Raw genomic sequence first — 570,422 nt, forward strand, 5'->3', positions numbered from 1 at the left:
AAAAGGGCTCATGTGGCTCCTGGATACCCAGTAGTGCTTACTGTATTCAGAAGAACACAGTATAATATTGGTTTTGGGCAAAATACCCCCTTGTCTAATGGAACTATAAAGTCAAACAAACCACCAGCATTGCTGCTACTTTGAACTAAAGATATTTCACAAATGCCACTTTCAAGGGGTCACTTACACAGGTGAGGAAAACCATAAATTGGCGAGGGATATTTTTTAAGGTCAGTAAAGTGTTGAGTGGGATCTGGCTCATACTTGGCTATAGCAGCTGTGCAGTGCACTGTGTTACATCGTACCTAACGTTTATAGGGAAGGCTCCACATCCTTCCTCTGCACTGGTTTCCAATAGAGTATGAATGATAAGTGGGCCTTGTGAGATGTTTGAGTGTTGGAAATCGCTAGTCTGGAAAGGTACACAAGATTAAATGTTAGTCTCTCAAATCTCACAAGTTTACCTCAAAAACATTTTTACAATACCTTTGGAGAACACTTAATCCAAAACTTGTTCTCCTTGAATAACCAGCAGTGGCTTAAAGTATAATATAATGATGTTTATATACCACTCCACTGCCTCTATCAATGCACTTCAGTCAGTTTTGCATAATACTTAATCTGTGAAGGTAAGAGATGCTGCAGTGCTGCCGTCAGCCAGCTCTTCAGCAGTCTTGGAGAGGTGGCACCAGGCTGAGTGCTTCCGGATGGGAAACGTGGGAATCACTTCAAATACTTTGAAAAGTGGAAAAAACCAACTGAGCTACACCGTGTGGTCTCCAGCTGAGCAGGGGCAGAAGGTTAAGGGCCTAATTAATGCTGAGGTCTGCTGACCTGTGTAGGGAGCCCACCACAGGAGGTCTGCCGAGCTACCGTCTGCTCCACCACCACAGCCCCTGTGCCTCTTTCTGGGGAACACACGGTGAAAAACCAGCGAGCGGGTAGGCCTCTCCCTCGCTGAAAGGCAGATTTGCCAGGGCGGTGTCACCATGCTGAGGTGCTGCCATGGGCCCTTGGTACAGCCTGGGTAAGCCCTTCTCTCGGGGGCAGGCTGGCTCCATGCGCAGTGTGCGCCTGAGGGCCGCCCAGCCTGGCCCAGTCCCACATCCCTGGGCTGTGCCTGCCCTGGGGGATGCGTGTGGCTGGGGGCACTTCCTGCAGGGAGGCAGCTCGGCTGGGGGACGTGGCTGAGCGCGAGGGGAAGGAGAGGGCATGTGGAAGATGGTGGTCAGGGAGGTGTGGGCAGATGGGGTCATGAGGGGATGGTGAGAGCGGACACAGAGGTGCAGCTGTGCTCGTGGAGGGCTCAGAGCTGAGGAGCAAGGCTGGGGAGCTTGGCTGGAAAGCCCACGGTTTATTTGCCCTTGTTTTAACTTTGCTTTCTAAACAGGCTTCTTCAGTGATGGATGTGGTCTTAGGTCTGCTGGCGCCTTTCACCGAAATCAAGGGTGCTGTAAGAAACCAGGATGGAACAGAAGAGGGTGATGAGGGCAGGATAATCCCAGAAGAGGACAGGAGTGGTGTCAGTGATGCGATGATGGGGACAAGTGACCCCACAGAGTGGTCCCTGTCTCCTGAAGACGGTGAAAAGCATTTGCTGGCGCTACAGACGGTGTGTTCAAGGGCTGAGGAAGATGACGTCGAGGGCATCTGTTACATAACTGCCCACTGTCAGGAGGAGGTGATGCTGGCGATGCCAGCCACAGTGGCCGTGGTGGTGCAGCATGGGCAGGGCGTGCCAGTGAGCGGGCACGAGGCCGTCTGTGATCTGTGTGACTTGGGCTTGGTGCAGATTAACATTCTGCAAGAAGGAAAGGCAGAGAGTTCGGAGAACAAGTCGATGGAGGAAGCACATGACATGCTGCTGGTTGAGGTACAAATTTTGGATGTGGTGACGGTGGCAATATGATAGTTGTTAGCTTGTACTATCACACTTACACTGCTCTGACTTTAGTATCATTTTTCCTAAGTGATGAGATTTGTTGGACTGAAATAGCTAATCCTTTGTACAGCTCTCTGTGTTTTCATGCCATACTGAAAAAAGCAAACAAAAAATGTAGCCTTTCTAGATTACTAGCTCTAAGCTGCTACAGCTCAGACAAACTTTTAATTCAATTCATCAGAAGCACTGTGGTGCTTCTGTTTTTCATAGCCTAGGTCTGTTAAATAGTTTTAGATAATTTTCGTTCTTTTATATGAGTACAATACAACAGTGGTTGTTGGATGTGTGATATGATTTCATGTGAAATGTGCTGTATTGAAAAGACATGAAACATTGGTATTAAATCTATGCTAACTACTGATTTATAATACTTTTGATTAAGGCAGCTTAACTTCTTATTTAAGTAGGTTAACAGAGATAATGATGTCACTGAATTTGACAATAAGGTCCAGCAACTGGCCCAATCTGAAGAGGATGGAGAAAAGGAAGCAGAGGGTCTGAGCTGTAAAGCTAGTGATGATTTGTCAGACTCGCATGATGAAGATAAAAACCACAAACATGCATCTCCATCAGTACAAGCAGTTATAAGAAATCCCAAGTATCTAAAATCTCAAATGAGTGCTTCACCTCAGAAGAAAGGTAAACAGTGACTATAATATTTGTAGTTAATTATTTGATGACATATTTTAAGTTAGATTTTGAAGAAAGATAACATGATGTGGTTTTTAAAACCTCCAGGGAGCTGTCAAAGTTAAGATTGGGTATAAATGCCTTTGAATAAGCCTTATAATTTATTTAATCTTCCTTGGTCCATTCAGCTTCAAGATTCAGGGGTTTATGGATGAGCTTAGAATGGTTGCAATTGCTGGTTGAGAGTGGTAGGCAAATATAAGTGCCTGTCAGCAAGGTTATCTCCCAGAACCTAAATAAGAGTAATGGAACGTAGCTGTCTTAATATTTCAGGAATGTTAAAAGTGTGTTGCAGAGGTTAAGGACTGGCTTAAAGGGCATGTGAAGTGACTTTCCCTAGAATCTGTATGTCTATACTCTGAAAGTTGGATGACGTCAGTGGAGTTGAAGAATCTGTGTATCATAATATCTGGGTATGAAGGTATACTGGTGGAGGAAGTTTGAAGTATGGATGTTGTACTAATCAATAATGAACCTTGGTTTAGATGTTGTGTTTGAAGGGAGCACACTTGAGCAGGTTTAACAACGCAAAGGAAATTCTGTTCTGTGGGATGAATCCATAGTGAATAAATAAAAATAAAGCAGTCTTGTTTGCTGTTACTGAAGTGTTAGCTGCATGTTCTGTGTGCTATGAAGCACTGTAAAAAATGTATTCTGGTCTCAGCATGAAAAACATTACAAAGTGCACTTGGGAGCTGAGGCAACTGTTCTGGAAAGGCTCTTCTCATATGATCTATTTGCCATTTTGCAGTTTTGAATCCTTTTCAAAACTGAAAGTGCAGCATGCTTCCTCTTTGCTTGTTACTCTCAAAGAAATTTGTTACTGCTGTGATAAGAACTTGGAAATGTTGTATAATCCTGTAACTTTGTTCTGTCTTCTTCAAGGAGTTGATCTTGCCTTGAAGTCAACTAATAATTTGGTAGAAGCTTTTACATCGTAACAGATTTTACATATACTTCACTGAAAGCTGAGGATAGCTTAGCCTGCCATATCCAAATCTTTAAATTTGTTAGTACTGATCATGCAGTTGACAACAAGAAGTGTGTTGCATTGTTTAGAAGTGCCTTGATGAACCACGTCTTAGCTACCTTCATCTTCTCTTGGAGGTGGGAGTTAGACTAGAGGTAGGATTCCTAGAATTAGGTTCTGAGCTATATCACTAATGCATGGCACTATTTTGGGGTGAATTGCTTAAGTCTTAAATAGGTACATTACAAAAAGGCAAGCTGTCAGGCAGAAATTATTGCATTTTGAAGCACTTTTATGTATAAATGTGAGGTAGCTTTCCCTAAACTAGAGGCACTATATTGAATTCAGTACTATTTTTGAAGGGTGAAGTCATTCTTTTGTATCTCATGATCTGAACGCGTCTTTGTTCTCACAGGAGAAAAAGCAGTCTTCAGCTGTGGGTTGTGTACATACACCTCGCTCAAGATATCAAGTCTGAACCATCACAGGAAAATCCATTCTAAAGAAAGACGTCACGTGTGTCACGTCTGCCTCAAGGCTTTTCGAACAGCTGCTCTCCTGCAGAACCACGTGAATGTGCATACAGGTATCTAATGTGTGCAGTTATTCCTTGTTACATATTGTCTGCACTATTTAATCAACAGGCGAGTGGCAGACTTAGAGGTGCATTCTGTGATCATTCTGTCCTCAGAAGTTTCACCAGTTTTGTTTTGAGTTCTACGCTGAAAGGATGTGGACTGTTTGCAATGCTGTGTTACCTTTTACCATTCTAAGAATTTTTATCAACTGAAAATTTGCTTCAGTTTTGTCAGATTTTTGTATGCATGATTGAAACTTCTCTGATGTTTTCTTTGTGACTGTTTAACAATGTGAAGCAAATTGACAAAGCAGGTGTTCATAATCAATGTATGTGGGATATTTATTGTCTGTTTAAAAAAAAAAATAGAGTTACAGAAAGGTTCTGATAAAAATTGTGCATGTTGATTCAATGCAGACAAATCATACAGCTGTTAAATAAGGTTCTAAGAAACGATTTTTCTTCCAGGGACCAGACCCAATAAATGCAGTGACTGTGATATGGCATTTGTGACCAGCGGTGAGCTTGCACGGCACGGGCGTTACAAGCATACCTTTGAAAAACCTTTCAAGTGTTCAATGTGTAAATATTCAAGTGTAGAAGTAAGTACAGCATTTCTGAATCCTTTGGGGAAAGCTGGTAGGCTTTCAGATACTAAGTTGTATATGTCAAACAGTATTAATGCTTGGCTTGCAGTGCAAATGTACATCTGTACACTGCACTGGCCAAATGGCCAAAGTTGACTTTGACTTGTGAAAGGACCACAGGAGCTACAAAAGTGGGGAAATAATCATGCTTAATTCTATTGAAGTCAATAGTATGGTAGATTTAAGTGGTTCTAGAAGTGAGCTCATTAAGTATGGAGGAATTATACAGAAGGTAACTCCTAATTTTAACTTGCATACTTGTTATTCATGTAGGACAGAGCACAAAAACAGTATTAAAAAATAGAATGAACTAGACTTCTGCAATGAATGTTCTTTACATGAACTTGAAGATGAATAAAGGCTTTGGCTAATGAGTTTGGACATTTTAAATTTGGGATACTGAGTAGCATGAAGGTAATTCGTGTTCTTTTCAGCCAATTTTAAAATGTGACTTTTTCTATTCTCATGCTAAGGGTTCTCCTTTTATTTATGTTGGTACTAAAATGGAAGCAAGATCATCTGGGGGAAGAGTACAGAATATCACCTAAAACCAGAACAGACAGCACTAAGTCTGCAACTGATGCAATATTTAAAATTGCAGTAGATGTATTTTGTGAATGTGCTTATATTTTAATTGTTTGTACTTCTATAGATGTAAATGTTACTGCAGAAATTGTCTTATTTTTATGCCAGGCAAGTAAACTGAAGCGACACATTCTCTCACATACAGGAGAGCGTCCTTATGCTTGTTACCTTTGCAGTTATGCTGGCAAAGATGCATATAAACTGAAAAGACACTTGGCAACTCATTCAGGTAGGATTCCCCAATGTAATGATTTATGCCTATGTCTTCTATAGGCCTTCAAAATTCATGGGTTTCCTTGTGACCTGATTTCAGACTATAAATCACAACATTTTTCATTTGTGATTTTGAGCAAAAGCATACCTGAAAAGCACATTCTTTATGCATTTTGCTTATTTCACATTGTTGTGACCTCAGATTGATCATGCCCAAATTTGACCAGTAAACAATAAAACTGTTTTAACATGATGCACACAGAGCATGACTCTGTAATGTGCATACTGTCTGAGAACGTAGTTAGTATCTACCTCAGAATTCAGGTTTCAACTCCGTTCAATCACAATGTAATGTGATTGACATTTTAGTACGAATGGGAGTGTGTTTCACATCTAAATATGCCCACTTATGCTTTGATTTACATTTCAGAGTAGTCTGGTGCAAACAGACTAACTTCTTTTTTAAGGAATTGACCAGAAATGTCTAAAAGTGGGCCTAATGTTATCCAGTCATGGTGGGGGCTCAGCCTTTAGGGCCAACTGGAGTTGGCTCAAAACCTCAACACTGGATGTTTCTCTGTGCTCTTAGACTGTGCTTATTGCCAGTGCTGATGTAATTTTTGATGATATTCAGAGCTGATGTGGATTTCTGAGAAAGAAAGTCAAGGAAAAAAAAAATATTTCCCCAATATTGATGGCTGGGGTTGAATCAATTTTACCATGATGTCACAGCCATTCACTTCTTCTCCTTGTGCGCTCAATCGTAATACTGCATTTTTGTACATGAAACGGAATATCCATCTACAAGATGGAATAAAAGATAATGCGGATAATTCCTGATTAATAATTTAGAATTAATGGTTTTATGCTTCATCAGTTTGACTTGCAGATTCAGGAAACCAAGAGTTTGCATAGGAATGGGCGATGTAAACTTGTTGGCCTTTCGTGTGTTACAAGGTAACGTTACATTTTGGTTGGTCTGGCTGTTGCTGTTAAAAATTAGATGTTCAGATCTGTGTGAATTTAGTGTTTGTATCGAGTACAGAATTCCTAAGCATATATTCACATTTTAATAGGTGAAAAACCACATGAATGTTGCATTTGCCACACCAGATTTGCTCAGAGTGGTAACATGAAAGCACATATGCTAAGGAAGCATGGAGAAAATGTGCCAAAATACCAGTGTCCACACTGCAGTACCTATATTGCACAGAAAAGAGATTTGGGTGAGTTTAAAGCAGGGGAGAAAAGGGAATGTAGAGATAATTAGGGCCGAAATGTTTCTAATTGTTACTGCTTATAATGTGATACCAAATGCATTCTGTGACTTTACATCATTACAGAATATTCTATAGAAAATGTGGTCACTGCTGATTTACGGGGAAGTTCCTGCAAGGAGATGGGGTGACATCTTGTGGTTGATGCTTTAAGTTGTTTGAAATACAAAGCGTCAAATATTCTGGTCTTTTTCCCCTCCAGAATACCTGTAGGATTCTGAATTTACTTATATCAATATCTAATATTATTTTCAGACTGTATAACAATCATGAAACATTGAAGGTGATACGATAAACTGAAATACCTCTTCTCTGGTTGGGTCTTCTCCCAGAATGTAAAAAATAGAGCACTGCGTAAGTTCATTTTTATTCTATATGCAGAAAATTAATTTATTTTTTTTTCCCCATTGTCATCCATATCAAACAGTGTTGGTATACAGATTGATACTGAAAATAAAAGTTAAAATTACCATACATAGTTCTGGAGATGCAAGTCCTTGGGATTCTCTGGTGATTTCATGTACTACATTTTTAAACAGCTCTTGTTTGGAAGATTACTTGATTCTCTGTAAAGTCGCTGTGGCTTTATTTCATGTGTAAATTCAGTTCTCTTCTAGGAAGAAAATATTCTTGTACAGGTAAGAGTTTTATTAAGAAATTAGTATTAAGAAATAGAGCATATTTACTTATTTTAAGTGATACAGTTGACCAATACCAAGAAGAGCCAGATACAGCATTAGATTTTTTGAAGTTATGAAATAGCTATATTAAAAATATTTAGGCAAAGTTGTCTTCAGTATCTATCTGTGTTTTCAGAAAGGTGCCACTTAACAGATTTAAATATTTCCAGGTCAAAATGGAATTACTATCTACATGTCACAATTCCTTTGTATAAACAGACTACTTTGGGCAGCATTTTGCAATTAATCTTGTGTAGGTGAAAGCAGTTACTGGAATTTTCAAAGGGATTTGATTTGTTAAACAGTTTTCATTAAAATCAGCTAATCAGATATTTCAGCTTATAAATGCTTGATTACTCTGGAATTGTTGCTGAGAGTACAGAAGGACCTTTTTTTCCTTCCATTTTCTTCTATAACCAATGTGTTACTCAGGGCTACGCACAATCTAACTCTTGTTCAAATTTGTAGAGATCCAAAATTTACCATTAAAATAATTATTTTAACTGTTCAGGTGTCCACTTGCCAAATGAGCATTCACACATGGCAGCGGCAATTCAGTGCAGTCACTGTGAAGCTGCTTTTCACAACCATTACACTCTTACCCAGCACAGGAAGATTCACAGGGATGGAAAAAGTTTCAAATGTGATCAGTGCAGCTCTGCACGCAAGCAGGTATTTAAACTCACTGACAAATTATTGCATATTAAGTGGATGACTTGGCAAGGCAGGGTTCACTTTGGGTATACTTACTTAAATAAGATAAAGATCTGTTACTACATTCTAACTAATAGAGAGTTGTTATGTTTTATTTGCAAGAAAAATGGTTCATAAATGAAAAATAAAACAGGAATGCAGAAAAGTGAGGCTGTCTTGTTACATCTTTTGGACGTGAACTGTTCACAAGTTTAAAGAAAGAATGGTCCACCTCAGTGACATGAGAACAAAATCAAATATTTGTGCTTTGTGTGATTTTTCAGCGGTGCCGCTGGATAAAATCATTCTGAACATGTAAACATACTGCACTAACACAGTCAGGATCACACTGCTTTCCAGCCTTAACTGAAGACTGGACTTTGACAGTGTATTCCACTTTTAATTAGTTGCTATATTGCTTACCTTTGCTGTCATCTAAGTGTACAGCACACAAATACCATAGACGTGCATTGTATTTCTTTACGTTGCAGCACAGGCAACACTTTAGAAACTTAAAAATACTTTTCTCTAACTTACAGGGAGAAAAAAAGGGGGAGGTAAGATCTTTAGTCCAGCTAGTGTGTGTGCTGAAATGAAAGGTCCAGAGATGTTCTGATCTGTATGTATCTCTGACAAGTATTTTTTTATACATCTGTAAAATCCAGAATGAAAGCATCGATTATACTGCATGCATCTTTTGCTGAACTGATAGTATGGAGAAATACGAAGGTTGATCCAAAAGTAATGTTTCCTACTTATTTCCATGGAAACTACAAGTGATTTAAAAAAAAACAAGCAACAACAACAAAAAAACATAATAGCACTATTTGATAGAGCAAATTGTCGCATAAAAATATCTTCATTCTGCCCTCATTCTGAAGCTTTCCCATTGCTTCCTTTCTCAGCCATCTGAAAAATCTGTCTTTTTGCCCATTCACAAGGCCTGTAGTGTAGACATCATTTTTTGCTTTTGTTTTTGTTGTTGTTATTGTCCTGGGTTTGCACAGTGAAATTGAGTACCACTACATTGGCATAAGAATGCTGGACAGAATGATAAAAAAAAGCTCTTACATAATAGAATGGTTTGGGTTGGAAGGGAACCTTAAGATCGTTAAGGATACAGACCTCCTAGCACATCAAGGTGCTCTAAGCTCCATCCAGTGGCCCTGAACACAGCTGGAAATGGGGCATCTGCAACTTCCCTGGGAATGTGTTCCACTGCCTCACTTGGTTATGGTTGCTGCAAACATGAATGACATCAGGAGGAGAAGCTCTGACCTTCTCCAAGGGACTGGGCAGTGACTCGCATTCCTCAGCATCTGCTTACAGTGGAGGGTAATTGAAGGGGCCTGTAAACGCTCTTGTACTTTTCTGTGTGCCTGTGTGGATTTGTTGAATGTGATACAGAGCTGGATAATTATGTTGCAAATATTTTCTTTGTTTCAGGAACATCATTTAATTGTACATAAACGAACTCATAGTGATGAGAAGTCTTTCACTTGCTCATGCTGCAGCAAAACCTTTCAACAGAAACAGCTTTTCACAATTCACTCTAAGAAGCATTGTGATTCCAGCATGAAATCTACAGCTAACGAATGCCTGAACGTGGTAAGGGCTCCTCACTCTGGGGAAGATACTTTGTTTTAAGGAATCTCTGTGGAGTTATCTTTAAGTATTTAGTATTATACTGTTAGGAAGAACAGAGAATAAAAAGCAGTTTACTGGGTGGAGTGTTAACTCCTTAATGCTAAACCAGCAGAGCAGATTTTTTGTGTCTTTTTTTCCAAACATTACATTGGTCGATTAATAAAGCACATTATAGTATTCCCCTTTTGGCAGAGAATGTCTGCCACATCGTACATTCAGAGTTGGGACTAGCTTGTACAATCTGGTATGGAAGTTATTCATTTTGAGTATAGTAGCCTTTTCAAACTAAGCAGCAGCATGGAGGTATGAATTTTAAGACAAAATGAAGAACTCAAGAAGATAAGTGAAGGGAAAGAGTGCTAGGACCAGTTCAGCAAGAAAATGACTATGAAATTATTATTCACTTATTCAAAAGCTGTATGCTGTGAGAATGTAGATCCATTTTTTTTTATTAAATGTGCAAATTTCTAAAACAAATGTAACCTTTTTTCCCACAGATTTTACGTTATTGCTTATGCAGAAAAAAAAAAGAATGAATGAATATAAAATCAGATGTACAGTGTTCCTCTCAAACAGACTCTTAGCATGTGTTCTGAACAAATCTTCAGGAGTTTTATGGAGGTTGTTAACTAAGTTAGCCCTTCACACAATGTACGAATTGCCTGCCAAAACAATATTTGTTGGGGATTTTTTTTTGTGTTAAAGCGCTTACATATATTAATATTTGATTCATGTATTTATGGTTCATTATGCTGACAGGGTGATGTGCACAAGCATCCTGAAAACTGTGGATTGGTGGGGGCCAAAACTGCTACATCCAGCAAAAGAAGCAAGGATAGAAGGAAAGAAAGTGAGAATGTAAAGCATGCTAAGCAAGAAGGTAATCAGTGAATAAGTTAGAATTTAATCATGTAAATTAGAATCAAGAATAAAAGGCTAAGGCGGTGAATCTTCCCTGCTGCTTAATTACTGTTTCACAATGAAGCTAATTTAAGTGCAAATAATGGAGGAACGCTTTAGAATAGTCTTGAATTGCTGAGCAGAAGTTCTGGTCTTCTACGCTGGGTCACTGCTGAGGTTCTGGGCCTGCTGTTCCTCAGCTCCTGCAGATATCTTCCTAAACTCCCTGCTCAGCAATGCTTACAAACACATTTTTTCTTTTCCCTTTTACAAATTCACTTTGCCTTTATAAAGGTGAATGAAACACTCATCGCTGAGCTGAGCCCTAGTGAGTTTCCTTATGAGCCCATTTTTGATATTACACTGCTTTAACACAAACCAGATTGGAACATTTTCATTTTCAAAACTCAAATTGCACATGAATCTCAATACGCATCCTATTGAAAAAATTGTTCTTCTCTCATACTTGGATCAGATAATGAACCAGTAATAAAAACTCCAGTGATTTAAATAGCTAGAGTCGCCCTTCTGTCATGCTGCGGAGGTGACCAGGTCCATTTACAGAGCTCTTGGCTCAGCATGTCTGTACAATCAGAAGGGCACTTGTAATCACTTAGTGTTACTCAGTGTAGGTAGCTCTTGAGCACTGAAGGTTTATTCCTTCGATAAAAAACAGAGGATGGTCTATAGTTAATCTCTTTCCTTCTCTTTCTTCTGCTTCCTCATCTTTTCTCATTAGGTTAAGGTTCCTAAGAAGTGAATCAATTCAGATCAATTCACTGGCTGAGCTCAGTCAGATCTCCATAGGGATCATAGTAACACCTGTTCTGTCTGCTGGCGTATTCCTGGCACAATTATTTCTCTTCTTTGCAACTCTTAAAAGAGATGAAGTTAACTTTAATACTCTTAAACCTTAGTGTGTCATCACATACATGGTAATACTCTAGCAATTTTACCTTACAGTCTAAATTTGATCCAGAGATGTTTTCTTATTTATGTGCATTTCTGTTGACTAGGCAAAGCACAAAATATATAAAAATTCAGTTAGGCAAGGCCATGGGCAGGATCCTGGTCTCCTCGTGCATCAAGAGACAATTATGGAAATATATCTGAGGCCTAGGTGTCCTCAAACATTACATTTTGATATAGCAGGTTATACCTATACTGATTTGTGGCCAATGACATGGAGATAAAATTTGACACAGAGTAAGAAATGCTGAAGCCTTTCAGAATCTAATGAATATATATCAGCAGCTGAGTTTACATTAGCATTGACATTTCTGTTTTCACTGTAAGGCTGTAATGGTATGGTTAGAGAGAAGTTTACAGCTGCAGTGTGTATGCTTTTGCAATAATTAGATTTAGCTGTTTATTAATGTTTTGGTACAAAAATGCAAACAATATATTTTTGGTATCTTTCAGATCCTTTCATCTGGAAGCTTCAATTTCTACAGCTAAGATAATGTCTCATTAGATATTGCTCATGCAGATATTCAGTCTGTTATTTGACATGCACAGCTTTTAGAATTTCTGTGCTAGTTCCAGATTTTTTTTAGCATAGTTGACATTTGGGAATATACATTGCTGTCCACTTCTTGCACAATGTGCAGGGCCTGTGGGATCCTCTATGTGCTTTTATTAATGGCTGTTATCGTAAGAGCTGAGCCCTGGTTAGAAATGGCTTGTGGCTGCTGCCATCAGTGATTTGCTGGAACACACATTTTCTTTTTTAATTGTTGATTATATTATCATACGAAAATTAAATTTCCACACTGAATGCCTAGTTTTCTTCTAAACATATAATGAGTGCTACTTACTTACCTGGCTCATCATATAATATTCAATGTAAAATAGTTTCATTCTCTTAATAAATTGAAAGTTAAGATATGATGTTATATACTGGAACTATTTTATCCACTACATTAAATTGCCTAATAGTGGAAACTATTGAAATATTTGCTTGTCTTTCTGGTTAATCATCACAATATTTAATTTTTTTGCAAAACTGACCTGGAATTGTTCCCAGATGTCTCTACTGTGAAGAGTGAACATTATGCCAGATTGTTCCTGTTTTAGAAGGAATAGAGGCAACAGCTTTGAAAGCAGAAGACAGAACCACCTTGTGAAATGGCTGTGATGGACTGACGTCTGAAAATTATAGGGAAGCTTCATCTCTTTTATTACATTCACACAACAGAATGAAGGAAACAAGCTAATTTTGAAGTAAGTTATGAAAGATAGGTTTCTTTCAGCTTGAATGTCATTTTTCTTCTAGATTTGCATCCAGAGTTCCAGATTTACGTGCTGACCTGAAACAAATTTATTCTTTAGTAACTCTGTACAATTGAGAGCTGTGTGAACTTCAGTCTGTTCGTATTTTCCTGAGGTGAGAAAATGAAAGGCAATGATGTTTCAGTGTAAGGAACATTTGCTAACTCTCCTTTCAGTGAACACTCTATATCAGATGTTTGTGGCAATCACTAGGATTCAGTTTGTTTCATTTATCAAGATTATTCATCAGCTTTGTCCTCCTTCCATTATAGTAGTTGTTATTTGAGCATTTAATAAGGTTTAATAATTACTGTTTTGTGTCTGTTTTCATAGGGTTTTCATTATTGTTATAAATTCTGAGCAACAGATTTCTTTGTTGAAATTCATCTTTGAAGTTTGTCTAAGTTACTTTATCAATGTTCTGAATATATTGCTTGCTTCAATTGTTAGTAACCAAGCTGAATGCTATCCTGTGCTGGTACCTGAGCATCAGACTATGCAAAGAGGAACGTAAAAGAAAAAAATAAAAGATTTTAATGCAGTTGAAAAATGACTGTTTGAATAGTTAGAAACCAGACTGTGTCCTTTTTGAAATCAAGAAAGAATTCTTTTGACCTGTTCAGGAGTCATTCCTTATGGACTCATGCTTTTTAACTGGGAACACTGATTGCTCTTTGTGGTTAAGAACTTGCATTACCATAGCTTTCAGACGATTAGTTTACAAAGTTAACTTAATGCTGATATTTCTACCTTGAAGATCAGTACACATTTATTAGTCTCTTTTAAAACAGACCTTACTCTGAACAGATGCCAGTTTTTAAAAACTTCGTGTTACTAATGACAGAGGAGTCATTAAACGCTCAGGAACGGTTCATGTCATGAAATAGATATTCATGGTAGTGCTGCCATGCCACGGGTCGGTGCTGTGAGCTGTGCTGCCATGGGTTGGTGCTGAGCGGTGCGCGATGGAGGCGATCCGCAGCGCTTCCTGGAGATGGCAGCACCGGCTCACATCTCTTCCGACAGGAGACCAGCAAAAGTTAGATGCGTGACCAAGATGCTCTGATTCCTTTTTGTCTTTTCTCTGCCAGGAAGGAGGACAGGCTGTGAATCTGCCTTGCTCCAACAGCAGCGCACTGCTGGGATGAGCTGCTGGTCTGCAGCCAGCAGTGTGCTCAGGGCGCACAGCCCCAGCCTACAGCCTGCCTTCTTCGGGGCCGTGCCAGCCTGCACTCCTGTGCTTGTGTACTCCTACAGTGGTGTAGGAATAGTGCACAGTGCACTGTACGCATGAGGGCACCTCAGCGTGCTGTGATCTGGGATTTCACTGCACAGTGATCTTTGTCTTTTGCCTAGGCAGTGTTCTGTAAGAGCAGAGAACAGTGAGTTTCCAGCTTGTTTCCATTCCTGAATTGTCTCCTTTCCAAGAAATTAACTGTCATCTTAAATTCCTGATATCCTCTCCTTTGTATCCAGAATAACTGTTTGTGTCTTTTAAATCTTGCTGGTTGCTGAGTCTCAGTAACAAAACACACTGACTGTCATCTGCTCAAGATCTTCACAGCGATTACTTTTTTTGTTAGTTAGAATTAACATGTTACTGTTATTTAACAATCTCACAACTACAATGCAATTGGAAAGGTACACAGCCACGATTCCTCTGATGCCAGTTGCTTGCACTGGTGCAGGTTGTCTTGTTCTGTAAAAGAAAGAGTCCAGTGACAGCTGTGGGACCTCAGAGCTCAAACCTGAGATGACCCTCCTGGCAGTGCTGCCTGCTTCCTTCCCAGATGGGCAGTGCTGGTACTGGTGGGAGCAAAGGTTGTGGTGCTACAGCTGGAGCCAGAGCTCCCTGCCCACAGCTGTAAGCACACCTCCTTTTCCTCCCTGCTCCTGCAGCTCTATTAATTGTGTCTGTTGCTGTGAAAACCGGGCAGCTCCCTGCAGCAGCAGCTATGGCTGTCTCCATTGTACAGAGGAGGAAGATGAAACACAGAAGGAAATTAATCTCTGATTTAATTCTTCTGCTTTTAGGAGCAACGAGACCCATGATACAGTGTGCTGCTGCCTTATTGCTTGTTTAAATAATCTCACTGAACTCGAAATAGAAACTGAGGGGTGTGGCGGCATGCAGTGATTAAGTTACATTAGAAAGCAGTGAGCAAATGTGCAAGGAACTAAAGACATTAAGCTGGTGCTGTTAATCTCCTCCAGAGACATTAAACTCCGAGTATTAAAATTGAAATAACATTCATAACTTTGTAAAGGTCAGAGCTTAGGCTGATGTAAAAGCACCATGGCAGCACGACTAAAGGCTGTGGTTGAGGCTGGTGGCAAAGGGTCTCGTGGGGAGGAAACATGGAGGGAGATTCAGCTGTTGGTAACAAGGAAGGCTCACAAAAGAGATGCAGGTTCAATAGTCTGAAGACCTTTCAAAAGTAGGAAGAGTGAAATGAGGAACTCTTAGATGTGGGTACAGATGCAGTGTTGCCTTCTGCAATGAAGGGAGCTGCTCCGTGTGACCGATGGTGGCAGAGGCGTGTGGGACAGAATGCTGTGTGCTCTTGCACTAACTCCCACTTGCACGGTTTAATATTGATTTTTTGTTTTGTTTGAGAAACTAAATGTGCATCTGAAAGCAATTGACATTAATACAGTATGCCTTCAGGCAAACGTCATTGGTGTTGCTGGGCTCTAGACAGCCCAGCTATTGTTTGAAGTCAGTTGCAAACCAGTTGGGTTCTGCCTAGCATTACAGGGCTGTGTGAGCAATATGAAGGTGTGAAGAATCTTCTGACAGCTTCCATTCAATCTGTTTCCATTTTGAATTGGCACTTGATGATGAAGAATCTGGCTTCTTACTCCTGTGGTAGCTCACCACTGTGATTTAGTTTATCTCTAGCTTTGATTTTTTTCCAGCTTTGATCTGTTATTATTTGTATCCTTGTCCTGCTCACACAGCAGCACTCACAGCTAATGGGGTGAAAGCAAGGAGGGACATTACTGTTTGCTTTTATTATCACCTTATCCAAGAATATGTAGCAGCTAAAAGTGATTGTAATTTAGCCTGGGAACTGCTACTCATTTTCTGGAAGGACTGTATGCTTGGAGAATTAAGCCATCCCCCTGTAGGGCAGGAATGATTCTCCATTGTTTTGATATAGCAATTCATCTGTACTTTTGCCATAATAATTCACAATAGTTTAAGTTCTAAAAATGTTTACAGTAGTTATTTACCATCCTATATTAAATGTTCTCCTGGAACTGAGTCATTCATGCCACGTTGCTTTGCATTGCTGACTCCAAATTAAGATTACCCCATTTAAAATGGGCTTTATCCCCCAGGCCCTCCAACAACACTTCTGCTGGTGTTTCAGTACCAGCTATGTGGCAATAAGCACAATAGTAGTGTTAATGCAAGACTATGCTCCCTCTTTGCATAGGTGCAAGTCAGTAGCAGACACTTTTAGCTCAGTGTAATGCATTACAGTTAGATGGGAGCTGGGACAGTGCTCTCTTCCTATTGGGGCCACGTTCCAGAAATAATGGGTAACCAACAGACCCCACAGAGGAATGAGGCATCCGGCACCTTTTAGAACTAGGAGATGCATCCGTATTTTGCATGCAAAAAGATCTTTTCTGCTTGCCTTGAAATCCCTAAAAGAAATGCAGAAGTTTCAGAGGGCGCCTGCTGCTTTCGTCATGACAGCAGTGCAGCACAGCAGTGAGCTGCTGCCAGTCCCTGCCGCCCGCCTGGCAGATGCGGGAGAGCTGCAGGAGGTCACGGATATGGGCAGGCAGGCTGTCCTCATCGTGGGGTTTTCTCTTTCTCAGAAGCAGATGATTGAATAGAAACAATAGACTGCTTTCCCCATTTGATGATGAAGACTGACAGTTCGTAGGAGATGAGTCAAAGGTTACTGATGAGAAGATCCATCCAGATAATTGCCGTAATTGTACCCTGAGGATGCAGCTCCTATCACAAAGCCAGAGATTGTGATTCTATTTGTATATAAATACTTGGCAGAGAACTCCATCCTTTGCCTTAAATGAAGAGAATTCCTTCATGAGATACAAATGGAGAAAATTCTCTTAAATTTTCACATTTGTGATAGAGAGCCCCGGGATTAGCTACAAAGGTGGTATTTAAACCCAGACAGTCAAATAACCAGTTGGATGTGATCTCTAACAAATTACAGCGTTCTGAAAATAAAATTCAGCAAGTGTGACAGTCAGATGGGGGGGTTGGCAGCACGAGCTGTAAAAATAAATAGTCTTTAATTGCAGGAAATGACAGCGAGCAGCTCCTTGGCATCACTTCTCTCAGTGCTGTGCCTGCACAGCCAGGCAGCCGGCACTCCTCCTGCTGTGTGTGGTGTAAAGCATGCGGGCACGTGGCAGGGATGGGGACTGAGGATGGAGGGTTTGCCACGAGGGCCCTGTGCAGTTCTGAGAGCTGTGTCCTGTGACTGTAGTGGAAATGGTACATCGTGGCCTGAAGCAGTGATGGAGCACCTGATGGGAAAGCAGGGCCAACCCAGAGGAGCTCAGGTGTAAGCAATGCATCTGAGTGATGGAAGGGCTGGAGCCAGGATCCACCCCTTCCAGCCCTCATTTAAGGACTGGCAGGGAAAGCAAAGGTATCTCATTTGGAGATCCCTATGTATGATAGAATTTCACAGGCATCCTGAAGGTAAGCAGCTTCTTTCTCTTGTTTCTGCACTCGCTGTTATGATGTCTAAGCAGGTCCTCACTTGCTGAAGTCTGAGATATTGCTGCTCTTCCACCTTGTTATATTTCCTTTTCTATCATGTCATAGCACTGCAAGGTGGGCAGACAGTGAGAAGTGTGGGCAGAAAGGGCTGCGGAACCTTTTTTTTTCTTTCAGGATCCTTGGCCAAATAAATAAATAAAAGTGGAACTCAGTTCATTTCTCATGTACTGACTGCTCCCTCACGTGAACCTTCTAAATGGTAAGTGAAAAGGAACAAATCCTTCATCTTACACCTCTGAACTCTGGCACGGGTTTGGTCTGTGGTGTGATCTGTTGAGAAGCCTCCTGCTGGCTCTCCATGTGCTGCAGTGTCCTTACCCACGGCACGTAGTTTCTGCATGTGTTAGAATTAAACAAATGAGAAAGCTGTGCAGCTTAGGGCCTCTTCCAAACTTCAGTAATTGTCTTTTCCCCCCAGTTTTAGAAAACACAAATCCATCCCACGCAGCTCTCACGGTTACTGCTGGTTTATATCTGGGCAGAGGCAATTGGTGCAAGAGGCATTGCTTATAGGATGGTGCCTAAAAATATTTCCAAAGGTCACTGCACATCAGACAGAAGGCAGTGCTCGTGCCAGTGACTCGCCCTGAGAACTACAGGTCTTTGTTAATATTAATTGTGTATATTTTAAACAACCCGTGTTTTAAAAACGCAGTGCAAACAGGCAGCAGTGAATGCTTTGTGAGCCCTGAGAAATGGAGGGTGCTTCCTCACCCATGGTTTTGGGCACAGATGTTTGCTGTTCTTGTTAACTTCAAGGTTTGTCAATTAGAGCCGCATCATGCATATGCTTGCAGAAAAGAGGGGGCGTTTCCATGCTCACCATTTTCAAGAATACCAGTGAAGCAACGACCCAGGAAGTACCAAGAGGATTTGTAGCTTCTCGTTTGCACAGACATTCGCCATGACTGTGCTTGTAATTGCAACCACGGGCACAGAATGTGAGATGAAGGCCCAGCCCCACGTGCTCTCAAGTCTCTCCCTAGAAGCAGATGTGTGCTGGGAGGTGTGAGTGATGTGTGAATATGCTGAATGGGATTGCTGTGCTCTTGGTGTGGGATGAAAGCATGTATTTTCAGCACCTCAGAAGGGTAACCCTGCAGTGTACTACTTCTGTTATATTTCACCACTCGATTTCATCTCTGCCCACCAAATGCTCTTATTCTGGTTTTGAGAAAGCACGGTTGCTTGGATGGATATTGTGGAGCGTTTGGCACCTGTGTGTATGCTTTGTACACACAGCCTTTCCCAGCAGGGTTCTGTGGGCTTTGTTCACCTCCCTGTGGCTGAGGTGGGAACACCCAGCGCTGTCTGCCCACTTCACAGGGCTCTTCTCTCTCCCTACCACGGAATACAACGACAAGTCTTCAGCTCATTCCTGCTCTAGCTGGTTGCAGGGGGAGGTGCCCCTCCTGGGCCCTCTCAATCCCCATCACCGAATGTCCCCACCTCTGCTCCAAGAGATCCCCAGGGTTTCCCCTGTGAGGACCTGTCCCTGAGCATCCCCCACCAGCATCCCGTAATTCTGCAAGTAATGCTTTTTTACCTTTTCCTCAAATACCATTCAAACATACATTTGATGGGGAGATGCTGATGGACAGCAACATCTGCTCTCTCAGCTCATGGGCTCTTATTTGGATTCTAATTGCTCCATCGGCTGTGATCTGCTCTCTGTTTGCCCACTATCTGTTTCTGTCAGGTCTCAGCCTCCTACAAACCACACATTATGTGGTGGTGATAATTAAATCTCCCTGCTCCAGGCCGGGCTGAGCTGCACAGGGAGGGCCTTCCTTGTCCAACAGCTGCCAGAGCTGCAGCCCCTAACGATGCCCCGATCACCTGCCTGCTCTGCAGGACAGGACACCTATTTGTTCCAAACAAGCTCTTTCAGCAGCTGTCAGATGCTAATGGCTTTCAGCTGCTGACAACCTGTGCCCTATGCAAACCAGGGGCACATCATGGAAATGTGCATAAATATTCATGTGTGGCTGACAAAACCAGAAGTGCAAACGCAGTTATCAGAGTTCTTGCATGAATGTGCTGTAGCCTGCCCTGTTGTGTTGGTTTTGGTATGATGGATACAGTGCACATGTTCTGAAGTGATGTTGCCCTTTTATTTCTGTGATTAAAAATCCACTGAAGGCAGTGAGGATGCAGAGGCACGGGGGTAAGAGCAGAACTTGGGTCCCTGTGTAATGTGGGCAGTTCCAGACTGATAATGCTCTATTCTGTGGGTCACGTACTGAAATTTTATTGAGAGAAAGGAGTTGCTTTGTTTAATCCTGTCTGTGCTCTATGAAGGGCTGAAGGAATGTGAGAACCCAGTGACTGTGTTCAGTGCTTCAATGTCTGAATCAGCAATTTTGAAGGACTGCATGACTTGGTGAGGACCTGACAATCTCCCCCATCCCAGGTCAGCAGAGCATCAAAGTTTTGGCACAGATATGTGAGCTGTGCAAACTCTTTTACAGTTTAATTCTATCAGTAGTTCTGCAGGGGATTGCATTAAAATACTTTGTTAGCAATGCACCTTTGTTTTCCCCAGCAAGCCCTGGGTAACTGTGCTGAGAGGGTGCATTCATGCAAAGTTTCCATTAAAGCTCACTGGAAGTTGCCATCTGTGGGACTGCATGAAAGGGGGTTGAGGGCAGCCGTTGAGTCCTGGGTGGCACTGACCCCATGAGAAGTGCTGCTCGGGTTTGTGCAGGAGAGGCAGGTTCTGTGCAGGCACCCAGCTGATCGCTGTCCTCTATCATTTGTGTACCTATAGATAGGCCCTGTGAAAATGAAGTTAATTCAGTGTTTCAGATACTGATCACTTTTTTTTTTTTTAATTAAAAATTGTTTTGTCATGGTTACATAAAAGGGTTCAAATATTCTGCAGCTTGATATAATAAAAATTAGAAGATACAGGTGTTGTTTATGAGCCATCAGATTTCCACTGCCACAGTGCTTTAGTAAAATGAAAAGAAGAAGAGAAAAGGAGAAGCAGAGCCGTGTGCTAATCCCTTCCTTTGTTGCTTAAGGGAGATTTCAGTGTAAAGTACCAATTTCCATATCATTTGAATAGCAGTTGCAGCCCATTGGTGTTTAAAGTAAAATGTGCAACTACTATAATCAGCAAAACAGATGCAAATGCCTTGTCTGTCTTCAAATCCTGCCCCCTCCTTGCTGTCTCAATTAGATTTAGTGTGGAAAACTCGATCAGATAATTAAAAACGGGAACTATTCTTCCGCTTCTCATAGCAGTAGCTGCTCCCGGGGCAGCCCTGGGTGTGGGACAGCCACCCTGCCCAGGGACAGCAGTGCCCTCCTGCTGCTGCCTGTGCCCAGCGGCTCCCACAGCAAGTGTCTGCACATCTTTGCAAAGGAGCGGCAACACAAACAAATGCCATTTAGTAGTTTGATCCCAGGCAGTGGTTCTGTGGGAAGGGATGACAGCACAGCAGGTCGAAGCCCCGCAGAGCTGTGTGAGCCCAGCTCTGGGCAGCTGCAGTCCATCCTCAGAGGGCTTGTTAGCTCTGAAAAGAAACGTGGTGTGAAGAAAGAGTTTACTTCATCCTTCGTGTTTCTGAATGAAACCATGAGCATGTAGTGGGTCTCAGCTCCAGAAGGCCCGTCTCATCTTCTCCCAGATGGTAGGAGAGCATGGGGTGGGTGATGCCTCCCAGACAGGTTTCTAACAGAACAAAAAGCCCTGGTTTGCTTCCTCCGAAATGTTCTTCTGGGGAAATGAAGTAATTTTCTTTTATTACTATTTTTCCTAATCAGGAAAAGGATTTTGTTCTATGGAAAAGGATTCCTGTCTCATCACCAGCTGTGGACACTCAGGGCAGACCAGGATGCTTTCAGCAAGAAGCAATGCTCATCTGTTGCGCTCACTTGTGAGTGATGAAGGCCACACCAAGGCCATGCCAGCCAGGTAGGATGTGAAACAAAAAGTGTCAGGGTTGGTCCCTTCAGGAGAGCATCCCTGGAATAGCAGGGAGCCAGTGGAACAGAGGCTGTTCGTAACAGGGCACCCAGCTCTGATGGATGGGGCGGCTGCATGCAGGGGCACAGAACTGTCTGCAGCCTTAGCAGAAGTGGGCTGCTGCTCCTGAGCTTCTGGGAAAGTTTGGGCCCAGTATTGTTGCTCAGGTTATTTTCTGTTCCAGGATTCTTCCTCTGCTTGCTACAGTGGCATTATAAATTCATGCATGTATTTTTTTTTCTCCTGGAAAAAATGTGAAACTCATGCTCTAATCTAGAAATAGTAAAGTGCTGCAGGGTTAAGTGCTGGAGTTCACTGGAAAATCTACTTGCTTTAGTGGGAAAGGTTGTTGGGTTTTTTTTTTGTTTTTTTTTTTTTTAATGTATTACAAACAAAACAAATTTGGAAAGTGTATTTTAAATACGAAGACCTGAGAGCTGTGTGAGCTGAGGTTGGGGTCAGCGTGGTGAAAGCTCAGGTGCCCTTAGAACAGCCATCAGTATCACATGGACCCATACAGGGGAGGCTGTTAAACTGACTAATTTAGTTCTTTTATTTAATTATCTTACTTTCCAGTTACACTCTGCGATGCCACCGCTGATTGCACTGCAGATATTCTGACTGCTGTCACTGCGCCTGAATATTTCTAAGGAGAGTTAAATGTGATCTCAAACTGAATTCTTATGGCTGCTGGTAAGGATCTTATGGGTTCCTTTTATTTGGGGGCATGTAACTAAAGATGTTCAGCATGTTCCTCAGTGGGTGCCAGAAAGCTTATTTTCAGAAGTATCTGAGGCTCAGGGAAAGTCAACGGCAGCTATATTTACCCTGAAGTCTGTGCAACTGCTGCCAAAATCGAGCCATGTTCTTTCTGTAGGAATAACCATGTGAAACAACAGCATTTGGAGGAAGGACCAGGCATCATACATGTGACTTATCTGACATAGAATGATGTAGATGTCTTAAATGGGGTCCGGAAGGCCACCTGAGATTGTGCCTTGAGTGCTGCCCTTAGAAAGGTGGACAGGAAAGGGAACTTTAGCTCTCGGTGCTATTGGTAAGCACTGTTTCTAGAGAAACTCCCTCCCCCAGTTGGCAAGTGGCCTTGTTCTGGTGGGAGCTGGGTTTGGGGGTCATGCCATTGTCTGCTGACATGATCCAATCTATTCTTATGTGGAAATATAAATCTTGGCCCTTTGATCATGTGAACCAGAAAAGAGGGAAACGCCTCTGTTTTATTTGAAAAAAGTCAGAACTAACCAGAACTCCTTGTTACGAAATAGTGACAGAAGAGCTTCCTTAAGTCAAACAGAGCTCTCATTTTGCTGCTGGACCATCCCACAGTGTGCTGTGTTCACACCACTTCTGCTCGGGGGAGGGATGCTCTGTCAGCTCAGACCGTGAGCAGCTCTCCAGGGAGCACCCAGTGGAGCTCAGGGCCCAGCAAGGACATGGGCTTCTGTGCTTTTGGGTTGCACTACAGGAAGAGGGGAAACTACCCAGAGAGAGGAGGGGAGAAGCAGCCGGCCAGCAACAGGCAGAGCAGCTGGGCCTTCACGGCCATGTCTCCATGTCACCATGCCCTACCATGGAGCCCCTCAGTGCCATGTCTCCCCTTGCTGGGCAGGCAGCCAGTTCAGTGCTGAAGGCAGGCAGGCTTCAGCCAAAGCTCTGCTGTCAGGATCGTGGGGTTGTGGCAGCTCTGGAGGGAAGCCTGTGGGGTTGGGAACCCTCTGGGCAGGAGCAGAGGACCACGAGACCCAGCAGGAGTGGGGGAGTGCAGCTGGATGCACACCGGGGTCTGGTGCATGGAGGAGCTCCCAGTATCTCAAAGCTGGCATTTCACCTGCCCCAAACTCCAGCTGTTTCTACAGGTCACGTTTGGTGTGACTTATAGTAGGTCTGGTTGTTCCATGCTTGTCAAGCAGTGGGCAAGGTCTGCAGTAGCAGCCAGGCAAGCCACTGCTTCATCACAGGTTGGTTGGCTTGCAGCCTGAGGCAAACCTGAAATCATTAACAGCCCATTTGCTGGGCTAATGACTCTTTTTTACTAGATGTATAATTTAATATATGGTAACTTTCATGCTTAATTACACTCTTCAAAGCTTCTTTTGAAGGAATTTATTTTTCTGCATGCATTTATTAAAAGGTGTTGGGAAACGGCTGGCTTGCTTCCCTGATATTCTGCTGTAAAAACCAGATCATTTCTTTGAGGAGATTTTAATTGAGATATGGGTATTTCCTCCTCTGCAACTTCTCGCAATATTTTTAACCTTGAATGCTGGAAAAAACCAAATAAGGGTGAATTATCAAGATGTCACAAACAGCACTGTTCTGTGCCCTACTGCAACCTGCCCCGTTGTTCTGCACAAGGCGCAGGCCCAAACCCTTCCAGCACAATGCAAGGCTTGAGCTCAGCAGCCTGGCCCCATTCCAGCCCATGTCTGACTCAGCAGTGAGTGCCCCTGCTCTGTAACCTCAGAGGGAGCACAGACAGGCTCCTGTAAGTGCTGTTAATCCCACGTGCCGTTGGCATGTGGCACTTGTAAGGCTTGCTGGGATCAGTTCGGATGAAAGAGGCTATGCATGTAAGATGTTTTCTATTGGCATCCCAAATCCGTTTCTATATCAATGAAAGGAGGGTATGACTTTGTCGATCATGATGCTTTTTTTTGAGCTAGGCAGCTGATTGAGGGGATGGTCATGAATTCGGGTTTCTTTCTGTGAGCTCTACTGTCCCCTTCATGGAGATTAAAAATTTCCCAGTGCTGTTTTCAGCTCCGCAGAGCAAGTAAAAGATAATCTCCTGCTTGGATATCCTCGTGCTATTGCGATCCACTAATAGGATCACCATCCAGTTTTGACTTAACAGGCACCGGGAGAGGATAATCCTGTTTATTCGGTCATCCAAAGCACTGGTGATGATCTGAGATAATCAGTGGCTGAGAGCAGCGAGGAGGGATGCGTGAGGTGCTCTGTGCCTGGATGGATGAGTCAGACGCTCAGCACTGCAGCCCCAACAGGGTGTGGAGAAAGCCCCAACCATCCTCACAAAGAAGACAGAAAGCAACCAGGTAAAATAATAGCGTTTCCTAGGGTCTGTCCCAGACGTTTTGCTTGTAACACTAACTCTTACAGCTGACACGTGAGCTGTGGATTATGAGCTGTGGATTGACATCAAATTGTGCTGTTGACTTGTGAGCCTTGTTCTGTGACCTGAGAGCTGTCCCCACCCACATGCCAGGTTTGTGGTTTATGGTTTGGTAAGCCAGCAGCAGCAGGTTGCCCACCAGCCCTTATGCACCATAGCGAGGGGTCGAGCCCAACTCCTCACCACAGCTACACTTGTAAGTATTGAACACATGCACAGTGATTTGTGGGTCCCAGTGCAGTGCTTACTTCAATGAATATTTCATAAGGTGCTGGCTATATTTAACTTTCCAAACTTGAATGGACATGGAGACGTGATCCAAATGACAGAATGTTGTTATGTCCTTACGTTTTAAAACCAAAAAGTGCTTTTCTCTCCCTGCTGCCAGGTGTTTGGGGCCCAGCAGGTGGGATTTCCATGTGTGGCTGTTTGATGAGCCCTGAAGAGCAGAATTCTTGCTCTCCAACCTTCCTTCCTCTGCACCCAAAGAGTCAGTGCTGAACACTGTGCTCCTCCTGACGGTGCTTCAGGGCTCCTCGTGCAGAGCTGCATGCTGCAGCACAGCCCTGAAGGCAGAGGCACATCTCTGCTGAAGGCATTGCTGCTGCATTCCAGCCACCAGATTGAAGTAGTGGCTGCACTGCCTCGAAGGCACCGCACGTGTTGGGCATGCAGCACCATTTCTTTATTGGTGTTGGTAAGAAAGAAGAGGTGTCGTATGGATACTGCAGACCGCTGCGGCTCTGTGGATCCCTTCTAAAGCGACAGCGAGAGTTACCCAGGATGAGCAAGGCTTCTGGCACCCGCTCAACCATTACAGTGGTCCTGCAGGGCGACAGCAGTTCTGCAATCAGCCCGCAGGGAGCAGCAGAGCGGTACCGGGCTGCTTTCCTCCCGGAGCCCCTCGGGGCTGGCGGTGCCTAGGAATGGATCTGCAGACCCCCAGGAGGGAGTGCACGTCCTCACCGACCTGTGGCCACATCCGAGCAGGGCGAGATCTGCTGTGACAGCCACTGCCCTGCACAGCAGCAGCATGGGGCCAGCAGGAGAGCAGTGGCTGTGTGGCTTCACAAGGTGGGAACCACTGATGAAAAACTGTTTCTCAGTACTTAGGTCTATCTAGATTGAATCCTGTGGAGATGGTAGAGAACAAACTCAAACTCATAAATTCCCCTTCACATTAATATAAAATAGCTTTATAACGTGGGGGAGATCTGGATCCACTCCAGTGTGGTTGTTCCTGTGTGTCTGGTTTTTGCATTGCTTTCCACTTACTGTTTGTTATCCATTTTCAGTTGTTTTGGTGTCCTTTCTCGTTTCCAAGTTTGAAATATGGCATGAAGTTACAGACTCTGGCCTGTGGCAGCTTGATGAAACAAACAAACATGCTCAACTAAATCTTTTCCTTTCCAATTCTATTTTCAATGCCATGGAAATATTAGTTCCAAGGGTTTGTTGGTCACTGTTGGTGACGAAGTGTGCAGGATCAGCAGTGACCCTTCTCAGGACGTGTCCTCAGCACAGGGATGGCTTTGGAAGGGCATGTGGGGACAGCAGAGAGAGCAGGAAGGTGACAAACAAGGGCTTTTTCTCAATGATTTGGGAAGTTTCTTTTTCTCTGAAATGCATTCTCCAGTGTAAGCACGTGGCAGGAGCTGACAGCCCCACCTGCACTTGCATCTTGCTCAGCCTGATGCCAACATCTGGTGAGTTTCCATTCTTCCCCTGTGCTCATGGTGGGGAACGGGCCTTAATTTAACCCCGCTGCCCCGTTACACAAAGCAGACAGCTGGGTGCCTGACTGTGCTGCTACAACAAGTGTTTTCCTGTTGGCCAAAGTTCAAATCAATCAGAAGGTCGAGCTTGTTTCAGGCTGACTATCGGTGCAATGAGTGATAAGAGAGGAGATGGCTCCGGAAGCCCATTCCAGGTGCTGGAGCAGAGCCAGCCTGGCTGTGGAAGGGCTGCAGACAGCAGTGATACTGGAACCCAAGCGGCTGCTCTCAAGCTGGCAGGAATTCTTGACAAATTCTGTAAGAGAAAACGGGACCATGGTAGACAGGGTTGTGGATAATTCTCCTGCCAAGGGCCGGTCCGGAGTTCAGTCTTGGTGTCTGGAATTTAGTGAGGTGTTTGGTCAGATGGTGGAATGGCCCTGTGAGAGGGAAATGTGATTTTCTGAGCGGGAAGATGTCTCCTGTGCAGCTCACAACAGGAGGTTTGTCACTGTGCTCACAGCACAGCGGTGCGCTGCAGGGCTGGGCAGCATCTCTGCTGCCATGGAAAGGGGGGCAAACTGTGCAGAACTGCTGGGGAAGTCAGAACTGCAGCATTTCAGGGATCAGCGCTGCAGTTTGCACGGCTGCTCCTTGAGCAATGTGGTGATGTTGCTTTAGAAGAACAGCAAAAAAATAAGTTTAAAAAAAAGGAGAGAGGACGAGGACTTCTTGCAATAGGCTTCTCCTGTTTGCATTAAGGTGGGGAACATATGCCAGGGAGTTAGAAAGCCCATTAGAACGCCCATGGCCCACAGCCATGCTTTCACAAGCTTGCAAGGGATGGATTTTTTTACATTTACTTTTTTTCTGTCAAAGAGAGCATTCTCCAGGGGCCAGCTACAGAAAAACCTCTCCTGCTTTCTTGGCAGAAATCCCCCTTACTTGCACAGCTAGGGCTCCCTCAGCTCCAGCTTTTGTGTGACCCATGTGCTCAACATACCCAGGGCCAAAGGAGCATCTCGGGACTCAGGGCTGAAGCTGATATTTTCTTCTTGTGTGGAAAAGACAGGAGTAGTTCCCTGTTCTGATGCAGACAGGTGATGCTGGGGGTGAGCCAACTCCACACAGGGAATGTCTGCATGCTCTGACCCTCAGAGATCTGATCTGCTCTGCCTTTCACTCACCTTCATCTCCACTGCTGGCAAAACCAACAGCAACAGAGAACAGTTTTTGTTCTGATCTGATTCATGAAACCAGATGTGCCTGTGCTTTTTTTGAGCTCATTTGAATGCATGCGATGCACTTCTGGTTTTGCAGAATCATCAGTTAGCAGATGTCTTTTGAATTGTGGCTCTTAATTCAGAGGTTAAAACTACATCAAAACGCTCTCTGATAAGAATTTATATTGCGCTTAAGATACAGTGGGCTTTTCTCCATCACTTTCCACTGAAAATTATCTCATGGAAATTTTTTGGCTTCTAAACAATTTGCCACTCATCTCTCCAAGACCTTTCAGTCCTTTGAGACATTTGCAGATCAATGCTGCTTAATAATCAATGGATTAGCGGATGGAGGCTGCACTCCTGCCCCACGGCTCCCATCCTGCAGGGCTATCTGGGGCAGATCAGCCCCACACCGTACTTGGGAGATGTCTGGAGGTAGACTTGAGATCAACTGAGAAAGTCTGACACGCTGAAGATGAGGAAGAGCCATTCTGAATATCCATCCAAACTTCGGATATCATGGGATGCTAGATGGGGACAAGGCCTGAGTAACCTGACAATGGCTGTTTAGCTTAAAAAATCATGATAATTAAGAAGAGGAAGAAGAAGGGGAGCTCTGAAGCACTGTGCTGCTGGAGCTGTGGGGCTGCAGCTGTGCTGGTGTCAGTCAGTGCTGCCAGCTCCCATCCCACAGCCAGCACAGTGGGCCCCGAGCAGTGCTGCCCATTGCTTTGGGCTCTTATCTTCCATTGGATTTTGGTTGTTGCTGTTTTCATTTGGTTATTTTTTCCCCTTTTGTCATAGGACCAACCCAGAATAGAATCATGATGTCGGTGTTTATAACTTCCCAAACCATCTATATGCTGTTTTTAGTGCTGACGCTGTGCATGAAAGGCCGTGTCACCACCATGCTCATGTTTCTGTGTGACTCTGGGGCTGTTCTGTCCCATTTCATAACCAGTAAGTGATTTAAGTCTGACAGCCTTGGTTTTGGCCCTCATTTGTTGGTTCCCATGCTGCAGATCGGCTCAATTAGCAATAAATTCCTGCCAGGAGAAAAGAATTACAGTTCATGCTCAAAACGTGCTGGTGTTCTGTGCAAAGTTTTCTTGACCAAAGTTAGCTGGAGCGGGTTGGAAGCGTGACGTTTGGAGTGCACTATTTATCTCTTCATTCTGACCAAAAATACCTAGAGTAGAAATATGCTCCTTATTTGCATCTGAGCAGAGAACAGTTGAGCTCCTCCAAAGAGAAGTGTAAATATGGCAATTTAAATGTCCTGTGTTGTTTGTTTTTTTTTAATTCCGTATCTAGTTGATATATAAAGCTCCAAAGAAGAAAAAAACAACAAATGGTTTTCAACCACAGGAAAGCTGACTTAAATTGGTAATAAGAAAACCATGATACTCTTCTAGCATTCATTGCCAGCTCCAAGTCCTGGATGCAGAGGAGCTGTGAGTTGTCCACAGCCCTGTGCAGGGTGCATGGGAGCTGCACATCCTGCATCCCAACAGAGCTGCTGCTGGCGGTGTGAGATCCTTCCCCTCCCCTCCCTGTCCCGTCAGCTCCACTATTTATTGAAGCTCCATCTGTGCCTGCTGGGTTCTGCTCCTCCCCTCTGGGCACCAGCACGAGAAGCTGTTTTTAGATGATGTTTTCAGTCGGAGTTTTGAGCAGGATGAGCTGGCTCAGCTCAGAGGAGAAGAACAGCATGTGAAACACAGCGGGGTCAGACAAGGACCAGCACCCCAGGCTGCCACTGCTGGGCCCTGCAGCTGAGCCAACCCTTGGTGTCCATAGGCACTGACAGCAGCTGCGAGCTCCCAGTGCTTTGAGATGGGAGAACAAAGTCAGCCCAATGGACACATTCTGCCTCTGCTGTGTTTTCCAGAAATGGGCTTTGGAGGGCTTTCTTGGGGGGAAAGATTTGCTGCATCTGTGCTTCGGAGCTGAAGGGACCCTGGGCCTGACCTCTGGTATATGACATGGAGTGTTGGATTTCATGCACTTAACTCCCACCGTCTGCCCAAGAACTTCTGGCTGACCACAGTGCTTCCCTAAGGAAAAAAAAAAAAAAAAGTGTTCTTTAAAGCAAACAGATCAGCCCTGATCTCAGCATCGTAGAAATGCTTCTTATTCCCAGTGATGTGCTGGGGGCAAGGAGTCCCAGGGGTTTCCAAGAAAACTCCTGGACAAAGAGCTGTGCCCCCAGCTTCCTGCTGCCCTGTGTCCCCTCACTCCTGGCACACTGTGCTGGTCTGCATTCCCCCCCCCTCCCCCCTTTTCCTTTACATTTGGTCTTTTTGCTATGAAATTTCTGGTCTATGATTCTTAAAAGACCACAAGTAAGGATCATCGTCCCAAGCATCTTTTTGCCCTAACCTGTAGCAAACAATGAGGGAAAGCTAATGGAAGCCTTTAAAGCATTTATTTATATATATATATTTTTTTTTTTTCCTATAATGACTTATACCCCTTTTATGGTACAATTTTCTTCCTTTGAGCTAGGGAGATGTTAAATACACTGAGGAGGCAGAGGGAGGAATAAAGACCCATGCAGGAATAAGGAAGGGGCAGCCTGGAAGTGGGGCTCATTGAACCCAGCTCAGCAGCAGTCAGACCATGCCTACACTTGGGTGGGAAACTGCCAGCTCAGAGCAACCAGCATACTTCACCTATTCGTTTCCCTTTTTGTTCTTGCAGTACCCAGATATTTTCCATTCTCCCAAAATATTATGTCAAATAAATGATTTCTCATCTAACAGCTGAAATATAGGCAGGGAGGACTGGGACAGACCCACCTGCAGCAGTGGGCAGCTGGGGGATTGATGTGGGGGACACAAAGGTCTGCAAAGGCAGAGCATGGCCTTTCCAACATGACACAGCTGAAGATATTCTAGAGATTATCTGCTAAAACCTCCATGGTCAAGGCCTTAATGACTCCTTAGAATGGCCAGATGCCTGCTTATTATCAACCACCTATTGCCAGCTTTACTCATTAATGAGTTTCTTGCTAACAGCTGCCTTATCACCCAGAACTGAGATACCTGGTGCAGTGCCCTGCTGCAGGGCTTGAGGAAACACAGCACATTGCTGCTGGCTTCCAGGCTGACCATTTGACTCAGCCTGAGTCAAGGAAGCAGCAGTTTCTTTCACCTCTTGCTGTTTGACCACCACTGTGTTGTGCCAGAAAGTCTGTGCTGCCTGCAGGAGCTCAGGCCCCACTCACCTGGCTGAAGGTCCTCAGTGCATCTGAGGAGAGCACACAGCCCTGCACATCCATCTGCTGTAATCACAGCTCCCTGGAGAAAAGAGTTTGGAAATGGTATTTCAAGTTGTTGATTGAGATTTTTACGGATTTATTACCTGTTGGGTTTCCTTTTGTTCCTTTTTTGGCTGCCAGCTCCCCCCCCCCTCCATCTGCCACCACTGAAATCCACCTCCCCTTATCACAGCACAGTTTGCTCCACCTCTTGCCCATTTTCATTTTATTGCCTCGCTAATCTCAGCCTCCTGCTTTTCCTAACACCACTCCCCCCTCCCCATCTGTGGCAATTAAATCACTGCTCCTTTTGTTTGGTGCCACTCAAAATTCCCTCGTTTCACTCAGCCTTTGGGATGCTTCCAGGCACTTTTGCTGTTGTCACACACATCCGTTTTCCTGGCACAAAAAGGCCCGTCAGCATCTGATGGGAGCTTTAGCAAGCCCTCATTCCAACCAGCTCTGAGACAGCCTGAATGTGAAATGGAGCTGAGCTCAGCCCTGGACGTGCACAGTGTACCAGAGGTGGCTGTAGGGCTGCTGCAGGAACACTATGGGAGCACAGGGCAGCCCCATAGGGCACAGCTGGCACCTGAGCATCAGGCAAACAAAGTCCCAACTCCTCTCCCTCTGAGAGAGCATTTCTCCCACATACACAGAGATGGATGCACTGCAGGAAGCCATAACATGTACACAAGTCCATGAGCCCATGATTTCCTCTAAATTTCTAGATGAGATCCATGGAGAAAAACAAATGGATTGCATGAAACAGGCAGAAACTAAAATACAACCAAAATACTGCAACTGAAGATTTGATAGAAATAGGACAGAAACAAACCTGGCAAAGAGAATCACCAAATTCATTAAAACAAAAAACACAGGAGAACAAGACTCTGAGCTCTAGAGATGCCCAGACTTTGAAGTGGTTTTGCATGTACTGGGGTGATGTATTGGTGCACTCAGCACCCAGTGGCCTTCAGTGCTCATGGCCTCAGAGCTCCTTCATCACTGCTCGCCTGCTGAGCACAAACACTGCTGTTCAGCTTAATGGTTCATTTTTAACCTCTGCTGTTATCTCTTGTCTTAATTCCCAATTACCAATGCCAACCGCAATGCATTTGCTATATCTCCCCTTGCTACTTTTATCTACCAACATGTTTTAAATAAGTTTAGAGAGTACAAGAGCTTAAAAAAAAAAAAAGCCAGCTGAAGATAAAAGCCAGCAGCACACTTTTAAAAATAGAGCAGCCCTGCAAGAGGTGCTGAGTAAATGGGTGCACAGGAGAGAGCAGAGCAGGCTGCAGAGGCATTGTTTAAACTGAAGGTAAATAAGTGGCAGGGGGAGCTGCAGTTCATTTTGTTCCCTTACGTGTTGGTCAGATAATGCAACATATCTTCAGGCCAGCAGCTGGATGCTAAAAATGGATGCAGCTCTTGGGTTTCACCGGGTGACACACAGGCCGAGGTGCTCAGACTGATTCTCCTCTGAAGCATCACTAGAAGCAGAGCAAGCACGTGCCAGAGCTGCACACAGAGGCATTGGGCATCTCAGAGCTGCAGCACAGCTCAGGTGGCAGCACCAGGATTGGGGAGGGTGCCTTTCTGCAGTGAAGGATGCCCATCTTCGGGACAGCAGCTGAAGCAGAAGGGCTGTGTGCAGACCCCTGAAGTCAGGCATCCTCTTGTTAAAGTCTTTCCTGCTCTGATGTGAAAGCTGCAATTGTTTTTTGGTGATGGTTGCACTTGGTCAGTAATTTAGGTTTGAAGCAACCCATCTACTGAGCAATTTCACAGAAGCAGAGTTTAGACTTGAAGTTAGTTTAATATAATAAAACAATTGTCTTGAAAGCCTCCTTGGCATTTTAATGGTGTTTTTCTTTGGACTAAATATACACTAGAAGTTGAGAGGCTGTGTAAACCTAGCAGGAAATAAAAGGAACCTTGAGGAGGACTCAAAGGCCATGTCCAAACCCAAGCATTACACAACATGTGAGCCACCAGCTCCTGTGGGCAGGAACACCCACAGCCCCTCACCCTGGGAGCCACACCTTTTAATTGTTATTTCTCTTTGTTTCCTCCCACCTGGGTTTGCTCAGCTGGGAGACAGATGAGTGTTTGGCCCTCAGTGCTGTGGCAGTGACTGTGCAGCTCTGCATCTTCTCTGCTCGCTGGGAGACCATCACAGAATTGCCAGGGTTGGAAGGGACCTCAAGGATCATGAATCTCCAACCCCCCTGCCACATGCAGGGCCACCACCATTCCACATAATGCTAGACCAGACTGCCCAGGGCCCCATCCAATCTGGCTTTGAACACCTCCAGGGACGGGGCATCCACAACCTCCCTGGGCAGCCTGTTCCAGTACCTCACCACTCTCTCCGTAAAGAATTTCCCCCTGACATCCAACCTATATCTCCCTTCCCTCAGCTTAAAACCATTTCCCCTTGTCCTGCTGTCACTCACCCTTTCAAAGAGTTGATTCCCCTCCTGTTTGTAGGCTCCCTTTAGGTACTGAAAGGCTGCAATGAGGTCACCCCGCAGCCTTCTTTTCTCCAGGCTGAACAAGCCCAGCTCCCGCAGCCTGTCCTCATAGGGGAGGTGCTCCAGTCCCCTGATCATCTTTGTGGCCCTCCTCTGGACCCTCTCCAACAGCTCCCTGTCTTTCTTGTACTGGGGGCTCCAGACCTGGACGCAGTATTCCAGATGGGGCCTCACAAGAGCAGAGTAGAGGGGAACAATCACCTCTCTGTCCCTGCTGGCCACCCCTCTTCTGATGGAGCCCAGGATCCCATTTGCCTTCCGAGCCGCACGGGCACACTGCTGGCTCATGTTAAGTTTTTCGTCTACCAAGACCCCCAGGTCCTTCTCCACAGGGCTGCTCTCAAGGACCTCTCCTTCCAGTCTGTAGGGATGCTTGAATTGAGTATATGTTACTCACTGGCATGGAGATTTCTCTTGGTTAAGTCTTCTCAGATGGTCCCATCCTATGAAGAGCAAATTCAGGAGAGGAAGGGCAGCATTGCTCCTGGCCAAAGCATGGCAATCAATTGTTTTCCCATTCCTGCAACCTATTACTGTAATCTATTCAGAAGAGGCAGCCTTCCTCCTGGGAATAGAGCATTCCCCCCTAGTGTTGGTGCCTGTTAGGCAAATTATTGCCTACAAAGTTAGCTATTGTAATGCTATAATATTTGCTGACAGAGTACAGCAACAACAGCAGAGTGGCACAATTCTGGGCAGCAGCAAATGAGAACAAGCCCAACAACAACAACTATGGATGCAAAAACAAAAGAGAGAAAACTACTAACCTTCAAAAGACCTCAGGTATGCAGGAACCTCCAAAGAGGGATGCCCACATCTCCTCTGCCAGCCATTAAATGAGGGCTGGAAGGGGTGGATCCTGGCTCTGGCCCTTCCATCACTCAGATGCATTGCTTACACCTGTGCTCTCCTGGGTTGGCCCTGCTTTCCCAGTGCTCCATCACTGCTTCAGGCCCTGACTCAGCATTGCTGCTACAGCTGTAAAAAACGAGCTGTGATAGATGGGTGTAATGAATTGTGCAGAATTGTTACATTTGAGGAGTGACATGGTAAATGTTTTGGTCAGAATGGAAAACTGCAGTATGCATTTTGCTATTGTTCTGCTTTCATTTCTAGATGTTGGGGAGTAAATCAACACAGCCTGAGTTTGTAAGGTTTGAGATGCATGGCTGTGTGATGTTTTATCTGCCCTCAGAAGGAGCACAGCTCCTCTGAGATCCTTCCATTTGTCCCCACCTTCAACAAATGTGATTTGGACCAACTATTGAGAATAAACAAAACTTTTCCTGAGGTGCAAGAGAACAAAATGTGTAGTCCCAGAACTGGGTGTTACTCAGCAGCTCTGACTGAGGCACAGCACTCTTGTGTAGGGAATTCCTGGTGTGGTGAGATCTGAGAGCCCTCTCTGTCCACTGGAGGTGTGTGCTGGTGCCAGCCCTGCTGTGGCTGTGTGAGAACACTGCTTTTGTCACCACTGCCAGAAGGCATCTGTGCATTCGTGGGACAGAGCTTACTGAGGACTAAAGATACCAACCTGTGCATAATATTGCTACTAATTGTAAGTCAAAAACTGATGTCAGTTAGGACTAAATCAGTGCGTTTCTCCAGATGTTTCCTCCTGACTGCAGCTCAGTGTGTTACGTGCTCATCCTGCTCTTTCTGGTCTCTACTGATGCGATCAGAAGCAGAAGCACTCTTGCTGAGTGCTATACAAGGAAGGCATCATTCTAACACAAAGTGGAAATTTCTCCTGAGGATGTGCAGCTTTCACAGGAGGCAGTCAGTGGGGTGACTGCTCACAGACCTGCCTGCATGCTTTCAGACATGAATTCATACAGAGTATCTCGTGAGAAAGCAGCTATTCTTGCTCCTGCCAAACTGCCACGAAGACCCATACAATAATGTTAATTGTAAACCACAAGCTGGCTCTTATCTTTGAATTGTTTTTCTCCAACAATTTTAAGAAGAGCTCAGCATGTTCTCGGTAGGAGCTGATAGATGCTGAGCACTTCTGAAATCCTGCCAGCTTCATTTCGGTTCCTAAATGGGAACTGAGTGCTTGTGAGCATCTGATCCTAAGGGTGCATTTTGTAGCACTACAGCTCTGTTCATCCCATTCCTTTCCTCTATTGCTGCCCCAGGAGTGCTTCCCACAGTGGCAATAACACCAGGAGCACCGAGCTGCTCAGGGCCTGACTGATGTCTCAGTTATGTTGTCTCAAGCCACACTGAAGGAATTAAATGACAGCAGTTAGAGGCGGGTGCTGTTGGCATCCTGTCTGCACCATCACTGGGTCCCCACCATCGCCATCGGCAGCACGGATAAAACTGAGATGGCTGTAATGGATGTTGTATATGTATGTTTGTATATAAAACTTTTAATGCTTTCTTTTTCAGAGCATTTCACCTTGTGTTCCAGGCTGTATACACTGTGGTTGTCGATGCTCAGTTTCAGGGTTCAGATTTCCTTCTAAGTCAGTTCTCGGGGCAGAATAATGAGCACTTTTTAGTGCTGGGACAGAGCAGAGGGGAAGATGGGCTTTTATCTGATGCTTTTCCAACAGATTTCATGCGTGGAAGGCATCTGCTTGGGCCCTGTGGGCTGACATCCCACAGGACTTGGCAGCAAGTGGGAGAGCCACATGTCATAAAATCTGGGGGCCCACGCACTGTGGACAAAAGTATGGCAAAGAGTTTAAACATTACTGACTGCAGGGATGTTGGAGGGCTGGCTACAAGCGATTAGCATAGCGCTCTGGAATGTGGAGCTTCAATAGCCGCTCCAGAAAGATCTGCAGCCCCATTGACTTTTGCATTGTCAGGAGGAGCCCTTGCACTCCGGCTTTCGGCGGCCTGAATGGATGGACGTGCAGGGCAGCGTGTGCAGGGAGCGCAGGGCTCACCGGGCTGCTGCTCACAGGGCAGCACACGCCGTGCCCCACGTGCTGGGGCCTTTGTGCAGAACATTCGGGTGGCTGACGGGGTCCTGGTGCACTGCCAACACCCCCACGAAAATCTTTATTGGGGTTAGGTCGTAACCTTGTTGCTTGTTTGCACCGGGCCCAAGCAATAAAGCTGTATTTGGCTGTGATGTGACGTCGTGTGCGCTCGGCTTGGGTGTCAGCGTGGGGTGCGGCGGTTGTGTTCTGCTGCCTGGGGTGGGAATGCACCCAGCAGGACCGAGCGTGTGTCTGCGGTCACATTCACTTCATTCGTTTCCTTTTCTGAGTCCTTTTTTTTTTTTTTCCCTTTCTGATTTCTAGACAGATGAAGAGCGGAATCAATGAATAATAAAGCTGAGAAGAAGGCCTGCCTGGTGCGATCATGTACATTTTTAGTTGAGGTGGGAAAAGAATGGGTTCATTCAAGCCCTCATTTAGGCCAGGGAATTCCCTAACTTTTGTCTAAATATGGCATGCAAGAGAGAGCACAGCAACGCAATACTTCACTGAGTATTGTTTAAAGGGTGTTTGGCACCGTTCAGCAAGTAGGATTCTTGTAAAAACATGGCACGAGGAGTTGTTTGACAGATTTTGACATAGCAAAGTCTTTACAAGAGATGGAAAAAAAAAAAAAGAACAAAATAAAGAACAAAAAGAGAGAAACTACAGCATACATAAAGCCAAAAGCATGCTCTCTGCCCAGGCAGGATGGAGAATAAAAGGGACTTAGCAACAACTCGCATGCTGTACAGTATGTGGGTCTGATGGCATTACAGATCAATAACGCTGGTTGGGCAGTCGGGAGAGGTGATGATGAAGTGAGAGTTGGGGAAGACATTGCTCCTGCCCAAAGCCACTGACCAGAGTCCACCTCTGGATTTCCTGCTTGGACCCCATCCTCTGCTGTCCTGATGCTGCGCAGTGTCGCACCCTGCAGGCAGTGGCGTTTCTCCAGCAGCTCTCAGGATGCGCTGCCCAGAACCAAACACCCCTTGGTTTGGGTCGCTTCTCCCTTTTTGCACAGCTCATGTTGAGTTGCTGTGACTGTGGGTCCTTTTTGCAGCAGTGAGCAATGATTTGTGTCTGGAGGAAAGCCCATCTCCTGGCAACACAGTGAGGCTCTCAGAGCACATCCCAGCAATGGAGTTTGTCTCCAAAATTCTTAGCCTGCTCTTGAAATACAGCCATTAGGTCTGTGTGTTCTGAGGGAGTGGAAACTCATCTGGGATTTAGACTACCTTTGGAAGCCTCAAGTGATCACAGAGTCACAGAACTGCAGAGGTTGGAAGGAACCTCTGGGGATCATCTCGTCCAACCCCCTGCTAAAGCAGGTTCCCAATGGTAGGTTGCAGTAGGCTGATAGCAATTGCAGATACAGCTAACCAGCAGGCTGTGAAGCCCATACAGTGAAAGCCTCAGCTCAGCCTTTGCTGTGTAAAGAGAAACCCTTCCCTGAACAGATCCCAAGCACAGCATCCATGCTCGATGGATGGGTGTCTGGCTGGAGCTCCTGTCAGAATTAAGGCATGTTGGTTGGTTGGATGGTGTCCTGCACTGTAATCCAGCATGACAGAGACCAGTACCTCTGTAATTAGCAGTTAACCTCAGGCAGTTCTGTAGTTCATTAAATGCAAGGCCTAGATTCTGTTCTGCTGCACTGCTATTAGCCTAAGGTGAGTCAATGAGTCTTTCTGATTTTGTACAAGTATAACTGAAAACTGCTCCCTGAGAGCTGCAAAGCTGTCTGGTATGGAATAGGAACTGGAGTGTCTAAAATGGTGATGCCAATGGCAATTCCCACATATATTCTAATATGTTGCCCATCAGATGCATCCAGTAGCAAAGCAACCAAGTCCAAGAGTTTCTGGGTCATCACAGCAAGACTGAGGAGAGAGTGAAGGCACAGGAGCACTTCCCCACCCCTTCTGAGCATTTCGGTTGATGCTGTTAATTGTAGAGGAGCTGTTGCAAATATTTCTGAAAGCAAATATTTGAAGTCCCCTTCCAGTAGAAAGTAAGTGGGAGAACCAACCGCCTGCGTCCTCACCTGGTCATGGCAACAAAGCCAAGCCAGGGCTGAGAACAAATAGCAACAACGCTCAGCCATTGTGGCCGGCTTGTCCAAGCAGCAGAGCTGAGCTGAGAGCAAACAGCTGCCGGGAAATGGACAAAGGCAGCACGGCTGGTGGCAGAGCCATGGTGCTCTGGGGTGGAGCTGCTGGCAGGAGCATGAGGGTGTGACTGCCATTAATTAGCCCGTGCTAATGCCATGCCAAAGCAGCCTGCTTGCTCCCAGCTCCTCACAGAAGGAGCAGCCAGGCGAGCTCCTTCCCAAGCGCAGCTGAGATAGAGTAGTTGAGCTCATAAACCCAAGACAGAGAAAGGGCCACAGGATTTTAACAGAAACTTCTGCACCATTCCTACCACAGCATTACACCCAGCAGAGGAAAAGGAGTTGGGCCATGGTCCCCGAGTCGCCCCAGGAGGCTGCAGGCATTCTGTATCATGAGCATCTCCATGTCACACCTCTGCTACCCAGTGCAGAGTGAATGCTGCTAAGGAAACCAGGGCCACAGTCCCCTAGCTGTGAAGGAAAGAGCGTGTTTTTTGTGTGCTCTGATTGGGCATACATCCCAATACCCATTGGCTGGCTGATATGCTTTTAGATGCTGAATTTATTTTTTTTTTCTATTTAGCTTTCTGAATATAAACTTAGGCTTCATCAGATGGAAATGATCTCATTACATTACAGATGAATTACAGATTCACTTTTCTGGGAAACTAAACTCCTGGTGTAACCATGGGAAAGTCTCACCTTCCCTTTTTTATTTTCCTTTACCCGAGTCCCTATTAAAATCAGGTTGGCAGGCTAACAGCTCCACTGAGAGACAAAAGGCAGCCCTTTGTTACTATTAGCCTTTTTACTCTCATGATTTGCTTACCAATCTTGTGATTTTGGGCACGTGGTGTTTGAATATCTAACGATATGAAACCAACTGCATGCAGAAGGCAAGCCCGCTCATAACACAGGGCCGGCATTCTACCAACACAGGGCTGCTTGTCCCACTGCCAGAATAAAAAACCCAGAAGTAAAGCCCAGTAATTAATTACAGCTCTACCTCTTGTTCCCTCTGAGCCACGACGCGCTCTGTACACTCTCACTCTTTCTCCGCCTCTCACAAATCCTTTGCACAACTGGGAACCCGGCTCAGCGAACCCACCACAATAGTGCTGTAGTAGAGCAAGGAGGAACTTGGCTCCTCTTCAAAGGACCTTTTATCGACTGCTTGGTGCGATGTGACAAAGCAGGGACGTGTGCCACGGATGGGATGCTTCCCAAACTCCCCCTTCTACCTTGATTAAACTTGGAAGCAGTTATCCCTGCCAGGGCGATGAACCCTAACAACGTGCATCTTGTTTACAGCTGCACCGAGCACTTCATGAGTCTTCCTGTTTCTGACCAGGACGACGTGCTTCCACTCTATGCCCTGAATACAATCCCATTTAAAATATCAAGTTTGGAGCTTTTTGCTGCTAAAGCCACTGTAGTGAGCGAGCTGTGTCTGCATGCTGGCAGCACAGCCTGCACAACAGCTTCACCTGGGCCCAAGCAGCCCTGCAGGCTCTTAATTTCACCAAAAAACTCCCATGTTTTGGCAAAAAATATACTTGGCAAAACATACTTTACCATTTTCCCAGTTACCTGTAGCAGTCACTTTAAGAACTGCTGCATTTCACTAGTCTCGCTTGAAAATATCCTCTTTCTTTTCTCTTCTATGATTATTTTCTTCACAAGAACCAAGTTGGTTCCCACAGAAACACAGAGAAACTTTCACAGGGAAAAAAGCACATCAGCGCCCCATGAAATGTCCATGTTTGGCTTTGAATCTTGTCAGATTAGGTGGAGAAAACAATGTTAAGAATTTTCCAGTTCAATGACTGCATGGTTTGGTGCTGTTGCTCTGCAGATTTGGTAGAATGCAATAGGGACGGGGGGAGTTTCTCCCTGCTTTTCCAGCCTCTGCCCTATTTCTCATCCAGCTGGCCCCATCCCACCGCTCTGTGCCAGGCAGCCGACTGCCTTCCTCCCCCTTGCTCTGCATAATCTTTTTTCCCTCTTTTTGTTGCTGACTTGGAGTGCTCTATTTCAGCTGCAGGAAAAATCAAGAGTGTGACAGCAACGGAGCTGAATCCTTTGCTGAGGGCTCTCCTGTTACATCTGCAGCCATTCCTGGAAGGTGGTGGGAAACCAGAGCCAACCCATGCCCCACTTTTTGGTGCGCATGCAGCACCCACCTGCTTTCTGCTGCCATGGTAAGCTCTGTGCTGGAATATCAGCCCACACTTGGCTCCGCTGATTTAGGCTGCAGTGGATAATTTCTAATCCCTCTATTCAGAGAGTTTGAAGGAACAGGAGGAGAAACATATGGCATATGCCACCTCAGCTCCCAGGAGGTGTGGGGTTGTTGTCCTGGCAGCTGTTGGGGTAATCCTTGTCCTTCTGTCTGCGCCCATGTCAGAAAGGTGTGCCCGGAGCACCTGGGCTCTGCCTGCGAGCAGTGGGCTCTGCTCCTGGGCAGGGCTGAGTGCAGGAGCCTGGGTGGTTGGAGGCTGCTCGGGCCCAAGAAAGCCCATTGTGAGATGTGTTTTTGATGTGCCGTCGTTGCTCACTGGCCTGGCCCCATCCTGACCCCACTGCAGCCAACGGGAGCGGTGGCGGTGGGACGGCATCACCTCTGCTTCCTTCGTTTGTTCCTCCCGGGCCCGTTCCGTCTGTCCCAGTCTCACTCTCTCGCTGCATCGCCCGCTCTGGGCACCATCTGGTGGGGTTTGCTGTGTCTCATCTCACCAACTGTCGTCTGTCCTGTGGCTGTGGTGGAAACGCGCTCGCATTTTGCATCAAAGAACCCCTAAACCATTCACTCTGCGGGCCAGCCGGCCTGTCGGAGAGGAGCCAAGCTGTTGGCACTCAATAAGCGACAAGCATTAATAAAAGCATTACAGTGAGGTTAGTGCCTCATTAAAGTGATGCTAACGAACCGGCTGTCTTCCAGAAGTATGAAATTTTAACTAAGACTTCCTCCTTCTAATTTTATATATAATTAAATTGGTGTAGAGAGGCAATATTCACTTCTCCAGGCTGCTGCATTAGAAGCTGAGCCAAATTCACAGGAGTTGCTCTGGAAGTGTACCAGAGCTCGTGGGAGCAGCCTGCAGCCGCGCAGGGCACACAGGGGTGCTGCAGCAAAGCTGTGCCTGTGCCCTCTGCCCCAGCACTGCCCAGATTTGCTGCAGGCTGCATCCACCTGAGCTGCACAACTCTGGACCCACATCACGCTGTGCTCCGGCTCTGGATGATGTAGGGCAGCAAGCCATTAGCTTGTAGAGATGCTGAAATGAAAGTACAGCAGCACGCGTCTCGCTGCTTCTGTTCTTCTACAGATGTGCCAGGGAGGAAGGATTCACACGGAGCCGAAGTGCCCTACATCATACGAGCAGCTTCCAAGCTTTGCTGGGCAGCTAGCACTGAGTGTGGGCTGGGAACTGCTGCATCTTGGCCAAGCATCTCCTACAGGGAGCAGCACAGATCTGCACCAGAGGGGTTTTGCTCTGAGCCCTCCCACAGCCTCCAGTGCCCCTGGGCCCGGCTGCAGGCCCCCAACAGCCCGGGCTGCCCGCAGAGCCCCACGGCTCCATTGTGAGCAAATGAATTCTGCCCGGCCCTGAGGAGAGCCCTGCTCTCAGCAAGGCTTGGCGGCGGCAGTGAGGAAAGCAGCTGCTCCAAGATACACAGCCACCACCACCCCCCCCTTTTTTTTTTTTTCTCTTTTGGCTGGTTTTAGCAGCAGTGTTCCCATGTGATGGGCATGTGAGCAACGGCTCTGCTGGGAGCATCTTGCTGGGCTGGCGGCCGAAGCTGCTGCATTCTGTCCATGTGTCCACAGCTTCACAGCTTTTCTTCCTCCCCTCTGTCAGGTTTTTATTCTTGCTGTCTCCCTGATTCAGCCGCTGTGTTGTTAAAGGATGGTGTTTGGTGGATGAATTTTAGCATGCCCCCTCTCCTGACAAGGAGGGTGTAGACTAAACCCAGTGGTTTTAATGATAAATGTCACTTTCTTGAACAGAAACAACAAATAAATACAGTTTTGGCTCTGTTTAGAAACTTGTCTTGATGGTCTGCCCAGGGGAAACGGTGGTGTAACACTGAACTTAATGCCACACTGCTGCCTGATTCTCCACTTGTTGCAGGGGCTGCCAGAGCTGAGAGCAGCTGCAGGCTTCAGCTGAAGGCTGTCCCTGCTGCCTCCTGAAGCTCCTGGGCTGGAGGGGCTGTGTGTGCCAGGCGGTCTCTGCCCGAGGCCACAGGAAGTCCCCGGTCTGGGAGGGTTCACTTCTCACTGCAGAATTTCCTCCTCATCGCAGGCGTTATGGCATAGATTTTCTTCTTGCAGAGGCGCCAGCTTTGCAAACAAGCACTGTCCTCACTGCAGTGAAATTAATAGGGCGTCTGGAGCAAAGGTAAAACTCAAATACATAAGTAAATGTTTGCAGGATCAGGACCTTATTCAGGCATAAATCAGGTATCACCAGCCAACAATGGAATTACCTAAGTATAAAATCCCATGTAAGCCAGTAAGATCAGCTCCAAACCTGCTATGAATTTGCTTTTTGTTTCCGTGCCAAGAATATATCACTTGTAACTGCTGCAATCAGGTCTGGTCCTTTTTATTTTCTTTTAAGTGCTTTTGGGCACATTTATTTCCCGTCAGCAGCAGATAGGCACCGCCTGACCCTCCTTTCCTTGGGCATGTCCCTGCCTGCTTCACCCATGCTGAGCTGTCGCTATCAGGAGGGGTTTTTCTTTCCTTGTCTATTCTGTTGCTGCATTCAGTAAACAAAGGGACACTGGTGACGATCCCAAACTGTTCTATTTGCCTGGGAACGGAGTCAACTATTTGTTGGTCTTTTGTTGCCTTTTTTTTTTTTTTTTTTCTTTGTAAACTGGTGACCGGTTTAACGTCCTGCCCATACCTGTGCCATTGCAGCACGGTGATGCGGCAGGGCTTGTGAGCAGCTGGCACTGGGCAGGAGGAGGAAGCAGACAAGGCAGCGAGCTGCAGGTGGGAGGAATCAGATCAAACCTGAGGCCCAGGGCAGCACCGTCCCAGGACAGGGACATTTAGCCTCAAAATGTTGTTGAAAATGGCCAGAAAGATCCTCGTTCTGCCCTGTAGCAAATGCTACCTGTGGGCTGCAAAGATGCTCAAGAGGTCTAGAGGTCTGTGGAGGGATGGTAGTGCCTGCCCGGTTCTGGATTGTTGTTTTTAATTATGTAGCCATGATGACATGTAATTAAGAAAAGAATCTAATCTCGATGGAAACTCATTTCAAAATGAATAACTGCCTTCTCTCCCACCTTTCTTAGAATGCAATGTTTGGATACCGCTGGCGAGGCGCTCGGGCTCTGGTAGCATTTGTTTCCACCCACCTTCTCCAGTTTGCTCCATGAAAGCCCTTGGCTGCCTCGGACAGACCCGCAGCTCCTGCATGGCGCTGTGGGACAGCGGTGGGAGGAGCTGGAGCTGGAGCTGGAGCTGGAGCTGGAGCTGGAGCTGGAGCTGGAGCTGGAGCTGGAGCTGGAGCTGGAGGCTGCTCCTCAGGAGTCACTTGGGGCTGAAGAGCGAGGAGAAGCTCGTTTGTTATGCAAATATCTGCTTCGGCCTGGCCTGGCATAGACAGTGGAAAGCTCTTGAATTATTTTAAGCAGAGGACAAAAGTTCTTTCCCTCCCCCAGTCATCTTGGATCCTTGTTAAAACAAAACAAAACAGAAACCTCTGTGTGAACCATCTGAGGATGATCAGTGCTCTGCTTTCCTAGCAGGGCAGTGCGGCCAGGAGCGCACAGGCACAGGGAAATAGAACAATTAAGACAAAAGAATGTATTGGAGGCAGGCAGGCTTTATTTTGTTTTGATGACAGCACAAACGAAGCACCCTCCACCCTTGTCACCACCAGCATGCTAGGGGCAGGCAGGCTGCAGGGGGACAGGGCCATCCCTGGGCCACCTGCAGGGAGACCACCGGGCAGCCATTCCAGGGAGCCACTTGGGATGGCTGGTTTTATGGCTGGTGTGGTGGTTGGCTGGGTTAGATGGCTGGTTTGGGTGCATGGAACACAAGTCAAGGAGCCACCCATGCGTGTCTTAGAGGACAGGGCTGTCCCACCATGGCACGATGTGGGAGCAGGTGTGCATTTAATGGCTGCTGAGATACAGTACTGCATTTACATACAGCCCTGTGCTGCTGCTTAGGTGGCCGCTGGCTGCTCTCAGGCCATGCATGGCACCCATGGGGGGGGACACACAGAGCTGCAGGGATGCACTCACAGACGGGGCTTGATTTTGGGGATGCTAGCACAGCAGAAGGGGCTGGGAGGACACAAGGTGTCTGTGCCCCGGATCAGAGCCCAGTAGCTCCTTTCAGAGTTCAGCTGGGCTCCCAGGATCACTCAAACACTGGGTGCTGTTGGCTGGCTGCAGTTTGGCCACTGCGAGAGGAGCCGGGTCTGCAGTGCAGCAGTGTGTGGGCCACATTTTCCTGTCTATGTGAGCTGCTTCATTTCCTAAGTGCAGAAGTTCTGAACTGCATAAAGCAGCTGCTCTCATGGGCCTTTTAAAAACGGTTAGAAAATTTGTGTGGGCATTGCATTGTTTGTTTTCTTTGAAGACATTTCTAACCTTCCATTAAGAAAGGTTAGATAGAAATTGAAACTCTGCCTTTAAAGATGACGTGCTAGAAGCAGCACAGAAGCATAAGCAAATTTGGAGCATGTGCCTAAAATCCATTGTGGAGGGATAAATTATTTCAAAGCATTTGCTTGTCAGTGCTGCTGCAAGCTCAGGGCCTGTGGTGCTGCACCAGCATCACCCACCAGCTGGCACCATGGGGGTTAAGGCTGTGTGCCTGCAGCACAGAGCACTGGAGCTGTCCTGCCCAAGGCAGGATGCTGGCTTTGTCCCCTCACTCTTCTCGATGGTGTCACACAGCTGCCGGTGCACCCCAGCAAACACCACCCAAACTCCCTGAGCAGTGCTGGGAGCAGAGGGAGAGGGAAAGGGAGGCGATGGCAGCGAGGGGAAGGATGAGCTTTCATGCAGTGTTGTTTTTTGGTGCTGGAGACAGGCTGTGCATGGAGCAGGGCCCTCCTCCAGCTCCCCCACGCTTTGCTGGGGCTCTCCGCTTTGTTCCCTCGCCGGGGCTTTGGCCAAATTCTGTTCGGTCTGAGCCAAGGCAGCGCGGGCAGAGCGGGCGCGGAACTTCTGGCACAGGGACTGCGGGCACACCGGGGTGTGGAGGCAGGGCTTTGTCTTGCAGTGCCACGCAGCACACCGTGCCACGAGGAGAGCGGGATGCCCACTGCAGAGAGCGCTGCCTCCGCAGTTACACGTGGCTGCTTCAGCTTGTAGGAGCAGAGCCTTCCCACGGGATGCTCCTGCCCAGAGCTGGGGGGGCGGGAGGGGAAGGCAGCCCATGGAAAGGGCAGTGGCACAGTCTCCTCAAATGTCACGCAGAGCTATTTTAAGATATTATCTTGCTGCCCTCTGACAAAAATGTGCTTTGGAGCAGAGCTTATCGTGTGTGCAGTTTGGCACACGGGGGCTGTCCCAGGAGCTGAGCAGAGGCGGTGCAGAGCGGCAGCACTCAGTGCTCCTGGTGCTAGGGCACAGTCCCAGAGCCCTGTGGGCATCCCCGGCTCCTGCACATCTCCAGGGGGGTCTGCAGGTCCCCGTGCCCCTCACACTGACGAGAAACTCCTCTAATCAACGTGTGAGCTCCACAGTTGGTTTTTGCCATTTGTTTTGGCAGTGCTAACCAGGCACTGCGATTTTGGCTTTATACCCCCATCAGAAGCCACAGGCTGCCCATATCCACCCTGATGACAGCTGCATGCTGTGCCCTGGCCGTGCGGCATCCCAATGGGGGTGGCAGTGGGGTGCTGTGCTGTGGGCACGTTGCACCCCACCCCCTCTACACCTACACAAACCCCACAGCACCCTGGACACACTGTGCATGTGTGTTATCGCCACCACCCGCCCAGCTGCTGGGGTTGGAGATTACGGAGCTGCTCTTATCAGCCTGCAGCCCCGCAGCCCCCGGGGCCCCGTTCACGGCCTGATGCTGAAGAAATAAGTAAGTGCCCGATCACCTCGCTGCAGCCATTCTGCTGCAATGGCTCAGGCTGGGCTTTGTTGGTTTGGTTGTTTGTTTTTTGTTTTTTTCCCAAGCATCTCAGTGCAGCAGCCAGGACACGTAGCATCTGTCTGTCTGTCCATCCATCTGGCCCAACAGGTTAACTCCCCCCCCCCATCCTGCCTCTGCACAGTCTGCTCAGCAGCCATTTCTGGTAATTTAGCAGGCAGTTACAAGAAAATACTCTTCATCTTTATTAGGCACATGCCCCAGACAGTGCCAATGGTATAAACATTTGGATTCAATTTATTATTTCTTCTGTACTTCATCCTGGTGGTGCTGGGAGGCTGGGCAGGCTGGGCAGGATGAGGCTGGGGGAACAGCAGGGGTGGGAATGAGGAGGGGGATGGAGATGGGTTGGTCTACAACACCTCCCCTTCACCCATGTGGGATGGGATGGCAATGCCCAGGGTTGGGGCAGGCTGACTCCTGCCAGCAGTCCCCCAACTGAAGGGCTATATGTGTATATATATTTTTTTTCCATTCAAGCCCGTGCAGAGCTGCTGGCAGGGCTGGAGCTCTCATCCAGCATGCAGGTGCCCAAAATAGCTGTGTTTGAGTGAGACTGAAGGAGTGCTCACAGTTGGCTGATCGAAGTGCACACATGGGAATGCTGCCACAAACCACAGGGCTCCTGCAAAACCGCTGTGAGCCCTGCAGGCACTTCAGTGGGCTCAGCACGGGGGGAGCATGCAGAGGGGAAAGCCCCCAGCAGGCAGCACTCGCTCCTGCACCCATCCATGCACTGATGTAGGTTTGTAGCGTACATATGTACACTATCACGGAATCACAGAATGGTTTGGGTTGGAGGGGACCTTTAAGATCATCTCATTCCAACTCTCTGCTATAGGCAGGGACACCTCCCTCTAGACCAGGTTGCTCACAGCCACATCCAGCCTGGCCTTGAATGTTTCCAGGGTGGGAGCATCCACAGCCTCACTGGGCAACCTCTTCCAGAGTCTCACCATCCTCGCAGTAAAGAATTTCTTCCGAATATCTAAACTAAATCGCCCCTCTTCCAATTTAAAGCCATTTTCCCTTGTCCTGTCACCACTTGCCCTTATAAAAAGTCCCTTCCCAGTTTTCCTGTGGGCCCCTCCAGGTTCTAGAAGGCCACTCTCAGGTCCCCCCAGAGCCTTCTCTTGTCCAGGCTGACTGTACTGCACATCTGTCCATGTATATATCTGTATCTGTATCTATCTATCTATCTATCTATATATGAATATGCACGCAGCTGATAGAAAGTATGTATGTGTATTCATGCATATATGTTTCTAACGAGATTTTTCTATAGATCATATAAATATATAACTAATGTATAAATCTATACACATACAAACTTAATCGGAAACAGGAAACTGAACTGGTTTACCTTACTAAAATGAGTCATGAGTACAGTGTTGAAAATCAAGTAGGATGTGGGGTTTGAAGGCTTTTTTTTCCCCTGAGGGCTCATCTTTATACCTAAGATCTGCTAATTTTAAAACCAGATCTCAGCAAAATAATGGTACCATGTATTCCTTTCATTTCACTTTCATTTCGCAGGGCTCCAGGTTTACTTAGCACTCCAGCATGCAAGAAGCAAACGTAAACACGAGCAGCTGATGTTACTCAAGAAAACAAATGGACGGCTGTATCTGTGCGCTCCCCAGTGTTTATCCAGAGGGAGAGATTAAACGGGAACCACTCAGGCGAGCTTAGCCCGATTTTAAAAGGTCTTTTGAGTGTTGAACATGTAATAAGATGCTCAGTGCTATTTTTGAGGCAAGACGCTCCTCGCTGGTTTATAAAAGGCCGTGCTCTCTGGCTTCATATGTCTAAAAGCTCCTCAAAATCTGCTGCTGGGGCTCTGGGGCTCATCATGTCAATGGGAACGAATGCTGGGCTGCCCACCCACTTCCAAGCACAGGGCTGCAGCTCGCCTCTCGCCTTTCTGTGCTGCATTATTTCTCCTTAAGCTTCTTTCTTGCATTGCTGATGGAAGCTGAGTAGAGTAGCTCTTACAGAAAGATGCAGAACACCCTTCTGTAAGCAGCCAACAGCAGTGATGCCCACACGTGGGCATTACCTCTGTGTCTCTGCCGTCACACAGGGCTGTGCAACACTGAATTTAAACATAACTGCATAAAATTACATCTTTGAATTACATACATGGATTTTAACATGTAAACAAGCAAACAGACAATATATGCACGTTTAAAAAAATCTCTGCATAATTCTTCAAATGTTATGTATGAGTTTTAATACCTACACAAGTAAATGAATGCAGTCGTGCACATCTGTAGAAGATAGGTGTCACCTCTGCAGCCCAGCATCTGCTGGGGGCACAGCCCAGGTTCAGTGGCTGAGCAGTTTGTGGCTCTCAGGCTGTTGCCTTCATTGCCCAGTTTCACCCTAAAGCACTGCAGCACATGGAGCTCTGACCTCTCCATGTGAGACATCTCCACCTCCCCCCTCTCCACACCATCCCCCAGCCCCAGTGCTGCCGGGCTTTGAGCACACAGCTGATAAATCTGAGCCTGTCATTGCCCTCACACAGCGGGGTCTTATCGGTGCTATCATCCCTTTCCATGGCACACCTCTGTGCTCCCAGGTTTGTGCTGCACTGTCAGCACAGGGATAAGGCTGTGGGCTGAGGACAGATCCCCCAGTGAGGCCCTGGGATGCCCCGTCCCATGGGAAGTGTCGGAAGCATCGAGGTGGCTCCGGTCCCAAGAAGAACCCATTCCTCTGCTCCCAGAGGGACATTCGCTGCTCCCCCACATCATCCCAGCGCTGTGGCTGTTCCTGCAGGCATAGCACTATCAGCAGCTGCGGGGCTATCGGGCTGAGCAGAAGCTTTGCCAGGAACTATCTCGAGCAGCACATGACCGTGCCCGGCCGGCGATATGGGACAGGCATGCGGCAGTCCCCCATGCAGGCAGTTGACTTTGTTATTCAGACTATTTTAGTGATGGGGTTTCTAATCCCAGGCTTAACTTTTTCTTTCTCTCTCTTTTTTTTTTTTCTTTCCTTTTTTTCTCTCTGAACAAGGGAATCTCTGCGCTGGCAGGATTCAGAGAGGCACAAAGGAGGGAAAAACAAGTTTCGGCCAGAAGTGGGGAAAAAAAGAAAAGGATGCTGTTAGCATTCCCTGTGTGTGAGGGGGTAAAACCGTTTTGCTGTGAACTTTTCATTTTAAAGGGCAAGTGCCACCAGCATCCCTGCTGCCATGCAACCAAACCCCACTTCAGGCCTTTCCCTCGCAGACATGAAATTCTGGCTTTGCTGCAGCAGCAGGGCTGCATGTGGGCAACACTGCACTGCCTGAGCACCCCAGGATGTCACTGTCCTTTGGGTCAGGCTGACAGCCCTGGCATGCTGTTGAGGGATATGCTGGATATGCTGGCATTTAAGGCGATGCTGACGTGTGACAGCAGGTGGATGTGCTGCAGCTCAATGCTCACCTGGATAGCCCCAGTGTGATGCTTTCCTAGGAAAAGCATTTGCATTTATCTTGCAAATGTGTGAGCACACAGGCACAGCTGCAGGGAGGTGGCCTGCACCAGCATGGTGATGGCAGCCCAGCACAAGCTCTGGCCCCAGGACAACAGAAGCCACATGGCACAGGGGGAAGATGAGGCTCCATCTAGCAATGCGCACACACAAAAAAAATAATAATAATTAGGCTTTTAAACGATTGCAAGGCAATTTAAGCACTTTTCCTGACAGATGACTCTTCAGAGGCCTTGATCTTCTTACTGAGGGAGAGGCAGGTCCCAGGTGCAGGCAGCAGCCAGTGCTAAGCCCTGCTGCAGGACCATACTGGGGCTTGGGGACAGGGGTGCTGCAGGGCCAGGCACCTCCAGCAGCTCCCAGCCCCAAAATGTGCTCCCCACCAAACACTCATAACAGGGAGAAGGAACTGCTGAATAATCCCCACCCCAAGAGGACTCCAAAGCCAGCAGCCAGGCTCCAATCCCGCCGGCGCTGGGCTGGACGCGGTGCTCAGCTCTTACTCGTTTGGCAGCCCCACAGCTGTATACAGAAAGTAATTACTTAAAAAGGAAATAAATGTCACCCGCATGGTTGTAAGTAAAACCCCAGGCAGAGCTAACAGAGCACCACCAGGCTCTGCATTCTCATGCAGTATGAAGAAGGGAGGAATGAGCTGTTTCCATTCATCTAGATGGGCTGTTTACTCTGAAGCCTACTGATGACGTTAGACATGCCCGCTCTGTGCCTTTAACTTCAACAGGGCAGTTGATCAGACACAGAACTGTCCTGCCTCTGCTTCTGTCCCACGGCACCCTCTTCCCCCATCACAGCTTTAGGCATCATCACCTCTGAGCAGTAACACAACCTGCTGCCAAAGATGCAACACTTCTTGGCACCAGTCCTGCCATCGCCTTTGCAGAGATTAAATAGATTGCTGGCATGTTCAAACAGAATCATTTTATTTACTTTTAAAAACAAATATTGGAAATTTCTAATTGTCAAAATCTGAAAACCAAATTTCTAAAGCAGGTCAGTGAGGTCAAGTCACACGTGGCCATATGAGCAATGCACAGGAGGTTCAGGGGACGCAGGCACCTCTGCAGCCCATAGGCTGAGGCAGGGCTGGGGCAGAACACTGCCTGCTGCCTGAGAGCTCTGGGCTGAGATGGGATGGCAGCTGCCTGGCTTTGCACTGAGTTCTGCACGAGGTGTAAGCACTGCTGCACAGGCTCAGCACCCACCTGCCCTGCTCCACACAGGGTGGCTGTGCTCAAGCACTCAGGCTGAGCACAGCCCCAGCACGATGCTCCTGGAGCTCAGAAAGCCCCAGCTGCCGAGAGCCACAGGTGACGTGGGAGACACAGAGCAACAACCAGTGCATGCTGTACCCAGGCAGTGACCACACAATGCAGCTCTGCGCTGAGGTCTCACCCTGGAGCATCACAAAGGCAAGCTGCAACAGCTTGGTTTGATACACCCTAATGCACTCCAGCCAAGCAAATATGACTCTGTAACAGTATCCAATCATTTTAAAAGTTAAAATAGTTTATTGCTGTTCTTTGTAGAAATGCACTTAACTTACATTGCCTGTTCTCTTCCTTTATTTGGCTGTTGCGTTATAAGCATAAAAAGGTCACGTTTACTCATTTGTTCAGTGACATAACACCTTTCTTCCTTTTGCTCCACTCATGATATTCTCCTAAGCTTAGCTGGCCAACAGCCCCAAATCTCTGACATAAATACTGTAAATGTCTCCATAGTTTGCAGCATTGTAACAAAAGATCTACTAAAGTAGACAAAATGTTCGGTATTCTTGGTTGGTTTTTTTTTTCTTTTTTTGCATTTTAAAAATATACCTAAATTTGAGATAATCTTAACAGAGTAACAATTACAATAAGAAAATAGTACAGTGCGTTGACTAAAGGAATATGCGGCCCTCCTTCGAGCTGATATTCCCTTTTGCAAGTTGAAGTGATTCAGCAATTACTTAGGAACTTTTAACTACGTACAATAATTTAGTAAAATGAGAATTAAACAAGGCAGATACTTACTACTATTCTTCTGTCTGCAATTCACAGCTCATGCGAATAAAATCGCAATAAATATTAAAAAATAGTTTTTCTTTTTCTTTTTCTTTTTTTTTTTTCTGTAAGGCATCTCTGAGTATTACAAAGTTTTTGTACAACCAAAAAATAAGATTGCTTTTTTCCACGTTCTCCGAGTACCTCTGTACCTCAACAGTAAATAAGAAAATTGCAGGTTCGATGAGGAGGGCTGGGGGGGGGGGGGGGCAGAAAGAAGCCCACAGGTGATGGAAGCAGACTGTGACATGTGCAAGGAGCTGTAGTTTTCCTGTGAATCATTTCAGTCACTTTAAGAACATCTTCAAGACGGGATCTGTCCAGACTGAAAAACAACTTACCCGAAGTCCTTCTTCGTGAGCACAGTCAGACTGCGAGGGTTTGGGTTTGCCCGTAACACTATAAATAGCTTAGGTATTGGTATGCACCTAAATAAATGGGAGACAGGGTCAGGGTGACTTTTTTTTTTTCCTTGTTTTTTGTTTTGTTTTTTTTTTGTTGTTGTGGGTTTTTTTTTTTGTTTGTTTGTTTTTTGCATCTTGGTTTTGTTTTGTTTTTCTTTTGCCGTTGCTTTTGTTGTCCTAATTGTATCCTTCCATTGCAAAAGACTCGTCCCAGCAACGCGGGCTCACTGCATGCGGTCGGGCTGCAGCTGCTGGGGCTGGTACTGCACAAAGGCGGTGGCGGGCGCTGCCGGGGTGCTGGCGGTGATGGGGGGCTGCACTGCCCCCGTGTAGCCGTAACCCACAAAGCCCGCGGCAGGAGAGGCAGCGTAGGGGTACTGGTCGTAGGCAGCTGTGGTGTACTGGGAGTAGGCTTGGCTGGCGGCGGTGTAGTCGATGTAGGGAGATGCGATGGACTGCACGGGGGTGGGGATCACCACGCTGGGCTGAATGATAGCTTGGGGGTAAACGTAGTGAGGCGTGAGTCTGTGGGAGCAAAAGGAGAGGGTCAGTGAGGGCTCCATCCTGCGTGTCCCTGCCCGTCGCCACGGCCTCCAGCTCCATGCTCCCTCCCCGTGCCCCATCATGGCTGTGCTGGGAACAGCCACGGGCCTTCCCGGCTGTTATCAGTTAGCACACATTTAGGCTGGTGTTTCCATAACATGGGATGTTTAGGGCGATGCTGCAACACGTTTGTTGTAAAACACCAGATATTCTTTCTGGTTTTCTTCCCCCCCCCAGTAATGCTCTTTGGTGGCTGTTGGGTCAGAGCAGCACTCCAGGATCACCAATCTGTACCTCGAGCTGCTGCTGGCAAGAACCGAGCCGTGCACAGACCGAGCCATCCTGGGGATGCTTAATGCAGGACTGCCTACTCATTTGTTAGGAACTGCTAATCAGCAACTAACAGAAGGAAAGGCCCATGAAAAAAATTTGGGGCTGCCAAAATAGTAGCTGACAGCACATTACAACCAAAAAGCAGTGCCCCATGCCCCACAAGGTGCCTGCCATGTGCAAGGGCTCTCCATCGGACTGCCGTGCTGCACTGAGTGACAGCAGTGACCCCCAAACATACCTCAGGCAGCTCCTCATCCCCGCCCCCAAACCCCACTTGCTTTGGCAAACAAAAACCAAGGTATAACTCTGTGCCATACTTATGCAGATTCAAGCATTTGGGGGACTTTTGTGTGGATGTGTGTGACAGCACATTTTCAAACAGACCACTTTTAAAAGCCTCCCACAGGCTTTTCACACACTGCAGGCTGCTGCATGCTTGAAGCGCTTTGCGAAGCGGAGCTCAGCTGCTCAGGGACCCACTTGTCCATTTGATCCCTGTCAGAAATAGGGCAGCAGAACCCCGTGTGCTGCCCCAGCCGTGGCCTGGAAGCTTCTGCAGGGTCTCTCACCTCCCTCGCCCCATCTGAGCACTGCCCGGGGCCTCACGGTGCCTTCAGTGCCCTGGGGCTGCCCCTGCCAGCAGCTATAGGGCTGTTCCCATTTGTTCTCCAACCAGCATTGGATGCTATCACCTGCTCTTCATGTAGGAGAAAGGCTTTCCCCAAACAAGCACACACATTATCTGATCTTTCTCTTGTTTTGCCACTCGCGCACTGTTTTTTTCTTGAGGAAATTTGCACTATGAGAGATTGATTGCTATCCTTCCCCCTATCAGCAACTCTGCCTCTGAAATCAGCATCCTCAGATGAAAGGAGGTGGCAGCACCAGGCTGGGGGCAGGATGCATGGCGGGGAGCAGCACCTCCACGTTTGGCTGATTAAATGCAATGGCCACCTCCAGAGCTGTACAGAGGGAGCTCACAGCCTTTCAGTCCAGAAATACATGGTACCCGATATCACCCAGTGACTAACAGGAATGAAATGAGGTGACAGACGTTCACTGAATCATTTTTGTTGCAGTTGTGATCCAAATTAAGACCGGCGTGGCTGAATCAGAAGCTCCCTCCATAGCTCAGGCTCAATGTCCCGTGCTCGCATCGGATTGCAGCAGCAGGCGCCTCTTCCTTGGGCTTGGCCATCAAACCTTCGCCTGTGGAATGACCCGGCTGGGCTGCCAGCCTCTGGGAAATCCATCAGAACTACACCCCATGTGAGTGCATGCCTGGGGGCTGTCTGTAAGCACACAGCTCCTCTTGAAGCATGCTCCAAAGAGACAGCCAGCCTGCAACATCCTAGACTACTACTTCCTCAGCAAGGAAAATTTCCATCTCTTCGGTGCCTCTTTGAATAAAAAACACCATTAGCTAACAAGACAATAAGCATTCTTGTACTTTGCTTCCGGAAATAAATCCCAGCCCAACGCACACACAGGCACACATCACACATCAGTTTACTGCACTGAAAAAACTCCAGTTTCATGTTGTGTGTGAAGGGAAGGCTCTTCTGCTCCGTAGGTTACCAGCATTTAGTTATAGGAAATTCACTACAGATATTATGGAGTTTGGGCTTCTGAATTAGCAAACAGATGGAGTCATTTGTCAGTCAACCCAACTCAAGATAAAGTCACTTGGATTACTGGCAGCTACAAAGACAACAAAACCAGTACAGCACGATGAAGTTAACTTGACGAAGTATAGATGCATTTAGCATCTATAGAAGGTCTTGAAACACCTTTCCCTCCTTCATTATGTTTGAAAGTCTTTCCAAAAAAAAAAAAATTCCTTTGGAGTGCTGTATTTTTCTAAAAATCAGCAAACTGTAACCTGAACATCTCCAGAATGAGATGTGTTCAGATGCCTTCCCTTCCTCCCTGCAGCTTTCCTCATCTCCACAACAGGCCCTGCAAGCCAGAAGTAGGAAACATCACCTAGGTGAGCAGCAATTGCCACCACCCCTCACTGCCCCCACCAGCGAATGCTGAAGGCATTGGTGATAATGGGGGGGTGAGGGCACAGCAAGAATCACACAGACCCCTGCAAAGTGTGCTGGTCTGGGAAAGCTGGAGCTCCTGGCCCCCTCGAGCTCCACCAACCGCACAAGAGCTGCCTTTGCCAAGGTGGGAGACAAGTGCAGTTCTCTGTCAGGGGGAACACGGCATCACACAAACACTTAGGAAACAAGCAGGGGCACAGGGCTCTTGGCAGCCTCACAGATCAGCACACAAATGCCACTGCCATGGCCAGCCATTTATTCCTTGAAGAATAAAAGAAACAGAGCTCTTTGTGTCTGCCACAGGCACAAACAGCAGCATTTCCCCAGGAATTTGGCCTCCATTTCCACCAGAGTTGACCCATCAGCTGCTACAGAGACACCCACACTGCCCCAGCACGTGATGCCAGGACAGACGGATGTGTTTGAGCCCTCTGGGTACCCAGCACCAGCAGTGATATCATGGGATGCTGGGCTCCAGCTGGTAGGTACCACAGCAACATAAAAACTGCCTGTGCAGAAGTAACACGTCCAACCATAGCCTGGGTGATAGGTTTGAAGAGAGATTTCGAAGGGGATTTGTGAGTCTAAGCCCATCAGACCAAAGTTGCTCTGAGAAAACTGGCTGAAGTGCTGCAACACCACAGTGGTGTAAGTGAGGTACAGATACATCCTGCCATGGCCGATGCCCCAGGAACAACATTCCTGAAGGACAAAGACAGCACACAGCACCTCGAGGGGCTGCCTGGGCACTTTAACCTGGGTGGAACACTGGTGTCTGGGCAAAGCCTTCAGCCACAGCGCCAGGCTGCAGAAATGCATCAAATCCAAGTCCTGTTCTCAAATCCAAACATGATGCAGAACGGTTTGATGCAGACTGGGACACTGATTCTTCACCGACCACTGTGCAGTTCATCAGCATTTACTGACTTGGGCTGGGCTTCAACCACTGACATGACAGACTTCTGATTCCTGAAATGTCCCTATTAAAGTGTGCATTGAAATGTCAATGGCTTCTGCTTCATCAGCCAGATTCCAAACAGACGAGGGTGAGCCCTGCAGCACTGAGGCTGTGTATGTACCCTCGCCTGCTGTACTGTGACACAAACACAAATCAGCACCAAAAAAGGAAAAAAAAAAAGAAGAAAAAAAAAAGAAAAATTCTGCTCATCTTGTAACTGATTTGCCTGTCTGTCTTCTGCTCTTCCTCCTCTAGTCCTATGGAAACAGGTACACGACTGGGTGACAGGACCTCAATGTGCTGGTGGCAATGGCTGAGCAGCAGCCTGCTGTAACAGACTGTCCCAGGCAGGAATCAGTACAGGGGAGAAAGTGAGTGTACTGCAGGATTCAGTGATAACCCCTACTGATTGCTGAGCACCCCAGAACCATTGCTTATGAAATGCAAATGCCAACTATTTCTGATTATTATGAGTATTTATGATTTCAAACTAACTTCATTTTGTCAAGAGAAAAAAAACAAACGTAGGGAACAGGGAGCACTGCAGCAGCTGAGAACCCAACATGCCATCATTTTACAGCCTTAGCTAATCCTAACTTTGTGATGCAAACTAATGAAGGTGGATCCCACAGAAAGAAATAAAAATAAATGCCATCCACGCCTTCATCAGGAAGCACAGCCAGTGCAGAGGTGTGGAAAAGAAGAAAAACAAAAAAATAAAGAGTATGCCTATCAAAAATGAGAATGCACCTCCTCACAACAATCTAATCCTTTTTCTTAACCTGAGAGTAACATCCTGAGCTCCACCACCAGTTAACCAGGCTCAGCAACTCACAGCTTCGTCCTCTGCATCTCGCTTCCCACACACCCATGGGAAAAAGAAAAATCCATAATAATCCCAAACAAAAGTATATTGGGCCAAACCAAAAATAGATTTGGAGAAGCAGGCTGGAAACCACTCAGGTAGCAGAGGTGGAGATAACATCTGCCTGAAACAAGAGCCATCTGGCACCAAGGAAAAAGCCACATGGAAGTTTATCCACAGCTAGTCAGCAATCCAGAGTTATCAGCACAGCCAGAACAGACACGGGCTGACAGCAGCAGCAAACTCTTCACCTCGGTCATCTGCAGGTGCCTTCAGCATCAAGGAGAAAAAGCCAGTAGGATGCTACATCCATCGTGTCCACACAGGAGGAAAACTAATGGCTTTGAGAGATTAACGCCCAGGAAGCCCCAGAAATTCCACTTTTAAGTGAGCTTTCCCACATTCTTCTGCAATTTGGGAAGGAGCAAAAGCTGCAGAAACATCTTTAAAGTCTTTTCCAGCACCTGACAAGTTTGATTATAATATATATATATATATTAAGCTGCCTACATTTAACTGACTCTATTTCTAGCAGACTTCTTTTTATATGATTCTTTCCACTGATTTTTAATTAAATCTTCATACATTTATCAAAGTTCTTTCCTGGATATACAAAGAATTTTGAAGCAGAGTGCTTTACCTACAGAAGAAGCAATGAGGTAATAGGTTTTCTTTTACCAGAAATAGATAATGGATAAAACAAGTGGTTGCTCAGACAAGAAAGAAATTTGATTTCAAGTGTTTCTGGGGTCTCTCTTACCAGCTGTGCATTCAGTGACTGCCCCAAGCCCCCAGTGAGGGCACGGGGGAGCTGACACACAGGGCACCAGGGTCAGTGTGATCCTGCTTACAGGATCACGAAACTAAGAGACAGGAGAGTGAATTTTAACTCCGAGGTCCAAGACTTTTCATCTTTTGCAATCATAAAGTATATTTAGCTCTGGTATGTAGCCTGCTCCATCTGTGGGGAAGAAGTTCTTTATAGAAGTCATATTTAGAAGTGACCCAGTGTCCTTGCTACCGAATTATCAGCACAACTGTTCCCTCACGGTGTCCCCAGCTCAGAAGCAGGCTGCTCAGAGCTGCATTTATCATTCGAATTAGTGGGCATGTGTTTAATACCAGAGTTAGGGACCAGCGGCCAGCAGCTGCGCTCAAGAAAGACGAGATCAGGAACAGGCTGGGCTGCTCTGAAAATTCAGGCACGTGCACAAATCCGCTGCCCTGGGATTAAAGTGGCAATGGATCAGAAGAGGACAGGCTTACATCTGCTGCTCCTTAGCTCCTTGCAGCCAGGGGAAAGGACTTCAGTCATTGCTGCTGCTGCTTTGGGAGGGAGAACAGTAAATCCACCGACGGAGCCAGGCAGAGGAGAGGGCACAGCTTGAGCCACGTGTTAATGAGACTAAGGCAGGGCCAGCTCGGCCTTGCTCTCCCTCACACACATCAGAATGGTGCAGTGAAGCCTGAGTCAACAGCTCAGTCCCTAGGAAAGGTCCAGTGCTGCCCTGAGCTCAGCACTCAGCTGTACAGCCACACATGCAGTCAGTATATCAGGCTGTTCTCTCTTTCTGTGTCTTCTATAAAGATGCAGAACATGAGAATACTGCATCCAAAACAGCAGCACCAAGGCCTTGGCCCCAGTACCAACATTCTGAAGTAGATGTCCTAGTTTGCAAAGCCATCAGATCCATTTATAACTACAATTCTAGTCTTAAAAACAGCAAAAAAGAAAAAAAAAAAAGGGAGTTCTCCTGACTGGGAATCTTTTGGTCTAAATAGCAGCAAACATGCCTGAGAACTAGCAGCTGAAGCCATTTGGAAAACAAATTTGAGTGTTTCTTAGGAAATCGTCCCCCCCAAAGCTTTCATGTCATTGGCACCCGACACACAACAGGTGCTGATGAGCCTGACCCACAGGAGCAGCAGAGCAGCCGGGGGTCCCACAGCAAGCCAGCTTTGGGACCTGGTGCAATGGAAGTCAGAGCCGGGGGTGCCAGCTGTCAGCCTGAACAGAGCAAGGGCAGCCCGTGCCTCTCTGGCCACTGAAAGATGAAAGTTTGTTTCTTTTTAATTTTAACTCAGTAGAGAAGTTTTAAGGATAAGCAGCTGCAAGGGAGGGTGGGCTGACGCAGAGAGGGACCTCCTTCACTTCCCACTGCAGCAGGACCAATGCATGAAATGTCAAAAGCACAGAGCTTTAACTATTTCTAGTGTTGCCTGGGACCACAGGCCAGCAAAATAAGCAACTGCAGAAGGATGGGAGGTGAAGTCTCTGGAGCAACATCTCATGTGCAGATATGGAAAGAGCTGAATACTGCTGCAAGAGACAGCTGTAAGTTTCCAAGAGCTCAGTCACTTACTCAGCCACTGGTAGATCTCCCACACAGATAGCTCATTTGCTGAGGCACAGCCACAGGAATGCAGCTGCCATGCACCGCCTGCATACAGAGCTGAGAGCACAGCTGGGAAGTGGAGAACCAGGGAATCCCCCTCCCTGCAGGGCTCAAGCCAGCCTGGGGCACTGGGGTCACAGAATCATTCTGGCTAGAAAAGACCTCTAAGATTACGGAGTCCAACAGTTGACCCACCTCCACCGAACCACATCCCTCAGTGTCACATCTACATGCAACTTGAAAACCTCAGGGATGGCAACTCCACCACTTCCCTGGGCAGCCTGTGCCAGTGCCTGAGCGCTCCAATTAGAATTTTTTCCTAATATCCAACCTAAATTTCCGCTATGGAGGAGGTCCCAGAGAAGAGGACCACAATGGGGGCACAAGGCGGCTCTGCCACATCACCAATGCTCCTGGCCAAGTGGCTTATGCAGGTACTGCTAGCAGCTTCCAAAGATGCTTCAGATATTTCTCAAGATTTCTTTATAGGGACATTTCAGCAGTAAGATATAAGTCCATCTGAAGAGTTTTCCCATCCTCTGGTCACATAAACACAGCTCCATGCCAGTTGGTAACCACAGGCAAATGCTGTGGCATTCCAACCTGCCTCCAAGCCAAGTGCAACCTAGAAGCCACAGACTGAGCCCCCAGGCCCAGGGCTGCTTCCCTAACCCCAGAAGGCAGATCTCCAAGTCACCCTGACACAGCCACATCCCTCACCTCACATTACTGTTAAGATCTCCAGTTACGACAGCCCAGAGACTACTTTCAAAACAGGATTTACTACCGACTCCGTGCTGTCTGCTGTGTGCCGCCCCTGCCAGGACGGCAGGAGGAAGGAGAGAGGCTCCTCATGGTTTCTCTTTCTGTTCCGCATACCCTGGGCAATATTTACAGCTGCATTTGGGTCCCTGGGGCTGAGGGGAAGCCTTCAGTTTATAAATAATCCTTACTAATGTTTGGGTAACTTTCATCATAGTTTCCATTCATGTTTTACCAAAAAACCTGCATTTTGTGGCTTGTTTTCTCTTATCTAACTGCCTCATAGATCATGGGCTGTTCATTCATTTCTTCCCTGCCACATCCAGCCTGCACACATAATACCCCACGTCCCATAAACAATCGTCACTTGGAAACTGTATGGCAATCCCTGGATGCAAACACTTTGCAGAGACAGAAGGTACAGGAGGGGGAACCCTGCAACACCTCGTGTGCAGCAAAGCAGAGAAAATAGAGAGCTCTGTTTGGGGAAGACCAGGATTCGCTCCACAATGTGGACAGCAAATGAGCATCAGCAAGTTGGCCACACTTCCAAAGACTGCCAGACCCCGATCAACTCCTCATCCATCCTCAGATCCCACAGAGGACAAAGAACACTGTGAGTTCAAGGGAACACGAGAGCAGAGCCTGCAGGCTCTTGTTTCTGCTGATCTAATGACAACACAAAGGGAAAACTGGCAGCCAAGCCCCACTGCTTGACTGAGCACCTGATGCTGTGCTCAGAAGTCACAGAACAGCCCAGCCGTGGTGCTCAGGTAAATGGCTCCACGTTCTGCCAAACCCACATTTCTAGCCATTCTGCTCCAGTGGTGACTGAATGCAATGAAATTCATGTTTACCGATGCTTGCAAATAACGATATATAATCCCCTCCCTTCCACCCCTCTGGTCTCCTGGTTCCTGTCTCTTGGCAACTGATAAATAATTTATAGTGCTCTCTGCTGCATGCACCAAGTGCAGCTCTGCTGGCTTAATGATGAAACCAAGAACTGGAACAGTAGCCGCCTAGATCACAGGGAACACCTACTCACTTGATCCCACATTTTTCTAGATTTGAAGCTAAAAAGTGAACTGCTCAAAAAGAAAAAAACATTTTCTACAGCTGCTGGGAGGCACACGCAGGAACAGAAGATCATCTGCATGGGAAGCAGGTGAGGGTCAGCTCCTGCCTGCACACCTCACCTGTTTGCTCATGAAAAATCTCATAATGTGCTGGGCTTTATCACCCATCTCTATTGTGTGCTCTCGTGCATTTTGGAAAGCCTCTGGTGTTAACATCTAAGAGGTGCTGCCTACCTCCAAGGCTCCGAAAACTGCTGTAACTCCCAACACTCCTAAAGAACAGCAGCTTCTTTATCCGTGCTATTGTGGCTCTCACACAAAAAAACCTCCTCTTCGTTTCACGACAGATGTTCTTCAAGTCCTTCCAACAGAGCTGTAACCACTTATGAAAACTGGCATGTTTGAACTGTACACAACGCACAGACACCGGGAGCGCGCTATTGTGGCAACACAGCCTCTTGCACCCATAAACTCATTGGAATGAGATTACCCAGGCAGTTGGCAACTGCAGGCATGAGGGCAGAGGAGTGAAAGTTTCTGTTTTGTTGTTAGCTCGTTTTTTTTCTTCCCCCTCATCCCTCAAAAAAGGCACAAGAAATGCTACAAACAGAAAACGGGAAGGGATGAAATATTTCTATTGACAAAGGCCAAAATCCCATCTATTTATATTAGTCACATAAAAACCACAACAGAGAGGTGCTCAAAAGCCTTACAAAATGCACTACTTTCTTAATGCTCTTAGAAAATAATAAGAAAAAACCTTATCAATATTCACTTTCTGAAATGGCATAGAAAAGGAAAGGCATCAATCATTAAACAGTTAAATGAAGGCAGTATGACAGTCACTATTGTTCTCGTGAAGCACACTTGTCTTTTCCCGAGCAGCTGCCAGATCCTATTAGATGTATAAAAAGAGGACTTTTCTAACCGAGCAGGGATGGTATAAGCTATTGAAAACAGCAGACAAAAGCCCACTTTTGCAGACTATTCAAGCCTTGTATAACATCTGTCCAAAATCAATTTTTGACCTAGTGTTACTTTCATTAAGTAACAGACTTTGTTTCCAATGCAATTTGTTTTCTAGGATAAAACTGTACCCCAAGCATTATTACGTGGGAAACGGCGCAGAGGAAGCAGCTCTTATTTGAAAAACATGAGAACAGAATTTGCTTAATTGCTTTGACACCTTAAGTACTACAACAGAGAAACTATTTTCCATATATCTGAATTCTCGTGAATTCTTGAAGCTGGCAAAGCAGCGAGCAGCGCGCCGGGTCTGCTGTGACTGAGACTTACTGAGGATAAAGGAGGATCTTTGGGAATTATATGAAAGCTGACAAATGCACAAAACTTCTGAAATCTCCACCAGAAATTAAGCACTCCCAGCACTAACAACAGCTGTTGCAACTCCCCTCTCCCGAGCTGAAGCTCTTTTCATGCATTTTAAATAAGAAGGAAGCTGATTTGCGAATCTGATTTCCAACCGACTGTTAAGAAACACATCCACTTACCCAAAGGGTCTCTGGATGAAGGCTGGGTGGAGCTGCTGCACACCTATGGTAAAACCTGAAAAAACATTCAGGAAAATAATATGACTGAATGGCACCCACTGTGCCCTGCTGCTCACGATCCGCACACACAGCATCAGACCAACGCACATCCATTTTGTGTGCTGCGTGTGTGAGCAAACTTAAAACCCCATTTAGGAGCAAGTTCATTTGGTGCGCTGCGCACAGCAGATGGGGATTCAGATTAAAGTACAACGTATGAGTGCAGTTATCAGTGCAGACAACGGGCACAACACCTCATCTACTGCCCGGCACCGCGGGTAAAATTAAAGCCCAGGGCAAAATGCTGAAATGGATCTCGGTGCTAACCCTGATGTAACGGAGGGGAGAGCAGGAAAGCAGATCGGCCACGGAAGAAAAGGGCTTTAACTCAGTTACACGAACTTGGGTGCGCTGTGCTGGTGTAACAGGTACAGTAATGGATACGGCACAGAGGTAACGCGACCACAGCGCGTCCTCCACCAGCAGCACCCAGGGGCGAGCAGGCAGCGTGCCAAACCAGCCCCAGCACTGCTTCCCGTGCCACAGCAACCCTAACAAGAGAGGGACGGACCTCTCGGGCTCCTCACCGGTTTGAATACTCCTCGGCTTTGCTCCCAGATACGCCAGGTTCACGTTTGCTTTCCTGCCATCGATGATGGGGTTGGGGTCTTTGCACGCCCGCTCAGCCGCGGCTCTGTCTGCCATGGTCACCTGGAAGGACAACCGCGCCGTTTGTAGCGACCGCGTCTCGGCAGCGCTCCGCCAACGGGCGCCCGGACCGCTTTGTTTACCGCCGCGCTTCGCTCGGGCGCTGAGCTCCGCTCCGCTCCTCGGAGCGCCCCGTGCCCAAACGGGCTGCGCACCCCGCTCCGGGCTGCGCTCAGCCGGCGGCTCTCCGCGCCTTCCTGGCGCTCCGTTCGGAACTTAGCGGGGCCGGTCCCGGCAGCCCCGGCGCAGCGAGGACTTTGGGGGACGCACGGAGCGGGGAAGGGACGGCGGGCGGGGGATGCAGAGCGGCACCGGCATCGCACCGCGCCCTTCGCCCGCGCGCAGCCCGGCCCGCAGCGCAGCGCAGCGCAGCACTTACAAAGCCGTATCCCCGGGATTTGCCCGTCTGCCGGTCGGTGATCACCACCGCCTCCTCGATGTCCCCGAAGACTTCGAAGTACTTCCTGAGGGAGGAGTCGGTGGTGTGGTAGGGCAGCCCCCCGACGAAGATCTTGGTGAAGGTAGTGTCCTTCTGCACGGTGTGCATGGTGCCGGGCGCGGCCGGCCGCAACCGGCATCCACCCGCGGCCAGAACCCCCTCCCTCCCTCCCTGCCTCCCTCCCTGGAGGCGGCGGCGGCTCCCAGCGGCCTACAGCGGGCTCATGGCCGCGCTTTGTCCCGTCCGCGCGGGCGCCGCCCGCCCTCCCCTCCCGCCGGTGCCGGTGAGTATCGGCCGCGCGCCGCACCGCCGCCTTTGTAGGGCCGCGCCCGGCCCCGCCCCGCGCCGCACCGCCGCCGCGCAGAGGCGCTCGGGGCGCGTAGTCCGGCCCTGCGCCCGCCGGGCACCGGCAGCGGCCCCGAAGGAAGAGAGGGAGGGCCGAAGGGCGCCGGGGCCGAGAGCGGAGTGCCGCCACACAGCCCGCCGCCGGCACCGCCCGCCTCCTCGTGCTGGACTGCGAGGGCGGGAGTCTCCTGCACAGCACCGTACCGAACAGCACCAAACAGCACCAAACAGCACCAAACAGCACCAAACAGCACTGCATCAAACAGCACCAAATAGCACCGCACCAAACAGCACCAAGCAGCACCGCACAGCACAGCACCGCACAGCACCACACACCGCCGCAGCTCTCACACCCCGGGTTTCCATCAGCCGGAGCTTCAGTGCTTTCAGCTCATCCCACGTTACGGCGTTAGCGTGGGGCAGAGGAAGGAGTTTTGCCAGGTGATAAATGCAGGGGTAACATTTTAGCGAGAAAGCCACTGGAGGATCTGACTCCATCCTTTGCCTTCTGAACAGATTTGTCCTCTACAGACGTTTCTTCTACAGAGCCCATAGAAAAAAGCCAGTTATTTCAAGAGAAAGGAATGCATTAAGGTCTGCACTCCATCGTTATTCATTAATATTTTTTCTTGCACTGCTTCCATAGCTCTAAACATCCTATACTTCATAAGAGAAGAAAGGAAAGCCATTAAGCTTTTCATTCCTAAAGCCTCAGACCTTAAGGCTAAGACACATTTCCACTGATTGCTGTAGAAAGCAGATGGAGCTGGGCCGGCACAGCCAGCATCCCACAGCAGCACCTCTGAACAAGGAGCAGCCAGGGACCATCACCCATCGGCTCCCAGGAGCACAGCCCACAGCTGACAGCACACCTCAGGGGTCAGAACGCAGCGGGAGCTGCACCTCTGTGACACCTCATTGCTGCCCTCTGCCTGCACGGCTTCCCCCACAAACTGCCCTCTGGGCCACCCCGCTGAGTAACACCCCAGCTGGCATTCAGTCACCAGCCCTAACTGCCCTCACTCTGCTCCACGTGGTGGCAGAGATTCAAACCATGCACACAGACTCCTGCCCCAAGGAAGGCAAGGCTCCTGGAGTCCTCAAAAACCACCACAAACATCTCAGCTCTCGACGCTCACGTTAATCAGAACAAAAACCATCACACATACTGTTCTCTTTTCTGCCTCACTGCACCCCACCTCTCTCTCAGGAAGAGACCCAATTCCTCTTCTTTCACGGAGACAGCAATGGAAGCTCTCTACAGTCAGAAGAGAAGAAAGAACTGAGGATTCAATCCGCACTCTGGCAGATCTGTACCACTGCCACTGTGGGCTGGGGGAAGCACACATTTGCTGTGCCACAGCCTGCAAACAGGATGGGAAATGAAATCTCCTGTCTCATGATGCAGCTATTACAAACACAGCCTGAGATGTTACCCAAACACAGTGGGAAGGAAAAGAGAAAGAGAGTGAGTAAGAGTAGCTTTATGAGAGCCTATATATCTATAATAGAAAAAATAAGTGTCTATGTATATATTATAGAGATACATATAATTACTTTAATTTTGGGGGGAGCTGGCCTCCCCGTAACCAAGCAATTTGATTCAGCCAGCAGATCGAAGCTGCGGGAGCTGTGCAGAGCTGATGTTTTCCCGTGTTTTTATTATGATGAGAGAAATACCAGAGAAGAGCACATTTTGAGCTTCTTTGGTCAGCTCCTGCAGATACTGGATGTATCTCAAACTACAAAGCTGCCTTGGGAACACTGGGCAATGCTCAGCACAATGGTGAGACATGACTGCAAGCAAAAAGTCACAGAAGCAGCAATGTAGATCTGATATGTGCTATCACACAGCTCTACAAAGCTCTGTGTAGTTATTAAGAACTAAAAGTACGCTGGTCACCCAACACAGAGGTAATAAAAGTCTCATCTGGCAGCAGTGTACAACTGTCCGTACTCCTGATTTATGTGAACTGTATTGCACATCCAGAGCATCCTATCCTAACACACATTGGGAATACTAATTTCATGATAACATAGCTAAGAGAACTCACTGATTTCTTATTTACATTAATATCATTAATATACTTCTATTCACATTGATCTACTCTTTAAGGCTGACGCAGAACTGATACACAAAGGCTCCTCCCAGTGGGCTCCAGCAGCAGCGTATCCCACAGCCAACACGGAGCAGCTGCAGGTCACCAAACCACGTGCACGGAGTCTGTTGGGAGCTTTAGCAAAGGCACTGTAAGATCAAACAGGTACAGAACCATAGAAACGTCCCTGACTAAAGGAAGGAAAACAAATGGTGGCAGAGGGAGCTGTGTGCCTGACAGCACAAGAGCAGGATCAAAGAAAAGTAGATAGCAAACTCATTGCAAGGAGAAAGCTAGCCCCATTCCCTGCTTGCTGTTAAGCCTGCCCTGCTCTTGTCCTTCTCTTGCAGGGATGGACAGAACAGCTGCCAGTGAGGCTCAGTGTTGCTGTCCTCACGTACATTTCTCCTTTGTCTGGGAGAAGTGTGCTGAGATAGCACACGTCTGATCTGAAAGCTATTAAAGAATGCCCCTCATTTCTTAAGAAACTGATGGGCTTTATTTTTAGAACGGAGCAGTGCTACTGTGGAACTCTGACCTTTTTCAGTTTCTGCTGCTGCTCAGCCAAGGCTTCATGGCTGCAGGGCAGTGCCCTTGGATTTTGTCATGGATACCCGCTCACTGCTTATTGCAACAGTAGATGAAACATGCCTTTCAGATGCTCAGCAGTTAAATAAGTTAGCTCAAGAGCAAGGGACTTAGTGTGGGAACAGTTTGGTCTGTTAGTTTTACTAATGCTCTGCCTGGATGCTGGCCACCAGCTCGGCTGTGAGCAGCAGTGTTGCAGGGAGACCTTGGGGGAAGCTGTGTTCAGTGGCATTTGGTTTAGGTTACGGCAGGAAATTCTGCATCTGGGCCCTTTGTCTGATTTTCTGCTTTGATGCCCTGATCACACCATGACCACTGCTTAATTCAGAGCTGCTGCAATGAGAATTAAAAAATAAAAATTCTTTCTCTTTGGGCCACTTTTAATAAAATATTTGAATAGAGGATGTTCCTAATCAGGAGCGCTCCTTGAATTGGCTTTTGCATTAGTAGGAGTCTTCCAGCAGGATTATTTTCTGTTCTGAAATATTTCAGAACCAGGGATGCTGAGCAAGTTCCATTTCCTTTGCTGGCTCCACTGGTGCACACAGGCAGACCATTAGCTCAAGTGGACACAGAGTGGTCTGATTTAATGCTGCAGGTAACCTGCAATGAAAGAGCACAACAGGATGCCACATGAATATGGTCATTCTGTAGTTTGGAGTGCTGTGCTTTGCCTTTTATTGATGGCATGCATGCAGACCTTGCTATTTCTTTTCCCCTTCTTCCAGTCCTGTACTTCACAGGGTCAACAGGCAATGTCAGGAATCAAAGTCCATTGGATGCTAAATCACTTCCAGCTGCTGGGTGCTGCCTCTGCAAGAGCTTTGCTCCCAGCTATGAGAACAGATGAGCTGTGGCAGTGAGATTCCCCGATGAGATTCCTCACTGGTACCCTCACATCACTTTCCCTGCAAGTTTCCTCAAATCAGGCTCAGATGCAGCACAGCAGCTTGACACTTTCCCCTCCACATGCTCCAGCACTCAGCACACACATTACAGACTCCCTTCATGCTGAGACCATGCTTGGGACTGAGAGGTGTGGCTCTGAAGCATCTGTGTGGTAACATAGCCTTGACCAAAATGGGCCATGATGGTGAGAAGGGGAAAATAGGGGGAAAATCCTTCTATGCTGAATTACTGCCTGCAAGGTGGCCGGCTGGGAGCAGCTGGTGGCCAGCCTTGATGAAACTGAGGTCCAATCTGATGTGCAGGACTCTGCTGATTGACTGTTGTTGGAGGGTGGAAATCATCACTGAGACAAGTTCCTGGCTCAGAAGGAGCAGCAGAAGAGTGAAGCACATGCTTGGACCACAGATGATTGGGTCAGCAAGTAAAGGGGTTTGTTTTACTGTGCTTCAGCTGAACATCTTGCAGTGCACTTGGAGTGGTCAGGCCTTCCCTGCTGGTATCCACAGAGCAGAGCTGGTTATCCTGCTCCTGGGGAGCTTCTCCTCCATGCTCTGTGGTGTGCTGTTTTTCACAGGTCCCCTCTGTTGATTTGTGTAGCCAACCCAACTACAGCCAGCCTGGGCAGAGCACACTGGGGAGCTGGGATGACAACGCTCTGAGGATGCAGACAATCTGATTAGACCTGCTAGCTGGGAACTGTCACAGTCTGACAGCAGGGTGCTGTGCTGCCTTTCTAAGTGATGAAAACACTGCCCTCGATTAGAACAGTGACTTGTTTGCAGGCATCACTGAAATCTACGCCAAACAGTTTTATCATAATCACGATGATGATTTCTTTGCCTTGAGTTTTGCAGCCCTTACCTTTCAGGGGAGGATGGCTCTTTGGCCCATTTAGGTTGTTGGCATCCATTGAGCTCGTTGGGATGCACAGTACAAAGGAGGCAGCGTCCTCCCTGCATTTTTATTTTTTCCATTCCACTTGAGTCAAACTGCAAAGCTTTCCAATTAGTTCAACAAATGTTTTCATTACTTAAATTTAATACTGTACATATGGAAAATACTAATTGTAACTTCAAAGTTCTGTTAGCATTTTTTAAATCATTATTTTAATATGAGGAAGCAACCATTTCATTCTTTAAAGGAAGGAAGCAGAAAATTTCAGGCATTTTGAAACAACGTATTTTTTTTTTCTCTCCAACTATTTCCTGAGCTGTTAAGAATAAGTGGTATTTTCTGATTAAAAGAAAGAAAAGAAAAATACCAGAGTGTTCCTAACAATCTGTACCAGAGCTGGCAGGGCCACATCCCATGGCCTTTTCACGAGCTGTGTGTGACACCACAGAGCAAACAGGGCAGAACCGTCCACCCACTCCAACCCCAGAATGGTCAGGTGAAGTAAAACATTCAGCAAGATGTCTCACCTCCCAGACTGACAGCACACTGGTACATGCAGGATGGACACTGCTAACAGCTGCAGGGACTGCAGAGCTGGAGCGTGTCAACAGCACTGGGGTGGAGCTGAGGTGGGCTCTTCTATCCTGCTTCACACAGATGAACCTGATGGCTCTCAGCCATCTGCACTGCCTCCTTTATGCCTTCGTAATATAGACTTCTGCCTCGCCACATCTAATGAGATGAATAATCCATCTACCCTGATATCCCTCTTCCAAACAAACTCTGATACTTTTGGAGGATATTTAATGCCTGCAGTGAATCTGCCAAGTGCAGAATACTGTACACCAAAAAACCAGATAATCAGCATGAGGTCTAATTAACCTTCTTTAGAGACGTGGTTAGAAACTCTCAAAGCCTTCTAGTTGCCATGTCTACTCTGTCCAAACACCAGGCAGCAAAGATTCGTTGCGGAGCCGTGGCTCTGCCCAAGATATGAACACAATTGAACTGTCTAGACATCAAAACAACATATCAATATTGGATACAAAAACCGTATCCATGGAGTCCAGAAAGGTATTTAAAGAAAACCAACGCAGTTACCTGGACTGAACTTCAGGCAGAACGATTCCAGTTTCTACGTGGCCTTGTAAGGCCAGCAGCACGCCTTGTGCTAAAAAACAAAACCTCAGCCACCACATTGCCACAGGAGAGCAGCAGGGTCATGAGGCACAGGAGGTTGAAGCTCTCTGGGGCTGTGGCACCCAGCTCCTTACAGGACTGCTGCACCCAGCTGGCTGGCACTGCGGAGGGGGAAAGGTCATCAATATCCTAACAGGCAATTGCCAGCAGCACAGCAACAAAGAGGGTATACAGCACGTGCATATGTTCTCAGAGAGAAGAAGGATGATGGATTAGTTTCTGTTTGAAATAAATTCAAAGCTTGTGAATGGAACGTATGAATTGGTACTGTATCAGGAAATAATTCTTCTGGAGTAATACACCAGGACTGCCTTGGTACTGCAGGCTCACAGAATGGAAATCACCTCAAAGTACATTTTCATCAGTCTACAAGAATCAAAAACAATGGTGCTCTTTCCTTACCAGCATTAACAGCACAGCCCATGAAGATAAGGCCTTGTAAGCAAGGGAGCAGCAGCTACATTCTCAGATGTCTCCATGATAGGAAAGTTACTAGTGGAGAACTTGCCATGTTCACCACAGTTTGGAGAGCTCAGTTTTCTTTCAGTTCTCCACTGCTGCAGGCAACACCACCAAAGAAAGGTGTTCAGGTGGTGAACAGGATGACCTAAGCCATTGTGAAAGACATAGGTCAGCATTAGAGAACTAACTGCATCGTACAGCCCGTGTTTGAACAACAGCTCAAAAAAAAAAAAAGGTTCCATGGACATGTTTATACTAAGCTGTACTCTTAACAGATGCTTCCCACCTTTCTGTGTCTTTGTGGAAAGACATTTCAACCCAGCCTGTGTGTTGCTACACCCTGTTTGATGTCTGTCATCTGACAACTTTCAGCAAATGTAAAGTTGCTCTTCACATATAGAAACTGGTCCATAAATTAAACATCAAAGCATAAGCAACTAATTACCGTCTGCAGCCCTGCTGATTTAGACCATGAATTAACATTATGTAGAAAAAGGAGATCTCAAAGGAAAAGAGTGGGAAAGCAATTACCTGTCAGTAAGTGATATCCGTCCTTTTGAGTCCACATAAATCCCACTCTGTGTTACAGCAGGAGCATGGCAGACAGCTGTCCTTAAAAAGAAAGTTAAAAAAAGATTGTACTTTAACTCCAGTTTTAGTCAATTGAGAATAAATAGCCTTTTCTATACAACGTAGACATCTGAGCTGGATTCCAGTTCAAGGTACTGCATTATTTCTGCACCTTGCTGAGTACAATAATCGTGTCCATCCCAAACAAAACGTATCCCTTCCTTGTAGGGTGGTTGTGGTATTGTAGGCTGGTAGAGAAGGATCACTGAAACTTTTGACTCAGAACAGGGCATTTGAACTTAAGCTTCTCTAGCAAAAGGCACAACTGTGATTAAATTTCTTGGAAGAGGCTGAAGAAAATCTGTGATTTGAGTTTTGCTTACTTGGTGTTCCCAGGAACTGAACATCATCGTTCTCCTCACCTGGTCCAGCAAACCAAGGAATGCAGCACAAGTACTGGTCTGCATTAAGGAAACGTTAATGACAGGAAGCTTCCTGCATCAGACTGAAAAATATTTGTTGATACACCATAAAGTAAGACAGAGACCTATCTGTGTTTAGAAAGCAGTTTTCAGCTTTTTTCTGTTGTTTCAACAGGCTAATTATTGGACCTTAGCATAGGCGTATTTCACATTTAGAAGGCAGTTCTTGCCTGCAAAAGATACACTGGACAGTAAAGGGTAGACTTTCCCATTTCAGAGCAAAGAGCGTTACCTTAATCTTTTATCTGGGCCTGCTTTTCAGAGGCACTTGATACAGGAGCTGTACCAAACACTTCCTTGAATACATAAAGCCAGAGATTGAGTTACACACGATCTGCTCCGCTGGGAAGACAAAAGCTCCTGTATTACCTGGCACATGCCTGCTAAATTATTGAAGTGACTCTTCAAACTGAATATATCCACTGGATAATTAGTCAACAGAAGAAAACGGTCTCTCTTTACAAAGCTAATGCTGGCAGGTATTGTATCTTTTATGTACTGTAACAGAAAGTGTTTGCAGAGCTGCTGCAACACAAACATTTGGAATTGCCCTACCAATGTGAAACTGTTCCAGAGGCACACAGCCCTCCCTGTGGTAATGCCTCCACCTCCTGCTGCCTTACGAGAGAGTCTTGAACTTCTTTTACCTAAAGGAGCACTATCCTTATTTCAGGAGCAGGGAAATGGCACAAATAACCAGAGGTTTGCTTTGTGTTAACAAACCCTCTGATGGAACTGAAACAGATACCTGTGAGCCTGAGTCCAGCCCAGCATCAGGTGGCACCCACAGATCGCTGCTGTTCCTTCAGTAAGGCTGCAGCTGCCATGTCAGCTCCTCATCAGCTCCTTTCCTGCTGCAGGTTGGAGACGCAGGCGATGATGTTCTGCCAATGCAGACCTCATTGCTCTGTTTCAAACGACGCCCAGGGACAAGATAGCTACGTGAGGTACTCAATGTACTCAAACGTCATAATTCAGACTATTTCTCTCTTTCGCTGTCTTGCACGCTTGTTAGCTTTGAAGATGAACATCCAGAGGCACCGCATTTCAAATTTTTGCCAAGAAGTGCACTTGTTTTTAGGTGACACAGCTCTGAGCTTACCGGCTTGCTTTTACTGAAGTACGCAGATTGGCTTCTTTCTTGGTCTTGGTTTACCTTTACAGATAGATACGCTCCTCTAAAACTTGAATTAAAAGGAAAGCATTGCAACCTTACATATGCCCTTGCATTCTGTCAGTATTTTGGGGGAATAGCTTGATATTAGAAATACAGTTCAAGTTTTTATGCTTTTTTTCCTTTAAAACATCAAACATAAGAATTCAAAGCTGTATAAGCCAGTACAAAGACAAGATGCAATGAAGGCACGCTGTACTCCAGCACAGCTGTAGCCGTGTTGCACTGCAAAGCATCTGCACGCAGCGTGCACCATCCTGCCAACGCTGCCACCTCCTGGATTAAAGGGAGATGCACAGCAACAGGTTGAGATGACTTCGTGCATTTTATGCGTTACTGCAACTGTCAGTATAGAAAATTTGACGAGGGACTTGTTTTCTGAATTTATTCCGTTCATTGTGTTCGGCTGCAGCACTGCTGAGAGGCAACAAATCTCAGCCAGCTGTAAGCACAGAAACCAGGGAATGTTCCATGGTGAAGCTTCACCAAAAACAATTCCTTCCTTTGACAATAAGTGGGAATGAGAAAAGATCTCTGCTGACCAAATGTGACCATACTGTGCAGACAAACCTCCACCACAGCGGCTGTGAAAACACCTTCCCCAAGAATCTTACATTCCGCTTCAGGTATCTGTGGATAAGTAACTGCCACACAAGTAACACCGAGATGTAGATGAGCAAGCTCTTATCTTAAGGCTTGAACGGATACAGCTGTGTGCACTTCACTAAAGAACCCCACAATAATTCTGGGGAGGAGCAAATTGCCAATGCGTTCCTTCGGGTAATGGAGAACAAATCAGTTCAAAGTCTGACTCTGTCATCTCAGTTGAATGTATCTAACACACACAGCAATGTAATGGAAAATATGCCCTTCTAAAATTAGTCTGAACAATTAACATGATGACTAAATAATTCTGAAGCCTCACTGCGATAAAGGAATCGATTCCAACATGAGAATGAGTACTCAACTTAATTAATACAAAATGAAAACGTTTTGGCCAAGCTCAGTACCCTCTCAAATAGGTGCAGCTCCATGGAAACCCATAGAAATGTACATGCCAAATTGGGACGAATCTATTTTCTCTCAACTTCATTCACACAGTTGTGTATTTAAACAAAGAATCAGAATCTTTAAACAAGAGACAGGTGATACATTCCATTCTTCCCTACTTACACCAGTGGGAGGTTCTGTTCATGGGATTTTAAATTTTTTTGCCATCAGCAATCACATGCACAACCTTGAGTCTACTGCCTGCTGGCATTCAGCTGATTGGGAAGACTGGAAAAACGTGGGAACAGCCAAAGATTACAGCACAAGCAACAACTGAAAAGCAAGCAACAATAAAATATACACACAGATCTATTTAAGCAAGCAAGCAGATATTTCTGTAACATAGAAAAAAGTTCCCAACAGTTAAAGAGAACTAATAGTCCATGAATGTGAAAACCAAAATCATATCAACATAGAAGTAGCAGGAAAAAACTCAGTTTGAGAAACAAAGCCCAGAAGAGACAACAGCAGTATGGACCTTCCTCAAAGATGCACCAAGTAGGAAATACACACCTTCATCAGCAAGGACTGATGAACACAGCAGATCTGAAGTCTGAGGGCCAGTGAGCTAGAGATTGTGAAGATAGTGTGACTCATTTATACTAAAGACCAATTGTCAGGTGTCTGGCTGTTGCAACAGCAACTTCATTCACTTTCATAACACAAAAGGCCTTTAATGCTACTCCTCTTAATTCTTTGAGGCAGTACCACAGGTATGATTCATAATGAAACAGCAGCTGCAAAATGCATTCCATTTGCAGATAAGGCAGCCGGGGAAGAAGTATTTTACTTTTAAAGAGTGTATGAATTGCAGTGAAAGGACACAAAGCTGCTCATAGAAGCACACCAACCTGGCCACTTGATTATAACAGAACTACAAAATATAAAAAAGCATTTCGTAAAAATTTTATTTGAAACATAGCATGAATCCATAACCATAACTGTCACAACATACAGTTTTACAGAGTTTGTACAATATGACAAGTATTTTTATACATGCATCCCCTCACCATTTTAATTGTTATCAAACAAGAGCTGAACAGGAACAGTAAGCATTCACTTCTAGAAAGAAACTTTGGCATGTGTACAACTGGATAGTTAGAAGTAAACAGTGGTAGATTCAAATCAGAGAGACACACATTGCTTTGACTTTGCTTCACAGCGTTTCTGATCAGGATAAAACTCACCAGCACTATTCTCTAGTTAATACAAAAATGAGCTTTCTTTTCAGTCCAGAAACCCCTGTTAAGGGACGAGAAGTGTTAACAGAGATGTAGAAGCTAACTCTTAACTCAAAAAATGTCAGCTTTAAAGCAGTGTAGGCCACTGGTATTTTGCACTCATCAGTTCGGTCACAAACAGAACAAAACTTTTAATGGGTTGCTGACATTACTGTACTCTATACCACTTGGCACAACTGGCAGTTTCTCCTTTGGACTAGCATGAGAATCGTTGGCTCATAAGTCTTGTGCATTGCTGGAGTGTAAAAGTAAAGTAAAACAGAATTTGCACTTGTGTCCATCCATCTTCTGTCTTGAATTTGTCACTGCTATACATACCTACCAAAGTCATTAAAAAAAGGAAAACAATTTGCAAGGCATTTCCTCCCAGCATATAGCAGGCAGTACTTCCATTTAAAATGAAATAAAAAAAAACATCAACCAATGAAAGAATCCCTAGACCATAAGTAAAAACAAGCCTCCTTTGAGAAGAACTGCATGACGAATTGCAAGTGCTTACAAAAAAATACAGTATGCATACAACTTCTCCAGAACTATTACAATTAACGTATTTTAGTTAGTACCAATTAAAAAAAAAAAAAAAGGAACAAATGCCTGAGCTTCTAAGCAGGAATAACTAATGAAGATTTAAATTTTGCTGCAATTTCATTATTGCTTTGGAACAGACAGTGCTTGAGTCACATGAATAACAGCCACTCTTCCAATGCATACAAACACATCATAATATCTAGCTTGAAAAACATCCTCCAGCAATTCACAGCAGAAATCATTCTACACTTCCTGTTAAAAACAATCCAGATTTGACAGAACTGCGGTGCAATAGGGCACAAGTGGCAGAGTATAGGCATGAATGGCAGAAACACTGGAGAGTAACAAACTCAGACTCATACTCACTACTTCTTATTCCGAGGCTTTAACTCTTCTGCTGCATTTCGCAGAAAAATGTAGTTTTTCTTTTGTGGATTATAAAATTCATGACCCTAAAAAAGAAAAATCAGCTCTATTTACTCTCTTCAATGGAGACAATATCAACATTATCTTAAAATACAAAAATATGAATATCCCATTAGTTTCATATTAGTAAGATTCACTCGCGGTCTTTCAGGTCAGATATCAGACATTACTGAGTTATAAACAGTTTACCAGCTAAGTAATTACAAGAATTGTGTAGGACTACTGAAGTCTGATACACAACTTGAAGCTTATCAAATCCAATACGTAGGAACAGTTACAGAAAGCAAACTTAGTATCTATCTACTGGCGAACAGATCTGAAAGATACTTTGGTACATACATACCATTGCAGTCTACCTGAGTATTTAGAGCAGAAGAATTCATCTGCCCCTGTCTAACAAAGTCATTTTACTTTGGACAGCATTCCTAAGATTAGATACAACATAGGAAATCACAATCTTATTCTCTCTGTGGCATGAGACAGAATTGATGTGTTATTTCTGCACTCAAGTTGAAAATACAATGAATGTCATGAATGAATCTTCAAATTTAAGAGTATAACAGGAAATAAATACTTTCCCACTGTAATTCCATTAAAATTCAGTTGTATTTCAACTGTCCCCTTCATAAACTATACAGAAGAACTGATCCTCCACCTCATTGTTTTTTGATACTCTTGCACCTAGATAAATTCTTGTTGAGTCAAATCTAGAAGGTATAAAGGTAAGTGAGTGCCACCAGCAAGCAGCACTTTTTTCTGGAAATACAGTACATACCATTGAAACACTGTTAGAAGTGTCTATAAACACTTATAAGTGACAGCTTAACAGAAAGAAAAAATAATCATCTTCATGACAAATAAAGATTTCAAAGATTATTGAGAACTTCTGAGTGTGCAATGTGCACCACGACCACTTCCACAGCAGAACACATGTGAGCAACCAGCACGGTTTCTAACCACATTGCTTATATACTGATCATCCACATTTGCAAAACAGCAGTGCTTACCAATCTTACCAACTGAAGCTAAAAGCCATAGTGAAGAACACACTGCTCCAGTGTTAGAATTCATTATTTTTCTGCCTATTATGATCAATGTAAGTTTTCTTCATGCCTATGAAGCTAGGAATTCTCTATCACTACCTACAGAAATCAGTAAAAGGCTCCTGTGATAGGATAACTGTCTTAGTCATTAAGTACAAGAGTGAATACAGGTTGAAACCTTTCTTACCTTTGACCAATCATAACTGGAAGCATATGCAAATATATTCCCATTGTGGTTGAAACAACAAGCAGATATTGGTTGGTCAAGTTGTTCTGATGTTTTTAGCTTTGTTCGTGCATCTTTATCCCAAAAGCTGAATCTACCATCAGATCCCACTGTTGCAAGAGTGCCATGGACAGGATGGAATGCTATTCCATTTACCTGCAGAATCACACAGAATACTACGTAAGACAGCACAGTCATACACAGATGATTGGAACAAAACACATGCTGAATCCCAAGAGTAAATACAGGAGAAAAGGGTTTTTTGCAACTATAGATACATCTTGTTTTTTGAAGTGTTTTACCAGATACATTTTTGAAACTAGACACTGGAGCAACAAGGGAAGCATCTTTATTGTAGCAGCTAAATATTAAATGAGTAATGCTTAGTATATTGTGTAGTGGCATTGGCTCGAAATCAGCAATAACAGCAAGATTAACAAATTTTATCTCCACCAAAAGGATGAAATGAATAGTTAGTGTTGTGTTTTAAAGAAAGTGCAAAAAATTGCTTTTCCTCAATGCATGCCAACGACTGCACTTTAAGCACAGAGCCTAACACAACTTTTACCTGAAGCTGGAAAAGAATTGATAGTTCATAGCAGGTTTTACATTAAGAACTTATGTTGTTTTCCTACACAAATAATCTAGTGATATAAGCTCAGTACTTACAGCATAGATATCCTGAGGTGCTGATGTGTTTGTTCCATTGGAGCGATGACATTTGAAAGTGAAATTATCTTTTGCACTGGGGAAAAAAAACCAAACATCTCTTATGTTCTTCGCTGTAAACTGAGAAATAAATTAAGAATGATTTAACAAGCAATACTCACGGATTTGGAGGGTTGATATAATGAATAGCTACTCTTCCTTCAATACTTCCAAGGGCAAATCCAGTAGGTTTGTTCACTTTGTCTTTAAAAATAGCAACGCAGCGATGCTAGATTTGAGAAAGAGAGTATTTTAGATAGAAATTTAAGGGCCAGGTCTTCTGAATGCTGCTCTGCATAGGGACACAGAATGCTCCATGTAACGAGGCAAAGTAAAGCACACAAAAGATCGAGAGATATGGTCCAAATTCTCAATAGAATTTGACCTATTATTTACATTAGTAAACCTTTATCAAGATTAGCAATAGAAATTTCCTCAGGAGAGAAAAGTCCATATACTTAACTATAATAATAGTTAACTACTCTAGAACATTATAAAGTCTAGACAATCTCAATTTAAAAGACCTCTCAAATGTCCATTTCTACAGTGCTGCAATACCTGATATTAATGAAATATTTGCAGTCCCACTTCCTTGGAATAAATGCCATTATCATTCTTATATTCTATAACCATTTGCAAAGTTTCAAATAATCAGAAAGAAACAAAGTCTGAGTTTCAGGACACTCAATAGCAGGCTACCTTCCAAACCCTCTCATAGAAGCCCCACATAGAACAGATCTGCAGGACACAATAAACCTCAATTTAAATGCTGTACATACAGGAAAATTTACATACAGCAGTAATAACTTTGTGATTCTTCTGTAAAATGCAAGTTTTTTGTCATTTCTTATTTCTATAAAGAATACTTCTGAAATTATTTGTACTTCACATATAGTAGCTTCAGATATGGAAAGCTGGATGAAGGAGGAAGGAAAAAGGTAAAACCTGTTCAAAACACTTCTGTTGAACTCAAAGAGCATTCCAAGAAGTTCCTTTCAGTCCGTCACAGGGAGGAAACAGACTCCAAGACACAGGAGGTGGCAATTTATTTTAATATACCACCATAATAAACATCAAAGTAGGACAGGTACCATACCAAAGGAAAGTACTCCACCTTTGAAATAATTTGCTTTTTTTTTTTTTTTTTAAATCAAGAACAACAAGTACATAATTTCAACAATCTGTACAAATGCACCTGTATCAAATATAACTCTTTACCTGGTGTTTAAGAGGTGATTCTATTCTTCTAAATTCAGATGGCTGGTTCTCTAACTGATAAACTATCAAACCCCTTTCTGCGGTGGCCACAGCAGCCATAGGATGAACCTAGATGAGTTATAAAACAGGTTGGAAGAGAGGCAGTGGTGTTCATAGCATGACAGAGAATTATTATTTCACAGAAATCCCTGAAGAATTTTACAGCGCCAGACTTCTTTTTGGGGAGGTAGGAAGAAAAGAGTTCACCTGTAGGCAAATCTTCCAACAAATCAGCTCTCCACTGCCACTGAGAACCAAACAAAAACCCCCTCGTTATTAGATGACCCTTCCAATGTGAACTCCAGCAGTGGTTGGAATTCAAATAAAGGAAGGCCAGTCCTGCTGCTGGTTTGCCTTTGGGATGTTACAAGCATACCAAGCCTACTTAGTATGATGCAAATATCTATTTTCCAGGGGTTCGATCAAGAACATCAACATCACTTAGTGTTATCACTAAGATCAGAGATCAAATACTAACAGTGAACACTCAGTGTGTGCCTATAAAAGCCCCAGAGAAAGCCACTGCACTCATCCCCCCAGCCATCCAGCTGACTCTTAGTCTACTGCACATCAAGGCTCACCACATCTGCACAGTAACATCTTTCAGGGAGCTGCAGTGTCATCATAGGTGTTGGTGAACGGGTATCCCAGAACTGAGGGAAAGAAAACAAAACAGAGGCTCAGAGTTGAGCAAATAGTACCAAGCTGATTCATTCTTGTCAGACACTACAACTCTCTATGAAGTGAAGTTACTACATTGATCTGTTCTTGAATCAGCGTGTTTAAGAAAATATTTTCACTCTGATAAATATTGCCATAAACAGATTGTTAGCACACTCTGCACCCACTTGTTTGGGTAAAAGTTGTACCTTCAAAGTTTTATCCCAGCTTCCTGTCATCACACAGCTGTAATTGGGTGCTTTAATCCAATGGATGGTCTTCACAGGAGCTTCATGCTGAAGAAAATAAAAAAGAAAAAACACACACTAGGGCAACAACCCACGGTTCTTATTTATCTCCTCATATTTTTATGTGTTTACACTTTTTAAACCATTCAAGAAAATCTCTCTCATATTAGTATCTACTTTAGAGGCACTAAACATTAGCATACTTAGCTAACAAAGGTAGCTTTTAATAAAAAAAAAAAAAAAACTACACAATAGCATGGGACTTACTTGTGCAATCTGAATAGCCTGATTACTGTTGAGATCCCACATTTTGGCAGTTTTATCACAGGAAGCAGTAAATACTTTACTTCCATCCTGAAAAACAAGAGAAAGTCCAAGAGAAAAAATATCAGCATCAGAACATTTTCATGTCTTACTCTGTCCTGTAATATAACAGTAATGTAACACGTACAGGCATTGCAAGACAAACAGAAGAAACAAAAAGAGAAAAGAAGAAACAAAGTGGAAATTTCTTCATGAGTCTGTGTAACAGTGGCACACTTAGGCCACTTTCAACTTGGAAACAGGCATTCCTCCATGCCTGCCCACTACTGTTTCTTCATACCTATATATCAGTAACAAAGATAAGGCCCCAACAAACAGTGACTATTTGCTCCAATATATGGAAAAAAATATTCAGTGTCTAGCTAAAAGCTTTTCAGTGGAAGGGGGGGAGGGTAAGGGTAGTTGATTTGGGCACATTTTTTTCTGTTGTACTCTGGACCGTTACATCAACAATACTGATAACAGCCTTTAAACATTCTGCTAGTCAAATCATCAGTAGCCCATTTGTGTCCCTTTGCGGTAAACATGCTTCAGCAGAAGGCCGTGGGGTTGGCGAAATGTTCACAAAAATACATTCTGTATTGTGAAATATAAACAACACACAATGGAATCTCGGCTTAAAATACAGCAGCTTTGGATTTAAGGTTCTCCATTCAAGGCCTTTTCCAAATTTTTTTTAAGCCCAAACCTAGGTTTAAATACACTCTCACTTTTAAACACACTTTTACCCTCTTATCTGTCCATTTCAGCCTCTTCTATTAGAGCATGCTCAGCACACAATCACAGTAACAGAAACATATACAGTAATCATGGGATGCATCTACATCTACACTCATGTTCCCAGAAAATACGTGCCAATTTATCTAGGCTTACAATTAAATGTCACTGTTTAAACTGAAACATACATCACTCCAGCAGCCATCCAGTACAGGTCCTGTGTGCATCTGCTGAGCCTTTGGAATCGTCTGTCCGTTATCCTGAACTTCCCAGCAGCGAACCTGGAACAGGAGACACATATACAGATGTAAGACTACAAAGTGAAAAGAATTCTCATCTTGAAGATGCTTAACTGTCAGCTAGGAGTAAGCTGTTGCAGGCCACCAGCCACCAGCCCAAGAAGAACAGTTAAAACCTAGCATTTCAGTCCTACTCTCTCTTTGTGTTGGTTGGGAATACACACTCCAATCCCAACAGAAATTTCAGTAAGATTATAAAACCTCATCTTTTTGAGATGAACCTGCCAAACCAGCTAAGATTTATCTGCATTCATGGCTCTTCCACAGGGCAAAGTATGATTACATGTTCTGAGCTGAAACTTAAAAGCCATAAGGAGAGGAATGACTAACATGAGTTCACAACTCAATCTCCCAGCTGAAGCTGCCGTGTCAAAGTACATTGTGCCAAGGCATTAAGATACACATTTTGCAATGGAAGAGGAAGACTTCCAGCTCCATGGCATAAGCTCTAAGGACCACATTTTGCACTGTAGGCACTGATGCTTTCACTTTATTCATCTGTAAGCCTGACTGTGGGTACTCACATCGTTTGCCCACGATCCTGCAATAAGGAAATTGCCCGGCAGTGTTGGTGGACTGAACGCTAAGCAAGATATGCTGTCATCGGGCGGAGATGTTACTTCAATATCCTATAAGAAAACAAAAGACACCATAAGATTAGCCTCATTTGAGAACCGTGACACGGAAACCTTTACCTCTGTGGGGTCGGTGGGGGGCAGCGCTGCGGGCACACAGCACACAGAGTACGGCTTCCACGGGGCTCACACACGCGCCTTCATCGGGTTGTGGTTATCCGCAGTCGTGCTGCCGAACATGCTGGTACCGCCGGTACCGAACCCGGACGTGGAGCCGAACAGACTCATCCTCGCTCTGCGAACAAGAAAGCGGCCCACAAGAAAGTGAGAAGCGGAGGAGACAGCAGGGGGACAACGCAGTACCACATCCCGAGAGACCCCGCCCCGCGGTGCCACAGAAAGCCCGCTATTTCCGGCAGACCCCCGCGCTGACGGCCGCCCAGCCCCGGCTCCCGGCTCCCGGCCCCAGCCGCGCTGTGCCTACGGGCCGGCCGACGCCGAGGCCAGCACCGCGGGCAGGCGGGGCAGCGCCATGCCAAGGGATCCGCCGCGCTGCCGGCGGCGCGGAGGACGGGCCGGCGACGGGACCGGCGCGGGGCGCGACCGTTTGGGAGCCCACCGGAACCGACGCGAGGCCGCTCGAGCGCTCCGGGCGCCGCCCGGCCCCGGCCCCCACTCACCGCACGGCTCGCCGCACACCGCACACCCGCAGCACGGCCCGGCGGAGCGCTGCGCGCGGGGCAGGCCGCGCCTCACTGCGCAGGCGCCGCTCGCAGCGGGGCGGGGGTGGCGCATGCGCAGTGGCGGCGGGGCGAGCGCTCCTTCGGGCTCGTAGTGCTGCGCGGAGCGGCGCAGCAAAAGCTATTGGGTTCCTTTTTAATTTGGTAGGAAAAAGAAAAGTCTGCCGAAAATACGTGCGTCGGTTTTGGCTGCGCATCGATTTTGGAAGCGTTTCCTATGCAGTCAATTTCGTTTCTTCATATAAAGTTAATTACACGCTTTAATCACTGCCGTTTCCGGCTCCTTTTTACCGTTTCGGAGCCAAGTGAAGAAAATAACGAGGGATTTTGTTGTGACGTGCACCATTAACGAGATAGCTTATTAGGCTCTTAATGAACAACACCTGGTGGTGCTCGCTCACTCCAAACACATAACGGTTGGGTCGCTGGAACGTTTGCAGCGGTTCGGATGAAGCGCTGCTGTGAGCTGCCAGCCCGAGCGCACGCAGAACGCAGAGCAGCGCAGTGCTGGGCTGCCGGTGTTTCCCCAAGGAGGTGCTTACAACAAGTCGCCAACAAATCCTTTACTCTGCAGAAATAGAAAAGTGTGCACAGCATCGTCTGCTGCTTTAAGGCAGAAGACAAAACAATTCCTCGATACGATCCTAACTGCCATCTGTAACAACGTTCCCTGGTGGAAGGGACACATCTGTGTCCTGCTATGGCCGTGGCACTGCTTGCAGAGTCGCTGCAGTGCAAAAGGCACGGAGTGGAACAAACTGTGCTCTGTAAAAGAGCTGTGATTCCTTTTACAGCTTGAAATAGAAAGAAGAGACAATTCTAATCTAGTTACAGTAAGCTGAGCAAGATGCTGATACACACTCCTTTGCTTCTCTGTTTTTCTCTTAGTCAAGAAACCAAATCAATATGAAGAAAAACATCCCATTTGCAAATAGGCATTCATATCCATCCACAAAATTGCAATTTGTTTGGTAAATACACTCTGGAAAGATAATCTGATGAAAGAGAAGTTAGAACTTGGATTTCAGCCTTCATTTTGGATGCTGCCATAATTTCCAGCTAAAAGAAAGAAAAAAGGAACTAATTAATATGCGATGCTGTAACAGCCAGACCCAGACCCAGGGGTAGATGTGGACTTTCTCAATCGTGCCCTTTTTTACTGTTGCAAAACCTTTCTGCCATACTGAGAGTTTATAAGAATAAGAAGGAACAGGACTGCAGGTGATAGGATTTGCCCCGTGGAAGTAAGAAATAGGAGATAGGTTTGTACATACTTCTTTTTTCCACACTGGCTGACAAGCAATGTAAGGTCTCTTTTGTAGACTTGCTAACTTGTTTTGATCTTGCTTTGTAAATGGGATCAGGACATCTTCCCGTATGTTTAATCTGAAAAGTAAATAAAGTTATTACATTTTCTCATATATTTCAGAAATACTGATTTCAAGTTACTTCTTTATAAGCTAGAATAATGGATGAAAACAGCAAACAATACTGGATTAAAGTGTTGCATGTTGGTTTTGGTTTTGTTATTGTGGCTTTGTTTGTTTGATGAATTTAATCAGATTTTATTTACTGTCTATGAAAAAGACTTTCATTCCTTCTGGGAAATAACTGACCTCTTGATATCAGACGGAAGGAGACCAAGCCACTTTATGCATGGAACAGTGAGCTGGTGAGCCTCAAAAGACATTGACTAGAATAAGAAAAGCCAACTTTTAGTTAAATCCTTTGAGATAGAAGCGTTTTTTTGGCTACAGCCAGGTTGCATTACAAGTTCACTATCAGAACTTTAGAGGAGGAAATAGTGCATCTGGAACTTACCATACCCCATTACTGAGAACAGTTTCTCTTTTATGGCTTGCCACCTTTGGCCATGAAAGATTCTAGATTGGTCCATTCTGTTCTTTTTATCTTGATGTTTTTGTTTGTTTGCTTGCAAAAGTTTGATTGCCAATCAAAACTGAAGCCAGGAGCAGCAGTGACAACTACAATTGGAAATTCCTGATATTCCTGCTACAAGCACCACACTACATATAATCAGTGAATTTCACTGTGTAAGATTATCAGAAATCCGATAATCTAGTTTAATCTTGGAAGATGCTGTTCTATCAGTTTATGCATATTTCTGGCAGAGCTAAAATCCTGGCAGATCACCTGAAAACACGAGTTCTGTCTCCACACAGGTCCCTGAGGCATGTGTTATGACATATACTTGAGCCTGGAATCAGCCATGACTGTTTCCAGAAGGTGGGGTTTGTTTCTTTGTTTGTTTTCTTTAGATGTTCTTCCTCCATTTCCCTAGCAAACTGTTTCTGCTCTCTGCTACCTGCCTGCCTTCCATATTGTCTTTCTGGACCTATTTTTTTAGTGATGTACTAGAGTGCCCCTACTTGTTACCCTTGCCTCTTCCTCCATAATATTCCACACTAAAATATGTATCCAAACACAAATTCTCACCCCAAACCAAAACCTTTACCAACACAACACGATTCTTTGGAGGACCATGCTGTTCACCTATCTCACAAGTTATGTCCTTTTCCTCCCCAGCTTCTTCCAGCCATCATTTGTCTTTATGGCAGAAACAAAGCAAAATGGAAAATGCTTTTCTATTTGGATTTCCTGAAAACTGCCTGCGTAGCAAGAAGAAACTGAGATACAGTTAAATGAAACACCTGACATTGTTATCCAATTTCTTTTTGTTACAGGAAGAAGCTCTTCTTGCAGATACACAAGGCCTAAAAACGGTGCCTGTGTTCAAAGAAAATAAGAAGGGGCAGTAACCATTCTAACTCATTGTGCATCCAAACTTCAAGGCTGAACTACAGATCAATATATTTGAATGGAAAATGATACTCACCACAGATCCATATTTGTAGATACACATTATTTCCACACCTAGGTTCAAGAATACCAATTGTCAAGTATCTGTTATCTTCACAGTGGGAATGCTTATGAAGACTGCATTAACAATTCACTTCTCTGGCATAACAGTGCAAAATGAGAATCAAGGTAAATCTTGCTTTCTTCTTCTGTTACAGAACCTCTACAGACTTACCATGTGGATCTGCGTCCACAAGGGTGAAAATGGGAATTTGAAATGTATCCCAGAGCTTTCTGACCAGAAGTCGTGTATTAAGATCTGGTATACCTCTTCCCTAAGGAAAAAAATAAAGCAGACAGATTTAAATTAATTAAAACAACAGCAAATATCTGGCAACATATATGCTTACATTTGCCAATTAAAACGTGCAGACAAAACGTCTGCAGGAAAATTTCTCCAATAGGTGTTAAGCATTAGAAGAAAAAGGCTGCTTTTTTTTCCCTCTCAAAAGTATTTGTAGCACTAAAGAAACAATGTAAAACAAGGTCTATACGGTGTGCTACAGAGTATAAGTGCTTGTCTGTCTGTCTTAGACAGGGGCATAAGCTTCTTCCTCCTGTGGGCCTCTTTGTTCCAGAACAGGTAGGTGTGGATATTTACACATCCCTCCAGTTCTTAATTAACTAATGAATTAATTAATTGTGCAAGCTCCATAATTCTTTCAATAAAACCCCAAAATCAAGCAGTTTTATTTCACTTGAGCTTGCTAAGTTCAGGATCCTGGAGGACAACAGCAGGGGCCTTGTGTGACTTTGCAGCACCCAGATGAGTCTGATAAGCTACCAGGCTCTGAGAGGATGGTTGGAGGAAATAAGTCTTTACAATGCTCATTTTGTGTTGTCATTACCAGTATAATAAAACAATACAAAGATGCTAAGATACACTGTTTTATTACTGTCTTTTGGCCAAGTTTGAACACGTTATGATGCTGAGGTATCTTGTAAATTCTGATGTCTAACTGAGCAATACGAAATGTAAACTGCATACCGTAATCATTATACATGGGGCCAGTTTAATGCAGAACTCATCATCCAGCAGTCTCTGAAAAGTTGCATCTTTTTCTACAATTAATATAAATTTGGCATGTGAGTATAGATCTTTTATGTTAAGGCTACCTGCATGTAAAACAATCCGTCACAGCAATCCATTCAATCTGAATGTAATAAAATACTTATTCTGGAGCCAAAAGCAGCTCATGACTCAACTTCAGAGCCAACAGGCAGAGAAAAAATTACCAGAACATTGTTTAACTTGGAATATTTTTTGTTTTTACTTTATTTTTTCAGTTCACACTGAGAGTTTCTGCTCAAAGGATACTTTTAATTCCTTGAACGTTAGATGGCACGGTGACCGCCTAAAACAACAAAAACAAAACCAATAATTTATGATAGAGAAAATGATATGTTTTAAAATAACAGCATTAGGTAATGAAGGACACCATTACATCCTAAAACAACCATTCATCTCCTAATATACGAGATCAATCTTGACATTTTCACCGCTTTATAAGTACATTCAACCTTTCATATCCTGCTCTGTTGCACGCTTTTCTGAAGTGCATCTGTGCTACTGTCACAGAAGATCATTTCTTTGTATGGGTTTTACAGAGAAAACAATGTCCTGATTCATTTCGCATCTCTTTTAGCCAGAAGAAAAGTCAGCTCGGTGCCAATTTAAGATTGCAAATTTAATCCAGGTTTAAAGCATTTGGGCTTTCTCTTTGGAAGACCATTTAATCCTTTCTTTTATTAACCTGTAACCTGCTTTTATAAGTATATTGCAGCAACAGTTTAAGGCACAGTAATATTTACTTTACATCTCATATTAGGACTGGGTCAATCTGGCAAGCATATGGGTAACAGAGCAGGAATTGGAGGAAGAACTTGGCAAAAGAATGTGCCTATATTGAAGTGTGTGGTCTGTTTTTATTTCTGACTGCTAAATCACCTCTGGTGCCAACAAATAAAACTATGAAGAGCTGTAGAAGAGTATTAACAACAGGGGTCTTTACACTTTACTTAAAAACAAAGTATGATGGGCAGCTAAAGTAATCTTTGCATTTGGAAGTGACCAGATTAAGCTTACAACAAGCACCTGTGTCAGGAAATCATGACAACAGTCAGCAAGTCACAGTTCTGCTTCCACTTTCATAACCTGAACAGTGATAGCAGTCAGCAATTCCTGGCTGCTTATACAGCTGTGGTTATAAACTGCTCTAGTTAGTTTCTCAGTATCTCTTTGATAACATCAGTTGATAATACAAGCCCTTCTAATGCTTGCAAGTCTTGTATTAGTGATATGCTGAGACTAAATATCCTGATGTTATATTCACAGATCTTTGGTTGTACATTGTTGGGCACATGATGAGAATATTATCTCTTATGCTAATAGGGCATTACTATCAAACTTGTGTAAATGAGAACATAGTTTGGGTCCAGAAGTTAATTACTCCTCTTACTATTGTGGCTCAGTATATTCCTTTTCTCTGTGTTGTTGCTACTAAAGAAGTTAGAGAGGGTGAGTGTCAGGTCTGTTTAATAAATGTATGGAGCAACCTGAGCGACATGAAGTGCAGGATATCACACAGAAGTAGTTGATCTATGTAGATCCTTCCAAATGCAACTATTCTATTTTTTCTAATTACTGTTATTGCTATTTAATACATACAGTTGCACCACAGCCACAATTCACTTTTGTACCATCTTCCTCAGTGTAACTTAAATTACCGGCAACAAAACCTTTAGTTGTAGACAGCTGAAAAAAAATAAGAAGTTGCACTGAGTAAATTGGAAATGACGTGCTTTTATTTTATTGAGTGGGCAAACCAAGAAACTTCTGGAAAACATTCCAACTGGTAACAAGCCGCTATCAGCAGCCATCAACTTCTTAAAATGCAAAGCAACATTGTTGATACCATGGATATAAAGGTGGATTTACAATAAATTACAGAAACAACTGCATTTGTGTATACAAAATAATTCTTGTAAAGCATTAGATACAGGAAATTCAGAAGGCTGTATGTCTGACTCACTTGAAACTAACACTTAAACCCCACACTTGCTAGTCATCTCAGTATAAACTGCAAAGCAGATGCCTTGCACTCTGCACTGCTTCCCAGGTAATAGCAAAAGGCTTTGTGATTTTGGCTAGCACTTTGTGCCACTCTTGGAAGCAAGCAAACTGTATGAATTTTCTCTGAAAACAGGAACCTTTCAAATGTTATGGTAGAACTTAATCAGGTTTCGTTGATATTTCAGCTTCACACGCTATCCATATGATTTGGAAATGATTACAGAATAAAAGCAGTAATCAGAAGCCACTTACAATATGCAGACTTCTTCGAGGTATCTGAAGCATGCAAGAGATTTCATTGATTAAATCATCCACAACTCTCTGGCTACCAAACAGGAGTGTATCTGAGTAGTATATATCTCTGTCAAGACAAAAACATGTACTTGTAATTACAATAGTAATTACTATATTGAAAAAGCTAACGGGTTGTCAGAATACAGAGTAACACTCAGCTGAAGGCATGGATAATCAAACCACTATAAAGCATTTCCCACAGAGAAATCTGTTATCTGAAAGATTTGCATCCCTCACTGCTTCCCCAACAGTGTTCTTAAAATAGAGCTGCATTTGAAGTTACAGAAATGTCACATTACCTTTTAGTTGCATACGAATTGCTCTGCACCATCTTATAGATCATAGATAATATTTTGAGCATCATAGCTGAAAAAATGCATTACAAATTTATTTTTGTCAATGTTCAGAAATGCACATGCAATCATTTGTATTTATGTTGACCAGTATCTGTGTCTCATACAATAAAACAGTGAAGCATGAACGCGATTTGTGCACGTATTTTAACATGGTGTGAAATACTGAGAGATGGCACCAGTCAGTACTCAGTAATTCCTAGCAGTAAAAAAAAGTGCGTATAATGGATCTGAGTGAGGGAACACATGTCCTGCTGTCCAGATGCCTGATCTGGAAAAGTAAAGTGGCTTATTGTCTGTACTCCAAGATTCCTTTCCCAGCTGGCTTTTTGGAGGAGGGTGATGCTTTTACTTGTAGACTTTGCGGATATGCCTCAATCTGACATTCAGTCAGGCAGATAGAAACTGTAAGAACACTATAATGCAATAGAGAAAAGCTGAAGGGCTTTTCATTAATATCAGTTTTATGAGTCTTCTAGCACACAGGGCATAAATTATTTCTCTTACAAAGTTTCAAACTAAAACACAACGAAAAAGAATTCAACACAACGAAAAAGAATTCAACTTTGGAACTTACCAAACTTTGGTGCTGTTGCAGGGCAGTCACTTCTGATTTGTTTTGTAGTAGAATGTGGTATCATTTGGAGACCTACAGAATCTTTAAATCTGACATATGGCAAACAAATGCAATAAAACTGTCAACTTACAAGGTAAGGATATGTAAATGATTTTATCCAAGATTACTCAGACTGAGAGCCCTCTCCTAAAGTCAAAGATGCTTGTTCTATTTTCAGACATGATAGACTAGCAGCAAACAAATAAAGAAAGGAAAAAAAAATGTGATTAATTATTAGTATACACTTCAAGTCTAACATGCAATAACTTTCTGATGTACAGTATATGAGAAAGTGTAATTATTTGATTTTACAATTGTATGGTCTAATTTGCGCCCTTAAATTATTATCAGAATAACTCAACTCGATTTCATCCTTGGAACTTTTGGAAAGAAAAATGTGGGGCACCCTATTCTCTGAACAGCTGTCCCATATGAATGATCTGCACCATTTCATTTCGTATCTGATAGTACACATTTCACCAAAAGAGAATGTTTTCTTAGCAGCATTGTAGTGCCCTCAGGTATGACAGCCTGTCAGTACATCACTTGTGTCCACTTTAGAACTCTGCATGTACTTTTTAAAAGCACTGATGGTGAAGTGACCATCATTTTATACAACACCACATCAAGTTTCTCTAAGCCTTTCTTTGCTCCTCGCATCCTTTGGGTGGCAGAGCACAACCAGTGCTGCAGCAGCTCCCAGCTGCTCGGCAGTCACAGTCCTGCAGTGTGTTGCAGCACTGAGAAGGCTGTGCGCTTTTCACTGCCTGCTGCCTGCATCGGATCTGCACAGAGCAGCAGTCACCTCTATGCTCCACTAAGGTCAATAAGAACACTTCTTTTAGAGAACAGTCTGCCTAAGAACCAGCCCCACAGCCCTCACAGATGGCTCACAAGAAAGGGTCAGCCTAGCTTGACAGCCAGCACCCAGCTATCCTTCCTGGCCTTGCACAGGTCCCTACAGAGTAACTTTCTATAAAGCACACATCCTGCTTTAGGCCTGGCATCCTCATGGGTTGACCTCCTTCCCAGGTAAATCTCCCTCTGGGTACCTACAAATGTTTTCACTCAATGGAATGCCTATGCAAGATTCCATTCCTCCACCATAAATAATGGTTCAGCTTTTTAAATTTGATTGATGTGTCTTATTTTTAACAAACTGTGATATTGTTTTCATTTGAATGTTTTCCCTCTATGTGTTCTAATGGCAAATTACACCCCACATTTGTTTTCCTAGCCCAGAATGGCCGTTCCCCTGACAAAGATGGCAAAACTTTGTTATAATATTTTCATTTTACAGCCATTGAAGTAAAACATTTGTTGTCAAGCCATCAGGACACCAACCATTGCATTCACTGGGGCATACAAGCATTTCAGTTAGCTAATTACCTTTGGGACCTTCACTTCTTTGATTGACAGAAATTTATTGTGCTCATTAAGTGAGTATTCCACTGAGGTGCTATGCATGGAAGGTCTGCTATGCTTTCTCAACCTCCAGTGTTCGTAACGTGTCCACTTACAAGGACCTCTGCAGCCATATTGATCTAAATATCCTTTAGCTCATGGGTGCCCAAAGCTCTTATAAGATAAGGAACAGATCCATGCCTTCCTTTATCCTTTTGCTTTCATGCTATAAAAAGTAATGGATTTCTCATTCTCAGTTGAAATTCATGCCTTGGAAAAGTACTGTTGCATGGACTTCTACAAAGCTGTGATATAAAGGACAGTTGTTCTTTCTCTGCTCCTGCCTGGGTAAACTGGCATGAGATCTAAAATTTAGATAGCATTGCAAATCCAGTTTTACTTTATTTGGCAAATAATGGGCTTAAGATGGTGTATGGACACAGCATGGAAGTAAGAGAATGGTAAGAGCTGGCAATTATCTTCTTTGAAGGATAAAAGGAGGACAAGCTTATTGCTTCATTTGAAGAAATAAGATATCATGAGGAAAAGCAGAGAAAAAGAAAAGAGAAAGCACTGCAAATGGATTGGTAAATAAAATTGCGAGTGTTTCCAGCCTAAAAATTTTGCTTATTTATTTATTTATTTATTTATTTTAATCAAACACAACATACTATTTCTGTTTTCTACTGCATCTAGAAAATATATGGTTATAGGACCTCTTTTCTTTCTCATTCTTTTTACAGAAGTTTTGCATTCTCCTTTATGCTATGGCCTGCTCTAGTTAATGCTCATGTGTCACTCATGTGTCTTTGTTCAGTAGTTTTTCAAGAAGTTGAATTACTTACTGATTCTGATAGAACTACATCAGTTCAACTTTTGTGGAAGTTATAAAATCATTGTATTTGTGGCATATATATATATTCATATAAGGCAAGACTTCAAAACACTGTACTTACTCTACATTCCTCCAATCTGATCTATTAGCCAGTGTGAGAACAGGTGCTTGTTTTTTGGCCAAACTTTTAAACACATCTAGAATAACATTTTCTATTGCTTCAAGAACTTCAGAACTGAAAGAAAGAAAACAATTAAGCAGTTCATATAATTTAACGTAGTTCTACTTTGCATTTTGATCATCTATCCTCATCCTTCCGGAAATCATTTAATTCAAAACTGCTTCAGGCATGCATACATACACACACACACACATATATATGTATTTGTATATATACACATTTCAAAACCTTCTTTGTTTTTGCATGTCCTTCTCATTAGTTTCCATGTAAGATTTGACTTTCCATTCCAGATTCAGAACTGAGAGCACAATTAAAAGTACATTTCTATTCAACCCTAAAACCAGTGGATTTTTCACCAGCTGAGCTTTCAGAGCAGCTGGCTGGTTTCTGATTCATGATTAATGTTTTACTTCAAATGATGTAATATTGGCCTTGGCTGTGATTTGTGCTAAGTTGTTTTTAAATGCTGTAAATTTAGAAAAAAAGTTCAACAGAACAAATACTTCCTGTTGTACCACTGCACATTAACCTTTTGATCTGTTGCCCTAAACAAACTGTTAAGGGTTTTAATTATACGAAGGCTTGGTCTCAACAGATGCAAAGAACAGAACCTGCATCTTTCACCTAAAAAGACCAAGTAACTTTGCAAGCAGATGCATTACATCCAAACTTTAGGTTGCTCTGAGTGTTATGACAGATGCTCTTTATTTTCATAAGCAATCTGACACCAACATTTCAGCTGTCCTTAACATTACAACTCTGTAATATGCCATCGTAAGTATAGGTGGATTGAAGAGTAGAAAACCAAAAACAACAAACAGAAACTTACATTAGCACAAAGATGTATCAGCAAAGACCTATTTTGTCATTAAGTAACACACAAAGAGAGTAGTGTAGACCACACTGAATGAAATATCCTACCGTTATAAAATCAGTAAGAATGTTTTAAACCTTGCTGTGACTGTCCCTAAACAACAATGAGGTGTCATTAAAGTTCTCTTCTGTCATCTGAACACATTTCTTCCACTTTGTAACTCAACTTGCACTTCCTCATTGTTTTGCTAAAACAAGATTCTCATTCTTTGGGAACAATTTCTGGGAAGTATTAATCTTTTCTTTTAAATTAGTCATCTTAGTATCTCTATATAACACAAACCTACTAGTAGGACTATTTTTTTTTTTGTCCATTAAGATTAAATTTGATCACAGAGAGACAAGATTTCCTGACTTCCAGACTCATGGTCTGTTCCTTCAATGTAACATCCTACGTATTGCACACCATCCAGAAGAGCAGTTCTATAAAGTAGAGAGGAAATGGTCAGCTGGCGAGCTAAACATGTAACGCAGTGAATGGTGACAGCAAAATAGATCAGCAGTGCTGGCTAAGGTACAGAGCAAGTTAACAAAAACTAGAGTTGAAGATAACAAAAATATGTATAAGCAGATGGATGAATGAACGGTTGGGTTGGTGGTAAATCTAAGCCACGTCATTGTTCTGATTCTTGTAAGTATTTTACATATTCATTTGGTTCTGTTCACTGTAACTGTCCGAATATTCCACATGCACTTCATGAATGTGAAAGCCCAGGCTGCTGTTCCCACCCGTTTCCTCAGTGCTTGGCCAACACAAGCTATAACTGCGACAAAAAAGGAAGAAGAGGACAGCAATTCTATTTGTACCGCTTGCTGATATTCCACCTCTCTTTGCAGAGATAAACTGAATTTCCATAAGCAAACATGCAGTGCTGGCCAAATATGCCTGCATGACATTCCCCATGGTTTAGCTAACACTGGAACGGGGCTGAGGGCAGCAATGTGTCACACAGCATTTCTAAGTGTGAACAGACACCGGCTTCTGTATAGCACAGGCAGTGATCTTCAACATTAGCAGCATATAAGACTCGTTTTATAGCACAGTTAGCAAGCAAGCATAACATAACTACACAGAAACAGTTACCAGTATCTGCACTGTGATAAAGCAATGCACTGCAAGCCCCAGAGCTGCAAACTGAACGCTAGAACCACGCATTCCCCATGCCCTGCCACAGAGACCAAGAGCTCTCCAAGTCAAATATTATGATTATTATCCTTTTCCTCTTAAGATACCCCTGAGATGCTCCCTGTCTGTTATATCGTGATGGTACTCGATGTGCTTGTTGTCACTGCTTTCTGCACTGCTGTCCATACCCACAAACTTGCTGGGAAGTCTGAGGAAACCCAGCTGTGCTGGGACAGTGTGAGAGCTGCTCCTTCCCGTGTTACAGCAGCAGAGTGTTTTGCACTTTTGCACAAGCACTGCCAACTTAACTCCTACCATGGAAAGAGCACAAGTGCAGCATTTCCCAGCTGTTACCTGGGGACGTGGCTGCCATGAGCTGACGCTCTGGTTTCCTTGGACCCATCCTCGTGCCCAGCCAGCGCCTCAGCACCGCGCGCCTCCATGGCGGGCACTGCACACCCAACGTCTCTGGAAGGGTTGGAGCTGTTTTAAAGAGACTGCCAGATTAGAAAAGGCTATTTTGGGACATAAAGGGAAACAGTAGGGGTAACCATCCAGGGAAAGCAGAAATTTGCTGCAGAGCTTCAGTTGAAGAATGGCTTTTCCTGACTGACCGAGGACTTTTCCCGCCCTTTCCAAGGGGGGAGTCGGCCCCACCCTTCCCAACGGCCGCAGCCTTTCCCGCCCTGACTGACTGACCCACAGACTGACTGACCCACAGTCTCACTGACCTACAGACTGACCCAGTGACTGGCTAGAACTGACTGACTGACTGACTGACCAGGACTGACTGACTGCATTAGCAACTGAAGCCAAAATCGATCTCCAGTTTTGCTGTACCTCAGGAGCTGTTTAAGCAAAGCCCTGCAGCACCCAGATCGCTGCGGGCTCTGCAATCAGTGAAACGATTGATCACAAAATGGCGGCATGGCTCATCAACACTTTTCTCACCCTTCCTGAGCGACCAGTGATTTTTTTTTTTTCCTCCAGCACCAAATGTCTCCTCCTGATAGCTCTCAGTAGCTGGAAGAAAGCTGAAAGCCCCAGTGCCAAGCTGGGAAGTCAGTTTCCTTTCCCTAAATGAAATACAGCTTTATTTAATACTGATTTTATAACTTGTCTTCAGTGCTCAGAAGATTTAGAAAAGAGTTGGAATATGTTTCCGTATTTTTCTCAATGCACTATTAAAAACTTGTGTTCAGAAGAAATACTCAACCTGCAATGCTACGAGCCATGAACTGCTGGCTTCCAAGGAAGCTGAGCTTTAAGGAAAAAAATGCTGAATATTGTTAGACTTTTGGCTGAAATGGGCCATGTGTGATTCATGTGGAACCCTCAGCCAGAGGGCATCACTTCAAAATGGACGGTGCACAGCTAAACCGTGAATTTGAAAAGAAACCCCATGTGTCTTTATTATCTTGGTGCATATCATACCATTTTTCTTTAGATATTTGCCTCTCTCCTGCCAGAAATTCAGAAGACATCATGAGCTTCAAGAGAAGGTACAGTACTTCTGGGGGAGCAGAACAGCAGAGCAGTGTGTGCCCATCTTCTGCTCAATGGCCAAAGCAGACATGCTGCAGTGCCCAGGATGAACCATATCTGCTCAGTGGTTTATGAACGCAGAGTACAGGGACCCCTCACTGCAGTTCTGCTGTAATGAAAAGCCACATCTGGAGATTTACACAGCTTTTACCTCTACAGCTATGATAGGCCAAGGATTTTAAGCTCCTAACTGTGTCAGAGAAATTGACTGACTGAAAACGGTCATTCTGTGAATATTAGTAGTTACTCAGGAGATAAATATCTTTAAGGCTTGTCCTTTCTGGAGAAAATAGTAGTGAGCTCACCACTGATAACACTGCGTTTTGTGCACAGCAGGCAGTTAGACTGGAAGCTGTGCTGTGCCTAGTTCAGTGCCAGCAGCACTTCAAAAATGGCCATGCTTAGGCTTGTTGTTAGCCAGGTAGACGACACGGGGCATAAAATGTTGGAGACAGCAGGTTTATGCTGTTGCTCCATTGGCTCCTGCCTATGAAGTTTCTTTTCTGGTACTCACGAGAGTAAGCAGTCCAAATCCATCCTGAGTAGGTAATTAAAAGAATCGTGCATTGATTTATCTGAGGAAAGCCCCAGGCTACTAAGATACGAACACAAGGTGCTTCAGTTAGCAGAGGCAAGCAGAAGAAAGGGGAAATAATAAATTGAAATTTTCAGTTCTTTCATGTTCAGTCTTTTGGCCTTTAGGTACCTTGAGATCACTCCGGAAATATTTATGTAAAAACTCTGTAGTTCTTTCCAACAATTCAACATCAAAATCAACAGATTTTTGTTTGATGTAGAACTGACAACACAATACCCTGCTCCTAGGGACGGATTGCAAATAAAGCTATATATCTCTACATGAGAGAAGATAATTTAATGACTTGTCCCTTCCCCATAGCAGCAAACAGCAATTAGAAAAAAAAGCAGGACCAAGATTCTCTGTGCTTACATCAGAATTAACAGAAAAGAAACTAAATATATGTATATAAATATGTATGTATTTGTAAACAAATAAACTAGGATCCAGGTTAATAAATGAACAACAATCAGTAATAGAACTAGCAGGTTTATTTCCAAAAGCCCTGTTTAATTATTCATTTTCACTCTATAAGCTCTCCTTAATTTTTTTTTTTTTAAAGCATTTCAATTATAAATGCAGAATGTATTTTTATGTGTGCTAGAGGGAAAAGTACCAGGAAAACTAATCATAAGCCATTATTAAATGTTCAGATGTGAAAAAGAGCAGTATGAGGAATGCAGCTGCATGTGCACTTGGCTTGCTTCTACAGAGATGTGCAGCAGAGGGCACCACAGATGGCACACAGAACTGTGCTGCTTTGAAGCTGTTAAATTCCACCCTGTAATCTCACAGCTTCGATAAAAAAGGTACCATAGATAAGTAAACGTTTGTTTTATAAGACAGCCGTTTACCAGTAAGTCCCATCAGACTGCCTATTTTTTATAAACATGTGCTCTTTTCAGAGCAATTGTGAAGGGAGCTCTGCTATGAAATAGTCTATATGAGATGTCTGATGTCGACTCCCAAGAATGTTCTGTAACTGCAGAAGAAGAGGCTGTCTGGATAAAAAACTACTGTAGTCAGTACATGCTACAGATAAAAGAGCAACACAGAGCAAAAATGTGCATGTATCTTAGTGCCAAGATATTAAACTGCTTGATAGTAGCTTTTCCTACATAAATCACTGCATCAATAGAATAAATAAACTTATGTTATTTCCTTTTCTTTGTTGTCCTATCAAAAGATGCTTTCTCTTTTTATGTGCAGTTAGTCGCCTACATTCAGTTTACACAATTGCAGTGGTATGTATTTCTCATCAAAGGGTCTGTCCTTACGTCTTCTAGTGGACTGGCTGGCAGACCTGTGGATCTGATAGGTTTATTTAGAGTTAACATCAAATAGCATGGGAAATCCACGCCTAAAACAAAGACAAACTTCTCCAAATTGTAGTGGTTCAGGGCAAGCAGAAGTGTTTGGATCAGCAAAGAGTCTCGAGGAGACATGAAAGCTCAAACGCTACAGTGAGAATAGGAAAAACAAAATCCCCACTGGCCATTTAAGAGCTTGTCTTAATGCCTACTATGTTCCAGCTAGCTTCAGTCTCTTGTGCCTCCCTTGGCTGTGGTCTGGACAATTGCTGGAAGGACGGACATTTTGTGAGCCAGCAGATCTTACTGTGCAAAGTCAGGATGCAACAAGTGCCAGATCTATCATCTGCCAGTTACACTAAAAGTTACTGATCTTCTTCTAATGAGCAAAGCCCGAAGGAAAAAGGGAAAAAAGAGATGAATAGTCATTCTCTGCTAACAGCTAACAACCTCAAATGGGATAGCCCCTTCCAACTAATATGTTTGGGTTTTGAAGAAAAAAAAAAAAGAAAAGAAGAGCTTAGATGTTTTCAGTTTACCTGCTATGGAGGGAGAAACACCTGCAGCAATCTGTTCTGCAGAGAACCAAATCACCATGAAAGCAAGTGGGGTTTTTTGTTACCATCTCTTCCTGTTGTTTTGTTTTTCAGAAGCAAACTCCAGCAGGCCTTTCTTAAAAAGGAAAAGTGATTTTCATCTAACTTCTGTTACAGGGATCCAACACTCTCTTGTGCTTTTAGGAGCAATAATTCATTTTAGGCAGCAGGACAGTTATCTGAGACAAAGAAACACCAAGTGAACTAAATAAAAGAATGTCTTTTCCCAATTCAGCATAAATGCCATGAGAAGTTCATTGACAAAAATAAAGCAAACAGAATTATGTCTGAGCACTCAAATAGACAAACTTTATGTGCTGAGAAGTTTGAGCTTCACCAGTACTATCATAACCATTATATTTCAATCCTTCACTGGTCTCCAAACTGCCCTGAGACTGAGATTCCAGAATATCAAGGGATTCTCTCTCTGGAATCCAGATCACTGCACCAACTTCCCTGTTTTAAAACTGCTGCAAGGATGTAACTGCAAACTGTAAAGACAAAAGTAAATTAATTTAAAAGGAAATCAGCTGCAGCAGCTCTAGGACTTGCAAAAGTTACATGAAAATAAGAATAGGATTTTATAATGGGAACTTGGACATTCTACTGCTTTTATTATTCCTTTGAAGAGCATGTTGGGACGGAATATAAAGTGAGAAGATATTTTGAAACATCCAAACCTCTGTGGAAGTGACTCAGCTGGAAATAAAACACAAAGGCTGCCTTGCTGTTGAATAACCTACTGGTCTCTCACATACAAATAACAAATATAAACATCAAACTCTTCATCTGTTGCCTTCTGTATCAAAATCCCATGAGTGCTGAACTATAAAAGAATCAAGCAAATAATAGCACCACCTTCTCCATGAACACCTGCCTACATCTAACAGAAATTAACACCTAACATTTACCTATTACCACATTCTCCACTGCTAGGAATGAAATGAGAATTTGGGCTGAAGTATCCATGTGTCAGCTGAATAGATAACAAGAGCTGAATGGCGAGGGGACTGTGGGGGGCTGACAGCTTCCTCCACCCTCCTTGCAGCCCCCAGCAACAGCCACCCTTATTGTCTGACCAGCTGGGCTCTGACAAACCCACTGCCAACAGCAGTAGTTTTCAGGTAGCTACATATCATCCCTTAGAAGCAGCAAGTGCATTTAATGGATTGATTTGTAAACATTTATATTCTTGTCAAATTCCAAATCTGGTTTAACTGAACATTGAATAAACATGTTATTAGGAAAAATTCTGATGATTAAAAAAATGTGTTAGAGGGAAAATATGTTGAAACAAAAAAATGAAAGACATTTGTGCTAAAATGTAACTGGAAAGCAAGAATGTCTTCTGTTCCAACGTTGATGTGACAGTGTGAACATAATGGTCAATAGAACATTTTCTTGGAAACAGCTGCACCATTTCCTCTGGAGTAGGAAAAAGGTAAAATGTCTTGTTTATTTTTTATTCTCCTTTTGTTGGCAAAGTTCTCGAGAGCATGAGAACTCAGGTGTGATTTTGCTCCTTAAACCCAAAATTGCCAGCTGCTGTACATTAAAAATACTTGTGCCAAAATCTGTTCTTTCATTTCTGTGAAAGCTGCACCGCTGCTGTCATGGCCTCAGATTTATGCCAACAGGTAAATCTCAGGATGGACTTCAGACCTTTGTTATTAACTATTTAATAACGCCTGGGGAAAGTGAAGTAAGAGGGTGACGTAGGAGCCTGTTCTGACACCAAGGACTGTGGGCCATGTGAATAACGAGAAGGGAGGGGCAGGTGATTAACACATTCCTGCTTCATTTTTGAAAGCCTAGATTAAAATCAGCTCTATGTCACTATTCAAAATGCATTCAGAGATTTTAATTTAAGTTACTAATGTTAATTGGTCTGCACCACAAAAGTGCCAGGGGCACTGTGATGCAATTTGGACAAAAAGCAACCTTTGCTTTGGAGGGTCCTGAGGCTCAGTACAGAATATGTCAAATATCAAACAGCACAGATGTGTTGGATTGCTGGGTTTTGTTTCTTTGTTTTTTCACTGGAGGAGAGATGAAAACATGATTCAAGCATACACAGGAATCAGACCTAAGCATGTCATACCAGGTTGCCATGTGAGCAGTTCTGGATGCAGTAAGATTCACTGGTCACTGAAGACTTTTCTGCACCTTTTTCTCAGATACATCTGTAGCCCTTTCACACTCTGTATACATATTTGCAGACCACTCTTTTCTCTCTCTACTCCAGGAAAGCTCAAACATGTTAGCTGGATGCTGCTGCCATTTTCTATATTTGGGCATGGAAGAAGGTAGGACATTTTGCTTTGTTTTGCTTTGGTTCACCGCTGTTGGCAATGAAAACCACAACCACCCTGAGCCTGGTTTGGGGGATCTTCTTCCAGGCTGCTTTATGCCTTGTTTTGGGAGCAGGCTCTGGGAAGTGCTGAGCTGGAAGAGCCGTGAGGACGTCCTGCAGCCAAAAAGATACCCAGCTCACTGTTAGGAGGTATGAATTAGAAGTTTCATTAACAAATTACAGAATCTGTGCACATAAGTACAAATTCCTATGATATAAAATTCTCCCTGGCTGATCCCAAAGGGAGTTCAGTGCTTAAAGAATAGAATAGAACAAATTTATACTATTCTCTACAGACAAAATCTTCTGGCACAAACAGGAGTTTGGAGCTAAGGACTGGAAGCTTTTTTGCACTGGAAAATTGACTGGAATTACTATTGCAGAACAAGCTATTCTGCAACAGCTTACCATCTGACCCGTGACTTTTCCAGACTAGAATATCCACACAGGGAACTATTATGGAACAGTTTATTCAGAAATAGCTATTGTGGTTAGTCCTCCTGCACAGATAAATGCACAGTGTCCATGGATATCCATAGCAAGGGGAAAAGGACTTTTTGTTGTTCTTGTTCATTTTGTTTTCTTATTACAGGATAACACTTAATGTCAGATATATAGCATAGACAAATGGTAAAGCAGACAGGAAACTTCCAGTCAGGTCCTCATGCAACTGACTAACACCCATCACTGCATTTCCTAACATAGTACATGCTCATATATAGTCACTTACATGCTAAGAACATTTCTACATCTGCAAGGCTGCGTTCATCCCAGGAAGTTGCATCAGCTTAAGTAAATAATTAAAAACATCCCTAATCAGTGAAAAAAACATTAACAAACACATCTGTTGAAGTCTCTGATTGACAGACCTCACATCTCAGTCATCACTCATGATAACATCGTGCACACTGTTAGAAAGAAATACACTGCAGTTCCACGCATCTGCAACAACCAATCATTTTTTGTATTAGCTTATTAATTTTAATAAATAACAAATATATCCAACTGATGCCAGCAGTACCTCTTTCGGGTGGAGAATTCCTGTTTGTGCTTTAGGCATGGCCAGCTCACAGGTGGGTCTGGCACCTTCCCAGAGAGACAGATCCTTTCTAAAAGTCTGGGGCAGTGTTCATTTATTATTTCACTATTTTTCTGCATATCCTCCTTTGTTCTGTTAAAAACTAGTTGACTCCTATAGAGAAAAGTACACATGACCTATAACATCTAGATTGGTTGGAATTCAAGCTTACCTCCAGAAACTGCACTTAACAACTACTGGTATCGTGTTGTTAAATGAAGGGAGAGTAAGTAGGAGAACAAGTTGATAAGTCTTACAGTTTTTAAAATAATTTTGTCTTTAAACAGCTTCTCAAGGATTCCTGATTATAAAAGTCATAAAATATATATCAAAAATTATATCATAAAATCTATCTGAATATATAATGACATTCATTTGTATGTTAGAGTCTGCCAAAGAAATGTGACATTTTCTATAAACAAAGAAAATCAGTTACCACAGGGAAATAAGTATTCAAATTCACACCAACATCTTAGCAATAAAATGCTTATTTGAATAATTGACACGAGGAAGGCAATCAGACCACACTGGCTGTTGGGAAGGGCCCAAATCTCTGCAGATCTGTGCAGGCAGTGAGAGCCTCTGCTGACACTGCGGCAGGCACTGCTGGCATTTGGAAGCAATTCCTGCTCTTCTAAGAAGTGCTGAGCTGGAGGGAGGTTTTCTGGGAATCGTGGGTCTGCCCATGGGAACTGATGGGAATCAGGCTGTCTGCTCGGGCTGACAGAATGGATGGCCACGAGGATGAGTCTGTATCATCTCTTTGGGGAGAGAAAAAGCTGTGGCAAAACTTCCCAGGGAGTTCTGGAAAAAAATAAAAAATAAAAATAAAAATGAAGTTTAATTCTGGTCCAGCAATTCATGACAAGGTTATTACCCGAAGCCTTTCATGTCACACTTACTCTGGAAAGCACCAAAAAATGGCAAGTAGGAAGAGAACTGTACAGTTTGTGGGCTGCGACTTGGAAAAAACAGGATTAAAAAAAAAAAAAAATGCAAGAATAAAAGAGATGAGCTGAGCATTGGGAGGATTTAAAGTATTTATTTAAAAAAACTGAGGGAACAAACAGCCTTCACAGCCACAGACACCAGGTCCGAAAGTCTGCCATAACACCCTGAGCACATCTCCTGATTTCAGAAACTTCTGCCACATCAGTACTGTGCTTATTCTCCATGTGCACAGCGAGGAGCAGCACGGCACAAAGCAGGAGAGGACACTGTCCTCACATCAGATGCACTGAGTCACTAATAAAGCACAGGCTGGAGAAAACAAACCAGTAATTTACATGCCAACATGGAAACTCATCCTGATTTTCACTCCCAGTGAAAAACTTCCCCTTTCACAGGTTACAGAGTAACTATTCCACAGTGTAAGTTCCTACACAGTGTGCAGTCACATCCACACTCAGACCAATTCTCCACCATTATGAGACAACAGCAACAGAGTCTCCATCGTTTTTTTTCCCTTTGTTACAAAATGTTCAGTCTTTTGCTGGAGATTTAAACGGAGAGAACTTTTACTTTGAAATGATACATTTGTTTCACTGTTTTACACGAGACACGTGTAATAAATACATTAAGCACCATAATTAATAATTATAACTAAGCATAAAAACATTAATACACTGACTGAGGTCAAACTGGTGTCCCTGCCCATGGCAGGGGGTTGGAAATAGATGACCTTAAATGTCTTTTACAACCCATCCCACTCTATGATTCCGTTATCTGAAACATGCTAAAACACCACAATAAAAACGCTTTCCACTGAATGTTCAAGAAATTATCAATAGCTTTTCAAGTTTTTATAACTGTAAAAATCAGAAAACTGACTCCATATTGGAGAAACATTTCTGTGCTGCACAAATGCATACTTTTATCATAATTTTAAAAATAAAACTGGTGCTGTAAGTTTTGCCAAGTGCCTCCCGAGGTATAGGAATTTATAGCTGCCTATAAATGCACTGAGGCAGAATGAGTTCAATGAGATGAAAAGTTCATCTTTGCACTCACTTCTTTCACTCTCATATGAACTGGCATGATTAGCAATAGTGTATCCACATTCATTTATGCCAGCTATTTTATTTATTTCCCCAGGGCGCAGAGACAGAAGTTGTTCAGCCACGGGAAGACCCGCCATGCTCCCCCTCTTGCTGGCCACGCCATGGATCTGTGCAGCAATGGAGCACCTGAACGCAGTCACGGAGGTGATGGGCAGTGCTTGGCTGGAGGGGTTACATGGCAGAAGGAGTGGTGGCTGTAACTGCACTGCAGGGGGGGGGGGGCAGGTGAGAATTAGGAAAAATTGTGATCCATTTTTGGGGCATTCCTTGGGGGAAAACAAACAAGTAAACAAATAACAGCAACAAAACAACTACAGAAATAACACCCCAGTTAAAGTACAACAGAAGAACCTAACACAAAATACTAAATTGTCATCCTCTGGTTTCTTACTCTTTTAAGTATCTCCTAGCTTCATTGTCATACACACTGCACTACTACACATCTCATCTTGCACGTATGTAACATACGGTATCTGTAGGCCACATTTTTCTTCACATTTCTTCACATTCAACCGTTAGTTGAATGCCTGCGTGATGACACTGAAATGGGCAGTAAGAGCAGGAAAAGAAACTGGGAATAAACCAAATGGAAAGAACAAGTAACAATTCCACAAAAGACCCTCCATCTCATTTTGGATGACACAAGTATCAAGATTCGGAAGCAATGTTGGCCATTGGAGGTTGGCTGGAAGCTGCACAGCCCTTCTTTGCCTCCCTTCCCCCATAAATGTCAGCTCTGACAATGGAAAAAAAAGAACCATGTTTTAAATTCCTTGACATTTGGGCACAGGAGAAGGGTTTCACCTCTCTTACAGTCCCTGAGTCCTGCTGATGTCAGCCCTTGGGAATCTGAGGTCATAGTTTGGCTCCAAGAAAACTCAAAGAAGTACATTAGGGCGATATACCATCTTTTCTCAGCACTGGAGGGAACATTTTTGCCCTAACTTGAAAAAGGGCTTGGGTGTGATTGAGATGAAATAGATTATGGAGAATTTGATCTGCACGTAAACGTCTCCAGATATTTAATCAATGGGGAAGCAGTGGAACAGGTTTGGGCAGCCCACTGGTCGATGACCTGCTCTGATAAAAACCAGCGGACTATAGAAGTCATTCAATATCCATCCTTCCTGCAGTTTCTCATGGCCATCTAGCTACACAGAGCACACAGGCCTAATTTTATTGCTTTCACATCTCACCTTCCCACAGTCCTTTGCATTAGGATATAAGAAAGCAATCAGAAAAGAACATTGACATTTCACCTACCTATTAAAAAAAAAAAAAAATCTACATGATGTACCCAGATTGAGATGGAAAGGAGAAGAACAGGAAATATTGGCTAGCAGTCCTGCTATATGCATAGACATGAAATCTTGGCTGCCCACTGTATGAGCTAAAATGTTGGATAGTAACAGTGCTCTAGAAAAGATTGATCCCTAGGGCTTACTGCTAGGCAGTGATGGATTTAATTAGCAGGGTGTGTCTAGAGGGAATGAGCGAGATTCTTCTCAGTACATGCCTACACTTGAAACTCTGTGTGCTTTTTTGTGCATCTCTGTTAAATGATTTGCAAAAAAAAAACAAAACAAACAAACAAACAAACAACCATGGTACAATCAATGCAAACACACTGCAATGCTGTACTGCACATGTGATAGTCTTATTTTCCGTCACTGCGGGGTCTCATGCAATAGAAGTGCACCTCTTATGAGCTCAGTTTAATTCCTTGTCTTATTCCATTCCCCTTGGTGTGTTGTGCTATTTCCTATGCGCTCAGTTGTGAATCATTTCCCACCTTTCTGGCTACAGATAGGATAAAAACTGGCAGGTGAGTGTCAATGCTGGATCTGAAACAAAAGTATCCAGTGAAAACTGTAGGGCTTTCCTTGCCTCTCCTCAACAGGCTTCATTAAATAGTGCTTTTCCCTGCCTGCAGCATTCAATTCTGCTAGTCAATACGTCTATGGAACCTTTATATCAAAAGGAAAGACTTAATCTTATAGAACTTGAACTTCGTTACAGGAAATGAATTAATACTTAGAGATTCAGTCTCTTAATTCAGAAGTTCACGTTCCACTTAGCAGTTTTAATTGTTATTTAAGTTGCAGGAGTCTGTACCAGAAAACGGTTTAACAGGAAAGCCAAGAGGACGGGGATGTGCACAGCAGGTTTGTGTACAGACCAGAAACGGGGTCCCACGAGCTACACAGCTCCCTGAGAGCCTCAAACACCTCCATTCTCTGACATTCACGCGTTGGTCGCTGTGTCTGTGAGATGGAAATACAGCACTCGATTCATGTCACTCAGCCGCCGTTCCTATAGCACGGATACCATGTGCAGGCGGTGCTGCGCCGCACTGCGAGCCTGACAAAATCAAAGAGAGCAGGATTAGGTTTCGTGCATGGGAAACACCGCATTAACAAGAGCCTTTTTCACATGACTTTATCCTCTGACAAAAGACAAGGAAATTACTATTAAATGCATTATACTGCACTACAGATGAAAGAAGAAAGCACTGCCATCTTTCTATTTTGCCAAGAGGAGGAAAACAGCACGAAGCCATACTGCAGAGAAACGTCTGCATACTGGGAGCGGTGCTGCACACAGCTTGTGTCCTACGCGTGAATTTCGTTTGCAAAAGAACTGCCGGGATCGTTCTGCAGAGCACCCACTCCTCCAGCCCGGCCCTCCCCGGGCTCTCTCACTGCTTCGCTTCCTCCTCCTGGCTGTGAAGTCTGAAAGGAGTTCACGGAGGAGCAACGGGATCAGTGCTCCCCTCTCACCCTGTGCTGCAGAGGAAGGAAGAAGTTTGATTGATTGAGTCCTCTAAAAGTATTAAGGCTGAACCAGACAACAATAACAACAAAAAAAAAAAAAAAAAAAAAAGGAAAACAACAACAACAAAAACCCCATGCTCTATGCTGACAAAAAAAAAAATGTCACCTTCCTAACGGCTGGAGTAAAATCCTTTAGAGCTGGTATTTACTGTCAAATGTATTCAAATATCTTCAAGCCCTAACGCAGATGATACCGAAACGACCACTCACTATAACTTAAACAAGCACTCTGGAGGTCTGGGTTTAGCTCCTATTGCAACGGAAGGACCTACAGCCAGGGATGCACAGACACACACACATATTTCATCCAACCCACCGCTACCAGCCCCGGGTCGCACTGATTAACACTTTTCACATAAACACACTTTTTCTTCCTTGAAATGTTAATGCCTGCTTAGTGCAAGGTGAAAGTCTATCCAACGACTGAATCTCTTAAGAGTGTTAATTAAACAGGACAATAATAATCCACCGGTGATTTATGGCGAGGTGGATGACTAGACCATAGTGGTTGGTCTGATAGGCATTTATTGCCTACTTAACCATTTAAGTATAACAAAAAAAATCATTGTGGTACAAAAGGTGATGAATGTTGCTGCTAAAACAGTCCATTAAGATGATTCATTAACATTACAAAGAGGTCTGCAGCCTCTGTGCCACTTGGAGCCCGTAAAAGTCTGGGAAAGTGAGAGACATTACCATAGGAAATGCCTTATGCTAAACGCGCGCTGATAGAATCTAAAGTCCACTTTCTGCAGATAACATCACTTTTTACATTTTGCACTACAAGGTCTGAGGGTGCTTTGTACTTCTTATTTCTGCAGCTAGAGAATGTATCTTCCTAACAGACAAGTGCGGGAGGAGTAATAAAAGTCACAATGCTCTGGCACACATCTGAGCCTTTCATACTTCCCTTTGAACTGATGTCACTGGAATGCCGAACCGCTGGTTGCACCACTGCGGAGCGACCGAGAGCCGTGAGTTATAGTCACAGTGGTTACAACTTTATTAAATGCACACCAAGAAAAGCTACCACAATGATCTTGTCAGGTCAAATAACAGCGGACTCCTGCTGTGGGACAGCAAGGAGATGTGCCATGGGCGGCTGATAGGTGAAACTATAGAAGGGTTAAATCAGAATGTCAACGTATCCAAACATACCAAATTAAGATCTCAGTACCTTCCTAACAAATGATTCCCAGTAACTAATGAAGCTTGTCTCCTTTATGCCACATCTCTCTCACCTCCCCATCAGAACAACACTGACTGTCCCCTGCCATAGCTACGTAGTAATGCCCCAGTGCCCCTTAGCCAGCCGCAGGCTTTTTGGATTTGCTGAAGAAAACAGAGCATTTGCTAAGGAGTGGTGGAGTAACCTGCAAATCAGAATCATTTGCTGTTGTCAACCACAATGAAGAATTGCTAAATTCGGCTTTCTTCTCAATGGGAGCACTAATAAGAATTCCCCCTTCTCGGTAGGTGCTAACTCTTGCAAAACTGCTAAGAACACAGCATCTCTGAAACTCCTCTGTAACCTGTGACAAATGTGTCAGCATATTGGAAACTGGGTCAGACAAATAACGAGATTGTGTAAGCAGTTCCCTAGGGAGCCAGACGAAGAGGCACGATAGGATCTCCACTGACCAGAAGCTGCCAGAGTCTTGTTTATGTATTTCATCTGAGGTGGAGCATCCCCCAGTGCTTCCTCAATTACAGGAAGTGTGTGCAGCACCTGTTCAGACTACCTGGGCTGGCTCCAAACAAGCTAGACTGGGTTCCAGGAGCACTTGCTAACAAATTCTGTTTCTCAGTAGGTAATTAGCCTACTTCTCAGTAAATGAATTAGCACAGCTACACTACATCCTGCAGATGGCTTATGTGGTTCTGATGTCTCTGCGTGGCATTTGTTTTCATCTGCCCACAGTTCAGAAGCAAATGTTCAAAGTGAAATATTACAGATGCTGAATCTGTACATGGGAACAAAGCAGACAGGCAGACACGGTATCAAATATAGCCAGCTCCAACACTTCTCAGTGATTTAACTGCCTGGGAACTGGGAAAGCCACATTTAATATCTGATGCAAAATATATTTCCACTTTGTTCTTCCATGGAAACAAGGCAATGACTGCATACATGATCTGCAATAGCGCGTTATTACAAGGCATACTGAAGTGAGCTGACTTCATCTGCAGTGATGCCACAACTGTTTTCAAGTAAAACCATTAATCCAGCAACAGTATTCCTAATAACCAGCTGCAGAAATGGTAACTTCTTTAAAACTAACCATGCTGATTAATGAATTGAGAGCACTGAGGCACAGGAAGCACGCTGCTGGGATGTGTGGTCCCTACCTTGACACTGATTCCCTTGAGACAATTTCTGGTCTCACTTCTTAACCAGGATCTAAGTGCCAGGGAAGCACATCCATGGTGGGAGCAGGCTGCCCTGTGAGACAGACAGAAAGGAAGGAATGCAGGTGGTGGGAAGCTGGCAGCAACAGCAGCTGAACCTGAAAAAGAAGCTGAGCACGCATGGCCAGCAGAGCCTGGGCAACAGGGTGAGATTGGGAACAGGCATGAAAGGGCCAGACTGCAAGCTTTGTGCTTGCAAAGCAAAGGAGAGGAGCTAAAAGTTTGGCCCAGTAAGTTGTGTGTTGTTGTGCTTTTTTCCTAATCCTGAATTTCAATTAATTTCAGTATTCATCAAACTCGGGTCACTGAGAGCTTTTTACATTTGACTCTGTATGTTTCTTTTGAACACACAGACAGATTTAGTACCCCAGAGCATTTCACTCGTTGTCTCTGCATAAACCTACAGAAATACTGAAGGTGAATTGTATTTGTACAGTGCAGAGTTACATCTCAGCTCAGAACACTGGTTGGGAATTTGGAGGCAATGTGATTTTGCCATAAGGAAATGCCAGTTTGTGAAAAATACACCTTTTATAAAGTATTATATTGATTCCCACAGAAATAAACTTCAGCAGGTTCAGATATTTCCATGACAAAAAAAAAATCTGTTCTGTGTAAGACTAGAGAAGAAATGTGAATATCACTTACTTTAATCACTCCCAAAGTCAGGAAAATACCCACACGTACTCAGCACTGACTGCACTCAGCAGAACAGGTGCCTGGCTGCTCTCTGCGCAGCCATTCTGCCTTGCTGCTAAAGAAGTTTCCCTACAGCTGAGGCACACTTACACAACGCTCCCTCCAAGTGAGCTCTTTTTCAATCCACTTCAGAGCCCAAATTTGAATCTGACAAAAATAATGTTGAAAACACGATGTCAAGTGTCTGCTCCAAATCCCATAAAGCGCTGCTTGGACAGGGCCCAAGTAAATACCCCAGCCACTGGATGTTGGCTATTCTGGGATGGCTCATTCTTTCTATTCATGTTTTGTTTTTTTTTAATTGTTCTGTGACAAATCTAAAACAAATGTCCAAACCATTTGGTTTTTTATATGCTAGATATTTTGTTTGTTTGTTTCTGAACAGCCCGGTTCCCAGTGCAGACCTGAACATTCTAAAGATCGCTGTTTTATACCAATAGATTTGTGCCTTACCGTCGCTAATAGAAGCCAAAAGCTCACAATTAGCTTTTATATGTACTGGAATAAAAAACAACTAACATCACTAAAGTCCTAGAGAATCTCAAGATTGCATGAAAGACAACGGCACCATGTAACACGCTTTGGCTTTGGAGATTTGTGGATAACCACATTCATTGCATTCAGGAGAAAGCAAATTTGCATCTAGGCTAATAAAAGTCCACAACACTACCTTGATCCTCATCATTACCCTAACACAAATTTAAGAGAATCTGAAGAAAAGCCCTCCTTGACACTGTTGTTCCCCATAATTAATAATTACGATATTCCTCATATGACCCCTAAACATGAGAGCTTCTGGTCAAATCCTTACATCAAACCTGCCATTTGACATCACTGGAATTATGTATGTTCATTTATTCTGATAAATTAACTCCCAAAAGCTTCAGTGGATGGATTCAGAGAACAAGGCTATTTCTCAACCTACCCTCTTGGAATTTTTTGTTCAAAAATACTTTTGAACAAGCAAAACTTGCTGAAGGCAGCAAGTTTTAGTCAGAGAGAATTGGTCATTTTTTCAGAAATTTTTCAGTAAAAGCAATTCTAAAATGTGGATTTTTGAGGAAAGGTGTGACAAAATTAATATTGTACCACAGTGTCATGCTATCAGTTTGGGCAGCTATCATATTTAAAACTGAAAATTAGATCTATAGCACTCCATACAGTGCTTACATATATACAATAAGAACAATAAAGTTGCCTTTATGGAGCACATTGGCACATGGGCCTGTGCTGAGCTGCAGTGGAAAAGGATGGCTTTCCCAGGTCGGGCCCTGCTTGTTCCTCCTCAGCACTGTCCTTGAGCAGCAGTGCTCTCTGTGCCGTGGTGCAGTGGGGACATGAGTTATGCTCTGCGTTTCGTTAGCACCCTCAATGTCCAAACTGCTCCTCCATACACACCAAATATAGTCAACAGCAAGGCTCTGCTTTTTGTTCTCGCTTCAGGGCTGAGAACAATTCTGCACAACTTGCAAATCTTCTCCATTCATTTTACATCCCCATTCCTCTTACTGGACTGCCAACTGTATCTTTCACAAAGATCCTTTTGTTTCAACTGGAAATTTCCTAAAAGTTTCCTCTGACATTTCCCTTCCTCCCCACGTCCTGTCACTGGGCTGGGTGCTGGGCTTTCATCTGCCCTTACCCAAATACTCCCTTTTTTCCAGGGTGCACCAAAACCTCCCACCCCAATCTCTTATGAAGGAAGAACACGGGTCATGCCCAAAGAAGAGAGCACCACCAGGTGAGCCCGCAGCCCTCTGGAATGCTATGGGGACCTGAAGGTGCTCCGACTGCTGCAAGAGGAATTATCTACACGATTTAACCTTTACTCAGAATATGTGGTTCCTGCCTTCATGGATGTTTTCTCTCCTTCCATCTCTTCCTAACCCACACTGTAGCTCACACGTTATGCTGGAAATCCCCCTGGTAAGTCAGATGCTGGAAGACAAACTCTGGCTTCTCCCAGAAGAAACTGACATTTCTACTTGCAAATGTAATCGGTGCAATTCCCAAACTACCCAAATTAAGGACTTCTGCTGTCTGACCTATCAACACTTCCTAATTACATACAATGAAGATGCTCTGTAAATAGGATTTTGTTTAAATGGAAGGTCCCCCATGCTATTGTTCTCATGCATTCAGGACACAGAAATAGGGGCAGAACTAATCAGGAAGCGATTCATAATTTCCATGGCCTTCAACCGTGCTCAGACACACTGTGACAGTTATCTACAGTGCCCTGCAGTGACTGAGACAGAAGAACGTGGGTTTCATCTTAGTGGGTTCCATTTAGCACCATACCTCCATTTTCTCTGGGCAACGAAGGACAGAACCCTGCCCTGCACAGAGCTTTCCCATCCACAATAAGCACCATAACCCCCAAAGGTGACTCCTACCCCAAAACAAAAGCAAGGATTTTATTGACGTATGTAAATCCTAAATTCTCAGGATTTTATGCTCGTATAATTCTCATACGAGCTAAGCAGATAATTCAACTGACCTCAAACATTAATTAATTCAACTTTCGCATGGAACTCATAAGAATCACCCCACAGGCCCTCAATTTAAGCAAACCGTTTCCTTCTGCCGCTTTCCCGACAATCGGAACGCCCAGAGCTCAGTACAGGACTCTCATTGTGGAAACGCACATCGAAGCGATTACTTTGGTCGCCTCGGACGGCACCAGCAGCGGCTCGCTCCCGCTGTCGCCCAGCAAAGCGCAGCGCTGCGGGGACAGAGGGCCGTTGTTGGGGCTCGGCCGGGGCCGCTGTTTGCGGAGGGGGTCATTAGGAACAGTTTAGTCGGAACAAAAGGGGGTTTGTTTCTATTGTCCCGCTTGCAGTTTGGCGATGTCTTAACTGAAAAATTATCTTAATAGCCCAACAGTATATATTTGCCTATGGGGCTCAGACGACCGCAGAGAAAGGCTTTGGATGAATGCTGAAAGGATGCACTTGACAAAGCAGCCTCAGTGCGCGCCAAGCACTGCTGAGCGAGCAAAAAGGTTCCGACTGAAAACTTAGAAGCTCCAATCTCCGAGAGGTAACCGCTGATAGCGCTGCGCTCCGACTGACGGATCCGTCACAAAAGAAGCGGCCGCGGTCCCAGGCGCTCACGGCAGCCACCCAGGTGGGTTCCTGCGTGCTGCGAGTCAGCGCGCTGCTGCTGCTGCTATGCCAGCGTACACCAGCAGAGGAAACGGTCCCTCCGTACGATTTGAAAACGCTCGAGCAGAGCGCTCGGAGCGCGGTGTCCCCGGGCGGAGCTCCGAGCCGCCCCGTCCGACGGAACGGCGGAGATCAGCGCTCCGACGGCAGCGGCGCGGGACTGCAGGCAGCAGCAGCGCTACGAGAACGTCGGACCCAGCGCTGTTTCCTGCTTATTTAAGTGCGCAACTACGATACGCCTCGACAGAAAAGAAGGCTCGGGGTGCGGCTGTTACAATCTTGCTTTCTCCCTGACCGCTCTCCAAAAATCTCTCTGCTCCAGCAGCAGAAGTTTTATGATTCAGGGGCACGGTACATATGGTTTAGCATACACACCCCAGTTTTCCATGCAACCTCCCCTGCTAGGATTACTAATACTTGTGGCATGAGCAGTTTGTGCAGCAGCTGTGCAAGGGTTATGCAAGCATTTATGCACACATTGGAATAAAGGCACAAAATAAAGGTTCTTTTGAGGCATTACCCCGCACCTGCCTGGAGAGAAAAAGTAAAAAGCCACCCAAATTTGTCTCATCGCATTTCACAGGTCAGCATCAGCTATTGCTGTTGTTCACTTTGAAAACATGGAATAGGTTTATATGCTTTTCATACACAGACAATTCCAAACATTAAAATCTGCCTTTAGCGAATACAAACAGCAGAGAGCTAAAACACTCCAGATCACAGAAATACAAGCTAAAAGAGCCCCGATAATCTGATGACGCACCGTGTAGCAAAGAGCACACACTGCAAGGAAGCATTGCCGGCGGGCAGGATTTCCGAGCACAGCACGGAGGTGCTGCAGTGTTGTGTGCGATCCTCACAACCCAGAGCGAGTTGTTCTCAGCGTGGGCTCCCACAGCCCTGAGCCGGGGCTTCTGGGTGCTCAGAGTGCGTTTTTTCCAGGGAAAGAAATGCCCGAATTTATGCCAAAAGTGTCAGCTAAATCAAGAGTATGCAGAACAATTTAGCAACGCAAAATTGTCAGTTTTGCTCGGCAGCTTTGGCAATATATGGATCTAAAAATGGCCCTGTGTCAAAAAATATTCACCTGATACCTATGCTATAGAAATGTATTCCTTATAGAGAGTATAATGACATTACTGCTCCCCACTGCATTTACATATACCTGTACCAACATACAGCTGCATACAAACACATAAGATACAGCACAGGGCTACATTCAGGCTGAAAATAGCTGTGTGATAAATATTATACTAGAAATGTTTCAGTGTTATGAACCCAACTCTATGTTCTCAGGGTAATAACAAAGAAGTACCCCACAGAGCTCTCATTTTGTGAAGTGCTCCCATGTGCTGTGCCATGAAGGGCCGAGCTCTGCCCACCTCACACAGTGGAGGAATTCAGCATTAGAGCCCAACGTTACAAACCCAAAGATCACTGCTTAGTTACTGCGGCCATCTCCAGAAGCAACAATGCTCTCTCATAACCAAACTTTCAGCTTCAGCTCCACCTCCCCTCCCATCAGCAGCAGTGAGAACCAACACCGAGTTTCTCTCCACAATCAGTACAGTCCATCCCAGCCCCGACCTGTTCAAATTCCTGGATTAGAACGAATACAATGGCTTACCCATAATGCGATTACGTGTGTTGGTGAATTCATTCCCAGTAATAACGCCGAGGAGATGAATAGGAACTTTTGATAAGGATAATCCAATATAGTGTAATTAAATATGCAAGCTAATTATGCACTCTTATACAAATAATGATGCTATTATTGTTGTTATATAAATGTTCTGCATGTGCGAAGCCCAGAGGAACAACCCCAAATTCCCCAAACACATGTTAGTTCAGTGGGAATATTTGGAAGAAGAAGAAAAAAGCTCGCTGTAATTTAGGACTTGCACTTTGAGACAAATGAGAGAAGATGCAAAACAGAATGGAAAAGAAACGTGGTTAAAGCTGAAAAGAGGACATCAAAGCGGGAAGGCATGGAGCTTGAAAGTGATTCCGCAGAAAGGAAGAAAAATGCTTTGTGTCTGATGTCTGAAAACAGCCATGAAATGAGTTTGCGAGCAGAGCCTCTGCTTTTTACTGTTCGTGTGGTAATACTGAATGCAAACTGAATTCCCTAACAGGGGTGCACAGCGTTGGGATCAGCACAAACAAATTCATCACACACATACCTGAATTTTGCACATTTAGTGTTTTCAGATCAGACCCCTTATCCCCTAAAGAAGTACTTCCAAGCATACTGAGTTCTACACCAACAGAAGCAGTGCCAGCAGCGGGTACAAAAGCCAGATAACAGCACACACGTGAAGCTCAGAGAAGCTCACAAAGTTACTCAGTTGGTAACACGGCTTGTGTGGAGCTTCAAGAAACACGGGGAGGTTGTTTTTACAAAAATGAGCCCATGCATCCAGTGCCAGCAAACAGGGATTGCTTCACCATAAGCATTTACTTTTCCATCTCAAGAAGAGAAGGAAGGACAGAAGCAGAGAAGAGGAAAAACTGGTTTCTTAATTGATCCAGGAAGGAGGAGGAGGAAGAGGACGATGACATGAGGGTGCCAACATTTCAGCACGCTGTCTGTGCTGGAACCGACCCTACGGAAGCAGGATGGCGGTCACACAGCAGGAAGAAAGGAGGGAAGAGAAGGATGTTGTCCACGAGAAAGACAATCCCCTTTGTACCTTCCTTGTCTGAAAGGGATTTGAAATTCAAGCTCAGATCTGAGGACTGAACCATTGCAGTCTGAGCTGCATCATCCTTCATTGTGTGCAACAGAATAAATGCTGCTTTGTGTCCCACAGTGAGCTGAAGTCAATTGCTGTGAGCCTCACGTTAAAGAAATGACTCTTTAACAGATCCCCTCTCATCTCACACTCACAGTGGTTTTGTTTTTAAGAATATATGCAAGCAGCACCTTCACTGCAACTATAATGCATTTCTTTAATGCTCTCCCTGGTGCAATAGGAGCATAGAAAACGCTGCTAGAAAAGACTACCAACTACCTCCATGAAAGCATGGGATATAATTTCAGCATTCCCCCCATTTTAAAGGACATACCCTACATTAAATCAGGAAGTATCCAATCTTAGACAAAACCAGACCACGTAAGCCAACAAAACAAGATGGAGATAGATTCAAACATCGCTATTTCAAGAAATATGTCAAATCAAGAGGCTTCAAGGTTTGCATTTCTTCCACTATTTCTTCAGTGACACACACTGCTTTTTTTTTACCTAAGGTGTTGAGTCATGATCCAACCTTCCAAACGGTATTTTTCTTTTCTTTTTTTCCTTTTCTCTTCTTCTTTTCTCTTCTTTTCCCTCAGAGTGATGCCATTTTAAAATACAACACTGATCTGAGATTTATTCAGTTTGCAAACGTGAACTAGGGGCAACTCAGGTGTAAGTAATTCAGGCAGCAGGGCCACCTGCTCTCCATTTCACCCGTCCACCCTCACAGACTTTCAGTCTCCCTGACCCTGAGGAAGGTGAGTCCCCTTGTCCTGCTGTGTGACAAAAGGCCAACTCTACCTACAAGGAACAAAAAAGAAAGTGAAATTGAGTTATCTGTGGCTGATAGAGCAGAGTGGGGGATGCTCAGTCACCTCCCTGCCCTTCCATGACTGATTTAGGGAAACACCAGGCATCCCAGCCCAGCCCTGCCACCCTCTCCTTGCCCCCAGCTGTGCATTCCTGCGGCCTCCCTCATTCCAGCACCATCCCTAACGCACTCAGTCGGATCAAGGAGCTGATCCAGCAGAAAATTAACTCAGCAAAAACAAATAAGAAATGGTTTGACAAAGATTATGTTTAAAAACAGAACAGGCTTCCTGACCTGTGCGCCTGGAGAGGGCAGTGAGCCTGCAGCTGGGGGGCTGTGCTAGGTTTCAGCAGCTTGGATTTCAGTTGGTCAAGAAACCACACCCTAGGCAGGAGAGAAATTTAGGCAAATAGCTGTCTGGTTAAAAGCAGGTTGGTACTGCTCCTCAGGAAGTATGGGGGAGTTTGATCTTAACTGTGAAGCACAAGTGCTAAGGGCTGATGCTCCCATCAGTGGGGAGTGAGGAGAAGGTACCTACTGTGGTGGCATCTGAGCCCCCCCATAGCACCCTGGCTTAGCACTGCTCCACACTAAGGACCCTGGCTGCCCCGCACCGCCTCTGCCCCCACCACCATGCATTCCTAAACAACTGAGCTGGATTCAATGCTGGTTCCACCACTATTTCAATAGCTCTGTGAGTCATGTCAATGCCATGCCTCAGTTTCCCTGTTATTAAAAGGTGCGCACAGACGCACACAAACACGCTGAACCATTCCGGGTCTTTCCCATGCAGCTCTTAACCAGTTACCTGCCATCTGCACGAGGAATTTAAACATAAAGAGCTAAAAGAAGGGCAGAACTTCCTTTTTCCATAGCAGATGGAGGATTTGGTGCTAGCACTGCTAGTTATTTCTTATCCAAAAACACCAGAGGAGCAATCTAACAAACTGCACTGAACTTTTCTCTCTCTGACCCTCTTCTTTCTCCTTTGCCTGAGGAATGAATCTTAATGGCAGCACCAACTTCGTGTGTGTGTCTGGTTCTTGAGGTTACCTGGGGCTGGGTTGTGTCCCAGATAAAGCCTTCTGTCCTGCTTTCCTCTTGCTTTCCAAGTGAAACCTAAGGAAGCAGCAGACTACATGCTGCTCTCTATCGTTACTGAGTAGCGCTACCCAGACTGGCCGGGGCTGGGGCTGCATTACTGTAGGTGTTACACACTGAGTTAGAAACCCCGTGAAATCAGTGCTTCAAAAAGCCGGCGATGCATTCCCAGAGCGTTGCGCAAAGGTGTGCAGGGGGCAGCAGAACGGGCAGGGGACAGAGCAGGGGAACGGGGAGGCACGAGGTGCCCGAGCAGGTTGGAAGGTGCAAAGCACGGCCACGATGCGGGTTTGTGGCTCTGAGACTCCTGTTGCATGAGTGCGTGTGAGGCATAAGCGCTGCTTTTTAACTACTTGAGAGCCGCGGTCTTTGCGCTGGCCGGGCACGGCTGCGCGCCGTTTGCGCGCACTGACGGCGTATCCGCACCCCCAAACTCTGCCTCCGCTCAGACCGCCCGCCCTCCTTCCCTCCCTCCCGGGGCGTTTTCTCCTTCATCACGTCCACGTTAATGCGACCGCCGGGACCGGCCGCCCTCGCCCCGAGCCAGCAGCACACGTCCTGCCGAGCAACCTGATCGTCAGCCGTTCCCCCTCCCGGCGGCAGCGCGGCTTTGCTCTCCCCAGCGGTTTGCAGCGGGCAGGCGAGAGAGGAGCGCGTTGGGTTCCGCTCCTGCTCCTCCCACCAGAGCCACCCTCCCGCTGCCTCTCCGCGGAGCACGCAGCGCACACGGCTCCGCCGCGCCGTGCGGGATCGGCCACGGCGCTCGGGCTCCGCTCCCGGACGCAGCGCTTTCGCTCCGCTCCGCTCCGCTCCCTCCTCCTCTCTCGGCGTCCCATGGGCCGGGGCCGCTGCGCAGCCCCCGCCGGGCCATGAGCGGGCCGCGGCTCCTCCGCGGGGGCCGGCGGCCGGCACCGTGAGCGCGGGGCCGCGCATGCCGGAGGGGCGCGTCCCCCGGCGGGGCAGCCCCGCGCCCCCCGCGCCGCCCCCCAGCCGCCGCCGCCGCCGCCTCGCCGCGATGCCGGCGGGGCGCGGGCAGCCCGCCTCCTGGCTGCTGGTGCTGGGCGCCGCCGCCCCCGCCCTCTGGCTGCGCTGCGTCCTCGCCGACTTCACGCTGGACAACGAGGTGCACTCCAGCTTCATCCACCGGCGGCTGCGCGGCCCCGAGCGCCGCGAGATGCAGCGGGAGATCCTCTCCATCCTCGGCCTGCCGCACCGCCCGCGGCCGCACCTCCACGGCAAGCACAACTCGGCCCCCATGTTCATGCTGGACCTCTACAATGCCATGTCCGTGGAGGAGGGGGCGGCGGGGGCGGCGGCCGAGGAGGGCGAGGGCTTCTCCTACCCTTACAAACCCATCTTCAGCACCCAGGGGCCGCCGCTGGCCAGCCTGCAGGACAGCAACTTCCTCACCGAGGCCGACATGGTCATGAGCTTCGTCAACTTGGGTGAGTGCCCGGGGCCGGGGCAGGGCTGGGCTGCGGGCAGGTGGCGGGACGGGTGGCGAGGAGGGGCGGGAGCGGTCCTCGGAAGGTGGCTGCGGCGCGCCCAGGGCTCCGCTGCCGTCCGAGCGCACGGACGGCCACCCGCACGCCGACACGCCGAGCGCTTTACTGGCTTCTCCTCCGGATGGTTCCGTGCCATCCTTCCGAAAGCGGCCCTGCAGGTAGGAGCTGAGCTGCTGGGCTCGGCCGTATCCAATGTCACCGAGGACACGAAGCCTGCGGGTTCTCGGTGCTACGGGACACGGAGCCACCAGGACGTGGGGCTCCCAGCGCGTTCCCAATGGCTCGGGGACATCCCACAATGAACCCTCACTCATTCTTGCAGCTTTTTCTGTTGACCTCCATTAGTGCCGCCAACTTGCCTCTCTCCCCAAGCACATGTGGATGGCTTTATGCTAATGATACGAAGTTGGCATGCTTTGTATGCGGCTCGCTAGGCCTCTCTAATTGGATGCTACGGCCCAATCTGATTTCTATTTGCTTGCTGTAGATTGCACACCCATTTGGACTGACTTGGCCGGATTTGAGTAAAACGCCATCAGGACGAGCATTCTATTTTCAATATATAATTACAGACCGTGGCTCACTCTGTCCATTTTTAGACCTCACCATGCACAGCACTGAAACCACTACACGTACAGATTGGGTGTCTGCAAACTCCCAATGCAACGCAAGTAGCATTTCCAAAACAAGATGGACTCAAAGTTGGTCCCAACCCAAGAAAAGAGCAGAGCAGTGCATCTCCAGCGTGTAACCTGCTGGGGATCGCAGACACTCCCATCACCCACAAACCTGTTAATGCCTCACTGGGTCTCTGGGCTCAGGGGCAGCACAAGTTAAACCCCCACCCCTCCAATCTCAGAGCTCATAGTATCAGTATCTGCAAAGCTCAACGGCAAACAATAGTAATTACCGGACACGGTAGCCGTCCCAACACAATTCTTCCATTACATGGAATGCTGTGTGAGACCTCTGATTTGCACAAGCTGCACCTCTTCATTAAATGCCCTAAGCTCCGCAGCAGGACTCTGAGTTACGTTTGGCCTAGGGACGTGCTCCTTGGGAGGGCTGATGCTTTCCATTTACAATTATCGTGTTTGCCTAATCACTGCTAGATACTTAAGCTGATCAGCAATGATACTCTCAAAACCAAATATTTGAGCAGCCAAAAGTATGAATGGTGGTCAAATATTTGGCTTTAGAGATAAGAGTGATCTCGCAAACATTGTTCTGTGTGGATCTTGGGGTCCTACACAACGTACACACACCCAGAGCACGGAAGACAAAGGATGTGGAATCAACCATAGCAAAATTCATACTTCTGTGAGTTTCAGTGGAATGAAATGCACAGAATTTTAGTGGGGCAGAGCACCTAAGAAGCATGTAAGTACCAATGGGGGACGTGCAGCTCTGTGCTGGTGCGCAGACCTACGGCTGCACAGCGCTCCCATCCCGCACTGCCGGCGTCAGGAGAGGCCTTCCCTGCAGCGCAGGGGTGAAACAAAAGGAGATAATATTCGGGTCCCGAATTATTTTGAATACAAATGGTTTGTGATTAGAGTGGAACCCATCCATAACCTGCGAAGTAAAAATGACCATCTGGGCTACGTCTAAGTAGGAACTTCCCATAGAGTGGGTTATGCCTGTGTGAGCTGTGCACACTCAGTAGCCCATGTCCCGACGTGATGTGATGGCGACAGTGGATAGGGCCACTTCAGCCTGTTGTGTTTTGTAGTTGGCTAAGAAATCTGAAAGTGTTCCCTATGTAAAATACTGTCAGCATGGTCAGCGAGATGTGAGAGTGCAGGCAAAACCCAAAGGCTTTAAATGAGACAGGTGGGATCATTACCAGCGAGGCACCTCTCCGAGGTTTATCTGCGCTGTTTTGTTCCCTTGTCAACAGTGCATGCCAGGACGAGTTTAAAAAGGACATAGATCCGTAATAGCTTTCTTCATCCCTGTGCACACCTTTCATCCCATTATAGTCATCGGTCTTTCATCTTTATAGGACAAAGACAGGCTTGTTTAGGGACGTTTGAATGAATTAGCCCAGCCACTCACATATATAGTAAAATGTAACACCTGCTTTGATATGTACAGCGTGCCATAACATCCAGGGAAAATTAGAAGCTGCTGTAGAACTGATGCTTTTTGGGAGATTTTCTGCAGTCATCCATTGGACACCAGAGCTGAATTGCTGGACGCAGGCTGTAGTAAACTGTGTCCTACTTTTGTAAGAGCTCCTGTGCGAGCATTGCGTTTCACAGGTAGGCTTTTATTACTATAGTAGAGCCACTGCAATGAGGAAACGTCACCGCATAATAAACTTTCATCTCAGTAGTGGAGGAAGTAAAAGCGACTGAAAAATAGTAATTTTGAATTTAAATAAACAAAACGTGTTATTCCAGGCTTCCAAATGCTAATCTAGAAATACGGGCAGGTTTGTTTGTTTGCTGTATTCATATTCCCCATCTGTCTATCTAGTCATGCAGCTCTGGAGGAAAACGTGTAAGAAATAAAGATTTACACTGGGAGGTTGCCTGGGTTGCGTAGTGAAAAAGAAAAAAACCTCAAAGCAAGCACAAATACACACTGATTTCTATGGAGATGCTGTGTGTATTTATCCCAAAGAATTTACACTGGGCATTGGCAGGGAGGAACACAAGCACAGGTGCTCCATCTCAGGGTTATGTTGCAGGGAGCTTTGTACTAAGCATGTAATATTCCTGTAAAATCTTGACAATTAATTAGATTTAGATTTACAGCCAGTTAATTCACAGGCGACATTTTGTATTAACTTACACCTGTGCTAAGATGGATGAGGAATGGATTTGTGTCAAGAATGAATTTACGTGTAAATTAAAAGAGAGTTTAGCCACAGTGGTCTGACGAAGTTAGTCAGTTAATTGCTGTCTAATTTTATAAAATTTATTACTGCAATTTCATTAGCTGGAATTCCATTTCAGACCAAATGAAGTTTACAAGCGGATCCATTTTAAGCACTGAAAAAACACAAAACATTTTTTGCATCAGTTTAATTTCGAGTTTATAAACAGCAGCTGAAGAGTAAACATCCTCTGCCTCGCATAGACCCTTCTTCTAAAAATAATTGAGCTGTCCTTATGCGGGTGATCCTGGCTTGGTAAACAGACTTGCACAGAACATTTTTTTAAGGAGTCGGCACAAGTGCTGTGCAATTTGTTAATTTGTCTCGTGGTTGATTATAAAATGAACAACATTGCTTAATCCTGGCAAAAAAATAAGGGGGGGGAGGCAGAATTAGTCATTCTTGGAAGGAGCACATCAAAGTGGCTTTTGTTAATGTAAGTGAAGGAGCTGAAGAGCCCCCAAGTTTCCTTTCATTTCATACCATCTGGCTATCCTTTTTGTTGACAAGTGTTTGGCATGGGGAACCATCTCTCTGCCCTTTAATAACAGGCTTTAACACTGTAGGGTATTAGAAAAAGATTCTATAACAGTTAAAAAATTTCCTTCGGGGAATACTTTATAAAGTGAGCACGGGCTGCAGGCATTTGCAGCTGTAACCTGGCTTGTGTTAAAATTTGGAAGGGGCTGCCTTGCATTCCAGCTCACTACAGGCCTTCGTTGGTGTACAGCCAAAGGTTAATATAGATGTCACACAGTTTTTCTTTGGAGAGCCTCAGATATAAGAGTACGCGTACAGCTGTGTTTTTAGTAACCCTTTCATAATCACTTCTTTTAAACCTCATTTTCCTGCTTATATAAATCAAAGATTTTCAAGGATATTTGACCTGGATTTGAACTTATTTGATCTTCACATATTTCCCACTTGAAACAAAGCAGATTAAATGTTAGCCCCGAATGCCTGCTCGCCATCACATGGCTGTGGCCACGCACGAGGCCAAGCCCTCGGCTTCCTCTCCCCTCCACCCGATGCTGATGTATCTCCTGCCCAAGCAGGTCCACCCTGCGGGCAGCGTGGGTGCACACAGCACTGGGTGCCACAGGAGCAGCACGACAGGAGGCCTGCAGCACTGGAACGGAGCAGTGCCTGTGCAGCACGCAGCCGGCAGGTCTCTGAGCGCCCAGCAGGCTCCAGGGAGAAATTCATCCCTTTTCAACTAGCCTGTTGCAAGGAGAAAGGGGAAAAAGCTGCAGCAATCGTCCCCCTTTGCTTGTGTTTCTGTGGACAGGGGAAGCCCCCAGCCCTGACTGTGGTCTGAAAGGCAGAGCGCTGCAGCTCGGAAGTGCTCTGATGGAGACGAGCCGGATGGCTGGAGCTCGTGTGCCTGGAAGAGCAGCTGGGCACAGGCAAAGCATGCAGCACTGCTCCTGAGAGCACCGCATCCGCTGCCCTCCTGCACGGCGGCTGGAAGAGTCCCTGTGCAGCAGCAAGGCTTTCTGCTGTAAATGAGCTTGAAAGGCTTTTTTGGATTGGAGCGAGGGATGTGCGATGGAACGTCGTACAACAGGTTGGAAACATTAATTAAAAAAGAGATTATAACTATTACAGCCCAGTCAGGGCTGTTGACAGGCTCCTTTTAAACAGGACACTGCTATGTTTTAGTTTAATACATTCTGGCAGTGTCACCGGGGTTAAGGCTAATACTGGGATGTGTGGATCCTGTCATGTTATTGTCAGGAGGAATGCAGGGATTAGGTTTAAAAGTGGTGGTGGGTGAGCGGTGCAGCTGTGTACACTTATTATAAAAGATTTAAGTCCCACTGGTAAAATCAATATATTAAATTGCGAGAGCCTCTGTTTTTAATTAGTTTAAATCAAATATGCTGTTAGTGCCATTATGGCTTCAATCCTTGGACCAAGTGAGGAAATGCTAATATTTATATAGAAACTGTTAATTTGTGGTTAAAATGATAACACATTTAGTTTTACACATCTAAATCATCCTAACTTGATGAATACCAGCGAGAAGTTGCAATGATGGATGAAGTCATCTGAGCAAGAGTACAAGTAAGCAAATTTTGATAGCAGGCAGATAATGGGACTACCAGTAGATGTACAGCACTGAGAGGTTGGGATGTTTTACATCCTCGCCATGGTACAGCCACCCTTTCTGAGGCCAGCATCAAAATATCCACTTGCGTTGATTACACGTATAGATATATCAAATCAGCTATTAGATACATATCTGTTTCTCTACTAAAGGAAAGGAATTTCTAGAAATGAGGGAACTTTTAAAATTAGTTTCGGGCTTAAGATTCCCATTCTATAAATGTTTGATGTAAACGGGACTGCTTGCTAGGCCCGATCATGTGGATAAAGCTTTGCACATGCACGTGTTTGGGAAATGGAAACCCAAGAGAAAATTCTTGGCTAGGACTTCATTGGGTGTAAATGGTCATAATTCTAGTGGAGCTGGCCCTGCGGTCCCATTTGTACAACTCCACGTCCAAAGTAATCCCAATAAACTCCCGCTTGATTTACACTAGCACAGTTGGGAACAGAATTGGGCCAAAGAAATGCCCCTGTGCTGAAATAATGAGCATGCAGTAGTTTCTGCTACAGCTTCAAACAGTTCTCTCTCCTAATCTTGACATTGTTTTTGAGGGAGGTTTCCCTTACCACCAATAATCAAAACATGAATGAGCTCCTATTAGTCGCTGCTTATCACTATTAGTCGAATCCGTGTTGTTGAACTACAGCTGAATTCCCATCTACTGCAACAAACAGAATTTAACAAATAATGTTTGACAAAAATGTGAAACTGATATTTCTTAATGTAAGACATATTTCACATGGAGAAACTTCAGCGATGAAAGATTCCTGGTATCAAAATATCTGAATCACAGTACAAATAAACAGTGCGTTGTAAGGACTGCGGGGCTGAATTCCGTGCTGGAGGAATTCCATTGAAGGCAGTGGAGTTGTGCCAGGAGATAAACTGCCATCCAGATCCTTTTTGGCATTTGTGTAAAACCAGAAGGGCTTAAGATTTTGTTGGTAAACACTTTTGCTAAGAGAAAGGCGCAGCAAAAAGAACCAATTCTAGTTCCAGTCTTGCACGTTTGTGTCGACTTCATGGTGAAGTCGGTGAAAATCCTTTAGTGATCCAGACTGAGTGGATCGAATTAATGGCAACTTTGAGACTACGAGTTTTAGTGTAATTGCTTTATTGTTTTGGAACCGAGATGCTTCCAATCCAGTTCCTGTGCAAACATGTTTAACGTGTGTTAATGTGTTTCAAAACCAGACCCTCTCCGCAAAATTCTGCTTCTCATTAATTGACATCAGTAGCATGGTACAGTATTTCAAAGCACTGGCCAAATATAAACTGTGTTTCTAATTTCCTTACTTTCCTGTGTTTGGAATGCCAATGTTAATTTGTTCCCATGCAAGAGTGAGAGCTGCCAACCACAGCTTTATATAAATGGCTTTACGGCGCGGGGCTGCCAGCATTAAATGATTCTTAGGAATTTTCATGACATTGTGCATTTAATTCTTCTGTGTGTGTGTGAGAGAAAGAGAGATATATGGGATGCTGAGCAACTGCACAAACGCTGACAATCGAGGCAAACGCATCATTTATCCTTCACTTAGCTATTACTTCATGCTTCTTCCCACTGCAGCTTTTTTTAACAGTCCCTCAGATATTACATAGCATTTTCCCCATGCCAGGAAAGAAAATGATTTAGCAGTGAGTTTTGTTGCAAATTTTACACACAGCTCTCTGCTCCTCTGCCCCCCCATGTTAGTTACTAAGAGATGAGCAGAGGGGCTTTTGTTTATGTTGTTACTCTGATCATTATGGACTCAGTAGCAAGGCTGCGCTCTTACTCAGCACGAGAAAGCACAGAAAGAAAAAAGCTCCTGCAACTGTGGTAGAGGAGGATTCGCTGATTAAAACTGCCGACAGATATTTTGTTTAAAAGAATAGGTGTAGCTAGAGAAAATCACCCACTCTCTTGAGGACATTCAAGCATCTTCATCGTTTCTTCGGCACCATGGAGTGTCTTTGTACATGAAACAAACGTGAAGTTCCACTTAAAGAAATTAATTTGAAACTGACGATGACGAAAACAAGGTCTGTTTATGTGTTTCTCCTTTTATTCCTGGAAGAGGTTCAAAATACAAATAGTTCATGTTTCAGCGGATTCCTGTTAATGAGTGCTATGGTTTATCTCTCAGTTTCCCGTTTTATTGGAACAGGTGCAGTGTCTGCCATCTGTGCCAGCGCTGCGCTGTACCAACAAACAAAGTGTTGTTTTGGTTCACTGGATTTAAAAGTCTCCAGAGAGTAAAGAAATGAAAGAGAAAGAATTTAGAAAGTGCCCGGTGAAGGAAAGGCACTTCAAGTAATGCGCTTTGTCACTCAAGCCTTCCCGTAAATTACCTTAAACTATTTCTAAACTGTCTGAAAAATTGTATCCGTAGAGTATTAAGTTTCTGCCGCGTCTCGGGGGTCGCTGCTATTCTGCCCCTTCTTTATCTCACTGCAGGAGCTCCCAAGCACGGCTCTTCTCTGGGCAGGTTGAACTAAGTTTTACAGAAGTAAAAAATTCTGCTTTTTCTTAAAGAAGTGCGAATTTGCAAAATTTGACTGTTTCTGATTCTGCCTCGTTTAAAGGATACTGCAAATAGTCGAAGCTTAAAGAAGATTATGCTGTAATTAGACAGACAAACTCATAATTATTTAAGGGCTAAAACAACAACAGCAGCCCTTTCAGGCTCATTTTGACAGTGTTTATCCAGTGTATCTGGAAAGGCTTACAATTAAAGTGCCTGAAGGGTGGGGATGAGGTTTTTCAGCATGCAGTCAGTACTATCAGGCCCACCTGGCCTGGGAAACTATGCGGGCTTTGTAGTAGAGAAAATCCTTTAACTTAGATCTTCATGGCAAGCTCTTAAAGGCTACCTTCCTTTTAAAAGGAGAAAAAAAAAAGGGGGGGGGGAGGGGGGGAGAGAGGGCACTGCTTCCCTCTAAATAATAATTAAGACAAGCACACACCCTGCAAGGCTGTTTATGTGAGGGAACAACATCGTGCTGCTCAGGCTGACAATCTCGCAGAGCGCCGCATTTCAGAGTTTCGCCTGCTGTGCCCAATCCCCTTCCCAATGAGCAAGAAGTTCCCTCTGCCGGGCTGCAGCCTCTCAGTGCTGCTGCTCCCATCCCACTCCACCAGCACTGTTGGTCCTCTGCCGCTGGCACGGGGCTGCTGAGAGGTGACCTCAGTGCAGCTGAAGCCGTCGGGGGGCTGGCACTGTGCCTTCACCCAGGTTTGGGGGCTGTAAATCAGCTCGAGCTTTGACTCTGTTACGGCCACTGGGCCAGAGCTGCCTCAGCCACCTCGCTTGGTTGGCACCAGTACAGCCGCCTCCATCCTCTCCTTTTTACCAATTGTTCTCTTCACAGTAGAGTGGTAGTAAAACATTTAAAAAGAGATCGAAAGAACCCTGGGAGAGCTACTAAAAATGCTCATAAAATAATACAGCATCAGTAGTTGGGAGTCATAATTCAGACGGAGAGACAAGTCTGACTGAGAAGGGCTATGGGCAGGGCTGGTAGCGCTTCGCTGCTCCTGTACCTGAAATGGCCACGGGCTGCAACGCATCTTTCGGCATTCCTGAGGAAAGCCAGTCCAGGTTCATCATGCAAATGGAAGGCAAAGGCTATAAGTCAGATGTTCTGAGTCCTCCAATGCTTTTGTATCAATACTCGAGCAGCAGTTTACTTACACCAGCGCAGTACCTGTAATACCATGAATGATGAGCACTCAGCACTGGCGATCCCGACCAGTACCTCCCCTACCAGCACACTTGTGCTGGCAGTCTGCTCCTCCCCTGGCTGTCAGGGTTAAAACTCATTGCTTCTTTCCCCCAAAAATATTCGGAACATTTTAATCTGGCTATTTTTATTTGTTCATTACTCTGCAGTAATTATAATCCCACTGGGACTTTTTAGATGTTAATAAAGAGCAGTGCACATCACTCCTGCTGAAGCTTGTGTGGCACTATAAACATCATGCTGAGTTTAAGTTCCCCATTCTGACCAGATCCTGAAAAAATCCAGCGATGGTGAAGAGAAAGGAAAGCTTTTTTTTTTTTTCTTTTTCTGTTTAACAAAAAGAAATAGGAGGAAAAAAAAGGAAGTAACTTTAGCCTCACAATCTGCTAGCTACATAAAGCAGTAAATGTTCAGTTGAGACAGGGAAAAACCAGAACTGCTGGAGATTGGTTGTTTCCTTTTGGAGGAAACAATAAATGTGCCCACTTGTATTTTAACAGCATTACTACCAGGCCCCCTAATTACACAAATATACTTGTAAGAAACTGCAGAAGAGAAGGGCTAAAGAAACAAAATTCCTCAACCCAGCTCTTGCTCTTTGACACAGAAAGAAGCTTTAGGTAACCAAAAGTCTTTAGTCCTCAGCCCAAGTCAGAAGATGAAGATATTTCAGCGCTCTGCGATGAATCATTTGTCTTTGAGACAGGTGAAAAGGAGAAGAGAATTGGACACGTGGTGTAAAACTTCTCTCGTTGGTGTGAACACCGCTTTGACCTCCGAGTACAGCAGTTCCTGCAGCTCAGCGGCGTGCGCTGTAATTAAATTACAAGAATATCAGAACTCCATATCCCCAGAAATCTCAGACCGTTACGCTGCATTAAAATCTAACATAGGGCATACAGAAGTACATGAAGGAATGCAGAAACATGCTGAAGCAAATCCCGAACATTTCTTTACAAAACAGCAACTGTCATTCTGCTCATTAGTCCACAACTGTAAGATGAAAGCTGTCTCACTGAGAATATTACAGTGGGGGAAGCAATTAAACCAGCGTGTCTAATATTCGGAAAGCTTCCCCTTCCCATATTGGCAGTCCAGCAAGAAGACAGTGGCTGGTAGGCTGGAGGCTGAGCTGGAGCAGAATAAGCTGTGTTGCTCTTCTTGGGAGACACTCACAAATGCCACAATCTCATCTCAGTGCTATTTTTAATAACTGTAAGCACAGGACGTGAACTGTGCTCCCTTCATTCATACCAAAGAGATGTGAAGACACGAGTGTGCATTACGACAGCTGATCTTTTACCCCAGAACTGCAATTGCAAAATCGCTTTTGAAGACCAAAAAAAAAAAAAAAAAAAAAAAAGCCAACAGAAAACAAACAGAAAGTTGTTGTTAGGGGCTGACTCAGGAGCTGGGTGGCCCAGCCCTACCAAGAGGCTCAGTGTCAGGAATCCAGCACTGCAATACGGGAGCTGCTGTGCGGCATGCAGGGCTGGGTGCTGCTGATGGCACCGGGGCTGTTAGCTTGTGCAGACATTCCTCTTGTATAATACAGATGGTGGGTGGGAATTAAACTGAAAATAAATCTCTTCGATGATTTTATGCCTGGAGCATTGGCCACCAACATTTGAAGTGTAAAGGGGACACATGCACACACATGCATGCACTCGGTGAATGCATATATATACGTCTTCTGAGGACATTTCTGAAATAATAGTTCTAACTTGCCATCACTTGAGGACACCAGCATTTTACATCTACCAGCACAACTACAGAGGAATGTAATCAACTTACTGATCTTTAATATTCATGATTCTTAGAGCCTTACACTAAATTAGCAAAAGAATAAGCAGTTGCCTCAATGAAAATAAATGTGCTGAAAAGCAAACCTACCTAGAAAGCAAAAACTTCATATGCCTAACTGTGAGCCCCATCGCAGGCAAAGCCATGCAGAGCGATGTGCTGGGCAGGATCCGTGCTCTGCTGGGCCATCGCCCTGTCCCTACTTCCTATGTTTAAAAGCCAGGGAAGTGCTGCAATGCCCCACCTGCCCCGAGCCATGCTGGCAGCGCAAGGAAACATGATGATCTCAAAGAAAAATGTGAAGTAGGTCACAAAGCCCCACTTTCATAAGGAAGGGCACTCTGGAGTATCTTTCTAGTCATTATTTTCCAAAATGTTTCCTTCCACATCTCCAGCATATGTACTTCTATCCAATAATCCTGGTTTACCAAGCTGCATTAATATCCCTGGACCACAGAGCACCTGAAAAATGTGCAATGGATGTAACAGTATGGGTGCAAATGAAGAGCTGTGTTGCTGCAGCGTTTTCCCCTCTGGGGCTCATGGACCTCAACCCTCAGTAGTTGTTGCCCCTGCAGTCTCCTGGTGAGAAATGTGCAGGTGTTTGTTATTGCATAGGCCAGCTCAGAAGGTCCGGCCTATTGTGGGCTTATGGCACTGCAGGGATTGTGTACATTCCCAGTCCGAATTTTGCTGATTGCAATGGAAGGCTAAGATCCTTATCTGACAGTAGAATGTTTGATATCTGCTGGTTATTTTGTAATATCCCACAAGCTACTTTCTCAGCAAAGCCAGAATCTGGGATTTCAGCTAAGAAATCCAGCAAGTCGTATGTTTTCAAACCTGGAAAACTGGTTCTTGGATTATTTCCCCTTATCAGAGTGAACCACAAGAAAGGCTCCATTCCCAGTGCCTTCCTCCCTGGGAGCCTGTGCAGGTGGAGACCTAAACTTTGAAATCTTTGGGGGGATGCTGGTGTTGTTGTGGCATTACATTACTAACGAAGGATGGATTGGATCTGCGTTATTTATTTGGGCACTTGTTCAGCAGATGAAAGGAAGCCTAATGCAAATGAAATCAATAAGCACTGAGGGGCCAATTTGCAGTCACTTCTCCCTTATCACAGCCAGTGCAGAATTGGGCACATTCCTTTGACAAAAACAAGGCATTTGAAGATTCCATCAGCTGAACTTCTTCTTTCAAGTGTTGCCAGTAGATGCACAATATATACATGTGCTTTTAGAAGACTTTTATTTTGAACTCAAGATGTGAATCTACAGTATTAAGGAAAGCAGAACAATCCTTTATTTAGCTGCACCTGCACCTTAATGCCTAATGAGTTTAGTCTGATGGAATCCAGACCTCAGGAAGGATTATAAATTCTCATTTGATTTCGTTTACTTCTAAAATACCTTAAACCAGCTGTACCAGTCTAGAATCCAGTCCCTCTTTCTGTATCAGTTTTGCAAATGTTGTTGAATCTTTTGCTGTATTAAGGAACTTTATGTTGTATAATAATACACCAGTAGTAATAAGGAACAGAAGGTGACTTAAAAAAAAATAATGTAGTGGAAAGATAATTAGCAGCATAGAGGCAGGAAAAGCACTTGTATATGAGTAAAGTTTTTATGAAGTTCTTTGTGCCATGGAAGGAAAATTTGGGAAAAACTGAAACTGAGTTAGTAGGCAAGATCCTCTTGGAGAAGGGAGAGGAGTCTGTCCTGGCACTCAGTGGATACCAGCAGCAGGTTCAGTCATTGCTGGCTGCTTTGTATAAACACATCCGAGATGCCTGGGCACTGACCTTCCCAAGATTACTGACTCAAGCTGTTTATGATGAACGGTATCTAATTTATCAAATTCATTTGAAACCTTCTTAGTTTGCCCCAGTGCTGTTACTGGAATGCAAGAGCATAACTTGATGCTCTTGCATCTCTACAAGATCAAATCACAGCATCAAAGACTTGTTATATCCTTTTTTTTTTTCCTTTGCATCTCCTATGCACATGCCTGCTTGCAGATCGAGGTGCCTGTGCTGCAGGCTCCCAGCTTCCTGCAGAGGGGCTCAATGCTTCCCTTGGATGAGGGCAGGGCATGCACCCAGAGAAGAGGGGGCAGCTCACAGCACAGCCAGACGCAGTGAGCTGCCTTCCCTCACCTGAAGCTACCTTAAAGCTGGCTTGAAATGTTGCAGGGAAACTTTCCTCCCTCCCACCTAAGCTGAAACGTGGTCCAAGCTGAAGAACTGCTTCACAGTTGGAACCCTTCAAGAATTACCTTTTTGTTTCAAAACTTGCATTTCAACCCAAACATCCCATTTTCAGTACCCTCATAGTAGTAGTCACTCTCACACTGCCTCTTATCTCCCCTGGCTGAGTGCCCATGATTTCTGAACAGATCTGCTCAGCCACTTCTCTCCCTCTTTGGGCTGGGAGATTTGTTTCCATTTGTTCAATGCTGTGTATAAGCAGACAGAGCCAACTGCTGGTTTTTGCATCAGTGATTTTTGAGAGGCCTCCAGATTCCAGGAAGCACCTTGAGCCCCATCTGTCTGCTGGCTGGACAGGGGGATTAGTATTTTTCTCAACGAACTATACTGTCATTAACTTCTCCCAGTTTGTGCTCTGCAGTCTCTCCCCATCGCCCTGTTCCCTTCTCTACAGCAGTGCTTTCTTTGCCCATGCTGTAGCTGCTACCTCAACCTTCTGACCCAGGTCTGTGCTTCCTCCCCTTGTGCCCAGGACACCCCTATCTCCTTGACCTTCCGATGCACTGGTGAGATGAGTGACTTGGAGTTCACACCTAATGCTGGTGCAGCTTCCTGGTGAGGCTGGCCTTGCCAGATACATCACACTGATTTCACAGCACATGAAAGCAATCTTGCCACCCCCTGAATTACAAAGGAAAAGAAAGAAGTGTAGCATCAGTGGTCATTATGTTGAAAGAAGGAAAAGAAAAATATATTCCTGCACCTCTGCATAACTCCCACACTGCTTTCAGAGGACTCAGGACTTCAGGGATGCATTTGACATTACTGTGTCTCTACCATTAGGCTGCATGCCTCCATGCTACGCATTGTGGTGCAGACAAGGACAATGCAGGAGTAAGATCGTGTTTGGTAGGCAGCAAACTTGGCAGCTGCCCACTCTGGGCCATATGTGATCCTTGCAGGGAGCTGCAGGAGGCCCATGCTGTCCCATACAGACAGCAGGTCTGGGCTGTTGGTGGGGCAGGCTGGCACAGTTAAATACCAGCCTCGGTTAACCACGCTCCCAGTGACTGCATGAGAATTTGGGATGTTTTGAGACAGCCACAATGCCAGGCAGCTGGGAGCACATGGAAGGAGCCAGGTTTTGCAGCATCACTGCAGTTCCCAGCTTGCCTCCCTGGAAAAATGCCATTCCCAAGGTGCTGGGAAAGGGCTTGTTGCTGGATGCAAAGCCCTGGTGCAGTACTGTCCTGCATCCCCTTTCCCAGCAAAGAGTGGAAAGAAACAAGGAGGTTTGAGATTCCTGGAAGGTGAAGGAAGAAGGAGTTTCTCTACAGGAACAATTTAATTCCCATTTCTTTCTTTCTCTTTGCATCATCCCTTTTCTCTGTTCCCTTACACACCCACAGTCCTCCAGAATTACTGTACAGCAGCTGCTGACTGATAGCAGCACTGTTCTACTATGTTTTGTCTGCAAAGGCTCTGAATAAGGTATTCTGAAGAAACACCACTCTTACACTTCCCTGCTTATTTTACTTTGCTTTCCCCAGATACACATACAGACAGAGCAAACTCAGCATCAGGATTCACACCACGGTTGGTCTGTTTACTATTAGAAGAGTTTTGTGTTCACAGTGCAGTCCCCTGTGTAAATTTTTCACAATACTTTTCATCTAGTCTGGCTGTGATTTCAGCAGAGAAACCACAGCATGAATGGGTTCTGATCAGGCTATGCTCAAAAAAGAAAATGAATTACCTGCACATAACCTGCCCAGATATCTCATGGATGCTCTTTAAGAAGAAATAGGTTAATCATCTAGCAATGCCTTAGAGTGCCTACACCAAAATTCCAGCAGTGGAGCATCTCCAGAAATGACACACATGCTTCCCTGTCCATTCCCTCCCAGTTGTTATCTTTCCCCTTTGCCATCTACTGACCTAAAGAGCCTTAAGTGAAAAGCCCCCTGGGCAATGCAGCAGCACCCACTCATCCCAGGGCTCTTGGGAAGCTGGCAGCTTGGCATCACCCTCCCAAGCCCTGCCAAGCAGGCATGATGCTAAAGCTACCACCAGAACATCAGGAAGAGTCCAAGCTTATTCTTAGAGAAATACTCATCTCTGCTCTGAGCAGCCCTTGCTGAAGTTCGACTGAGTCAGGAAGAACTTGCTGCTGCTTCGGAGATAATTAAACCCATCTTCCATCAACCCGCTGTTTGTACACGCACAATGATACCATTGTTCAGAGTCATGCAACACATATGCTGCCATTAAAGTGTTTAATCTTGTAGTACAGTATTCCATTATTTTTTGGACATCTGTACATGATAGAAAGGATACGTATTAAGGGATTTGTTGACAAAGAAATGGCTAATGCTGATACATGTGTGGACTGAAAGGATCTTTCCAAGTTGTGTTCGGCAGTAGGGAGTGCTCCTTCCCAGGCCCAAAGCCTGGCACAGATGTGATACGCACTGCTGCTATTACCACTTCTGAATTTATAACAAGGAGTCAGTGTTCAGAAGAATTTTGGAAGCTCCCTGCTGGGTTTGTGGCTAGGTGGTCTTGCTGGCAACACCACCTTCATGCTGAAAGCTGGAAAAATGAAGTGATGGTTAAAGGAAGAATATTAACTCCAGAGGGCTTTTTCCCTCACTCTCAGAGCAAAAATGCTGACCCCGGATTGCTCTGCAGCCGTGAGCCCTAAAGAATTTAGAATCCCCCTGTTCCTAACCTCTGGGGCTGGGGATCAGGATTTATGGAGCCTGGTTTTCATCTCACTTGAAATTAATGCTTTAGCTCTGATTGACACCAGTGGATGGGACAGGACTTTGCTCTGCCGCACACTGAAGTTACTGTACAACAAATTAGCACCTTCACCTTCCTTGACCCAGGTGTAAAATGGGAACATGGGTGTGAGTTACCAGAATGGTAAGGTGCTGGCACAGAGCAGGTGGAGACGACACTGGCAGGACAGGGCTTTGGCAGCCAGACCCCTGAGCAGTGTGAGTCCACGAGCATAAATGTGAGCTCACTATATCGTAAGTGTATCTCACAGACTTAATCAAGGGTACATTTATTTTCCCTTTCATTTCTCCAGAAACCCACAGTAGCTTTTTGATAAGGTGGAGGCTGCAGCTAACCAGTGTAAAAGAAGCCCTCCAAAACTTCTTTCCACTCTTAAAAAATAATAATCCCATCAGTTATGAACAATCCATATCCATATCCACAAGGATATTTGGTCTACTCTGCCTATAGGACTCCCAGATGTTATTCTTTAGCTGCTTCTTCTTCAGGCATTTCTTTAACTGCTGCGTTAGCTGACTAATGCTAGTAAGCAAATCTTTTAACCGAGAGAATGAAGCAAATGAAAACCAATCACAGACTGTCCCATTCCCAAACTCTTGCCATTAGAAATTTACTGCAACTGCCGCTGTAGCTCTTGCCATCAAGCGCAATGAGAGGGAAGCATGGGCCTTTGCTGCCTGTGGCGTAGCATGGCGTGATTGCCATCTTCATTATACTCCCTGTTCTCCTGAGGAAAACATAGGGACTGACCTTGCACTTCTTGCTCCAGGAGTCCCGCTGGGCCCAGCAGGGTCTTTCAGCTGCAGAGACCCTGGATCCTCCCTCTAATCGGTTTCCTCCTCGAACCTCACCAACGTAAGGAGGAAAGGCCCATATTTCATAAGCGACGTGATTTTATCCACCAATTCAGAGACAAAGGAGTGCAATTTATAAAGGGAACATTTAATCCCTGTTAATTAGGATCCCATCAAGAGCTCTCAAATTTGGCATCCTGACAATTTACAGCGCCGTTTCACAACGGCTGTGAGGCCGGGCCGTGGGGGCTGCCCTGCTGCCCCATGCCAGCTGGGGATGAGGCCAGCTGAGAGCCTGGCTGGGGCTGGAGGACGTTCCTCATGCCTCAGTCCCTTCCTATGGGGACCGGGGGCAAAGCACGGGCAGGAGCCGACCTTCCCTTTGAGGCCATAGCATCTGTAGGGCTGCGGATGTTTGTGGGTCCCAGGGCAGCTGGTTTGTAGGAACATCTGCACAGGTGATGCGAGGAAGTTTCTCAAGGTTTGGGTTAGGTCCTCTAAGTTATGGAGGGAATTTTTCTAGGGAAATTCAAATAGCATTTTGCATGGTAAATCAAAGCATGCTTTGCTTTTCTGCGAAAACACCGAAGCTGAAACCCTCAGCCCGCAGCAGAAGCCAGCCAGCTGTGGTCACCTTGAGGGAAGCGCTGGCTTTCTGCAGCTCTGCAGCTGTCAGAGAAGGAGTTAAAGACTTTCCTATCTGCTGAGCTCACCTCCACAGCTCCTGCAGTCCCCGGGGCCAGGCAGCCACAGGGACACTGTGAAAACCTGTTAGACCTCACTGCTGAAGTGTGGCAGATTGGTTTTGGCATCCAGATCTGCAGCAGGATTCCCAGGCGAGGGCTGATGGCTCTCCCGCGTGGCTGAGGCTGAGGCGAGGGGGTGTTGTCTCTTGGAATCTATTTTCCTCTGACTTATCTTTCAGTCTCAGGAATTCAGGACCTTTAATCTATTTGAGATTAAAGTCCTTTACAAATCCCTTCTGGCCTTTTTGGGGAGTAAAGAAGTTACAGACACCCTACTACACATTCCTTTTGGTGCTTTTTTTTTCCATTGTAAATTAGAAACAAGTAGCATCCCAGCTTCTGTGATCACTGCAATAAACGAGACAACTATTCTTGAAGTGTCTTGTAAAAAAATTCACACATTATCAGGAGAAAGTGTTAATGGGAAATTTTACCTTTTTACTTGTTTAAATATTCAAAATGTATTCCAAGAACATCCTCCATATGTGCCAGGGGGAAGGAGGCATAGAATTACCAAAGCTTTCACAGTTTGGCAGCCTGAGCACAGAATCTATTTGTCTGGTGTTTGCTTTGCTCATGAAAATGAGGTTGTTTTTATACCTTCAGAAAACAAGTATGTAAAAAAAAACAACTTCACTAAGTAGATTGGCAGAAGTAAGGCCTCCTGTGAAACCCATTGAAATTGGTGGAAATAATTCTATTGACTCCCCTATGGAGTTGGATTAGCTCTTTTAACTCTTCTGTAGCAATTTTTAATACAGTAATCCTTGAAAAATTATTGCCATCATCCACTGCTTCTTTACTTGATAAATGGAGTTAATGACTGACGTTGTGCTACCGTGCTTGGTATAGAGGCCAAAAAATGTTATCATTTCTTTGGTATGTGTTGACAGAAATAACAGCTATTGCAAGCTGTCTCAACATAGTCATTGCTGTCATGTATCATGCCTTGACTGCCACCAATCCATGTTACAAAACCAGTGGTCCAGTCAATGTTTACAAAATCAGCTCAGATCAGCTCTTCACTTAGCATTTACAAAGAAGCTGAGAAAGCTGGAGCTGCCATTTCCAGTCTTAACATAATTTGCTGTGAAAATGACCAAACATGGGATCAGCTCAAGTTGCCCAGCTGTCTGCTGATGTATCATTTGCTTTAGAAGTTTGGGTACCCTGCGGTGTTACATCAGCATCACAAGATTTTCTGTCCAACATTACTTTTTTTTGGTAGTATTTTTGACTATGTTACCACAAGTTCTAGGTGTCAACCATTACAATTGTTCATCTCCATATCTTAATGTTTTAAGTTTTGCATCTGAAAAAAGTACATGTCAAAACAAGTGCCATTTCATCTTCATCCTTTCAATATTTTTTTACTTGATACTTGGTTACTTTACACCTGAGTACATGTATCCATCAAGTTTCAAACATCCTCATTGTTGCACAACTATGCTACCCTGCCTCCTCTTGCCCCACTGCAATGCCAGAACAGAGTTGGTTAGGAGAAACAAAAGACTTCCAAGAGCTCAGAGCCCTGTCTGTATCAGTAGATGGCTGCAATCTGCACAGCACTCAGATCGTGGACAGATAGCCGAGTCCAGACTTTCAGAGATGTTGAGCTTACTTGCATATTTGCAAGAGAGGTGTGGCAGATGTACTGATAACCAGTAACCTAAGGTATGTGCTCGTTTTGTTCACATCCCCTTAATTGCCTTACACTTTTTGGTGTCTTTTTTTTTCCACAAATTTGTCATCCATCTCCACATTACAGCTTCAAGCTCCAACATCTTGGCCTTTTCCAAAGAACTGTGCCAAAGGGAGTGCCCAGTGATCCCCATCTCATGTAGCTACAACTGGCTGCCACTCTCACCATGCCACTCTTGACCCAAGAAGTATTTTGCACTGGCAGATTTTGAGCTTGTGTTAAATTAGGTCATAAATTTGTCCATAGTGGTTGTGCCTCCAGAATAGGAGTCCACTTGTAGAAGTGAGGAGAAGTAGCATTTTGATGTGCATTAAATGTGAATCACTTTGTATTATTTTGTTAGGGGATGAGATCCACTGTTTTCCCACAGCTAAGGCACACTGTTCCACAGCAGAATTATTTTTCAAGGCCGTTCTTCCTTTTCATATTTTATGATCTTTGACTGCACATCCAGAGCCTTGGCTTCCTCCCCAAGCAGCTGCCCTGCCAAGGCATTTGAGTTGTGGCAGTTTCTGAGCTGGAGTTTCCAATGTTTGAAATCAGGAACTGGGCTCAAACCATTCACCAAAAGCCTTTGGGTGGTAGTGATTTGTAAAAGCCCAGGACAAACATGAGTTCAAGTTCTTTGGGCAGAAGGGCCATTAGCTATAACCACCAAGCAATCACGTTGTGTGATGGCTTTTAAAGGAGCAGTTAACACACAATGGCTGACCAACATGAACTCCATCAGGGATGACCAAAAGCTTCTCATTATGGTAGGTTATGTCAATAAAGATCACAGATTTTATAGACCCAACAGAGAAACTACAGCCATATTCAAAGAGATGTAGCAATTCTCTTGATTGTTTCATTCAACTTTTGAAATACCATTCCCCTCTTTAAATGCCCCTCAACCCTATTCAGACTCCTCAGGTAATTAATTGGTTGCAGAGTTGTCAAAGGTCTGACCGACACCCATCAAATCCAGGAAATGCAGGCATCTCAAGCACTCCCCTGTTACCTCATGCTGTTGTACTTAAGGTATTACTGGGGACTACAAAAAGTGCACGACCATATATATACTGTACCATATGTTCACAAATAACAAAGCACAGCAGCATGAATTAAGGATAGGATTTCAGTCCTCGTAATGAAGAGTCTTGCTTTTACGAGTTCAAGTCAGACCCCTAACATTATTTTAACATAGATTTTGCTGTTTAATTATGTAATAAGATTTACTGCAGTCATCTAACAGATGTTGATTCAGGGTCAGTGTTTCTCATAAATTAGTTCTGAAAGGATTTGTTACTTCTGGGTCAGCAGATAGGTCCAGAGTGCAGAGAAAAAGAGGAAAAACAATAAACACTGAGTTGAAGGGTTTCTTGGGATTCTTTCTTCAGTTACATATCCACATATTTTCATGATCTTAATGACTATGGCCACAGGAATGTTTGCTTTAACACTAAAGATGGCTCAGCCCAAACCCCTATAACCAAACATCTGCAAAGCATGGGAAAGTTCAGACTTCGGGGCTTTTTATTTTATGACCCTGGCCATTAATTTCTCATGCTAATATGACACATTTTTTTCTGGGGCTGTGCACTAGGAATCACTGTGAACTCTAGCAGCACCCAAAAAGTTCTATCTTGATGCATCTGTTGTCAGACTTTGTGTGATGCGTAGCTAAAGATTAATGCTGGCTGATGTGTTTGCCATCACACATGTATGCTGAAAATTCAGCCCTCCCATGCCTTTGGAAGCAAATCTTGCTATACATGCTACAGTTTGACCTGCCTATAATCCACCCTGCTGGTGATGTTATCCATAATGTAATTAAAAACACACAACATTACAGTCATTCTTCTATAGTTGTGGTTAAAGGAGATACTCCATATTAAAATATTTTTCCACTCCTCTGTAATTTAGGTGCAAACAAATTCCTCTGAGACTGAAATCATACTTGTTGTATCTTTTTCTGCTGCAAATATTTTGGAGGAAAGGGATTGAGGCATATTTAACAGTGTTGCTTGCACTTACAGGGCAGTTTTAGCCTGCCAAGCGTTTTACAAATGCTGGTGACTATTCACAGTTCTCACACTTCAGGGCATGAGAGAGCAAGTGATCTTCCTGAGGCTGCACTAGATGTTATAGCTGTAGGCAGAACAATAACTTTGTTCATTCATTCAGCGCAAGCGAAGGCTGCCCAAACTATAAAACCTTTTGCTGAACTTAATCGCCTCTGTCTTGGAAAGTTTAGGGGTTTCATACCTAAAACACTCCTCTAAGATGAATTCCAGCTATTAGCAAGAGCACTGAAGTATTTCCCTGAGCAGCAATCATACAGTGGCAAACGACGAGCCCTGGACTCCTCGCAGCGATGATGTGCGAGAGGAGGAAGCGCCCGCGGCCAACTGCTGTGTGTCGGCCAGCAGAGCAGTGCTGACCCTGCTCAGGTCCCGTGGGCCCCCCAATCTGTCCCTGCTGCTGGGGGGGCCCTCGCCTGTGCTTCGGTACTCATATACGTCTGTATTGCAAGTGCTGTGCATTTAAATAGCAATTTCCAGACTTGGGCTGAAACTCCTCTTTTTCAGGAGTAATTCCATTTAAGTCAGTGGATTTACACAATGGATTTACTGCTGCCAGAAGAGAATCAGGCCTGTAGAAAGACACGCATTCTTTGCCAAGAAAATCTCAGAGCTAACTACTTGAATTGTGCAGTCGAGCTGCAGGGAGGTCAAGTGGACAGACAACAGGACCAGGACACACGGGAAGTCCCTGGTTCAAGCCTCAGCTCTTAGAACGATGCACGGTGTGACCTCTGGCGAGTCCGTCCGTCCCCTCATACCTCTGTTTTTCCCCATTCTCCTTTGTTTGACTTGTCTGTTTAATTTGGAGTTTGTCCGACGAAGGGTGCTGCGCTTTGTGTGTTGGGATGGGGCACTGACACCTCTCCTCCCCTCGCTGGGGGCAGCCCCGGAATTCTGTTTCTCACTGACCCTCTGCCCCTACAGCCACAAGCAGTGCTACGGCCCCATCAGGGCGGCGGGTCGATCTGTCGCTCAGGGGCCTTAAAATGAAATCTTCATCCCTTGGAGTGGCACTGAGTGACTGCAATGAATTCAGCTGGCACCAAATGTGGGTCACCGGCATGAAAAACCTCACAGACTGGAATCTGCACACTTGTGTACACGGGTGTGGGTTTATGTGTGTGTTTTCCTCAGGAGGCAGTCAGGCTGAGGACCAGCCCTCCCAAAAAGCCCCACCTGTGCCTTTCGCCTCTTCCTACAGCAGCTTGGTTGTTATCAGTGGCAAATGTCCAGAGTCACTTGTCAAGCACAGGGCTGCCAAAATCATTAAAACACAACAGTCACCTGTACCAGGCAGTTGTAAAACTGTTTCAAAGACGCTCCTTCAAACATCTTTATACTTACAGTAGCCTAGATAAAGTCTTGTATTTCCTACGTGCTTTAACAAACCAAAGGACAGAATGAGATGCTGCAATCTGATATTCTTGCCCTTTTCTGTTGTGGCAACTCACAAGCGTGTTTGATGGTGAGGGGAAAGGGAACAAAGCAGGTGGCTAATGGGCTGTTTTTCTGTTTCAGTGGAGCATGACAGAGAGTTTCACCATCAGCGCTGCCACTACCGAGAGTTCAGGTTTGATCTCTCCAGAATCCCAGAGGGGGAAGCAGTGACGGCTGCCGAGTTCAGGATATACAAGGATTACATCCGCGAACGCTTCGATAATGAAACGTTCCAGATTAGCGTCTACCAGGTCCTCCAGGAGCACCCAGGAAGGTGAGTGACCCACGGGGAACTCCTGATAAAGCAGAAGCGCAGCAGGTTCCTTCTAAGGGTTATGGCCAATAATGTTAGATAAATTGGTGCCGTCAGCAAAAGGGGTTTAGGCATGAGGGCTGTAAGGTGAAATCTCAGTGCTAACGTCAGCATGTTGCTGCTGTGTGTGCTCAGCCCCAAGGGCACGGGGTGACGGTGCCCTGGGCAGGAGGACACCATGGGTGCGAAGTATTTCAAGCTTTCTCGAAGACCTGCCCTATTCCTCTTGCTGCTTATGGATCTCAAAGTGGTAAAACCACATCTGAATGCTTCCTTTCTAATTGTAGCTTAATTGCTAACCTTTATTACCGAAGGCGTTTGAGAACCCTAATTAACAAAGACAGATGACACCATGCTCTTTATATTGACTGATTGTTTTGTGTGTGCAAAACTACAAGATGAGCTATTAAATCCATTCCAAGCAATTATTAATGTATGCCAAGCTCCCTGACAAATCCTCCAGGGAACCTGAATAAGAACATGTGTTTAATTTTCTCATCTGTTTTTAGTTCCAATTAATCAGCAATCTCAAGCCAGTTATCAAAAGCACTTAGTTTCACTGGCACATATTTCTTCTAAGTACACATCCTACCAAAAGTGAGGTTACATTTATTTACATGGAAAGTATTCACAGTCACATGCTAGTCAGAAGTTATTCTTTAGGACCATTAAATATGAGGTAATAATACTACAGCCCTAATTTAGGTTTATGAAGAGAGAAACACAAGGGATTTAAAAAGGGGAAAGTCCAAAATGGTAAGAAACAATAGTGCAATCAGGATTCTGGCTTCATAGTTTTATAAGAGGTAATAAAAATGGGAAAAAAAAAAACAAAAAAACAACAGTTTTGCATTTTTGATCCATTAAAATACGACAGGAGACCTTATCAACATTTTTAAACGGTGAGACATTCAACAGACTTTGTTGTGTAAGTGTTTAAACACTGGTGCGTGGGTCAAAACTCCTGGCTCTTCAGTATTTCTAATGACACTTCTCACAGGGTTTTGAGGACTGGGATAGTATTAATCTGTTTTTATCAAACAATAACCTATACATTTCAACTAGGGTTTGTAAAAGGAGATGGCAACACTCCACAAACTGCATAAGACCTCTTAGACTCCTCTTACCACTAACATTTACGTTCACTCCATCTTTGGCCCCTATGGAGACAGAAGCCTCCTTTTGCTGTATTTCTTAGGTAGGTCATGAAGGTAAAAGCCTGCGGGGAGAACTTTTTGCTCTTGGGAAGAGCAGAAGGAAATGTGCTGGCAGATGCGCAGTGTGCCAGGTCTGGAGGGAATGCCAAAATATTCTTGGAGTAAATGTCCTTCCTCATCAAGATGATGCCAGGGATGTTCTCCTTCATATCCTGATTAGTGAGGTGCTCACTAGGAAATCTACTGACAGAACTGAGTGTCATCGTAATTTTAAGATGAAAGATCCACAGGTTTGTTGAAAATATCCGCAGAGAGGTCTGTGACGTCCCTTCAGGGGATGGCTATGTGGATACAGCTGCTTGGAGCAGCAAGTGTTCCTGAGAGCTGCCTCCTCCACAAGTTCTTATTCCTAAAGGAAAAAATGCTTGCAAAGGGCAGGCATCTACACGAACCACTGGGTGGAAGAGGTGAGGAATCTTGCTAATTATACAGATGTTCCAGCTACAAGATTAGATGCAATTTTACTGCATCATATTCACCACGGGAACATCTTTTTAAACGAGTGTTCGTGCACATTCACCCTTTGCATACATTTTGGCACAGACAATGTTGAGTTTTGAACAGTTTGTGCTGAAAAAATATTCCTATTGGTTTGGATTGACCAAAGGTAAAAATATTGTCACTAGCATTTGTAAAAATATTTGCTCTTTTTCTGCATTTTTCCACTGACATTTTCCAACCAGCTCTGTCACAGACCAGTCATCCAAGTGAGTGTGTCATTGGGCAAGTGGAGAAAGAAAACAAACTCTCTCCAGTGTTGATCAAAAAACACCCATTCGCTTTGATGCTTTCTTGGCTGTTTGTCTCATCCTGAGCAGGCTGGAAAGTCAGCCCCATCCGAGTTGTTAGCAACAGGAACAAAACAAAGCCAAACTCTTCCCCCCGCCCCCAGGCAAGAAAGCCTTTGCTCGCATTTTGCTTTGTTGATTCCTTTCCCTACAGCATGGCAGGTATATTGGCCAACAAAACAACAAATGGTTTTCCCTCTCCCTGTGCTCTTAAGGTGACAAAATGGCAGTGGCATCTCCCAGCAGATTACTTGAATTGCCTTTCAAGATCTGAAAACCTAGAATTTCTCCAAGCCTGTGCTCTCCCACAGAGTGCTCTGCATTCACTGCTCCTCCTGCAGCACGCAGCAAGGATTGGGATAGCTTCTAGGGCCCAAAGTAGTACATTTAGCTGGAAAGGCAAAGTTGTGGCTGACTGGGGATCTTTTATTAGAGGATGAAGAGACCACTGGATGTGCTGAAGGCTTGGATTTCAGCTAAACCTCAGATAAGCCTCCAGTTTTGAGGGTGTGCTGGTGTGCCCTCAGTTCAAATAAACCATAAGTACTAGCAACTCAACAATTAATTACTTACTTTACAAGTTCAGACAGGTTGACAGGTATCTAACCAGCAACGACTCTGTCTGCAGTTTACCGTGGGTGAAAATACAGCTGTAGGTCTTTAGATAGATGGCTGCACCCACAACAGACCGTGTCTGAAATTCTCTACCTCAGTGATACTGACACTTGCACACAGGATGGAGGCTCTCGCCTGTCTGCCTCACCCCATGGAGCCCTGCTCCCCCCTCTGTAGCAGGCTGCATGCCCCTCAGGACTTCGTCTAAGATAAATCATTTCTGTCAATACAAAGCTATAAACACAGGTGTTTATAGGCAAGCAGACTTAATGACCAAATCTTTCTGGTCTTTCCAAATCTATGAATTCATTGCAAGGCAAACTTTTCAAACTAGTAACATCTCCTGTATAAAAAAGCAGGTACAGCATTCTTTAGGCACAAAGCAGCAGTTATTCACTGTAAGCAAACAAGTACTTTCATGAACAAAATGTTCCAAAAATAATAAACACTGAGAAAACAGTCGATATTTTGACTAAAATAACAAGTCCCAAAGCTTTTGTGTGCACAACTTCTGTTTGGCCTTCATGGTTCACTCACCCAAGAGCTTGGGAAAGAGTTTCGTAAAGTCAGCATCTGGGCTGAGGAAGGTGCAGAACAGTGGGACATGGAGTCCTGCTTGGGGTCACCAACCTTGCTAGTGGGAACTAAAGGCACCAGGAAGCTCCCATCAACTTCAAGAGCTCAAACTTGCTCATCTGTCTGCACCTTCCAAAGCTGACATACCTTATCCCACTTTCATCTTCAATTTCAGTGAACCCAGCACTTGCACTGTGGGGTAAATCCCAACCCCTTTGAAGTGGATGGGAGTTTTGTTACTGGAAAGAATAAAGCCAGGTACTTGACCAGCCTTTAGTAATCCTAACGTAGTTGTTACACGTTCCCTTTGTGGCCATTGTGGATTTCACAAGCTTCAAAGGCAGCCAACGATTTGAATGCTCATGTTACCAGCCCTACAGAAAAATAAGGTCCTGCACGACGCATTCCCAGGTTTGACTTGCAGCTGAAATGCTTTAGTTTGTATTCCAAACTGAGCCACTTCTGCACCCAGATCAAACCTGAGCCCCTCTCCAGAGTGCCTTCCCTGTTTATGGGGATCTGTTCCCACATTGTGGGTTGAAACATGTAATGTTAGTAACAAAGATGGGCTTTGGTCCACCCAACAGAAGAGGCAGATGTGCCTTCTTTTTGGAGCTTCATCAAATACCAGTATAACTGTTCTAGGAATTGTGCAGTGGAGAAAGATACAGTCTAACATAGCATCCCAGCACCAGCACGACACCTGCAGGTACTCTGACAGCATCTAGAAAGGTACTGACAGTAGGGCTGATCTTTTTTTGTGTGTGATGTCTGCACATTGGTCAGTAACTGTCCTCATCATGTTATGCTTTTGGGCACAGCAGCAAGGGAACTCTGGCATGGAAACCCCGTGGTCTTCCAAGGATAGAGCTGCACTTACTTGTCTCTTTCACACCATTCCTAAAAGCCACTGCAGCCTGCAAAAACCCCTGACAAGTCCTGAACTCACTGAGCAAGTACAGCTCTTCACAGGCACTTGAGTAGCTGCAGGAGGCATTCTGCATCCTCCAGTGGGCTCTTCCTCAGCTAAGCAATGCACTAATGGACAGCAATTCAATACAGCAGAAACATCTGTATATGAAGTGTCAGAGATACGTACATAACCTCATTTCTCTCAGCACTGTTTGTACAAGGGGCTTCATAAAAGCTCCATACCAAAGTCTCCCACTGCCATTTTTAATGACCTTGAAACCTAGATCTCCTTCTCAAACACTATACAGAAAAGGGAGAACAGTAGTGGGGACATGTGAGACAGAACTAAGAATCTGTAGAAGTGTTTAAATGAATTTTATTTCTCCCAAGATTCAACAAAATGTACACAGACCTGTCTTACCAGCATCACAGCCCTCGGAAACCACCTCCAGCACTCTGTGCTCCCTGCTGGGGCCATGCCTTCACCTGGGGAAGCAACAGGCTGCTTCGCTGGCAGCTGCTCCTCTGGGAGCATGAGAGGGCTTTTACCAAGTGGGAATGCAAGGGAAGGGAGGGCTGGGGATGCTGGGGCAGTGTGGGAGGAGGGCTGCACCGGGTTTGTGTTGTCATGTGCCAGGGAGAGGCCCAGTGAGATCCTGGGGCCCTCTCAGAGTAGGAAAGTCTGAAAAATATTTTCCTAAGCTTGTCTTTGGACAGCTGCAGCCAACTTTAAGCAATGACACCAAGCAAACTGGAATCTGGATACTGCAGTTTTTTAATCCAAACAGATGTCTTCCAACCCCAGACCTCCTCTCCCCTTCCTGGGATGCCTTTTTTGCCTTCTCCTGCCTCCACTGCTCAAACCTGGACATGAATTGCCCACAGCGCCCATGCCAGCTTTGCCTTTGGGCTATCCTTCAGTTAATTTGCCAGCTTGCACCATGCCACTGACCTAAGAAGCTCCTCTAAGGCTATAATACCAGTCAAGAGGATAGGATTGTGTTCCTGTGGTTTATACACTCAGTCAGTAAGACACTTAACATACCTGTGCCTCCAGCATTGCCCACTTAAAAACTGAGGAGGACTGACCCATACTTGTAAAGCAATTTGAAGTCCAGTGCAAGGTGTCACAGTATGGCTGTTGTTTAAAACACTGCTCAGACAGCAGGTTGGGATCAGAGCTGAGCAGCAGCTGGACAGCCTGAGTGCACTCCTTGTTGTCAGATGCCGACAGGGACTGCAGGACCTGCTGGCTGGCTGCTGCCATCAAGGCTTTCAGCCTACCGGGAGGGCAGCACAGCACAGAAACCAGCTCACTTTGGGTTGTAATGAAAGCTGCCAAGAGCCATCTTCTCTTCTGCTGCCTGTGCTCCTTCCTATTTATTTTTATCCCATTTGGAAGTGCTTATAAGTGTCAACCAGCAGCTAGAAATAACAGAGCTGAAAAAGAGGATGGGGAAGGTGAGTGGAGAAAACAGAAGAAAAGCAATATATTCCTTATCACAGTATAAACAATAATTGCTGAGTTTGATCTGCTCTTCTCTCTTGCTATTGTAGAACTGCCAACTCCTAATTTTGTGGGGTCTCTCCCATTAGCCTCTGTTCTCCCTCCTGCCCCAGCCCACCAGGTCTTGTGTCAGAAGGATGTTACACTTTTGATTTTGGGATACATTTCTTCTACAGTTTATGGCTACAAACTAACATGTATCTGAGATCCTGAAAACATAAGCCAACAAAAGGCAAAGATGATTGTTAATCCTTTCTCTTATCTTTGACTTAGTGGTGTTGCCACACAGCTGCTCTCTGGCTCTTCCCTTTCAGGGTGCTTTTACTTGCCTTTTCTTTGTTTCATCTACCCTTACTGCTCTGAACTGCACTTCCTCCTGTCCTTTCCTTATCCCACTCCTGCTCACACAGCCCTGTAGCAGCTTCAGCCCTTCCACATCCATAACTCCAGCTGCCTTCCAGACAGTCTCAGGCGCATCCTCCCCTGGCTGCCTCACTTTGCAATACTTGTTATTCAACCTTCAGTCCAGAAACACCGAGTTAGCAAAGGACATTTTGTAGACCACACAGCAATTATGTGACCTGCGGATAAACTTTGGGCTGTGCTTTCTAGTGGGAGGTGTGTCTCCTTTCTAGTGTCCAGCACACCAGAACTACTGAAGCAATCAGCAGACAAGTGCCAACCTCCTGTCCTCAGCCCTGGCTGCATCGACAGCCCGATACTGTTTGGCCTGACTAAGCTGAAAGCCCTGAGTTTTATCATCTCTAGTAGCTTTGACACTCCCACTGATGTAAGCACTTTGAACGCTGAACCATTTTGATGTGGTCTCAACAAAACATACTTGTGGTCTGGATCCAGACTTCACCATTTATGTAACTCTAATCTAGACATTAACATTTCCATGTCCTAGCTTAATTTTCTGTAAAATGAGGATCATGTTTCTTTTTGTATCTCTTGGCCTGATAGAAGGCTCAGTGAAGTTTCCCACATGCTCTGAATGTCTCAAATTAAGGGATTGAACAGAGGTACAAGGAACAAAAGCGCATCTCTGCCTCCTGGTTGTAAAGCCATTATTGATCCTGCTCCAAGATCCTGCACACAGTTGCTAGGTCAGGTACCAGAGGGTAAGATGTGCACTAGAAACCTTTTCTCTTTGATTTAGATCTTTATCTCAAATCAAACACCACAACCAGTCCCATCAGACTTAACTAGCACTAACTTGTGCAACAACTCATTAATCAGGAGCCCTCGGAACAAATTTTAAGACTGAGTAGAATAACATTTCTTTGCTGTGCTGCATACAGTTATCCAACACTGCTGTCTAAAGGGATTGTTGTCTATTAGCTAGTGATTCAACACTGTTTAGCCATAAGTCTTTAGGAAGCAGGGCATTTCACTTAAAGGGAGGTTGTTCTTTTGAGCAGAACAAGAGGTTCTTTTTCATTGGAACCTCAGGTGCCACAAGCTGAGGAGTGTCAGATGCTCTGCTTGCAAGGCCAGGCAGCTTTGTCATCCCAGTCCTGGCTGCTGATGGGCCAGAGTTGATAGTGCAAATCCAAGGGTGCTTGAACTTCTTCAGGGAGCATCTGACACAAGGACTTTTTGGGTCCAAATGTTCCAAATGTGCGTGGGAAGGACATTTCTCCTTAGTGGGTCCCTTTGATCTCTCTCACTTTGGGCTTCCCCTACAGGCCTATTGTTTGCACATTGTTGTAACTACAGGAAAACAAATGCATTATACAATTTCCCAGCCTGACTCACCCTGGTACTTGATGCCTCATGTTGTCTGGTTACCCTGATTGCATCATGTCAGCATGGGAGGCTTAAAGGCTGTTTTTTCTGAGTAATAACACTGAAGTTGAGCAGAAGTGAAAAAAAAAAATGCATGTACATCATTACTGCTATTATCTTCAACCTGCAAACTACAAGGGAGAAAAACCAAGCAAGCCAAGTCCCTATTAACTAACCCTTGTGTGAATCATGAGTTCCAGTCAGGGGCCATGCTTAAATGATGCATTATGTGAATATAAAAGTCCTTCATTTCTGGAAACTTGGACTCAGCCATCGGAATGGCCCAATCCGTACTACTCCCTCATCTCCAGCTCCTCTGGGATGCATTCTGCTCAGCGTGTTGTAAACAGGGAAGGGCGGGAGGTGTCCGTGCGGCTGTGTCATGCACTATGGGAACACAGCCATTGCTTCAGGGTGGGGATGGAACCCTGGGAAATCTGCACGCCCCCCAGGTCTGAGCTCAAGCATCATGCATTCCTGTCACTACCACAGGCACAGAGGGAGGGGGGTATCTGTGATGCCTGTTTCTGGCTGCCCTAGGTGTGCCCAGCAGAGCTGACAGCTCCAAAGAGCAAATCCCACACCTGGGCTGATCCTCTCCATCGCCTGCACTACAGGCCCTTCCTAAGCCCTGGCTGCACAAACATCTGCCGAAGTGTTCCGTGTAGGATCCCGTGTCCTGGCAAGAAGACAGAAAGTTCAATTCTCACGTAGGGTTTCTTTCACAAACCAAAACTTTGCTGAAAAGGAAGCACGGCACAGAAGTGCTGGGCAAAGGGAGGCATTGCAGTCATTACCTGCGTCCCACAACCACCGAACATCTCCTGCAAGGATCAGATCTGCCTCTTTGTTCTGCACTGAGCTGACCCAGAAAGCCTGCAGTCCCCAGGCTGTCACACTCAGCACGGGCAGAAGCAACACATGCAGCTGTGCTGTATGCAGAGGCTAACAGTGTCATGCACTGATGAGGAAACAACACAGTCCTCCTTTTACACGTTTGGTGCTGTGCTCACATGCTCTGTGGAACTCATTTCTGAAGTTCCGTTCCATGAGAGCCAGCCCAGAGCCAGAGGTGGTGACATCTATGAGCTCACGGAGGAAAGCCATCATCCCTCACACACCCTCACCCACGAAGGTTGAGAGGAGAACTAGGTAGTAAGCTAGCAATAAAACTCTGTTTCTGTTTTCAATCAGTTGTGTGGGACAAAAGCTTCTAATCTTTCTGTATCTCCCAGGGAAAATAATTACTAAAATCTGAAAGGCAAAAGCCTCTATGCTGACAGCTCTCCTCTGATTCACTTTTGATCACTTAATATTTTGTGCAAACAGAAGCCACTGAGAAAACTAAGTTAAGTAAATATGCATTTGCACTAACAAATCAATAGTGACAAAATTAGAAAGGCCTTCTTCTAGCTCTGAGGACACGAGTAAAGGGTTTTCCAAGGATGTATTTTCATTCAAAAGGATGTAATTACACTGAAACAAGTTATCACGTTAGTGCACTGCAGCCCTTGCAGGACTTGTCTAGGCACTTCCACCCTGTTTCTTCTTGTAAAGTCTTCTGTGAAAAGGAACCACACCGCCATCCAATTCTGTTACTATTTTCAACAAGTTTTATCTCTTTCTTAGCTTCTGATAAGAGAAGATTCTTTCCTTTCCATGACCTGTTTTTTTTCTTCTCAAATTTTCATTTTACAGAAATTTGCCAGGAAATGTTTTGTAAATCCAGAACGATTTCACCCTTCTTAAATGCATGAAATCCTCTCTATTACTGATCTGGTTTCAGTTCGACAACCTGAATAATCCAGCAGTGCTCTTCTAAAATTTTAAAGAACAAATTGAAAGGAAATTGCCACCAATGTAATGCAAACCTGTGACTGTGCAGAGGGTTATTGCCTCAATCAATTATCTGCAACCTCAGATGAACAAGTTTAAAAAACCATTACATATGTTAATATATGCACGACAGTGTTCCAGCTGGCTTGCACTAGTGCTACAATTATGCATAAAAGTCAGGAAATGATGTGTGGAAAGGATAATGAGCAGCATTGTCTGCCCAATTACTAGGTTTGCATATGCAAACAATAATTTTGCAAATCTGTGCCTGGCAAGCATTTTTTCCAAAGTCGCATCAGCAGCTCTGAGGTTAAGTGCAGCAGCAAAGTAACCCAAAACCACCTCAACTCTGCTTCAACCCATCCTCCCTTTTTGGAAGAGGAGAAAAGCACTTCATATGAAGGTGATTAGGGAGCAAAGCACGCCAGCCCAGCTCCAGAATAACCTGTCTGCTCCTGAAAGCCAACCAAGCGTGTTGCGTAAAGCACGTATGTGATGTCCTTAGAGGTCCCAGTGGAAAGTCCAACTAACTGGGAGTTACACTTCTTGTTTCAGGGATTCTGATTTGTTCCTGCTCGACTCCCGAACGATCTGGGCTGCAGAAGAGGGGTGGCTCGTGTTTGACATCACTGCAACCAGTAATCACTGGGTGGTGAATCCACAGCACAACCTTGGCCTGCAGCTATCTGTGGAAAGCATTGATGGTGAGTTTCAAACTATGTCAGTGAATATCTGTTTTGGGTATATGGTCCCAGTCAGGAGAAGCCTTCAGCATTCAGTATTCTGTCCTTTGAACAGGATCTCATGAGAATATTTTTCCTGTATTCGCTTAAGATGTGAAAAAGACATATTTCAAGTTTAGGATGTACTCAAATGCTTTAGCAGATTAGTAATCTGTGTGCAGTCTTGTCAGTATTACTATGTTTGGAAGTGCACACAGCTATGTGTACACTGCTGGCAACAGAGCACAACAGAACAACTTCTGCATTTCTCCAGGTACAGTTGTGATGATTGAGAATGGATGGGAAAAGCTGGCTCTCAAACATCTTCAGAAGGGCTGCACAAAGATTCAAATTCCACTTGGTTTAAAAACTATCATAACTCTTAAAACTAAAAGAGTAAGGAAGACTGAGCCAAGACAAATTCAACCCTGTTTTCAGTCACCTGTCGTTGCTTTTAATTTCCAGTTTGCCTCCTAAAGGAAATACTTGGGATTACAGATGTGTCCAGAGTGATGGCACATTCATTCAATTCAGGTTCACACAGAGGAAAATCATACAGATCCAGCCTAGTGCCTATGGAAAAGCAGTAGCTGGAGATATGCTTAGTATCTCTGAACTCCATAGACACTACAGTATCACTCTCATGCTCTTCTGCTCAGAACACCTTATTGCTGCTTTGCCCAGCCCTGGCCCAGTGTTCTTACAGTGCAGGTCAGTCTCTTTTTCATTACTGAGGAGAAACCCAGGTAGTTGTTTTCTTACAGGCTACAGATTTCACTCATGACTTCCCAGGGTCCCACATACAAGGAAAGGCAACAACACACACAGCCATGGGATGTGCTGAGCTGGAGCAGTCAGAAGTGGACCCTTAAAAGCATAAGCCAAATTTCTCAGAGCGAGTCTTCAAAACCAGAAAATCTGGGTTTCAATGATTTGTGCATTCTCATCTGTTACATCACTCAAAGCAAACCAGGAATCTGGTTTCTCTTTACACTCCTGAAAAATCCAGCTGTGTTTATAAACATGTTTGAAATAATGTAAAAAATAAGTTGCTGCTTTCTCAGAATAGATTAACAAAATACTTTAATCAGCCTGTCACTGTAGTTAGGAAAGCCAACTGCAGCATTCAGAAAGTAAATACAGAGATACAGAGCCTGATTGTCTCTTGCTGTTTGTAACTGAGTCCCCTGGCAGCATAATTCTGCTCTCACATTTCTCCACCATGCATGTGAATTTTTCTTTCTATTTTGAATGGCAAGGACATGTCCTTCCTTGCTCCCTAGATTTTGTTTTGGATTTAGACCAACTGCACACTGACAAGAGAGCTGCTTTTACACCTGGATTTCATATGAAAATCATCTGCTGAAAGCACAGCAGGGCTTTGCTGGAACGCTGTATGCTTGGGCAACCCCCAAAGCTTTAAGTGAGAGATCTTTCATTTGTATCTGTCCCTAAATGTAGAGATCTCCAACCATGAAACCAGTACAGCTTCCATTAAAAAAAAAAATAATTAAGTGACATCATGAGTATTGTCCAGATCAGATTACAGATAAGAAATTCAGTAACTGATCATTTCTTTATAATCTTGCCAAATGAGTATCAACATGTATAACTAATGTGGAATCACAGGGTAGAATTTTACTCTTAGAAAATGGGGATCAGCTCAAGCAGCAAACAAGAAAAATATTGGAGTGACTCAGCTGCCTGCAGAGCTTTCAGCCCTGCTCCAATCTGCCTTGCTTGGCACCAGCAGTTACCACCTTGGGTTTGCTTAAGCTGCTGCTTGAGATCCCATATTTGACAATACTAAAAAGCAGCTTCATAAAAGCAGGTCATCCTTTGCCCTCTGGTTCAAGAGCACAGCTTTAGTTCTTTCTGGAGACATTTATCATTGCTTATAGGGGACTTACATACGTGCCCTCAGGTTTAACTTCACTACCTGGTTCTAACACTCTTATACACCCAAATACAGGATTTTTCCACTCTTTTTTAATAAAATGAATTCCCATTATTATTAATAATAATAGAAAGGAATACACTCCCATACAGAGCCTCTTTTCCCTTCAGAAAACATTGGGGCCGTACTGGTCTTGAACACATCGGTGTTAAATAAGGAATTAATTGCCCAGATGCTACTTATTGTTGGGTTAATGAAAACCCATTAAACTTAAATTTCTGTGTGAAGTCCAGTCACATCACTGCATACCACTGACCTAATCTCCAGATACATCGTAAAGGTGAAATTATTTACCCTGGAAAAACCACAGCCACAGAGATACCTGGTAGATGAAACAACTTGGGAAAACAAAAAGGCTTCTTTGAAGGGAAAAGATTTGCCTGGGGACAGTATTCATGGAGTTCCTTCAGCTGAGTTTGCTTTCAGGAAGTAAGGCTTGGATCTGGCAAAGCCCAAGGACGAGTGGAACTACCTATCTATTTAGCATTGGGTACTTGCTAAAGCACTTTGTGCATCAGCCTCATACATTTCAAATGAAAACCAGGCACATTTCCAGATAGGAGCTTAGACTGAAAGTGAAGAGGTTGATGTGTGTCTACACAAAAGTCTTCATACATGACTTTCTGCTATTTCAACCTGACCTGTCCTGGTGCCCTGCCCAGGAAATTGTTCACAGGGAACCTAGATGCCCTCACCCACCATAAACCTCTCCTCGCCTTTTTTTTTTTTTTTTTGTAAACAATTAATTCTATAGCAAAACCACTCAATGAGCTTTCAGCAAAAATAAAACTAATTTCAGAAGCGTGGGATGAAAGAAGCACGCCTGGTGATGAATGGCTTTGAACCAAGGTTATTGGGTACCGTAGTGCTGGGATACAGCAATAAGCAAAACGTCTCTGAACATCTCAACTATTTGTTTCTCTCAGCTGCAGTATATCTGGAACTCTGACAGTCTTTCATACAAGGCATTTTTATTTTAAGTTAATAACCTTCCAGTGGGCATTTAGTGCTCCTATGGGCTGAGTTTTATGGTTCCTTTTATAGGATCACTTCAAATTATAGGTTGGTGAACTTAATGAAACCCCTGTAAAGAATGTAGGAAAAGTTAATGCTAAGCGGATTTAGGGTAAAATAATTATACGTAGGAGTATTTTATGTAACTTTTACATGCAGATATAAAATGAAGTTAGCTGTGCTAAGCTGCTCTCCTCAGAAGTAGCTTTGCCGGTTAAGTCCAGCCCCTTGATGGACTGATGCATATGGATGTACATAGGAATCACCCTTCTGGACCAGACAGCAGCTCTCCCTCCTGCTGTACTTACAGTGTCTGCCGAAAATGGAAAGTTAACACAATCCTGCTCAATGCTGTGTTGTTGTTAAGGGCAAAGCATCAACCCCAAGCTGGCAGGGCTCATTGGGAGGCACGGCCCGCAAAACAAGCAGCCCTTCACGGTCGCCTTCTTCAAAGCCACCGAGGTTCATCTCCGCAGCATCCGCTCCACAGGAGGGAAGCAGAGGAGCCAGAATCGATCCAAAACACCAAAGAACCAGGAAGCTTTCCGGGTGTCAAACATTGCAGGTACAGGGAGGTTTGCGGGGTGTGGGATAATGCTGTGCTGGACTTGGCACTACATGGGAACTGTTTCTCCCATACTTGGTGTTGGTTGTTATCTCTTTGGTTTCCTGCTAGTTTTTGGGTGCTGGTTTGAAACCACATGGGATTAGGAGTTATTCAAACAACAAAACAAACAAACAAACAAAAAAACAACACAATTTTTCTTTGAAACAACGTAGAACTGAGGGATGCCCCAACCCAACTTGAAAAAGAAAAGCCATCTACACAGAAGCTCTCACACAAAGTAAATTCTTATTTTGAAGTGTAAGATAACGACTTTAAAAGAAGTAACATGAGTGTTACAATAATGTATTTCAGAGGATCTGAGCTGAAATACTGTAGCTTTTCAAAAGGCTGAAATTTTAAATGCAGCCACCCAAAGGCTTAATGATCCCAAATGAGGAAAACCCATTCTTTGCTCAGGATAACTGCAGCTATTCTGGGGGGAGCTGCACTTCCCTAATATGGAAGAAAACTGTCAGGCATTTAAAATAGAAACGTGGTTTAATTATGAGATACCTCAGCATAACGGGCCCTCAGTGACCTTCCCAGCAGGACCCAGAGCACAGGGCTAGCTCCGCTGAGGGCAGCAGTGCATTCCAGCTCTATTTCTGTGAGCACATCACCAGACAAAGAGCGTGCAAGAGATGGAAGGAGCAGGACAACCTCAGGCACAAGACATGACTTGCCTTTCCTGGAGGTTGTCTGGGGCAACCTGCAAGGCTGTGGAACAACTCTTCCCTGTCAGCTGTGTTGCAGCTCCCTACTTTCAATCAGGTCATTCCTGTCCGAGGACTAATGATGTTTTTTTCTGCAGCTCTGGAGACAGGTGTGGCTTCTCTAACCTGCCCACATGTATGCATTTCTGAACCTTACACCCCAAATCCTGGAGTCTCTTAAAATGCTTTTCCATATCTTGCATTTCTGAGCTCAGAGTTTTGCAGTTCCCCAGGCAATTGCTGCTTTGCAGTTAAAGTGTGCATTTTTATTAACTGATACATCAGTTGCTTTTTAAAGCATGGATGAGGGATAAAATAATTCCTTTCTTCTGTGAGCAGGTCAGAAAAGCACCTGCAAAGCAGTGTCTGCTTGTAGCCTGGGGCCCCTGTGTTGATTTCATTTCCAACAAGAGTTAGGAAAAAAAAATGTCTTCTGGTACTTCTCCTAGGTCTGTAGCTCACGCTTTGTTCTTTGGGTTTGCCATAAAGCACCATCATTCACTCTGACTGCAGCTGCACAGGACAGAAGAACAGATTTCACATTATGTCCTAACTCTGCTTTGTATGCCTGAAGGTGCAGCTATCCTGCTCAGACAGCTTGAAGCATAGGAAACAGTTAAAGGTTGCTTTTCTCCTATCCTTTCACAAGTTCTTTTCATACAGTAGGCAATAATCAAAGAGATCTGGTTTGTGCCATCATGAGGTCAGAAAAAACTCGGGGGCAAAAAGGCATTTTCCCAGGCTGCCTTTGGCCAGAAGTGCAATTTATATTTTACGACTGCAGCACAAAAGACTGAAAATGGTTTTTAAAAAACAACCAAACAAAAAAAGCATCAGCAAGCACAACAGCTGAGCAGTGCAACTCCTGTTGTGTCAGCCCAGCCTGACAGCCCCTGTCCCCTACAGAGAACAGCAGCAGCGACCAGCGCCAGGCCTGCAAGAAGCACGAGCTCTACGTCAGCTTCAGGGACCTGGGGTGGCAGGTAAGGGCTGCAAGCCTCTGCAAATGGTGCTTCAGGCTGCTAGAGAGATCAAGCTAATAATTGGATTTTTAAAAATTGTTATTATTATTTATCCTTGGGGGAAAAATTACATGCTGCATTTAGTATGCTGAAAAAGTGCAGTTAGGATATCCAAATATTTGGTGTGAATGTGGCCAAAACTCAGCATGCTTAAGTCCTTGTGAGATACTGAGGGCCCTGTATTTCCCTCTGGCAGCACTGAGAGCACACCCTCCAACAATTCTTTCAGACTTGGCTAAAGTGTTTTCATTTCTGTCAGTGATGGGTGGGCAACCGAGAGGACAGTGCTGCATGCATAATAAAACTAACCCTGAGCTTCAGTGACTCCATGGACCCGTCTGCAAGGTGGGACAGGATCCTGTAGGAAGGGCAGCTGCTTTAGAGGTGTATAAGACAGCAGTAGGAGGGCCAGCATGTCCGATTTTGTATTTTGCAAGCACTGTAATTGTATGCAGACATAGGAATTGATAGATTTATGTGCCATTCTACTTTGTATTTCTCTGCACAATATTGCTGTCTTTCTCCACAATCTAATGTCTTCAATTAATCAAGGACTGGATCATCGCTCCAGAGGGCTATGCTGCGTATTACTGTGAAGGAGAATGCGCTTTCCCATTGAATTCATACATGAATGCTACAAATCATGCCATTGTGCAGACACTGGTAGGTGCAACATACCTTTTAGTAGAGTTATTTCTAATAGGTGCTGCTCAGAAATAAGTTTATATCCCCCCAAATCTCAATGCTAACAAGAGAAGGAAGGTCTGCATTAGCTCATTGAGATGCCTGCAGCATCTGGCTAAACATGTCTAGCCAAGTGGCCTGAATTAATAGTTGGCGAGGAATTACCCTGTCTTTGCTGCAAGCATTGACACGCTCTCTCTAGCTTAAAGGGGCCCTATGACAGACATCTTAATGGTTGTATAGCCCCACTGCATGGGGAGGGAAGAGCAGGATGTGAGACTCATTACCAGCATCTCTTGAAAAAAACAACCCAGCACTGCATGCTGCCTCCAAGAGCAGATTTGGGGACAAGCTGAGGAAGGGGTCAGCAAAACCCAAAATTACACAGCCCAGCTGCTCTGTGGGTGTATTTATTTTATGCAATTGTGCAAAGATGTCCAGATGGGAGTCCTGAGCTGGCGCATCCACACGGCACAGAGCCTGTGCTTTGAGGGACCGCTGCAGACCCCAGCTGCTTCATCAAAGCCAATGCACCACAGCAGCTCAAGTGGCCAGGGGACACACCAGCCCCAGGTGCCCGGCTGCACGGCATCCCCAACTGCCATGGGGACATCCTCCTGACACAGCCATGTCCCCTGCATGCATCAGTGGAGCATGAGGAGGCTCTCTCCTCTTCTTCATCCGTGTCCTATGCCCTGTGCACATCTAAGGGCAGCACTGCAAAAAGCAATAGGGAAGCTAGAAGCATCCACATATCCACAACAAGAAGCTTTGCATGTTCTCCTCCTGGAGGGCTGTTTACTTTCCTCCCTCTCTTGGAGGCCCTGCAGCAGCAGCCAGGGACCCACAGCCCTTGGTGCCAGCCGGTACTGGGCCCCCTGCACAGCGCCTGTGGAACTGCTCCCAAAACCTCACCCGCACGTCCTGCAGAGTTTATTGGAACTGGTACACTTCTGCAGAACACTGGCTGCTCTGGCAGATGGGAATTTTCTAATGAAAACCTGCTTCACTGAAAGATTTCCAACTAGATCTGACTTGGGTGCGTGCGTCAGCCTCCATACATGCAGGGGACATCTCGAGACATTTGTACACAAAGCCAGGTGTTCAAAACATGTCTGTGTGTGCTTATTGGGGAGAGAGGGCTGCCTGGGAAACAAAAACATGAGGGAGGAGAAGGGAAATGGAAATCTTAACATGCTTCTGCTTTAATTCCCCAGGTTCACTTTATAAACCCAGAGACTGTGCCGAAACCCTGCTGCGCTCCCACCCAACTCAATGCTATCTCTGTGCTCTATTTTGATGACAGCTCCAACGTTATCTTAAAAAAGTACAGGAATATGGTGGTACGAGCATGCGGCTGTCATTAGATTTGTAGGAAAGAGTAAGATTATTCGTAAAGAGAGTTTTGTATGGATGTGTGGGGGAGGGGAAAAGTTAGCAGTTAGCACTGCAGCAATGAGCTCAAAAATCCCAGTTTTTAGGACTGGGCTTCTGAAAGTTCAGACAATGGAGCAGTTTCTGGATCTAAGTGGCATTTGAACGCATTTTGTTTTAGTTTATTACAGACAATGAGCTTGTAAACTGAAACAAGCCAGAGAAACCATTTAAAACCAAATCTGCCTACAAAATTGGCTCCTACAACACATACTTCTGCAAACGAGTCTTTCAGAAGATTGCAAATTCACCCATGTTGATTGTGAATTAAAAATTAATAATTATCCAAAGTGAGAATGTGCTGTGACTGTTGAGCATGTGTAGTTCCTGTAACACAGTTTGCAATAAAAAAAGTGAACAAAATATACCTGGAGTGAACAGGTATTTTGTTAGAGAATTATTACTTCCATCCCTCTGTTTGCTTCAGTTTCATAAGCAGAAGCAATTTTAATTGGATGCAAGTTCCGGTTTTAAATGGCAGGAGAAGAAGCTATATCTGAATTGAATGGAGTTCAAAAGGATAAACCAGTCTCAGGAAAAGAACATCAAAATAGGCAAGCAAGAGAAGTGAAGAAAGTAACTCCAAAGAACAAGCCTTTTAGTATACTTTAGTATACTTTTTTTTTCCTCAAGGGAAAAGAAATTCCCTGTATGTGCTATGAGTTTGAAACAGGAAAGCACAACATTAAGAAACAATTTGGGATTAAACCCAATGCTTAGCTGAGGTACCCCAATCAGCTATGGAGTTGTGAAAGACAGCTGAAGATCCTCCTCCTGTTTGGATAATATCCATTGGCTTCAAAGACAGAACAAATTCCAACACCTTTTCAAAGACGTGGAGTCAGAAGGTGCTGTGAGCAGAGACAAACTGCCAGCACCACCCCGGCACAGCTAGGGACATCGCAGGGGACCTTACTTCCCAGGGTCAGCGATTACAATAGAAGACACTGCTCTACTACTGCTCTCATCTCTGAAAACAACAAACAAGCAAAAAAAACAAACAACAAAACCCCACAGCAAACCAACACTTTCAGAAGCCAGATCAACAAGCTGGAAACAGGGACAAGAAACCACCCCTTTTCCTTCTTCTGAAAGCACAGGTTACACAAGCATCACGTTTATGTAATTTAAACTCCATTGAAGTCGTTCTGATAAGAATACAGAGTAGCAGTAACCAATCACAGGCTGACTCAAAACTTGGGCATACATTAGAATTACAAAAGCAGGACTGGCTTGAGTTTTACTAGAGAAAAAAAAGTTCTGTCCAAATAAACACCAGGTCCTCAGCAAACCCAGCTCTAAATCCTCAAGCTTCTAAAGTCTGGACCTCCAACAGATGGGTCCAGAACATCATTAAGTGCCTGGACTTGGTTCTCAGTGTGCTGAGGAGATGTGATACAGCCGCAGGGGAACTCAGCCCCAGGTCCCTCCTTCGAGAATGGAGAGAAAGAAGATAACAGAGTGCAACCACGAGAATTTGGAAATCAGTCACTGCTCCTCTTCCTTTAGTCACAGACCAAATCCAGACCAGATGGCTCATTTAAAAAGCAAACAAACAAGTAAAGGAAGAAAAAGATTACCCTATGAAATAAATTGGAAACTCGTTTCTGATGGTCTAATTCTAATTGCATTTAAGTCAATTGGTGTTTTCCCAACAGTTCTCTCAGCAGCAGGATTCGGCTTATGGGACCGTGGAAGCCTCTCCACGATACTGGTAGGCTTTGGATCTCCAGACATGCCCCACTTCCAAACCAGGCAAATCAGACACGTGCAGGAACGGCCGACACACCGCACAGCTGCAGAGGACTTCCACCTGCAGCAAGGTGAGACTGACCGAGCTGTCACCCACAGCCACAACTGCTGCAGCCAAACACGTCTCCCTGGAGCCTGCAGAGAAGACCATCTACAGCAGTCACGTCAAAACTGCCCTCAGGGCATTTCTTAGAGGGAGGCATTGAAATCCTACAGGTCAGAAGCATCCTTGGACGTTGTATATGTATGTACACCAGTGTTTCTGTAAGCCTCCTAAAGGAAGGTAAGGTGCTACCTAGAAGTTATGAGCTAATCAGACCTAAACTTCCACTATTTAGTAGTCAAGAGTTAGTTTTTCTCGCAACTGTTTCTGTGTTGGTGGTCACAGCATTGATGTATTGCATTTTTTTTTTTTTTAACTTGGACTGCAGTATCTTGCTGTATAGGATTCATATATCAAATATTATGTGGGGATTGTTTGTTTGTTTTTTCCACGTAATAGGATTCCTGTTGCTAGGCTTAACATCAGCTTCACTGTTTGTACATTTTTATGTAAATAGTTGTCACAAAGCAGAAGAATTATTTATTTCCATCTCTGAATTCCTTTTCAATCACATCCAGGAAAAATGATTCTCAGTTCCTAAGCACATTTGTTTCCTTATTTAAGAAGATATTTATTAACAGTTGGCAAAAATGCATACACATTTCTGGTTCTTCTCATAGAGCAGTTGTCAGAAGCCTTTTGTACAAACTAGTAAAATAAATCATTGCAACTTTACAAAAGATATCCAACAACATCGTGTATCTGTGTGGTTTTTCTCCCTGTATTCAAGGAACCTTTTTGGCTGGGCAGTATTTCACCTTGAGCATCTGTTCCCATGTCGCTCAACCTCTGTGTATTGGCAAAATCAGCACGTCACTGTTTGGTGCAGCTCCTTTTGCCCAGATACAACAGAGGAAAGAATATGAAAAAAAATATGAATATGTTTTGCAGAGTGCATTGCAAAGATCTATGATTGAATTATAGTGCAGCTGTCAGCAGCTGTTTCAAAGAAGCGGGGGGTAAATTAGTTCTGTTTACTGCTAACATAGTTCAGAGATTTAGTCATCCCAATAAAATTATAGAGGCACAAGGAAGGAAAAAAGAAACTCCAAAGGAACATCAGCCAAGAAGCTGACATTTTCTAATTTAGATTGTTTTAGCATATTTCGGAGATGCTGCTGGCAGGAGGTTTCCTACTGTGGATACCACATTGCATTGCTATGGAGGCAGCTGAAAAAAATAACGGTCTAAATTCCTGTATTAACTAAACTTTATATATTTGTGGCATAACAGCAATTTTTGGGTTCTTGTTTATTCTGAACTGTGAGCAGAGTTGTGCCAGTTCACATAAATGCATTTGCTGATCCAGAAGCTTAAACTGTCAGCTTTCTGGAGTTAAACTGTCACCTTCCACAAGTGATTATATACTTGTAAGTTCGCATGATGTTCTGATGTAAAGTCCAGCAAAGTGTAAAAGACCTTTCTCGACCTAACTGATGACTACCCAGGCTTTGTATGTCTTGGTTAGTCTTATGAGGAGGATCTTCCAGTATTTCTCAGTACAGACCAAATTCTCCACACCCATTTAAGCCAGATGTGGCTCCAGCAAAGGGATGAAAGAAGTAAGACATCATCACGCCTTACAGCGCCAGCCTCACCATATAGCAGCCAACAGAAGCTTCACCACCAACTTCAACACATCCAGCCTTATATCACGAAATACCAGTTGGTTTCCAGCTTTGCCACAAACACTCACAATTTGCTGGAAAGGCTTCATAGCAGCTTTCCCAGACCAGGAGCCAAAACTCCATTCCCAAGTTCACTGCAGCCTCTGTCAGTCCACAGCGCTGCTGCAGCTTTGTCTCTTCATCTACTGTTTTGGAAGAGGAACTCTTGATGTGGATACATACGCTGCCATAAACAGGCAGGGCCATAAAACTTGAGTGAACCAGCTTCAGAACTGCTGGATTTATCCAAGTAATGACATTTTAAAGCACATTTATAACATTTTATAGATCAGTTATTCTAACTTGATTTCAAAGCCAAACTTCAAGGATGTTCTGTTTGCTTAATTGTGCTGTTTTAGATCTGTTCCAATTCTGACAATAGGATCCTTTGGTCCTTATGCAGGAAGCTGCCTCTGTTGCTACCAAGGTTCATATAATATGAGATAATGACTTAAGTGAGTCTTTGTGTAAATTTAAGATTTCTGATTTCTATAGAAGTGTCAGCTGTTGATCCTAAAAATCAGATGGAGAGCAGGGCTGGAACAAGCAAAGTGGCAGTGCCAAAGGCTGTGGGGTTTCCTCTGCAGCTCTAGTCACCCCGTTCAGCTCCACCTGCAATGGGAACAGATGCTTCTGGATGAAACAAAACCAAAGACTCATCCTTGGAGTTCAGAGTTTGCATCCTCTGCATGTTTCCATCCAGATACCCCGCCTGCTGACTTCCATAGCTGCCACAAACACATTACTCACTGTATTCAGCTGTTCCTTTGGAGAAAAATACTGCCCAATTAAGTTAAAAGGAGCCTGTTTGAAGTTTTTATTTATCAGGTAATGATTGACAAGAGCTTGAGGCAAAAACTAAGAGCACTTTATACTATAATCATCCATTACCCAAGCACTTAAGCAACACAAATGGGTTATTAAGGCCACTTTGAGTTACTCTGTTCTAAATAAAAATATTGATTCCCTTTTGTTTAATGCAGCAAAATTTGTATTCCTAAACCAGAAGCAAAGAAAGATCAGAAGTTTTTGATAACACAATGGTTTGTTTCCCAGTATGCACATTACTGTTTCCCCAGGGGCTTCTGACCAGGCACTAAGAGAGTTTAATGCTTTGAGACTTATTTTGATACTACGAGGTTTCCAATTAATTCCATAAATGAAGAGAGCACAGTCTTTAGACAGCTTGACTTGGGTTTTATATTCATCTGCTTTATTTTTCTCCCCCCTTCCATCAGAGGAAAGTACTGGGGGAGCAAGGGGAGAACAGGGGGCTATGGTTTCAGTCCCATTAAGCCGTAGAAAGGTAGCTTCATGCTTGGCTAATTGTCCAGACTGTTTTTGTGGGCACAGTTAAGCATTTAACCATTTGCAGGATAAAGCTCTATACAGAGCTGCTTGAATTAGCCTTGCCCTCAAAGAATTGGTTTTGCTTGTCTGCAGTAAAACCCAATCCCAAGCCAGTCAGCAATAATTTGGGGAACAGAGCATTTCTGTCTGGAGCTGAGGGGTAAGTGGCTTTATTTGCTGCAACATCCACATAATTAGAAACATGCACTTACCCTTTCTGAACTGGAAGCTGAAGGGACTCTGCAGTTAACAGTTCTGTGCTGCTGATAACTTGGGCCTAATGATCTTATTTTAGGTAGCTCTTAAGACAAGGCAGGGATCCCAGGCCCCTGGCACATCCGTCATGCTTTAGTGTCAGCACCTGGAACTCAGGCTGAGGACTTCAGGCTGATGCTAAACTTCCAAATCAGCACATACAGGTTTGGGTGGCACTGTAGCTGCGGGAGCCTTTTATCCCTTCATCTCCATCACATGAACTCTCCACAACAGTGGGCACCGGCCCTGGCAGTGGCCAGACATCAGCAGTGACACCGGCAGGGCGACCTCTGCCTTGGCTAATGAATGCAAACTGTTCCAGGCCGCTGGATTTATTCCTCTGCTATTTGTCACTGCTGTGTCAGGTGCTTCATGTAAAATACATGGAAGCAGAGAGATGCAGTGTCTGGATTCTGTTAGGAAGGGTCAGAGCTCAAAGATATCACTTCTCAAGTCCCAACAACGTAAGCCATTTTGTTTGGCGCTTGTAACGAGCTGTAGACGAAAGCAGAGAGGTCGCAGGCTTTACATCTGTCTCACTTGTGTGGAAGCACTACTCAGCCTCAGAAAAGGTACTTGAGAACAAATTCCTCATTTTAGAACCCAGCTTCTACTGCATACTGTGCACACAGGGAGGAAGCACACATCAGCACACTCCTCTAACCCAAAACGGACTAGCATAAGGTTTTGCTTCTGATTTGTTATTAATTTCTCAGTGACATTCTGCAAACAGTGACCAATATTTGGATTCTGAATCTAAAATTGTTCACTAAAAATCCAGAGAACTGCATTGTTCTTCCTTAACAGAGAATGACCTGGCTTGACTGCAGTTTTAAGACGTGGAGATAATTACTCCAAGGCCTTATTTTACAAAACCTCAGGGCTGGAATTCTAAGCAGACAGTAACGGGAGGTACTGCAAAGCTCCTCACTTTGCAGCTATACAATCACATGTTGAAAGCCATCTCTTAAGGTCTCTCTTGCAAACCTGGCCAGCAATTTTGGGGGAGAAGTAACTCAACATTCATGAAAGCTGGGCCTCCATTGACTTGGAGAAATTTTAACCAAGCAATCTTTATCCTAACTGCAAGGCAGAAATTCCATACATCCTCTCTCTTTTTTAAATAAAAAAAACTGGAGTCATACACAAATGATTGCAAGTTCAGTCCATCAGTTGTTTTGGTTTCACATGACTACTGAGAAATCAACTGTAAAAGCTAGTGCAATAATATACACACATACCATGCACAGAACGTGAACTATAAATATTGGCAGGGAGTCTGGTTTAAGAAGCTGCAGTTAATGTTGTGTTAGAGCAGCCCTTGGAACCCCTATTTCCAGAGATTTATACTGCAGGGGGTGGGGAGGGAATAAATCCGATTTTGCTGGAACATTGCCTGCAACTTCTCAACCATAAAGCCTTTATTTATGGCTGTTACACAGCATGAAGGATTCAATTTGTCCTTTGTTATGAATTTCAGTGGATCATAACTGTTTATTTCCAGATTTTTATTTTAAAGTTGGCATCTTTGGTTTGCAGGAAGACAAAGCTCTTCATAGCTCATTCCAGGGGAGGTGTGCTCAGACCACACTCGACAGAGATCATAAAGCATGGTCCCAAAGTCCAGCAATATCTACCGGGACCAGAGGCAAGTGAGCAGTACTAATGGGCATTTGTGAGCTCAGCCTGATGGGGATGAAGGCTAGGCTGCAGACTGAAGTACACTCACCCAAACCTCCACCACGTTTGTTGGCAGTGTACATCACTCAGCCACAATCTCACAACTATTTCAGCCTTTAACCAGGTATGGCAGACAGTTCCCTCCAAGAGCTGCGAGAACTGTTATGATCCTTCCAGCATCACAGCAATGGGTGGAAAGTAAAACCAATCCAAGGCACAAATGGCATCAGCCCTTCCCAGTTTTATATTTCCTGCTTATAATGGCAGCTGAGAGCAAGATGTTCAATAGGAATCACTGCAACCAGGGTGAGCTGTGTGACTTCAGCAACACTTGGCAGCCCAATTCCTCCGCAGTAGCAATATGTAGTCACAATTACAATCCTATTAATTAGCACTTGCAAAGCACCATCTTCAAAGCCTTTTTATTAGCATTAATTACAAAGGAAGAAGATTGCAATTTGCATTCATCTATTTCTTGTTTCTCATCTGGCTCAAGAATAAGCCTTGAGAAACCCGTTGTGTGGGTAAGACATAATAGTCCAAAGTTAAAAGAAAAGGAGATCTCCTTGGGAGATGGGTGAGACTAACAGCAAATTAAGACTGTCACTCCCATCTGGAGAACATAATAATTGTCCTACAGTCTTTGGGGAAGCAGATCTGGTTTTCTGCTGCAGCACCTCTCAGACAGTAAATGAACAAAACATCTCTGCCAACACCACAGGATACTTGGAGTTGCTTTTGCTTCACTTCCAGACCATGTGTTGAACACACTGGTGTCTTCTCTGGTGCAGCCCCCATCCCTTTAAGAAAATGGGTACAGACCAGGGAAATATCAACACTGATTCACCTACCTCTTGAAACATCCTCATCAGCTGGAAAGCTGACCAGACTACGAGGATTGTCACCACTGAGGTCAGTCTCCAGCTGTCAAGCACAGAATTGGTATTCTGTGGATCCCTTCAAACATAAGGTCAGTGCCACACTTTTAACAAGCAACAGTTAACCTTCCAAAACACCACTACCTGCATACACTGGGACAAGTGTAAAACCTTTACTGTAAACTGCCAATAAATGGTGTAAGTGGTGTAAGCCACGTAGTCCCACAAATAGTCATGGGATGCCGATGTTCCTACAGCAGAACAACTTGCTAGACAGACATAAGCATGTATCTGGTTGCAGAATGGTGCTCTTTATTATGAGGAAAACTGTTCCTGCCCTTTGAAGGCTCTGTGGCTGACAGTGAGGAAGGTTTGATTTGTTGGATGAACAGGTTGATCGCCCAGTTGTACAGCCTTTTTTAGCACTTGCAGATGAGCTTGCACCAATCCTTCTGATGTTTATTTGTCCAGAACTTACGTCAAGCCACCTTCCTGATCTGCCAGAGATTTTCCATCTCTTAGCCTGCTTTAGTTCAAGACTGCTGTGCTTCAGATACCTTTACAGACACATCCATGTGTTCACGCTGTGATTTTTTAAAACATGTGTACAATTAAGAGAAGTAAGGTAGCTGGTAGCTTGATTTCTGTCTTAGTAACTAGAGAGTTGAATTTCTATCTAGGTTTTGAAAAGTATTTCACACCACCTACAGTATTTTCAAGTGAAGCGTGGTGAGTATCAGATGGGAGGAAAAAAAGGGAATAAGCAAATTTTCCTGTTGCCAGATAAGACATTTCTGTAGATCAGATGGAGTGTATGTGCTGGTATAACTTACCCTGCACTACTAGTGCACGGAAAGGTGGAACATACCCAGCTTTTCTGTTGTGTTTCCAAAGCATCTTCCACAATGCTTCTATGCATATACCACCCACAGGTACCACAGACAAGCAACTCAGCCCTCCTGCTGCCACCTGGACTTTGGCAAGGCTGTTGGATACTCCCTGCCTCTGGAGCCAGATGACAACAATATTTCATTTGATTTAGCTTTGGCTTCCAGACCCCCGGGAAATGGTAGAAACAAACCTACACATAGGTTACCTACAAGATAAATGTTTATATCTGAAACTGTTTATATACCAATTCCAAACGCAGCTAGATTTCAATGAGATTTTATTGCTTCACAGGAAACACACTGCTTCCCATATACATTATAGACAAACATCCTGGACACGGCATGCTGAGTATTAAACAGTTCTTTTCTGCAATCTGCAATGCATTATGTGATCACAGAATATCAGTAAGGCTGCACTTACTGTTCCTGCTGCTTAAGGCATCAAAATAATGATTCTTGGCGATTTATCCTTGGTAAGACATTAGTGATCTCAAGACCTCATTCTAGACTCAGTATCCCCTAGTTATGAAAAATATGAGTAACTGGACAAAGGCATGGCAGATCTTTCCACCACTGTTCCAGTACTCTGGAGGGAGGATAGGATTGAACAACTTGCCACAAATCACACACACACAGATTTGCAGAAGAATATTCTGGGGGTCAAGAACCGAGTAAGCTTCTACACTACAGTATTTTTCATAAAAATGTACAATCAACATCTGCTTCTCCCACCCTCCTCTACGTATGAGGATCTTCTGAAGGAAAAATAAGTTACTCAATCAGCATTCAAAAATACTGTCCTGTTTAGGAAGATTATGGAGAGATTTTCTGCACAGTGATGACTGACAGACACCGTGCCCTATACTTCAAGTCTTCATTGCGGGTGCCTACGTTAATTGCTGCTTCCCGTTTGCTTTGGCCTCTTCTCAAAGCAAGCAGCACATGTAATTGCACATCAAGGGAGATGACTCCCTCTGATCTGTCTGACCAGGTTCTCCCAGCAGTAATTTAGATGTGTCTCCTTCAGCAGCAAATGAGAGCAGCTTTACGATTCAGACGTTTCCAGAAGCAGAAAGATTTTTGCTGTTCAATAGATGTTGTCATATTTGGCTGACAAAGTTGTTTATTGTGTTGTGAATGGTAGGCCAAAATGAAGCTCATCTGCTTCCTGAAGTTGTTGCCACTCATTGAAGCCATCCCTACCAGAAAGCTGCTGTTTCTCAAGCGTTAGCTTGTGCGGACACACATGATCAGGCACTGGCAGCATTCCTCTCTGGGGATGCAGCCCCCATCCCACAGGTCCCAGGGCTGCATACCACGGCACCAAACCTATAGGTTTCTCACTGTGCCTCGGGCTCTTCCACCTCTATCCAGCATGCCTAGCTCAGGAGAAGTCCAGCATCTTCAGAACTACCCAACAGTTTAAGGGATCTTTGTTAGTGTGCACCCAAAGCTGCCTGGTGATACAGCCAGCCTGTGCCAACAGCTGCCTGCTAAGTTCCCCTCTCTGTCCCTTTCCTTTTTTTCCCCATTTATTTGATTGCATTAAAACGTAACAGTAGAACGTTTGTGGTGATGGGACTGGAATTTCTCAGTCAAGCTTACTTTAACACATTCAGAATACTGGATATTGACTGAGCTATACATAGATAGGGTTGCATTACAGAAAAAAAAGCCCTCTACTTCTGCAAGCCACAAGGCCACAAGGATAGATTATCTGAATTACTGTCATTACCAAAATTACTAGCTAAAGAAGGAACTTCCAAGCAGAATGCATCACTCTAGCAGTTTGACTATAGGAACCACTATAATTACACAAAGTATTTTAAATCATGCCAGTACAAACAAGATCTGGAGATGGAAAAAACTGTGCTAGTCATTGCATCTGGAAATGATGGTTGGCATGGAAATGCATGGAACTGGTTACTCACACCAAGCAGCGGGTGCAGTGAAGTCATGTCCACCACCGCTCCCTACTACCTTTGACAACAGGCAAAGGTTATTTCCACAGTCTCACCCACACTCCTGGCAGCCTTTTAAAGAAAGTCCTGCTTCTTGCAGGCCAGGCTGGCATTGCTGTTGGGGGAATATCAGCTCACAACATCCCCATGTGCCAAGGAAGGTGCAACAAAGGCCACAGGGTCACAGCAGCCTTGTCCAAGCATTACATAGGCATCCCTCACTCTGTTGGACAGCCCCTACAGAAAGGGCACAACTTGCCCTCAGAAGTAGAGGATTCCCGGTGAGGGCCAGTTCTCAGACTCATTGTGACTCACACTTACTGGGACTCATCCACTTAAAATATTTTTTGTCACCTCTACAAGCTTTCAGGAGAATGTAGAGCTTTATCCCTACTGAAAGCACATATATCTGTCAGATGCCAGTGACCTTTGCAGGAAGCCCAAAACCAACATCGCCAAAAATGCTTACCTTGAGCAAGTGCTGCTATTATCTCACAAGATCAAAGAAACATTTAAGTTCTATCACACAAAAAGAAGCATCTCAGTGAATCTATTTGGAGTAACAAGCTTTAAGAACTTCTTACTAGAAATTTACTTTTAAGAGAACAGTTTGCAATTAAGGTTTTTCCATTAAAAAGAAAACCAACAAAACACCTTTGCATCAACCTCCAGATTCAGCACTGAGCTTCCTCTGCATCCATCTGTTAGCACACTCCCCAGGTTTAAACAGGCAAGAACAGCATTTCCTCCCACTCTCCCTAAAATGGGATAGTTGTGGGTATATAGCAGAGAGGGAAGATGCAGGAATTTGTCCACTTACACCACAGCTAACACGCTGCAGCCCTGACACACAAGGAGATTGCTCCCTTCCCCAACACCGCAGGTGCACGCACCAACAGGACTACTGCAGCTCTGTGGGCTGCACACTTCCATTGAGCAATGTCTTGAGCACTAATCTCCAAACACCATCAGTCTGGAGAGTGGCTGTCCTTATCTATCCCAGAGCAGCTGTTGTGGACTCCTGTCTGCAAGATCAAAGGGAGTTATTCCCATAAAACATCATTACTCAGAAAGCTGGAATCAGTTTGCTGTAGGATAGCGCTCAGCACATCCTGCCTAGGGTTGGGGAGCAAGGCAGCACTATTGCTCCAGCTAGAACTGCAGGCTGAGCTCTGCCAGCCCTGAGACAAGGGCTGGTAAGCCCTCAAATGCAGAACATGAACTCCCAGCTCCTATTCTTGGCTTACACATCCCTGTTGCAAGTGATATCTTAGTCCCCAAGGGGATAAAGGAACATCCATTCTTTCCTTAAGGATGTGCTCATGCTCCACTGAGCAAATTCAGAAGTTCAGGACTCTGCTGCCTGCTGAGCGGGAAGTTTGCAGGAACATCCCCTGCCCTGTGCTCATTCTCAGCAGCGAGCAGAGCAGAAAGGTGAGCAGCAGCATAAGGCACCAAACGCACTGCTAACAGAGGGATCCTGCTAGCCACAGCAAGGCAGCTACCTAGCTTGCTGCACACAGCTAGTCCTGATTCCCTAACATGACTAAGAAGGCAAAGCCAGAACAAGCCAAGTATTTGAATAATAGTTACAATACTATTCATTATCAGGCAAAGAATATCACACAAAAACTCCTCTCAGAGTTTTCACACAGTGTTTTAAGCCACAGCCTGTTCTACGCTCGGCTCCAACACCCTAATCACCTCACTGTGCCCAGCCCCATCCCCAGGCAGGCTCAGATGGAGGCAGGCAGGCAGTCTGCTGGCCATGCCCTGCACGACAGTGCTGCTCCCACAGGCCCTACTTCTGGCTGCTCAGCCTCACTGCTCTGTTTAGCACTCATTCCACACTAACACACTGCATTGTTTAAGACTACAAAAGATAAACCTTACCTCTCCAGTGTCAAATTTCAGGGCTCTTGACTTCCATCTCACAGACTCTTCCCAAGAGAAGCAGGTCACAACAGCAGGTAACACCAGCACTCCATCCCTCCAGGGACAGCAGGCTCACAGCTTCTGGCTGCCACCAAAACACTGCAAGCACGAAGCCTTCACCTCAGCAGAAGGAGCCTTGCCTCCTCCAGCCAGATCTCTGCAACTGAGCTCCCACCTCAACGCAGCTTCTCAGCTAAAAACCTTAATGTTGTAACCCAGTCCTCTTTGAGGTCCTCTGATCATCACCTCCTTTGGCAATCATTTACCCTTCAGCTTTTCTCAATCAGAAGGCATTGTTTACTTTCCCCCAAGTGGCACAGCTGAGGTGCAGAGCCCATACCTGCCCTCTTGGAGTCTCCAACCTCACTAACAGAGCTCACTAACGAAGCCATCACCTGTTTGCTCAGTGCACGCTGAGATGTCCACCTTTATCTCGCTGCATTGTGCCATTACACAGCCTATTGCAGGCTCCTGTCAGCCACATACAGCCACCCACCTGCCCGGCCCCCAGCTGAGGAACTTCCCGCCAGCACCACCGTGGGGATGCAGGCATCCCCTGGCCTGCCCTCCTCTCCCTGTGAGCTCACAGCCCAGCCTGTCACCACAGGAGGGGTGGGAGGGCAGGAAGGACTCCGAATGGGGCTTGGGCTGCTTGCAAATGGCAGGTGGGCAGAAATGGCAAGGAGAGTTGCAGCAATGAGGGAAGAAGCAGCTGCTCAATCTGCAAAAATGCCTAGGTTTAGGTTTGCATCTGCCTGTGCATGGACAAGAACAAAACTAACATCCTGATGAGCTGTCTGCAAGGCAGAGCTCTTGGCCCTTCTTGGCTTCATTTCCAACATGTGCTTCAGCAGTGCTATACAGTCATTCCCCTGTTATAATGTGTAAGGCAGCTGAGGTGATTCTAGTGAAATCACCAGGTATACAGAAGGGAGGTGCTTCACAGCCCATGGCTGCACTGCTCCCAGGTCTGCCCTCTCTCAGCCCGCCTGCTCAGCTGAGGCCCCATGTCTGCAGAGGGGCTGGGGCCTGCCATGTGTGTGGGGGGGATGTGCATGGCCTCACGTGCCCAAGGCCAACACTAGGAAGTCTGATGGAGCCACAAAAACCCTCACCTCACACGTTATTTGAAAAAGCAATTGGAGGCTGTGCTATCTTTCCCCAAGTCCTATATCAGCCTTCCAAGTGCTTCCGCATCCTCCTCTAAAACCAGAGCTTGCATATTAGCATTGCTTTAATGTGGTCTTTGTTATTTTTGCATCTGGGTTCCACATTTAGGAATTCAGTACAGGATAGTGACAGTGGTCTGAAGCACATAACCAGTAATTTACAAATTCCTCTATTTTCTGCATATAGATTTCCCACATTTAAATTGATATGCAGTGCTTCACGTGCTCCAGCCAGGCTGTGCTTCAACAGTGAATTCATGAGTAGAAGGACTGTGTTAAAGCACATAAAGACTTAATGCAGCCCTTACTGTATCTTATGTGATTAATGCATTGGAGTATTTCAGACTACTACAGACTATGTTCCTATACTGATGTTAGTCCTGTTAGCCTACAAACAGGAGGGGAATCAACTCTTTGAAAGGGTTGATAACTGCAGGACCAGTTATGGTCTTAAGGGGAAATGGTCTTAAGTTGAGGGAGGGGAGATCTAGGTTGGATGTCAGAGGGAAATTCTTTACAGAGAGAGTGGTGAGGTGCTGGAACAGCTGCCCAGAGAGGCTGTGGATGCCCCGTCCCTGGAGGTGTTCGAGGCCAGGTTGGATGAGGCAGCCTGGTCTAGTATTAAATGAGGAGGTTGGTGGCCCTGCATGTGGAGGGGGGTTGGAGATTCATGATCCTTGAGGTCCCTTCCAACCCTGGCCATTCTGTGATGCTGTGATGTTGGCTCATGACGCCAGAGGTGGATGCTGGTGGTGTGGCAGGAGGGGTTGAACTTTTCTGCCAGTGTCCCATTACATGTTGTTGCTGTGTGACAGCTGGCAGCAGAGGGGCAGACTGACAGATTGGTGTCAGACATGGAAGTGCATATGGAGCAAAGGTGTGTCACTGAACTCCTGCATGCAGAAAAAAAACGGCAGCTTTTGGCATTCATTGACACTTGGAGATCGAAGAGTGGATATGAACACCACGAGGTGGTGGGTGGTGTGTTTCAGCAGTGGTAACAGTGATGTGAAAGACAAGTCCCGTTCCAGGTGGAACTGATATGACAATACGGGCTGCAAAGCAGTCAAAGCCCTGACTCTGTACATAAGGGCACACTTTATGCCCAAAGATTTGGCAAGGAATAAGCAGTGAGCAGATGAGCACCAAGAGGCTGTAGGATTTGCCTGATCCAGCTGCCTGGGGCAGGGACTGGACTGCCTGGGATGAGTCACTTCCAAAGAAACAGCAAATGGGAAACATAGCAGGTCAGAAATTGAAAGTATTTGGCCACCATCCACCTGCCATCCACAGGCAATTAAGTTGCTTTCTCTCTGCTACTTTGTTCAGTGGGAAACTTAAGATTGCTGTGCTGTGTCACATCTCGGCCTGGCGGACAGATCTGCCAGCTGAGGGTTTTATGGTCCCATCAGGGAGAAGAAGGGAGTGAGCTGATTCCATGGCTACGGGGAAATAACTATGAGTTTTTGTTGAGCAAGATTTGGAAAACAAAAAAATGGAAATTGCTGAGTGTCTTAATTGAAACAAATGATAATTGTTCGGTTTTTATCAGTAAGTGTCTTTTTCTCCACTGAAAAACATCTCCTAAACTTTAAAAATCTATGAAAAATGATGTTGTACACCTAAAACACAGATATCAAGCATGGGGAAGAGTTACTTACTTTTAAACTTTTGTTGAATTCTGGAGGAAAGCTGTGTGAAGGATTTATAAAGCGTAATTATCTTTTACTAATGTAGCTGCCATTTTCCAACTTGTCTTCCACAAAAATAAGAATAAAAAAAATAATAATCTGATATTCCCCAGAGCTGAGTTTCAGCACAGGGCTAAGATCAGAGGCACAAGACACAGGGAGGTGTGCTGCTTGCAGGAGGGAGCACCGAGCGGTGGCACGAGCAGCAGCTGTTGATGGGAAAGGCTAAAACAGCAGCTATTTTAAACACAAATCAGTGTTAAAACAAAGCTCTTGTTCAGCTGACTTTGGGGATGGAAGAAGATTTTGGCTCATTCCTTAACTGTTTAATGGATTCATTCATTCATGGAAAATAGTGGGTCTGCATGGGTCAGTGAGTTAGGAAATAGGGGTGTCCCTGCTGGCTGCAGGCAGCGAGGTGATTGCAACAGAGCTCTAACTGATGGAGCTGTAGCATCTGAAGCAGTGCACAGAAGGGGCTGAGCATCCGGCAAAATTAAGAACAAAGAGGTGGGACTTTTCTGTCGCTCCTTTTTGTGGTTGCACAGCAGTGATATGGGACAGACCTAAATCACCCTCATGGTTCCATACCGCCTCGTACTTGTTCCTGAGTTCACATTTCTCAAAGAAAGTTGATGCTGCTTTGAAAGCTTGTCTTGTTTTCTCTAATTCAATCCGGAAAACATTCATATTAAGACCAACAGATACCGCCCACACGCAAATCAGAAAAATTAAAGGGCATTGCAAAAGTGACTGTTTCCAGTGGTCAGATTAGCTGCAGACGGAAGCAATTCAAGTCGCATTAAAACGAACAGGCTGTAGATGTCCAGAGGCATTGTCTCACAGTGCAACACTTCTCTATGGCTCTTCAGAGATATTTCTTGGAATTCTTTCAATTGTTCTTCTGCTAGAAATATACGCTGCGTTACAGATCTTTCCACGTCACAGGAGAATGGACTAAAAGTTTATCAGCAGCCTATGGCAACATCTCAGTGGAGAAAGTCAAAGATATTTCTTAATGCCATTTCTTATTAGCTATCATTATTGTGTAAATGTTGTGAATACCAGAGAGCAGGAGGTCTGCTGTTAATCATTACAAACCTTGGTTTTCCCCGCTTAGCAGTTAAACCTTCAGAATCATTTCATTTCTTTAAAGCACACAGAAAATAGGCTTTTCCCTGAGCCTTGGGTGTTCTAGTGAACAGTACCATGAACTTAGTTCTCAACCAGCTTTCTTAAGCTAGTTAGTTAGATCTTCTATTTAAAGATAAGTTCCATCCCATCCTTCTGCAATCTGGTTATGATTACTGGTTACTGCCACCCGCAGACTGATAAACTTATAACAGCTGCATTGCAGGAAATCACCTCCAATTCAACCCTGATGTTGTATGGATGTCTTTAGTTAGCTTAAATAGGCTTTTAACATTCATTTTTTTGTGTGCAAAACACCTATCATTAATTTTGACTCGAGAGATCAAACAGTTAACAATGTGTTGATCCTAGCTTACTTCCAAGTGATGTATTGTATCATTTCTGAGAGTTATGAGGGGTTGATATTTTCTTTTACTAATGCATCAAAGTCGATAAGTGAATGGGGCAAACCCGCGTCCTGGGAAAGGAAGCTATTAACAGCTCTGCTCAGAAGGTTCTGAGGGCCACATTGCGTCATAGCCCTCGAGTTTATTGAATGTTAACTCTTTTTTTTTTCCTTAACCAAAGGAAATGAGTTTCTATAATCCTCTGCTTTGAGCTGCATCCTCAGTGGGGTAATGAAAAATGACCTATGCCATTTGATAGCACACTACTTTGCACACAATAGATCTTCACAAGAGCAAGCACAATGCAGCTCCGGCTTTTGCTTTTACTTCTTGTTGAAACACACAATGAATTTATTTATTGCTGATCTACAAGGCACTGGAACAGGATGGGCACGGCAGGGGAATTGCCCAAGTATAATTTGGCATGGTAAGAAAGCAGAGCCAGAGAGAATGACCAGTGTTCAGACCTGGGAGAACAAAACATTTTTATTAGGAGGATCTTGAAATGGTGGGTTCATGCACACGCAGCAAGCAAGGCAAATTGGTTCCAAGTACAAGGCATCTGCTTCCTTGAAAACTTTTTTTTTTGGCAGAATTTGTATGCGAGTTGGGCATGTTGAGTGATTTATGGGGCCATTAAACATACACTAAATCAATCTCTATTAGGAAAAAAAAAAAGTGCCATGTACTTAAAAAAGGCCCTCAAGCTAGATTTCTGAACCCAGGGTCTGATGTTGCAAGGCAAATGGTCATTGGTAATTTGGGAGATGTAACATGAACTCAGTCAGTCAATTTGGATATGATAGCTCTTAATGTTCCATGAATCCAGCAAAATGTGTATCCAATTAACTACTACTAAAGGACCTTATTTATAAAATAATACTCTTGCGGTCAGGTTGCACTTTTTCCATTCATTTCTGTACACAGTTCAGGTTGCAGATTGCGTGTGCATGATTAATAAAGGCAAACATCAGTTTTGTGCTGGCTGCTATTGGCACTGCGCTGGGGCTGTGAAAAGTCTGTTCTGTCCCCATTATCATGATTTTAGGCTGAGAACTGAGACAGTAAAGGGTCTTTTGCTGGAACGAGGCAGTGAGAATCACAGCACGAAGTTGTCTTTTACTGAGGGAACTCTCAAAGGGAAAGAGCTGAAAACACTGACCTGTCAAAAACCTCAGCTGTTTCCTTAGAGCTGTTTTGGAGCTATAAAACAAGTAGGTGATACAACTATATCCTTCCATAGGAAAACTTCCTTTGAAAACATACCCAAGTACACAAAATGCATGCGTCCCAAGTAGTTCTTTTCTTCTGATAAAATTTCATTTCAAGCCCATCCAGTGGGCAAGCATTCACAAACTCAGGCAAAAGCAGGTTTTATGAACTCCTCAATGAATCGCCCAGGCAAACAAGTGGAACGTTCAAACGGAAACAGGCCAAAAGCATTTTGTGAATAGAGCATTAAGATATTTTCTTTTGACATGGTTAGGGATGGAAAATCTGGAGCAAAGCCCCATAGCTTGTCACAGGGCATTCTCATACGTGTATGTATGCATTCAGGGAAGTGTATGAGAGTGACATGTAAATTCTCTGACACAGTAAAAGATGAGAGTGGCAGAAACTGAGGAATGTGTTACAAATCCAACAGTGTTTCTCACCCAACTTCAGTTTTTCATTTCCAGCTTTTCTCCAGTACTGTTTTCAGCTTCGTTGTTTCTTCATTTCAAACCGAAAATACAGTGTGAAATGTCTGAGTTTTAAAAATGCAAAAACAACTTGTGTGGTAAAACACAAAGAAAAGGAAAAGGAGAGAGGGTAACAGAATGTGCCACAGACAAGACTGGAAATGTAAGTGGGTACCTTTGACTTGCACGAGACTCAGGCCTCTCCACAAGAAGCCCCAGCACAGCACCCTGGAGCACTGGGATGATGTCTGGAGCACAGAATTCATTTTGTGTGGAACAGAGGCACTAGAGAGGTAAGGTCTGGGTCACACACATGACTATAGGATTCAATAGTGGTGACAATATAACGAGCAAACCTAAAATAAGTGATTATTTTGGCAACACAATTTAACCACAAGTGAAACAAGTAGACACTAGATTTTCCCTTAGTACAAGGAGTGCTTCTGTGCAGTAAATTACAGGAATGTGCAAGGGTGTGCTCCTAAAGCTGTGGCTATTTGCAGGAGCAGAGGAAGAGAGATGGAAGCAGAAATGGGGAAACTAAAGGGGTAGAACTTGAGATTGAGAGATGTCTTAAGGAAATGTAGGGAAAACACCAAATCTGTAGGCACTTCCTAGAGCTGCATTAATCATAGAACCATGAAGGTTGGAAAAGATCAGTAAGATCATTGAGTTCAATCGTCAGCCTATCGTTAATAATCAGATTAGTTAGATCTTCTCAAAAAATGTAAATTGCTGTCTCAGGATGCCAATCCCAATAGCTCAACGATATGCAGCCTCTGCCCTCTATGAAGGCCAAATCTACAACCCCAGGTCTCTTTGCACCCAAACATTCCTGCAGCAGTAGTTCAGGCATGAACTATCACAGGACTCTCACTAAGCCACTGTTTCTTTCCTCTCCTGCCTGCACAGTTGGTGGAATATCCAAAATTGCACATCCTCCATAGCATTTCTTTTGCTTCTCATCTGCTTATTAAATAACAGAACAACCACCCCCCAAAAAACATTTTTTTTTTCATACCAAGTGGATAACCAAAATAAACAGAGAAGCAACCGCCTTCTTTTTCCCTCTGCGAACCCTCCAGGCAGCTTGGAGGTAGAATGCCCTTTCTAATTTCATTGACAGCACTGTTGATATATAGGGTAATTTTATCTTAACAACCTGTAACAAAGGATAAGACAGTAGTCATCTTACATTCCAGACAGTAGGAGATGTTTACTCATTCTCCCTGCAGACTCTCTCATCATTCATCTAGACTTTATTAGGATGCCAGGAAATGGGAAACCTATAATTTAAGAAATGTATCACACAGGGAAACTTCTGTTTGGTAAATAAAAGGTAGCTGAGGATGTGAGGTTCATTTGCTTTTTAAAAAATGTTCTCACCAGTTTTCCCATCCCTTCCCAAAATTCTGTCTTGAATTGAACTTTTTACAGGGTGTGACACTGAGAAAAACCATCACTGGACACCTCAGCAAAGACCAGATGTCCTTCTGACCCCAGTGCTGGGCACACACCTCTGCTCTGGGATCCTTCTCCTGCCAGTCTGCAGACTGTGCTCACAGCAGTGGCTGCAGGGCATGAATGTGTGTCTTCTGGCAGAGATTTTTTGGGGTCTTTATCTTCAGAATTATTGCGTGGTCCAGGATAGCAACATGCTCTGAGCAATCTCCTTTCTTTGGGCCAAGAGGAGGGAAAGCAGAAGAAAGAACATTTTTTGTGGCAAATATTCTTATGGGTTTTTGCTTCCTTAGCAAATTTCACATGAACATCTATTCCTGTTTATGTAGCTTGACATGAATGCCTGGCTTTGATTTGAGGACAAACTGCCCCATAAACTCACGAATGTCTGAATTTAACCCTCACCTTTCCCCCCTAACCTTCACTCTTGCTTTTCCCTTCATAATTGGTGACATTCTCACAGCTAAATTTAATAAAATACGTGCTACTGAGAGTGAACGTGATTATGAGGACAGACTGAGGCAGAGAGGGATGATGTGTGATCCTGGTCAATGCAGGGAGAAAATACTTCTGAAAATCAGGTGTTAAGAGTGAATTTCTGCTGCTTAAAAGCACATTCCTCAGTGGTCAGAGAATCATTACAAAATGACTGGCTCCTCCCTCAAACAAAGTAAACACCCAAATCCATCAAAACCAAGTGCTTTAAGTGCCACAGCGTATGGATCACAGTGCCTATCAGCCCATCCATCCATGCTGACTGCAGTTGTTTCAAGAGATTATCAGCATCTTTCTAGGCACAGCATGCTCATCCTGAAAGGAAGCAGTCACCAATTTTGGATACCAATCAAAGGAACATTTTTACTTTAAGTTGTGCTTCAGACTCCCTACCCTCCAGTTGTCAGCCAGGAGCATGGCTTTCTCTGGCATACTTCCGACAGCTGCCACTGCAGTTGTGTGGGCTGCACAGACTTCGCTTATGCTTAGATTTGGCCGTGTGGTTTTGAAGCTTCTCACCCTACGGCGATCTCCCAGAGAGTGTGGTCTTTGTCATCTTCCAAGTAGCCATTAAAATGAGAGTTGAAGTCAAGGTCATGTTGCACCACAAATCTTTGAAGAGTTTCTTTGCATGCTATGGAAAGCAAACCCAAGAGACCACTGCTATACTTACTAGGTCCAATCCATCTCTGTGAACTCCACCTAATCCAGTAAAGTCATTGGAGGGTTGAATGTGGCCACTTCCATGATTATTAAAGGGCAGCTAAAGACCTCTCGTTTAATATATTGGATCATAGCTGTTGAACTGTTAGGCACAGAAGAAGAGAGGCTGTGTGTTGCATTTATAGACAAGGTCCACTTGGACATGGACTGCGTCTTTGGCAGCTTACTGGAGGCATTAAATGATGGAGGTAATTTATCCTGCGTATTTGTCCCTGAAAGGAAATTTAGTTTTTAAAGGCAATCACAGTGAGGTAGGAAGAGAGGGAGGAGGTAATCGAGAGGATAAAAGGCGTAACTTTAATGACAGGAAAAAGAAAAAATTGCGAGCTCAAACTAATGCAACTCCCAAACTCAGATGTCACCATGGTGACAAAGCCTCAGACTTCACAAAGTTTTTTTCCCCTTCCTATTTGTGGTGAGCTCTGGCACCCTATTAAGTACATCCAAAGCCTGCAAAAGAATCACTGGAGGCATCTGATACAGCAGAAGATTTCCTCATAATAACACTCATTAGATATGGAAAAAAAACACATCTCAAGTTGCCTTCCTGCCTCCAAACACTAAATGAATGCATTTTGGAGCTAGAACTGTATAAGCTTACTGTATAAGGGGATGGATGATTTCTAGCACAAGAATTCCAGCAGGGAAGCCTTCAATAAGCACATTAGTTTAATAATCCTCAGAATCCCATTTGCCCCAAGGTCTGTGAATTCAAACTTGGTCACTTAGACATGAATCTGTAACTGGTTGTTGATTTATTGCCATTTTGTGATGAACTGGAGCATAAACAGACTCTCCTTAAGCAGTATTAGTGGTCGCTGCATTGTAAAAATGATAGCTGTTAATGTAAATTAAACATGCTGACATGATAGCACAGTGCTCGTCCATCCGGCCCTTATCGGAGTGATGCTCTCTTCTGTATTTCCTCCACTGTTTGGCTGCTCTCCAGTCTGAGAAGTTTAACAACAGGAACATTTTCATCCTCTCACTGCAAATAGCAGCAAACAAAATCAGCCCTTCAGTATCTGACCAGAAAGATCTCTTTAGAAGTATATGAAGGAACATGAACCTGAGAATTGTAGCGGGTTCTTCAGTGAAACCTAACCAGGTTTGGGCCTCGGTGTTGACCAGATACGCCTCACTCAGCATTTGCCAGCTACATAAAATGTCACAGGCTGAATATTTCAGGATTTACTGCTCAGAAACTCTCCAGCGTCACCTTTCTCCCCTTACATGGCTGAGCCATAATCTTAAATTCGGTTGAAAACAAAGAGCTGCCTGTAGACAGCTAATCCCAAAGACAGAGCTTTGTGTGAAACTTGGAGGGAAGAAAAGAAAAAGAAAGAAATCACTGAGAGGGACTGGCAGGAAACATAAATATTTTTGGCTAATTTTCCCTAGTATTCTTCAGCCCTGGTTAAAGGCCGAATTAAACATCTCCTCCTTTGTCCTGGCCCATTCCACACCACGTATTCATCAAGGCAGATAATTCAGCAGACAAGAGAAATTGCAAACACGAGGTGTGGCGGCGAGCCCTGCTTTCACTGCTCACATGGATGGATTACCTGCCTTGGCAGCAGTGACATCCAGCTTGGATAATGCTCAGGTAATGCTCATAATTACACAGCAAAGCCAGCGTGTAACCCAAGTCACTTCAGGAGTGCCTGCTGTACCGGCGATGTGCTGGGTCTGCATTTATCCAAACAGTCCCAACTGTGCCAGATATCCCTGCACACTGCTCAGCACTGCGGAGTTACCAGCTGGGCTGACCTTAACTTATCCAGGCTCAGATCCAACTCTTTTTCAGGCTGATGCACCTGAAGGTGTGGGTCTCTGCTCTGAGCTTCACTGACTGCAGACTGGAGCACCTGCTGCATCCCAGCTGTGCCTTGGCTGAATTGAGAGCTGCCCTGAGCTGTGTGCTCCCCCAGGCACTGGGGGCAGGAGGCACAGGGTTCACTCCAACCTTAATCTCTCAACCCACGTCTGCACATCACAAAGTAACAAAAGAAATGCACTGGGGATACTGAGAGTATCCCTGGACAGAAACCACACTGCCCACGTGAAGTCAAAGGCCTTCATTTCAGTTTGGGAAACACATCAAACAAGGAGTATCTCCATAAAAGAGTGCAGTGCACTCCTCCTGGCTGCACAGCGCTGCCTCACAGCACTGCTGCCCGCCTACTCCAGGAAATGTAAATGTGAAAGGTGCAGAAAACAAGTCAAAACAGATGAAAGTTAGATATATACATGGGCAACACTTGGATCTCCTATGACATTACTACAGTGTGCACACATACAGACAAAATGCATCTTACAGATTTTCCCATTGGTTTTCAATCAGTTAGCAATTACTCACATTATGGATGTTAAGAGGACAGCACAACTGCACTCAGGCAATGTTTTACCTCACAGGGTATATATGAGCTCTATATGTGCATAGGCTGCAGAGATGCTTCCCAACAAGGCAAGCATCCCATGTTTGCCAGGCACTCAATAGTTTCAGTCTCCTGGATCCCATAGAAGCTTATGGACCTGCTCTGGGACAACTCCAGTCCCTTGGTGATAGTTAGGAGTCAATTTCCCAACCACTACCCAGGACAGCTTGTGAAACCAAAGAAGAGGGACGACCAAGGTTTTATTGGGAGCCTTTCCACTCGCTGCAAACTGCAGGACGTTGGTTTACAGTCTGTGCCTCTTTGATATATGACACATGCTGCTGTGTGGGTGCTTACCTGCTAAAACTGTTTTGCTTTGTCCTGTTTCTTACTTGGCTGCATATGGTTTGTGTCTGCGTACACTTTGCTGATCTCTTGTGGCATTTCTTAAGTAGCCAAACTGTTTTGAATGATATTATTTTCTGATAGTGTTCCTCGTCGGTACCTTGCAATGAAAAGTATCCCAATTACAAGCCAAAAACAGACTCCCTGCCTTACAATCAATTCACCCAGTGTGGAAGAATTAAGAATACTAATGCACAACACACCGGTCTCTGCAGTCACTGGACTTGAATAAAGCACTTCCAACTGCTCTAGTGAGAAGAGAATAAATACTAAGTGTGTTATTACATTTATCTGAATACATCAAAGCAATAAGCAAGCCCAAGTTTAAAATCTCTGAAGCAGAACCTGCAGATTGTATACTATTCAGTCAATACTCTTAAAGCCTTAATCACAATCACAGCACACCTCAGCACCCTTCAGAGGGTGGAGATCAGTAGCCCTGTGCTGAGGGAATCACTGCTCTTACCTTTAGCATCCCTGGTGGGAGCACCCTTACCTCCATACAAGCACCAATACACACACCTTCAGGCATCCCATATACACCCCTGAACAGGTAGGATTTGTGAGGACCACAGATGATTTCTAGCACCATGGTACAGCTTTTCAGGGGTGAGCAGCTCATAGCAAGGTTGCTTCTGATGGGGACCAGATCATGCTAATTAAACCTTCATAAAGTCCTGCCCTCAGCCATAAAGCCTGCTGCTGTAGGTTACTGCAGGAAGAGGGGAGGAATTTGCCAAACTGCTGGGGCAGTCACTTCAGAATTCCTGGAGGAGAACCAAGTGATGCTGTTATTTGTTATTACCAACAGAACTGTAAGCAGGTCCTGAAGGGCTGAGCAGGAGAGGAGGACCAAACAATTTCACACAGCTCCCACTGCTTCTCCTTACAGAAGGAGACACTGTTGTGTTACAGAAGCAGGAAGAAATGTTTCAATCTCATGTTGTTGTGATCACCACACCTCCCCTGTGGTGCAGATCTTAAGATTCTTTGAACTTTCAAAACCACAAGTGCCTTTTCTCATTGCTGGAGCTAAACCTAATATCAGAGGCAGCACTTCTGGAGCATCAGAACAAATGTTTCACTCTTTGGTGATGAGGAATCATTTATCAAACATCTTAACAAATTGAATTAAGCCGAACGGTTCTTACTTTGTGTAGACATGAAGTGGAATGACCTCACCCTGCTGACAAAGTGAGGTTACAAGAGTTTGGGTTATTTGTGCTTGCTGCACAGAAATGCTGCCTGACAGCACCCTGAGCTCAGTGGGGCTCGTTCCACGGGGGTCTGTCCTGCCAGCCTCCGTGTCCCTCTGGCCACCACGTGCCACTCGTCGCAGAGAGAGGCCAGCAGGTACCTCAGCTCCTCTGCCACAGCAAGGAGCATTCCGTCCATAAAGGACGAACCCAACACCCTGCTCCCTCCCGGAGAAAACCTGGACAAAAGCAGAAAAGCCGCAGAGTTTCCCCTCAAAGCCCACCCCCAGCAACGCTCCACACGCTCCCATCGCGTTCACCTCCCGCTGCTCCGCACGCCGCCTGGGACGGCGCTGCTGACCTCTGCCGGCAGCAGAGCGGGGTACCGCTGCCCCTTTCCAGCGCCAGGGCAGCACAGCAGGCAGCTCCTCTAGAAGATTTTTGCAGCTACCTCACTTTGGCAACCCAAGGCAACTTCTGTGACGCTTCTGTGCTGTGAACAACACCGCTTTATCTCTCTTTCTAACCTTTGCCATCCAACTGATGCAATATCTGACATCTGATGCCCTCCGGGCAGACCTCGTTGTGCCTTCGAGTAGCTAAAGAGAGCTTATAAGCAGGAGAGGGAGCGACTTTTTACATGACCTAAGTGATGGGACAAGGGGGAGTGGCTTTAAACTGAAAGACAGGAGGTTTAGGTTAGATGTGAGGGCGGTGAGGCACTGCCCAGAGCTGTGATGTCCTACCCCTGCGTGTGCCCGAGGCTGTGCATGGATACTGGGCAGCCTGAGCTGGGGGGGCAGCCAGACTACGGCAGGGGGGGAGAGAGGAGCATCAAATCTCTTGCAACCCAACCACGCTATGATTCTCACTCTGTGATTCTATGATATCATTTTCATACAATTCTTTTATTATTGGAGCGAAACAGGTCGAAGCCTTAAATACCTGGTGTGCGTTTCGTTCACGGGCTGTAGGGGGCGAGATGAAAATGGGGAACCGCAGCTCCTCCCGCAGCGGCGGGCAGGGGGAGCTCACGCTGCGCTGATCGCGGCCCTTCGCTCCGTCTGCAGCTGCAATATTTCGGCGTTCCGTCCGTCTCTGCAACAGAAGTAAGGCGATCTGTTGTGGGGCACATGCAGCACTGCCTACGAAAGCCTCAGAAAATGCGGCGAGCGAGCAGAGCTCGGCACAGTGCAGGACGTGCCAAACCAAACGATGCGCTGTGTTCTTCACTGCAATTACTTTGGGAGCAGCAACTGGGCCCATCTGAGCCTAAGCTCCAGGTGCGTCCCACAGGGAGGAGATGAGTGCTGGTGGCAGCAGGACCTGCCAGCTCCTTTGCTGTGAGCATCGCTTCTGAAAAGATGGGAGAGGGCTCCGACGGGCCGAAAGTCCACGGCCTTCCCTGCTTCTGTATTTGATTTCAGCAACAGGCAACGTGAACCATTCCTCGAGTGCAAACAAACGCCTTCACTCTAACACTGCCCCTCTGACATCTCTGCCATTACCAAGGGCTCTGCACGTTTTCCTGCTCCCTTGCTCTAACAAAGGTGATTGGGGAGCACTTTTCCTGACACACACATAGTTGTGTTTGTTCAGATCTCGTTCCTGGGGCTGGCAGATACGCCAGGTTCCAGAGGATCCTTACAAGCCATTCCCGAGCTGTAACAGCACAAGGCTCAGTTATCTCACTCGCTACCTTTCCAAACACATCCTTTAGAACAGCTGCAATGGTGCTGATTTAGCATTTCCAAAATATTAACATTCCTATTTTAGCAGTGCAGAAGCTTAATTACTGAGCAAGTATAAACAAGGAGTTCCAGTTACAAAATTCTCACAAACACCCAGGATTCATCTTTTTTTTTTTTTTTTTTTTTTTTTTAATTACATTTTATTGCCTTCATTTTGTAAACGCCAAAAATACAAAGGCTCCCATTATGAAGTTCTGTATTGCAGTTCCCTACCCAGAACGATGTGTGGCAGTCTTTGTGAGCTCTCTGGCAGATCTCTGATGTGCTGCATGCCAACGCTGGGAGATCCTTGCTGTTTCACACATTTACAGTATGTCACCACTACTGCCTAACCCGTATGTAGGTTTTCTGCACAAAAATGTCTTCACTTGCTCATTTCTCAAGACTATCTCACTTTTCCATCCCAAACCAAGGCTAGTGCTCCACCAGGTCCTAGCACACAAAGATTATTCCAAGCCTGGGGCAGAGGAAAGAGCTGAATGTGCACCAGTGTGAGCCACGCTGGCTGTGCCCACAAGACCGCAGCATCGCAGTGGGGGCACGTGAACAGCATGAGTCCCTGTGCCCCATTCTGCTCTTTGGAAGCTGCATCTCATCTCTGCTATCAGAAGCTTCTGGTTTCCTGCTGTGCTAAATGACAGTGGCTGAAAGGGGATCCTGTATTCAGCAAAGCAGCTCCCGTGGGCCGGTGGTTTGCTGCTCTCCAGAGGTGCAGACGATGGGATGCCTGAGCTGCCTTAGGTGGGAGGGACAGCCCAGCCACCCCTGCCCTGCTCAGCACCACGTCCCGAGTGATGCTTCTCCCGTAACCACAAGCCTGGCAAGGAGCAAAAGGGATCAGATCTCAGCAGCAGCTGCAGCAATCCTGGGGCTGTTCTGTGCCCTCCATCCTCCACAGCTGCCTCCAGCCCCAGCGAGAGCCACCACAGAGCTCTTTTCTCAGATACATTCAGCTTTCCCTCCACCTCTTTCACATACCAAGTCAAGCTTTTCCTCCCCATTTCCAAACCTCTTCATAACAGTTCCCCTCTCCCTCATGTCCCAGTCTCACCTGTGCCTCCACCACCACGCTGTACTTTTCCCTGCTTTCACACCATTCCGGTTGCCTGGAATAACTTTCTCACCAAAATGCAACAAGCTGTCTCCAGCTCCTTTACAAACCATATGAATATCCACCTGTTCCCCTGACAGTAACCATATGTCTCTTTGTATTTGTTCTGGAGTGTGGGAGGCTCTTTGCGCTACTTGGGTAAGATCCAGCTCCTACTGAAATCAAGGGAAACTTCCCATTTATCCCATGGCATTTGTACCAAAGCCTCAGACTACACACTTAATAGGATGCTTTCCACTTGTTTCAGTTACTGCAGTGCATCACAAACATTGAGGATTGTACCGAATTAGCCAATGATTATAACTTAATGGCAGTGATACAACACCACCAAAGAGATAGCACTGCTGTTACCATCTAAGAAAAGCAGCACACCATCACTGTGTGAATAAAGTCCCTTTATATGGCAGTGTTTAAAATACAGCATGCAAGAAATTAGAGGCACCTATGATGTGAACCTCAGCTGGGGTCTAGCTCCCTTAGGTCTAGCTGTGCTTGCTGATCTGATTGTGGAAGCTATCTCTGCATCAGAACAAATCTGTCAACAATATTTGTGCAGAATCATAAACATAATAAATCTTGCCAACTCCCCTGCGAACTGGCTGTTGATTGCATTTGTCTCTGAGGTTTTTTGATACTGGAGCTGGAGGCTGCAAACATAAATACAGCCATGATGCGTTGCACATGCCATAGCTTAATTCACTATGTTTGATTTGAGGCTTAGTTTTGGAAGACCCTCAGCATCTAGCCTAAGGCACCCTGCACAGCCCAAGAAATAACACAAAGATCCCAACAAACCACATGTCAGCCTTCCTTATGCCCTCAGGAGTTGAACGGAGTGCATGTGTGTGTGACTATGAGCAGAGCAGATACCTCTGCAGCCAGCATGAGGGGTGATGCCCAAAAAGCCAAACCCAGAGCCACGTCCTGGCACTTCCCCAAAATGCCTGAGCAGAGAAGCTCTGCAAAACATCAGCATCCACTATCGGTGGAGGAATGAGATTTTGCAACATTGGAGTGTCTGCAAAGCATGATTTCCTCACTCAGGTCCTCACCCCAAGCCCAGTGTTAACCCTGGCAGCTGACCAATGGCCTAAGAAATAGAGCCAGATTTGCTCACTAAAAGTGAACAGCCCAAGATCTGCAGCAGCCCGGGCTGAGGAGAGCTGCAGCATCCTGGAGACTGCAGCCTCCCCTTCTGCTCTGCTCCTTACCAGAGTCTCTCGTGGCTAGTTTTTCATGGCTAACTTCCATTTTGGCCTCATGTCCTCTGTTAGTTAGGGCGCTTCCTCTAATTTGGGTTGCAAATTCACCAACATGACTGTTAGAATATTTGTGCTGCCATGCAAACAGGAAGCAATACTGCCATACATTTTAATGTCTGCAAGAACTCATAGGAAAGACTTTGAATGAAATCTTTTCCAAAGTATGAAGTATCACGTGTACTCACATGGTGCATCCGACTGTAAATTATGTCAGCTAAATGGAGAAGGAAGCTGAACTTGTCCTTATATCCATAAAAGATCCATAAAAGCAGAGGCTGATAAACCTGAAAGAAGAGCACATAATTGCAACACAGTTTTTGGGAGTCAGTCTGTGTACTCAGAATTGTAGAATCATGGATGGCCAGCGGAGCACAACAGCCGCATCATCCAGGCTGAGCAAAGAATTGTGGACTCAGCCTATGCAGTAAGCTCAAGGGAAGCTCTGAGCTGCACCAGAAGGATCAGCAGTGTGGGTTCATAGGCAGGGCTGAGGTTTCCTCTAAATCTGTCCCACTCCCCACATTCCATTCAGCACATCAGAAATTGCAAACTTTGCAAAGGTCTTCTTATAAATACATGTATAAACACATGTACATAAACCTGCCTGCTAGCTGTAGTACAGTGGCTACACCAAATTTAAACCATCATTAATGAACTGTTTGATATTCACCATAAAATCTGAAATGGGATGTATAATATCTCAAAGGTGGGTTTTGTTCTTTTTTTTTTTTAGTCAAATATCACATCCATGTTGTTTCTTAAAAAAAAAAAAAAAAGATTTATCTTAAGTAATTGGTGCAATTGGTAACTTAACAAAAAAACAACAGCATAGTTCAGAATGATTTATTTGCTTTCCCTGGCAATTTCCGAGTTACAAAAGTACAGTTTTGATACACAGCTGTTTATTACATTCCAATCTACATTAGGTCTTCCTGAAAGTTCAGCATTCTGGGTCTACAACAAGGAGCCTCCCTAAGATGCTCTGCAATCAGCTCAGCCCTGCCTGCGGTCAGAGCAAAGAGGGGCCAGGAATTCTCAACATCTTCATCAGAGCTCTGCCAGTAACTCTCAATTACAATTAGTTCAAATCTTCCAACTTGTGCTTAACTTTCAGCACCAACAGAATGGAGCAGACTTACGGAAAATCAGGATGAAACGGAGCCCCATAGGAACGAGCACAGATTTTGCACTGATTGGGATGAAGATGTCACCCCCAGGTGGGAGGTGTTCTGCTCCCTAAATGGCCTCAGCAGCACCGAGATGCCATGGGATGCTGAGCCCTGTTTGCCCAACTCAGAAGTGAACGGATTCTCCTTGCACCTGCGCAAAGCTTCTGAATTTATGAAGTACTGGAAGAGTTTGTTATTTTGTAAAATGCAGTGTCCACAAACTGTTGATGTGTTTATGGGTTAAGTACAGAAGCAGAAAGTCTCACAGAAGAACTGACCCTTCGGTCCCAAGTTTTCACTTTAAATTTATCTCTGCTGTTTGGTTGCACAGAGCACATCTTCCTCTCCCTCTCACAGCCCTTTCTAACCCCCTTCCTGACTTCCCCCACCCCCAGAAACAGAGGGCTGCTCCTGTCTCAGACCATGTGAAGAAACACCTCCAAGGAAGCTCCAAGGAAGACTTTTTAAGACAGAGGAAGTGTCTTCCCTGGTCCAAAACAGACGTGTGAGGACAGGCCAGGCAAACCATAATGCTGACAGTCACAGACTGTGCCCATGGAGAGCAGAAGAGGTGCATCCTCGCACCCTGTCCCAAGAACATACACAGCATCTGAGCCTCACGCCCTGAGCTTGGGTGCAGGATTCATCCTGTGCCTCTCAATAAGATGTCAGTGTCACTTTGTCAATGGATCTAAAAGCAAAGTCCCCTGCAGACCTGTGTGTAACATCCAAACAACAGACAAATGCCTGAGACGGATTATGCATGAATGCAGTGACAACTCGGCAGCCTTTGCATTGTGCAGTTCTGTCTACTCCCAGTGTCTGAGAACGGGTGGCAAAGAGAATGCATTTAACAAGAAGAAGAAGACATTAAACATCAAACATCCCTTTGCTTCTGACAATTAATTGAGAAAAAAACCTCATAATCAGTTGCAGATTTGCCTGTGTGTAGCTAGCGTGACTCTGCTCAATAATCACACTGCAACCCGGAGCAGGGAGCTTGGTTCTCATCTTTGTGTTACATGGGGACAGGGAGGCAGCGGACAGAGCAGAAAGGTTAAAGGTGGCTGGGGGAGGCTGCTGGTGGTGTCACTGTCTCCAAGTCAGCCATAAATAATGGAAACCAGCGTGGTCTTCGGTGCAGCCTGAAACCCGCTCCGTATCAGGAGCTGTCAGTGGGAATACGTGCACAGAAAGCTGCCCTACAGCACTGAGCAGGCAGAGAGCATCGCAAGGATGTGGCACTGTGAAGGAACCACCCCTGAACCTCGTGAGGTCCAGCAGATCTGAATCCTGTACCTGGGTGGTGGCAATTCCTGCTATCAATACAAGCTGGGGGATGAAAAGATAGAGCCTCACCTGGAGCGCTTCATCCGGATATGGACTCCTACAGGAGAGACACGGACCTGACAAAGCGCTGGGTTGGGGGTGGCTGGGGCAGTCAGAGCCCCTCAGAGGGTGTGCTGCTTCTGGCAGGGAGGTTGGGGCACAGTTGTAGTGTTGCTGAAGTTAAAGCCAATTGATTCCTCCATGTTAACAGCAAAATCAATTCCTGCAGCTGCTGTCCCAGCCACTCCCCTGTTACAGTACGGAGAGATCAAGCGCAGCCCTGCATCACTCTGCCCCCATTGCTTTCACACAGTGATGTGAAATGGATAAAACAAACAGGCTGATCAGAGATACTCAGACCTGGAGTGAAATAACTGCAGCGTGGTGGCACTCCTGACCTCCTCCCATGTGAGTTTGTTGCTCTGTGTTCCAGAATTAAGCATGCTGAACAAGGGGTCCCTGGTGCACACAGCAATGAATGGCAATGAATTAATTGGATATGGCTCAGGAGAGCTCTGGAGCAGTGGGAACTGGTGATGCTGAGCTCCTCCAGGGCTCAGATTCTAGAAGGACCTGGATGGATCCCAACAGCAGAAGAAAGGCAGATGTGCTCTGCCCTCCCTGATGCTTTGGGTCTTCCCTCAGTCTGTGGGTCACATTTGCTATCACCTGAAAGCAAAACAGCCTTAAAAGTAAGCATGCAAGCAAACGTGCTAATCTCTTAGGACAGCACATGAGTGTTTATATAAATGATACCACTCACTTCAGGCTGAAGTTAATCATCAAAGGAGAAAAAGCATGGTTTGTTTGGTCTTTTACTAGTCAAAAATGGCTGGTATTTAATAAGCCCTGGAGCCAGATCTCAGTAGGACAGGCTTTTTATGGGCCAGAGGCACCTACCGTACCGTCCCCTTCCACACACAGCCACTGACCTATGTCCAGCTGACTTGAATTTACTTCCTAAATCTGATGCTTCGCCCAGTTAGATCAAAAAATAAAGAGAGAAACAGGGCATTTCTAGACCACAGTTCTTGGTGTCACTACACATTACTGATAATTTAGGAATGCTACAGAACATCTCAAGTTTAAAGTACTTTCATGGTTCCAATGGAGAGCTAAAACAGATGGGGTTTCAGTGTGACCTTTCAACCCACCAAACACTGTTGACCCAGATTATAGTTCAACAAAGCTGCTCTTGGATTCATATTACATTTTGGGAGAAGCAACAGGGTTACAGTGAGAAGGGGCCAGCACCTCAGTGCTACTCCTCACGCAGATGTCTTTGTGCCAAAGTCGGTGCTCGGTGCTTGGAGAGAGCCTCTGCTATCTGTTATAAATGCTGGGAAAGGAATTCGGGGATGGGAGAAATAATAGCTGTGGTATTTCACTGGGAAATCAAAGACGGGGTCAAAAAATCAGTAAGAAGGGAGAGGTGCTCCAGGTGAAAACCCACTTCTCCCACATTCAGGATTCCAAAAGTAGAAGCTGCAGCTTTCTGGCGGCAGCCAGGAGGGGCTGGCTGTTATCACAGGGGGGCTGCAGGGGAAGGGCAGTGTGCCCACCCTGCTCCAGCACAGCACACTGAGCCCATCCACCAGGAACTGCAGCCCCAGCACAGAGCGCCCGGCACCGCAGCACCATGCTGACACTGATGGAGTTCCTGTCAGTGTGCTGTTTTTGTGGACACGACAGCACTAAAAATAATGCCGGTATTTTTTTAGCAGGCTTGTTGTTTTCAGGAGCTCCAAAAATATAAAGGGTTCCATAAAAGCTAAGAACAAGCTTGTGAAATAGTCTCACTGGAATACAAAACCACTTGAAAATATTGTTTGCTACATTTCCCTATGAACTCAACAATAGACCAAGCACAGCCTTCTGCTAAAACACTGGATTTATTTTACTGAAAATTTCTTTTACTGTAAGAAAATATAGGGGAACACCCCATGGCACTTAGCTAGTTTTTATCTGTTCTAGGCAGCAGCCAAAGTCTGGGCTCTCTCAAAGTGTTTCTGAAACACTGTCACCATGCCAAAAACTTCTTCCTTCTCTTTGCCCCCATGATAAAATGTTCACGATCCAAGCCTTAATTGTCTCTGCCTGCAACGACAAAACCAGAACAACTCCATGTCCTTCAAGGGGAGATCAGCTGCTGGGGAAGGACCGAGCTCGTCTTAACCGCCAACAGACTGACACGTGTCCTAATTGTGAAATCAGGATAGCCATTTTCAAAGCAGCTTTTTGCAACTGCTGCCCACATCTATGGCTGCTTGCTGGAGCACTGCCAGAGCCTCTGCCCTCCGCTTTGCTCCGCTTTGCTCCGCTGCTCTCTGGTCCAGCACGAGGCTGTCGAGGCAGAAGGGAACCACAAGGTACCGGTGGGGAATTTCCCAGCGCATCATCCCAGAAGCGCTCGGTGCTGAACAAGTAGGAGCTTATCACCGTGTCACTGTTCTGTAACTGAAAGAGGATGACGATGTGCTGGTAGCTTGCCAACATCTTGTGTTGCAACATTTTACAGATTATACCGTATGATAAAGGCGCTGCATTTAATAAGTTTTGTCAACTTGGTTATCGCTTTCGCATCGCACAAAGCGAGTTTGGGGCTCTAGACTAGCAGTTATTGCAGCCCTTTTCATCCAAAAATTTCAAAGTGATTTGTCCACATTAATCACATTTCAAAGCTGCCTTGTGAAATATCTGTGTAGGCTCCTTAAGAGCATCAGGAACGGCCACAGCCATCCTGGTCCATCCAGAGCACAGCCGAGTCTCCAGGCCGCACTCAGCCCTGCAGTGTGTGCTGCCAGGACACCCCCAGGCACTGCTGGCTGGAATAGCACTGCATGGATTTTTCTTCCCTGAATTAAGAACCTACCTAAACTTTCAGCATTTGTAATACCTCCTAGCAGGAAGAATGCAGTTTGAATGTAGAGTTTGTTAAAAAAAATTTCCTTTTCCCTACTCTGAATCTGTCTTCTGTCACTTCATTTGAGTTTCTGCTTTGTTGGAAGAGTCATTTCCTGCCCAACTTCTGCAAGTCACTCAGGCTTTGGAGACATCTACCCCTTTTCAGTCCTTTCTTCTCAAAACAGACCATCCAGACACACCATTGTATTTACATACCTGATTGCTACATATGTGCCAAGCTGCCACTGAAACCAAAGTTTCAAACCAAACCTAAAATCCTCACGGAAACGACTCAAAAGTGTTTGCCATCCCACAGGTACAATGCTGCAGCACACCTGTCACACCTCTTCTTCCCACTTTGACCAAAGAGCCCTGCACAGAAGGAGGGGCTGTAGAAGCAGCCAGGAGCTGTGCAGGTTGTGTGATGGGAGTGATGGACACTGCCTGCAAGGTGTGCTGTGCTGCCCTGTTGGGACGTGGAAGGATGGAGGGAGGCAGAGATTAGCATTCAAAAACAAAGGAGTTTTGTATTTAGATGACAATGAATACATACAGGTACTCTTTCCTCATCTTCTCACACCACTTATTTTCTGTTTTTAATTACTTTAAAAACTCTAATTTTGAAAGATTATTATTTCTTTAATCGATTTTTTTTTTTCCCCGCACCCTGAACGTGGGCTTCATGTTCCAGCAATGACTGCAAGTCCAAGGGAGACAGATTTTCTGTCCCCACCCATGAAGAACAGTTGATTCACTTAAAACTGTGCCAAGGTCATATGTAAATCTTCCTAATAGGAGCAGCTGCTGGACTCACAGCCCAGGGGGTAAACACAAGTTCTGTTCGTGCGGCTGCCCCAACTCCAGCCCCAATTGCATTCAGGTGGATGAAACCACATCACCATGAGCTTGCTGCAGCCATGGCAGGTAACTGTAAAGGAGAAATGGAGCCCACGTATGCTGTGCTCAAGCTGCAGGAGGGAAACCTGCATAAGAAAATGTGTAGGAAAACGTGTCTGGGCTCTCCGAGAGCGAACTGGCACTGTCCTCAGGCAGCCGTGCCAGTCTGCAGCACATTAGGGTTTGGCCTGTGTTTTCTGTTGGGAAAACAACCTTCCATCTGGATTTCATCCTATGAAACCCCCTGTGTATATTTCATTTGTATATATCCTGTAACTGAGAGAATGTTTTCTACAGTTTTAGGATATGCATTGAGAGGATACCTGGGAAAAAAGCTCTGAGGCACTAAATGGAAACAACAGGCTTTCTGCTCTACTCTTCTAAAGCCTGTCTGACAAAAATACCTGGAAGAAGCTAAGACAGGGAAAGACTAAATCAAAGCTGATAAAGAGGGTAAGGGCCTGGAGAAAAAACAGGTCTGAAATCTGCAGCTGAAACCCTTTGAATATCTGAGCTCCTTTGGTGGCAATCAGATGTCTCTGCCTTGGTGGCAGGATGTCAGGTATCTACAACAGACTTCACTTCGTCCTGTAGAAAGCATATAAAATTAAGATTACCTTCTTCCACACATGAGCTCTCACTACACTGCTTGTCTTCTGCTCCCTTCACACCCCCGGACTTGGACTAGCCATCATCTCTAATATCTTTCACTGTGGACAGTTTATCCCTATTTTTTTTGTTGTCAAACAGCAGTTGCAGACAGATCAGCCTGCAGTGCTCCCTCTTGTTTGTTTGGAAACCAGATGCAAACAGATGCAAACCATTCCTACTGCTAATCTGACAAAGGATGAGCAGCCAAAGAAATCCTTTGGCCATCTCAAGAAATAACATTGTTTAAATGGAGGAAAAACTGTTCTTAATTAATAATGGAGTATGGAACATACAGAACTTACAAAGACAAGACTGGGGAGAAACACTGCTGCTGTTATCCTGTCCTGGCAAGATATCAGTGACACCAAAACACCAATCCCAGCAACTCGGGCTGTTCCAGACAATCATCAGCAAAAATAAAATGGCTCCACCTACTCACCAGTGAAAATTTGTCTCCTGAAAAGAAGTCCTCCAACTTTCAGTCGTTCTGGGCTTTATGCAGTATCTTGTGGCTTTTCCTGGTGCTGTTTTTGTGATGTTGACAATCAGATCTCCAAGTGACATCAATACTGGTGGGACAAAAAAAGAAACAAAATGAAACGGCTACAGCATAGACATTCTGGAAACTCAAAGCAAATAATACATTAAAAAATACACTGGAAAAAAAAACAACAACAACAACATAGTGGATCTTAATTAAGAGCTTTCCTTTATTATAGAAAGCAAAATCACGAACAGCTTGTGTTTAAACTTCTATCAGTGTTTCCAAATAGTCAAGGAGTGTCGCCAACAAAATACGCTGTGTGGCCATGCACAAGAAAATCCTCAGCTTGGTTGGACCAGAGTGCTTTAACATCTTCCAGCTCAATGCCAACACAAGTCCACCAAAAAGTAGCCACATAATTCACCATCTAAACTTCTGCATGAATCACAGGATCCTATAATTGCCCCCAAGTGGCAAAACCACAAGCATGGAAGCAAATGAACCACGATAAGAGTCTCTCATTTTAAAAGCATCATAAAAGCCCGAACACAAAGCCTAGCAAGCAATGCCCTTCTCCACATGGCAGAGCTTTGAGCTGGCTGCATTCACCCCCTGGGTGCAGCCTGTGCATTTCTACGTGCTGGAATTCGGCCGCTTCGTGACAATATTCCAGACATGGAATTAACACTTCTGAAAGCTTTTAGGGATCAAACGTTGCCCCCCTTCACAAATTTTTTCATACCGAGGACATGATGAGGCAGCCTGGCTCGAGCTGGAAAAATAGCTCAGATGGCACTGCAAGGGGCTGTGGTGAGAGGCTGGGGCCAAGAGTCCCCTGCCCTGCCTCTGCCTTCATCCCTTGGGCATGGATCTGCTGCCAGAAGTCCTTTGGGATCGTATGGACAGAGCAACACATGCAGGAAAATGCTGTTTGTTCTGGAGTCACTCGGGCAGTGTGCAGAGCTATGGGATCCTTGGCGCCCAGCATGCAGCCCCACACCAGGATGGAGCCAGCGTCCTGCCAGCAGGAACGTGGGTGAAGTGAAGGGCAGCACCCACCCTGGGACTGACACAAAGTCATGCCGTGCAGCCAGACGAGGCTGCGTTGGTAGGTGGCACATCCAGAGCAAGCTTCGGTTCCTGTGATGGACAGAGATTGCTGCTGCTCTGGTGTTGAAGGAGCTGTGTTACACATCCCACACCCACGCTTGTTGCAGTGGGAATTAGGTGCTCGGTACAGTATTTGCAAGACCTCAACAGCTGGGATGTCAGAGCTGTATTTCAATGGGTTCTCAGGTGCCTCTAAGCCCCTTTTGACAACGTGTGCTGGGTCCCTTCAGGCACTGTCTTTCCTGGGGATGGCTGACTAAACAGAAGTTTCAACATTCGTGTCATAAATATCTCGAGACAAGCCTGTTGATTCAGTGAAATGTGTGGTTGGCTCCTATTGTAAATGCATTCACAGAAAACCTCACAGTGCGCTGCCACTTGGGACTGCTTGTGAGCAAAATAAATGACAAACATTTGGGGGGTTTTTTAATAACATTTTGATACATTACAAAGTGGCTTTTCTTTTAGTTTTACACCACATCGTTTGAGATGACATGAAGCAACGTAATTTGTCAAGATGAGATACATAAAAATAAATAAATAAGAAGAGATTAAAAGGAAAGCCAGTTCTGAAAGTTTGTTAGTTGGAAAAGGCTGTAATTTAAATCAGAAATGTCTGGAATCGATTATTCTGACAAGCTAAAAGGAGACAACATTTTGCTACACATTTACGAAGCAAAAACGAAGTGGAAGGAAAGCAAGGTCTTCTAACTGATGCCCCATCCCTGGAGACATTCAAAGCCAGGCTGGATGTGGCTCTGGGCAGCCTGCTCTGGTGGCTGGTGACTCTGCACATAGCAGGGGAGTTGAAACTAGATGATCTTTGCGGTCCTTTTCTGCCCTATTCTATGGACCTATGATTCTCAAGCCCGTCTGCCTCTGGATTCCAGTGCAGATCTGATAATGATGGCAGTGCCACACAGCCTGAAGTTTCAGGCTCCCTGCTGAGCCAGGCTGCAGAGCAGCAGGGCAGCCGCACCGCTCCATGGCAGACCAGAGGGCAGGGGATGCTGCTGTCGTGTTTAAGATGATCTTCCCACTGAATGCAACCTTAGACATCGGCAGGCAAAGCCAGCTACCAACGACCCTTAGGAAATGCACAAATCTTGACACTCCACAAATCTCCCCACTGTAACATGCAAAGCCACAGCGGTGACGGGGCAGATATCCCCCTCAGAAAACACAAGCCAGCACCTCTGAAGTCAGCCAGTCCAGCAGAAACCAAACTGACGCAAGCAGGGCTTCAAATTCTAGGAAAGAACAAAATCAAACATCTCCAATGGGAGAAGGGGAAGTTCAGCTTATCTGGATGGAATGGCCCTGGCCCCGGAGCCCCCCGCAGCTGCAATGGCTGAGGGCTGTCCTGGAACTTTCCTAAATTTCACCCCGATGAGTGGAAATATCATTGGAATTTATATTTTCCAGCAAAAACGCACATTTCTGAGAATCAGCATTTCCCACTGGAAGCCTTTTTCTTAAAATAAAATAAATTATAATACAGAGCTTGTGGAGTACTTTGAAGAAAAACAGTATTATTAAAACAATACTCTTCTAATTCCAATAATTACTATAATAAAATTAAAAAGATTATATGATTATATTCACATTATAGCATTACTTTATGTCTCAAAGGATCCTACATGAGTTATAAAAAGAAATTATTACAGGAGTTTCTAACAGCTCTACCAACCCCTTGGGCTCGGTGGCAGAGACAAAAAACCTTTAACTTTCCAGAGCCCTGAAAGTTGAAAGCTGCAGCTTGTCAGAATGGCACACGTATAATCTGTGCTTATGGTTGAACGGCAGCTGGCATTTTAACGAGGTGAGTATAAACACAGCCGTGCCAAAGCCAGCCCTGTGCTGTGAACAACAGCAAATCCAACCTCTCAGGCAGCACATCCAAAAATTCAGTCCTAGCTGTTGTCCTTTTTCTTTCTGTGCACTCATGTCGACAGCCTTCTGTGTGATGAAGTTCCTTTGCTTCTATTTACTTCTCAGGCAAAAAGAATAAGTGCTCCTTGCAGAGGTTTTCATCCCAGTTCTTTAATTTCAAGATACGTTGGGCATGAGATTTTCAGCCTGCTGTTCCACGCCCTTCAGCTCATGCCATGCCTCACTTGGCAGCTTGCTTACAAACACATTTCTATTGGTAATATTCAAGACTCTCAAATGGAAAATAGCTGCTGGTATGTGAATATGGCCAAATTGCAGGACAATTTTATTCCCACCAGTTGTTGCCACACAGTGTGAAATTGCAGTTCACATTACTCCATACTATGGCTTGCAGAAATTTGGACCAAAACTTTAAAAATATTAATGTGCATGCAAATGCAGTCTTGCACATTAATCAAGCAAGCACACTTAATAATGTGGTGCCTTGGCTTTATGAAATGATAGATCAAAGCAGAACAAATGAGAAGATGGAGCCCAAATTAACACATTAACTGAAACAGAGCACTCTCAGATCCTGGAAACCACTCTCTGTCTGGGTGTCACATATCCGATTACATTCCTCATAACTCAAATGGCACAACAGACGCAGAGGAGCTAGGATGCCGATTCCTACTCATCACCAGCTCCTCAGAGTGATTTTTTTCGGAGTACTGGTAATTATCTTGAAAGGAGAACAATTAAAATCCAGTGTAATTGGAAGTCTGGTTATGGTTACGGATGAGTCAAACTGCTTTGGAAAACGAACACAGGACTGTTTGGAGCTCCATCAGTATTTTATTAATCCTGTCATTAAAATGGATACATGAAGTGAGTGCAGCTATACAGTGGGATTTTCCAAAGCTCTTGCTAGCCACACTGCTCCTGGTAAAGCTGGTTGGAGTTTTATTCCTTGAGTTTAGTGGAAGCAGAGCTAGGTGAGAATTGAGCGTTTTTTTCAGCATCCCACCGATGTGGTTTGGAGGAATATAATTCTCACACCATTTCTTTCTGGTGACCCCGTAAACCTGAAATTATTTTCCTGCTCCAGCAGCAGCCCCAAGGTGGAGGACCTAAAGCCTTCAGCTCATGGATGCAGGCAGGAGAGATCTCCCCATCTTCCTCCCAGAGGACAGCCCATGGGTGCTGAGCCTCATGTGGGGTACAGTGTGTGAGATTTGGGCTTATGGAGCTCAAAAGTCTTGTAGCAACATGGAGCAGATGGTTAGCATCAGAGAGCTGTTTGAGGAAACTGTGTGGAGAGTAGAGAGCTGAAAAATAATATAATGGGAGATTTATTTGTGGTCTCTGGTTCAGGGCTGTCTAAGAAACATCAGCATCACTGTCAGCTCATCCCAGATAACAGGAACCTTGAACCAAACGGATTTTGGCTTTTTGTTTTGCAAAACCTAATCGGATAAGAGCAGGTCTAAACAAAGCATGGCCTCGTGCTGCCCTCCAGGCTGGCAGCCTGGAGCATCAGAACTACACAGCAAGTTGTTAAGGAGAAAGGGGGATGTACCACCAAATGCAGAACTTCAGGGATAAAGCTTTCCATTATTTTGCTTCTGAATCAGTTTGTTAAGTGTTGGAGATTGGGACTGAATCGAGCTGAAAAGATGAGAAATTGCTCATCCAAAGCAAAGGTAAAGAATGAGCAGTGCCCTCTCCTGCCTCTGCTGTGGCCACCTCTGGAGTCACCTCTCTGGGTTTTGGACAACCTGACCCACTGCCCTGAGCAAGTAATGGGAGCAGGCTGGGAAAGGTGCACCATCAGCAAAACCTAATGGCAAAGATAACCTGAAAACTACAGCTTTAAAGTAAATTCCAACATTTGCTTTTGTGCAACAAAAGCTTTGCTGTAAGAACACACCTACCCAGAGATGAATTGCACCCATCATATAAATTGTCTTTCAAAAGGTTGCAAAAGATGTCAGACACATTCCAAACTATATAGAAAAAAAGCTGTGCTAAAACTAAGAGGATTCGCTGAAAAAGATGCTTTAAGATCTTAATTTTCATTCTGTAATTAAAAAAAAAAAATCAACTCATAATCCCCTTGAAAAATGATCCCCTTGGAATGAATTGTCTTAATGTTTTACATCTGAAGGAAGCAAGGTAAGACAGTGCTGCCCTGCATTCTCTTCTATCTGAGGGAAGCTGGAAATAATCTGGAGAAAAGATTATTTCCAACTTTCCAGCTCTTTTTCTATAATTAACAGGATGTAAGACATAACAAACAGAGGCTGAAGAAAACCACAAGCTCTCCATATGGGGCTCGGTTCCTGTTTACTAGTATCCTGTTTACAGCACAGGCTTTGATGGTCAGATATCAGGCCTCTCATGTTCCCAGAATGACCACACTTATTCTGCACTTATTTAAGGCTAGGAAGGCTTTTTAATAAAAAAATATGTCGAGGAAACAAAGCAGAGAGAGATTATAACAATATGCATCACTACGGAAATACCAGGCTCATTGTTACAGAGCACACAATTACCAAATACCCTTTTGTGTGAACAGAGCGGGGCGATGCGGGCTGCCAGCTCGGGTGGAGGCAGAGATGGAGCCCTCTCCCTCCTGGCTCTGTCCTGTCTGGTCACCTCAGCTCAGGTGGAGGATGGGGACATGCCATTGCCCAGGGCCCCCAGTGCCTGCAGTGCTGGGCCATCTGCTCCCACTCCCCTGCAGTGCGCAGGGACACCCACAGCTCCATCAGTGCTCAGAGCCCCATTCCCTGACCTCGAGTGTCTCTGGGATGGGGCACCACCTCTCTGGACAACCTTCAGTGCAGTGCTTCACCTCCCTTATTGTAAAAGACTTTTTCCTTATTCCAATCTAAACCTCCTTTTTTTTAGTTTGAAACCATTTCTCCATGTCCTATCAGATCCAACAGAGATCAAACAGAGTAAACCAAACCAAACCAAACCATTCTTACACATGATAGAATGGATTCGTGCCTTGTCACACACAGCTCTGTAAAACTGTAAAACTGGCTGAAGTGAAGAGAGCAGAGCATGCATGCAGACCCCTCCTGTTTCTGCTACTCCTACATACATCACTGCTTCCCAGGCAGTAATTGCTTCCTAATTGCAAAAAAGAAAAGAAAAGAAAAGAAAAGAAAAGAAGAGAAGAGAAGAGAAGAGAAGAGAAGAGAAGAGAAGAGAAGAGAAGAGAAGAGAAGAGAAGAGAAGAGAAGAGAAGAGAAGAGAAGAGAAGAGAAGAGAAGAAAAGAAAAGAAAAGAAAAGAAAAGAAAAGAAAAGAAAAGAAAAGAAAAGAAAAGAAAAGAAAAGAAAAGAAAAGAAAAGAAAAGAAAAGAAAAGAAAAGAAAAGAAAAGAAAAGAAAAGAAAAGAAAAGAAAAGTTGATAGCAGCTTATGGGCTTATGGTGAGAAGCTTGAGCTGCACATTGCTGGGACTCAGCTCAGTCCTGCCAGGCTGCAGAGGACATGCAGCATCCCAAGCACGGGACACAAGGCTGCTGCAGGACAGCCTCCCATTTACCTTTCTTCTTTGGAACTTCTGCTGTGAGAGCAGTGGCTGTGAGAAGTTTCATTTAGCATTCAGAATTTTCTCATCGCTTTGTAGCTCTGCATCCTATGAAAACTTGCAAGTTTTTATGCAAATAAAATCAAGACTGATTGCTAGATAACCTCTGAGGTAACATAATGCATAACAGCTTTTATCTGTAACAGAACTGAGGAATTGTTATAAATAAAACTGCTAAAATTATGCATTGCAAATAAATGATTTTTTATTTACATTTTGCTTATAATTCTTTCATAAATATCTTTTCTTTTTGGATCTGCTCAGTGTTGGGTATGGTTTGCATCCAACGCCATGTCTCTATACCAGATCTACTGATGTCAGATGCTGACTTTATACCTAGAATTTTTAAGGACAGCTCATCAGCAAGTCAATGAAGTTACGCCATTTACATCATCTGACAGTCTAGCCCTTACACAGTCCTGTCTGTATCAACCAAAATCATGCTTCCTCCACAATGGTAACACAGTTTGGATATTATTTTTTTTACTTCAAAGAGCATCATTCATATCTGCTGAAAGAGGAAAGTCCCTGTGACTCACATAGAAGCGCCTCAATTAGCGCAGTCTGCGAAGGCACGTTGGTCAGGAGATGCTTCCTCGGGGAGATGGTCTCCTGGGAAGAAAGCCAACATCTAAAGATTTCTTGGAAAAGATGGAAAACAGATGGAAACTTTGTCAACACCATTGTTCTGGTATGTAAAGTATTTTAGTGGCCCTGAAAAGGATGAGATTATGAACTTCAGAACACGGTTAATTCATAGTGGCAATCCTTATATGGTTTACACCACAAGTATACCTGGCCTCTAACAGAAGAAGGAAAGAGTTATTTGGAGGGGTATTATGGGAGTGGAAGATTTCAATCTCTTTTAGCCTGAGGCTTATCTCAAGAACTCCCCTTGGCCAAGATCTCCTCTCACAGTCTCCTGATTCACAGCAGTATAAACGAGGAAAAATTCTGGCCCCAAAAAATTATTAGGTTTAATATCATCATAATTACAAACAGCCCACTTCTCCCAGTAATTATAGCATGGAGATGGAAGTTTAACCCCATCCTCACTCCGAGATGTTCCCCTTCTAGGTAATGCCTGTGGCCTACTCATATTCATCCTGTCTTTTTAATGGCTGCATCCCATACTCCATGACCTTCAGTCATGTTATGAAATCCCTTTTGGAGCACAGATCCTTCAAAAGGGACAAGGTGTAACTCAGGGAAGTAATTTTACAACACCTTAATAAGGTTGGATTTGAACCCATAACTGAGATGCAGAAAGATCCTTAATCCAGTAACATTCCCAAGAGACTTTCAGCCTGCAGGAAAATCAGTTCATGCAGTTCATTCCTGACCACGATAAAGTCTTTAAGACTTGCTGGTTGGACACCATCATCTGTTCAGCACAAAGTCTGCAGTGCCCATGGGCACAGTTCACCAGCTTCTTGGCTCAGGGCTCCTCACTGTCTTGCAAAAGGGGCTCAGTGCCACCTTCGTTAGTCAGACAGTGCTCACAAAACCCAAAGGAAATCACTGCTGTTTGAGGTAAAAATGACTTGCTTGACACTTCTGCAAAGACAACAGGAGTCCTACCAACAGAGCTGAGTCCCACCCTGAGCTGCAGCCGGATAAAGATGTGCTACAGCTGAGCAACTTGTTATCCATCACTGAGACAAAACTGTGAGCTGTTGTGAAAGTGCAGTTCACTTTGGAGTATTTTATTCTGGAGGACTAGAAGTAGACTAAAGAGCTCTTCTATTTTTAAAGGATTAACATCTTGGCTATGTTGAGCTGAGATCTGTAGAATTCATCTTACAAGTTCAGCCATCCGCCTGCCACAGGCCATGAGCTGCTGTCTTTCAGCAGAAAGTGAGGATTCATCATTGTTTTATTATTATTGAACATCCTTTATGTTGATAATAAATCAGTTTAAGTACATCTGTCACTGGAAGGCTCCAGCAATCATGCTATTGCACAAACCCATATACCACCCTCTCTGCAGCCTACTGCAATCCCAGTGCTTTGGGAAAACAACTGCCTCCATTTCAGCCTGGTGTGCTGTCCACAGCCTCAAACAATGACATTCCCTTACCATGGCCTTCCAGGAAGGGCAAAAACAATCCTTAATGTTCATTTACTGACATGCCAAAAGGTCAGGTCTTCAGCTGAGAAAATCATAATGGATCACGATGTTCTCAGTAAAACTGCTCTCCAAGAAACTCCTGCTCGGCGCCTTGCTGAGAAGATTTTCCTATTCTCTTCAGTTATCAAAGAGCAATAAATATTAAATAGGCTTGGTCAATACTTTTTAATGTGGTTTCCTTTTATTGCGGGAATATGCTGCTTTGCCCAAACAGATATAGTTTGGAGGGGTGGGACGGCTTCAGTCGATTTTTTTTAATTTCAATTCGTCTTCTAAAAACAATGGTTTTGAAATGGTCAAAGAAGATTTCTTTGGCATTTTCAGAACCAAAAAAATGTTTTTGATTTGAAGTAGCTTTTCATTTTGAAATGTAGGTTGGCTTATCTCAAAAATAAAAAAAAAAAATTCAGAACACAAAGTACAGCGGTTTTCTGATGTGGTATGGGAAAAATATTTGAAATCTTAAAAGGTCTCAAAGGTAGGATTAAACCAATTTCTGGTGAATTCTAATACTGTTTGCATACTTACAGATTAGTGAACAGGACTCTGTTTTATACAGTACACTGACAAAATAAAGTATTATCTATTCACTGTGATATGCATTGAAATGACTTGCATTATCCGAAAATCCCTTGCTTGAAATTAGTGTCAAGACTTCCACTGGATGAAGAAGGGCTGGTCTGGATACACCACACTGAGCACATGCTCAGGAGCAGATCCTGCAGCAAGATCCATCCTGAAGAATCTAATCTGACCCTCTCACAGTCACGTGTGGCTGCTCCAGCTGAGACCACCTGTCCCAGGTTTTGGCTCTAAAATCACCCACAGAAGGGAGTTCTAGATGTGCCAGGCTTATTCTCAGAGCACTGGAGTTAGAAATAAAAAAGCTGTCTCTTTCATTGAGAATCCGACCAAGAATGGAAACTGTAGGGGAAAAAAGAAAGCCCAAATCATTTTCCAAAGAAAGTGGTGTGTGAACCTAATATCCTACCTAGCCTCTGCTCCTCAGTGCTGTGTAAATGGCTCTTTCAAGGAGTAGTAATATGTCTTTCTAGTAAATTATTAACTCTACTAGGAAATCATTTACTAAAGAGAAGCAGTCAATCTTAAACTCCCTTCACTCAAACAAGAGATCTCTGACACATGCAATCCCTCTCCATTGGTAGAAGCTCTTAAACAACACACAGCATCTCCATGGTAACGGCAGTACTGTATGAGAGCTGTTTTATTAGTTTCCTAATTAAATTTCAAACTTCATAGCAGTGACAGATTCCTGGTTATCTCTGCTGCAGAAATTCAGATGGGATGCCAGAGGGAAAGGATGGGGCCGTTCGTCTTATTGCACGCCAAGATTTCGTGCTACCGGTTACACTCGTCAGCCTCTATCTGAAGCAGTTAAGAGCTATAAAGAATTCATTAAACAGGCTGAGATTTACTAGAGGCACCTCAAGCTCATTATGAATGCTGATGAAATGTGAAGCGCATGAATCCACACACCAGTTAAGAAATGCTTGAGTACAGCTTTGAGTTTGTTTCCTGCTCTCTTTGGAGGAGAAAGAAAAACCATACAATGATTTCAGTTTCTGTTATCATTGATGAAAATGATTTCATCTGCAACTGGAAATGGTAGAAATGTTTGCTTTTTCCTTCCAACCTCTGCAGGAATTTCAACCACTCAGAGTCACGCTGGAAGCTCAGGGGCTTTTGGGCTCAATCTTATTTGTATTTTCAGCCGAATCATTTCAATTTTCACTTCTGCTGTGAAAAATAACACATGGCGCTTTCTGCAGAACCATTTAAGTTGTAGGAACAGCATTTGCCTCTGCAAATGATGGAAATAATTACCTTTCTGAAGGGGACGAAGGCAGATGAGAGGAAGAGAGAAAGGAAAGGAAGGAAATACTAAAAACCCGTGAAATATGGAAAGCTTTCACTTGGCAGGAGCAGCTGGGTACATCACAGAGCCAATGCCAGGTGCTGGTCTGCCTCAGCCCACCTCCATCCCACCCAGCTCATCCTTTCTGCACACCACTCATCTCAGCCAGTACGGCTGATTCCCAGTCCTGGTGATGGGTTTTCAATTGGGCCTTCAGTCAGGCAAAGCAAAGTCGCTTTGCTTTAGGAGTTTCTCCTCTACATACAAAGACTTACACGCCAAAGGTACAGGGAGTTTCCGTGGCCAAATAAAATTAATTCTGTGCACAAGGCACCCCCCCAGGCAGGGGTTATGGCCCAGGTAATAAGAGAAATTCCTTAACGAGCATGCATGTGAGAAAAGGCAGCGCTGCTCCGCGGGATACGTGGTTTGGGAAGCTGTCACCATGCTGGGCATGGCCCAGCTGGGCGTGCATCGCTGCCGCACCCCGGCACGCAGGGCCTGCAGTTGCTGGAGATGAGGATGCAAATGGCACCAGTTTGTCTGTAGATCTCAGCATGTGAATAGAGTTAAGAAAATTAAGCCTCACATCTAGATGGAGATTGAAATCTGAAGTTCCCATAGATGCGTTCTGGTTCAGACCATTCTAGAGATACACCCAGGGCATCCCGAAATTCTGTGCAAAGTTCTGCTGCGATGTGAGACATTTTAATAGAAACCTTAGCAAACAGTTCAAACAAATAAGAGAATATGTGATTTTCTTTTCTCAGAGTCCGCCCTTCCTCACTTTATTTTGAAATAAATGCCTATTCTTACCGTTTTATGGAAATTCTACCTTTTTGCTCATGAAGAATTCACACTCAATAGAAACAGAACAGAAAGATCCAAATCAGTGTCAGAACAAATTAACTCCTGGCCAGTATCTAACATATCGTCAGGGCCATCAGCAAGGCCATCACTCCAAGGGAAGACAAAGCAGCAGTCACCAGCACGCAGCACAGAAGCAGCGCAAATCCTTGGGGAAGCGGTGCGCACCATCCTGCCCAGCAGGGCTGCTGCTCTGTGTGAGCCTGGCTCACTGCAACCAGGCCTGGGGAGTGCAAACACCAAGAAATTATAAATCCCTGAAGTGAACCATTGATGGAGCAATCTATAAAGACATGGCCCTTTCCAACCGTCATGCAAAACGTCGGTGACAAAACTCACACCACGTTCCAAATTTTTCATTCTGTATCTGAACTGCAGAAGGGCCTTGCATCCTCACACAGCAGAGTGGGTAGGCTCATGCCTAAGTGCCTGATGCCTTTTTAGTGTTTATACCTTTCTTAGAAAGAGCATGATAGAAAAGCCTCTGGTTCTTCTCCCCACATCTTTCTGCTGATGACAAACAGTGGCAATACATTAAAGAAGAAGCTGCATTATGTGGGGACCCAGCAGCCCTTAAGCAACAGGAAAACTGCTTGTGGTTTTGTGTCTGCAAGCAACAGCAGCACTCAAACTTCTCTAAAATGAAGCGGAGCCTCTGCCCTCCATATTCACTTCTCCTTTACTTCTATCCTCTAGGACTACCTGGAAAACTTCCCTGTGCTTTACTCCAAATATTAAAAGTCTGCCTTTGTCCTGCATTTATGTTTAGCAATATTAGTGATCTAGGTGTAGACTTTGTTGTGCCAGCACGGATTAGTTACACAATCACCTCTTGTTGAGGGTGTGGGAAGCTATTACATCCTTACAAGAGAGAGCAAACAGATATAGAGTTGCTTTTGAATACAGAAGGCTCCCAAACAGCAATGAACGCAGCCAACTGTGGAGCCCACCAAGCAAGCAGGTGAAAATACATTAACGCAAACAGTGACTGCAACAAGTCTCTCGTTTCCCCTCAAGACATTTCTGCTCATTCAAAATGTGCAGCAATAAATCACATTAGATCAAATACAACTGTCTGAGAGGAAGCCACACAATGATTATTTTTGAATTTTCCCACCCCCCTCCCATAAAAAGGCAGTGCAGTATTACAGAAAGTTAATGCGTGCAGCTCAGCCATTATATCTGGCTTGAAACTGTATAAAATGACATCTGATAGCAGCTTGTATGGACAAGCTCTTATTAAACGTAATTACTCAACAAAGTCTATTCTAAATCAGTTACTGATTGGCAACAGACAGGCAGAAATTTACTGGTATTCCCTGACTTTGCATACTATGGAAATAGTTTTAATATTAAAAAGTTCATATCATTCCCACTTACGCTTTGATTTACTACATCCACACAGCGAACGTGAGATCTGATTACATTAATTGAGCCTGTTGTCAGATTGTCACTTTTCCCTCATTTAATTGCCTCCCGTCTCTCTCATTACCCCCAACACACCAGTTGTGGCCAAGCAGCCCATTCACATGCCTGCTCTTTCCATATGCTCTCTGAGTTTCCATGATCTTGCTGGGGAGCCGGGGATGCCAAATGAAGACGTGTTTACTGCAAGCATATGAAATAGTTTGTATTTCCTGGTACAGAGGGACAAAAATACAAAATCAGTTGTTTGAAGACAGCTGAATGTTTGCATGACTCTCTGTGCAGTTACAGACCTCACAGGTACCTGCTGCACCATTTGGACGAATTAAGATGCAGATTTCTCCTGCTCATCTCCTTTAATTTAAAGCAGTATAAAAATCTGCAGTTCAGGTGGTTTTACATCTCAGCAGATACTTGGAGGCCTTTCCCAAAGTGCTGAGCTGCCTCACCATGCTTGGAGGAACACCGTGTGTGTGACTGTGTACTGCTCCTGGGAACCCAGATGTTCCATAGGGGAACCCATGGCAGTGGGAACCCACTGAAAGCCCCAGTGCCCCACTCCCCACCTTGGGCTGCATCCCCACACTGCATGGGGATCACTCACCCAGTCACTCACCACTCTTTGACTGTCTTGAGACCACCTTGAATTCTACACAACACTGTCATCACCCGGGGAGTTAATGAAGGGTTAATTAGTTAGGTAGTCCCCTCACACCCCCGCTGGAATCATTTGTTTTGGGTGAAGTTACACCTACTTTTAAACTGCCACTGTAGGAGAGTCCCAACTTGTTTTGCTATCAGTCGGCTTTGATAATTTGCCAAGCAGATAATCCTGCCTGACACGCAGCCCAGGAGATGCACCTCACCCGCGCTATCAAAGCCCTTCGCCTCTGCTTTAAAGCCCCTCAGCCTCAGCCTCAGCCTGCCAGTGGTTGCTGCAGCTGCTGGAAAACACACTGTAAACGGTTCTGCATGTGTTGCTTTCACCCCTTCAGGAGTTTTGTCTCTCCCATTACGGCTCTCGCTGCGTTTATGGAGTCACCTTCTGTCCCAGAAATTGGCCGCGCTGCAACGCAGGCTGCCGGCAGCTGCAGGGCTTGGAAGGGAGCTGCTCCTCGCTAACCAAACACATTTGCTGACAGTGTAATTGCTCCCTTCCCCAGGATTTTTCCTTGTTTTCTTAAATGCAGGACACCTACAGTCACAATAGCAATATATCACTTGCCCGTAGCACAGCTTTCTTTCCCCTGTAAAGTGTTAATGAAGTTCCTGTCCTTGTTCCTGCAGTAATTGTAAAAGCATGCTGGATAATATACTGGCCACACTTTATTAAAGCACTGGCCACACTTTATAAAACGCTAACAGTCTGATCCTGCGCTCCCTGCTAAGGAGAGAGCTCCCTCGGATCCCACGCGGGGGTCGTGTCGGCGGGCTCAGATCACACGCTCGGTTTTAATTCTCCCAGGCCCAGCTGAGCGCTCAGCAGCTCCTTGTTTGCCTGGTGGTCCGACCCCATGAGGTGCTTTGCCACACGTCACTGCATCCCGCTGGTGGCAAAGGGGATCCTGAGGCTGCTGTGTGTCCCCACGTGGGTGGTGGGGGGCTTGGAGCGCTCCCAGCCCCTCGCTGAGCTCCCCAGGCGATGGGGCACCCCGAGTGCACAGCCTGACTCAGCACAGGGACAATGGAGGAGTGGCGGCAGCTAATTATTTGACAATCATTGTTGTTGGATATTGTTTTCAAAGGACAAGGAGGGAGATGAGCCTTAAGAGTCTGCCTTTTTCCTTTTTAAACGCTTTTTGCTTTTTTGACGATGTTCACACATGAGTCTTGCACGGACAGAGGTGAGATGAGGCAGTGACATCCGAGTGCTGCTTGGGGATGGTTTTCCACTCACACTCCCATTGCAAAAGCTAGGGTAGGGGATCACACAGCACTCAGCAGATGCACATAGCACTGCTCATCTGCACATCCTGCATGAGGTCAGGCCAATCACCACCACTGTTCCTGCAGGGAAACTGAGGCACGCGGTGCCCAGAATGGTGATAGGGACTGGGGCGTGCAGTTCCCCAAGCCACTTTCCTTGGGACTCTGTGTGAGTTGCTCACAGCAACTGCAAATCTATTGTTCCCAAGATTGCTGTTAGCATGCAATTTCCATACAGTATTCTCATTAACTGCATATAAAGTACAACTTCAGAATTCTCTCCTGTGCTTTTCTACCTAGAAATTCATCATAATCTGTACACATCTGCATCTGTGTACAGGGCATCTCTTGCACTTTATGAGAAGACAGACAGCAAAGAACACTGCAATACTGTTACTGAGGTGAAATACTGCTAGAGGTAACTGAGCTACCAGACTGTTAGGGGTTATGGAAAAAAAATGAGCCTCTTGTTTGGAATCTCAGAAGGAGACAACGTTGGTGCAGAGTAAAGACATAAAGCAGAGGATGGAATTGCGTGAAGTTTGATGGAGAAAGAAAGGGACCAGACAAAGCACATGAGGCAGAACCCCTCGGCCTTGCTCACCCCAAGGCGTCACCTCTACAAATAATGCAAACATTTTCTTAAGTCTTAAGACGACACTCTTTGATTTTTGAGGGAAACTTCATTGAAAAATGCACGGCTCTTTCTGGGTGTGATTAAACCATTAAAAGAATGGCCAAGGTGTACAAAAACACAAAAATGTCATGGCAGATGTGCACCCAAATACTTCTTTGGCACAAAGTGATTAGCTCAGCTGGATTTCCTGGTTAAATACAAGGTTAGATAAATACTTGAATAAACTTCTTTCAGCAAGGATGGGATTATGGAGAACGTCTTATTCTTGTGCTGACAAAGTCTTGCTGGTTGCAGACAGATCGTATCTTTAATTTAAGACGCTTATTTTCCATTTTGAGTGATTCACGAGGGGCAAGATTCCCCTGCTATTTGCCTTGCTGGAGCCACCAGGAGTGGCTGTGCTGGGTGGTGGGCTGGGAGCAGCAGGACCAGGCACCTCCAGTGGGAGCTGTGAGGATCCTGGCCCAACCTGACCTTCCCTGGCCTTACACCACCTCCTCCTGCACACATCCCTGCTGCAGGGACGATTCACATAAGATGAAGAGCCAGACCTCCTGCTGCCAGTGCTCCATGTGGTCCAGGCCAAGAGCAGGGGTTTAAAGAAGGTATTAATATCATTTAACTTTTAATTTGACTTGGAAATTGAGCATGCTTAATGAGCGTTCTTAAATGGACAATACCATAAATGAGCTCAGTGTTATTTATCAGCGTTGTAATTCTGAGAGTCCAATGGTTGTGTTGTGTAACACAGATCAGCTGACGCCAGCAGTCTGGGATATGAGATAGCTCCATGTTTCTATTTCCATTCTCTTAATGAAAAGGTTGGTAACCTGTGCTTTGACCTTCAAATGAAAGGCACCATGAAACAAGAATGCTGCCAGGGTTCTAGGTCAGTTCAGATTTGTTCATAGGAAATATAGGACTGGCATATTGCCCCGGTTTATAGGAGTAGAAGTGGGAGGTATCACATTATATCTCCAGCACGTAAGCAGTTACTCAATACTCGAGGCCAAATTAAACTTAGAGTCTGAGAATGAAATAAAGCAAAATCATGGCCATAAAAATAGAAGATGCAATAGTCTTCCATGTTGCATCTTTGGAAAAGATTAATTTGTTTGGCAGCTATTGTGAAAGCACAGATACAGCACATGGTTCTACTGCCAACTTCTGAACTCAATGGAGCCACAAAAGGGCTGGGTGTTGAATAACTTTGAAGAGCGAAACATCAAACCAGCCTCAACTTGAATTTGAGAAACATCCTAAACCAAACCCAAACAATATTGCCGAGAGGATGATTCAGGGAACTGGTACGACCCTCCACATTTTATAGCAGCAGAAAGGCTAATAATGAAACCCAGCGGAGTTCCTCTTTCCTAGCCAGACTAGAATGGCAAATAACAGACATAAGAGGCATATTCGTCCCTAGTTAGGCATAACTAAAATCTCCCTCTTTAAAGCAGGTATACGCATTGCTGTCCCTGCTTCCTGATTGAAAGTCTTCACCGAGACGTTTAAGCTTCTAGCACATACTGTTAAAATTGATTATACTTATCTATGGCATTTACTCGATGGCCTCTGTTCTCATGGCTCCTCAGCAATTTATGCACTGACAGTGGTACTGCATGGCCTTTTCCTTGTGAATCAAACTCACAAAAACAGCATGCATTCTTAAGAGGGAGTCTGACAGATGGAAATCTTTCATCATGCAGTATCCTTACTTCTATATCCTATAGTACTGCGTGAGTATATCCATAACAACCAGATGCACACACATGATGCTGCTGTCTCCATCTAAAATGCACCAGGTCCTGTGCCCTGACCTCCCACTTGGCCTGCATGTCTGTAATTCCTTTATTTTTATTTTATTTTTATTTGCAAAGCAGGACACATGGAAACCCACACAGAAAGATTCAGAAGGGAAAAGAACCTGGCAGTTGACTCCTTTGCTTTACCATCTCCCTATTCTCCCGTGGTTTTAATCACTGGACAACCTTTGATCCAACAGAGAAAGTTTTTATAATACAACTACAAATAGGCTCCAGATCTGATCCAGATAGCCAGCAGCCTGCAGTTTCCAGGTGAAGGTAAAGCCCTGGCTGGAGGAATGTTTACTTATGTCTGGCACTACTGATATGAAAATGCCTTGGGACATTAGATAAAATGGAAAATGTTGCAACAAAACACAAGTAGCACTCATAACAGAGCTAATAATAGCAGGACCTGCAGTCACTGCTCCCATAAATAGAGACCAGCATGAGATAACTCCGCACACTTAAATCAGATCATCAGAATATTTTTGCTCTAGGCAAAAATGATATAATGACTACTTTATCATGATAGGTGTTTGCAAGCATGGGCCGTCTGTAAGAGCATAGGAAGACGTGCAGCTTTTCCCCACTGTCAGGTACAATACACTGGATTACCATGTCACGTGGAGGCAGGCACAGAGAAAACATCGACCTCTTCCCTGATTTCTTATCTGGAAAAGATCGAATCTATTCCTCCTGGCTGTTAACATACTGTAAAGTTACTAAAGGCAATGAAACAGCTCACTCAGAGTAACCTAGTAAGTTATTCTTTTTTTTCTTTTTTTTTTTTCTTTTTTTTTTTCTGAATCCCAAAACAAAGAGGAGTCTTCCATGGCTAATTATGAGATTCAGTCCCAGAACATAACTTCTTACTCTCCTGTTAATCTTATTTTTCCCTAGAGCCCTATGCCTTCTCTTACCCTTTCTTGTCCATTGGCTCCTTAGCAAAGGGAGGTAATTGAGTGGGTGCCTTTACAAATTGATGAATGACGGCAGGGCACCAAATGGAATTTGATCTAAACAACATTCCTTGGAAGAGTAAAGATGAGGGAGATGCAGGTAGTTTGGGATACACTGCTGGATCTCAGATTTTACTGACCACAGCAAAGAGAGAAGATCTGAAAACAAATAACATGAAAGGAACTCTAATGCTTTTGGGCACTGATAAATGAAGTTGTTCTCCCTGAGCCCCTCATTTCCAGCTAAGCCATGCCACCATCACAGTGCGGGGTTTCCTTGGGGCTACAAAGCTGTGGGTAATATACCAGCTGAGGAGACATTCTCCTGGAAATGCTGCCAGGATTGTTCCAGATCTAGTGATAGGGCGCTGAGCAGCCAAGGGAAAGGAAGGGCTATTTTGGCCTCAGAACATCCCTGAGATCTGCCCTACCTGACAGTAATGATATCATCAGGCTTTAAATTCCTCTTACATTAAAGATGACTGCCATAGTGCAGTGGAGGAGTCAAGAAATAAGTTTTATTTGATCTGAGCCTAAAGTTCTTTTGTATTAAGAAGCTCCAACCCATTTGAATTCCGTAAGTTTTCTGATTTCCTGCTTCACATACTGTTTTTCCCTTCCTTGCTTCCTCCTCTTCACCATCCATCCTCCTTGCCCCTTTTCTCCTTCCTTTTCGTATTTCTGTTTGCACTTTCCTTTCCACTGCCATCACACTTCTGCACTCCAACCCCACAATAACCCAAACTCTCAAAGTCCTTAATCCTCTCTTAATCCAAAGCATACAATAATTAGCTGGAAATAACATATTTGCTCTCTGTATTGGCACAGTCACAGGGAAGCCTCCATCTCTGCCCCGCTGGGATGGCAGCCGCCAGCGGAGCAGTCGGGCTGGAGGAGCGCCAGCTCTATGGATGAGCTGCTGCAAACCAGGGGGTGGATGAAAAAACTCTGCTGGGAAGTGTGGAAACAAGAAGAAATTCTCATCTGGGTTCAAGGTTTCTCTTTGTCTTTTGACATCTCACAGACACTCAAACCAGAAGCACTCCATATAATCTTTAGTTCCATTCCAGGCACTTTCACAGCAACCAAAGCTTTGACTTTAACAGTTCGTTTGGTTAAAAACAGAAATGCAGTTTTAATGTTTGTATTCCCTGCTCAGAATCTTTTCCTTACTGCTACAAACTGACTCATTAACAAATTAATATGTTTTGATTCCACTGTGAAAGTCCTGAGATAATTATTACAGCTATGGTCCTGGGGCTGAAGAGCTGTGGTTCTAAAATGCCTTTATAGACTACAAATTGGATGCTTTTCATACAGGTTATCTAATTTTAATCACAATTTCCCCTCTGGCAATTCCTTCTTTGCTTTGAAGTTTCTGGAGTTTTGTCATCCTTGGGGAGTGAGCACTTTCAGATTATCATCATGTCAGATTTTATGTCCATAGAAACAGTTTTTCAGCAGTTCTTTTACGTGAGACAAGCTTTCATCTGTGGGAGTTTTATTTGTCTGAAAAGTAAGAAAGCAACTTTGGTGTAAGCGGTGTCCTACTTGTAATGTGAAAAAAATCGCTGTAAACATAGATACTAACCACTACAATAAACAGTAATTACTGCCTCTAGAGAGACAACTGTAGAATGTAAAAATATGACATTATTTTCAATTAACTATTTTTTTTAAGTTAATTGTTTGCCATTTTCAACCAGTATTTTATCTGCCTGAGTCACGAGCTGCTGGGAACAAGAGAAAAAACCCGAAAAAAAGCATCCCGAAAAGGCAGACACCAAATGCACTGATCCAAACTAGGAAAGCACCAGGAGCAGAGACTTGGGTTTTCCTGCTAGTTACCATCAGCTGCCCCCCAGATCAGGCTAGAAGGCGGTGCACAATGCTTTAGCACAAGAATTGACTGGAAAGGTCTCAAATTAATGAGATCTCAACATTAAGAAGGTTATTAAAAAAAAAAAAAAAGGTGGCATTTTTTGCTCCTTCTCATTCCTACAGAATTTTAAGTAACTGCTGAAATCCAAGGAGTTCTTCTAGCTGTATTCCTGTTGCTCAGTTTACAATTGGCTTAAGGCTTTTAGTGGTAAATGACACCAGCCAGAGGGAAGACACATCTTCACCACCGTGCACGATTGGTGGGGCTCCCTGATTATCAGGAAGGCAGATTGAAGCACAGATCCCAGTGCTGCAAGCAGAGGTACAAGGAAAGCATGTTCAGTTCTTTTGGGTTAAATCAGCTTGAATAGATGTCAAATGTGTGAGCTTTGAAGTGGCCAACATGCCTTGTCCTTTCAACTAAACGTTACTTCCTTCTCACCAACAGGTTGGAGTGCCACAAGAGCTGGTTTCCATCTGAAAGCGGTCTGGAAGAAGGGCCTGTCAGTGTCTGATGGGCATTTCCAAAGGCAGAACAGCATTTTCTCACATCAAAGTAAAGCTCTCCGTTAAGCTATGCAAAGACATCAAGATTTTCATAGTAAGGATTTAAACCACATCAGTTCTTTGCGGGTTTGACCACACTCTCCTCACTTTAACCCTTTCCTCTGTGTGTTGCAGCCAGGTAGCAATCTGGTTCTCAGCTGCTCAGGGCAGCCTTTGCCTTTCTGCTCCCACCCACATCAGCTCCGTGTCCCTGGGCACTGTGCTGCTCTGCCTGCCAACTCCCACAGCCTGCCCCCATAGCCAGCATCTTCCTGTCCCCAAAGCAGGGCCATGGTGGTTTCCTAAGGAACGTCCTTGTGGAGGTCCCTGGTGGATATGTTGGTGCTAAGCATTCCTCATCACGAGCCTCAATTAACTGTACGCATGCCATGACATTTAGCTACGTCAAAATAACACAGCAGCAAAAAAAACCCAAAACCTGACCGTCCTTCAGCACCCACATTTGGAGTGTTATTCTCCACTCTGTGTCCTTCGCACATTTAATGCCGCTGAAATAAAGAGGGGAAAAAATGAATCCCGCAAAGTCATTTTGTGCATTTGTTCATTAAAACACGGTCAGCCTACATGAAAGTTTTACTTGGAACAAAAGGGCTGCTGGAGAATTAGCCACAGCCTGGGAGGCAGGAGAGGGCATTGTTTTATGGAGACAAGAAAGGCTTTGGAAAGCAGATGATTCTAATTTACCTTCTTGACTTTATTCAGCCACTTTCAAACAGATGGAGTGGACTGTAATATTTAGAGCTGCAAGGAGGAGGAATGTTCAATTTTAACCCCTGGAAAACAACAAGGCTAAGAAATAAATCTGAGAGAACACTGCTTTTTCTTTGTTTGGGAAGACTTGGGCTTGGGTGACCAATTTAATGCGCAAATGTTTTCCTTACATTTGTGTATTAGATTTTTTATTTCCATCTATTCAGTGGTAACTGAGAATCTCACTGCATAGTCACCTCTCATAAGCTCACTTCTAAGAAGATGAAGGCTGAGCAGAAGGGTGTTTGAGTCGAGGCATTCACAACTGCCTACTGGCAACCTCCGACAAAACTCAGCTGCCCAAAGTAATGTTCAAAAACAGGAGCTCTTTGCTAAAACACAGCGGTCACAACTGAAAAGTTACTCTTTGCCTGTCACATTTTGTGCATAACTGTAAGAATTTCCAAGAAGGGAATCACACACCTTTCACTTTGTAAGTTTTACAATCGACACATTAAAGGCAATGTTTCTGCTTTCAAAGTTCACAGAAGGAAGAAAAGGCAAAAACGACTTGTGAGCCGTGCTCTCCATTTTTCTGCCCTGCAAAAAGTACATCCCCCATGCAGACATGTGTTTGGATCAGCTCCTTCTCCATCCATTTCCAATCCCAAAAGCCACCCCTTCTCCCAGTAGCGATCAAAGACCCGAGCACAGCAGCTATAACAATTGCTACCACGGAGAAACAGTTTAATGAAAACATGTGAATATATTTTTAGAGTCTCATAATACAACTTCTCAACTGGAAATGAGGAAAAACAGCATCTCATGACCATGGGTTATAGCGAGCCCATCAAAATATGCTCTGAAGAGCACAATTTGAGAACCATTGTGTCATACTTTAATCCACTAGAAACCAGCTAACCAAATGTAACAAATTAAGGCGAGTTAATTTAAAAGGGCAAAAATACCATGACGTGTTAGTATACCACTGATAGACCGCTCAGTGATGAGCTAAAGCAGCACATACATAACCACTTCAGTTTCCAGTAATGTCATTTAAATTAGATATTTTGTGGATATCCTAAACCAGTGCTGAAATGCTGGCTTGCACTTCCTCTTTTGAAATGACTGAACAAATAGAGAAATGTCTTCTCAATAGTTTTTTCTAGAACTTTAGGGAAAAGGTTGGGCAAAATCCAATTTTAGTTATTTGGAAGGGAACTGCAGTTACACATTTTGCAGAGTTTTTGCCTCCAAACCTGTGACTTACCTCAGTTATGCCTGAATCCTTCTTATTGAAATCTGCCAGAAGGACAGAAGCAGTCATTTACACCCCTGCAGCGTTTGTGAAGACAGGAGGTAGGAACAGGAGAGTCCCTGCAAATGCCTGAAGGCAGTGACAGGAAAAGCTTCATTTGGGGCTTCCCGTTCTGAGACACAAAACTGAATTGATCACGAGATATGAACTTAGAAAAGAGTCTTTGCCAGTTCTGGTGCACATACAACACAATTTTTTCCCTGGTTTTCACAGGGGCTGCTATTTCTACCTTGGCTGCAGAGCTCATTACCTGGCCCCATTGCCTTCACTGGGCATTTGCAAGAGGCAGAGCTGTGAGACACCAGGATGAAGGACTGCTCTACAGCCTTTGCTGGCCAGGAAAGGTCCAGCTTTTGGCAGTTATGATAAAGGTTCTCAAACACACACCATTAAAAAGTCTACAAGCAGGATCTGGAAACCATAAACTTGATGCAAACGTTGGCAGTGCTGATGTTAACTCCACCAGGTTTGCTCCTGCTGTGAGCTGCCATCAGTTCATGGTAATCCACACGGCCAAATCCTGTGGTTGTTCCCATGAATGAGCTCACGGGGCTCACACAGTGGTAAACTGGGCAATTAAGTTTGGTCTGGGAGTTATGTGAAATCAAGGCAATCGCTGCTTCTGTGATCCCGAGCCCAACAGCCTCACAGCACCATCTCAAAGAAAACCTTGATGGAATTTGTACAAAACAACACTTCAGCCAGTGAAAAATCACAAAGCCCTACGTTTGAGAGGATTTGAAGGCTGTATCTAGATCACTGCAGACGGGTGTTTTGACCAATATTTAACACACAGTGGCTTGCCCTTTCCGTACAGTATTGGCTCGGTGACCTCTGACACGTGCATGCCGAGGACGGCCCTTCTGACATCAAAACATTACTCAAGAAAATTCCTTTCAACAGCAGGTACTTTACTGACCTAGATTAAGTTGCTTGAGATGTCAAAGCACTGGAAAAAAAAAAAAAAAAACAACGAAGCTAAAACTGGCCTAAATGACTTCAGGCATAAAATCTGACCAAAGGAATTATGTCAGATGCTATAAACAGAGAGGAAAGCATGTAGGAAATATAAGGGATCAAAGGGAAAATCAAATTAGTGGGATTTTTTTTTTGTTTTCTCCCAACTAAAATAGATGCTCCTAAATGTTCTGATGTGGAAGGAAGCAATGGCTGCTGGCTGCCGCACAGCGGAATACAGAGCGCTTTTAAGACTAGTATTAAAAAGGGAAAACAAAAATGTGTTGACTGAAACACTCCATGTGATTCTGAGCTTTATTTAAACTCCTGAGTCTCTCAATAACAGGAATTACTCAGAAAAGAGGCTCTTCAGGGCTCTTTGGAAGCAAGACCTCCCCCGGAGGACTGTTTGCGGAGCAGCACCAGGAGGTGCTGTGGAAGGGGCTGACCCCGTGCTGAGCCAGGGCTGGTGCCACGCATCCCCCATTCCCACTGCTGCGCCTCTTCAGTGCACGGGATGGGCAGAGGGATCAGAAAGGGCCAAACATCTGGTAAAAGAGAAACCGGTCCCATGTCTTGTATTTCCAGTCTTTGAATTAAATCCTAAGTTCAAACCCATATAACTTTTAAGGGAAATAAATCTTCCTCATTGAAATCCATGCTGTTTTGTGACCTTAAAAGCCTACATTGATTCAAGCACCAAAATAAACAGCCTGACTTTTATAGGTGTTGGGCAGCTGAAGCGCCTTCACCCCTTCAGCACAAACGGGAAGCACTCTTCACCAGTCTGCACAAAGCCGTACAGCAGCGGGCAGGTGTCAAATCCAATCCCTTCATTTCCATGGGGAGGGACCTTCCTGTCCCACAGATTTGCAGTGAGGGCCTTGAGAAAGGTCAGACTGTTGTGTCCTCATGTGGCAATGGAGACACATCTGGGGCCCCAGCCCTGGACAGTTTTATATGAGACAGCCAAGACCAAAGTGGGGTAACATTTGCACTGGCACCTCTGCTAAGAATTTGAAGGTAAATCAAAAACTGGAACAGGTCTGGATAATAAGCAGTATAACTTAGAATGCATAAAAATATAGGGCTTTGTGAAATATATTAAAATATATTTTGGGGGGTGCATTTTGTCAACAGCTCCACTTCAGTGCTACTGCCTGCAGTTTCCCCAAACGGGCATTTCAACACAGCTTTGCAAAGATGAGTGTGTTAATTGGTAATTCGTGATGAAAATGTTACACTGAGTGCCCCACAAGATAGTTACTTAGAAAACCCAGTTATTTTTATAATGGACATAAATAATCTGGCCGACGGTACTCTGGAAAGTTCTCCCAGCTTGGTTAGCTGGCTCTCCAAGTTCTGCCACCACAGGATACAGAGACTGAAGAGGAAAACAATGAAACTATATATGTCTTAGAATAAAAGGAGGAGCACTTTTTCTAAAAGCCAAACTCTAGAAATTCACAGAGATGAAAAGGGGAAAAATTAATGACGTATACGTATCGCATGAAACAGGGCTCCCTGCATCGCTCCTATGAAACCTGCCATGTTGGAGACCCTTTGTCAACAGAGATCCCTTTACCCTTGAGGGTTGCTGTGGAGTTTCAAGGTGGAAATAAGCAGCTACTAAAGCTACTCATTGGCTCATAGCAAGTCTGCAAATTCCTACCAGGAGAGGTGGAGGGGCGGTGAGCCTGCGTGGCTTTGGCTGCAGAGGCCACATTTCCAGTAATTTCAGAGGTGAAGGCAAGCAGCATCACATTTCCTTAAGGATAGGCAATACTTGGTGATGGATTCAAAACGATCTGTGCAGGGACAAGGATGGCGAGGCAGGGCTGAGCACAGCCAGCCCTCGGTCACCCAAATAACACTGTGCAGAGCTCAGGGAGCAGGAGGGCTTCTGCTTTGTAGTTTCCAGCCACTGAGCTCATTTCTAGCTCTTACAGACTTGCAGTGCCGTTCCCATTAAAGAGAAAACAAATGGATTCACTTAAATTGAAACATCAAATCCTTCCCTTGACATTGTTACTTGTGCTGCCTGTTGGACTGAATCATATCTGACTCTTGACAGTCCGTAAGGAAGTGCTTAAAGCCTGAGTCTGCATAACACCCACTGCGAGGAAGGGTCACCCCAACTCCTATCTCCTACCGCTCAATTTAGTTAAGAAGAAAAAGCCTGTGCTCATATTCCAACACATGTTTCTGCTTTCAGATCTCTGGGAACTGTCTGTGTCATTTTCTAATCTGGTCTCACAGCAGATGTGTGCACTCAGAGCCCAGCAAACCAGCACCAGCACCCCCAGCCCGCGCTGCAGGCATTGCCCATCCTGCAGAGCTGGTCACCAGAGCTGGAATCACACCTGCTTGCTCAGCACCTGGACAAGACTTAAGCTGATAGCAGAAGGTTTTCCTCTACGTAGTTTCCATACTGAGCTGTGCGAATGTGTGTGAAATTGCAATTTATTTAGTTTTAACCTTAGAGAAAATATGACAGAAAAGAAGGAACTGCCACCTGTTGGTGCTGCAGATGAACATGGCCTCATTTTTTCCTAGCAATTTTCTGCCTTTATTTGCCTGATGTCTGGAACCTGCCCCTCGGTCAGGACAGTCATTTGGCTGCATGTGCTGTTCTCACTTCTCAAAGATTAGTAATCAAGGGATCCAGATTAATTCATACAGAATCTTGACCCTCACATGGGCCACAGCATCCCTGAGCTGGGCTGCTGTCACACAGCTCCACTGACACCACCTCGCAGTAATTGGGGCTGCCCACAGCCCATGTGTGGCTCCTACCACTCCTGTCCTCCACCCCGAACAGCAGCTGGCCCTTTCCATGTCACTGACCTGCCACCAAGGCACAGAAACTCTCTCCAGTATTCCACAGTTCAGAGTTTCCATTAAACATAATGATAAGGAGTTCCAAAAGTTCAAGGAGCAAGTCAGCACGTGAGTGCTTGGAAATGACACCTTAAAAAATTAAAGCACTCAAAGCACCAGAGAAAATATTTTTTTCAAAGAAGATGTAATGAACCCTGACAGCTATTTGTATAATGCTTGTTACGTGGCATCACTGAGATTTCTCTACTGGTGACGGTGAAATGAAAGTGTTTTGACAGCTTTCAGTAGAGGGATGATATTTAATATAGAACAGTTTGCAAAACAGAACCGAGACCTGGGAATACCTTTTTGGTTAGTCATGGTGACCTTCAGCCCTGGGAAGAAAAAAAAAACAACAACAAGAAAATCCATCCTAGACTCTGTATTTTCTGTTTTTAGCAACTCATCTCCCGAAAGAAAAATCACCTGGCATTTTTAAATCCCCCTTTAAGACAAAAGGGTGTCCAAGCACTAACTTTGTGTTTGCATGAACTGAGGTCCTGAACCTCAATAAGCTCAGTGTGGGTCTGATCAGCTTGGCTTTTGAGAAGGAAACAATCAGCAAAAGACCCAAAGCCCTGAACTGAGGCAAATTTCAGACCTGAAGGTTGCAGCCCTCCTGGTGCCCCCCTGGCAGCAGCACACAGCACAGCAGTGTTACCCCATCCCCAACACTGCAGCTCTCCTCTCCTGGAGAGCTTCACCCCTAATTCCCAGTGGAACCAGAACCTAATGGCAGCTGCAAGGAAAGAAAGCAAAGCTACCTAAGGACCATAAAGAAAAAACCATAGGGAAATAGTGCTCCTCTCTTCTGATCAAAAACTCATTCAGATAAGCGTCTCCACTTGCAAAATTAATGCAGCAACATGAATGCTGCTTCCTGACACGTCTGTGATTGTGCCCTCATGCTCTGCTGTAGCTCCTCTGCAGTCTGAGTGCTGCTGTCCTCCAGGAAGTCTGTCTCCATACAGCTAAAAATGCCCAAGTTTCAGACAAACAGCTCCTATTCATCCAAGTGGGAACTGTTTGTCCACATTTTCTCACACGGGGCTGTTTGTGTTTATGTGTTTTGAGGAATCTCACAGCAGTGGCTTCAAAACTGCTCTCCTTTGGATTCTTTCCCTCTAAAACATCTACTCCATCAAATAATTCCGTAACAAACTCAATATTTTTCATCCAAAAACTGAATTAAACCTTTACAATTATTTTAATTTCCCCATGAACAGTTTTTTTTTTTTTTTTTTTTCTGAAGAAAAATCATGGAAGTCAGCTTTTAGAAGAAGTCATCATTAGCTGCAAACACAGATTCTGCCAGCCAGATGAAATGACATCAGAAACACAAAGTAAGGACAACAACAGCCAGCACAACCTCAGGAGACACCAGGAGTGGGCAGTTTCCAAAAGGTCAATAACTGCAGGCTTCTGCATGACAGTTAAGTTGTTCCTTACAGAACCTGAGAAGAAGAAACACCAGTTTGGGGCTAACAACATCTAGAAAAAATATAAGTTTGTCATTGGAAGCTACTCACTTCAACTTCAAAGCACCCTCCATCTCTTTAAAGGATTTACATTTGAGCTGAAGGGAATGTAGGTAATGGGCAGCTCTGAGAGATGTAGCCTCCAGCACAGTTTTCACATATCACACAGGTAAAGAAACAATTCCTATTGAATTTCACATGATGATTTATTATTTCTGCAATATTCAAGCTTCTCGTTACCTCTTTAACACCCCGTACACACTCAGTGAGACTATCTCCAAAAGGATGTAATTGACAAACTGCCTTTGTAGCCCTTTCCAAACCAAAACACAAAGGAAGAAATTCCCAGTTTCCCATGGAGTTGCATCAATATCTTTGGTGCCATTTTCCACACCAGGACACAGAATATGTAGGAACTGGAGTGACACACAGAGAACTTTGGAGCAGCTCTGTCCCAAGGAAGGAAGGGAGGAAGGAAACCACTGAAAGAAACAGAACTTCAGGCATCTCCCTAAATGTGAAGGCTGAATTAGAGGTCCAACTTCCACCAGCTGAACCATGCTTTTCAAACAGCTGAACTACTCTGCTCTTGGTGAAGGCATTAGTGGATCTCAGACCAAAACATGGAGCCAAATCTATCCAGACGTTGGAGAAGTTCTGTATCAGCATGTGGCTCCCCAAACCTCGCACCCAGACTGCTCCTCTCAGCCAGAATTCAACTCCCCATCAGTACTGCAAAACCAAGTGGTACCACTCACAAAAGCAAGAATTTGCTTCTAAGTATGTCATCACTTGATATTTTTCTTGTGGACAGAGAATGCTGCCCAATGCCAAACAGGGAAGGAGGGCCCCGGCTCCATTTAGGACACCGGCCAGATGCTGTCCTGGTTTAAATTGGAGGTCTTCTCTACTTGAAAGACACATCTCCAGATTTACAACTCCGAGTATAGAATTAGAATCAGTGTGATTTGTGGTTAATCATTTCTCCTCTGGGAGCTCTCGTGGAATAATGTCATTTTTCTGCCTCGCAGAGTTTAGGTATCAGATAAAAGGTACTAGAAAAATACATTTTAGAAGATTTACTGCTGTGATACATAATTTTCTGCCAATTCTTCTTTCTCAGCTGTCAGAAGTTTCCTTTCAATTTACGGAAAAGATCACCCTGCAAGAAATCTCTCTTTGAAAATACTCACAACTTTAGTTCAAATTTGATATCGGTTGTATCCGGTCACCAGGATTTTCCTACTGCTCTCTTAGCTCCACAGCTGCTCTGCAGTAGTGCCCACATGCCTTCTTCTGCCCCATGGTAAAAGCAGGACATCTGGGGATGCCCTGCCCTTGTCCATTTCTCCTTGCTTTGGCCACCTTTAATAGCTCACGTGTCCAAGCACCAAAGTTTATACTGCTTTGCAATTGCAAGGGATGCTCATTAGGCCAAGCAAGGTGAACATACAAAGTTCTCATCTCCCCACCTTCTCTCCTCACTGCTGACTCCTCAGCACAGTCTTCCCATCATGGCCAACTTCAGAGCTTTTGAAGCTATGGGGGATGCAGAACTGTACTTTCCAGGGAATTCTGACTGTCACAAATTGGCCCCACCTGAACTGAACTGCAGCAGAAATTCTCAGCCCCCAATTCCTTCTGAAGGAATACCAAAAGGCAGCTTTTCCCCAGATACTGTTTTCACCATCCCAGCGAATGGTTGTGTGAGGCACTTTGAAAAAAGTGAGCTTTATGTTATTTAACTGCTTAAATGTTGTTTGAATGTTGTGGTTTAATACCAGATTAAAAATAAATGTGCTCTTTGTGATGCTCCCTGTGTGTGACAAAGACCGGCTTGAGTCTTTCTTGAGCCTTTTGTCTCTTGCTGCTAGTAGATAGCACTTAGCAAAACACATTCCCAGTGGCCCCATAGACTAAAATATCCTTTTGAAACTGAGGATTCCCTTCTCCTTTTCACCCTGGGGCAAATCTAAGTGATAACGCGAAATACCTGCACAGAAACTGGCATCCTTGCTCTCACTAAACTGCGTATTGCACCCGGGGGCAAAACAGAGGTGTGTGTAATGCAGAGCACTTTGGCACAGATTCGAGGTTTCATGTGATGAGAGCTATTGATTCACGCAAAGGGGAAATTAACTCTCTGAACTCCAGGCTGACGTCTCCTCCAGCTTGCTGACAGTAATCCCCTCGGCTCTGGGAACTGGGGCAAAAAAAATCCATATGGGTCTAACATTAAGAAAGGGTATTAATGAGGGTCATGGGCAGGACCTACACTAAACGTTACTGCAACACTGAAGCACCTAATGGAGATAACCTCTGGGAGCTGTATAAGACTACTGCAATACAAGACTGATTTCTCCTGGCTATTAACCTCCTTTTATTTCAACCACCAAAATGTGCCCAACTAGCTATAGTGATAATGGAGCCAGAGGTCAGTTCAGAGATGGGCCAAGACAAGGCTGATCACAGCAGTTCCAAAATGTCAGCCTTCTCAGCAAACAAGCTCACCTTTTGCATGACTGTTCCTGGCACTGAATTTTCAGCAATGCCCATCCAAATTTATAGCAGCTGTGGTAAAACGGGGGCACAGGGAGAGCAGGCACCGCTGTACAGGGTGCTCAGATCATTTGCACAGTGCCACAGCCTGCAGTCGGCTCTCCTGCTTGCAGTGATATCTGCACATCACACCACCTGATTTAACCTTCAGGATTTTCTTCAGTATTTCTACAATGTGTGCCCACACTGTCCTTTCTAGAGAGGTGGCCCCCACTGCTCAGCCCTGCTGTCCTGACCACGAATGAGTGCAGCTTGGGGCATCCTTTTGGCACAGGAACACCCCTTCTGAGGGACGCTGATTTGCCAGGATTCCCAACAGCTTCCAGCAGTCATCTGAACACAGACTGAATGAGAAAAAATGAAATGTCTGTGCAAGATAAGATCTCAAGCCACAGCTCACTGTGGTCTCTTAGAGTCTGTTGACTTCTGTGGGCCTTGAATCATCTTGTTGTGAAAGGAGCTACAATGCTGGGCATCCCAGGAAAGTACTGAACCCAACTGGAGGAGAAGAGGATTTCAGAAGCAGATGGCTTCCTTGACACATTTCTCCTTTTTTCCCAGTGCCTTTATACAAGGAAACATACAAATAGCACAACACCATCAAAGCAGAAGAGGCAGGTTCATGCCACACAGCAGGGAAGGAACAGAGTTGCCAAGCTGGGTGATGGAAGCCCAGTTGGGCGGACAGAGCGGAAAGGCAGAACGTGAAGCCAAAATGAGCTGAACACTGCTCCCTCTCTAGCTTGCTTTCACACTCTGTTTTCCTCTTAGTCCTGACTCCAGAGAGTAATTTGGAGCAGAATTTCTCTTTCCCTCGATTTCATCAAAGGACTTGGGAGAGGTGGGTGCCAGTCCTGGGCGTCTGCGTGGAACTGGGGTGCATATTGCCCACAGTGATATGGCATTTGCTGGGAACAAAATGCAAAGGCATTTCCCTTTCTTTCACAAAATAAAACTGCTTTAAATGCTGCTTAGACTCTGGAGCCCTCATAACCCAAGACAACTGGGCTTTGCTTTCATTTCTTTAAGCAAGAAGTGCTAATTATGACAATATGCAGTATTGTGTCTCTGTGACTTTCATATCCAACTTTAGGGTTTCTAATGCAGCTTCAAATTCATTCCCCTCACCCACCCAAGGGGCAAAGATAATTTACAAATCTTTTAGGACTGTTTACATTTTGAATGTTCATGGGGAGACTGCTTTGAAATGAAAATACATTTTAACAGGAATGTTATTGTTGAGTTCTGTTCTGCTAAATAGGACTTAAACACACTCAGAGTTTGTGTCGTTATTTATGGATTTGATTGGCAATTTAGGAAACTGCCATTGGTTATTTGAAGAGTGTGTTTATTTAGTGTTACAATTTGGGGTCAGTTCCCCTCAAAGGAAACTTCAAACATATACAATGGCAAACTTGACAAATCATGTCAACACTTGGAATTGGACACTGCTTTCCATTAACTCTTAGGTAAACTAAATCTATCTGCCAGAGACACTTTTGGTTAAGTGGTTATCATCAGTTGTGCTCTGCCAAGTAATTCTGATTGCCATCCTATCTGTCATTTTCATTTAAAGAAAAACTTAAGTTAGAAACAGATAAAAGAAATGCACTAATTTGGAGGACAGGAGAGGCAAAGTAATGCTGGAAAAGGTGTGCAAGCATTGAAGTACAACACGGTGAGAGCAGGGAGGGCAACTCTCAGATTCAGGTTCAGAGTGATTAAAGGACAGTTTCACATGTAACCAAGCACCCAGTTTGCTGTAATCAGACAGAATCTGGTTACACGCTGCTTACATATTTCCGCAGTTCTTGCTGGCTGACTACTTTGCTTTCAAAATCTGCCCTTAACTGATCTGCTGGCCTCACCCTGCTCTTGCGTCACCACTGACTCCTCTGCTTGTGCAGAAGAGAATGAAGCTGCATTTTTCAGTCAGCGTGTTTTGTGCTGGAAAATGCTCCCCAATACCTCCCTGGAAGCAGAGATAGGAAAACACCTAATTCCTAAACTGTTAGAGAGGGTTTCATACCCATGGTGTGGAAAAGATGTTGAGGCCCCAGCAGACAACAGCAGACCCCAGGCATGGCACCTCGGGTACCCTGGCAGCCCAGGGCAAAGTGAGAAACTGGGGCCAGGGGGGCTTTCATGCTGAGGGGGGAGCAAACTGTGGTTGTGCACACTCCTAAGTCAGCCAGCGACGTCCAGCAGCCGTTCAGCTGACCACGTGCAGGTGTAGTTTAGCATCAGTTCCTGCAACACACGGACTACGTCTGTGTGAGAGTGCTATCATACCTGCAGGCACCAACTCTGAGTGCCCCCCAGCAGCAGCAGAAGGCTGGTGAGCTCCTATGAACTGATAGCAAGCAGCTCGGTTCACTCAGGCAGAGGGAGCTGCTCCATTAATACAAACGGGCTCCAAACCAAATCTTAAGTGATTTGACAGAGCAGCACTGATCTTCAAAGCGGACACGCTTGTTGAACTCACAAGCTACAAACAAAGCATTACATTCGACAATTTATTTGATAATCACAATTCCTCTTCCCCCACACTTAACCTTGGGACGACTTCTGAGAGCTTCGGACCTTTTGTTGGAGACCTTACGAGTCCGAGTGTCCTCCTCCTGGATCACACCAACTCAAAGTCAATCACAGTTTATCTGGGAATCTCAGCTGGAGGTTTCCCAAGAGCCTCTCTGAGATCTCTGTGGTTTCTGAGCCCCATCTGACTCAGACAATCTTTTAAACTGCTTTTTACAGCACGGAGGTACTTTCCACATCTGGCCCTGAAGTTGGAAGCATGTGAGGCTCAGACTCAGTACAACATAAACTGAACTTTTATGAACCCCATAAACAAAGAATAAAATAAAACACCAAATTTCTGTTGGTTTGCAGGTTGACCTGGTTCTTTTCTTTATTTATTCATTCATTCACTCATTTGCTACCCTTGCATCAAAAAAAAAACCAACAAAACTGATCTCAAGTTCAGTAACTTTATGCCACTGGTTTGGTTTTGAACCTTCAATCTAATTATTAACATCCTGAACACACCATTTCCAAAGCTATAAATATTACTTATTTAAGCCATCATCCTGCTTCAAAAAGATGTTTTTTCTTTTTGGCAGAATTACCATAAATGATTATAATGATAATGAGACAAATGTGCTGCTGGAACTCAATGGAAAACAATGGAGTTTTACGCTCTCATAGTGGTCTTTAGAGAGCAATCTGCCATACTCACACAAAGTACACATGTTCTCCAACAAGCTGCATATACAGCACTTCAGCTCATGCATAAGTATATATATGAACTATTGTCCATACATAAATATTTGAAGCCTTAGGCATCTATCGGAAATCTGTCCCTGATATTTAAAGCAGCAGCAAATCAGTCCTGAAATATTGTTAGGATCAGCTTTAATACATCCAAAACATTTCTCATAGGGAGCTTATAAGAGGCAGGTACATTCTACAAGCGAATTAACCTTAGTGAGTGCATGTAAAGCATGTTTTGGTACAAAAACTTGGTGACACCAGAGTCTGCTGCCACTAAATTCCATTTTGATTCAAAATGAAATCTCTGAAAGAACGATCACAACTGACTAAAACAAACAGAGGACAGTTAAGTAAATAATTCTATTTCTAGGAGGGAATTTATAGTCCTGAGGTCATTTAAGAGCAGAAAGGAGGTCAGGAAGAAAGATCACATTATAAAACGAAAGCTATTCTGACCTCATGAATAGCAAGGAGACATTTTGGCCACCTCCTAGGGAGCTCTGATTATGGCCACTCAGCAGCCTCTCTAGGTGGTGGTTCCAACATCTTGTTTCTATTCATTAGTTCAGCAGTGTATTCATTCCACAACAGTTTATGGACTCTCCCCTCCCCTGCAGCACCCCCTGTTCGAGGATATTTTGGCCACTAAGCAAAAAAAAAAAATCTGTAAATGCACATCATCACCCCTAAACCCTCCATTTGGTTTCTTGTTTTTTGTTTTATCCCTGACCCCGGTGACATTCTGTATTTACACAAAGCACCCACTCAAATAGTGCCATAAAAGCATCATGACTTGGAGGAGCAAGGCAATGCTGGCATAGGTCTCTGAGCCCAGTGCTGGCTGCATGGACAGCAGTGACTGCACAGTACCCACAGCAGGCACTGCAGTGCTCAGCAGTGCACTCCTTCCAAAGGGGGATTTCTGCATCTGTTCACAGGACGCTGCCACATATGAGAATGGCACTGAATGTATTAGAACACATTTCTGTTCCTTCCCGTGGTACTAAGGACGTCCTGACACTGGCCTGCTGCTCCTGCCTCAGTCCCATAACGTCCCACTAACGTGACCCTGATTTTTGGGTGGTCCTGTGTGGAGCCAGGACTCAATATCCACAGGGGAGCTTTCCAACTGGGAGTACTCTATGATTCTAAGTAAGCCTTGCTGCCTGGATGGCTGTTACACCTCTTCATTTCCAGCACAGAAGTGTTCAGAGGCATCTCCTGCTCAGTAGTTCCTGCACCAACATTTGCTGTTCAGTTCATCTTCTCTCCTGCTTTCGCATTCCCCAGTCATACAGAAAGAACAAACCCATCTCCCTTCTTGCAGAGCTGTAAGAAACACCGAGCTCTTCAGTTCCTTCTGGTGGAAGAAGAGCTCTCGCATCCTATGAGCATCCCTGATCCACTCTAAACTTATCTCCCCCACATCACAGAGCAGAAGGTACAAGGGGTGCAAGCTGCCCACCCACCGCTCCCCACAGCTCACAGCCAGGACCCAGCCAGGCTCTGCCTCCACCTGCAGCCTGGGCAGCAGCCAGTGCCCACAGCTCCCAGCCCTGAGCAGCAGCTGTAGAGATTTAAACACGGCCTTTCAGCATCTTCCCTGCACAGATTTCTCTCCCATTCCACAGAGATGTGGGGATTCGGATCATGTTTCCTTATCCCAGTCTGAGGGATGTGATGACTGGGTGGTGTAGGCTTAGTGCAAACACACACAGGTAAATTTATTTTCTGATAAAAACCTGCTTTATGCTATGAACTTGAGGTGTTATCCATACTGCTTAAATGGGTGAAAAGAAACAAAGCATGTGTATAAAGTCCACATGCTCGAGACATCACGATTTTAAAATACTACTGACTGAAACCAGAGCATTTCTCTAAAGCCAGCAAGAAGAAAAAAAACCAGCCTCTGTGGGACCACTGTGACCATATTTCCACGAGGTTAAGAGGAATCTTTGTCTGCAGTACCACCTGCCTGTCACCATAAATAATTTCTGTTCTGACCTGTGATATTTGCTGCCACGGGAATGAGCCCATTTGCTCCTTAATGTATGTAAGATGTGCAGCGTGACACAGAATTTGCAACAAACAGGCAGGGCCCGATAGCTCATACATCTGTCCTCAATATTTCCCTCCCTGGGGATGTCAGTTTTTGCAGTGTGAGGTTACCAGCAGTGCTGATCCCTGACCAGGGCAGACCTTAAGGTCTAGGCACGGCAGGCACACGGTGCTGCATTTGGTGCTGAGAAAAATGCAATGCTTTCCTGATTTTAAAACTGATGCTCCAAAAACATGCACGCTCATATGGTCATGTAGATCCCTCAGATCAACAGTGCTTGACTTAGTAACTGAAATGTGCTGGAATATTTTCACAAATGTCTCCAGACATAAAACCATGCAGGAGAGGAGCAGGCTGCACATCCGTGCTGCATCTCGTTGCATACACCCAAGAGAAGCATCAGTTTGGGGTGGGTTTTAGGACATATTGCCACACGGGTGTAGACAAGAAGTGAGAAATGCCACTGCTGCTCTGCATTTGGAAATCTGGTTGCTGCCTCACAGTGCCTGAAGAGACCCCAGCCCGAGAAACCCCTGAGACCTGCCAAGGTGATGAGATGCAGAGGTCCATCTGCTTCCATTTCAGCAGTGTTATCACGAGGACATCAGAGAAGGGAGATTTGGAAAGCCCAAGCAGAAATATCCTAAGGACTGCGTCCTGTTGTGTAACCTGGCAAAACATTCCAAATGCAAATACTCTTAAAATCCTGGACTTTTTTTGAGGTTTGGGAACCTTTGTTTTTTTTCCACCAAAGACCAGTAGCACATTTAAACAGGTGAAACAGCCCCAGCTGTTCCTGGCCACCATCTGACTGCTACCCTGATCCTCACCATCCCCAAACTTTCCTACCATTCGCTGGAAAGCTGAGACCTAGGAACACAATTTTCACAGCAGCAGCAGCAGGCTGCAGCACGTGCAGTGACAGGACTTCTATAGTTTTATCAAATCAATAAAATTTTTTGCCACATGTGGCACTTTTCTGTTTGTCAGCCCTTGTGCCAGCCAGAGCCCACAGTGAGCGTGCCTCCTGCAGGCAGCACGAGCCAGCCCGTCCCATACACTGCCACACTCTCATGTTCTCTTCCTTTCCCTTCCCCTCCTCCAGACATTTTCTGACATGATTAGTGGCTGAATCGGATTCTTTAATTGAAAGAAATATAACTGAACTTTCTTCTGCTGGGAATGTGCCAGAGGCCACATCATGTGCAATGTCAAAGAATATTGGAAATAATATAGACCTCTGACATTTGTGTTTAGCAATTCAGCATGCCCCAGGTGGTTTGTTTGGGATTGGAATTTGTCACTGCTGTGAGGAGATAGTCTTTGGTGGTTGGGGCTTAAGGATTGCTGCAAAGAGATAGAACGAGATATGTTTAAACAAGTCACTGGAATGCTATGCTTTAATCTCCTCCAATGCTTTGCACAGCCACGTCCAGAAGGATTTCTTTATAAGAGACATCCAAGCAAGGTTTTATTCTCTCTGAGATGGCAGCAACTGAAAAAAACTGCCCATTTTTCAGAGCACCGTGCAGCTCAGGTGGGCAATATTGAAATGCAACCTCCTGACTTAGCAAACATCCCATGCACACCATTCCTTTGTCTTTCCTTCCCATCTGCTAAACACCAACCATCAGCAGTTACTCGTTGAGCCTTCTCTTACAGCCATACAAAATCCAGATTATTTGTGGGATCCCACCAGCGGGCCTCGCGTTACACTTTTCAGATAAGATTTGCATCTTCCAGTGCGTTTGCCTTCTCACAGAATCACTGGGCTGGAATGATTCCGCAGAGGTCACCTAATCCACCCCATGCCCTGAGGATGATGGTGCACAGCGCAGCCCTCGTGTACCATCCCAGCTCACAGCGTGTACTTCAGGCTGAGCTGACCCAAATTTTGACCAACCTTGGTTCATTTGCACGTACTCCTCCAATATTTTCAAATCTCAGAAATGCCCACTTCACACCTTTCAGGGTTTGCAAATTGTTTTTCATAAAACTTATTTAGCAAAATGGGACCGAAAAATGGAAACCTGCATTACCATCACTACTGGGCTTTGGGTTTTTTTGTAATCTGTTTTTGAGATAAAACAATTATCATAATTTTCCCTCTTTATTCTGAAAAAAAATTGATAGCTGTAAGCAGTCTTCCCAAGTAAACTTCCACATTTCCTTGCATGAGACTGCATATTTCCAAAAGACAGAGACCCCTGAGCCCCTGTCAGCCAGCAGAGACATTGCTGTGCTGTGCAGTGCTGCAGCAATGCCAAGCAGAAGAAGCTGTGCAAAGAAGTTTCAAAAGTTTACCTTAAAATGAAGAAATATGGCACTCTTACAACTTTCTTCTACATAAGATTGCATCACTTAGATGTGGCTACAGCCCATGCTGCCAAAGTTGCCTGGTGTACACCCACTCTGCGCAGGAAATTTTGAAAGGTTTGCTACAGAGTTTGCAGTATTAACTTATCTACCTTCATACTGATTTGTAAAACAGCAGCAGGGGAAAGCGAGGGCCTGGAACTCAGTTTAGCCCTCCCTCACAACCTGGTCACCAAGCCCCCAGCCCTGTGTCCCCAGCTGAGCTGAGCACCTGGCAATGTGCAGGGATGTCACCTGCACAAGGACTCTGCTTTAGGACTGTCATTTGATAAACTTGAAAGCTCTGAACATGTGGGGTTGTGCGTGGTCACAGCTGGAGTTGTTCTGCCTTATGAGGGCATACAAGCTGCTCGAAAGCCACGCTAGAAATCCCTGGAAAGGTGTATCTTGGAGAGTCCTTCACAGATGCTTTGATGACTTTGTATTCACAAATCTGTTTTTTTATGAATCTGCCTTGTTCTCTTGTTCTTTTTGCAACCACTTGTGACTGAAGTACAAAATAGAGCTATTACTATTTTTCTTGCAGGCAACATCCCATAAAGTTTTAAAGACAGATTTAAAGAGTTACAGAATTAAACACTGCAGATTACTCACTTAGCTAACGCCCATTACTTTCTACCAAACAAACATTTATTAAAATACAAACTTGAGGATGTATTTTTCTGTCCTCATCAGATGGAGAGGGGATGGAGTAGAACTGGGCTGCTCCAGGAAAACATCTGCAGATGAGAACTGTCTTGTACAAGAACAGAGAGTGTGGGGAGAGGACAAAGCTAATGTGGGATGGGGAGCAGACTCCCCAAAAGGGGCCGTTCCCTTTTACATCCACTGCACTAACGGAGGTGGCTCTGTCTCATGGCTGGTGTGAGGAGCAATGGCAAATCCAGATGGGCACCAAAAGCATGCAAGTTCACGCTAGCAGATAAGGCCATACCAAAATGAGGGATGAGGAACAACAGACTAAGAGCTTCCCCTGGGCACAGTCACAGTTTGAGCCTCGCTCAGGCCATGCTGTGAAGGCTGAGGTGTGGAGCACCAGCACTGGGACTCTCCAGAGCTGCAGCCATTGCAGCAGAACAGGACCACGGAGCTGGTTCGTGTCCTGCAGCAACATGCACTATTCCCAGCCTCCCGCTGTTAGCTTTAGACTCTTCTGTTGTCTTTTCTCATTTCCTCCTAATTCTAGAAATATCTGAGGATGAATGTCTCCCATCGCAAGCAATAAATGCAAATAAAAGCATACAGAGGCCTTGAGCCCTAGCTGTTTTCCATCGTGGTCTCGCCCTTCTGAAGGATGACTGCACACACCCAGACGCCAGTCCCTTTAAACCACAATGTCCCCAGGACCACAGACCTCGATCCCTGCCCTTGTCCGCTGCGATTCTCCTCACGCAGCCCTCACAGCTGGATGGTGTGAGCCTCGCAGCGCCGAGCGCGGCGGCCGGCCGGGTGACAAGGATAGCTGTGGACAGGGGCAGTGGCTGTGCCCAAGGGATGGCTCCATTTAAAAGATAAAAATCTACAGCTTATGCTCGAAATCACCACAGTGGCATCTGGTAACATGCAGAGCCACGCTGTCATTGGGTTTTGCTTTGTTGGTTTTTGTTTTTTTTTTTTTGTTTTTTTTTTTTTGCTTTTTTCATACCTTGTTGCAAATATTAACAAACGTTGAGTCAGACATAAATATATCCCAGGTGGGGACAGCTGATAATAGCAGCGTGTGCCAGCCCACAGAACAACAGCTGGGTTGGGTTTTCACCCAAATTTCAGATCATTTTTAAGGAAAGGAAAGCATTTTACACAGCCCAACTTGAAATATCCCCAACACCACAAGGAGCTGTTGAAAGGCTTGTCCCAAGCCTTCTGTTTGAACAGAAAATCTGTCTTGGGGTTGGAAGCAGCAGTGACAGGGCGGCAGTGGGAATGTTCCCACAGCATGACCAACCCAACCACAGCGAGATAGAGGAAGTTTCCTGCAGAGTGGCCCCAGTTCCATTCTCCGGACCCAGAAAGGAGCTGAGCTCCCATACGGACATGCTTCAAGCCCTGTGGCCATGTGAATTCTCCTTCAAGTGCAGCAAACATGGAGCTAGCTTTGGATGTGCTTGCATACCTTTAGAGAAAAACATACAGGGAGTGCTCACAGTGATTCTCCTCTGTGTTTCTGCAAGCAGACAACTCCATCGCAGATAAACAGCATTTACTATGTGGGCAGCAAGTGGATTTGTTCATCCCTTAATTTGACCACAGAGCTGGAATCAGATTTGCAGCAAACTCGTGAGAAACAAACTCAATTGTATTTATCCCTGCCAGGCAGTGCTGAAGGAGGAACACCTCAAAAAGGTGACAAACCCCCACTGGGTTCCATTCTGAGGTGGAAGCAGCAGTTGGAATGTCCCATTCTGACCACCCCAGCCTGGTTCTTCTCCTTGTTTTGCTCTAAAGCACAGTTGGGAGCACTTTCAGACAGACCACAACGTAAACAGAACAGAACAAATTTGGGTGTAGGATAATGATGGTGAAAATAAAGAAACCCTCGTGCTATCACTTTATGAAGAAAAGTTGAGGGAACTGGGCTTGTTTAGCTTAGACAAGGCTCCGGGGAGACCTCACTGTGGCCTTCCAGTACTTGAAGGGAGCATATAAACAAGAGGCTGTTTATGAGGGTGGATAGTGATAGGATGAGGGGAAATGGTTTTAAACAGAGACAGAGAAGGTTTAGGTTGGATATTAGGAGGAAGTTTTTCACACAGAGGGTGGTGAGGCACTGGAACAGGCTGCCCAAGGAGGCTGTGGATGCCCCATCCCTGCAGGCATTCGAGGCCAGGCTGGATGTGGCTCTGGGCAGCCTGGTCTGCTGGTTGGTGACCTGCACATAGCAGGGGGTTGGAACTGGATGAGCATTGTGGTCCTTTTCAACCCAGGCCATTCTATGATTCTATGATCATTCATAGTCGTTCTTTTATCTTACTTATTTAAACAGTTACATAGGAATAAATGCTGTTACAAATGCCTACAAAAGGCTGGATGCTGGAGAACGCTGCCAGATCAAAGCACATCTGTTGGATGCTCAAATATTTAATTGTGAACAATGGCCACGCTTGGCCTTATCATGAGTAATTATGTGAAAGGTACCAATAATGCAGCTTTAATTGTGTCCTGCCTCAGCATCAGAGGAAATGCTGCCTTTAAAATACCCAGATAAAAGTCCTGCTTCAGCTTCATGCACACACATCGTGCCTGCAAGTTCTAAATAGACATCAGAGAAGCACCTATCATTTGCCTTCACTCCTGCCTTGGGAACAGGAGATTTTATTTGCTACACGGCTTTCAAAATCACCTGACAAACAAGATTGCTGTGTGCTATCAGAATGGGATTCAAAAGCTAGATCTTCAAAGCACAGCTTAAACAGATTTAGTCTTAAAAGAGGGCTGGTTGGAAGCTAACTGAAGCATTTTGCTATGCATGAAGTGCTTAGTTTCTGAAATAGTGCCTGCCATTAACATGGCCTATTAGAGGCCACGGCCATTAGCTCTCCACACATCCCTGTTAGGGTTATGCTCTCCTCAGACTGCTAACTTCTCAGAAAATGACATTTGTTGCTCTGAATGCTTCATGAAGCTATTGTAGCTGGAGGGGAAAGAGGAATTTTTTCCTTTGTTTGTAATGCCTCTACAATCCTAAATAAGCATTGTCTATAGCACCGTCTGCATTGCTACGTCTTGTTCCCATCCACTTGCATGGCATCAGATCCTTCAGTTCAGGGCAGTAGCTCCAGCAACCAAGAAACTCTTTAAATTCCATATAAAATGACAGCCACAAATCACAGTCCACATTCAAATTCATCTCAGCGTGCTTATGCTCCAGAGCCACTCAGCATGCAGACAATAGATAGCCTTTCCAAATTACAGCAGCAGGGCCTGATCCTGGCAAGGTGCTGAAAGCCTCGAAGGGCAGAGGGGGCCAGGGGCACTCAGGGGCTCAATGTTTGGTGCCGCTCAATCCTATTTCAGTAGAAAGAAGAGAGAACAGCCGTGGGCAAATGTAACTTGGCCCTCTGGAGTTTTATCTCGCCTTCTCTACACCCTGACCCCCAGGAACACATCTCACCGGGCCGGCTATTTCTCCAGATCTTGTTTTAATTACTTAAGTTGAGCTCGAAGAGTTTTTCTCATTCCTTTTTGTGGAACAGTCTGTACTTGGGGGGCCTCAGCTGGATATCCTGGGTTATGCAACCAATGGTTAAAGCTATTGTTTTCGGAAAGAAATTGCATGAATCTCATTAAATGCACTCTGATCAGGGGAGGCGGGACACGTCTTTAAAGCTGCATTTGGATCCAATCCTATTGTCCTAGATAGGGCTGCTTGCCCTCGTTTCTGATTTAGTCTTAAAGAAACTATTGTTTAGCCTTAATTAATTTCATATTGGGTTGTATTATCGCGTTGAAACTGGCATTCTGTTGGAGATGCCTTCCGATGTTGGAAAACCGCTGTGAGCCAGAAGAGGGCAGCAATTTCCCTGACAAGAGCAAGAAAGCAGCACCAGCATTATTCAAAACAGGTTTGACAAGGTATAAACAATGCGAAGGGCACTCGGCTCAGAAATGGGAAAAGAAAAACATGAATGCAAGAGAAAGGTTTGTCATTCACTACCCAGCTATTCAACCACAGGGGTATAAATACTTCAGGCATTACTGGACTGTATGCTTAGATAGTGCCGAGCATTTGTTATCTGTCACACTTTATAGGCATTGCAGCGGACTACAGCCTGCGTTAATAAAGGAAAAGAACCATTAAGTCACTTTTCTTTCTCTCCAACCCCCACGATTTATGCACATAAGCAGAACTGGTACTGGAAGTTCTTGTTCTTCAACACATCAAAGTGGACCAAAAAGTAGCCTTGCCTTCAGTCAGGAGCCATCCTACAAGCCAAACTCATTCCTGATGCAATTTTAGTTCATTTTTGCCTACTGTGTAACTCTGGCAGAAGGGCCTGGTGATGACAACCTCTGCCTCAGTAGTATTCAGCCTTTCCCTTCACATACACATGGCATTCACTAGCACTACTCTGAACACAGGGTTACAGATGGACAAGCAGCAGAATATTACGAGCACGTCCTTGCAGTTCTGCTGCTTTCCCCCTGAGCAGTAATAAAGCACCCACATTAGTAGCCATGTTCCCACACCCCGTGCCAGGTGATGCACACTGGGAACCCCAGCCCAGGGCTTCCCACAGCCCTGCCATCCCAGCAGGGTTTGGTGGCACTGTGCTCCTCGGGCTGCATGGAGCCAGGAGCAGGATGAGGAGCAGGATGAGGAGCTACAAGATATGGGTTAGTAGGAATGGGAAGGCGGTTGGACTAGATGATCTTGCAGGTCGTTTCCAACCTTGTGATTCTATGATTGATTCTATGATTGATTCTATGAGGAGCAGGAGCCAGGCTGTGGCCCCACATCCCAACGGCTCTCAGGAAGGTGAGTGCAGCCCAGCTCCTTCAAAGGACATCCCATGTTTCTGAGATGTCTGAAATGGAGCTAATCAGCATTAGGAACGTGATGGTCCCAATATTCAGAAGGGCTGTAACAGCTTCGACGTGGGGGATAATGATTTGGTTTTCCTCCCCAAAAATTGCTTTTCTTTTCTTTTCTTTTCCTTTTTCTTTTTTTTCCTCCCTAATTTTCCCCTAAGTGCAGGGTCCTATTTTACTGCAGAAAGCAGACAGCAGGTCCTCCTTTAGCCAAGAAAAATGAAAGAGGCCTAGGGAAACTTGGACTACTGCAGAAAGATGCTGGAAATGTCTTTGAAGGAAAGAAGGATTTGGGGAATCCTGACAGCTCTTTCTTGCCATCTATTTTGTGTTCCAAAAAAGAAAATGAAAGACAACTGCCAGAGCCAAGCAGGCAAAGTGCTGCTAACCTAACATTTCCAGTGGGGCCAAGAAATCTCCTTTCCAAACGTGAGGCAATGACTCACAGTTCAGCACATGGGTATCGCTCAGTGCTCTGCATTCTGTGCGCCAGCACAGGAGCCAGATCCTGCCCTGGTGTAAACTCCTGAGGAAATCAATCCCCTCATTTCTGTGCCTTTTTTTTTCTTTTTCTTTTTTTTTTCTTCTTTTTTTTCTAAAATAGTTGGAAGGTTTGGACACTGATTCTCCTTATGCAAACACGGAAAGCGAAAAAGGATGACAGATGTGAAACACTTCACCCAAAAAATCAAAGTCTACAGCAAAAAGTGCTATGTAAAAATTCAATATGTCTTACGCAGAAATTCTCTCTTCCAGAGAGAACAGCCCACTCAAGGACTTGCAATGCATGTTCATTCTGTCTCTTTGGGTTTAACAAATGGTTTGATGTCTTGGTATGCACTGCATCCCAATTCTCGCTGTTCAGTATTTGCCATTTGCCATACAGACATGCTAAGTTCTCCTCAGATATTAAGAGTACTGGTTCAGAAATGCACACTTTTCTAATGCTTATAGGAAATCCTATAAATAACAGCCAGTCCATGTAACCTCCAAATTATGGAATTACAGCCCCCTATAAATCAGCACTGCTATTCACAATACCACTCACTATTACTTCTGTTTTTAAATGCCACCCTTAATCGTCTTTCTCCTGTTGTAACATTGCCCTGTCATCGCTTTCCTTCCCTCCCCTCCAGGCAAACGTTGATGTAGGAAATACAGAAAAAAGTTGTGCTGAAACACAGCTGGACAATTTTCAAGGTGTTTTGTCATTGTTTTTTTTTAATTACATCTTTTCTTACCTTATCATTGTACCTCTGACATTTGTGACTGAAATCCTGTTCTATACTGTAAGATTCAGAGAAAGTAATTTTTCACATTTTAGTTTTTGATAATCAACAAATATTAAGGCTGTGTATTGCAGGTTAGCACTGCAGCTAAGGTTCTTCCCTGCACTTTTCTAATGGAAACAGGTGGCCATAATTCCCTGATTCTTTGCAGCTTTCACACAAATTCTGAGCACAGCTGAAATGCTGCATGTTTTAACATCGCATGAAGATTCAGCACTTGCTGTTAAACAGAGCAAAAAACCAGCAATATAATTATTTCCTTCACATTTTTCTGCTATCTGCAATAGTAAAAGGCAGCTTTCAGTGAGATGCCTAGCAGGAACGCTGGATTCCAGGATGCCAAGTCACTGTAATTTGCTGATTCTCATCGTAAATGAAAGTCTTCAAAGAAAAGCAAGTTAACTTTTTACCTCCTGAACAACAGGGGAGAGCCATCTCTAGGTGAGACCATCGGTTCAATGACTCGTTTATAAAGTTTACTTGTTGAGAGCTTTTATGATCTCTGCAGCAGTCACTCAAGTAGCATAAGGATGTTTATCAACTGCAAAGATATCACTGAAGGAGAAAATGAGGTGCTTTGCATGGGTTGCTCACATCTTGTGCTGTGTGCTGAGAAAAAGTCTGATTTCTGGAAATGCACTTCAAGTCACATCTGTGATGACAGCCACCCTACAGCTGCTTCCAAAATCAGTGCTATCCCAAGGATAAGGCAAAAAGAAGGAAAATATGAGGAGAGAGAGAGAAGGAAAGGGAGAGGGAAGGAGAGGAGAGCATAGGCAAACCCATCTCCAGCACCCAGCAGGACAGAACCCAGGCTGTGCAGTCATTGCCAGGCTTTTCTTCCTACCCCTGAAAAGAAGGGAAGAGAGCCTACATGGTGACATGAAACACTTCAGAGAAAAGCAAACAAATATTGGCTTCTTTGGAGAATCAGAAACATAATGATACTATAATGCTAGCAGTTTATTTTTCACTGCCTCAGGCTGCTTGGCAGAACGTCACGGTAAAATCATCTAGGCATGAGAGATTAACTGATGCCTATTTTGCTACGAGGCTGCACACATTTCTATTGCAGGACTTTTGCACCTGCTGAGAAGTGAGTGCTGCTGCTGCCCCATCGCCAACAGCCGCAGCTCCACGAGGGAACCCCACCACCACTGCTGCACTGCTGCACATGGGCTCCTGGGCAGCTCCCAGAGCATGGGCTGGGCTGTGGGCACCCGACTGCAAAGATGTGACCTGTGCCATCAAATCAGCAAACTCAGGGTGGAGAAGCCAGCAGGGCAGCAGGAGCTGTGCAATACACAAGGGCTGCGATCGCATCGCGCTCTGCACAGAGGCTCAGGGCATCCTTGGGCTTGAAAAAACTTGGGGATGTTGTCCAAGCCCTGGATGTGGCTGAATGTGCTGGAAATCCCACTTGGAGCTGGAGTTTCACTTAATATACTTGGCAGTAATTAATCGTGTCAATTTGGGCACTGAATGCTTTTTGGAACAGGTGGATCTGCTGTCAGCAGTGTCAGATGTGTTTATGGCCCGAAATAACTGCTTAAATACAGGACTTTGGTCCCCAGCTACAAACAGGCAGCAGAGTATCCCCTATAAATGAACTTTTGTCTCTGATTGGTTTCCTCACTCTGCAAACAAGTGCGAATTTAGAATTTGTGGAATGCATTAACAGTGGGAAGAACAAGGGAGACAAACCGGATCAATGGATGCCCCACCCCCCAGCGTCCCACCAAGCCTGAAGCAGCAGCAGCTGCCCCAGAGCCTGCACCCCCAGATTGCACAGCCAGGCAATGGGATTTCAGCAGCCCACACCAAGAACTGATCTGTAAACTCTTCCCCAAAAGAACCATTTGTATCATTTTAAGTAGCATTTTAACGCCTACACTAAAGAAAAAGAAAATAAGAATAGGAAGGAAATCCACTGCAAAATAGAATAACTATCATAGAGTAGAATAGAGTGAAGAAGTTTACTTTTCCCCAGGCAAATCTGCACCTGCACCCACGTTGGCAGCATATTTGCTCCTGCTGTACCCTGACATTTCAGTTTGTAAGATCACAAAAGCACCCTGAGATGAGCACAAAGCCCACAGCTAGCAGAGTTGGACACTTAAATACTCAGTTGGAAGTCTGGAAGAAATCACCATCCTCTGAGATGAAATACTACTTATGTGAGACATTATTTAACAACAGAAGGAACATTTTTGTGAGCGGGGAAGAAACATGCTTCTTGCGATGCATCAGGTCCTGCTAGCTGCAGATATCTGACCATCTGTAACAAACAACATCCCAGCAATAGCAATGGGCAGCAGTCCCTGCCTGCACTGAGCTGGGCGCAGGTCCTGCAGCCCTCCTGCTGCAGCAGAGCGGAGCGCACCCAGCGGGCTGGAAGGCTGCAGCTCAGCACAGACACCTGGAGCAGTCCATCCTCGTGCAAACAAGGCTTGCGTGCAGAAATAAAGTGGAGGAGCTAAGATTTTGTTCAGATATGAAGCACAATTCTTTTTCACCCATCTGACTACCAGCGCTGCTCCTTCAACCCTCTCGTGAGTGACGTGCTCCTGTATTCTGCCCTTCTTCTTGACTTCAGATGCCCCTGGGGCACGAGCAGTGCTTTGCTCTTGCTTCACACAGCACCTAACGCAGTGGTATAAATAACAGAAATGAATGAATCAGTGCCACAAACAGTCCTTGTCTGCAGGAATCTGCTGAATCAGCAGCGCTTCCCAGGGGAGGTGCATTTTGCAAAGGCTCCAAAAAATGCGGAAAGGCTGAATACAAGGATGCCCTTGCAGATAGTGCCACGCAGCTGCTTCAAGCTACATCACATGAGGACTGAGCTCGGGAAGCAACATCTTCCTGTCTCAGTGGATTTGCAGGCCACAGCCCTCTCTCCCAACCTGCCTCGGGCTCATGAGCCCCAGCACACCCCACAGAGACATGGATTCCTCAGCCCAAAGCCATGCCCATCTGCAACAGGAGAGGCTATTGGCCCAGGCATGGAACAAGCTTTCAATTCTCTCCTCCAGCCCCCAGTGAAGAGCCTTGTCTTGTGCCAAAGGTAAGCATAGGTACAGAAGGGACTGGTGTGCACCACTCCCATTAAAGGTAAAGGGATTTGCATCAAGAAATCTCCTCTGAGTCACCTCATACCTTGTACCAGGTCACTTAATGGGAAAAAAAAAAATTATTAAAAGGAAATAAATAGATCCACTGACAACAGCCCAAGTTTTCCTCAAGTATCCTGTTCTGCACTTTGCCCCATGCAGAGCCAAGCCATCCCACAGCCCAGCACCAGGTACTGCAGGAGCACCCACTGCCCCAGCAGCAGCAGCAGGTGTGTGGGGTGGGGGCAGGCAGCTCCATCCTGCTGGGGTGGCTGGGGGGAGCTGAGGATCAGGCCCAGGACAGCTTTATTTCTGCCAGAAGAGAATGTTTTAACACAGGTTGTCCTGGGAGACTAGCAGTGTTTCTAATCTATGCAAAAGAAAGAAAAAAAAAAAAGCCACGACACAGAACAGAGCTCAAGGAGAAGCTTATTTGCCACTCTCTGAGACGTACGCGTTCTTTAGGACGGGATCCTTAAGCCGTAGCTTGTAAAAAGCTGTTTGTTTTGTACTGACCTTCTCCTTTTATGTAACATGATAGGCATGCTTCAGCGAGCACTGAATGCAGCTAAACATATGTCGTCAGCTGTGCATTGCTGCCCCTTCTATTAAAATGGATTTTGGTAGCATATGTGGGAATAGGCTTGCCACAGATACTCAGGGGAAATGAAGGAATACGGGGCAATTAGCAAAAGCAATCCCCAGACCTCTCTGCTAAGCCTCCATAGGAAGTACAAAGACTTATCTCATGGGCATGGAAACAATTAAGGTCAACAAGTAATCGTGGAAAAGGAAACTTTAAAAACAAGAACATGGTAAATGACCTAGTAAACACCACTTCTGCCCCCCTCACAGACAGGGGATGCATTTCATCTGGGGTTCATATGCACAATCTAGCTGGCTTTTGCTTCCCCAGCCCCCCTCACATAATGACTTCCCTTTGCAATTTCCTGGAGGAAGTTGCTGGAGCGATCTTTTAGTGATAAAAATAAGCCATAGCGATTCTTAATTTTCAGTCAAAGAATTCTCCTAATCTCCTAATTAAGGAGCAAATGGCAGCAGTGTCCCTTAGAAAGCATCAATGGGACAAGCAGCCTGTGCAGAAGAATGCAGTTATTCTGGAAGCATCCTATTGATTGTTTGGTGAGATGGGTAAAGATCACGCCCGATTCCCTCTTAGGGATAGAAGCACTGCTTCTGATAGAAATCTTCACAACAATCTTCTTTTTTACAGGCTGTTGCAGAGGATGTTGTTACATCCTTACTCTTAACTTCTGGAGCATCAATTAAATACTGAAGCATCAGCTGCGATTGGTAATCCATGCTCTGCCACTCATTTTCTCACTTCTCTCTCTAGCGGGCAGGAAAGAATTTTCTGAGGGTTATGATGACACCAGTGAGTTCTCCAGGGTTTTGTATATTTGTTTTCATCAGTCAAACTTAACATATGGTATTTACATGTCCTCTTCACGAGCACTTGATAGCTGACCTGGAACACAGCACTCAGTGACTGCTGCCAGCTTGTAACTCCCCACGTACATATGGAACAAGCGGTACCGTGTCAGTTTCAAATGCAGTTCCTCACCCAGCCTACAAAGCCAGAGCTCAACCCCAACACACACAGGGATGCAGAAGGCTTTAACTTGTCTCTGATGACACACAAAGTCTGAGCTCAAGCACACATGACGGCACTGGATCCTGTCTTCACAGTTAGCCAGACAGAACTATAACCTATTGCCTCTACTTACATGCTGGTCCAATCAACAGCATTTTGTGCATTTTAGAGCTGAAGACCAATCCCAGTTGATCACTGAGTTTGGACCCACATCCCTGTGTCACAAGAAGCCACGCTTATTTACTCCTTCCTTTTTCATCTTAAAAATTTGCCACAACACTTAATACAGTAGTTCGAGCTTTAAGAAAAGTACAGATCATATTAAACAAGCGTAATAGTTTTGCAACAGGAGGACAAAAAAAAAAAACATAGCCTCAGATTTGCAGGACAATTTAGTTCACTTGACTACTATTAGTATGTCATCTAAATGAAAGGACAGAGTTAAGAAAAGGCAGGGAGCTGGCTTTGTGCAAAGGATCTCCTGCTTCTTTGTTTGCCTGCTTACCACATCATAATCTCATCCTAAAAACGCGTCCATTCAATGTCACAAATATATCTGAAGTCCTTGTCACTTGTTTCTACTGCAGGGTACTCACAAGATGCTTTTAGAGAAAGTACTCAAGCAGTACATGACTGGAGGCTAAATCTGGCATACAGTGACTGTAACAAACCATGACATCTGTCACAGCTCCTCTTGGATAAACCTATAATGATTGCTCTGACCAGAGAAGAAGACATCTGAAGTCAGTAACTGAATAATGCTAATGATACTTCATAAACAGCGCAGCTCAGACATAATGACGCATTCCTCTGAAGCAGGATGCTGATGCACAGGGCCTGTCTAACAGACATCTCCCACCCATCCATTTCTCTGTCCACAAACATCCCTGTGAAGTGCTGCAGGGGAGAGCTCTCCTTTTACTCTTCCCAAACTGCAGCAGAGACCTCAGAATCTACTTGGAGGAATACGAGCGTCAAACGAGTCAATAGAGATGATACAATTTCATCTACGTATTTGTGCTCAGTCTGCATCTATTAAATAACAGCATGTGGGGATGATCTGGCTACACGTGGAGGACCACTGCAATCTCAGCAGCAGTCACTCTCATTACCCTGTGTAATTCTCTGGAGCAAGGGCCGAGCCTTCCTCCCTCCCGCTGTATTTTCATGACATTTCATGACTGAAAGTTGTGTGTGCAGCACCACAGAGGATCCAGGGGTTCACCTGGCAGCCAGCAGCCACGTGGGCCAGACATAGGGCACACTGCATGCTGTGCTCATGAGATGTGCTTCACCAGGGGTCACCTAGAGGGCTGTGCCAGAGAGCGAGCCCAGCCTCCCCAGTCCAGTATCCTCATTAGGCTCTGTCCTAACCACTGTACCAAATTTGCCTGCAGTGTTACACCCCTGGCTGTGACTAATGCTGCTGTATGAGATGTGTCTGCAGCTGTTCAAGAAGCAAATGTTTGTACCGTAAATTATTTTTTGATGATGTGATTGTTAATAACAGTTCCTACGCATTTCTAGGAACTGTTCCCCATTCACCACAGAACCTCAGAACTGGCCGATGACTGACAGTTGTTACACAGGGCAGCAGCCCCGTGTCATCTTATTCACAACACCTGTCATCACTTCTTGTCAGTAATCTTGATCTAGTTATGATTTAATTTATGCCTTGTGTGTCATAAGGCAGCACTTAATTTTTTTCAAAGCAATCAAATGAACTCTACTGTTGATCGGACTCATTTCTTTGACAGATGCTGAAATTAGACTATTTAGTGAGCACCGTTCTGGCAAATCAGGAGCGTAGCAGTGCTACTGCTAGCAGCTTTCAACTCCAGAGCTCTCGATGTAATAGGAACACAAATTTCCCTACAGTAAGGAAGGGAAAGCTGATAGCGTACACAACTCAAGCTATCATTAAGCAAATGACAGAAAATTTGTGACAACACAAGATCGGATTTTGAACTGTTGCTGAGCATGCCAAGCTCTGCTTTAATTGAAGCGGATTGCGAATGCGAACTTTGCTGCTGTGCTTTAGGCAACATTCTCACAATGCATCATCCTCCCGCGGTGACAGCCACGCGCCAACGTGCACACAGCACAGGTACAGGGCTCGTCTCCAGACTGGCAGCACGCAGACAGGGAAAGCTGCTTCCCAAATGAAAAGGTCATTGCAAAATTAAGAGATGGGAGCTGGTAATAAGAAGTCATTCTGGTGGAAGTTCAGATCGGCTACTCTTCTGTCTGTAAGGCAGCGCTGCCACAAGGCATATCTCAAGGTATGGAACACTTCCAAATTTGAAGCATTTAACTGAAAAGGGCCATTTGAGGAACAAAGGACATTCAGGTAACTTAGTTTTACTCGTTAGTAGCAACAAATGACAACAAGAGCCCATACATCTCTAGCATTACGTCACCATTATTCCTGCTAGCTGAGCAGGAAAACACACTGTCCAAGGTTCCTAAGAAATAAAACTCCCCAGCCAATGAAGCCAGGCTGAGAAAAATACACATTTTAAAGAAACAAAGGAAAGGGAGAGATTTTAAGAATCCACCTGGACTGTCATTATTATACAGGCAACCACTGGCAGTGGCAGTGCTCAGCAGGCAGCAGCACTGGGCTGGGAGCTGAGCGCTGGCCTTCTGAGCCACCCTTCCATCAATGCTTAGAGAATCACAGACTGGATTTATTTTTCAAATACCTGACCTAGTGTCAAGACACAGCACCTAAAAGATGCTGTTTAAGACTCATACCAGTTGGGAGTGCCATAAGGCATCGCAGCAATAGTAGATTAAATCCCAGAAGAATTTTACAGTTACAAATCCCTCAAAAATTGTTCTTGCTGAGTTTGTAGCACCACACACCTCAGATCAGACTAAGAGGAAACAAACAGCCGAGTCATCTCCCCATCAGAGAGATCATTTCCTGTAACATGTGACATTTGAAAAGCAGCTCCAAATTAAATCTGAGTTGCTGCCTTAGCACTGGTTCTTATGACCCACAAATGATGGGAGCTCAGCTCTGGATCCAAGCCTGCAGCACCCCCTGGGCAGCCTTTCTGGAGCAGGACAAGGACAAATGCCCCAGGCTTTCAAACACAAGCATGTAAAATGTTCGGCAGAGACCCAGAGGCAGATCCCGAGGTGAGTTATTCTCAAATCACTGCAGGCTCAAACAGGAGCAAAAGGCAACAGTACAATTAATGAATCCTTTTCATGTAACATATGAATCCACAAGAGCTTCCTCTCCACAAGGGCTAAGAGAGGCAGGAACCTATGCGTGAGAAAGAAAAAGCACGATCAGGCCCTCTGCCTGCTGATAGATACCCAGAGGTTGCTTTCTCTCTCAGCTCTCATTCTCCTTTGTGCCTGCGCTGCAGATCCGTGTCTTAGTTTGGACTTATTCCATGCAAATGTGTACCCCTTTAATGAACACAAGTAATGTTTTAAAGTCCTTATATCTGACCAGTAAATGGATGTACTTAAAATGCAGGCAGGAACTCAGAAGGAAAGCCAAACAGCGTTTAATGTGGTTCCATTTAGTCCAATAAGACTTAAGAAAAGCAAATCAGGACTTTTCTTGCAATGCTGCATTCATCAAAATCCTTTGTAAGGTGAAAAATGCATCATTTCAATGTTCACGTTCAACACAGATAGAAGTGTACACAACTATTTGTATTCAGAACTTCTCCGTGCTGAACATAAACCAATAAAAAGATTATGATGACATACATACATAAACACACACACACACACGCAGTGACCACATTTATCCCTTTTGCTGAACTACTTCCTTAACGGGTGAAAGGTCAGGCTAATCACACCGAAATTAACTGCAGCTGGATGAAAACTTCAGAAAGAAAATGCTTAAAATAATTGTGTCACTTTTTTAAACCACATTATTGCTTCTTTTAAAGAGACCCAATTGGCATGCATGCAAATGCAGCAACACCAGCAGTTAACGAAAGGGAGAATTAGAGAGGAAGCATTCACTCAATTAATCTAAATACACGTAAGTACACATCACAGGAAAAGCAAATATTCTGAGTTAGTACAGTAAATAATCGTGTATAGATAGCCGTGCTACCCCTCATGAGCTGAAAAGAAAGCAGCAGGTTTTGTGCACAAATAAATGAGAGTTTTGAAGTCAAACAGTTTCCAGCACAACCCACTTGAACAACACCATTGTCATCGTTTTGTTTTACCACTGCAAATGGCAATGCAAGTTTTTGCCTGTTTGGAAATGTAATGTCGAAGCAACTTCTTGTTTTAATTTAAGAAAGCAGAAGCTGCCAACCATTTTTGCTCTCCAGCCAAGAATTTATCTTACACGTTTATTAAGTCATCATCTAGTTAATTACAATCATTTTGTAAATAGCGTAATAGTATGAAGACAGCCATCCAGCACTGCTTAGCTAAAGCTGATAGGAGACTCCAACGGGCCAGGCCTCAAAGCAGTACAAAGTCACTGCCACTCCAATGGACTGGTGGAAATACCCTCCTTTGCACCAGCTAAAGAAGCAGCCCACCTGCTGAGCCACTTCCCAAGCATTCCCAGTCACATGAGGAGGCTTTCACCTGCAGATGCCCAGCATGGCTGCAAGGATCTGCTGCACTGTTTGCCAGTGGGGCACAGTGGGGTAGAGGCCAGCAGCTCTGAGCAATTTTAGGTGTGTTTTCTGCAGCCAGGACAGTCTGTGTGAAACTCCCAGCTGTCCTCCAGACTGGAGTTTTCACTACAGCGGCTGCTCTTAGTGCTGTCTTTCTTGAGAGGTAGAGAAGGGAGGGAAAAGAAATCACAGGGTAAATAAGGCACGAGGAATTGAACTTCATTCACAGAGCAAAGAGTACAAAAAGTGTACAGCTTAATGCCTTTATTGTGCTTGGGTGAAACCCTCTCTGCTCAAAGCTTTTAATCTTAGCACAGTATGGAAGTTAGAGTGTGGTTTTCTGTTGGTTTTGGTTGTTGTTTTGCTAGGCAGACTGATAAGAAAAAACCAAGATGTTTTTCCTTGGAAGAGGATGTCTGTTTTATTGGCCCGATAAGAAAGTATTTCTCATAGTTCACATGACCCGCTGCAATCACACAAATTAATGAGATCAAGAGTTGTTCGCTCCATACTCTAATAGGGGAGAAGAGGTTGAGTTCTGTCCTTAAATGTAACTGAAGTCCAAACCTTCAGCGAAGCAGAAACACTGGCAGTGCAGAATTTGGCACCTCATCAATTTTCTGAAAGCTACTTTGCATATAAAAAGTTACAGTGGATTAACAAAATGATGTGGTTTTAAAATAGATAATTAAAGCAATACCGCTTTATGTGAAAATACTCTTGAAATAAACTTGAACTAGTTTACAGCAGCTGAGCTGCCCTGGTTAATTTACAATGCAACCATAAATTGTGGCAGCAGCATTCCCCAACCTACTTCTTGTATCAGCACAACAGCTTACATGAGCTTAGTTTAAATGGAGTCTGAAACCACAGCAATATCTATGCTGGCAAACTCTTGCACCCTCCTCTCTTCATCTCTGTAGCTTTTCTAGCCCTGTGTAAAAATGCATCATCTGCTAAATACAGGTACTTCATGACATAGACAAGCTAGGATACTTGGGCACCATCTGAAATTGAATCTTTTTTCCCTTATCTCTCTGACATTCAAATATGAGTACTGAGGATGTTACTGCAGGATCTGCCCCTGTATGGTCTGAACAAGAAAGAAACTACAGCATTGACTTGCTCTGCTTCCCTCAGATGAAACTCATTGAATAAATTAAAGGGTTTTGCATCTGTGCAAGGATCAGTCACAAATGTAACGTGTGGCAGATACCATGAAGTGGCAATGCCTCACTGCAGAGCATCACTGCCCTCTGTCCAGGCAGAGAGGATGGGGCAGAGCACTTCTGGAAGGGACACGGGCACCATCCCATAATGCTGCATCCCCCAGACTGCATGGGCACAGCGCTGCGTGTCAGCAAAACACTGCAGCAGGTGCTTAACTTTAATTACCTGCTTACAATCTGCAGGCCTGAGAGGTTTACGAGCCCTCTGTAATGGCTTCTGTTGTAAATCCTGATCTTTGACTTTTCCAAAATAAGAGAAACTGGAAGGGCAGAGATGCTCCTCTGTGCTCAGATCAGAATCAGCAGCTCACTGTGGATGATGAGCAGCTGCTGTAAGACAAGGAAAAGGCAAGGGGCTGCATTTCAGCTGCTGTTTGCTGTATGTGGAGCAGCTGTTGGCTGCTCTGTACCACCAGTGCAGGCTGCACTGCTGCAGCTCAGTGCCCTGTGAGTCCCTGTGCCGGGCCAGGGTGGTGGGCAGTGCCTCTGGGATGAGCACAAGGCAGGAAGATAGGAAAGAGAGCAATATTCATAGACCTGCCATGTTGTTTTAAATTCCTCTTTCTTTTTCTCTTTTCATTCAAGGCATCATACAGATGCCCAAGCCGCTGTTTATACCAGTGTTAGAATGCTGCCTATTGTAAACTGGAAATGAGGTCGCAAAGACGTTTCAACAGCTAGTAAAACTACTCACAGTTCATCTGAAATTACATTTTCAGGATTCAGAACAAGTTACCTCATCATCATAAATGACCCCATTGTCCAAAACAAAATAAGGACATGTCTTAGAAAGAGACAAAGATGACATTATTTTCCTCAGTCTCTATTAATAGAGATTCCCCCTAACAGAAGCATCATTTGAGTGGAGATATATTTGGAGGCAAATAATGAATAAGCCCTTCTGGTTATTCACAAGACCATGCTGTTGGGAATGTAACAGTTATTTAGGTTCCTTTTTTTTAATTGCACACTCTCGAGCAATCACACACGCCACCAACTGTTTGCTTTCGTTACACAAACCCTGTTTGTTCATTCTGTATTTCTGAAATGTGCCAAATCACCAGAGAAGTGTCCGGGTATCTCAGGTACGGGCAAGATCCCTCATGAAATGAAGAAACAAATGTTACCCTCCAGCACCACCAGCATTGTGTCCATGTTCAGCCAGGTCCAACCTAACCAAAGGTTTCCTCTTGGCCTCATCTGGGAGTAGCCCTCTCAGAAGGGAATTTCTGCAGAAAGGATCTTGTGAACAGAGCCAGCATTTCACGTTGGCAGCCCTGGGACAGAAAACAAACTGGTTTAAAGCTCAACTTGAGCAAGGTTGGAGCACACCGCTGTCGCTGCAGGCAGAGCTGGCTGGGCGCAGAGGGCAGGGCAGGCAAGGGAAGGCTCCGGGCAGAACAAAGCGTTTTGCAGCATGGGGACACAACCACCTCTGGATTTGTCCTGGCCGTCACACGGGGACTAAGAAATGTTTCTTCTCTGCCCAGCATTATCTGAATCTTCCCGAAGCGAGATCACAGAACAAGGATTTCAGAAAGTGAGGGATTTGAGCTACACGCGTTTTCTGTGTTTCTACTCAAAGGATGCCCTCCTGGCAGCTGATGGAGAAGTAATACAGGCTCAGAAAGGAGTCAAAGCTTTCTTTGGTTCCCAAAGTTATTAACAGTTTTGATGTCAGGTGGCTTTTAAGTGCTCAAGGACAGGCCAGGTAAATGGAGGCAATGTCGTCTCACGGTTTGGAGCTGTGCACAGCCATCGTGTTTTTCCAAAAGGCGAATGAACCCGCTAGGAGTGCCCTGATGCCATGTGATGAGCACTTGGAGCATGCTGTTTAACTTGTTTACAGCTCTCGGGGATATTCCCAGTCTGCCCAGCTGTGCCGGGATGAAATTTGCTCCCTTTGGAGCAACTCTCAGCAGCCAGCAATCATCAGAGGTTGGCAGCACAGCACGGAGGTTCCTGGGCTCCCACTGCACTGCAGTTTGACCTGACCTGTAGAGAAATTCCTGTACTGCCTGAGATGTCACCGGGGCCACCGTGTCCTCACAGCCAGCCCTCACTGCAGCGTGGTTATGGCAAATTGCTGCTTGCAACCCAGCCCAGCTCACTCAGTACAGGCTCCTGTTTCTCTCCAAACAGAAAAGAAGAAAGTTGCCAAAGCTTCTGGGAGAACCAGTCAAGACCCATCTCACTAGCTCGAAGCTAGTGGGTACTATAAAGTACCTGTGCTAAATGTGCTTCACCTTTGCTATCTTACTCTTTTACACAGCGTTTTTCTTTTTGTGATGATGTTCCCATTATCTCTGCTCTATCTTCCCCTCCCATAGCTATAGGCCATTAGCCTTGTTTAAAAAAAAAAGTTAATTAGAATTGAAAAGCTAGAATAATAAAGGAGAAAATTGTCTTTTGGCAGCCCCGCTTAATTTATTTATATTGGCATTTCAAGATCATTGTAATATAAGATGCACCTTCAACCTGCATAATGTATCCTGCCTTCCCCAGAGTAGCTCTGTGATACAGCTTGTTCATTTAGACCTATAATCATGCTCCTTCACCCCAGTCAGTGGGACTTGCAGGATTTTAGCTTTCTGGCATCAAATCAATAACAAAATTCACATGAGCACAAGAACAACTTTGTGGACCTAACTGCTCTCAAACAGGAGAGCAGTTAGGTCCACTGCAGAAGTTGCTGTGACTTTTAGATTGCCATAATGGAGGTAAGAATTTTAATAACTATTTCAAATCTCTATTTTTAAGTGAGTTTGCCAGAAAATGATCCATAAAATCCACGGCTCCACCTGATTGCCAGTTACCTGGATCTTCTTTTTGCAGAGAGGAAAAAAACAACTAACAACCACCACTAACCATGAATTTATGACACGCAGAGGAGAAATGACTCACCTAAAAGAGTGCTGAGGCTGGCACTACTGCCGCCATTATAGCATGGGCATAAGCACAGTCAGATTTTACCTACAATATATCTGGACGTGCTTATTCTCTTCTCGCCTGCAAACACTGCCATCAGACAATCCAAGGCACTGATGTAAAACATGATCCCACTGCCTGATGTGCTCAGCGGCACTGCGATTTAAAGTATCTGTATACACACATTGGCTTTCAATTTGCTCACGAACTACTTGATAAACCACAGTACTGAAAATAAGACAAATAAGATGGTTTGCAAATACTTCCATCTGCCTATTAAGGCTCGATTAGCATTCCCGCAAATGTAGTAAAAAAAATCCAGTTTTAAAAGCAAATAGGTCAAACAAATTACATATGGAATCTGGCACTGCTACAGCAAGACAAGCACATGCCCAGATTAATAAGCAATTACTTGTACAGCAGCAATGTCTGCACTTCTGGCCACTAGATATTTTGTTAGTAATTTAAATTACATCTGTAAAGCATGGAGGGGTTAAAATTCAGAACTTTGTGGGTATCCCAGTGCCTGGTTATCAAATGTTTCTCAAGCCACATTTTTTCAGACAAATTCAATTGTATGAATTATACACTATGAACTGCAGATGTATTTTACAACTTGAATGAATGAATGAACGAAGCAAAGCGAGAAACACTGGTCCAGACTTCCATCATCCAAGAGAACACACTGAGACTAGATTTTTCCCAGTGGTGGCACACACCACTAATCCTGTGTGCTGACCCATAGGTTGGGCAGAGCCAGCACGTGGTGTCACAGTCCTGCTATCAGTGCCACTCCGGGCGCCAATCTCCACACTGCTATCTCAGACCACGAACTCTGCTCAGCACTGCCCTGATTCAGGATGCAGTCAGCCCCTCGCTCAGCCTGCACCCCCAAAGGGCCCAATTCTTGCCAACCTCCCTGCCCCAGCTCCTCACTGCTACGTTGGGATGTTTCGTGATTAAATCACGGCTGGAGGTTCCTAGAAGTGAGGCACTATGTCATACTTTTTTTGCATATTAAACCTCTGTGCCTTCCTGCTGCCCTGTAAGACATTATTCTGTTCTGCCTTATCCTCATCAAATGAGGGTCATAACAGAGATCCTGCAATGTCGAGTATCCAAAGCTGACACTTTGGCAGAAATCTGTCATCTTGGGATGCCCCCAGTCCTGCAGCCTTCCCACAAAGGCACTGTGACATTAGCAGCAAAGCTCTCACCACTGAGCTTCACATCACTCAACTGCATCTCCCTGAAAAACGCATGGAACGGGGAAGGAAAAAATAAAGGAAAAAAGGACAGTAGAGTAAAGCCTTCTAGCACAGATGATTCTCCATCTTCCCCACACCACATTAAGGTCTGGCAAAATAAATACCCCCAGCCTTCAACCCACAGGTGCAGTCAGTCCCTAAGAGCAACAGATTCTGTCTGAGAAGGGCAGCGGAGAAGCCCCATGCTGGCTACACTTGCAGAACAGAATGGGTGTTTAAAAGTAGCTTCAGAAGTAAATAATGACAATAATGAAAGTAATAATTAACTTTTTTTTCGTGTCGGTTTTGCTCTGTTCGTTACTCGATAATGCGATGCACTATAAATGGTTTGAAAGAAGATTCCTTGTCAGTCTGCGGTGCCTGGGGGTAACGCGAGCTGCTCAGCCCTCACAAGTAATTAAAGATAATCAGTGAAAAATGTGAGGGTCTGTTGTGCTCTGCATTCCAAACCCCACCTACAACAGGAACAGCTCACGAAATTATTATTTAAATTTAACCCTTTTCCAGAGCGGCTGGCTGCGGACTGGACTTGCAGTTATTCGGTTTTGTCTCAAAAAACAGTTTTAGGAGAATAAGTACGGACAGAAATGTGCTTGAAACTCTGAACTGGCTTTCGTGGTTTACATCCTTTGACAGATTTCTATCAGTAATGTTTACCTTCAAGTGCAGTAAATGACAGAGTCAACCCACTGCACTGCCTGACGAGGGATTAGTTCGCCACAGAATATTTACAGGAACAAGTAACAGCCCTAACAAATAAAGGAATAATAATGTTAATAATAGTATCTATACTGGGGAAGGTTTCCCAGGTATTTAATGGGCAGCAGCTCCCACTGAAAGCTTATTTATCATAAGGAACAGCAAGAGTTACAGGCTGGTGAACACCTTTGAGAAATAGAGTCACTTATTCAGGTGCAGACTCAGCAAGGGAACTGCTGAGTGTGGAGCAATTTGGGAAATCTAGTTTGAAAGTGTCTTTCATTTCTGGTGCTCTTTGAACTCCCTGGCACAAGTCCTGCTCACCGTGCCCAGGGCACTGGGAGCTGCCAGCTCCAGCCACACCAAGGGCTGCCTCACACCAACGCCTGCTGCCTTGCACGGTGCTGCCCACAGGCAACAGCCCTGCACATGGGGCTGTAGAAAAGCAGGGGAGGTTTGGGAAGGGCTCAGCGTGCTGCCTGCCCACTTATGGGCGCTCTGATTCAGAGCAACAGAAAGCAAAGATGGACCGAGACAGCTCAAGCGACAACAGGATGTGGCACGTCCTCACCCGGGGACAAGGAAGGGTCTTGGAAACCTGCACTCACCAGCACGTCACACTGAGCTGTATCCCATTCCTTTGCACTTAGCAGGGGTCAGAAAGCCCTATTTGACCCTCTTGGGGGTCTGTCTGCCAAGGAAAAAACACCAGTTGACTCTGCAGGGTTGTCAATGGCAGACCAAAGGGTTCTGTGACGCAGAAGTGAAATCAGGGAGATTTGGCCACTCAAGTACTCTGAACTTGCAACTGGGGCAGTGTGAAACGCTGAGCCTGCTCTGCTTTCCTGTGCAGTAAGTTCATCTCCGCTGGCTTCGTTTGCATCTGGAAAATGTGCTTGTGAAACCAAACAATTTAAGACACTTGGCAAAGAAAAGCACATCGTTGCTGTCTGTTGGTTCAGTGACCAAGCCCTGGGCAAATTTGGATGTTTTCTGCCAGGTTTATCTGATTTTAGCCAAATTTGTTGTCCATAGCAGTCAGAAGCAAAGCAAAGGAACCAAAGGATCATGGCAAGTAACTAACAACATATTGAAAGGCAGATCATCAGGGGTTTCAAGCCTTTTTCAAGTTGTGGACTTCCAACAATTTTCTAAGTTGTTAGAAAGACATAACAGGTTGACCCTAGTATAAAGAATTTACACTTTGACAATAGGTTTTGCTTTTATTAGGTGCTTTTTTGTGGATTCCTTTGAAGTAGCCAAGAAAACCACATCACTACATCCATGAATCCACAGGCAACAGAAGATCGTCAACTTCCAATCTATTTTGTCTAGTAATTTTACGTGTTTGTTTCTCCCACACTCCGCTGATGTGAAGTTTAACGCTCAAATATTACCAGTTAAATGCAAAACAAAACAAAACTGTTGATGCATTATTTCACAATAAGGAATATAAAACCATGAATAATGGGTTCCAAATGATGTAAACATGTGTTTAGAGTACTGCTTAGAGCACTGATGCTGACCTAGATTTGACCTTCCCAAGTATCCACAATCTATTCCTTCTTTAAAAATAATAAAAAAAAAAAAAGTTCCCTAAAGGAAAGATCGTGTTGTCTTCACAAAAGATGAACGCGGATTCCGTGTGACCACAAACAACAAAATACTGTACAGGTCATAATTAAAATGACCTTATAAAATATCCCGTGGAAAAATATTTTCCAGCAGACTGGATTCCATCAAACTTTGTGTAGACCACACACTTTAATCCTGGTCCTACTGAACTCACAGAGATTTTTTCCATTGACTTCTACATGTCCATGGTTTGGCCCTCAATTACCCATGCACTGAGCGTATCATAAAAACAAACATCAAAAATAAAAGTCATTCTAGAGTTCCCTAAAGAGCGTGCCCACGGGGAATACTGAGGAAAAAATGCACAAAACATTTTGGAGCAAGTTTGTGAAGAATATTATACCAGTTGAAAAAAATAAAAAAAAAATTAAGTCTGAGTGATTTAATTTAAACCATATGGATGCACAAAGCATGTAATTAATAAGGAAATAATGCTGATTGTTAATACGGGCATCTGAAATCAGCCACAACGAAATCTCGTTATGTCAGGATTGCATTAGCCTGGATCCAAACGAGGAATATAGTATTACACAATCAATATAATGTTATTAACGGGACATTCCTAGCAATCTTTATATAGAGACAAAATCGCATCTTTTCAGCCTGAAGAAGTAGTACAAGAAGTCTGCACAAACGCAATTATTTTAATTCAGACTTTTAACGCTCTATATTAAGACCACAATGGGCTGTTTGTTACGTCCGGATCGGGGTTCGATCCAGCACAGCATGAGCAGAGCTGGGTGCACGCAGACATGCGGAGCTCCGACGAAGAAGTGCAGAATAGGAGGGCAGACAGCCGGCGCCCGCCTGGGCTGGCAGCGCTCACGGGGCCATTACACAGCCCGGCCTCGGCAGTCCCGCAAATGGACGCCGCATCTGTCCAACCCGGCGTCAGCACCGAGCGCAACTCAAGTCCTGCCAAGTGGAGTGTGACCTTCAATCTGCCGCGCTCCTGGTGAAAGGCGGGGAAGCAAATTACTTGGCCTCCTCTTTCTGTTCGCGGTGAATGCGAGCGGGTCGGTGCGGACCTGCCGCCGGCCTCGCGGGCTCCCATCCCCAACGGCACCCCACAGTTTACACAACCCAGGCTGAATGCCATAAAAGAGGGGCTCCATTCACCGGGGGCCCGCATGCAAAAGAGACGCCCATTAGATCATAGTAATTATTCCATTTACATCACACAGTGCCACAGTGGGACGTGTAGGACTCATCAAACACTTCTCCTCGCCCGGCCGGCCGCTAATGAGGCCTACTGGCGGCATTGTGCCTCCCATTTACTCATGGCCGGGCCTGCCTGCCAACAACAGCTCAGCCCCGCAGACAGGCTGCCCCTTTCAGAGCCATTTATTCCGTGCCCAACCTCTGACCCCAAGGGTTATGACATCAGCAGCCCTGATTTGTGATCATTTTTATTGGCGGACATTCAACTCTTGTTTCCTGTGTTTAACTCTGCCTCCCTTTTTTTAGCTAAACTTATTGGTTCTAATAGGCATCTGCCAAAAGACTATAAAGTAAGCCAGAGCTTTCACAAAGAGGCTTCTGATCTTGCTATAAAAAGCCCCTCAGCTACTATTTATGCCAATAATAACGAGTAATTCATTATCTAGGTGCACAAAATCTGTTAACCACTAAAATGTTGAACAATTTGGAGCAGATGTCCAACAATTTTATGAGTTTTAATTAAAATGTTCTATTTATTTTCATCAATACACCTGGGTTTTTAAATTTACAGAGATGTTACATGGGCACAGTGCAGTATTTTGCAAATTGTGTTTTTTTGGAGGGGGATTAGGAGGGATGATTTGGGCTAATCAGATGCTGATTTGTGGCAAATTTTTTCCCCATTAAGGTGTTGATGCAAAATCAAAGAGGAATTAGAGCTGAGATTTAAAAAGACAGTGCTTTCTTGGGACAAAGTAGCGATATTTCAGGAGTCGATGAAGTTCAGAGAAGGGGAATTTTTGTTTTGAAGCAGAGTCATTAATTTTAAAGCTGGTATTCTAAATGGAAATTAAATATCTTTAGAGAACAGGTTCTTAAAACACATGTTTTTCATAATGCAGTTTGTTTAGGCGCTGTGATTTCCATATAGCAGCTATATATAATAACAGACAGCATTTACTTTATCATGAATGCAAATAATCATTTTCCAAAAAAACTGATGTTGCAGATCACTATGCACATAATCACGAATTTGCATGACTTATGTTTTCAAACATTTGTTAAAAAAAAAAAAAAAAAAGATGATACTTAAGAAGTTGATACTGATTAAAACACAAACCACTTTATCTCTCCTCTTTCATTAGAGTAATAGAAAGCTTTGGGTCTGAACTTAAAAGCTAACTAATTTTTAAAAACGATGGTTTTACCTCAATTATAATCATAAGCAAATGAACAGAAAGAGGAGCCTGCTCAACTGATTTCAAGCTGTTACAGTCACGGACGATGATTGCAGGAAGCGGTTGAGTAACAGGAGAATTTTTATTGTAACCGTGAGGACGTGCTGTAAGCAGCCTGCACAGCTCACCCTGCTAACGCAGCCCTCTCAGGGCTCTGTGGGGATAAAATGGACCGGATCTGGAGCTGCCACCAGTCGGTGCATCTTCAGTGGAATCTGTGCATTCACATTTGTTTTCCAGATAAGATTCTCATACGCTTTCTCTTTGTAGTCAAGTAAATCATTTTACTCATTACTTGCTAATCTTAATTTCATCATCTTCACCAGCATTAGCTTTATTTACATAGCTTACTTTTTGACAAAAGCTGAGCCACTATACTTTGCATAGTAATTCTTTATGATCGCAGTCCTCTCCCTAAATTGTATGCAATTCACACAGTTTTGTACACAAAACTGGGGAATGCATGAGCACTCCTAAATGACCATGCATAGGTATTCATGCAAGCAGCAACCTGTTTTACATGCAGATGGCCAGTAGTTTTCCTCTTTAAAAAGCAGGACTGCCACTACCTCCTCCAACACCCCCTCTGCCCTCTTTTCCCCGCCCCAAAAAAGGAAAAGAAAAAAAAAAGAGAGAGAGAAAATGAAAACAAAGAGAACACACTGGACTGGCTGCAGGACAGCTTGTGCAGCTCGGTATGCTGATTTGTACAGCTTAGTGAATCTGGATCTATTAAGATCCCATAGGAAGATTCAAAGAAGTTAAAAGCTCTATACTGCAAATCAGCTGGGCACCCTCTGTTAAAAAGTAGGAATGTTTGTCCCGAGCTGTATCTCTCTTCCCCTTGTTTGCCTGCCTTGCTCAGGATGACCTTTGCCCTGTATTGAGTATCAATCAGCCAGCAAGTTAGCAGCCATGCAGGAACAACAATTGTTTCCTCACACAGCAGGAAACTTGCATACCATAAAAGGGAAACCACCAGTCGGGGTTAAGGAGAGGGTATGAGGCCCATACGACCACCAGAAGGCAGGATAAGATAAGACCCCCTAGCAACAGCCAGATCACGCGCAGAGTACGCCACAATAGGAATGCGGGGGAGGACGCGAATACTGAAGATGAACTGCATAAAAGGACCGCGTACGGGTTAAAACTTTGCGGCAGTTGGTGGAACGCAGAGTCCCCTGTCGCCCAGCGCTGCATTGCCTCTTTGTTCTTTGCTCATTATAATCAATAAATTCAATTATTGGCTCCTTAACCTTTGGTCCATTATTTTATCGATAACAATTGGTGCCGTGACTCGGATAGGAATAGTGGCTGGATTCTGAGAGTTGGGGAGGCGCCCCGCCAGAACTGGCGGCCCCGCTCCTGATTCCCTGCCTTACTCCTACCGACGATCCGAAATTTAAGAGCAAAGAGGCAAGGAAGGACCGGTCGACCCCTTAAATTTTGTGCACAAAAGTCCGGACGAAGACGCAGGATGCGTAAGTAATTGCCGTTTTGGCAAGGGTTTTCCGTTCGGTCGGGGTCGGGTTTCCCGGAGTGTGACGAGTGGTGTGTGTGTGAGAGGGGGCCGGTAGCTCGGACTAACCCAAGCGAGTGTGGACCCTCTAGTAGTGCGGTTCTCATTGCCTGCGAAGGCGTGAGCCACAAACGAGGGGAAGTGAGTGAAACGCACACACGATTGAGTGAAGGCACTCCGGAAGATGGGACAGGGAAAGAGTAAGGACCCTGTGACCATGAAACGTTCCCCTCTAGCATTCAGGTTAGAAATGTGGAGGAAGACTAAGATGATTCACTATTGCATGAAAGTATGGGGAGATAAGGAGATTGGCCCCAATGTCCGGTGGCCAAAATTTGAGTCCAGTGAAGATTGGGTATAGCAACAATTAAACTTTTGTGTTAATGCTAAGACACCCTTTAGTCAGGAAGAGGGTGAATATGCAGCTGTCTGGGTTACACGCCCAGGGGGACCAGCAATCCCGATCCTTAAACTATCCCAGGCAGACAGAAAGACTGAGAAACAGAAACCTAGGAAGGAGGAGGATAGCCCCATGGGACCCCCACCATATATTCCACCACCACCGACAGCTCCTCCCCCTCCACAGCCCGAGGTAGATAACCAGGATAATTCAGATAATCAGGAAATAGACCCTAACTCGGGTCCCTAAACCAGGAGAAGGGCTCGTCAAAAAAATCTATATCCATTGCGAGAAGTACCTATGGGGGGTTCCAATCCACAGATGGGATTTATGTCGGTACCTTTAAGTTCGGGGGATGTTAGGGAATTTAAGAAAGAAATGATTAAGGTACTTTTGCAGATTTGTAAAGAGCACTGCGGTAAAAATACTCCTTCACGGAAGGAGATCGCCGCGGTGCTGTCGCTTTTAGAAGGAAAAAAAAAAAAAAAAAAAAAAAAAAAGGGAGCTGGACTCTTCCCAACAAGTGTTAGATTCATGCAGGTGGGATTCACTCACCTCGGCACTGTGCCAGCATGCCATGAACAACCAGAAAGCCACGGAACCTAAAACTGGGGTTTGATACTTGGAGCCCTTAAGGTGGCTAAGGGGGAGGGGCTGCGGGGAGCGGGACTTTGGAATCTTGCAGGTCCGGCGAACAAAGGACGGCGAGCGGGGTGGCGAACGGGGGCGGAGACATGAAGAAAGGATTAACCCTGAAGTATGGTATACAACCGAAAGTGTAGGGCGTCTAGAAATACCCCCCTTCTCCATTAAGCTCAGGGATCCTGAGATCCCTATAAAAATAAAACAGTATCCCATCTCGCTGGAAGGGAGGAGAGGCCTAAAGCCAGAAATAGAAAGACTCATAAAGCAAGGGTTATTGGAACCCTGTATGTCCCCATTCCATACTCCCATATTGCCGGTTAAAAAGCCTAATGGCACGTATCGCCTGGTACATGACTTGCGAGAAATAAATAAAAGAACCATTTCTCGCTTCCCTGTAGTTGCTAATCCTTACACCCTGTTGAGCAAATTAGGCCCTGAAAATTTATGGTATAGTGTGATTGATTTAAAAGATGCATTCTGAGCCTGCCCTCTAGATGAGTCTTGCCGGGATTATTTTGCCTTTGAATGGGAAGACCCAGACACAGGGAGGAAACAACAGTTGAGGTGGACAGTATTACCACAGGGCTTTACCGAATCCCCAAATTTATTCGGACAAGCCCTAGAACAGATTTTACAAGAATATCAACCAGCTCCAGAAATCACCCTTATCCAGTATGTGGATGACTTGCTAATCGCAGGAAAAGAGGAGGAAAAAGGGTTAAAGAGAAAGAGAGTTAATCCTTGCTGGTGTGAGAGCAACCCCTGCACCGTTCCCCCGCGAGCAGTACTTGGTGTGAGAGAGAGAGCCGGGACGGAGACTGCTGTTATTTGTGAAGGGGGAAGTGAGAATAGCCTCTGTAGAGGTCTGGGAAACCCGAAATCCCAGTGTTAGCACTGGAAGCCTCTGGAGAGGAGGAGGTAAAACTGAAATATGATGGTAGTAGTTTATGTAATGATGAGAGTTTGGAAAGTGAAAAGTTTGGGAAGGACACAGGCTGAGGAAGGCAAGGATGAGCAGGGTGTGACAGGGATGTAGAGGTGAGCGATATGGAGGAAAAACAAACAAACAAAAACTGATTGAGAAACAGAGATAGTAAGGAAATTGGGAATAACAGCAGCTGTTACTGTCGCAGCACTAGAGTAGGGCGTAGGACCCAGGGATCCACTCAGAGATAGGGGGGTGGGGGGGCTGGAAGAGCCCAGGGAGGGCTCCGCCCCACTGCAATGAAAGTAATGTGTGAATTACTGAGAAAGAGGGAACCGCCTCTGGTTGCAAAAATGAAGGATGGGAATTTGGGAAGTTTACCCTAGCAGATCCACTGGTTAAATTACAGCTAGGGAAGCAGAATAAAGAGGTAAAGAGATTAAATTCAGTAGAGAAAATTGGAGCTAAGTATCAAGCAAGACCAATTAATGGAAAATTTTAAGTTTGGCTTTAACACAAACTGGAAAAAGCAATGTTGTACCCATAGAAGTTAGGTAAATCCTAAATCAGGTATACACAGGATTGCAGGCATCAGAAATGCCTGGCAGAGCCAAAATGCAGCCCAATAAAAGTTAAGTTAAAGACAGGAGCCAGCCCAACCAGGGTAAAGCAGTGCCCTTTGAGGATACAAGACTGTAGGAGGATAAAAGAAATAATAGATAACTTTATGAATTTTGGATTATTAATTGGATAGAAATCCAAATAGAACACCCTGATCTTGCAAATGAAAAATTGGATGGCAAGAGTTATAATTTGGTACAAGATTTGAGGGCAATTAATAGAAATGTTGAACCAAGTTAAGGAATAAGTAGGTGGGGTTTACCGTTCTGGATTTGAAGTACACCTTTTTCTGCCTTGTTTTGCCAAAGAAAGTCTACGGTATGTGGAACAAAGGAGGACTGTGTACAGTGGACTGAGTTTGCTGAATTTCTTGACTTAAATGGCTATCAAGCTTCTCAACAGAAAGCAGAACTGATCAAAGAGAAGGAAGCAGTTTGCTGAACACCCAGAACACCAACGCAGAGCTACCTCCAAGCCAGCAGTGTGCACTGCATGGAGACTGTTTATGCCAATTGCTCAGACCTACAGGAGGAACCACTGGATGATGCTGAGGACGGAAGCAGCTTTGTGAAACTGTAAGCAGGACATGCAGTAACTGCTACTGACAAGGTAATTGAAGCAAAACCATTACCTGTGGGGACTTCTGCTCAGAAGGCTAAAATAACTGCCTTGACAAGAACTAAATATGTTTTTGGGGTGGTACCTACTCATGGTACCATCTGGAAAGAGCGAGGTTTTCTTACACACATGGAAAACAAACTCAGTATGATGAAAATCTCCCAAAGAGCGGCGTGGCTATTATACATTGTAAAGGACATCAGAAGAGAGACACTGTACAGGCAACCAGGAATATGATGGTGGATCAGGTGGCAAAACAGGCAGCTGAAGGAAAAGAAATTGGTGAACTGGCTTTAATTCCAGACGGTAAACTTAAAATATTTGAACCTTAATCAGAACCTATAAGGTATTATGGACAGGATAGGAATTTATTGATTTAAAAGGGAAGAGAGCAAACTGACAGGTGGGTGCATACCCAGATGGACACATTATTGTGCCCTTTATTATTTTATAGAAATTGGTTCTAAGGGAACATAATAAAACATATGTGGGTACAGACATCAGAAAGTAACTGTACAGTCCTAGTACCAGGAACAGGGTACAAGTGGGGCTTGTTGGGAAAGGGAATCTTTTAGGACAACAATTGTAAATTGATTTTTTTCAGAACTGTCAGGAAAAAGGTGGGTTTCAGTATATGCTGGTTCTAAGAAATACCCTTTTCAGGGTGACCAGAATCATTTCCTTGCAGGACCAATCAAGCCAAAGAAATAACCAAGGTATTGCTGCAGGAGATTATACCAAGGTTTGGGTGTCCTGCAGCAATACCCTTCAACCAGGGAACTCACTTGATTGCAGAGATGGTCCAATAGGTCAGTAAGCATTGGGAATACATTGGAATTAAATCACAGGTTGTAAAACTGGCCCAGGAAGCTGGACTATCCTGGCCACAGTTGTTGCCTTTGGCTCTCCTTAGGAAACCTAGAGCCAAAGAGGGGTCAATTCTTTCAAAATACTCTACAAAAGGCCTTATCTCTACCCAGGTAGGGAGTGAAATACTGAGTATGTGGTAAATCTACAAGAATAGCTTCAGGAAATAGAGAAACTGGTTCTAGGAACTAGAGCCCAAGGCCTTGGCTTGATCCCTCAAATACAATGGGAACTGAAGCCAGCTGGACCCTTAAAATTGTGAATCCAAAAACAGTAATATGGGCTCTTATAATTGTTAGAAATGTTAATTTGATTAAGTGCGGCATTTGATGTAAATGCTTATATATCTCTTGTGGAAAACATCATTGCAAAGTATACTTATATTAGTAATTGTTTGGTATATGGGCTCTGTACATAGGTGTATATATGTATATTTTGTCATACACGTTGCAAGAAGATCCTGCACAAGATCAAACCAGAGAACAAGGCATGGCATGCCCGAGGAACCGCCTGAAGAAGACGGTCCGACCACAGTGGATTGCGAGGAGAAAGGACCCCTCCAACTAACAATTAAGAGAAATGTATAAACTATGCATTGTAATTAACCTTATAAGATTTGCTTTAGCCTGGGAAGGTAATAGCTACTCGGGCAGTGGCCCAAAATTTTAACCTAACAAATTGTTGGATATGTACGGCCCTCCCCAGAGCAGGGGGGTTGCCAGTCTATGGGGTAGTAGCACTTAATTGGACAATTCCAAATTGGGTGGAACACAAGGAACGAAATTTAACTGAGAGAATTTACTTTACCACAGGAATTTCCACCAAGGCAATAACGTAAAACAGATAAAAAGGAATGACTAATATAGTCCCTCCGGAGAAGCCACCTCAGTTCTGCTAAAGAAGCTAAATGGTCGGGGCATGGTTTGAACACCTACCTTTTGCTGTACAGTGCTTAATAGGATTTATAATAGCATTAATCTTGTCATTAATTTTGTATTTTTTGTGGAAGGTTGTCAAGTGCGGAAAGGGGGTTTGCGTTCTCGAATAAAAGAGAGGTACTAAGTGAGATCAGCCTACCAAGTTTGCCCCGAATACAATGGGTGCACGGCTGTAAGGGTTGGCCGATTGTTGAAAAGGCTCCGGGATTAAACTCCAGAGACACTCTGTGGACAAGGGCCTGGATTACCCCAGGGGATTCAGTAGTGAATAAAACAGGCTGTGATGGGGAAAAGTCCACCTTCGAGTAGGTCCTCTGCTGCCGAGAAGATAAAGACCCCTGTAGCTGGCTGCAACCCAGTTGACAGGCGAGGCAGAGACGGACCTCGGGTGAAGGGACGATACTTGACCCCAAAGACAGTCATTTTGGTCTGTGCATCTGTTCTACTTCCAGGGGTACAGGCCAGCAATCCACATGAGCCCATGATATGGGAATTATTCAACATACAGCAAACTGACCAACCCTTGAAAAGCTGTAAAAACTGAACCTCTGTAAAAACCAAGCCCTGGAGTGGGACGAAGGGCAAATCAGGGAGGCCAGATAGGCATCAACTGCCTATCCTGTGGCTATTATGGCTAACATGTATAATGATTGTTGCTTTGGCATCACGGGCTGAGGGAGCACACCTCCTGCCCCAGCCAGGGAATGTGTGGGTCACCTGGGCAAACAGGACGGGGCAGAAGGATTTTTGCCTTAGCCTGCAATCAGCAACCTCCCCTTTCCGCACCTGCCTAGTGGGCATCCCTCAATATACGTTAGGAGCTTTTGCGGGATACACCACGAACCATTCCAGTTGCCGTAATGACGGCGATCTAGCAAGCCAAACGGCATGTTTGATAAAATCTCTGAATGTATCTCTTCCATGGGATCCGTAGGAATTAGATATCTTGGGGTCGCCGCAGCAAAGAGTTCGCAGCAGATTGAACGACTAGCGTGTTGGTCAGTCAAGCAAGCAAACCTGACAACGTTAGTGTTAAATGCGATGCTAGAAGACACAAACAGTATTCGGCATGCTGTGTTACAGAATAGGGCGGCCATCGATTTCCTACTTTTAGCACAAGAGCATGGATGTGAGGATTTGGAAGGGATGTACTGTTTCAACCTCAGTGACCATAGTGTGTCTATCCATAAGGCGTTGAAAGACCTACAAAACCATTCGCAAAAGGTTCGGGTGGAAGATGATCCTATTGGGAACTGGTTTAAGAATGTGTTTGGTAGTTTTGGGGGATGGATTGCTAAAGTTGTTAAAGTGATTGCGCTAGTATTGCTTGTAATAATTTGCATTGCGGCCATTCTGCCTTGTATAATTATGTGTTTCCAGAATTGTCTTTCCAGAATCATGTGGCAAGCGATGGATCAACGGATTCTGTAACATAAGGCGCAAGATCAGTTATGAGGAAGAAGAAATGTAATAGGTGTGGCGAGGAAGGCGGGATGTGACGGGGTCAGGCTTCAAAATATCGAACATATAGGGGAAAGGAATAAAACAAGCCTGGACAAACATTCAACGATAAAAGAAAAAGGGGGGAAATTGTTAAAAAGTAGGAATGTTTGTCCCGAGCTGTATCTCTCTTCCCCTTGTTTGCCTGCCTTGCTCAGGATGACCTTTGCCCTGTATTGAGTATCAATCAGCCAGCAAGTTAGCAGCCATGCAGGAACAACAATTGTTTCCTCACACAGCAGGAAACTTGCATACCATAAAAGGGAAACCACCAGTCGGGGTTAAGGAGAGGGTATGAGGCCCATACGACCACCAGAAGGCAGGATAAGATAAGACCCCCTAGCAACAGCCAGATCACGCGCAGAGTACGCCACAATAGGAATGCGGGGGAGGACGCGAATACTGAAGATGAACTGCATAAAAGGACCGCGTACGGGTTAAAACTTTGCGGCAGTTGGTGGAACGCAGAGTCCCCTGTCGCCCAGCGCTGCATTGCCTCTTTGTTCTTTGCTCATTATAATCAATAAATTCAATTATTGGCTCCTTAACCTTTGGTCCATTATTTTATCGATAACACCCTCCATGCAGAATGAGTTCCTTTGTATAAATCTTAAAACACTGCTACAGTTTTCATCAGTGGACCCTCTGGGAGTAATGGGAATTTCTATAGGGGAAAGCAACTCCCTTGGCTTACCCTGTTAGCTACAGTGAGCACTTTTGCTTAGTGTCTCTCCTTACACCAAGAATGCTGTGATCAACTACCTGCAGATTATTGCAGAGATGAAATAGCCTTTCCACTACATCCTTTAGCAAGCAATTCCACTCTAATAAGTTTATGTTTTCTGAAGATATTAAACTTTTTTTTCTTAAACATACTGATTTTTTAGCTAGATGTTGGAGTCCCTTCCCAAAATTCTTTTGCTTCCCTAGGACAGAATTTCTGATAATATAGAAAGTGAAGTCCAATTGATTATAAGTTAAATTACAAATATTTCCTCTTTCTCCCTAAGCAGACCTAAGACATTTCTGAGTACCTATGTGCAGGTTTGTGGATGCTGTCCCCAGTCACCTTACACCAAAACACGTATTTCCTCCCACAAACAGACACGAATACATTGCTTGAAGGGACAGCAAAATCCAAACAATTTGGTAGACTACTCTTAGCTCTGAGCACAGTAAAAACCAGGACTATACTGGAAGCACGTCACTTGTGAGATTTGATATGCCACGGAACAGATGAGGCTGGAGGTGATTTTTAGATCTAGGTGATCTCTTCCATCTCATCTCACCTGATGCTCAGATCAGGGCTGACCTCTGCTTCTTTTTGCTCAGGGCCTTTTCCAGGCAGCTCTGAACATCTCCAGGGATGGGATCTCACCACCCCTCTGGAGCTCTGGTTGATCTCTCCCCACTGAATGTTTTTTTCCCTTCAACCTGGCTAGAATCTCCCCTGCTGCAGCATGTCTCCATTTCCTTTCTTACTTCCTCTGCCCTTCTGGGAAGTGGTTAGGCTCTGCTTTCTCTATAACCATCCATCAAGAACCCAACGACAGCAACCTGTCCTCCTCCCTGCCTTCATCCTTCTCTGCTTGAGGCTGCTCAGCCCCAGTAGGCTCAGGGGCTCCCTGGATGTCCTGAGCCTGACCAGCCTGAGGCCAACCCATCATACCGCTCTGGGGTTTACCTCTTCCTTGCCCTGGGGAGCTCTGCACAGGACACACAACTCCAGATGTCCATACCACAGATGGATAGAGGAGAAAAATCATTTCCCTCAACCTGGAGTACTCATCAGACCAAATTCCCAGCTTTCCAATATTACTGTCCAATTACATGGACATCAGGTAATGTGTTAGTCATACTCGTGCAGCTGTCCTGAGAACAAGGCATAGGAGTCAGCAGTATAGTTGACCTTGCAGAACCTGATATTGGAGTGTACTTTGGGAAAGTATCCAAGCTGCCTTTTAGATCCCTCCACGAGATCACGAGTTGCTGGCTGCAGAAAAGCTCCTTATACCTAGCTTAGTCTACACCAAAGAAGGGGACTCAAAGATCTCTTTAGCTGCAGACAGAGCAGCTGGGAGAAGAAATCACCAAAGCACAAATATAAGACCCCCCCTCACCCAGGTTCAAGCTAAGTCTGTACTTTGAAGCCTAAAACCGAACACTGCACATGACCACAGTCTGCACATAGGTTGTGCACTGCTCCGCTGAAGGATGTTAATGCTCATCACCATTCAGAGCACTCAGACTAGAGAAAGCTTAATTAAAAACATCTGACAGGCCATGATTATGTTCATACATAATCGCCAGGATGCCTATACCTGTTATGCCAGATCTTCATACTGTAAATAATTAGTTACAGGAAACCCCAAGAGGTTTCTTTAGAACACATACTTCACCATATTTTTATAGCATTTGCAATTTTAATATCAGAAATTGAAGTCTATTTTAAATAGGAAATACTAATAACAGACCTGCTTGTTTTTGCATTTGTCCCTACATTAAGAGCAGGATTCATTTTCAAGCACAGCAGCATATTTTCCAGAAGAACTACTAATCTGCTAATCTGTCTTTTGTAGAAATGTTTAAATCACTGTGATTGGCTTCCTCATATAACCACTGGGTTGACTGGAATAATTAGGAAAACATCAGGTAACATTTCAAGAAAAAAACAACCAACTGGAGAGAAAAAGCCATGGGTTCTGCAGTTAGGACTTGAGGACTTTGGGCTCTCTTTCGTTACCTGAGGCAGCCATGGTCAAATCTTGAGCCCCAAGCCCCATTTCTTCCCTGCTTGCTGTTGGAGTGTGCCCTGTTCCCTCCAGCTGGCTCTGCCTGGCCCTTTTAGCTGCAGTTCCTGTATCAGTGGTAATTGCTATAGGACTGCCCTGGTGCACAACTCTCATCTAAAGGTTCAGTGCTGAGAAATCTGCTCAGCAAAAGGTGTGATGCTCCTTCAAGCTTACACAGAAACAGCTGCTTCCAGGAATCTGAGCCTAGTCCCATACTTCAAGATCTTGGATGCCCACTCACTTCCTTGCAGAAGCAGAGAATAAAAGGAGGGAGCCTGGGCAAGGACAAGCCACAGGTCAGAGGCTGAAGCTCGCTCTGCTCACAGGCTTGTGTCATTCACACTCCCAGGGTTAGCAAAAGGTGCTGTAGAAGGAGGATCCCTGCACAGACCTGCGAGAGCTGTGTAAGCACTGGGAACATTATAGCCACTATCTGTCCAATTTATAAAAAAACAAAAACCCAACAGAATCTGTACAAAGATACTTCACACAGACCCAATGGGTACGCAAGCATGCATGACTGGTGCTTCCCAGAACCCCGTGGCACATGTGACTAACTCAGTTACGCTTACTTTATTTTATTAGGCTTGATGATCTAATAAAATGCAGAACAATATCCTAAACTCATATCACTCTCTTCATGAACTCTTTTTGGAATTAGTACTTCCTCTAATACTTGACAGTAGACTTCAGTTCATCGCAACCAAGTTTTGATGGCTACAAAACTGAAATTTAGAACATTTCATATCTCAGTGCTGTGAAAAAGCAAATATCGATATTCATCATGATGAGTTGAGTTTTTGTTATTTCTAAAGAGAGGAACATTCGCAATGCCCTCACTTCATAAGGAGTAGCATTAGTATTTCCTTTTGACATATTCAAAGAAAAGAGATGGCAGTCTTCAGACAGCTCTATAGCAGACAAGTAATGAATCATTCTCTAACCTCATCTCTGAAATGAAATATTCTGCAAGTTTACCTCTCTCATACAGCAGCACTTGGTCAGTGCTGTCATTCTGGAAGGTGCCAACTGGAAAAAATGCAGCTATTTCCTGGAATTAACATTGCCCAAATATTGCAGTCACAGTTTTGTAACTCTCCACAATCTGCTCTAGTAAGAATTAATGAAATACCTGGGTATGGTAGTCAGCAGAGGAATTAAGTTCCCAACACATACCAGCAGTGACAATCACCGCACCCTTCTTCTTGACAATTGCTTGCTCTCGAAAAACAACCACAGAAAATCTGTCATTCCCATTTCCTCTCATGCAACAACAACAACAAAACAACAAAGAAAACAATCAAAACAAGACAAAATTAAAAAAAAAAAAAAAAAGGAATAGGCGCCAGTCAATAAGTTGCATGTGTTCAGAGGGGAAAGCTATAATGGAGCAATCCAACTCAAACTCATATTGATTGCACAACAAATATTCTTCCTAGCAGAAAATGAAGCTGAATAGTCCATGGACACAAAGTGAATTTGTTGAGAAGCCAGGCAGTTTGGTGTCTGAAATGCCACAAACTGTCTGAAAAATCAAGCCAGGATAACTCACTCATGAGACCTTCAATGTGAAATGGTGTGGGATGGATGCTGGAAAGCCAGGAGCAGGGCTGTAATGCAAGTGATCCACAAAACCTCTGTTTTTTTTGTCTTTCATCCTGTTTCTCCTGGTGTCCATCAGTGCATTTTGGTTAATGACAGCTCAGAGCATCTGTGCTTAGTTTTAGAAATCAGGCTTAAGAATCACAGCTAGGTATCAGGTTTGATAAAATCTCACTGTTTGATTACACTGTCCTGCAAGCAGTTTTCATCCCATTGTGAAGGAGTGGAGTCTGAAACATGTCTATTAACTTCCTTCATAGCAAAGCACAAGTGATATATTTTGGATTTGGTCTGTAATCTCAATTCTGCATTAATTTGTTCACTGAAGAGCACCATCCAAACCAAACTCACTTGGAGAACTACAAGAACAGTGCTTCTTTAAGAATGTTAAGATTATAAACTTAAATATTTTCAGGGATTAACCAAACATCTCCTCTACTTATACAGTCATAGCTCTTGTTAGTAAACAATTTAAGTCTACTGTAGAATGAAAAACATACATTTTGGATGAAATTCTGAAAAAAAGCATGCTCGTTCCATAACATTCCTTACAGGTTAGCATGGCACAATTCACTACTATTTTGTTCTGTGTGCCATTTGGGCCAAAGAATAACAATCATTTTACACTGATTCTCCTATATGTGACACTACAAGTCAGGTATGTTGCTTGAAAAAGATTGCTGAGATAGTGCATGCAGATGTGTTGCACTGAAGGATGTTGAAATGCAAAGTTTCGGGGAAATGATTGAGCATGAGAACCTTGAGCCTCAGAGGACGTTTTAATTGTTTTATTAGGAGAGGGAGCTTCTTAGAGAGGAAAGATAAGGTCTGAGATAGGATTTGAAGGATTCAGTACAGTACAAAGGCTGCCATAAGAGGAGCTTGTCCCTACGAAGTGCCTGCACTGCCATTCATTCTGACCTCCAAACAATGCATGTCCACCCTTCTTGCATGAGTTTTTCTGCTCCTGAAGAGCAGATCAGAGGGGATGATTAACTGTTCATTAGCCAATACGAAAGAGCAGCTGAGCTTGCAGGTAGGGATTTCTGAACTGTTCAGGCTATGAATTGTTCAGGTCACAGCAATACATTACATGCAATACGTTACAGCAATTCAGCTTGGGAATCCCCTCATTTGGAAGTGCATTAGAAAAAGAATGTCAGGTGGCAAGAGTAGCAGTTTTCCCCAAAAGCACTGTCTTTAAACATTCAAGGATTTTGTGATGACGTAAACACAATATCTCACAAAAATTTTACTTCTGTTTGTCATTTTCATAGTCATCCTATAAACCTAAATGAATTCCTCATCGTGACCTACCATCATCTGTCAAAAAGGTACTTATAAATATGTATATCATATTTCTTTCTCTACTTCTTTTTTACATGAAGGAGGTATCAATGCTACAACTAATTGGGCTAATTTGCATCAAAAACTATACATAATTAATTTGTCTGTTAAAAGCTTTCAGCGTTTCTTACAGGAAGTGCAAGAGATCATTGACGAAGTTTGAAGGAGTAATTAGCAATAACAGATGTCGATGCACATAACTGTAAAACTATGCCAGAAAATGCACTGGAGGAGTTTAATTCCTCAACAATTAGGTTTCTATCAAATCTTCTACTTCAAGGTATTTATAGACAACTATAAGCATTTTCCCATTGCACAGAAAAAGCCCATCTCTGCTACTGAACAAGAGTCTGTAGTTTTACTCACATCTAATAGAATTATAACAGCCTATATTCAAACAAGACCTAATCATAGATTTTAGATACTCATTCTTGGAAGAGCAAAGGCAGAGCCATAGCAGCTCATGTGGTCGCTAGAACCTGCAGTGGACAGACACTGGCAGTACACGTGGCCCCAGAAAGCACAGTCAGGACATTCATATCATCATGGTCTTATCTAAAACACTACAAAGTACATGAATGTTAAGACTGACGGAAGCCACGGTGATAATGGGGAGTAAGACACCTCCACCCCACTACAAGAGTGTGATCCCACGTCAGGCTGAGCTTTACCACTGGGAAACGAGTCCGTCCAGCTCCCCAGTCAGTTCAGGCAGTGATACTGTAAACAGCAGGGATAAACATCTCTCAGGGCTGCGTTAGGGAAATAACAGAAGGCATAACTGTGCAAACTCAGCGTGCTCTTCTAGTGGGATTCGTGCAGGTGCAGTGCTTGCTTTTCCTGCACAGGCCTCCCTCCTGCATGTACCACTTCAAGCTGTGGTGTTTGCCCTGACTCAGTCTTTAAATAAATCTCAAGGAAGAATAGCAAATCTCCAACTTTTTCTCAGCATTGTCATGCAACTACTTGGCCCAGATTCATCACCCTAACTAAACCTTTTCCTGAACCAACTCTAGTTTTCAGCAAATCTCTTTCCAGCTATTTTTGTTTTGAGTGCAAGAGATCATTTTGAGTGTTTCTGTAAATACTGTACAGCCCTAAAAGGAATGTGGTCCAGTTCTGGAGATACACATCCCCACACACAGTTTTTACTTCTGGGATTGAAAGTTCCCTATAGGGAACCCTTTTCAGTGTGCTGTGTCATATAACTGCTCCACTTCTTCAAACATCTTCTAATTCCATGGTCTCACCAATTGTACTCTAACACATAGAGACAGAATGCCAGGAGCACATCCTAATTCAGTTATCACTATCTGTGAGTTTCTACAGTACCCACCCATGTTCTAAAAGCAAGTGATGCACAGAAACTGCTACACCAAACTTACCTGGAAGAAATCACTCCCCTTGGAAGAACAAGTGGTAGTCACAGAGCATGCAAATAAAGTGACCAAGAAGCCCATTCAGGAACTGCTGTCATGGAGGATAATTATGACCTGTGAAAAGCTCTTTTGGAATCCTATACCTTAGGATTAGCCTACATGAAAGAAGAATTTTCCAGTATGAAAAAGGACAGGTGTGTCTACACCACAATGGAGGTGCCACCTTCATTGTCTGAGCAGCAGTTTCAGCACAACCCGCTTATTACCATTTCCCCTTGTATCCAGTCCTAACAAGATTAAAGTTTTCTTTTCAATAAACATCTACCCTTCTTCACTGGTCAGATTGTATTAGCATGGTTGGCATTCCACCAAGGTTTAGCAACTCTTTCTAAATGGGTTTTACTAAAGAACTTTGCAAGGATCATATAACTAGACAGAGAGAGTGTAGATAATCAAATTACTGGCTTTCAGCACATACTTAGCCTTCCTTGCATCTAGCCAAACAAGATTTCACATCAAATGCAGGAAAAATTCATGCAAATAAGCTGCTAATGATTATTAGAAGACTTTTGCTCTTATGAGAGGATGTCTTATGACAGGTACCCAACATTTGCTCAAGTGATTTGTCACCTTATTTTACAATAAATCTGAGGTGACACTTTTCATGTCTAAAGTGTTCCTGGAGGTATTACAGATTAATTACTGCACACTTGCCCACTGTCATGCGTCAGTCTATCTACGTCAATGTGTGCACTACAGGAGCAAATCCAGATATGCCCTCAAGACTAAGCCATGCACCCCGCATATTGCACAGCCCCAGGAGCCCGCGGGGGGCCGTGTCCCCCAGAGCTGTTGTGCAGAGTCACTACCTTTATGCGTTCTCATCTGCTGCCTGCTGTGGACTGGATCTCCTCATTTGCTGGCAGATAGTCTGAGATCAGCACTGCTAAGCAGGGAGCATAGTTTGAGCAGGGGTTATCTGGCTATCTGCCGATAGCATGGCCAACATGTAGCATCTCTCATTTGCCATGGCCAAGATATCTCCCTTACTCATCTCCACTGCATTGTAGACCTAACACAGAAGGGCCAATACCAAAAAGAGATTAAAAGCAAGGCTTCCCAATCTTACTCTTCTTCCATAACCCCTCTAACATATTTCATCTTTTTCATTGTTCATCCTTGACTGTACATGTCTGTGGGATCCCATTTATGGCTGAGGCAGTTGGCAGGGCAGCTCCAGTGGAGATGATGCCAGGTCTGCCTGTTCTGTGCATCAATAAGCATTTGTCTTATGCCTAGACCTGCCAAAAGCCTAACATCAGGGTTTCACTGTACTCTCCCAGCATAGCAATGGTTAGATTCCTTTTATCTCTCATGTTAATTTTCATGGAACTCTGCCAGTTTCTTTATGTACTACAGAGTTCCTCACTTCATTCAGGGAGAATTGTATTATTCTCTTCCCCATTCCCTCAAATATATTTCCAAAAAACTGGCTCTTAATGGAATGGGTTTTCTTGAAGCTGGTAGTGGAGCTTTGGCTTCCAATAGCTCTGAACTGCATGGATATCACAAAGGTCTTTATCATCAGAAGTTCTAACAAAGATAGACCTGGCCAGGAGCTTGAATCAGACTGTTACATGCTGGTGTTTACACACTCCGAACGCAGGTAAGAATTAATGTCTGCATATAATAAACTTTGGCTATCCACCCAACTCTTAGTCTGAAAGCACCCACTACCCCAGTCTGTGAGTAAATAGAGCTGGCATCACCAGGAGGTTTACATGTAACTGGGTGACAACACTGAGAAAGAAAATAAAGACCAGGGGACACTTGTAGTTCCTGGCAGGATCCGGAGCAGCACTGAGATAATACCTAGTGTTGGATCCACCTCGAGTAGAGGCAGATTTTCAGCAGAGGAGAGGAGGGCATACCATCACTTCCACAGCCTCACAGCCTTCCTCTAGGGCAGGTGATGGGCATCAAATCAATTCGCTGTTTCCTTTCTGCGAATGAACCCACTTTTAGCAGATAAGGTAAATACCAGGAAGACTCTATCTCAGAGATGTGCCCAGGCAAGGAAGGAGCTGGTGGTTTGGGGTAGTCCCTATGCACAGGTTTAACTCACAGGTTTTGCACAGGCAAAATTTGTGCCTGAATTACCCCTTACATAAAATCAGATGAGCTGGACGTTGATCCACCAAACCTGTTTGTGCTTTCTGGACCTCAAATCCCAAGCAGTCAGCTGGGTTTTGCATCTCGGCACTCTTTCATAGCTCCAGTCACAGCATAGGACCCTGCTGCACAAGCTCTGCTGTACATTCAGCAGCACAGCTCCCTCCCCAGATCACTTAAACACTCAAAACTTACTTAAATATGGCTAAGTAGCCTATTAAATTCTAGAATCCTACACACAATCTGCTATTCAAATAAAATAACCAGAGCATTTTTCATATACAACTTGCCTCCTGGCAACTACACTTTATGACAAGACCTCGTATGCAAGCATAATAAAAACCATAAGTGAAAGACAAGACAGCACGGTTCAGTGGATTTCTATAAAGAGCCTGAAAGCAGAAATCCTCGAAGCCACACCTTAGACAATAAGTATAACCACTATTTTCCATTAAACTGGCAGGGAGTGAAAGGCAGCAGCTCCCAAACACCGGAGCTGCCCGCTCCCTGCCCGCGCCCACCGCCTGCCCAGGGGGAGAGTTGGCCATCGCCGTCATTAGGGAGACATTGTTAACGAGATGTTGAATTCCCTGAGAAAAAGAACACTTTAGGTAATCGTAAGCAAAAGTAATCTCCTTTTAATTTTTTTTTCCCTCTGCACTTTTAGCTCTCTTCCAGTCTAACAAGAAAAGCAGCTCTTTGCTTTACCGGAGTCCTTTCTAATGCTTTCCAGTTCTCAGACAGCAGCTGTGCTGTGCAGTATTTGGGTACTACAGGTGAAGGCTTATTTGCTTGAAACTACCGACAGTTTTCTGTTCAGTGCCTAGAAACCTTTCTAGAGACTTTTAATTTTGCTGGGGGAGGGAACACTTTGAGCTCGCAGCATTGCTTCAGTGTAATCCTCTTCATTTGTCTCCACCAGCAAAATCCAGCCCCCGCTGAGTCTGGTTAGAGAGAATTAAGATTTAATCCAGACATCTTTTTACCTGCCAGGCTTGTAGACACAATTCCTAATTGACTGAGCAATGCTGTGAGGCCTTTGATATTCAATGACCATTTTACAATGACTGGACTCCTCTGGTTATCAGAGAAATCAGTGGAGGGCACCAGCACCTTGCAGGACACACGTTTTGTGTAAGCCCAGTCCTGACAGGGCACACAGAGCTGGAAAGCAAAGAACACAGAGGTCTTGGCCATCATGGGCAGTGCCTGTGGAAATGGCAAGGGCAGCACTGCAGCTGCCACAGGAAGCTGCTCTGCTTTTCTACCAGCAATTTTAGGTGGGAACAACAGAAACCTGCTTGAAAAATAATGTAAAAAGTGCAAGGTCTGTTCTGTGGGCTGGGCTCCGAGGGGCTGGAGGCATTGCTCCCAGCCACCCTGGGAAGATGCTGTCAAAATCCATCTCCAGGGCTCTCTGGGAAGAACAGCTCTACTGCCCTGCAGTGCCAGAGGCAGTCCTGCACTTCTCACAGTGATCTGTGTGGGGAATTACATCTTCTCTGTCGTACCTGAACATTTGGGTCAAACTGTCTGCAATTCAGTTAGAAAGAAATTTAACTGGTACTTTTCAGCAAACTATTCGGTAGATTCCTTCAGCTGGTTTATTGGTGCCCTGCAGTCAATCAAACATACTGCAGATTTAATCCCCACTTGACACAAAGCACCTCTAACATGGTATCTTCTATATTTTTTCACCATTAATCTGATTTTACTCATTCTATTTCCATCTTCATGGTAGAATTTGAGATTTGCTTTTATCAAGACCTACATTTTCTGGCAGTTTATTCCTTGGAAAAAAAAAAAAAAAAACAGCTACGAGTTGTTAAGGAAAAAATACAACAGTTTCTATCAAGTGAAACATTTTGCTTTGAGTTTTGAAATGTTTTCACTTTTCCAAATGATGTTTCATCTTGAAATTAAGCCAAATTTTAAAAAAAAAAAAATTAATTAAGATTCATGCAGCAAAGCCTTTCATTTAGGTTAAACAAGGTTTTTCATTCATTGCAACATACTGTTCATACTGGTTTTTCTTTTTTTTCTTTTTCCTGTTTTATCTTCCGGGCTTTTTCATTTTGCTTCAATAGGAAAAGCATTGCAAAGTAAAGGAAATGAGAAGGAAAGGGAAACTATTTCAGAACAACCCATTTTCCCCCCTTGTCTTTTTTTCTCGAGTTCAGAAATCATTTCTATTCCACCTACAGCTATGAATATGTGAACATTTCACCCAAATACTGCAGATATCTAAGTGCAAAGTCAACAAAACTTTCCTTTCTTTTGCATACAGAAAGTCTAACTAACAAAGAGACCAATTCACACTGCGATGTAATTCTCCAGCAAGTGTAAAAATGGAGTACATCATTTTACAGTACCAAATGTGTAAAAAAGCAAATCCTACAAGGAATGGGACTGAGACACAGGGTTCTCACTCACTGCTTTCAATTCTTGCTGTCACCGTTATAATAATGAAATATTTCAATCTCGAGGCTTTTCCCTTAATAGAATCCAATTAAGGACTTTTAAAATCACATAGAACTTAAAGACTTTTCTTTCAGCTGCTGTTTTTTGCCTTCTCCTTTCTGCTTGTACCCTTTTTCATGATTGCTTTGTAGACTCTTTCTATTAAAAATGGGAAATTGCAGTTCAACTAATTAGTCAAATCACAATTGTATGCAAATTGCATGGACCAACAGTTGAATTTCACACACCATTTGGAAAGTACAGCAGTGCCATTGCTGATTTTCTTCAATACTTCAGGAGCAATGTTCAATTACAAGAGGGAACATTACTATTTTGGTTTTGGTTATAGATACTTTCATATGACATCAGTCTTTATTGAAGTCTGTTTAATTGCACTGCTACTTATATGCTTTATAGAGTAAAAGAGTTGAGATTTTAACAATAGTAGTTCTTTAGTGGACTATGGAGCACAAAGAGACACCATTTTGAGGTTATGTTTGGTTTCAGATGCTTCTTTGCCATAGACAAGCAGGAATTGCTACGCAGGAGCGAATGAATCATCAGCCCACCTTGTCTAGCATCCAGACTTCAACTCCACTTTGTACTTCAACACGTGAGAGGACTGGACCAGGAAATCAGGAATGAACTCGCCTCCAATATCCAATATATAAAGGATGGCAAAGAGGTTTACAAATCTTTTAATTCACCTCAGTTCTGTAGCATTTATTGTTATAACTCCAGGAGAACTGATCTGCATCCAAATATTCTGCTTTTGTTTTGGAGACCTTCTTTAATTTTTATTTTTATTAATACTGTAGCACATTTTTTTCTTTTCTGGCCCATGCTGTTTGGAAGAAAAGTAAAATTTTCCTTTCTGCCTTTTTTCATAGTCAAACATCTTTTTCTCAAAAGATCTGAGCCTCTTTGGTAAATGCAGCACTGGAAAATACTTGATTGTTTTAAATATTGATTCTTCATGCTCAATTTTTATTTGAAAAAGGTACAGGCCCTTCAAACCCGGTGGAATGGAGGCTTTCATTTGTGCCATATATTGGCTTCCTACCAGTGACAAAAGGTAACCTGAAAGCAGCGCTTCCTGCTCCGCGCACACTGTAGATGCGCTGGGTGTAATCTGAGGCAGCAGCGCTATCACAGAATATCACCTGCCAGAGCTCCTCCTCCCTCAAAGCTGTTTCAGCCCTGTAGCAGCTGCTCAGAGGATATCCTCAGACACAGCAGGCACACAGCAGTACTTCTCTCAGCCAAGAAATACAGCACTGAAATTACCCGACTGTTTAATTTAGCAGTTTTGCAAGTGCCCGGTGCTCATAAAGCTTGCACACCGGTGACAAATACTTTTGCATTAACTGAGATATAAGTATGACCTAAGTATCCAAAATTACAGTATCCCATACAGGATATTTCTTGCCTTACTTCCACGCTTCGTGCTTGGTGATAATCCCCCGTGGACTTCTGCAGCTTTTTCCTTTGATTTTGTGGAAGTGAGGGAATGAGATCTGCTGGATGTCAGCACGCATCAGCCTTGTTACTTTGGCTCTCCTAGCACCGGCATCTGGATGCCCGACTCCAAATGTAGGAAAGCGACAGTTAATTTTTCTAATGATACACAAAACTTCTAGGAATGCTTCTGACATCTTCCTTTTACTTATTTTCTCCTCTTTTGCCCTATAACTTTCCCCAAAAGTCGACAAATCAAAACAATGATGAGCTGAAGTACTGACATGCACAGTTCTCCCTTCCTTGGGAATGTCTTGAAATTGTATCAGGAAGAAGTGGCTTTGTACCACAGATATTGCTTGATTCAATTCTTCATCTATCAAATGCAACAATTAAGTCAATCGAAATACGGACTATTAAGTATCATTAAAAACAAATATTAAAGTTGTTTTTTTTTTCCCCAGAAATTACTGTAAAGATTGCATAGCTAGCTGAAATGATAAATGCAAACATTCTTCTAATGGATGGCTGATTGAAATAAGCCTGGTTCAAAATAACTTTTGTCATGACCATTCACTTATGATTGCTGCTATTAAAATTATTCCCTCATCTTTTGCATGAAATCAGATATACTTTATCCATAAATTCGGCACTTCCTACAGCTGAAATACCCACAGACTGCATGTTTCTGGGAAGATTCTGTTGAAGTTGATATTTCTCCAACCCCAAATCAATTTAAACAAATAGAAACTTTTCCATGATGTCAATATGTTTTGGATCAAATCCTATTGGTTATTTGTACACACTTGCTCATTGCTTTCCTACTCTGAACAAATTACCTGGAGACTTGGCTGTGCTTCAATGTTGTCGTTAAGCACAAGTTTCTACTACTAATGCTAAACTGAAATAAAAGATCAAAGAAACTTTCAGTGGTGAAATTAAGGCATGCAAAGCTGAAGTACATGTTACTTGCAACATTTAACTCTTGGTTGTGAGCTTTCACTCTCTAGAGGAAATGCCAGAGGAGATAGAAACATGGTCAGATAAATGCACAGCACATTTTTGTTACCTATTCAGCACCCTCAAATCACAAACTCCTGCATTTCCCAAGGTCATTTTGCAGCATCCTTCTGGGGCACTAAGTTGTTACTGTCCTCTAAACAAAAGAGAGGGAAGTGCAGCCACAGATGCTACTCCTGGGGAGTGAATGAGTGAGCAAAACCTTGTTCAGTGGTGCTTTCAAAAACAACTAGTGCAAAAGATATAGGCAGAAGGTATTCCCATTGCTACTGTTGAGTAGCAAGTCTAACTTCCATTCCCATCTCATCTACAAATATACAGGCTTACACATTTTGTTTTCTGAACTCCTATAGATGCTATTTTCTTTTTCTTGAAAAGTGTGGTTTCATCCATGGTCTGCCAAGAGCCCTGAACCAAACTTCTGGGCTTTTTGTGCAAATAATGCTCGTCTGAACAATCATCCAGCTGCCAACCACAGCACAAATGTGAACCCAATCTGTACAAAGTTGAGTTTTCTTTCTAGCTGCCCAGAGCAAAAGAACTTTCCCCTCTCTCCCTACATGTCTAGCATCATCATGGCAGTATACTAAATTCAGCTGTCTGGCCCTCTCTGTGCCTAAAAGGCATGAAGGACATGGAGGAACTGTGGGCTCTATCACATGCAAAATTTCTTTTGTAGCACATCAGACTTGGACGTGATCGCTTGTGACATGACATCAAGAAACAGTTTTGTTTCTTTCTTTACCCCCGAGCTAAATGAAGGGTTTATATTTCGCTTGTGGTTAATGCCAATGTTGATAATCACGTATCTCTTTAAGTGTCTCTATCGTATCATGGATCGCTGCCTCTCCAGCAGCACAGCCCAAAACCTATCGATAACTTGGTTCTCAGAGGTGCTTAGACTGTACTGCTTGGGATTCTTTTCCCTTCCATTAATTTCACTATTATTCCCTTTTCCCCCTTTCGTCTGTCACTCTCCATTTCGGCAGCTGTGCAGTGCATTTCCTGGGGCTGAAAAGGCAGAGCAGCAGCCTTGGCAGCGAGGGTGTCCCAGCCCCTCACATGGCACTGAGGCACAGCAAGGCCACACGTGGCAGATCCCCTCCACCAACCTACACAGCATTCCTGCAGCAGTACTTCCCACCAGGACCCAAACTCCTTCAAACAAATCACTCTTTGCTCCCCTGCCTCACCCAGCAGACTCTTCAAGCGGAAACAGCAGCTTTGGGAAAGATGGAAAAGCAGCCAGGAGCGGCAGGCAATACTTCATTTCAGTGGTCTCACCATTCTGGTGTGGGCTCTTCCTTGTCGTGCTGGGGTTTTTCACACCTCGATGTTTGTTCTGTAGGCATTGGTGCCATGGAGGCAAGGACCACACTGCTCCCACTGCAGTGGGAAATGTCAGCTGCACGCATCTCCCAGCAGCACGGCTACAGAACACATGGTCTGAATCCAGACTTTTGTAGAGATGAACTTGTGGATTAGTATTTGTTGTGTAATTTTTAAGACATGTGTTTGCAACACAGGGGTTAATTCACTGACTACAAATGAATTATCAGAGCACAAACAAAAAGAAATCTAGCAAGGTGTTGTGTTTTTTTTTTTAACTCTTTCATGCGGAAAAGAGTTCATTAGCACTCAAAGACACCATTTTTAAAGAGAAAATTTTGCAGTCAGAAAGAACTTTACAGTCAAAAGCTCTGCAAAGAAACCCAGTCCCAGAGATGGGTTTAACATGGAGAGCCACCAGGGCAGGGAGAGAGCAGCCAGAGCAGCGTCTGCAGGCTGTCCTTAGGAACAGTGGCCAAGAAGCAAAGAAACTTCTAAATAAAGGGCCAAGTTACCTTTAGTGTATACGAAGAGATATTAAAGGAATACCAAACAATATATTTCCCCTGAGTTCATATTTAGGAGTCCTTTTTTCTCGTCAGCAAATAGGACTCATTTCTTTATATTCAAAGCCTGGTGTAATTAATCAAGGACACACACAAGGAAAAGAATCCAGTGAGCACCCTCAAAAATACATCACATGTCTCTAGCCAGGAAAGTATTACTGGTTTCCACATGTATCCACTCCTCTAAGCCAAAGTTTTTCCATCTCCTGAAGACCATCAGACTGTTTCTAGTTTTCCCTCTCATTTCTGATAACAGACAAGAGAAAAGCACTGTTGGTTGTAATTCACTATCATGTACAGCTGACTGTTCCCATCTTCTTTCTGCATACTCTGCAAGACAAAAGCATATGCACACACATTCTCTAGCCTCAGTATTGTTAGATGAGTATTATAGAATTTTCCCATCTTCTTGATTTCGAAGCCCATTTTTTTTCTCCTGAGCTCAGAGGATTTATGCAGTACCTTCAGCACAGACTTATACAGTACATCCAGCACAGAAATTCATACTAAGCACTGTGTGTTTGTATTAATCAAAAACATGCAGCAACATGCTATCCACGTAGATAAACAGGCTGGTTAATTGAGAGAAACGTCCTGCTCAGCGCTTTGCTTGTTCTGGTGTGCCTCTTGCATTGGTTTGCAGTTAGTATGAAAAAATGAAACAAAAAACCCCTCGCTTATTGAAATTCCTTACTGAAAAGTTACACTTTTTCAATACAAAATTCATTTTGTAATGAATTTTCTAATCCCAGCCTGAGCAGCTATCATACATGAAGCTATCTACTCTCGGCAGGCACCAGAATTTCTTTCATATGACACACTCTTTAAGCTATATTGCCCTGAAATTGATATTGATGGAGGACATCTGATCTAAAAGATTTCTTTTGTTAAGTTTAATATGGTGTATCACATGATCTTGTCAGGTGGGATCACGTCAGTGATTTATGCCATAACATGAGTCAGCCGTATATAAATTGGGTACATTCATACAGAAAAAGAACACCAATTTTTTTTGGCACTACCTTAAGCTGACTTTCCCTTTTTCTTACATTCTTTTAAAGAAGAAGGTGTTGTGAGGCACAAGCAGTAGCTTAATCCCTGAGAATCTTCAACCAAGCACAAATTCCTGATCCTGTATTTTGTGTGGGTGGATCAGAGCACCAATAACAGGAAAGCCATTAGGTGAAAATGAAAGTGAGCTTTCCTACTATTTTCTTTGGGCTCAACTGTTTTTCTTCTACAAATTTCAGACCTCAGTTTGTGCAAATCTCTCTGACTAATGTTCCCTCTTTATCACTGGAACAGAGCAAGAGGAACATCACCAATATCATCCTTCACCTGGAGACTAAAAAAAATAACATGAAAACACATAGGTTCTTTCACAGAGTCCTGGACAAGCAACAAACCTCCTCGCAGCCCAGAGCACACACTGGGAGCAGAGGGAAGCTGCCTGGGCAGCACCAACACTGCTGTGTCTGGGGAATGGCTCAGGGCCAAACTCTGCTTCCACTCCCACCCCTCACTCTGCTAAAGGGCTCAGACACAGACCTCATGCACTAATATCACCCCAAAGCTGTAATCTCACATGGCATCTGGCTGCTTTTTGCTAAGAGGGGCGGCGCTGTAGGAGGGAAAAGGCCCACCGAGACTGTGCTACAAAACATCCAGTTCTCAGTTGTCATGTAGAAGTCACTTTTTGTTCTTTAGAAAATGCAGCTCGTGATGCCAGTCTCTCCTGTGGGAAGCTAGGAAATATGACTGGCAGAGGTTTCTGTCACGAACGCATTCTAGCAGAGCTTCAAACAAACACAGGCTCCTTCCTATGCCGCTTCCACCACACTACAGTTTTCACTTGCTCTGATGAGACCATCCCCAGAGTCCCCTTTGGTCCATGATGCTTTTCACAGGATGAGCTTTTCGCAGTGAACTCCAACAAGCAGAAAAAAACGTACTGAGAAAAGCCAAATCCACGCACATGGCTCCAAAATCCAGCTACATCCCATGAACCCATCACTCTAAGAGGAAGCTCATTCACCAGGTCTAAAGCATGCAGGGTTCAGACGCCTGCACTGCTTGTGGTTCTAGATTAATATAACTTATCCTTAAGTGTGAAACTTACTTAGAACACACAGAGCAGCTCTGCCAGTTCTCATTTTATCCCACACAGCAAGCTGCCCTTGTTTGCAGCTTGGGGAAGTCAGCTGCTCAACCTGTGCCACGAGTGGCCACGCTCTGCTTGTGCTCCTCAGCCCTGCTGTGTCTAGGGGAACACTTCTGTGGGAATAAAGTTGGGTACTGTAACCAGAAGAAGATACAAAACCCAGGGTGCTCCTAAGTTTTGCAGCTAATTTCTGTGCATGCAGAGAGGCGAAGCAGCAAGTCCCTGCTGCGGGCAGAGCAGGCACAGGTAGGAGCAGCCTCTCGGATGTATTTGGGTTGTGCATTAAGTATCAGCTCGTGAGTGGTTAAATTAGTACTATCAGAAATATTAACGTCTTGTTAATTAGTTAACACATATCTCATTTTGTCCATCAGCAGATATAGGACAACGATTTTTTGAAGAAGCTGGGAAGCTTTCAACCTCGTGAGGAAATGTCTGCATCCACTAAGGGTAAAGGGATTACCTGTAGGTAACTGACATAGCCCCGGGAGGAGGCTAAAAGAGAAATAGATAATGTGCTGTTAAGATTTATTTGGCTTTTAGAGTTGCAGAAGTGTTGTAACAAACAGAGGTGTGCTATTACCTATTCATTTGTGGCTTTTTGGAACCATTCAATAAAAAGCAGACTTCCCGATCCTTAATGATGCTATGCAAAACAAACCTGGTGCACTCTATCACACGAAGTAGGAATTACGACTAGAAGCGATACCACATCTTTATCCTACACCTTTTTCTTTAGGGAAGATTCTCCCGCAGTTGCACAAGTCAAAATCTGCAGTGAAGCTCCATAGATGTGAGAGAACCAAGTGCTGAACGCAAACAACGCATTCCAACTGACAGAGAAAGATGTGTTACATTAGTTTATATTTCTGGAGATGATCTAAGCCTTTAGTTATCTGTTACATCAAATGTCTCAGTTTTCCTTCTGTAATCTAATATTCACCATCAAGCTTGGCCTACATTTAAAATTTATACAAGTTTTTTCAGATGCTGCCATTTTGCCCCGGGCTTTTTGGGTGTTAAGCTCTAGTAATAATCTACACTGTTTCTTTAAGAAAGTTCATCCATTCACTTTAATTACATTTTCAGCCCTGGTTATTGTCCCTGTGCCTGCAAAGAATGTTTCCAGCCATAAAAAACCATTATCTGCCACAATTATGGATAACCAGAGCGTGGCCAGAGGGCAGAAATGCCATGGTGAAAGATTGTACCGCAATTCAGCGCAGAATTTATAACTTTCCTCAGGGCTAACTGTCAGCCTGATCACAATGCCTGACAAAAAGATCCAGCAAAGCAAATGCAGATGCTTCTTCTTGCCTGCATGGTTGCTCTTTTTCATATATTTTTTTAAGGTGCAGTTTGTTATAAGACATTAAGTTGCGGCCATTGGAGATGCAATGCTACGGAAAAGACACATCTCCTAATTCAGTTTGCTGGATCACAGATTTAGACCACACGAATCCAGCAGTGTGGCTTTAAACACACATTGTTCTCTGCACAACCAGAGTGTTTCAAAGGTACGCAGAAAATGCCACCAGTTATCGGCTCTGCTCGCCAAAGCTGCAGGCTCAGTCTCTGCTGTGCTGTGCCCTCTTTGCTTCTCACCAGTGCCAATCAGAGGCAGAGGCAATTTTCCACAGCTCTCCATGTTTCTGCTCTTGCAACATTAGATCTTTCCATCTCTGATTCTTGTGGTTATTAACATGCAGAGGAATGCCAAGCTGGAAGAAAGATGAACTTCTTGACAGTACTGAAGTACATCTAGTCGTTCCTCTGGTTCCATCTGGATAGCTGTGTCCCAGTGGCACAGAGGCTTTGCATCAAGCTTCCTGATGTGCAGGCTTTCAACAGAAGAGGGAAAGAAGATCCTGAGTCCCAAGAACGTAATTATTTATGAGATCAATAATATAAACCCTTCTATCTTTTCCAGACAGAAGCCTCAAAGGATAACACGAGCATGACTCAGGATGACCCTTTTTGTTTTGGCTATGAAAGAAAACCAAGCAGGGTGCTGTCCTGGCACCCCGATGCCCCACAAGAAGTGAGAAGCAGGGGAGGGGTCTCCTCTCCTCTTGGCATGCTCCAGACTTGCCTCAGTCTGGCCCGTCCACAGGAGCAGGCAACTGCTGAATCATAGAATCACAGGATCACCAAGGTTGGAAAAGACCCACAGGATCCAACCATGAAGGTGGACTTCACAAGGTAACAGAGGGAGGCCAGGAACTGCCATCCTCCGCTGAGCAGCCCTGCTCAGCTCGGCCAGGAGGCAGCTGGCTTTAAAGGAAGTGCAGAATAAAGAACTTGAAAAGAGGTTTGATTTCCACCAACCTCTCCCTGGGATTTCCAGAACTTCCAACAAGTTGATGACACCTGTGGGCATCTGTTTGCAACACCAGTGCCTGTAAAAACGTGGCCCCAAGTGTCCACTGATGAAACTAACTGTTGTGATGGAGATAGCTCAGTTTCTCCTCCTTTCATTTTTAACTACAGGAATCCAAATCCATATTTTCCAAAATACAGAAAAGATGATGGTTAAAATTCCACATAAGATGACAGAGATGCTTTTTGCTTGTTTCTAGGCAATGTGGTAAGATTTCTTTGTAGTTCTGTTAAAGAATCTCAGCAAAACTCCCTGAATTTTGCTCAATGTTGCATGTGCTTTTTTGGGGTCAGACCATCTGCAGCTCAGATGCAGCTGAGCTCTCTGCAAAGGGAACATTCCTCACAACCATCTGAGATGGCAAACCCTTCCCAGTTCCCACCACCCTAAATCCTATTCTGGCATGAGCAGGTCATAAGATCTGGCACCTCTGATTCAGCTTCAAACTCAGTTTCTATCCCAAACGTAATCCAGGGCAAAACTCCACCTCTTGGCACATCTTCAATAAAACATCATTCTACGTGAACCTCAGAAAAGATAAACTATTAAAGTAATAAGAGGATAATTTAACCTCTTTAATCAGATAATCCTCCAGCACATTGGACATTTATTTGCACGATATATTCAGCAGTAATGAGTTTGCAGCTCAGATTTAAACAATTCCCCACCCTCAGAAAAGCTGAAGGAAGTGGTTGAGACGTTCCATATCTCAGGTGCCATTATGTGAATGTGAAAACAAATGAGTTTAATTGGGGAGAAATTCATCCCAGACAGAGGGCTTGCCCAAGGCCCTTGTCTGAGAAACCCCACTTAACTCCTCTCTAGTACAGAGTAGCTACTCAGGCACTAGATACCAATTAAGCGCTACTTATCTTTTTAACGAAGGGCTGAAGCTGAAAATGAATTATTGTTTTGATGTGTAAACGATGTTGGTTTGGTACAAGAGTGAAAGTATTCTATCTGAGGGGACAAGCAAAAATAAAGTGATAAAGCGTTTGCATGAACACACATGAAAGTTCTCCTGAACTTTCCACAGCTCTGCAATAGCACTGGGACCCAACCCAGCACTCAGCCCAAAACTGCCATTTCAGCGATCCTCAACCCCTCCTCATCTCTGTCCCAGTTTCAGCCAAACATTCCCTTCAGAGACCAAAGCAAACAAAAGTGCTTCCCTGAAAACTAGAATTGCTCATTTCAGCTTTTGCTGAAATAATTGATTTCTGTTTCTAAGCAGTTGCTCATGCTCGTATTTCCCACAATTTCATATATGCATATTAAATGTTCAAAAATAAAGTGTTTTACTTCGGTTCAAACCAAATGGTTCTTCCAACTTCTGCACACCCTTTCAGCTGATGAAAACGTTACAGAAATGTTCTGAATTTACCAGGCCTAATTGTTTTCCTAAACACAAAATTGTCCGGCAGTAATGAAAGCAGTGACAGCCACAAGGCATCCCAGACTGATGGTCCCAGACTATGCAATGGATTAAAAACAAAAAACAAAAAAAACCCAACAATTTGAGTATCATTATAAATTCAACTTAAGAAATAATTGTAGTGTTTTCTTCAGCTTTTGCTGAGCTGTGGCTTTACCTTAAATGGGGCACATCTTCCTAGTGGCTGCAGTAATGAGCAGTGCTCCTCAGAAGACAATTTCCCTGATACAGATCTTAGGAAATGAAAAGAGCTCTCTTGCTATGGAACAGAAAAATGAAACACGATGCTTCCTCCAACCCCCAGTGCGAAGGACGTGGGAGCTAGCTTGGAGCCACTGCAGTTTGCATACTGCTGCCATCCCTAGATAGGTGGATGCTGAAAGGACAGACTCACAGACAGCATGCAGGACTATAAAGCTCTGCAGAGAAGCTGTCCCCATCGCTGGTCTTCAGCTTGTGGTCTAAAATCCTGAAGGATTGCAGGACCTACTTTTTTTTTAAAAGCAAGCCTATAATGAGATATCTTAAATATTTTACAAAGAAGTGCATTCAGCCCACTAGAAGAGGTTGAAAATTACCAATACAGAGGAAAACTCGTTCAAATCTGTGGGAGATTTTTATGTTTTTTGAGTGGAGCTCAGAGCTCCTCCTTAACAGCCATGAATAGTGTGACATCTATCTGAAGACAATAATGCACAAATTATTTAGGGCATGCTCGTAGTCAGAACTTCACTTCAGGCAGCGGGACTTGTGATTAATTGTTAAATACATGGATATCTCACTGTCACCCTCTGAGGACAGACTGCGTCACAAAACCAGATTTCAGAGGGTAGCTAAAGCACAATAAAGTAACGAGCTGTTAGAGGATGGAGAAGGCATGGCCACTGGCAATGCAGGGTGGAGGACACAATGGTCCTTCACACTTGTGAAATATGCTGGTTTTCTGAGATAAGAACAAGTGCCACGATTAATGTGTGAATGATGTAAACTAATCTATAACAAAAGGCCTCTCGTTCTTGGAAAATCACTGGAAAATTGTTGGAAACCCACAATCACGAACCAGAATCTAAATCCACTTACAGGTTTGTATCTACAGTCAGATACGTTAATTGCCAGTTTATAGCTTAAAAGAGACAAAATGTCATCCTGCAGCTGACAGAAATCATCCTAGCTTTAGCTCCTCCTTGATGACACACAATAAAATTCCCTTTGCATGAGTACAAGATCAAATCCCTCATCCCAGACTGTAATTACAGAGTAGTTAGGGAGTAGCTGCCATATTTCCTTTGCAGGGTCATACAACTCATTAGTCAATCACTGAGACACTTTCAGCATTAATAAATGAAGGTGGTGCTCATCTCATGGCTGAGGATGGATTGTTTTTTAAGGAAATAAATATTTGATGCATATCTTCACAGTGTCTCTTCAAGAAAACCATTATCACTTCAAAATAGTTTCTCCAAGCAAATAGTGCAATTATATCATTGCTGTCCTAGACAAGTAATGATACGGCGCTGGGCTGCGTTCTTGTTTTCACAATCCAAACCCAAAAATCAGCTGTGGGATAAGCTGGTGAAACCTCAAGGATGTAGTCTGGATGAGAGATGGACTCAGGGCTACAGCCTGCATTAGCCAAAATGCCTCTCTTGAATGAAGGCTCCATTCAAGGTGATTCACAAATAATAGACAGGTCTTGAACCCACCTCCATTAGGAGCCTGTTCCACAAGTAAATCCCACTCAGTGATGGGATAACAGAATCCAATTTTTTGCTTGGATGCTGAAATCTTCCACTAATGGGAGTAATTACCATCAATCCATCACGCTAGCTTGTTAACATCAAATGTCTTACTCCGTAAGATAGATATGAGAAAGTTAATTTAATCACCAAAAGTTATTTGAAATGTGTTTCTCCAAAATTCTCAAGACAGAACCCATCTAAAAGTGAGGGGGTTACACTCAGAAGTTACTTGGATGCTTATAAAAATTCCTACTTGGTAGCCAAACATTGAAAGTACATAGCCCTGAAGAATTTTTCCATTCAGTACTTGAAATCGAGTCTAAGAAATGGACTTTGGAGCCAACAAATATCTCTGAATCTGCAGTTTCTGGCGGCTGGTTTCCCTGCTGTCACACAATGCTGCAGTGTTACAATCACAGCCCAAATATTAATGTGTGACCCACACTGCTGCTGTGAGCTGGGGCTGCAGGGTGCTTTGGAAAGTCTGTGTTGTAAGAGACACTGGCCATGTCTGAAAGGATGGTAAATGAAATACCTGAAGAACTTGTCTATTTGCAATAGATTTTGCAAAAACTTTCTTTGGAAGCAGTAAGCTGCCAAAACTAATCTTTACCACATCCCGCAGAGATTAAGACTGATGGCAAAATGAACTGTAGCTATCTTTGAAAATACATCTCCTAATACTCAAGCAAAGCATCATTTGCTAACTTAAACACACCACATTTGGAGTGCATATTTCATATTCTGTTCTTTTACCTCAGAGGAACGTAGATTTTACAGTTTTTTTTATTAGAGCAAACACTTAGAAACCAAACAGAAGAGTCATTTGTTATTACTGTTGTTACTACTCAAAATTTTTTTTACAGCAGCATGCAAAATTCCCTGTCAGGATAGTGACCCTGAGACATTCACCTTTAAATAATGCATAGGTGGATTTCAATTAATGGTAATTGCAGCTCATAGAGCAGGAAATGTAACGCTGCTTCTGCAGTTGCAGACACAGAACTGCAGGGCTGCCCTTCCCTGTGGCACTGCATTCACAGCCCCCTCACAGTGTGCAAAGATTAAACCACGGGCAGGGTGGAGGCTCAGCTTTTTGAGATGCAATTACCAGAAATGGATTCTTTTAAATAATTTTAGTAATTGGTTGCACTTGGCACTCAGGGAAATCTTACTAATTGGAAAAATAACAGTAAGCACCACTCTGCAATAATCCCACAGCGTGTTCTTCAACAGAGCTGCTCCTGATTTGTACTAGCAGAAGAATCGCAGGTCTACAATTTGCAGAGGGTATTTGACTCATCAATTAATACACGGGTCTCAGGCACACAGATATTGGCTTCAACAGAACCAACTTGCTATAAGGCTGGGAGAGTCCATTATCACCTAGCTGCTCCCTGCTCCCAAACCAGCCCCTGCCCTACCTAAAGACACTGCCAAGAAGTGACAACTCCCCTAGCAGGCTTTGAGAGCCATCTCCCTGCAGAACACAGCCACCACCAATCCCAAGCTCTCCTGGGTTGCCGTGCTGGCTCTGCGGATGCCGACTGCTGATGGTGCTGGGAGGGAGTGCTGGCTTCTGCTAAACCTGTCTGCCAGCAGCTGGAGCTGGGGTTGCTTACACCCAGTTGTTGCAGACAGTGAGGAAACCATCCAGTGTCCCAAATAAATTAATGAATTCTCCTCCTCCCAGCAGACTCAGCGTCAGAGCCAGGAGCCGTAATCGCTCTCCTGCTGCCTCTGAGTCACTGTCAGACAGAGCCCAGCACAGGAAGTCTGCAGAGTCAGCAGAGGCAGCGTGCTGCACTGTGTCTGTAATTCAGTAAAACCAGTTTAAAAATAAACTCCTCTTCCCTCAGCCCCTCCATAGGCCCCTGTGCACGAGCACTGCGGGTTCCCAGCACACACAGCGTTTTGGGAGGGAGCACCTGACCTGCATGAAAGAGCTTTTGCCCCTCGTGTTAGAACAGCGTTAGTCCATCCCCGAAGCAGGCAGATGAACCAAAGCTGAGGTTTTTGGAGAAGCCTGAAGGATGTGAGCATTCAAAACCCATTAACATTCAATGGGAGTGAAGTGCTCACACTCAGGTGCCTCTGCAAGTCCCAGCCTCTGTTTTGGGGTTAAACTGAGGAGCTGAGGACAGGAACTTTCACCCTGTTGCTGCGCTTTCTAAGGACAGAGCAGAACTCACAGCTGCAAAGAGGTCTTCTGCTCGTCACAACCACAGAAAACTTTCTCACTCCCCCAGAGCCCACTGTGATCTCTCCCATATGCCAGAGCCATTGCAGAGACAGAGTGGGTATCATTTCCATTTGTCTCATTGCCACTTTGGGTCTAACTGCACGGAAATGGGAACTTTTTGTAATGAAACATCACTTCGATCCATTCTGCATCTGCTTCTGTCAAAAAATTACTAGTAAGTAGTAACCCTTTGCCAATTCCTTCTGCCCATTCACCAGGTGCAATGTTTGAAAATTAATTACCAGATCCATGCTGGTGGTAATAACAGTCTTTAAATACATTTTGAACATATATGTAAAATTTGAGCCACGTTGACTATAATAATGTTGTAATTATAATAGTGTATAACCTGCTGAGAATTGCACACAGCAGTACAACCTGCTGGGAACGTCAATGTTATTAGCAATATTTACTGAATATCAGTATTTCACAGGAAAGTTTCTGCAGCAAAGCTCAGCTGCATGCTTGATCAAAAAAGTAAAAGCCCAAAATAGCTCACAAGGCAAATACTGTGATTAAAAATCTGGGGAGCACCTTGGGGGAACTCACTTAAACTGTGTCCAAAAATGGGTGATAATCCATGTATTTTCATTCGCTTTATTATTTCACTGGGAAGAAAATGGGTTTTTTTAGGAAGTAAAAGAAAAGAGAATATTCTCATTAAAGCTGGTAAAAACATTTCACAGCTTGATTTTTCAGAATGTCTGATTTTTTCTAACAGAACTACACTACAAGAAGAATTTGCATTTAATTGCTTCTACTCTACGAACATTTTCCAAAATGATTTGTCAAATTCATTTAACAAATGAAAACAAAAAGTGATATTTCATCAAATCACACAGCTGTGTTTTTGCCATCTGCCTCACTTCAGTAGCACGAAATAGTGCTGAAAAATGCACTGGCACTTAAGCGTAAGTTGTATTATCCCAGCAACCTCCAATGTCCACATCAAGTAGCAGGAGATTCTGTGACCAGCTAAGATCAAATCTGGCCTTACATCAAATTCCCACTCCCCAGGTTGTAAACAGTAATAATCCTTGAGGTTTTAGTAGAGCTCATCCTAGAACTGCTGAAGATGAACAGACAATCCTTCCCTTCATGGTGTAATTGGAACGTCTCTAGAACAGGATGTGTTAAATTCATTATTCTACCCCAGAATAACACAAAAGCACTGTGAACTATTGGTCCTTGAAGCTCGTTTCCACTGTCAGTGCAAAATTCAAATTTCAGACATTTTCCCCAAAAATAATTCATAGCCACTAAATACAAACTGCAGACACTCACAGTTCAGTCATGTTCTTGTCCACACTGCAGCTAAGGAGTAAGAAGTTCTACTATTCAGATGCCCAAACCTCCTAGCCCCTCATTCACATTGAGATTACTGGAAGTTCTATGCTGAAATGTCCCTGTCTGACCCCAATGCAAATGCTTTTCCATCTGATTCCAGGACAGTTACTGCAGATAGTCAAATCGTATCTTATATTTGCAGTGCATGCTCCTTTCCAGTCAATCTTTCCATGTCATGCAATGAACACCAGCACTGCAATGTTGGTGCGTACAAACACAGACCCATGGCAGGTCATGCTGCAATAAACCCACAAGTTGATGCTTTGGAGGATGAAGGAAGCAAAGGGACTGGAAGGTCTCCTCGAGCCTCTCTTTGCCATCCCTATCAGGAGCCCTGCAGGAAATTCTCCTCTGCAACCCACAGAGCACAAGACACCAAAGACAAGAAAGACAGGCCAGTGTTAGGACAGCAACTGAAAGCCAGCTTCAGGAATGCTACAGGATATGAGAGAGTGCCACGGCCAACCACTGTAACTTGGCGCATCAGAATCAATAGGACTGGAGGTGTTGAGAATCTAAGCCACAGGACGTGCCTGCACAGTGCACCTCAACCTAATGAAGAGATACCTAGGAGCTAGGTTAGGGATCCAAAGCAGCCTTTCTGCACTAGCACTGTTTGGCACTACTTTGCCAGCTGCAGATCCCTGCATTTCGTGCTCATGCAGGTATTTGTGCTGCACCACGCTGCAGCCATCTCTAATTCCTCTCTGCACAAGTTCCACTGGTACAAACAAGTACACACGATCGTTTCCTGCTCTGTACAGTGGCTGCAAGAATGGGAGCCATTGGGTGCAGAGAAGATTGTCTAAATACCTCCAGCAAGGCAAAAGCCAGGAGAGTAAAGGAGGCAGGACCCCAGCCCCAGCCTTTGTCAGGCTGCTGACGGGCAACACAACAACACTGCAGGGAGATCCAGGAGGGACTGTGCCTACTTGCACAGGGAATTCAAACAGCTTATTAGCAAAGCCATTTTCTTTTTCTTTTTTTTTTTATTATTACTTTCTTCAAACAAAGCTAATAAATCAAATCACCCAAGATGCATATTATGCAAAGCTTAATTAGATTTGGCACACATCTCGCTAGGAGTAGCACCCATCTGACTTTAGATCAGAGAACTCAGGTTTGATGGGTGGAACCAAATCGCCCACTTTAGAGTTGCTAAATCTACTTTTAAATGCAGTGTGTTTGCATTTTTTCACTCTGGGACCTGGAGGAGGTTAGCTTTGTTTGGCTTTTGGGCAATGGGAGCAGTAGAAGAGGATCCAGGATCAGAAGGATACATGTTTATGAAGAACATAAATCTCTTATTCTGCAGGCATGGAAGAATCACACAGAGTTGGCAGAAACCTTTTCATGGGGCTGCATTTCAGAAAGCTGCTGTGAGCTTCTGGAGCTCCTTCCTTGACCACCATCTCTTCTTTTCTAAGGCTTCTGAGGTATTTCTAATCTACGAATCATAAAACTTACGCAGAAATACAATTTTGACACCATATTACTTGACAGAACAACCCCCACTGCTGATATATCTCTTGATTTCATTGCCCACAACTCCTCGAGAAACAATGTTTGGTGAAAAAATCCAGCTGTAATTTACAAAAAAAAACAAAAAAAAACAAAAAAAAACAAAAACATTTAGAACCACACAGGTAAAAAAACTGTAAAACAAAACCTGCACCATGCCTGCCTCCCTGCGACAGCACCTGCACCGCGTGCTCTGCAGCGCCGTCCCACCAAGTGCCTCAGTGGGCAGCTTATTTCCAACAAAAAATACAGAAAATCAGCAAATAACCCAATGTAACAAACATTTAATTAAGAAAACCCTGTGTCACTCCTACTCCTAGCTGACTGACGAAACAAAAGATAGTGTCAAGTTCTCTGGGGTGATGCAAACGTTCAGGATCTGCCTTAAAAGAGGATGCCAGCTGAAGCCTCAGTTTTTTGATCTAAATACCTGACATTTTTTTTATCTGCTGGATGGGAGATTCACATTTGTCTTATTTACAAATACAGAAATAGGCAGAAATAATTAAATAAAGGGAGGCCAGTTCATGCTCCAGTGCACCGCGTACGAGAAGTTGCGGCTGACAATGACATTGAAAACCAGTTGTCAGTCTAATGTAATCAAAGAGACAATTGGCTCTGCTGGCAAGAACTGAATTAGTGTTTTCTGTCTGAATCAGTGTCATCTTCTAGGGAGCAGTGAAGCTTATGCAATGATAACAAAACGCCCCAGAAGCTGCATTTGTTACTGAAATATGGTGGTGCTTTGGTGCTATGTAACCTCATTCTGTAATGTAATATACCTCATGGTCATGCTGCTGTTCTCATGTTTCTTGCAATGATACAATTCAATGACCAGATTCTAGATCAAACTAGACAACCATAATATTAAAACTTTAAAAACTCTCCTTGAAAGCCAATGTGGTTTATTCTCAAATGCTTTCACTGCTCTCTCACACGCTGTACACACATTCAGAGCACAAATTCAGGGCAGGAAGTCCAGGTCTAGATGGAGTTTCTAAATGTGCATGCTTTGGGGATGACAGAAGGATGGATGGTACCAAACTTCATTTTCCTGGTGAGGACAGTGGGTAAAACTCAAACCAAGGTCAGATATGAACAAATCTTGTAGTACCCAGTGCCGAAGCACATGTTGCTACAAGAAAAGTCAGTTTAAAACATATTCATTGCTGGTATTATGACTGCACCCAGGAACTTCACCTTTGTTTCTGTGTCAGTTCATAGAATGAGATGCTTTTGAGGTGGGAACATGCTGCATGTGCTGCCCCTGCCCTGCACAGCTGCTCTGTTGGCCCCGTATGGGAGACGGGAACGGCGCAAGAAGGTGGAAGTACTTAGAGCAGCACCTCAGCAAAACCACTTACCCTCAAATAAATGTCACTCCAGTGTTAGAAATGTTCAAGATTTTTGCATTTACACGTAGTTATATTATCTTAGTAGCTGTGTTTATATGACAGACACTTGGAAACCTCTACTTACTGCTCTGTTTACTTAGTATCTGTCTTTTCCTATGGTTCAGCAACGTTGATAAATAGAAAATCCAAGTATTAATCAAAGCAATAATTCGCTGTAAACACATCTCTTTTTCATCTATATTGTTTAAGGGGGTACTGCTACCACAGGATGCTCTCACTGGACTGACAGACATGAGCAATCACCAGGTGGTGGTTCTCCTCAGGCCAAGAAGACATCAGTGATCTGTCACTCCAAGGCAGGACATCAAAATACACTCTTTTTAATTAATGCTCCATATTAAATATTCGCTAAGACTTATATAAATTATTTCCTTGTTCAAGACCCAACTTTTCTGTCCTTGTTCAGACAAAGCTCTCGTTGAATCAGAATGTGTTTACCCAACTAAGACAGGATATGACTACACTTTAAATCTGTTGTACTACCCTTAGTCTTTGTAAGCCTCTGGTCTTGCTCAGAGAGAACAAGGGACAAGTCAAATCCTGAAGCCCTTCATCTGCAATTCCCTCTTCATTTCTCCCAAAGCCACCTCAAAACAAAAAAGAAGAAGAAGAAAAAAAAAAAAGAAACAACAAAAAAAAGAAAACAGAAAAAATCCTCTGCCAAAACAAAGCCATTCAAGCACAGGAATTTTGCAAAAACAACAGAAGGAGACTCACGGGAGCGGGAGGCATTGGTGCGGCGCAGCTGCCAGACCGGTGCTTCGGACTGGGCCCCAGAGGAACTCCCTGCTGAAAGAGAGAATGAGAGAGATGAAGAGAGGAGCGATGGTTTATGCATCTCTGGTTTGTCAAGCCAAAGCCCCAAACAGGAAATGTTTCACTAAAAAAGTTTTGTAACAGTGTGTGTTTTTCACATGTACGGGGTGAATTTTGGAGGTCACTTCAACAACTGCTTTGATTTACTGAGACAAGGCGAGGAAGAAAAGAGCCCAGTAAGAGCAGCACAGATGATGACCACATCCCTTCACCTTCCAGTCCAGCTCTGCCCTCTGAAGGCACGCCGGCTCTCCAGTAGTGCTTATTTTTATGTCACATTGCAGTGATGAATGTTACTGTTGCTCTCAAAAACATATGCTCCGAAGTTTATTATGGCACTAAATATGGGCTGGGTAAGAATCTGGATTGTTTAAGTGTCAAACAGTGACAACATGTGTACAATACAACACAGACATCAAGGGAGAACCAGCTCAGCTAATATGTGGTATTCATATGAGTCTTGAAGAACAAAGACCACCCATAAAGCAAAACCAAAGCTGCCACAAGAATAGGTGGTACTGCTTCCGTCATTGCATACTGTGTGCCACTCGGTTTCCTAATTAGATTTGCGAGCTAATAAAAGGCATAGAACACAATAAAAGAACAATATGTTATAACTTCTCCTATGACAGACACCGCTGTAAATTCAGTGGATTTTTGATTCTGGTAGGCACGTCGCATGTTTGTTTTTCTTATAGCTGGGTTTGCTTTCTTTCTATTTTGCATGGCTTGTACCTTTTCCTGAGAATGAAGAGTTTCTTACAAAGGATAGACCTGAACGTGGCAGATTTCAAGTATCCATGCATTTGCTAAGCAACAATCAGCATAAATAACTCCCGTATTTCTCAGCATCTTTCAAATAATGGGTTTTTGTTCTATTTCATATTGCATGTTCTTAAAACACATGGTAACTTGGCTAGTAGAAAAAAGAATCTTTAAGAAATTTAAATCAATCCCAAGGAAACCATTATAAAATACATCTTCTTAAATGCTTGTGTTAGAAGTTAGGCATCTTGGATACAGCAGCAGCACATGAGAACTGATGGGGCTCTATTATAGTACAGGATTGGAGAGTTTGACTTAGAATGAGAATATTTCTGAAACTTTGGAAATATTGAACAGAAAAGGAGTGAAAGGAAAGAGTGTCAAAAACTCAGAAGCAAAATGGATTGAAGAGCAGATAAAGCAACAACAACAACAAAAAAGACATGGGAAAATTAGACTGAAATCTAAAGCACCTTTATCATGTGGATATCGGTGAGTTGTAAAGGAATTTTTTCCCTTTATATATTGAGACTTCAATATACAGTTTTCCTTTCTCAGTGCTGGTTACCAATGATGGCCGAAATAAAAACAAGTTTAAGAGAAAAAAGCAGCAAATTTTGCTCACATGAATTAGTATTTAAACCTGAAAAAAAAAAAATCTGTCTGCCCTCCATGGTCTGCTGTGGGTCTCAGAACACAGCCCTGTGTTTGGCAAGGTAAGAAGAGGACTCAGACTTTCAAACTACACAGTGGAATTCCTGACAGATGCCACCTCAGCTTAAGATGAACTGAGGAAAGTTGGTTAAGAACACGAGCAATCCCATCTCCACCACAAATTCAACAGCAGCAGTCCCAATCCTCACACTCTTGCACCAACTACAAGCTGCATGGCAACAGGATTCACCCAGTAAACCAACAGCTGGAATCTCTACTTTGATTATAATTGCAAGGAGATTTCATTGCAGACACCACTGCATATTCAGACAGTCCCTTTGTCCAACACTGCTGTACCCCCAGCCCTTCAGAGCACAGCATGGAACCTTTTCCCTGGGCTTTTTTGGAGGAGGTGGGTTGAGTGAGTTGTGGGTGCTGGAAAGAAAGATATATTGGCTCACAGTTAAACAGCTTTTTGTATGCACAACCCAAGGCATAAACAAGTCAGGATTTGCATACTGGACCTTTGCATATACAGTCTGTGTGCCTTGGAAAATTGTTCATTAGTCCTTCTACTTCATGGGTGTGAAAACCCTAGGTCAGCTTCTTTATATTTTAAACAGTATAGAAATGAGTGTGAAATAAGGAAATCCACAACCATCTTTCTACAGCACACAGACTGTATGAACTGGCAGTTCTGACCCCAGCTGAGGAACAGCAAGTTGAAATTATCTGGCCTAGGTGATGGAGGAGGCCAGGCTGGAGGAGCACAACACTCTGTGCAGCCCTTGGGTGCCTGGGGCAGAGCTGGGCAGGTGGCAGCTCTGGGCTGGACCGAGGAGATGCCATGGGAAGTGGATCTGGGGTGAAGTAAAGCAAAGCGCGCGAATGGTGCAGGGACATGTCACACGAGTCTGGATGTGCTGTTCAGATTTTTGCTTGTTTTCACTGTTTGGAAAGATTTCTTAAAAGGAGAGGACCCCACGAGAAGGTCTCTTGGAAGAAAAGCATTTTCAGAAGCAACTTGAAAAAAGAGAGGGTGGGGGAATCTGATTTCATAAATGATATATAGAAGTATAATTATACGGTTTCAAATGCAGTTCCAGTTCACTTGTCTCAGCAAGAAATGCTGGTGTGTGAGAGAAATCATTTATATTGCTTACTACGTTTTTTCAATCTTGGCAAGCACTTTTTCCATTCTAAGATGTGGGAACACCCACAGCAGTAATTATATACCTTAGCAAAAATACAAGATAACTTGTGTTCAGGACAGTGGGGGTTCCCCTCGTTTCTCGATGAATTCTCAGGAAGAGGAAAACTGTTCTTCTACATATTCCACACGTGGAAAAAATTATTACTGAAAATTCAAACATTGTCTCCATGTACTGAAACATAGATCTATTATGTAAAACATCTCTTAGGAATAGCTCTGTGAGACAACTGACCAGTCAGTCTTTGTCAGTTCTGGACACATTATTTTGAATGAAGAAGGAGGACAGTCCTCACAGTTTAGTGCAAATAAACGGTGCTGGTGGTGAGATGCCACCTGTCTCTAAGTGCACACCAGCCAACAGGGCACATTCATATCTGTGTGCCAGTAAAACCCAGCATCAGGATATGAAAGCCACTCATTCTGAGCCTGACCACCTCTGAGGTGTCTGTGGGGCAGAAGCTGCAGCACTGGGGCAGAGGCAGATGGAGCTGCAGAGTCCCAGCTGTGCTGTGGGCTGGGGCTGCTCACACTCTCCTGTCCCATGAACTCCTGAACCACAGCATGGCTGCCCCCAAAATACGTCATTAAGAAATAAGTTAGGAAAAGCTCATCCAAGCAGTCAGGTCACATCCACTCTGTATTTCATGCCCTGAAAAAGTACCAGGTTATCCAAACAAAATTTAGCTCCACTCTTTTTTTCTGTTCTCATTCTTACTGAGGCTAAAGGAAAGTTGGAATGTTCGGGCTTTAATGTTGCAGGTGTGTGTGTCTAAACTCTGCAGCAAAGAAATCTTATTGTATGCAATGGAACTATTCACTTCTGTAATCCTATCCACCTGTTAATATTTGCAGGACAGGCCTTGGGGACAGTCACACTTTTTACCTGAACTCATTTCTTCCTGCATGCAGGTTTATCCCAAATATGCTTCGAGATACAAAGATACGATCACTCTTGTTTTTGTTTTTAATTCTTCTGTGGTTGCACAGCTCTCAAATCTCAATAACATTTAATTACATAATGCATTAAAGGAGAATTGGGTTAGCTTTCTCTATAGTTTCTTCAATATTCTCCTTATTAAAGCAAATGCAGATCAGCAAGGCAAGTAATGATAAATAATGGTCCACAGGCAAAGTTACTATAGAAGTCTGTAGAAAATCTGCTCCTGCCCCCATTTTGTGCATTTTGGTCTTAAAGCCTCCAGATCCGGGGACATCACACTGATCATGCAGAACCAGAATGGGAAAACTGTGTTTTTCTGACATTCTATTTTCCAACTTACCATTAAATGTCCCATCCTGAGTTGTATTCGATTGAAAAATTCTCCCTCTGTCTTTAGAAACATGAAGTAATATTTCTCTGAGGTTTCTTTATACATCAGTACAAGCTGATGTGTGTTGGAATTCACACTCTGAAATTCCAGCTTCCCAGAGTTTGCTTCACATCCACAGGAGAGATTTCCACTGCCTCCAGGAGCACTGAGCTCCATGAGAGCCCAACACAAGGCTGAACAGATTCTGTCCAAACTGAGTGATGTGGGAAGGATGGAAGCAAAGGAAAGGATACACAGGCCTAGAAAAACATATAAATGAAGAACTATAGTTTTATTCCAAGTTCTGAGCATTTGAAATCTCCAAAAATCGACCCATGGAAATGCTCTCTTTTGGTATTCAGAGGTGAAATAAAAATGACCTTGCATGTTCCTTTAATGTTAAACTGTTCACTCCCAGTCCATACCTAAGGCTGGTGGGAGGCATCTTGCAACCTTCCCTTAAGTCACCGCCTTTAACTCGAGCTGAATTATGGTGTCAGGTCATTGAGAGCACTGCATATTTCATAATAGCTTTGCGTTTGTTTGAATGGTATTGGGCACAACAGGAGCAAAAAAGATGGCTTTCTGGTTAGCATGCTAGGTTTTTAGCATCTTCAACTATGGAGCCAAATAGATAATTTAAAAATCTGATTATTATAATGCAATTTTCTTAAGTAGCTCATAAAAAAAGAAAAGCACTTCCCCCTTGCTGCTCCCCCCAAGAAAACCCAGATGCACACAGAAAAAGCTGTCAAACTCAGTCTTGTCCAAAGCAGATCTGCCAATGTTCTGACAATGTTTGCACTTGCTTGTCAAAATGGTCACTTCAGCTGAACGTCATTTACACTTTGGCTTACAAATTAGTTATGTAAATTACCTGTAAATTTAACATGAAAAAAAAATCTACCTGCCTTTAAAGTTGTACACATAAATATACACCTTTTCTCTATATACTAGAGAAGGTGGTCACAGGACCGACCCTTCCCAGCTGAAGCACTGCTGCAGATGATGATGGCACACGTGGCTCCTGCACTGCCAGCAGCTCAGCCTGGCGCTGCTGCCTCTCTTGTGCCTCAGTTTCTCCATCTGCAGAGAATGAGTCCTTGCTTCACCCAACCAATGGAGAGATTTCCTCCTATTTGAAAGCCAGTTCACAAGCTATTTTAACAAGCAGTCTGCTCTCTGAAATTGCTTAGAAACCATTACAGCAGGACGTGGTTACCTGTAAGACTTCATCCTACTGACCCAGGTGGAGCCCACCCTGAGGAGCAGAGCTAGCAGTAAAGCACTGCATGCTGCAGCTAACTGCAGGGCTGGATGAATGCCTTCGCTGCTCCTGTGAACATCTAAGTATTCAGCAGATTTTAAAGATAGCTAACCATGCTGTTATTAAAAAGAGCACTGAAAGCTTCGTCATGGATTTCTTTCCTTCATTTATATAAAAAGTTCAGCTTAATGTGTAAGCAAAGACAAAAAAGGATCAGTTACAATAGGAAGAGAAGAAAATACCCAATATGGAAATCCTGTACCTGGGACACTCTGACTGAGGTGTGAATCACAGTCATCTGTATCTGGAATAAATACATTCCAATTATACCAGTCATGGTGGAATCTTATTATTAGGATATTGCGAGGACAGTTACTGGAGACTGGCTCTGTCTAACAGCATCCTCAGTCCTTCCAGAACCACCACTGAGGCAGCATGTCTAGGAGTGGGGTACACCCTGCTACTCCACACTGCTGGGAGCCCCTGTTAGTAGCTACATCCTCCCCACCTCTTCCTTTCCTTTGCAGCTTCTTGGATCCCAAGACAAAAATAGCAATGATTGTTCCAACTTGTCAAGGGAACACCCTCTTGAACATTTATTCTTAATTGCTTTTTCAACTTCTTCTTTTTTATCCTGTAACAATTTTTCTAATCAAAACTTGCTTAACACTGTTAATAAAAGTTTTGACTGTTAATGACAGTGGCTAACCCCTCACAAAATGCATGCACAACAACTTGGCTATATTTAGTCATTACTATACCTAAGCATAACGTTAATCCGTGCCTCATAGGACATGCTGACTTTCCACTAATTACCAGTGGGTATTTGAGATCCCAGAATTAATGTGAAGAAGTAAAGCCTAAAGCATGAACACGGTGCATCACAGAAAAGCAAAGCTGAGGCTCAGGATCTCAAAAAAGGATCAAATTATATATCACAGTCATACGAAATAGCCTGTGCTCTAAAAATCCTACCTATGCATCCATCTATATGGTAAACAGAACAGAAACCCGAGCCAAAGAGAATATCCTAGAAACACCTAGCATGTTGTCAGCCCACATAACTGTGTTCAGAGGAAGGAAAAATTCCAGAGGGTCAAATAACTGGTGCGGAGGTTGCAGCTAGTCTCTTGAGTCACAACTTAATTACATGCTACGAGATCAACACCGTACATGTGCAAGGTGAGTTCAGCCTGATAGTGTCCTGTTTTCTGATACACAGCCCTAAAAAAAAAATAAAACCCTGAAGAATTTGCAGAGAGCTGAAGACAGGGCGAAACAGCTCAAGTGATCCACACTTACACTTATTATTAGAACCGAGAGAAAGCTGTAAATAAGTCTGTGAATATTCCGTTTCATTGCATTCAAGTTGTTTTCCAACCTGATTCTTCAAGTGAGTTCCTACACATCAATCTCTGCACATACCAGAGCAAAAACCTCTGTCACGTAAGACTTTGGTATGTTGCTTGATCAGGACATGGGAAGGGCACAGGTTTGAGATAGTTGCACAAGGGTGAATTTTGCTTAGAAAGAATGTATTTGAAAACAGCGTCTCAAAGCATGAAAAGAGTGAATTTTAACTGCAGATGTGTATTTACACCAACCTTCACTTGCACCAACCCTTCCCCCATCCACTTTACCAGTCAGGAAAAAGCAGCACATCACGAGACCTGGGTATCTATTACAAAGAGCTTAAACTTTAAACCCTGGAAACCCACAACGAACTGCTGGCAACCCATCTACTGACAAAGAATGAATCAGGAAATCACTTCAAATAACGAATACATTGAGAACATCATAATAAAGTCAATTATGATTCATACACAGAAAACAGACACCATTCATTCACTATCATCCGGTGAATAAATCACTGAATTCCTCCTTATCTGAATACGTTTCTCTAACAAAGCTGGATCTTTGAATAGCATTCTAATTTAGCGTTTTCTGACAGTAAGGAAGAAGGAAAACCTATGCGAAACATGCAAAGGGTCAGTCTTTTTTGGCCCGGATTTAGCAATGCCTCTCAGCCACCCTACTGCTGAAAACCAATGCAGATCATAATGCAGTTTATGGCTGCGTCCCACCACGCAGCCCAGCAATGCACACGGGACACCCCTAAAGCCAACAGAGGAGTCAGCCTTTGTAGATACGTATTTTCACCTGAGGTGAAATCCTGGCCACAGTGAGAGTGAGAGAAATTTTGCACTTGGCTTCAACAGACTCAGACTTCTGGTTTGTCTTGTTGGCAACCAAGGGACAGGAGGCAAAAGCACGTTTTCCCTGTAGGTGCTCCTTTGTATTCTTCAACCACTTTCATCCACTCCCGTGCGCTTCAAAATCTTTAGCCAGACAGCTAGTTTGCATATGTTTTTGAGATATTAATTAAACACGTACAAACAAAGAAAAACCTTGAAGCAAAAGAGAAAACACAAAGAAATTGAGGAAAAAGTCTTCAGAAGTCTCATGTAAGCCAGTCAATTGGGTTTTCCCCACAGATTCCCCTACTGCCTTGACTTCCCCAATCCACACACTCCACTAATTCCAACAGCGAATCTATACGTTCACAATCAAGTGAAATAACATAAAGACATTAACCACAAAGCTACATGAGTGTAACTGCACACAAGCATATGCTTGTTTTAAGGAGGGGATCTGATCCACCTTGAGAAATGCATACAGCACACTCCGTTAATCTTCTGGTTCCTGGAATTACTCTGTCCACAACAATGCAGCAATTACATTAAAATAAAAAAAATAAAGAGGGAAACAAGCAAACAAACAACAGCAACAGAACTCCAAACATGTAAAGCATTGTGACAGAACAATAAATCAGGAAATCCTATACAACTTCTAGCACAGATTACTGACAAAAAAAAAAAAAAAAAAAAAAAAAAACTGGAAAACTGAGACGTTTTCAGTCCAACTTTCAAAGTGAATCCAGAACCTGAGATGATTTGATGAGGTGTATTCCTTCACTAGCTCTGCATTTCAGCATGATAAACATGCCATGATTGTTCTAATATCATCTTCCTTTGGGAGGCTGCCTGGCTAAAAGGATCTCAAACAGCATTCTGCCATAAATGATACAGCTAAGGAAATTTTTATAAACTTTTTCACAGAAGTACAAGATTTCCTCAGGTCTATCCAGGTCACAGTTTATTTGGGGTTCAAATAATACTTGGCAAGTAATAATGGCTTATCTTGTTAATTTTGCTCTTGGGAAAACAGCAAGAGGTGATCAACTTCTACTCCTGTTTTGTATGTTTGTTTCTTTCTTATAAAAGATTTTTTTCTTTCACAATGAAACACAGATAAGAAGTTCACCTCAACAAGATAACACGTGAGATGGGTGCAATTAACTCTATGGAGTAATTTGTTTTCTACAAGACCCATGACTTCAATAACATAACATCTAAAATGCTTGAGGTATCAAAAAACTGGAAGCAAAACCAATAAGAGTAAGATGAAATGTCAGCAGATGGATTAACATCATCAAGAATGTGCCAGATTCTTAAGGCTATATTAAGCAACTTTTTTTTTTTTTTTCCAAAGCAAATTCTATGATCATTTGAATAAGTTTACCATGGAATCTGATTTCCCTTTTAACACTCATTTCCTATTTTCCTGCTGTTCCTCATTACTACTCCTGCAGGGAGAGGGGCTGTTCCTAAAGTAGCGTCAGTTCTCCAGTGTTGGATATGGATTCCTAACCTCAAAGGCTCTAATCCAAAGTTCTCCACTCTTACAAATACTCATAAACACAACATCAGTGTTCATTCTGTTTTCTTCTGAACGGTGTCCAATTGTTTTGTTTTACTCAAGATAATCAGTCACGGGTTTGGATTTCTTTGTTGATGTCTTCTTTATCTGCCTGGACAGGGGAGTATTTTTTCTTGGGACTTTTGGATGTCAATCTCAGTCCTTCCTGGACAACAGCTCAATAGCAGCCTGTATAAAACATACACTGAGTGAGATGATCTGACATCTTAAGGATACACGTGGTCCATCACACTGGTGCTGTGCATGTTCAGTAAGTGCAGGATGGCTGGGATGCCTCGAGCACCTGGGAGTTTTGCAGGTTATCCACACAGCAGTGCACTGCAGTGCAGAGATCCCACACCTGGTTTGTGCCCTCTGACTCCAGAGCCCACAGACAAATGGACAATGCACTCCACGTGCTACACTGGCCATTGTTTGTGCAGAACTCACCAGTAATCTTTAGAGATAATGATACTTTTGAGGTGCATAGACTGAGCTTCTCAGATGTGCTCTGACACTGGTTAAGACAGGGCATTAACTCATACTGTTGATAAAATATTAAAAGCTGGTCTTAACATAGAAAGTAAGTGCAGTAATTAAAAGGCCCTTCAAAGCTGTCTTCCTGCATTTTTTCAGATTTGGCACTTTTTTTTTTAAATAAAAAACATAGTTCCCTTCTAGCTGATTTACTGTGCTTGTCAGCCATCACCTATGTGCTATTAGTTGTCCAAGGGTCTGAATACACACAGCCCCTGGGGGGATGACTATATATAAAATATGTGAGACTCAATAGACAGCTGATTTAATATGACCTTATCAGCTCATAGCACAGTGTCTCCTACCATTTTTCTCTGACAAAATTGAGGTGTTTTTGGCAGAAGGCAATAGATACACACCATATCATATTTAGCTCTATTCCTAGAAATTTAACAAGACTGATGCAGCCTTTCCTGTCATTTTTCCTCTTAAACCAAGAATTTCAACAACATGTGAAAAAAATGGCACATCACTGCCTAAATGCCGATAGCGCTACTGTCGAGAATACAGTCATGAAAGCCTTGCTTTACTCTCAAGTATATCCTCTGTGAGGCAGTTGATTTAGTTTTCCATTTGCTTTTTGGAGTTTTCAGTTTTCCAGTGCCCTAAATTATACCAACACAAGCCAGTGGAAAGAATAGAAATTCCTACGCGTGGGAGGACTCAGCCAATTAAGCAGACGATAGAAACTGCACTCTTGTGTAGCACAGAGGAAACAGCCAACAAAGGGCATGATGTAGGATATCCGGCCAGTTGCTGCCACTTTGCAAACACAATATTTCTAGAAACAGCAGCAGAGTGGATACATAACCGGTTAACTTTCAGGCCTGTTTTCTCTCTCCCAAGGACAAACGCAGCCCTGCCACAGCTGCCCGCTCGCTGCTGGCACCAGCCCAGCCATCCCTGTGCTGCCCTCTGCTCACCCTGCACCCCTGCAGCTCCCGTAGCAGCGCTGGTAAGTGAACCTAAACGTCTGCCATTGCTCCCTGTGGCCTCCCTCACTGCTGCGCTCTGGATTTTCAATTAATTCCCATTAAAACAATCAGCTCCCTTTAGAAACCGCTTTTGATTCTGCGTAAGTTTGTTCTAATTAGCACCGAATAACAAAAGTCTAACAGTAGCACCTATTCTACCAACATTTTTAACAAGCTGTCAGAGAAGGAGCAGTGTGAATAACAGCTGAGTTTAATATGTTACTTTGTCTCATTTTTTCATTATTTGCGTTGAGTTGCTTTGAATATTTTTGGGTGACCAAAAAGACTGATTTTGAGGTCAAGCAAGCAGTTCTCACAGATCTTTGACACAAAGAGTTTGGTCACAATAAAAAATAAACCCATGAAAAAATCTCCTCAGATGACACAGGGCTGTGTCACCCGACACATTTATTGCCCAGGTTCCCTACTGGAGCAACTCAATATGTAATTATCTCAGCTATGCAACAACCTTTACTTCTAAGCATTTCAATTCTTCATATTCTCCAGAATAATTGCAATATTTTCTAGCATCAAAATAATGGTATGTTATTGGATCTCAGGGGGGTTTTTCCTTTACCAGAGATTCAATCCACACATGATAAAAATGGCTCCTTCCTCTCTGAGAATCTGGGGCTGTGACCTCATCCTGCTGTGCTCCTGCAAGACCTGCAGGCTCCTTCAGGCTCCAGCATAGCAGAGAGCACTCACAAGAAGCGAAAGAAGCATCTGCAATTACTTTCTATGCCAGCCCTTCAACTACAGAACAGCTCTAGTACGGAGATGGGGCTTCTACTACAGAAACAGTGGGAATTCTGATTTAGGAAGCCCCTGATCCTCAAATCACTGGAGCCTGGGGAAGTACCACTACATATTTATATAAACCTTCCTGCGCTTCCGTTTGTCCATACCCAATGAGAATGGTGAGTCACTCTTCAGATGGAAAAGATGTCTCATCCTGCTTCAAACAAGCGCTCTCTTTTTCCATGAAAAGCAACCAAATGTATCCAACCTGGTTTGAATACCTACAGATGACGAGGTAAGCACGCTGCAGATGGCCCAGATCCTCAGATGTTACAAACAGGAGCAATTCCCTTGAAGTCATCGGACTCCATCCAATTTCCAGCACCTGAGAATGCTGCCTACTGTTCAAACCCGATTCACCTACATCTGCATAGAAAACAGGTTTAGGGAAGGAGAGATTGACAGCATCATTCCTGATATTCTGTCTGTGGGCCGGATGACAAATTATCTTGTCTCTGATCAAACCTACCAGCTATGAACCAAGTTTCACAACTGCAGGAGACTTTGTGTTGCAACTTGCAACAAAAAAAATGTCACATCATGCATTATGGCTTAGCAGATCTGTATGCACTGAACGCTTCTTGTAGGGAACTTTTATTATAGGATTTTTGTTGTTGCTGTTGAATTGAAGAGATGTAGCTCCAGTCTTTGAAGTTTAAGACTAGTTGTAAATTCCTTGAAGTCAGCCCTATTTCCTTTTATATTAGCATGTTAACAAGCTTTGGAAGACTGACAGACCTTACAGGAAGACACAGCTGGGTGCTCCTCTAGTCTGGGCTTAATGAAAACCAGAACATGAAGCTGAACTCTGCGGCTTGTCTGCTGTTTACAGACTCGGCAGGAAGAATCCACTGCCCCAGTGATGAAGGCATAATGTCCTCATCAAATACTGATACTTTCTGTACTACCAAGGAAAACAGTTGGGATTAATTAAGAAAGGAAATGCCACAATATTTTAAATTACTTCTGTAGTTTAAACCTCTGTACCAGATGAAGTCCAACAATTAAAAAAAAAAAAAAAAAAAGAAGAAGAAGAAGAAAAGATTTTTAAAAGGCCAAAAAACCAAGAAACCCTGTGAAAGATGGGATTTTGCAAATGGGGTCTGATTGAAGAGTGAAAGCCTAACTGTGAATCAAGTTCAGACTGAAAGATCACCTTTCCACTCCTCCAGCATGGAGGAGGAGCCCAAGTTACTGTGGGCAACAGTAAAAAAAGTGAAAGAATCCGGAAAAGCAAAACACTGTGCTCCCAAAATTCTAATAGCAAATCAGCGTTCCTCCGGATGACTGATTTCAAAAGTTGTTCAAGGGATGCCCAAACGATGCTCCCTCTCCCACTGACAATGTCCTCACAAAACAAGACCTGTTGAGAAGATTTTGTACCCTATCTACAGAGAATGGAGCCCACAGTAAAACAGGGTAGGCAAAAGCTGTCTTGGCTAGCACTTCCATCCTCTGGTTTTGGACAGCTGTGGTACCAGCAGAGCTTTCACACCTCTTCGCATTGGCCAAGCCCATCAGCCCCTGCATCAGTATGGCCATCAGCTGCACATCACTTCTGGTAAGACCAATCTGACCCTATCACATCAGCCTTGTGCCTATGTCCCTATTAACATGTGTGGGTGTGTAACACAAGCCGACTTGATGCAGGTTTATTGCCTACCTTCTGCCACACTTGTGCTGCAAGCATCCTCCTCTTGCTGAGTCCTTTATACCACCCCAGCCCTTTAATGCCACGTAAGTAAAGAAGCAGGTTGTTCCTCCCATTACTGCCTGTCTGAGCCCTGACAGTTGGAAAACAAGTTTTAGAGAGCCGGGAGGGAGGTCAAGCCCTGATGCTGCATACCAGAGCTCTCCTATCTCTGGAGAACATCTAGGAATACCGTCACAACCCTGAATTTTAATAGCAGACTTTACTATGGCATCTATTTACATACTTTTCATTTAGTGAAGTATATGCTTCAACATTCCATAATTCCACATATATAAAAGAAAAATATGCATATAAATCAAATAACTGGAGGCACAACCACTCGATTCTAGTCAGTGACATACATGCAGTTTCTATGACAGCTGCATTTTTTCCACCTAGTTTCTTTCTATAATGCTCATGAAAGCCTGTATCAAGTGCTTGGAACGAGAGAACATTCACAGACTGAACAAAAAACCACTACTGCATTGCTAATTCACATCCTTTGTAACAAAACACAATCATCAAAAACCAAGATAAGGCTATTTACAGGGCTACAGATACTAAATCAATCACGTAAACTTTGGTTTTGCTGTTATTGTGACATTATCAGAAGTCTTAAATATTAACAAAGATAACCTATTCAATCTCAATAGCCATATGTTATATTTTCACACATGCTGATACCTTTTTGCTGCACATCAGATTTCCACGTGCACCAGGTTGTGCAACCAAAATATCCAGCCTGAATCTCATTTAAACCATGTAGTTGAGCATGAAAAGTGTAAGTTATTAATCTGTTTTGATGAACTCTTACATAAATGTTTATGGTGCAATGAAGATTCTTGTGATCTGCAGTGGAAGGTAAGGGGGCAGTTGAGCAGTCTATACAAGAACTCCATTTTGCAATTTAGTGGCTCTGGTGACAAATTACACAGGCTGCAACAAGCACAAGTGTCTCTCTTGCAAATTTCCTCTCTTTTGCTTTTGATTCAGATTATTTTCTTGGGAAATAAAAACAGTATAAACATGGTTTTGTTCCTTAGGAAAGGCAGCCAGCCTGCTGGATATTCCTCCCAAGAGCTACCAAGAAAGAACTGGCGGCTGAGTGGAGACTCACTGGGTCTGTGTTGTGCAAATAATAGCCTCAGTGTGTGGCATTCACAAATAGAGATGGCAAGGTGCTATAGATCAAAATCATAAGCATTTACTTGAAGCAACGAGATGAGAGTTCTCTACGGAGTCATTTCAGCAGAATCTGCAACAGTTTCACTGCAAAGGGAATTGAAACAGATGATTCAAAATGTAATGTAAGACATAAGAAAGCCTGTCTCTTGTCTTAGAGACCAGAATGTTTTTGTGTAGCAGAGTTTGCATCACCTCTGCTGGAGCATGAGGTTTCTGAGCAGACTTTTTATGAGATGTCAGTTTCAAAAAACACAACAACAATCTAGAATCAGGACAGAAGCCAGCTTTCAGGTTTATAAATGAAAACATTCATTTTTTATGTACCTCACAGTTTCTTCTCATGAGTCAGTTGGTGACAATAACATCCAGATTAAAAGTCTTCCTCTGCCTCTACTAATGTATTGTGCATCCCTCACTTAGCTGGTCGCCAGCCTCTGGACGTTCATACAATGCCCCATTAGTGCTTATTCATTTGGGATAGCAGTGTTCCACCCAATATAAAACATCACTATGGTTCTTTATTTTCTCCACATTCTTACTTCCCAATTACATTTCGGAGTCATCTTATTAGAATACTACATAATTTCATCAATAAGCCTTGATTAGTGGAATTACCTTCCCTCTTCTGTTCTTATCTCCTAACATTTCATCTGACCCTTTGTTTATGATGGAGAATTCATAAAATAGGAACTAGTTTATAAATAATGAAAATAAAGTTTTGACTAATACAGACTGAATGGACTCCTCTCACAATCTCCATAACATCCATAATGTCAAGCCCTTAAGTGATTTTGTTGATTATGAACAGCATCCTGACATGCAAACACGCAATTTAGCCTGAAGACATTTGCAATTAATTAATTAATCCTAACAGAAATTATCAAAACTCATTGAGTGGGCATTGCACAGCCAGCAGCAAGCAGGAAAAGACTTTTTAACCATGAGGAGAAGAATTCTTCAAGCAGAAATAAATCCTGATGTGGAAAACAAAATGTAAATTTTAGAACAAAGAAAGCTTCCTGTTAAAGCATGGATGCACAATGAGTCACCCAAGGGTTGCACGAGGTCCTCCAAGACCTATTCTGATGCCCATCACACTTCCCTCAAGGCTTTCTGAGATGTGCCTGACCTCAGACATGGATAACAACATCTAAACTTAAAATGGTAATATCAACTTCAGAAACAAGCAGAGGGTGCATCAAAATAGTAGAGAAGGTATCTCAGATGTTTGGCGTGTTTTTTCTCTTAAAAACCTCTTATTAAAATAAATAAATATATATATTAAACTGATTCCTGCTGTGCCCTAAATCCTATCATGGATAGTTCCAGAAACCCATGTTTGGGAACTGTTATGTTCAGAGATCTGGGTACGAATGAAAAGGAAAGAGTATCTCCACTGAGTAACATCAGCACTTTGGTCTCTTCTGAAAACTCAGCATAGCATTTTCCAGCAAACTCTTCCCAGCAGAGACAGTCCTTCATGGGTAGCTTGCTTAGCAGGGCATTCATCTCCCTTCAGATGTGCAGGAGCTATCGGGATACGATCAATACTCAGAAGTACACTGGCAATTTGAACAAACCGAATTCCACTACAGATTAAACCCTTCATTATTACTTTCATTTTTCTCCCAGTAATCGTTTTGAGAAGCTTCTCTTACAGCTCTTAAATTAGCCATCCTTTACAGGTCTTGGCCAGTTTATTGAATTGATTAAAAATAATTAAAATAATAACCTGCTGGTTATGTGACTCGTATACCATACAGCTTTACATTTTAAGTTAATTCCTGGTGGTTAAGACTTCCTCTGCATCTCACATGGCACTTTCCCAGTTGCCTAAATTACTGTTCAAACAATATGTATATAACAAGGAGGGCTGATTGGACAACTGAGCACAGCACAAGGAGTAATTTGCTGAGTTTTGTTTATACTAGATGTTGAGAACCCATTGTAAAAATTATAGGGAGGAGGTTTAACCCCAGAGCCTGCTGGGCATTTGCACATCCACACTTCCTGCTCTGTTTGCTAACCAAACACAAACCAGTAATTCATTTGCATGTTTATTTCTTCTAAATATGTTTATGTTTAGGACAGAAGAATCTAAATAAGTGCATGATACAAAATGCATGAATGGCATAAATCTGCCCATAGCAGCTCATTAGAAATGTACACGGATAGCAAAATACTGCAAAATCCAGACTTTGGTTTGCAAGTGTCTATCACAAATAGAGATTAATTAGCAGGAAACAGACTTTCGCACTGAGTAGATGAGAAAAACTTTGCAGCTCCCAGTGCTCATACAAGGGTGACCTGTATAAAATACTTTCTTTTACAGGAAAGTCTAAGAGCAAGAAGCTCACTTCTAAAAAGAGGAAGATTTTCCTGTTCTTCCTGTCTTAAAATATCTCATCCCTGCATTTCTATGGGTACCTCAGAGGTATCTGATGGATGAAAAGCTTTGCCACACCATTGTCCAAAACTATGACTGGCCAGTGGCAACTAGTAAGGGTAAACTGTCAACTCTTAGTTACCCTTATTAGTAAAAATAAATACTTAAACCATGCAGTTCACAGGAATGAAAATCCCCATCATATCCCTCCTCTAGCAGCCAACCACTTACCTTTGCAAGATTCCAGATGCTTCAAAAATAAGTGAGATCTGACTGCATACATCATGAAACAAACAAAACAGAGTCAAAAAGTCCAGCTTAAAAAAAGTTGCACGCTGCCAATAGAGATTATTTCCCTGATGCAGGCAGATTGCTATTACTCCAAACCAAGCACTGAGGGCCAAATTCTGTCTGCATACAGACCTGGACATACATCTGTATAAGGAAACAATAAGCCTTAAAATCCAATATGCACCAAAGAAGCAGCACCAAGACAGTGACTTGGTGTGACTTGGTGTGACAGTAACCAAGACAGTGCAGGTGTTGAAAACTGAGCAATTACCATTTTTGCACTTCTTGTCACAGAGAAAACATTGCTTCCCCTGCAGTCCCAAAAAAAGATCATGCTCAAGTATAGTAACATTCTTCAGGCAGCAGCTCCTATGAAAAGGAGTTCCAGCTATTTCACCAGGTGAATGCAGGCTATCCTGCAATTAATCAATTATATGATTTCCAAAATCAAAACAATTCAGGGCTGAGAAAGGCTGTAATTTACCTTCCCAATCCAGTAGCTAAAGGCTTCAAAGAGAGTACAGCTGACAAGAAAAACATATAGTGGAACAAATTATCTCCTAAGTGATGTAAAGGGATTGGAATCTGGCCACAAATGCTAGATTTAGAATTCTTACAATATACAGGAAAGTGTAACATTTGGTGAGACATGTTTGGTAAACTAAAGGCACAGGACTCATTTCACATCCCCAAAACGTAGATGACTTTTCAGAGGATGTATGAGACAAAGCAGACAAAGACAGAGGGTCTGAGATCTGCAATTCCAATTTGGCATGTCCGTATAATTTATTTAAGACCATACACAATTCAGGAAAGCCGCAGATAACTACACTGAGCCATTGGGCCACCCTTGGGTTTTAAGATATTCCTCTTATCTGTTGAAATCTGTTTTAAGTCCAATCACTTGTATTTGAGTAAAATGTTCCTTGTAGAATGACATTCTCTCAGCCACGATGAGAAGCAATCATTTCACTTAGTAATTTTTTTTCTTTGAGGCTAAATGTCTTTTTACTTAATGCTTTACTTCTGGGGTGAACTTGTCTGACTTCATTTCCAGTCTTCGGTTCTTCCGGCCTTTCTTGGCTAGATTAGAAACATATATTCAATACCTCATCCTTAGAGGCACTCATACATTGCAATCAGGTCACCTCTGTTTTTGAACATGTTAACAGATTGATCTCCATAACTTTAACAGTGAGGAACATTCTCCTCAAAGAAACAGTAATACTTATGAGCTTTCTCCTCCAAAAAGATTTCACTTTTCTTATATCCACGCCAAAACACAACTAAGATGCTTCCCCTGCAGGCAAAGAAGTTCAGATAAAAGCAGCCACAATTTTCAGCACAGGTTCAGTTTGTGGCAGGGCACCATCTCCCAGTCCAAGTAAAGCAATTGTCACATGGTGCTACTCCCTCAGCTTCGATTTTCAATCACAGATTTGTAAAACAGAGCCAAAATGATGATGGCTGATGTGGAGCAGTGTTTAGTGCAGATCAAACGAGCAGAGTTACCGCCACGCCACTTTCCTATCCACTCACTTCTCATACAGGTCTCTGCATTTCCAGTATAAAGTCACCATTTCTATCTTGCATCGATACATTAAAACTGGACAAAGGAAGATTCAAGGATAGATTGTGGGGTTTTTTTCTTTTAAATTTACAAGGCAAGTGGCAAGGGTCGAGAAGAGCTGTTTCTTTTTATGGGATGCGTGCAAACATTATTGAGTGCCTTTATTTTACTAAACCTGTCGCACCAGATTTCAGTCTTCCTTCAAAATCATAAATAAAAAAGAACTCTTTGTTTGCCATTTTTCCCCTTTGATGGATACGAATCACCACCAGACAACACAGTTAAGTTCCCATCTCCAGCTCTGAGCAACACTGGCTCCTGAAGGTACAGAAACATCCCCAGTCAATAGCTCATGGCACCTGGATTTCCCAGCCTGCTGGGTGGTATCCAGCCTGCCCAGCTCCGTGCTGCTCACCACACTGCCTGCTGCTGCTGCTAAATCATCCAGCAATGCCTGAGGGAACTGAACAGTTCAGCAATAAATGCTGGTCACTCCTTGATCCTGGCTGTATCTCTGAGAACAGAAGACACCTGGTACTGACTACCATCACTCTACACTGTATTTCAGAGAGAGGGCTATGCAAGGATACGTGCCTTTTCTTCTTCTATACACCACCTGTTACCTGTCAGCACTGCCTTTAACATACAGAGCGTTTATTTGTATTACTTCACCCCTCTGGCATGTGCCTTCTTCACGAGCACTTTATATCATCACCAGCAATTGCATGTTTGCAATGGCAGCATGAGGAACGTCGGTCACCAGAGCATACTCTTTTTTCCTACCTCAAGGCATGGAAAGGTAGTGGGTGGTTTAAAGAGCCAGGGAAGGAAATAATGCTATGAGCAGTGCTTGATCTAAGTTCCTGTCCTGAAGGCTTGTTCTATTATTCACAGAGCAACAGCAAATAAATCAGGAAAACTAAACAATAACCTCCCACCTCAGTCAGACAAATAAATTTGTCTTCCCTTTTAGTATAGTTAGCATATCTTAATTTATGATTGAAGGGGACAGGTTTGGATTGAATAACCACACACATCAGTACAGGTTAGGGGCTAACCTGTAGGAGAAGAGCTGTGCAGAGAAGGACCTGGGTGTTCTGATGGAAAACAGGTTGGCCAAGAGCCAGCAGTGTGCCCTGGTGGCCACAGTGGCCAGTTGTACCCTGGGGTGTATTAAAAAGAGTATGGGCAGCAGGTCGAGGGAGGTGAGCCTCTACTCTGTCCTGGTGAAGCCACATCTGGAGTACTGTGTCCAGTTCTGGACTCCCGAGTTTAAGGAAAGCAGGGAACTGCTTTAGAGAGTTCAGCAGAGGGCTAGCAAGATGACTGGGGCCCGGAGCATCTCCTTTATGAGGAAAGGCTTCAAGACCTGGGGCTGTTCAGCCTGGAGAAGAGAAGGCTGAGAGGGATCTTATCAGTGCTTATCAGTATCTAAAGGACAGGTGTCAAGTGGATGGGACCAGGTTCCTTCTGTGGTGTGCAGTGACAGGGCAAGGGGCAACGGGCACAAACTGAAACACAGCAACATGAGGAAAAGCTTTTTCACTATGAGAGTGACAGAGCACCAAAACAGCTGCCCAGAGATTGTGGAGTTTCCTCCTCTGGAGCTACAACACACCTGGATGCTTTCCTGTGCAATCTACCATAGGGAACTGCTTTAGCAAAGGGTTGGACTCGATCTCCAGAGGTCCCTTCCAGAGCCTGCAGTTCTGTGATTCTGTAAAATCCTTAAACAACAAGAGAACCAAAACGAAGAGAGCTCACAGTGAACTCAGCACAGCGAGGGAAAAGGACCAAAAGAGAATGGACAGAAAGACAGCTTAATGCAGGACCAGGACCCGCACGAGACAGGTCACAAAAGTTGCAGCACGTGGGCTGCAGAGTGAGGCTGCCCTAAGAGCCTGACCCAGGGCAGCACTTGCCCTCGCAGAGAGCCCTTGTTGCTGTGCACACACCTGCATGCACTTACACTCAACTTGTGGGTGTGGAGTGGCCCAGAGCAGCCGCTGACCTGCCTGGGCAAGGCTGAGGCCCTCCCAGCCCCTCTGCCAGCACTTGCCCAGCACAGCCCCTCAGCAGGGCACCCAGCAGGCAGTGCCCACACAGGCCCCGGCACATCCCCGCACACTGCCCGGCTCTGAGTCATGGCTGGCTGCGCCCCGCAGGCCCCTACTGCAAGCACCCTGGAGCTCCCTGGCTCCCGGGGCCGTGTCTGCCTTAGAGGTGGCTTTGCAGAGCGACACTCAGCTGCAGGGAGGCCGAGTACCTTTGCTGGGTGCCCAGTGACATCACAGAGATGATGCGCAGCCCGGGGGAATCGGGCAAGGGGTGACAGCAGAACCAAGAGGTCTCGTATCCTTCTGCATCGTAGTACAGCTCAGCACAGTGCTCTTGTGACAGGAGTGGCTGTGAACAGCAAGGTGAGAACAGCACCTTTCTAAGAAACTGGAGAAGCCTTCTTGGTCATCTGTCAACAGAAGTCTCCACACCCTGAGAGCAAAGTGCTTTGAAAACAGCGTCCTCTTACGCAGGGGACCTGGCAGAAATCTTCTCTTCCTCCTTCTCTTTTTACAGCTATGCTGATGGTTTTTTGTGATGTGGGAAAGCTTTGGTGATTTTTTGGACAGACACTATGCAAGTTCTTTCAGATGTGAAAGTATAAAGCCAATTTACTGAAAGCTTGTACGTAATTACTGAATTGAATAAGACTTAGGGGTGATTTTACTGCAACTTCTCCCCTCAGGGAACAACACGAGGCTCCTCAAGTAACTTTCATTTGTCATTGATAATACATGATTGAGATCATTGTCCAAAGTATTTCTAATATTTTTCTGTTTCAGTATATTGGCAATTTTAACACAGTAATAAATCTTAATGCAAGACAGTGTTTCCAAGATAATTGTAACAGCTGCAGGCTAGATTACAGGTGTCCTTTCAGACACCAACTTGTTGTATTTATGTCTTGCTGCATCAATTGTATGGCTATTGTAAACTTTATATTATGCAAGGTGTGTAATTACACAGCATTTCAAACTCCCATCACAAGTGCACACCTGGTCGGCTTCTAACAGGCACATTCCTTCTCAAAATGACTACATAATTAGAAAATTCCACTTCTTGGACACAGCACTTCACTTAGCACAAATATATCTTTCTGTGAGATATGCTACCGTTTCTCTTACAGGCTCACTAGACACGCTGTGAGCTGCTCATTGTTTTTAATCCTAACATGACCTTTATACTAAGTAGAAAAAACAACCTTGGGATTGAAAAGCATGGCATGATGTCATGAGCACAGAGAATGATTTCAATGAGGCCAGCACTGTTTGATCAGGGACCAGTCCTCCCAAGGTGCCGAGTCCTCATTTCCTGCAGTCTCAGACCGTAGTTGTGGTCTGAGTAGTGCCTGAAAACTGTTGTCCCAATTAAAATCAGAAAATGAGGCATTTACAATCTTCCGCCACTTAAAGAACACTTACTTCGAAAGTTTCCAACTTCAAATGCTTTATCACACTTGTTCATCTTTTACAGAAAAAGCTCAAAACTTTGTTTTCGTTCCTTCATTCCCACACACACTCAAAATCACTGACTGCCAAAAGCTCAGACTGATAGAAATACAGCGATGATTTTTCTCACTAATTTACTCAGTGGGAACTGCTTACAGCTCGAAGCAGGATCTCTGCAGTATCCCCTCCCTGCATGAACAAACATAAGCCACAACCAACGGGAAACACACTCCAGTTCCTTCTCTGCTAGAAGTGAAAGGCCTGGGAAATGCAGAGAAACCTGCAGGAAACTTTCAGGGCCAGGAACTGTTAGAAGCAGCACCTCTGTTCACACATATGGTTAAGAATAGAATGGGAATCATTGCAAATCATTAAGGAAGAAAATAGAGAGCGCCAGATCTCAAGTCTGCAGAAATCCTTTGAAAAAATAAATGCGTAGATGCTTTCCCACACTCTTTTAATCAGAATTTTAGATTTACCCTATGTGATCTTTAAAACAGCAGTTATCAGATAAAATCACCGCTTCTCAGCTAAGCAATGCAACCCCATGAATTCAGATGAATAAAGGTGTCAGATTTATATGCAGATATTTTAATTCTTAAACAGTTAAATAACAGTCAAAGAGATGCATGGTTACTTACACAAAGGGAAGGCTATAATTGTAACATCTTTGCTCTAAGGTGAATAATTAAGTAGACTCCACTTACAAAAGGATGAGAAGACTTTGCCTCAGGGCATTTTGTACAACTAAGCAACAGGTTACAGGGAGCAAACAAGGCTATATCTAAACACAAACTTATTGACTCGTTGATTTTCATTGCAGAAAAGAAATGTTCAATTTCTAAAAATGCTCATATACTTCTGAGTAATCCTTGGGCGATTTAATCGAATGAAAAGACTCAAGATCACAAGTCCTTATGTCAGAACAGACTCTCATTTACTCATGCATCCTCTTTTTCCTCTTGTTTCTCAATTTACTTGATTTACAATAAACATCAGTGATAAAAGTCAGCCAAAACTAATATTTTTTCATTATTTAATGAAGTCTTTCTATAAAGCTCAACTGTATTAATGAATGCCTTTTGCAGTAGCAGATTTGGAGCTCTGTAATAGAAACAGTAAGAACTACGTCACATATTTGTGTTCAAAACTATTTTCCTTCACTCTAACAGATTTAAAATATTCACAAAAAATAACTGTAAGTTCTGCTGTACAAAAAATACAAAATTCCTGTATTGTTACTGGGTGATCCAATCTAGAAACCAGAATTAAAAGCAGAACTGCTCAGATCAGTCCCACATTTCAGGGGGGGCTTCTAAAGGTGCTCCAGGCTGGCAGTGCAGACAAACCAGCAGTGAGAGCATGAGTGGCCTTGCAGTTCCCTGAGAACAGTAAATAAAATAAAACATCGTTACGTGTTGTCAGCATGTATCCCCTAAGTAGGCTCCCAACAGGAAGGGCAAGATTCCCTCCTATGTATCCTCGGTCTTCTACTCACAGGTTTGAGTCACCCTGTGACAGCATCACACAAAGCCCATTTGAGGCTGTGCTGATGAACAGCTAAGCAGTATCACAGCACTGTGATGCAAAAACCACTACCAGGAATCCGCCTGAGCTCGTCTGATGTCTCAGCACATCCAGCCAGAGATGAGGCAGGTTTCCAGCTGCTAAAGCCCTTGCAGAACCACTGGAAATGGTGCTCACACTGGAAGCCCAGGGATTTTGCATTCAAACATAATTTTAAGCCAACACAACATTTTTCTTGTCCTGTCTTTCTCCCATCTGGAAGAAGGGGCAGGAGGTGGCTTTTTGGATCAGAGTCAGTAAACAGCTCTAATGAGGCCTGGATAGCAGATCGGGTCAGCACACACAAAAACATCCCAAAAAGGGATTAGCAAAGGAACTCAGGATCCTGGGGACACAGAAGGCTGTAAGTCAGTGAAGGACTGGACTGACTGGCTCAACGAGCTCTCCATCCCAACAGGACAAGTATCATAAAAGAATGATTTTTCAGCTTTTCTTTTCTACCTCCTCTTAATTTGTCTGACATGACCTTATCAGGACTCTGCTAGTTATGTTCTGCTTTCCTTATGTAGTTTTTTCAACAAAGTGAAACTGCATATAGTTGTCTCCTTCTGTTATGCATTCAATTCTGCAGTGCTGAAACATTAAAACAATTTGAAAGATATGACAACGAAGTTCCTCAGTACAGTGAGCACGTGGATTGATACGTTTTGATTTTTTTCTTTAGAGAACAAGACTTGTCAGTGCTCAACTAGAAGAGCTGCCAAATACATCATCATCTCTCATTCACTATGACCCAGGTGCTGTCAGCCCAAACTGACTGTTTTCAGTAAAATGAAAAAATCATGTTGGGTGAGTTCAAAACATATCCCAAGAGGTGCCAATTAGGGAGCATTTTAAGTGCAAATTCTAATGTTAATTTTTGGAGTTCATTTGCTCTGCGTCCATTACTGAATCTCCAGCTTAAAATACACTTTATAACCTAATTTTGTACTACACAATCTGTTTCTTTCCTGTTCAACACGCTCCTATAGCTGCACGTAGGACTAGCAAACACATTTAAATATTTGATTCACTGCCATTAGCAAAAGCAAAAGAAGAAAAACTTAATGATAGATGATATGATATGCTGTGCACTGAATGCCTTCATGCTATTCACAGCACATTATTATCAACATACCTCTTCCCATCATGTGCTGTTTTTAGGGAAGTAAAATAAACAGGATGCCACTGAACTCAGGGAAGATTTGCTAGTAACAGAGATTAAAGACTATGGGTCATATAGATGCTGTTGAGTGATTGGTTTTGTTCAAATCATATGTGTTGGTTTTGTTTTGTTGGGGCTTTTTTGCAGGATACAGCATTACACTGAAATGAGGGTTTTCACTGCCTTCAAAGGAATGAAGCACAAAGCTAAAAGCTGCTTTCATACATGTTTTTGTCTCAAAGATTGCTACCAAGATCGCTAATCTAAATTTTGCAGTCATCAGAGTAGCAATTTAATGCATTTCCTCACAGGAGAAATCAAAATAGAAGACCTTGAATTTGTTTTCTTTAAACCTAGCTATATATTTAAATATGCTGTTGTCATTGCAATGCAAGCGTTCCTTGAAAAGACATTAATACCCCTTTATCTGATACAAATCTTTCCAAACCTAGTATTTAAAGAAGATAAATACTTAGCACCTTCTGAATACTCTTGGGCAATTCCCATTCAGTGTTGTCACCTGACAGAGGAAGATCACGGCTCAGCAGCAGGCCCTGGTCAGAGGGCCCAACACCACTGATGGGGCAATGAGCACAGCATGGCTGCTCCCCTGGGCACCTGCTCAGCAGTGACAGTGGCTCTGGACCTTTCTGCATTTCCAGCAGCTCCTCTGAGGAGCAGAACTGCCCCATCCTGGAGCTGCCACCAATGCTGGTGGGTGTCCTGTGCATGCAGCAGAGCAATTGGGTTTACAGCTGGTCCTGTGAGTGATGTTGATATTAAGAGCAAAACCAAAGCTCATTTACAAGAGCATCACCTGATGTAATGATGCAGCTCTTTCCACATGGGTTTTGAGGCCAGAGTTTTGAAATCTTTAATTCAACTGATTTAAGTTTCAATACATTTTTGGTTTTATGGCTTATTGTGGGCAAGATGCCATGAGACATAAGCTAGGTTCTCATAGATGAGTATTTCTGACGTCTTACTAAAGTAAAACAGAAAAGTGATTCCTCCACATCTGCCTCATTCTCAGCATCACCAAAGCATATGCTTCTAATAGACTTCTATGTCCAGACAGAAATCTCCAATGCAAATCTGTTTGATGGCAATGAGATTATTCACATGTTTAAAAATAAGCACATACATAAATGACTGCACCTTTCAAATTTGTTGGTATTGAAAATCATATGGCTGCTTACTTGTACAAGGGTTCAGAGGATGCGTACCCTCTATTATTCAGAAATACAGGAGCCAAAGGGGAAATACCCTCCTTAAAATTCAGCTCAGAAAACATCTAACCTCAATGAAGGATCCTCCTACTTCCCCCCGCCAGTTTATTGTACAGCCATTCATGATGTCCATCATTTTTCAAGTTTACCAAACAATTTGCTTTGCCTGCTTTGAGAAGCACCACCAGGTCACAGGGATGGTGTCGTTCTGTCTGTAGCTGCTCTGATTTTTATTTATTTTTATTTTTTTTTAAGATGCCTGACCTGGTGACTGAGCTTGCTGAGGGAATGCCATGCGAGTCCCTGGAGCTGGAGCCCAGTCGCTGCCAGGGTGCGACATCGCCTGCAGCAGCTGCTGCTGCCCTGAGCCAGAGCAGCCCTGGGAAGCAGATGAGCTGCAGCCAGGGCTCAGGCAGCAGGAAAGGAGCCAAAAGGAGAAACCCGTACACACCAAAATTAAAGTACCCAACTGCTGCCATGGAATAGGTCAGACTAAACTTGAATGAATTAAGAAACATCTTTGGATACTTCTGCTTGCATGTATTGCTTCACATTAGGAGCTAAAATGCTCAAATGACAGGTAAATTAATTTATTTTCCAGCATGTGTGTGCATCCTGCAAGAGCACAATTTCCCAGCCAACGTAAGACCATTTGGTCAAACAACATTTGCAATTCACTTCTATATTTAGGGCACTTCCCTGCAAGAGCCCACATGTATTTAACAAGGTCAGCAGATAAATTTGAGAAAGTCGTTTGCAATTTCTGCTAAGATATAAACAATGAATGAGAGCAGTTCATTGCTTTTCTATTTTACAATAGGAAAAAAAGTTGTAATGCTGGGAAATAGGTTACAAATCCAACACCCATTGCAGTGATTTTGTCATATTTCTTAGCAAACAGTGCCTTTGTCCACCTCTTTAAAAAGATACAGTAAGATCAAATTTAATCCAATTCTGAACTTATAAAAGCAAAAAAGCCCTGGACATTTCTTAAAAAAAAAAAATTCCACTAGAAAAATATATGTAAGAGTCAGTTTCCACTATTTTCTATTCCAGAAAAAGCAATATCTTACAGAGAAATGGCAAAGATAAACAACCACCAAAAGAAGGAGCAAAGTGTTGTGAGGACACTCAGTTTGGTCTCAACCCACTTCTCAATTCAGATGGAAGATTAATTCTAATTGTAAGCAAGGTCCTAAGCATCAGTACAATTTTAATAGTCTAAGCATCCCTAATTTTCCACTTCTTTGAATAAACTATTTTGTGGTACATACAGTTTCAGTAGCAATCACTATAACCATAAACGCACTCATACTTTTCTACTGGAGGTGTAAGTGACGATGCAAGACAACACAACAGAGAATCACAGATGTGTGATTAGCAGGAGTTACCATCTTCTGAGCCCTTTTCAATATAACTTGGCTTACGTCATTTTTAAACAAACCTTCTAAAAGTTTGAAGTTAAGGTTCAGAAAGGTCAAACTTCTAATAAAATAAAATAAAATAAAATAAAATAAAATAAAAGCAGTAAGTACTGCCAGGAGCTCCAGTGTTCAGGAGCTCTATTCAAAGGCTCTCCATCCACGGTCCCCATTCTGCCTTGTCACTGACAGAGGCCCAGGGAACGCCACACAAAATTCCAGAACTGAAACTTCATTGCTAAAAGACAGCCTTCTCAGCACTGCTCAGTGAAGTCAGCTTTGTAAGAAAGTGTGCATTGAAAAATTAATTCAGCACGACCCCCTGCTGAGGGCCAGCACTGCACCAAGCACACGCAGCGTTCCCAAGCGCTGAGCGCTGGAAGGGCGTCCCGAACTCAAAGGGCTGTATCTCACAGCTCTATCTCTGCGTGAGCTCTAGCCCAAGGAAACGGAATTCACCGCTCCATGGACAGCTTCCAGGAGCTGCTTCCGTATGCGCTGCATGCCAAAACTGGGCCTAGTCGGCTGTTATTAAAATGTTGCTGTCAAGCTATTAAATGCTTGAAAAGCAGAGAATTAAAAGAAGCTTTATGCATGCACTCCCCACAGTGCTTCTAATCATGCCATTGATGTCTGGGGATCCAGTTTCCTTCAAAATTTAGTTACAGTTTGTGTTTATAAATCATTTCTTTCAAAGACTGCCACCAAACAACCAATCTGGTTCTCAGTCTAATCTGCAGTTTGAACAGAAATAAGATTGTGCTCAAAGCTTGCAAAGCATTCTTCAAAGGCACTGCTAAGAGCAGGTGCTCTAGGGGACGAGTACTCCCAGAAATGGGGTGTTTTGAAGCATCCATTCCTCCCGTTGGACCAGTTTGCAATGGGGAGTGAGGCTGGGAGCCTGCAAGAAACTCTTCCCTCACCTGCATTGCCCCCAGTTTTGCATCGTTCCCATAAGGTTCCCAGGGCACCTTTGGGCCAACGCAGCGCAATTCAGCTATGGAGCAATGCTGAGCTACTGCAGGAAGACCCAAAGCACAGCTTCTTATATCTAACAGTCTGCTACCTAGCTTTTCGTCTATATGAGAAGATTTTCTACTGCCTTTTCATTTGCACGTTCGATAGCAGACCTTTCAAAGAATGAGGGGGAAAAAAAAAGGAAGGAATAAAATCAATGCCTTTTTTTTTTTCCCCTCCCACAGCTTTTATGAATTTCATTTAGGAAATCATTAGGGAGGGATTAAAGGACTGCAATAACTTTGGTTTAGGGGAACAGACTAATACTTCCTGTTCCTGTCTAGGATACTTCATAATAGACAAAATATTCTCTATATCTAATTACACAGCAATTTCGTGCTGATATATCTCATATGCTATGCAGGGAAAGGAAAACTTTAATTTGCAAATCCAGAATGAATTTAATTCTCCCTATTACTATTTGTACTTCCAGAGATCATTTAGGAATCCCATTTCATGATCTACACCTCACTGGATGCCATATAATTGCAGGGGTAAAAAAACGTACTCTTTCCTCTCAAAAGTATACATCATAAGAAACGATAAATGGAGACAATGCCAGGTAAGAGATTGATAAGGGATATGGCACAGGAAAGCAGTGGAGGATGCCTAAAAAGAACTGCTGTGGTCAGAGCAATGCACTTGGCAAAAGCATCCTGCCCAGACCTCCTGACTGCCGCAGCTTCTTTGCCTAAGGGCTTTGCAATACAGTGAGCTCTGAGCCTGGACAAGACAGAGGTAGATAGGAAAAGCTCCATGAGAGAACTGTCCTGCAGGAAGAACTGGATGATTTTGCCATAGTCTGCTATCTGGAGATCTAAAGAGAGGTGCACGGTGCCATGCTGTGGGGTGATGAACCGAGGAGGGCAGTGGTGGAAGCAGAGGGCTCTGCTGCTGGGACCAGTAGCAGCCCAGGAGGCGGCAGGCACTGAGAGAGGTCTCATCTGCACAGAACACAGAGGTCTCAGCAGGGATGGAGACCTCTACGTACCAGTACAGAGGTTTGTGAGGCTTGGTATTTTAAACAGGTGACTGCACAAGATGCGTTTACAAGAAAACACACACAGAGGAAACAATAGAATAACCACAGAAACCAGTAAATGCAAGGATGGGGACCTGGCTGATTTCATCAAATGCCTCTCACATGGACAGAGATGCAGGCAGCTGCCCCAGCTGGGATCAGCACAGCCACGCTGCCCAGCTGCCCACACCTCAGCCCTGCAGACATGAGACAAACACCACAAACACAAACAGGGGGAAAATAATCATCCTGTAATTGACTGCTCACTAATGGAATCTATTAATTTCTGGCTGTAGAAGAACCAGCTAATTTGTGGTTAATGGTGTTTAAAAGATAAACAATCTCGACTGAATCAGACGTGCATAATCTCTCCAATATTGATGCCATGTCTTCATTCTGGGGAGATTTCATCACTTTCAGGAAAAAAAGGAATAACCCTAGGCAGCTAACCACTTCCAGTGACACCAGTTAGGGCTGAGGCCTCGTTGTCCTGTTTAACCTGGACCAAACGGCATAAAGTATTTCCAAGAGCTTCCGAATCGCTGTGACATTCTGCAGTGTCTGGGCTGTAAGAGGTGAGAAGGATTAAAGAAACTGCTCTAAAAATGCAGCAGAAGGCTGACCTGACTATTCAGCTCTGAGGACTGAAGTAACCCAGATCAGTGAGAACACCATCCAGGCACGGACGCTTGCCTGAGGTGAATTTGAAGCCTGTCCTTGTTTAATCCTTAGGCAGGGAAGGAATCACTGGTAAGATGATAGATATTCTTTTGTAATAACTGTGGGAGCACCCTTGAGAGGAAATCCCACAACTCTGAGACTGGCTTTGCTTAATTTAATACTCCTAATTCACAAATTTTTTGCTCAAGCATTTGATACAAGATACAAAGGACTTGATATCAAGAAAACCTTGCTTCTAATGCCCTCTTGACAGATGATTACACGAGTCTAATTGAATTTAGATCTTGAGATACGCCATTCAGAACTTGTTTGCATTTCACTAGAAATGAGATGATCATCAGTTACCTTTACATAGAAATTGTGACACATTTTCATGCACATGAAACAAATACCAAAATATTCAGGTATTTCAGTGCTTCATTTGCATATAGTTGCTACCTCCATGCAGAAACAGAGTAATTGCTGTGAGAGGTAATTACGTGCTCACAGGTAATTTACACAAAAGGGAAAAAAAAAATCCTACAGCTTGCTCATTTGGGAGATGTTTGGAGCAACAAAAGCTCACTCCCAAAAAAAGAGCTGGAGGAACACCTGCACGTCTGCCTAGGATGCTTTTCTTCATGAACTAAAAAAAAACCAACTCCACTACTTTCTCATGAGCTGCTTTCTTTTTTTTTCCCCAGAAAATTATTTTCCCTGTAACTGGGTTTTAAATAGCATGAAGAAACATACATAAAAAGTCAAAATGTTGTTATTTATCTTTTAAGACCAACAGCCTCTTGGATAAAGCTCTCTAATTATTGCAATTTTGGGTTCAGTGACAGAACAAATGTGTACACACAGAGGTATAATTGATTCAAACCAAATCCTTTTTAGCCAGAAGGAAATATTTCTTTGATTTATGCCAATTATTGAGCAAAGGAAATTGTCACTTTGCAAATCAATGACTTTAAAAACAAGAAAACACTTCAGGGCTCTCCAAATCCCTCTCCTAATTTGGAGGACACAGTACCTGCCAAATATACATTCGTTTGTGCTGATTTTGGATTCCCTTCAAATTTCAGTATGTAGATATTTTACTGGAGAAAAAAAAGTTTCATTACACATCCAATTCCTTTTCCAGAACCACAAATGTGGATAAAGAATTTCTGAAACATCCTGCCCCTGTGCTGGTCGCTAGGAGGTCACTGCAGTCTGCCTTACTGCTAGAATTTATGAGTAATTAATGGCATATCTGAAATTTGGATCCAGTGTATAGATGTTGTGACTCAAAACACAGCATAAGTCTTATTTTTCACAAGCTTAACAAAGAGCTGCTTTGCTAGTCCTACAAGTCCTCCCTGAACTCCACCAAAATATGAATTAACTCCTGGGAAATCAGGACACCACTTGTTTTTGGTATCAGGCCATGACACCATTGAAATTGGCTTAACTATAATGTGACAAACCTAACTCCTGGTGTCCTTCCCTTCTGCTTGCCACCTGAACTATTTCTCTCAAAGTTCTTCACCTATCATAGAGGAAACTCCTCTCATAACTCCCATTTTCCTCATAACTGTGCTGAGAACTCAGGCGCACAACCAGCAGATGAACAGAAACAAATGGAGAACCGAGATTTGTGATTTATTTTTCCCTCCAGCATTTGGGGCAGTACCCAGACTCCTGTGAGCGCTGCCTGTCGCCCCACGGCCACCAGTGCTGTCCCCACACAGGGCAGGCTCTGTGCCCTGCTCCCAGCTGCCACGTGCCTGCACCAGGCCATGGGGAACAGCCCTTCTCTGCTGATGCTAAATGCCAGGCATGTCTAATTTCTAATGCCAAAGTCGTGTAACAGCAAACCACTCACAAGTCTCCATTAGTTGCCTGACCAAATACAACAGCCATCAGATGGTGCTTTATAACACCTGCTTCTCTCTTCCTCTTCTTTTTGGGAGAAATAATCTTCAGGCTAGAAGAATCTGGCAAAGCTCTGCCATCCTCGCTATTTCCTTACATCTCACCTCACATTTGATCTTTTTCCTCTCTACTTTCTTGACATTGCCAAGCTTCCAAACATGCAAAGCCTGAAAGAAGCACAAAAGCTTCAGAATTACTCCCCAGACAAATATCAGAAAAACACTATGCTTTCTTATACATGACCTGTAATGTGCCTTTGCATAACATGCTTTAAGTGTCTGTTCCCTTGTATCTTTGTTGGTTTGAAGTAGGCTTTTTTGTTTGGTTGGGGGTTTTTTTTGGTCCTGTTTTGTTTTGTTTTTCAAAAGGTCTTCAGCTTAAAACACAGCAGATGATTCTGTCACACAACATTTTCAGGGCACTTTCATGGGACTTTCAGCCAGCAGCCTGCATGGCTGTGCCTCACTTCCTGAGCTCTAGGAAAGCAGAATGAAGGATGTCACAGTGTCTGCAAGCGCTTTCAGGCTCAGATGAAGTGTTTGTCTGTGTTCAGTTTTAAGCTGCTTTTATATTTTACTGGGAATAGAGAAATGAGAATTTCATATGTTGACATAGTACGTCAACCATATTTTTTAGGAAGTACACAGGTATATATGTATTTGGAGACCTAAGTAGGAGGATTTCAAGCAAATGGAAATCACTGTAAAACAACAACACACAGCTTTTGTAAAGCAAACCGTGAAGCTGATGCCTGGGTCATGAAATACCACATCCCATTTTGCAGTGAACTTCTTTACCCGCAGCCCCATCACACCTGTCTCTGCTGCTCCACAGGGTGGGATTTTAGGCAAGGGAATACTGGGCAAGCTGCTGGAGGTTGGCTCCAGAAAGTCCATGTGTGCAAAAGGTGTCCTAAGGAGGAAAGCAGGGAGGAAAAGAGACCCTGTGCTGAGAGCACCAAGGACAAACCTGAAACTCTCATCTGGGTATTGACCAGAAGACACAAATATCAAGGCTTTCTTCTTCTGACACTTTCGCCATCAGTCTTTAGTTTGTTGCCACTCATTGCACTGACCTGTAAAGTCGAGACTTGACCTTTGTTGGAGTCCGAGTGAGAAAGCAGATGAGATGCTGGGACGGAGGCAGACTTTTAGCCTCAGAGGTTGGCAAGGGAGGCAGAAGTGCTGCGCCTGAAATCTGTGTTGGGCCGTGACCAAGACATCACTTATTCCACAGCCATCCACGGACTGTCACATCATTTCAGTACGAGAAGTGAAGGGTGGTCTGACACGCAAGTCATTTTATAAAATCAATATTCCTAAGCCTCACAAGAAAAGAATGCATTTGAGAGTCAGATTTTTTCAGGAAGAAAGTCAAGTCCAAACGCTAGTTAGGCCTGTCTGCAGATGTGAATTGTGCATGTAAAAATATACACAGAGACTTCTTTAAACATGAAGCCAGTGTTATAAAGGACTAGGGGTAATTTTCTAAACAAAAATATGGTCCCTGCCTCAAGAACCTAACTCAGTAGTTTGCATGCTCAGAAGATACTCGCACTTAGGGGAGAAAAAAAGAAAGGGGGGAATATTACACATATATTATTTATTTTTGAATCTATATAAAATCACTATTCCACACCCAGAACATGGAGGGCTGTAACTTCAAGGAGGAGAGAAGCACCCTTCAAAAGATCACCCTGAAATAATAATCAAAGCTACGCAAGGATGCTACTGCTCTTAATACAAAAAATAGCAGCAGCAGAAAATTTAGGATCCAGCTACCTTATTGATCCTGAACTTGCACATGTGATTGCAGGAGGAATAAAAGTCAATCAAGTAATTGTCAAGCTAATATGATAATGTTAATGTCAAAAACGTGATGTTTTCTCAGTATACCGGGCATTCAGCAGACATACACTACCATTCCACAGTCACTGTGTGTTCTAGATGTACCCACCTCTCCAAATATGAATGAAATCCCTCTGTCAGCCTTCTTCCGCTGGTGCTTTTTTTTCCACATGCACGTTTTAAAGATGGTCTCTCAATGTGCTGTGTCTTGGTCAATCAAGAGACCTTCAAGTTCTTGCAAGATTTCCTCACAAACCAAATCTTTCCCAACTTTGAAAAGAGATCCTGGACACAAAATATCCAGTGCCCCTTTAAAGCTGGGGCATCTCCCTGGTGTGACCGACCACCTGTGCTTTCGGAAGACTTTGAACACAGAGGCTATGGCAAAAGGAACAAAATAGAACAAACGGCACCTCAGATTTGCTTTTAGCTAGGCTCTGAATTCCCTGTTTTCCTTCCAAAGCACAAACATGAAGCCTCAAAGTCTGCAGAAGAACAGGAGCGTTCTGCTTTGGATTACGGCTGAGCGGTGCTGACCTGTGCGGTGACAAAGATCCCTGAACCAGCCAGGGCAGCTTCTGGTGAGAAACTACAGGGATGGAACAGAAGTGCTTAAAGAAGCACAGAGCCTTGCAGCTCTCCTCAAACCAGCATGGGCAATCCTTGCCCCACCAGCCATAAGAAGTCCTGGGCAAACTCTGCCCAGAATTAAATATTTAAGTCCCACCGCAAAGCAGACAGCTCTGTATTTGAATCACTCTGAAAGATCGCAGTGTTTGGAGTTCTTAACCAAGCTGTGTTTGGCAAAGTTACAAAATCACCTTTAAAAAAAATCTACTCATTTTTCCACTGTCAGTGCTCCTTTATATGCATGATGACAAAACTGAATCCAGTTTAAAAAGCACCTGTCAGATCTGTCAGCTGTCAGCAGCACTCTTTTGTTGTTTGGTTACGCTGCCAGGCGATTCCAGCATGTTTTCACTAAGAGCAGGAGGTGTCATCTGGATAGGCAAAACAAAACCTTGCGACTCACTCAGCAAAATCAGACAGACATTACAGCTTGGTGGGAGACAGAGACTGAGGCTGCAGGCTCAGACTATCTTGCACAGTGCTGGTCCCACCGCAGAGCTGATCCCACCGCAAGGAAATAACACGGTGACCAGGCAGCCCATAGCCAGCAGCAGGTCAGAGCTCTGGGACCCAGTGCTTGCTCCCTGCATTGCCACAACGCTCACAGAAAACATCCCATTTGTTCAAGAGAGGTAGCAAAACAACACTGGAGTTAATATGGGGGGGCAAATATGGGAATACATAATTTCTATAAAGGAAAATGGTGTGTAATTCCTTTGGAGACATACACTAAAACTAAAGCTATTTAGGCATTCACTTCTTTTATCTTGCATCTGAGTTTTTGCCACTGTGAACTACGGCATTTTGCACCCCATGCACCTCCTGGAAGTTACAACAGTTGAACTAATGACATCTGTGAAAGTCTTCCCCCTTTGAGAGAGAAGTGATTTTCAGTCAAATAGCTGAGCATTTTCCCCACCATCTGCACAACCTTTTGTTAAAACACCTTCTATGCTCAAATACCTGATTAAACAGACAGAGGGGAGAAAAAAAGCCTTTGTTAGAGTTCTGGCATCCCATTTCTTCCATTAGATTCTTCCAACAAGTTTTCAGCCTAGAATTAATATTCTTGATATTTTTACTCATAAAACTTCTGCAAAGAATAGAGAAAGAAAAGAATTGATAATGCCCCACCGTTTCTGTATAGGATGGAGGACACACTACTGCAAAGCTCCTCTGCAAGTCAATCACCTGCTATCTACAGCAGGTAGATATGACATACAAATATGGTAATTTATATATATATAGATTTACAAATATGGTAAAGACAGATTGAAATACAAGGGAAGTGTAGGGCATGTATCTCCTATGCACCAGTACTTGTCCTTAAAGGTCTGGGCAAGCATCTATTATTTCAAATGGTTGGCAAGGGCTTTGGTCCAGCAAGGCGAAGACAAGATTGTGATTCTGCTTTATGTTGGGCCAACACTGAAAATTCAGATTAAAATACATGGCCTGCTGTCAGCCTTCGGTAGTTGCTCAAAATTCAGGTGATCTGCTCCTTCGTATTGTCATAAAGCAGCATTTGTTCACAGCTACATGCATGAAACCGAATGCTAGCAGTTCACTTTCTGTCATCAGGATTAGGTGTATTTAGATGAAGCTCACATTAAGCTCACTGAGAAAAGGAATTTCAGCCACACTCTCGATCCCTGGAAACCATCAGCACCTCTGAAAAAATACATAAACATTAACTGTTTGCTAAGAAATGGATTGCCAACTGGATTGGCACAACGTGCAGTTCCTGTTAGGGGATGGGCTGCCCTATCAGTCAGCATTGGCAAGTAGGGACTGACTGCCCCAGATGGCTGGGAACATTTAAGCAAGATGGGACCCAGATGTCAGGGAAGCAGTGAACAATTCAAAATCGTATCACTGAAATGCTTAATTTCCCCAAACAATTATGCTTTCAAAAATTAAACTAAAGGAGTGTAAAACCAGGAACCCCTGAACTCTGGCAGGGTTGGAAAGGAAACCCAACAAGTGAGGGCTGCTTCAGGTGCCCCATGCAGCCCCCCGTTTCCTGGCCATACGGGGCTCCTTCCCCTTGGCTGCTTCCTCTACACGTTCCCTTATCTGGGGTGATGTGCAGGGCCATCTACGGGGGAAAAGCCTGGCAGATGCAAGGCCCAAGTGCCAAAAGTCTGGATGCTTTTTTATCCTCGCCCTTGCCAGCAGTGGCATCTGGTTGCATTGCTGGCTCCTCGCTTGGCACTCAGTGGGGTCTATGGCTCGTTCTGGCTGGCACTGCTGAGCTGCTGCAGGTCTGGTGGGTCAGTCTGTCCCTGCTTAGCACCAAAAGCCTCTGCTTGTCACTAACCCTTTCATTCTCAATGGGATAGGAAAGCAATCAGCTTTTCGCCAAGCATACTTTCTGTAATCTTGCTGTGCTCTGCTTAGGATCCAGGACAGCTGAAGCTCACTCTCAGCACACAAGTGTTGAGGCGGGATAGTTTAGCATTAGCATAAAGTTTTCCTAATTAAATTCTCTCCCGCTTCAGGTTGGACAGGAATGCAGAGATTGCTGCATGTCAGGATGGAGACACATTGCAAGCAAACAGGGCAGAGATAGGTACAGGGCTGAGTTTTCAGTCACGTTCACCTCTGCCTACACACTGTGCACAAGCTGGGTCTACACCTAGGTGTTTGCATGAAGAACTAAGCCTTGTGTCTATTTATGCATTCCTTTGTGGTGCCAGATTTTTGTATATTCACATGGTGCTGCGAATATCTAAAAACTATAATCACTGGAGTTGGGACTTCACTCATCAGAGAGGCTCAGTAACATTTCAGAACAAGACACCTGACTGAAAACTGCACAACTGCCAAATAAAAACCAATGGAGTAAGAAGCCTTGAAATTTATATTTTTCTTCCTTCCATCTCCAATAAAAGATTTATCCTGACAAAGTCTGACTTCCTTCTCTTCATGGCACGTAGTGCAATGATCAGTCACTGGGTTTCACTTCTACATGCAAACAGCAAAGCTAGACAGGCACATTGGTGGCTACTGGAAATCTGTTACAAAGGAATGTTTTCACTTCAGTGGTTCAGGGATTCATCGAGTGGAAATAAATTTAGTTCTTAACACACTTCTCTACTACATTTAATTCTACAAATTGTAGGATGTCAGAGTTCTCCCTTGGCTTGATAGCTCGGTAATCTCAGAGCAGTCTCTGCTGAACTGTCTACATTGGCTCAAGGCAAACGGGATAATGCTTCAACTGCAGTCACAGAAGGGCTTGCAGTTTAGCCCACATAGATTCAAGTGTGGGAATGATCATCCTCAACTTCTCAGCTCTTTGATGCACTGTATGAAAGATACCCACAGATCTTAACCAAAAGTTTCCTACTTTAAAAGCAGAGCCAAGCGGAGGAGCCTGGTCTTCTGGCCGCAGAGTTTTGCGTGAGTACATCCCCATGTGAATACACTGCTTTGAATGATGTAACATGAAAGGATTGTCTGCATTGTGCGGAAATTTGCTGTTTTCCATTACTCATACTTGTAAATGTATCTGCTTTACAGTTCCTTCAGAAATGAACAAGTCTTAGCATCAAGAAACATTCTTAACACATTTTTAGGCAACACAAAAACAACTACTAGCCATTCCACCGTATCAAGGAAGTCATTCATGCTTTGCAAAGGCTTGCAGTCTTATATAATATTTATGCAATGTCTTAGATTCCCCACACAGCTATAATCAGCTCTTTTCACAACTTTGCTCTGGAAGACCCACAACCTCTGCTGCTAACAGCAGTACCACAGTGGAAAGACACGAATGGCCTCAGATGTCTGAGTAAGGAGGAGGTATTGCTGCACTTCACAGCTGGGACTCTCACGTAGCAAACAAACAACCCCCTCCTCCCCTCCCTGAGCTCTGCTATGCTGCAATCCCTTTCCATCTTTTACAAATCATAAAAGATGGCAAAATAAAAATATACATTCACACACACACAAATTGCAGCCATTAAGGAACTGTACCAAGGTGTAACTTAGAGTCAAGTTTGATCTCCTAGCAGTACCACTGCTGGCTCCAAAAGACTCTGATCTGATTGAGAACTGACTGCAGGACCTCAACTCCAATCACACGTGCTTGGGGGAAGAAATGCTATGCATCAGCTTGCCAAAATCCATTCAGAATCAGCATCGTCCTGTGTGTAATGTGATGTTTATGGTAAAAGCTTTTGCTAGGTGAGAATGTCAGAGACACGACATTTTTATGCACACCGAAGTACTACATGCACCAAAGTACTACTTTTAACAGCAAGGAAGATGTAGTAGCCACAGAAACTGCCTGGTCTTGGGCTTGATCTACTTCAAATACAGCTTTTGAAGAGGATTCAATGGAAGGAGTTACAGTGGCAAAACTTCAAATTACTGCAGACTAAGCAATTCTTCCTAAGTGGCTTCTTTTGGTGTTCCTGCTGGAACCAACACAACTCCAGAAAGCTTCACCTGTCATGCAGACCTCCCATCTCCTTGCTTGCTCTCAAAGCTGGCAGGGACAGGCAAATTAAATACTATTGCAAAGACGTTCCCCAGCAATCAGGTGTCCTCAGACACACGTATATGGCCCATAATGCAAATGCAGTGCATCAATCTAGAAAGATCTAACCACAAGGCAACGATTTCTACGCTTGACAAAGGATTTCAACATCAGGTTCACGTAAATAAGGAAAGATAAATCTATGACCTCCTCCATCACGGTTCTGGACTGAAGTCTCTAGATGTAAACCCAGACTGCCCTTTATAAATACAGGATTTTACATGCACTGTGCAGTATCCCACATGCAGCAGAGAGTGGTTTTTTTTTGTTTGCTGGTTAGTTTTTAAAGGCCATAGGAAAGCGTGCAGACTGAAGCCCTATCGTTTAACTCACTGTTCATCTCATCAGGTTTCATTCCCTCAGCAGCTGAAGTAAAGCTCCCTACTTTCTTGAACAGTAAAGCAGGATCAACCATTTCCTGCCTGTGAGAGACTGCTATTTTGAAGCAGTCCCTGATTTCTCCTGAAAAAAAATCTGAGGGCTGCTCTGAAAGTAATGCCTCCTATTTTACTATGTTGGCCCACAATGCTTCACTGGAAAGCATGATACACATGTATTTCTGCTCTATCCCTCCTCACACATGAAATCAAAAGAAAATTCACCTTTTCTCCAATGCTTTGTAAGTACAGGTAAGGTGCTTTTGTGTATATTACATTTTCCTTGACTTCCTCAACCAAAAGATAAGTCTTAAGCTTTGCAAGGCTCCCTCCAGAAGGGAACCCCAGCAGTATCACCATGCCATGAACACTTTTTCATTGCAGCACTGGAGTGGAACAGTGAATCCCAGGTAAAACTGGGGAGAACTGGACTGGCAAATCCTCAAGAACTGGACCTTACACAGCCTGGGAGTGGCTTCTAGGGAGCCTCAGCGTGAGCTCACCTCTCCCGGCATGCATCCATCTGTGTGCACATGGATCGCTCATTGTCCACAGATGACTCACGGCAGGACCCGTGCTGAGCATCAGCTACCTCTGTCTGTAGATTCAACAAGACAGGCAGACTGTAACCCACCAGTTTTTCCAGGGAATTAAAAAAAAAAAACTGTAAAAGTGCTACTGGCTATCAGGGAGGTCTGTCCTTATACTAAAATGAAAGGCTGCAACATCTTGCAAAGCCGAGGACACAACTCCTCTGACCATCAAAGACGGTGCACCGCTTCCCCTATTAAAACTATGTTTCACTACAGCTGAAAAAGACACGCTCCAATTGGTTTGTAGGGCCAAAGAGTCACGATGTCTTTGCACATTTAGGTGTGAACTGCATCAAAAATAACAAAGTCCAAATACTGGAAAAATACAGAAAGAAAACGGTCATTTTTTCCCATGCTGCCCTTGGTAATTAGTACACCATCTCCTAAATTTGATTTCTCTGCTGAATTTTGATCCCGTATGTACCTTCCTAACATTTCTGGTTGCAGGTCCATTCCAGCAGAAGAGGTTTATCATGAAACACTGTTCCCAGCAGGGGCTGACAACTGTCTGGAGCTTGGTTTGATCTGTTTTCTATGGTAGTATGTTTTGATTTGAAATGGAAGCAGTAAGATAGTTATAACCGGAACATCCACAGTAAAAGGGGGTCACACGAAACATGCCAGACCTGTCTGGGCAGGTCTAATTTAAACACCAGCCTTTTAAAAACGGGACCGTCTTTGAATGAGATTTCTTTGTACTTCTGAAGACAGCACACACCCTTTTCCTGCTGCTTGATTAAACAGCACTTGCCCAATGAATAGATCTTGATCAGGAATAGAAAATGCATGGAGCTGTCCTAGGGAAAATGTGCTCTTTCCTTTCCCAGACTCACCTGTGGGAAGCTGCATACGGCACTGAGCGCACTGACCTTCCACGCCAGACCCCCCACATGCAGGCCTCTGCCCCATCACCGCTTTTTAAGTATTTCTTTTAAACGTTTCAACATAATAAGCCATTAATGAAAAGCCTCTCACAGCCAAGCTGTACGGTTAGATCTGCCTTTGCCCTGTGCCTGTTCTGGAGAGCAAGCACAAACTAAGACATGGGCCATTCTGTGAGACAGTACAGCCTAAGATCTACCATTACGGTCACAGCAGAAGACCTGAAGCACCGACATCACTACTCTGACTTGCAGAGGTGGATCCTCCCTTGCTAAAAATAACCTGTTTTCACTGTGAATAATCATCCTTAGTCTTGTTCCCACTCACCCAAAAGTACAAGTCAAAGAGCAGGTGAGTGCTGAGGAGAAGCTGATTTCCATGTGCAAGGTGAACATGAAAAGATTTTTACACTTGCTGCCAGGTTTTCTTTCCTGTACCAGGAACTTCAGAAATAAACTTCTACATTGAACTCCTTGCAAATGCACTGAATTCACCTGCAGCAAGCATAAACTCAATAATATAAATACACGTCTAGTAGAACATAAAACTTAAAATAACTAATGAAAACTCAGTTCCATCTAAAGCAAGCAGTGCTACAAATCTGGGATTAGCTCTGCTCTCCATCCAAGTCTTTCTTTATGATCTTGGACATCGAACTCTGGATGAAATCAGTGTAAGATGGCTACCCCAGCTCCCATTAATTTCAAGACTTTGCTGTCTCACGTTTCAAAATGTCAGGCTGAAGCTGTGTAAGCCTCAGCTCTGTTACTATAAACTGGAACCAAGAGTACTTCTCTACCACGTGGCAGTATCATGGGACTCAGTAACTCGTAAGTGGCAGACCACTCCAGCATGGCAGTTATGTGTGCGTCTATTCATCTTGCACATGGACAAGAGCGAGGCCAGGCTGGCCCCATCTCGTGGGGTGACTCACATTCACGAGGTACTCACATTCATTTGGAAAGACAACTAGGCATGACTCAATGGATCAAAGCAATTTATCAGAACTGAAATCAGCACCTACTGTTAAATTCTGAATACCTTTCTGTCAGTTCATTTACATATTAGAGCTTTCCATGGCTGGTATTAGCTGAGACTAGGCCCATTTGACAGGCAGAATAGTTAATTATGTAATTACGAAATTTCTGCAGTTGCTCTTGTAAACACTCTACAGAAATGGAAGCCACGCTTACAAGTCATTTCTTTTTTTACCTCGTCGCGTTTTGTATTCTCTCTTTTTGGAGCACCTAACAAGGCCATGGACAGCAGGCACTGTGCCTCCCCCTTCTATCCAGCCATCACACAGCAGCCAGGGAGCAGAGGAAGATGGAAAGACCATGCTGCAGGTAAAGGGCTTTAACCAGTCCTCTCGAATGCACATCCTGCTATATAACCGTGCAGCTGCCTTCCCAATGGCAAATGTGGATCATTCTGCGAAAAGAATTCTTTGCAGCACTTTATCCAACCAGGCCCTTGTTTCCCAGTGCTTAGACAAACACTTTTTGGTTTATGTAAATAGTTGGTGGATCAAATTTCCCTAGCTGCCACACCCAGCCAGCCTGAATCACCCAGAGAAACATAAAGAGAGTCAGCTTTTTCATACATGGCTTTTTTCTTTTTTTAAACCAAAGTACACAAGAGTTGCTACGTTACCCCCTTCCTACCAGCAAATAGATCTATCACTCTGAAAGAATTTTTCTATGCATCAGCCCTCCTCATAATGCTTGTTAAAGTTTGATCTCACTCAGAGGAAGAACGGTGTTTGTGAAACAAAGCAAAATGAATGCTTGGAGCGTGCCTTTACTTGGGGACGTGATGTTGTGGCTCTTCTAGCAGGGCTGAGCTCCACCGCCAGGTGCTGCAGCCACCAAGCACTGCCCCAGTGTGGGAGAGGAGGAGCATGCCAGCTGCTTGCATTGGCAGTATGAAGGTTCCATGAACTCATCTGCAGGTACTCGCTGGCTGGCGTGAGCTGGGCTTGCTTTTCTAGGAATATCAATGTAAAACAAGGATGCTTGTTTTTTTGTAAGGCCAGTTGATACTCTAGGGAACACCAGAAACGATTTCAAAAGCAAAAACTTGTATTGTGATGTCTCAGAAAGCCTCAATTCTAGTGTTAATAATTGCTCATTAGCCTCTGCATGCTCAGGCTGCCATACTAGTACTATTAGCTAATGGCAAGCAAATCCATACTGAGACTAGGCAAGTATTCCCAGAGATCTCCATTCTCTGGCCTGGTTGATCTGGACCCTTGCCTGCACCCCAGCCGTACCCTTAATCCTACCCCAGCCCAACCTCTGCTCAGCAGCTGCTGTCAGAATTGAAAAGGAGTCTGAAAAACAAAGCACCGAGGTCTGATTTCTCTATGGAAACCTGAATGTCATCCCCGTTATGTCAGCAACTAACCTAAAGTTTCCAACCATCACATACAAAACACAAAGAGCCAAACGTGACTACTGACTTCACTGATAAAAGAGAAAAAATCTGACCTGGTTGTTATTCTTGCCTATAGGCCACTAGAAATAAACTGTTGTACAGAAATTACTTTGCAATGGTTTGATTTATTGCAGGTGAACAACTCTATTGTTGAATCAGCTTACTTCATAGCAGAGTGCATGTATAAATTGAAATCTTTCCTGTTTGTTTAAACTCTTTATAGAAATTCTTACATAGTTTCAAATACTTGTGGTTAAACTGTTGTAAATATATGTGCATTTCCAACTGTGTTACTATCAGTGTTCTACTGCTCCTCTAATGTTTTGGGTAAGCTTTATGTGTTTATGGGTTGGTTGGGTTTTTTTTGTTGTTTTTTTTTTAAATACATACATAAAAAATAACAACTGTCCTTAACCCCTCCTCATTTTTTTCCTTTCCTTTTGCTGTTATACTGCTAAGACTGTTTTTGACCCTGCCGTGCAGCTCGTAAGCAATGTGGAGTATAAAATGTGTTGTGTGTGTTAAATCACTGCAATATGTACTTGAGTTTTCACTGAAGATGTAAACCACAGTTCAGCTTAGCTCTTTCCACGTGATTTCTAGCACTATTATGCTTTGAGACATCACAATAAACAGAAAATAAAGCTTCTAAATAAAAAAAAAATAACAAAAAGTATATCCAGGTGGACATTAACCATAAAGCAGGGCTGATCCATGCCCAGAACTGCAGACTGTGGGGTATGCTCTGTAGGTTTTCATGTGGCAGAAAGCTGACCCTCTCCAAGGGTTACATTCCTTACTGAATGTGGGAGATCATAGAGATCAATTAGGGTAATCAGGGGAAATGGTGAATGGTGAGAAGGAGGAAGGGGACACCGGGGGATGGGAAGAGTGTAGGAAGAAATGTGTACAGAGGGAAGGTGGCATGAGGTGGGCAGGAACCTGGACGGGCACGTGGCTGCAGGGTGCTCGTGATGGAGGCTGTTGGTGCAGAGCACATTATGGGACTTGGCACAGTCTGTAAATTAACCAGTGAGATACATAAATCCCCAGCAAAAGTGATTGCACACACCCAGCTGAAAAATGTAAGTAAACAGTAATTCCTGTCCTTTTTATATCTATTAACTCAAGCTCAAGCATGCCTTAATCCTTCATTTTATTTGATATCATTTACCTTATCCAATGCATATAAAAGGATATGTTCTCCTTCTTAGACTGTCTTCAACTTTCTATGAAACTAGCTTTACGGAGTAGGCCAATATTTGTATAGCAGATAATACCTAAAAGGAGGCTCCCTTGTCTACATCAGCAAAGAAAAATCCCATTTTAGGCCTTCAGTATAGAATAAAACACTGTGTGCTTAGAGACACGCAGTTTGGCTTCGGCGGTGTTTTATATTCCTTGCATGTGTCCCCTGTGTCTGAAGACTAAGGACTACATGCCAGAAGTCACTCACTTCTCAGATATGACACGTCTCAAAACGCCCCCATCTTTGAACAAAAACAATCCGGAGTGCTGCACTCTTGTAGAGCTTTCAAACAGTTGCAAGAAATACAGGGTTATAAAGACCCCTGCACTTCAAACAAGACCAGAGGGATTGACAGGGAACAGAAAGGGGGTGGAAAATAGGAAAACCAGTTAAGCAAAGGAGGCTGGAGAGCAGGGTGCTGTGCCTGACTCCACCTCAGGTGTTCTGTTTGGCCTTTGGCAAGTTCCTTATCTTTCCTGTCTCTCGGAGTACTTAAAAACATTAAGGAAAGAGATATAATAATGAGACACTTTTAGAAGTTAAATAGGGACCAGCGCTAAGCATAGTAAAAGCAACTCTGGTTTACAGTTTAGAAGAAAGAAGACTGAGGAATGGAATGATAAAGCTTGGATTGACATTAAATGAATGAAGGATCAGCTCTTGCTTCTAGCATTTGATTTTGTTCCTGTATCGCAATGTCATCAGAAGAAACCTGTGTTGCTTTGCCTCTAAGGGCCTTATTTTATCTTCTCACCTGCTCCTCTTCTATGAGTATGTCTTCTAGTCCCATGAGCTTGCATAATTATGCATAATTGCAATCAAAGTGTGATTCTGCTGAACTGGCACCTTTGCCTCTCTATCCAGTCATCACCATTTTATCTCAACATGTCCTTAATTTTCTTCTTTTGCTTCCTGGAGGCTGAGTTGTGGACTGTATGTGTTATAAGTGGATCTCTCTCTACTTACTATCTGAATATTCCGGAGAACTTTGTGTTGAAATTCAAGGTTCACTTTTGATTGCAATCTTTGTTAGCAATAGTGCTATAATACATTCAAATAAAACCTGCATGTATAGCCTGCACAGCAGATGTTTTAAAACGTGCATTACTTCATAAATATTTTCTTGCCCTAGAACGAATCCATCATAACTGGTTTCTTCCATCATAGCAGTATTCGATATATCTATATATCTAGGATATATCAGAAGCAGAAATACTGGAGAAATAACTTTTAAGGTTAAATGCTCCTGGCAAAGGAACCCTTACTCTGCTTGATTAAATTGCAGGATATTAATTGTAAACTTCAGCCTCCATTTGGCCAATCTTGTGATGAAACAGAATTGCTAATATCTTTTCAACATTTCTGATGGGAGTAGCAGTGAGTCATCTGGAGGGGAAAAAAAGCCCTAATTCATTTTAAAGTGACATTTTCCAGGGAAGACCCACATGTCACATCGTGTTCAAGATCAGAAGATTGAACGCAATGATCTGTGATGCCTTTCCAGTCCAACAAGACAGCATCTGCTTGGTTGGATCTGCATATTACTAATTGCTCTAACTTTACATGCAGCAAAACCCAACACTACAGGAAAATATAAAGCTGTACCAGAAAGTGTCTTTTGGAAGTCCAAAGCCCAGATTCTTATCAAAACTTTCACATGATCGAAACCCAATGCTTCCTGAGATATCCCAGATAATGTCATTCTGTCCATTGAAAATACGAGAAAGAAAAGTATCTTTCTGAAAAAGAGACACCAACAGTCAAAAAATAAGTTTTAATACTTGGACTAGGAGAAATCAGTTGTCCAAATTGGTCCCACAACCTGCACTGTTATAGCTATATAGGGGAAGAACACACCAACTTTTACAAACATAACTAGACCTGTAAAACTCTGGGGTGCAGGTGGGCAATGTGACCTTGATTTTATAGATGGAGCCTTTTTTTCCACAACCTCTACTAGGCACAGACCTCAAGGCAGCTGGTCTGTGTTTGTTTCAAGAAGAGGGCAACTCATCCATATTAAGAGTTTTTCCACATAGCTACGTGCTCTTGATACAGATGAGAAAAAGGTATTTTCTACACAAATTTCTGCAAGCGTTATATTGACATGTGCTAAAAAGTCTATTGAGTGGGAAAGTCTATCACCCAGTGTTTAAACAGGGCACGAGTGCTGAAATCTCCTTGTGTTCATCTAATCAGCAGGAAGAGCAAACAGTTTGGAAAGGGAACATTTTATGCTGTCTAACAACATTTGTGAACGTCTGTGTATATAAAAACACTTCATGCTGCTGAATGACTCTTCTCCCCCTCCCTATTTGGGTTAGTTCCAAAGCTAGGATTATAACCACTCTTTACTAGGCAAAAAATATTAACTATTGCTACTTCATCAAAATCCTGCACCAATGCATTTAACCAGTTTATCAGCCAGGAAGATGATATTTTCATATTTGCTAGCCTGAAGCTTCACTAAAATTAAGATCAACTGAGTACAGCTATAACAATTATCAATTTTCATTCTTGGATAACAGCTTGAAATTGCCTTCAGGAAAAAGGAGGGTCCTTTGATTTGGATGCAAAAAAAAAAAAAAAAAAAAAAAAAGAAGATATAAAATTAACTACTTTTTCTTCCTGAGGCTAAACATGTGGTTAAGCTCACTAAAATTATTCAACAACTTTACAGGTTGCATCCGTATTTGCTTTAGCTTTTAGGTTGATAAACGAGTTAAAGAAAAAAAAACTGTCAGGTATATTTTAGTTGGGTTCTCAGCCTGGACTTCTGCTATCCAGCACAAAATTACTTCCTGCAGCCTACAGCTGAAACTGTACTGAGGGGAATATTTGAAGTGCCTCTAAAAAAAGTGCCCTCAAAACCTACAAAGGCAGTGTCACCCACTGAATTTAATACGTTTTGAGTCCAGATTTAAGCACACCATTGGTCAGACTGGAAGACCCTGCCTGTCAATGCAGTTTAACATCAGTTGAAGAGGCAACAGCTTCACTTAAACCGTGTGACAAAAGTTGAAAACACTGTAAATATCCATTGCTGAATGCTTGGTTATCATAGAAATTAAAAGTCTTGACCACATGGAACTCCTTTCACAATGAGAGGTGGGCAAACTGTTCCTTCCCTACCAGCTTTGGGGCTCTGTTTCATTCCAGGAGCCTGGCACAAATCAGCAAGATCTGGTGGGTCCAATTCTCAGCAAACTTCAGGCTGCGTATTTTCCTGATTCCTCAAGCAAACAGAACAAAACTTTCATACCCTCTTCAGAAGAAAATTCCCAAAGGAAATGAAAACTAGCTGGGCAAGCAGTCAAAATCATGCATATCAAAATAGATGAGTAAAAAAAATAAATAGAATTGTCCCATTTTGGTTCTGTCCTCACTCTTCCTTTTACCTATTTTTCTATCAGAAAAATCTTATTTGGATACAAAATGAAGGTTCTCATGTCATGAAGAAAACACTCTCTTAGAACTGATTTTTCCATGTGAAGATTTTCCACTGAACAAATACTTGCCGTTTTTTAATTGATCCTACCAACCGAAATGAAGCAAGCACATGCAACACGGTGCTGAAGTAATGGCATCTCTAGATTGCTTAAAGCTGTACAAAGATTAAAGCAGCGCAGTTCTACCTTGCTCAATCCACACAACTGCAAACTCCTACTTTAAGGCACGTGTGGTATCGCATCGCATGGGACCGTGGATCTCAGGAGAAGGTCAAAGGGACTGACATCCTGTTGAGCAACATTTTCTATGACTGAGACAAATGGAACAGCAGATCAAAAGGGAGTAGGCTGAATAAAGGAGAAACTCGCTATCAATTTGAAGACACAAGGCAGACAAAGCCATTTCATCATGAAAAATTAACTCACATAGATAAGAGATAAATGGCGAAACTGTTTCAAGATATATTGATAATAGAATTCCACCAAAGAGGTAAATTGCCTATATAATGAAATCTCAGAGTTTATTTGGACAACTTTTCATCCCAGTGAAAACATTTCCATATTCAAGTGCACCATTTGCAGTTCCCAGACCCAAACTTGTACAGCTTTTTGTTGTGTAACAGATTTTCTGTCTGAAGTTTCTTAAATGGAGTTTGCAACAGTTTAAATTGAAACATTTTCAATTCTATCAGAATGACTGCTCACTTTTCCCCCAATTGAAAACAAACAAACAAACAGAAAAACCCAGAACCTAATTTAGTTCTCCTCCACAGCCTGCACTAATGCACAGACGGTGCAGGCAGGCACAAGCATCACCATCTGACCTGTGTGCCCACTGAGAAGAGCCATGTGCACCACTAAAAAAAGCTACCCAGAAAGCAGAAAGCCTTCCCACGGGTCTGGGTGCAACATCTCAGCCACAACATGAGTTGGTACCCAGAGTTTTCAGCCAGCCAACTTGGTTGAAAAATGGGACTTCTCGTTTTTGGAGGTGGTGAGGACCAAGTAAGAAAGAACTCCAGTGCTTTTGGGCACTAAATCCTGGACACAAACAGCAATCCAATGAGATGTCTAAGTCTACAAACCGAACAGCTTATTTATCTCGGCAGCTACACCTCAGCCAGCACTCAGTGGCAGAGAGCAGCTTTCTCCCAGACAATATGCCGAATGAACTTCTTGCTGATTAACCTGCATGGATGAGAATAATTCCACTGTGCTCAACCAGAAGAATGAGCGGCACCTTTGGGAAGATTATTCATATGGGGAGCTGTTAAGCTGTAGCCCAGCAGGGCTTCCCCCTCCCCACCCCCCCCAGCTCTAATCAAGAACACAGGGCAGCAATTACAGTCACCATCAACAGCTGCTCCCATACCATTGAGAAGCTTCCATCCTGCCGGGCTCTGAAATGGCTTTGGGATCGCAATTAACACACCTCTAACAGTTCTCTTCCAGACCAATGCACTACGAGCACGCTCAGAAAACAATGCTGGACAGGTTCATTTTTACAGCCACAAAGATAACTTGCAGCAAGCCCAAACAACAGTGTATTTCACAAAGAATTGCTTTCATGTGTCCCCTGTGATGGTTCACGTATGTCTATCAGCGGTGACAACATTAAGGAGCTGTCTGGATAAAAGTCATGAAGTCATTACAGTGGTGGTGGTGTGACTGATCAGTAATAAGATGTTCACACACTAAATAATCCACAATTCATTCATGGGCTGGGGACAAAGTTAGCTTACGCTGTACACACAGAAGTAGAAGGTAATGCACACCCATTCATCAGTACTTAGTTCCACCTCCCATCTCAGCTTCAGCAGGAACCAGCTGGCTGAATGAACACTTTGACCATGGGAGATCAGGGCATAACTGCAACACAGCCTACAAAGGACAGCACTGCTATGATGGTAATTTCTCAGGAACTTTCAAATATTTATTTTGTCCTCAAGTCTTCTGTGTCTGGAAACACAGACGCACACAAGCTTTTGTAGATTAATGTAAACAGTGTATGAAATTGAGCACAGCATTAGGATTCAGGCCCCTCTAGCTACCTGCAAATGTAGAGGAAATTCAGGATTACCAGCACGTAATTGTGGAGTTGGGGGAGCCAGTCCAGCATTTGGCTTTTCCCTTGGTTCAGATTTCCCTGCATATAGAAAGAGTAGGTGTATATGGCAAGACACAAAGTATTTGTGTATCAGCTGATGTCACATATGAATGCAATTCTAGATTTACTATTACAACTCTTCCTTCATCTAGGCAATAACTACCTGCCTGCTAAAAGGCATCAGATTCTTTTATTGTTAAAACGAAACCGGACCCGGTACCCTGGGGCAACTGATTTCAATCTCCAAGTTCATATGGTTTTTCTTGCTGACAAGACTGGTTTGAAGGAGAGCCAAAACGCCAGAGGCAGTTGCCCTTGCTAAGAAGAACCTTGAAAGACATTATGATGATTGTTAATAAAGTGTGCACACACATGCACACAATTTTCTACGATAGGCTGACGGATTATAGCTGGTTCCCCCAATACTGCACATGGCATTGAGGCACTTTGTCCAGCCGAGGAGGAGACAGGAAATTCTGAATTTGCAGAAAGTCAAACAGAGTGGCTTCCAAATGCAGGAGGCACTTGTGCTTCTGTCTGATCATCTACACATGCAAATAGCAGATTTTCATGTGGTATCAGTGCTCTTTCACAACAGCAGCAGTACCTGTGCATTTTTCTGGTGTATGGACTATTGCCTGACCAGTTCTTTAAATATCAGCCCGCTGTGTTAGACATAGAAGGCACACACAAGTCACCAAACCAAAAGTAACTGTAGAGTTGGAAACTGTGCTCGCCAAGACTTTTTAGAAAGTTTCAGAATGGAGCACTGTACACTTGGTCTGTTGTACCAAATAGTGCTGCACTGCCCTGAGATGAACTATAAGAACACAAACATCTAAGTCTGCTTTACAGGGCATGATTATAATTCTTCCAGACAACACAGGTGATTCAGAGGGAGCTCCTTGCTTAGATCATCTCCTGCTTTCTCTGCATTCCATAGGATGATGTTCTCTACAGGTCTCCAGTTTTTGCACACTGCGTACTACATTTATTTTAAATAGGACTTACATTTGAGCTCTGGTTTCTCTTAAAAGTGGATGACAGTGATGAAAATGCTCAATGTCTCCTACGATTCTGTTGCTCAATTTGCAGCACTTTCTAGGCAGAGGCTTTACTACGGTAGGTTTTGCTGTGCTAAGCGGGTGCTCTGAATAACTGCACTGCACTGTTCCAGTTTTTCTGGACCTACTGCATTTTTCCACATTTTGCAAACACTTTAGAAAAAAAAAGAATGAAAGCAACGGCAGCTACTGTAACCCGTCAGGGTGCAGCTCTGTGCTCACACACCTGCTCAGAGGCCGGGAGCCTGCAAGGCAGTGCCGCTTCTGGGACTGACAGCAGCACTGGCTGTATTTCCAGGCTCTGCTTTACCTGTATGAACAAAAGACTGCAGTGACATTCTGGCCAAACAGTCCCAAGGGTTCTCTAGCTACTTAATGCAATGAGAAGTTACTATTGCCCTAGCTAACTGGATGGAAATCATGGCCTAAGAATAGTTGTGTATTCCACAGCATGCAAGCGTGCTCCTTGGAAGTCTTCATACCCTCTTCCATAATTCAGTTTAAAAAAATGTATTTCTCATTATTTTCCACCTTTAGTATATATGATTGTTTTAATACTGAACCTTCAGTCTGCAAAATCTCATCATTTAAGCAAAATACTAAGCTAGCTGCTTAGGAGCAGATGATGTAAAAGCAGGAACCGGATCTAAAGGGAAATCACCCTTACCCTCTACTTACCATGTCCATGTCTGGAAAAAAGATTTTATAAGTGATTGTTCCAGATATTGTTTTTTGTTTTCAATTTTTTAACTTGTAACTGAACACATTTGGTTCCCCCAGCGTTACTAAACTACTGCAAAGCAGACATCTGACATTTGTCAGCTCTGCAGCGGAGATGGACTGCACCCCACTTGTGACTTCTTTTACTCCATTTTAGCTTAGCACTTCCCAGGCTGAAAAGTCAAGTCTCCCAGAAATTCTCTGCATAAGACAAATGCCAGACATGACAGCATACCTTCTGACAGAGAGCAACAAGAGAGAAAGCTGGAGTTGCACACACAGGTTTGGTGCATCTCTGGGTGAACACTGTGGTTGTATGCTGTTTCTCAGGCAGCCTTAATTTCCTAAGAAACCTTAGAAGAACAATTAGAGCTCTTGTGCCTATTCTTCATACAGCTTTTCACTCTATTGTTCCGTAAACAAAACAAAAAAGCAGTTTGTTATTTTCATAGATTTAACACAATCTACTCTGACCCAGCACACGGCTCTCTCCCTGGAAACCATACTTTCATAACGAGCTCCTTTAGAGCTTCAACCTCTGGAATATCTGCCCATTCAGTCAACACAACCCGGGGTTTAGCACTCCTAGCTCACCACAGAGCTCCTTTCCACATTTCACTGTGTGGATCTGGGAGTGTAAAAAGCTCCTGAACAATGAGGGATTCTGATAGAGACAATTCCTGGTACCGGAGGACTTGGGATCTGTATACACGTAAATAGTCTGTTCATAGATAGCAACAGATGGCTCCTAACTTAGCAGCAGCATAAATATAGCTTGATCTGATCTGAGGTAGTTGATGAAGACGTTTGTTTTTTGTTTGTTTTTTTTTTTTTAAGTAAGATCATCCACAGTGCCCAGAGCATTGTCTGGGAGCTCTTTTATTACAGTTTGTAAAACTCCAAATAAAAACAGCAGGCTAGACAATCACTCTTTGGAGCTTTGCCTGTGCAACAAGAGGGCTTTGGTTGCATCACTAAGTATTCAAAACAAAGTAAAAAGAATCAAAATATCAAACCTACTCAGGTGTGTATTTGCAGTTGTGCACATACACGCTTGAGGATGACGCAGCTTGCACACATTCTTACTATTGCTGTTTGCAGAGCAGAACTGAAGGTACAGCAACAAGCAGCCAACTCAGGAGATTCACTGGGACACGCATTTGGCTGTCTCACACAGTTTGCACCCACCAATCTGCCTCTCAAGTAACTGGACATTAAGTGTGTGTAAAATAAAGCTGCAGCGTTGTATGTGCTGGCACCCTGGATGTCCTCAGCTAATTCATTCCTCTTAACAGAACAGGATCATAAATAAGCACTGAATTTATAATTTATTTTATTTTATAAGAGGGATGGATTAGCATGTGTGCATGCCAAGGTCTTTCTCTCACAGTGCTCCAAAACTATACTGAATGTACTTACAGATCTGGCCTGTGCATTCCTCCCTCATTTCCCTGATCACTTGCTGCACTTGTGAGAGCCATGCAGGAGCTCGGCCTCCTGCATCATGACATGCCAGCCCCACGTGCACAGGCACAGCCACTTTTTCCACTGCCAATTGTCACTGCTACACACATTCAGACACTGCTCCAGGGCACAGATAGTGTTGCTTTCTTACCTCTGACAGATGCAGAACAACTTGTGTTCCCCCCAGTACAAATGTGGTAAACAACACTCACAGGAGTGGATTGTGGAGCAAAGAAAGAGGGCAGAGAATCAGTCTGGACTGCAGTGGCAGTCAGATATTGACATATTTGCTTCTCAAGATAATTAAAATTGATGTAATTAAATATAACCTAAGCAGACTTGAAAAAAATAGCATTCCCTCCTTCCCTTCCATCTGCAGCCTTTTCAGTAAGATGCTGCTGAGAGCACATACGTGCAGACAGCACAGGCACCCAACTCACCACTGCCATTACTGAAGCCTTGCAAGGGAGGACTTTGCATACGCTGAAGACAATTGTGCAAACAAACACGGAGTCACTGCAGCTGGAGGGGACACAGTCACAGCAGCCTCAGACTGGGGAGTTGAGCTCTTGAGTTTTGCTGCTATCTCAGGCAGGTTTGGCAACATCATTTTCCTCCCTCCTAAATGGGACGTCAGGTCTCCCTCACAAACTCTGCACATGTAATCCAAGAAATCAAATTGCCCATAATTTGTTAATTAGTTTAGCATGACCAAGAAATCAGGGACCACAATACTGTAGAAGTGCCCTTGGATTAGAAGTTGTCAGGAAAATATGCCAGCCAAAAGGTTTGGCATATCCAATCCAAGAAAAACACAGCTCCAGCCATGTCCCCACCTACTGCTCTGCACCTCAGTCCACTTCACTGAAGGTTTTCCTTCAGATCAGAGGACTTCTTGGAGCACTTCTCCCCCATTTCATCCTTGAGCCTTCCATAGGCACCGTCAGAACAACTGTGTGCACCACCACGCTCTGCTCCTTTGGTGCTGTCTGTCCTTGGCTCAGTGACATTGAGAGCTGTATTGCAGATGCCAACGGGGACGGATGTCCTCCAAGAGGAAGACAAATTGGAAGTGGCACAGAAAGGATGATTGACACCTCATGTAAGGTCTTGTTCTGTCAAAGCTTTGTAATATTGTTAGTTGTCAACCCCAACCACTCTGCCATTGCTTTGCCACAATCCTATGTGATGCCCAACGTCTATCAGATTTTTCATCCGTTTGCCACAACGTTCACAAATTCCATTCTCAGGGCTGTACGTATACCTTCTGCATAGCCTGAAATCATGCAGTCTTGTGAAAGTTCATTTGCTTTATAGAGGATGCTGGAAAAATATTTTTGCTTGCAAGACTTGAGTCTTAATTTGAGCTTAAGCACTCATGCACTACCTCTGTATTTAACTGGTGAGACTTAAAAAAAATAAAATAAAAATCAGAAAGAATTTTCCCTTCTCAGTGTTTTGTGATTTCACTGTGAAGCTCAGCCAACACAGAGATTGCAAGACAAGGTCAGCTGACAATAGTCCTGCATCCTGACTCCTACAAAGCCCAGCTCTGGCCACATGCAGAAAGACACCACATATAATTACTTCTCCACATTGGAAGGAAAAATAAAAATCTCTCTCATTCTTTGTTTAAGGAGAGCATTACTTCTGTCCTGAAGCAGGAAGATTTACATCCCTCCACAAATCCCTTGTTAGAAGGAGGTTCTCTTGTTTCCCTTAATTTTCAGTGTAACAAATTTGAATGCTTACATCAACCAGAGGACCACTATAGACTTAAGGGTCAAAGAATATTGGCAATCCTCTGGCTTGCACAAAGTTTTCTTTATGATCTCACTTATTTCACGTGTATTTAGCAGTCAGCTCCTGCCATCACTACTGGCTTCCTAAGTCTTGTGAATGAGCAAGGCAAATGAAGAGGTCTTTTCCAATAGTGAACATCCACAGAGTCAGAGGCTGCCAGCTACCAAAATTACTGAACTTGCTAATATTTTGTATGCCAAACCACCATAGAAAGATAGAAAACAAAAAGTTGCACAGCCAGAAATAACACCCATATATCAGAATATCAAGGAGCCCTTGCCTGCTCATTCAGTTTTGCACCACGTTGTCAGGAAGCTACTTCACATAGTTTTAAGCAAGGAAGAAATTGGAAATTTCTCACTCCGAATACTTCAGAATTGAGAATCTGTTGAAGTACTAAGATGCAAAACAACCACGTCATATCTTTGTTTAAAAAAAGAAAAGCAAAATAGCCTACTAAGCCCAAAACAGAACTGTACAAAGATAGCTCAATGGTGATTCAGTAGCTTCCTTGGAGAACCATTGTATTTATAGTTCATGCCATGGACGGTGTGCTGGGATACTTTCAGTTTCAGGGCTTTGATAGGTGCTGAGTTTATGAGCATTTTTCCAGCTCCAGCAGAGCATTTCCGCAGGGAAGCAAATATTCCAGCAGTCAGAACTTATTACAGGTCCTTGAAAATATCAATGGAAAGATTCACAGTCAGTAAGAGTCATCTGAATCTACCACCTCATTTTCAGGTCTGTAAAGCTGAAAGAAGGGTATTTCATACCAAAAGATTCCTTTGCTCACATCTTTCCTATGAAATTTAGTTTAGACCAGGGCAGGAGAAGGGAGAAAACAGAGACCTGAAGATGCAATCAACTATGGAGATCTCCTGTGTTGAGTTTTCTCAGCTGGAATCAAACTGCACATCTAGCAAAGCTGTCACTCAAAGGTGACTCATCTGTACGACAGCAGGAACTGAACCATGCCTTCTCCGTGCTGCGCAGTAAATGTTATGTAAACACCAAGGACGTCTTCATGCATGGATTAGGAGCAGGATTGCACAAGTTTTCAAGGTACGGCATTGCTTAGTTTAGAAGAACTCATCAAGATGCAGGGCAAGCTGCACACAGTCACTGCTGTGTCAGTGTGTGCTGCACCCCAAGCAGTATCACGGGGCTGCAGTTTACCCACAGCCGCTCATGCTGCACCCAGTTAACTCCAAGCATGGCAGCAAAGGAAAACAAACAAATGTGGGACATCCCATTGTGTGGGCTGGAGAAAGTGCATTTCAACCAGTGAAGCAAGTCCTAAAGGAATACAAGGTATTTAGAGATGGTACTTCCAACTTGAGCAGCATTTTGTGCCTTTGGAGAGGTTGTTCATGAGCCACATTCATTCAGAACTCCAGTGACATACCGGCTCAGGTGAGAGTAAATACAGTCTGGCCGTATTTTTCCCTGTGGACAGGCTGGGCTGGATTGCTGCAGGGGGCAGTGAATTCATCTGCACCTTGCTCAGCAATGGGGGAAGGACACAGGCAAACCCAGGGGCTTGTCCATGGGCTGGTGAAATGCCCCATCGCAAAGGTTCAAATATACTTTTTCTTTGATTAATTACAGGAGTTATATTAAGAAGGATCATAAGAACAAAAATAACCAAGTGAATACACAAGTCTTATCGTTAGCAAAGGATTTCATCAGAAAAACTCCTACAAGTCAGGGCAGGAACTGCTCCTTGCTTTGCGTTTGGAACGCCTGTGCCTCCTCAGTACTACCACAGTGCAAATATTTGGTTACTCACCAAAAGAGGAAGAAAATGATGTTCTGCAGTTGCATAATCAGGACTCCAGAAGCTTGGAGATGCCTGAATTATCATGCTTTTTAATTTTAAGAAGCTTAAGTGATGAAATTCATCCATGTCCACTAAATTATTGTTATTTTATCCCCATGGGCCCTCACTGCCCAGTGCAAGAAACAGACAGTGCAGGTGGAACAGGAATCCTCCCCATGCCTGGCATGCCCCAAGACTAATTTAATGCCTGTCATATTTAGAAAAGTGGCAAAATAGAGTTGTTTCTTTCTAAGCCTTTACAATGGCCCTTAATATTGTTCTACCAGACCAGCTCCTAGACCTCAATGATTTTATCTTTACAAGACCTTGATAAGATGGGTTTTTTTTTTGTTTGTCCACATGGGATAGATGGGCAGGGGGGTTGTGTGTTTAAATAGCTGGAGTACAAAGAAAACACTTAAATTCTCAGTGATAAGCAACATCTGGTTGCCCCACTTGAAAAACCTAAAACCTAATGAGTTTACTTAGAAGAACATTCAGGAATTACATGCCCTATAGTATATCCAGTGAGCAGTTCTCCAGGCTGCACTCAGAGCTGTAGCTACACAACAGTTCCCAAATGAGAAGCAGAGAGCTTCAAGTGAGGCAGTCAGAAGGTTGGAAACACACTTATGGGTTAATCCAGAAGGGCAGTAACAGGAAATTCATCCCATCAGTTCAAACCTGCCAAAATTATGGGCCATGGGGTTTTCAGCTGGGTTGTTTCCTAATCTTCACACAGCATCATTAGAAACAGCACAATAACTGGAGCAGGAACAGTACCTTACAGACATGTCTCCCAATCACTAATCCTCCAGGCTAACAGGCCCTGCATTTCTAACAAGGACAGACTCTCCCAAAGAAGAGTAACTTCTCATTGCGAAGTACCAGTCACACAAACACCTGGATGTTACCCACATCAATTTTAAAGACTTATACAAAACCACCAGGGACTTTACACGTGATGTGTTTAAACACTCCTGAAAATGCAGCACAAGAGAGCCTAAGGAGGAGAAATGGGAAAGGAAAGACCTCCAGGCTTCTAACTTCAGCGACACTGGAGCAGCAGTGGTACAGAGGCTCCTCAGGAACAGGATTGATAGCCCCCAGCCTTGATATCGGAGGGACAGGCCACAAGGAGCCCCACCTGCAAGCAGGGTGCCCCAGGTTACCTGGAGTGCGTGTGGCAGGGCAGGGAACCTTGATTTCCCCACACTCACAATTAGCATCTGTTCACTGGATGGGCCTTTCCTGGCTGAAGTGCTTGGGGAGAAGGCTTTCTTTACCCCACCAGCAGGCAGGCACATAAACAATCACAGTTTGCTACAGCGTTTTCTCCCTTCCTCAACCTGAGCTTGGAGCAAAAAGAAAAAAAGATGCTGCAGGATTTATTTAAGCAGAAAAATAATCCTCTTCAATAAGGGTAAGCAGAAGAGATTCTAACAGTTTTATTGTGTTTTATACTGAAAGTTTTGGGGACAAAAAGCAGGCATCTTTTCCTCTGTAGCTGTGTAAACATTCTTTAGAATGCTTTTGGAGAGGGGAAGAAACTGTTGTTTTGTGCTTTAAAAAAAAAAAAAAAAGTCGAGGAGAATGACAGAAGTTGCATTTGCAGTGTAATGTATTGCATTGCACACAAAGTACTGAGATCCTCTCTGTTAATGTTTTGAGGAAAAAATAAATCCGTACATACAGGTAAGACTCCTTTGCAGTACTGGCCTGAAGCTGAAATCGGTGTTGTATCCTTCCTTGCCTCCCCAGACAGCCAAACCCCAAACGTGCTCAACAATTAGACCCAGTGCCTGCAGTGCAGCTGGAATCCCCCCTCCTAGGACTTTAGCAGCTCTGTTTTCTCTTTCTAACAAGTACCACTGATGTATATTTTCTGCATTTTTATCTGTGCATTTTTCCCTGGATCCTGACAGGTGAGCTATGGGAAATAGCACCCGCAAGAAAGGAAAGTCCTAAGTAGCTCATTCCTATATGTCACACGAGCATCTCTCTTCTCCTGGCCTGTTGAATAGCTTCAGGTTACACTGCCAGCCAAAAGCAACAAAATAAAACTCTATTTTTTTTTATGCCATCCTCCATTTGTGGGAATTTTAACAATTTGCTGCTAAATCCAACTCTTTAGAGTTGTAGTGATGACTAATCACTAACAGACATGTACTCACAACTGACTAGATATTTACTTCTTGTCTAAACCCAACTCTGAATAACTTAAGCACCTTAATAGAAGAAGAATAATAAATACAGTCCAAATATAGGCAGCAATCCAACCCAACCATCACAGCTCTCTCTTAAATCCCCCATCTTTCAACAGCGCTCCCTGCAGTGCCTCTTACTATTGTATAACAAGAATGTAACAGAAGAGTGGACTAGGCGAGATTGGCATCGTTACCATATTTACTGCTCTCACTTCATGCTTTATATATTAAAATAGATGAAGAAAAACAACTTGAGCACATTCACGTTTGTCAGAGATTTTTTTCTGCATTCAGAAAAAATCTGCATACATACTTTGCTCTGTTCTTAAAGACTTGGGCAAGACCTGTATGAGGCTGCTAGACAGGAAGGGGAAAGGGATATATATGCTACTAGTGATCTGGCCTGGGGTTTTCACCTCACTTTGACAGGGGGAGAATCCCAGCCATGGCCGCACTGCTCCAGCTAGGACACATACCCATAGGTTTTCCAAGAGAGCCAGAGCCCAGCCAACACATTCCCTGCAAGCAGGGGGTCTCAGAGCCAAGTGCTCACCTGCATAACAGCCAGCACAGGTACCATCTCCCCAAGGAAACTGCTAGTAAGAGATCTAAAACAAAAGTATTTAAATATATATATATATCTGCAGCTAATAAGCCTATTTTGGTTTAACTGGCAGCATGACTGCCTCACTAATGCCAGCTCCAGTGTCAAAACTAATCTTGGTAGTGCATTCTGAAGGTCCCCTGGACTGTCCACAGCAAAACAAAATACCAGCATATTTTAAGCTACATTTAGAGGTTGCTTAAGAGTCTTTTTCTCTCTACTTGGTTCATTTTATTTCTGCATTTAGGAATTCAATTAAAACTTAATCATATAATTCCATCTGTAAAGGGGAAAGTCTACCAAGTATTGATCTCCCAGTAAAAGTCAAAGAAGTTGACAAGCTATTGATTCCCATCTCACGCAACGCAGACGTTATTTTGCCTTGGTTGTGTTTGCAGAAAATAGACTCAACAGACTCTAAATGATTTTGTCTCAGTGGCAGCCACTGGAGAGGCTGTAACCACTCTGAAGTTTTACTCCACAACAGCATGGATTCTTAAGATGCAGAGCAGCACTTAAGAACTTGCAGACATTGTTGGTTAAAAACAAACAAACTTACACACACACATATATTTTTATGTCTTTTAGGATTTTCCTACTCTTTGGTTTTCATTAATAGATAAAATCCTTCATTCTTGATCTGGCCTCTGTCATAAAGGCTGGCTCTTTTCACTCAGACATACAGCTAAGGTAAAACCTGCTGTTACAGACCATCAAATAAGTTTCTGTCTCCTTTAACCTGTAATTGAGGTTGTAACAGATGGCTTTGCATTTTGCAAGACCAAAGGTTGTGCAACAACAGTAACTTCATTTAAGGGAAAAGATTTATCAGAGACCAGAGTCAGGTAGGAATTTTTGGAAGATGAAAAGGAATTTCTCACTTTGAAGGAAGACTCAGTGGTACAGCACGTAAAAGCTCATCAGTGGAAATAATAAAACATCCATGCATTCCTGTGGGAATAAGGACTTCCATCTTCTACATGTCTGCTGCCAGTGGACTTAATTGCACTGAGGTCAGGTGGAAGAACTACACCACCGCTCCGGGTGAGGGCTGCTCTGATACAGTCTCAAAACTCAGCCAGAAGCAGCAGCCTTCTGCGGACGATGCTTTTGGCTTGTCTTACAAATCCTTTGTGCTGTCCCAAAGGCAGGAGCAGCATGCTGAGGCAAGGCAACAGGAGAGCTCAGAAACTGAGATCTCCAGCAAACACCACTCAGGCAGAGACAAAAATCACTCTTTGGGTCACAGTGCTCCTTCAAATCTAAGACAACCTGAGTTCTCAGTTGCCAGCAGACTCAAACCCAATCACACTGGGATGACATCCAACAACTCTTGTCTGGGGACAGCTTCCTGAATCTGTCACTTGCCAAGGTTTTTGTTTGTAACAGGGACAGGGCAGAATCCCTTCCGGCCCTATGAGCAGTTATTTCAGTGCTGCACCTTGGCACGTCTCAGAGCAGCCCTTCTGTATCGCTCACCCTGAGCACTCTCCCTGTTTTACATCCCTCGTTTTCAGCTTGTTAAGTGAGTCCAGCTCCCCAGGCAGAAGGGTGGTACCTTCCAACTTTCAGGCTTGCCATGGTCTGTTTATCAGATCTAATGAAGACATTTATGGGTTGATGGTCTGACAGATGCTCAATTTTCTGACTGGATGAGGAAGTCAAACTGTTATATAAGAAGCCAATAAGTACCATTCATTCCTAAAGCAATAAAACACTGCTGCATTTCCAAGTTAATTGGCACAACTGAGCCAGTTTGCTGGGAGTGAATTTAATCAAACTTTATCTTTATTTAGGGGCTTCTTTAGCACCCTGCACTATACTATCTGAGGATCTAGAACAGTGAAGATTGCTATTCTAATGTGCTGTTTTCCGTAGCTGCTTTCAGGATCAAAATGTATTGCTAACGCAGCAAAATGCTCTTGGAGACATTTACACCTTTCACCATTTGCATACGTGTTTGGGGTTAACACAGAGGCTTCCCAGCAAACTGAAGTTCAGAAGGTTGTTCCTCTTCTTTACGCAGAATACTTTGATATTCTTTAAAATTCTAAAAATAGTTGAAGGCTTCCCTATTAAAAAAGTTAATAAGGTTTACTCAGCACCGTCCATCCTAGGTGTTTACCTAGGCACCACTTGGCCATCCACCATGCATTAAATTCAGGAGTGTTTTGTGCTAAAGTGCTAAGACTTGATGGGGCAGGTTTTATGGGTTCATTACAGTGTGCCTCTGGAGTATTGCAAGGCATGAGACCAAAGGCTATGCCCCATTGGCTGCCAGAGTCATTTATTAACGGCCCCATTAAACACTCCCTCAAGCTTTTCGATTGCAGTTATCCAGTTTTCTCCCCCCCACATCCCCCTCTGAGGGCTGAAGAGTATCCTTAGAGAGTGACAGCTAGGCACTCAGGTCAGCCCCAGAAAAGCCCCAAGCCCAGGCTTTGCGAGCCAAGGTGCCCACCTCCACTGTAGGGCTGGCAGCCACCCCCCTGCCCCTTGATCCCTATGCACCAGCCACAAGAGGGGGACAAAGGCTTACCCTGCCCTACAGAAAAATCCTCTGGGTCTGGCAAGGTCACACTGTTCTTTCCAGAGCTCCAAAATCTCTCCCTTTAAAGGCCAAGGAGCCTCTTCATCTCTTGCTTAGCATCAGCATTCTCACTCCCATATACTCTCAGTAATAAAGAAATAAATTGTTCACTGCCTTAAGGGAACGTGCATATGGAAAACCCAGTTTAGGAGTAATTCACCTTTGTTATTGCCAGGAACCAGTGATGCACAGACAACAAGCCATGCAAAACTCCATCATGTTGACCTTTGAGGGCCATCATCCCTTCCTCAAAGTTTCCATCCTCTCTGTAGCTGCATTAATTGCATTCAGCGTTCAAGGATTAGTAGAATTCTGAGCTTTGTGCCATCTTGGGAGATACACATCACTACTCAGAAGTGACAGAAAAGAGGGTTAAAAAAAAAAAAAAAAGATACCCCTTAATCACTCCCCCATCAGTTATCCTGTTGTTTCTGCATTAGATGTCAAGCTGCATCTTTAAGAGCTGACCTGTCTCTGCAGCAAAAGCACAGAAAGCTGGCAGTTGAGGAAGCAGAACGGATGACAGTTTTTGGCAGTGGTTTCAGCTGTCTTGTTGGGTTTTTCAGATTAATCAGCCCCTTTGGAACACTGAACAGATCATCAGGACAATCCCTCAATCCAAGATCTTTTGCAGTGGGAAAAAAAACCCTCATAAACTGGGACAGCAGCATAACGAAGGCAGTCTTCTGAAAGGGGCTCAGTCTTGGCTCTGAGAAAAGTCCTTATCAAGACAGTGTGTAAAGCCAATGGCATGTCTGCACCATCATCCCTCTGCATGTGCTCACACATGGTGTGTGCTTTCAATGTGATTTTGCAGGAAGTCATGAACTGACACAAAGCTTCTCTCCATGCCCCCTAAGCCCACTATCTCACGCTTTGATAAATACATCATGTTTCTGTCAGATGCCAAAACAATTGACCATTTTCTTTCAAGGAAAAATCTTCCTTCCTAATATTTAAGACTACATTCATACGCTCAACGCATTCTTTATGAAACATTCGGTTTTACTCTGTTCAGAAAAAGAATCAACACTGCATTCAAAAAGATAGCTATGTGGCCATGCCCTCACTCCCTCTCACCCCCCAAATCAAGTGCTGCTAGGAATTACTCTCTTTTTCCCCACAGAAAAACTGTTTAAACATTCCCCAGTCCTCCTCTCTCCTAAAAAGGCAGTTTCATTTTAAACAAAAAAATATAATAAGGAACTTTGCTGCACAGTTTCAGCCTTCCTCCATTACACAACAAACTGACAATCAGCAGTTATGCAAGCTCCTGCTCACCACGAAGCACCGTGTGCTGCTTACTGTTTGCCTAAGACAGCAAGCACAGAGGAGCCAAAACTGAAATGCTGTTAATTCCTTGTGCTCCTCACCTAAAAGGCTGAGCTCCCAGTACTGATTACCAATGCTTTTGACAAGGATTTATTATTATCTGTGAAACGGCTGGATATCAGGATCATGCTTGGCTTTTCCCACGCTTTTGCAGCCCACTGAGGCTCTCCTTTCCCTGTTACACCAACGGGATGCTGCCATTCTGAGCAGGGATGGCAGGCCTGAGCCACACCATCTTCTGCAGGCTCTGCAGCCATCCCAGCCCTTCACAACTCCTGATCCCTGGGATGTGAGCACTCCTGGCCATCACAAACCACACCAGCAAGCCACCTATGGAGCTGACCACCCCCCTGTGAATGGATCCGCGCATACAACAGGATCCTGACACTCTTGCACTGGAAGAAGGGATATAATCTTCTGTAGGAACGGGCACAACCTAAGAGCCAGCCCTCTGAACCAGAATTACCAAACTGCCTTCTGCACTGTCAGACACCTGCGGTTATAACGCTTCCATTCATTTCATCCATGTGTTCCACAGAGCACACCAGTCCCCACCCAGCACAGGGGTCCCCAGCAGCAGGACGAGCCATGAGGGTGCAGTTCCCATACTGGTACGATTCTGCTGGCTCAGTCTAATGAGCTCCCATGCTAACCCTCAGTGGTGGCTTGGCTCTTGCTTTTGCTCATTTGCTGTGTTCGCTCACCCAGCTGCAGTCCCTGTGATGAGCTCGGCCACTGCCAGGTAACCAGGTGGTTCAGACAGGACGCATGGGGTGGCAGAACACATTACCAGAGAGAGGTTCTTATCACAAGCAGTTCTTACAGCAATAGCCCTGAGAAATCCCATCATAGAAGAGATGACTCAGTCTTATACAGACACTTTACACGTCCAGACATTCTTGAATATATGAGAACCTACTGCATATAAAAAATGACCTCTGACTTTTTGTGCCTCTGCTCTACACTGTCATAAACAAGAATATCATTTCAAGAGATGCTGTCAAATTATATTTAGCACAGTTTTCTATTTTGTTTAAAAATAAAAGTCTTCTGCAAAGCATGAAATGAATAGAATTAAGAAAACAATTCTGTGAAACAAAACAAAAAATGGAGCTGTTGCCTTTCAAACCCTTACCCTGTAGCACTGAAAACTTGGAATTGTCCACAAACGAATATGAGACTGACATGATATTTATTAACCAAGCCTAAAATAGCACAGAACAAACAGAATACAAATCATGGCAAGTAAAAATTAATTTAAAAAATGCAATTTAATAATCTAACAGTTTAGGGGCAATATGCGGTTTGTATTGGCAGTGGCCTTTTAATCTTGCAAATCATATAATTAAGAAAACTTAATTAGCAAAAGCAGCGTTTGAATATTAAAGCTGTGAAAATATCTCAGAAAAAAAAAAACTGCAAGTATTGGCTTGAACTTTTTTTTTTTAAGCCTCAATTCCGCATCTGCCTGCACTTCTACTAACGTAAGTAAAAGGCAGGGATAAATAAATGGTAGGAATAGTCAGGAAATTGTGAAGTTAGAATATTCCCCAAACCCAAAATTGCAGCTGCTTACACCAGGGCCTGAGGCACACCAGAGCACAGGGAGACACAGCAGTGCATCCTGCCTCCCTGCACCAGCTCCCACTGCAGCCCTGATGCGTTTCATACACTCAAAGGAGAGCAACCCACACCCCCCAACACCTCTTCCAAAAAAGGGCTTCTGGCAATTTTCAGTCTTGGAAACCTAAGTTAGCTTCGGACCTGAGCTGAAAGGCACTGGCACGTCAGCACGCCATCACGTCTCCTCCTCTGGAGAGATGCACAAGATTCCCAGAGCTCATAATAATGACACCCACAGCCAAAATTCACACCATCCTTGCAGTTTTAATCAGATGAAAAAAATAAATCAGGATGATGTTAAGCACCAAAACATTCGCATCTGTAAAATTTGAGGGAGAACCGTCTGTGCCTCAGAAAACCAGAAGTCTGGTTCACTTACTAGCTGGCTGCTAGAAGACTGCAGGAAAGTTAACATTCACAGCAGAGCATCTTACACAGATAGAGGGCTTGGCTACACTTAAAGTTTCTTTTGCAATATTTGCTCAAGAGTTTTTATTGTTGCTGTTCTGCTTTAGGACATGTGTTGTGCTTTAGTAAATAAATGATTTATCATTGCCTTCAACGTTGTTCTTAACTTGATTTGATTGCTTTGTTTCTGGGGATAATTCAGTGATTTTTTTTTTTGTCTGCTTTAGGGACAATTTCCAGTAGAAGAATGAAGCTCTGGACCCAAAGCAGATCCAAATTTTCTCCAGGAAGCCCCTCAGCCCTCTCTTCTGACCTTCAAGCTGTGTTCTACTCAGCTTGCATAGAATAAGAGCCCTCAGATCCCAGGGCTGCATCTATATTTTCTTTTCCCTTCGAATTCTTTTTATCCTATATCTTTTGATGGAACTCAGCACTCAGCAGTGATTACAATATATTGTTTAATAGTGGTCTGCAGAACAGTGCTCTTGGACATAGATTTTTGGTTCTTTAGAAACCAATTATTCCAAGTAAAAGTAACAGAAAGAGGCAGCTTATGCTCTAAGTCACACCACTGGGTTATTAATTGTAACAGAAATCAAGAGTGACTGCTAGGATATTACGAGAAAAGTTTCCAAGCACTCAGTGAGTTACAGGGCACTCTGGAGGCTCAGACATGGGTAGGAAATACAACAATCCCTGGTGAGAGCAGGAGAGAAGTGCTGGGTTTGGCTTCTTGACTCCCTGCCGTACAGATGTGTGTCAGGGCTTCCTTCCAACCCTGCTTTCCCCTTTACAGAGACCAAAACTTGGCTTTGCCATAAATCTGAAAACCTTCTTGCTAACAGGCAGCAGTTACTCTGCATGGCAAGCATGCCATTTTAGCAAACTTACTCTTTTCTCAATTCGTAATCTGAAGAGCGTGGTTGTGCTTGGCATTAACATCCTGCCCAAAATAATGACACATTAAAGGTTTTAATCTCCTATAATTGGGAAAGGTTTCCAAAGAAAACAGAGGTGTATGAATTGCCTCTTCCCACCTCGGCCGTGTGTTACCCAAACAGATGTCACCATGTTAATCCATGGGAGCCACTCCATCCTCCAGCCAGAAAGGAGGGCAAAGTTGTCTGCGTAGATCAGCTGGGGAGCGGACATCTGTGCTAGAAGTGGATCCTCTTCATCTATTTTTTTTTTTTCTCTTCCAAGTGCACCACGTTGTACAAACAAATGAAATCTAGGTCGGTTTTGGCCATCAGTAGGGCTCCTCCAAACACCCTGCTGTCAGCCAAAGCCCAAACACCAGGGGCATTCACACAGCCTGCAGGAATTTGCTTTGCGTCTGTTCTCAACTGCAAAACTCTTGGTGTGCCAAGAAACGTTAATAAAAACAGAAACAAAAGCCTGGTCCTTATTTGTACCTGTCATAGGACCCAAGGAATGAGGCTGACCAACCAAGAAAATTAACATTTGTTTCTGACAGGAATCTATGCAAAGGGACAGGGTTTTAATTTAGGGCTCTTTTCATCAGAATGATAACAGCTGTCATCTACTGTGTGAGTGCAGTAATTACTGAATCTCCTGCGTGGCAAATAAATACCTGATGTTTCATTTACACAATAATATCTCAATCTGCAGTTCCACAGCCAGCCAGCAACATTCCCACGGAACAACTTACAGGTACTCAACCCTGGAATTCCTGCTATTATACAAGCTCCCCTCCACTCCCCCTCCAAAAAAACATCCCAAAAAAGATGAAAACATCACACCTCAATAGTTTTCCTATTCCTTCCAACAAAAAGTTAGAGTCTGGAGTAGTATTTACGATCCTAAAGTTTCAAAACACAGCCTGGTTTATCCCACTCTCCCAGGCCCCTTGAAATTGATCAAAGTGGAATTTTTTGTGTATGGGTTTGTTGTTTGTTTCTGTGATTTTTGTTGCTCATCCTTTTTAAGGTAACTTGAACATCCAATCTCACCTCAAATTGTAAGCTATTATTTCTAGTCTCATCTGCCACACATATGGGGAAAAGAGATGATAGTTCTATTTGCCACGGCCACACTGGCACAACACAAACAGGGAGACACAGAGTTTGGATTCAGACATCCATTCTTTGGTTTGAAAAAAAAGAAAACATTTGAAAACATTTATCCAGCAGGGCTTGGTCATGGATCTAATTTCGCCTAAGTTGAGGAACTTTGTTTTTGCATGATTTCTGATTCAGTTTCTTAATAGAAACAAAGTTGGATTTTGAAAGCTAAGCAGCCTGATGAAAGAATGCAATGCAATGCTCTTGCTTACTAACACAACAGTCTAGCTAGCGTCATGAGAATGAAACTAATTAAAAAAAAAGTATTTCCACCAAAACACACCTAATTGTACAGCGCAGATCACTTTTAAACTATAGGACTCCTAATCATTAAAACAAGTGAAGTAAAATTGTACCTTTTGCAAAACTGCTTGTAGCAGCCTGGGCTGTATCATGGGGCAGGGGGCCAGGAGCTAAGCACTTCCAAGCACTGAAAAGTACCAGTAATTCCTGTGTAACCTCACACCTTTGAGACCAAAATGATTTCAGTTTTTATTGCATTGCTTTTTAATCAATCGAAGAGGATGTGGAAAATAACATCAGTTTCCAAGTGATTTATCTAATCCAATTTCAATCAATCATTTCCCCCTTTTTAGCCGTGCCCCGAAGATGTTTTCCCTCCAACTGGTTTGCATTTAAATGAGTAAGGATGTATTCCTTTTGCATACACAGGCCATGCAGCAGCATGCTTGAATTTGACAAAAGATGCCTACAGTTAAAGCTTCATACAGCAGTTTGCCTGCTTAAAACTATCACATAGCAGCTTCTAATTTTAGTGTTTTGTTAATTGTCAACATAAAAGCAGGGAGTTGGAAACCTAAATGATCTTGTTTTGATCAAATCAAATGAGTTTCATGCGAAGCAGCAGATAAATATGAAGTACTTAATTTATCTAAATATATGCTATCTAAATATTTGAAAGCACATGCTTAAATCCTATCAGTTCCAATGCCTTTTCAGGCAGTTTTTGACTGTCTCGATTAATGCATAGCTTGGCTTTTCAAAGCAGCAAAGGAACCGGGGCGTTTGTATCCTCCAGAGATGTAATGAAGCCTGGATGGATGGAGATGGCAGTTCCTCTGAAGAACAGCCAGAAATCAGCCTGAAGGAGATGTTTGAAACAGAGATGGCCAGGAACACGTTGTTTGTTTTTGTGGGTTTCTTTGTTGTTGGCTTTGTTTTATTGGTTTTATTGTTGTTGCTTGTTTTTGTTTTTTTAAGGAAGGAATCATTCTTTTCTATATCAGTATAGTTTAAGATCTTTTATCATTATTTAAGCCCTCCTTTCCTCCTGACCAGGATGTTCTGTTCCACGATTTTACTTCACCAGCAGGCATTTTTTTGGATAAGTTGACAGGGTACTGATGAAGAAATTTGGGACAATATTTCATTTAAAGGAAGGTGCTTCTTTAAAAGGAAAGCCTGGGATTCAGGACAGGAGAACTAAGCCAACAGGAGCGCTTGGAATAATGAATGATTTCTCAGTAGCTGAAGCAACAATCCTTTACATTTAGGATTATTTATTCCAACTCACAGTGTAGGAGTACTTGCAGCAGTTATTAAGACAAAAAGCACTCTTTTCTTCCTAATTCCAGACTGGTGTTTATCAACTTCTTAGCTTTTTCTCTTGGCAACAGCATAACATCAATTCACCTTCAACAGGTGAGCCAGTGCAGCCATCACATCCTTTCAGAACTCTGACAGAGACAGATTTTCTTGCTGGGATCCTTGGAGAATAAAGCTCATATTTTGGAGAACTTTGTCTTCAAAAATTGAGCTAAAAGTCTGGATGGACAGTGGATATATTTACTAGTAAATATAAAACTGCGTATCTGCACTCTGAAGATTATTTCCAAATGTCCTGTAGAGATTCAGTTCAGTTTTCATTCTGTTTTAAATGCAGCACAACTATTAACATCATGTTCCCTACTACTCTGTAGTTGTTCACTTTAACTTGAGTAAAACACACGATCAGGGTGCTAAGTCACCGCCGATCACTGCTGGCTGATAGAAGTCTCCATTTAGCTCTCAAACTTAAAGAAAACCTAATACAAGTGGGGTATGATTTTCTAAATTAATCTGCAGTGTTACATACAGTATCTTCGCTCTTACAAAACAGTGGTTTAAGTAACTAAACTAATTTTAGATCACCATCTGTGTGCAAATTTGTCTCTGAAAACACACCTTAAGTACTAGTCATCCTTCAATTTAGAGGCTCAAAGAACTGTTTCATCAGCAAATGGTTTTGTTAGGAGCACCACTGAGTAATTGCAGGGCCTCCACCGTGATGCACTGTGATACTTGTGTCTTCTCACGCAATTTACTGTCACACCCAGGTGGTCTTTGAGATGAACATCTCAAAAAAACAGAGCTCTTAGCCTGTCTACAACTATGGTCAACACATCAATTCTTTCTCATTCTCTCGAGATGTTAGATTAGGAAAGACAAGAGGTAAAGAGTGCAGCGTAAGCAGAACAAATAAACGTGTTTGTTGGCTGCATAAAGAGTTATATACTCCACTTGCTATTTTGAAACACAGCACAAAGGACGTTCTGTAACCATGTTATGCATCTCCAAACCTACAGTTAAGTTTAAACAAGAAAATAACAACTTAGGTCATATAAGAAAACATTAAGAGCAAATGGCAAGCGTTTCAGAGTTAGTCCTTCAGCTCTTTAAATAAGATTTCCATAAGTGCCGATTCCTGAAGTTTAGAAAATGACACAGCCCTGCCTTGACACCTGTCCTCCCACACCATTAGACACAGCACAGCTCAGAAGGGACATTCCCATGTCCTCTTGCCAAATCAACAACTGCAAATGTATCTACAAGCAAAGCAGACTGTCAAAATAAAAGCACAGGTTGGTTCATTTGCTTCGGAAATGACAATTTTCCCATTTGATGTACAACTGAGAACTGATCCCAGTTGGAAAGGGAAGGCAATTGCTCAACTGAGCACCCACTCTAGCAGTTTTTGCATAATTAGAAGAATACGTTTAGTCTTAACTTTCTTCTGATGAATTCAGTCACACCTGTTTATGTGAAATCAATTAAGAGACCTTAATCTTCTTAGACAGTTTCCAACACTCCATCCACAGGTTCAGGCCTGTTTCTTGTATTGCAAAATTTAAATTATATTAAAAAAGAAACAATTATCCTATAAACATGAAGATTTAAATTACCCCTTAATAATTAAAACCAGTTACACTTTTAGTCTTGCAGCCTTTTGATGGTCAGACATATCAAACAGCGCTGTCCACTTTGACTTGGACGAGTAGAGGAGTGAGCAGAATAACCCCAAAGCAAGACCAACATGAGCACATCTGCATGCCTGCCCCGTGCTGCCTCGTGCCAGAACACACATTCCTGTGCCTGGATCTGCTCACGACTTGTGCAGTGACGTAAAGGTAATGCCTGGTAATGGGGTCATCCAAGGAAAGAGAGTTGAAAACTCCTCCCCACAGCATCCAAAATCCCCCTGCTTACAGAAGAATTTTGGGGGAAGGATTTAATTCTGCCTTGCTTCAGACAGATTCCTAAAATAGATGCTGACAGGAGGTCAGATGAATCGTACTTCAGAACTGCCTGTATTTCTCCCCTACAAAGGGAACCTCTACGAGAAGCCTGAGTGGACACGGAGATTTTGGATGAGACAAATCCCACCATTAGAGGGGACATACCTCAACACCATCATCTGGTGAAAGAAAAAGGTGTGTTTATATTTATATCCCCAGTTATCTGTGAAGTCTGAAGATACCCAATCAGATGTCACTTCAGAAAAAGTGTGTCTAGCCTCCACTGGGTATATAGTTTGTGGTTTATAGCATGAAGAATCCTGGCAGCATTTTATGCCAAAGGAGAATTTAAATCTCACATCTGTGTTTGCTTCTTGGATCTACTATGCTGGCACATGAGTCATCTTAAGAAACCTTAAATTACTTTTCATCATACATCAAACATCATAAAAGGCATTGAATCTGTGTCCAGAAAGAGTTCATACTGAAGTGGAAGTTTGCTCTCGGGACTCTCACAAGACCCAGTGGGACATGCATGAAAAGTGGTTGGTATACTTTTGGGTTTTGGGTGCCAAATCTGTTTAACCTACAAAGCTGCACAAGATTGCACTGAGGTGAAACAAAAACAATGAAAACTTTTGTCCTTAACAGAGGAAACCCTGCCATTTACTATGTGTTTTGTGAAAGCTGACCCACACCACGAGGCCTCCATGGAAGCAGAGATTGATCCTGCTCAGTGGAAGGAAATAAGGAGTTTTTCTTGCACTAGCATACGTGCTCCTTCAAGCCAAGTGCTTTATGTTGTTTTTGAAGATGGATTAAAAAAACAACATGGGGGGTTGCCATTGAAAACCCTTTTTCCCCCTCTTATCCCCTAAAAAGGGAAAATATCAAGTAGCAGCTAAAATCCAATTGAAATCAACTTTTGTTTTATAAACTTTGGGTTCCGTTCTAATTGTTAAGGAGACGCATAATAACTGGCTTTAACATAATTTTCTTTGGACTATCTCCCCAAAGCCACAATTAATGTAAATACCAGTGTCTCGTTAGTAATTTCCTTTCATCAGTAAATGCTGAAATGCAATGATCCGACCACAAATCACAAAGCAAATAAGCTTGCAGCGCTGTGCAAGCTGTGTTGTTGTTATGCAGTTTGTACACGAGAGAGTTGATAACGGAATTGTTTTGTGAGCAGGAGTAATCTTTGACTACTTGGAAGAGTTTCCTTTCGCTAGAAAGCAGCAGCAATCCTACCTTTCCAAGAAATTAATACAGCAACTTGTAAGGGCACTTAAGGCAAACTCACATGGAGGAGCAAGAGTAAGGTCAGGTCTCAGGAAGTCAAAATAAACCAGGAATAAACGTGGGACTGGAGACCAGACCACAGTCTCCCTTCTCCATACACAATCAGAAAAGGATTTCCTCATACTCTGGTATTTTCCTCAGTTGCTCTCAAGAGGCCTCCAGTGATGGAGCACGAGATGCCTATGAGCTTCACTCTCTTCTCTGTGCTAAGAGATCAACGAGGAAAGAGGAAGAGCCCCTGGCACACATGAACTTCAGTCTTTCTAGTTCTGCTAGTGCTGTACGTATCCTGCTTTAGCATTTACTTCCCGGTACACAAAAATACAGGTATTTTAATGCTCTTTTTCTTCCTTTGAAGCCAAATGTATATTCTTGGCTGTTAAATCTACATCTCCAGTTAAACAAAAAGATGGAAGACTCAAATAACCAGAATAGATTCCAGTCCCCCATCAGCCAAGATTCCCCCTTTGCCAGAACGCATCTTCTCCACCAAACCCTCAGTCATAAATTCCTCACTCAATAAAATAAAATAAATCCACCACACACACAAAGCTCCTGAACTCTGTCCAAGCCAGACTCCTTCCCAAAGAGGAGTGAAAGGCAACACAGAGAGCCATGCACCATCACAGGTGCTGTTCTAGCACTGGAGAAAAGTAGGCAGAACTATTGGTGGAGGCAGGGGGAGAAGGGGAGAATGAGAAATACTGGTAACATATGCAGTAGAAAAAGATGTTTGGGGAGAGTGGAACAAAACAACAAAAACTTTACTTGAAATACAGTTGGTACGTACACACAGAATCACAGAATCATAGGGGCTGGAAGGGACCTCCAGAGATCATCAAGTCCAACCCCCCGCCAAAGGTTCCCTACACCAGGTCACGCAAGTAGGTGTCCTGGCAGGTCTTGAATATCTCCAGAGAAGGAGACTCCACAACCTCCCTGGCAGCCCGTTCCAGTGCTCCGTCACCCTCACCTAAAGAAGTTCTTGTGCCCAGAAGAACAAAAGAAGTTCTTTTGTTTTTGTTCACAGTAGAACAAAAGAAGTTATTTGCGCACAGCAGAACAAAATTCAGCTCCATGACTACAGTGACAGACTTGTTGCAGCATGGATATTCAATGCAATGGGTTACAGGGACGCATTTCTGACACCATGTACAACAGTGGCAGATAGCACTTCGACCAGAATTAATCCTTGTCTTCAATTTAGCTTGTTACGAAGGGAACAGTTCCATTCCTGTTCTTCCATACTGCTCTATCAATTAGTCTTTCAAGAGTGCTGCAGGGCTGTCACTTACCAGTGGTGTAGAGCTGTCATCCTCCTGACTGGGTCGCATGAGTCTGTTCCCAGGCAGTAAGAGCTGCCACTCATAGCTGTGAGGAAGAAGATGGAGAGATAACTAAATTAATCCCTTGCCTTTCTAAGCCACCTGAGCAACATCCTTCCGTACCTGAAGAGTGTCTCTCTTTGGGGTAAGCATGCAAAGTGGGCATCATACCATGCTTTCAACTGCTAAGTGTACTTGTCAAAAGGACAATGTGCTTGTGGCCAAGAAGTTTGGACACAGGGAAACAAAGCACGCAGCTACATCACAGTCTATCATTTTTTGCTAAAATACATTCTGCTTTCTGACTCTCTAACACTGACTTACTCCACTGGTGGAAGAGACACTTGCTTCCCATGCCGCAAAAAGTAGAGCTAGGTTATTCTGCCAAATAAACCAGTCACAACCAGCTCAGGTATCTCTGTGCTGCAGTACTGTCTGCACTGCAGACATTCATCACATCTTCTCAGGTCAGAGATTAGCCCCTAATCCCTTGGCCGTGTTTCCCTGTAGGAACTTCACAGTATTTGGGCTTTGCTCATCTCTACAACTTATGGTTTTGCAAGGTCCAAGCTACTTTGCAAGGATTGCAAAACTTGTTTGAACTTGTACGTTCTCCCAGTGCTCATCCTTCCCCCAGTCCAACATGTTGGCAAGAGGGCTGAAAACATAGCAAAAATAAATAAATATTGAAACTGCCCTGAAAGTCAATAATTTCTCAGAAACTGATCAGACACATATGGATACAGACACAGAAAACTTGAATTTATCATCTTTGTATGTTCTTACATTCTTTCCTTCCCCTCTTTTTCCCTCTAATTTCATGTTCCAGCTCCCACACTAATTTCTACTGTGGGTTTCCTTCATGCTTCTGGTGTAACTGTCGTACATCCCTTTCCATCTTCTTCTTGCCATGGAGTTAGAAGTGCATGTAAACGATTGCAAATGCGTGCAACCTCACTGCAGTATATTTCCCAACATTAAGCTCCTCCAGCACCCTGTTGATCCCAATCACTCTGAATTTTATTACTCTCCTTTGTATTGCCTGACTCCCTGACCCTGTAGTTTACGGTTAGCCCAACCCTTCCGTTTCCATCAGAAGACACTTCACAGCTAATATTAGAATCAAGTCTTTTAGAGCTACTTATACAAGAAAAACTCTAAGAAGTCCTGAAGGGTGGAACCAGGGATGCAAACAGCACAGGAGCAATAAGCTTGTTCCCTAGCAAGCACGATCAAAATGATGGATCTTGCCAGAAGTGTCAGTTGCCCAATTTTTATTCTTAGTAAAGCTACAGGGTTTCCTTCACACCCCTTAATTACTCAAACCTTACTTAAGGAAGATGGTTCAAACAAACAAACATAAAAAAAAAAAAAGTTACAACAACGTAGCATGATCTTGACATACAAGATGTCAGAACCATTTTAAACCCCTTTATTCCAGAATGATGTCTTTTGTGCTTCGAGGCATGCTTGCTATTCATAGATCTACTGCTCAGCTGTTCCAGTTTTTAGTTCTGCATAAATGCCCACTCATTATGTCCAGAGGGTTTTGCCTGTAGCTTTGTGTTTGTAGCCTTGAGGCAAATGTCTTGATGGCTTAGGGAACTCATAGCGAATGACCAAATAACATCGGATTTTCCACAGCAACGAAGCCATTATGGGACAGCATTTCTATGTAACAGCACCCTTCAGTGTGCAGTCATTATAACTAAGGATTTAACCAGGCTTTAGGGACATAACAAAATCATTCTGAAGCCAAAAATCCACAGTGAAATATTAAGCATTAGATTTCTGAAATGCCTCTCACAACTGCTTGAGTCAAGCTGCTTTGGCACTAAGGGAAGGAGTTTTATGCACATCTTAACCATGCATCCAAGCATTCAGACCGGTGCACACAGAGCTGGGGGTGCAGCATGCATCAGCTGTACGCAGATTTTGCAGCTGCATATGAAGCCATCAGAAGCTCACACACGGCTCCTACGTAACATTAGTATTTTTAAGCATACCGTTTTCACCACCAAAAAATGTTTAAGTACATTGCTTACGGTATAAATAGAAATCTGTAGTTACGCGGCCTTTGTAGGCCTTGCAGCCCAAAGAGTGCAGAGATCCAAACCAGACCCACTGTAGCTGCAGAGCTCTCCCCTGACTGAGGAGAACGAAGCTGGTAAGGTTCTGCTGAACCTGAGACCAGGTTTGTGACGGAACAAAAGATTGTGATGAAAAGAACCAAGGACATGGCGTGAGGGATGGGCGAGAGCTGCACCAGGAGAGGTGTGCAGGCTGAGCAGGCTGCAGCCCCACAGCCACACTCTGACCTCCCTTTTCCTATGGGCCTGAAAAAGATCAGGGGTCAGGCTGGACTCCACTGCTTCATCTTCAACTCCTTGACCTCCAACCACCACCCGAGGGGCAGAGGAGGGCAGGGGCTCCTCTCATGCCCACACACTCCTGCACGGTGCCTGCAGGGCAGTCAATACCTGCTGCAGCACCCACAGCACCTCTTCCCCTCTGACCTTGGCACCTGTGGGGCTGTTTCTGTTGGCTTTTTACGTCACGTTTGGGCACACTGTCCCTGCGAGGCACCCCCAGCACTGCTGACAGGCCCACAGTGTCCTGAGGTGCAGCCTGCCCATTACGCGAGCAAAAGACAGATTTTGAGAAGCCACAAGCGAAGCTAGGGCCTCTCCACTGAAGGAATCTCTCAAACTGAAAGGGAAGTGTTGGTATATGAGCAGCTGAAACCTATTATAAGCACCTCTTTTCTCTGCGAAGGTCAGGCTGCACACACACAGGTACACAGACATAGGACTGCAGCAAAGCCCCCCTGAATGCCTCTGATCTCAGCACTGAAGAGGAGCTCACACAGATAGCACGACTGTTCTGATGGAGAGGTGGGAAATAATCATATGCGGAGCAATCTGTGCAAGGCAGCCCACACCCCTCATCTGCAGATCTCATGGGGGGCCTTCGTTAATGAGCTTGCAGTTTAGGCACATGAGAAACTTCATAGGTGCCTCAAGAAGAGGAGGCAAGACACCTGCCTGCTTCACATATGGCTATTTCCTCCCAACAAAGGTGGGGAACTAAATTGAGCTCAGGACAATGTGGTTGAGAGAGCACGGTGTCCTGGCTCCATCAGTCCTGGGGAGAAAGAATAAGGCAGAGCTCCCGGCTGGGTCCTTCCACCCCTTAGCACACGAGCCCCAAGACAGCCAGCATTTCACCCAGTGCACATCTCTCAGGATGAGCAGCTGTGCTTTAGTAACGCAGAGATGCTAAGGGTAGGATAAGGGCTGCATTGATGAGGCAGGAAGTTGAAGCATGGATCAGAAATGCATGACTGCATGGAAAAAAAATCAGAGGTGTACTGAGTCAAATGACCCTCTTGTATAAGAAGGTGATGTGGTCCAGCACTGGACTGAAATGGAAAAGGAGCTCCCAGTCACATCACACCCAGTTTGTAACCCTTGCACACAAGAGCTATCGTATTATGACATGACTCAGAAAAGCTAACTACAACACAAGGATTAATCTGGCTGCCCATCTCGCCCCAGATACAGTGTGATTTTTACATCTCCGAGAAGGCTGGATTAATAGCAGGAGCCAGCAACATCACTGTCACAACATGTTAGCGCTGCCAAGAGAAGTAACAGGAAGAATAACATCTGTACTATAGAGGCTTACAAAATGGTTCAACCCAGCAGCATCGCTAGGCACTGTTTTAGCTCAGCAGTGACTCACCATAACTGCTCACATGCTCCTCACATGCTGGAAACACCATGGAAGGCTCCCCTCAGAGAGTCTTTCAACAGCCCCTCTGGGGCCACACTGCAGGTTGGCGCAGCCAAGAGCAGTTGTGCATTTTACTAGCATCTCCCCTCCCCATGGATGCAATTTCCTACCTGCCCTAGTAACTGCAGATTTTAACCCTGATGGAAGGAGTCTGGGGCTTCCCTCTCCCACTCCTCCTTTTTCTGTTTTTTGTGAGGATGTACATTCTTTGACACCTTTCCCTGTAATAAGGTCAACTAACACATGCCAAAGCGAACATGCTCCTTTGAAAGAGAGAAGGGTTTAGTTCTTTCCATTAGCTGCCCACTTCGGGCTTCATTTGTTTTCAGGTTTCTTCCTTAAACACAGTTACCTTCTTTTCTTCAAACTGCTCTTTTGGATAAAGTGGAAATCAAAAATTTTGCTGTATGCAAATTATTTGAAACACCATCCCAAAGCTGCCTGCATATGATGGCCTTTCAAGTCTCAAAAAATAACTGCAGAATACAAGAGTCACCTGAGAGATTTTCAGCAGCCAGACATCAAGTCACCAGCTGCAGGACTCAGCTCTCACACCCAGCAGCAGCACAGACTGGTTTGCTTGACTCGTTATTGTAATGTGGCTTATTAAAGTCCTGAGACAGTATTCCACAACATCCTGGCACCAGCACATCACAGAAGCATTTCCATGTTTCCTCCAGAGCAGAAGGCTTGCTGACACCCCCTAAACACACACTGATCCAGGCTACTTTTAGGGTTGAGGGAACTGTAGGAACCACAGGAGGATTCAGCTTTTCTTGTGTCCTTCTAAAAATGGCAGCATGATCATACAACTCATTCTGGATCTGTGCAGGCATACACTTTAAAAGACAGGGATATAAACCCTGGAGAAGAAAGCATATACTTTTGCAAATTAAATAATCCATATCTAGCACAGATATGGAGCATGCAGACCTCTTTCAGTGTCTTTGTGCATTCCCCCACCCCCCCTTTTTGAGATTTGCACACCAGTACAAAGCAGATTTCCCCCCATCCACAAATTATGGGGTTCATTTAATAAGAGATCTGAAGGAATGGAAAGGGAGAAGGGGAAAAGATAAAACATTCTGTATTTTTATTATATTTTCTCACCAGAGCTAAGTCCAGTTCCTTACACAACCACTTTATACTGTGAATGCTAGGCTCACAGTGTAGATTCCCTATCCATGGCACTTTGCACCCCAGGATCATTCACATCCCTCACAGCTTTCCTATGGTGAGAAGCCATTTACCTGTTTAGATATATATGCTTAAGACAGAAATAAATATACCCTTGCAGAATAATGTGCACAAATAATTCACTGGTATTTATCTAGGTGATTCTTTGGGGCCTAAGTATATGCCTGAACTGACCATAGATAAATGAGCATGTAACTCATTGTGACAAATCACAAATTTAAACCTCTTGTATCCAGTGCAAGCAGCTGGCCCTGCTTTTGTTGCTTTATGAACAGATGGACATGCTCCTGTACATGGAGATAGCCATGGACACCACTGCTAAGTCCTAGAGAAAAACAGAAGACCACAACTCTGGGAGTCCTGCACAAAGCATTTGAGTGAGGGATTAATTAACCCAGCCCTGCTGAGACAAACATCACAAAACTCAATACTGCTTCTCATTCAAGTCTCTTCATCACTTACAAGTACAGGGCTGTACTGGAAGCAGTTTGGTTCGTTTTCAATTCAGCAACAACTGAAAAATAACTTCCAACTGTATCTACTGGCCATCCCTATTCCCAGCAAGGGAGCCGGACACCTGACCCAGCATTGCCCAGGAGCTCACCCACCCACACTTCACATTTGTAGGGAAGCAGGAATGCTGCCATCCAAGAGGGGCATTTTGAAGCACAGATTTGCCTGCTGCACTTCCTTTGAATGTTGCAGTAATGGCTAACAATATGCATGGTCATAGCTACACTCTGGGATATTTATCATACTTTTCACAAGCACGAGCTAACGTTTCCTAATGCATCAAGATTTATAGTTTCCCAAGGAATTTTCCTCTTCACCTCCATATATATTTTTCCACTAAAGAACCCTTGCAGGATTAGCCCCTATGTGCAGGAGGCACATTCAGCCCTGCAACAAGTCCTCAGCAGCCTGCTGCACGGGGCAGCCTTTACCTGAAATCCACTCATTCACAGCAAGCCAGCACCGGCCAAGCCTGCAAGTAAGGTGCATTTCTGGGGAACATACACCATTTATTGAGCTCTGCATTAGCATCCGAGTCACAGTAATTAGGCAAAGCAAGAATACCTTGGGTTTGTGACTCGACAAGCTTCGGCAGCCCTCCCCATGCAACAGCCCTGTTGCAGAAGGAGGGTTTCTTCCAACACGCAGCAGCCAACAGATTGCAGAAAGCGCTCATTCTGAGGGATGTGTTCCCAGGTCATCAGCCTGATACTTTCTTTGTGAGCACCCCTCTACCTCTGGGTTTTTCTTTCGTCCAAGGACACATACCACAACAGATTCCTCCTTTAGACTGTCACCCCTGAAATCATTTCAAACCAGATACTGACACTGTCATTTTGGGAGCCCCAAGCTTCCGATATCCCGTTCTGTAGAGCTCTTTCACCTATTTTCTTCCCGTTTATGCAAAAAGAAAAAAAAAAAAAAAGTTTCCTCAGTTTTAATCTTGTAAAACACATTATGCAAATGTATGGTTTTATGTAAGATGATGGCCTGCGGCCATATCACCCCCGGCCCCGGCTGTGATCTCGTTAGATCTCCCAGCCCAAACAGGCCAGGGCCTGCTCAGCACTGGCTGCGAGACCTCCAGAGTGAGCCAGGTGCTGCCGCGGGCCCGGTGGTGCTCCGGTAGGTGGCCCCGCCATCGTGAGTCAGCACCCATGGGTGCCTGAGCGCGGCCTGGCCGTGAGCACAAAGTAAAGCTCAGGTCCCCACTGGAGGTTCGCAGCATCCCCACGCATCACAAGGCAGAGGCAAGGTACTTCCAAAGGGTATTTGCCATACCCTCAGTAGCCCAGGCAAACATTACTATTTGAAGCAATCCAATCAGCTGATTATGGTTGTCTTTTCTTTCTTTTTTTTTTCTTTCCCCCTCCCCTCATAACTTGTGTTACATAAGATAAATGAATGAAAAGGAAGCATCATAATTGATTTAATGTTTCTGCCACACTCAAACTCTCCTTTTCACCAGCACCCAGCAACTCATTCTCATCTTTGTCCTCCAGGTGCAATTGATTACCCCATACCTTTCCAACAAACAGCATTTTAGCTGCAGTACCATTGCTCCTTAATGCTAAGCATTCAAGTCCTCAGAAGTCTTAAGTAAGGATTAACTTTACAGTCATCTTCGTTAACGTTTATAGTAGTTTTCTCCTCTGGACGAGCAGTTTTTCTGCAACAAATCCCTGGAAACCCTCTACAGTGGAACACCTCAAAACAGCCTTACCTGAATCTTATCCGCTTCTGTCTTCCACCAGACAAAGCCACTAAATACAGCTTTTATTTGCCAAGGCAACACAAAGATTTCATGCTGTTGGAGCTAGAAAATAAGACTTGAGGCTCTGAACAGAAGACCCTTCCATCTGTATAGAAACATGCATAATTTTTCTCCTCTTTTAACGTCATCACAACAGCCTCACACACATAGAGATGTACACCCTGACACACACACAGCAGACTGAGGAGAAGCATTACCTTTGCTGAAATGCTGGTGCAGGTAAGTCCAAGAGGAATCCAGCCCAGCAGCAAACACTGGGAAAGAAATGTTTTGGGTTGTTAGCTGCAGCTCTGCTAAAGTCAATCAGCCCCAAACCCAGCTGATGCCCCTCAGTTAATCAGGTGACCTCACAGCCTAATTGCTAAACCTGCTTTGATTAGGCTCCTCATGTGTGAGGTCTGGAAAAACAGTAACCTCTGCAGTGAGGCGAAGTGGTAAAGCCTCCATCCACCTTACAGCCTTTCCTGAGTCACATTAACTGGTCACAGCCTAGTTAAAAACTATAAATTTTCAACTTAATATAATAATACCTCAACTGTGAAAGGGCTTTTTCCTCTTATGAAGGCAGGGCCAGAACCTGTCTGCACTGATGTTTTCAATAATATCCCCGCTGGGGTTTCTGGTTCAAAGTTGTAAAGATCTAGAGCCTCATCCAATGTGTTTCTGGAACAGAAAATACAGTTGGGCTTAAGTCCTAAAGGCTGCTTGGTTATATATCTGTGATGCAGGAACTTCCTGCTGGAAGGTTTGGTGGTTATTGCTTTCTGAAAAAAGGGAACTTGTAAGACACCCAAGGATAGATGTCCAAATATCAGACAGTGGCTTCTAGCAGCTCAGGACCTGCTCCCAGTCCCACTGACACATAGAGCCACAGGGCTTCCTTTGCACCTACGTGCACCTGAGCTCTGAAAACGCACATTTTCAGGCATCTCCAGCTCTAAATATCCGCCAGCTTCTCTCATGTTTTCTTTCTCTGGATTTCACCACACCTTAGCCTTAAATACAGAGTGCCATTTTGGGTTAATTAGAGATTCCTAATTAATTAGAGTTATAGATTTAAGGATTCAAAGCTTGACAAATGAGTTCAGGTAAATTTTGCAGCACGGGCTGGAGAAAATTACTGGCCCCAGCTACCTGCCCTGCCCCTGTGCTGGAGGTTAATTACCGTTTCTCTTGCATAGCCAAAACCACGCGCACCTCCATCCCAGCTGCTCCAGCTCCCCGTCCAGCACGCAGCTCAGTTCCAGCAGCACCCAGCTGCCAGGCTGCACCAAGGCTCTGCTCAGCCTTTGTCCCACTGTCCTCCAGCAGAGAAGGGAGCAGAGGCTGAAGACGAGCCCACAGCAGCAGCCCTGGCAGCAAGGCTGATGGGTGCAGGTCTTTTCTTCACCCCTTTGGGCTGTTTCAGGTTTCCCAGCCACAAGCAGAGGTGCAACAGCCCGATACTAAGGAAATAGCATCTTTGTACCTTACAAGAGGCAGAGTAATGCATTTCACTCAGTATGCCTCAAAGCCTTGCATGGCTCATGGTTTTTGTCTGTTTCTTTTCTTTCTCCTTGAGATTGGTAGGAACCTATCCATTCTTTGTTTAGCAACCCTGCCTTAACAGGGATACAGCATCATTTTAAACTGCTTTCTGTTTCTACTGATAAACTCTTTCAACTAACTAGGAATCAGTTTTGTATTGCAGTGATCAGCTGAAGAACTCCGCTGTCCAGTGACAGATACACTGTATGAAGGCATCTTACCCAGTTATTTTTCTTTAGTTGGTGGTGGTTTGACCTGGAAATATAAACTCTGAAGTTCAGCTAAAAGATTAATTCTATTGTTTTGTATATTGTAGATCTCTGAACTTTCTGCTCTATTAGAAAGCAGGAATTTTGAGTTTCACAGCATAGAAAGTGAGAGTTGGTACACAGTTTGAATTAAAATTCATGGGTAAAAATATAAATCAAGGGGAATATTCAAAGAATGTGTCATGCACCAGTCACAGCCTGGGAGCCAGGGCTTCAGCAGAGGGCTAAAGAGGGTTGTTCAGCCATCAGAGAAGAAAAATAGGCTATTGTGGGCAGACCTTACACAATAATGGCCCATGGAAACAAGTAGGGATACCCACGTTAAGACGAGCAACAATGTCCAATAAAAATGGCATGAGAGACCAGGAGAAATCTTATTTATATAACTCTGTGAAAGTGAAAGAGAACGCAGCAAATGGTTCCAGCATAGAAATGGTCATCCATGCAGCTCTGCAGATAACGTGACAGGGAAAAGCAGCAATAGCCGCGTGTCACAGGAATGTTATGAGACCACAACTGGTTTAGATATAGCACAGTGTGCAAAGGCACAATGCAGCTGGCTGCAGCCAGGGATTAGGAGTAAATTCTCATTCGCATGGTTCCATCTGCAACATGCATTAACATCATATGCAGGGGGGGAAAAAATTGCAACTAATCTACACAGCAGGGTATTGCAGCAAGTCAGACCCATGCTTCCTTTTCTTCTTACATATTAGTAACTTTTCATCATTATTTCCCTCTGAGGCCATGAAAAAAATCTTCAAATGAAAGCAAGGCAGCCATCAGGTCAAATGATTCCAGGAGCAGAGGCTGACATTCACACCTACATTGGCAGTGTTAGTACTTCAAATGGCCTGTTTTGACTTCCTACCTCAGAAGAGCTATAGTGTAAAAGCAGTACTAAGTGTGAAAGTTTGAAGAGGGATAAAGAAACAAACCAACCCTCCAACCCTCCTGTTCGGGTAACTGCTTTCCAGCCTCCCTCCGAAGTCACTAACCTATCGCATGTTCCTGAAATCGTTTCAGCTGACAGACAAGTTCAGGTCAGTTTAACTGTTCTCCCCAGCGAATGGAGCAGAAGACACTGTTCTTTCATGTGCCTGCAGAGCAGATGAGGAAGCTGAGCCTCAAAATAATGTACCGTCTAAAACATACAGTAGAGGAAAAGCATTAAGGTAATGGAAACTCAACATTTCTAGTGTTCCAAACATATAAATAGAACCCGAGCCAGTACATTAGACAATTGACTGGCTTTGTTTGAATGCATGCAAGAATAAATGGAAAGATCCTTATTTCCTATCCCACGGGGCAATTATTTTCAGAGCCTGGTTTTGTGCACTAATAAAAAGCAAGATTCCATTGTCTGGCAGCTAAAATCTTACTGTATACACTGTATAAGCAGTCAAACAGTACAAAAAGGGGGGAAAAAAATCAACCTGGCATCATTCTGACAAGCAATTGTCCTTTAGCTCTCACCATACCTAGCATATTTCTGCGGGTAGATATACAATACAGAGAACTGGTGAAATACAGATATAAATTAATGTACATTTGTTTACAGATGACCAAAGTGCTCATTTTTCCAACGTAACAATAGGCCCAAGCAATGTGAACAGGAACTTCACAGCTCTCAAGCAGGGAGCTGAGTTGCAACTCAAACTACAACACAGGCTTTGCCCGAGCTCACTGCTAACAGCAAGTTTGTTTCTTTCTTTGAGCTTCCCCCTCCTTCCTTCTACCTGTACACCTTCAGAAATTTGCCTTTACATTTCAGAGGCAAAATAGTGAGAATAAGGAAAGAATTTACAACTTTGAACATTTTGGTTGCATCTGTTGCTTATTATCTGCAACTGTGAAAAACACACCGCACTGCTGCAGTTTGAATTGCATTCTCTTGCTGTTTTGTCCAGTGCCATCATTTGCAACACTTGCCCCAGCCCCACAACAGCTGCATCCATCAGGTGCCGTAATTTCAGGTGCAGCACGAAGGCAGAGCTGGCATTGCTCCTGTTTTAGGAAGCCCTGCCATGCAAGTCCCCCTTCAGGAAGCTTTATTTGGCTGCTGTTGCATCTGCGACGGCGAGTGCCTCAGATGCAGCCTCACCACTTTAAGGACTTTCTGCAAAATTCCTTACAGCACTGAAACCAGATGGCACATCTATCACATTTCACATGCCAGGATTCTGCAAATATTTATCATTAGAGAGACAAATTATTCCAATAAGGGCAGATTCACTGGAAGGCAAAGCTGCAGAGATTGATTTTTATTTAGAGGAAGCCTTGCAGTTTGTGTTTAGATTTCAGTTTGTGTTCCATTTAAATAGGCAGCTAGCATGATCATGACATCTTAGGAAGGGGGAAAAAAAAAGAAAGAAAGATTCTTGGAGATACATAGCATGTTTAATTGAAACCATTAGTTTTACTGGCAAACAGCTCCGTATTTCTGTTCTGTTAATCTGAACAAAGTGCTGCAATTATGACTCAATACATAATGTCCTCTAGTGCTACTCGCCCCACATTCCCCAAGTATAGAAAGAAAACCCAACTGTGCTCAGTTAACAAAACATTCCATGCTTCTATCCAGAATATTTTTTATTATATGGTTATCATATACATCAGAATTATAGCGGGAACATTTACAAATATGTAAAGATAGTTCAGAACCTCCATTATTCACATACACACGAACTCACACACTCATTTTGCATGTCTGGTCAGTTGTCGGGTGGGTGATGCACAAAGTTATTGCTTTGTGAACACACACCTCAGATTAGATTCCATTTTCAGTGGCAAGAATCGCAATATTAAAAAAAAAAAAAACAAGTCTTAAATACCCTGTATAACATACCTGTGCATAAACCTAAAGATATGTTTAGCTTACCCATTACCTTTGAAATACTTACCAAAATTAAAATCTGAAAACCCATTTATAAAAAAAAAAAAGTATTAAAAAGTTCACCATTATTTACAAATCCGATTAAATTACACATAAATTACTATTTACATTCAACACACTGCTTCCCTTAATACACATAAAGCCTCCCTGGAAATTATTTTTTGGCCTTACGAGGCAAAAAAAAAAAAAGTTCAAAAAAAGTTATGTGCCTATTTTTCCAAGTTCCCCCCAATTTAAAAAAAAAAAAAAAGACAATATAAATATGTGAATAAAGCTGCAATATCCTCAAACACAGAAAGTGAATTTTCTAAGTGTTTTCATTTTGTACTGGTCCTCATTAAAAAAATACCGAGAAAATTTCCACTGCAGCCAACATTACTGCAGTGTTTAAAAGCCTGAACATTTCCATAAAAATCAGTATGACCAATGCCACCAGATAACTTTATCCACCAGGATTTTAGCACTCTCTTACGGTAATCTGAAAATAAAGGGAAAAAGAAAAAAAAAAAAAAGAAAAATCTTACTATTTTCAGGTGTCTGTAAAACATTTTTAATGTACATAAATCTATATAGCATTGTTTAATACTGCTTTACTGTTGCTGTTGTATTAAGAGAGAATAAAACCCTGAAAATTTATCTGATAACAAATAACCTCCCATGTAAAATCTGTTAAGAACTACACACAAAGCTGGTTGCCACCAGGTACCGAGATGTGGGAAAGCAATCTATGTATTTCATCTCTTTGTCTATTTCCAACAGAAACCCTTATAGCACCACTTTTACAGCAAAGGATGGCAACACACGGGTACCAAGTACTTATCTTCAGGTCACTGCTTCCACAGAGAAGGGACACTGCAGCTTTTGGAAAGACTTGTCTCCCGGATCCAGGAGGAGTGAAGATCCTGAATGATTTTGTTGTTCTTGTTTCCTTTTCCCTCCTTTCTTAATAAAGAAGAAAAAAAAAAAAGTACCCAAATTGCTACGTTCCCCCCGGGCAAGAAGATCCCAGTCTGCGTTAAGGAGGAAGAGTAAAGTCTGTTTTTTTCTCCTTTACTTCCTGTGCTTGTCCATTTTATCGATGGTTTTGTTGGTTTCTGCAGGGCTCTGGTCTCCAGTGTTCATGTATGTTTTGTCTGCTATTTTTAATGCTTCATTTAGGTAGTTCTGGACGGATGTCATGGCAGCACAGATGGCAGCGCTCCCAAAGCCATGTGTGATCAGGCTAAAATGAGTCAAACAGCCCTGGATGCCAGGGTCCAGGATGGGACTGGGTCTCGTGTTTCCCAGCGGAGTTCTGTCCTGAGTGAGGAGGTCTGTGAATTCCTTGCAGATCTGCCTGCAAGACACAAAAAGCGAGCGTGCTTTACACCACGGTGCAAATTTATGCAAAAGCAAATAAAACAACCAAATCCCAGTCAACTATTTGGCAGCTATGTAGGAACGGAGTTTCAGAAATTCATTACAAGATAGGGGTGTTCTTCACAACCTAAATTTAAAGCTTATTCCTTAGGATCAGTTCCTGACAAGCCTGCTGTTTGATCTGTGTCACACCAACACGTCTCCACTCTGCAGAACAGCACCCCACTGCTGCTGGATTTAAGGCAGAGCACAGGTTTAGGGCCAGATTCTATGAGAACATCTGCAGCTGCAGCCCGGTGATTTACGAAGACTGAAGCAGCTGAACAGGAGGTTCAATCTAGTTGTGCATATTATGTGTATATGCTCTGTTTAATGGGGACCCGGGCCCTGATCCTGCGAACACGAACACATATGCCTGGCAAAACATGAATGGTTAATAACGCTCCAACATATGTTGTTTGCTGCTTGTAAATCTGTCCCCTCGATGTGATTTCACATGAGATGAGCAATCTTCACAGAATCATCACTTTATCAGAATTTCTCAATCTGAAACATCTTCCAAAAGATGACTGTTACTGGTGTTAATAGCAATGCCAATAATAATACTGAGGAGCCAAAGGATTAGTGTTCAATAGAAAGCATAAAGTTCAAGCTATAGGAAAGAGATAATCTATTTCTAAGAAATGCAGTCTTGTAAAAGCAGTCTCTTTCTCAGGGAAAGCCAGATTAAACCAAGAACAGGTGGAGTGTGGAACCTCTGCACAGGATTTTGCTTGCTTAACCTGAGCACACAACTAGGGCAACTCTTCTCATCAGTTAAACAGGATTTTCTCAGATCCTCCACATGGAACCGCTGCTTTCAAAAGCAAGAAATTGCATCAACCCCACCCAGAAAACGTCTCAGACCAGAACAGAGGGCTTGGTTAAACCTCAGCATGGGCAGAGGACAGTGAGCACTCCAGCCCCTGGTTTATAATGAGAGTAACAGGTGCTGCCAGCCACGGCCCTGCTCAGCGTGTGGGTAATTGGGATACAGGTGTCCTGCAGAGGAGCTCTAACAGAGCTTCTCCTTCACCTTTCCCCTCCCCAAGATTTCTAAGAATTCAGTAAAGAACAGGGACTTTTCCCATCTGCTAAAGGCTGCCTTTCACTGAAGATGTTCAGCTCCAACACTGAAACGGGACCATCCACAGCTTCTGATTCCTGGAGTCCTGTGATGGACATCAGTCCATTCCTACTGCTGACAGCAGCCAGGACCTGAGGCTGAGCTGCCCTTGCCCCCCTGTGCCCACCAGCAGCTCCGTGGAGCTGCACATACACACACAGACAGGTCGGCCCTCCACTCCCATCTTCCCCAGCCACACCTGCCCCCAGGCACTCAGTTCTGTCACACCTTAGGATACGTTTTCCTGAAACACCCCCAGCCCCGCACTCACTTGGCAGCCAGCAGCATGTTCTTCCTGTTGGCCATCTCGTTGCGGCCCATGTGCGGCCGGGTCAGGTACTCAGCCACAGCCTTGGAGGGGAACTCTGTCTCACACACGTAGCCGAAGTCACGAGCAAGGTGCACAGCTTCACCTGCAGCAGGCAGAAGGGAGAGCTCGTTACAGATGTTGCAATGCCTATTTATTGTTGGGAGATCAGGAAAATTAAAGCAGGGCGAACTCTGGAAGTGTTATTCTCATTTGGAAAGGGACACTTCTGTTTTTTTCACTATACCATTCATTACCGTCCTCTGATCAGCAATTATCAGTGTTTCTTTGTAAGTTTCCATCAAAAAGAAAAACCGACGTGATGACAGCTACAAAATAGAACTCCCTCGCCTTCTTACTGGAAAGAAAAGCTTTGCTTTTGTCTCTATGCAGATTCACTGCAGAGCAAAGACTGGAATTTGTTCTACAACTAATTTCCCACTGATACGTAAGAAAACACGCAACTAAATTCCACCAACGTAATAAGATTTTTCCCTTTAATGCATTTCTATCTCTGTTTTATAATAACCACCTTTGGAAGGCAGATAACTCAGCTGTTGGTTTTTTTTTTTTTTTCATTAGGGTAATTTCATCAGGCTTAAGAAAAATGGATTGGCACAAAGTGCTGCTCCACGCAATGCCTGTGTGTGTGTGCATACATACAGAAGCTTTCAACTGCAAATTCTAAGTGTTTTTAATGGAAGCTGCTGTATTACTCCAGTTTGTGCAGCAATGAAATAGCAGTGAGGCACTGCTGGACCATTCACGTTTCAGTTACTGCTTCCACTCCCTTTAAGCTGTAGCACTACCAGGAGCTGCTTTCAACAAACACAACCCACAGCCACACACATCCATATATACACACCCTTCAACTCAACTTAACCAAGAGGGTCCACATAACATGCTGCAGATTAAAGGGGCTCCAGTTTCCCATCAGGAAGCCAGAAGCTATAAATCTCACTTTATACGCCTACATTTATTAGCAAAGCTTCTGAGGACGCTGCTGAGGGAGGGCCGGGCACCGGAGCAGCTGCCCCACATCTCTCCAGTTTCCCAGTGGGGAACCAAACCCAGTTTCATCCCTTTTGCCCTTCCTGCACACACCCTCAGACAAAACCCCAAACAGGGAGCACAGACTGGACAGACGGGGCGTTCTGCAGAGCCTGGCACGCACACGGGAGGAATGGCATCTCCCTGCAGCACCCTGCCCTATGGTGGGGGCACGCAGCCCTGTGCTGGCAGGTCGGGGGGGCAGAGGGGAGCACAACCCAAGGCAGCACAGCAGCCACTGCAGTGCCCCCACGTTGCACTCACTTCAAAATAAACAACCCCCCCCAGAAGTCCATTGACTTGTCGGCCTTCCCGTGCTTTGTTTAGGAGGATAAAAGCTGTGCACGAGGGAAAGAATGTTTATTTTTAAGACGTGTTCAGGACTGACCTTCCACCAAAGATGTCAATAGCGTCACATTTGCAGCTTTCCTTCTACCAGCTGGAAGGTTCAAACCAATTTTATCCAGCTTTTCCCTTAACGATCTGCCACCATTTTTAGATTTGGCTCTGTAATTAGAAAAAAAAAGTCTTATTTATCTTCAAGAGACTTTTTTTTTTTTTTTAAATAAAGATGAGAAATTGCAGTTACTGACATTCAATAGGGTTCTACTGGGGGTAAGATAAAAAGCAGGCTCTCTTTCCCAATGACCTACTTTTAAACGCTTTGCTACAAACCAGCCAGGATGAAACACAGCAGAGGTCAAAATCAAAATGTGTCAAACTGCACTGCTGAAACCAGCAGCTGGAGAAGAATCAGAAGCCAAATTGTGTTAAAAAACAAAACAAAACAAAATCCCAGACATACAGAGCATCTTTGTAAAGACAAAACGAGATCATGAGATTTAATCCAAAAAATCGTTCCATGGGAGATGGTTTGTTACAGGAAGAGGAAAGCTCCACAAGCAGTTTGAGACAAAATCCGCCGTTACACAGAGAAGGAGCGCTGCTGTCAGGGCTGTGAGCAGCACTGCTCCCCATACGAGGCACAAGAGCAAAGCAGATTTCCAAAGCCCATTAGGATTCAGCGCTGCTGGGCTTCTTAAAAAGCTGAAGTTTGATAAAGGGCTCTGAGCTCCTCATTGTCCTCATCTGGCTGCAATCACACAATACGCACATGGGGGAAAATAATAATACTGTCATAAAAGTGACAAATATTGGCCGGGCTGCAGCGTACCTTCGGAGCACACCTCCCAGCAGAGAAGCATTGAGACACTCCGGGGGGGAGAGCCGCCTCTGCACCTCCGCCACTGTCACTTTGTACTTGGATGTGGAGCTGAGGAGGGACAGCCGCCCCGGCACGGAGCAGAACACTTCATTGGGGTTTATGACCACTCCGATCAGTCCGTCCTTCTGGCAGGGGAGGCTCAGAGCGCTGTTCTTCGTTAAGGAAATGGGACCTGTGGGAGGAGGAGGGCAGCGGGTATTTTAGAACCGGAGAGAGAAGCGGCAAGGGGGTCTGCTTTGTGCGGGGGGAGGGCAGGAGAGCGATTTCGTTCTGCACTGAACTGCTGAACAAAGCTGTGGTCTGCCACGGTCCGGTGCAAGGAGCAGCCGAGAGAACACGGCTTAAAAAAATAAATAAAAGGCACATAAGGACATCCCTCAGTCCTACCCCAAAAAGCTAGGATTTGCTGTCTCGCATGCTGCATCATTTCTTCTAAGAAGCTGATCTAGCTGCAAGCTGTGCCAGCATCCTTCAGCCAGGACAGGGAAAGGCTCCACCGGGCTCATCCTCCACCCCAGACACACATGAGAGAACACCTCTGGAACTGAACTCCACCGAATTCATAGTAGGGAGTACTGGGGGGATGAAGCCCAACGGAGAACTGAAAGCAAAACACGGTTGTGTGTGGCTGAACGGGGCCAATGCAGCACAGATCACTGCTCCCCGCTGACCCACCGCCCCGAATGGGTTAAAGGGCCGCGGTCCCCGATGGGAAGGATTCGGCCGCGCTCCATCTGACAGCGAAATCACTCTCCCATGAGCTGAAGGCAGCAATCAGTGCCCTGCCCGGCACTTCTGCTTTTCCTCATTTCGGTGTTCGTTTGAAGTCTTCAAAGTAAAACCTCCACTGATATATATATATTTTTTTTCCTTTGAGTACGAATTTGTTTAAAAACAAAAGGAGGAGGAAAAAAAAAAAAAACACTCCCCAAAGCCCTACACCAAACTCCTGCACTGAGTCACTGCTGCTCTCACTTCCCGGCTGCAAAACCACTTCGATTAAGGTAAACCTGACCAGGCTCATGGCACCGAGCTGATGGCAAATAAGGGAAACGAGGGGATTAAAAGAGAAAGGAAAGAAAGGAAAAAGGGCCGCCACCGAGCTGAGCTCCCTACTAAGAGCTGCAGGACTACGGCAGCCCCGCACCGACCAACACCACGCTCAGCCCCGCCGCGCACACGGGGTGGGCACGGCCGAGGCACGACCACCGACAGCGGGGACGGGCGGCTCCGGGGCTGCCCCTCTCGCCGAAGGCAGCGCAGAACGCAGCACACACAGAACCACCCCCAGCTCCGCTTTAGGAGATAATGGAGCGTCCCTGCGCCGCCGCGACACCCAACGTGACCACTGAGAAGGGAAAGGGAGCGGCGTGCCGCCCTACTCACCTTTTCTAATGACCGTCTGGTCGTGCATTAGTAAGTGTTGGTCTTCCACGTTCTGCAAAGAGAAACGGGAGAAAGTTTTGCATCTCGAGACGTGAGGAGGAATTAATTGAAGGGGTCGCGAAGCCCACCCCGCCCCATTCGGGGCCGGGAGGAGAGAAAAAGCGACTTTCCCTCCGAGGATGGGGCGGCAAAGCTGGGCTGAGCGCTCGGGCATCCGCAGCCTGCGGGGTGAGGGGTGGTTACCTGTACATCCTCTATCTGATGGGCCATGTCGTGGAGCCCCAGGTTGTCGGCCAGCGCCGAGGCATCCAGGCCGTGTCCGTGGGGCAACAAGAGGTCGGAACGCCGGAACGTTTCCCGACGGCCGCCGGCCGAGCCGCTCTCCAGCGCCGAGAGGTGCGGGACGAGGCCGGGCCGGCCGTGCGGGGGGAGGCCGGCGGGCTCCTGGCTCTGGCGGTTGGGCCAAGCGCTCTGCTGCTGGCTGGGGGGCGGCGGCGGCGGCTGGTGCAGCGGGTTGATGGAGAACGGGTCCCCGAGGTGCGAGTAGGGATCGCTGGATTGGGAGTAAGGCAGCGGCTGGTAAGGGGGGGGGAAGTAAGGAGGCTGGAAGTCGGAGGCTCCGGAGTGGGAGAGCGGCGGGGCCGGGCTGTACAGGTGCTGGCTGACCGCCGAGAGGTGCGGGAGCCGCGGGTTCCCGTTGCTGCTCCCATCGTGGCGGTCCTGGAAATCACACGGAAGGGGGAGGGAGGAGAAGGGAGGCGGCGGTCAGGGGCTGCCGGGCTGCTGGCAGCAGGCGCCGGGCGCTCGAGGCACGACAACAGGGAACAATTTGGGAGGGAGCGGGGGGTGAGGAGAGGGGGAGGCAAAAGCCGCCCTTCTCTATTTTCAGGCATTTCGTAGGAAATCAACCCAACTTGCAGGGAAGAACTTAAGAACCAACTCCCACCAGTTTCATCACAAATACACCGCAGTAACCCCTACACTTCCAAGAATCTATCAACACCTTAGAACAACCATTAAAAAGAAAAAAAAAATAAAAGGCATCGGCCCGCTTCCACCCAGACCCGCAACACAGGCGGCTCCGCGCCCCGCGGAAGGGCTCCATTCCCAGACCCGACGGCTTTCCAGCGCGCGGTCGGAACTGGACGGGCTTTTCCCCGCCAACCCCCACTTCAAAACCTCAGCAGTCAAAGCCTAAACGTCTACATGAAGCTGATCCCGAGATTTAGCAGTTTCAGTCTTCACGGTCGTTAAAATAACAGCGCTGATTAATAGGAGGTGAATAGGGTCCCAATGGAGCGTGAAGCGGGGGCTGCAGCTAATCTGCAGCAACCGGGCAGGCAGACGATGACCGGCAGAACCGGGCAGACTGAGACCGCAGCCCAAGATCGTCCCGCGGGGCTGCGAGAAGGGCGCAGTGCGGCTTTCCTTACGGCCGGTGCCCCGGAGAGGTCCGACAGTTGCGATGCTCGGGGCTGCGCGCTCCGTCCTCCCCACTTTTATGGTTCCGATTCACTACATGGGCAAAACCCCGTGCCGTAAGGCGCTGCCTCCAACTCCTTACAACTGAAAATACCCCTTTTTATTTTAACGTCCAGAAGTTTTGGTAGAGAAAAAAAATAATAAAATCAGAAATCCTAAACGAAGTAAAAAGGAAAGGGAGAGGGCTCGGGGAACGGAGGGACTCCGTGTGGCGGAGGGACGCGTACAGCCGCCACCGAGCGGGGAGAACCCCGCGGCCGCACAACGCGGCGCTGCCTCGCACCGCCAACCCGACCCCCGCCGCCCCCTCCCCGCGCCTCTCACCTCGCAGTCCTCCTCGTACTTGACGTTATCTGCCAGTTTCCACAACATGGCGTCCAGCGTCCAACCCAGGTGTGCGGTACCGAAAGCAGACGAGAGCTCAGCCCCCCCCCCACGGGCGGTAAATCCACGTCGGCACTGGGGAAGAGGAGCTGCCCCCCGGACGGAGCTCAGTTGGCAGGCATGAAGGCTGCTGGCGGACTAAACCCCCGCGCTAATGGTCACTCGGGTTTTTTTCCCTGCCCAGACGCCCTTAATGGCAATAGGATTATCATAACTCCTCCCCAGGGATGGCTCGGGAGCCGCGGCCGGCAGCCACTCAGGAGGCAGCGTGGCCCTAAGCCACTCCTTGCGCGCCCGCGGAGGCTGCGCGGAGCCGGACCCCCCCACCCACCTTCGGAGCGGCCCCGGCCCGCGGGAAGGGGTCACGCGTGGGCACCGCCTGCGGGAGCGCCGCGAGGAGGGCAGCCCCTGAAGTGCCGCGTTCCTTCTCCGTGGCTGTGGGAGGTGTGCCGTTTGTTCGGCCGCCCCCCGCGTGGAAGTGCGCCCGGACTCCCAACCCACGCGGCTCCGGCGGCTGCTGCTCGGAACGCCGGCAAAGCCCTCGCCGCGAAAGCGAGAAAAAGTCCGAGCGCAGCCCGAGCGCAATTTGCATAATTGTCGGGAGTTTGAATTACTGATTACAACTTGTAAGCTACCGATGGTTAAGGTATAATTTGCTTAATTATCCGACAAGGTTATTGCAGCCGGGTTCAATCCCTCCTAGGTAAAACAGCGCTGATGGAGCGTCCCCGATGCGCGGCGGTGCGGGCGGTGCCGCGGCTTTCACGCAGCGCGCTTCCATCCGACGGCACAGAGCGCTGCCCCCGCAGCCGCCCCATCCCTGCGGCGCTGCGCCTCGGACAAAATGAACGTCGTGCTCAAAAGCAGCGACATCTCGCAGTGTTGGAAGGTCCGGATCACCACTCGTTTATACGAGAGCGGCGGCTGCGGGTTTGCTGCGCTCGGGACAAAGCCGAACCCGGTCAGTGCTCAGCTCTCGTGCCCGGCAGCTGCTCCGAAAGGCTGCGGGCGGAACCACGCCGGGATCGCGACCTGACCGAACCTCCGCCACTTTTTTTTTCCTGAAGATCGGGGAAGAAATAAAAAACAAACAAACAAACAAAAAAACTCAAACACCACCATAACAATTAAAACCAAACACCCTCAGCAGCTCTCACTGATTAAATGAACGATCCAAAAATAAATCCGAGGCGGACGGGGCTGCTGCAGGTAACCGTTGGCGGTGTTATCAGCCCGACCTGGCACGCAGGTGCTGATTTGCAGCGTTGCGCTGAGCCCAGCAGCAGCAGCGACTCCGCATTATCATTTTTGGTGGAGTCTCTATTTATTTTTTTTAACGACGGTGTTTTTCTTCCAGGGATGTTTCTTTGAAATGCAGTTCACGACGATTATTAGCGAGTGTGCTCGCGCGGCTCCTGGCGTCATTAAGACTAGGAATCTAAATAATAAAAGACAGGGGGAGCTTAAAGTTCATTTGTATTAAAGGGACAAGATGGATTTAAAGAGAAACGAGGAGGGGAACCGTCGAGCTCCCCAGGTTTGGGAAGATCGCCCTCCTTCCTCCCGAAGGCATCCTGCGGTGCAGCAACGTGGGCGTTTTTACCACAGTTTCCCTTCTGCTCACAAACGTCACACTGAGGGGCGACGCAGTTTTTCTCTTTTTTTGGTATTCTCAAGATCTGAACACCTTCGTTTTGTTTACTTCAGTGGACTAAAGAACGCAGACGAATTCGGCTCACTATTTGATTGCGTACACCTATATAGATAAGTAGATACGTGAAAGAGGGATTTAGAAGAAATTATCAAAACAAAAGGACGCCTTGGCTTCCTAGAAAACCAACCAAGAGAGCAGAGGAGGCTGAGCACGGGGTGTGGAGCGCAGCCCTCGAGCCGCCCCTCCCGCAGGGATCCCCGGACCCCCAGCGGCGCTGCCGAGCCCAGTCCCGGTGCTGCTATCGAGGGCTGTTCGGAGCACCTCGGGCCTCTTCCGAGGGTTGGGGGGGGGGGGGGGGGGAGGAGGGAAACGCTGCGAAGCGCGGTTTGCTGCAGCCCCCCCACATTCACACCTAACCCGGAGAGAAGCCGGCTGGGCGGGAGGCGATGGAGCAGCTGGGAGGTGAGGCGGCTCCTGGCAGGTGGCGGCTTTCCTGACTTATTAAAAAGGGGAAAAAAAAAAAAAACAACAGTGCCCTTATTTACGGACGTCGCCTATTTGCAAGGAGGACGGGCTGCCGGTTGCGTGCAGGCTCGGCTCCCCCCGCACGCTCTTTTTTTACGAGGCTGCATCTTCCCGAGGGGGCCGTAAAGCACCCCCAGGTGTGCGCGCTCTCGGGGAGCAGAGCAGAACCCGCTGCCCCACTCGGTAGTTTTCTTATTTGGCAGCAATTATAGGAGAGCGTGGAGATGCTAATTGGTTACATCTCTCTTCCCTCCTATTTTTTAAATAAAAAATTATTTAAACGCGTACGTATCTCTGTCCTTAACGCCGCAGAAACCTGCCCGGCTTTCCGCTTCGGCTGCTGCAGAGCAGCACAAAGAGTTCCGCGGCCCCGGAGCAGTTCCGTGTGACTCCACGCCGCGTGTGGGGAGCGCTGGGAGAGTAGGACTTCAGCTCAGCCGGGCTCTACGGGGGGCTTCCTTGGGTGAGGGTCCGGCTAAGCTCAGGGCACGTCGTTGCCATCCGGACCCGTCTTGCAGAGCTACGGGGGAAACGAGCACCTGGGCGCAGAGCAGCGCGCCTGCGCAGCCCCCCCGAAATACCAACCAAACAAAAACGCCCGCCCTGGAGGCGTGGGGGGGGATTTTCCCGTGGCTGCCGGCACCGGGAGCATCCTTGACCGGCGGGAGTCTCCCTACGCGCACGGCGGCCCGGGAGGTTTGGCTCCGGGATCCCTCCCGCACCCCGCGAGGTGGCAGAGGGTTTTACCCCCGGCCATCAGAACCACAGCGGCGCCGGAGGTGCGGCGGGACAGGGAACTGCGAGCATCCTTTGCCCCCAGCGCAGAGCTGTGGGCTGGGAACGCGCGGTCGGTGCCCTTTGCCTGCCTCTCTGCCAGCCCTCACTAATGCAGGAGGCGAGGGGAAAGCGTGCCCGAATCGCAGCTGCTTTTTTCCCAACCTATTAATTTGTTTAATAAACGCTAAGTCAGCTCTGCTTCCTCCCCGCTCCCTCCCAGAGGAGCAGAATCCCCTGGCCATAGTGTGCTGCCCGCCAGGAGGCTGTGCTTAGCAATGCATGGGCAGAAGTGACAGACTTTGACACCCGGCACTTCGGGGCCCTAGGTTAGATGTGGCATGGCATGTGGCAGAGGCTCAGCAGCGAGGCACGGCTGCCTGGGGCTCCTGCACGGAGCTGCACGCACAAAGTTTTGTGCACGGCGGGAGATGGGGCTGAGCCACAGCACGGGGCAGGGTGAGCACGAGGCCAGCTCTCAGACTGGCCCTGCCTCAGAGGCAGGCAATGAACATGAATGTCACTGCAGCTGCATTTACTTCCATCTCATCCTTCAAAGAAAGCAAGAGTCGCAGTGCTGGGCTCTGGCAGGTTGGAGTTATGCTTCCCAAGACCCCTGCATGGCTACCCCATGATGCTGAGGTGCCTCCTCAGGGCTGTGACTGTCCATGCCTGTGTCTGTCCATGCTGGAGAGATGATCTCGTTTTTCCTTTTTTTCCCTCTGTTTTATGTCTAGCAGGAGCAGCAATGGCATCAGCTTTGGTGTTGTGAGCTGGCGCTGCTCCAAAGGATGCAGGATGCTGTGTGTGTCAGCACTGCAAGAAGGCTCCACATCAAAAAAGTGGAGTTCAAACCACCATAGTGCTAAATGAGAAACCAGAATACATACATCTAGCTCCTTTCTGAAAGCAGAAAGAGAAACAGCTTTTGGCATGATATATGTAATTCATACTTTAAAAAATAAAGCCTTGATGGATCATGCATTCCTACAGCTAATTGCCTATACTACAATAGGAATAAAAGTGCCAGTGCCACAAAAAGAAGGAATCTCATAAGCCAAAACAACAGAAAAGCAAATATTTTAAATGCAGACATAGAAATGAGCTGAAAAACCATTGCTCAGTGCAGTTCAGGCTGCAGCTAATACAAATCCTTCAGGGTGAAAATGTGAACCTTCCATTCCTTTTCCCTTTCAGAAAAAGGAGCAGGGATCATCACTGCGCTGGACTTACACAGTAAAACATGGCACTAGATGCTCTCCTTACCCCTTCCTCTGCTTTCAGGGCATATGCAGACAGACTGATGCCTTAAATGATGCACCACGCTTTCAGAAGGCAACAGCTGAGGCAGTGTGGGGATGATTTGGGGACAGTCCCTCCTCTGACAGTGGGCATGGGATGTAAGGGCTCTTGTCTCCAGCCCTGAGGATCCTGCAGGATCTGCTCCTTCAGGGCAGTCACCAAATACCCACTTCTCCATGTATGTACATATACACACATGAGGTTAGAAATCCAGATAGATACATTTATTAAATTTCTACTTTCAAAGATCCTAGAAAGATACATACCAAGGGAGTTTAGAAGAGACGCAGGCAGTACCTGTATGGTACAAATGGAATTTACAGAACTATTCACCTTTTTTCTACTTGCCTTTCTCTCTTCAGTCATCCCAAAGGGATGATGAAATCAGAAGAATGACCTCCATGTGGAGAAATTGGGTCACGTGTGCTGAAGCTGAAGATTTTCCCTGTGGGCAATTTAGAGAAGAAAACAAATTTGCTTACTCTTTCACTTCTGTAGTCCAGATTCCTGAAAACCTGCAATCCCTCTCAATAGTCTTCCTCTGAGTCTTCCACCCAGCACTGGGGTAGAGGAGATCTGAACTCACATGCACTGATATCACACACGTATCTGATATCCCATACAAAAAAAGCAACACAAAAAATCATGTAGACACAAATACCCCCCAGAGCCTTTCACTTTTTTTTTTTTACCACTGAAAAGCACAAGGCCACTCTTTTCTATTACTCATCCCTGCTCAGAGGTTACCACAGGTGTTTTCTTACTTGCGATGTATTGGAAATGCAGAGGTTTTGCTGGCACCACGTTTCCTCCTTGGTGGTGTGCTGGCAGGGCTGGGTGAGCTGCAGCACTGCCATGTGGTGAGAGGAGCAGAGCTCTGGGCAGAAAGCATTGATCTGCTGGCAAAAACTCTACCCCTGTTGCACTCCATCATTTATAGTCACACCAATAATGCAGCAGTGAGGGGCTGCCAGCAAATGAGCTCCAAATTCATCCAAGCCGACTCCAAGCTGCTTTCTCAAGGACCTGATGTTGCTGGTGTATCTGCACAGACAGGGCTCTGTGATGACATTACAGTCATTGCAGGAAACCTATGCAGGGCATGATTTATTTTGTTTTTTTTAATAACTCTATTTTTTTTTCTATGCAAAATAATTTGCAAAACTTCATGCAGCACTATTGCTGCAGAGGCACAAGGGAGATACTCCCAGGTGTGAGAATTCACATCACTTTGGACCATTTAATGGTGTTCCTCTAACTGAATACAGGTATGATTACAGAAGCACACAGACTTGGGATGCCTGAATGACTGCATTTGCATTAAAACCCTTCACTATTCAGTGATAAATAAAAATGGAGCCAATACTACCTAGGTTCTTCTGTTCAAGTCTGAATTCAGGCAGTATTTCAGGCATCTTTGGACATTTGGAAATGCAATTTTTTTTCTGCCATCCCTTTTTTCCTCTACCTGCAGCCACTCTCCAAGACTTCCTATGCCTGCTGTCATTACAGTTATGCACAGGAGCAGCACTGTGGTCAGACAGCTGTGGCTCTCATGCCTGATTCCCAGCTCTCTCTGCCTGTTCTCAATTTCTGCTTGCTGGAGCAGAGAAAAGTGCCCGGCACAGATCAGTCCTCAGAAGCTTAAATGCTGTAAGAAAAGTGTTTGCTGGATTTCCAATCTGTGCCATAACTGTCTCAGAGAAGAGCCGCATGTTCCTTTCCCAAATGATTTAGGAACCAGTGACCAGATGCCTCTGAGCAATAGTTCAACCAGCTTGAAATCTTTTACCACTAGTACAAAAATCTGTCACTGGAAAGCACTGAGACAGTGCACATTCGCTCTACCAGTACAATTAAAAAAGAGGCTGATGTTAACTTGGTACCAGCAGCTTTATGCCGCATGAGATGCCTTTTGCCCACATCACTGCATTCAGATGTGGTCCATCACACTGTCACCAACGCTAACTTAGAAAAGCAGCAGCACCAAAGCTGCCCATAAGCACGTGCAATTGAGTAACACAGCAGGAAGGCAGCCCTGGGCCCACGCCTGTCCAGATCAAATCTGTGCTGTGGGATGACGTGGTGGTCCAGCACTGAGATAACAGCCCCAAGGAGCACAGCCTTGGACTGCAGCCACAGGAAGGTGAGGAAGGGATGTGAGGAGAGCTGTTCCCTCCCTCTGGGCACCGGGAATTTTGCTCTGGGGAGCTGTGGGGCCTGTCGAGGAATGGAAGGAAAACCTGAGAGTTGGGGAAGAGTTCTTGCAGTCGCAGGTCGCATCGCTGCAGCACTGCAGGTCGCCCTGCAAAGCCAGCTCCAATGCTGAGAGAAGAGCAGGGCTGCCACTTCCTTGTGCTCAGCTGCATTAGAATTGAAAACAATCACGGCTGGAAAACAAAACCAGCTCAGCCGAATGGATGCAAATCCAGTGGCAGACATGGGCTCACCACGTCAAGCTGCACCCACGCAAATGATGGCTTCCCCCGCAGCATGTCGTGTCTGCAGAGAGGGGTGCTGGGCCGGCTGGGCTGCAGCCCGTGTGTCAGGGCTGGCAAAGTGCCTGCCAGGCACCACCAGGATCCCACAGCCCCCCACCGACCCACACCCCTCCTCGGGGACTCTGCCCGTGCAGCTCCACAACAGAGCTGCAGAGAGAAGACAAGTTAGCCCGAGGGGAGATTTGCCAGTATAGCTAGACCGATAAAGCACTCCTCTTGTGTAAACACAGAATACACCAGCTAAGTGCTCTTCTGTCAGCATAGCTTATCCCAGCACAGTTTTGCCAAAGGAATCCTTGCTTGTGTTTCAGCCAGACTGTAAATCTATTGTAGTGTGGTTAAGAGCAGCTCGGAGCAATATCACAAGCAGCGCAGATCTCTGCACCAGTTCAAGTTTGCTCCCAGGTTTCCAGGACAGTGTCCTTCTGGCAGGGCAGGTGCCATTTGCCCTTTCCCAGCCAGCCCATAATGCCAGCAGAGCCACTATGGCGGCCAGCAAAACACTGCCAGCCCTGCAGTGCCTTCTGGAACCCAAACCTGGCCCTGCTATAGTGGCATGTAAATGGTGACAGGGAGTCCTTGCAGAGCATGGCAGGCAGCGGTGAGTTCCCTGCTGCTGCACAGCTGCCTGCAGACCAGGCAGAAGAGCAGCAGTGCAGGGGTTTGCCTGTACCAAACTGCTTGTGCTGACTGGGGGAGGAAGGGGCTGAGGAGTTACTTCAGAGTCTGAGCCCTCCCTGAAGGACATTCTCATCTTCTCTGGAGCATGTATTGTGCCATATGCCTGGTCAGCAGTGGGGATGTCTGCAACAGGCAGAGTACACAAGTGTCCTGGTGCAGGCTCTGAACATCAGCCATGCTCTGTGGTCTTTGCTAGATCTGCACTACTCGTGCATGCAAGCAGCACGATGTGCTCCTGTCCCCAAAGTTTGGGGATGCAGCATTTCCTTGTTTATAGCAAGGCAGCAGGAAACACGGAAATGTAAAGCATATCTACAAGCTATGAACACCTCCAGCTCGCCCTGCCCCTGCCCTGAGCTGGCCAGATGGGATCTGGGAGCTCCAGGAGCCCTTGCAGTGCCCAGAACACTGATTCCCAACTGGAGCAGGCTGACCGGCTCTGGCAGAGCGATGGCTGGCAGCCTCCCAAGCCCTATGACACATCCATCCAGCTCAGAGCAGGAAAAGAGAAAGCTCTACTCTCTGCAGACATGCCCAAAGGGTCTTGCTCGACACAGGAAGTCTGTGATGGCACAGAGGTGATGCTGGGTCTGCTACCACCACCTCACCTTGGATCCATCATCCACCTGACAGCAAGGCCTGGCCATGGGCTGCAGGCTGCACAGCCCCAGCATGGTGATGCTGAGGTGCAGGCTGCATGGCCCTGCTGAAGCTCTGGTGTGGCACACAGCACACACACACCTGTCGTCAGGATTGGGCCTTGCCGGAGACCTCCTGGCTCCAGTCTCTGACCTGAAGCATGCAATTGATGCTCCTTGTAATTTTACTGGAGCTGGTGCCATTGCAAATGCCATTCTTATCTACCTAAGTACAGATCCTCTCTTGAATTGTTAACAAGGTAATGTAGCAATTTGTTACATAAGCTCATTAGGTTTTATAATGTATCTATGTTAATAGGAACATAAATATGGAAATCTTAATTCTAAACCTGTTTCAAAAAGCATTAGCTGGGAAACTAGTCTGAGAAAAAGCAAACATGACCCAGGAAAACCCAGGAGTTTTTGTTCAGGGCAGAGCACAGCGACAGACAGGGCAGAACAGGGGGTGCAGGATGCCCAAAGTCTACTCCTCACCCATCGCTCTGTGCCCTTTTGAAATGATGCTCTCAGAAGAAAAACTTCAGTGGCTTTGCACCGCTCTTCCTGCCCACAGCCATGTCACCCTCACAGGCTGCTTTTGTTTCTCTGATTCTTGCCCTCGTTGCAGATGAGTGGTTAATACAAATAAAAGTGCATTGGTTATCCAAAAGAAACCAAAGGAAACATTGACTGCTGCCCAATTATGCACAAGAACAAAATAAAATCACAAACTGCATTAAAATGGTATTCACCTGCCTTACATCTGTATGCATTTCAGCATTAGTTACAGCAGCAAATGCTCTTTCAGCTGCATTTGCGTTTGGCTTGACCCATTCAATCTGGCAGCTTAACATGGGACAACATCGACTCACATCATCATCATCCTCCCCCAAAGGGCTGGGTTGGTTCCAGTGCCCTCTGCCATTCAGATCAATGAGGCTGCTGCTCTTCCAGCGGACCTCTCACCGTGCCACCAACACCGTGGGCTGCGAGCAGCCCTCGTGAAAGCTCAGTGTGATATTTAGGGACCCCTACAGCTGGGCACTGCGCTGGCTGAAGGCGATCCAGAGAGCAGGAATCGCTCCATCTGCCGCAGGGCCACCCAGAGCGCTCACCCAGCCCGAGGTGTGGATTCAGAGCAAGGATTCCCTGTCTGAGGCAGGGAATGGGCCGACCTGAGCCTGCTTTGCCATTCCCGGCTTTCTTTCATAAGCTTTTTCCGACGTCGTGGCGATGGCCGTTAATACCTGGCCTTACAGCCGGCCATTTCTCGCCATTGTCTCCGCCAAACCCTTCTGAGGGCCGGGAGTCTGGAGCCCAGGCGGGGATGGAGACGTGAGCAAGAGCTGAGGCACGCAGCAACCCTCTGCATCTCACTGGGGGCTTTTAAATGCAAATACCGCCAAGTGCTCTGCAGCCCCCACCCTCGAAATGGCCATCTTGTGTCGTTGAGATTTATTGTGAAATATTTCAAGTTGTTAATTAGGCAATAATGACCAATGGGAAGGGCATTTCCTGGCTGTTAATCGGAGGCTCCTGACCTCAAGGTCAGTTTCAGTCACCCAGGATTTATTAAAACACGGCGGAGGAGAGGAGCAGCCCGAGAAGAGCCAACGTCGCACCTCTGCAGATCACCCCCTGCCCCCATTGGCTTCCGTTTCCAATTCTTCGCTGCTATCACGAAGAAGCAGTCCATCACATATTCAGGATTATATATTTTCTATTACACAGCAAAAACGCGGACACGTAATTGCGGATTAACAGTGAGCTGGGCTGCTGCCGGGCTTGTATGCAGCCACTGCTCCCTGCTTCTGAAGGGAGGACTCTTAAACCTGGGACCCTTTTCCCATTTGCTTGCCCTGCTCTCCCTTACAGGTGGTTGTGTCACTCCAAGCCTTCCCCGGGTTAATTAAACGCAGATGAGTTGCTCTATTTCCCAAGGGGTGACGGCTGCCCCCGGCTCCAGCCCGAAATCCTGCCCATGCCTGCCTTGGGCTGCAGCTCACAGCCCACGTCCAGAGGACAAGCAGGAGCAAAAATTAACATCCCTGTGCCCTATTTATCCACGTGGAATTTGGCAAATAAACACGACTCCAAAGCGAACAAAGACCAGAAGGGAGTGAAGAAGCTGCCTTCCCCCATGGGGCTCCTGGGCTGCGTGGTGGCACTGCACTTTTACTGCCACTGAGTCACAGCCCCAGCAGCCAGGAGGCCCAGCACTACAGCTGCTGACCCAGGGCCACTCCCTCCCTCCTCCAGATACGTTTCTTCCAGTTTTTCCAGGCAAACCCAGAAGTCACAGTGCAGTAAGTGGTCATACACAGGCTGGTAATGAGTCCTGGGTGTTTTAAGTTCGCATTAACCCAAAGTAGTTTTCATGCTTTTGGCTAAAGAAACAGTGATGAGATACATAGGGAATTGTTAGGCTCAGAGCTTTGAATGTTCCTTCTTCTAGGAGAAATCATTAACTGCAGACTGCTGCCCACAGCCTTTGGTTGCCCATCCCTGGCAGGGCTGCAGGCAGATGGGAACAGCCCTCCCAGCACTGCAGGGAGAGGATGACACCCCCAGATCCTGCAGCATCAGCGTTGGCCTCGAGCACCACCTGCAGCATCCTGAGCTGGATCCGTGCTCACAAACCAGGTGATGATCTTGGACAAAGAAAGAGAGATGAGCGCAGAGGAAGTTCTCACCTTCATTACAAAGCAAGCAGGTTGGCACCGGGTGCTGCAGCAGCTCCCTACCCGTGGGACAATTCTCCCTACAAAGTTCAACTGGTAGCCAGATAGAATATTGAAAAATGGATCCATTCAAGCAAAGTGTTTTTTTTTTTTACATAGCGTTTCCTATTTGTCTTTGCCCGAGGGATGCTCTGAGCAGTGCTGTTTAACACGCACTGCATCCAAATGTTCTGTCAGATGGGTGCACCTGGGTGCAGGCGCGAGGCAGGCTGCTCCCCTCCTGTGCTGTCCTGCTTCATCTCCCATTCCCACAGCAAGCAGGTAAGTCCTGTCAGCCTGTCTGCTGAGCCTTGGTTCTTCACTGTGATTTCTGAAGCCAGTCACGATGTGTGCCCTAGAAATACGGGAACATGAGTGACTTTTCTTGAACACTCCTCGAGGACCCGAATTCACTTCTTTTTCCCCCAGGTGATACCATTCCCCCGGGTGGGTGTGTTAGAGCAGCAGCACCAGCAGGGCAATGAAAGGACCTGTTATGCTCCGTCGCCAAGAAGCTTTCCCATTCGTGGTGAGGAGCATAAAGCCCTTGAAACACATTAGAAATTGTACAGAGGAGGGTTTACGTGCAGCCCGGATTGATGAGCTGAGCTGTGCCGCCTTTTAAAGAAGAATCACAAAGCGATCCACACCCAGCACAAATCAGAGGGGAATAAAGGCTTTTAGCAGACAGTTCCTGCTTGTGAATTCTTGAAAAAAAAAAAAAAAACACTATTCCATCCTGTCTCTGCAAAAGGTTGGCGAGGAATTTACAAACGCCCTAATCCCCCTCTAATCCCTTAAAATACCCAGCTGTGATCCCACACGCTGCTTGTGATCCTGGCTCTTCCAGGCTTGTTCAGGTACCTATGAGGAGATTCTGACTCACTTCTGTCACAGGAAGGCACAGTGGCTCAATGCTTTCCTGTCACACTTTGCTTTCTGCAGGGCTGTATGGGGCTGTGCTGCCCCACTCCAACACCACGGCTCCGGGGATGGCAGCAGCAGCAGTGTGCTATATAGGAAAAGCTGCAGAGAAGCACACAGCTGTTTTTACAGCATTTGGTGGTGCCTTCAGCTTAATGGAATCCATGGCTGCTTTAAGCTGTGTGTGATACTTCTGTGTGCAGATAACCAGGGCAGAGCTGACTCTTAACTGCTCATATGTGTTTAATTAGAGCTGCATTTTTAATCCTTTTAATTTGTATCTCTTTCTTAATAACCTCAGCTTGGCAAAGGTTGAAAAGGAATAAGTTTCATTTGAATATTGGGTAAAACTTGGTAACAGCAGGGCAGATGGTTTAGCAAAGGGGTTGCAGCATGTTCTTAAAGTCTATAGGTGAGAATTTGGCTGCATTAAGCTCCACAGCAGGCTGAGGTTTTTGTCCTTTGAAAATCATTTCAGAGCAGCTTAATAACAATACATGGGAGCTCAGTGTATCATCCAGGCTTGCTTTGGGAAATTTAACTACACCAGCGAGGCGTTATTCGCCTGCAGTCTCGAGGCAGGTGAGATCACAGCAACATTGATTCGTTTTTCCAGCACTTCTTAAATAGTAATGCAATCGCCTTACAAATTTCTATTTAATTTTTGCCCAAAAGCAGAAAGTCATCGCGGTCTCCAGCAATACCTGCTGATGAAAGGAAATCTCAGAGATGAAAACACTGCAGGAACGCTCCGAGCTGAACTAGCAAAAAGAGCCCAATAATCTCGACATCTCGAATCCAGAGCAAATAGAAAGGAATTAACCTATTTCCCAAACACTCGCTGCTTTGTTACAGATAAATTAAAAGCCCCGTCTCAGAAGAAGACACCTCAGTGAGTGCACGTAACTTGAAAAGAGGAGCAGCTCTGGGCAGTGAATGCTGCAGGGAGGGCTCTCCCCAGCGGTTGGTGGGCAGCTCAGCCAGAGGGCTGCTGTGCTGGCAGAAATGAGGCCCAGCTTCTTATGGGAACACTGCCGTTTTCCAGGTGACATTTCAGGGTCTCCCGTGCCCAAATCCATCATTTTATTTTTTTGTTGTGCCATCACAATCCAACACTGATCTTCAAGCAACAGCCATTCGCATCCCATTGAGACAGCATGGCCAATGTTTTTGGTTTTGGTGTATCTGACTATGAATGGAGGTCAGTTCTCAACATACTTAATTTTGGTGATCTCCAGACATCTTCCAGAGGATGCCTGGATCACGGTGTAGTGAACATGTTTTTTTTTCCTTGCATTGGGAAATAGCCCACAAAGCCCTCCAGGCTCCTGCAGCTGGCTGGAAAGCAGCAGTGGAGATTTTTAAAAAGGCCAGGTGTAAAAGGAACAATTTAATTTGTGCTCTGGCAAATCACTGCATCCTTATCCTCAGGACAACTACCTTGCAGACAGCAGCAGTACAAGCTCACAAACAACCTCATTTTCCATCCCTGGAGATGTAAGGAGGTAGCCCAATTCACAGCTAATCCTCAACTTCTGCAGTTGCTCCCTAAGTCACTGCAACAAAAGCACCTCTTAGGCTGCTCTGCACTCCTTCACTTTCGACACAAGTCAGTATGAATTCTTACTCCAGATGCAGAAGGTTCCATATTGCTTTCAGACAGCATTCCTTCCTTCCCCTGTGAGTGCCAATGCCCGCACTTACATGAAACATAAAGGCATGTTTCCGCATGAAACTTGGTGCAGCTGCTGCATATCTGCATGAAGTGATCTTCAGCAGCAGTCCTGCGAGCAACACATCTGCACCACTCGGATTCTCTCTCAACGACTCCAGTTTTGCCTGGGATTGTTGTGGCCACGTCACACAGGGATGTTTTGAAATCAATAATCAGTGCTCCGGTCAAACTTCTTGCCCAACGCTGCTCCACGGCTGTGCTGTCTGTGTCTGATGGTGTATTTCATGCTGGGTATTATGTGATACTTCCCAGAAGGCATCTGAGTTCTCCGACCAAATTATATAGTTTTCATCATTGCTTTTGTTTATGCTCAGTTCCCATATGGACCATTCTGTGGCACTGCTGAAGAACGAGGGCAAGCTTTGTGATCACAAAATGCCAACATCCTAGAAAAGCACGCAGAGCTTGCCACAGCAGCAAAGGGTGGCCGTGTGTTTGTGCAGAGGGACATAAAGCTGCTGACATTTCCAAACACACTGCTTCCACTTCTAAGAGAAAACAGCTACACAATATGATCCCAAGAGCTCAGACATCATGGAGAACCTTTTATTGCAGAGACTCGGGGATGTTCACAGTAAGACAGCTGCACATGGATAGGGGCTGGTCAGTGAGTATGCTTCCACGAGCTGGTGGCAGTCCTAGCTGATGACATTGTGTGAGTTGCAAAATAGCGAGGGCAGACACAGCATCTTCAGAACTGCACATCTGCATGTGGATGGGGCTTGCCTCTTGAAATTTGGATGGTGTGAGACCGTCTGATCCTTCCAAAGTGAAACAGCACAGGGTTCCGTTTTCCCAGTTGTTGGGCTGTGTGGAAGGACCCCACTGCCAGCACTGCCACAGGTGTCCCTGAGGGAGCACCCAGCTCTGGGTGGGCAGCAGCGTGGGCTGTCACAGCACGTATGGACCCACTGCTGTCCTTGCTGTTGCTTTCCTCTTCCACTCCGCTTTCAGAATCTTCGCCACATCTATCAATCCTTGTCAGCAACACAGACAGATCCCTTAAGACATCCTGGCCTCCAATTCCTTTCCTAGCGACACTATTTGACTAGCAGTGATAGCAACTCCATCAGCTACACCTCTGTCAGAGCATGACGGCAGCTCTCAGGGAAGAAACACGAGAGGATGGCAGCACTAAAACACTGACTTGTCTTACTTTCTGAATATTATTTTTCCTCAAAGTAACCCCGTGCTGGGAGCTGGAATCTCTCAGACACAGCACAGCTTCTCCTGCTCACAGCAAACTCCACAAACTCGCACATTCCCGGTCCTGTACCTCTGCCTGGGGCAGTGGCAGTGCCTCGCGGTCCCTGCAGAGCTGGGATGGCACCTGCTGTGAGCCAGCAGCACGGCAGCGATCAGTAAGCACTCAGATACACACTGATACACCCTGCCCAGTCAGCCCTGCCAGCTCCATTCCCGAAGCAAGCTGCCTGACACTGCACTGCGAGAGAGTTCACGTCAAGCACTGCTTGCAGATGCAAACGTCTTCAGTTTGAGTGAACGCAAACCAGCCAGCAGCGATGTGCAGGAAAGCGGATCTGGAAGAGGTGCAGGCAGTCCTGGCAGAAGGACAGCCCGCTGACTGCAGACACTGCAGGAGCACACTGCCCTTCCAGCTCCATGACCAGTCTGCCATACTTCACCATCGCTGGTCCCACGGGGTTGGCACCAAGGAACAGTGAAAGCAGACCAAGTGCCTTCCTGCTGCCCCACTGCCTGGAACCAGACTGCAGAGCCAACAGCTGCAGTATGGATGTCAACCCTGCAAGCAAGATCATTGTGCCATCTTCTCAAAAAGTCATTCTCTGCCTTTGATATGGTAATTCTGCGTAAGGCAAATTCTCCCATTAGAATATAGTCCATTCTGGTCCCCATGCAATCTGCACTATCCAGTTTAAAGTTAAATTAAAAATCCCAACCTCTGTGAATGTTGCAATCGCATTATGAAATCTGTAAATCTATTTTTAATGTCTTAATGCTGCTCTAGTTGAACAAGGCAAATAGACCTGCTGCATTGCATTTGCTTTACACTTTTTTAGATTCTCATGCACTTGTTAAATATTCACTGTGCTGTGTTTGCATTTCCAGTACTGCGAGACCCTAAAATAGAAGACGGGTTTTTCTTTTGTTTTCAAAACTTCAGCTAGAGCAACTTGACTTGGGGATGTCTCCAAATCAGTTGTGAAGCACTAGGCATTGCAAAGGGAGCAATGCAATAAAGATGGCAGACGATAGGATTGAAATCCTGAACACAGCACTGTATGCAGTGTTTTGAGGGGATGAGAGAGCCAAATATTATGTTGCATTTCACCTCTGAGATAAATGAATGTGAATTCTGTGAGCAGCTTGTTTTTAAGAGAGAAAAATATCTGAGCATAGCTGGAACAACACAAGGAACGGACAGAGCTGAATTATCCCAAATCAGTGTTGTACAGCACATTACTTTGGGGTGTTTGTGCTTTTCATTCTGATTTGGAATGGAAACAATCTCCACAGCACTGGAATTTTCTGTGGAGCAAATACTCAATTTTCTGACAACTCTTTGAAAAATCAGCACGCTGAGCAGCCAAATCAGTCCTGCTGTTTTCACCCAAGTCGTCCTATTAAAAGGCAGGCACGGTTTCCCCACTGCCTTCTCCCTCTAGAGATGTTTCCCCGTTTTTGCAGTCCATCTCCTTATTAATGTTGGTATTTCTCCACTCATAATGAAGATGCATTCCCTGAAATTAAGAGCTTAAAAACCGCATTCTTATGAAAACAAATGAGAAAGAAGGAAAGGGCACCAGAGCCAGCAATTTATCCCATAATCACAGATTCTCCAGGGCAGACACTTGGGCAGGCTTCCCCGCCCTCCCGTGCAATGCCATCTCTCGAGTGGCACTTGGAGTTACAGGTAATTAGCGCACATTTTTGGAGGCGACAGAAAGGAAACCCAGAGCCGATTATTACACCTGAAAAGCGGGGATGACTTGCAGCCCAGTGAGGGACTTTTGGTGCAAGCAAACCAGGACGGTCGGAAAGAGCTCAGCTTCTGCAGCCCGGCCCCGAGCCCCTCACCCGGCCGCAGCTCCCAGCCCCGGGCAGCGCAGCCCGAGCCGCGGCCTCTGCTGCCACCGCATGGGCAGCGCAGCCAAGCGCAGCTCGGGCTTCGGAGCGAAGCCGCAGAGAGAAAAATAATCCGCGCACTGAGGGAATAGCTGCATTGTAGTGCCCATACATAGCGAGGCTCTGCGGGGTTTGAAGCAGATGCATGCTGCAGCTCCGCATCCCCCAGCCGGGGATGCCCGGTTATGGCACTGGAGGAACCTTCGTATGCATTCACAGCACAGCGGTACGCGTTCACTCGTTCTCCAATTTTTGGCCATTCAGCCGAATTCCAGCTCCCCTCTGCAGAAGCTCTGCTGTCGCCCTGCTGCAGCCAGTCCGACGGCACGGGGATTGCTGCCAGAATGGAAAACACGAAAACCGAGTGAGCTGCGAGTAGCTTAAATCTCAAAGGGGAAATAAATGACTAAAGGGATCCTAACAGCCCGCTGCTGGCCACAGCTGTGAGGCAAGCAGGTTGTGGGTCGCTGAGTTGAACAGGAGGGCTGGTTCAAATCCCAGGAAAGCTGGGACACAACAAGAGCCGAACACGTTACCACGAAGGCAGCCCCGCTGTGCGGAGCCCCGGCCCGCACTGCGCCGTTCCTAGAGAGCTGAGCGGGCACCTGCAACGATTCAAGTTGAACTTCCCTGGCTTGAAAGACAGCGCTGTCTTAACGACTGAGATTTCATCATTTATCGGTCTCAGCAGGGAACAGCACGAGCAGCTGCCTAAGGGACGCTCCGCTGCTGAGCTCCTCGGGGCTGAGGAGCGCTCGGCCTCACTCGGCGCTCATCGGTATTTCCATTCGCAAGCATGGAATAGCCCAAGTATTTCTCCCCCACCTCCCCCCCGTCGCCATTTAAAAAGTATCTGACCTAATTATTACTATCCCCGTTGTGTAAATTCAGCACTTTGTCAGTGTGAATAAACGTACATTAGCCTTAACATGAGTTAAACAAGTTTAAACAATGAAGCACGCTTTATAAAGCTCCCTCGCTTTTTAACTTATTTGACACCACACTAAAGAGCCCATTTAGACTAAAGAGTTCAGCACATTTCGGGACCCATTAAATCTCCAGGTTGAGACTAGATATTCCCTTTTTCTTTTTTTAATTTGTCCCACCGAGTTTGCTAAAGTCAGCACAATTGAGCAATAAGCTGCTTTGCATTTCTGCAGCTTTGTAGGCAAGTTGGAGGCAGCTCCACCCATCTGTTCAATGCGGCCCTTTCAAAGCTAACGTGGCAGAAAGCACTCACTGCTGCAAAGTGGATATTAAGTGGCTCCACGGAATTACTTTTAATTTAAAGAAAAAGAAAAGGGAAGCTCATGGAATAAAAATGTGACATTTATAACTGTTTGGGAAACACGGAATGCCAAAGTGACGCTATTTTCATCCAACACCCAATTTCTTTCCCCAGTCAGCTCAGCCCACAGAACGCATTACTTCCTCACTCACAAATGGCACCGCACAGCAGTACGGACACCTGGTGCCCCATGTGTCATCATTAAGGCATCCTCACACAGAGGGGAATACCTACATGGAAAAAGGGAGCGGATGGACGTCTGTCTGGTGCCAGAGAATCAGAGGGCAATGGGACGGGACAGAAAGCCAGACCAAGCACTGTGTTCTGCGCTGCAAACAGAACCCCACTCTTCACATACTGCACGCCAGGTCCCAAGGCAACCCTATGAGGTGATGAACTGCAGCCTGGGGTAATGCCTCCAGCTGCTGCACAGGTCAGGACATGGCCTGGAGGGTGCAGAAGGTTCTGCCGATGGGACAGCCACACAACAAACACAAATCGGCCCCAGTGAGCAAACGGATGCAGAGCCCTCCATCCCACCATTCCCTGCTCCACCAATGGCTGTTACACAAAACACTGCTCTGATATCTGTCAGCAGAAGAAACAAAGCAAAACTGGATGGAGGAGTGCTGGTGCAGTCTGATGGATGAGCGCCTCTGCAAGAGAAAGGGGACATTTCTCACTAAGTGTGCCCTTAACTTTTAATGAAAGCTTAGAGAAGTGATGCTGACAAGCACTGCACAAGGGCTGAGCAGCTGTGGGTGCAGCACAGAGAGCTGATAGGGCAGCATTTGGATACAAAGAGAGGATGTCACTTTACTCAGTGTCACAGTGGAATCGGTTCTTTCCCCCAGGTAAGCTCCGTGGTCAGTTTGCAGATTGAATGCTGTCACTGACCTGTGCGAGATACTTCAATCCATGTGGAGTAAAATTGCTTGACAAAACCATGGCTATGAAGCTGTTAGCAGTACCTCCAGTCCTGGGCAGCTGCATGGATATGGAAACCTGGATGGGTCTGGAAACCCTGGCTCACGGGCAGAATTCCCATTGAGTGCAGTTGGATCAAGATTCCATCTTTCTTTTTCATTTTGAAGGCTGGTAAAGTTTAAAACACATAAAAAACCCACCAAGCCCAATTGTAATTTCTAGCTGTCAGGAAGGAATTCTATCAGTCCCATCTTACAGACGCAGATCTGTGCTGTCTAGCAGTAATCAGCTCCATATTTGTGAAGCCTTCCAACAAAACACTTCTTGTTTATGATTTGTATTCATCTTAGGACGTCCTGATTTCAGACTGTCTGTGGATTGTAATATATACACAGCCCTTTTATTTTTAAACGTAGCTATGAATCTGCTTGGCAGGGTCACCACAGTTTAAATCTTGAACAAAATATACCAATTGCAACTGGTGTCTGGGCTGCAGAGCAAGCAAGATGGGACACTTAAAGACAATTGTGTTCATTCAGCTTAGCTAATAATAGGACATTAATAAGAAATATTTTAATCTAACAAACATCATGTTTTAAAGAGAAGAACACTGAAAGCTTTTTCTTGGCCAATTTGATAGGCATGTGATGATCTCATGGTGTGGAAGCTGGAGGCTGAAGCAGAGAAGTTTGGAGGCTGTAGTAAACCTGCTGTAGCAAACAGCATGTGTTTTCCCACCATACAGCCTGTATTCCCACTAGATAGAGGATAACTCTGCATTTACTTCTAGAAAAAGCATTGAAATAAAATTTTAAAATACTCTTACAGAGTGGTGTCCCCTGAAGCTTATTACTCACTAACCAGTTTTATCAGCAGGATGCCACTGAACTCCACTATCTCCAGCATATCTACTCATTTCTCTTCCAGTTCTGCCCTCCTGGTAGCTGTTGGGGTCATATACATGTGTGTGTGCTTCTTCTCTGAGGGACATCAGTCCCATTTTCTAGATTTTAAGCTGCTGCACTCCCACTTGTCCCAGCAAGGTTATAAACCATTATCTAACCTGAGCTCAGCTTCACAGAGATATAAAATAGCCCTGAAGACACACAGTTCTAAGAAGTCCTGAGAAAGGATGGTTGGAGAGGCAAAACTGCTAATGAACATCCTTGCAGAGGCCTCCAGCCTGACTGCCAGTTGGAGTGGAATGGCACTGGAAGCACATTCAGGTCAGGAGATGTGTAAGGAACTGTTTGGAAATAAATGTCACCTTTTACTGCAGTGTGCACATGGCAGGGGAGAAACCCAGCCCAAACTCACCTCTGTAGCCCCAAGTTCATGGTCCTCCAAGAAGGGACAAAGCCACAGTGTCAGCATCTCTGGGCCTCTTCCCAGCTCAGGTTGGTTCATCAGCTGCATCACAAGGCCTGATGCTGCTTGTCTCTGAGGACAAGGGAGCAGGTCGTTCATTGTGGGGCGGCATGAAATACCACATCTGATTTGGTGCAAGTAGGGAATAGAGCTATGGGACTGAAACTGAGAGCAGGCTGATCTCCAGGGAGATCAAACGTACAGACAGCCTCAGATTTTCAGTTTTAGAGGTACAAATATTGAAAGAACTGAATGCTGTGCCAGTGTGCAGAAAGACAGAGAGCTCACAGGACTGCACAACAGGACAGAAAGCCTTACAGCTCCTGCCCAGGGGTGCATATCTGGGCCAGGTTTCATGACCAGCCTACCATTACTGGATTACGTGAAGGAAGCTGTTCAATCTCAGTCCAGTTCTTGGTAGGCAGGTTCCACAACACATAAAAAGTATCCCCCTATAATACAGCCGACGCTAACTGGAGCCTTTTTAGGCTATTCAGAAGAAAGGCCAAGGCTTGAACTTCATGGAAACAGAAGTAGCTGTTCTGTGAACTCCTCAGAACAGAGGCACACGGATGCAATGCTGCGGGGACTTACATGGCATCTCAGAAATAGAGGAGGTTTCAAACTTCTGCAGTCTTCAACTTTCACCAACATTCAAATTCACCTACATTAAAAGAAAATTAAATTGCCCTCCCCCACAAAAAGAAAACCACAACAAAGCAAACATCCTCCAGCAAACTATTTGCTTGAATCTATTAAAACTTGCCAAGTCAACGTTCCAGTCTCAACTGCCTGCCAATAACAGAAGTGTCCGTTTTTTCCTCCTCTTTTTTACATTAACAAAAGTCAATTGTGGCGATGAATTGCATCACACGCCAGCAATATATCACATTCCTTCACAGCTGTTTTTTGTAAAGGGAAGGAAAAGACCTCATCAGTCACTGACAGTGCTTCCATAAACCATAAACAAAACTTTAAGAACTCCATCCACAAAGTCAGGATGGTAAACTACCAAACAGAATTCCTTCTGATGAAAGGGAACAGCACAAACGATCAATTCCAGAAAATAAACCCAAGTGTATACAAAGCATTAGTATATTAACCAAATCACGGTAATCATACACTTATTTTAATAGCTGAGCAGGCCAGATGGAAAAGAAGCAACCTCTGTAATGCCTCAATGAGCAGGAAAGTTCGTTCCCCAGTCAGCAGGTAGGCCTCTGCCTAACGTGCTATGAGGAAAAGGGAAGCACTATTGTACATGGCCTTTTCTCACATTCTTCAGCAAAGTAACAGCTAAATCAAAAGTACTAAGGTAATTCTCCTTAAAACTGATTTAAGTGAAAGAAAAATGCAATCCTATAAATAAGACTTTAACCCATGTTGTCAAAACAGAATCAGATTGCAAGTAAAGGGACTGCTGCAGTCTGTCTTTTTGTGCAGAAACTTCATTATCTGTAACTAACAAATAACAAACAACAAACAAATACAAAGCAGAAAGAAGAAAGCTGACAACGAGACATGCTTAGAAAGTGTGGTTGCTCACCTCCTGGAAGCTCAAGTAAGCCCCAAACTTTGCTGTGATATGTAGACCCACCAACAAAAATGCATATAAACTCTAGAGAACCAATGTTTAATTATACCTATCAAAATAAAAATAAAATCCCAGCAGTTTCTTTCAACACGCCTGAATCATGAAGATCACCTACACAAATATAAACACAACATTTGCAGTTCCAATTAACTATTGCCAATTATAAACGGGGACACTTTTCAAAAGAAATGATGAGGATTAATTAATCATTTTCACACACAAAAGTAACGCTGTAGCATCACACAGTGGTTGTAAAAGCCATCTACCTTCTGCACTCCTATTCTGGTTGGTTTGAGATAAGATCAATAAAGCAGATTTTAATTTTTAAAAAGGAAGAAGGAAAGGTGAAAAGCCTCCATGCCTCTTCCTGGTCACTGCAGGCATTACAGAATTCAAATATTCAGCTACTAAATCATTGCTATGGAATAGTAACATTTTAATAGGACTCCTGGATGTGAATAAAAGCTAAGAATAAAAGGGCTAAAGGAAACCCCATGATAATACACTATGATGAAAAGTTATTCTGTTCTAACACTAACAAAATAAGCGTTTATATGTCTGTGCAACTGAACACAAAGGGTCACAGTTATGGTGCTCCATCAAAATGTACATTACTTGAAAACACCTAAAGAATCTTTAAGAAAGTTGAATTTCTGTGCTGATATAATGAAAACTTCAAATACAGTTGCAGCAAACATCAACAGGAGAGCAGGCAGATTCTCCTGTCCTCGTTCCTCCTTTTGAGACTAGTTACTGTAGCACACATACAACTGGGGAAACAACAAAAAACACAGGGTGAATATCCATCATTTCAGCATGCTGATACAACATGGATTCTGGTTATCTATTTTTTATTTAATACAAGTTGCAACTAACACAAGTTCATTAGCTATTTGTTAGTTTACAGTTACTTTCTGCATTGGAGTTGTACAAAAAAGCCTCAGGGTAGGAAAGCAGTGCTGAAGGTTACAATCAGGCTCATCATTGTTTCAGAAGCAGTATGCTGTGTGAGTAACCCAATTGGAACACTCTTCCTTTGGACGTTTTGCTGAGCTGTGTGTTGTAAAAATAGATTTGTATGCCTCAGATTTCTCCTCGCTGTCTGCAATGGATCTCTTAGTGGCAGTAGAAGCCTTACTGACTTTTCCAGGGACAGATGAACTTCTGTCATCTGCTAGAAAAAAAGGAATAGAATCACACATATGTAACAGCTCACAATTAAAAACAAAACAACAACAACAACAAAAAACCAACACGAAGAGGTATTTACATTAATATTGGTAAAATTGTTTAAAATACTGTAGGAACAGACAAGGAGCACAGGCATTTTTTCCACACACGCAAAAAACGTAACTCAACCGTAACATGTTTGTGGCTCATAGGATTCATGCAGAAAATGCATTTACAAATCCTGGAGAGTAATTCTTTCCTACTCATGTAACCCCCTTGTGCTGTAACTCAGTACTGACAACATTTATTCCTCCCAGTGAAAAATGGCTCTGAACTTGAGTTTTAAGAAAGAAACATTGAAGTACTCTATCACTTTGAAGTATTGTCTGAAAATCAGCTATCAAATGAGCAAAGTAAACTTGTGAAATACTGTCCCCAGGGAATCAATCTTCTCCCTTTATTCTTTGCAAAGTCATTTACAACAATTGTCCACATTCTTTTTTTTTTTTTTTTTTTTTTAAATATTTGGGATAGGAAAAACACCCATCCCTCTGTTTTTGATGCCATCTCACTCAGTGTATTATATCTACTGCTAGAGAACCAACCAAACAAAACCCAACTAAAAAAAACTTGCTCTTTCTAAATGACTGTGTATCCTTCTCTGATGCAGGAAGACAGTATTTCAAAAAGCATGTAACAAATCTCTTGCACAAAGAAATTACTACATTACAGCCTGCAGAAACTCCATACATCTCACGTATCTTAGGCACAACTGTGTGTAAACAACTAGTGGGGAGTCTGAAAATCCACTTATCTGATTTCTGCATGCAGTCATAAGAATTCTATATGCAATTCTAAAGCATGACAGATCAGATCTTTTTTATGTATTTGGAGAACGCAGCTTTTAATGGCACTAATAGTTGTCTGGAAAGAATTACCAAACAATGGATTTGAAAAAATGAATGTGTATGCTGCAAGTCCAAAAACCTTGGGGTGCCTTGTTCACAAATTAATTCCTATGCAACTGGCATTCCTCACTCCAGGGATTTTTCTTTATTTTCTCTCTCTCCTTCTATTCCCCTTCTGGTCAATATAATTGCTGTCAGAAACAAACCAGCAACCTGACATTTCAAAAGACATGTTTTTATCCTTTGCACTATTGGAAAAGAAAAAGACATCAAACATCATTAGAACTACTAGGTTCTTAAACATCCTAGAGCAATTTAATAGATCTCAAATTAAATGCTTTCAAAAGTTTAACCTTTATGAAAATAGTGAGTAGGTGAAGCATTTCCAATGGAAATTCCGTTTCTCAAACAGAGAAATAATGAACTGTAGATAAATTATTATTAGATTCATTAAACAAATTATACTGTCTTTTACAGTACTTGAATTTTGCAGTACTTTGAACTTTTTGCAGTACTTGAATTCTTCACCTTGAAATGTCAGACTGACTTGAAAAACACACCTGAATTTCTGTATGAAACATCAGTATTAATTGAAGATATCAAAAAACATAATATGTATTTCCTATAGATAATTCACTGTCCTTTGGATTAATGGAGAGGCAAATTTATTTGTAATTTCATGATAACTGTAGATACATCGATACATCCTAAAGTTCTATTCCTGTGCTACCAGAGACACATAGCAAACTAACAGCTGAAATAAACGACTACAAGTCAAGCCATCAGCTCAGGATATTTTAATACACTTCATTGAAATGAACTGACATGGAAGATTTTTTTTGACCACTTGCACTCTGGGAAAACAATAAAATGGATACAGCAAACCCTTGTCTATATAACTGTGTGAGTAAGAATTTCTAATTTCATTTGTTCACGTTGGTTTCCACCAACTCAAAGCTTAGCAATATTGAAATGACATAAGCAAGTCTGCCTTGTCCCATTAAAAAAATGCAATTTAGTTAAGAGTGTTTATTACTTGATTAGTTCTCACCACAACACTTACCACACACAAGCATGTGGAAAGAGTCTGTAGTTTTAGGTATTATGAAACTATAATAAGTAGTCAATTCCCACTATACTGATATTTACCAAAATTCACTACATGATGGAAGTAGATGGCACAAACTGGGCAGAATGAGGAAGAACTGACAATCAGAAGCCCTTGCAGAGTTTTTGCAGAGTCAGTTCTGTAGTCCTGTACACTTTTTGCAGACAGTATTGCAAAACTCTGTTTTAAGAAAAAGCTGAGTACAGTTCCTATTGAGCAAGGAGCTTTGTGCCAGTTCATGAGGCAGCCTCCTACTCCAGCCTGAAAAGACAGCCTTTAGGACATGCTTTGAAAAGAGTGGATTCTTTGAAAAAGCAAGCCATGAAATCGTGGCTCACTTGGAGACAGGAACTGACCTTTTATTACTGAGAAAGATAATATATTAAGATAGGCTGTGAAGAAGTTCGAAAGTCAGAAAAAAGACTCAAAAATAAAGGAAGTAACAGGGCAGTTTCTGAAAACTCCAGTACAAAACTGTCAGACATGGATTACACTATTTTTCCAAGTATATCTACTGGTATGCTTTTTTACATTTAGATAAAAGCACATCCACCAACCTGAACTTTTGGTGAAGATGATGTGTCTCTTCTCCCCAGAGCTGGAGGCAATGCAGTCCTTTCTGTTCTTAACTTTAGATGGTCCTGCAGAATCTGTGAAATAAAAAAGTGAAGTTGTCCATCTGTTTCATGACTTCTAAGAGTGCAGTTAATGTACAGCTGTGAAATTACCTTCAGTGGTGACTTGCTGGGCAGCTGATTCTGCTGATTTACACTTCTTTGACTTCTGAAACAACACAAGCAGAAATCTGATGAGGTACTGACTGGATGTGTAATTCCCAGTTTGCATTTGATACACACACAGTTTGCTACATTTTTATGTCTTACGCAATGGAACTGTTCCTTCCACAATATCGCTCCATAGTTTTACATTATTTTTATGAGGCAAAAATAATAATCTCAGAATCCTTAAAGGAATCCTGAAGAAAACCATACAGGCCAAAACTAAACCATCCAGTTTTGCTATTTTGGTTTGTACACTTTGCAGTGGGGCAGCAGGAGGGATAATCACCAATGTGATCTCATGCTCTGGACCCATGTGGTGGGACAGGACATGGAAGGACTTCAAACAGGACAAAGTAACTGTAATTAGTAAAGATATTTTTCATTAAGAAATTCAGAATAATCCCACATCTTATATCACATCTTTTCATTTAGTTAATTGAAAAATCCCTTCTGGGTAACTTGCATTAACTGGGCCCTTTATTGCAAATTCCTTGGGAAGAAAAGGTGTGAATAGTTAATCGGAAAATTTTAAAAGCATCTGTGGACCAGATTTTCCAAGTTAATTTATGATTGTCCAGATGAAAAAAAGAGAACAAACAAAAAAAACCCCATAAACAGCAGCAACAACAAGTATCCCATTACTGGCCTGGGCTACATAAAATGCCAAACTGAAAAAGAAAGATGTAGTAGAACAGCCATTGGTGTTATTATCACAAAAGCAGACTGCATACACTCAGAATAGAGTACATAACTCAAGGATGTCAGACAAACACAATGAAAACAAATTATTTAAATATTTTACAAGAATTAAGAGAACCCATGCTGTGAAGAATATGATTAACGCTTTGGGAAAAAGATGCCACACCACATGTTGCTGCAGAGCACAGCCAGAAGGTGGTGGTAGAGCAGTACAATGCTGACAGCAGGCCAGGCTTTCCTGGAGCTCTTCATTGTAAACGCACAAAACAAACCCACCCTTATTTTCAGGGTGCTTTCATCTTTGTTATTACTGACAAGTTTAGAAGGAAAAGCTACCTCCCATCATCTGGCAACATTACATATAGTATATATGAATGTAGATGAACATACATCATATATATTTCATCATGGGCACATATGTGAAAGATTGCTAGAGAAGAGTGCTAGTTCCTTCTTCCTCATGCTCTGTCTTACGGGCAGGAAGACAGGCAGCTCATTGCACTGCTGTCATTTGACAATTCTGTGCCATACAGCAACTGCTACTTGACATAACAGCAGCATACATTAGAGTGCACAGTATGGATATTTTGATGGCATTTTGTCTGTTTAAATTTTAAAAAAATATGCCAAGACCTCATTAGCACAGTGAGAAAAATAACTGTCATTTATCAGGACTGTTAAGAACTGCAGAACACGACCACATTTCTGGCACCCTGCTTCATTATACCTACATCACTGAATTCCATGACTTTCAGAGCACCATGCCTACTAGTCACAAGAAAGTTCCAGCAGATACAAGGTGAGCATACTGTTAGTGCAAAAGCTCTGCTTTTAGAAATGCACTGAAGTACAACACAGCATTCCAAGTCAATCCTCCAGTGGGTATAAAGAGCAGCAGAAAAAGTTATGTGATCTGACAGAAGATTGCACCATACAAAATAACTCCATATAAAATAAGATTACCTTTTCTAATTTACTTTTGAGTCTTCTATCCTCCATTCTTTTCTTCAGTACTTCCACATCTTCTTTGTTACCATTAAGGATAATCACATCTTCCTCTTGAAAGGGAACACCACACTTCAAGGAAAGAGGACAAAAATCACTACTTTTTCAGGATCTTCACCCTAGTGAACCTTTGCTAGAATTAACCCCTCTGATTACCCTTTTCTCTCCAAGTTCTCTAACCTTTCCTTTTCTGCTTGTCTTTTCCATTATTTTGTCTCTTCTAATTGTTTCATACAGCACTTATAACACCAAAGGGAAAATCCTGGTAGGTTCTACTACTGAGCAGAACAGCACCAACTGTCAGCACTTCATTCTTACAAAAAGAAAAACATTCAGCTTTGTAGTGAATCATGAACTTCTGATAACCACATCTAAAAGCAGCTCCCACACCAATCTGCACAGCATATTCTAAAAGAATTTCAGAGCTATGAAAATATTAAGATTTTTTAATTTGTGAATGCATTTGATTAAGACCTAAGCACTATAACACTGCATTTTTCCACTTACTGACAGTCATATAAGCAACGATGCCTGAGAGCAGCAATTCATTTAAACAAAGGAGTCACAAAAATGGCATTATTCATTAACCCAGCCCTGCTATCTCACTGTACTTCACTTGATTTATTAAACACTACCCAAGTTTTACATTTTCAAAGTGCATTTATTAATTAATCTGGATTATATAAGTAATCTGCTTCATGTAACTTGTTTCCTGATTGAGTACACAGCTGCCTGCACAATTTTTAATCATCTGGAGAACACCCAGCACATCCACTACAGCATGTTCCATTTTAAGATCTCATTATTTTTTTATATTTACATTTATTTTTAATTTTGGTAAATCCAGAGGCTTTCTGCAAATCTGCAGAATTGGTTTATGTTCCTCTCTGTTACCACTCCTCTGTTTTCTGAATTGAGGTTTATAAAGGTTACTCGTGTATTGGTAGCAGGCATTAAAGTACCATACATATCTTTCACTTGTTTAATTACAACAAACACGGGGTAAATCAAGTGATGAACAGTTTGAAAAATGAATAGTGGGACACTATGACAGAGAAGTAAGGGTTGCAGAGTATTCAGTGCATTGGGCAGAACAGTGGGTCTCACACAGGAAGTGGGAGAGCAGTCTAAGTTTGTTGGAAACAGCAGCTCAGTCTGAGCTCAGGCATTTGGGAGTGAGAATCCCCCCAGGCAGGACAGACCATCAGTCTTTATCCCAAGGACAGAATGACTGGAACACCACTGATTCCAAAGAAGCCCTCCATGCTCATTTCTCTTTGATTTTCTTCTGAATGCAGCATGAAATACACCCACCCACCTATAGGCTAATGACTTAGGAAGTAATTTGTGCAAGTTTTTAAAATCACATCCTATTAAGCATACAAAACCATGAGGTTGCTTCCTGCAGCAAAGGTTCACGTGAAAGGACTCTAATCTTAATAAATGTTATGTTTTAAAAAAGAAAAGAAATTCCGGGTTCTCATCTGGAAAACACAAGTGGAACTCCTCTAAAATGAAAAATTTCATAAGAACAGGGGAAAAGACTGCATGCTGTACACCAGACCAGAGCATTTCTTGCCACAACAACAGCCAGCTGGTATTACAGAAGCCAAACACATCCAAACGTACCCAACTGCAACAAGCTAGATCCATTGCACCAACTCCACCTTCTCTAATTTCCAATTACAGTAGATAGTAATATTAATTCTGGTTGGTTTTTTTTTAGAAGCAATCACTGTTTCCTCATGAAAAAAAAAAAAAAAAATTCAAGGACTTGAAATGTTTGTGTAAAAAACAAAGGAATTTCAGCTTTGCAAATTCAGAAAGGTTATTCCTGCTGATCAAGGTGTTCTCTGGCAGATGTTTGTCCAACAATATCACAAGGTCTCCTTGCTGTACCTTGTTTATACTGGGACTTTAAATACGCATGAAGGTATTTGCCACAGTTCCTTGATGCTATTGCAGCACTTTCAACAGAAGACACTCCAATGAACTTGAACACTATTGTGAAATGGACAAAGGCATCAGAACAGCAGCTTGCAGAGCTGTGGGTGAGACTCAGGGTAACTGAAGAGCTGTAAGCTAAAGGGATTTACACTGAAGGACATGCTGGATGGGCTGTGTAGGTTTTGTCCAAATGTCCTTTCAGGATCCAATCACAAAAGCATAAAGGTACATTTGTGACACCAGAATGGCTTAACATACATCAGGGAATTATTTAAAGGCACATATAATTAAGAAGTCTTCAAAATCTGATGTTATACATTTCTATGTCCACTATATATCCTACAAACAGTCTATGTGTCTGTAACACACACAAACACACTCACCCACCATGAACTTTACCAAAATTACACCCTGAAGACTTAAAATCACGTGAACAATAAGGGTATTTTAATAGGGTAGGATAGTTGTCTTCATTAGAGAACAAAGGTGCTGGTTTTTTTTTTGTTTTTGTTTGTCCATTTTCAGTAATAACAAAATCTGTGGCCAAAACTTAGAAAACAACATTTGTACCCAATTCCTTGCTGTTCATTACTTCGGATAGGCATTATTTTGTTCAGTGTCTTAGATGCAGTTCCATCCACGACTACTGCAGCCTCACAATACAATTAGATAACATGCAAATACATTCCCATTATCTAGATATTTACATCAGTGTTAAAATCTAATGTCCTACAGAAACCTGGAAGTTGTTTCCTGAACTACGAGCACTAAATTAACTCCTGCAGTCCTCCCAAATGTGACCATTATGAACAAGGCAGAAGGACTCGATACTTTCCCAAAAACACTGCTCTCCAGAACAGGGGATGTGCATCCCCATGACCCATCCGTTCCTTTTTAGATAGGACAACATTCAGAGATGGCACTGAGCAGACACGCTATTTATCCAAGGACCAAGCCAGCACTCATTTACCAGCCTCACAAGCTTGATGAATTAATAGCTACAAGAGACAGTAATCGTTAACTAAAAACGTTCTGAGAGAGTTTTCCAAAGTTCCTTCACTGGAAGGGCAGCACTGCAGGAGCTGTGAGCACCACTCCTGGCATTGTATCTGAGCAGCAATAGGACAAAGACTGACTGACAACCTGGGATGAGTGGGAAGGTCTCCTCCATAAAGTGCACGTTCTGTGCTGAGCTCTTTCTCTCAGGAGTCACAGCACCCACTACAGCAGATTGCCCGAGCTGCAGCCTTTATTCATACAGTTTCCCGTCAAGTCAGTGACAATTTTCTATCTGCTGTCCCTGAGTCCCAATTTACTTTGAGGTTTTCTCTATCTTTCCAAGCAATATTCTATTTTTATTGTAAGTATCCAAAATAAGCCAGCCTTCCCACTTACTGCTACAGCTCTGCAAATCCAGTAAACCTGAACTGTTAATTTTTCACTTATTAAAACCCCCAAGAGTCCTAATAAGAGCACAGACAGTGAACAGTTCAGGAGGATGACATTTCCTCCATTATCCGTGCAGTGCCAGACATCAGGGCATTTCCTTCCTATGCTTCTTTGCTGCAATCTGGAAAGTTTCAGCAGGCAAACAGTTAAGAGGAAGGGGGGAGGAGGAGGAGGAGGAGAGAGGGCAGCTTTCCCTCCCATTCTCATCATCCAGCACACTCTGCTAGCAGCACTGGGGTTAAAGCCTTGGAGGTAAACCACGACTATTTATAATCATCAGCAATGCACTCTACGTATCTGAAAGTCTGATTTCAGGCCTTTTAAAGATCGTCTCTGAATAGCGGCACCAGAAATTTGGAGAAGCTCAAATTTTCTCTTATTATCGTGAAGCAGAGGACATTTCTTCTGAAGCTGAACAGCACTGCTGCAGAATAAATATGCTAAGCATCACAGGAAACCAGATCAAGTCATGTTAATGTTTAACCCCTTTCAGTTATATGAAATTTCCACACAAGCAACAGAATGAAGAACAGTGCCTGAATGTTGCTGAAGGACAACAGGACTCTGTTTATTTTTATTATGCTGCCTTCTCCTGGCTGACTCTGGACAAGGTAAGATGAAATAAATTACATTTTTGGACTTCAGGTTTTTCACTCTCTTAAATAAAGCACAAAACAGTCTAATTTTCATGCAAAATAATCACTTCAGAAAGACCATTTCACTTTAATAGAATACTCAAGCCTGCAGTCAGGGTCTGTTTGTTTTTACTCTGTCATTGATGTGCAGGACAGGTTGGCCATTACTACAAGCACTGTTTACGTCAAAAGTCTCAACGCTTACAAATACGTGGTTTACTTCTGTTCCAACCATCTAGCATCTCACAGCCATGTATCTTAATGCTCCCATAGTATTTGACTGAAATTGTAATGAGGTCAAATATACCATCCAACAACAAAATCATAGATAGGAAGGTACGCCTCCACAAATCTGTTTGCATTTATTGGTAAATGTTGATGTAATAGTCACATAAGAATGCTATAGAATGTATAAGGTGGTACAAGCTGGGACTGAAGAAGAACATTTTCATTTACTTGATACATGTCACAACACAGAGGCAGAATCAGCATACTTACCCAGGCTGATTGAAAAAGCTAAGTAAAAAGCAGTTAAAAACACCAATTTTACAATTAAGTTTATTGAGGGCTAAATTAGTATTCACTTGCTTATTAATTGTTTATGCAGGCCTTAGTGTAGACATCCTTCAGATGACAGACAGACAGAAAAATATTTGGAAACACAAGAGCTAAAGCCTTTTCACCATATAATTATTAGAAGATGAAGCATTCCTAAGCCTACATTAACATTAACCAGTTCAAAAGGTACAGACAGAACAGACGGGAGGTTCAGAGAGGCAATGCTGCACTCTGAAACCCTACAGCAGGAAGAGCTGTGAAATGATCCCATCCTAACTCTGAAATGTACTGCAACACATACAGTTAATGGAGTTTTTATAAACTGAGGTGGTATTTCACAGGCTTATTTTCAGGTATAATTGAATTTTTCTCTGGAGTTTATCTTTTAATGGAGTTGGATTAAGACAATAATTCTCCATTAGGTAACATCCATGACAGCAGCCACAAGGATGCGTGACAATCCCCACAATGGGCTGTTCTCTGAAGAATGGCACTCTCAGCACTTCTAAAAATTAAGACAACTTCATGCTCTGAGTTTAGCAAACCTACCCATAGTACAGAACAGGCTGAGTTTCAATACCTACAGTTGCATTCTAGTATAAGAAAATTGAAAGGCAAGGCAGCCTGGGTTAGTCCTGGATGGTGGATCCAATTCTTAATGATAAGAAATGATCTTGCTCTTCAAAGGTAGGAAGGATATGGTAGCACAGCTCTTCACAGCAGGTCACAGAGCTGGGGCTAGGAGACTCTTCTAAGTGACAGACTGCACTAACAGAGACAATTCCAGCCCCAGAACCATTAACACACAAGCAGAAAGTCAGTATGTGCATTCTATAACACATACGGAGGTTGAAAGATGTCAAATTTTGCTCTTGTTGGAAAAGCTTCATCATTAAGTCATTTCCCAGAATCACTGAACCACTGGGGAAGGAATTATTTCCTCTTGGCTGACAGCAGTGTTTGTATGTCCTTATGCTGCTACATAAAACACAGCTTCTAGATGCTACACAGTTCAGTAGGAAAAATCCACAGTAAATACTTAATCTGAAACATCCCTGGAAGCTATGGTGTGATGGGCAATAAAAATTTCAGGGATGGAACAAATAGGTTACAGCTTGAATCTGCAGAGAACTAACCTTCACAACCTGTGCACAGTTGTACTGAATTATAAAAAAACAAAACAAACAAAAATCCAACATGTAATAAACAATGGAAAAGCAGACAGAACGCTCATCCTGTACAGACAGATGCTGTCTTCCAAACAAGTCCCAAACATTTCTGGAACTGCCCAGTATCTTCAGTGAAATTTTTATGTACAGAATGTGAAATTTCACAGAGATCTCATCACATTCACTATTTCAAACCAACTGCAATGTCCCTCCTTTAATTATTCACTAAGAACAAACTGTTTTTTCTAGCTTCAGCTCCAAAAAGGTTCAGTGTTTTTGTAACACTCCCTCCCAGCTTCTGCTTTTGCTAATAGCCCTTATGCAAATCCCTGCTTGGCTCTGGCAGTCAGCTGGTAGCAGCCTGCAGCACCACATGTTCCTTTTCCTTACTTCCACCTTACACTGCCATTCCTTTTTCCTTCCTCTTTGCGTAATATAGAAAAACTGAAGTGGACTCGAGTTGCTGAAGTTTTTTTTTTTCATGTTAATGGCTGAAAGACAATCAAGGTTGTTTACACAGTAAATTTATCCCTTGGGAGCAGCTGAGAAAAAAAAGTATTCTTCTGGGCCTTGATTTCCTCGTGTTTTTCTTTGGCCTATGCATCAGTGCAGACCGAAGAGCACTGCTGACAGAACACAGAATCAAAATGGATGAATCCTCCACCTAACACACAAATCCACTTTCCAGAATGCTCAGTGGAAAAGAGGCATTCTTTCAGCATGAAATTCAGTGCATACTGGTAAGGACAATAAAATAAGTACATTTCTTCCTGACAACCTAATAGATCTTAAGATATTACTACTACACAGTATCTGTTCTCTTGGTACAAATTCTCTATTTTTAATGCTTTTTAAATTCCTAATCTCTCTCTCTCTTTTTTTTTACTTTAATTACAATGCCCTCTTTATTTTCAAGCTTCTAAAACAGTCCTATGCTGTGTGTTCTTTTTTAAAATTATTTCCCACTTTTATCTAATGAAAACCCAGAATCTTTGAAGTATAACAGCATTCAGATAAAAAACTACATTTACAAAAAAGATGCTTGTTCTCCATTCTTATATAATGGCAAATATGTTATGATGCAAAGTATATTTATAGATTAAATTATAAAATTTGTTAAAAACAAGTTCACTAAATAAGGCCCAACAGAAGATGAATTCTCTTTAAAATACAAATGAAGTATTTCTTGATTATTAAGCTTAATGACAGCTGATGACCCTTCCTCTGCTCCAGGGAATTTTCTTTAGGAAAGGGTACAGACCTCATGGAGGAGCTGGAGGACTCAGGACTGCTGCACTTGTGACATTTCAGCAAGAAAGATGTATGCAGGGGAAAAAATCACAATGGAAAAATTAGGTGCTTTCCAAAGCACTAACACAGAGATGTCAAGAGAAGGGGGAAAAAGCCTCCAACAAGTCAGAAATGCCTGCTGACTTTGTGAGGATAAAGAATGCTGAATATTGTGGATTGCATTTTAGCGTTCCTCTTTTGGTTATTTAATAAATTTGTTGCTGACCTTATTTACTGAATCCTGGTCCTCCACAGCAGAACGTGACGTTGCCAGGCCTCAAGCAAATCCCAGCAATGAGTGCCCCTTAGCTGCAGTGCTCACACATCTCCCCAGCTGTGAGGGCTGGACCCCGACCAACCTGCACTCGTTGTACAATTAACTTCTGTATTATTTGCCCTTCCCCCACCTCTCTCAGGTAATTACTATACAAAGCCATTTGGGCTTTGGGCTTTACCTAATTTTGTTTGTCATAGGAAGATCATCTCGTGGTCTGTAAGTACTGTTTCCAGTGCATTGCAGCATAAGCACAGGCACACAAACAGTCCTTCCTAGTAACTGGAAAGAGTAACCTCAGCCTTAATAAAAGCACTACTACTATGTCATCAATTAAAAGAAAAGAGTCAGAGAGGGAGATATAACCTTGTTATCTCAATCTTCCTTTCAGATAATCTGCATGCCTAATTAAACTATGATCAGAAGACAGTATCTGGATAATAGAAGATGAACCCACTCGATGCAACAAAATCAGGATTTTTACTGTGCATTGCTGTCTGTATGTTCATCTACACTTTCATCTACCTGAAGGACACACTTTCTGCAGAGCAAGAGGAACAGAAATTTAGCACAAATAGAGCAGAGTGTGGATTTTACCCAGATGAACTTTGTTCAGCTCTTTTTGTGGGGAAAACCGCAGCCCTTAAAATTGGAAACATTTGTCAGAACACCTACAGACCTGCAGCACTCAGTTGTGTTCAGACCTCATGCAACTGTTCCATGGTTTTTAAGGCTCTGCACTTTATAACGAGACCACTGTCAGATGAAGAAGGAAATTTCTCACTGGCGTACATTATCACAATTCACAAGGAGCTGGAAATGTTTGTAAAGCTGCTAAGAGCTATTTATACACCTCAGAATATTTACTGCATACATGTTGATGAGAAGTCACCAACAGATTATAAAGCTGCTGTACAAAACATCGTAAATTGCTTTGAAAATATTTTTATTTCCTCAAAAAGGGAAAACGTTGTTTATGCAGGATTTTCAAGGCTACAAGCTGATATTAACTGCATGAGAGATCTGGTTCACTCCAAAATCCAGTGGAATTATGTTATTAATCTATGTGGTCAAGATTATCCTATTAAAACAAACAAAGACATTATAAAATATATCAAAAGTAAATGGAATGGTAAAAATATGACTCCCGGGGTAGTCCAACCACTCCACATGAAACACAGGACACAGGTTAGTTACAGAGAATACGTGCATTCTGGAACGTCGTACGTGTATCCAACAAAGAATGCAAAAACTAAACCTCCATACAACTTGACTATATATTTTGGTAGCGCCTACTACATATTAACTAAAGAATTTGTAGAGTTTACACTGACTGATGCACGTGCAAAAGACTTGCTTGAATGGTCAAGAGACACATACAGTCCGGATGAACACTACTGGGTCACACTGAACCGCCTGCATGGTAAGATTTATATTATTTCTACTAAGAGTTACCTCTGCACTGCAGCACTGGGGTATGGGACAGAGAGCTGAGTTCTGTTTTAGAGCTTAACAACACCCTTAGTTACACTGCATGAATGTGGTCATTCTTTCAGTCTTGATGCTGCTCCTTTAAACCCTGTCTTACGCTGGCTAAGAAATGGAGCTTGATTCTAGAGAAGTCCTACTTATGGTGCAGACCACTAGCTTTCAGGCTAAAGAAGAAAGAGTTAATTAAAAAAGTAAATTTTTACTGTGATAAAGCTCATGCTCTCAAAATTATCCCTCAAATAAGTAGAAAGGAATTTTATCAGAACTTTATGCTTGTAAAGATGCCCCAGGTGCCACTCCAAACGCAGACTGGGAAGGAAACATACGAGCCATTAAATGGAAAGATCAAGAAGGAACCGTACACAAAGGCTGCAAAGGTAACACGAGTTTTTAATCATGAGCTGTAATTGCATTCACTGCTAATTATTATGCATTAAACTAGCCAATAAATGAACCTCAGTGGGATCACATTCTATTTTGGAATTATCACATAAAACAAGAACCCATCCTGCTCTGCTGTATCCAACCCAAATACCTTCTGACACACTGTTGCAAAGACTGTCACTGTATCCACATACTGACCACCCTTCTCCCAACCCCCCACTTACAATACCTCCATAATTGGATGGCAAACAACAGAACTGCATATGCACATATTTTCTTACTTTGCAAGTTTCTTTGTACTCGATTACCTTCCCCTGTTACATTAACCAACAGCTTCGTTAGACTGTTCAGTTTTAGTGAGAAGGGGGTTACTCAACAAGCACAGATACATCAGAACTGAATGAAATCTCTTCAATCCGATTTACGGAAGCAGGATAGTGCTGACCATGTGGAATAAAAGGCAAAAGATAGTTAAATATACAGAACTGCAACTCATTCAGTAAAGCATTGCATTTTTAAAAATGGATCCAAATGAAGTAGGAGAACTTCAGCTGCCCCACCACGAGATAAGCGCTGTCAGAGGAGCAGGTGGAGATAGCACGCATCCATTTACGTAAAACACAAAATCAGAACAGCCTGCAAGTTTTAAATCCAGTGTTAACCTCTAGATCCACTTCAGTGAATGAAGACAAAAGGTAAGAGGTGCTAGCAACCCCACAGAATGAAGATTCTTTAAGGATTCCCTCCAGCTTTCTGCTGCTTTCAGACACTCCAATTTGTCTTTGCAGGTCATTACATCAGAGACATTTGTGTCTATGGACTGGGGGATTTACAGTGGATTATCGAGTCGCCTCACTTATTTGCCAACAAATTTGAGCCTGCAACGTATCCACTCGTGATGGACTGCCTAGAGAGACGCCACAGGCTGAAAGTGCTGCACCAGGCTGAGGTCCCAATTGAAGATGACTGGCGTTTTCAGGAAGATAACTCTTTCAACATGAAGCTGAATGTTTGAGGTTAACTGAAATGTAAATGTATACCCAAAATACTGAGAACCCATCAATGTTTCCATCCATAGACTTCGTTCACTTGGTGTACTCTGCTTGCCCCCATGCTGTAATGCTGTACTACTGTTTCACCAGTGAAATAAGCAGTTAGTGTTACTACAGTAAAAGAGCAAGCAATGGCTGCTGAAGGATTAATTCCTAGAGAAAATGATGTCTGTAACAAGGGGAAAGTTCATAATCTTCTAAGTGACTCATTTAACTGGAAAACACACATTCCCCATGTCTGTAGCTGAAAAAAAAAAGAGGACTAAGTGGTATAAAAATAAAAAAATGGAAGTAATGACTGAACAAAGGTGAAATATGAAGAGCACAAGCTAACTAAAGTCATGTCTGCCGTATGCTTTATAAAACAGATTGCTCTGAGTGACAAACTCGTCACTAAAGCTGCAGAGCTTGCAGAGAAGCAGGTGACAGCCAGTTTCAGACACAGTCTATTTCACTGTTATTCATGGCCAGCTGCATCTCTAATTTCATTGTGTAGCATGGCAACACCACTCGTGCACTATTTATGTTCTTCTCCTACTAAAAAGGGTGTCTGTGTCAGTAACAGTAGTAGGTGTCCTGCAATGCGTGTTTACTTTAAGTCCTTGTTTTTCATCCTCTGCAGGAGTTTGGGGCAAGGAGGCATAGGAAATGGGAGGCCAGGGAACAAAGGAAAACAGAGTGAAAAGCTGTTTTCCAATCCCCACAGCTTCCCTGAATCTTGACAACAACTGGAGATAACACCCATAAGCACCCAGGATAAGGATCCTATTTCCCAGATCCTTTGCAACCAACTGCAGTTCTGATTAGCCTGCACAAAGAAAGTGGCTTTCCATATTCAACCGAAGTCAAAACAGGGAATGTAATATAAAGAGAACGAGAATGCAGCCCTCTTCCAGGCAAGAGCTCCTCCTCCCCTTCCCCTTAAGGACTCTTAAATAAATCCTCTCAATTGTGCCACAGAAAAGACTGGAGATTGATGGGGAGACAGAATAGAGTTGGTGGTGAATTCTGAGAAGTCATCTCAGTTTTTCCTCCTTTAAAAGGTTTTTATTTTTGCAAAAACGCATTAGTTCCATTACATCCAAATAAGCTTCATTTTTTTTTGTATTAACTCTGATGGGAGTGTGTAAAAAATATCCTGTTGTTTATAAATTCACTTGATTAGAAACTACAAATTGTAAAGAAATACCTGTGAACAATTTAGTTGTAAACTTCAATATACACCCGAAATAGCACTCATTTTGCAGGAAAACTGGCTTAAAGATTAAGTCTTTTTCAAAACAAAAACAAAACCCACAAAAATGAATTAACAAATGCCCCACAGCAGAACAAACAAATTTCCTGGAACTGTAATGCTCATTTTCCCACACAAGTTTCTTGGAAACAATGCTTTTCAAACAAACTTTAACCTAAAGGAGGACCATCTGGTCCATATTTATTTACAGAAACTTACAAACTCAACCCAAAGGCCTGGACTCAGCCTACTCACAGCCTACCCCATGGCTGACTATTGCTGAAGACATTCCTTTAGGGATGGAAGGAAACAAACAAGTCAGCTGGCACATTCAGTCAGAAATGTTGAACATCCTTCTGAAACCAGTTCTGACACTGCTAGGTCTCTGCATTTATCAGAGGGAACAAAATGCACAGTAACTCCTCTCCAAACCACATCCAATCCACTGCAAGGTTCTCCCAGCATTTCTCCACTCCATGCTGGTTTTAAGAGCACGAACGTAACATTCCTCATTGCTGTCTCTGTAGGAAATGCAGTACCTAGCTTTCACTGTTCATCACTGCCATGCAGAACAACTGTGTTTCACCTCTGAATTGAATGAGGAAGTGAAATTTGATAGGAACTACTTTCAGATTGGCTCAGCTTGCAGGAATTGATCAAACTGAGGGGAAAAAAAAAAGTAGAAGCAGCTTTCTTCTTGAAAACAAAAATTACAACTTCACCAATGTCAGCTTAAGAAAGGTACTGGTGAGCAAACCTCCTTCCCTAAAGGATTTTGTACTTTAAATCACAAAATTATACACATATAAAAGCCCTGATTAATCCACCCATTCTTAATCATTCAGAAACATTATTTTAGCCATCACTGAGTAATCATAACAACATTAATTTCTTATAGTGTTGCTTTTTTTTTGTTTGTTTTTCAGTTCTATCAACAGTTCAAAAAAAATCAAGTAATAAACCCGTGAAAGCTGAAAACTGAAAGCATTACATGCATTACAAAACTGATCAATCTACTTTCACACAGTAACACACACACAACTTTGGGATCTCAGCAGATGCTTACTAATTTTTGGTAACTGCTGCTCTAAGCACGAAGTGGCAATGTGACCGTGGTCCAAGGAGACACTGGGCTCTGTAACACACTGCACACACATTAACATGTATCTGAAAGATGTATGCACAATTCCTATTTCAAAAGCCTGAGGAACACGTCCAATAGCTCTATATCTAAGTCAAACATTTAAGTGTTTAATGTGGCACAGACTTAAATAGTTAAGATACTATTTCTGGCACATATTAAAGTCTGTTAAACGTAGAAACACTTCCAAAATAAGCTGTAAAGGGAAGCCAGAGACCACATTTGAAAAACCTGGTTAAAAAAGAGGTTTGTACAATGGTCATAAGCAAGGAACTAATTAAACAAAGTACAAGGAACATTATAACAACTCATTTGTACTTCTCACTGCCTTCTGGCCTCTCTGTGCAGTGGGTTTCATAAACCTCAGAAGCTGGACATCCCTTCTGATTATGCCAGAACCACAGCATTTCCAGCATTGAGTGACAACAAAGCTCCTGTACAATTCCATCTTTTACTTCAATCATTTAGTTACACCACTGGTAGAAATGTGCAATCTTAATGACAGGAATCTGTACAGAGTAAGCAGTATCAGAGCAGCCCCATCACAAATATCCCAGAGAGCCTGTTCAGAACATGATAAAACAGATGTTTGGTGGCTCCACTGCATGCTGCCAGTCCTTCTCCCTCCTCAGGCTGCCTTACTACATGCCACACATTCACTGATTCCCTTGATAGGCATCTGGAACAGCTGTATCATCTCATCTGTATAATCTCCATGTTACACAGACTGATCAGAAGTCTGGAAGTTTCAGCACAAATTCAATAATCATTACTCTGCCCATGAACAGACTGCCACAGATTAGCACTGAGAGCCTTGTTCAAGACATCTTCAAATAGAAAAAACAATTTTCAAGTATGGGTTGTTCTTTTAATTTAATTTTAGCAGTCTGATGGAGAATACAAACACACAGCAAGTGAAAAGTTCTCGCTTAAAAGTGCAGATTTTAACCTGATGTTTTTTATGTCACATTCAGTCCTTCCTGAAGAACGGCAGGCATGAAGCAGGACAGAGCAGAAAGCTGCTGAGTCAGGGCTTCATGCTGCACAGCACTCATCAGCATCAAATGCCTTTATCACAAAGCAAAGTTGCTGCTCTTCTTTCCTCTTAACAGTCACATCCTGTACATTTCAGCACCCATCTTCCCACTGCTATTTACAACCTCCTTCCTTTGCTTTATAAAACTCTGAAAAAATGCCTTAGAAAAAAATGCATGTCTGTGTAAAACCATAAGTACAACTACTTCATGTAAAGGTCCTACTGAGGAATTATTTTTATTTTGAAATGAAATGAATTTTTATTTATCATTGAAATGAAAAGACTGCTTCATCTCCCATGCACCTAAGCTCTTTAAAGTCTTCCAAATCCAATACAGCAGCAAATACTGCCAAGATAAACCAAGGGAGACTGAATTCTTAATCTGGTGTTTTTCTTGGGTTCCTTGGGTTAGGCAGGGCCTGCACATGCATTCAATTCTTCTAAACACTTGTTTCACAATAAGCATGTCGCCGTGTTAGTATATCTATGAGCTGTCACAGAAATTAAAAAAGAAAATGGAGAAGTGAGCAGAGAGATAGCTGTCTGTGGGATCTCCCAGTGAAGTGTTTTATCACTTTCTGGGTTCTGATGACCCAAGCCAGGAGATCTAGAAAGGAAGTAATCCTCTGCTTTGAGCAAAGGAAAATAATTTCCTACAGTTCCACGAAGAACAGCATTTTTCTGACATGCATCTTGTAGCACATGAATATATGACCTCTGTGACCTTGTTCAGATTATCTAGCTGAAAGTATACAAAGCTGAGGACTGCAAACTTCCTGTTTGCACCTGCTGAAGAAGAGATATTCAGCAGTGTTTTTTCTGCATCATTAATGCGTCTCTTCACAAAGTCCTTCAGGAAACAGTTGTTAACATATTAGCAGGCTTCCAAGCCTGGTCTGCAGGCTTACAAGTGAGATTAATGCACAAGAATAGCTTGTTTTGCAAGAGCTTTCCTGAATTTCACAGTAGTAGAGAAAAGAGCTGCTATCCATCTAGATTTCCCAGTTTGCATTTATACTACAAATCTCAGCTCGAGATGAAGCAAAATCAGATTCTAACATATGAAAAGGCTGGATGCTGAGAGTACAGAGACAGGATTGCTCTTTCTGAACCACTCATCACATCACACATCTGACCCACCATGGCCCACATGGATCCCACAGGATACATTTTGACTCAAAACCAGGATCATTCTTAAACCAGCAGTTACACCAGGAGAAACATTGTATCCAGACACCACAATATTCAAACACTGCACTTCAGAGTTTTTGCATTTTGAAAGAATACCTTCCTGAAAGCAACACTTATTTGTTAGGAAGCAATTCCTAATCCTAGCTTAAGCACAATACACAACACTACTTTTCCTCTCTAATTTTTTTCCAGTTCACTTTACTATATTGTCATATAAAGACAAAATGTGCTAGGGAAATTAAGATAATTAGGGCTACATATACACAAATTGGTAGCTACTAATCTGCATATTCAAATGAAAAAAACCAGAACTTTAAAATAGTAGATAAGAACACAGTTCTGCATAATACATATAAATACACATGTACATACACATGTCCATCTATCTCTGAGGGTCATGTCTAACCCCACTGCTATTAAAGCCAGAAAAAACCCACCTTGTGACAAACTTCTGTTTTAATTTCTTTGAGAGCACGTTCAGAGAACACACAGCCACAGTTTCTCAGGAAGCAAAACCTTTAAAGAAAAGACAAGAGATCATTTTAATAAACTGTATGTCTAAAATATGTATCTCAAGTTCACAATGTCGTCCTTTTCATTTCAAATTCTTTAGGGAGAGCTACTCTTAATCCTCTCCATCATCCTCATCAGAAAAACTGCCCTATGGTAGCCCTGAGGAAAACAGGTTTACTTTTCAGGTTCTCTCTTTAATTCCATTTCTCTCTTTAATTCCATCTGAATAACTGTAATTATTCACTTAAGGAAGAAACACTTTGCAGCTGTTAATTTATGAACCCAACCTCTCTCATCTATCAGAGTTAAAACACGCAGAAGAAGAAATTCCAAATTTGCCCAAGCTAGAATGCAAAGGAAAGCATTTCTTCAGCAAAATAAAAAAAAAAAGTGATATTAATAAGCATTTGAATACAATTTGCTCCACTACACGGGGGGGAGGAAGGGGGTCTCACTCAACCTTTCTCCCCTTATCCATGTCAGTCACCCATGGTTTAGCCCTCAAAACTTGAAGTCTGTAAACATTACTCTTAACTCTTCTATCATACAATATACTTTGACTCCAGAAAGGGATAACATTTCATTCTTGAAGAGGAAAGATGAAATGAATGAAGGACATCTATTCCCCATAGAGACATACATGACTTACATTATTTAAATTTTTTTTACTTGCTACAGATTCCACTTAATATCATACCCATTTTTATAACCTACATTCAGAAATGCAGACTACTGACCTATGCCTTCCATTCATTTCCAACCCCACCACAGGGCATATAAAGCGTGCAGACTGCATGTCATCATACGTGTCACCTTTTTTACTTTCTTTATCACCACTCCAAGCTGGATTATCTGCAAGATTTAGCTCTGTTACATTCTGAAAGATAAAAAACAAACAAGCCTTCAGCTGCTTTACTAATGATTTTTCAGCTATAACAAGGTTCGCAGAGATTTTTTCCTCTGCAGGTTATTGTTTTAGCAATTTTTGTTGGTAGTGAGATGAGAAGCCAGTTGAGGTCTTGCAGGACTTTGAATTTTGTGGCACTTCTTAGTGTTAAACCTTCTTACCTTAATGCTCTTGATATGTGATGCAGCTTCCATAGGAGTTTTATCAGCTGACTTGTCCAACAAAAATTCAATGACAGCATCTTTATTATACAACCTACAAAATAAAATTTTTAGTAATCATATCTGATGTCCATAACATTCTTTTATTCACAAATTAGTACCTTTTAATACAGAGAACTACATACAACATCATACCTGCCTAGCTCACAGGCTACTATGGGGCGACATAACTTCTCCTGACTCAGAGTGCAGTAGTACCACCTTGCCACCAGTTCAGCAGTTTTGTCAACCTGAAGAAAAAAAAAAAAAAAACATACTTTTAAAACAGCTTTTCTGTTTGCAAGTTATTTACATATAAATTCAAATAACACTTGAAGTGTTAATCAAATCCCCAGGCATTCTAACCAAAACTACTCTCCCTGTTACTCCATAAAACATTAGCAAAAACTCATGATCAATTTTGAGCTATTGAGAATGTTTCTGCATCTTGGGGCCAGCTTTCTAACTCTAAGTCAGTTTTCTCACTTTCTGGCATGTCCATCTCTACACTTCCCTCATTTATTCTTTTTTACACTTCATGTTATCTATGGTGCATCTCCATAGCACCACATTTCAGACCCACTTGAACCAACTTGCAGTCCCTGTAAGGAGAAAAACTAAGAAGAAAAGCAAATCTAGGAATATTGGTATGATATCTGAAAGCTCAGTTTTAAAACAGAAATTTATGAAATATTTGACCACGCAGAAAGGCTGAGATTTGAAGCTACTTCAGTTGGTATAATGTAGCAGTATGGCCACAGTCCGACATGGAGCGGAAATACTTTTTATTTGCTTATATTATTAAAAGTTATCTGTATAACTGCTCTGATGTTTGCTGTGATATTTTTCCTAACTTTAATCCCGGTGACAGTGCCGTGTCCAACACTACAAAACATTCTAAAGAATGGGAGCAAACCACATTCAGAATGCAATCAGATGGAACGCAGGAAGCACGAAATCGAGCTGCATCGGCTGCCTGTTGCCACTACACACGGCACCCAGATGCGTGTCATGGTTTTGTGATTTTTGATTTTTTGGTATTCCACATCATAACATCATGTGGGGCACTGGGACTTTAACTGTTAATGCTTAAGTTCTGGGTACCTGCCTGGAAGAGAAGAACAACTATGTTCCCCAGGGGATTTTATGGTCACAGAGAGTCTTAAGATATAACTCCTGGCAAGGTCACCTGATACTCTTCTTTGCCTGCTCTCTGTCATCGGTTCTCCTCCTGTCTCCCTGCTGCTCAACTGGACTGTGCATCTCACCTCAGTGTTGTAGTGAGGCCTATCCATCTTTTGGACATTCTCTCTCTCATCATATTTGATTTATTAGTTTCAATTTTAATTATATTTTATTATAGTGTGTTATCTTGCATTCCGATACTATATTTAGTAAATTAGTTTGTTTCTCCTCAGATCGTTCCCGCTGCTTTTAATTATTTTGGGGTTCCCTGTTTTTGCAAAATCCCTCCACCCCACTAGTCACGGAACCGGGCCGAACCAGCCCGTAAACCGTTGACAATGCGTCACAGCAAACACCGCATCCCTAGCGAAACACGCTCCAACCCCGTGCTATTAACAGAATACGCGTGCCTATCAACCCTCCCAGAGAATAAAGCGGCTTTCACCACAGCCCCCACTATCGCCCCAGATACAGGAAAGGCGCTCCCGCCCCGCTCCCAGCACCGGACCCGATCCCCAGGTGCCACAGGACGAACCAGCCCTGCCTCCCACAGGCCGCGTCCCTGAGCTCAGGGCCCAGCCTTACAAAACCGGCCCGGCAGCCGCCCGCCGAGATCCCCGCCACCCTCCCGCGGCAGCCCCCAACCTTGACAGCTTTGCGAGGCCCCTTGACCAGCTCGTGCCGCTTGGGGATGGTGCCGCCATCGCATCCCATCTCGCTACGCTTCCGTGTTCTCTTCCCGACGGGCCACAAACTTCCGGTTTATGACTTCCGGTTGAGGACTTCCGGCAGAAGACTTCCGGTCTACCCCGTAAGCGTCACAGCGGCCGCTCACCAATCCGCAGCAGAGGGCGGGGCTCACAGCGGGCCGCCCGCAGAGCGCAGCGCCGCGCCCAGCAGGGGGCGCCCTCGCCCCCCCCTTTGTGCCCGAAGCCGCTTTCCTTCGTTTCGCTGTGCGTTGATTTATTTATTTACGTGAAGAAATCCGGGCAGAACGCACATTTGGGGAGATTAGCGGCCACATCAGACGTGCCCCCTCCAACCCAAGCTCTTCCACGGTTCTGTACCGGCATTTAAATAACAAAGCATGACTGCAGCGCGGCAGCGATGGAGCTGTCCTTTGCACAGACACGAACGACAGCAGCAGATACAAACCTCCCCACCCCGTCACCCCAGGGTGAAAACACAAGTACACGCTACCAAGAAAGGCCAGACTTTAAAAATTCAGATAAAACTTTTAAATAAATTAGTCAAGATAAATACAAGCAGCACAGGAAGAGGAACGGTCCGCAGGGGTGCTCACAGGGCTCACATCTCTGCTGCTTCAAGCAGCAGGTCTGCGGACAGACGATGGAAGACACTACAGAGAAGGTGGGTACAGCGGAGGAGCTGCCTGGAGGCTTCGGGCAGTGATGGAGCTGCGATCCCCAGAGCTGTGGGAGTGGAGGAGCAGAACTGCACGCCTTCTATCCGTGCTCAGACAGCAGCCGGAGCATTTCTGGTTAACAGCAGTGAGATGAGGTCTGTCCTGTGATGTATTCGTTGTGTTTGAACATTGAACAGCTGCAGAGGTAACGCTCTCGGGGGAAAAAAAAATCAAAAACAGATTTGAGACGAGTGCTCCAGGAACTGCTGCTGATGGTACACACAGTAATATATCACAGCTTACAGAATGGTGTGCAGATGAATGTAAAGAGAGGCTTTACGTGCTCAGAAAAAACAACAAAACAAACAAACAACAACAACACAAAAAAAAAAAAACCCAGGAAAATATAATTTTGACTTGTGTGGAAATTAAAATAAATAAAAATAATAATAATAATAAAAAACAACATTTAATAACATTTGCTCAAATACTCAGCAAAAAAATCCTGCCCCAACAGGAAGAGGACAACATTTCTAGACAAGGTGTGAACAGCAGGAAAGGAAGCACACGTTTAATTCTACACATCCCTCCTGCATCTTCTGTCGTGTGGGTCTTAACCTGCTAGAGGTGCAGCAGTGCCCAAGGGAAACTGCCTGGCAGGAGTGCTTGGGAGGACGGAGGGTTGGCACCACTGAGCTGCTCGTGCCCTTTGGCTGCCAAGGGAGTGAAGAAAGAACTGTAACAACACAGAAATTCAAGTTTTGACCATTGTTCAAAATACTAATGATAGTTATAAAAAGTGAAGTCACTCTCATTCTAACATTGCTCTGAACTGCTGTGTGTATTTATACAGCTCATCATTTTTATTCTGAAGTTCCCTCATTGCATCTGCATTTGGATATTGGATTGCAGCATTTTTGGTGGCGAGAGCCAGGTTCTTCAGGAGGCTGCAGAACCGGCTGCTGCTGTGGAGAATGTCGCTCCGAGCCTCTCTCAGTTGTGTTTCCTGGCAGAGAGAATCCACTATCTTCTGCCCCACCATAATGATCAATTTGCTGTGGGATATGAAGACTTCAGGTGGCTGGTTACTGCTCAGGCTGTTATTAAACACAGCAATGGCTTTGTGAAGGGCGCCGAAACACAGCCTGCATTGCCCTGGAACAACAATTTTTTTGGCAGAATCTTGCTGGCTTCGAACTGCATTCTTTTTTGTAGATGGCAACACCTAGAAAGAGGGTTCAAAAGAATGGATTCAGGTTGTGGCATGCTGGTTTTGTTCTTACTTGCTCTACAGCACATTCTTCCATTCTTACCATGTTTCCTCACTTAGAGGGAGTTTTACTGATTAACAGATGCCAAGCTGCCCCAGCCTCAGCCCAGCATGCTTTTATTTTTGCTTTGTTTTGTTTTTTTTTTGGCCATCATTTACTTTCTACAAAGTACTGGGCTTCAAAATGGTATTTTCACTCACCTTTTCCTTGAAAAAACTTCACTGAACACCATTCTAATAATGGATAGCAGACAACATTCTATAGTTAAACATCATTCCTTTATGGAGTCTGGGCACCAAGATTTTGGATAGCAGAAAACATTTAGATTTGATTTTAATGGTAATGACTTCACGAGGGGCATGAATAATTAAAACTATACAATAATGAGATCCAGTCCTGATAGCAGTGCACTGCTTTGAAATATTACCTGTCACAGCCTTCCCCAAATGAGACACAAAAGCACAGAGATAAAGAAACATAGGACTTTAGAGTGGTTAACTACATTTAGGGAAATAAACCTTTTGCACAGCTTTACAGCGCCAGCTAAAAAACCTCTAGCTCTGGGAAAACGAACAGAGAAAACAAATACAACTCCATGTGTAGAGGTGGGTATCCAAACACAGAAATTATTTTGAATTTTAGCAAGCACAGAAATGAAGGACTGAGACTCCTTGTAGACCATACTTTTCAAAATCAGAAATACCTTTGGTTTTGAATCTGTACTCTTCTTTGACACTTCTTTGCCAGAAATTATTTTCTGTGCCTGTTAAAAATCAAAATGAAAGCGTAATTGAAGTGGTTTACATAAAATATTTAAACATAAATGTGCTTTGCACTTATTTCAAGGGAAATGCTTGCTGCGCAGATTGCATTACCAACTACATCAGTGTATTTATTGGAGTAAACTCTAGTTTTTTTCTACTTAGATTTTTGTGCAATCCTGTAAGAGCTACGCCTGAAATAAACATCAACAAAACACAATATTTCCTAAATCCTAAGGACATCCAGCATTCCTTTGCAAAGCCAATTAAGGGAATGAGTTCTTAGCAGACGTTACAGTAATTCTAAGAAAAAAAATAATTCTACCAAAACTCCAAAAGTATTCCAGCAAATAAATTTAAAATTCAGAGTAAGAGTTTAATCTGTTATTAAAAAAAATAATTAAAAAAAATCTACAGAACCACAGTATATCCTAAAGTAGAAAATCAGTATTATGTATATCATGATGTCAGAGTTAACAAGTGAAATGTATGGGCAAGGAGAGATCCACTAGGCTAAGAGGAAAAGCGAACTTACAGACAAAAACTGTCTCTCAATTTAAAAGGGCAAGCTGCAAATCTTTCTTAGTTTTGACTGGCTGCATGGACAAACTCTCTAACATGAGTTCTCTTTGTTACTTGTAATTACTGATCATTGAACCTATGTGATAGAAATTTTGAGTTCACATAAGGTCTGGAAAATAGATAGCAGTGCAAACTGAAGTTGGCATCATAGAAAGATAAAACAGGGCAAATGACAATGTCTGCAAATGATCAAGAATATAGATAATAGAATCCCACTTTACTAACCTGTAGCTGAACGTATTCACAGTCCTCAGTGATATTTTCTTTTGTTGTCTCATTACTGCCTTGACTTGGGTTGGGTTTATCAGAAGCATTTACTGGAAGTGAATTTATTTCTATTTTGCTTGGTGCCATGATTTGTTTTGGCATTTTATATCCTGGGCTCACTTTTGGTTGCTTCACTTCTTGCTCCTTCTCATTCTTTCTGAAGAGAAGCTTTCCATTGGCAATGATGATGGATACAAATCTCTTGAGATCATCTGGAATCGTGCGGGCAACCATAACAAAGCGATCGAGATCATCTGGGTTGTTGTAGGGTTTCTTGAGGACCAAAACCTCTAAGGACCAGTTGCAGTTGTTTAGGGCTTCTCGTGTTTCTGTCAAGATTTGGAATGAGTTCGTAAGAATTTCTAGCTGTTTTTTAATTCTGATCTGAAGATTATTATCAGTGAGGTAGGATGCATTTACCTTTAAGGCTTGAGCAAAGGCCAAGAATTCTCCAAGTGAGACTTTTATGTGATCAACGGCCCTATGGATTTCTTCAATGTTTTTTTCTAGGTGCTCTTGTAATCTCCATTTACTGCTTACGAAGATCATTAAACTTGCAACGGAGCTGGATACACTGTGCTGCAATCTAGTCAGCGTCTCTATGGCCACCTCGAGGTCCAGCTTAATTTCTTTGGCAGGCTCTTCTGATGATGACACAGAAGAAGACTCAGAAGAAGAGTTTGAGGATGTAGAAAGACTGCTGTTTCTGCTGTCCACACTAGAAACAGATAATCTGTCGTGTTCTAGTTTGGTGTCTTTCGAGAGCTGTTGGGGAACATGGTATGCCTGGTTCCCAGAACGGTTGGTGTTTTTTTCCATCTCCTTCTTGGACTGTGTAGCAGTGGGCAAACATTTTGGAATATCATAGACATTTCCTCCAGAAGTCTGATTCTCAGCATTTGGAGCCAGGAGACTTGGGGGTACCTCACAGCTACCATTCTGCTGCGAGAGAACATCCTTTGAGGATGGAACGTCATACAGATGGACATCTGGAAATGTTAATTTCCGTTGTGTTGGTGGAATATTGTACAATTCTGGATTTACAACATTGGCTTCAGCATTTGTTGTTGGTGCCTTGTACCTGGCTGGGGGTATATCATATAGCACCTGGTTCTCCGTGGAATGGACAGAAGAGTTTTGTTTTAATCCTGTTTTTTCAGGTGATATTGGAATATCATAAATCCATTCTGACTTCCGAGGATTTGGCAAGGTGTTACAGTGACCCCAGTACTTCTTCTGAGATTTCTTCTCTGAAGCATCAGTTTCTCTTTTCGGAGGGACATCATACAACTGCATCAGAGCACATAGGATTTAGAAACAATGTTTTTAAAAAAGAAATAAGAAACAAAACTAAATTCTCAGTGTGCAGATGCATGCAGTAATATCAACAGAATGATGCCACAAAAAGCCTAGCCCATAATTTTGATTTCCTTTCTACAAAGCACAACCTGCAGATGTGAAGGCTAGAACATTTGGGGCACAGGTGATTAAACCATGTCAAAGTGCTCTTGGACCCTAAACTGTTCAGGAAACTTGAGATGCTTGGTGCTTGACTAATGAAGAGTCTCCATTGAGGCATTTTCTTTGTTGTGAAGTTTCAGATCAGCCCTTTCTCCAAGGATGATCTTTGGAAGGTGGGGAAGCCCACCCCACCCCTGAGCACTGCTCCCAAAGTCAGGTGTGCTGTACTCCCAAAGAGTGGCAGGAGTAGGCTGCATGCAGTGGGAAGTGTTTGCTTCTGTCTGCTTGAATACTGCAAACAAGCAGACATTCACAGGCACTATTTTCTTTTTAGTAAGACGCAAAGTGCTGCACTGAAGATGTGCTGATGCTATCCCTGTGACCCTTGCTTGCAAATGTACTTGGAGAGAGGTTCAGCAACGTGCCTAACATCAGAGCACTGATGGGCGATTATTCTCTCACGACAAAAAGTCTTACTCACATTGCCCACTGCTGAATCCTGGATAACAGCTCCAGCCTTCTCTGAGCTGGATGGGACATTGTAGAGCTGCTGCTCTTCCTGGAAGCACTTGGGAGATCTGACCAGCACTGAGCCCTTTCGTGCTGCAGGTGGGGTGGCACCACTCTGGCCAAAGGGAAAAGAATCAGGTTTCAACCCACATTAGAGCCCTCTGAATACTCCCTTGGTATTCAGAGATGTTCAGGTCACATACTGCATAGCTCCTGGTTTCCACAGTCTAGATCGGGACCGTGGTAGTTAAACTGAATGTGTTTGTAAGAAACATAAGCAGATTTAAAGCAAGTTTCTTTGAATTTCTAATCAATTCAAAACAGATCTACTTTGTTTTGAACTTCCCTAAAAATACATGATTTTCTGCCAAATTTTACAACAAAACAAAACAAAACAAAAAACCAACAACAAAAAAACCCCAAAACAAAACAGGAAAATGCTAGAATTAAACCCTAAACCTTAAGCTGTATTCTGAGGCTCTATGGCAGGGAGATGGATTGGGGCCCAGTGGTGTGTGAGGGACTGAGGGAAGACGTACCTGTGTGAGTAAGGACTCCCGGCTCTGCATGGATGGGACATCGTACACCTCACTGGTGATGTTTGGCACTGAAGCCCGGCACGCCCTCGGGAGAGTGAAGAGGTGCTTAGAGAAAAAGGGAAAACAAAACAAAACAATAATGAGAAAACTGCAGTGGGCAACAAGCTCAGGACACCTTTGAAAACTCAGGTAGTTGAACAGGTCACTGCTATAGGAGGAACTCTTCAGTGATTCACAACCTTCAGCTTTTCACTGATGGTGATAAATTTGGTATTTTCTCCCTTGCTACCATTTCTGCTTTATTTCAGATAAGAATGGGCACATACGAATCGAAGAGAATCAGTGTTATTAACCAGGGAGGGAAAAGATCTGAAGAAAATTCAGCTTCTGTTATCACCTAAATCTTTTGACCTCTCCAAAGCAGAACTGTTAAAAAAAGAAAGCAGGGGATTTTCTACTTCTTTCTCACAGAGCCATGAGGTCAAGCCATGCTTCTTGGTAATAACAGCAGCAAAAGGATACAGGCTGAGATGTGTTATCTGTAGTCATGAAGCATTTACTCATTTGGAAGAAATAAATGCAATTACCTTGATGTCCTATCCAGCTCCTTAAACAGAGAAGCCTATATGGGAATTAAAGTATTTAGGCCAATTACAGACTAATTCTATATGCATAAAACATTGTTTTAAGAGCTGAGATCAGATATGTGGCACCAGCAGTTAAGACACCAAGAGATGAATGTTGGGAAAGGCCTTTCATCAACCTTGAAAATACTGACTTTCGTTCATTCAACACACGGTTAGCCTGGGCAACAAGCAAAGTGGCAGTGTTTGTATACAGGGTGAAAGCAGGCTGGCTTTGACTTATTGCTTTCAGTCATCTCCCTCAAAGACTTACAGTGGCTTTACTCAGCTGCTTGGGGAACAGCTGAGCGTGTTGGCAGCTTTGCCAGCTGTCTGGTAGGATCTATGCAGGGCAGTCCTGATTGCCTCTATGTGGAGCCCGTGACCACCACAGTGCAGTTGTTGTGGCAACAGCTGGGACGTTGTGCAAGAGCCAGCTCAGGCAAAGCTGAACTTTGAAGTAGTAAAAGCAGCGAGGACTTCTGTTTTTTCCTCTTTTTTCTTCCTTCCCCATTTCTCTGGTAGAGTAAGCAAGGCATGGACTCACGAAATTACAGAGACAGGAAAAGCCAATGAGCTCTAATGTTGGGCCACTCACACAAATGAAGAAATAGATGACATTTTCAGGGCCTGATTTCTTGGCACAGTGTGGAAAATTGCGCTGATTTCACTTCAGTCTGTGAGTGCCCTGCCTTCTTTGTGGTTAGGAATGCGGAGAAACCAGATCACAGCAAGTGCACAAGGGTCTTTGGCAGCTACTGCCCAGTTTGAGCTTGCTGTTATGGAAACAATACATGAGTGCAGCAGAAGTGCTGAAAATACAGTTTGCAGTCACCAGAAATTCACCAAACACGTCTGTTTTCCAGCACCTATTTGCTGCATAGGAGGAACCAGCTCCTCATTCTGTAGCACAGCAGGAGGAAAGCCAGCCAGCTGCGTCCTGTAGATCAAATGCTCATTAATTCAGACTAAAGGGCTGTATGGTTAGGGGTTGGACTTCTTTCCTATGCCAATTAACATTTTGGATGTGATTTTCGTACACAGAATAAAGAGCTACCCAGAGCTGAAGAGCTCCTGGGACTGAACGAAAGCTTGCACTTGGAACTCTCTCCACACCTGCTCTGTTTATCTTTTATTATAAAAGATTCCTCATTAATCTCGTGCTGAAGAAAGCACAAGGTTTTGATGACACTCACTGTGACATTTAATCAAATCATACATTTCCCAATCAGATGTTTCTCCCTGTTGCTTGCATTCGGGTGAAACAAAAGACCACATTGGCAGTTGTAATGGAGTCCTGCAAAACGGGGTTTGTAATCCCACAGAACTAAGGAAGTCTCCCATCCCATGTACTCTGCTGGCTGTCTCAGGAGCAGCAGCAGAAACAGACCTGGAGAGGATCTGGCTGAGGCCACGCTCACAGCTGAACAGCCCCACGTCCTCCCACACGCCTGAAGAAGTGCTGCTGCTTTGTGCAAACATAGTGACAGCCTACAAGGCAATGGCTCTCTGAGAAAGCAGCTGAAAGACAGCCTTGGCAGAAGATAACTTGTTTGTTATAAGTCTTCTTCCTGTGTGGTTGTCTGCAAAGACCCCCGCTGTGCACCAGGAGGCTCTGGATAGATGCATGCTGGTGAGCAGCAGGAAGGTGCTGTCTCATCTTATTTTGACTTTGGGGTGGGTTTGCAAATCATTTCTAGATTTCTCCAAGCAAATGGTTTATTCTATACTTCCTGCCATGCTTTACAGCCTTCTTAAACTGTCAAAAAATGTGAAACACTACAGAATACGGAGCATCGTACATTGCCCAGATCAGCCTCTCTCTCATAGTGCTGTGATTTCCTAAACGCTCTTTATTTGGTCGACTTTGCTGCAAATTCCACTGGAATTTTCCACCCAGCAGCCGTTCGGATCCCCCCGCCCCCCGGCCACCACTTCAATGGCAGCGCTTGGTCCCGTGCTGCTCACACCCTACCTGCTGCTTGGAGCTCCGTGTCCTCTCACTGAGCAGCTGTGCAGCCAAGGCCGGCACCTGGTACACCCCCTGAGCAGGCAGGGTGGCAGCCCGAGCCGGCGATGTCACCCACCCCTCCATCTTCTCATAGGTAGAGGACGACGCAGTGCCTTTGGGCACAGATGGCACCTGGTAGATGTTCTGCAAGGCCATGGGTGGCTCTGGAGCATCGCTGGGGATGGCGGGAGGCGGCAGGGCTTGTGGGCCCGCCAGGAGCTGCAGGCGGTTGGCAGGAGCCAGGCCTTGCCGTCCATGCAGTGAGCACCTCCACCAGCCCTCGCTGCCGACGACGTGCTGCTCCAGCACTGTCAGGATGTCCCCTCGGCGGAAGGCCAGCTCGTCCGAGCACTCTGCCTTGTTGTCATACAGAGCCTTCGCCAGCGCGTTCTGAGGGAGAGAACACAGCACCATCACACCGACAGCAGAGCAAGGCACCGCCATGGTGCTCAGCTCCGCTCTCTTCTCAATTTGATACAAAATGGGCTCGAATTAAAGACCACGTCTCAGAGCACTGGATTCAGAGCATCAGCTGCCTCTAACATTTGTCTGCTATGTTGTACAGAAATAATAACTCTACTGTATGTTTCTGCATTGCTTCTCCCACTGAGGCTCTTGGCAGCGTAGCTGGCATTCATTACCTGGACTGCATGAGCATCGCGCAATGAAAAATCGGTGGTTTTCCCCATGAGCATTCTGTGAATTGTTTGTCAGAAGGCAGAGGAAATGTGTCACCCAGCCAAAAATAAACCTCGCCTTGTCCTCTCTGACTGCCACCTCATTTATCTGAGGACTTCAGCTGCACATTAGTAATTAATTGTTTCTTAATAGAAAAAGAAATAAACGCTCTACTTATTTTCCCCTTAAACACTTCTTTTCTCCCCAGGCCTTATGAAGGCAAACCCAACAGCAGTGCTGAGGAGCTCAGTCTCCTGGTGGTGCTGGGGCAGCAGCACTGAAGACAGCAGTGGTGCCCACCTCAGCCCTCCGTCAGGCTGGAGAGCTGTCTCCTATTGCATCACAGATCCCAGGCCAACAGCGTGCGTCATTTAGCTTGGGGAGAAACTCCCAGCCTTGTGCAGTGACACCACATGCATTGCTCTTTCTGCTGGCTGGGCAGCGCACCCAGGAACTCAGCTTCAGGTGAGAGCAACTGGAACAGTGCCCTTGTTCCTCTCCATGACACAGACATCAAGGTGCACTTAAGCATTCGGTATCTCTCAGCATCTCTAACAGTGCTCTTATCACCTCACCTCTCTTAAAAAAGGAAAAAAAAAAAATAAATAAATATATATATATATATATAAACACACACATACACACAGAAAGCCAATGAAGAACAGAGTTGACAGGTCACAGGAAACCCGTAGGAAAGCAAATATTCATACTTTCCAAGCTTCAACACCACAGGGCTGCTCTACCTGCCTCAGCTGAGCTTATATATAGCCTGGCAATCTTGAGTGATAAGACTTTATTTTTTGCATATTGATTTTGGATATTTGCTTACTCCGTATGGGACAAAAGAATGAAAAGCAGCTGCAGCAGGTAGCTTCATTCATATGAAGCATTTCTGCAAAGGATGAAAAGAACTGTAGCTGCAGTGCTTTCACATACACCATTTGCTTTCAGCTTAAAATGTGGCTGACTGCTTCCCACTGGATGTTCCAACATTAGTTTCTTAGCAGAAAGTGCAAGTAACGTCCAAAGAGATAGCACCCAAATAGGAAACATGATGCCTTGTATTTTTGTGCAGAGCATTTGCTGTAAAATGACAGCTGGTTTGAAGCAGCAGCAAACCCATTTGTCAGCTCAGCTGATGGAAGTAGCCTGCTGTTAGCAGCACACCCCCCTTCAGGAGAATGGCCGTGAACAATGGCCTTGTTATGATGCATGGACTTGTCCATCAGCAGCTGTCAGAGACAGACAACAACAGTCCCATTTACCTTATGGCATGCTCTGATTAAAGCAGCCTTCTTGCCTTGGACACGGCAGCCCGCTTTCTCTTTGGGCAGTGCCAAATGCTCTCTCTGATCCACCTGTGCTGAAGTCAGCCCGCCAGGAATCTCATCAGAGAGCAGCACAGGCTGCACCTGCACTTCACACATTGTTACAACTAAGAGGAAAAACAAAAGAAAAGCCAACCAACCCCCCAAAATCTCGAATGGACAACCAAACCAAAACCCCAACACCCCTCCCCACTTTTCCTGCTATTAGTCCTGCTATTAGTCAGCCTATTTCTAGAGCTCTCCTGGCATTTGCTTCCTTTTTGCTGAGCACTCTACACACTGAAAGACAGACCCTCTTCATAAGACTCCAAAAGGAGGGGCACAAGAACAGAGGAACCATCCTCATCATGCAAACAGGCAGCTGAGGTACAGAGTCTTATCTGAGCTCATGCAGGAGAGCTGACCTGAGCCCCACTCTGAGCTGAATGGAGCCCCACTTTGCTACACTGAACAACAAAACTTTCTTCCTAGCTCCAGCAAAAGGAGGAGAAGGAAACTTTAGTTCACAGTATGGTTTTAAAGGGTATCTAAGTGTCAGCATTTCCCAAGCTAGTATATAAAAATTATAAAATTACAGAAGTTTAATTGCAAGTTGCACTTGTTATTGAATAAATGTGCTGATTTTCACCAGGTCAGAATTTGACCTGCACACATCACAGCACATCTGGACCACTGCCTCAGTTATGGAATGAGTACAGTGGTGCTCAGCATCACCCAAACGTGACCTCAGCAGGTATTGGTGAGAGGATTTATTCCAGCTGACCCCACCTTTGCTGCTGTAGCAATCTTACTGGCAGGGAAAGATTGAATTTAAGGCCCCGTTGTCCCTTTGTGACATTTTTCAGCATGTTTGAAGGAGGGCAGAGAAACTCAGGAAAACATTTCAGTGAAGCTTTCTTATCCTTTCTCCCTGAAACTAATCTCAATAAGAGTTTTACAGAAGGCAGAAACAGGTAAAATAACTGATTCCTAATTTGTAACCACCAAACTACAGGAAGGTCTCAGGCAAAACTCTCAAACTCAGTCCTCTTTTTGCATCCTTATATCACACCACAGAAACTAAAACAATAAAACCAAACCACAAGACACACAACCACCAATTTCTGTCCTCAGAGGATACACTTCAGTGCATTTTCAGTGCCCAAAACCAGGCAGAAATTTGCAGCAATTCACTGCAAAACCAACCCAAGTGCTGGCACACCACTGAAATTATTTCTGAATTTCTGCTGAAATCTCTAAGAACACAGAAGAAGGAACATTTTCACAAGGTGTTTAAAAAAAAAAAAGAAAAAAAAAAAAGAAAGATCAAACAGATCTTGTTCTGTGTTCTCTTTGCTTCTCTGTTGTAAGATAGACCCATGCAGCATTTCTTTTATACATCGCTATCACCAAGGGCAGCACAGAAACAGTGTAAATTCTGTTGGTTTTCAGGAGCACCAGCTATGGCTTCAATGTGCACAAGCTCAGGATAATGAAATTGTTGTTAAAGATCAGCCTAATACCAGTAAGAGAAAATGTAACAAACTCACAGCAATGCCTAACATCACAGGTACCAATGAATTTATTTTATGGGAAATACAAGAAGGCACTGAACCAGCGAGTTTTGGTACTGGCAGGTCTGTAGTTCTGGCAGCAAAGAGCTTTCAGTGGGCTAGCTGCTTTTCTCCTCTGTGGCACAGGTCGCCCGCAGTGCAGCTCAGCTCACCTGTTGTGTGCCACACATCAGGCCCTAGCTCTGCTTTCAGCTGCCCAGGACTTACATAAAGAATCACTATGGCAGCCCCTTCCCACCCCGTAAGCAGAAGCATCCCTGACCTTCCATTAACCTTAAACAAGCTTTGCATTCCCAGGGTCGCAGAGACTTTATGGGATGCTTTACTGGGAGGAAGCTGCGCTTTGGGGCCACGGGGATCTGAATGTTCCCTTTATCACCAGAGGAGCGGAAGCAGTCTGACACCATCATCTGCAGAATGCTGTGCATTGCTCTTTGTTATTTTGTGTCATCTCATTAATGTGTCCTCACAGCGACCAACATGTAACGAGCACTAAAGCAACGCAGATGAGATCAAAGTGTTTTTCTTAGGCATTTGTTGCTTTTTCCCTATCAGCAGCCCTATAAAACTATCCTGAGGTGAAGCACATCTTAAAGGGCGGTTCATCACCCCGTGGGAAAGCACTTTGGAGGATGCTGCTGTGCCCCCCCTCCTTCTGCTCACTTAGTGAGGCAATGACGGAGCGCAGACATGGAGGGGAGAGGCTGCATCCTCAGCAACCTATTTCTAAGGTGCTGCTCTCCCTCATACGGGAGTCTGTGACCTCGTCACTGCAGTGTTAGTTGGTCACACACAATCAACCATACCAAGCAGCTTTATACCGTAAGGCCTTTGGAAGCACAGCTTCAATTAAGTTAGGTGTGAACGAATTTCCTGTGTACTCACTTCTACTGAATTTTAGACCAATTGGTCAAATACAAGGCAGTCACTCTCTGTAATTTCCATCTTTATAGTTGGTTACCCAGCACTGCTCCCAACACAAAAAAACCCACAACACACCAAAAGCCCCACAACCTCACTGCAGTGATGGGAATACAGGGCAGTGCTGCTCATTCTCCCCAAGCCTTCTTTTCTCCATGTAAGCTGTTGACCAAAGCCTGGCTACATCTAAGCCAGCACGCATCCCCCCCTCATCTGTGCACAGACAGGATTCCGTTCCCATGCATAGTGCTTCCAAGCCAAGATGAAGGAAAAATAAACTGCCATTTCCTGACATTTCAAGAAGGAATGTATGTATTTCTGGCCTTTGGTTCCTGTTGCTGTCCAAAGGATTTGCCTGTACGTTCCAATTAATTTATATTTTTCAGCCTTTTCTAAATCTTCTAGTATGTTAATAGTATTTTACCACAATGCTTATTTCCACACATGGACTTTAAGTAGCTGTTATGGGCATGGACAGAGGTCCCTATGGGAGCAGCTGCCTGGAGCAACCACCAATCACTGGTCGCAGTGGGACGGATACCCACGAGCAGCAACTGCTGCCTGCTCTCCACGCGGGTGCACAAGTGGACAGTCCATCACCCACACCTTGCAGCAGAGCTTCTATTGATGCTGTGAGGACAGCAGAAGCCCAGGGGAGGCTGCTCTCTCTGATTCATAATGAATGAGCAGCAGCACCACAGCTTCCAGGCACTCCAGCTTCCTCCATCTCCCTCGTCGCAGTTGTCTGCTTGAAAATGTTACTATGATTACTTGTTAAGATAAGATTTTGGACAAGATTTCAACTGAAAATTAAAATATTCTCCAGGAAATGAAGGAGATGTGCTCCCACCCGCCCCAACACCCACCACGTGCTGCACTGTGTGCTATTTAACAAGGGGCACTCAGTGACTGCAGCTCCTGCCTGGAGCCGCAGCTGCAGGAGCTCAGCTGTGCTGTCGGATGCAGAGATTCACTGCTGTGCGCAGCCAGACAGCCCTTGCTTAGCACAAAACAAGCTCCTATCCTGTGTCCACTCATGCATTGGGACAAAACACTGGCATGCAGCTACACACCGGGTTTCATTCATCCAAATATTTCACCACTATTTCAAAGCAGAGCAGTATTTCTTAAAAGCAAACAGCATCTCTGCTCCTTTCTGCTTTGGAGCTTCAGCTCTCTTTGCAGAAGCAGCGTAAGACGTGGTCAGTCCCTACCCTAGAGAGCACAGCCCTGCTGACAGTGCTTCAGCAGAGTGACTCAAGCTGTTAAAGCATTTCCGTTACCTGAACCTTGTCTAATCACCATAAGAATTGCAGCATCCTCTTTCTGTTGAAGTAAAACTCAGCTTTTAGTTCTCCACGCTAATTATTTCCAAGGGAACAAGGAGGGCAAAGGGCATCCCCCTACAGCCCTCTAGCCTCTGCTCATGTAACCTTTCAGCAAGGCACATTACTGCCCGATATTCGCGGTACAGAACCTCACTCTTATCAGCCTTACTGCTGCTCTTCTCAATGAGGCATTTCTTCAGCTGAACTCATGGAATCATAGAATGATTGGGTTGGAAGGGACCTCAAAGGTCATTTGGTTCCAACCCCCACCCCAAGCAGGATTGCCAACCACTGCACCAGGCAACTCACGTTGTGTTTCAAGAGTTCAAACCGCAGACTTTGACAGTAACCTGGAAACAAGAGCAGCAGCACACACTGAGAAGCAGCTCTGCCAGATGCAGGTCTCAGATAAATGCACTTCCACTGCCAATATGATAAACCACACAGTTAAATTAAATACCCCAGAAATACGATAACCCAGTACTTACGTTGACCTTCATTTTGGCACCTCCACTACTCCATCCCCTAAGCAGGGCTGAGACCACTGAGCCCGGGAGCAGCTCTGCTCCTTCTGCACCACCGGGAGCCCCAAGCACAGCACTGCTGGGAGTGGAGGGAGCTAATTACATAGCACAATTATCTGCATGTGCTATTGGCCTGCAGCTGCTGCTGTAATGGGGCCTGGCACAGGGCACGCAGATGTCCCTCATCCCCTGGGAAATGCCTTTCTGTCTTACAGCTGAATCTTGGCTGGCCAATGGGGGCAGTGGGGATGAACCAGAAATGGATTTGTTTGATTTCATGGTGTTTTTGTAGCATCATCTTTTCCTCCTGTTCTTTTGTACTTCCAAATGTCTCCACCTACTTTGCAATTTTCATGTTTGTGTTTCTCAAAATCTGAGCAGATCTCCTCTGTAACTGGGGAAATGGCTGCAAAATAATCACATTCTTTAGAAGCAGAAAAGCCGAGGAGCAAAACTAACCATTAAAGCTAACCATTAACTGCGGGTGAAAGGGCATGCTTCTTTAATTATTAAAAGCTGTTCAATGCTATCAAACAGGAGTGTTATTTAGAATCATCCATCACTGCTATTCACTCAGCAAGTTGTGCCCAAGCAAACACACAGGTTTCACTGCTACGGGTGCATTCACATCATATGGGTTTTTATGCTTTTGTTTTTCTTTGGCTGCAGTGTTCTCCTTCCTCTTTCCACAGCAGCTTCAAGATAAAATTAGGCACTCCCGCAGCCACAATCACTTCACTAGAAAAGCCATACATCTCAAATAGAAAAAGTTGAATTGAAAATGCCATATCAACAAAATCTACACCTTTGGATGGGGCTTGGAACAGAGCAGCAGTCGTTGCAGTTATCCCAGTGAGAGGGAATCCTGGCACAAAGTAACTCATCTGTACATCCTCTGAATACTTGGTGCAGGTGATAAAGAGCAGCTGCCCATCTACTGCTCTGGGGTTTTGGAAGGAGCTCCCAAAAATACACAGAGCAGTGCTGCAACTTGCGGCCACAAAACTGTATTAAACAGAACTGAACATTGTTTAGAGCCGATCCAGGCAGGTCCCCGTGGTGTCAGCAGGGCACCCCAAGGAGTGGGGCCATGGGTGAGCCCAGTTGGCAGTGGGCAGAGCCTGGTGGTGCTCCCAGGTTTGAAATGGGGATGTGTGGCTGCAGGTGTTTGTATTTCAGAGTGGCAGAGCTCCCAGAACCCAATCTCCATGCAGTCGGTTGTGGATGACACATGAAGAGACAAGCTGAGCATTTCAGATGGAGAGGCAGATTTTAGATTAACTTCACGCCTGCTTAAGAAATGCCCCTGGTTTTCTTTTGGCAAAAGCACAGAAAATGTTGCTGAGCAATAAGAGAGCTATTTCCCAAGCACAGCCTGCCATGCTAACTGCATTGTAAGTTGCACCAAGATGTGCAATATTTCCTGTGCGGGCAATGCTGCAGGTGCAACAAGAAAGAAATCCCACATTTCTCTGGGTGTGATCCTACCTTCCATCTTCAGGAATGGTTTTCCACATGAAGGTGGAAGACTCAAGGCACAGAGCAAGCATGGAGCACTGCTGGGCAGAGGAACACCACTGCTGGTGCTTCAGCAAGTCCAGAGAGTGGGAAAAACACCACTTCCACACTCAGTATGGCATTCAGATATTATAATGAACAGTACTGCCTAATGCTCCCTTACAAACAGTTTATAAATGATATAGCAGAAAGAAATCTAACTTTTTCTAGTTGTCATTTCCCCTGGATTTGGCTGGGTTTGCTGTGGTTGTGACCAAGGACTTTGAACAGCACTGGAAATCATTGTGCTGCCATCACATTGATTTCAACAGGCCATGTAGGAAGCCTCGAAATAGCTCACCCAGAAATAGAGCTCTTGGAATAGATGTCATGCAACAGTCCCTGGTGACTTCACATCAGAAATTGTTCTGCCACCACTGCATGTCTGAGTGGAAATGCTGAGTGCAGCCCACGGCTCGCTGAGCTGCTCGCCAGCTTCTTTCCCTTGCTATTCTCTGTACCAGGCAGCAGTTTATAATAGAGTCAACACTGGGACCATCATCAGGGATTGAAAGATCCTTCTGTGACACCGCTCGTTAGACTTGCAGACAGTCAGACAATCCAAGCACCAAATAAGGAATTAAGACTTCAGTACTGTGACCTTACAGCAGCAAACTCTTTTATCCACGTCCATTACAAACATATTAGGACAACGTGAATACACAGAGACACGTGGAAAACATTATAGATTGTTTCTTTTGAAAAACCGAAACCAAAGAGAGCACTTTAAATCTTTTTCTGGTTTGTTGTAGCATAGGGAAATTAGCTGCAATAGGATGTCTGGAGCTCCCCATACGACTGTGACAACATACAGTGCACACAACTTATCACAGAGCAGCAAAGCAGGGGAACCTCGAGGTTGTGTATCTATTGTTCCACACGTGTGTTTATTCACAAGCAGTCATTTCTGGGCATCTTGCTTTGTTTGGAGCTCTCATAATAACCTTTTTCCCATTAATGGCTTTGTCACACAGTAGAAGCACAGACACCCAGCACAACACATCCCAACGCGCTCTGCCCAGGATGAGAGCATCAAACACCTCCAACATCACCAAGCCTCACGCTGAGACCAAACATCAAAACCCTGCACTAGAACCTATCTTTTCACTTCCATGCCTTGCTCAAACAACCCAGAGCAACGTACCTTAGCAGTTCGGCTGCTTCTCATGCTCACCCCCGCGCTGTCACCCAGCAGCAGCTCTCAGAGCGGCGCAGAGGAGCCCCGGCGCTGCGCAGTCACTGTGTGGGACCTGCAGCTCTGACAGCCCTGCCCTTACAGCGCCCAGCACTGTGTGTAGGCAGTTCTCATGAAATACGGCTTCTGCGACAGCAGATAAGATGGAAAAGAAAACAAAACAAAGCAGGAAAAGCTGACCAGCACCAAGAACTCAGAGAAAGTCTGTCTGCAAGCGGAATTTTCCTTCAACTGTCACCAGCTTGCAGCAATTAACCACAGCCAGAAGTGTCACCCTCCTTTTCTGCTGCCTGTTCCCGTATTTCTTTGTTTAGAAGTGTAACAAACACAAGAATACTTCGTACCACAAGAGGCTGCACAGCCTTTGATAGAAGAAAGGCTGCCACAATCGTACCAGTTCAGGATTCCTAAGTCAACGTTTTCACGCCTTTCAAGGCTGTCTCAGTATTTAAAGCACTCCATTCTAATTTTTGTTGATGTATAAAAGTGGCTTTGAGAAAAGCATTACCCCACATGAGGGTGAATTCTATGGGGATGACTCCTCCTCACTGCCCTGAGCCTGGTGCATTCAGACAGCATCCTGCCCTGCACTGTGCTGGGCAGAGAGCAGAGTGGTTCTGTGGCAGCACTGGAGGATTTTTTTCAGTCACACAACCTCCCACCTCCCTGAGCTGTAGTTTACCCTGAGCTTACCCAGTTTTATTGGAATTCATGGGGTACTTCTAGCAGAAAGACAGCATGCAGGAGAAACACTTGTCCCAGACCACTACCCTCTTTTAAGTGGGAAGCATCAATGAGTGGCAAACCAGCAGAATTCCAGCAGCATCCCTTTGGGAGAGGCCATCCCCAGACCCGCTGTCAATCACTGGTTATCAAGTCAGCACCCCAAGCAGTGTTAAAGCCCAAAAGGTACAAATCCACAACTGTGGCTTGCTTCTAAAGCTCCTCTGCTTTCAGGTGAGCAGTGGTACGACCTCAGCACTTGTCCATGACAGACAGAAGGGGCAGGACGGGTGATCTGCCAGGTGGATACAACTGACCTTCAGCAGGGGATGGAAGCTCTCCTGAGGAGATACAACCAGCACTGGGTCTGAGTGGAAGAGCATGGCAGGACATAGTTACTGAGAGCTACAGATGAGAATAAAGCATTTCTTTGTCAAATGAAGGGCTGCCCAAACTGCAAGAGTAAGAGAAGAAATCGACATTTATCAGTCAGCAATGTCCCCAGCAGAATTTATCTGCCCAAGGGAAGATCCCTTCTCCTTGGAAGGGCAGCAGGTCACTGCTTTCTCACTGGCAAGTGCTCGAACCCAGGGCAGCTCACAATCTCAGGCAGGAATTCTGGTTTCCAAGAGCTTGTTTACACGTTTGCTTCCTCTTTCAGGTGAAAGAAGAGCTGCCCTTAATCTCTGAGGAACAAAGAGCTTAAAATAGAGTAATAGCAAAGTTTGCTAGTCTCAGATAAGATTCTGGAAGGTTCTAACAATATCTGAAAACCAAAGGTAGACAGCTAATGACTGTGTTGGTAACATGGGTATCTCCTATACTTGGAGCAGGCAGGTATCCATGTGCCATAGCACTCTGCTATCTGGGAGCACTGGCAGCACTCAGCACACCACAACAGGGCTTTCCCATAGCACCCACGTCCCCTCCCACCATATCTCATGTTATCCCCATGGATTTGCACTCAGCTCCTCAAGGAAAAAACAGACAGTGGAAGAGTATGCATGGCTAGAAGAGTCAGAAACAGATGCTTTCTTCAATCTAACAAGTTTACCTAGCTTGCATTTTGTCATCAAGGACAAATCAGCAGCAAGGGATGCTCTCTACGCCTACTGTATTAATCCAGAAGTGTGAGTCTTGCTTAACAATTGTCTGAATGTATCGAGGAAAAGCAGTTTCAAAACAAGTCCCCTCAAGGTCAAAGACAGCTGCAAAACCGGGTAGTAATCCTTCTTTCACTTCTGAAGATAAACAGAGCTGTTGTGAAGCTGCTAGCAAGAACTATGATCCACTGAGCTGACTACTCTCAGCAGGGCTGAGTACAGCAAAAGCCCCGTACTACCTCTTAGGAGTAGGTAGAGCAAAAAACTGCTTTCCTTCACAAAGCTCATTTTAAGAGCATTCCAAATATTGGAGAAAATATTGTGTTTTTTTTTTTTTCTCCCCAACTTCATTAACAGAGAATTTTAAGAGCACCAAGGCAACAACAAACAGCATCTTTGCAGAGGTCATTCCTCTGGATGTACTTCTGAACGTACCTGCTTGCAGGCAGGACTGGTTCTGTAAGACCCAAGCTCACTTTGCCTGGTCAACTTTAATATTCTGAAACTTGAATAAAAACATTCCTCCCTTTGCATTACGGAAGGGGAACAGAAGCAGTTAGAGATCATCTATCCTGACCTTGACTACCTCCTCACAGACTCTAAACTTTTGACTCAGACTGAAGATCTTACTTCCCTGCTCTTGGTTCAGCTCCCCAAACTCAAGTTTGATTCAGGCCACTTACCTTTTTATATAATTATATCCTGCATACAAACATTTTTACTGCAGGTAGAAGACATCTTACTCAGCCTAAAGCTTAACCAAAATGGTTTTGCTTTTTTTTTTTTTTTTTTTTTGTCATGCTAGATCCAAGCTGCTCCCTGGACCACTTCACTCCAATAGCTCTTGGATTTTTCAAGTAATCTACTTAAGTAATGAAACACAGTAACTAGCTTAGTAAATAACTTATTTTTACTGGGAAAAGCAAGGCCACTTCTTGTAAACACCTATGGAAATCAAACTATTTAATGAAATCAATACGAACATCCTGCAGCCAAATGCCACTCAGTTCTCTCTCTCTGAGCATCATCTCTCACTGAAGTACTGCTAAAAGACAAAAACACAGTTCATTTCAGGATGTTTTCTCCTTAACACACTACATCTCTACTTCTGTTTCAAGAGAAAAAAAGCAAACCAGCCTTGCACAGAATTAAGGAAGCCTGAAGTGAAAGCTACAACACTGCTAACTTAACAACTTCAGCAGTGGTTTAATATACAAAACACTGCTTTGAAAATAGAAGATCCCGAAGATCACAGCAAATGAGTTACTTATAGACAGCTGCTTTACCAGAAACACTTCAATTTAATAAAGAACTACCACTGCTCCCAATTTAGCTGGCTGGTGCTAGTACCAGAGGACTGATTGCTGAGCAAGTACAGCGTGTTAAGAACTGTGTCATGACTTCCCTTTTCCCTCTCACCAGTTTTCCTTGTTCCTTCAACAAAGAAATCAGCAGAACCCACTACTTAATGCCTTCCATGTACCTATAAAGTTTTAGACAACTGATGCAGAAAATTGCTAAGTCTAATAAATTTGTTCTGTACTGCTGTGTTGTTTAAGAAGAATATTAAATTTAGAAGAACAAAAATGAAACATTCAACACTGCAGGTCTACAACTCTGATTTGAATGCAGTGCAAGAGTGATTCAGACTGTAACACATCCCAAATCCTATTCTTCCAGTATTTTTACTATCTTTACATAGAAAACTAATACATTTCCTTCTTTATATATTAAATATTTTTTTTAAAAGACCATCTTTATTTATATATAGACAAAACCTGCATCCTCATCAGCCCTTGACAAGACACTTAGTGGCAATGGAAAGTTAACCCAACATTAATAAACAACCATACATTTAATGAAAGCAAGTGCTGAGCTTATGACTAAAGGAAACTCCCAAACATGAATCTGAAAAGCACTGTACCACTCTGCTGCAGATAGAATGCCTGAATGAATGCTCTTAAAACTGCAAAGACTGGATAAGAAACCTCATCTATAAGAACATGTAGTGAATTTTCAAATGTACAGAAGTTTTAACCATGGATTTCTTGCTGATCTGTACTTCTAATGAATACAGGCAGATCTGGGAAACTCAGACTATCAGACACAACAGGCAGAAGAAACAATGAGTCTGTGTTTTTAAATTCAGAGAAGTATCTCAATTGCTGTGTAACACACTGACAGAATGAGAACTAAATGAAGCAAATTTACAATTCTGACACATGTATGAAGAAAATTAACATTACAAGTTTCTCAGAGGAGTTACTAAACGGCTCCTATTGCCAGGTTATTCTCACTTTCATATGCTGCAGCACTGCCACATTTAATAGCTTCAGTGTGAATATTCCTTGAATTTACTTGAAGATTACACTTAAGACAAATTGTAAAGAAGACAAGATTTCAAGTCTGAACTTTAATATCAGAACTAGAACACCATCTCTTCAATTCATCTGAACAATTTAAAACCATTCTTATGGCACAAAACTGGCTCAGAATCAGAGGCCCACTTGGCCAACAGGGGGAAAGAGACTGAAAGATATAAAAGAGCTTCAAAGCATGAATCAGAACTGAAGACAGCTTAAGGCTTCATCAAAACATTCGCCGAGCTCTACCGTTGCTCGTGTAATCCGTTCTTTAAACAGACTTTAGGGGGATTGCACAGATACAATGCAGAGCAAAACTGGCTCACACTGCCCAGTTTGAGCAAGATTTAGTCACATTATCTTTCGCAGGATTCAGAAAGACAGGAGAGTAAGTTTAATCCTTCCTGCAAGGATCATTTTATTCTGCATCCCAACTCCTCGAGTAAAATCAGAGATGACTTAAAAAAATTAATGCCACGCACACTAATAAAAAAAATTAGCGTGGGGCAAAACTTAAGTTTCAGTATTTCAATATTTTTCTGCCATCTGACAGAATTAAAACACAAAACAAAAAACAGACACAGCGTAGCTCTCATTTAGGCAGCTGTCGGCAGTACAATCAATACAAGATGATATAAGGAATCTGAATAATCATTCTTTTATAAAGATGTCCTTAGTCTGTTGTTGACCTTCTGTACCAAAATCTAGCCCTGTAGTCGTCACTGCAGGTCATGAAGCCAGGGTTGGTAGGAGAATGGACAATACAGCGGACAATGCTGTTGTGCCCAAGAGAAAGGAGATTTCTTCGCTCAGCAGTTCTTGAATCCCAGCAGCAGAGACTTATGGTCCTTTCATCTGGCAGCAGCACGTAGTCTTCTGTGTGATTGAAGACTGCTTGTGTCCTGTGTACTTGACGTCCACTCAAACCAGCTCCTAAATACATGCAGTAAAATACAAGCCAAATAAGATCACCTTTAGTTTTTTTTTTTCCCCAAGGACCTAGAAGTAAACTACAGCAATTGACAGTTATGGAAGTCTATTACCGAGCCTTATTTTCTCAGTTAGTATACAGGTAAAGCAACCATATCCTCCTGCAGTTATATACACTGTATAGGGCAGGACATCTTAGAGAATAAAAGGATTAAGCATTCTGCTTGTGTCAAAGAAGTTCAGCCAGTATGAATGCAAATATTAAAAGCAGTGTAACCTTACATCTTTTGTACAAGGCTTACAGCTAACTGAAGACTACAGTTATTGGTAAACACAGATTCTCATTAATAACTTCTGTTTTTAATGTGCAGGCCACACAATGTGCCATGATGTACTTCAAAGGGAACGTTACCCACTTCTGCATTTGTTTTGTAAGGGATACATCGCTGTATGCTACCCAGTATTTGCAAGAGTTTATCGAGGAGGTGCTGCACCCTGCTGGTTGGCAGCAAACACAGCGAGTGCACAAAGACTGCACACATCCAAACCAGTAGTACCAAGTTATTTTCTACCAATACCCATTCCACTGTCATGGTATGACCCCTAATATTAAGCACATGACTGTTTTATCCAAAAGCTTCCCCAGTCATGTAACTTATCACGTACAGTTTCCTTCTTTCATCACTTCTTAAGTCCTGCTGAGATCAAAGCATGCTGTTGTTCAGTGTAACTCCCTTGCACACAACTGTATCCTTCAATAAAGTCATACAGCTGCAGCCATGCTTTACTAGAACTATATTTTGTGCACGAATATTAAAGAAATTGCACGAAAGCAGTTCAATTTCCCTACAGTCTGGGGAACAATCCAGGCAAGTGGACTCCTCTAACTCCAAAAGGATTACACATTACTTTTGACTTTTCCATTTTTGGTTAGACTAGGTGTGCAGCTTAAACTGGTAAGCCCCCAAACTAAACTGAACATTAACAAGAAAAGCAATTATGCTTTTTTAAAAAATAATGTTCAAGAAAAACTAGAAAATGAAACTCTCCCCGGTGTTCTATCTTTTAAGGGATCCACATTCCTATTTACTTTTCCTCTAGCCTAGTGATGACTTCCCTCCAAAAGCAATGGTGTAATGATGTTAGTTATGTCTCCAAGCTCTCGTTAGAGTAAATAGGTTGATATTGACACAGTTTTTCTTCTGGAAGTATTTTACATTTTCAAATTTGGAGCCATTTATCCTCACAAAAGCAGTCTCCCCTTACGAGTTAGTATTCAACAGTGATAGATCTTATTCTTCAGACAACACCACCTGTTCACTGGTCAGCACATGACAAAGAAGGTCCCTGGAAGGTCAGCTGCCACATACCTGTGTACTTGACTAGCGTCCGACCAGTAGATATCTCCCACAGTTTAGCTACAGAGTCTTTTCCACTTGACAAGATATATTTGGAATTTTTAGAAAAAATAGCAGAACAGACTTCAGCTCCATCATGTGCCTTCTCAAAAGTAGTGATGCAGCGATTTGAAACACCATCCCATAGTTTGATGCATCCATCCTTGCTTCCTGTCACATACATGTTTGCACTTGCGTTGTAATTCACTGAACATATGGCATCGATGTGCTGGTCTTGAGGATTGCAAGACACAAAACATTGGAAAGTATTGATATCATAGAGTCGCAAAGTAGGGTGCTGGGTACCCACAAGTATGAAATCTCCAGATGGATGGAAAGAGATTGAGCGCAACATCTCTGCCTCCTGTTTGAGCAAAACAATACGTAATTGGTGTAAATTTAAAAATAAAAAACAAAAATTGAAGCGTCAATTGTGGTGGCACTAAAACGCTAAAAAATAAAACTACGTTATCAATTAGCACAACCTGTTCTATTTTTGCAGAATAGAAAATGCCCTGTATATTATTTAAGTGACAGGCCACACTGAAACGTATCATAGTTTTTCCCCTAGAGCAGCTTGCTGTGCCTATTTGTTGGATACTAGGCAACAGCAGCAGGAGGTTTTGTCAGCCACCACAATCACAAATTTACCTCCAGAACCAAGAAAATGTAGTTGACTTCAGAGTCATCCATATTAGATTAGGTCTGAATTAACAAAAAGCCAACAGGCACAAGATTCTAAGACTATAGCTGTAGCTATCCATTATGCACAAACTCACAATGCATAACCAGGTCTGAACATTTTGTAGCTGCATGCTCCTACATACCCAACCACTTATATACTCAGATGCAATTCAGCTCACTGATACCTCAATAATCACACATTCAAGATTCAGTTGCTCTGAATTGAACTATTGTATCTAACCTGTATGTATTTGAAGGCTCTTTTGGCAGAAGGTTTTGAATAGTCAAACAATTTAAGTGTGTAGTCCCTTGAACCAGATGCTAGGATCTGTTCTGTAGGATGAAAAGCTAAACATGTAACCTCATCCACATGATCGTACAGAGTCCGAATAACAGGGTGATTTTCCATGTTTTGCTGTGCTGTCTCATTCATCATGACCTACAAAGAACATTGAACAAGTCAGTGTTAGAAGGCAGAACACTCCTTTGACAGGCAATTTACCATTTTCACTTGCACAAGTGATCAAATCGCTACCTTTTCTGACATATGAGTCGGCACATTATCACTGATCTTAATTATCTGGAGATGTGATACCTTCATACAGTTACAAATTCTTATGAAATAACTTCCCTGTATCTTTACAAAGGTTATTGGATTTGCTCAAGGACAAACTACTATCAGCCACAGAGAACTGATGCTTGAACATACATCACCTTCATGAACAGCCCAAATCAAAAGACAATACTGCCACACTAATTAAGGGAAGCAGTACCAACTGGGAAATCTGCAACTTTCACTCGTGTTGCATACTGCTGGGAATTCTGTGTGCATTCAGTGGGAAAAAAAAAAACAACAAAACAACAAACCCAAAACTCTTAAATTGTTGCCAGATAAGTGTATTAGAGAAAAAGTAAAGGAAGCAAAGATGTACTCTGTGAAACAGTACTGAGAGCCACCGTGTGCTGTACAGTCAGATGTGAAGGTAGGTTCATAACCAAACTGTTTGCATGGTTATAGAGATTATCAACAACTATTAGAAGCAATTTCTGGCTCAGCTCTCTAGAATGCTGTGAGGAGTTACACTTGCCCTGTTTCTTCTTCCTTTCCTTCAAGGGTACTTTATGAGCCACTGCTGGAATAGGAAATACGTCGAAACAGATATTTAGTCCAACCCATTGAGCCAGCCACAAGGCACAGACATGGCACGAAACAGAGAGAACAGCTCAAGAATTCACAAAGTGACTGATTCAAGTCATATTTTACCTCAATAGGCATAGCACTTTTGGCCAGCATTCTCTCTGTATCAAGAATTTTTATTGAGGCATCAGCAGATCCTGTAGCTATTAGCTGTCCATCTCTGCTGTATGTTGCTACACGACACGGTCCCTTATGAGACGTGACGTAACAAGTCTCATACTCAGAGGCCTCAGGAGACATGGTCTGTACATCTGCATCAAATTCCAAGTCGATTCCTGTGCCTGGAGCTACTGTATCTGACCGTCCAATTGCGTATTGAACAGCACTGTCATCATTCTCCATCCCTGAAAAGAGAAAATTGACATTCTTAAACCAGGCTTACCTCCTCTTTAGACAGGCAGGCTATGCTCACATCTATCCTACATATTTCTTTGGCAGCTCTAAAGTTCAGGATTTAAGAGACAGTCCACACTGAACAAAGCTAAGCTAGCAGAATAGATTTACTTTAGTACAGCAGTATCTATCATTAAGAGTGAAAGGCAGTTTGACTAAACACAGCTGTTTAGTGTTCAGCTCTAGTATAACTGTGGAAAGATAACTAGTAAATATAAAATGGCATTAAGTACTGATTACTTATTATTAGCTAAACAATCACAAACAGAAGTCACTGACATGCCTATAATCAGGTTACAAAAAGGTGAAACAAGACTCAATGCTATTACATGAGATTTAAAGTGAAAAAATAGAAGCTTTTACCAATTACTCTCTTTTTAACTGAACTGAAGGAAGAACAACACACAAACTACCATCCTAACACTACTAACAAAATTTATTCAAACCCACCTTAAAGAATCATTCTAATTGCAACATGCATCTACATGACAAAGCCAGTTCAGCACTGCAAGTTGCATCAAGGCATACAAGTTTTAAGCTAAGTGCCTACTTGCAGTTAGCAACTTTCACAGAAAAGTTTTTCCTGCTTTCATCTACAAACTGCAGAGCCCAGTATTCTTCTTTCAGACAGACGAGGCTCCACATTTATACCCATAGAAATCAACTAGTTCAAGCAGCAGAACCAGTTCAGTTACAATACAGAGAAAACACGTTGTCATGGTTAGGACTCCTCCAGTAATCCAGCTGGCTTGTTTCAACAGCAGCCCAGGAACTCTGACTGCTTTCTGCAGCACATACGTACTTTCAGAAAGATGCACAGAGAGAACAAGAAACACACCTTTGCCAAGATCCTAGACTGTGAAGCTTGTTTTCTTGAGTGTGGTATATAAAGGCCAATGAATGTGGCCAATAGAAGGACTTACTCCCTCCCCTCCAACACGTCCAGGAACAACCAGAGAGAGTTGTGCCTTAATAATGGATTTAACTTACTATTAAATGTGCAGACAGTGATTCTGCGAGTCACTGAACAGCAAGCGCTAAAGGACAAAATGCAGGCCGTGTGTATGGATATAAAAGCTTTGTGATTTACTACAAGGGTGGAGAAAACAGAAGGCATGCATTCTCAGTAGCACTACGCTATTCACAAAGATTTAATCCAAGGATTTGGGAGCACAAACTTTACGGCAGTTCTTTTGTTTTTAATCCCAGCTTACCTAATTTAATAAGATGCAGCAGTTGTTCAGATGGCGCACACACTGATTGTGGTTTTATCTCATTTATTAAGCCATTGGCAATATTTATGTACCCATCATACAGTAGCTGACTAATGATTAGTTTATAAAGCTGCTGACGGTCTTTCAAGCTGACTTTCGTCCTATACATTGTGAGCAAGGAATGCCTTGGAGGGGCCTGAAATAAACAAATGGGAAAAGTCACACACAAGAGAGTTGCACGAAACAATTAAAGCCTTTAATTAAAGCGTATCCTGCCGGGTACCAGCGCTAACAGCACTGAAACTTTAGGTAAGACTGAGACCGAGAAACGAAAGACAGAGAAAACAGGAGAAAGCCGGTGAGGCTTTATTGCAGAAACGAAAACCCGACGAATAAAAAGAACGTGAATTATAACAAGGAGCAACGGAGGAAAAAAAAATAAAATAAAAAAATAAAAAACAGCTCCGGTGAGCGGGGTTATCAGGTCGGCAGCGCCCACGGCGCCCTGCTGGCCGCAGGCGGATGGACGGGGAGCAGGGGCACGGAGCGGGGCACGAGCAACGTGCGAAGCCCGAGCGGCAGCGGCAGCCCCACCCGGCCCGGGGAGCAGCAACGAGGGGGCGTGAGGGAGCGGGGCTGAATGAGGGCGGGCGCAGCGCCCGGCCGGAGCGCGGCGGGCAGGGGAGCGCGGGCGGCGCCGCGCGGCCGTTACGGAGGGCGCAACCCCGCCGAGGCCGCGCAGCCGAACGCGGAGAGCGGCGCGAGCCGCCCGGCACCTACCGAGCCTTCCTTCTGCCTCCCTCGCTCTCCCCCTAAAATGGCGACCGGAGCCCTGAGCGCATCGATTGGCGGCGGCGGTAAGGGAGGAGGCGGCGGCGGCGGCCGAGACCGAAGAATGCTCCTCCGCGAAGGCTGCTGCATCGAGCGCCCGCAAATCGATTGGAGGCGACTCTTGGGGGAAGAGAACGGCAGCGTCACGTGACCGGTGACGCCTAGCGTGCGCGCCGCGCTGCCGGCAGGCCCCCTTCCCGTCACGTGACGCGCGACGCGCGAAGGGAGCCCCCGCCCGGCGGGGAAGGGGCGGGCTGCGGGCGCGGCGCCCCGCGGGGCTACCGAGAGTCCGCCGCCCCTTCCCCACGCCCCGTGGGGCTCGGGCCCGGCGGCGGCTCGGGGGAGGCGGGCAGCGGCCCACGGACACGCGTAGGGCCGCCCCGCGCCGCCCATCGGAGCGTGGGGCCGGCTGCTAAGAGCGCAGCGGCTGGGCGCTGGGGGTCTTTGTGTCTCGGCTGCTGGGAGCCCGCACGGTGCCGCTGGGACACCGCGACACCCGACGTGGGGCGTCACGGGGCTGCGAACGAGCGCTTGGCTCCGCCGCCCGGCGCCGCAGGCCTCACGAGAGTGGTTTGATCCGCCAGCGCGGCCGGCCGCCCCGCTTCCAGGTCCCGCAGGCTGAGCTCCTGCCCCACCGCTCCCACGGCCGCCCTCCCCGCAGCCCTGCCCTACTCACGTCAGCCTCCAGAAACGGCAGCCGAAGCGGACGCGGGTCGAGCAGCGGGGCTGCCATGCTCCCCATGCCCCGCGGCAGCTGGCGTCGGTCACACGCGGCAGCCACACGACGACCCGACATCTTCTTTTTCCCTATCGTGTCCCGCTTGTCAAAACACCAACACACCGGGACCGCCCTCGCGCTGGTTGTTAAGGACGCAGAGCCACTGACAAGTTGCCTTCAATCACACTTCTTCAGAGGCCGCACGCGCCGCACCGAGTGGCGGAGCTCCCGGCACCGCAGCGAGCGGGACCACGCGACAGCGCAGCGCCCCGCGCTCCTTCGCGCTTCACCAGCGGCACCGACCGCTCGGCGCCGTCCCGGGGCGCTGCGTGCCGCCGACAGCTGCGAGCCGGCAGCGCCGTTACGCGACGTCGGGCTCCGGCCGGGCGTCCCCTCGTGCCGAGGCGGGCGGCTGTCCCCTTCGCACTTGTCCTCAAGAGCCGAGGGCACGTGGAGCGGCGCCGCACGGTGCGAGGCGGAGGCCTGCTGCAGCCCTCCCGCTCCTCCTCGGCGCTGCCGCCCGTCGCACCTCGCCTCGCCGGCAGGACACAATGGCCCCGAGCCCCCACTCGAGCTCGGCTTCACGCAAGGTGGCGGCACCGCCTCTCCCTCGGCCCCGGGCGGCGGGTGGGCGTGCGGGTAGCTGAGAGGGACGAGGTCGGAGCCCGGCAGGATGCGGGACTAACCTGGAGCCCTTCCCCCCGACGCCGGCGGCGCGCTGCGAGGCCTCGGTGGCTGCGAGGAAGGAACGGTAGTTGTAGCGTTGCCACAGGTGGGTGGTCTGGACGTACGCGATTTGCGTAACGAAAGACCCGGCCGGGCAGAGACTTGCGGAGAAAAGTGTGTAAGCGGGGCTCGATCCACGCAGTTGGAGTACGGAAGAAGCCAGCGGCGGAGAGACGGTACGTAAAATACGCATGTAGCGCAAACACCGCCCTCGGGGCGGGCGGGTCGGGCCGACGCGGGTACGCAGCAGGCTGCCGTTGCGCATGCGCCCCGCAAGCTCACGGCGACGAGTCTCGGCCTCGCGACGAGAGGAGCTTTAGGAGAGCCAATCGGCGGGCGCGTCGGCTGAAAAGCGGCCAATCGGCGAGCGCGGACGCCGGGAGAGGGGCCAATGGCGAGGGGGCGGTGGTTTAAAGGGTATTTAAGGGAGGGAGGTTTGAATTCAAACAGTCGGAGCGGCCGGAGGCCGAGGTGAGCGGGGTTGTGCGGTGTTCGGGGCGGTGCTGCGGCGTGGAGCGGCCTTCCTGCATTGGGGGCGGCCCGGCGGGCGGTGCGGGTACGGCTCGGCCGTTACGGAGCTGTGGCGGGCGCCGGGCGTGTGGGGGGCAGAGGGAGAGCAGAGCTGTGCTGTCTGTGCAGCTCACCCCGTCCTCTGCCCGCTCCGTAGGCGAAACCGCATCTTGCCTTTCTCAGGCACTATGGACAAGAAGGTGAAAGAAAACTGTCCTGGAAACCCTGCTCGTGCTGCTAAGGTAAGGGGCTCACGGAGTTTATGGGTGTATTTCTCTTGGCTGTACGAAGTCTATGCGTGATGATGGCGACTGATCTTGCTAAGTGACAGGAAGGGGAAGAAGCTCTGAGCGATGCTTTCTATGCACAGCGAGCAATTATCTGCATCACCTTTCAGTCTCTCGGTTGCAGAGGACAACATCCAGGTCTGAACTTCTTACTGCCGTTGTTAGCATGCAATTCTTTAATTGGGAAGTCTTTAATAGTGCAGTTTTCATCCATAAGCCCTTAATTAGACAGCAAATACATGCAGGCTGGCTGTGACTTCCAAAGGAAATGCTGCCTTCACGTTGTTATTCATGTGTCTAAGATTGCATATCTTTGTGTACACAAGCAGGGACATTCTCGTTCTTGTAATTTAAATAGAAACAGGTCCTGGTCAGGTTTTAGAGTAGCAGAAGCAAAGCATAGTTTAAAATCAGCTTTCAATGCAATTGAATCAAAAAACTAGAATGTAAGAGTTCTTAGAGGAGTCACAGCATCACTAACAAATCACGAGCGTTTGAATTTAATTCTAGACAAAGTATTCTAGACCAACTAAGAACTGCTTAAATATAAATTTAAACTGCCTTCCTCCACTGAAAGAAAAGGATTAAAAGCAGATAAAGGAACCTTACTAAACTTACTTTGTTCTCATGAACTCCTGTTGCAATGCAAGGCTTCTTAAAATGCACAGCATTCAAGGGAGTAGTGACTCCAAGCAGTGCATGTGAATAGAATTCCTGTAGTAAAGACCTGTCTGAACTTTCCACTGATATCTAGGCTTTGGTGGATCTGTGACTAATTATGAATAAGCATGTTGTTAATAAGACAACAGTTTTCTACAGGTAAATTGAATTCTTAAAATATAAGAGAGTAATTTTAAGATCTCCTTTAAATATACTCTGTGTTTTTTTTCCTCCTCCCTATCTTTTTCCACAACCTAAACCTAACTCTATTGTACAGGGAAATAAAGGGTATAGTGTGCTATTCTATTACTAATGTACAATTGTTGTTTTTTTTGAAGGTAGCAAATCCTGTTGTAGATGGCCCAAAACGTGTCCCTGTGTCTCAGAATTCTGCCCAGAGCCGGCCACTGAACAGTGGAGTTCAACCACAGCGTGTTCTGTGTCCTTCAAATTTTGCCCAGCGAGTTCCTGTACAATCACAAAAATCTTCTTCACTGTCAAACCAAAAACTGTCCAACAGTCAAACAACACAGCAGCCCCGACCAAAACTCCCAGTCCAGCCAACTGCTGGGCCTCAGGTTCCAAGCAAGAACAATGAAAAACCTCAACAAGCTCCTGTACCTGGTAATTCTGAAGATGATATCTTTACATGTTTGTGACACTTGGGATACTTCAAACAAGAGTGCAGTACACGAAATGCAAAGCTCACGCTATGTTGGACAGTCCTGTAAGAGAAATAGCTGGTTGCACCCAGAAACAGAAAAGCAGCACATACTTCATCTTAGGTGCTACTGTACTGTCCTTGTTGCTAGGATTAGGGATTTAGAGCCAATATAAGTATTTCTCCAATCTTGAAACCTTACAGATGCACATTAGTCAACTTTGAATAAATGGAATTGGTATTCCTGCATCACTTTTTTTTTTCCAGTGTTCATGGTAATCTGATACACAAGAATACTGTATGAGTAGGAGTGAGGAGGTGGGGAGAAGCTTTCTTAATGTTTTCATTGATTTCAAAAAAGAATTTGAAGTTACACTTTGATAAAGTAGCTCTAACTGCTGTGCTGCTTTGCCAGTGGTCAGCTACACTATGTTTTAAATATCATGGATGGTAGACTGTAAATTGCTGTAGATACTACCCAGACTTGTTTCTCATGTGAATGTGTTGTGTTCACTCGTGTGTTTTATAAAGTTGTTCTACTTGTTCGTATACAGCAAAGAGTTCTGAAGCAGACAGCATCTCTAAACAGAAAAATGAGGAGTCTACTAAAAAGAAAAAGGAAGAGACTAAAAAGTAAGTTGTGTGCCTAAAAAAACTTATAGCTAAGTTAGTTATTCTTTCAATGTCTAGCACTTCATGCTACAACTAAGTTGCAGCCAAGCTGCTGTCTACTTGAGCCTCTGGATCGCTAAGAACAGTAGCCTTCTCACTTCATAGAGACAATGTTTATTAATGAAACTCTGGGAAGGGTTATTTTGCTTTAGTAATCTTCAGAAACAATAAATTACTGTAATCTGAAAAAAAGCTTTTGGCTTAACAAGGAGCAGCTTTTCCTGTGAGAGAATTCTGATAATCACTGCTGTAATCACATGATGTTCACTTGGAAAAAATGTGTTCTTCACGTGTGTAGGAGGCTTGAGTCTGACTTTGGATGCAGTAGTATGGCTGCTTTGGAACAGTTCTGACAGTCTAGAATATATCTGTATCAAGTATATTGAAATGTACTCAGTTTGTTATACGGTTTTGGTTTTGCTGTAATAAGTAGCTGTGCCTCTGTGCATATGCTTTAGAAGCAAGAGAAGCTTTCAAGATTGTCTTTAGAGAAGTCTCAGTGCACGTTTTGTCCTCTTGGTGGTGTGCCATTAAAGACTAAAACCTAGCTGAGATCACTAAATATGAATTTAACTGGAACTGCTGACACACACACAAGCATTACTTTTGTAACATTCTATCTCCTTTTGCAGAAGACAGTGGTCTCTTGATGATTTTGAAATTGGTCGTCCTCTGGGGAAAGGAAAATTTGGAAATGTATACTTGGCACGTGAAAAGCAGAGTAAATTTATTCTTGCACTAAAGGTGCTGTTTAAAGCTCAGCTTGAGGATGCTGGTGTAGAACATCAACTACGAAGAGAAGTTGAAATACAGTCTCATCTCAGGTAATGTGAACAGTTAACCTTTGCTTAGTTTGTGCTCAATTTAAAAAACAAAGTAAACTCACTTGAAGAAAAGCAATCCTGTAATACATAACAACTTGAAACTGCTTCTTGCCATTCTGCCCCTGCCCCACCACCCCATGGACCAAAAGGAAAAATGAACCCAAACAAAAGCCAAGCACCTGGCCAGTTCTTACAAGTGGATGACTGCAATTTCTCAGTCTAGGCTTGTTCCTGGTATTCTGTTTCCTGTAAAATAAGCCCAACTTGCTGAATGGAATTAGTTGTTTCACAGAAAATATTTGAAGTATTTAAGTTCAGAGATACAGAGTGTAGAGGTTTGCACGTTGAATGGCAATCTATTCTTCTGTGTGTTGTAGAAAGCTATGTATGAGAAAATAAAATGAGCTGAATTCTTGGCTGGGTTTTTGCTTCTAGCGAGTCTGATACTTCTAGGATAAATACCCTCTGTCTGTTCTGAAGCTCTCATAGACACTGACGTGGCAGTTGGAACTGTGCTATCCTATGTGGCATTAATGTAAAATTACAGGTCCTATGTGTATAATTAAAATTAGTTGTACACATACCTTGTTCAGGAAGACATTTCTATTTTCTTGCAGGCATCCCAACATTCTCAGGCTATATGGCTATTTCCATGATGTTACAAGAGTCTACCTTATTCTAGAGTATGCACCTCGTGGAGAAGTCTTCAAGGAACTACAGAAGCTTACCAAATTCGATGAACAAAGAACTGCAACTGTAGGTTGTTCTAACTGCTTGTATGTTGCTTGCTGCTGTGTAGCATACCTGAAGTAAAAAGCTAGCCCTTCAAGAAAGTCATTTTCAGTTGCATGAAACCAACTCCATAGATGCTAGTTTGCTTATGCATTTGTAACCTATTTAGGAATACGCTGGGAGAACTACTGCAGTGTTAATAAATAATGTTCAGCATTGCCCACTGCAATTTGTGTGGTCACTTCAAGCAACACCTGTTGCTTGAGAGGAACAATTTTTCTACCCAAACTGCTAATCATGCCTAGGGAATACTATACTGTGCTAGTAAAGCTTGAGTGTCAGTGTCCTCATACCTGATAGTTGTGTTTTCTTTCTAATTGCAGTACATTACAGAACTAGCAGATGCCCTATCATACTGTCATTCAAAGAGTGTGATTCACCGGGACATCAAGCCAGAAAACCTGCTGCTTGGTTCAAATGGAGAATTAAAAATTGCAGACTTTGGATGGTCTGTGCATGCTCCATCCTCTAGGTAAGAATGCAGTATATACCTTATAAAGTGAAATATTCTGTAATGAAAATTTTAGCTTTCTTGTCAAACTTGCAGTTTTGGAATGGAGGTAAATGTCATCTTGTTGAAATACTGGGAGGGGGGGGGGAGTGTTTAATAATTGGACCACTGCTGTCAAGGTCTTAATAGTTGATTGATGTAGCATAGAGAGAACGTTATCCTGCTTCTCCATTTGTGTATTTCAAAACTTGCTGAACCTGAAACAAGAGTGTTAGTGCACTGTTCTAGGGTTATGGTGGTCCCTGAGATGAAGATCAGAACTTCTATCCAAATAGTTCACAATAGCACTATAATTGGAATGTTTCCTTAGTCTGAATTGTACCTGACAAAGAAAGTTGCACTGACTTGTAAGCCAGTGGGAGAGAGGAAAAGGAAGGGTAAGACTGCCTGTAGTGACTATAATACTTTAAAGCAAAACTAGAAGAGTGACTGATGAAATTCCAGTGATGCTGAGTTATCTGGGGCAGGTTACACTGAGATACAGATAAGAGCACTTGAATCAGGATGCTAATACTAGCAGTTAAAACAGATCTTAACTACCATAAAGGGTAAATGATACACTGTACTCTGTTCTTTTCTTCAGGAGATCAACTCTCTGTGGGACACTTGACTACTTGCCTCCTGAAATGATTGAGGGAAGAACACATGATGAAAAGGTGGATATTTGGAGCTTGGGGGTTCTGTGCTATGAATTCCTTGTAGGAAAACCACCTTTTGAAGCAGAAACATATCAAGAAACCTACAGAGCTATTTCCAGGGTATGTGCCATAACTTCAACTAGGTGAATTTCGGTTTCACTTCTTGTCTTGACGGTTAATATTCTTCTTGAGGAAAGGAAAGACATAATGAGATGCACACAAAACTAGATCCTTAAAGCTATCCTGAAGTCACTCCAGTAAAATTACAATAAAGAATAAGATAGCTTTCCTGGCTCCTTCATTCTGTCCTGTTTCTACCTGCATCTGAACACCTACATTTTTATATAGCAGCTATTCTTCTTCACTATCTCCTTCACTACTTTCATGTTTTGGTATATAAAATATTAATCATTCAAGGTATTAGGAAAAACTTAAATTATGTTTCTAGATTTCTAGTGTTCTGTAAACTTGAGAGATTCCAGCAAAGTGGTTTTGTGTTGGGAGCACACAGAAAAGCAGCTAGCTGGACTTTAGCAAGCAGTGAGAACCTTCAGTTTTATTCAGGATTGTGATGAAATTACTTACTAGGTACAAGGTACACAGCCCATGACAGTTCTCTTTGCTCTCTGCACGTTGGGGGCAGAACCTTGTTGCTCTCCAGTTTTGATTAGTGCCAAGGAATATTGCATCATCTTTTGTCTTGTTTTCTTTTCTTAGGTGGAATTCAAGTATCCATTATTTGTAACAGAAGGTGCAAGGGATTTAATTTCTAAGCTTCTGAAACATAACCCATTCCATCGGCTGCCCTTGAAGGATGTACTTGTTCATCCCTGGATTACAGCAAACTCTACGAAGCTGCCCAACGATAGAAAGTGATGTTGCTGCCCCATCCAGAACATAGTCTTAACAAGGGTAATCTCATTGGACTAACAAGGAGATTTGTACTGTGACTACTGTAATACAATAAGGAGGAGCAGGTCTTGGAATCCAGTGGCAATTAAGAACACAAAGTCTTTGGGTTGGTTACTATCTTGAACTGATCTTGAATTGCAATGTAAATCTATTTGACTTCCAGCTGGGTGTTGTGTAATACTTAATATACTTGAAAAATAACTACATGTGGGCCAGCTCTATTGATGAAAGTATTCAAGGTCTGTTCAAGGCCTTTATGATATGGTCTGTCATAATTATAGCTCATTGTTCCAATAACAAGAGACAGTGGTGGTTCTATCTTACTGAACAGTGCAATATCCCAGAGATACCTGCCTATGAACTCACTGGGCTGCTAAAGGGTATCATACCTGTGGTGTAATCTGAAACTGAGGTGAATGCATTTGTGTCCTAAAAATGAATGATGTGTGCATTTTGTTTCTAGTTTGTCTTAAATGTGAGCACTCAAGTTTCTAAATAAAGATTGCTTATATATTGTAAAGCAGGGTAAGGTTCCTTACAATACGTAATATGTGTGTTGGCTGCCTCCAACCACTTGTCATTACTGTCAGACTACTGGAGAACATCTTGACTGCTCATCTGTGGTCACAGACTAAGTTCACTAGCTCTGTCCAAAAGTAAATTGATATAAAATAAGTTCCAGCTCTAAGTGCTGGTGTTGTGTAAGAAGATGTAGCTATTATTCTTCAGGTAAGTACCAAAAATGTTAATAGATACCTTACAAGAGTTTCACAGTTAAAAACTAAATCTGCTTCTTCCTTTGCAGTTGAAGTGTAATAGTCATAAGTAAGGTTTGAAAGTACTTCAGAGAGAAAGATCTGGAAAGTCATTACCAAGGAGGAGATGCATATACATATGTATATATACGTGTCTATACACACATACACATCAGAAACGGAACAAAAACCAAAGCATACTTAAAATCCATATTTCCAATTCTCTGGTGTTTAGAGCCTAGGCTCTAAACTTTTTTTCCCCCATTTACAAAATATCAGAAGCAGAATTAATAGATTAGAACCTAGGCTTCATAGCTACAAACTTGGACATAAAGCATTAAGATGCTTTGTTCCAGTATCATTGTTTTAATCACAAGGTTTTCTGCATTTTTGAAAAGGATAGTTGTTTTTAAAAAAAAATTAATTAAAAATCATTAAAAACATAGTAAAACTTGCTTGTAATTTGTCATTAAGTGCTTTCTCATTCCTCCAATTAAACAAGACAATCAGCAAACCAAGTATTTTCCAGAAAAACACTTCAAGCAAATGCTACAAGAAAGCAATTTATTTTTTTCATTGTCAGGAGCCATGGAAGGTCTTTTACTATTTTACAAACTATTTAAAAAAGATCTTTTACAAGCAAGGATTCGAGGATTCAAAATATATTCTCAAATTACTGTAAAATATTTAGCAAAAACTCATCTAAAAGTGCCAGTAGTTTATACAACCATCTTTATCTTACAGGTCACAATTTAAATGAAGGGTTTTTCTATTACCACAACAAAATCTATGCTGCTTGTACCTCTAATAACTTCCAGGTACACTTGCTTTAAATGAGTCTTGTTTTATAGAAACGCTCTAGGAACAGGGAAGGAAAAGTCTGACTCCTTTTATCACCTTCAGGACAAGACCTACATGCTAGAAATCACTGATCAAACAAAACAAGGCTGTCATTATTTGATTATTATGGAATCCTTTTTGTTACCCTTGGATAACAGAATGATGACCTGAACAGCCAGAAAACGTGTAGGAAAGAACATGTTTCTTGGAAAATGAAGCAAAAAGAGCCAAAGGAAGACTTTAATTTTCAAAGAAGCAGGCAGAGTAAAGTTATCTCTATCCAGCCCCAGGCTGTAGTAGATCAGAAAACAAAAGAGGTGGTGGCTGCACAGTATCCCTTCCTTTGCTGTGTAGACACTGCAGGTTTTTAGCTCTTGGATAGCCAGCAATAAGCTTCCGTCCCAGTACCAAATACAATATTCACACTGATTAACTAAGGATGCAATTTAATGTTATGTCTGAGCAGTGTTAATAACTTGCTCATGGCAAAGACGTGCCTCATTCTTCCCTCTTCTCTTGAGCAGTATTTCTTTTCAAAAAGAGAACTTGGCAAAAGAAAAAAATACTTTGATGGTCAGAGTAGTTTTCTGCCTTTTTAGTTCAGATTCCTGTATGAATAGAACTGTGTCAGAGCCACCATGGCATAAGTGATAAGCACAAACACAGAGGCAGACAGTGTCAAAAGAACAGATGAGGAAGGGAGAACAGATCCAAAAGACTCAGATGTGGCTTCAGTCATCTCACAGAAGCACAGTCCTAAGTCTGAAACCCAGGTTTAGCACAGGATGTTAAGCTGAATCCCTAGATTTGAAATCCAGTTTTTAGGTTAACTGAAAAGTGGTTATATGCAAATACAATTTAATAGGGATACTGCCCAAATAAGGAAGTGAATTACACCTTGAGTTGGTACACAACAGTCTACCAGACAAGCACAAGAATTGCTTTTGAGAAGTTCTGAACTGTAACATCTGGACTTCAGGTGAGGATCAGAGATTCATCCACAGGAGCAGAAAGCTCCCATTTTAACAGCTAGCTTAAAAAACAAAAACAAAACCCCAACACAGACCAACAAGATGTTCCCAGTAACAAAGCTAGGTCTCAACACCACAGTTACTTTGCCTCTCACTTTATCTTTGGAATACATTCACATAGGAGGTAATTCTGGTTATAATGATTTCACTAGACTCAGTATGAGTCCGTAGCATTTAAAACTGAAAGGAGAAGAAAAAAGACCTTAGGAAGGTCAGAAAAGCATAGTTTCAAGCAACAAAATCTTGAGATATGGAAGCACCACAAAGGAGCCATAATTTCAGAGCCATAATTTCAGCCACAATTATAACTGTGCAATAATTAAGCATACAGGTACTCTCATTAAAGTTAGCTTGGCATGTGTGTTGGATTGCAGGAGTGGGATCATAACATATGCCTTCTGCAACAAAAGAAACACTCACATAGCACCTTAGATCCCAGTACACCTACTTACCAATAGAACTATTTACATGGTCTATGGAAGAAACAATATTCTACTACTAGGAAAGGAATCTTATTCTATTTCCCAACTGCACAGTAATAAACTGCAACTGCATTTTGGCATGAAAACATTAATGATCCAAAAATCTAGAAAATAAAGATCCCAAATTGTACGTCTGTACAATTCTGTAAGAGACTGCACATTGTCAAAAGCATTTACATGAACAGTGGGAGTGGAAACCAGACTCTGTTTCAAGAGCTTTTTATAAAGGGGAAGACGAGGACAGCACTTTTCACTGCCACATCTACCTGAAAGGATAAGCCAGAGAAATGCAAGAGAAGGGCAGCATTGGCATGAATTCAAAGGAGTATCTGAAGAGCGACATGAATATTAAACATTTAAATAATAATAATAGACAGTAAGAAATTATCATGGCTTTGGAGCAGGAGGTTTGAAGAAACCAATCTTCCGGCAGTATCGGACAACAAATGGCACAGAAACCACAGTGATGCTGATCCGTACCGGGGCAAACAGCTTGTGAATGGCGTATGCCAACACAAACGTACTTGTACCAGCAGCCATTTTAGATTGCAATGATGATTCACTGAAACCAAGCTTGAAGAGAACTGGAGTCATATCCACACCGCTGGGGGAAAAAGAAAACAAGACTTCTCAGTTTATTTTAAAATGGCACACTGAAGAACATGAAGTGCTATTTACTCAGGGAATTTAACACAGTAAACTTCCAACTCTGGAATTTCTAAGTTTTGATAAATAAATGAATTCTTCCAGGACTAGCAGCCCGATTCATTTCTGTAACAATAACACATACGTTATTTTCAGATACAAATTTTGGTTTTAATTGCCAGGATCCCTACGAAGTCAAATATCTTCTTCGTTTATTGGTCACACAACTGCAGCACAGAGAATGCTCAGCCCCATGCACCACCTTCCTGGAGGAAATCATCAGTTCCTCCTCACAAAACAGACGCATCTAAAGCTGCTGCACTTCCTCCTGAAATCATCTACACAATATCCTACACCTCTTCTGTAAGGTTAAAACAGAAAATACTGGATAGTCTAATCCTCTGTTTTAGTGGCTGTTGCCTTCTGCAGTTTCAACTGTGTTCAGCTCCCAGAAAAAGAGATTTATCTCTAAGCTCCAGCACTTTCATACAGCTCTATCTCTACATGCCACACTACTGTTTGAGAACAAAAGATACCTCTGCAGGAAAGCAAATTCTTTCATCTAGTTTGGCCAGTTACTTTGGTGCAGTCTCTACTGTTTTCATCAGTCCACCACATCTATCTTCTCTCATGCCTGACTGGAGCTTAAACCAACTTACAGATCCATTTATACACAGAAAGCAGAGGATTCCTGTATAAATCAGACAAACTTAGAGCACGTCTCTTTAGAAAAAGCACAATGGTCAGACATTTCCCTTGTCCAAACCATTACAGCCTACAGACACTGTACAAACCACACCTTGACACAGCCACGTAGAAGATTCCTAAAGATATTAATGAAATTCCAACATGGAACGAAACTCCTACAGCACCATACTGTTTGAAAACTTGTTTCAGCTGCTGAGATTTGTTGAGTTTCTTGTTTTCACCACTGAGATCTGTGGCTGCCTTTTCAGGGGATCCCGCATCCTAAAAAAAAAACAGAACACAAAAGCAAAAGTATTAATTAGGATTAAGTACCAGATAATATTCTAATCAGCCAAACTGATTTGAAAGAATGGCATGTGTTGTGCTGCTTGGAAAGCTTTGGGAAAGAGCAACACTGTTCTGCTTTTTTGCACTGGGATTGCTGATGCCCGTAGCATCATACAAGCTCTCATTTTCCAACTATTCACATTAAACAGATGTACTGACCTTGGTGCATGTTCTTACACAACACAAGTTCCATCATAAAAAAAGGAGTTGTTATGGTCCCAGCATTCCATCTGATACAAAAGAGTGCCAAAGCTACCCACACCGTTTTGGGGAGATGAGGCTGAGATGCCAAAGAGATTTCTGTCCATATCCACAGCTTTTGGTTCGTGCCTGCACTTGGCAGGATTGTCACCAGGGCACAAAATACACAGTGCAGTCTCACAGTGCTCATGGTGAGACAAACCCACTTCAGTCAGCGATTTTAATCACGCCCTCCCCTCACCCAAAGCAAACAGATTATGTTTGCCTTCCCCCCCATTGTAATTCGCATTACTTTTTATCTCATCTTGAGAAAAACCACACAGATCCATAAACACGTATTAAGTAACTACAGAGCATAACCTTGTTCATTCTAACATAAGGAATAATATTAGAATTCTGTTGCTAGGCTTTGGCTCATCAACCAAAACGATGTTTGAACAGAAACTGAAAGCTGAAAAATGTCCAGCAGGAAAAAAAAACAAAACAGAAACACCTCCAAGCCCTTCACTGCTTCAACCAGATTTAATGCTAAAAGCAAGCGAGGAAACAATTTTCACTTATATATATATAAAAGCAAGCCCATTTAGCAAAAGCAAGCATTCACAATTAGACAACCCAATTATTTCCAGCCCTGATACAGCACTATTTCTGAAGCCATTCCCACCCTTCAGTTTCATTATAGGAAAGGACGAGAGAACAGCGCTCGCTGTCCGTCCATCGCAACGCGGCGCTCCGCGCTCACACGCCGGCGATTCCCGGCTGCCGCGGAAGCCCAAACAAAGCTCAGCGCTCCGCCGGAACGGAGCGGCACCGAGCGACCGGGCAGCCGCACGCGGAGCGCGCACAGCCAGCGCCTCGCCCCGGGCGGGCGGCTCCTCCGGCCGCGAGCCCAGCCCCCTACCTTAGCGGGGCTGCCGGCGGCGGCGCGCAGCGCTACGCGGCACGGCGGCGGTGGCAAGAGAAGAGGGCGACCGAAGCGCTGCTCGCTGCCCGTGGGGCGGAAGGCAGCGGCGTGCAGAAAGCTGCGGGGCAGTGCGGGCGGGCGCAGCGGGCCCGGCCGCAGCAGGCGGAACATCGCGGCACGGCCGGGCGGGCGGGCGGGCGGGCGCGCAAACCTGACAGAGCGAACAACCCGGCCTCCGACAGCGGGCGCCCTCCTCCTTAAAGGGACAGCAGCCCACTAGGCGCCTTCGCTGTGATGGGGAGGGCGCCCCCCGCCGGGCGGTGTGAGGCACTGCACTCAGCACTGAGCTGTCGGGGCGGTGGGGCAGCCTGGGTTGGAGGGGAAAATGTCTCTGCGGGTGGTGCGTCCACATCTGGGATGTCGTGAGGCAGAGCCCTGCCTCAGGTGGCTGCAGTTTCCCCCCAGGATAATGGTTATGATTATTATACGTGTGTACACACGTACACACACGTAGGTCGCTCCAAAAGTAATGACTCCTATTTATTTCCATGGAGACTTTGACAGATACAACGAGCACAATAACACTACTTGATAAAGCAAATTCTCGGCCACAGAACACTATTTTTTCAACACAGTCACCATCGTTAACTGTGCATTTTCACCAGCAGTGAACAGGAGCCTGCATGCTGTGCTCCTGCAGAGGTGACCATTGTCTCTGTTACCACCGCTGTAACACACCACCACCGCCTCACTGTGCTCACACCCGCTGCTTGGTTTCCATAAGAGTTCTGCAAGAGTTGATTAATATCAGTGGGTACCATTTTTTCCTCATGGAGGAATTCAATTCCACGCCTTTGCTTCGTATGCATTTCTATGTCAGACAGCAATCTGTCAATCTGTCCCTCTGCTGCCAGCTGTCACACGGCAACAAAATGTAACAGGATATTGGCAGGAAGGTTCAACCCCTACCGCCACACCACCAACATCTGCCTCTGACGTCGTGAGCCAACACTGAAAAATGTAAGGCATTACTTTTGGAGCAGCTCTTGTATGTATATTTACAAAATAAGGCATGCACAAAGTAGTCGCTCATAGCACCAACTGCAGGGCAGTACCAGAAGCTGGAACACTGAAATCCTTGGCTCTGTGCAGCACTGCTCAGTAACAGCTAAAACATGGGTGTGTTATCAGTGCTGCTTTTCTCCTAAAGCCAAAACAAAGCATCATTCCATGCACTGTGAAGATCACCTCAGTCCCATCTGAAACCAGCACAGCAGGCCTGTACACTGAGGTAATTTCTGTCATTCCTCACAGTGCTGCCATGCTCCCAAGGTCTGTGTGTGCATCCAGGCATGGATGTGGTTAAAGCCTTGCTTCTGCAGTTCTGATGTATGGGCTTGCAGTGCAGGCCACTTAATTAATCACTCACTTTATGCTGATGAGTCCCAGCCATTTGCCAAGTCTCATCATGCAGGGCAGAGTGTAACTGCAGAGCTCTTCCAGCCTCAAAGGGTTCGCAGCAGCTCTGAGACCTCCTGAGGCCTTCCGGCAAATGCTGAAGTCTCATGCATAGCCTCATTTCTGCATCATTACTCTAACAAGAGAAATAAGAATTAAAAATACCATCAGAGTAGACAGTACCAGGGAGAACTGTAGTTGGTGGGGAGGCAATGTCCCTGCCAGTGACCCCACTGTCCTCTATTTTAACCAGAAAGGCCTTGGTGAACAGGAAAGGTCCTTCCTCATTTTCATCTCACACCGTGGTGATTTCTGGACCTATTACAGTGTTCCAGCCACGTAACGTCAGTGCTAACAGAGGTGGAGTCGTGCCTGCAGGTTGGCACTAGCCTGCTCAGAGCCAGGGCTTTGCACAACCACACTCACGGCAGTGATGTGAAATGGCGGCTGCGTGCACTGCACACTGCCAGGGGACAGCAAGTGTTGTGTGAGCCTATCGCTGCACACACAGCACGTCTGGATGCTGAGCTCCAGCAAAAAAGTGCGTTTCTTTTCCTGCTTACTGAGCCTCTCCTCTCCAGGCAGGCTGTTGCAGTGGTGTAAGCAAACACGGCAGTACAATGGGAGAACTGTGAGACATAAATAGGAGGTTTTCCCTCCGGAAGAGAGTGCAGTTGGGAGCACAAGCTGAAAGTGGAGAGGACAGCACTGAGCGGAACAATGCTGAGACAGCATGGTGGGAGGCTTTGTTAAGTAGGATGCACCACGGAACAGATGGGTTTCGAGGAGAGTCTTTCAGGAAGAGAGAGAGCTTTGCATGCATTAAAATAGAGTCTGTCCGGGGCATAACAAAGAGCACTGCCAGTTCTGGGGATTTGTGTTTTCCTTAGTTCTTCATAGATTCAGTTTCTCCCTGAATGCTTTGCAGGGGAGTAGTTTTCTCCCAGCGCAGTTTTGTTTATTTAGTATGTTGTTCTGTTACTGTTCCAAAGCAGTTTGTTTGCTACTGTGTTTTCTGACTATTTATACACCCTCACCATGATGCCAGCGGACAGATGACATCAGCACACCAGTGTTGTCATCTTAGCACACCAGTTTTAACTTTTCCCCCTAATTATAATAAATCCTGAGCAATCTCATCCAGTAAAGGAGATGCCACTCAAGTTCCAGCAGCGTGGACTACCACTGGGCTTAGTAATTCTCAGTTCCTTTTGAGAGAAATCTAGTAACTGCTGAGTAACTTGGAGTCACAGCTACAAGTTTTTCACAAGAAGAAAGTGCTGAGAGCCATATTTCTGTCTGAGATTTTCCTGTAAGAAACATGTAGGCAGTTGCTACAAAATGCAGGTGTCATGGCCCAACATGTTCTGAATTGCTGGTGCATGCGATGGTGGTGGTTTGCACACAGCAGGAGGGTGCAACTAGATGGTCCTTAAAGTCCCTTCCAACCCAAGGCAATCTATATTGTATGGGAGCTGTTGATCACGGCCTGAACCTCTGACTGATTGACCACCTGAGGCAAGAAATGAGTCAGCTGCAGGAGCACAGTGAAGGCAATTCACCTGTGCTACCAGAAGGAACCTGACTGCACCTCTCCTAGACCCATTTAAGTGCTGACTGCCAGTGAGGAAGGGTTACTTTCTAGAGATTGCTCCTTGTGGAGTTTATTGCAAGCCTACAACATTGGTGAGTATTTTTCATTTATTGTCTTTATACCGCAATAATCCTGCTTAGCCTAACTTCTGTATACCTATTAATTGTACATGTATGCACAGGCACTGCCCTCTGTCTGGCAGATTCATTGGAGCCATTGCCTGGTGTAGAGCATGGAGTTACTGTCCTGCAGTGTGTGTGTCATGCTGCTGCTAGGTGTATAGAAACCCAGGGCAAGTGGAGAGAAGAGCAGTAGTCAGTTAATGAGGCATAAAAGCAGATGAGTTGGCAGCTTTATATGCGCTGTCTGCTGTCTCCAAAATCTCAGTGGGAGACTTTCTTAGAAGCAGGAACCGACAGTACCAGAAACATCAAGCCATGTGCGTTCCTTGAGAAACAAACAAATGCTCTGGCTTAAGATATTTTAATATAAACAGAATTTACAAGCACAGAGAGGCTAAGAAAAAGAGGAAACTGAACTTTCAGTGGCAGCTCATGAATATACTTCAGCACAGACACATCTTGCACCATCCTGGATGTGCAGGTCCCTCTGAGGTACCTGCAGCAACGCACAGCAGCGAGGAGTAAGGCCACAGAGTGTTGAGATGTGAACCCCAAATCAAGATAGCTTAGGGATCTGTCACTGAAAACTAGACTTGAGTTGGCAGCGTACTTGATCTACTGTATTTGTGACATGTCTCAACTACTGCTGCTTCTTCCAGCTTTTTGCTTTGCAGATTTACTATGACTTTCCTTTTGTAATGATTTGATGAGCAGGTGTGCTGGCTTTGTGTTATTCACATTATTATTTCATCATCATTATTTATCATCAGGAAAAGTGAAGCTATGAACTAAAACACGAGTTTTCCAACCAGCAGTACATAAAATGTCACCTGAAGTTACATTTCAATATCAATGAGCCTTTATTTTTTCCATTATGTAATTCTCACATGATTTGTTCCAGAGTTGGTTGTCATGCTTTTATCAGAAAACATATAATGAAGTAATGTAGGAATGTCCTCTATCAGTATTTCTCTTTAAGAGCCTTTATACTTTCCCTCCCATAATTTAACTTATTGAAGGAAAAAATCTTTCTTGGTGTTTTTATGGTGCTGTAGAAAGAAACAGTGGCAGAATTGAAGTGTTCTATGGTATGCAATTCCTGTAATTAGAAATTCATGCTAAGAAAGAATCCACATTGAATATCCACTGTTCAATCTATGGTTTTCCAACAGTATAAGGTAAACAATGCCACAGGCACTTGTGGAGCACTGCAATGTTCAGGAGTTTAGCTCATAGGGTAAATGTGATTAGTAGCTGAGTAACAGATAACCTTTAATGATGGATCAGTCAAATGGCGATGAAGAAAAGTTAGAAGTCTCCTAAGTTTTATGTATAGTTTGGAGGCAAATTCATTATATGTTTTTCAGATCTTTTCATCTATTTATAATTCAGGGATTTTGAATGTGGTAGTTCCAAAACATAATGCCTTCTATTGGGCAAGTAGGAATTGGTTCCTGTGTGAGTGGGAGACAGCTGCTAATGCGTGATGGAAGCTAATAATTTAGTATTATTATAAATGTAGTAATGCCATGGGTCATAAATGTAATGAGACAAGCTGGGCACTGAGCACGAACCTCGTTCAGAAAAGAGGCTAAAGCAAATTTTGTTTTATCACCCTTATCAAAGGGCATGGCATGTGAAGTAGAGTTTTAAGAGGCTCCGTTCTTTAATACACTGGCATTTTCACATCATGTTCCAAGGTTGCTTAGATTATGAAAATGAGGTAATATGGGTAGAGGATAAGATAAACATGAATTTAAATAATATCAGTCAAGATTTTATTGTTTCATCAACTTTAAAACATATATGTGAAATATACAAAATGTATATTATTTGAGGAATCTGAATACAGTTTATAAAGATATTTAGTATGAAATTTCTTGTGCCATGAATGCTACAGGCCATCTTTCAAGGGCAAAGTCATTAAAACTGAAGACAGTAGTCTTCTATTCTAATAGAACACTGTACTGCTGGGGCAGCTACAGCGAAGGATGCCAGCCCAGAAAGGTTTACCTGTGAGGCAGGAATGAGGGGTGAGAACATCTCCAAACAGGAAAGTAAAGGAGGAATGATTTCTCTGCAGATCCTTGAAGGATGTGGCTGTATGGCCCCATTTTGTTTCAGTTCCCTGGAAATTCATGGGATGCTCTAATGCAGAGCACTGATTATCCAGGCAGAGGAAAACATATCTTCAACCCAAAGCTCACTGCAAGCAGATCTGAGTACGTGGTGGCTTTTGTGTAAACCTCTGCACAAAGATGAATTGCACAGATGGGCAGATCTTGCTCCCTGGTCTTGATGACCCTAAAGGGGCACAAAATTTCTGTTGCTGGGGAATGCACAATCTTTGGAATCGTTACCACCTTCTGTCCTTAGATTGATAGTTATTTTGCAGCTACGTGCAAGTAATTAATTCAGCTACCTGTGGTGTGGCATTGGGATTAGTTATCCATGGCTATTTACTTTGTCACTGTATCATTCTATCAATGCAACCCACATCTCTGGAAAGGAGCCCTCAAACTTATAAAACAATGAAGTCAACTAGCTCAGGAAAAGCACAGCGCGTTTATTTATGAATATAACACAGAGAGGAATGTGGAATGTTACTGTTTAGTGATGTTTTGTATGTTTGCTGCTGCTATAATGAGATAAATCATATTTTGTGAAGTCAGAAACTGTGGGGCCAAATTCGGAAGCTGAATGTCCAAACTGCTTTGCTAATTCCTCCTCAAGCTGTTTCACACCCCTGCTGATTCCCACAGACCCTCAGATTTGCACAGACTCCATTAGATTTACCTTTGGATTTAACTCTCAGATGAACATAGCTCAGCTTAGGAAAGGTAAGGCAAGAGATGTTTTGTCTTTGTTTTTCTAAATATTCAGCAATTGTTTCCACAGATACAAAAAAAAAAAAATGGTTGTCCTATTCCACTTCAGGCTTAAAAGCTATATAAATAGTTGATAACATTCTGTTGTTGCAGCCCATGATTCAGATTCTCAAGTGCAGATTTCCTGCCCTTTGCTCCTCACCAGTGTTGCTATAAAGCAAATCGTCAGCTTATTCAGATGAAACAAGTAACAGTCAAGGCCAGATACCCTCTTTTCTACCTCTCGCTTCATAATGCCATAATGAGATTCTGGCCAAAGAACTCAGTGCAATGCAATATTCAATCTGCAGTGTACTCAGAAAAGGCTGATATGAATGACCCAACGCAGCCATTTGTCCCTATTTGTATGAGGTTATTGGCAATTCTTCTCACATCTTTCAGCTGGTTATACATTGCTGCTCTGGGACGCAGCCTTTCAAAGCGAGTCACACAACCAGTTTGCACTCTAATACATGCAAGTGAGTTTACCTTTTTGCTCCTGAATATAAATCTGTTTTGCTGAAGAGGTTCTAATATGACTGACCATAAGAAGGAAAAGAGTGCACTTCCTCAGAAGCATTGTTGATGGGGCTAAAGATGGCCAGTAAGTCTTGCCAGCTCTACAGATCCAGCACTGGGGAGCAGTAGAGAATTTGGGATACACCCAAATACTACTTTTAATATTTTTTAATAAAAATATTATTTGCATTGATAAAAGCATTGAATAGATGCAAGTAGCTCATATTAAGAGCTAGAGAGCATTAAATGTTAACTGTGGTTTGTAACCTTGTTGTGATGTCTAACGATCCCCAAAGCAAGGAATATTCTTTTAAAGCCTTTAACCTATCACTCAGAAAATATCTGTGTAATGTACGTCACGTTTTCAAGTGCTGTTTTGTAAAGTGGGACCACAGTAAGAGAGTGGTGCTGTATAGAGCTGTCAGCCTTCAGATCCTACAAAAGAAGGAGCCTGTTCTTGGGCCACCACTCGCTGTACTGCCAGTGCCACGTTACTGTATACCTGGCTCTGGTCATGCATTGTGGTGCTGCTCATTATGTGATCTCAGAAGGAGAAAAGAAAAGAGGCTGTTCTTTGGCTCTGGGCATGTGATCACCCTGTGACTTGTCATGTTCTTCTTGTGACACTCGTTAGCTGGCACAAACACCCATCTATCAGGAGCCAACAAATGTGAACGCAGACATTCTGCCAGGAGGAGTGAAATCGTTTGACATATCTGGCAGCTGTTATTTGAGAGCAGGCATTGTAAGAACTTGTTTGGAACCAGAAACCATTCAGAAAGACGTTGGCAAACTATGTGCAATTGCAAGGAGGCAGGATACAGGAGTACTGTCTGTTTATTGATAGGTATTTTCCCCTGCCCAGAATGCGCTTTATAAAGTTCAGTCAATGGATGGCACTGCTGGCTTTTCACAGCTGGGCTTGTTTTGGGATCGGGCTTGTGCAATGTTTTTATGACTCACCATTCAGTTCAAACCATGTCTGAAAACTTGCTGTTACAAAGTGGTTATTTCAATGGCAACCATAGAGCTAACTCATCTGGATCGAAGATGGGGTAGATGTGGGCCATTAAGGAGTTTGTAAGGGAAATGTAACTGAGTCTCAGGCAGTTCTCATGCATCGCTCCCAGGTTCTCCTTACAGAAATGCTGGCTGCCCTTCATTCTGTGAACATAGTAGCAACAGAGTCAGCTGGCTGTTTTTTATTGAGAAGGCTTATGGCACGTTTTACTGCTCAACCTGTTTGAGCTCCAAGATAACCTGAGGTCAAGTAATAGTTCGGTGTTGTGCTGGAATAATGAGCTCTGCTGAGGAAAAAAAAAAAAAAAAACACTATTATTTCAGGCCTGATGCATGCATGTATGTATCTGCTGGGAATATGGACAGATAGCAACTAAACTGCAGAATGTTTCTTACCGCTCCAGAAAGTTCATTCTTTATCCTTTAGATGTGCATCCAACTGCCAAAATGCACTTTCCAGAATCACTGGAGGAGGGAGGGCACACCAAGTATCTTCAGCACTAGAGAGGAAGATGGAGAAAAGCCTTTGATTGCATTGTTTCCAGCTTTTTTCATTATCCCTCTGGGATGCTACATAGTTTCATACTGAAACCCCAAGTGGTTTCTGTGGTTCATGAGCTTCCACATACTGACAGGTCACTTGTCTTTTGGAAAGCCTTTAAGATGATAATAATCATGAATTGCTAGTCCCTTTGTTTTTAATAGGGTTCAGGATTACTGAGCTGTAGAAAATGGGAGCGTTTTGCTAATTGGCATCCTACAGCACTGCCTGCTTTGTTCTTAGCTCTTTGTGAAGCCTCAGATCTGTAGTGGATGCTACATGCACCACAAATAACCAGGGAAGGATGATTCTGAGGAAGCTGCTCTGCTGCCAAAGAGTGAATTTTGTTGACCTGAAGGTAAGATTTTTTATCCTTGTATTTCAGCTTACAAAACCCAATTTTGCCTATGTTATAGGGAAGCCTTCAGCTGCCTCTGATAGGACTGCAGGCAAACAGATTGTACAGGAGAAACAGATCTAACAAAATATATATGCTATGAACTCCACTGGGTTAAACAGTTCTGTTTTGTTCTCATTCATTGCTGTTTACCAATTGCTGATCACAGTCCACATGAGTTAATCCTTTCCATGCAGCCCTTGGGGTTTGGAGTTGTTGCTGGATAATGCTTGAGCCCACAAACATTAGGCATGTGGTTGTAAGCACAGTTTCCATGGGAATTGTAATAAAAGCTATTTAAAGAATTGAAGAAAAACAAACATGTCTTTTGGAATTTTTTGTACCAGAATAATTGATGCTAAAAGCTAGTGTGCAGCATTTCACACATTGACAAAATAGTGCACAGAGGTGGTTAATTCTGCTTCTGTTGGGGGTGAAGTGCTCACAAGTACCTGTGACAGGAAAGCAGCACTGGTAGAAGTTACACACACTTATAATTCTGCTCTCCATCCACTCTGTGTGAGGATGAATTGTACTGATGAACACTGCAGCCCTTTGCAGCTGTATTCATTATTGGTATTTAATTCTCAAGCTTAGATCAGAGGGAGCAGAAACACTTCCATCCTCTGTGCTTCTCTGTGATTACCCCTGGGATGACTGACATTTCCAAGCTCCACATTTTAGCAACATGAGCATATATATGAGCCTGGAATGGCTGTTGTGCAGTGACTTTATCTGCTCCCTTTCCTGGAGCTGCTCCTGGGGGCAGCAGAGGAGGAGATGCTGCCTGCTGTGCAGTCCCTCTGGGAATGTAGGAACAGAAGGTGTTCTTGAATCAGGCATCCTCATGGGGGGGAAAAAACCCTCATGTCTTCGCTGTGGTGAGATCTCTTTGCCAGGATGGCCATGAATTTCTGATCTTGTCTCAGGTGAAGGTATTTTAAGGCAGGGTATTGAAAAGTAAACCTCTTCAATTATTTCCTTCTTTTCGTTACTAGAATCAAGTGAGGAATTTAGAAGGAAAATAGAAGATAAAAGCTTTGGTCTTTTTGCAGCTCTGAGAGTCTGTATATCATCAGAGTAGCAAATTGGGGCACTCAGTACTCATGATCAGCCTAGAATAAAAACCAGAACATAAAACACCAGGAATGAAACCAGGCTGTGCTGTGAAATGCTTCCCAGCAGCTCTGCTTTCCCAGCAGGTAAACTGGGAGCAGCAAGGCAGGGAAAGAGGCTGGGAACAGTGGAAAGAACTGCTTCAATAGCCAGAATCTTGTTACGGGCTGCCAGGGAAAAGGTGGCTGACGAAGAACATAAATGATGAGTTCTGTGAGATCTGAAAACACCTCGTCAGTGTCATTTTGAATCAGGTCACTGTTGCCCAGTGCTGGAGTATCATCATCAATGCTGAATATGATGAAACTGTAGCAACTGGGCGCATCCATTTAAAAACTGGGTCAGCTGTCTTTTAGCATTAGTGACAGTGTTCTCCAGCTGTGATACATAAATACATTTTCCCACACACCATTGCCAGACATTTTATTTTCAGAGCTGACAGTCCCTGGATCAATAGCTTATCTGATGCACTTTCTGGGCCACCTACAAGAAGTTTTGCATGTGTGAGATTGGAAAGAAATTGTCTTTACGACAGCCCGTTCTCTTACAGCTCTTTCCCTTGGAAAAGGATCTTCCCAGCAGGCAGCAGGGGACGCACTTGTAGGAAAGATTCTACAGAGCTGCAGCTTTGGCTGCTCTGAGCAGCTCTGCATTGCCAACCACCACTGGGAATGGTGGGAATTGGCTGAGTGGAAATTCACTCGCTCATAACCTGCCCTGTTTCTGTGGAGCAAATATAAAAACCTGCTGCTAGAAGCACACGCTGACATTCGGCTCAGCGTGGGTTGCCAAACAGGGCAATTAGGGCCTGACCTTGTGGCAAACAGCGCGTGCTGTGAGAAATGCCTCAAAAACTTCGGGGCTTTTCAGATTTTTATATAGAGGAATGAAGAGATGATCCGTTCACAGAATGTTCTTCAGCGGACAATACCAATAGACATGAAATTCTAAGCTGCACATTTGTGCTTGGCAATAACTTTTTAAAAATGATGTAAAATGCTAGCTAGAAATATGATTTCCGTCTAGATTAATAGGTGCTGTCGCATATGCCACCAGAGCTAAAGAAAATACTTTGAAAGTACTACATGAAATCTTCTAAATGAGACTGAAGGTAAAAATTGAAATCATTTCCTCTGGAACTTGTATTATGTTGAGCTTGTTATCGACATCTGAATAGCATTTCTGAAGCAGCAACCATATGCGCTCACAAATAAGGACACGTATTGTACACTTGGTGTTTTTTTTTTTGTAGATAGAAATGCTCCAAATGAAGGAAGAAATCTTTGTTGTTAGGAAAACTGCTGATAATTGAAAAAATGACCTTGTCCAACTTGCTGTTGCCTACTGTAGGCTGCCGGGCACCCAGCTTGATGTTATTCTTGTTTATCAGAAGGGCACAAGAATGTCCTTCAGAGAAACTCTTTGGCTTCCTGGGAATTTGTTGAAGACCACGGAGCAGAACTGAATATTTTTCTTTTCTAAAAATCAATGGTAGTTGCAAATTTAATCAATAATACAGAAATGGTAACATTACCATCCCTCTTTCTTTCTTAATATGAAAAGACTTAAAGGTTGCACATTTCTGTGCTCAAAGGGTCAGGTCCTTGGTAATTTGAAAAGTAGACCAGTAGTCTGCAGTGGCTGGGTTTGTGTGCACGTGTGTGACTATAGGATTTGCTAATGATTTCCAAAAGATTCAGAATTCTTCTCTTTCTTTCATAAGCCATAGCCTAAAATTCCCATGTGCTCCCAGGTAACGTTTTGTTTGCCTCAGTTGGCCAGTCTTACTAACATGACAAATAAGTTTGAATAGAATTTGTCCTAGGTCAAATTTGTTGATGAAATTCTGTCTGCTTTGGGCTGTGAAAACAAATCAGGAAGAATTTGCAATGCTTTTGTCTTTAAATAACAACATTGTGTTTACAGAATCACAGAATGGCCAGGGTTGGAAGGGACCTCAAGCATCATGAATCTCCAACCCTCCTGCCTCATGCATGAGTTTGTCAGCAATTAATGAGTTTGTCAGCTTTTTCATCCTGACAGAAAGCAGAAAAAGGCCACTCTCCAACAGTGAGATAAGTAAGGTGAAGAAGTGCTTTATGTATTGATATTCTGTGCATCTACAGTAACTTGAGGGAAGAAACAAGTTGAGCTTCAGATCCTCAACTCTTTATGGCAGAGCTCATACTTAGTCCCAAGTTTTCCATGAAGATGTCACAGTTTTGCAGAGCATTACTGAATAAATCATGTTTCCCTCTGACAGAGCTGCCAGTAATGGAAGAGAAGTGTTGTGTCTCACTTCATGTATTTGGATAAGAATGCAGTCTGGAAATTGCCTGCAAAATGGCTTCTGTTTCCTGGCTTTACATATGCTGAAGGTAAATTCCATAATCTTAGCTATTTTTGCATTCATAAAAGAGTACACTGATGAGAAACATGATATGTTTTTGGGAGAACCAGTGATAACTGTAGCAAAGTGTTTTTTTCAGTAACTTGACATCTATGTTGTGTATATATATACTGGATCTGAATCAATTTCAATCTGAAGTTTAATCTTAATGAAGAGTTCTCCTTTGTATCACTTGCAGTTCATTTTTCTCTTCATCTATAATTCTCCCACTTTTTGACATTTTGAACGAGCTCTTTGTGTGGCTGCTCCTGTACCAAACAAACAGAGGCAGAGGATTCTTCCTTCGCATATTTGTCTTTTTTTAATGTTTTTTTTTTTTAATTTGAGTAGCCATAAAAGAACAAACAAGTGGGATATAATCGTCAAATGATAACTCCCTGCCTCCTCCGCATCCATTTCTTGTACTTTTCTTCCATTTCCTGTGCTACCTGCACTTTTGCACCCCCTGTGATGACAAAACTGACCTCAGCATGTTGCCAGCATTTATAAAGAGCTTAACAATTATTTGCATGGCTGACTAGAGAGAAATGTATGCCCTTGAGTCCTGGATTATGGGCCTGTCTGCACAGAACAACAGCCTCTTGGTGCTGGAGGGCAGTGAGATTTGGAGCCTGCGCACGCAGGGAAGAATCAGAGAAGGTTTTGAAGAGAGACTCTTCCTATGAATAGAGACCACAGCAATGGACAGGGAGGCAAAAGGAGCTTCGCTGCCTTTAAGTGATTACTGTTCCTCTGATTCAAGGGGTGAAATTACCCTAAGAGGGGAAAAGGAAGGAGGAATGGAATAATCTCTGGACTTCTTCCATTGACCCTGACCCCACCAGCAGACTTTCTTTCTTTTTTTTTTCTTTGTACTTTCCTCTTTGGAAAGTATCTATGTTAAAAAAAAAAAAAAAAAAAAAAAAAAATTCTCAAGTAATTCCCACTGCTTAAGCACATTCCTTGTCAGTCTTTCTACAGCTGAGATTAACTGTGCAGGTGAATACTTAGGGGAGGTCATAGTGTGTCTGAGAGCCCACAGCACTGAATTGCAGGAGCATTCAGACAGGATCCTGCTTTGGAAAGTGCACCTGAAGTGCTAGAAACCATTGGCAACAGCCAGTGACTATCCAGAGTGCTGAGTGGGTGAGGAGAATGAAAACCAGAGCTGCTATAGGATTCAGTGCTGCACCAGACACCGGGTGCCACGTTATTTCATCATTCAGATAACTGCAATTTTCTAATGGTACAATGTGCTACCACATAATGGCACTGCTACTTTGGGAGCAGGACTGAATTAATACTTAAGAATAGCAACCTGCAAGTTACACCAGTCTTTGACGCTGTGGTTCCCTCAATCAATATGCGAGATAAACAATGCGTGACAATAATGGTGTAGTTATTAGGGTATTGGATATTGGAAAGGAAAAAAAAATCCAATCACTTCCTCATACTGCAGCCAGAAATGGACATACTCTGGTGTTCTAGCAGGCAGGGAATCTCAGCAGTGTGACTGAGATGAAAGGGGATGCAAAGCGTGCAAACCAAACTGCTCCTTATCAAGAAATCCTTTGATTCACTGCGAGCCCAAACATGTGTCTAGTTCTTTTTTTTTTTTTTTTTTTTTTAGAAAACTGAATCAGTGCACAAAAATTGCAAATATAGCGTGTTGTTTTCTAAGGAAGATAACTCACCTTTTCACACCCTCCTTTTGAAGTAACATTGCTCATTACCAACACTTAATATCCTCATATAGAATTCTACTACTACTATGTAATGAAGACAGTGAATCACCCAACCTCAAGTTACAGCTAATGAGAACAGAAACACCAGTGCAGGAAAACTGATAAAATAAATCATAATCTCACACAGGTTTACGTGGAGGCCTAAACATTGCCTTCAGTGCAAAGCTTGGAGCTGAGGATGCAATAGCTCATGAAAGTTTTAGGCTGCATCGAGATGAACTTTGTACTTTCATTCTATTAAAACATTTGATGTTTCTGACCCCAAATGAAAGCTATTTTCTGAACCATTACCATGGTGATGCACAGCCAGAGTATTGTCATTGCTAGTGCTGTTAGAGCTTTATTGAAATGCTTTGGGGCTGAATAAAAAGTTCTATATGAAATGATAGTACATCATGTTGGAGACTGTTTACAATGTTGTGCTAAATAACATAGTTATAGAGTTAATGGGCTCTCTAAAATTATATCCAGAAAAGTTACCAGAAAAGTAAAAAGACCAAAATACACAGAGCAGCAAATATAGACGTTAATGCCTAAGTACCATCCAGCCTCTCCTTCCTAAGCACTGCAGGAAGAAATGTTTGCTAGCAAATTGAGTAACTGGTTTTGAAAATTGTCAGTTTGCAGGTAAGAGGCTCAGTATTACCTATTCTTAAGAAACTTCTTTGGATGCATAGAGTGCTTACTATTGTGAAGCTAATGGGCATGTTTTTTATGAATACGTTTTTCCATTTGAATGGTGGAAGTGGTAACCTTTAGTCGTAGACAGACAAGATCATTTCAATTCTAGGCTGAGTCTGGCAAAATTGATTGATTAAGAATCTGATGTGCACATGGGCTAAATTTTTATTTCCCTGCTGATAATCCCTATGTGATGATCAGATTGTGAAATTGATTTTATGTATATTTATCTTGGATTTGATGAACTCATTTCTCCTCTGTTCTCTCCTGCTCTTAAAAACATGCTGGATTCCTTTTGTTTTTTTTTTACAAGCTGACTTTTAAACTTCATATTCTGTAGAACCAATCCCATCTTTGCCAAAAGCAGTAAAGCCTGCAAAACCAGATACATGTGTTTGCTGTGAAATCCTGACAGTATTCAGGGCTCAGCAGGAATTTAAACCAAGATCAGGCAGTTTAGATCCCACTCAGCACACCAGGGGTCAAACCCCATTAATTTTTCCAGGTTAGGCAAGAGTGCTAAAGCTCTACAGTTGAGGTGTGCCAGAGTTGGCTGATTTGCCTTCAATCTGTGTGCTTGCTCTGATTCAGGCTGGTGCAATCACTGACATGTGTTTTTCCTTGTATGTAACTAATTTTAACATATTTTGCCATTTCCTCTCAAAATTCATTAACAAGAATAAAACCATTATATTTGCATAAATCAATGACTAAGCACGTAAGTTAGCTAGGCTGTTAGAAACATCAGTATTATTTGAAAGCAGATCTAATTATACACTGCATCACATATTGGGTATTATTTCTGTCGGAACTGCAAAGTGGCTAAATTATTATTTTGATTAAGCTGAATTCATTCTCATTTATCTGCCTTTATCTCCTTCATTTTTACTTCATTCAGAAAAAAACATAAACGTGCATCAGTGTCCCACTCTGAGCAGTGGTGATACAGTGCTGTTCTTCATAAGAGCAGAGTCACGGGGAGCAGGGAGAAGGAAGGGAATAGGACAGAATATTTTAAGTCATGGGGCTGAACTTCTCAAGAGGATTTGGGAATTACTTAAGAAGTCTATGTTAATGCAAATCAATGTGAATCAGTTCAGCTTTGCATCCAGAAGTCCAATAGATGGGTTGAACTGGCAGCTCAACCTTGCTTGTGCTAACCATCACTCTGATGGGCTGCACCTTCTGGCAGGTCCTCAGCAAGTCAGTTATTTTTTTTTTCCCCAAGGATTTTTATTTTGCAGTATCTGTGTCATTTCCTGAGACTGATGCTCTGCTAGTTGGTAAGTGCTCTGTCTCCTGAAGGAGGCCCCTGACATATCAACCATGCATTGTCTAAATAATGGGAAAGATTGCACGAGATCTTTCATGATTAACCCTTGTTCTCAGGGTGGGCTCCTGTTGCACACAGCATCAGGGAGGCTGACAGGACACTCCAGCTGGTTCTTGTCCTTTGCCAGTCATGTAAGCAGGGCTTCACATGGAGGCAGGGAGAGCAGCTGGGAGCCATGAGGCTCTCCAATCTGACACACAGTGTGCATCTCTTTTCTAAGGAAGTGACTCAGCCCTTCATTTCCAGATCCATCTGTACAACTCATTAACACTTTGCCAACTAAATCATAATAAAAATAAAAGATCAGCAATTAAAAAAAAAAAAAAAAAAAAAGGAATCATGGCAATTGTGGCAGAGCTCCAGAACCCACTTTTGTCACTTGCTTGGACTGTACTCAGTCACCTCCATCTAGTCAGGCTGTAGGGACTATGACTGTGCTTATTAACCTGAAGCTTTGCAGACCTTGTCACAGATAAAGGGCAGCTTGTGTACTGAATTGCTATCTGACCATATAGGGCTTCCTGTATTATACTTCCAGTACTGTGCTGTAGCTTGGGCAGGTTAACAGAGGTGGTGCTGGTTAACTGAGAAAGTACTGTGGATTTGAAGGATGCTGGCTCTACATTACCCATTGTGTGCTGAGTTGGTGCTACTCTGCATAGCCATACTTTGTAGCACCAACAAAATGCCTCAAACATTTGTTGCCTCTGAGCTTTGCCAAAGATTCTTTCTGTCTGCGATGTCCAGAGCACCCACAAGGAAGGCAGGAGATGGGATGGCTGCCCTGAAGTGCCTTTCCTCACTGTCCCTCTGAATTTTGCACAACTGATAGGAAAAACAGAGGGAAAATGTGTTCAGCAATTAACTTCTTTGTTCAACATTCACTGCTGCCTTAAAGGCTGGCTACCAGCAGCAATCACAGGTTAAATGAACCAATAAACAGATTAATGACTGCGTTTCCTCTATGTGAAAACAAAATGAAACAAAGCCCTTCAGATAAGCAATGAGCCTTTTGGTTGTGGTTGGGTATCTTGAGCCCAGTCCTGCTCCCAGCACTGTCAGAGGCTGATTACAGCCAGGTGCTCTGTGCTTGGAGGCTTTCTTTTCCCACAGGAAGACCTGTGCCTATAGCATGGGGGTTGTTGCACTGTTCTCCAGCCAGTCTTTGTTTCTGGCTCCCACTCTGCTTGGATGCAAGCTGTGTGCTACTTCTATTTCCCCATCCCTTTGCAGTCTGTATACAATGCAGAGTAATTAAATTAAGGATGCTCTGTGGGGAAAAAGGTTGAAAGGAGAAGGCTGTGGCACCTGGGGGACAGCACATGAAAGCAGAGCATTAATTGCAGCAAAATGATCAATTTGATTTCTTATACAAATGTACGTGGGTGCTGTGAGGTGCCCAGAATCAAAGCACATCAAGGGAACCTCACACAGGGATGCCCAGAAGATGTGCACGTATGTTCCATCTTGACATATATGAATCTCTTTTCTTAAGACTTTTAGGTATGTATATGGCACAGAATAGTGGGTCAGAAGATTAACATGTCACCACTTCTTTGCATCACTTCTCCAGTAAAGCTTTGTCATCCACAGGGATGGGGATTTCAGGGAGAGAAAGGGTCTCAATATGATCTTGGTTTCAAATAAAGACAGAAAATCAAAATCCCTATTTTTCTCCCCATATTTCTTGACAACATCAGGGCAACAATCACTGCAATGATACTGGTGGCAAGAAGTCTGCTTCAGAGCTTCCCCATTGCAATGGGAATCTGGAGATGGTTGTAAGGCTTAAACTATTGTAAAAGGAAACTGCTACATGCTGTTTCAAGAGCTGACTTAAAAAACTATAAATCCAAACTCATTCTAATGCCAATTGCACTGAACTACACACTCGGCTAATTGCAAAGCTTTTAGCTATGTTGGTTGTCTGTACACTCCTTACTTCTCTGCCCAGGAGTCCCAAATTACATATAATGGAAAAAATTAAAGCATTAAATGGTTACTGGAAGTGGCTGAGATTGCAGCCTGCCATAACATCTCTTACGTCACATGTACAGGAAACAAAAATGTTATTGTCTGGGACATTTCCATTCACCTACAAGATATCAGGAAGGCCTACCACTTGACTTTCACATGAAAAAATGTTTATCTTTGAATGCTACAAAATAGAAAAAGAGGTTATTTTTTTTTCCTTAGAATTCTTTAGTGATTCTGAAAGACCTTGGAAAGCTATAGAAGCACTCTGCAGATCAGTGAGTAAAAAGACAGAGAAAAATAACAGAAATAACTCAGTTTTCATGGCTAACTTTTTAAGTAGCATGCCTTGAAATACTGCTTGGGAGAGTATCACTTGGTGGTGGAGGGTTTTATCACTGGGAGGGAATAAGGGCTCCTCCTCAAAGGAAGGGATCCACGAAGGGACAGGGACACAAAGCTGCTTCCTCCTGAGGAAGGCCTCTGTTGGTGCAAGCAAAGCCAAAAAGTTGTGCAACAGAACTAAATGGCTGCAGATATTTCCCCCTCTGTAGTTTTTTTGTAGTTACTGATGAAATGTTTAGCTTGAAGGTGCCATAAAGAGTCTTCTTTCACCACAATGATGTGAACTACCTGGAACTCTGGGAAAATGGAATAATCAAAATGTACTGGTCTTAAACTGACCTCTTGCAGTACTTTCAGCATGATATATTGACCGTTTATTACATGGGCCTTTCTCTTTCATATTACAATTGTCCTGAAGTGCATCCTGCACATTCACTTGGTGTTACTGCTGGGCTCCCCGTTCTGCACTGCTCTCAGATGTTGCTGTTTGATAGCAGTAATCACGAAGTCCTCCTGCTCCTCCTTATTAATGAAATGTCATGCAGTTTGGGAGACAGTGTAGGAAAGCTGTTTTCATCTATAGACATGGCAGTTATCTTCCTTGTCTTTCTTCTTTTAGTTTTCTGGAGGAAAACGTAACAAAACAAAACATTTCAAGTGCATCATAGCATACCTTATGTGGCAGCATCTCTGAGAGGAGCCTGTTAGCAGGGTGGCACAGCGTGTGAAAACTGGAGTGAGTTTGGATGACCTCCTTCTGCTGTTCAGAAACAACACTGTGAGCCTCGCAGCGTGTTTGCTTTTTCTTTGCTTTGCAGGAGTGTCCCGGAGAGAAGATGATCATCTGTTGTCAAAAAGTAACACCTTTTCTAACAAGAACATTAGGATTAGAAGCATGAACCTGGAATTATGGCAGTGTATTATAAATGGGAGCAGCTGGAGCACAAAACAACACACAGATCTATGCTTCATGAAGAAAGTATGGGAAAGGTACAGCTGATATCTACCAACACAATAAATGTTGTGCAGAAAGGAATTACTGATGAGTATAAAAAATCCTGCTGCGTCAAAAACGTCTTTGCTCTCATCCATTCCTCATGGACATCTCTCCTAAGGTATTTGGCAATCAGCTGCAGACAGTTCTGTTTGTTTCTGAATGAATTTTCAGAAAGGTGTTGTTGAAGAGCAAGAAGATTTTTTGCAGTGGGATGGAGAGGCCATTGGCAGCGAGCTACAGGAGCTCTGAGCATAACAGCTTTTCAGGAGAGGGTTTTTAATGGGTAGGATTTTCACTTCTATTAATAATTATTTCTTTTGGGATTGAGTGATGTTCTCCAGTATTTTTTTTTACCGTTACTGGGAGTTATGTGAAGGCCTGAAGCTAGCCACTGTAGTAATGGGAACTACATTCTACTCACACAGCATACGAAAAAGCCCTGTCAGTATTTCACAGTATGGTGCCAAGAAACCCTTAATTTTCATGTGCTTGTCTGTAAGAGGTATTTGATCTGTATTTTTTTGTAATAAGAAACTTCTCTAATTGTCATTTAGTGGTGGTATCCAATGATTATTATCCTATTCACTCAAGTTACTTTCTGGTGGTGGATTTTGTCAGAACCTGAGCTTTTTGTCACATCTAGATTCAGGATGGCTCCATAGCCTTCCTGCCTTGGAAAGAAGTAATTATTCAACCAAACTATACACACTTCTGTTATTATGTCAACATACCCATTTCCTGCTGAGTATTAAACTGCATTATTCCTGGACTGTGCACCAGAAATATGACTAATAACAAGCTCTGATACAGAAGATAGCAAATGAAGGCAAAGTAATAGTAATTTTTCATTTGAATTGCAGCCAAATTGGCTGTTTCACAGTACACGTCTATGGCAATTATATGTTGTTTTGCTTCCTAATGCTGATTTGCTTCCAGACTTTATCAGCATGAATGACAGGGAAACACTAGCACAGTGGTTTTGTCTCCCAGCTCTCCTGGCCAGGTGGAGAAGGCAGTCTGCCTGATCAGACCTGCTTGAACACAGCCCTTCTGCAAGGTGATGCTTTTGCTGAGTGCCTCTGGCCCTGCTTGTGCTGCTTGTGGCATTGCTGTGCTGTGCTGTGGTGGCTGCACGTGGCTGAGCTTTGGGAAACCATGCAAGCCAAAAGATGTAGTGTATACTGAAAGCTGTCGTCCTTGCCAGGCTTACACAAGCAGCACTGGGAGCTCAAACTGCAGGTTTGTGCTCTGCTGTGAAGCTGTGCCAAGCTGCTTGAAAGGCCTTTCACTCTTTTTGCTATTACAAAATAAGACTTTGAGCTCATCAGAACTGCTGACCTGCTGGGTTAGGTTTGCAATCAAACAGCCCAGGGATGCTCAGCAGGGCCACTTTGGTGTTGCTCGTGGTCAACTTACTCAATGATTTCAGGACTCATTGTTCCCAGCAACCTGAAGAAATTTTGCCCCTGCATGCCTTTAAATACACAGAGGAACTCAAGTGGAAAAAAATCAAAGGAGGAATTGCTTCGGTATTCTGATCTCTCTGCTAGAACAGTTGTATTTTGTAGCTCCACAAAATAAGATGATAAAATTTGAATCAGTGGTTGGATTAACAGAGGCTCCTGAAAAGAACAGCTGAAATTTGAGCTTCACAGAAAAGCCAGGCAGTGTTAATCTAAGTACACTGTAGTTTGCCTGGTTCCACCTTGTCATAAAATGACCATTGTAAATCCATGGATCTCATTCATTTTTCATGTTTTGATTCAAACTAGACAGATGTCAGGCAGAAGAACAGAGGATGTTTGAATTCTTGCTAAAGTAACACAAACAAATTCCACTTTCATACATGCAAAGAACAAACCTGACTGCTTTCCTATGAATTGTTATGGAGTGGTTCAAACTACGTCTTCATAAGGAAGACAAATGTATGGCCCTGTACACCCGTGTGTGTGAATACACACATGTATGTAAACTCATGATGGCAGGAAAGTTCCTACCAAAGTATTTCCTTTTTTCTTACAGCTGATTTCAGCTGCTGAAACACTGGGAATGTCCACCTAATGCAGGTCTGGCTTCATCAGGACTGAGAGAAAGAGGCTGTGGGTTCACATTTCTGAAAATGACCTTACTGCAATATTACCCTAATCATATAACAGTGCTAAACAATATTTTTCAGAAAAACGACCTGTTTTGTAATGACAGAGACTCACGAAGATAAGACTTGCTCAAATTCCATCCCCCTGCTGAAGAAATGACTTTTTATTTTTAAACACATGCTCGCTAATTATGCAGATGGATTAATGGTCCAATAGACACTGCTGTATAAATGAGGAAGCTGCATTCGTAGTTCTGTCAGTTCCATCTCCTCCTTTATTCAGAAATCTGATAGCTCACTGTTCTTTGAAGTGGTGGTTTTGATCATGAGAAGATTCCACTGGCTGTTGACAGAGCTCTCTCAATGTACCCATCTCTTCAGGAAGAGAAATGCAGTAACCTTTGGAGACACGAGCCCTTACCAGATTCCAGAAAGACAAAACAGTGAGTGGGATATTAGTGAAGTAATTTTCTAAATAGCAATATTTGTGTAGATGCCTTGGGAACTGTTTGCCTTTCCTGATGAGCAATTATATGGCAAATTGGGAGTAATTGTCACATTAGAAGTAAAGTATTACTTCACTGTATTGGAATAATTTTTAATTAAGGAGAACTACCACAGGGACTGTATTTAAGAAAACAAACCACACAGCTGTCACACAGCTACCCTAGGAAATGCTTTTCCCTGAGTGTCTCTGGGCTGTTTGAATTTGGAAAATACAACTCCTGAGCAAAATATCCTCCCTGCCAGCTCTGCTACTTTCACTATTTCACATTAATTCAGATTTTTGCCCTTCCCATCTTTCCCTGAGCCTTACAGAGCTTTCAAAGATGGAAACCTAAGGCCGATATGTTTTAGTGCTTAAGTGAGAAATTCTGTTTGTTTAGGAGCAGACAGCAGGGAAGTACTCAAAGGATTCTTCTTCCCATGGTACCAATTAAGAGTTCTTCTGGTCTGCAAGCCAAAAAGAAGGAAAAGAAAGCCTCATCCTCTGGACTGCATTCCTAAAGCAAACCAAAAATGTTGAGTAAAACTGATTGCCTCCTCACAGATTGTTCTTCAGATAATTGATCTGGCTTTGAACATCTCTCCCACATTGGGACTTTCAGTACTTTCACTACTCTTCAGCTCCACGAGCTGCACTGAGATCAAACATGGTATTTAAAATCCTTCATGTCTGAGATAATTAGTTTCTTTTTGATTACCTTTTCATTAAGAGAGAGTGCATCGTTTTCCACTGTACGCTCATTGTCATGCAGGATTTGTATGGCGGCTATTTCTCTCCAAGTAACGTTGTTCTTTGGTCTCTGTTACCTTAAGGACTGAAGTTTTACAGTTATGTCGGGCTTCACTTTCATGCAATCCAACGTGTTCTGACTCACACGAAGTAAGGATACCTAAACAGAGAGGCCAAAGCCACAGAGCAGACCTTGCAGATATGCTTTGGGGGGGTTTTTCCCCTTCCTGCCACACTGAGCCAGCTGGGAGCCCTGTCCTGCACAACGCAATGCAGTGCTTTCTCCTTGGCACAGGCAGATGTGCTTTCCCTTCTCTCCAAATACCACAGCCTCTGCAAGCACACGAGCCTTCCAGCTGCATCCAGGACACTTGTTTTGTCACCCAGCAAAGAAGGCCTAATGCAAAAAAGGTCTTTACAATGTGAAGTCCTGGTGCACAATAATCAGAAGTAGTAGAAACGTACCTGAAACTGTTTAAATGAGTATTATATGAGAGAAGAAAGCAATGAATTGAAACTCTGAGAACTTGTTTTTCCACTGGGTGAATTCATTTTTAATGACAATATTTAGCAACGGATGCGTGCACTGATTCCATGCATGGATTTCCATTTCACAAGAGTTTATAAGTATGCTGCCCATAGAAATTTAGGAAAAGAAAAATAAAAAGAAAAAAACAGGATAAATGGTTACTTTTCTCTTGAGAGCATGTTCTCACCTTATGGAAATTACCTTCAGTATCATTCCATTTCTCCTGATTTTGGACTTAAAATTTAGATTTTCATAGCTATTGACTTTGTAATGGAATTTATGACATACCTGGTTTATAACTTCCAGGTATATTTTTTCAAATAACAAAAGAATGAATGCATTTTGGATAATAACAGTGTGATAGAATTATTAAATCAAATGCCAGGTCATCTGTAATAAAGCTAAATTATACAAATCAGTTACAGAAACAGTGTTTATGTTGTTATTACTCCCACAAGTCAACCACTTGTATTTGCTCTCGGTTTCAACAGCTTGCTTAGCAGAAAGAAAAGGGTCCATGCTTTCTCATAGAAAGGAATTTATCATAAGAGAGCGACTGTTCCTTAGTAAAAAGCTTTTTACCATAGAAATATGCCTCTGCCACTTTGTGCACAAACATAATCATGCTTCCAAAGGTAATGTTTTCAGTGCATGTTCTCATTCTCTTTTGTTCCTTTCAGTCCAATTTTGATCAGTGAGAACTTCTTAGGATCATGATACTCAATTTGGTGTCTTACTAATTGTATTTACCTAAGTTGTTTTTAAATGTTTGTATGGACATTTCAAAGCTTCTTCCAAACCTACCCAGATTTCCCTCTTTGCCTCCCCCCTCTCCAAACATACACAATTTAAGTGGCTCATCACCATAAATTAAATCATGTCTTGATTTACTTTCCCTATGACCTCTCAGAAAATCAAGATGATTAATATTCTGCAGAGCTTGTAAGCATTAGACTTACATTAACTGTATGCAAATGCCTTTCATTACTGGAATTGTTATTGCAGATTTCTCAAATGAGGGTTGTGAAGGTGGTTAACGGTGCTATGATAGCTTTTGTGGAGCACATGATGACAGTCACTGATTACACATCCATGGCTCAGAAGGAAATAAAAAGCTGCGTAGTCATGAAGTGGGAAAACAAAGAAGCTTCCCCCTCCTCATCCACACTGCTCTGCAAACCTGGAAATGTAGTAACAGGTCTATATTATTTTACATTCTGAGCATCTCTGACATCTGTATGTCAGAGAAGCAACTCATTGTTATATGATAAGCCTTCTGGATTGAAAACACGACATATTACAAAAAAATATAATACAGTGCACTTTATCATGGCAATAGTAAGATGTTCTGTTGGATTTTTGTATGTCAGGTTCTATGAGCAAACCCATGAGACTCTTTTGTAGGAGAAGTGTATGGCATGCTTCGTGTTTGTCTTGCTTCCTAAAATATACGTATCTTTATTTTCTCACCAGAAGGTTTGAATTCTCAAGTCTCCTTAAGCTGATTTTGTACAGGGAAATCTAAAAAAAAAGATAGCAAATCTTTCTTTACTGCTCATAAACCACTCAAGAGCTTCAAATAATGAGTCCTTGATTTAGAGCTCATCTTCAGGCACGTGTCTGTGTGATTTTAAGATGACTGAAGTCACCTAGTTCATAGCTATGAGATAACTGCCTGCAGAGGAGAGGTAAGCAATAAAAGGCTCTGAGGAATGCTTTGCTACTCTGCCCAAAGAATGTGTTCTGCAACAACATGAAAGACAAGGGTGTTGAGAAGAGCTGCTCTGCTCTTACAAGCTGAAGACAGGAGTAGCACTGGTGCTTTGTGAAATAAAGCAGTTAACAATGATTCAAAGTCTGCACCAATTAACTGCAGATGCTTGGATTTCACAGATAATAGCTCTCGTCTGCTTATAGGCACGAAAGATATCCATTCTCAAATCTTCCCACGAAAATGGGAACTGCTCACTCACCTTAGGACAGCTGTGTGCTGGCAGTGCTGGAGCTCTGGGATCTGCACTCTTTGGGCAGTTCTGGAACCAGATTTCTGTGATCTCAGAGGTGATGGCACAACTAGAAGAGGCAGAGCTGCCTCTGCTTGACCCTTTCCATCCCATATTTATTTCAGGGAAAAAAAAAAAAAAACACACACACAAAACCCCACAGAAAAACCCACAAACAACTTCAGAATTTTTTTCACTATTGAATATCTAATTTGGAAAGGTCAAGGACAGAATCGCATGCAGATTCACTTTACTTAATTGGGGTAGAGATCAAAATCAAGTTATTTCCAAAAACTCTGCCCTGTTTGGTTTTTTTTGGTTCCAAAACACAGAACAGTGTAACCACTCACCTCAACAAAACCAGCAATTAGACGAAAGCATTCCAGTGCTGGATTCTAGCAGGCCCTGCCAGCTCTCTCTGTAGTCAAAGAGGAGAGCAGCTCCTGGCGTGTCTGTAATGCAAGTCACTGATGAAACAGTGTTCTTCTAACTTGAATTTTCTAGGAAGCGTGCAGAAGTCTTCAGTGACTGTGGAAGACACTAAAATAACCGCCTTGCTTGTGTCATTAGCTTTTGGAAACAGCCACCACCATGCAGTAAGATATTACAAAAGGAGCAGAGGAGTTAATTGCAGCCACAGCTAACGTAGCCCTGGATGGGAGCACGCGCTGCAGCAGGAGAAGCACTCTGCTAACGCTTTTATTCTGAATCACTTGGATGCTTTTCTCAGCACGCACTCCGGCTGCTTTGAGCTATGTGTGCTGACACTCATGCAAAACTCAGGTAAAACATGAACCCCTAAGAAAATGAGTGCTAATAGACCCTCATTGCCCTTCCTCATCACAGGAAACAACCATTCAGAACAGTGCTCCCAGCTGCACCTTTTCACTGCTTTGATTACCTGCTCACTCACACATGTAAGGGCCCCTTCGGGTATGTTGTTTCAGCAGTGCAGTTTTTGAAGGCAGAGAGAAGCTGAAACTACTGCTCAACTGCTTGTGCAAGTTGGGACTGTGATGAGTGAGTTAGCCTGGATGGGAAAGTGTAACAGCAGGTGCACGAGGCTGAGGGTCTGCAATGGTTTGGCCTTGCCTGCAGCTCTTGGTGCCTTTGAGAAGCTGCAGGTCTAAAGAAATGTTTGTTCCTTATGATATATGTGGATTTGCCCACATCTAATTCAAGTTAATATCTGAATGCAGCCCCGAGTCCATTATGCTTGGCTTCTGGCTTTATGATTCACTTGCAGCTTACCCCCAGAGTGCATCCTCACAATTGTGGTAATTACATCAGTAATGGGTTGAAAGTATCATGCTGCTTATTATACCCATTACAGTGAAAGAGAACTGTTCAATACATTTTACTTTTCCTAGAATATTTATTTTTGACATTGACTCAACAGAAGAGTATAGAACAAACTAGAAATAGCAGCAGTTAATGCTTGAAGATGAATACTGACTATTTATGATTTATACAGACAGTTGAAATAGAAGAACCGTGGAAGGCTCTTTGGAATAAATTTCACTTTACAAATGCCTTCTTTATTCATAATCACAAGAGAAATACTTTCAAACAGATTCTATTTGTTTTTCATAAACAGAGAAAGGAAATACGCATTCCACATAGTTTGTTTTAAATTTTGTAGTTAAAAAACCCTCAGAAATTCAGAACTGTTTACAGCAGACAGTTAGCTGTGGCACAACGAACAACATATCAAAACAACAGATGATATTAAGTAAACTTTGATCACCAGCAATGCTGAGTCAGGGCCTGAAGCAGTGATGGAGCACCTGGTGGGAAGGCAGGGCCAACCCAGGAGAGCACAGGTGTAAGCAGTGCATCTGAGTGATGGAAGGGCTGGAGCCAGGATCCACCCGTTCCAGCCCTCATTTAGGGGTTGGCAGTGAAGGCATAGGGTTCTTACTAGAGATCCTTATGGACCTGTATTCTTCTGTAGGTAAGCGGCTTTTTTTTCTTTTATTTCTGTGGCTGTTACATTTGAGCAAATCTGCCCTTGCTGCAACCTAGGACTTTGCTGTTCTGCTGTCATTGCTGTGCTTTTCTTGGCATTATATTGCAGAGTATGGAGGTGTGCTCTCTTCTGGTGCAAGCAAAGTCATGTGATTGAGTAAACAATGAGTAGATCTACTTTTGTCATCAGTGTTTTCAGGATGCTGTGAATATTATAGGAATCTGCTTTAATCCTTCAAAGTCCTTGTCACGAGTCATCTTGATTTTTTCTCTCTCTCTCTCTATATATATATATTTGGATTTACATTCTGCCCTGTTGACCAATACAGTGTTGCACAAAACACCAATTTTGTTGGGTTCCATTCTGTTATAGCTTCTGTTTAAGAGACACTTCTAACCTGCTTGTGAGATACAAACCTTCACATGTTATGGCAGTTCAGGTCTACTTTACATATCGCTGCATCAGTGTGTGTGATGGAAATGTACTTTTTGCTCAAATCTGAGCTGCTGCCAACAGAAAGGTCCTGTGCTGGCACCTTGACTCTGAACTGGGTGTTTCCTGTGAGAGTGATGGATAAGCACAGTTTTTACTTAGGATTTAAACTGCAAATAAATGTATAGTGGCTGTGAAGTTGCAGTGGGTGGTTATGAAAATGAGATTTGTAGTGAGTTTTCCCATGCTTGTTGTTTTTTTTTTTTTCTGGGGAAAAAAAATTAAGCCAGTAGGAAGAATTTTTAAAAAATTGTTTTCTAAGAAGAATTAAAACATCAGAACTGTGTTACTGACTTTGGAGAAAATCCAGTGCAACTTATTTTCATCCATCCTTTGAAGTCTAGCTTGAGTTGTGACCCCATTCCCTTCCAGCCCAGCCAATAACCACAGTGACACATGCAGCTGTGATGCTGTGTAGCTCTCTGGGTAGTGAGTTTACCCTGTGCAAAAAGGGCTTCACTTGTAGCTCTGGCCTAGAGAATCTGCTCTATCTTCCTTGAGCTATGCCTCTGGTCATTTAATGTTTTTTATAAATTTTTAAAAACAGGGCTGTCAGACAAGATATTTGTACCAATGGACCAGCAGTGATCTTGGCTTACTGCAGAATTCTGTGCCTGGGCTTTGTTATTTATCCACCAGGACAAATACTTTCAATTCTAAAATATTTAGACAGTTATTGATGGAAAAAGTGCAAGCACTGTGCTAATACTATATCAAAGAGGTGAGGCTGGCTATAATTTGCAGGACATGCTGTGCAGAGTTGACTTAGTGAATTACTGGTGCTCCCGAGAATTCAGATGTTTGTCTGAATACACGAGGGGTTTTTTTACAAATCTTTGAGCAAACTGATTTCTGTGCACAGAGATGGAATCAATAAGTCCATACTGACAGCATCTTTAAATGAAGAGGATGTTACCTCTGCCATTTCTTGCCCTCCTGAAGGGGGATTGGCAGACACCTTGTGAACCCCAAATCCACCTCTGTGGGGGAGAGCTGCACCTTTTGGTGCCCGGTGCTGGAAGCAGTGGGAAAGGTGCTGGAGGGGTTTGCTGTCTCCCCTTTCTCTATGGCTGCTATGCACAATGAGGTGGTTTTTTCTTCCCAGTGTTAAACTCTATTTCTAGTTCTTGTAAACCAGACCACACAGACTGTGGTGTGACGTGGAGTGGTGCTCCAGGAAAAGCAAACACGATTCTGAGTGATGTTTTCAGATTGCTTTATTCAACAGATCTTTTTTTAATTTCTTTTTGTTTAAATGTGCAGCACAGTATGAATTGTAGTCTCATCTAGAATTGTGTTTAAAATGAAAAACAAGACATAATGTACAATAAGAGCTAAATACACAATAACCTGAGGCAGGGAATCGTGGCAAACCATGCTCTGTAGAATTAAGGTACATAACACTGACACCAGGTAGGGATTTTTACAAGTAGGTACAGTTTTGCACAGCAAGATAAGGTCTGTTATGAGATATCCTACACTGATTTCAGTTCATCTTAATGTACCACATCTGCTGTTGCAAAAACCAGAGCTGACAAAACAGATTTTACTGCTGCCCAACTGTGATTTATGAGATGCAGATATGGGCTGAGAGCACTCAGCTTGAGCTTACTGCTGGGTATTGGGATTTTTTCTGGTCACCACCTGAACCATGGCAGAAATGCCATCTATGCCTGTTCTGCTATGTGCCCAAAGGACCTTGGTGTGGGTTTTTAAACAAATTCTTTTATTTTAAGTGTATTCATGAAGTTAGGTGAATGGTGGAACAGTGGGAATGTGGGGGGAGGTGGAAGGCTGGGGAATGGGTTTATGGGAGGAGATGAGAACTTGATAAGGGAACTTCAGGTGTGATGAGAGTGCAAGGGAAATGATGAACATGAGGTTGGTATGGCTGATGAGCAGAATGGGGTTGGAGCACAGAGAGATGGTTCTTGACTCTGTGAATGTGATACACTCCACCGGATTAGGAAGCTAGCATGCCTTCTATGTATGTTGTAGGATGCTGAGAATAAAACACATTCGCACAAACATTCCAGGCCAGTGTTTGGAGCCAGTGAGACAAGTGTTTCCTGCAGACACAGGGAGAGCTGTGTTCCAGAGCCAGCAGTAAAATCCCATCAGCTGGGAGCTGAGCCAGGCCATGATGTGTGAATGCAGAAGTGGAGGCAGGAGGGACTGGGAGGCTCTGGTCTACAGGACTGATAATGAGAGCCCCAGGAATAATAACATAGCAATTGCATTGAAAGGAAGAAATGAGAGAGAGACTTAAATCAAATGAGAGCTTTTAGCTGCTCGAAAGCAAAAGACTTTGTTTTCCTGAGGGTTTCAGGCGACTGCCTTTACTAGAAGCAAGATATCAGAAGGCTGCTAAGCAGACTTTATCATGGCTTAGAGTTTTATTTAGTGTGGCACTGTGATGACAGCAATGCAGCCTGTACATTGTAATACACACAACTCACGTCTGCCTTTGCTTGGTTATGAGATGCTACTCGAGGGCTTTTCATGTGGTTTGTTCCTATGAGAAGCAGAGGAAAAGACTGAACTGCTGTAGCTGAAGTCGTGTGCTTTATATGCCACCAACTTGCACATAAAAATGACTGCAAAGAAAACATTGTTTTCTTGATGTCAGTGCAGGAGTGTTCATCCACTGCTGTCAGGTTAAAGCTCTCTAAGTAAAACCAGACTGACCCAGGACATACAATAATCAGTGCACAGAGCCACATCTGCCTGTTAGCAGGTACCTCACTCAGCCAAATGGCTGTTTCTGAAGAGTCTGTGTAGATTTAATGCAGCTTTGTGTTAAATGATTTGGCATCTTAGCTATTCATTATATTCAGCTCTGTCTTCAGATCCTCAGTCTTCGAAATTCTCAAGGGATGAATCTCACTGGATAATAATTATCAAAATGAGACATCTGATGTATCAACATACCAAATACATTAATTGGTGCAATCCACTTTTTCAAAAACTTCTGAGGATATAGTACTGTTATCCCACAGAAAGGAAAGTAATTGTGGCATCTTCACTTCTACCCATCAGCTGTGTAAATCACACAGTTGTTCATTCTCACCGAGCTGACTTTACAGGAGGAATAGTTCAGTGCTGGGGATGGTTTGCTTTCATCATTTTAAGACTCTTCTTGATTTGCTTTATAGCAAGCAGCACAAATGTCAGTCTGTTCCTTTATTAAAAGGTGGAGGCATGGGAGCAAAGCTGTCACTATCAGTGTTTTGATTTGATTGTGGGTGAGTAGCTTTCCAAAGAAGTTCCTAAGGGAATCTTTTAGGAAACACTGACTTCTCTGATAGAGGCACAGAGATAAAGCAACAGGTGCAGATGGAGGAGAGAGACAGAATATTATTACATGTGATGTTCACTTTCAGGATTCTTTTTTTCCTCATTTTACATTTTTTCATCTATTTTGCAAGCTGCTTTGGACTTTGCTTTGTTATGGCTATTTAAATAGCTTCAAATAATTTAGTTGAATCCTTTCATTTTGAAAAGCGTAAATCAAGGCATTAAATAGGAGCTTTTTTCCTGTGCCCTTTCTTCAAGCAGCGCTTTTACAATGAAGCTGCTATGTATCTACGTCCATGTACACATTCATACACCTACTGTATGCTTCCTCTGCTCCCACACACAGCCAGGAGCTCACAGCATGCACTGTCCCACGCTCACACCATAGCAGCAACATACTATTTCTTTGAAAGTCTTTCTCATCTCCAGGCTGCGGAAGGCATAAATGAGCGGGTCGATTACCGAGTTGCACATTATCAAAACCAGATAAGTATTGAAGTGTGAAGTGTAGCAGACACAGTATGGATTCACGGGGCAAGAAATGATGAGAATGAGGTGAAGGAAGAAAGGCGCCCAGCAAACAATGAAGACACCCAGCAGTATGGTGATGGTGACGGCGCCCTTCATGCAGGTCTGCTGGGAGGGCACCCCGTCCACAGGGAGGGCTGCGATCCGCTTCACGTGCAGGCGTGCGAACAGGAACATGTGAAAGTAAAGGGAGGCCATGAGGAAGAGCATGGTAAAGAACATGGTGATGAGACAGACAATGACAGTTTTGCTTTCTGAGTAGGCAATGAATATGATGCCACAGATGATGCAGGCGATCCAGATGAGCACGATTAGGGTTAAAGCTTTCTTCACAGTCATGATGCTGTGGTAACGGAGAGCATAGAAAATAGTGATGTACCTGTCAATGGCTATAACCAAGAGGTTGCAAATTGACGCTACCAAAGAAATGCATATCATTGAATCAAAAACATTGTCCATGTGCTGAATGAAGTGGTCGTCGATGATCAAATAGCCGCTGCTCAGGATTGCGATCATGATGGTCTCCAAGGCGTTTGACGTGCTCACTAACATATCTGCCACAGCCAAGCTACAGAGGAAGAAGTACATGGGAGAATGTAGGTTTCCATTCTTCAGCACTGCGAGAATGACGAGGATGTTTTCCAGCAGGCTGATGATCCCTAAAGCCAAGAAGACCTCAGCTTTTATGAAGACTTGCTCGCAAAATCCATCACTGCTTCTGTTGCTGAGAACTGAGTCATTGACATCTTCGGTGACGTTAAGCAGCATGGGCTGAAATGAAAAGGCAAAGTGTGTGCTGTTCATGGTCAGCCAGGTTTGCAGGAGATAACAGAACTGGCAGAGCAAAGGTTAAAAGAAGAAGAAAAGAAAAAGGGGGGGAAGAAGGGAAAAGAAAAAAGCAAATGGAAAAATAATTCCTTCCGAGTTGTTGCAATGCACACAGAGTGGAACCAAGCAGGAGTTCTTGTCAGCCACTTCTGCAAGTGGAAACTTAAAAAGAAGAATCTTCATTTACAGTGAGTCTCGTGTCAGTCCCAGGCTCCTGCTCTGCCTTGGAAGGAAGTGAGCTTAAAATCGGGCATCAAGCTGCTTTTTCCGAAGAAAGAAGCCAGCAGCAGCACGATGCCGGCTCCGCGGCTGCAGCCGAAAGCCCCCTCTGTGCAGCCGGCCGGTCTGCTGCAGCTCGAGACTTCGATGTCAAGAAAGGTAAAGCAACGAGAAACCGACAAAACACCCCCAGGGCTTTATACACGTGTGAGAGGAAAACCAACTCCTACTCGGTCCTCCGCGCGGAGCTGCGGCCACTGCCGAGCGGGCGGCTCGCTGAGTGACAGCGCGGCGCAGCCCGCATAGCGCCCCCTGCTGGCAGCCGCCGCCGTGCGCGTTCCGTTCGTCCCGGGGGAGGCGGAGGTGCCTCCTGATGGTTTGGGTTTATTTTCGGTCCTGAATTTGCTCATAAATGAAGCAAATTGCAGCTCTGCGTCTCTAGCTCTTGCTAGTTGATCCTGTGCGGCTTTTTTCTCCTCTCTGCCCTCAGCTTGAGAAGCATGTTGTGTTGTATAGGTAGCAAAGGGTTATTCCAGGAGGGTCGGAGCCCCAGCTGCTCACTGAGCAAGTTATCTGGGAGTTAATTTGTAGCTGAATTCACTTCTCAAACAATCTCTGGCAGTCCTATCTTCAAGGACAGGGTTCTTCAAGTTCAATTGCCTCTTTTTTTTTCCTCCTCTATTAACCTATTGTTCAGTGAGAATGGGAGATGAGAATGGAAATTTAATGTTGGTCTGGTTTCCCTGGAAGTGTCCAATGACCTGAAGTATTCCTGCCTCTGACTTCATTGCACTTGAGCTTTGCTGTCATCCCCTGAATAACTGTGAAGTCCCTTTTTTAACTCAGAGTACATGGCTATGTGGGATTGCTCTGATACCAGGCCCTTTTAAACAAAGATTCTTCTAGTAACACTCATGGGCAGTTCAGCTGAGCACAGAGCTGTGGGATGGATAGGTCTGGGCCAGCGCAGTGCTGGGGCTGCCCCCAGTGTTCCAGCTCTTTGCACCCTTGGGCTCCTGCTCTGGAAGAGCTCCCTAGATAGGTAATTCTACAGGACAAAGAAATTCTGTTTCCATGTGTCAGAGTCTCTCCCTAAATTCACAGAAGTATGTTTCAAAGAAGCTAATTCAAAACAACAAAATCTCTCCCGTAATCCCATGGCAGGGGAAAAATATTCCCTCTGTAGATTACAGCAGTTACAGATTTATGCCTACAGCAGCTGCTTTTATTCTGTGTGGTGAACCTCAGTTGTTTCTGCCCAACTCTCTTGAATGATGGATTAGGCTGAAGACAGCAGTTTCGAGATACAGTGCTACTGCAGCGAAGCAGGATGGGACATTACTAAGGACAGAGCTTGAAATGAATTATGTCTTGTGCAGTGGCAGTTGGAGGCTGTGTGTTCTGAGCTGAGGGCAGGATGGGAGGCACAGCTTCCATTTTTGATGAAAAGCACCACTGCTGGGACAGAGTCCTCCTGGGCTTGGCTCTGGGTCACCTGCTGGTGTAGGGATGCTAATGTTATAGGCACCCACAAGTAGTCAATTCCCAGATATGTTTTGTGATTTGAACTCGAGTCCTGTCTTCCCCATCTGGTTGGACACAGCAATGGACTGCACTACTTGTGTTAGATATTCGAAATTAAATAAAGTTGTTTAACTTCAGTTAAAATGCAAAACCAGATTTGAGTCATGATTAATATAAAGCATGTATGAATCATCATATATGATCATCATTGTTTTGAACATCATGGTTTGATCCATAAATAGCCATTAGCTGGAGAAATGACTCAAGGACAGAAAAAAACAGCGGAGCTTGCAGCTGAATCTTTCTTCCAGGGGAACCTTGCAGATGTTTTTGACAGGGACGTCTTTCTTCTAGAAAGACCTACTGCTTTGTTTTGTTTAATTACAAAGCAAGCACACAAAGAAACCAGCAGAACAGAACTTTTGCTTAAAAGGAGTTCAGTTACATGCAGGAGGGAGAATACATAAATTGTAAAAGGAGGCAGAAGAGTAAAGGATGCCCAACCAGATCCAGTCCTGGGAGTCCAAGCACAAGGGCTGAGGTGTGCTGGGAGTATCCAGATTGACTGAACAGGGTCTCTAAGGCATGCCTCTCTTCTTTGCTTCATAGTGCTTCAGCCTTGGCCAAACATTAATTTTCAGTTTTTGCTCTGTAAATATCAACTCTGGAATGCCCCATCACACTGTTTTAAAGGGCTGCTACAGATTTCCCTATCTTTCAGCTGAACCTGACAATAAGAAGTCATTAAATACATTTCATCATGATTTTGTGAATGCCATCTGTCAGCAGGAATCAAGCTGCCATTTGCACTGAGGTGCAATTTAAAGCAGAAATTGAATGTTATATATCAAAATGGATTAATGGCACTATTAGCTTTGCCATTAAACACTAAAAAGCGTTGGCTTGAGCATCGTGGATCTGACTGCAGGCTCAAACCAACTCCAAGGTCTTTGCAAAGGTTGGCAGAAGCTGTTTGCACAACACAGAGACTCCTTAGGCTTCACTCCAAGTAGATAGGAGGGGACTGTTGTGCTCAGCTGTCCAATTCCACTGCTCTTGAAGGGAGATGATTACTGATCATGTCCATTGCTGTGTAAAATGGACAGGCTGCTCTCATATTCACAGTAATATTTTCTGGAGATGCTGCTACAGGAGAGTGTTTGCATCTTTTTGGAGTGGACTTGCTCAGTTTCCATTCAGCCCTGGCTGCCAGCCTTTGTGCTTAGTGAGGAGAAGGGAGTCTGGTAGTGATTGCAGTGAAGTGGCTTTCAAATGAGTATTTTATAATTTCAGTCAGTTAGCAAGTTTATTTAACCAGACTCAACTTTTGGACATTATAGGCAATTTTCCTTCTCATCCAGGTACAAAAGGAGACAAAGCAGACCTGATTGCAAAACACTTGGCAGCACCTGCAGGTGCTTTGTCATGTTCAATGGACTTTAAGTGCTTCAGACTGATAATACTGAGCATCGGTTTTGTCCTCTCATGTACAGGTTGAAAGACAAGCAGATGTGATTGAGCCAGCTGCATTCAGCTTCACTGGTGCCAAGAATCCCCGGAGTATTTCCGTTGTCTCTCTGCAAAACATTGCAGCCTTTGTGTTCATAAACCTCCTTGTCCTGCTGTGCTGGGGCTGAGCAGTGTGTACGTTTGTCTGTCCAGCTAATGCAGCTGGCTGCTCTCCTTCCAGGCCCTGCAGGTGACCATAAGACTTTGGATACAGACAGGGTTCAATGAGGATTTTATGGAGATGTCAGGTGCTGTGGGCAGATGGAGCAGGAGGGCCTTCATTTGTTGCTGTGCTTGGAGTCCTGCATTGCTTCCATCCAGATTAAATGCACGTATAAGGACAGGGGAAAAAAAATAGATCAGGAAATCATATATATATTTTTTCTGCTACTACTAGTCGTTGTGCCCCAGGAGTGCACTGCATGCTGGACCTGTTCTCAGCTGCTCCCAGCCTGCTGAAGTACCAGCTGTGGGCTGCTTAAAATCATGTCTACGTGTGCAGCTGCCTATCTGAAAACTACAAAAGAAACATCCTTGACAGACAAAAAAGAAAGAGGAAAAAGAAAATGCGGGGGAAAGCAGTCACAATAAAAAATTGTGTATGTGGTTTTTCAATAAGTTCTCATTTCAGAGTATGGGACTTTCCTGAAATCAGTGGGGGACTACCATAGGTAGTTTCCTCTTTCTGGCTCTGGATGAGGCTGTTTTTCTCACCAAGAACATATCCCTTAATTTGAACTACCAATTAAACCTAACTTTTGCCTTGTTGATTTGGTCCAAGTCGTTCCTATTCTGTTCGTTTGGTGTTCAGCAGATGTGACCTCAATACCATCCTATGGCTGCAGAAAGAAACTCATCTTCAATGTTTTTATCTGCATTGCTCTTTGTAAATAATTTCTAGAACAGAGTGGCACAACCTTTACTTAGTACTTATGATTTAGCTGTAACTAGGACTAGTAAAAGCTTATGAGCCCATTTGTGAAACCAACACCACGGGTACAATCGTGCTGGTGCCCTTCACCCCTCAAAACCAAAATGAGATCTAAATGAGAGGGTTAGAACATTTCCCTTCTCTGGGTTCTGAGATCTGCAGTATAAGCTGTATATCACTGTGTGAGCAGGGTCCACGCATGCAGAATATACTTGCATGCATAGAGGGAGGTGTAGGCTTTAATGAATGTTTGGCTATTGCAACCTCCCTAGCTAAAGCCTGCAGCAGGACTGTGTGCACAGCCATGGTCAGCTGCATGTGCTGCTTCAGCCCTTGTCCCTCCTGTGCTGCAGCCATTCCCACCATTCTGCACACAGCCAGTACAGACTATAATGTCTTACGTCTCTGGTCAATTAAATCCATCTTTAGGGCTTTTTGTTTTAAACTACGTTGCTAGTCCACTTTTCTTACCATCCTGAGCTTAGGGAAGTGTCTGGTGCCATCTTGCGTCGCAGAGGAGTAACATACAGCTGTCTACTAGAAGTTTCTTAATTTGGAATCCAAAGTGTTTTTAACTTGCTTTGCTTTAGGGTTTGTCGCTGGCAGCTGCCCCAGCATCAACAAGACAAGGCAAAAGGTGACCCTGGGATGTGATGCAAAGTAACTGCGGGCAGTTTAAAAATGCATTACAGTGTGTGTGGGGGGGGGTGTAGGGTCAGTAAGGTCAGACAAGGAGGTGTGGGCAGCCTTTGTTCCTGTGACCTCAGGTGAAGATCTGTTTTTTTGGAAATATATGGGTTCTTTTTTTCCTTTTCCTCCTTCCTTTTTCTTTTCTTGATGGTGATGGTGGGCTGCTATCAAAGGCAAAACTATGATGAATGTGAAGAGAACATTTGCTCTTACAAAATAAGACAGAAAATCCCACAGAAACCCAAGAAGGCCCAGCTGTCACCTCTTCACTTTAATGGACTGGCACATCACATGTCTCCCAGTTCCTGGGTTTCTGCCACCACGGATGCAAAGAACAAGAAGAAGAGTACAGAAAAGTTGTGGAGCTTGTTGTGCTTGTAATTAACTTCTCCAAAAGCACCTGTTTCTTGGGCTTGGTTTCCAGGTCACAGCTACGAAGTGAACAGGACAAAGCCTTTTTTTTTTTTTTTTTTCTTCTGTACAGAAATAAGTTGTTTCAACTTCCAGCTTAAGGAATGTACGCAGACCCAGGAGAAACGAGGCAGTTCAGCATTGTGGGCTTGGCTTGGGTTTGATGGGGGGATAACACTGCAGCGACACTTGTGTGAGGGCTGTGTGCTGAGCATCGCTAGATGTCACTCTCGAGTTGAATTTAGCTTTGCGGTCTCGTATGCTTGTCAGTTTTCATTTAAAATGATCAATCTTCCATTCATCTCCCCACCTCCTTTATTTTCTTGCATGTAACGCCCAGGGGATCTCTTGGTTCAGGGGAGCATCATCTGCTGTGCATAAATATTTTTCTTGCCTTAAAGCAGGATCACAATTGGGTCCAATAGAAATGTCTAAAACTTGTCATGCCATCAATTTCTGTGCTGAGGAAAGAGGAAAGGCCAAAAAAAAGCTTAAAAAATGGTTTCCTTCTGAAATGGTGGGTAGTTTTCCAGTTTCATTCAGTGCTTTCTGGCACAGTCACTCCATCCATCACATCAAATGAAGAGGAGAAACGCAATTCCACAGAAAAAAAAGAAAGAACCACTTAAAAAAGATAGTTTTAGGCTGCTTTGCTCATCCCTGTTGGTTCAAAGCCCTTTTCTGCACTGTATTCCTCCTTACTGGAGCCTGGTTTGTTTAAGTAAAGGATGTTCCCATGTGTTTGCTGCAAAACACGATCCTGGCATGTTTGAATCAATTAACTTAGAAGAAAGTAAGTTACTCCAGATCCTTTATTAAAGAAAGGTGTAATTAATGACTTCAGATTAATTAAAAATGTTTGCTCTGAAAGTAGCACTGGGCTCTGATCTGGTATTTTGTACCCTCACAGAAAGTGCTGTTCAGCAGAGAGCAGAGGGAACAAGACTGCCTGGTATCTCTGCAGAACCTTCACAAAAGAAACCTTCACAAAATGACAATTTTCCTATTCTAAAGTGTTCTATGCTGCCATAATCCCATTCTATAAAACAAGTTCCTTGATTCTTTCATTTCAAAAGAAAACGATCGTTTAAGTCTCTAAGGGGGAATAGGCTGATATTACAAATTTCATTTTGGATGAATTAGTTGCTATTTTATTTTAACCAAACGGCCTCAGATAGCTGTCAAAGAAACGTGCTTCCCATCATTTCACTTTCCAGGTTGGTGGAAAATTTCCAATCTGTCATGCATGGCACAGAACAGTCAGAGCTGAAAGCATCAGAGGACGGACAGTCCTTTACGGAATATTTCTTTGGAAGGCCTGGATGTAGTTGGGCTATACTACTTTTTTTGCTCTTCGTTAAGCTAACGTTCTTTCAGAGAGTTGGACATATTTTTTAATTAGGTCAAATGTTAAAAAATTGTTTTTATTACTAAATATTGACCTTTCTTTTAATTAATTCTTTAATTAATTCATGCAGTGATGCAGTGCTGGGACAGCCTGGATTCACAAGCAATCTCTTGGCAGCCCCTTCTGAACAGAACATCTCAACTTCCTCTCCTCCTGCTTATAAGATTGTTTCTAGCTCAGTGCAGAAAACTGAAATGAGACCCAAAACAAAACTTCTTTTTTCGGTTCCTGGCACAATTTTCAAAATATAATTTGTGAGAAATATATATGAATATATATATATATATATATATATATATATATATATTTATTTAATTTTCCTTTTTGCCTGCCATTAGAGCACAAGCAATTCCAGACTGTGGTGAATCTCTCTCTCAGCTGAATCAGCCACAGCTTTTAGCCTCTGAATTAATTTTCATATTTCTTGTGTCTGGATAGAAGTCGCCACATACAGGTGGGGAAACCAATGTGCATTTTGTCTGCACCTGCTAACCCATGTATGTCAGATGTGTGGTAAGATGCCAGGAATGCCTTCCTAATAATTCACTCTTCCAATTGCTAGATTTTTCCCTCCAATACAGATCACAAAAGCATAGCTTAAAGTGCTGCTGATTTTTACATCAATCTGGGAAGAGAACCTGCAGGTGTGTTTGTGCTTAGATCCAAGTGCACGTAGTTTGAAGATGTATGCTGATGGTGGCTGCTGTGCATGGAGATACGGCTGTGAAGATCAAGGTTTGTGTTTGCAGCTCCTTGGGCAAACTTTTTTACACTGAGTGTGGATTTGCTTTGGTAAGGAAAGTGTTGGTTGTTCAGATAGATGCAACGTGCAGCAGTAGATCAGAATGTTGGTGTTCATGGCTCAGCGACCTCAGGAAGCCTCTGGAACGTAAATATCAGTTCAAGAAAGGCAAACAACTTCTACTTTTTTGTCCTTTCACAGAGCTGCCATAAGGAAGTAATGTTTCTTTCAGTTCTCAGCACAAAAGGAAGTAAGGCTTAATAAAAACTGTGGGCTGCAAGATTTCGTGAGAGAGGCAGAGAAAACAGAGGAGAGCGGTGCTGGGGAAAAGCAAGTGTGGTTAATGAACAGTTTGTAACCCAATGGGATGCTGGTGAAACAAACAGAGTCTCCGCAGCCATGGATAACACCAGAGCACAAGATGCTTTTTCACAGGTAAAGGCAGAAGCGGTGATGGCTGGTGTGGAAGTGCTCTGTTGTGCATAATGGATGAGGTGGAGTATTGGAGACTGGCAACGTCTTTGTATTTTGTTGGTAGGAACTCTGTAGTAGATTGTTTAATGTAATTGGTTATGATGTGGTGTGAGCTTAGGCTGGTTTAATGGATCGGAAAGTGTTTGTGGATGGTGGGTACAAAACAATGAGTTTTTGGACTGGGCACGTGTGAGATGTGCAAGGGTTTTCTGATATGAAAAGGGGACAGAGGGAGAAAACCAGTCTTTCTGCTGCAGTTAGAGGGGATTTATTAATACTATATATTCTCTGCACTAAGAATTTCCATAAGATAACTGGAGAGCAGGAAAAAAGTGTTCTGCATTGTAGGCAAAAGCAGTTTTTGATAATCATATTGGTATTTGATAAGATTGATACGCTAGAACTGAAAATACATCAGCTTGCAGCATCACTGAATTTGTCAGAGTGTTCCTGCACGATTTATAGTCTTTGTAGCATTCTGCTTGTTGCAATACTTGTACGTATGAAAGTCTGCTACCTGGTGAAATAAGTGGTGGCAAGTTCCCCTTTCACTGGGAAAGCTGATAGCACTTACTGGTGGTGGAGAGTCCCTGGGGTAAAGGGCAGCTGGTGGAAGGAACAGATGTGTTATGTGTAGGCTGAAGGTGATGGCATGCTTGGTTCTGAGCAAGTTCCTGTGTGCTTTGAGAAGAATGGGAAAGCTGCAGAGAACCCCGTCCTGTTTGCACAATCCTACTTTTCTCTGAGAAGTGTGAGATGTTGATGGAAAGATTGAGGAAAACCCAGGGCGATGGCATAAATGAGAACAAAGCCTTCTCATTGCTCCTGGTGCTCTCACAGAGGAAAAAGGGCACAGGCCACGTTCCTGCATTAGGTTCCCTCCCTGCAAATCAACGTGAATGGCTTTGGAAAATTCTGTGGAGGGCAGTGTAATAGGTCCTGCAAAGACTGAGTCATCTAGCTTGACAGACATTTGGGTTTCACCTGTAGTAATAACAACTGAAATGCAATAAAATTGCATGTCCTCTTGCACTGTTTGTTATACTGCCGTGCAGAGGGACTGGGGTCTACTGGAGAAGCTGTTGGTGACAGTGGGGTTGAAAGGACACAGATCCAGTCCGAAAGTGTCTTCCCTTTCCTCACTGTCTACATACCCACATGTTTACTCTTTAGCACTCGTACTAAGCGCAGCCTAAGGTGCAGCTTACAACTCATTGCTCTTATTTCTTACTTCAGGTACTGCTGGGAGGATCAGGGCAGAAAATGGGCAAATATTTGCTACCAGAAAGGGCTTACATCAGTGAGAATCACAGAACAGGAAACCATAACCAGGTGTTGCTACTTTTTCCTTCCCTCCACAGTGGTTGTAAGTTCATGTGGTTGCAAAGCTGAACTGAGCCTCAAAAAAACGTCTTGAAGTCTTTTTTTGTGAAATCTTTATAAAATTTGATTATATGTCTCCCTGAGACTTTTCATCAAAGTCTCCTGGAGGCTGATGGTACCACGGAACAGTTGTCAGCCCTTTAGATTTTCCTCCTCACTTTGTTTTTATCAACCACGTTAAAGTTCTTCATCCCCATGGCTTTCCATCCAATTTTTGTTAGACTTTTAGTTAAGGGCCACCTCTCTTAGATGATGTTTTCTTTTTTGGGTCTTTTCTAAGGTAGCTTAGAGCAGATTTTCACTGGGTTTATACATATATATTTGTCAACAGATCAATTCCATTTAGATGAGGATTCCATGTTTTCTGGCCTATTTATGCATAGACATGTACACAGGCTCAGGAGGTGCTCCTGTAGCTTTGGAGATGGACAACATTGGACAACAAAAAGGAAATCTGATTTTCTCTGGACCTTGTAGGTCCTTGAAATCTGCTCCTTGCCATGGCAGTGTTGGTTGGGGCAGAGGATTTGTAAGGCAGTTCAGCTTCCTTGGTTCTGCTGTTGTTTTGAATGAAATGTTTGCAGGTTCTGCAGAACTGCCAGTTGAGTTGTGCTACTTTGTATTGCATGCTGTGCTGCACGCATTTCACTCCAGTTCATATTCTAGATTCCTACGTATTTTTGAGACTAGCTCTTTAGGATTTTTTTTGTTAGGGTACTTAATCACTAATGCATAATATAATAAATTGAATTAAAGTATGTTTGAGCTCCTTTATTTCCTACCGAAAGTGGCAGAATTTCCATTTTTGTAGGGAAATCAAGCTACTATTTGATTAATACCTTCCTTGAATAAATGTTGACAGATATTATTCAGACAGCTCTAGATCTGAACAAATAATGCAAAACATTATTACAGATGCATAATTTATTTGACGAATAGCAGCGCTGTATGACAAATAATATTAGTCTGTCGCTATGACTGGCTACAAAAGAAGGTATTGCCACACATAAATGTCACATCAGTCATCTTTATTGATATTGTGTGGAAATTACAAGTGAAGGTTTTTTGGATAACTCCAGTTATCATAGAATCACAGAATGACCAGGGTTGGAAGGGACCTCAAGGATCATGAATCTCCAACCCCCCTCCACATGCAGGGCCACCAACCTCCACATTTAATGCTAGACCAGGCTGCCCAGGGCCCCATCCAACCTGGCCTTGAACACCTCCAGGGATGGGGCATCCACGGCCTCTCTGGGCAGCTGTTCCAGCAATAAGACAGCCTGTTCCAGTTATAAGAGACAGCCACTTCCCTGCAAACACATGGGACCACATGGTACATTTTGGGCCAAGTTTGAATGTGGTGAAAGTGAATCTGTAAGGAGATGAAAATTGATAACACTGAACTGGAACTCTTAAGGTAACCCAGATTGCATCTGCTGTCTTTAAAATCATGTACATGACACATTCAGCATGCAGGCAGTGTTCTACATGGGATTGTGAAGAAGGCAAAATGTCCACAATAAAGTAAACCAGTGCCTTTGATTTAAATAGAAAAAAAAAAAAAAAAAAGCAACCTGTTTTCTTTAGAATCACAGCTCAGAGAAGGAAACTGCTACTTGAAATTTCATAAGAGGTCCATCACTGCATCGTATTCTGGCACTTATTAAGTTTCTCCACTGTATTTGGTTTGCAAAAGTGATGTGTGCTATAGCTGGAAGGCACTAAGTGAGCAGAGAGCCCTCTAAGCCTCTTCAACCTGCTTTTGTAAACGAAAACCAAAATCTGTTATTAAATTCTATGTTTAAAAACCTAAACTTCAAAATGAATGAAAATATTACTATGCCGGATCAAAAACACATCAGGCACGTGAGTTGAAGCTGCATGTTTCTGGTGTGGACAAATGGCTTTCAGTCAGATGAATGCCAAGGAATCAATGAGATCTCTGTAAAGAAATACACACAGTCATGACTTGGATCTCCCTCCTCGTTCTGAGTCCCCGTGGCTCTTGGAGGGCTGACATTGGCAGTGCTGATGGAGTGCTGCTTCTGTGCAGTGCAGAGGAGAGCCCTCAGAGCAGCAGCAGCCACAGCTGGTTTGGCTCTTAGTCTGTTCTGCTTGTTACAAGGAGCGTTTTGCAATGTTAATTTTAATAAGGACAAGTGTAATGACTGCTTAGCAATAGTAATGAAAAGCTTGACTGGGTTAGAATGGAAACATCTCCTCGTTTGTACAGAGAGCAGGATTTCTGCATGACTTGGCTGTGCAGTCACGGGAAGTGATAGAGCTCAGTGCATGTTAGGTATGATCTCCACCTAAGTAAACCCACAATAAGGTCTCACTGAGTCACGTTGCTATTAGCAGTAACTGCAACCCTGTGTGTTTGTAGCTGACTGACAGCATCGCATCTCCATGGGTGTTTGAGTCTTTCTGCATTAGATTACTACTGTCATATCATTATGATTCAGGTATGGTCCATGGAATAAGAATAAGCTGAGCAAAAATCACATAGCACACATTCCTCTATAGGTAACAGAGAAAGAGAGACAGGTCTTAAGATGAGCTGAATTGCCACCCAGACGCCCAGGAGTCTTTGCTGACTGCTGAGGAGTCACGGTGGCCCTCTGGTCAGCTGGGGAATTGTGTAGGTGCACAGGAGGATATCAGCTTGTCCTATGCCTGAGTGGTTTCCTATGCTCTGCACGACTTCTGCACATCTGTTCAATGAGCTGTAAATGACTCCTCACCGTGTGGCTTTAACCCCACTTTCTTGGCTGATGCTCGGGAGATTTGGAGACCTTTCTCAAGTCTTTACAGAGATATATGCCATGGCATTCAGACTACCTGCAGCACATTCCCCTTAGGGCCTCCATGAGATGAGGAGTGGCAGGAAGCCCTAGAAGGGGTCAGTTAAGTACTGCAGGGGCAGCTGCCCAAGAATAAGCCAGAAATCTCTTATCTTGCCACTGAACACATTTTATACTGTATCTGGGCCAAAAATATGAAGACTTGACCCTGCAGAGTAATGGCTGTGCAAACAATTCCTGGAGCCCCGCACTCTTCCTGCAATTGTGGGCACTGAGTTTTCTTTCGAAGCGGCTGAGTGGCCGTACTGAATTTTGGGTGAGTGATGAAAATTTAATCTATATTAAACAAACTTCTTTAACCTGGCAGGCAAAAAAATTTATTGTCAGTGCAATCTCAGGTATTTCCTTAACGTGAATGTTTTACAACAAAGAAGTAATTTTCCTTTTCTTAGCCTTTTTTTTTTTTTTAAATCTAACCTTGCATAAAAACGTTCTGTTTGGTTGCACCAGTCACCTTCTATTAGGCAATACAACACGATCTGACTTGGTGGCATTTTGGTGGATAATTTGACAGAACTTATTTCTTCGCAACAGGAAAAAACATCAAAAATAAACACAAAAATGAGCATTATAAAAATTGTGACGAGCCGGAAGAAAAGCCCTGCAGGCACAGAGCCATAAAGGTCAGGGTCTGTTACTCAAGTCTCTCCATACCATGCTAACACGTGGCTGCCAAAAGCCTGAGCAGGCCAGGCAGATCTCTGACAAGCAATTCTGACTGATCTCATAAGCTGAAATGTGCCTCCTTTATTTTTACCTCTGTCATCTTTTGAAGTGTTCCCCCCCCACCTCCCCATCACTTACAGATGTGCAGAGGGAGCTAACAGAGGCAGTAAAACAACAAGGTCCTGTTGAAAATAGCCTGTACCAGCCACTGTGCTTTGTGAGCTCTCTGGGGAGTGCATTAAGTGCCAGCAGTCACACTGAATAACCCACCTTCCTGAATCTGCTATATGCAAAAGGACTTGCTTCACTTTTGCAAACGTTTCTCTTCGTGTATTATTAAGAAAATTAAAACATGTTAAGCAGAACTTCATCTTAGTGTGAAGGAGACCTTGGTGAACATCAGCAGGATGAAGAGATGAGTATTTTGTAGAGCTAAGGATGCACTCATTTCTGCAAATCGTACGTGATAAGAAAAACCTTTTGAGAATTTTCAACAATACAGAGCAGAAACAGAGACATTACAAGAGAATGTCGGTGTTTGGGACGTGCTGTGGTAAGGTTCCTTAGTCCAGGATAGAATATTTGCCAGAAAGATGGGCCTTGAAGTGCCCAGTGCTCAGTGCACTGCAGAATGGAGCCTGCTTGCCAGAGGACAGCTTGGAAGCTGAAACTGCTGTGTTTTTTTGTCCATTCCTAGGAAGCATTCCCAAAGATACACACAATATATTGTGTTGTTGAACATCACAGTGAAATTCAGGTGAAAACAGAGCTCCTGCATTACATTACTTGTGTGCTGAAGTGAAGGAGGTGAATTCTTCTCTTCTTTATTTTAATCTGATTGTGCCTTTGACACAGGGCTATGATGTTCTCTTTAGGTTATCATTTTCACTGTGGTGCAAAGTCCTTGAGTGCTTTGTCTTACAAAAGAGCCCAATGGTTGCAGAAAATACCGTTCAACTTTCTGCCAGGAATTGCAGTCCTGTATAAATAGGATCTTGCATTTGAAGCTGGCAGGATATAGCCCTAAGGAAACTATATTTTCCAACTCACATATATCCACATTCTTGTTAGCTGACGCAGAGTCCAATGAGGAATTATCTTGTTAAGATCTAATCGTATACAGTGTAGGTGTGCAGTAAATATATGGCCTTTTAAAATTCAGAGACAGAATGTGGAGTTAATTGTAGGAACCTTGTGTGCCTCAGCATGTATGAAGGAATTACCAAACTGCTTTTTGGTTTTCCTAACTGTTCACATTGCAATTTGCTGCCACAAGCTATGCCATAAGTTACCTTGATATTAGCAGTGAAAGTTCTGAGGCTTTAAAAACAAAATATTTCTCCTTTACTCCTGATTTTATCTGTAGGCTGTAAAAAACATTCAGGTTGATTAGAAACAGGTTCACGTGCTGGAAATCGGGAAAGTTAAACTGTTTGTTGTGATGCAGCTGGGAAAAAGAGACAGCACGTGGACTGATGAGTCACTGATGGCAGTGGTGGTTTTTACATCACCCACCAGACTCGTGGCAGTACCTGGGTGGGTGCAGAGACCTTGTTTGGCTCCGAGGCTGAGAGCTGGGGCTGGGGCAGAGAGCTCTGCGCTTGTGGAGCTCTGGATATAGGCGAAGTGTAGGACAAGCAGGCTGCGTGCCACAGAGCTGCCTCTGTTTCAGTCATCCCCTCATCCTGCCAGAAGGGGTGCAGGGAAGGCCTTCTCCCAGCTCTTGCTTCAAAAAGAAAGGGGAAGTGTAATGTCTGCTCATTAATGTATTTAGATAAGTTCATGTGATGGCTGTACCTGGTAGTAGATATCAGTTTCTCCCCTTTTCGTCTTGGAAATGTCATATGGTCTGATTTTGCTTTCATGTTCTTTGTATACAATCCTTTATGCTAAGGGTGAGACACTGGCAAGCATGCAGAATTGATGTTTTCACTTCTTCCCACATTTTCTCACTCAGATTTCCTCCTGGCAGTTTTGTCTCCAGATATTACCACCCATCTTCTAAAATAAAGACCTCTGGGTATTTGGTATTTTGTGGATTCTCACCAGGTTTCAAAGGGAGATTATATTTACTGGGTAGATTGTGGATAGAACGTAAAGTACGAGCGAACTTGTAATGTTATGGCAGATCGTGCAGCTGTGACTATCACAAGCAGTCCGTGTCCTCAACAGCCAAATGAAAACACAGTCTCTAAATACATCTGATTGACTTTTCTCTAGTTAAGCCAGGAGAAAATCCTCAAAATTATGAACATGGTGAAAAATAAAGAAGTGAGCATTGAAGGAGCTTTGCATTTGGCACAGAAAGAAATGTACACCGATAAGGTAAGGTCACTCTTTGATTTATTCTGCAAGCCATTCAAATGTACAAGCATGTTCTGGAAAGCCTGGTTAGGAGAATGTTAGAATGTTAGGAGCATGTCTGTCCTGCTTTCAAAGCTTTAGTCTCCCTTTGTGCAAACACTCAGCTGATGACCAAATGTGTCTGGCTAAAATCTGCTGCCGCACTCAGGTTAGCTGTGTTCTATCCCATGGATGTCTCATGTAGGTGCTGTGGTTACATTCATGTCATTACCTGGATGAAGTAGTTTGAATCTACACCAGATGTGTCCACAGGAGCTTTATTATCCCCTGAATAATACTTCTGTACATTAATAAATCAGCCTTCTGTTTCTCTAATTATTCTCAGTCCAGTATCTCTCTGGTTGCAATCTCTCTCCATCATCACACCACAGAAGGGTCAGCTGAGAACTTTGCAGAGCTTTTCATTATTTCCTTTTCTAGCCTGGGTTTCTGAACCACCCTCCTATGGGATTATCTCCTGCAAGGAGTGAAATCTTAGGATTTTTTTTTGCACGGTAGAAACTAGTGGTGATTTTGAGTTAAATCTGGTGATTTGGGGAATTTTTGGAGATCTCTAAACTGCTCTTTAACTTCTTGGCTTGACAGAAGTAGAAAGAGAAGCAAAAACAAATACAGATAAAGAAGTGGCATATGCTTTATAAAAAGGCAACAAAAACGTTAAGCTCAGTGGTGTAGAACTATGTGGGCATATCTTCTCAGAATAAGAAGAGGAAGGGTTCCTTTTCTATGTCTGCTGCTTTGATGTTTTTGTGATGATTAATTATAAGAAATGAACGCAATTTTGTGTGTCTGACTCATGACCTTCTTGTCATTGTCTTTTCCTGAAGATTAGAGTAGTAGTCCCCATCCAAGCAAACCATATGGCTAGTGCAAGAGATCAGATAACAACTTAGGTAACCCTCACACAATAACAAGGAACAAAGATCTGCCATTTCAGTGCACTACATTTGAGGGCATGTAAATAAGTTTCTTTAAATCACAGACTGCCTTAATTTGCTACTGCATCCAATAAATGGCTCATAGTCATGTATTTGGAAATGTCCCTAGTGTGACTGAATGCACTCTTGTCTTCTTCATCTTCCTCTTCTCTGCTCTCTCTTTTATTTCCCACCCAAGTCTGTGATCTCTTCAGTAGTTCAGCAGGAGCTGTGGCTGTTTGTGTTTGTGAAATCAGACCAGGAGGATGCTCCATCAGTCTCCACATGGAGCACTTCTACAAAGCCTGGTTTGAGCAGTGCTCACTTGAGGGAGATTTCACCTGACAACATGACTGTATTTGAGTGGACAAAAATAATAGAGTATGGACCTTGTGGTGATTTCTGTTCTGTTTTTTCAGGACTCACAGGATTTGCTAACTGGCTCGCTGTTTAACTACAGCATCTACAAATACAAACACTATCGGTGGCAGAAACGAATTTTGCAGGTAATGCAAATAATTCATACTTCTGAAGAAATATCTCCAAAAGAGATGTCGTCCATCTTATGTTCCTGCACAGGGCCTCTGCAGGTGGGAACTGGAGGGGGTTCATCAACTTCAGTGCAGTCATCCACTGAGCTTCATTCCAGTTGAAGATGCAAAGCATTGTGTAAAGGATTTAATTTTAAAATAGCACTTAATTTGGTGTAGATATTTGCTGATACAGATTGCATAGTACTTCACAAATTACACCCTTCTCTTCTAGCAGGGCTATGTGACAAAACTAACAAAAGGAGGATCTTCGGTCTGTACTTAAAAGTTCTGATAGTGGTTTTACGGAAACATGCAGTTTTGATCCTAAATCTGTACCTCTCTGGTGTATGAAGAGAGGACTGCAGTTTTCAGAGCTGACAAGCTGGGCTGTGTGGGGAGTGCTGCATTCCCTGGTCCGGCTGTTTGCTCAAAAGCAAACACAGTGGAAAGGTAAATACCTTATTGACTGACTCTGCTCACAGGATTTTTTTGGTTTTACTGTGTTGATGACTATCTTTCCACGGTTCTGACAAGCAGACTTTCTGTTTTATTGCTTCACTGAGGCTGTGTGAAGCATGGTAAAACATTTTTACAGGGAAGGTTTCATCTGGCAGACTGTGCATTTCATCTCTCGTTACTCTGTCCTGTGAGCTCCTTTCTTCTTCTTCTTCTTTTTTTTTTTTTTTGACATTATGTACCTTCATATGAACGTGCTAAATGGTGTTTTTTCTTTACTACATCTCAGCTCTGAAAGCATAATGTTATTTCTTGCAATATCCACAAATGTTCAGAGTTAAAAGATGACTTGGTTAGACGCAAAGCTGATGGAAAACTGGAGAAAGCTGTCATAGCCATGGAGAGTGTCATTTTGGAAACTCAGAGTAGTTTAATTGCAGTCCTTTAGTTACCAGCAGCCTTCAAAATTCAGAGATAACAACGAGCGTGGTGCTGCTTTGGAGGTTTCTAATGATAAGCAGAAATGAGGACAGGGCACTAGCATTGGGTTAGCATGGTCTGCACGATGTGAATGAAAGACACTGGAAACTATTCATGACCACAGGTAAATGTCTAATTTGGGCAAGATCCGAATTTGTCCCCTGTGAGCCACATGTGCTGATGCAAAGCTCAGAGATAATGTTCACATCTTACTGATGCATGGAGCTGTTTCTGCTCAGCAGGGACGAGCACACAGAAAAGATACTGGGATCTGTATCAATAAAACTGTGCAGTGGAGCAATGATAATCTTATTTTGGAACAACCAATTTTTAATTGTCATAGCTGTGGCAGCAAAAACAAAACAAAACAAAAACTTTATTGGCTAATAATATTGTTCCAACTCTGTATGCATGTGTATGTCTGTACAGAAGCACAGGCAAAAATCTTGTTAGATCAGATCTCTAAACAATAATGTTTGTGTCAGAAGGTAATCTCCAAAGAGTGCCCTCTTTTCCTGACACAGAAGCTGTCGTTACAAAAATAAGCACCTTCACATCATTGAATGGGGCAGTAAGTGAGTCTCTGCTGAGATGCTGCTGATTGGAAAGCTTTTGCACTGGGGTTAATAAGGCAGGGAGAATTTAAAAATAAATATTTCATAGTGATAAATTGATGTATATTCATCAAATGAAATAGGGAAACACAGTTACAGTGAGTATCTGTTTTGTGAATACAACAAATACAGTACATTATCTCGGTGAGGCAATGCCATTTTTTATTCTAATCATAGGCAAAATGGATATGCATGCTGGGCTACTCCATGGCTTGCATGCCCTTGTGTGATAATACTTGGGATGATCTCTTCCCTTTCCAGTGTAGAGAAGCAATGGAATCAAGTAATGACAACTTTCTATTCCAGATTGATTTCAACACAAAGACAATTTTTAACATTGAAAAAGGAATTATTAAGAAGCAGTTCCCTTTCTCACAAGTCAAATCCTGTGAGGATGCTGAAAGAAGACGTTTCAGCATTGTGTTTCATGGGAGACAAGACTACGAGCTGGAAGCAGTGTCTCTTGATGACAAAAGGAAGGTAAGGTTTTTACACTGCCAGAGATAGATTGCTATAAATAACAGCTAATATTATGCTAGCACCTGGCAGGATCCAGACATTAATGGGAATTGTGTTGTGCATTGTGCAATCAAAGATGTAGCGTGTCTTTATTCTATAGAGGGTGGTACATAGAACAAAGGAGATGTGAGTTCAGGATAAAGTTTGGCCATTGAAACTGCAGATGTACAGCCAGCCCAGGGTGCGGGATGAAAACAGATGCATTTTTTCAACGCTTTGGCTGCAGTGGGTTTGAGACTGCAGTAAATCAAGGAAACAGAACTGATGCCATACACAGTTGAATTTTAATTGATGTTTTCTGAAAAGTTTCACTTTGAGGTTTCAACTCCTTCAAATGTTCCAAATAATTTGTGTCATTAAGCTAAATTGAGACTGGAGAAAACAAAGGGGTGAAATGAACACCCATCTTCTGCACAAGTGCAGGTGCTGCCTGTGCTTGGGGGTGGGCAACTCTTGGAGCTCATCTCATCCCGCTGCTGAAGCACTGAAGTCAGCTGCACGGTTCTGGTCAGGACTCTTAAATACATGGAAGAGTTTGTGCCCAAACTGCTGATGTAACCCACTTGTAAGAAGCTTTTTGCTGAGGGGTTTGTCCTTTGGGAAGCTCAGAGCTCACAACACAGGCAGGAACTTGCATTCTAGATGAATGGCACCTTGTGGTTGATCAGACTGATTTTCAAAATAGATTAAATCTAGCAGAAGGACTTTAAAAAGTGCACTTGTTCCATAGCAATGGCACTCAGATAAGGCACTGTATAACCAGAGTGCTTTAAATTCATACTCACCTTTATCCATGCAACTTACAGACATAGGCATGCTTTCACTTTTCTGCTGGGTTCATTCCAGATTTCACAGTAAATCGGTCAGGTACTCCTTGGGCTGGCACTTAATAGAGCTTAACAGTCTAGATTGCCTTAGATTGCTTTGTACACAAATTCAAGAAGTAAAACTGTGTTTCACAGTAGCCTCTTCAGAGCAAGGTGCATTCTCCTTGCACTGATAGGGCTGAGAGCATAACAACCACTTGCAGTTAAGCAGTTCAGCATCATAGAAAGGCCTATTTATTCTACGTAAATGAATTTTGCCTATTTAGGTGCTTGTTACAGTGCTGTCTATCATTTTTATAGTAGAAAAACCCACCTGCTAATGTCTGATTCGAGGGGGTTAATATGGAAAGTACACTCTCTCTGCCTCCTGTTCTATAGATAATGTACCTGTTGAGCAGAGTGATGCAGAGTAACTCATGCAGGAGGCCAGGGGAGCCCTGCTTGGAGAGAGCTGCAGAATGTGACGTGGTGCATGAAGGAGTGCTGGATTTGCAGCAGAACGCCTTTATGTCCACTGAATGGGTGAAGTATGAACCGTACCTTCTTCTGAGCCGCCTTCTAAAACAGTTGCTCTGTTTGTCCGTGGGCTGACATGGCTCACACTATCAAGTGAGAGGAGAAAAAAAGCACACCTAGAAAAAAAAACTAATGAAAAAAAAATTGACCTTGTAATCATCTGCACGGGGCAATTATTGCAAAAAAAAACTTCACATGTAATGATTTAATTGTTTTTAAAAGGCTACTGCTGTACGTCTTGTGTGCACTGCCCCCAAGTGCGTCACGGGATTTGGCACCTTTCAGCATTTAGTAAGTTCATTAACAAAGAAAAATTGCTTTTTATTTATCTCGTGAAGCAAAGCCCTTGTTGCTTTCCGCTTGGTATTTATCCTCTCTTTTTTTTGGCAAAATAAATAATGGTGGAAACATTTGGAGACGCGTTTGAACTTTAAGTCCCTGCTTCCAAGAAAGGAGAGGTTGATATAATGGCCAGCTCTGTTAACAGTTCATATCACTTTGACTGTTTATGTGGGAGTAGATGCAATTCATATTTTATGTTTAATTGTTCTGGTGCTGCAAAACCCATTTAAATTCCTCATATAAACCTTAACCAACTGGCCACACCTTAGAGAGGGTGGAGAGAAAGGAAGGCTGATGGAACTGCCAGAATGATAAAGAAAACCTCGGTAAACCCCAGGAAAAAAGAGAATGCAAATTCTGAAATAAGAATAAAATACATATATGGTAAAGCCCCACACTTAGTGAGTGTGAGGCCTTTGCCATAAACAGCAGAGCTGAACCTTAAAAGAGACCAAAGCAGGAGATTCTGCTGCAAATGAAACTGCGTATGGTCTGGGAACTTCTGCAGGGAATAATTTAGCATTAGGACAGGTAATGCCCACTCTTGGGCACTGTCACTTCTGATGGAAACCCTTCAGTGGAGAGCATTGTGCCTGCTTTCTACTCAGTGAGACGTGGGAATGAGGGAGAGCAGGATCAGTTCTTCATGGAGAAATAATGATAGAAAAATGTGGAGGCTTACTGACAGTAGGAAGGGCCTTAACAGAGACAGTGATTGTGCAAATAAGTAGACAGCACCAAATGAACTGTATATTCATTCCCTGCCCTTCAGGTACTTGGTACAACTACGTGAAGGAGAACTGACTTTATATTGCATAGGTCTGGGAGCAGAGAGCAAGAATGCAAACCCTGCAATGAGCACAATTCCTTTGTCAGGTGGTAATGTGAGTGTCAGCAAGGAGAATGAATGCGGTACCTTTTCGGTCCAGACCAAAGGACACAATTATTTGTAAGTATAGTTGGTAATTAATACTTTGATAAAGCAGAACAATTGAAAACAATGTCAGGCAACAGAGAATCTCGGTGCCTTGGAACAAAATACAGCAGGGAAAAATAAGACCATCAGATTTTTATAGGTAACTCCTCCCATAGCCCTGTAGTGGTTTGACAAATATTTTAACGAGGAATCACGAATACTACATCGTAGAATTGAGAAGATGCATTGAAACAGTGTCCACAGACTCATTTAGTCATCCTGGCAGGAGCCAGTGAAGAACCACACTGATTGATTGATTAGACAGATGTGTGAGCAGGTTCTGACCAGCTTGTGCATTAAGCTTGGTAAGACCCAGCACACTGCTCACCTTCCCCCGAGGTGGAGAAGAGCAATTATGAGGTAACTGCAGCACAAAGTCAACGTATAGCAGAACTTCAGCTCTGTAACCTTAGGCATGTAAGCAATTAATTCTGTCTGAAAAGGTCAGAGTCAGCAGCACTGGGCTCCTTTGGCAAGTGAAGGTGCTGAACATCATTCTGCTTAAGAAATATCTGTGGCTGTATTAGTCAGCATGTTATTTACCCTTACGCATGTTTACATAAGGCATTCTTCAATTTCAGGTTTCGAATACCCTTAACTGTCCAAAATTACAGGACAGAGGATGTTAGCAAGCTCCAGAATGAATGGGTGTCTCTCATAGAAAAGTACTGTCAGCTGGGCAAGGGTGGCTTTCTGTCCCAGGAGGAATCCGAAGGAGACACCTCGTCTGAAGCTGATTATGAGAATGTTACTGTAGCTCTGAATGAACAGAAAGAGGAGGCCCTCCATTTCGATGTGAGCGCTGCAAAAACCAGTCTGAACAAGCTTTCAAGCTCACAGACAAAGGCTGTGAAGGGAGATGTAGCAGCACCAGCATCTACTCCAGTTCCCATAAGTAAGGCAGAGGTGCCACCAGCCCCACCTGTATTCTTCCAGTCCTGCAGCCTTTCTCCCTTGGCAAAGAGAACCAAAGCTTTTCACTGGGATGTTGTTCCTTGTGATAAGGTAAGGGTGAAACTGACAGTAACTGCTTAATAATAATAATAATAGGAGGAGAAGTAGCCTGGATTACACGTATAGTTACTGTAAAAATTCAGCCATGCCAGAAGAGGACCTGAATGTTCTTTATATGTTCGGAATGGAACGAAGTGACCCTGTTCTTCTGGCTTTTTCTTTTCCCTGTCACTCCTATGTTCTTAGATTCAAAAATCCATCTGGGGTTCTTGTGACCCAGGCAAGAAAAAGATAGATGCCTCCAGACTCTGCGAGCAGTTCCAGATCCAGGACGTGGCAGTGTTTCCAGGCAATGAACCTTCAGTGAATCAGCACATCATGTTGGATCGGAAAGTTGCACATAACTTCAGTAAGTAAGAACTGTGTACTCCCATGTGTATGCATTTTCTATTCAAATTTCTACCATTTGGTGGGTAAAAGGTAATCTTGTGTCTAAATCACCACTTAACTCAGTGCCACTCATTTGTGAGCGCAGACCTCCTGGTTCAGTTCTGTAAATGTGGTCCTTCATGATGCAGAGTAGAAATATCACATCTCTCTTCCTATGTGAAACATGTGAGTGTGCCCTCCTGCTGGGATGCTCCTGCCCAGGAGGTGTTCATCATCGTGTGTGACACCTGTGAAATCACTGTTAAAAGTGGGACTTCAGCATATAGTTCTGCTCTTGCTGATGACATGATGTAAAGTTCTTTCAGTGACTCTAATGAGAAGTAACATACTAAAGAAGCAGGGGTAGAAACACAGAATCATAGAATGATAGAATGGCTTGGATTGGAAGGGACCCCAAGGATCACTGAGTTCCAGCCCCTCTGCCACAGGCAGGGCCACCAACCTCCAAGAACTTGGTAACTGGTCTTCAATGACTGCTTTGATTTTTGCAGAGATGGCTTTCAAAAAATAAATTATATAACATAGTGCTGTTTTAAGAAATGTTACGTGTGTAAAGAGCTCATTTGAAGTCATGATGATTTCAGCTTTATGAATATTGATAAGAAGGAGTATTCTTTGGAGATTGTGGAAAGTTTTAACTGAGAACTGTAAATGGAAATAACTGGAAATGGAATTATTGCAATTACAGACTGATAATTTGAAGGATTAAAAGGAAGTGAGTGATACAAAAGTCATGTTTTAGATAAAAAGAATCCAGTAATAGCACTTCTCTCTGCAAAGTTGTTCCAGTTTCTTTTAAGAAATTTCTTTCATTTGGTTTGCAAATAGCACCATTCTTCCTTTTGATCCAACTGCTCTTACAGCTTCTTTCACTGAGACATTCTATGCCCATTTCTTAATCTTATCCTTAAAGTCTCATCAATGAGATTTTTGACACGTACTTATTTCAGTGGACAGTTCTCAGATCAAGTTATTCCTATTCTCAGAATTCTGATTAATCTTCCTGCAAGAGCTGCAAACCACAGTTCTTAAATTAATGACTAAAAAGATGAAGCTCCAAGTTGCCAGCAGGAGAAAATCTTTTGAGCATTTGAGTGGATGTCCAGACTCTAAAGAAAAATTGGAGTTCTGGGCAAAGATCTACACGCTAAGTTCAAACCCGGTGTGGAAGAGAAAGCAAATAAAAGCTAAGTTATCTCACACAGAGAACAATGTACCAGAAAGAGAGAAACAAGAAAAACACCTTCCCTTCAACAAAGGAAAAGATTTGGGGAGGTGGGCATTAATCCAAAACTGAAACCTTGTGGGTGAAAGACTGACTTAGGGATCAAAACATCAGCTCCTGTGATTTGGTGGGTGCTTGTTTCTCTGTGTGAGGACCATTTTTCTGTGTCAAATCCTTATTTTGCCTAAGAAAATAATTTAAACTTAAGAAGACATGGTAATTCAGGGGAAAAAAATAAAGAAATGAGTAGAAATTGAGGAGTTTCTTAAATTTCAATTTTCAAGAAAAAATGCTGATTGCTTTTTGGAATGAAGGAAAATTTAGAACGTGGACTTGCTTCAAAAGAGGTGTGAATGCTATTAGAAGAATAGGACTTGGCTTTGGTTTAAAGGTGAATCACCATATTCAGATAAATCACTATTCATCCTGTAGGTTTTCACAAGTACTGTGGGAAAGGAGTTCAACAGCTGTAACACTGACAGATACAGGGACTCATGAATGTGAGACGAGGAAATAATGTGGAATTTGTGCCACAAATATTTTCATTAGAAATCCAGTTCTTGGCACTAATGCAAGGGAGAGAAGGAGCTGAAACATCCCTGTGTGAGCTCTTCATGACAGAGAACGCTTTAATTAGCGATTAATGACTGTTGTCTCTGACTCTGATGACGAGAAATTATTCAGTGGCTCATTTCAGATACTGACAGCGTTCAGGAAAATCGAGCACGTTTCGTGGATGGTTTGTGGAAAGGCAGTAGTTATTGTAAAACTCAACCTTTTTGCTCTGGATTATTTCCTCTGTCACTGGCTGCAGATTTCATCCTACCTGAAGAGATATAGGATTGAAAAGACACAGGGAGGTGAAAGATGCAAGTCATAAAAAGCATGGGAAGGAAAAAGGGATGATTCTACCAGGCTTAGTGCTAAAGCTAGATCTTCTAACGGAGTTAAAGGGGTGGAAAGTGTGTCAGAGGAAGAATAAGAGGTGTATACTCCATTGGCCAACGCTCTCCTGAGTCGTTATTAGCTGATTCAGGCCACAGCATGTTCCTACAACCTGAAAATCTCTGTGCTCTTTTAGGATTGGAGACAGAAATGTGGTAAATCATAGACATCCCTCCTGAGTTCTCCTTCCCAACCCCCTGAGGGGGTTGTAATAATGATGATAAACATCTGAGTGCCTTTTGATAACAGTATCGACAGCTCTGTCTCAAGCATTAACTGTGTTCTGATGAATGCATTTTTGCTTGTCTACTGCCATGCGTATGTAAAGGAAATATGAAGGCTGAGTTTTACTTTAGCATTAGCAACAGCTCCTTGTTTTTATTCTTAAATCTGAAAAGTAAATGTGAAATATTTGGGGGATTTTTCCTTCCCTGGAGCATTTTCTTCCATGTAATACGAGGATCTTTTTTTTCCCCAGGCATTTTTCTTAAAAGTTTCCGTATAAAACCAAGTGAGCTGAAAGAAAAGCTGTACATTATACATGAAGAGAGTGGTGGACTTACAGATGAACAGATTACGACGCTACGAAGGTGATCTTTTGGTTTCAGTTGTTTATTTACAACAAATGCTACGTTTTGGAGAAAGCGATTTTTTCTGCAAATAACAGGAAATTCAGGAAAGATGCTATTGAGATTCAGATCTATCCTGATAGATAGATCTGATAAAATAGATAAAATAGAAGGATGGACCATAGATAAAATGTGAGGGCTGCACACAGAAGGAAGCCCAACACGTGTTACAGAAGCTTCACTGTAGACTATCAGTATTTCTGAGTGATAGAGGCTTGCAGGTTTAAAGCCACAATTAAAATTAATTAAATTAAATCTTGGAAACTTTAAGTTTAAAAACCCACCACCGCCAAAATAACAATTATGCAGAAAGGAATCCATTTCAGAGGCATGTGAAATTCGGATTGTGTCTGTTTGAAAAGTCAAGAAAGGAGCAGCTCAGAGAGGTTTCCATTGCACTTTCAAGTCCCCATGCACGGCATGCGATAGCTCTGCCATTTCATTGCATGCATTATGAAAATATGAGGTGAAAATGAGAAAACTGAGTGTTTTGCTAAATGGGATCTCAGAAAAAAAAAGGTGATACTGGCAAAGAAAGTGAAGAAGTATTTTTTTTTAACTGTTGATGTGCCTACTTCGTGTGGAGTGAGTTTAGTTCTGGCCTGATCCTCATTGGTACAGCAGAGTTAAAGTTTGGAGAACTGTGTTTGCAGTTAGTGATGAGAACAAGTAGAATAAATGTGAACATATGGAGTTACATTGTGTGCAATGGCTTGGGCACAGCTTGCCTTGAACAAGCCACCCCATCACACAGCCTGCTCTTCCCTGCTCATTTTTCCAAGAAGTTATTGCTGGATAAAAGCTGATTGAGCACAGCCAAAACTGCAGAAAAGTCTGCATTGTCACCAGGTGCTTCTGAAGGGTTGTCTGATGGTGGTTCATCCAGTACATGGAAGGAAGGCACATATGTATCACACACACAGTTAATGAACCTCTTTGGAAAGTTTAGCATTAATTCCCTTCTGCTACAGTTTTTCCTTCTCCAAAAGAAGGTCCCTTCTCCACAGCATTGTAAATTGTCTGTAGATCTGCAGATGAACACGACTGACTTATTCTCAAGCCCTGTGCATGTATAAATGTTTCCAGAAATGCAGATCTAGCTGCAGACCATCGTTTCTGTTGCATCACTGGCTCAAATATCAATAAAGTACAAATGGTTAAAGAATAAATGCAGTGTGCAATAACAATATGCAGATGTGCAATATGTAATACGAGGAAGTGGAAGAAGTTGTGACGCTTGGAGTGGGATGGCTGTTTGGCATTATGGCATGTTCAAGGATGAGAACTCCTGCTCTTCGTTTGCTGTTTTGCAGATACATGCTAACACCAAAGGATGCAGAGAAGTACCAGTCGTTCAGGGGGTGCCCCTCAGAGCTGCATATAGTTGATCAGTTTATGTTGGAGGTAGGAAGGCACGCTGTTAAAACACACTGCATGCTATTTCTAACACCTTCTTCTGGGTAAAATCACTACAAAGAACTGTTGTTGGGCACTTAAATTTACAGTCTTGCCAAGAATAATTAGAAGGTTTATCTGAGAAAGAGTTGAGATGGTAAAAATGTACAAAGAGATCTGTAAAATCCATTTTGTATCTCCTACTAACATGCCTTCCCCTCCCCCCAAAACAAGAACCAGTTGCTTTGAAATAGATTTCCAAAATCTCTAGACATAAAACTGTACACATTTAACTGTTCTTGCTCGTGAGAAATGCGTGTCATTGACTTGAATGGTGCCTGGCCCTACAAGCCTTCTCTGTTCAATTCTGTGCAGATGTGTAAAATCCCTCACTTAGGCCAGAGGTTGGATCTCCTGCTTGCCATACGTGAACTCCCTGTGAGCATGAGAGATCTGGAGCCTGTAAGTGATGACAGCTTCATCATTCGTTACATAATCTGTCAGTTAGAAGCTTTGGTGTGCCTTTCAAAGCTGTGTGACTGGGGATCTTTTTTTTCCTCTATAGCAAGATATTTCATTGTCCATAATGTGAGCAATTAATAGCGTAGTGACCCAGGCAGCCTGATTTCATGATACTTTTCAGATGTAAACAGCAAAATGGTTAAAAAATAATAATCATAGACTTTTTAAAAGTAGATGGAAATAAATCCACCTCCTGTGTCTGTTGCTCCAGAAGGGAGGTGGCAGCCCTGCGAAAGCAAAAGTTGGTAGTGAATTTGATTGCAGGGAAACTGTACCAAGAATTTTGATTCATCTTCAGCTGGTGTAAACAAGAGAGAGGTGAAGGACGGAGAACCTTATGCTGTGCTTTGGGCTATCTGGTTCCCCCGATGCTTGGCATTTGGAGCAATCTGGTGCATTCAAACAGCAAAACATTTTTTCTTCTGAAGCATTTTGAGGGATGAGGTTGAAGTTCTTTTGGCAGGGCTAGTTTGGTAGCCACAGAGGATCTGACCTCCATCTCATCAGGCAACTGTGCCAACACCAGCTTTGCTTTGCTGGGGAACAGAACCTGACAGCCCCTGGCCTTTCCCAGAGGAAAGGGATGGGAAGGTAGCAGTGTGACTTGCTTCAGTTGGGGACAATGAGGCATGGCAAAGAACAATTACAGGTACCATTGTTCTACTTGCATATTTGTGTTTCAGCTAATAAACCAGAAAATCCAAGCAAGTAAGCAGCTGCATTCCAGCCAGAAATTTATTGCTGTCTTGGAGTACATTTTAGCCATTGGAAACCATTTAAATGAAAATGCAGGAAAAGAAAAGACAAAAGGATTTCGATTGTCATCTTTGACCAAAGTGAGTAAATATTTTTCTTTTCATTGAGCCATCATATTATAATGTATGTTAACCATTAGCATTACCTCAGTTTTGCCCTGCGTGCGGAGAAAGGCAATCATTTTTAATGAGCAGCTAACATTTTAACATCTGCTCTTGGTTACACCAGAAACAAACTGCTGTTTAATAATGTATTCTGTAATGTGTGCACTGTAACAAGATGCATTTTCCCATTTCAGACAGTGGTGCTGGCTGGGTGGGGGCACTGCGGTGTTGAATGTGCTGTGTTTCTAATGAGGGAGAACATCAAAATGCTGACGGCCCTGATATTGAGATCCCCTGGCTGGAAGAGACATCTGAACTGCAGGCCCTTGACTTAAAGAGTGTTTTACATCTTTGTGCAGTGCACTGTCATAGGGACCTTTCATTATCCATAGGCTGTAGCTGCAGCACTCCTTCTGCAGTGGAATAATTCCTTAGTGCTTCTTTTACTCTAATGCAAAGCTCTTCTGCAACAAGTGGGCCCATGTAATTTTAAGTTCCAAAAGTAGAGTATAAATAAATGAACAAATGCAGAGGGAGGGAACTTTGCCTGGTTTAATGGTTCTGGCACCCCCCACCCCACCAGTGCTCGTCTGGATGAATGGATGGGGAGGGAGGTGGCTGCTGTGATCTTTTGTCTCTCCTGACAGAGATATGCTCCATGAACAAACATCATCTATGCCTGGTCTGTAAGTAGAAGAGAGGAGGATTTTGTTTATTTATTTATTTATATGTATGTGTATGTGTGTGTGTATATATATATATATATATTTTTTTTTTTTTGTAAGGTATCTTTTCCATCTGGAGACTTTAATATACGAGTGAGTGAGTGATTTATAGCTCCAGTGGCAATTCTGAGACACAACCTTTTTTTTTTTTTTTTTTAATAACAGTTGTAGTACTGTATCAATCATAATGAAAAAATGCCAACGAAATCATTTTCTGCCACAGCACATCTTCCCAGATTCAATTAAGGAAGTTTACTGCCTTCACAAACACAGCACACTGCTTTTGCATGAAAAGGAATGATGACTCTGTTTGGAGGACCAAAATGAGTTGCAATCACTTAGGATACCTTAAGTTATTAAGAATGTGTGAATAAGAAAACACAAAAGAACACAATGAAGGTGAACGGATATGAAAGCAAAAAGTTTGATCTTAATCAAGAATGTCTGAGCAGCTGCAGATGGAAAAGGAGATATTTGATTTCATTGTACTTTCTATTCTTGTCAGACCTATCCAGGAGCTATCAACATCTCTGCTGCTCCTAAATTTCTTAAAGAAGTGTAACAGCTGTCTGTCAGCTACTGCTCCGTTCTGTTTGCAGTTATCCCTGCTGCGGGGCAAGGAGAGGACGTTCACTTTGCTTCATGCCCTTGTGGAACAGATCTCCTTACATGAGCCTGATCTGGTGAAATTTTCACAGGAACTGACAGAATTTGAGGCTGTTCCTGATGGTAAGAGCAGGGAGGGGAAGAAAGCCACCCAGCAATGGAATCCCTCAACTTTTGTTGGAACTTCCATCCTAAAGTACAAATGATATTTAGTGGCACGTTTTTCCATCTCTCTTCCTTTCCAGCTTCCATGAAGGGCCTCAGTGCTGAAGTTGATGGTATGTAAACGTGGTTTCTAAAATCAGAGAGAGATTTTCATACTTTGTGCAGTCGTTTGGAACAGTTTCATTGTAGTTTATAAAGAGAGGTAAATATACAAATATTGAGGTAAGGTGTTGCTATGGTGATATATAGCCTGTCATTTTACTGTGAAGAATTTTTAAAAAGAAATAATAAAGCATGCCCAGGTGGTTCAGAAATACAAAAATATATACTGCTCGTGGTAAATACCATTTATTTATATTTATATTTAGCAATATGAGCACTGTCCCAGTTAGATTGTCTCAGAGCAGCCAGTGCAGCAGGAGGAACCTTTGCACGGTTCAAGCACAGAAGTTCAAAAATGCCTTTGAACCAAACTGGAGTCCATCTCTAGAAAGGAGTCCTACACCACTGAAGTCAGTAGGAGAGGACAGAATAAAGTCACTCAAATGTAAGACAGGTTTTGGGAGACATTTCCAACTTTGAACAGCGCAGTAAGGTGACCGGCAGAGCCAGTGGGTTTCAGAGTGAGCTCTTTGAGAGCTGATAGAAGAGGTACCTACATGGGTAAAAATAACTTACATTGTGTTAAACATTTATAAAAATCTGTCTTTTGAAAATGTGGCGTGGACATTGACCAGATGTCGTCACAGGCTAATAATTCACTTTTCAGCTTCTTGTAACATAGTTTAATGACCATCGCTCTCAGCTTTTGGTTTGAAAAACTCTTGTTCCCATTTTGTTGGGCTTGGGGAAGCAGACAGGCATCTAACTCGAGGCTATCAAAGATAGTATTTTACTTTGTTCCAAGAAATGGCAATTGACTTTTTAGGAATATGTAAGTAGCTAGACATACGTGCATACAAACACTGTTTACCTTCAGTCACTTGTGTTCTCCAGAGACCACACTGGTACAGTTGAGCAGTGCAGCAGGCATGGGAGCTGTGGTGTAAATGCTGGGAGCTGAGCTATCAAAGGAGAGGATTAGGAGACCTGGAGGAGACTGACTGGCCTCTTTCCTCCTGGATTTCTGATGGGACCACTATAGAGCACTCTCTTATCTTCCAAGTACTGTTCTCCAGAGCAGACAGGCAAAGAGACAAAATGCTTCTGATCCAGCCTTTCATGCCAGGTTGTTCAAGACGTGTCCTGGGGCTCATGCATAGTGTATGTGAGCAGCCTGACTGAGTTCAGGACTGAGTCACTGCATCCAAAGCTGTGTCCTCTCCTCCCAGTCCATACAGCCAAAGCTCTCGTGATGGCAATCTGCTGTAGGACTTTCTGCCAACTGACAAGATTTCTTATTTGTTTTAAAGAGAATTTTTGTTCTTTTATCTTTAATGGAAGCCTGAATTTTCTATACAAAAAGGTAGGTTGGAAGAATGTTATTTTCACAGCTAATTCCTAAAGCCTAGGGAACATCAGATTTACAGCTGCTGCATAACCACACTGTTGACCTCTTCATTACTCTGCAGTTGCAGAGGGGTGATCACATACTATTTCTTTCCTGTAAGACCCATGCTTCCTTTAGGATTTCTATTTTAAAACAGAAATTAAATATTTCTAGATGAACATATTATATAGACCCAGAGTCTCCTACTTTTTATGTCTCTTATAAATAAGACATTTGCATTCCTTTGGACACAACTGCACGCTCATGAAATTTCTCATTTTCTTCCTCCTTTGTTAGTTCTAAAAAAGGAATTGGAAAATGTTACTCAGTGCAGGCGTCTGATCAAACCCAGGACAACCAAGGCAACACCCCAGGAGTCACAGTTCTGCAGAGAACTAAAGGTAACATTACCCCAACCTTATCGTGGGCTGGAGATAAAAGACGAGTAACTTCCTTGGTTTGTGCTGAATCCTGCCCTGACAAATGGATTGGGAGCATCTGAGGAAAAGCAGACTTTTATTTCTATCTGATAGCGTTTGATGAGGCATGGGAATGCCTTTTGAGAGCTTCTGTATCTCTTGCTTTTGCTTCGCAGGCAAACGGGCTGGATTGGATGAGGAGCAGATAGCTTCACAGTCAGCTGCAATAAGCGCTTTGGAATAACAGCAATTTCAGAGCATGTATGGATTTGTAGCAACTCCCTCTGCCCTCAGACAGCAGGGAAAATAGCATGGAGAAACAGCATCCAGGAGCTAGACTGAATTGTGATTATAGGTTGGCCTAAGATGATTCTGCCCATGCTAATGGCAGAGCGAGGTGGGCAGGGGAGCACTGCAGAAAGCAGCTGAGGACGTGCTGCTTGCTCAGTGTGCTTCTTGAATAATACTAAGTCATCTAAAGCGTATATGTTACAAAGGAGTAGTGATTAAGAATTTTTTTTTTTTTTGGAAGCTTAAGGCTTTGTTTTTCACTCAGTGAGAACTGGTGAGTGGCTGCCTTGCTCACAATAAGGCTGGGCAGTGCCTACTGGGTTTTGTTTTTTGTCTTTGATGCCTTCATATTTGCAGTATATGTGCTTGATGTGTGCTTATCTTCTGTGAAATGTGAAATTGTTCTGATCTGAAAATTCTGACTTAAATTCCCTTATTTTCACTATTGAATATCTGCTCTAAAATTACACTCCTTTGCCAAATTAAGAAGTTTTACCTTATTACAGGATTTGATTCAGAAATATGAAGGGGATCTATCCCAGCTGTCAAAAAGATGTGAAGAAATGAAGAAGCTTTATAGCAGTGTGCTGGTACGTCTCATATTAAAATGCAATGAAAGAAATCTAAATTTCTTAGGAAAAGAAGAAAAATGCAGACGTTCCCATGCTTCCATGTGCCTTGCAGTAATACTGTCCATGTTTGGAAAGAAATTGTTTTTTATTCTTGAGGATTTATAATTCACTTTCTAAAGTGTTGATTGTCCAAAAGTACATATGTAAAAAAGTGGATGTTCAGAAATTCAAGTTTTCTCCCAGCTGCTTTTTCACTCACTTCCCCTTATTTTCTGAAGGTAGGCATTTTATATATTTTCTCTCACTTTGAATGGATTTATTTCTTCCAAATAATGTTCTTGCTGGGCAGATCCTTTTGTATATTTATGAGGCAGCAAAAATGTAAAGCAAATATAAAACAGGATGGGTGATCAAAGCCCAGACCATCAGCTGAACAGCGCCAGGAAGGAACAGCCCTGCTCACCTGGGATGTGATGTGGGAACAGGCTGTATGTAGCCATGGAAATCACATTGCTCATGAAACAAAAATCCACAGGCCTACCTTTGTGATTTCATATTCTGCTTATAAAATCAATAATGACCTTGGCATGTGACACTTCTATGGAATTAACAATAAATTGGAGGTAACTGCCTGTGGAATAGCTGTGGGCTATCAACTTCTCATGGATGGTCGTTAGCTCCAGGAAATGCTTCTCTCGTTGTTGTTTAATTGATGGTACGCCATAGGTGGGTGGTGAGGTGTGCCAAGGATCAAGAACCTGGAGCCCCCAGGAGGTGCAATTAGGATCACAGCAGGCCAAACCATTAATCAGGTATCGCTGGTTAATGTGCAAGTTTTTGTGGTTGGATTATATGTGAGTTTCCAAGTTCCCAGCAGAGGGTTTGCTCCCAAGAGCATCTGAGGTGTGCAGGTAATGATGGATTCCAAACACTGTGGAAATACAACTACACTGCTGCTCAGCCTTGGGAGAGCTGTACCTCCTGGTTATCTGGTAGCTCTCTATTACAGGCAAGACAAGAGCTTGTAGCAATATAAGGTGTTGTTTTTAAACCTTCCATGGAAACCTTTGGAGCACGTTCTCTATGTCTTCTACTCAATTAGAAAACCATTTTAAATGCAGTCACGTTCTTTAACTCACTGATACCATTAAGGAGGATCTTTGGAAATGTCGACAAACCTCTTGAATTAAACCTGAGCAACAATTTTAAGACTAAAATGACTTTTCTGTCCTAGAACTGGAAAATACACGTGGAAGTGATTTTAATTAATGCAGAAATCCCTCTCCTAGCAATTAACTTTGTAGTATGATTGTCTTTCACCTCTTGTTTCTCAGTAGAGCAAACGGGACGCCAATATTCATGTTGCTTTTGAAAGTCTTCCAACCTGTTCAGCTTTTTCGGGTGAAATGAAGAGAACAGGGAAAGGTTTCTCCTTGATGGATTAACTTTTCTTCCAAAATATCCACGTAAACGTGACATTTTTTGTTTGCAAAACAAAATGCCAAAGAATTAAAGCTTTTTGGCTTAAATCTGCTGCTGTCACATCCACCATGATTCCATAGTGGATAGAAACCATTTCCCTATGTGCTTCTTTTCTTTTGTGGATGGGTTCATCTAAAAAACTGCAAAGCCAAGAACCTTGCCAATGTAGGTGTTCTCTGCTCGTTGGTGGTAGATCTGCAGTCCAGCCAGAGAAGCTGCTTTGTGCAGAGAACCAGGAAATTACAGCTCAGGTGTTTCGAATCTCAGTTTAATGGACATTTTGTCCAGCTCTAAATTTTCTGACTGATCAATAATGATAATGAGAGTATTCAGCCTTTCTCCTGCTCTGTTCATTACAATCTCGGACACGGATTAATTTATTTGGATAATACTAATGTTAAATATATTTCTCTTTTAAATTTACAGGTCAAATTTGGGGAACCACAAGACCTGGACTCTCAGGAGCTGTTTGGATGGATATCTACATTCATTAGTGAGTTTAGGAAGGCCTGTGCTGAGGTCTTGCAGTAAGGACAACACTACTCATAAAAAGGGGAGAGTGAAGTGTAGGAAACTACATTTAAGTTAATTGTTTTCAGAGTTGCCCTGCCAATAAGGTGCCTATTCCATACAGTTTGTACAGCAGTATGTTTCATTTAAAGATATATTCAATTTATAATGTGTAGTTTTGCAAGTGGTCTCAGTCCTGTGGGATCATAGATCTCTTATGAGACTCACTTTTTTCTGTGTGCCCCTGCAGATACCTGTATGTTTAGAAAGGAGACACTCTTGATGTTTTGTAATTTTTCTTTTTATTTTTGTCTTTGACATCCAGTCTTCCACCTGAGTTTCAGCTGTTACTTACAGAGAATAAATTTACATATGGTGATCTAATTTTTAATTATTCTTTTTCTGTAGGTTTTTTTTTAAATACATTTAGCAAAAAATCTTGATTGTCTTCAGCCATTAAAGAACTGCAGCTTCAGTATTTAATAGAGAAAGAAACTGGCAGGTTCCCCACCAAGTAGTACAATAAAGCATTGCTTTTTTAGGATAAAATACTGTGGAAGCCAATCTGTGTGAAATTTGCATTGGTAGGAAGAGAACAATATCAGAGAGGTGAAATAAAAACATGTCATGAGGCATCTAAGTAATGCACAGTGAAAGTAATTATTGATGGTTTTCAAAAGAGAAAATACTTGTCTTGCATTTGTTGGCTTTTCCATATTTTTAATTAGAATAATTACTTGCAGCTCAAAAATACAAGGAGAAAAGGAAGGCTGTAAATGCATAAACAAAAAGGGATGTGTTGAACATGGAGAGCAGAAAATAGTTCTATAAAGCCACTGGTAAAACATTGCATTTTTCTCTACCAGTTTTACGGTATTGATTGATAAAATGTGTGTTCTCCGACTTACTTTAGATCTGCCTGTCCAATTCTCACAGTATTTTGGCTTTAACAGAAAGTCTAACAGGTAGAAATGCTGAACAGTCTCTTTGGCTTCAATACTGAAAGAAATTAGAACTATCCTCTCTGAAAGGCTTGGAAGCATCTAAGCCTAAAATTGCTCTATTAGAATGTTCTCTCCAGTACCATGTGAGATTTCTCCCTATCCAGGTGCCAGATGTTATGCAGGTGTGCTGATGAGCAAAGATGCAGCTGCTCTTCCAGCTGTGTTTGGTTAAGAGGCAAACCTGGAGCCTCCTATGGATGCCAGCGGGCATGACTGCTTAATTCATCTGCTTTAAATCCACCTCTCATCCCAGGGGAATTTTTAAAAAATTGAGGAAGAAACTCAATAGACTCTCAATAGACATCCCCAAACCAACCAACCGACCAGAAAAATTAAATAAGCAAAAGGAGGGCAAATTTTGTTTTAGAGTAAACATACTTGTTTTCTACAAAGTCAGCATTGGAATAGTGACACCTGGCTGGCACTGAAGTCAGCAGTGTCTGCATATCAGGATCTATAGCATCTGTATGTGTCAGGAGCTGAAGATCACTGTTTTTTGGCTAGAAGAGGAAAATTCAGTTCCTCTTCCAGCACATGTGTACATCATAACAACCCTTGCAGTTTTTGATGTGTGTTATTCCCTCTCCAAAATCAGAACATCTTCATTTATATGTGAATCATGTAAGATAACACTGCATAACAGTGCCATTTCCATGGTATCCAGATCCCTGAACAGCATTCGTGATGGCCATGATAAGTTTCATGTTTTTCTGCCATTACTTTAGCTCAGGAGTCCTGGGAAGTCTCTTTTAACTAAGTTGTTTTCTCTTTTTTTTCCTCCTGACTCACTTTTCCCCCCAGTCTCTTTTCTCTCTTATTATACCTAACAGCTTGTACTTGTTTTATAGCTCAGCTGGCATGGCTTCTTCCAATTAAAAATATATTCTACACAGTAGTTGATATCTGTCTTCGCATGAATATCCTGCAGCAATCATTTAAAAAATTAATGACCAAATATCTTCTTGGCAAGAAGCTCTGCCCCTCCAGAGGACACAGAGCTTTCCCAAGGAATGGGAGCTTGCAGAGGAAACACGTTTCCATTTTCTCAAACAAAACATTTCTGCTATGTCTGTGAGTGTCAGAGCTCATCTGATTTATATGTAAAAAGAAACAAATACAGCTCATTCCCTTCTGCATTCTTTTTTCCCCCCAAATAATATTTTGCATCATATCGGTGCTTTTTTTCTAGGTCTCTTTGAGCCAATTCTCTCGCTCTGTTTTAATGGTATTTGTTTGTACAGAATAAAAGTTGTTACACCTCAGTGTTTATATAGACAAGCTCTAAATGTCTCTGCAGACAATTTCTGTGGAACCCTTCCTTAGCAGCTGTACTGACCCTCAAACCTGCAGCCATAAACACCCATGTGTGAGGTGAGGCTCCAGATGGAGCTGCCTTCCAGATCTGTAGTATTTGTAAGTTTGGGCTAACTATTGCCCTACAAAGAGACCAGGCTTTCTTTGGCATATTATGAAATGTCAGATCTGAAGGAGGATGCAGTCCTGCTTGGTATTATAGATAGAAATTTGCTTGACTCATTTCAAAGCAGAAACTTTTCTCAGGCAGTAAATACTTCCCAGCTAATATCCCAAGCTGCTGTCAGTCTGCTGACATTAAACTTTGGTTTTGGGAATCTTGCCATCCAAAACAATCTGATGTCTTCCTTTGCTGCTAGGAATTAAGCTGATTAAGGAAATTAAAAACAAACAAAACCATTTTGATTCTGGGTTTACTGGACTTGCCCTATGCAAGCCACCTGTGCTGCCTGTACTCTGCGAGCTGAAGCACAGCTGTCAATGGAGCAGCCCTGCTGAGCTGCAGAGTGCTGGGCTTCTCTGTGCTGTACCAGAGTGGGTGTGCTGGGCAGAACAGACGTCTTGGGGAATGAAATTTACACATTTAGAAAAGTTATTGGGTTGTTTTTTTTGTGTCTTCTTCAGTCTCTCCCCTTACAGCCGTGCAAAATCAGTCAAGTGCTGCTGAGCTGCACGTGGAACGTGATGGCTGGAGGGAGAGATGGAAGTGACAGACACTATTTCAAGATCAGTTTGTATATTTTTATGTTAAAAGATCGCTGGCGTATATAAAGAGAGGGCATTGATACGGAGGGCAGAGCTCACACTGCTTCTGTTTAGGACAGAGCTGTGGGCTGAGGAGCTGGCACCCATAGCGGCTCATTCCTAGGGACACAGTGGCTGCTCATGGTTTTTGTAGTCCTTGGGGCATTTTGCTTCCCCAAAACACTGCTAGGAAGCAGTTTCTAGGGGTTATCAGCTGAGGACAAAAAGAAACACAGAACGTGAGCTGAGGAGCCTCATTTCTCCATAAGAAGAGTTAAAAAAAAAAAAAAAAAAAAGATAACAGTCTCCTGGGAAAGACATCTACAGTCCAGGGAGAGAAATTGGTGAGTTCAGTGGATTTGATTCCTTAACTGTGAAATAAACGTATTACTTTCTTCCTTGCATCTTCTTATTTATTGTTCTTGACAGCCTTTTCTCTTCTGTTCGAGTTGGCACATTTCAATAGATGGCACTAAAAATCCTAATGCTGAGCCCTTCTCCATCACTTCCATTATCATCGTGAGTCTTCCAGTACAATCTCTCCCTTCTGAAGATCAAACAAGCAGTGCAGCCAATGGGCAGACTCCTAATGCACATCCTTTAAAGCAAACTATTCCCTCATTGGCTTTTGCTATGAAAGCCACTCTGTGAGCAATTTCTCTGGGACAAATTCTCCCGAGGGGAGGTAATCTGTGCGCTTCTGTTGATGTCAAAGGAGATGCACTAAATTACACCACTTCACTATCTAATTTTCTGTGGTTTTCTTGACACGGTGCTAGCAAACTGTATCAACAAAATGTGTTCAACAGTGTAAGCTAAATTGAGTGCCAGCAGATCACTGAATCCTTTGCAAACTCCATCCTGTGCATTCTGTGCCTGCATTGCTTGGGGGAACGGGTTCTGAAGATCAGAGCGGGCAGCAAAACCGAGTTCCTTCCTCTTTCCTCCTATTGAAAAAGAACAATTTTCCTGCCAGGCTATTTGTTTCCCTTATTTTCTGACCCTATCTGATTTTATTCCACCTTGGTAAAATGCACGCTTCTTGTTTCATTCAAACACAATTGAAAGTCTGCGACCATTGCATAGGTCAGCAGAGTGCCTCAAAAGTTGTTTATTTCCTAAAACTGCACAAAATGTATCAGGTAACTTAGCTAAAAACACAAAAAGGAGGTGTTTGGTTTTTTTTTCTTTCTAGACATGAGCTGAAATGTAATAAGAGACCAAGAATTTAATTTACTTTGCTACGAGCTTTAGGGCTTTGAGTACCTGCCATAAAGGTGTCAATGTCTGTACGTGCACAAGGTGATTTTTTGGTCTTAGTCCACAAAAACTCTTTTTATGAATGTTTTGGGCACACATATAAATTAGCAAGAGATTTTCTGGATAGATTTTGAATAACAATTGACACAAGAAAAGCCAAGCTCTTTGTGGGCTGTCCCCAGCTGTGACTGACGATGAAATTTACCAGCATATTGATGTTGTGAACAACTGACCTATGAAGGAGTAAAATGAGCTGGCAGGGTCTTAGCTTTACACTGATATAAATCTGGACTGAGTGTATTGGACTCGGTATAACTGTGGATTATTTGCAGACCTCCATCCAGTAGCAGCAGAAGGAAACTGCTGGACATGACTGCAGAACCTGCCCAGGAGCATCTCCAGCCCTGATGTGCACTCTGTGCTCAGGTCTGCAGCACTGAGCAAACAGAGGGTTTGGCTGGGTGAGAAATGCTGAATAAAGACCTGAAATGCCAACGCTGTCAGCAGAGCTGAACGTTTGTACCCCCACACACAGGTGGACATCCTGCTGACTTCGTTTTGTAAATCACCTCTAAGATTCACACACAATTTCTAAATTCCATTTCCAGTCATCAAAGCACTATTATTTATTTATTCATTGTTGTTTTGTAGCAGAATGCCAGGGAAATTAAGTACCAAAAATATGAGCAGACAAATATTTTTTCCTGGTATCCTTTCAATAAGAAATACCCAAAGATGGGACGGTGTGATGAGAGCAAAGTTTGGAATAGGCAAACAGAGGGAAGAAGCTTAGGAAGCCAAGCAAGGTGCCAGAGGTGGAGCACACACACACATAGAGGTCTACAAAACAGATTAAAATGAAGCAAGGAAAATGCCAGCTTGGTTCTGCATCTGTCTGACTTCATGGGCAAAAGCTTTTGTTTATTTTAGCTATTCCAGCCATGTACACATACATATTTCCATACACTTTATGTTTAAACAAACTGAGGGGAACTTACTTTATAAAATAATTATTGAATCTTCTTAAGGCTCATTAAGCTCATTAGCCAGGTGAGCTGGTTTTGCATTTAGCCAGCAAACCAGTAAGCTAACTGTAGGTCCTGGGGCCAGCTGTGCAGGAGAGCAGTTAGCTGTAATTGGCTGTATACTTAATTACTAATGTGTTCACACAGCTGAAGTAACCTGTATGTACAGCAACGTGTGCACACCACTGGGATAAGAGCTCAGAAGTGAGCAGTGCACAGCTGGGGGCTGTGCTGTGCAATCAGCCCCATGGCATGGGATGGCAAACAGGCTTAGTGTGTGCAGCTGCAGGCAGGGAGATGGGGAAGTTCTTTTCTGAACATTTGATTCAGCTTGCACCTATTCACATAGAGATGATGTCATTGTTCACAGCAAAAAGACACTGGAATAAATCTGGCTGAAATGACTGCAAAAATCCTGAGTTTTGGACAAGTGATGGAACTTTCAACGATGTCAAAAGTTTAAAATTCCAGTCAGAAGGTGTATCTATGCCATATGTATATTAGCTATGATTAGTACACAGCTGAAAGGCTATGGAGCAGCATGAGGTAAGGATGAGATGTTAAGGGGGAGATGTTGAAATAGCGTGGGATTATTTATACGTATGTATTTATTTACAAAACAGTGTGAAGCAGAATCTTGCTGTTTTCACACAGTTCTGCTTTGCAAGGGTTCTCCAGACAGGTGTTCCTGTGCGTGGGCATAAATCCTTTTATCTGCAGATCCAACTTCTACAAAAGAAATAATGTTATGATGCAAATCTTTGTTTCCTTTCTTGTTTCCTTTCCTTGTTTACAGCAAGTGGCTCTTCTCAGCTTGACTTTTCATTGTTGTTGGTGTCACTGGAAGAAAAAGATATCAATGCATTCCTAGAAAACAGTGCAATTTCTTTTTTAATTCCATAGAATTTGGCAGAAGACTGTATTTATTGTTGGCGAGGGGGACTTTGGTGCTGCTCTATGGCTTTTTGAAGGTGCGGGCAGTGCTGGTGGCAGCAGCACCAGTTGGGTCTGGCAGCTCCGGGCAGGGGTTGCTGTGGACAAGAAGTGAATGAAGATTGCTCGTAGTGGTTGACACGCTCTGGTTGACAGGCTCTGTGTGCCCCAGCTGGGCAGCGCCGGGTCGGGGTGCAGTGCCAAAACAAAACTGCCAAGCAACTCACAGGTCTGTGCCCTGGGAGACTCCTGCAGGTTGAGATGCTGCCTCCCAACCAGGCTGCAACTCCAACCCCCGCCTCCTTTTAACAAGAGACGCTGCACTGATCTGTTGCTTTCCCTTCGGCTTTGCAGCTGCCGTAAAAGTTGCCTGGGTGGACGAGTGTGTGCGTCTATAGGGGGCAATTCCGAGAGGAATGTCCATCCTAATGGAGCCCAGCTAGGTGAGGGATGGGCAGGCTTGTTGTGACTTAACTCTTTGGGATCGTGGCAGAGAGAGAGAGGCAGAGACAGCCGGAGCCCGCAGCTGTACCGGACCCGGCTCAGACGGTGGGGTGAGCGCCCGCATCTCCAGCTCAAAGCAGGGACACAGAAGCAGAAATCATGGCAACGTGGAGTAGTTTTATTTCTTCGTCACCTGTCTCTCATCAATAATTCACCTGAGGGTTTTTTTTTTTTCTTCTCCCCTTTTTCCCCCCTCTACCCACCACTCTCCTCATTACTCTCTCTTTTTTGATGTGGAGAGGGTGGGAGAAAAGGGTGCACCGGAAAGTGTTTATTTTGTTCGGCTGCTTTTATAAAGAGCTCGCGAAAGGACCAGGGTAAATTAAAAAAAAAAAAAAAAAAAAGGGGGGGGGGGGGGTGTGAAAGGCACCAAGTGGTGGCGGGCGGGAGGAGGAGAAGAGAAGACGGAGGGGAAAAAAAAAAAAGAAGAGCGGCAGAGGGAAGAAGCCGGCAGAAAGAAGACTGTCCGAGCGGCTGCCGCTGCTGCCGGCGGGGAGCGCCGCGGTGCGCGGTGGCCGGAGCGGGGCGCGGAGCGGCCGCGGGTGCGGACCATGGGCTGGCGGCTGCTGCCCGCCGTGCTCCTGGCCCTGGCGCTGGGCGGCCCCGCGGCGCGGGCGCAGAACGAAACGGAGCCCATCGTCCTGGAGGGCAAGTGCCTGGTGGTGTGCGATTCCAACCCGACCACCGACGCCAAGGGCTCGTCCTCCTCCCCGCTGGGCATCTCGGTGAGGGCGGCCAACTCGAAGGTCGCCTTCTCGGCGGTCAGGAGCACCAACCACGAGCCCTCCGAGATGAGCAACAAGACGCGCATCATCTACTTCGACCAGGTGAGCTGGGGGCCCCGCGGGGCTGCGTTGCGCGCAACAGGTGCCACCGCCGCACCCCCCGCGTCCGCCGTTGTTTCCCACCGGAGTTTGGGTCGAGCGGGAGGGGCGCAGCCCCGCACAGCGCCGTTCTCCCTTTGCCTCCCCGCCCCCGGAGACGGGGCAGCCCGCGGAATGGGTGTGCGCAGCCTTCTAGGGGGGAAAAAGGAACGGTTTGCCGGGAAAAACCATTGAAGTTTTCTCTAAAAATCACAGCTTCGTAGCCCAGCCCCTCTCATCTCAATCACACACGAATACCAGCACGCGTTTAATACGAGCTCCAGCCTTAGGGCAGGTAACTGAGGTTGATGCTCGCTTTAGTCCCCGTCTCCTGTCGTGATGAACAGTAAATTGTGGTGGTAGCTGGAGCCAGGCTTGTAGCACAGCTTTATGCTGTTTGCATCACCCCAACTTCGCGGGCATTCCTTACAGCTTTCCAGGGTTGGGTCTGGCATAAAAGAACCTGAAAATATCAATTAAAAATAGAGAATAATTTATTGGGAAGAAATAAAAAGTAGGTACTAAAGGAGATATTTATCATACGGATGATGCACTTATTTGGTGTGTTCCCCTCTCTTCCTTGACTGTGTAACCAGACCCAAATTACAGTAAGTGCTTACATAAAGAGGGCAGCAAAGGCTCCTGGCCAGATGGTGCTCATCCACCAGGCACTCCTGGAGCTGATCTGACTGAACAGTGAATGAACTGTAGTGTTCCCATACGTTCTTGCTTCCAGCTTGGTTACTTCCAGGAAGGTGGTGTAGAATTGGCCATTGCTTTGTATCCCAAACCAGTGTACCACCCCCAGAATCAGTGTTTTGATGTCATTTTGGGGGGATGATGAACAAAAATATCTTTTTTCAGTATCCTCTAAATGTGTAGAATAAAAATCATGTAGGTGTGAGATGCAGCAAAATAAGAGAGATTTTCCCCTCAGCTTATTTATCGTAAGGCTGCACTGTAGATAGAACTAACATCCATTTTATGTGTAATATTTCCATGCGAGTTGATAGAACAATGAATAAAAAAGATAGACGTAGATGGAAAATTTTCCTTGGGTGAATGGTTTCTCCAGTTGAAAGCCTGTGTGTTTTGTGTAGTGCTGAATGCCTGTGCTAATTCCCCTCTGTACTTTTTATTTGTAGATCCTAGTAAACGTGGGCAATTTTTTCACGTTGGAATCTGTCTTTGTGTCACCAAGAAAAGGAATTTACAGCTTCAGTTTTCACGTGATTAAAGTCTACCAGAGCCAAACAATCCAGGTACGCCTATACAATCTTCTCATTGAATTGTTTATTCACAATCTAGACTGAACACAGGAGCATTTCATACACGTTAGAAGAGGAATAGCTTAGTTCACAGCAACCTGTGGTGTACAGCTCCCAGCAGGGTGCATATATTTAAACTGAACAGCTGTAATGAGGCAGGATCCTCAGCTGAGATATATTGGATAGCTTTGCTGTGAGAACCAAATATCTGGGTGAGTATGGGGTATGAAACAGAATGAACTGAGTAAAATATATCTCTAAATTTCACTTGGTTGCCTAAATACTATTGAAGAGTGATATTTTGCTATGTGAGTCAGCGTGGGGATGTGTAGTAATTCTGTCTGTTCTGGTATTATCTCATCACCTGGCTGCCAGGTCACGGTGCCAGATGGATGCTCACGAACCCAGCCTGCTGTGCACCAAGGCTGAGGTGGTTGGTTTGTTCTGCAACAACCAAAATATTATGTCTCTGTAGGGAATCTTTGTGCAGTTTAAACTTGCTTCGCCATTCAATACATAAAAGATGCTTCATGTACTAAAAAATGGTGTAATTCTACTTTTTTTCTGTAGCTTACTAGCAGCTGAACTACATAATTAAATATAAATTATTCTAAGTTCCAGAACGTTTCCTTGCTGAGCCAAAAGCAAATTGCTCAAAGCCCATTCCTTAATCTTTGCCCCAGGTCATGCAATGCCTGTGATGTTTGTCCTGGCTTTCTAGATGTACACTAATAATTTCTTTTTGCCTATGAGGCCATTGGATCCACAGAAGAATCTGATGCTTTTCCCCTGACCTGTCTTGCCATTGAATATGTTTTTCAGTGTGACATGGCTGAGACAAAGCTGATTTCTGCAGGGGTGATCCCTGTGTGCAGCCCTGACTTTGGGCTGCCAGTACTGAAAGGTGTGAATGGTGGAGAAGGCAGAGAACCTGGAGGGCCATTCCCTGCTTATGGCTTCGAGTCTTTGTTTCCTTCAGGTCAAAGATAAAAGCTGAGATGAAATAATAGCATCACTAACTCCCCTGTAAAGGGCTTATAAGCTATTTAATAAGCTCTGATCTGGTTCCTTTCACTCTCTTAAATACCAAGTGTTGAAATGGTCTGGAATGATGGATACAGCCCTTGTTATTGGGTTTAAATTACACATTGCCAGGAAAGACATCAGGGCTTTGGTTCTGAAAGTGCAGGGCAGACTTTGGTGTTTCACGTGCCATGAACTCAAACCTGGGAGCTGGGGTGTGTAACAGAGAACATCATGGCCTGCCATGTGATCTACATTTCTCATCAATGAAGTTTTTCAGAAGTGTTGGGTGTGTTTGGCTCCATTTTGGCACAGTTCATGTGGACCACCTGAGGCAAAGCTGCAGTGTGCATCCTGATGAGGGCCTGCAGGGAAACCAGCCCAGTAGGGAACGAAGAAAGCCAAGCCTGGCCACGAGCAAACTCTTGGTGTCCTTTTGTGCACGTGTGATAGCATCAGGGAGGACTGAAAGCACTGCCATGGAGCAAACCTGCTTGAGTCCCAGCCACGTGCAGCCTTAAACACCGCTGACTTGGCAGAAGGCTCCTATAAGTGATGCCACCGCGCCCCTGAAACATCTGTTAGTGCCATTAAGTATCATTAAACTGAAATTGGCTCCCTGGGGACATCTGATTAAGTGGATTTCCCAGATAAGTGAATCCCAAATCAGTGCCAGATTCTGCTGCCCTGACTTCTGCTGAGCAGTAATTTATTCTGCTGCGACTCTTGTTAAAACTGGTAGGAATGTGTGCAAGGCCAGATTACTCCTTTGAACAGGCATTTCACCCCTTTGTGACTGTTATTGCTGTTTAAAAAGAAGAAGAAAACTAACAGTTTGCCTCTGGGGAAATGGAGGTGTGTTGACCTGCCTGTGCCCCTGTCCTGCCTGTGGGTATTTACACAGAACATGTGTGATGTACTCGGAGCAGGGGCTGAGCTGACTTCAGAAGTGTTCTGTGGAAGAATGGGCTCACTATCAAAACACAGTGCAACTGCTCGTAAAGCTGAAGGTCTGTTCTGGACTTTAAAATGCAGCTACTGATAGAAGGGATGTATATTTTGCTCTCAGTGGAGTGTAAACTCTCACTCTACTATGGGACTTCCGAAATGTAATTAGGTGCCCATAGTGCATCTCCAGGTGCCTGTAAAGTCTCATGAAAACGTTGTCTTTACTGAATGTGTCTGAATGACCAATGAAATGGGTAGAGAGGAGCAAAACTGAGCTCCCAAGTCCACGTTACCAGAGCACAAACAGAGCTGCCTGGCCAATAATTAACAGCACATGCAACCAATATCTTGTTATCCTTCACGCTGAACCCCAGCCATTGCAGTCAGGGATGGTGTCCCACTGATTGCAGTCAGCTGCAGATCAAGGCTAGGAAACAAAAGGGCTTGTCCACAACATATCTGTGGCACCGTAGTTAATATTCAGTGATACTTGCTGATGTTCTGCTGTTAATTAGAGCTTCTTGGTGCTTTTTCTCGTGCAGGTTAACTTGATGCTCAATGGGAAGCCAGTCATCTCTGCTTTTGCTGGGGACAAGGACGTCACTCGTGAAGCTGCCACTAATGGAGTCCTGCTCTATCTAGACAAGGAGGATAAGGTTTACCTGAAGTTGGAGAAAGGTAATCTGGTTGGTGGATGGCAGTATTCTACGTTTTCTGGCTTTCTGGTCTTTCCACTGTAAAGTCAATTTCCTGTGACGCTTGTCCGGTTGTGGAGTTGTCATTGCCTCTGTCACATGAAGATCATTCTGTCATCGTGGGATTGATGTTTCCTTATTGGTTTTTCATGGGTGAATATGGATTCTCTTTATGGATTTTGGCCCCATCTGAACTACACAGAAGTTTCACAGAATTTTGTGTGTTTAAATACAACATACTTGGATTGAGACTAAAGCAGACGATAAATACCTATGCTTAATGTTATGGTCTAAAGCTGCCTGCAAATTTTATTCAGATTTCATTTACTGGACTTATGGATTCGTGAGAGAAGTGGATTTTCTTTAATTGTGAAACAACTTGGCAACCAGGTCCATAATTTAGCAGAATTTGAGTTCAGACTTCAATCAAGAGTTAGTGTGTTGCTGCCAAAGAACTGTATATTGATGTGTTGGTCATACATGTTTCTGTCCCTGGGACTGAGCTAACATGAGTTATTCCATTGTCTTGAGAAAGGTAATTATTTAAGCTAAGTGACTGACTTTAATTCTCCTCTGCTGTAGTGTGTTGGATGGTTCACCCATATATTTATGCTCTGACACTTGCTATGATTGCATCTTGCCTGCAGAAAGCTAAGAGGGTATGGCTGGATTTTAGTGGGATCTGTAAGTTATTCCTCTTTTCCAAAAACAAGAGCAGCTGATAACCATTAAGAAAAATACTCTTATCAGGGTTAGAGGTGATCATCCAGGCGCGATTTTCAGAACAGCTTTGCTCTTCAGGAAATCTCACACTTTTCAATTTTAATTAATGTGATTGATAATAACTGCTATATTGAAAACCTGAGGGATCCCTTCCTTAGACACAGATGCTTTATTAGCTGGAAGTGTGTCCCCCGGTTTGTAATTATGCCCATTTTTCAAACCTTCTCTTGTGTTACAGGTATCATCTGGCTTTGCCTTAACTCCACGACTGTATATAATTTTAGATTGTATGCTTAACAAATCTGGAATCCAAATAGGCAGTACCTCACTTGGTGCAATATCTTTTTTGCTTTTTGTACAGGTCATATGAAGCTCATAAAGTCATTAATTATGTCATTGTTACATAATAAAGATTAATATATGTTAGCTGAATTTTTGACCTTTGGATGTTGGAAGTCACTTCACGCTATTTTTTTAATTGGATATAATTATTATATGCAAAGTATGAGCTTTTGGGATTCACAGAAAGCGCCCTGGGAGGCAGGCGAGCTGTCCTGGTTCAGTCTGGTGGAATCCTAGAGGTAATCAGAGTGATCTAGAAATAACCTATGCATTTTATTTGAAAGCAATTAGGCAGAAATCCTGGCTTTGAGGAAGTTGATGTTAAGAATCACATTGATTCCAAAGGATTTTGGATGAGTTCTATGCTTCAGGTTTTGCCATCAGCATTAAACTCTGGTGCAATTAAACTGAATATCAATTGACAATGATTTTCATGAGCTGCTAATGAAATCTCCCTTCCTCTTGCCCTCCAGTGATATGAAGTCTGCTTGTGGCTGATGGTTGATGCTTCCATTACAATTTTTGAGCATCGCTGACAGAGAATTGTGCCCAAATTCCTATTTTGTTTTTTGGCTTGGTGTTTTTTGAATTTCAGAAGGTGAGATGGGTGTATTCCTATAGGACAGGTCAGATGAGGAGAAGGTGGTTTGGTTGAGACCATATCGTCTCTGCACAGAGCACTGCAGTTTGGGTGGATGTGGAAGGACGTGGCAGGAAGGCAAATGATTTACTTCTCTAAAAAAACACATTTGAAAATGTCCATTATGAGAGATCAAAATGTATCACTGCTACAGCAAAAAAATGTGTGTATATATATACATTAAAAAAAAATATCTGTGATTGCAGCACATAACATGCATGCTATTTAAAAAATTTATTTTCCACAGGAGTTGATTTCAGAAGGGAACATCAGCACTTCTCTATTTTGTATAAAATCAGTGAAATCTGAAAGCTCACTTTACCCATTGATATCTATGAAATGTAACTGAAATGCTGCTCCTGCACAGATGGAAGAGGAATGGTACTGAAAGTGTCTGTGTACTTTTTGGAATGATCAAATGTATCCAACTCCTTCAGTCTGTAAACTTATGATCTCTTAAAGCTGCCTTCAGCAATAATACTCAGCTCTTAATATACTGTTGATTTCCCCTCGGCAAAACGTTTCCTCTTGCTTCTGAGTTGTTAACAGATATTTAAACCTGGGAAATTATTCAATGAAGAGATGCTCTTTGATAGAAATGCCTTACGTTTTTCTCCTCTGCCTCTAAAATGGCATTTCCTGCCCAGTTCTGCTGCTGGTGAAGGGGAGAAGCAGGGAGCAGTGGCTGGGAGCAGGCAGGTGAGGTTGTGTGAGGTCACAGCTCCTGGTCAGAGGTCTCAGAAGGAGCAGCAGTGGCTGTCTGACCACGGCTCGAGCTGCCCTGCAGAGCTCTGCCATTCTCTGGTCCCACACTGCTGTTGTGTTGATAGGAGTTTGAGCTGCTCAGAGGAGGTCACCTCATATAGAAGGAGCTGGGCTTGGGAACTGCTGCTTTTCTTCTCTTTGCATTCCTTTTGCCTCTGTCTTCCCGTGTCCGTGCTGCAGCATCAGCTCCGTGGCTGGAACAGAAAAGCATGAGCACATGTGGAAAGTTCTTGGCTGAGTGTGGTGCATATATTCTTATTATCTCCTTAAAATGAAATCTCTTATTTTCAACTTTTTCTCTGTATTTCATTTATTTTGAATCTGTATTTGATCATGAAACTGAGGGGGGGGGGGGGAAAACCAACCTATTTCCCTGCTCAGGTGATGTTTTGTAGCAGAGGCAGGTGTTGCCCTGTTCCCTTGCATTCACCCTACATCAAAGCAGCTCTGCCCTGCTTACTGGGAGGCACAGAGCATGGAGGTGGCACAATGGCTGTGGAGCCCAAACCGGTGCTGTTTAAAAGAACCCAGGTAGCAGAAGGCACTGAGGCAGCTTGGAGCATTTCCCCAAGCAGCTTTCTCTTTATTGAATTATGGAGAAGAAAAACGTGATGGTTCTGTTTATTTATTTGTATTTGTTTTGCATTATGTCACTTTCTGGTAGCACTGCAGGTGATTCAGTCCCCATTCCCAGGCCCAGCACTGTACCTGGGCTCTCACTGCCCCCCACTGCTGCTTTTCCCATTTGTTCTGCTCTTTTTTTCTAATGTAAGCAATTGTTGAAACGGTGTTTTGGAATGAAGGGCATATTGCTGCATCTCCTCTTCTTTATTATTTAGATCTTCCTTATTATTTACATCTGTTACTGCATTCATCTTCCTAGAAAAACTAAATGGTTTTTAAGTGTCCTGAAACTCAACCTTAGCTATCAACTCTATATATTCATTTTTAGCTTAACTTTGTTTTCGTAAGCCCCCAGAAGGGCAGGTCTGTGGTACACGCAGTACTTTTACAAGCAGAATTTAGGGTAGAGAAGATAAATGCAAGAAGCAGTGTGTCACAATCACAAGAAGGAAGCTAAACCATTAATAGGAAATACGGGCAGAGAAGCAGATATATTTCCTCCTCCTTTTATAAGGGTTTCTGAGTCAGTAATATGCTTTACCTTAGCAGTTCATTACAGTCTCCCATCATATTGCAAGAGCTCTTTATAATATTAAAACTCTTTGTCTTCTGAAGGCATTGTTAACCAGATGACACGAAATGCGTACAAGAAGATCCCCAGTGACAGAATGCAGTGGTTGGCACATGCCACAACATCGTATTTTCTGTGCTATTGTTGTGCAGATGGAAATGGCTCCTTTGAGGAAAGACGTTGTCTTAGATGCTGAGCTGAAGTTATTTATCTGTTGCTGTTTGCCAATGAGGGGAAACCTTTCCTACCCAAGAGCACTAAGGGAAATGTGTGCGAAGAAGAATGATAACATCAGTCCCCGTTATGTAAGTGATGAGGATGATGGAAATGCGGCTCAAGCAGTCTGGTTAGAGAAAGCTGTGATCTGAGGTGTCTGGAAGCAGTCACTGTTTTAATCTTTGCAGTTTGGGGAAGGGAAAATGCCACTTCCCTCATTTTTAATAGGTTATTTCCTTACCTCTCAGCCCCCTTTTTTTTTCTTGTGTCTTCTGGTTCAGATTAGCTGCAAAAAAATATGGAAGTGGAAATGATCTAAAAGAAATTCATTTCTGAAAGGGGAATGTGGTTTGGTTTTGTCTTTATTTCCTGCGGTGTTTGATGTGGGGAAAAAATAATCACGAGGGGGATGGAAATGACAAAGCTGATTTCTATGCAGCCTGAGTTAACCCAGACACATTCTTGAGCTGCTGTCCAGTTTGGTGTGTACTGCCTGACCGTGTTCTGCTCATACATGTGATGCTTTTTTTACCATGCATGGTACCAACCCGTCCTGTTGAGGATGCAGTATTGTAATCTGATGGCCTTCATCCTGCTGGATGAATCTAGACGTAGAAGCATAGAGCAGAGCGCTGGAGATTGGCTAATAAAGCAGCTTTGTTTCTGTACCCACACGTATGCCAGAATTTACTGCTACCCCTGGGCTGTTTGTGGCGCAGAGGGCAAATGTGGGTATGAACACTGACCCACCCAAAAACGAGCTGAATTCCCATTGACATAACAAAACTGTGCTCTGATGGCACTGTGGAGACCTGATGGTAGAAGAGAGGTCTGTGCTGGGCCAGTGTTGGGGCCTTCTGAGTAAGTTCTGATCAGTTCATGGCAGCTGGATGTGCTCCTAGACCCTCCTTAAATCTTACTCTGTTTAAACATATAGATTTTCTTCTTTTTTAATCTTTTTTTTTTTTTTTCAAGTGAAGCTCTATTTATAGTGAACATATTCTCAAACAAAGGCAGTCTTTATTAACATTGTCTGACAGTAAAGTTAAGAGAGGTTTTCTGAGTAAATAGCAAGGCTAAATTTCTCAAGTTGAAGGCATGCAATTATGCAGCAAAACAGACTGAAATCAAGGCACATCTGTGCTCTGCAGATTTATAGCTAAAAAGGCAGAAGATAACCTGATGTACACGTTTAAAGAAACTGCATTGCTCATTTCTTTGGGAGAAATAGATTCTGGTTCATTTCCAGAAAGCAAAACTGTGACCCAAAGAAAGAAAAGACCTGAAGAACAATTACATAAAACATGGGAATATTAAGGTGGGCAGTGCTGTGGAAGAGAGGAGAGTTCTACTGTGCCATCCTGCATTTTGGTTTTTGTTGCCCACTTAATTGGATTCCTGCAAGAAGAATAAAGGTTTCTGAAGAAGATAGCACCAAGACCATCTATCTTAAACTGTACTGAATTGAAGACAGCTAAGTCAGATAGTCTAGGCTTAGTCTATTATAAACAGTGACTCACCGGGTGTGATTCAGCTGTCATATTGAACAGGAATTATTTAACTGTATGTGTATGGAAGATACTTTTCTTTAGGTCTCTTAGGTGGCTGAGAGCACACAACTTTGAATGAGAATGTTAGAAAGTGAGAAAAAGCTGAGTTTAATATTCTGGCTTGCAGACTGTAATCCATGCTGCCAGTTTGTGTAAGTTGTATTGAATTTTATGCACATATATTTGATGAAAAAAGCTGTGAGATTTTTGTACCTGTCAATATCAATCTTGGCTAAGACACAGAATTGGCTTGAATGGGGTTTCCAGTAAAGGTGGCATGCAAGATAACATTTGTGAGCATTTCTAAGCTCTGATGATTTGTCAGTGAGTCACCATTACATGAGAATTTTGCTGAGCATACACACTAAGGATTTCAAGATGAGAGACCTGTTCAGGAGAGCTGGACAAAAGGTAGCAAGTGCCTTTCGTGGAGAAAAAAATGAGATGGCTCACAACTTTGTTTTCCTTCAGATATCTGCAAACTTCAAAAAGTAGCAAGAAAAAGCCTTTGCAAAAATGTCCTTGCCTATGGGAGCATCATGATATTGCATCAGCTTAGAGCCATCCGACTTATATTCTGCTTTCCCTTGGGTTTGTGTCTTCAGGAGCAAGGCAGGGTTGCCTGTGAGCTCTGTAAGCTCAGTCTTTTTGCCTATAGTGTAAATCTAAATGTAAGGTGATCAGAAGACATTGTTAGATTTTTTTTTCTTTCTTTTTTTTCTTCTGGAAACCTCAGCTAAGGAATTTGGTTTTCATGATGCCCCTTAGGATCAGCACAAAGTAATAAGTCAGCATCATTTTCTAGCTGCAGTTGATAACATTTATTGCTAATTCTTTAAACACTTCTTTAAAGGAAAACAAGTCTGCAACCTGCATTGCACCCACAGGAATAATCTTTATTTTCCTCAGTTTGGTAATTCAATTGTGGCTTGTAAACTTGTGCAGTTGTAGCAAAAAAAAAAAAGTATACAGTCAACTCCAATCTGTCATGAGGAAAGTAAAAAGTGCTTACCACTACCAGTATAGTAAATCCTGTCTGCTTTATTAAATAAATGTAGAATTTCATTCAGAGGCCTTAAGGAAGAAGAGTTTTAGAACATCTGAACAATTTAGCACATTTTAAAGCTGAATGAAGACTGATTTAATTTTAGGGTGAGATTTAAACCTCTGGCATACCAAATCCAACTTACTTAAATTAACTTGAGAAGTGTAGGCATTATTTATGTCTTCTGAATTGTGAGAAGCGAACTGGTCTAGCAGATAAATTCTGGAGTATCATAATCTTTTCAGTCCTGCAAAAATAAAGGCTCTCAGGAAGATCCCTTGACTGTTTAGAACTGGAAGTCGGAGAGAGTGAGATGGATAAAACCATTACAAGAGAAATTCAGTGCTCGGATGGAATGGTGCTGCTAACATTGAAAAACAGCCCTTTAGTTCCAGCAGCAGCACTGCTGGATTTCCTTTCAGTGTAAGGTGTGCTGGGTGTAAGTACTATGGGACAAGGCCCACAGGCACAGCAGGAGCACAGGGGGATGGAGCCTGAGGGCTGTGCCTGTAAGAACTGCACTGTGCTGCCAGTTTGGTTGTGCCTGGGGTTGTGACCCTGGTGTGAGTACTGCTGTGTGCATCTTCATAGTAGCAGGAGCCATTCAAATGTTGCATGTAAATACAAGCCCCCAGCAAACTGCTGGCTATGGAGAGATGCATGCATGAGAAGCAGGGATGTAAGAGGCTTTTTCTAATTGGTGTTGTATATTTCCTTGGTAGAATGTGGGGTTCTCTACTTCTTATGTTGTGTGTTGTACTTGTGCCTAGTTATGAGAAACTAAGCTGATTTTTATCAGCTTGATTTACAAAAAGAAGAATTTTTTTCAGCAGCTAGATTTAGTAATGGTGTCCTATGGAATAGCTTTTATTGTGTTTAATCAATGATATTGATTTCCCTTTAAATACAAAGATTGCACAGTTCAACAGGGGATGAAAGAACGGTATTTTAAAGATGAAGTGACTGCGTGGTTTGCTGAGCTCTTTTCTCAGTAAATCACCCTTTGTTTAACAGTTTTGTCAGCCATGGATCTTCATGAATTAGTGGCTTTCAGTACTCGATGAAAGCTTTTATAATATGTTGAAACAAAGCTCTTAGCACTTTTCAAGGCCTTAGTATGCATTATAGGTTATTTTTTTCTAGTTAACTTTAGTTAGCTAATTAAAAGCTAGGTTTCTTTTCATTTGCTTCTCCTTGAATATAAGAAATGTCAGACAGAGAGGACTGGGTACCCCAAGTAACTAATTTCCCTATGTAAGGAATTGATAGGAGTGAAGTATTTAATTGAAATGATTAGGCTGGAATCCAGCTGAAGGATAAAGGCCGATTTCATTTGGACTGAGACTTCTGAGTAAACCTTTAATGGAAAATGTCGGAATGGATTTTTAGCACCAAAGAGAATTGCAGGAAGCAGAAAGTGGAGCATCTGACCAGCCACAGCACTGAAGGCTGGATTTGATCTTTTTGTCCTTCTTGCAAAGAAAGGCTGACATTGCAGGAGAGCTGGTTTTGGTTTCTGCTCCTCATGGCTGCTGCTTGAAGCTCAGCTCAGAAATCTGGAAGGTTGGTGAGCCTTGAAATCATTGTCTAATCTAAATGCCATTAATGCTTTTGCACACCTTTACTTCTAATAGAAAAGAGGTGTGAGCTTGCTACAAGGTGTGAAACACAGCTATTTGTCATAGCTGAAAATATACTGAATATTTTCACAGCCACTCTGCCTCATCAGTATAAGAAAATGAAGGTATGGGGAACAAAGAGACCCCTGCTTGAATCTTTGGAGAAATCTGCTCCAGTATGGAGAACTGAATTTAGTGGGGAGGCAGAGACTCTTAAGTCCTTGCTCTGATGCTAGGGAGAGGGATAAAATTAATGATGGGGCAATTAGAAAGAAACTGGAGCAAGAATTGAACTAGGGAATAGGAAATTACACTGCTAGATGTCTCATAAACAATTAAGCTCCAGATGATACATCTTATGTAAAAAAAAAAAAAAATTCAAACCATGACAAAGGAACCAAAATATCTGTTTCTGCTAGAGGAAGATATTAATGAATTAGTGCAACAGTGGCTTGCTGAGTATTTTTGCAGGAGCTAAGGAAGGATGAGCACAAAGGTGGGTTGGACTGTGACTGTCCTGTCCTCTGTAGGTCTTTGGGTTTGCTCTGTGCTGTCCTCTATAGAGCTGAGCTAATTCTACTCCCTCAAGAGACACAGCAAGGTGTTGGAAAAGCAGGTTAGAAATGCTAGTTCTCCATCCACCTTGGTGTTGAGGATGTCTCCAAGAAGATGATTGTGAGCAAGGGCTGTGTTTGGTGACTTTATGTCTTCGTCACAGAACAGCTGCCATCACATAATGCACACTGATGACTGCAGTCTTACAGATTGAATGGCAGGTCCATAGTAGCACAGTTTAGTACATTTTTTTTCCACATTTATTTACTGTATTTTTAAGAAATTAGTGTAACTTCACTGACTTACTCCACCTGGACCATATGCTGTAATAAAGTTTCAGGGAGAAGACCAAGATGGTGTAGAGCTGGGGTTTCTCTGGCATTCAGTTCATGCTTGTATCATTGTGCCTGGGGGCCCTCAAAATAGTCTAACATCATCGAACCCTATTAGTATTGCCTCCAAACACATTCGATAACCTATAGTTCCATAACAGTCAAGTGTTGCACCTCTGAAATCAGAATCTTGCATTAAGAAAATCACTGTAAAATGGATATGGTGACATCCCAGTTCTCTTAATGATGTCCTACTGCTCTTCATGTGCCACTGAAGACAAGGAGAAGGAAAGGACATACAACTGCCTTGAAGGCTTTTGACAGCCATATTGCTTAAATATGAGCAAATTCTTACATTCTTTGTTCAGTGTCACAATTAGTGAAAATCAGTGTCTGCAGCTGCATTTAATACAGAAAATTATTAGGTAATTAACCCTAATGCACCCTACTCAGAATCTCTAGCTTTCAACTGTAGCTG

At 43.8% G+C, this 570,422-nt stretch overlaps 16 protein-coding genes and 8 long non-coding RNA genes across 52 annotated transcripts; 12 read left to right on the forward strand and 12 right to left on the reverse strand.

Moving 5' to 3' along the window:
• Positions 1–1,098: 1,098 nt before the first annotated feature.
• CTCFL (CCCTC-binding factor like) lies at positions 1,099–13,656 on the forward strand. Its single transcript, XM_090152013.1, has 10 exons — positions 1,099–1,873; positions 2,389–2,581; positions 4,018–4,188; positions 4,648–4,781; positions 5,520–5,640; positions 6,701–6,850; positions 8,093–8,253; positions 9,721–9,882; positions 10,681–10,801; positions 12,848–13,656. Exons 1-10 carry the CDS (start codon positions 1,403–1,405, stop codon positions 12,895–12,897), a joined length of 1,734 nt encoding a protein of 577 aa, XP_090008139.1. The 5' UTR covers positions 1,099–1,402; the 3' UTR covers positions 12,898–13,656.
• A 3,541-nt stretch (positions 13,657–17,197) lies between these two features.
• Positions 17,198–29,862, forward strand: LOC149915639 (uncharacterized). Its single transcript, XR_016471827.1, has 6 exons — positions 17,198–17,785; positions 17,981–18,065; positions 21,638–21,788; positions 22,416–22,532; positions 24,712–24,913; positions 25,379–29,862. It is a non-coding gene; the product is annotated as an uncharacterized LOC149915639 (long non-coding RNA).
• A 39-nt stretch (positions 29,863–29,901) lies between these two features.
• LOC116244675 (uncharacterized) lies at positions 29,902–34,670 on the reverse strand. Of its 2 annotated transcripts, none has more exons than XR_004170251.2 (3): positions 34,501–34,670; positions 31,161–31,233; positions 29,902–29,988 (listed from the first exon to the last, which is right to left on the reverse strand). It is a non-coding gene; the product is annotated as an uncharacterized LOC116244675 (long non-coding RNA). The 2 variants fall into 2 exon arrangements; XR_016471826.1 differs by lacking the exon at positions 34,501–34,670 and adding an exon at positions 33,276–33,364.
• Positions 34,671–40,407: 5,737 nt separating this feature from the next.
• Positions 40,408–55,512, forward strand: LOC116244671 (uncharacterized). The gene is made up of 4 exons (XR_016471828.1): positions 40,408–43,796; positions 44,102–46,865; positions 48,471–48,640; positions 54,843–55,512. It is a non-coding gene; the product is annotated as an uncharacterized LOC116244671 (long non-coding RNA).
• On the reverse strand, positions 51,927–64,827 carry RBM38 (RNA binding motif protein 38). The gene is made up of 4 exons (XM_031616526.2): positions 64,512–64,827; positions 64,012–64,135; positions 63,386–63,440; positions 51,927–53,412 (listed from the first exon to the last, which is right to left on the reverse strand). Exons 1-4 carry the CDS (start codon positions 64,677–64,679, stop codon positions 53,112–53,114), a joined length of 648 nt encoding a protein of 215 aa, XP_031472386.1. The 5' UTR covers positions 64,680–64,827; the 3' UTR covers positions 51,927–53,111.
• A 10,411-nt stretch (positions 64,828–75,238) lies between these two features.
• RAE1 (ribonucleic acid export 1) lies at positions 75,239–83,385 on the reverse strand. Of its 2 annotated transcripts, XM_031616492.2 has the most exons (13): positions 83,277–83,385; positions 82,795–82,891; positions 82,546–82,650; positions 81,911–82,003; positions 80,949–81,035; positions 80,643–80,729; positions 80,355–80,426; positions 79,735–79,842; positions 78,639–78,745; positions 78,478–78,553; positions 77,770–77,964; positions 76,480–76,565; positions 75,239–75,903 (listed from the first exon to the last, which is right to left on the reverse strand). In XM_031616492.2, coding segments are annotated over exons 2-13 (1,107 nt in total). In that variant the 5' UTR covers positions 82,885–82,891; positions 83,277–83,385; the 3' UTR covers positions 75,239–75,902. The 2 variants fall into 2 exon arrangements, with proteins under 2 accessions (XP_031472352.1, XP_031472361.1); XM_031616501.2 differs by lacking the exon at positions 83,277–83,385 and adding an exon at positions 83,081–83,195 and having other exon boundaries at positions 75,239–76,565.
• Positions 83,386–83,531: 146 nt separating this feature from the next.
• On the reverse strand, positions 83,532–97,441 carry SPO11 (SPO11 initiator of meiotic double strand breaks). The gene is made up of 13 exons (XM_031616512.2): positions 95,326–97,441; positions 92,913–93,026; positions 90,514–90,602; positions 89,883–89,949; positions 89,542–89,650; positions 88,885–88,971; positions 87,535–87,571; positions 87,205–87,314; positions 86,392–86,491; positions 86,194–86,231; positions 84,953–85,029; positions 84,611–84,722; positions 83,532–84,395 (listed from the first exon to the last, which is right to left on the reverse strand). The coding sequence occupies exons 1-13, from the start codon at positions 95,412–95,414 to the stop codon at positions 84,276–84,278; spliced, it is 1,149 nt and encodes a 382-aa protein (XP_031472372.2). The 5' UTR covers positions 95,415–97,441; the 3' UTR covers positions 83,532–84,275.
• A 21,742-nt stretch (positions 97,442–119,183) lies between these two features.
• BMP7 (bone morphogenetic protein 7) lies at positions 119,184–162,286 on the forward strand. Its single transcript, XM_031616479.2, has 7 exons — positions 119,184–119,697; positions 142,124–142,316; positions 152,153–152,301; positions 155,658–155,855; positions 157,517–157,593; positions 158,185–158,295; positions 159,534–162,286. Exons 1-7 carry the CDS (start codon positions 119,184–119,186, stop codon positions 159,681–159,683), a joined length of 1,392 nt encoding a protein of 463 aa, XP_031472339.1. The 3' UTR covers positions 159,684–162,286.
• LOC149915640 (uncharacterized) lies at positions 129,109–381,945 on the reverse strand. Of its 15 annotated transcripts, none has more exons than XR_016471833.1 (10): positions 381,664–381,945; positions 374,158–374,233; positions 332,313–332,375; positions 300,203–300,271; positions 203,643–203,715; positions 196,473–196,602; positions 189,269–189,367; positions 185,905–186,057; positions 183,716–183,863; positions 181,638–181,968 (listed from the first exon to the last, which is right to left on the reverse strand). XR_016471833.1 is itself a non-coding variant. In XM_090151960.1 (8 exons), the coding sequence occupies exons 1-7, from the start codon at positions 376,424–376,426 to the stop codon at positions 189,298–189,300; spliced, it is 675 nt and encodes a 224-aa protein (XP_090008086.1). In that variant the 5' UTR covers positions 376,427–378,954; the 3' UTR covers positions 185,817–186,057; positions 189,269–189,297. The 15 variants fall into 15 exon arrangements, 1 of the variants encoding a protein (XP_090008086.1); XR_016471829.1 differs by lacking the exon at positions 381,664–381,945 and adding an exon at positions 376,233–378,954; XR_016471830.1 differs by lacking the exons at positions 181,638–181,968; positions 183,716–183,863; positions 381,664–381,945 and adding exons at positions 129,109–129,292; positions 376,233–378,954.
• On the forward strand, positions 261,887–269,668 carry LOC149915641 (uncharacterized). Its single transcript, XR_016471876.1, has 2 exons — positions 261,887–262,568; positions 265,506–269,668. It is a non-coding gene; the product is annotated as an uncharacterized LOC149915641 (long non-coding RNA).
• LOC149915642 (uncharacterized) lies at positions 320,496–326,807 on the forward strand. Its single transcript, XR_016472010.1, has 3 exons — positions 320,496–321,126; positions 324,464–324,588; positions 326,428–326,807. It is a non-coding gene; the product is annotated as an uncharacterized LOC149915642 (long non-coding RNA).
• A 3,622-nt stretch (positions 381,946–385,567) lies between the features above and the next one.
• Positions 385,568–394,541, reverse strand: TFAP2C (transcription factor AP-2 gamma). Its single transcript, XM_031616439.2, has 7 exons — positions 394,457–394,541; positions 392,894–393,370; positions 392,651–392,702; positions 391,214–391,436; positions 390,428–390,546; positions 388,954–389,095; positions 385,568–387,494 (listed from the first exon to the last, which is right to left on the reverse strand). The coding sequence occupies exons 1-7, from the start codon at positions 394,502–394,504 to the stop codon at positions 387,209–387,211; spliced, it is 1,347 nt and encodes a 448-aa protein (XP_031472299.1). The 5' UTR covers positions 394,505–394,541; the 3' UTR covers positions 385,568–387,208.
• Positions 394,542–395,069: 528 nt separating this feature from the next.
• On the forward strand, positions 395,070–396,528 carry LOC149915643 (uncharacterized). Its single transcript, XR_016471926.1, has 2 exons — positions 395,070–395,142; positions 395,220–396,528. It is a non-coding gene; the product is annotated as an uncharacterized LOC149915643 (long non-coding RNA).
• A 20,561-nt stretch (positions 396,529–417,089) lies between these two features.
• RTF2 (replication termination factor 2) lies at positions 417,090–440,383 on the reverse strand. 2 transcript variants are annotated; one of them, XM_031616427.2, is made up of 9 exons: positions 440,229–440,383; positions 438,555–438,649; positions 438,360–438,453; positions 438,029–438,168; positions 437,216–437,294; positions 421,886–421,999; positions 420,170–420,224; positions 419,999–420,091; positions 417,090–417,426 (listed from the first exon to the last, which is right to left on the reverse strand). In XM_031616427.2, the coding sequence occupies exons 1-9, from the start codon at positions 440,295–440,297 to the stop codon at positions 417,245–417,247; spliced, it is 921 nt and encodes a 306-aa protein (XP_031472287.2). In that variant the 5' UTR covers positions 440,298–440,383; the 3' UTR covers positions 417,090–417,244. The 2 variants fall into 2 exon arrangements, with proteins under 2 accessions (XP_031472287.2, XP_031472281.2); XM_031616421.2 differs by having other exon boundaries at positions 417,090–417,429.
• LOC116244607 (putative beta-1,3-galactosyl-O-glycosyl-glycoprotein beta-1,6-N-acetylglucosaminyltransferase 7) lies at positions 425,169–433,090 on the forward strand. 2 transcript variants are annotated; one of them, XM_090151938.1, is made up of 5 exons: positions 425,169–425,934; positions 428,293–428,425; positions 429,641–430,672; positions 431,022–431,117; positions 431,913–433,090. In XM_090151938.1, exons 3-5 carry the CDS (start codon positions 429,697–429,699, stop codon positions 432,137–432,139), a joined length of 1,299 nt encoding a protein of 432 aa, XP_090008064.1. In that variant the 5' UTR covers positions 425,169–425,934; positions 428,293–428,425; positions 429,641–429,696; the 3' UTR covers positions 432,140–433,090. The 2 variants fall into 2 exon arrangements, with proteins under 2 accessions (XP_090008064.1, XP_090008065.1); XM_090151939.1 differs by lacking the exon at positions 428,293–428,425.
• Positions 440,225–458,416, reverse strand: CASS4 (Cas scaffold protein family member 4). 4 transcript variants are annotated; one of them, XM_031616377.2, is made up of 7 exons: positions 458,008–458,416; positions 448,939–449,364; positions 446,341–446,445; positions 445,773–445,916; positions 443,789–445,120; positions 442,924–442,983; positions 440,225–442,174 (listed from the first exon to the last, which is right to left on the reverse strand). In XM_031616377.2, exons 1-7 carry the CDS (start codon positions 458,029–458,031, stop codon positions 441,761–441,763), a joined length of 2,505 nt encoding a protein of 834 aa, XP_031472237.2. In that variant the 5' UTR covers positions 458,032–458,416; the 3' UTR covers positions 440,225–441,760. The 4 variants fall into 4 exon arrangements, with proteins under 4 accessions (XP_031472237.2, XP_031472244.2, XP_031472254.2 ...); XM_031616384.2 differs by lacking the exon at positions 458,008–458,416 and adding an exon at positions 455,271–457,373; XM_031616394.2 differs by lacking the exon at positions 442,924–442,983.
• Positions 458,417–462,282: 3,866 nt separating this feature from the next.
• On the reverse strand, positions 462,283–470,523 carry CSTF1 (cleavage stimulation factor subunit 1). The gene is made up of 7 exons (XM_031616317.2): positions 469,571–470,523; positions 468,844–469,014; positions 468,064–468,259; positions 466,523–466,800; positions 465,500–465,697; positions 464,548–464,938; positions 462,283–463,180 (listed from the first exon to the last, which is right to left on the reverse strand). Exons 1-7 carry the CDS (start codon positions 469,688–469,690, stop codon positions 462,921–462,923), a joined length of 1,614 nt encoding a protein of 537 aa, XP_031472177.1. The 5' UTR covers positions 469,691–470,523; the 3' UTR covers positions 462,283–462,920.
• A 78-nt stretch (positions 470,524–470,601) lies between these two features.
• On the forward strand, positions 470,602–477,325 carry AURKA (aurora kinase A). The gene is given in 10 exon segments (XM_031616330.2): positions 470,602–470,809; positions 471,006–471,090; positions 472,134–472,419; positions 473,011–473,089; positions 473,761–473,952; positions 474,570–474,708; positions 475,068–475,216; positions 475,839–476,013; positions 476,611–476,765; positions 476,767–477,325. Coding segments are annotated over 10 exon segments (1,368 nt in total). The 5' UTR covers positions 470,602–470,729; the 3' UTR covers positions 476,795–477,325.
• A 679-nt stretch (positions 477,326–478,004) lies between these two features.
• MIMS2 (mitochondrial inner membrane structural 2) lies at positions 478,005–482,891 on the reverse strand. Of its 2 annotated transcripts, none has more exons than XM_090151987.1 (3): positions 482,696–482,891; positions 481,436–481,527; positions 478,005–480,517 (listed from the first exon to the last, which is right to left on the reverse strand). In XM_090151987.1, exons 1-3 carry the CDS (start codon positions 482,867–482,869, stop codon positions 480,301–480,303), a joined length of 483 nt encoding a protein of 160 aa, XP_090008113.1. In that variant the 5' UTR covers positions 482,870–482,891; the 3' UTR covers positions 478,005–480,300. The 2 variants fall into 2 exon arrangements, with proteins under 2 accessions (XP_090008113.1, XP_031472225.1); XM_031616365.2 differs by having other exon boundaries at positions 478,010–480,517; positions 481,358–481,527.
• A 2,850-nt stretch (positions 482,892–485,741) lies between these two features.
• On the forward strand, positions 485,742–501,639 carry LOC149915644 (uncharacterized). The gene is made up of 5 exons (XR_016471920.1): positions 485,742–485,842; positions 491,063–491,177; positions 494,596–494,710; positions 500,677–500,732; positions 501,419–501,639. It is a non-coding gene; the product is annotated as an uncharacterized LOC149915644 (long non-coding RNA).
• Positions 501,640–504,143: 2,504 nt separating this feature from the next.
• Positions 504,144–507,688, reverse strand: LOC116244540 (uncharacterized). 3 transcript variants are annotated; one of them, XR_004170215.2, is made up of 5 exons: positions 507,631–507,685; positions 507,128–507,178; positions 506,617–506,837; positions 505,097–505,288; positions 504,144–504,307 (listed from the first exon to the last, which is right to left on the reverse strand). It is a non-coding gene; the product is annotated as an uncharacterized LOC116244540 (long non-coding RNA). The 3 variants fall into 3 exon arrangements; XR_004170214.2 differs by lacking the exon at positions 507,128–507,178 and having other exon boundaries at positions 505,097–505,213; positions 507,631–507,688; XR_004170213.2 differs by lacking the exon at positions 507,128–507,178 and having other exon boundaries at positions 507,631–507,688.
• Positions 507,689–512,478: 4,790 nt separating this feature from the next.
• MC3R (melanocortin 3 receptor) lies at positions 512,479–516,673 on the reverse strand. Its single transcript, XM_031616284.2, has one exon. It carries the CDS (start codon positions 514,748–514,750, stop codon positions 513,773–513,775), a length of 978 nt encoding a protein of 325 aa, XP_031472144.2. The 5' UTR covers positions 514,751–516,673; the 3' UTR covers positions 512,479–513,772.
• A 5,777-nt stretch (positions 516,674–522,450) lies between these two features.
• On the forward strand, positions 522,451–552,845 carry LOC116244525 (uncharacterized). Of its 2 annotated transcripts, XM_031616271.2 has the most exons (17): positions 522,451–522,643; positions 529,819–529,923; positions 531,299–531,385; positions 533,269–533,442; positions 534,687–534,835; positions 535,939–536,115; positions 536,724–537,147; positions 537,343–537,505; positions 540,195–540,306; positions 541,659–541,749; positions 542,116–542,202; positions 542,946–543,098; positions 544,447–544,576; positions 544,699–544,731; positions 546,405–546,508; positions 547,324–547,407; positions 549,298–552,845. In XM_031616271.2, the coding sequence occupies exons 1-17, from the start codon at positions 522,608–522,610 to the stop codon at positions 549,400–549,402; spliced, it is 2,214 nt and encodes a 737-aa protein (XP_031472131.2). In that variant the 5' UTR covers positions 522,451–522,607; the 3' UTR covers positions 549,403–552,845. The 2 variants fall into 2 exon arrangements, with proteins under 2 accessions (XP_031472131.2, XP_090008076.1); XM_090151950.1 differs by lacking the exons at positions 547,324–547,407; positions 549,298–552,845 and adding an exon at positions 546,703–547,308.
• Positions 552,846–556,560: 3,715 nt separating this feature from the next.
• Positions 556,561–565,490, forward strand: CBLN4 (cerebellin 4 precursor). Of its 4 annotated transcripts, none has more exons than XM_090152137.1 (4): positions 556,561–556,992; positions 558,174–558,290; positions 560,810–560,945; positions 564,672–565,490. In XM_090152137.1, exons 1-4 carry the CDS (start codon positions 556,717–556,719, stop codon positions 564,821–564,823), a joined length of 681 nt encoding a protein of 226 aa, XP_090008263.1. In that variant the 5' UTR covers positions 556,561–556,716; the 3' UTR covers positions 564,824–565,490. The 4 variants fall into 4 exon arrangements, with proteins under 4 accessions (XP_090008263.1, XP_090008264.1, XP_090008265.1 ...); XM_090152138.1 differs by lacking the exon at positions 564,672–565,490 and adding an exon at positions 561,280–563,676; XM_090152139.1 differs by lacking the exon at positions 564,672–565,490 and adding an exon at positions 561,043–563,675 and having other exon boundaries at positions 560,810–560,953.
• The last annotated feature ends 4,932 nt before the right edge of the window (positions 565,491–570,422 follow it).

The sequence above is a fragment of the Phasianus colchicus genome, chromosome 17 (assembly GCF_987193195.1).
Source record: "Phasianus colchicus chromosome 17, bPhaCol1.hap1.1, whole genome shotgun sequence".
Classification (NCBI taxonomy): Eukaryota; Metazoa; Chordata; class Aves; order Galliformes; family Phasianidae; genus Phasianus; species Phasianus colchicus.

Coding starts and splice junctions, on each gene's coding strand:
- SPO11 (XM_031616512.2), bottom strand. CDS start 95,414: ATGGAGGCGCGCGGTGCTGAGGCGCTGGCTGGGCACGAGGATGGGTCC. Junction 87,315..87,534: donor TAACGTTCAAGGAATTAAAA/GTATCCTTTGAG, acceptor TTAACATAAAAG/ATCTATACTCACATGCCAAA. Junction 84,723..84,952: donor CTTCCGTCTGATATCAAGAG/GTCAGTTATTTC, acceptor TTTACTTTTCAG/ATTAAACATACGGGAAGATG.
- RBM38 (XM_031616526.2), bottom strand. CDS start 64,679: ATGCACACCGTGCAGAAGGACACTACCTTCACCAAGATCTTCGTCGGG. Junction 64,136..64,511: donor AATCCCGGGGATACGGCTTT/GTAAGTGCTGCG, acceptor TTGTCCTTCCAG/GTGACCATGGCAGACAGAGC. Junction 53,413..63,385: donor TTCATCCAGAGACCCTTTGG/GTAAGTGGATGT, acceptor TTGCTCCCACAG/ACTCACGCCTCACTACGTTT.
- LOC149915640 (XM_090151960.1), bottom strand. CDS start 376,426: ATGTCCTTGGTTCTTTTCATCACAATCTTTTGTTCCGTCACAAACCTG. Junction 203,716..300,202: donor CACCAATGCCTCCCGCTCCC/GTGAGTCTCCTT, acceptor CTTTCTTCCCAG/GAGACCATCTCCCCGAGGAA. Junction 196,603..203,642: donor GCTAATTGAGGCGCTTCTAT/GTGAGTCACAGG, acceptor TTGTCCCACCAG/TATTGATGTCACTTGGAGAT.
- CSTF1 (XM_031616317.2), bottom strand. CDS start 469,690: ATGTCGGGTCGTCGTGTGGCTGCCGCGTGTGACCGACGCCAGCTGCCG. Junction 466,801..468,063: donor GCTGCATCTTATTAAATTAG/GTAAGCTGGGAT, acceptor TTCTCTTTTCAG/GGATGGAGAATGATGACAGT. Junction 463,181..464,547: donor GACGCTAGTCAAGTACACAG/GTATGTGGCAGC, acceptor GCATGTATTTAG/GAGCTGGTTTGAGTGGACGT.
- MC3R (XM_031616284.2), bottom strand. CDS start 514,750: ATGAACAGCACACACTTTGCCTTTTCATTTCAGCCCATGCTGCTTAAC.
- LOC116244607 (XM_090151938.1), top strand. CDS start 429,697: ATGAACCCACTCGATGCAACAAAATCAGGATTTTTACTGTGCATTGCT. Junction 430,673..431,021: donor CACACTGAACCGCCTGCATG/GTAAGATTTATA, acceptor ATGCTTGTAAAG/ATGCCCCAGGTGCCACTCCA. Junction 431,118..431,912: donor CGTACACAAAGGCTGCAAAG/GTAACACGAGTT, acceptor TTGTCTTTGCAG/GTCATTACATCAGAGACATT.
- TFAP2C (XM_031616439.2), bottom strand. CDS start 394,504: ATGTTGTGGAAACTGGCAGATAACGTCAAGTACGAGGAGGACTGCGAG. Junction 390,547..391,213: donor CTGGGAGGTGTGCTCCGAAG/GTACGCTGCAGC, acceptor TTCTAATTACAG/AGCCAAATCTAAAAATGGTG. Junction 389,096..390,427: donor ATTGACATCTTTGGTGGAAG/GTCAGTCCTGAA, acceptor TGCCTGCTGCAG/GTGAAGCTGTGCACCTTGCT.
- CBLN4 (XM_090152139.1), top strand. CDS start 556,717: ATGGGCTGGCGGCTGCTGCCCGCCGTGCTCCTGGCCCTGGCGCTGGGC. Junction 556,993..558,173: donor GCATCATCTACTTCGACCAG/GTGAGCTGGGGG, acceptor TTTTATTTGTAG/ATCCTAGTAAACGTGGGCAA. Junction 560,954..561,042: donor AGTTGGAGAAAGGTAATCTG/GTTGGTGGATGG, acceptor CCGGTTGTGGAG/TTGTCATTGCCTCTGTCACA.
- BMP7 (XM_031616479.2), top strand. CDS start 119,184: ATGCCGGAGGGGCGCGTCCCCCGGCGGGGCAGCCCCGCGCCCCCCGCG. Junction 142,317..152,152: donor CTCCAGGAGCACCCAGGAAG/GTGAGTGACCCA, acceptor TTCTTGTTTCAG/GGATTCTGATTTGTTCCTGC. Junction 155,856..157,516: donor CCGGGTGTCAAACATTGCAG/GTACAGGGAGGT, acceptor TGTCCCCTACAG/AGAACAGCAGCAGCGACCAG.
- CASS4 (XM_031616377.2), bottom strand. CDS start 458,031: ATGAGAAGCAGCCGAACTGCTAAG. Junction 446,446..448,938: donor CACGGAGCTCCAAGCAGCAG/GTAGGGTGTGAG, acceptor TTTTTCTCTAAG/CACCTCTTCACTCTCCCGAG. Junction 445,917..446,340: donor GGGAGTCCTTACTCACACAG/GTACGTCTTCCC, acceptor CCCTTTGGCCAG/AGTGGTGCCACCCCACCTGC.
- LOC116244525 (XM_031616271.2), top strand. CDS start 522,608: ATGGATAACACCAGAGCACAAGATGCTTTTTCACAG. Junction 537,148..537,342: donor ATGTTGTTCCTTGTGATAAG/GTAAGGGTGAAA, acceptor CTATGTTCTTAG/ATTCAAAAATCCATCTGGGG. Junction 540,307..541,658: donor CAGATTACGACGCTACGAAG/GTGATCTTTTGG, acceptor GCTGTTTTGCAG/ATACATGCTAACACCAAAGG.
- RTF2 (XM_031616421.2), bottom strand. CDS start 440,297: ATGGGATGCGATGGCGGCACCATCCCCAAGCGGCACGAGCTGGTCAAG. Junction 438,454..438,554: donor GTAGCCTGTGAGCTAGGCAG/GTATGATGTTGT, acceptor TTTATTTTGTAG/GTTGTATAATAAAGATGCTG. Junction 420,225..421,885: donor TCAAAAGTAAATTAGAAAAG/GTAATCTTATTT, acceptor GTGTTGTTTCAG/AAGTCAAAGAAGTGTAAATC.
- MIMS2 (XM_031616365.2), bottom strand. CDS start 482,869: ATGTTCCGCCTGCTGCGGCCGGGCCCGCTGCGCCCGCCCGCACTGCCC. Junction 481,528..482,695: donor CCGCCGGCAGCCCCGCTAAG/GTAGGGGGCTGG, acceptor TTTTTTTTTTAG/GATGCGGGATCCCCTGAAAA. Junction 480,518..481,357: donor TTCTACGTGGCTGTGTCAAG/GTGTGGTTTGTA, acceptor TTTTTCCCCCAG/CGGTGTGGATATGACTCCAG.
- RAE1 (XM_031616501.2), bottom strand. CDS start 83,130: ATGGCGCTGCCCCGCCTGCCCGCGGTGCTGGCCTCGGCGTCGGCCGGC. Junction 82,651..82,794: donor ATAACCACAACCCGATGAAG/GCGCGTGTGTGA, acceptor GTTTTCTTATAG/GATATTGAAGTAACATCTCC. Junction 80,730..80,948: donor AGGCTATTCAGATTGCACAA/GTAAGTCCCATG, acceptor TATTTTCTTCAG/CATGAAGCTCCTGTGAAGAC.
- CTCFL (XM_090152013.1), top strand. CDS start 1,403: ATGGATGTGGTCTTAGGTCTGCTGGCGCCTTTCACCGAAATCAAGGGT. Junction 1,874..2,388: donor ATGACATGCTGCTGGTTGAG/GTACAAATTTTG, acceptor TTTGACAATAAG/GTCCAGCAACTGGCCCAATC. Junction 2,582..4,017: donor TGCTTCACCTCAGAAGAAAG/GTAAACAGTGAC, acceptor TTGTTCTCACAG/GAGAAAAAGCAGTCTTCAGC.